Source organism: Centruroides vittatus, unplaced genomic scaffold, assembly GCF_030686945.1.
Source record: "Centruroides vittatus isolate TY-2023 unplaced genomic scaffold, ASM3068694v2 contig_874, whole genome shotgun sequence".
Taxonomy (NCBI): domain Eukaryota; kingdom Metazoa; phylum Arthropoda; class Arachnida; order Scorpiones; family Buthidae; genus Centruroides; species Centruroides vittatus.
The window spans coordinates 257606-791062 of NW_027122566.1; the positions used below are offsets into that span (position 1 = coordinate 257606).

A 533457-nucleotide genomic window follows, 5' to 3' on the forward strand; every position below is an offset into this window, starting at 1 on the left:
TTTAATTTAACAAAATATTATTTAAATTTTATTTAACCGCGCAAAAGCAAAATATAATCAAATTAATGTATGTACTCACCTTTAATTTTTACTGTCTCTCTAACCACGATATCAAACAAAAACTTTTTAAGCTGTTGCGATTTACACGATTACACGTTTAAAATTAAAATAAAAGAAATTATCCCGGTGCGTGCATTTCTATGCTTTGACCACAGACGAGTATTTTCCTGTGAAATCTTCCTCGCGACCGACGTGAAAAATAGCTTAAGACGAGTTAAAACAAGAAACTGTTATACTTGCCACTTGTTGTGGCCTAAATAAGTTGTGTATATAAAATTTGAATTTGAAATATAATTAATAATATTTATAATAGTACATATATTCAAATAATATTAGAATAGTAGTATTTTAATGATAATATTTAGAATAATATTTATGTATTATATTAATTTAATGATAAATTAATTTTTCCCTTTTTTTTAAGGCGGCTCGCGCCGCCCCCTAGGCTTGCCGCCCGGGTGCCCCGCACCCTCTGCACCTCCGGGTCGGAACGGCCCTGTATATAAGGAAGATACAGAATGTACTTTTTAAGTAATATTCTGAAACTATCTTCGAAATTTTTAAATTATAATATGAAATAACCGACGGCCGGATGCCGAGCGGTCAACGTGGCAATCTACCACTCTGGGAGACCGATCGAGTCCAGACAGGTCGAAAAATCCCCAGGAATTTTTCAGAGGATGGGGGGATATTTCGGGCCACGTCCCTCACCACCCGGCCGCCCCATTATGGGCCTGGCCGAACTCATCTAAAAGAGGCCCTCTTAGTGCCTACAGGGCGGAAAGAGAGAGAGAAAAAAAACTAACAAATAATTTCCACTCGTATTTAATGTACTTAAGCTATACTTTATTCCATTGCTACTGTATATATATCCATTATAAATTTAATTTAATGATTATGTTTTAAATTGCACTATTAAGTTTGTATATTTTATTTACATGATAGAGATTATATCAAGAAGCAAAGAAAATCTTCCCCGATTTATAATAATAATAATAGAACCTACTAAAAATTAAAACTAATAAACAATAAGTATAAATGGGTATACTATAGATTACTCCCTATGGAATTTCGTGTGTTTGGGTATATATCTGAACTCAGGGGACCGAGACGAGTTCAACGATACTCTACTTTTGGACCGGAGACGAAAAATAAAAAAAGTTATCATACTTTTTTCCGGCGATCGCGCGATGATAGGGAGTCGCGTCGCTCTCTCCGCTCTCGTATCGCGTGTTTAACGCTCCGGGAGATGACCGTAGTCCGACGTCACGGTTTGCAGACTTTACCGCAAGATGGCAATACTAGCAACTACGGTGCCGTCTGCATGAGAGCATTAAAAAAGTATGGTAACTTAAAAAGTGTGATAACTTATTATTTATAGTCGTCTACGTGGACGTTATTTATTAATAGGACATTATACTGGTGTTTAAGGATTGGTACAGTAATGAGAGTTAATTCAGGAAAAATTTCTTTATTATATCACCTGTAGTAGCAATATCCGTAGCGAATATTGCTACTACAGGTGATATAATAAAGAAATTTTTCCTGAATTAACTCTCATTACTGTACCAATCCTTAAACACCAGTATAATGTCCTATTAATAAATAACGTCCACGTAGACGACTATAAATAATAATAAATGTTAAGGACAGTAAGGCTTTTCTAATTAGTGTGATAACTTTTTTATTTTTCGTCTCCGGTCCAAAAATAGGGTACCGTTGAACTCGTCTCGGTCCCCTGAGTTCAAATATATAATCAAAGTCCTGAAATTCCATAGGGAGTAATCTATAGTACACCCGTATAAATACATTAAGTTGAAATATAAATGTTTAATTTTATAAATAAACATATAAATATCACCCGAGTGTAGTTGTCACAAGTTGCATTTTCTTCACATTTATTATCCATTCCATCATAAAAGAAAATCTCTTCGTACGAGATTTCAAAAGGGTAAACTAAATATTCCCTCTATAGAAGTTTATTCTTTTGTTTGAAATATTCCAGAAACAGTTTTTAGCATTTTCATGAGCTCTTTGAGCAAGTTCAAAATTCCATTCCTATTCCAATATTTTATAAAATTTATAATTTAGTATTTAAAAAAATTTTGTTTAAAATGAAATACTAATAAGACTATTGAAAAGAATAGAGTAAACTTGCTCAGAGATAACACTTCCCCTCCTTTATGTTGTGCCGCCATGGAATCAATCGATAATCCAATATGGCAGTATAGTGAGGCTGTTTCAGATACACACTGTGAAGCAAAACGCATACTATCTGAATTAATTTCGATAGGAGTTAATCCAGTTAATGAAGGTAATTGTACTGTACATGTACGAGAATACTCTCGTTATGGCAAAGTGACGTTTGTTTATACCAGTAAATAAACTCTTTTACACAAGGTTTATTAGTCACTTATTGCAAAAAATAATAATTATGTTATTTTGAATTTTGGCTCATATCACAGAGCGAACCTCTAATGATTACGGTGATTAAGGTTCAGACATTTCGCCTTATATAATTATATTCATTACACTAAATAATTTTATGGCGTATCAATGAACACTGAACCAGCTTAATTTTTTGCTATAAAAATTTATTAATTTACCAGATGAATTATGAAATGAAGGCACTTTACAGGAATTTTTTTTTAAAAAAACAGAAATATAGTGTAATTTAGTTACCAAGTTAAAAGTAACAAGCTACTTGTATGTAGTTACTCTTTTGTGATTAATTTGTAAATTTAGTTATATTTTTTAATTATTTAATAGCTTTTAACTGTAATCGGTTACACTAAATAAGTAACTAGGAACTAAAAACAACAGCTACTTTTCACAAATTACCAATTTTTACTTTTATGTTTTAAGGCTGCTTCAATGAACAAAAAAATTCTGTTTGCATTCACACTCATAAACTATTCAAAACAGTTGACGTTGCTTTTTTAAAGACCAAGCCGACCTTAATGAGAGTTATATAATGAGAGTTATTTTGTTGCCGAATCTAAAATGCTTTGTGAGAAAGAACAATTACAGTCAAAATTCAGAAGAAAGGAAGAATGAAATGAAGGTCAATATATTTGAGGTAATATTTGTATTAATTAACACTTCAGAACTCACTTAACTAACCGCAAACATTCAAGAATAATCATATCTGTAATGTAGTTACTTATATTATATATACACGTATATTTATAATATACAACTAATCCAATAGTTATTTCAAATATCAAACCAACAGTGGATTCCTTTATCGCGCTATTAAGGCTAAATCATTTGTTAAGTTAATTGTTATTAATTCCATTAATCTGATAAAGGAATCCGGCTGTTTGTTTAATATTTGAAATAGTTATTTATAGGAAAGTATAACAAACTTGTAAGTACAGTAACTAGTGTTTTACAAAACAAATATTGTTTAATTCGAATTCCAGAAATACAATTAATATATTTTAACCTTAACTAAATCCTCTTGAAAGATAACCTTACACTATAAAAATATCTCTATGACATTTCTATAGCGATGCCCTGGGCAAAATCCGTCCCGCAGCACACGTTAATCTTTTTCGAGAACATATTTGACGCATCACTGAATGATGGAAATATGCATGTTTTTAGCATGTATAGAATATACAAAATATTTGTGACTCACCTACCTATGATTTATGCACAGTTTGGCTATTTTGTTATATAAGCTAATTTTTTTTATTGAAAAATTAACATTTACCTATAAAATTATAAAGGAATGAAAGGCAGGGTCTACTCGCACAGCCATTGTCAACCAAATAAGCTGACATGTAAATGGACAGTTTTCTTACGAAGCAAAATAACACAGACAAATACTGAATATGCAAAAACACATGTAACTCACTAGGCTAGCAGACTCACAATGAAAAAGAACTCTGAAAATACAGGAATAAATAGATTATTCAGCAATTTGCTTATAATTGCACGCAGTGTCCGAGCTCACTCGAACCTCAATGACCCGCCATCTTGGATTTTGACCTTGATCCATGGCGGACGGTCTCTAGATAATATTAACTCTACAAATATAACCATAAAGATCACTCGCCAATTTTTTAAATAAAATTATTTAATATTTTAATATACAATTAGAAAGAAGTAAATGAGTAAAGAAATTAAGAAGAGCTTATACATGATATTAACAATTGTTCCTTATATGCTAAATAAACTTTATATTTCTTATATAACTAACACTAAAATCACATAATGAGATCACTATATTTCATTAGTGGTCTCATTACGTAGAATTGTGGTGTCAGAGTTCGAGTTTCTGGACAAACATCTCCGTGTTGTCCATAGACTCGAAAACGCTTAACCGAATGGGTTAACCGCTTAACCGCTTAACACGAACGGAGAAATTCTTTCCCGAATTGTCGATTCGTTCATTCCTAAATGTTTAGTAAGTAGTAGTATTTCAAGCCTAGAATCGATCTGTTTATTATAATTTTTTTGTCACAAAAAAGAAACTCTTTACGATTGCTATATTTTTAAAATTTTATGCAGAGGTTAAAATTTTTACATAGAATCAGAACATAATCTTTTCTTTTTTTTAAATTAATTTATCAAAAATCCGTTTATTTATTGCGTCAGCAAGTCAGAGAAATCCATCAGCAATTAAATAAAACAAAAAGAAAAAAAACCAGTTACAGTATCTAGGTCACACACGCTGTCTGGAAGTTCCACCCTCCCCGCCGCAGTCACATGACACGATGTTTACTTATAGTCGTACGTGGTTCCCGCGCTTTATATAAAGTTCCTGATTAGTTTATTCGGTAGAAGAACATTAATAATTTTATTTAAATTAAAATTTTGGATAATTTATGAAAATATTATATCAAAACCTCATTCGAGTTAACCAGTTTGATTTAACGTGTAAATCCCTACGCTAGACGATGGGAGAAAGAAAATGTTCGAGTTAACCAGATTCTACTGTATTCAGAAGGAAAAATATAACTTTTATAATAAATTATAAAAATTTTGGCTCGTGTTTTTATAGGAATGTAATATAATAAGACTTTTGTCTAGTAAACTGTTTATTTAGACTTACTAATACAAAAAATAACAACTATAATTGCTTAAAAAAACAAATTAATATTACATCTCTATTACTGTATTTTGTACTTTATTTTTTGTGCGATTTTTTATACGTGCAATGTGTTTTGTGCAATTATTTTTGTGCAGTATACCAATTTGATTGAAATTCATATACCGCACACAAAAAATCACACAAAACAAATCGCACAAATACAAAAAATAACAACTATAATTGCTTAAAAAAACAAATTAATATTACTTTATTACGTCGTATTGACTTTATTTTGTAATATATTTCAAATTATTTTATGTAATTTTACATATAAAATTGTTTTATGGTGCCATTGACTTCATGATTGCATTACACATTAAATTATTGATAACAGTAATACACAGTGTACACAATTTAGAGATATTAGAAATGAATGTATTTGTGTAATAAAATTATACGTAAGAAGCCTCGTGCTGTCGATAAGAAACTATAAACATTTTAATGACTTATTTATAAATTTAGTTAATTGTTATTTTTTAAGTTTTTTTATTTATTTTCGTAATTTTTCATAATACAGGTATAGCCATTTTTTAACATTTGCAAAATTACAGACCTTTCTTCAAAGAAGAGATTCTACCTTCTTGCCTTACTGAGAAATTGCTAATGTACTGTACTTTAAATTCACTGTTTATCGAAAATTTATGAAGCAGACACTATTAACTTTTCTGTCTAGACTTATAGTATGCTGTTTACATACCTTATTGTTTCAATCAATATTAAGAATATAAATAAAATAAAAAAATCTTCCCAACTGATTGGTATTTAACTACTTTCTGTGTGAAATGGAAAGTGAAAAAGGAAATCTTGTGACGTTTCGAAGAACTAAAACAAGCCACGCTAATTAATTTTGGGGTTTTTCACAAGTAAATTATAGAATACAATACTGCATTAAACGGTGTAAGGTTACATACCTTAATCACTTTTACGGTTATAATTTGTAGAAGTTTTTGCTCGAGCCCAGGAGGGGGCAAGTATGCATTTTTCCCCATATGTGGACCCCACGGTTATAGGTGTTTTGAATAAAGCAATGATTAGATGATTGCCTTATTCAATTTATAAATTTTATCACGGTACATTTCATATTATTCCGCATTCTCCTGTAAATTCAGATTTAATGTAACTATTAATATATATATTTCGTAGTCATTTTTGAAAAATCTCGAGTTTGGATATACCACAGATTCCGAGTAAACACTTAAAATATTTAGAACAGATTCAGTGAAAATGTGATCCATTTTTTAGAGGAATGCTAGCTGTTGTGTTCCTTCTAACAAGTCAGCAGGATGTTAAATATTTCACATATCCGCCAGCACAACGGTGGGCAACCCCCCGGCCCGCGAAAACTTTAATAGATTATTAAATTGGAAACCAATTCTTTGTAATTTTTCGAAAACGATAAGAGAAATAAATGTAGTAATTAACTTTTTTTTTATTATTTATTTCATATTTGCAGACTAAAAAATTACAGGTCACAAGAAGGCGTCAATTAACTACTACGACCCGCGGAAGAAACGTAAAATTTATTATGGCTCATGTTATAAAAAAGTTGCCCTTTCTTGCACTAGCGGATAGCAAGCGCTACGCTGAATAACGGGAAACGTGGCTTATATTTTTAAGTGCTACCTACCATCTAGTGATTAAGTTATATAGGTCAATGATTCTCAAAGATTAGCTTACCAACGTGTAGTGAATTGGAGCTTCTATAAATAAATAAATAAATAATAATAATAATTTATTTTATCTGTCTAGATTAGAATCTTAAATAAATCAATTCGGGTCGACCGATTATGAAAATACTGCGGCGGTTGGCAACATGGCGTTTGACCACCGTCCCAACGTAGGCGGCTAGCTCCTCTCTTTAGGTCACGTGCTTCTGTTCGCATGTTCACTTCATCGCGCGCTCCGATCACTGTTTTCTCGGTCGATGTAATTGTAACTTATCTATAGTTCTGTAAAATAAACTCGTGGCAACGCCTTCGTCTGCCCTGGAATCATTCATTCGACACGACGATCGACACTACTCGTAGATGTAATTTACTCCAAACCAGTGTTACCCTTTTTATTTACCCTTACACCAGTATTCCAGAGAACACTGGTCTAAGAACTGAACACACACTATTTTATTCATAGACAATTCCATGTTTATATTTTATTCATTACAATAAAGTTTATTGGTTTATTGATTTCTTGTTTTGTGAGAATATTACACACGGAATTTCTTACCAATCTTTGAATATATTGATGCTAATCATCCATGAAATAAAAAGTATGTGAATGGTGTTCATGGCCTCAGAAAGGTTGATGAACAATGATTTAGACTAAATAAAACAAATTTCTGTGAAAATGTAAGAAATGGAATCAAACTAACCCCAGTTAATGATATCAAATTTCTATATTATCTCTTATTATATTTGTCAGACGTAAATTATTAATAGGACTGTTAAACTGGTGTTAAGTATTAACACAAAATTGAGCAAAAGTTCTTAAAGAAAACAGACTTTCTTTAATTGAGCCTCCTGTACACATACTTTTGTTTACAACTGTGTTTCGGGCTATCACACCCCTCCTCAGCAGGGTTACAATGGCTATCATTTTTAACTACAAATAACAAATAAAATATCAGTAAATTTTAAAACACTAAAATTACTAAAATTAATTTATACAATGTAAAAGGCTTACGAAATACAAGAATCAGACAGTAATGGGCTTTTTGATGGATTTTTAAATCGATACATTATCCTATTATAAGAATTAAAATTATATTGAGAACTAAAATCATTCAAAATTGTATTTCTTGGATGAGTTGTATTTTGTAAGCCTTTTACATTGTATAAATTAATTTTAGTAATATTTGTTATTTGTAGTTAAAAATGATAGCCATTGTAACCCTGCTGAGGGGGGCGTGATAGCCCGAAACAGGAGGCTCAATAAAGAAAGTCTGTTTTCTTTAAGAACTTTTACTCAATTTTGTGTTAATACTTAACACTAGTTTAACAGTCCTATTAATAATTTATGTCCAAGTTGACAAATATAATAAGAATTGAAATAAGGACAAGGCAGCAATAATAATTATTCTAATGTGAATTTTGAAATAATTATTCTATATTCTATATTCTATATTCTATATTATCTCTTTTGGAACTAAACTAAAAATTATTTTTCATGATTGTTTATCCAAATATTTTAACTTATGTGTTTTCAATTATTGAAAATAATATTGTTAAGAAAGATAATCAAAATTATGACCAATACATTCAGGTAGCAAACTATTATCTAATATTTATTCTATTTTATGCCTTTTTTTTATTTGGTTGTAAAGATATCATAAGATAAATACAGTGATATCAATAAAATAATTAGTGAAAAATGATATGTTATTTAATTGCTAATTACATAAATTCTATCTTATGAAGAATGCTTTACTTTATCCATTCCATGTAATCTTTGAAGATGAGCAGTCAGCACATCAAGTTGGCGAGAGTCTAAAAAAAAGTACAAGTCAAAACTTTTAGAACTTTTACTATTAATATATTATTTATCTTTTCAAATTTATTATAATATGTACATTACTTATAATGAGAAAATTTACCATATTCTCGAACACTATCTTGATTATGCCATAATGAATTAGTTGAATTCCATATTTGATTTTCTGATTGACTGTTAAACAAAATGGAATTAAGAATTAGAATATTTATTATTAAAAACATCATTAAAAGTATTAGTAAATGTTTAATAATTATAATAATTGTAATAATGTCACAAACTTATTTTGATATATTACATAACAAAACTGGCAACTGATAAACAAGAATGCAAAAGTTCAACGTTACTATTGAACCTTTAGATTAATTAAGAATGATTATCTGGTTAGATCATTGTATCGGTGATATTGTATTTGCATATAAGAAAGTGAACTTAATATGTTTTAATGCTGAATTTGTAATGTGTGCAGGACAATAGTTAAAAAACAGAGCAACTTCATTCTATTATCATATTTTATTAACCAAATTAAAAAACAAAGTATTAAGGCCGATTCATCAAATCCAAGCATTAAGACTGATTCTCGCTACAATCAAATCTACAATGGTAAGCAACTGTGGCTGTACGCCATATTTTTGTACATATGAATTTTAGATTTAATTAGTTCAATTCATGAATTGTCTTTGCCTAGTCTTGTCTCTTAATAAAAAAGGATCAATTCAATTCAGTTCAACTCAGAACATTCAGTTTACAAGCTTTACAATGATGGCAAGTGGCAAGAAGGGAATTTAACTAATAGGAATATAGTACAGATAATTCATATTTGCAGGAAACCATCAGGAAAAACAGTTTAGTATTGATAACTATATGGTAACTTTTTTAACAATTGATATACCATACAAGGACAACGCCAGCCAATGGGTAAGGGGGGGCAAGATGATGTAAATTGATAGAGGATATGAATTGTATGTAGGTAAAATAGAAACGATTCATAAAGTTTTAATCATTTACTATGTACCGGAAAAGAAATATCTCAAATAAAACATTTTCTTTAACTTACAAGAAGCCTAAGAAGATTATTTTAATTAAAACTTAGCATTTAAATAACTTTTTCGAATTTCTAGGGGAGGGCAACTGCCCCTCTGCCCTTGATACCATATGCAACACATAGGCGACACCCTTGATACCATATGCAACTCAACACAAAATTAAATTGTGGAGTGATTTGAAAAAAATTCATTATTATTTATTTATTTAAAATTTTATTATTTTATGGTAACTAATGTTAGGCTAGAAAGCAAATAGCCTGGTTTATATATATTTTACTCAAGTAGTATAATCAACATCAGTGCTACTCAAACTGGTTTACAGACTAGAGCTGGTCTGCAAATAGTTTATTACTGGGTTACAATGAAATTTTACTTAAACTTTCATAATATAATGTACAGTACAAGAGCTCCCTACTTATGAACATTCAACTTACAAAGTTTCAGACTTACGAACAATTTGACCATACATCTAAACTTTAAATTTCACACTGATTGTGAAGTTCTCTTGATACTCATGAGGTGGTGTCAAAGTCAATCTTTGGCCAGTAATAAATAATAAATTTTTATTGAATAATTAATGTGGATTTATTTCTGTTTGTATCATTATTTTTCATATATGCATGAGTTCTGACATTCCATCTTTGCTCTTGAGGTGGCATTGAAGTTGATAACATTGGAGTAATGGTGTTCATTGCTATTATTTGCAATTTTTATAAACTTTTACAATTAGTGCTTCAAAAATGCATCTAAGACATAATAGTAAATCTAACAGTGGAGATAAATGCAAGAAGTGTGGGTCTATTACCGTGGAAACTAAACCTGACATTATAAAACTAAGTGTATTTGGTTAAAAAAAAAACTACTTTTGAAATACCTACTACTAAGCTGAAGTGAGTGGGTAAATGAACATAATGTATTCTATCAAGTACCCAAAGAATCAAATACTAACAATAAATGGTTATTCTGTGTACAAATGTACTTTCTAGGTTAGTTTTTGGCTTATGATAAAACCTCAGTAGTAGGGAAGTACCCTTACTATAACACTGTAAGTAAGGAAGCATCCTTATTATGTTAATATTACCATTTAAAATGTTTTACAAACATATTATTTTATAGTTTCTTGCTGGATATTGGTTTTATGTATAGTGCTTATTTATTTTATTACTTTTGTTTCTTTTATTATTTAAACAGTTAGTGCCAGGATTGGATAGTTGATCAAAATCATCCCAGGAAGTTACTCAAAAATGGCCACAAAACAATTAGAATCAGATTTTATTGTTGTATGTTTCTTACTAATTAAGACTAAAAATTAAAATAGAAAGAAAATGCATTTGAACTTCAGCCTTTGTTATACAGGGTGCATAGGAAAGTCCCTTTAACCGGAAAATTCTTGCGAACGGAGAGAGCTACAGCTATGCAAATGAGGTAACGGTATAGTAAAGTGACTACGCCCGACCTAATGCAAACAACAGCAGCGCCCCTAGTGGCAAAATTTGGATGATAGGCAGTGCAAATCGAAAATAAAAACAGATAGAACAAACTTTCCAATTAGAAAGTTTTAGAGCATCAATTAATTAGTATGAAACGACATGTGGTTCACATGGATAAAATAAATTGTCACCTGTATACCCAAAAGTCTGAAAGCGATGCATGCCATTTTGTGTGACGTTTGAAAGGAATAGCCATAGGTATGAAGAAATACACACAATTTATTGCATAAAATATGTGCTTATGTCACTACAGTTTGATAACATCACACAAAAAACAATGGAAAGGCAAACTGTCACACAGTGATAACAAGTTAATATCGAGTATGTTCGAAAACTTGTAATTATTAAAGGGACTTTCCTTTGCACCTATTTAATTTCATAAAATACTGACCACAAGAGATTGAAATGAAAGATATGATAAAATAGCATATTACAATCAAAGATAGTATTATCATATCGCACGCTGGCAAGAAAGGTGACACAACTCAAAAATGCAGTATTTGAGAAAAATCTACTTAAAGAATACTATAAAACTTATAGTATAAGCTACTTTTAAATTTCAGGTAAGTATTTATGGCAGTAAATTCTATTATATTCTGTAGTATAGTAATTATGGACCCTTAGCTCTGCTCTCATCATATGTGAGGTGTTATCAGTTAAATATACAGGGTGTTTTAAAACTATATGTCAGAAATGTAAAGGCAGGTAGAGGGGACCTAAATAAGCAGATTTCGTAAACGATTGTGAGTGCAGAAATGCAGTGAGGGCACTGTTGAGTTCGGTGGATAAAAGCGCTTTGCTGGCTTGAATCGTCATTCCCCAAACGGATTTTGAGCAACATGCATTGTTACACCAATATGGAGCTTGCTGACATGCATTTCATGTATAGGGCTGTGCAAGGAAATGGAGCAGCTGCTCATTTCAGCAGGATAGTCAGGAATCACCTGGAACACTGTCTACGGCCAGCATTGGATAGGACGGGTGGACCTGTTCCTTAGCCACCACACTCCCCAGATTTGATGTGCTTGGATTTCTTCTTTTGGGATCACATTAAGAGCTTGGTGTACAGTAGTCCCATAACATCTGAAGATCTGGTTGCCCGATTGTCTGTTGCTGCTGGAAATGTACGTGACATGCTTGACGTTTTTACTAATGTACGCCAATTCATGCGCTGCCACTGTGAATCTTGTACTGCTGTTGGTGGTCGCTCTTTTGAGCAGCTATTGTAAAATTCTTGATAAATAAATTGTTGCTTTCCTTTATCTTTACTTGTCTTTTCACTTACCTGTTGTTAATACTGCCTTACGTGCTAGCACTTCAATGCTACATTTCCGACCCACATTCATTTACGAAATCTGCTTATTTAGGTCCATTCTCCCTGCCTTTACATTTCTGATATATAGTTTTGAAACACCCTGTATATGAGACCTTTGAGTTATGTCACTTTTCTTGCTTTTCTAATAACTTTGTTAGTTTGCAAGATAGAGATGTGATACTTGTTGTGTATGTTGGGGCACTTCATATGTATTTTTTAATGACATAACCTCAAAACGGCCATTTTTTGAGTTGTGTCACCTTTCTTGCCGGCTTGTGATATAAGTAGTGTACAATATGTAATTACATGTACCATAATAAAACATTTTAGGTATATAATCAAAGTAGTCTAAATTTATATCTCAATTTAGCAAAAGCATTAGATATTTAAAAATAAATAAATAACTTTTCAACCTACAAATCACTATGAGAAATACTGGAAGCCAAAACAGAAAACTTGTTTTGTTGTCCAACTTTAATTGATCGTTTCTTGAAATCCCCAAATGTTGCATCTACTAAAAGCAAATTGTGAGGAATATTAACTACAGTACTTTATAATTATTATTAATTTTCATTCAAAATATTTTACCTGAATTCTGATTTTTCAAATGAGCTACAGTTTTCTGAATTTCAGAATTATTAGAATCAACCTAAAAAGAAATTTGCTTTTTTAAATCACAGTTCAAGAATTTAAAATACAGTATACATAAAGTTAATGATTACTACTAATTACTGAAAATCACTATCTTCAATACATATTAATACACAGAATAATCCAGAAAAACTACTCTAATTTTTTTCTTGCTTTAAAGGTATAATACTATAACTTATGGACACCTTGCATCCAGCTTCATTATATAGTCTCAATCTAATATTTAGATAAAATTCAGATTAAAAAGAGTTATAATTTTATGATTTTTAAAAAAAATTAAATATGTATATCTGTAATAACAACTTTTTTCATTTAGTTTATAAAATGAGTAGTGGTAAATATCAGAACTTGATAAGTTAATTCAATATATTTAATTATATGTAACAAAATGAACTACAATGTATTTACATTTATTTCTGACTAATTATAATAAATATTTAATTACTTAAATTGTTTACTGATTGTATATAGCAGTGTACTAATATAAACACTGGTTAAAGTTTACCTAGGGAACCCCAATGGCCGCGCTTCCGGTCGCCATTTTGTTTACTGTACTACGCACGCGTACTATGTTCAAAAACTTATGCAAATTAGTTAGTATTTAGAATTTATTGAAAAAATAATTATCACATTAGTAAATAATAAATGTTTCAAGATTATTTTACAAGTTTCACTAACTATAAAATAAAACAAATCTTTACTCACGTGTTTGACGCTCTGTCATACATTTCCTTTTCGTTTTTTCTCACTTTTGTTTGATTTATGATCCTTATCGCTGTTTTTTCTCTTTTTACTTGATATTTTTACACATTTTTTAGTTTCACCACACGAATGTGCCTTAGTTTTTTTAACCTTCTTACACTCGTCGTTTTGTGGAGCAGCTGGAACAGACTCTGGTTCTTTCCATTTCGGCTCAATTCCAGACCCGGGATAAATAAAGCTCAAATGTTTTATAAAAATTTGAAAACGTTCCCCTGCAGATTTCAATTGCCATTTGTGATATTTTTTATACATAAAAGAATACAGATAGGATTCTGACAATTCCTCCGTATAATGTACCGGAAGATGTTTCCTGTTTTTTAAAAATCCCCACAATCTTTCGATTTTCTGAGTGTTGGCTCCTGTTTTTGGATCCACGAAATTTTTCGAATGGTTTACAGTTAAATGATCTATATCCAAACCTTCTAAATCATTTATATTGTTGTAACCTTTCCACTCATCTGTTATCACTGTGCTACCTGAATTAACAAACTTTGAAATCACCCAATTCAGAGTATATTCATTTCTGTTGTTTACTTGGCATATAAAACAGGTATCATCTTCTCTACATATACCTCCTACAACCCACCTCGTCCCCTTCAATTTTCTACCTTTCTCATATTTTCTCTTTGCAATTACTGTTTCGTCTATTTCCACAACTTTATTTATCCCGCCAATCTTAAAAGTACATAGGTTATTAATAGAAACCATCATAACAAAACGTAAAAAGTTTGCCCAATCAACTGCTGTTTTTTTGGAGATTCCTGAAGCTCCAGCAGCAACAGTTAGCGAACACTCTAAACACAATAGGTGCCAGATAAATGACAAAATACTCTCCCATGACAAACGACCACATTTTCCTTTAAAGGTTCCTTGGAATGCTGAATAATTTGTCTTGCAAACATTACATCGCATCGATACAGAGTTTTTATCTGCTCTATACATTAATCTACGACGTTTTCCACATTTATTGCATACTTCTTCTACATGTTGCAAATTCAAGAATATTGCAAATTTCACATCACTCGGTATCTTCTTATCTATCGCCAAATCATCGAAACCAGAGTACATTAGTCGAAAGAATTGTCCAGTGGTACAATTCTTCCAAAAATTTTCCGAATTTATGTCTGCGGTAGCCATTATCTCACCAAAAAAGAAAAACTTCCGACAACAAATATGAATATGATAAAATTATTAAATTTGCAACACATTGCACAATTAAAACTAGAGGGAATAGAAACTTACCTATTTACTGTAAAAAATAACAAAAATTAACACTTTTTCTACAAAAATGTTTAACTGGTCAAAAAACCACTCGCAGCAGTCAAGCCGTCACAAAAAACAAAAAATTTGCATACGATAGCGTTATTTAAAAATTGCGCCATCTACACCGAATTTCTAACATCGCCTGCCGTCGAGATTACCGGAAGCGCGGCCATTGGGGTTCCCTAGGTATACTTTAACCTAAACACTTTATATAAGAAATGTTAGCTTAATTTTTTTCATAAATGTAGGAACAAAATATATTAACTCAAAACTTTATCAAAAACCTTTACCCAAAAATATTTCAACTGAAACATTTTCTAGATAAATATAGCAAATGGTATTTACTGAAGAAAAGTATTCCACTATGTTCACAAAGAATGAAATTCATAAGGTGGAACAGGCACACATCATATGTATAAAAACAGATTTTTACATTGGTTAATGTGAATGAAATTAGTTGGAGGATAGCTTTAGAATGAAATACTTATCTTTAAAAATGTTAATGTGTGCCAAAGTTTTTGACTTCAAATAATATTTAAATAAATAAAGTGAATATGTTGTAAATACAGTAAATGTAAAGAAGCTGATTGAAAAAAAGAATGACTAGATGATAAGCCAAAAGCATGAGTGAAAAAGACAAGGTCAACTGGAATGATATGATACATTAGGTGCCACGTGATATCTCCCAATGTGTAACTTTGGGCCCTATGTCACCCGTAAAAAAATAAAATTTATGCAAATAATATAAATTTATTAAATTTTACTGTTAAGTAAGTTACAATTATCCCTCCTCTAGTTTATTAACTAAAATTGAAATATTTTGTTTAAGCACATTCTATTATGTTAATTAGTTTATTGTATTATTTTTACTGGTTTTTAAACTAGTAAAATCACATGTTTGAATAACTCATAAAAGCAGTCAAATCTTAAACTTTACTTGAGCATGGGATAGCAGCCTTAAATGCAAATAAAAAAATGGGAATTTTCAAAAAAGGAAATTTTATTGAAATATATTAGATCAAAACAAACCATGTAAAAAGAAAATTGAATTTTTATAGATATGTAGTGCTACGCAACTATGTATTATTGTTATTATTATTATTATTAATTATTTTCTCGGTTTCCTTTTTGTATGTATCGGGTTTTCTTGGTTTGTACCGTGTCGCGTGGAATTTTCTTATGATGTCACCTTAGGATACGTGAGAAGCTTTCTGATTGGTCCAGAGTGGGACAATAAGTGAAGCGGACTTCCGGAGAGCGGGAAATATAAATTGAGGGACTCTCACGATTGAGGACACTTTTTGGCTGCTTTTGGATTCGTCGAGGAAGGTTGCCGAGGAAGGGTCAGCAAGGACGTCGGAGTTAGACCGGGAGAACAGGAGTCTAGAAAGGGCGACCACTTTCAGTCGGGAAGCACAATCCGTTTCCATCGTAGTGTAATTGAGAAGTATCAACGAGGGACGTACTTCTGGTGACGTAAATTACGTTCAGGTATCGGAAAGAACTATTAGTTTTGTGAATTAACGTAAAGAAAAGGAACGCTTGGAACTCGAGATCGTGTTGCATTTACTTAACATAATACCGTGATTCGTCGAAGGCTAATATATGCAATTATTGTATAGAAGGAAAATGTGTATGTATATATGTATATAGAGTATTGTAAATTTCGTTAGTTTTAAGTCGTGTATCGTGTAAACTTGAGGGTTAGGAAGCATCTCGCGGTTATTGTACTGTTAGAATAAATTACTGTTGTTTCGCCAAATTCGTGCACGTGTAATTGGTCATTACTTGAGTCCTTAACATACATCCTTATTACATCCGTGGACTTAGATCCATCGGATAATCAACATTGGCGTCCGCGACAGGATATTGATCGGGTTGTTTGTTGTAAAAGGACCGACCAAACGTGCATCTTGTATTAACCCCTCATCCTACTGCCGCTTATATCTGTAATTATAGCCATTGGAATTGTAAATTATATTATTGTAAAACCAAAAGGTTTCGGTAAACTATGGATGAACAAATTACCAGCGGATCTTCAGGGGCAGGGGAATTGGGCAATGTGCCTATTGTAACGGGATTTATGGGCATGATCCCATGTTTTTCGAACCTGCCCGGAGATATTTTAGATGTGAGTAGGTTTTTCCAAACCGTCGAGAACGTCGCGTCGTTGGCAAGCTGGGATGAGACTGTGAAGGTCACCGTAGTTCAAGCCCGCCTAAAAGGTGAGCCCTTGTCTTTATTTTTCGATTTAAGGGACCAGGGCGTCATGAGCTATGATGAAATAAGGAGGGCTCTTATAAAGTGCTTTGGTCGTAAAGAAAAAGAACAGGACCCGTTTGATCAGGTATTAAAGATCTCCCAGAGAAGAGGGGAGAGGGTTTGCGAATACGGGATTAGGATTAAGTCGTTGTTTTCACGAGCGGTGACGCGCAATTCTAATTTAGCGACGCTTCGCGACAATGCTGTTAAGGAATGCTTTATAAAAGGACTACTAGCGGAGATTAGGAGGCAGGTGATGCAGAGGCGGCCGGACACCTTGGATGAGGCGATAGTAAAGGCCGAAGAAGAAGAGGAAATCGAATCGGCCTGCAACAAACGAGGTGGGATAAGTGAGGTATGCGCAAATGTTGAGCATGAAAGGGGGTTGGAGAGAAGGGAAGTACAATTGGGTAAGCGTGTAGAGGAGTTGGAGACTCAAATAAGGAGTTTGACCGAGTCCATGGCATCTTTACTCGAGCACATGAAGGGGAACAATAACCGCGAGAGGTGGGGAAAAGAGCGCCGTTGTTACACGTGTGGTGAAATAGGCCATATTTCGAGAAAATGCAACAAGAGAAGAGGTTTAAACTAGTCAGAGGTCATTTGAAAGGTCAGGCGAATGACCGGTTAGTTAAATTAGAACTGACCAGAAAGATCCACTTGTCAGACCGGGGGTTACCGATTGTAAGAGGTGTAATCCTAGGACGTGAAATTGCTGGTCTAGTAGATACAGGTGCAGAAAGGACCGTAATTAAGAATGAATTGACTGAATATATCAGGCGTGAAAATAGGAATTGGGTGGTCCCAAACAATTCATGTATTAGTGGGATGTCGGGAGCACTCATAAACAGTGATGAGGCCGTAGCAATCGAGTGCTGTTTCCACGATGGGAAAAAGGTATGCACGACAACACCAAGTGTTGGGTTTCCTGAAAGGGCAGGTTACGAGATGATCATCGGGATGGACATTATTTGCCAGCACCCTGGGCTGTTGGTGGGGATCGAATCAGTGGTTAAGGCAGATAAGCAAGGTCGTGAAGGGAGATTTTGTATTAATATAAATAGTGAGGTAGGGGTGGCAGAGGTAGAAAGAGAGGTGTGGAGATTGGATCACCTAGATGAACCGGTTAAGAGGAAAATAATAAATATTTTGAGAAAGTATCCGGACGCTATTGCTAGCGAAATTGCCGAGTTATCTGGCACTAGCAGACATATGCACTCTGTTAGCCTGACGTCGGAACGTCCGGTCAACGTTAGACAGTACCGAATTCCGTACAGTTACTTACCTGGCCTTAAGAAGCAAGTTAGTGAGCTGATAAAAGCAGGTATATGTGAGGAGAGCTCATCGGAGTGGAACTCTCCTATACATGTTGTTCCTAAAAGCTCTGGTGAGATTCGTATCACTTTGGACCTGCGAAAAATTAATGATATAACAGAACCCCAAATATTCCCGATGGCTCGAATAGACGACATCTTATCCCAACTTAATGGGAACAGATATTTCTCGGTATTGGACTTAAAAGCAGGGTATTTCCAGATTCCTCTAGATCCCAAGGTAAGACACATATTTGCGTTCTCCACACCATGGGGAAAATACCAACTTTGTAGGATGCCTCAGGGTGGGAAGAATAGTGGGAGGTTTTTTCCAATACATTATGACGAAGATCTTAGCAAAATTTGTCGGAAATAGCTGCTTTGTGTTTCAAGATGATATTGTATTATTTTCACAAAGTTTGGAGGATCATCTTGAGCTTGTCGATCGAGTAATTAGTACATTAAGGGATGAGGGCCTAAAATTAAATCCGAGTAAATGCCAAATATTAGCAAAGGAGGTGAGATATTTAGGACATATTATTAATAGCGAGGGTGTGCGACCTGATCCCAACAATGTTGAGTCGATCAAGAAAGTGGAAACACCTCGTAGTGTAAAAGAGGTCCGCAGTTTTCTCGGTGTGGTTGGATTTTTTCGGAATTTTATCCCGTCGTTTTCCGATATCGCTGCTCCATTAACAGAACTCACCAAGAAAGGGAAGAGATTTTTATGGAGCCCAGAATGTCAGAGAGGTTTTGAAAAGTTAAAAGAGGCAATAGCAAGCCCACCAATTCTAGCTCACCCGGATTTTGATAGACCATTCTATTTGCACACTGACGCATCTGACAACGCGGCAGCTGCGGTGCTCGAACAACGGCACGAAAAGGGACTGGCTCCGATAGGCTATTTTAGTAGGAGATTTCAAGGGGCAGAAATCAATTATTCCACAATTGAGAAAGAATGTCTAGCAATTGTTTTAGCCTTAAGACACTTCAAATTTTTAATTCTAGGCCAAAAAACGATAATACTCTCTGACCATAAACCCCTTGTGTTCCTTAGCAACATTCAAAATGGGAGCAAGCGTCTGACTCGTTGGATAATGGAGATTATGGACTACCATATAGAAGTCCAACATGTGAAAGGCGTTGACAATAAAGTAGCGGACTTCCTTTCGAGGAACGTTAACGGGGTTCATCACTTCGATGTTGAATCTACAAGGGCTGTAATCCCTAATAGATACGAGATTGGTTTATCACAGGATCGCGATGAAACTTTTGGCCCCATAAAAAGGGATTTACTGAGAAGCCCCGGGAATAGAAATATTGGGAGCTATATGCACCAGTATGTAGTAATAAGCGAATGCCTGTATAGAAGAAGCCTCTTGAAGTCCCGTGACAAGTATGTTAGCCAATTATGCGTAGGGGAGGATCTTGCTAGGGAAGTGATTAAGGCTGTTCACGAAAACAATCTGTCGGGGCATTGGGGCGTGCGAAAAACTATAATTAACATTGAGAAACACTATTATATTCGGAATTTGAGGGAGAAGGTCGAAGGTGTCATTAAGACGTGTGAAAGGTGCCAGAGGCATAATGTACACAAAGGAAAGGCTCCTTTCCAAGAAAACGAGACGGCTGAGGCACCTTTCCAAAAGATTGCTGTGGATATAGTAGGACCTATCCGCACATCGAGCAGCGGTAACCGATTCATCCTTGTAATAGTAGATATTTTCACTCGTTTCGTCGAAGCACACCCTTTGAAGGACCAAACTGCATGGTCTGTGAGTAATACAATATTTAATGAAATCGTTTGTAGGTACGGTGCCCCTGAAGTAATTATTTCCGATAGAGGTACCAACTTTCTATCATCTTTATTCTCGGACTGTTGCAAGTGGTTAGGAATTAGGAGGAACATTACTACCGCTTATCGACCTTGTGCGAATGGCACGTGCGAACGGGTGAACAGATCGTTAGTCGAAATGATAACTAAATCCTCTGACGATGGGAGAGTCGAATGGGATGAAATGATACCTTCTGCATGTTTTGCCTATAACAATTCGCACCACACTGCCATAAATGAGTCACCTGCCTTCCTCTTGTATGGTGTTGATCCCCGTACCCCTAATATCGAATACCTGCCTGATGATATGTCTACCGATGAGCGTAGGGCATTCCTGGTCACGAAACTCCGTGCATTACGGGAAAATGCGAGTATCCATGCGCGAAATTACAACAAGAAAGGAAGGGATTATCGAAGCAAAGGGAGAACATTAGTAAGTTTTTCGGAAGGGCAGAGGGTTTGGGTGAGAAAGAAAGGTGTTAAAGGGAATAAGTTTTCTTATAATTATAAAGGACCCTTTCGGATCACCAAGGTGATAAACCCAACTACGTATCGTGTGGAGGGTTGCAATATGAAGGATCAGGAGACTGTCCATGTCGATCGCCTAAAACCTTGCTATGGCTATCCGATTTGTAATAAGAAAAAAAAGAGGGAGGATAGAGGAATTGTACTGGAGGATGATGATGAAGTCCTGGATGATCGGTTGGTGAGGAGACGTGGGGTGGTCACTAACACGCAAGGTGTTGACACAAGTGGTGTGCAGAAGTGCACTGACCTTGAGGTGCGTAAGAAACCTTATAACCTACGTGAACGCAAAATTGATTTCCGTAGTTTGCACTACGGGAAGTGAGTCGCTTGGGGGGGAGATATGTAGTGCTACGCAACTATGTATTATTGTTATTATTATTATTATTAATTATTTTCTCGGTTTCCTTTTTGTATGTATCGGGTTTTCTTGGTTTGTACCGTGTCGCGTGGAATTTTCTTATGATGTCACCTTAGGATACGTGAGAAGCTTTCTGATTGGTCCAGAGTGGGACAATAAGTGAAGCGGACTTCCGGAGAGCGGGAAATATAAATTGAGGGACTCTCACGATTGAGGACACTTTTTGGCTGCTTTTGGATTCGTCGAGGAAGGTTGCCGAGGAAGGGTCAGCAAGGACGTCGGAGTTAGACCGGGAGAACAGGAGTCTAGAAAGGGCGACCACTTTCAGTCGGGAAGCACAATCCGTTTCCATCGTAGTGTAATTGAGAAGTATCAACGAGGGACGTACTTCTGGTGACGTAAATTACGTTCAGGTATCGGAAAGAACTATTAGTTTTGTGAATTAACGTAAAGAAAAGGAACGCTTGGAACTCGAGATCGTGTTGCATTTACTTAACATAATACCGTGATTCGTCGAAGGCTAATATATGCAATTATTGTATAGAAGGAAAATGTGTATGTATATATGTATATAGAGTATTGTAAATTTCGTTAGTTTTAAGTCGTGTATCGTGTAAACTTGAGGGTTAGGAAGCATCTCGCGGTTATTGTACTGTTAGAATAAATTACTGTTGTTTCGCCAAATTCGTGCACGTGTAATTGGTCATTACTTGAGTCCTTAACATACATCCTTATTACATCCGTGGACTTAATCCATCGATAATCAAATAGATAGTATTGAATCAAAATCATGTAAAATAAATCCATGTAAAAACAGAATTGAGTGTATTAATTTAGTGTTCAGTTCAATTTAACTACAAATACAGTAGAGCATTGTTTATCCGAAAACTGGTCAACCAAAATGTCGGTTAACCGAAAGCTTTCCAGTCGGACTGTGTCGTGCTGAATTTGAACATTTTTGATACTTAGATTAACTTCTAAAGTATAATTTTTTGTTTTTATATTTTTCGATTATATTTATTTTGTTTGTACAAAATAAAGAAATAATTTTTAACGATACGATAGCCTCGATTATTATTATAAAAATTTTCGTTAGGCTTAAAATCAACTAAAATTCAACACGAAGCAACGTGCAACAGAGAAAAATTTCAACATCGGATAGATTAATATATTTTTTCGTACATAATCGGTTATCCAAAAAAATCAGTTATCCGAACAACCCCAGTCCCCAATTGATTCGGATAAATGATGCCCTACTGTATTTAATAAAATAAACAAAAGTAAATGAAAACTTATACTCACAGAATTTGGCATTATATTTGAGTTTTGTAAAGAGATTCTGGAAATATTCTCTATAAGTTCACTTGTATTAGAAGAATCCAATGGAGCTGGTAAACATACTAAATTTTTATAATTGATCATATTTTTAAAAATATCACTCTCTTTTTCTTCTTCTGATACAGTATGATTTTTAAAACTGCAGCCCTAGTAAACAAATATTTTATTTACTTTATTCATTTACTTGAATAAATTCAAAATTTAAACAGTACAAAATAAAATTCATCTTACAGTTAAACATGAAATGGGATCAAATAAATTAAATTTCCATGATCTTTGACCACAACATTTAAAAACTCCAACATTTTTATCATCTTCAGAATAGCAGCAAGACTGAACATGATATCTGCACAGTTCAAAATCACAACAAGCAAATAATTTTCCACACACACAACAATGTAGAACATTAGTCATACCCCAGATCTTCCAAAATACCTGTCTCCATGATTTATATTCTTCATACAAAGTCTCTACATATTTTGTTTTAACCCATGCTTGATCCCTTCAAAAAAAAAAAAAATAATAATAATATTTATGAAAACTTTTTATTTTGTGATAAAAATAATAGATTAACTTCAAAAATTCTATTAAAAATTAGCTTGGTATGTTTTCATTATTGACTAAACTGTACTCTGCTATAAAATTTTAGACGATCACCATTTTTAGTGTTCCAGAACCAAGAATCAGACAGCCAGACCTTTCCTTATAGGCTACATAGCTGTCCTTTCTAAAAGAAGTTCCTTAAAAGATACACAGGAAACCAATTAAAATCAAATAAATTTAAAATCGGAATGGTAGATCTTACGACATCTTGTGATAATTCATCTGTATCTATTCGGGATTTCGACTCCTTTTATCTGCGAAGAATTAGCGCTGACAAATGCAGATTACGTTCGGAATGTGTATCTTTTAAGGAACTTCTTTTAGAAAGGACAGCTATGCTAGCCTATAAGAAGGTCTGGCTGTCTGATTCTTGGTTCTGGAACCACTAAACAATGGTTGATCGTCTAAAAAAAAAAAAAATAATAATAATATTTATGAAAACTTTTTATTTTGTGATAAAAATAATAGATTAACTTCAAAAATTCTATTAAAAATTAGCTTGGTATGTTTTCATTATTGACTAAACTGTACTCTGCTATAAAATTTTAATGATGAAATTTTGAATACATATAATAAACTAGATGAGCCCCACATTGCTCAGGCAAAAAATAATAACAAACATTAAGAATATTAGATTCTTTCATGCTTCTAACCCTTCTATTATCTTATATTATAGTATTTGATTTAAATAACTAAGAATGTTATCTTACATAAGGGTTTAAAACCAATTGCCACACATTTTAAAAATTCTTAAAATTTTGTACAGTAGAGGAATAAAGAATTTTGAAAATGTGTTAGGTAAGGGTTTATCATACCAAGTGAACAATCTAAGATAACCTTAGTGGTTACATAAATCAAATACAGTCATACCCGAACTTACGCGATAGGTGGGATCGAGCGATAACCGCGTAAGTCGAATTCGTGTAAGTCGGGGTATAACTTCGCATATAAATACATACAAATTATTTTTAATTGGGGCTGGAGACTAAAGAAAACAAATTTAGAAAAAAAATGTTTAATAAAATCTTAGATAACATTGTTTCCATCTCAGCGATAATACTGTGACGTTTACGAATGATGCTTGAATTTAAAGATTGAGCATATTTCACAGCTTCGAGAATTTTTTCTTTACCTTTTATAATTTTCTGACCATCGATTCCGGTAGATCAAACTTCTTTGCCAATTCACAAATTTTCATTTTTGTATCGAAGTCTTTACTAATGTTAACTTTACATTCCAAAGATAAAGTTTTTCTTTTCTTGTTTGATGCAGAAGAATCAGTTCTACTTCGTTTGGATGACATAGTAGAGTCTCTCAAGTCTTCGTAGATATAACAAACACAGAAATAAATAACATAGAATAAATTGTAGCTATGCTTCAATTCCGCGTGACATATCTGAACATGTAAGCTGAACAATAGTGTGGGGGAAGTGAGTAATCAATAGTTGCGTGGCGCTCAAACAAAAGACGAATCATCGAGATTTGAAAATTGCGTAACTCCGGGTTCGCATAAGTTGAGGTATTACTGTGCTATAGTATAATAAATATTAAAATGAAAACCATATAAAAAGTTTGGTTATTTTAGCCTACTATTCTCACGTTTATCACGATACTCGAACAGCACGAAATGATACAATTTCATTGGTCAATTAGACACCAATTGAAAATGTGTTATCTTAAATTTTTTCAGATATTATAATTTTCTCTCTACCTCTAAGAATGTTACCTCTAAGAAACGGTTCCATTCACAACCGAATATCAAATGGTCATCTGACAACGATTCAAATTTCGTGAAAAATGGTTAGAATATTTAAATTTGGCACCCTCAAAAACCACTTAAATCATATTTTGTGCAGGCCGGTAACCTCATATTTTGGATTTTCCAATTCCAATGCCATCATACCGCTGGTCCGATAGAAAGAAGGGGTTGCAAAAAAGAGTTAGAGTTAATTCGACCAAAAGTAGTCGTTGACCTCCTCCCAGAGAGGATGGTCAACTGCTACTAACTATTAACATTTGAAAAGCAATCTGTGTTAGACAGGTTGTGATGGCTCCGCATGCAGGCCTAGGAGCGCTATTTCCCCTTTGAAAAAGTGAGAAAAGTGAGTTGAAATACAGAAAAAAGTGAATAAAAAGTGAGGCAATAGTGACAAAACAAAGTGAAAACACAGAAGGAAAACTCAGCAAAATAGCGGTAAAAATTGTTATTTTCTTTTTATTCTGTTATGGTTAAACACATTTTAAAAATTTCTGTATATACTGTAATATAGTAGCCACTCGTTATATCGCGTTTTTTTGGTCCCCCAAATTTTAAAAGCATTTGAGTCAATTAATTTTAATTACCAATTGCCACTGAATTTCTATTTGCAACGAAATACGAGAAAGAGCTAAATATGCAGAACAGGTGGTTAGATCGATTGTCATTTGTTTCCTTTTGATATAAAACTTGTTTATTTATTAGTTTTAAGTACAGTCTCCTCATTTACAAGTTTCTGTGAATTCGAAATTTCATACCTTTATGTGAATTAACGGTATTGCGTCAATTCACATAAAGGTGTGAAATTTCGAATTCACCACATAATGTGTAAGGAAAAGATCTCTCTAATTCTGAACGAAAACTTTAAAATTTTTATACAGTAGTAACTTTATTTTGCTTTTTAGAGAATTTTTACTCTAATTTTATAAGTTTTGATGTTCTATTATATATTCAATATTTATTTTTTTAAATTTTCAATTACAGCATTTATAATTTTTATTGAAAAATATAAACTACACGAATTTCTAATAAGCGATTTATATAGTACTGTATAATAAAATCGCAATTGATGTTTTGTTTTTATATCGACAGTATTTGTCTTTCAATGTCATTGTTAAAGAAACAATAATGCTAAATGGGCGTTCATGGTTTCGATGTTTACGTAAACGTCAATTAATTCGATATAACCTACGAATAAAATTCAGGATTGAAAAACTAAGCTTATTTTATATCAGAAACACTTGCTGATGAAAGAATAGCGATTCCATAGCATGTATAATCTGTTCAGTAAAAGCCCAGAATTTTTATTACTCGGTTATATCGCGTTTTTTTTCTGTCTCCCGATAACCAGTGGCTTCTGTATTTCAAGTAAACCATGAATACTTGAAAAGTCTTTGGCTTCTGTAAATAATCAGTCATGAAAGATGATGTTCTTTTATTAAGATTATTCTGCATGTTATCAGCTTCCTTCTTTTTCGCTTCCTCTTGCTTTTGAACACTTAACACTAATAAGCATCACACGTGCTGCTTGTACTTCATTCATGTTCTTGCTGTTAATAGCCTTCTCCAGTTTTTTTTTTTGTTTGCTGCTTCTAACTTGGACTGTCGCATGTATTTCATTTTCTTCTACATTTTTCTGGTTTAAACTCAGTTGCAGTTCCATAATCTTCATGTTACGAACAACTTTCTTTTGTTGTTCTTCAAAACATTTCTGTGCTCTTTTTTCCGTTTCTCTTATTCTTTTAACTTCTTTTCATTTTCCAATCGTTCTTGATAATTTCTATGCACCGAGGAAGCTAACTTCAGTCGTCCTTTGTAATAGGTACAAGATATGGGCTTTGGTCATACATACATGTTCAGTCCCTCTTTAACAATCAAAAGCGAATTAAGCATTCTTTCCAACACTGATGCTCTATCAGGAGAAAGTGCCCGGCATAAAATTGATCCTCTCTTTCATGGGAACGGGATTTTCGATGCTGATTTCACTAATTTGGCTATTCTCGGATATTTATCATTATCAGAAACTGTTTATTTTTTAATGCTTCGAGATATGTAAATATTGATTTCAAAATAAAATAATAAATCTGAAATAAATATACAGTACTCCAAATAATATAAGTAAAATAATATTTTATTAATGATTTCATAAATAAAAAGGAACTTTTTCCTGCAGATGAATAAAAACCAACATCGTTGCAAAGTTGTTAACCTTTGGGAAGCGTGTGAAAATCTTTCTCACAAGCAATTACGTGTTGTACTTTTTACAACACTTCGAATATTTTAATTTATTTGGTAAATTTTATATGTAAATATGAGTTTACATTTTCGTTTACTTTTTTAATCTCTCAATTAATGCACAATTATAATCTGCATAAGAGAAGATTAAAAAATGGATATTTCACAAGCAAAGTAATCACACATTTTATGAAAATAACACTTACTATATGGAATAATTATACTTGTAGTCAATTTAAACATACATTTATGGGAAGATGTAGATGTGATTTAACGTTAACAATATGCTATGAAATCATTAAAGTAATTTTATTAAACTCAAGTTTATGAAATTATTTAAAGATAAATCAAGTAAAAAAATATTTTTGTAAACGACAACTCCATAACCCGATTGTTAATTAAAACCAAATAATCTGCCAAATTATTGGGCTATAACCAGGATAACTAAATGGTCAGAAACGAAATCTTTTTTAGTGGTAGAAGGTTACGCTACTATCTCGTGTTAATTTTAATAATTATATATTTTGAATTTAAAAGCGGCAGCAGTGTTGTCAGCTTGAGAGATTAATCCCTCTGCGTAATGTGTTTTCCCCTGCAAAAGGACTTTAGTGATTTTCTTAGAAAACAGCCAAAACCGCAGGGATGCTTAGAATACTTATTTTTAAACTCTGTAGAAGGAAATGCAATTCGGATAAGGTAGATTTTGGCGAATAATGAAAATATGGCATGAGTACATAACTTTACTCAACACTGGCTTCTGAATTTGTAATGAGAGGGATTTTTTAAGTGCATAAAAGATTTTTTTAAATACGTTAAATAAATTTTTGTTTCCTATAACCTAACGACACTGAGCGGGCAGTTGCAATTTTGAGTCTGCTCAGGGCCGCGTATTTTCTTCTAAAAAATTCTATTCCGATAGTCCGATAATTCGGCAATTCGTTTGGCTTTAAAATTATTTTTGGTTTGTCCCACATCTTAATTAAGCACGTGAAAAGGGGTTGCAAAAAAGAGTTAGAGTTAATTCGACCAAAAGTAGTCGTTGACCTCCTCCCAGAAGAGAGGATGGTCAACTGCTACTAACTATTAACATTTGAAAAGCAATCTGTGTTAGACAGGTTGTGATGGCTCCGCATGTAATTGAGTTGCTAACCTTAATGTCCAAAAGACTTTGTATGACTTGCTTAAATAAAAAAAATCTTGTAAAACTGTGAGAATAATTTCTTTTATGTTATACTTATGCAAAAGCACCTTATCTCACTGAGAATTATTTATTAACCATAATGAATGTTTTCAACTTTTAACCAACATTTTTTAAATCTATTTTATTATTTTAAATTGTAGATATATTACTGTAATTTATTCTTTGAATTCAAATAGCTCAATATTCCAAAGAATTTTGTATTTTAAATGTGTTCTAAACTGTTCTATACAAAAAAAAAAGAACAATTATCAATATTCCATAATTTTTAAAAACCCAAAGATGGCTTTTTTTTTACTCTTTCTGTGGGCACTAAGAGAGTCTCTTTTAGCAAGCCCATTATGGGTTTGGCCAGGTCCACAATGGGATGGCTGGGTGGTGAGGGACAGGGCCAGACTTATCCAGTCAGACCACCCCCCGAAAAATTCCTGGGAATTTATCGACCCATCTGGATTTTAACCCTGGTCCCCTAGAGCGGTAGGCTGCCACTTTTGACCACTCAGTCATTCGGCTGTTCCGAAGATGGCCTGTAGAATAGGTTAAAAATGCTCATTATGGTTAATAAATAATTCTCAGTGAGATAAGGTGTTTTTGCATAGGTTAAGAAGCATCTATCTGGGTATTAATTATTTTATGTTATAATAAAGTGTTTATATTTTTGCAACAGATTGTATAAATCAGGTGTGGCCAACCCATGGCTCGCTGGCCGCATGCGGCTTGTCACATTAAATTGTGTGGCCCGCTAAGCGATATTATATATTTATTAAAACTTTTGTTTCCCATTATGTGTATACCAAAACAATTAAATAAATGAAAATTTGCATGTGTCATTGTTATAATGTGCAAGTGCGAGTACAAACTCTTAGTATAACAATAAAATCTTATTCATTTTGTATTTGTTTTACTTTTTTAAAAGCATGTTTGCCTAAATTGTGGCCCACCGTAATGTTATGCATGATCAAAGTGGCCCACAAAACAATTTTGGTTGGCCAGGCCTGGTATAAATTATGTGGGAAGTATGTTCTCGTAAATATCAAGTTTATAGAAAAATTGTTGGACTGCAATTTGAAAAAATTGTTAACCTATAAATTTTGACTGTTATCCATCTGTATGTCTGTTGTCTGTCCTTCCTCAATCTCGAGAAAGAAATTAGATACATGAAAGATGGACCAGGTGTAGAAAGCTCAGGAGTAGAAGGCCGAGATTAACTACATAGGAACTTCAGGTTTGTTACATTGAATTGAAGTAATAAGACAAGGATGTCACATTACTTCGATTCAAAACTTTCCCTTGAACAAAGTTAAATCGATGGACCGGCATGACTCTATTGCAAACAGGAAAAGTATGATGAATAGGGGCAAGATTACCACTAAAAAATTGAGAACATTATGACAAAAAGTCGCAGCCCATTGTGATGATGTCACAATAAATAATTGCTCATTAGAATTAGTTTGGTTTATTTCGTTACTGCAACACAACATGAGTGATCTGCTGGGGATGCATCCTATGAAATCTTTTATGGGAAGCTGGACCCTATTTAGGGGAAGAAAACCCAGAAAACTCCACATGGCCAGCCTGTTGGCCATGCCTGAACCCACGACTAACTACCAGAGTTCAGTGGTTTTATGCACTAGGCTACTGAGGGCACTTATTAGAATTAAGAAAGTACCGTTCAGAAATGGAAAAATTAAATACTTAAATTTTTCACAGGTTAACACTTTCAATTGCATGCAGGCAAGTGCTGTGTGCTACCTGTCATATAATTATATAGCGCGTCTATTTTGCACTATATCATTGTCGCAGTAATTAAATGAATATAATATATATATTTTCAAGTTATATTGTTTATTTTATAAGAATTATATTTGTTAGAAGTATTTGAGTGGAACTACCAAGTTTCGTAGCAATTAGTTGAATGGCCTAGATGGGTATTGCGAACAAACAAACAAAACATCCTCATTTATTTATATATATAGATATAAAATGTACAGTACGTATGTAAATAAAATTATCTTAAACTCTCTCTATCCTGTGAGCACTAGAAAATCTTTTTTAGCAAGCTCATTATGGGTTCAGCCAAGCCCACAATGAGGTGGCCAGGTGGTGTGAGATGGGGTCTGACATATCTGGACAGACCACCCCTCTGAAAAATTTCTGGGGTTTTTTGATCTGTCCAGATTCTATTCTGGGTCCTCCAGTACTGTAGGCTGCCAGCTTAACCACTTGGCCATCCAGTCATCATGTGAATATGGTTTCAAAATATATTTCAAAAGGAATTTCGGAATATAAAAGGAATATATTTCAAAGAAAAAAATTTTGTATAGTTCAGAAATATTTTAAAATTAAATCATTCTTAAGAATCCAATTCATAAAATTAATTAACATTTTCAAATGATTATTATCCTTCAATTACCATATTTTACAGGCACACCCCATACCCAATTTCAGCACTGAATATTTAGGAAAAATATTTAGTATATTCAAGCCATTCTGCACCATTCGTATTCACATTTATATAATAATAAATCATGTTCAACATTTAAAAACTTGACTGAATGGCTGTTGTCATGTTGAATGTCAAGTATTCATTTTTCCTACAAAAATTATGCTGTACTGTAATGAAGATGCTTCAACATGTTAATGGTATTGAGAGCATGTAAAGTAAATTTCATGACTGTGGAACGTCTGTAGGCTACACCCAAAAATAAAAGAGTGATAGATATACTGATTCATAAAAAAAGAGGAATTGAATACAATGAAGTAATTGTAAGAACTAAGAAAACATATTTTTGCTTAAAGAATTTTGAGAATTTTTATATTGTTTCATCCTGTATATTAAATACAGATACAAGTAAATAAATGTATATTTTGTGTTATATTTGTGCATAAGCACACAAATATAACACAAATCACAAATCTAATATCAAGAGCTTCTTAAATGATTTATTTTCAAATGTAAAGAAATAAACCATTACAAAGCAATAATCTTCACTATCTTATGCTGTTTTTAATTTAGAAATTTTTAATATTTTTCATATCAAAAATTTTATATGTAAATTTGTTATAATTGGATTATATTATCATACATACAAAAATCTAACAATACAAATAAAAATTTTAAACTTACTTTGTATGGAAAAATAACAATTGTCCTCTTTGTCCAACTATTAATCTAAACAAAACATTTTAAATACTCAATTTTAATATATTTATAACAAAATAATGATGTAAAATCATACAGGATGATTCATTATCAAATAATAAAATCTCATTTGAATTTTTTCTAATGAGAAATAAATAGGGAAAGTTTTGCATCAATTTTACATTTACAAATATTAGAATTATTGTGTCTAATGATAGAAACTACACCTTAACTAGATATTTATATATTACTTCTCATAACTTTTAACATTTGGATATTCTGTATAATGTGTTTATTAGAATTTTTTAAGTCTCAGCTATTTTTATATCTCCAAGACTCAAAACTTTATTTTTCAAGTCTCATGAATTCCCAGGACTATACAATTTCAATCATAAAAATTAGTTTTTAGTTATATTTATTATTTTACAACACATTTTTATAGCTATTTTAATATTTATGCAATTAATTAAATATAGGTTTTCAATTAAAATAAAGTTTTATTATAACAAATTTTAGGCTTAATTAATACCTACAAAATTCTAATTTAAACCTAAATTAAACAAAAAATATAATTATTATTAATTAAATATAACCAAAAATTATATGAAAATTAATATATATCAAATGCAAACAAAATGTTTAGTAATGTACTGTCTGAAGATAATAATTATTGAATGAACTCACTTGAACGATAAAGTATAATAAACATGTCCATTGCTTGTCACTCTTTAGTGTACTTAGTTTATAGTCATATTAATCATATAATGGTATTATTGTACAATCATCATCTGCTTAATTTCAATAACGCATTCCTAAAAACTCAGGCATTTTGCACCAAAGCATTAATCAAAAATCAATTTTTCAATTTTAAATAAGGAAAATTATAATGCTCAAGTGCAATTAAAACCCCAACTAATATCCTAAAATGTAAATAAAACACAATAAAACATCCATATTCAAAAAACAAACTTGTAAATAAACTATAAATAAGTAACAATCAAACATTACAATATTAAAATTCTTAAAAATCACTTCTGATTAAATGGTTAATATGATATGAACGTGAAGTAACATACACAGTTTGTATGCCATACCCATAAAACTTTAGGCTTACAATACAACATAATTAATAACAGACAACAATAAAGAGATGTTTTAAAAAAAAACGTAAACAAAAATTTACAACAAAAACTAGAAAATAAATTGCTAACTATTTAAAAAATTTTCTTTGATACTTCTGCAAACTGTACAGTTAATTAACTACTGTCAATGAGGTCATAAAAAATATGTTCAGGCTTTTTGGTATAGGATATATTGGTAAGATGCTGTAATGTCTCCCCAATACAAAGAATTTAATACAATTTTTTTATAATAAAAATCTTGAGTCTTAAACTGTTTTTCTGAGATTCAAAACAGGAAAAATTATGAAATTTCCTGGAAATTTCTAGGTCAGAAAATTTATACATAAAGTAAAATTTACTATCAAGTAAATTATATATATATGTATTTTCAAAATAACACAGTATAGGACCAAATATCTGGTTTCCAGAAAAATGACTAGTTTTGAATTTGGCAGGCTGAATTTTAATTATTTTATATTTTAAGCGCATATTTGGCCTGTGTCCAGAAATTTTAAATTTTGGAATTAAAATTTTTAACGAATACAGTCAAACCCCAGGTTTCAAATTTAATTTGTTCCCAAAAGTTGTTTGAAAACTGATTTGTTCTCAAACTGAAATAAATTTTCTCATAAGAAATAATGTAAAATGGATTAATTTGTTTCTGATTTACAAAACAAAGCCTTTGTTTTACCTTTTTTAGCTGTATTTTATGCACAAAAATGCCTACAAATGCAATATAATATTATCTATATCTAGTTTATATATATATAAAGCAAAATGTTCTGTCATTGCCAACAGAAACCATCACTTTACAAAAAAAGTGCTTCAACTCTGCCAGGATGAAATATAACCAAATCAATCAAGACTTTATCCATACTTCTCAAAATAATATGTTTCAATTGCTTTGATTTAAATTTAAATTTTAATTTAATTAATTTTTAATTTTATTTCTTAGTTTTAATTTTGGTGTAAAAATCAGTTTTAATTATAATTTTATTATTTTTAGTTTTAATTAACTGGCTACCTACTATTAATAAATATTAATATTATATTAATAAATTTTTGGTTTTTGTGTTAAGCACCTTTAAACATGGATTTGTGGATGTCATTTATATTATGTGAGTGCCAGTTGTTATTAATTAATTTGATTTAAATTCAACTGTGATGTGTACTGAAAAACGAAAGTAGTATTTTACCCGCATGTGCATTGAAATCTAATGTAAATAACAATGTCATTGATTGTTCATGTCATGATGCCTAATGACACAAGGCAATCTTAATGCATTAACTTCTGAATTGGTAGTCCTGTCGTTGACTGGTCAGGCTGTTAACATCCTTTAACACAGAATATATAAAGTTGACTGTCTGTCTCTCTGATCTGGGGCTGGCTCTTGCTAAGTAGCTTATTCGACAACTGAGTTATCATATGGCAACTGAGACAAAATGGCATTCAAAATTTTGTTTGTAAACCATACTGTTTGAAAAGAGAGGCAATCGAAACCCAAGGTTTGACTGTACTCAATTTTATATTTCTATTAGAATATACAATAATGAATCATACTCTGAATACAAATTATTATGTATTCTAAGTAATGTAACAAAAGATTAAAATATATAATACAATAAAAATATTTTTGCTTACTATTTGCTTACTATTCATTGTACAGCAAAAATATTTTTGCTGTACAATGAATAATACTTAAAAACAGCTTATTAGAAATATCAATAAATGTTTTAAATAAACAAAACAGGTATTGGCTTGAAATCTTGAAACGTTTACAGCAAAAATAAATTTAAAAACTAAAACATTGGAGTGAATATTGGATAAAAATACTCATAAATACTTTACCTTGCTGGTTTACAAGGAATAGTAGATTGCAATTTAAAAAGAAATACTTTTTCACAAATAGAACATTTCATCAGAGAATCATCACTTTTAGAATAATCTTGTTTTATTAAATTATTACATAGCACTTTGAACATTCTCCTAAAAATTATTTTTTAACATAAATATATGAATATTAAAATATTAATGTATTCAATTATTATATGAAAACTGAATAATCTTACGATTTTATTTTATCTTTTGGGTCTTCTAGTGCTTCAACATCAGTAAATGTAAATAAAGATGTAATCCTGTAGAAGACATAATTAAATCTTAATGTAATCATTCTAAAATTTATTTTTTTGTGTTAACAACATTTAAAAATATTTCTGCATTCTATTAAATCATATCATAATAGAGAAAAAGCTTTCGTTTTCAAAAAATATAAACAAATATAATATTATAAATTCAACGTAATTTTTTGAATATAGTACAGTACATACTTAAAACATTAATATTTTAAAAAATTTTAAAATATAAATTTTATAATAAAATCATATTTAAAGGTGATGAATATAACAAATAAATCAGTAATGAGTTGCTCAACTTTCCCAGCAATATTTAAAATTTTGGTTGCACCATCTGTTATCATATTTTATTTAAAAAAACTTTTTATATTTTTAACTATTATAAAATGGCAAAAAGTTTAATTTTGAGGATAGCGATGCATTTTATAGAAAATGGTAAATGCTAATAACAAGTAAAATTGTAATTAAGTCCAACCCTATTGAAGACACACATGACCACGATTATCTTCCCACTCACTCGACCTTTAACCACCAAAATTTAATAGTATCAATCCCCCTAAAAAAGAAACTTCCCTGCAAAATTTCAGAAATTTTCAACAAATCCACAGGAGTTATTAAGCTTCAAACATGGTGAACAAAATCGTGCCCCACACATTAACATCTGTGGCTAAATGCCATTTGTGTAATATATAGTTATATTTTATTTTAACTTAGAATATATTTTTCCTTCTCTTTCCTATTCATATTATCTTTACTTCCTGGAACCCTTCCCTGACCGGTGCTTAACGGCTTAACAATAGGTGACCCCATTATGGACAATAGGACTGTACGCAGCCCTCAGGGGTAGAACTAAGACAAAGGAGTCACTTTTGAGTCAGAGCTGAAGGAGGAAAGACGAGAAAGAGAGAGCTCCCGAATACGTCTTCGAGACCACGTGGGTGAAGACAAAGAGAACTTTATGTGTAGTGAAAGTGTTGACTGTTTTTTTTTCGTCATTAAGAAGAGATTCGTCATATACACCGTTATATGTACTGTTATGTGCACCTCATCGCATTAGCGCCAAAATAGTTGGGTACCCATTCCTTTTTTTTCTTCTCCTATCCGTTATTTTATTGTCCTAAATTCTTCTATCATTCTTCATTAGTTGTAATTAATTATAAGTTTAGAATTAAGGTCTATATATGTTTGTAATCGCCCTTTGTAAAATAATTATCTATGTATCGGAATAGTCGTCACGAGACCTGAAGCTTATGTCATTATATTTTTGTCGGGTTCCATACTAAAATTACCTGTGTTGGGGATAGAGATATTATAGCTGGCATCCCACAACCTCCTGTATCTATATACGCGAATAAAAGATCCTGTTGTAAATATTTATTCCAGTTTCTTTGTGTATCACATTTGCGATCTTCACAATGGCATCCGCGACAGGATGCCAGTATTAATGGTCCAATTCGACTGTGAACTTATCTCTATCCTGACAGTGGTTTATTCGGTCAGTACCCGATCCGTGACTTTGTATTATTTTTGCTATTGTAAAAAGGTCTGTGGTATTATGGCGACCAACTATCCTGTCGAGACAACTACGTCAAACGATATGATCACATCCAATCCTCCTCTTGTGGTTACTGGGTTTCTGGGGATGATCCCCACGTTCTCGAACTCCCAGAATGACTCCGTTAACATCCAACAATTCTTTCAGACAGTGGAAAACATATCACGTCTGGCCGAGTGGAACGACGACATTAAGATAGCTGTCCTCCAGGCAAACCTGAAAGGGGAACCCCTAAATACATTTTTTTGCCTCCTCGAACAATACCCAGGTTCATTTAACAATATTAAACGCGATCTTGTAAAATGTTTCGAAAGGAAGGCCCCTAAAGAAAGGAATGTAATCGATCAAATTATGAGCATTAGACAAGATGTTAACGAGTCAGTTACGGACTATGTAATTTGCGTTAAAACGTTGTTCTCCAGGACAATTAAAGTAAATAACAATATGGCGACTTTGAGGGACAATGTTATCTTGGAAAGATTCGTGAAAGGACTGAGTAATCAAATCAAACCCAATGTTTTGAGGCGCAATCCTAAAACATTAGAGGAAGCGTTTGACTTCGCAGAAAACGAGGAGCAGATCGAGGCTGAGTGTAGTAATTCAGCTGACAAGAGGAACATCAACATCGCTTCCCAACATCCTCCTAACAATCAAGGTAGTGAAGAAGATATACCGGGAGAGGAAAAAGGGCACAAAATAGATCGTATAAGGAACCTGGAAGAGGAAGTTAAGTTGTTAGCTGATTCTGTAAACCGATTAATTCAAACGCAAAAAGGGAATACTAATCGTAGCGAGCGCCGTGCTTGCTTCATATGTGGCGAACATGACCATATCGCCCAGAATTGTCCTACCCGAAATAAGCGTAATTTAAACTGAACAAGGAGTATGGTGAAGGTCAGTACCATACTCTCTATTCCAAAATTAATCTGACCCCTGATGTCATAATTTCCAAAAAGGGTCTACCCATAATTGAGGGCTCCAGTCTCGGAAGGAAGATAAGGTTCCTAGTCGATACTGGTGCCGAAAATTCTTTATGCGATCTGACTATAGTTGAGGCCATTCCTAGAAGAATATTAGAGGGCCTGAGCATTGAGAGCGCTAATTTCGGGGTTAGGGGTATTAGCGGTGCGGTGAATAGTTGCGAATACCTCCTTCATACTAAAATAAAATTCTTGTGTAATACTTGCCCTATAGATATCGCTTATATAAGGTTCCCTGAGAACTTGGAGTATGAAGGCATATTGGGGGTTGACATTATATCTAAACTCCCTGAATTACTGGAAAGGGTTAACGATGCTTTTAGGAAGGAGTCCTCCCAACGATTAAACACCTCTAGTAACTCACTGAACTGTTCCAACTCTGTATCTGTTAAATTACCAAATTTAGAAGGGCTTACCGAAGATGTTAGAACCAAAATTATTGACATATTTAAGAAATATCCCCACTGCTTCGCTTCCGATATATCTGAGTTAAAAGGCACGAAAGATTTTGAACATCTACCCATTATCGAGACCCCAGTCCCCATAAACGTCCGTCAATATAGGATCCCAGAATGCTATTTAAAGGAGCTCAAAAGGTTAATATCCTCTTATGTCGAAGCAGGGATCATTGAGGAAAGCACTTCAGAATGGAACTCCCCAATCCATGTCGTGGAGAAAGATAACGGGGAATTGTGTATGACTCTAGATTTGAGACGTATCAATGAAGTAACTCGCCCCCAGAAATTTCCCCTGTCCAGAGTGGATGAAATTCTTAGCAAGCTTCATGGCAACCAATACTTCTCTGTCCTCGACCTAAAATCTGGTTACTTTCAGATCCCCCTTCACCCCTCTGCGAGGCCTATATTTGCTTTTTCCACTCCCTGGGGAAAGTATCAAATGTGCCATTTACCCCAGGGAGCAAAAAACAGCGGCCGGTATTTTCAGTATGTTATGTCTAAGCTCCTCGGCCAATTTATTGGAATAAATTGCTTCGTCTTTCAAGATGACGTCGTCCTTTTTTCAAAAACTATTGAAGAACACCTTACCCTTATTGATAAGATATTAAGCATCTTGGACTGCGCTAATTTGAAATTACACCCCAGTAAAAGCAAATTCATATTAGAAGAGGTCTCTTACTTAGGTCACATAATTAGACGTGACGGCATCCTCCCTGACAAAAAAAATGTAAGTGCCATTCTTAATGTCAACCCACCTGTAAATGTAAAGGGAGTTAGGAGTTTCCTGGGGATGGTTGGGTTTTTCCGCGCCTTCATTCCAAATTTCGCAGAGATCGCAACACCCCTTACCAATTTAACTAAGAAGGGTATAAAGTTCAAATGGGATGATCATTGTGACAATAGCTTTCAAAAATTCAAACTTTTATTAACTCAACCCCCTGTTCTTGTTCACCCTGATTTCTCTGAACCCTTCCATATATATACCGACGCCTCAGAGCTATGTGCTGGCGCTGTTCTGGGACAGATGAGAGAAAAAAAATTTGCCCCGATCGGTTACTTCGGTAAAAAGTTTCATGGGGCAGAGCTCAGATATTCGACAATTGAAAAGGAGTGTCTGTCCATTATACTAGCCCTACGGCATTTTAAACCAATCATCCTAGGCCATGAAGTAAATATTTATTCCGACCACAAGCCGTTAACTTATATCAAAACGATGCAAAATCACAACAAGAGATTGATGCGTTGGTCAATCGAACTATCTGATTATAGTTATAATATATGTCATATCAAGGGAAATTTAAACCCGGTTGCTGACTGGCTTTCGCGCCCTGAGATTCCCATTGGAGAGTTTGGATATACACAAGATTGTAATGTGAGCGCTAAGGATCGTAGTTTCTGGGAGAGGGTCGTCGAGTCTCAGGATCAGGATAAGTTTTTCTCTAAAATGAAGGAGAACCTAAAAAAAATTTGTACACTTGAACCCGTGGATTCTTTCGATGGCATCCAACCTGAATTTCAGTTAGAAGGCAACGTATTGGTTCACGTTAAGCCTGATCAATACAGGTTACGTCATTGGAGGCGACCTTGTGTCGGCCCTAATATGGTTAGCGAAGTTATTAAGGCCTTTCATAACTCGGATGTCGCAGGTCATTTTGGTGTAGAGCGAACTGCCAACCTAATTGATCGCCATTATTATATCCGTAATGTTCGCACTTTAGTCCGCCATTATATTCAAAAGTGTATAACATGTCAAAAATTTAATTTGCATCGGCATCGTGCCCCTTTTCAACAGACTGAAACGGCAGAGTTTCCCTTCCAAAAAGTAGCCATTGATATCGTTGGCCCTCTTCGTGTGACTCCACAGGGGAATAGGTACCTCTTCACTATCATCGACATATTTACTAGGTACGCAGAGGTGGTCCCTATAAAGGATCAATCGGCCCAATCTGTTAGTGACGCTATATTCAATCACATTGTGTGCCGTTATGGTTGCCCAGAGGTCATCATATCCGATAGGGGCAGTAATTTCACTTCTAGGATTTTCCGTGAGACTTGTGAGCTTTTGCACACCAAGCATAACATGACGACTGCTTATCGTCCATGCTCAAATTCGGTGTGTGAGAGGTTCAACAAGTCCATTTGTAGCGTCATCTCCCGCATATCGGGCGGCAACAATAAGGATTGGGACTTATTCGTTAACCCTGCGACCTTTGCCTATAATAATACAACTCACGCTTCCACTAGAGAGGCTCCGTCCTTCTTCTTATATGGCTATGACCCCCAGTTACCTTGAACCTTCCCTAGTAATGATACTATGATCAATGGGGATGAAAACCAGAAAAACAAATGGATTGACTGTTTGAATATTATACGTGACAACGCTTTCGCGTATGGCAAGCAAAAGAATTCCCTTAATAGAGAACGCATAAATTATGGCCGTAGTTATAGCACCTGGGCAGAAGGACAGAGGGTATGGTTGTTAAGAAAAAGCACTACAAAGAAACATGGAAAGTTCTCTCCCAAATACTTGGGACCTTTTAGAATTTCTCGTATTTTAGGACCTGTCACAGTTGAACTAGAGGGTAACGTGCGCCGTGAAAAGTTTGCTGTCCATTCGGACAGGTTGAAACCATGCTTTTTTCCTGTAAAGTCACATAATTTGAAAAGAAATGACAAGACAACCCCTCTTGTTAGTGACGTAGAGGATAGTGAGACAGAGGACTACGATGTTCCTTTGGCCTACCTCCGGTATACTCCAACCGCTCCAGTTCAAGATCACCAGCAAAAACAACAATCTGAAGATACAACTTTGGACGATTATCAACACCTTTGTAAGGGAGGTAGTGACAAGCCTGGCCCCACCCACAGTTACCATCTTCGTAACAAAAAAGTCGATTACCGGAAGTTACACTACGGTAACTGACTGTTTCGTGGGGGGCATATGTGGCTAAATGCCATTTGTGTAATATATAGTTATATTTTATTTTAACTTAGAATATATTTTTCCTTCTCTTTCCTATTCATATTATCTTTACTTCCTGGAACCCTTCCCTGACCGGTGCTTAACGGCTTAACAATAGGTGACCTCATTATGGACAATAAGACTGTACGCAGCCCTCAGGGGTAGAACTCAACAAAGGAGTCACTTTTGAGTCAGAGCTGAAGGAGGAAAGACGAGAAAGAGAGAGCTCCCGAATACGTCTTCGAGACCACGTGGGTGAAGACAAAGGAACTTTATGTGTAGTGAAAGTGTTGACTGTTTTTTTTCGTCATTAAGAAGAGATTCGTCATATACACCGTTATATGTACCGTTATGTGCACCTCATCACATTAGCGCCAAAATAGTTGGGTACCCATTCCTTTTTTTTCTTCTCCTATCCGTTATTTTATTGTCCTAAATTCTTCTATCATTCTTCATTAGTTGTAATTAATTATAAGTTTAGAATTAAGGTCTATATATGTTTGTAATCGCCCTTTGTAAAATAATTATCTATGTATCGGAATAGTCGTCACGAGACCTGAAGCTTATGTCATTATATTTTTGTCGGGTTCCGTACTAATATTACCTGTGTTGGAGATAGAGATATTATAGCTGGCATCCCACAACCCTTCCTGTATCTATATACGCAAATAAAAGATCCTGTTGTAAATATTTATTCCAGTTTCTTTGTGTACCACATTCGTGATCTTCACACATCCATACATACAGAAACCTTCAATTTTTTTTTTTTGAATTTCTTGACATTTCAAAGTATCCTAAATCCAAGTAAAAATGTTGGGGAGAATCATTTTTTTGATTGATTGCCATACTTTCCCTCTGTTATATATAACAGCCGGAAAAGTAAAAAGTGAATATATCAATATTATAATTAATTAATTAATTATTGAAGTTATTACAAAATTACTATTGATATAAACTATTATCAAAACAATTTATATATAATTTTGCACATACAAACATTATATATATACATAGGGTGTTCATTTAAACATTTATGCAAGGGCAAAAGAGATCTTGCCAGCATTGGTTAAGCTAGGTTGTAGACAGTATCATACACAAATACCCTGGATATTTGAGACAGAGTGTTAGCAAAGCCTCTTTTATGTGGCTTACAGAATTGTGTTTGTTTCAAAATCAGATCGATTAATTGATTAAACTTTGCCATTTTCCATTAATTGCAATGAAGAATCCAAAAATTTAATAAAAAATGAGGGTTCATGACTTTGATATATAGAGGGTTTCAAAAAGGAACCACCATTTATTCAATTTCAGTGTTCTGGAATACAAGCTTTTGATCACTGACCTTTCATTTTAGGCTACTTGGCCGTCAAAATTAAAAATTCCCTTAAAAACACAAAAAACAACAATTGGTCACCTAAACATCTGCATATACTAGCACCTATTTCCAGTAGATATAAAGCTCTACCATCCCCAAGTGGTAAGGATGGAAGGAAAGATGATGTCTGTGGTATCAACAGTTCCTAGTGTTTTTTTTAAATTTGTGTTTTTAATTGGATATTTTTTTGTGTTTTTTAAGGAAAATTTTAATTTTGACGACCAAGTAGCCTAAAAAAAAAAGTCAGTCATCAAAAGCTTGTATTCCAGAGCACTGAAATTGAATGAATGGTGATTCCTTTTTTAAAAACAGACTTTGTTTTCAAATTTATTTTTATAAAATAATTGCCATCCAACAGAATTCTACAATTGAAATATTCAAGTACTTCAAATATTTGAAGACTGGAATTTGATCAAAGATCATTCCAATATACTTTGTCAAATTTGGGTATCTCAAATACTAGGTTCAAGTTTGAAGCCCCCCTTCATAGGGGTTGAGTAAAGGGTGTTAAGTGGGATTTTTAATTAAAAAAAACCCACTGAAATTTAAAGGGCATATATGCTAGGCAACTTATAAATATGTATATAGATAAGATACATAGATATGATAATGGCTCAATGTATTTATCAAAAACATTGATCTAACTAAATAAAAATTTAGTAACAACAAAATAATGTATCATTAATATTTTAAGTAATTTCAGTTAAAAATACTTTATCTTTAATATTACCGTATTTTACGAACTATAAGACGCATTTTAATTTTTAAGCAATTTTTTTAAAAAAATACCTATAAGACGCTACGGAGTATAAGACGCACCTGAATTTTGGAGGCAATTTTTCGAAGAAAAAAGTGCGTCTTTTAGTCCGTAAAATACGGTAATTCATATCTAATAACAACTTTAATTAAAAATAATTATATAAAGCGATAACAGAATTAAATTTTGAAGTAGTAAGTTAATTAACATGTATATTTTTTATTATTAATAATTAAGTTTTCTTAAAAACAAGTGTATGTGTATTACCTTTCAACCAAAATATCATTCAGCGAACCAACAGGACACGAAGTTTCTAAAATAGCATTCATATTACTGTGACAATATTGAAGACAAATGTCAACTAAACTCTCCATTTGTAAAAAATGAGCAGATACTAATATATGAATTGCATATTTTGGATCTACAATATAATAACATAATTATTTAAACAAAAAGTTACAATAATGTGCAATGAAATCATTTCTTAAAGTTCTTAACATTTTGGAAAATAATATTTCATATAAATTTTTATATTATATAATTTCAATAATATAGATTAAAAATAATACTTATAAAATTATAAAATACTTATAGAATAAATTTAAAATTATATTTTAAATTTATAAAATTTAAGTCATAAATTTCTTTCAACTTGAAATTAGTCCTAAATTATACAAATCAGGACAACAGAAAATTAATCATCTATTTAGAGCAAATAATTTTATTAAGAATGCATTAAGTAAAAATCAACAATCAAGAATTATAACATATTACTTCTCTTTGTGTGTGTGTGTGTTATTTATCATACTTATCATGAAAATCTTATACAAAATAATCAAATAAGAAAACAGATGATTAACATAAATATAAAAAAAATTTATTGAATATTCATTGTATAAAAACAATATTCATCCAATTCAGATAAATTTGGATGATTATTATTTATACTAAAATACTGAATAACTACCAATTAAAATTTTGATAAATCTAATTTATATTTCTTTCTAAAGTATGTCAAAATTATGTTAAAACTTAAATGGAAAAAACATTTACAGGTACTCCTCACTTTACGATCGAGTTTTGTTCCGACGACTACGTCATTAAGCAAATTGGTCGTGTGTGGCTGCAGCCGTCTGTCGTATATATATATATATATATATATATTTTTTTGGCTATTTTCTGCAGTGGGGTAAAATGGTTGGCAACCTGTGGTGTACACCGAAAGGGGTACTTAAGGCGACGCCAACCGACTACAGGGAGTTTTTTCCTTTCTTTGTGAAACTGGTGAATCATACAGACTAGCGCAGCAAGCTTTACATGAGGACAGTTTTACATGTATGTAAGGTACAAATCAAAATCGTGATCCATTGACAATTTCTATGTCTCGGACAAATACGTGTGTTCCGTATATGTTTTAGTGCCCTCCAAGTGTTGTGTGTTGCTGAATATTTATAGAAAAATGTTATTATATATTGTGAAATATTCGTCTCTACCGTGGTTTCTTTGTTCTCAGGACGAATTGGATTACGGCATGTTGAACCATCTGTGATTACAATATTGTAACGACGAGAACTTCAGGTGTGTGTGAAATTGTATTTTGTGAACTTAACCATATATATCTATATTTGTATCATTACCTCTATGCTGTATATATAAACTTATTGTTAACTTGCGTCTTTGTGTCTCTTCCCCACGTGGTAATTCACCTACACCCACAATTATCGAGAATATTAGTTCCTGCAATTTTCCACAGTCGATAAGCGAGGAGCTTGTGCCGGGAATATAGGATCGTTGTAAAATTATACAAATTATGCAACAAACTTCAAATTTATTCATAAAAAGACTATTATAGCACACTATTAGCCTATTATAGTACGCTTAGTATGCATGTCACCATTCGCCACTGACCGACACTCAAGCTGAGAAAGGGGATTCCCCGAATTGCAGGTTGAAACTCCATTGGTTGTAAGTGCAAGTGGTCATTAAGCAGATAGGTTGTAAAGTGAGGAGTACCTGTATTCAACATTAATAAACATTTAACTCAAGAACATTTATCATACAGTGACATGCCATCCATGGAAGCTGTGGAAGCACTGCTTTCCTTGTGTTTTCTAAAATATAAATATATATTGTGCAATTGTTTTCATATTTTAACATGCTTTGAAATAATTAAAATTAATATTATATTATAACTGCATTATGTATCTTATTTCTATACTGCATGTAAAAGATTTCTATTGTATATTTGAATATAAATTTGTACAGTGGACCTTCGTTATAGCGCTGCTCACTATACCACGCACTCAGTTATAGCACGGGCAATGTTCACGACGCAATAAGCTCAAACATATTTATACAGGTCCATGTGGTGTTAGCGCATTTTATTGTTACTGCGTATTGAGTAATTGTGTATGTATTGAGTTTCTGCACGTATTTTGAATAGTGTTTAATTATTGTATGCATGATGAGTAAAAGAAAAGCTTACAGTATGAGAGAAAAGCTTGACATTATTGCTAACAGTGGCGTGCCATCATTGGAAGCGATGGAAGCGCCGATTCCACCTTCCAATGACCTTCCCTTGTATTTTATAAAATATAAATTTTCATATTTTAACGTACTTTGAATTAATTAAAATTAATATTTTATTATAACTGCATTATGTATCTTTTACAAATTTCTATACTACATGTGAAAAAAAATGATAAGATTGCTATTGTATATTCGAATAATTCGGTGGTGGAAGGAATGTCGAAACCGGGTCAGTTTCTAATCAGCCAGATTATATAGGCATTAGCACACACGGTTTACAGAGCACCAACCTCACCTGGTTTAGCTGGTAGAAGCGACACACGCGTACGGAGTCCAACTTTATAACCCGGACCGGTTCTAAGCTGTTAGCCGCCTGCCTGTCAACTTCCAAGCAGCCAGATTATAGGCATTGGCGCATGCGCTTTACAGAGCACCAACGTCACGATTTAGCTGGTAGAAGCGACACACGCGTAAAGAGTACGCGACTTTATATCCCGGAGCGGTTGTGGGCTGTTAGCCACCTGCTAGATATTCGGCCACCCTTGCCCAATTATGTGAATAACGAGGAGACTAGATCAACGGCGGGCAACCCGCGGGCCAGCTACGGCTGGCGAAAAGTTTCTATCCGGCCCGCGAGATCTTTAATAGATTATTAAATTGGAAAAATAACTAATTAATAGTTATTTTTCCAATTCTTTGTAATTTTCGAAAACAATAAGAGAAATAAATGTAGTAATTAACTTTTTATTTATTTATTTCATATTTGCAGACTAAAAAAATTACGAGTCACAAGAAGGCGTCAATTAACTACTACGGCGCGGAAAAAAACGTAAAATTTATTCTGGCCCATGTTATAAAAAGGGTTGCCCACCCTAGACTAGATTTATAACAGCCCAACCAATAGGAGTTTACTGGCACGTTTTTATGATAGTTCTGTATAGTTGACAGGAGTTTAAAAAAACTCCATTAAAATATTTGATATATTTATTCTGCGTTTATTCCGCTCTCCCATCTTATATTACTTACGGATTTCGATGTTAAACCGGTGATATTACGATTTAGTATGTCCCATCTGTAAGGGGATGCAGAAAAAACGTGTACAATTCTAGTACAGTGTTAAAAATTAACTGTTACTTTGGCAGCATCATTTACAACCAAATTTAATGAATGAGATGTACAGTACATACAATAGTACAAAAAAAAAAGCTCTAGAATTTATTTTCCTTAAATTTACGATTTATATATCCGTTGTCATAAAAATTTGTCTTTCCACTGTTTTCCCAAGACTACAGATATTCAGGTACAAAGTAACTGGTTTCGACTTATTTCTACTTAAGAAGTGACTAAATAATTAAGAGATTAGGGAATGGGGACATAAATAAAACCCTGTTGAAAGAGCCAGAATTTTACTTCAACAAAAGCTTAACAGAACCAATCACTCGCTCAGTACAGTGGGAAACTGATTTCCGTGTACACCTGGTATTAAAACGAATTAGTTAGAAAACGAATGACTATTAAGTTTAACATAGTTAGATGTTTACAGCTACGGTGAGAAACGTTTAAAATTTACAACAGCCCTGTGGCGTCCTTTGAGATATACTAGTGATGCGACAAAAGAGGCATTTGACATTGACCGGTATCGGCACCCTCGGGATTTGGCACGCACACACTCACTACACACCTACCTGGACCGTCACTAGTTCCATCCATTAGCTACTCGTATCAAGATATTTGACTAAGTGGATTGTTTTAAGATTTAAAAAGTAAAGAATATTTTATGTTATTTTTATGTACGTTTCTTTACAAAGCTATATTTTAATTATAATTTTCTTTAAAAGTATATTAATACAATCGAACAATACATTGTACCAGGTATGTATATCCATCGCACATTTTATTTCACCGAGTAAGTTTTTATAATTTATTTTTAATTTTAGCCCTTATATCGTGGCTAGCGATTCAGAATGTAATTGTGATATTAAAAATACATTTAGAGAAATCTACAGTTTTTACTGGCTTATCGAACAAATGAATACGAATGGACCCTAGACCAGTGATTCTTAACAGGGGAGCCGCGGCCCCTGGGGGTCCATAAGAAGTTTGCCGGGAGCCGCCAAATTATGCAAAATTTCCTTCGGAATATAATAAAAAGAAAATTGATGTATAATCCGAATATCGTATTGAAAAGTGAAATAAGAAAGATAAAGTTTTCCTATTTAGTTTTTATTTATTTATTTTGTATTTCTTCCTACATACAACTTTGTTAGTACAGAAGAAATAAATGTAAATATGCTACTTACACCGCAGTATTTACTTCTTTTATTCCAAAGCAATTTTAAGAAACTATTAATGCTTGGAATTTTAAAAATAATTAGGAAAAATAGTAGGCTTTGAAAATTTAAATATTTTTGCAAAAGTTATGCAAAATCCTTACCACAAGTGGGCGTTTTAGTTTTAGTTTAGTTTTAGCATCGACATTGGATTGATTTATCGACATGTTTCTTATTTTATTTTCTGTTAAAAATTAATGAGTTTTCATGTTTAATTGTGAAGTTTGAATGTTATTTAAATAGATAATGAAATAATAAAATTATGATTTACATTTATTATATAAAAAATAAAGCAATAATAAAAAAATCAATTTATTATAGATAAATTATCAAATTATCAAATACACCCATACCTCGCTATACGGCCGCTCTTTATACGGCATTTCGCTATAACGGCCCTCTTCAATTAAGGCACGTTTTCGATTTACGGCCTAAAATGTTTCGCTATAATGGCAAAAAAAACTTTTTTTTGATGTCGATATATCTACATGTTGCCAATCTTGCGCGAGCGCAATCTCGATGCACACTATTTTCTATTTCCTCTTGTTTACGAGCGTTATTCAGTGTGGGCTCATAAAGAGGCTGGTTTAGACTTGTCTGTGAGTGTTTTATGTACATATTTATTACTGATTGTTACACATTAACTGGAAAAATTGGAAACAATTAGGGACATTTTTGGTACGTAAGTACAGTACATATGTATGTATGTAAAAATTAAAAATTTTTAATATGTATTTTTTTATTAAACTTATTTTATAATTTCATTATTTTTTAGACAAAATGCCACTGAAACAATTATCGACTTCGGAGACTGATAAAAAGAGATGCCGAAAATCAGTTACGCTAGGAACTAAACTAGAAGTATTACGTCGTATAAAAGCTGGAGAGAAAATTGTTGAAATTTGCAAGGCAATGGGACTTGCGAAATCTACCATTCAAACTATTCGCGATAAAAAAAGAAGACATTAAAACATATTTGCAATCTGCTGCACCTTTAAATGTCTCGAGATTAACACTTCGAAGAAACTGGATTATGGAAAAAATGGAAAAACTATTGATTATATGGATTGAGGACAATAACAAACGGAGAATGCCAATGAGTCAAATTACTATCCAGGAAAAAGCTTTAAGTATTTTCGAAAATTTGAAGAATGGAGATACCGATGAATCTGCTGAAGATGTCACATTCTAAGCAAGCCGAGGATGGTTTGAAAAATTTAAAAATGGGTTTAATTTGCATAATTTGAAAATAAAAGGTGAAGCAGCTAGCGCCGATGAGGCCGCATCTAAGGAATATCTCTACATTTTAAAGGGAATTATTGAAAGAGGTGGTTATAAACCTGAACAAGTGTTTAACGTAGACGAAACAGGGCTTTATTGGAAGCGAATGCCTGATCGCACGTACATTTCAAAAACCGAAAAATCTGCGCCTGGATATAAGGTGTCTAAAGAACGATTAACTTTGCTACTTGGTGCAAATGCCGCGGGTGATTTTAAGCTAAAACCACTTTTAATATATTTGTCCGAAAATCCAAGGCCTCTTAAAGGACTAAATAAAAATCAATTACCCGTGATATGGAGATCCAACAAGAAAGCTTGGATGACTAAAGCTATTTTTGAGGATTGGTTCAAAAATCACTTTTGTCAGAAGTGAAAAAATATTTGCCAGACAAAAACTTAAGCAACAAGGCTTTGCTAATTTTGGATAATGCACCAGGGCATCCTACTAATTTATCCGAACTATCTGAAGATGTCATGATTGAGTACCTTCCGAAAAATACAACAGCTCTGATCCAACCAATGGATCAGGGTGCAAAAGCCACTTTTAAGGCATATTACCTACGCCGAACTTTCCGACAACTTATAAGGGAAACCGATGGTAAATCTTCAATTAAAACATTTTGGAAAAACTATAACATCAAAGATGCTGTTGACAGCATCAGTGAATCATGGAAGGAATTAAAATTAACAACAATGAACCATGTTTGGAAAAAAATATGGCCAGAATGTGTAAAAAGTACTGATGCAGAAGTTAATTTCCTTCCTGAAATTAGGCAAAATATTTTGGATCTAGCACATGATCTCGGTTTTGAAGGTTTGAACGAACGTGATGTGCTTGATCTACTTGAAGCTGATAGGGAACCCCTTTCATATGAGGAACTCATTCAGTTGCAAGCAGAACCGGCATTTGATGAAGAGACAGAGCCTGTTGTATCCAAACAGCTAACATCAAAAAATTTGTCGAAAGCTTTTCCTATTTCGAACAAGGAATAAACATCTTCCTTGAAAACGATCCTGACGTCGAACGTAGCGCTAAAGTTTCTCGAGGAATTAACTCAGCCATTAGCTGTTATAAATCACTGAAGAACGAAATAGACAAGAAGGCAAGACAAACAACGTTAAACAATTATTTTAATCCTGGCCCATCCTTACCAGCGAAAAATGATGACGACAGTGATCTGCAGGTTACCATTTCTTCATCGTCTTCAGATTAAAGCCATTTAAAAAAAAATTATGTATTTATACATACACATATTTTATGTAACATAAAGTTTGTTTCATTTTTGTTTATAGATTATTGTTGGTTTTTGGAGTCTGTTATTATTTTATATACAAAAGTATGTACTTGTTATGCATGTATTTTTTATTTAAATGAAATAAAAAGATAAAATGCATTTTGAATGATAAACCATGTTACATATTTAACAAATTTGGAACCGATCCCATTGAATTTGTATGAATTTGTATTAGAATAATTGATTCCTTATACGGCTTTTCGCTTTGCGGCCAAGTTTCGTGGAACGTATCTAGGCCGTAGAGCGAGGTATGGGTGTATAAATTATTATTAAAAAATGGGGGTCACAAAAAAATTATGAAATATTTGGTGGGCAGCGAGTATAAAAAGGTTAAGAACCACTGCCCTAGACCATCACTGACGCGCAATTAACTGATTGCCCCTGGAAGTCGGCTTCTTACAGAAACACAGCTTCCCTGTCATCAAATGTCACGGCACGCCACTGATTGCTAAAGTAAAAAGGTGAACCGCGTTACACCGCACCGCTTGGTATAACGTGGTTCACCTTATAATGCAGGTGTTGTTTCCTGCCCAACATGCACATTATATCGGGGGTCCACTGTATATGCATATTCCCATTGGAAGTGCTATACTGTTGAATATGACAGATTCCATGGTGAAAATATTTGAATCATGTAAAGCAGCCAGATTACAGGTGTGGTGTTACAACACCATTTTGATTATTTTTTTGTTTATTTTTTTGTAACGGTTTGTTTCCACATAGGTGGAGCCATTGGAGGGAACTTAAGGGGTACTCCCTCATTTCTTACCACTTTTGTGTCGTGCAATTCATCAGAAGAGAGAAAAGTGGACAAGCAAGCCAGAACTATGAAAGGGGAAGTGTATAGAACTTTATTTTTTCATCCGTTTGCATTTGCATTTTTGGAAACGACTCTTCCGTACAAACTACCTCAGGACTTTTCTATTAGTTGGATTGTACAAGGTGAAATAGTTAGTTTTGTGCCAAAACCGGAAAATCAGGAAAATTTTGTAATATTAACTTCACACGCTTAATATTGTAGTCTTGCCATTTTCATTGTAAAAATTAAATCAGATTCCTCTTGGTCTGGTACTATTGGAAATTACACAGGCATTCATGCATGCACTTTACAGAGCACCAACCTCACGCAGTTTAGCTCATTGATGCTACACACTAAAATGTCATACAATACTTCCAATGATTCTATCCAGGGATGGCACAGCTTCCCTATCATCAAATGTCACCAAACTCCACTGTTATCGTATGTGGAATATTTTTATGTAAAGTCTCAACTTGTTCATTGTCACCAACACCCAATAGGAAATGATCAGAAATAATATTTTTAATGCCTGACACAATTCTCTGGTAATAGACAATACCACATTTATAATTCTTTCATTGAGTTCACTGATATTCTAAATTTTTATACTGTACACACTCTATCTCACCATTCACCACAAACAGAAGATAAGATATAAGTGTTTTTCCATTTAACTGTTAACATAATTTTGACATACCCAAATTATTGAGCAATAATTTTTGAATTATATATCAATTGAATGAAAATTTTAAATGCATTTAATTATTAATATTAATACATTAATTAAAAATGAATATTTTCTGTTACGTAATAATTTGAAAAACTAATAGAGATATCATTTCTTTTCATTTGAAAACATATTTCTTTTGGAGATTAAAAAAAAATAAAAAAACATCTTTAATCATATTTTTCAATGGATAAACAAATTGTATTTCTGAATGTTAAATAAATCATATGCTTTAACTGACATATTTCATACCAAAAAGTATATTTCAAATAATATAGCTCAAATATCTTTTGGTGTTAATTAATATTAAAAGAGATTGCAAATTGAACTTTCTCTTTTTATCTGTAGTACAAATTTATGAAATTATTTTTGTTTGAAAAGTATTAAAAAATTTTGTAATTTTAGAAATAGAATTTTAATTAGAAATACACTTTTTATCACATATTAATATTATAATTTTGAACGATTCTTAATAAAATTATTAATTCTATATTAATCAACTATCATATTAATTAAAGACACAACAGAAAAATTAACATAAAATTCAAAAAATTTAATGCATTACTTCTAATGTATAATTTAAAAATAAAATAAATAAATAAATAAATATATATATATATATATATCTTAATATGTAATGTACTGGTACTGTACATATGTAAATATTTACCTAAAGAAAATTCATCACTTCCTTCACCAATGAAACACATTAACTTTTTAAAAACTTCTAAATCACAATGAACAGATATCTGTACATCTTCAACACTTCTTCCAAAAGTAAAAAATCGTTCAAAGTATGGCATTTCTTTTATCAATACATCACAAGGACACACAAATATCTCTTGAATTTTTCTTACATCATCTAATACATTGATGTTAACATCATTCCTAAGAATTAATTTTAAATAGAAAAAAAAATGAGTATATTCTAAATGAAACAATTACATTATTATTACATTTATAAATAATAAAACTATTAATGTAAAAGATTATATTTACATTAAAATACTTACATTAATATAATTGATTATAAATTATAATTTTGCTATGTGTCTATTTTACAAATATTTCTTTATAGAGGAAGTTCGGGTATTATGTAATACCATTTTTGTTTGGTACCATAATTCTGCTAATACTTGTTTAATCAAACTAAAATATAAACAAGTATTTACCTTAATTAGTTGGTATTATTTATCCAAACTTTAATTATAAATATAATTGTATTTTATTATATAATTATCAATGTATTGAAAAGTGCAGTTTGGAGGATAATAGAAGATGCTGAGGTAATTTGAAAAAAAAAAAAAATTTTATTTACATTAGAAACATTAAGGAAATGAACAAAATTTATTAATTCTAAAATATAAAAATTCCATCAAATATTGCGCATCATTACATGCAAATATATAGTCACAAAAATTGATTATATAGTCACAAATATAATCAATTTTTCAGCACTGGCACAGTCATTTTGAGTCCACATTACTGTTACAAAAAATGCACTTAGAGTCATTGTTGTTTTGGCATCGTGTCAGGTAAAAAGTCAAGTTCTGATGATTGTCTTAATGAAAAAACTTATTCTCACTGCTTGACTCTTCTTGGAACAATTGTTTTGGCTGTCTGGCAGCATTTTTTACCAGCTCAATTTTCTTTATATATAATATTTATTATATAGCTAGACTATAAATTATTTTACAATTTTCAAGATGTGATTGTTACAATTCTCAGATGTGATTTTTGTTACTCCTTTACCTGCTTGAGTCTTCTTGATTATACTGTATCTTTCTTAGATAATATTGAATTGTGGCCTACTGTAGACCTGTTCAAGCCATACTGCTTAGTAACATCAGACATCTGCCCACCCTCTACCTATGCTATTATACTCTCACCTTTCGAAAATAAAAACCGATGCAAAACTTAACGAGTGCCCACTCGACAGTCTTGCAAATACTATAAAAGAATTGTTTCAACAACTGCCGAATTATCGGGCTAGCAAATGGCTATAGTAATATTAATAATTAAAGTTAATTTGCTACTAGAGTTAGGCATTAGGCGCCATCTCTTGCTAAATTTAATAATTAGAATTTTAATTTAATAATTTAAATAAATAATTTTAATATTACTATAATAATTTTATAGTATAATATAATAATTTTAATTTTGTAGTATAATATAATAATAATTTTATAGTATAATATAATAATTTTAATATTACTATAGCCATTTGCTAGCCCAATAATTCGGCAGTTGTTGATCTTTATATGTAACGGGTTAGTTGTTGTTTATTTATATAAAAGAATTGTTTCTGTCAAAAAAATAAAAGGCTAAAATTACAAGGGAGAATTTCAAAGTTTGGAGGAATACTATCCAATCAGTATATACCAGGTCGAGTATCAATGTTTCCCGCGAGTTCTGAAAAGTTTTGAATTGTTGCCTGAAGACAAGGGAGGACCAATCAGTATTCATTATTTTACGTCGCTTCTTTTTGTGTTTGTTCTGTGAGATGTTCGTTATCCGATTTGTTCATTAACCACAACTATTTTTTAACTGATCACCTACTGTATAATTTTCATATTTGTACTAGTGATTATGAAAGTGGTGTAAATCGAAATTTTGTATTCATTTCATACAATAGATTGCAATAAAATATAAATAGTCATTAATATAGTGATAGTCACAAATCATTATGTACTGTACATATTAATTATCAGTTTCTGGAATTCATTATTCATATTGCCATCATCATGATTGATGTATGTATCATACTATCCTTATTCATATATTTTATTTAAAAAGTAATTCAATTTATATTATTACATAACACACAACTTTTTAATTAATAAGATAGTTAGTTGATCAATTTGTAATTTAAAGGAAATAGAAACAAATCATAAACTTGAAATGCATTTTGCCTGTATATGGATAACTCAAGTATGGCCGTCGGCCATATTGTCATATGTATTTTAGTTATATTTTTTATTTATCTTTATATTCAATTCTCCCCTTTGTCATAACTTCCTTCTAGAAATTTCTGTCTTAAATCTCATTACCTTAAGGAGGGATTACCTCTTCTCAGAACTCTTGGTAGAACAAAAGGGTTGGGGAATTATCGTTTCTCCGAATTTTCGGGGGAAACAAATGTGGTCGTTCGTTATGTAACATAATGTTGTCCGCGAAGGAAACATACAAACAAAAGAAAAGACACACAAAAACTTTCTATATTACACAATCCTTTCTTTATTCACGACAAACGGGTTTGGTTTTAAGGAATTCCAACTGTTCTTGTAAACTTTACAAGATTCGAAGTGCATCACATAGGATTTCTTGTTGGGTTTTCATACAAGTCAGGAATATAATTTACACACAGAATGGTCACATAACAATCTTCTTAGTCCAACCGTGTATGTGAACCTTACTTAACTAATTCTTAAAACTACCTTAAAACTAACTTAACCTAAGGAAGTGAAAATAGAGGTAGGAAAGTGAGGAATGAAGAAGAATGGAAGAATCTACAGTCACCTGGGATTTGTTCTCTTGTCTGTGTCACTATGCTCTTTGGGTAGGAGTTCTTTTGGAGGTTATTATTCCTGCCGTCTCGATGATTCCTTTGCTGATTTCAAAATTCTTGAGTATCAAATTCTCTTTCCAATACAGTGCCTAGGTACAATTCTTTTCCCATACCAAACTATACAGTTCTCTGAGGTTCTTAAAGGCATCTTCAGGCCTTTCGCTGATATGAAGTTCTTTCCGTACCGTCTTTCTTAACAATCTTTGTCCTCTCGATTTTCTTGTCATGATCTCCCTTTGATCTTCTTAACAATGTGTCTGACTCCTTCGGTCTCCAGTCAAAAACTGATCAACTCACCAGTCATTTTTCACCCGGTCACCTTATCTCCTATTGTTCTCTTCCTGTTCGTGTAATGACTAATCCTACCCAAAGGCAATAATGGTCATCCTAGAAAGTTCCAGAAAAGGATAAAAGAAAGAAATAGAAGAAATAACAGAAATAGCATAGAATTATGACTATATACAAATATACATGTTTTAATATATACAGATATATATATATATATATATATATGTCTGATGGCCACACAAAAGGAAGGCAAGGACCAGAGGCAAAGCTGCCAACAGAAGAGTCATTCTTGGTCAAGATCTCAGAGTGGATGGCAGGACAAGGCAGTGCTCCAAACCAGAAAAAGGGAAAAAGGGGACTGCAATGCTGAGGAAAACCGTAGAGGTCGAAAAGAACAGAAAGAGAAGGGTTGTAAAGACAGTGAGTACGAGTGCACCGAGTGAGATCTATGAGGCACCGTTTTTTTTTGTTTTGAAGGAGGGAGGTATCTGAAAGCACGATATTGAAAAGACACCTTCCACATTGGTACCTACCACTTAAGAAGACCCAGGTATTTTTCTACCTTCCTCTGTCTATTTGACATACTTCCCTAAGTCTCTGTTTCTTCCTTTTCTTTTTTCTTAGATTTTTTGATAGGTATAAGCTTAGTTGTAAGTCAGTCAGGTTGATACTGTATGTATACACACGCATTACCTATATACTTATGAGAAGACAATAGACCACCCTTTTGTTAATTAGTAATATTAATATCTGTAAAGTTGGGATCTGTACTAAAAGAACCGGTTCGGAGAAAAATAAAGGATATTTTGTTTGTACATCTGTTTTATGTATCCCTCTTAGTAACGTTTGTTCATGGGCATTACTCTCTCAGTATGAACAACCACACAAATTTGTTTATTGGTCAATAAAAGATGATTTTAAAAAAACACCATGCATTGCTTAATCTTCAACTTGATGACTTGGAATAACTGCAATGTGATTCCACAATAGCAAAATATAATAAGACTAAAAATTTTTCTGTCAAGCATGATGGAATACTTTTAATAAGAAAGTAAAGATTGAAGAATTGAGAAGAGTAGAGAATCCAGCTGCATGTTGTGATGCAGTTTCTGCAGCCCTTGACAAAGCCATTCTTAATGTTGTTCAAGTCAGACTTCATGGCCTGCAGGGGTCTCAGTTGTTCTTATTCTTTTAGATCTAGAATTTACCTGACTAAGTTTACTCTTACACTTTCTGCTAGGCATTTTTTTTTAATCAAAATGATGAGTCTTTTTAATTCCATGTTGATAAAACAAAGATAAATTGTATGTATGTTAATTATATGAGTAATAGTTTCTAAATAACGAGCTTGTTAGATCATTACTTCCGATTGGATAATAGAATGTCATGTGGTCATATGAAAAGATTTTTTTTAAAATTTGCTATAGAAGCAACACAATGCTACTATATTTTTTTAAAGTTTACATTTAATGAATTAAGTTTAAAATGTGCCATTTGCCAAAATATTTAAAAATGCAACGTAAGGGAAATTCCCTCATCAAGCATGAACTAAATGAGGTCACTGATGTCACTGCAATGTAAGTGTGATCACCGATTCAAAATCAATAAAGCATTTATTCTATAGCTAATATTTTCACAAAATAAGTAGCTTATACTTTCCATCAGAACAGAAAATGAATATAACCAAAATTTCAGCTGGATTGATCAAAAATTGCAGGAATTATAAGGAATTCTCACACACAGACAACAGCTTTTATATTATTAATATTTTAAAATCTTTTTTGCAATTTTTTTTAACAAAAATTAATTATTCAAATGCTTCAAAAATAAAGATTTTCTAGTAAAATCTTTAATTGTAACACTTCAAAAAAATTAAATAATAAAAATAATTTTAACAATTTTTCATTTTAACAAATTGTTTTGCGGGCTACTTTGATCACATCGTAACATTACGGTGGGCCACAATTTAGGCAAACATGCTTTTTAAAAAAGTAAAACAAATACAAAATGAATAAGATTTTATTGTTATACCAAGAGTTCGTACTTGCACTTGCACATTATAACAATGACACATGCAAATTTTCATTTATTTAATTGTTTTTGTACACACATAACGGGAAACAAAAGTTTTAATAGATATATAATATAGCTTAGCAGGCCACACAATTTAACGTGATGGGCCACATGCAGCCCATGGGCTGAGGGTTGGCCAGGTCTGATTTAGTAGATAATGAGGTTTTTCAATTTGTTTTTTATTTGCAGTAATATTTATAAATTATAAATATTAAAATTTGATACTGAAAATAGTTAAGTTAGGAATACAGTATTCAAGCATGCATACTTAAATATTAAATTAATATTTGATTAATTACCTTTTTGCATCTCTATCATTATTGTCTACAGATTCTCTTATGAAACATTCTTTATCCTTTGAAAAATCTATACATGAAATAGCAAAGAAATCAAATAAATTTTAAAACAAATATTTTAGACATCCATTAAGTTAGTACCAATAAAAAAAAATGACTTTCAAAATATTACAATTATATAAAATTTATTGATAAATGAATAAAAATTTTGATAAATACAAAAAGTATTGTTGAAAGTTTATTTATCTATCATTTTAATGATAAGTTCTTTAATTTTGTAAAAAACAAAGATTAATAAATAAATTATAAATGTAATCAGTATTATCAACAATAAAATCACATTTTAAGATAATTAAATGCATTAAAAACAATTAAAACCAATAATTTGATTCCATAATAATACAATGTATGATAATTTATGGAGCATTTCATTATAATCATACAGTAAAATCTTCATTATTCAATGTATTTCCCTTTATAAAGTATTTTTGAAAATTAAAAACAAAATATTAACTGATAAATCCTTAATTTGTTTCATAAAGACAAAGTAAAATTTTAATATGAATAGCTTTATTTTCAATAATTGTCTAATATATATGCAGAAAATGTTTTGAATAAAAACATTTTTAGTATAAATCTTTGCATTATTTTCTAAAATGCTAAAACATTAGAAATATATAATAAATACAAAATTATATTTTTAACTTTTTTATAATTTTTTAATTGAATTATTAATATATTGCTATTTTCTGAAACTTTCATATGATTTATTTTTAAAAAAATTAAATATTTGAAATATCAAATATGAAATAAATTTAACTAAAGATAACAACTGCCAAATTATTGGGCTAGCAAATGGCTATAGTAATACTCTAGTACCAAATTAACTTAAATTATTAATATTACTATAGCCATTTGCTAGCCCGATAATTCGGCAGTTGTTGGTCTTTATATATAACGGGTTAGTTGTTGTTTATTTATATATATACGCCTTGCTGGGGTTTGCGATGGCCGGTTGAGTGCCTTTGGGAGGACGTGGGCAATTAATGTGTCCCCAGTCGGCATTGTAATGATCGTCAATGGACGTACGGTAATCTTATATCAACTGGAAGGGGAGATCAAACCGAAGGTCCGGGTAGCGTAACTGGTAACGTGTCTGCACGGATAGCAGAAGTTGCGGGTTCGAGTCCCGCTTCGGGCCGATTCTTTTCTTCCAGTTAGGCCTAAATTTATTTATTTAAATTATTTAATTAAAATTCTAATTATTAAATTTAGCAAGAGATGGCGCCTAACACCTAACTCTAGTACCAAATTAACTTAAATTATTAATATTACTATAGCCATTTGCTAGCCCGATAATTCGGCAGTTGTTGGTCTTTATATATAACGGGTTAGTTGTTGTTTATTTATAAATTTAACTAAATCATTGTCTCCATAGTAATTACTCAAGCAGCCTACAGAAACTCAAAACGTTAAAAAAAATGTTATGAACTTACACAATGTATATCCATTTGTATGTAGAAAAGTAACAAATTTTTTAGCACATTTATTATTTTTATTCTTTTTGTTATGCTTAATCCAACTACTTAAAAATTGTATAATGCATACAATATAACAAAGTAAAATAACCAAATCAATAACTTATAAATTTATTTATATAATGATTTTTATGATATATAAATATATTAAAATGTTATGTAACTTCAGCAGCCATAGATTGGAGAATCGATAGTTTATTTAAACAATAAATTATAACACAAAACTTATATAGGCTATTAAACATGCATTATTTAGAACATAAAATATTTCTTATTGTAGTATTTCTAAAAACTTTCTCTGTGCTGATATTTTGATAACACAATATACAGGGTGTTCAGAAATTCCTGTTACAAACTTCTAGGACTTGTAGAGGGGAGTGAGTACATAACATTTTGATTCGGAACCCATGTCCGAAAATGTACTGTTTCTGTTCTACGACGGTTTCAATTCAGATGTTTAACTCTTCCACTTCTGATGAGGGAAAGAGAAAAAGTAAAAACAAATGTGCTTAAGTGATACATGGATGTTTCGTTATGTATCCTTTCAAATAGTTACCTAATAATTGCACTGTGTCATGGCTAATTCAAATTCCTCAAGCAGAAGTGGAAGAGTTAAACATCTGAATTGAAACCGTCGTAGAATGGAAACGGTACGTTTTCGGACATGGTGTGGCCGTCAGCCATATTGTTTTCTTGTATATTTTTGTTTAATTCATAAGTTGTAAATACATATATATATATTTTTCTATCTTCCTTCTTCCTTCATTCTATTCTCTTATTTCTGTTCCTTTCTCCTTTGTCTGAACAACCTGACCGTTATTGCTGGAGGGCAGGATTACCCCTCCTAAGTAAGAACAAAAGAAGGCGAGGACGCCCTGAAGGCTAAGTGGTGAACAAGGGACACTTTTCTACTGGACCTCGAGAAGGACGGAAGTGTGAGCCAGCGATCGACCAGGAACGGGAAAAGTCGAAAGGAGGCTACAGGACCGTCGAGGCCAAGGGAAAATAGACACAAAACCGAGGGAATCGAAAGACGTCGAGGGCAGACAGCCGAACAAGGAAAAAGAGAGAAAAACGACTGCCATTGCGGAAATACACTCCAGCGAAAACACCGATCATCGTAGACCCGGGTACCTTCCATCTAATTCTATCTACTTTCGTTCTTTCCTAAATCTATCTGTTTCCCCTTTCCTTTTTAGTTTTTAAGGTAGATATAAGTTTAGTTTTAAGTCGGGTGTAAAAAGTTTGTGTTACGAGCGCGGGTGTGATTCTTTGTACGTGGCGACCCCTTCCTCAGTGAAGTTATTCCAGTTGGGATCATTTGTAAATTAGAAAAGGAAAGAACCGTGTTCCGGAAGGGAAATAAAAAGACTTTTAATTGTGTATCAGTCTCTGTGTTCATACTTGTAACGTGCATTCACGGGTTTACAAGCCCTTCTCAACGAACAACCACAATGGGTTCCTAATCAAAATATTATGTACTCACTTCCCTCTACAAGTCCTAGAAGTTTGTAATGGGAATTTCCAAACACCCTGTACAATATAATCTACTCATATTCATATATTTGACAAACTATAAATTTAATCTTCAGTTATGTGATTATACCATTATTATTAAAATTCTATTATTGTTTATTTCATAGAGATATATTTAACAAATATTTTCCAGTAAATTTGCAGAGAAAATATGCTTAGAAAATTTGTTTCATATTTCAAAGCAAACAATAAACTGAACAATAACAAATAGTTTAATTGTATATTCAAAGATATACAATAAATAAGAAATATAATTCATTAGCAAATATTTATCAAGTTTTAAATTATATAAAAATTATATTTATTTCATATTTAAAAACAAAAATATTGCTTACCATTTTTAATTACATTTTCCTTAGAAATTAAATTTTCCGAGTTGTTTGAGCACATATTTGTATCATTATTCGATTTATTAAACTTCGATGAAAAATTTGCAACTGTAGTAAATTTTGTATAATTATTAATGTTAATTTCATCAGCATATTTTTCTATTGGCGTTATAGTTATATCAATCCATTCATATTCATTTTTGCACTGAAAATGTTAAATATTCACTTAAATATTTGTTTTATTGATACCTAAACAATAATTTAATAAATATTTATTATATCTTGAAATTGAATGATATAATTATTTTTCATTTTTAAAAGTAATTGAATATGTTCTGCAACCTCCAAAATCATAATACTAATAATGCTGTGTAAAATATATATTAAAATTACCTTTGAATTACATAGAAATTTTCACAAATAGAAAAAATTTATTAAAGTTTGTTGGAAACTGCTTACAAAAAAAAATGCCTTTGAATTGAGTTGAAAATTTAAAGAAAAAATGAACTTAGATCAAACTTCTAACTTAGAAGGTAATTTTTGTTTTTTAAATAAAACATAATACAAAATATTATTGTAAATTTTTATAAGATTTTGAAAACCAAAGATGGTCAATACTGTGATCACTCAATCTAGTTATTATTTTAATAATGAAAAGTCCCGCTACTGAAAATGCCCTTTCAAATTCAATGGATATGGGTGGAATCATCTTTAATGCATTTAAGAGAAGACAAATGTTATGTGTTTTTTCACCCAAAGCGTCGAAGATTTCTAGTTAGTTTTCGAAATGCATTGCAGTGCTTCTTTTGCTCTCAACTATTCCTTGATTTGTCTACCTTGGCTGCTTTAATAGAAACATCAAGCTTATAGCCCGATAATTTGGCAGTTCGTTTGGCTTTAATAATCAGCATTATTGTTGAGACACGCACGTGGTGATTTATGATCTAACAAAGAGATACCAGAAAATAAAATAAAAACGTTTTTTTATTTACACCCGTGGTCTGTACAATAATCAGGATTCTTATAAATTCCGATGCTCCTCGTAGTCCGTTCGTACTCTTGTACGATCAATTAACACTAAACCCAGACAGAACTCGTTGACGCGATTCCCGCGACAAAAAAATAAAGATAAACGATCAATATAAATCTACCGCGGTACAAAGAAGTCTTATATCTAAAAACTAAACTACTTATGCTAACAAATAAAAAGGGAGAAGGATAGAGAAGGATAGAGAATAGAATGAGACAAGAAGGGTACCCAAAATTGGTGAACACTCTGGTGGTGGTGGTGGCCGAAATATTTCTTTCTTGAGGGTTGAGGAAAAATGTCGTAAATATCTTCAATCAAAAAACTTTCCTATAACTTTCCAGAAGTCCTGAGATCAAACTATTCAGTCTTAGCTTGACTAATGTCTCTCCAACTGATGCTAAAACAGTCTGGAGAACACTCCACTGCGTCTTCTTCCTCCGACGCCCCAGCCAAAAGTAGCTTATCCTTCCTTACTTTTACCCTCAGGGTTACCACCTTTCTTTTGTTTTCGAAGTAGGTGACTCACCACCCATATTAAGAAGCTTCTAGAAGTTGAAAGACAAAAGAATCGAGAACAAAGAAGGAAGAAAGTATAGAAATATATACATATATATTAGAAATATACAGATAAATACTGGTGTACTACCACATATGCCCCCCCTTAAGAATTATTTACCGTGGTGTAGCTTACGGTAATCCACTCTACGACCCCGTAAGTCGTACCGTTGAAGTGATGAGGGAGTTGGTTCAATTTCTCTATTATCCGTAGTCCTATGCTCGCTGTATTCGTTCCGTTGGTCATTTACTTGATCTTCGTGGGGGGCCGTTCTCAGTGTGGGCCTGATATATTCGTATATATCTTCACCCAGGTCACTAGTTGTCACTTCTTCCTCTACTACAGCAGGAACTTTGTCCATTCTTCTCTTACTAATTTCGTACATGGGGAAATGACACGGTTTCAACCGATCAACGTGTACGATCCAGGTGTTCTTTTTACAATTGTCGCTGATTTCCATGGTAACGGGACCTAGCTTACGCGTTATTCTATATGGGCCTAAGTACTTGGCCGAAAATTTTCCGTGACTCTTATTTCTCCCCTTCCGCAACAACCATACACGTTGTCCTACATTCCAATCAATAAGATTCCTTCTCTGGTTAATACATCCCCGGGTATAGGAATTCCGTTTCCTACCTAGCTCGTATGCAGCCTTACGTATAGCATTTAATCTGTCTTTAAAGTCCGTGTTGAAACGCTCCCCCCCGTCATCATCCGGCGATTCAACAGGAAAGGCTACAGGAAAATGAGGGTCAAACCCATAGAGTAAGAAGGCTGGGGATTCGTTGGTAGAGGTATGGGTTGCATTATTATAAGCAAATAACGCAGGTGACAAAAAATCGTCCCAGTTACGGTTGTCACCTTGTGAAATGCGGGCTATGGTACTGGTGATTGTTTTGTTGAAGCGCTCACAAATGGAGTTGGCGCACGGTCGATAAGCTGTTGTCACGTTGTGTTTTATTTTCAATAGACTACAAACATCCTGGAATGTTTTGGAAGTGAAATTACTCCCACGGTCGGAGATTAATATGCTAGGACAACCGTATCTACAAACAATATGATTAAATATGACATCAGCAACGCTTTGGGCGGATTGGTCTTTGATCGGTACTGCTTCCGCAAAGCGAGTATAAACGTCTATCATTGAGAAAATATAACGATTTTCGTTCTGTGATCTTTGTAGGGGGCCGATGATATCTATCGCAAGCTTCTGAAAGGGAAAACTAGCAACCTCGGTCTCCTGAAACGGAGCACGACCGCGATGGAGGTTGTGTTTTTGGCAAATCTTACAATTACGGATGATGTGTTTCGTGTGAGCACGGAGATTCTTTATGTAATAGTAGCGATCAATCAGATGACAAGTTTTATCTAAACCGATGTGACCCGACAAAGGGGAACAATGAAACGCCCATATTAATTCATTAACTGCATCTTTCCCTACACAAACTTGTTTCCAGTGGCGGATTCCAAAACGTCCTAGTTTATTGTGAACTAATACACCACCCTCTAAAGCAAATTCCGGTGGGATATCACTATCCGCGCATATCGGGTTGGGGTCACGGTTGGAAAAATTGTGTATTAATTTCTTAAAGAAATCGTCCTCCTTTTGGGACTTGATGACCTTTTTCCATAACTCGGAATTAACAGAGGCGACATTACAAGTGCGCAAGTCACAATTAGGCCTAACCTTCTCGGGCCTTGACAATAAATCAGCGATCAAATTCCTATTACCTTTTATATGGTTGATGTTAAGATCGTAATCCGTTAGCTCTATCGACCATCGCATCAACCTTTTATTATGGTTCTTCATGCTCTTTATGAATAAAAGGGGCTTATGGTCGGAGTGAATCTCAACTGGGTGTCCCAATACGATGGGTCTAAAATGACGAAGGGACAATATAATTGCGAAACATTCCTTCTCCACGGTGGAGTAATTCAGTTCTGCTCCACTAAATTTTCTACTAAAATAACCCACTGGGGCGAAATCATTATCAATTACTTGACCTAGCACTGATCCAGCACAAATATCAGATGCATCGGTGAACAGATGAAAACGGGATGAAAAGTCAGGATGTCTCAGCAAAGGGGGGTTAGTGAGTAACATTTTAAAACGGTCAAAGCTAATTTGACAGTCGTCGCCCCAATGGAACTTGGCTTTCTTCTTTGTTAATGCTGTCAATGGTAGGGCAATATCAGAGAAGTTTGGTATGAAATTACGGAAGAAGCCTATCATCCCTAAGAAACTCCTTACGCCTTTAACGTTATGTGGTGGTTGTAGTTCACGAATGGCACGCACATTGTCGGGGTCCGGGCGGATACCTTCACGGCTAACAATATGGCCCAAGTACTTTAACTCCCTAACGACAAATCTACTCTTCCTAGGGTGTAATTTTAAGTTGGCATTATATAGAACACTTACGACTCTGTCAAGCAGTATCATGTGCTCTTCGAAAGACTTACTAAAAAGGACAATGTCGTCTTGGAATACGTAACACCCAATGCCGATAAAGGGCGCTAGGATTTTGGACATCACGTTCTGAAAAAAACGGCCACTGTTCTTCGCTCCCTGGGGTAGACGGCACATCTGATATTTTCCCCAGGGAGTCGAAAAGGCGTATACGTGACGAACAGAAGGGTCTAGACTAACTTGAAAATAACCTGATTTTAGATCTATTATTGAGAAAAATTTGCTACCATGAAATTTGCTCATGATTTCGTCGACTCTAGCTAATGGAAATTCCTGTGGTTGAGTTATTTCATTAATAAGTCTGAGATCTAATGTCATACGTAGTTCACCATCGGCTTTTTCGACAATGTGAATAGGAGAGTTCCACTCAGAAGAACTCTCCTCAATGATACCCGCCCTTAGATACGAATCAGTTAATGATTTTAATTTTTTTAGATAACATTCCGGGATACGGTATTGACGCTTATTAATAGGGTACGAGGATTTAAATATTGGCTTGTGGGAAGGCCCTATCATCCCTTTCAGTTCTTCGATGGAGTCAGCAAAACACCCTGGATACTTACTAAGGATATCGTAAACCCTTTCCTTTTCATGAATGCCTAAACCGTCAAGTCCTTGAACTAAAATGGGGGAATTAACAAGACAGTTAACGGGTGAGATGTATCCCTTATATCTGTTACGATTATTGTCGCTTGTTATACCCCTTCTCATGCTGTCAATAACTTCTGGGGTACTATTAATTATGTCCATCCCTAATATGGCTTCATATTCCACATGATCGGGAAACGGCATGCACGCGATGATATTAGTATGTTTACAACCATTATATATCACCCCGACTCTGATAATTCTATTACACTCGGTAACTACTCCAGTTATCCCCCGAATACCCAATTTTTCTTCATCTATGGTTACTTTACGTACGGAAGTTTTAGATATTTGCTTTAATATACCTGAATTTATCAAAGACCTTTCTGCTCCAGTGTCTATAAGGAGTGTAATATCTACATTGTCTATTCTACCTTTTATAAGTGGGAGGCCTTTTCCGGATTGGAAAACTTGGGTGGCCAAATATAAACTCAACTCAGGGGCGCTGTGTTGGCCATCATGACACCCCTCTATTAGTTTAAATTCCCCCTTCCGCGGGATGAACACTCACGAGCAAAATGTCCCCGGTGCCCGCAAACATAGCATTTTCTATTAGTATTTCTGTGATCCCTATCCTTATACCCGGCGAGCTTTTCAACAGCCTCCGTTAGGGCTTCAATTTTTTTTTCTAGCTTGTCGATTCTATTTTCGCGCTCAATGTTAGATACAGAGATACTATCCGGTCCGCCACTGATCGGTTTTACGTCCTCCTCCGTTACAGTATAAACCCCTTTACGTTCGCTCAGGTTGCTACAATCTAATTCTATTCTCTCTTCAATTTCTGAAAATTCGAATGCCTCCTCCAAAGTTTTTGGAGACCGCCTTAACACATTCCCTCTTATTCTTCCGTTTAATCCTAAAACGAATCTTTCCCTAATTATATCGTCGCGTAATGCGTCTATCTTAGAATGATCCTTTACGGCACGGGACAATAGAGTTTTGGTCCGTATAGTGAAGTCTGTTACAGATTCGCTCGTGCCCTGTCTTAAGTTTAATAGTTGATCCAATACATTCTTTTCCCCAGCTCTTTTTTCAAAACACTTTGTTAAGTCCCGTCTAATATCTTCGTACGAATACGGATATTGTTCTAGTAAACAAAAGAAGGTATTAAGAGGTTCCCCCTTTAGCCTGGCCTGTAATACCGCTATTTTTACTCTATTGTCCCATCCTGCTAGGGTAGCGATGTTTTCGATGGTTTTAAAAAACTGCTTAATATTAATGGAGTCACTTTGGGTGCCAGAAAACATGGGGATCATCCCTAAAAATCCCGTTACGACTAACGGGGGATTGCTAGTGACCCCGTTACCATGGATCGTGCTTTCTACATGATCGTTAGTAGCCATAATAAAAGAAAAACTCGCGGCCAACTTACGAATTTAAACAAATTAAAATACTCGAACAAAACGAGCGTTCTGCTGGTATAGTACCGATGAGGAGACTTATAGACGGAATCCTGTCGCGGACGCCATTTTGTTGAGACACGCACGTGGTGAGTTATGATCTAACAAAGAGATACCAGAAAATAAAATAAAAACGTTTTTTTATTTACACCCGTGGTCTGTACAATAATCAGGATTCTTATAGATTCCGATGCTCCTCGTAGTCCGTTCGTACTCTTGTACGATCAATTAACACTAAACCCAGACAGAACTCGTTGACGCGATTCCCGCGACAAAAAAATAAAGATAAACGATCAATATAAATCTACCGCGGTACAAAGAAGTCTTATATCTAAAAACTAAACTACTTATGCTAACAAATAAAAAGAGGAAGAAGGATAGAGAAGGATAGAGAGATAGAATGAGACAAGAAGGGTACCCAAAATTGGTGAACACTCTGGTGGTGGTGGTGGCCGAAATATTTCTTTCTTGAGGGTTGAGGAAAAATGTCGTGAATATCTTCAATCAAAAAACTTTCCTATAACTTTCGAGAAGTCCTGAGATCAAACTATTCAGTCTTAGCTTGACTAATGTCTCTCCAACTGATGCTAAAACAGTCTGGAGAACACTACACTGCGTCTTCTTCCTCCGACGCCCCAGCCAAAAGTAGCTTATCCTTCCTTACTTTTACCCTCAGGGTTACCACCTTTCTTTTGTTTTCGAAGTAGGTGACTCACCACCCATATTAAGAAGCTTCTAGAAGTTGAAAGACAAAAGAATCGAGAACAAAGAAGGAAGAAAGTATAGAAATATATACATATATATTAGAAATATACAGATAAATACTGGTGTACTACCACATTATGAAGAAAAACTTCATACTTGCAGACTTCATACTCATTTCTATCCTTGCCAAATTTGCACAACCCGGCATAATGCAGTTATTAAGCTACTGGGGATGGTTAAAATTAAGGCAGCATAAGCACAATTATTCCAGATATTACAGGTTCTGACAAGTAAAGAATTTTCAGAGTCCTGCCACAAATAAGCCTCGTATTGATTATTGACCATTTGTGACATGCCATAACGAGCAAAAATTTTAAAAACTGATAAGTAGGTTTAAAATTAATAAATACAAATGAATTCTGACAGTTTATGAGTTAATTATACTTTCTATTTGCAAAATTTCCTCAACCTTAACACAAAAAAAGAAAAAAGTGAATTTTTAAGAAATTTGTGGGATTTCCCGGGATGAGAAGAATTTCCTGGGTTAAATAAACAGCTGGGATCCCATTTGAGAAATCCTACTTGTAACATATGTTTTTTCAATTAACATATACAAAATTCTAATCTCATATATCAGATTATATTATACATCATAAGTACAACTAAACCTTGCTTTGCATTAGAATTAAACTCTTAAAAATAAAACAAACTGAAATAATGCAAACTAAACTATAATTTTTCATAACAAGCTATTGAAATATTAAAGATGAATACTGGTCCTATAATTTAGAGATAACAGTATTATATAAAATTATAACTGACCCTTATTTGTTTTTCAATTATGATAGAAATAAATGAATTTAAATAGACTAGATAGACAAACTGTGTATTTCAATACGTAAAATAAAACTTACATATAGCTGAACTAATAAAATTACAAGAAATTAATTAGTTTAATGTCTTAATTAGTATGATTTCAGGATAAAATATCTTTCCGTTACCTTAGTTTTAAATACAGTCAAACCGTGATTTTCGAACACTTCGCTTTTCAAACAATTCGGCTCATGAACAAAATTTTGAACTCATTTCCCCAGTTGCTGTACAATAACTTGGTTGCTGAACAAGCTACTCAGCAAGAGCTAACCACAGATTAGAGAGAGACACAGACAGCCAACTCCCTTTACTTCCTATGTTAATTAAAGAAAGTTGACGGTACAACCAATCAACAACAGAACTTCGATTCCATGCAAGGTTACACAACACAACACAAATCTTCAATGACAGTGTTATTTAAATTACATTTCAATATGCATGTGGGAAAAATACTATTTCCATTTTTCGATACATGCCACAGTTGTACTAAATCAAATTAATTAATAAAAATTGCATTAACTAACATTCATGTAATATAAATGGTATCCAAGAATTTGTGTTTAAATATACTTAAGTTAAATAACAAAAATTAATTAATTAATTATATATAATATTACATTGCATTTGTAGGCATTTTTATGCATGAAATACAACTAAAAAGGTAAAAAAAAAGCAGCTTTGTTTTAGGGGTCAGGAATGGATTAATTCATTTCATATTGTTTCTTATGGGAAAGTTTGTTTTAGCTTTAGAACAAATTGGTTTTTGAACAACGCTTTAGGAATGAGTTCAAAAGCCGAGGTTTGACTGTACTTAATTGAAATGTAAACAAGTTTATTTTTTATTAGTAGTAGATATTAATGGTGCAGTTACTTTATATTGTTTAAATATCAATTTCTTTAAAAACAGCTTTTCTTTTCTTAAAATTAATTGATTTAACTTCACAGTTAGTTCAACCATTGTTATTTTGTCTGTACCGCATTTTATCAGAGACAAAGACTATTGGGTTTTATCCTCATCATTCTTTATTCCACTATGCATTTCGGGTGCAATCTTTTTTGTGTATTTTGCACCCCTCATCAGGTGTTACATTTCTACAATTGGTAGGGAACTTATTTATTATATTGATTATTGTAGTTGAATTTTTTATACAAGTTATATAAGATTATTACAATTTTTTGTACATGTCACAAGAAATTATTACAAAATTCTTTAAATCAGCAAATAAACAACACTTTAATTACATTCCAGTTAACGTTTTCAATCCTTTCATGTGTTTGATATCCCATTTATATTTGAAAGATTGTTCCTAATGTAACAGCCTGATGATAACCTTTCAAGAAAGTCAAAAATGTTTCCTGGAATGTAATTAAAGTGTTATTTATTTGCTGATTTACGAAAAAGTTATTCTACGAATTCATATCAGTATTTAATCAGTTTCTTTTGTAAGTTTGGAAATTTATTTTAAAGTTAAAGTTGGCTGCATATGGACCAGTGTGTGTGATTTATCAATTCACATACTGTGTAGGTCAGAAGAGAGCTCATGACTCTGGAGCTCTAAAAAACTGAGTACTGAGAAAAACTTTTTCTTTATCACTTTATGAAAAACATTTTCCAATTCAAAAATTAAAAAAAATTAAGTGATTCATTTATCTTAATTTTATTTTATTCTATACTAAGAAATAAAGTAGGAGAGTAAGATAATTTTAGTAAAAAAAATTAATTTCATTTTTATAATTAGGGTTCTTGGATTAAAATGTAAAAATGTATTAGGGTTCTTAGATGTTTACTGTTTTTTATTAGAGAATACCATTGTTGGCAGTGAGAAGAGCCCTTTAAGTCTTAAATTTGTCACCAATATGAACTACAGTGAAACCTTGCTTAACGAGCACCTCGCACAACGAGTATTTTGCATAACGAGCAAAACAAATTGTAAAAGTTTGCCTCGCTTAACAAGCAATGTTTCGCATAACGAGTGATGAGGAGAGGGGAAGTCCCGAATTGTGCGCATGCAGCATGCTCCATTAGTCTGTGTTTAGCACTCGTTCCGCTAGCATCTTACTGTCGCTTATAATCACATATTTTTCCAAACTTGTGTTCACACATATTACTTATAAACATCAACATCCATAGCTCGTTATATAATAAACACGCGAAACGATACGCCAAATTCTTGGCATATCGTTTTGCAAATTCATTAAATTTAACGACCGATTCCAAATTAAATTTTAGAAATGTCTGAATTAAAAATGAACTATTTATAATTATTAAATTTAATACGAGATGGAAACATAACTGCCTACCTCTAGCCAAATTAATTAATCTCTAATATTTAATTATAGCCTTTACATAATCCAAGAATTTGGCATATCGTTTGGAGTGTTTATCAAACACATTAGCTGTGATTTTTTTTTTGTTTCTGCAAATTGAATTCTCATTCCAGGATGGTTCATTCCACACTAGAGGAAATGATGATGATGATTCATGCTTCTTAACAGTGTATATTGTACAATTTTTTTTTTAATAAACGTTATACATAAAACATTTGAACATTTTTTCGGCATGGAATGCATTATCGTATTTTACATTAATTTCTACGGAAAAATTGTTTCACTTAATGAGCATTTCACATTACAAGTAAGACTCTGGAACGAATTATGCTCATTAAGCAAGGTTCCACTGTATATTACTTGTTAACAGTACAAGACAAAAAATTACTAAATAGACTGTCAAAACATATTACAAAATTTTGACTCAGAGCAAACTTTCAGTTTTAACTGTTTAATAACTAAACTTTTAATATAATTAAATACAAATTACTCAAAGCAACGTCTAAACTTGCAATTTATAACAAATACAGTCAAACCTGTTTTATGCGCTCTTTTTATGTGCGATGTTTATTTGTGCGATTTTTTTAATGCGAATTTTTAATTTGTGCGGTATAGTTGGCGACTAGTCTCGTGCGATTCGTCATGTCTCACGTTGACTTATTATAGCTAAATAAACTTATTATAGCATAAATGCACTTATTATAGTAATATTATTGCACGAATATGCGAAAAATGAAATAATTTACTTTTTAAGTCAACAAAACACCACCTGGACAAAAATATGTAAAACAGACGATAGACCAGACGATGCAGTCAAGTGCTGACATCTGTTGTCAATAAATTCTATTTCGTACGGTTTTGAGTTATTTTCTATGTGAGACTTTTTTTATGCGGTCCCTGTTGACCGCATAAAAAAAATATTTTTTAATTGTGTGCGAAAACTATTATTTACAGCCATTCGTGAAGTTTCGTGAGATTTTTTTTAATGCGTTTTTTTTAATGCGGTCCCTATCCCCCGCATAAAAACAGGTTTGACAATATTTGCTTACTACATGAATTTTCAAAAGAAAACAAAATTAGAGATGCGTGTGTTGAAAACAGAATTTTGATTTCAAATATCAAATTTAATTGTAAAAAAAAATTAGTAACAAATAGCTTTGATTTTTTTTAATTCTTATCATATATAATTATTTAAACTTTTATTAGACTTATAAGTTAGTGAAAACAATATGAAAAATAAAACTCATAGCAGCCAACAACAGGATAATGTAGTTAAAATAAAATGTAGCAATTTATCACCAAAATATCAAATATCAACATGTAATTGTAGTTCATTATTTTAATATATTTAGCCACATTGTTATTCAAGATTGTTCTTTGTATCATGATTCATTTGCCAATTATTTATTAATTTCATAAAAGTTTATATTCTAATAAATGTGCCATTAAAGTGTTTTTCTTTTGATGATTAAATATAACTACCAAGTAACAAATATAATGATTTTCAATCATTATTTTACTAAAAACTTTAAATGTTATATAGTAACTTTTTCTGTATAATTTTCTTGAAAAATTTAATATCATCATTGTAGAATAATAATTTATATATTTTATAAATAAAAATATAAAATATGACTTCTTACAGTTTATATAACATTAATATAATGTGTTTCATGTCTTATAAAACATGATTTTTTTCAAAAAGTCATCTAACATGATTATGTTGGAATAAACCAAAAAGTTGCAGTTACCAACATGTGAAAAAATTTTCATGCCATAAAAATGAAAACATTATTACAAATTATTACATAAAGAGAATAAATAAAAATAACTATTTTCACATAAAACCAAGTACTGCCAGTCTAAAGTGAACATCATATCATTAACATGTTAATGGATTTGTGAGGACCGAATTGAGCCGGTCCAAATTTTAATTTTTCATTATTTCAAATCCCCTCGGGAGATAACGATCAAGATCCGCGATAACAATCAAGCTTCGAAGGATGTACAGTCTTCCGCCGTCAAACCCACTTCCCTCCTTCTCCGGATCCCACCTGAGTCATGGAACTCAAGTCACTACCCTCCATCACGATTGGTGATCGTTACGGAAGGGACCGGGGGTATATAAAGGGGGAAGATATCTAAGAAGAGGGCTGAGGTCCGAGGAAGGGGAACAACCCGTTGACCCGAGTCCTGTACGAAGGCCATTCCAAGACGCTGGAGCCTCCGCCTACAAGCCGATCCTGCCGCCCACCTGCCGCCCACCGCCAGGAAAGACGCCCGAAGAACCTTCAGCCCGAGCCGAAGAACATTCTCGATCATAAGCAATAACCGAGAGGTATGAATCCCCTAACAAGTGTGAGCTCTCTCTCTCCCGCGATTAGGGACGGAATGAGTCGCTTCGATGTAATCGATTCTCTATTCTAATAAATCTTATCTGTGTTGTCCTGCTACTACGGATATTACCTTTTTCTTATCGACGACCCCACACTTCCTCCACTCGACCTGACAATTAACTAACCGATCCCGACAAGTCGGGATAGTACGATAAATTTAGCCATCCTAGACAGTGGGTTGGGTCTTACCGACCTGAACGCTGAGAAAAAAGAGGAGGTACGACTCCGTCCTACCTCCGGCATTCCCACAGATTCATTAATGACAGACAACTGCTGATTCAATATTTAATCTTCAAAGATCATGGAAAGTTTAGAGAAAGACAGCAAGAATCACATTTCATTTTCATCAACTTAAGTCACAATACAGTGCCAAGACAAGGAGTGTGGAGAAGTCTTAGAGAAAAGCAAGTTTACCAAAGAAATATGTTAGATTGTTAGAAGAAAATGTACAGAGACAGAAAGGCAAATGTCATGAGCTCTCCTGAGATACTCAGAGTTAAAATTCTGAGGATTGTGATAAAGCATAATTCAGCTTTAAGTTTATTTCTATTCAACATAGTGATGGATTTGCTGATGGAACAAAAAAGAGAGGATGAGAGATTATTATGTACAGAAAACATTGTACAATGTGTAGAGTCAAGGAATAGAGTTGAGTTGAAGTTTCCTAAATGGAATAATGTATCAAAAGAGAAAGGTTTAAAAGTCAGTAAAATCATGTGCAATGTATGTGAAAATGATGTAATGGATTTGAATTTGAATGGATAGGTTATCAAGAAGGTTAATCATTTTAGATACCTTGGCTTAAGTGTAAAGAAAAAGAAAAATGGAAAGTTACTGGTCAAATCCAAGGTTCATGGAAGACAACTGGAAAGAAGTGTAGCTGTTCGTGTGATAAGAAGATATTATAAAAAATGGTGGTGAGACTATTATGCACAACACAGAAACCATACCCCTGAAAAGAATCAAGATCAACAAAATGAAAAGGATAGATCTGATTAAAAATAAACACATAATAGGAGCAGTAAAGATGACAGACTTAACTGGGAAAGTGTAAGAGACAAACCTGTGATGGCTTGGCATACGAAAAAATAAAAATAAAAATTACATAGGCAAGAAGATCCCAGTAATAGAAACTGACAGGAAATGGAGAAGACCCAGGAAGGAAGGATGTGATGGAAAAACCAAAGAAAAGAGGACCAAATAAAAAATAGATAAGATCAAACATCCTGAAGGATAATCATTAAAAGTGGTAATCCCATATAAAAATAGGATAACCTACATAAAAAAATGATGACTTTATTTATTCATTTATTTCAAAAAAGACAAGATCAATAGATACAACTACCACATTTGAACTATAATTTCAAAATAAAATAGTAATAAAAAACAATAACGATATGAAAACAAATAAAGATCTTACACATTAGTAAGACAATATATTTACAGTGTGTGATCAGTTAACGAACATAATCCGTTCCAAGACTTTGTTCGCTATCCGAGTTGTTCATTAATTGATTATCGATTTACCATAGGTTTTTATGGGAATTTGATTAATTTGTTCTGGAGACCCCAAAAAATAAAAATATATACCTTCTTACTATGTTTATTTATATATAATAATAAAAATACATACATACATACATACACAGTCTTGCATTTTTATTAGTCATGTTTTTTCTGTTTGTGAAGGTTAAAGAATCTGCCTAATGTCGATTGCTGTCTTCAGGATTTTTCAGAAGTAATTAATAGCATTGTAATTGTAGAGATCCCTATGCCTATTAACTTCAAGCTGGTTTGAATGCCATTCTAAGACTGTTGTTCTGACATCCTCCCACTTCTTCAAAACATCTTTAATAGCAGATATCGGCATTAATCCTTTTTTCAGAAGAAAACATATCTTGCTGAGTTTCTTGGTGTTCTTCATTCAAGAGTTCTTGGCATTCTTCTGTCATCAGATCAGTTTCAGGTTCCATTATGAGCTCTTCAATGTTCTTTATTTCTCAGATGTGATTTTTGTTACTCCTTTAGCTGCTTGAGTCTTCTTGATTATACTGTATCTTTCATAGATAAGATTGAACTGCGACCTACTGTAAACCTGTTTGAGCCATACTGCCCAGCAACATTAGACATCTTCTACCCACTCTCTACCTATGCTATTATACTCTCGCCTTTTGAAAATAAAAACCAATGCAAAATTTAACGAGTGCCTGCCCAACAGTCTTGCAAATACTATAAAAAAATTGTTTCTGCCAGAAGAATAAAAGGCTGGAATTACAAGAGAGAGTTTCAAAGTTCGACTGAGTTGAGAGTCGACATTGATGTCTCCCGCATTCCGAAAAGTTTCAAATTGTTGCCTGAAGACAAGGTATTCATTATTTTATGTCGCTTCTTCTTGTGTTTGTTCTGTAAGATGTTCGTTATCCAAACATAAAAAATCTTTCATGAAAGTGTTTGTTATCTGATTTATTCATTAACCAAACTGTTCATTAACTGATCACCCACTATATATGATAAAATTTTTTTAATCCTTTGAAATTAGAATATAAAAAATTTAACTCTTTAAACATAAGATTAGCCAAAATTTACCTCAATTTGTTCAAGATGTAATCAGCCGAAGGGAAAATTGTTGACTGGTGTTGCTATATAAATTCCCCTTGTAGCCTGAGGGACAAAAATAATTTCATCTCCAGGTATTTAGAATATTGAAATTTTCAATTTCTTTTGTGCCTTTTTTCAGATTTGCTTTAATGAAAACTGATAGTGCAATTTGTTTCTTCCTTGTCCTAGCTTTCCTATGAACCAGGTGTCATTGTTGTTGCTTTCAGACTTTAGCCCTTAAGACTATCAGTGTTTTGTTTTTATAGATTAATCTTTGTACTTTAGTAAAATTGATTTAAACATTTTAGGTAAGTGTTATTAACCTTTTTTTAACCGTAGGTAAGTAATCATTTGAAAAAATGATAAACAAAATACAGCAGTATCTCGGTACTCAAACTGTTCTCAACTCGAACAATTTGGTATTCAAACACAAATTCTGGAAATTCACCATTGATTGAACAAACACAACCTGCTAAAACAAATTTTTGATTAATAACATTTTTACTTTGTCATCTATAAAAACTTATGATAAAAATAAAAAAATGAAGATGTTGCTAATATTTCTGATCAAGATCAACAAAAAAGCTCAGAAGATAATGATACTTTGTAAAAAGAAAGCACCCTTGTTTAACCAAAATTTATATTAATGTGTAATACAGTATTTTTAATTGTGATTGTTAGTTAATTATTTATTGGAAATAAATTATTGATTGTTTTAATAAATGTATTTCTCTTAGTAATGAAAAAAGAATAGTATACTTTTGCTAACTTTTGGAACATAACCCTATGTGTTGCATTAGTCTTATGTTTTGTATAGCAGAGATTCATGTAACATGGCACTTTTTTGGAATGCAAGTACTGTGTTATATGAGAGAAATCTGTATTTATCTATTCTGAAATATCCAATTTATTAAAATATCAGCATCTGTCTGTAAATCAATGAATCAGAGTTGTAAAGTTTCATATCTGTGGCTAAAGCTGTATATAGAGCTGAATAATTTTCAAAAATTATGAAAATGTAAAATTAAAAAATAAAATTGAAATGATATCCTAAAACAATGTTTAAAATCAGAATTTTCTTCTTTACAAGAGTTAAAAAATATTTACTTATAAGTGAAGTATTTACCAAGTAAGATTATTTACTGGTGTATAGTATTTAGTACTTACGATTGATGTAACATGACACATACATACCTAGTCATCACACGATCATAACAAAATTAAATTAGTTAGTAATTATACAATATAAAGATTAAAAACTTCCTCATAGCAAACAGTTGAGAACTTAAAAAAAAAAAAAAAAATCAATTTTCAAGTGTCTAGCCAAATCAGAAGACTATATGTTGTGAAGATTTGCTCCTGGGCCAAATAGTACTAAGACTCTTGCCACCATGGTTGTCATATTTCCACACAAATAAGAGCATGCTCTTATATGTAAAAATCACTTTCTTTTTTTTCATTTTTGAAACACACATCCTGCTTCACTTGTAAGAGATTGCTGTTTTGTATGCCATGTTTTGGGTTGTAAGAAACATTGCAAAGCCCAATACGTATATAGAAGAATTTAGAGGAGTTATAGCCCTGATTATTTAGGCGATCGTTTGGTGATGTTTCTATGTTTTGGGTTATAAGACTATTGCACTGTTGCATAATGTAAATTAAATGTGAATGCACTGATACAGTATCTATTCAGTCATTTCTCCATGGTAATCATTATTAAATAAAAAAGAAAAGAGCTTCTGATACTATAAAAGTTTAAAAAAAATATTGAGTTTTTTTGGTACTTTGGAGAATATACTGTCAATTTTATCCTATAAGAGCATGCTGTTATGTATGACAAATACAGTATATATTTTCAAAATACTTCAAAATTGCATTGCAATTAAGTTAAAAATACCATAGTGTTAAAAAATGCATAAATCATTAGAAAAATAATGTATTTAAATAAACACTTCTCAAAAATATTTTTTTAGAATGTTAAAAGAAAAATGATTTAATTAATACAATCTTTTATCTCAATGCATCAGATGAAAATAAAATAAATTAAGAGAAATTTTATTAATACAAAAATTAAAATACAGTAAAACTTCTCAAACTCAAACCTCTCTTGCATTGTATAAAGAATCTTTGATAGTTATTTTGTTTTAAACAGCCTTTCAGCAAAATGTTCAATATAACTAGTAGAATCAAGCAGTTTCGCAGGTACATTTTGTTGAGATAAAGCAAGAGTACCTCTCACTTTAAACTGGAACATTGTCTGAAAACCGGTGTTGGAAACTTAGGATTAAGATAACTTTGGATAGAATAAATATTAAAATTCCAGTCAGGAAAGTTGAAAGTAACATAAATCAGTATCAGGGGACCAAGAAAAACTTTGACTTGGTGATGATTCGAGTTAAGAAATTCAAGTTGGAAACATTAAATCCCTATGCTATTCCACTGAGACCTACCAAGTGCTTCGTTTTCTTCGTGTTAAAGATGTTTGAGTTAGAGAAGTTTTACTGTAGTGTTTATTATTTTAATGAATATTTATATTCCAATAGTTAAACAAACCTCAGCTTCATTCAAATCAGAGAGTTCTGTTATTGCATTCCAGTTTTTTGAATAAGAATTCCTAAATTCTGATTGCCTTGCAAGAGTTTTGAGAAGAAACATGCAATAAGGTGAAGCCGACACTGACTGATGATTAACATGTTCTTGCTGATGATTCATGAAATCTATTGAATATTTTCAAAATAAAACATAAAAATACAATTTTTTTGAAGATATAAGAATTACGTTTTTTAAACAAAAATTAAATTTACTTGGAAATGAATCTTAAAAACAATCGCCGAATTAAAATTTGTTAGAAAACAGTAATGCCACTTCTTTGCAATGTTTCTGCAACTAGCGTGCACAATTGTCATGACAACCACAATAAAACAGTGCTGCCAACTCGCTACAAGTAATTGTTACGGATATTTTATGACACCAAAAAACATTATATCCAGCGAAAATCGATTTAAATTAGGAAATAGTTTGTAGAAAATAAAATTACAAAATACAAAATATATATGGCTTATATATTTTTTTCCCTTCACAAAAATCAAAATAATATATAATATTCACATATGGGCAAAGGATCTGGAAGTATCCCAAGGGGCTAACTCAAATATTAAAAGTTTTTCAATAATTAATAAATACCTTTTATTAATACGTAAACAACGTTTGTATCGTGGATGGCCCGATAAACCACATTTACCAAAGGAGGCAATCTGTGTCAATGGGGCTTTTTTTTAACTCTTTCAACCCTGTCGGCACTAAGAGGGCCTCTTTTAGAAAGTCCATTATTGGTTCGGCCAGGCCCACAATGGGGGGGGCGTGAAGGACGGGACTCGACATCTCCGGATGGGCCATCCCCAAAAAATTCTTGGGGATTTATCGTCCGGATTTATCCGAATTCGAACCCGGGTCCTCCAAAGCGGTAGACTACCACCTTGACCGCTCGGCCGTCCGGCCGTCAAAGTCAATGGGGCTTAATGGAGGGTAGTTCTCCACTTGGATTCGCCACTGATGAATAGCATTTATTGCATATATTGATATAATCAGTATTATTCGATATATTCTATATTTTCTCTTAAAAACATAAAAATTTCATCTTTCTTAAGTTATACTATACATTTGGAGAATATATTATTTTATATAGTTAGACCCTTTATTCTTAAAATCAATCAAATCATTCAAGATAATATCAAGTAAACAAATTCCTTTCTCCTGTTTGTCAATTTTTTAAAAATTAAAATCTATAATAATTTATTATGTTCGTAATAATAAATCACACTTGCAGACACCTTATAGGTTTTGTGCATGCGTTAATTTTTCCCACCATCTTCTACTTTGTGTATTGTATGTTAGATGTATAATCATTATTTTAGATTTATTTTATAATTAAAACAAGAAGAAATAAAACTAGAATATTTTATTTTTAAAATTCACACACTATATAACATTTTATTAACATATGATAGTCGGATAAACTTAATAAAAACTTCTTACGTTTGTAAACAAACACGTGCGTACTCAGTGACACATGGTCGGCGATTCTATAGTAGCATTCAACTCGAGTTAAGCATCCTTTTCATGAAAGATAATGGCGTTGTAAGACTTTGATTTGATAAACAAATAAATAACCATTTTTACAAAAATTGTTATTTATTAATTTATTTAATGTTTTTACTGAACGGCAGCGCTGGAGTCGTCTGCTGAAAGAACACGAACTATTTCTTTTTTTTAATATTTTCTTTTTTACTCTTTTGGACTCCGCCATTTGAATATTGTTAATGAACAAAGTGTACAGGCGTTTTATAATAAGTTATTGTATTTAGGTATATTGTGTGTTAATTTGATTCAAATCTTCCCGCTAGCGGATAAATATCTGTTTTGGTTAACAGTACAATGGCAAAATGCCTTAGGCGCAAATTTAGCGAGACATATATAATACAGTATTATTATTATTATTTTTTTTTTTTCTGTAGACACACGTTTAAATTACTCTATTTCAATAACAGAAATATTAGAATATTCTTTCTCCTAAGAGAAGCTATTTAATGTATCTTCGGACCTTCTACCTCTGCCGGACCCTCTTCTCCTCAGGTTTCTCCTGATTTTAATGCATATAGAGCTAGTGGAACTGCGTTGAGCGCCACCTGTACGCAGGCAAAGGAAACTTTTTCGGGAAAACACGAGCGTCTTTGAGTTAGATACGTACTGAGACGCGGTGCTTTGTTTTCCAGGTTTGGAACATTTTATTCCATGCCTACAATATCATATTTCTGAAAAGAATAAGTTTTACTCTAATGGAATTTATTCATATTTTATATTAATTGATAAATTTGTGATTAGTTTTCATATTTACTGTGTTAACTTCTGTGTAAATATTTATAATTATATTTAATTTTGTGTTGTTTAGTATTATTTTGAAATTGCTATCCATTTTGCAATCATATATTCATAAATTCAAGAACTCAATTTTATTATAACATTTATTTCCTATTTCTATGTAACTGAAATAAATCATACTGTATAAAACTTGTAATCTAAAATTATAAAATATGTTTGCTAATTAGGAATAATATAAGTGTAAATATTGTTACGCACAGTTATATTTTCAAAAAATTCAAATATAAGTAAAAATCTAAAAAAATAAAATTAATTTAAGTAAAAGTATAGAGTTCAAGTAGTCATTAATTTTGATAAGCTTGTGTTGTAGAGTTACTTTGGTTGGGACCAATAAAACCAGATCATCAGCATATAAAATATAATGAAATATTCTACCATGTATATTTATATATACCTTCTGAATCATCTAAAAACAACTTGTCAATATCATTAATGTAAAAGTTGAACAAATATGGTGAAAGTGGCTCACCTTGTAAAATTCCTCTGTTTATAATTAATTCAGGAATAGGGACAAAGGATATTTATTATAATTATTATTTGTTTTTGTACAAATTATTTGCTGTTCATCACTGTCTGTAATGTTCCAAATTTTTATTCAATTTTGTTGATTTATCAACAAAATATGAAAGAAAATAATAATGTTAACAAATCTTGTTCAAACAAACATAAGTATTTTTAAAGGAAATGAAATACATATATCTAAGTAATACATATAGCAAAGTAATTAATGTTTTATAATACTATTATTTTTTGGTCTAAAATATAACATTTGATAATTTTTTTAAACTTTGATATTATTATAAATTAAATATTTGTAAATTAAAAAACAAATCAAAAGTAGCATGATTTTTAAGTGAGACATTGTGGTTTAAAAGACCTAAAATTAACATAACACAAACAAAATATTCTGGCAGATATACAGATCTTGTAATCAATCTGGTAGGCTAAAAGAGGCCCCATTTAGAGCTTTGTTATCCTATTTTGACCGGCAACAGAATGACTTTTCTAGAAGAAGGAAGGAAGCATGTAGGAGGAAACAGATTTGGAGATTTCTACCTGTCTGTCACAAGGGAGGTCAGTCCATTGACAAATGGACTGTTTCTTACAGCCTAAGGCTGATAGGAAGCAAACATCTTTTGATTTGATCTGTTTTGCATTATTTTTTTGGTCCTCAAGTATGCACTCTCACAAAAGAATTACATTATGCTTCCTTTCATCTATCAAGGAAGAGATTAAAACAAAATATGCTGAAAATAAGCTGGATATTCAAACACAAAATACACTGATATAAAAGTTATGCTCAAAATAAAATGAAATGAACATTTCTATAAATCAGATTTAGGAAAATTCAAATGATTCAAAAATTACCTTAAAACTGATCGAACAAATTTGTTGAGATAGCATAAATGTAAATCAATAATTCTCAAACAATTTGTATAAAATATTTTAGAGATTTTAATTTAATTTTTACATTTAATTGTATTATTTGTTCATTAAGGGCGGAAAGAATGAAAAATTGAAAAGTATTATTAATATTTAGCTCAATTAAGTTATGAAAGTGCCTTCCCTATAAAAATATTTATGTCTGTTATTTCATCGACATTGCCTAATTGCAGTGTTTGTATACCGAACGATTGGACTAATAATAAGATTTTTAACGCGAGGATTTCACAAACAAATTTTAGCGGCAGATTAGTAAATCCAAGATATTAGGAACATGATTAGTGGATCGACACCAGCAATACCAGAAATTTTACTCGATTGGAAATTCTGGAAAGACGTAATGCGCGCTTAGATGCAAACATGGCAGAGAGAAAGCGAGAAGTAAAGTCGTTAATTGGATTTTTCTTTGAGAGAAACAGAATATATTTATGGAATTGATACAAAAGTACTAAGAAATAACAGAATCGAAAGAAAAGAATGCGGTATCTTTATAAAAAAAACAATAAAACATGGCAAATTTTAATGGGAGAATTTATCAGTGTACACAAGACACAAAAAGTTTGAAAACTTTATGGAAAAAGTTGAAGCGAAAAGCCAGGAAAGATGTTGCGTGAAGTAAATGAACACGAACGAGCACTGGTGGAAGAATATAGTACAGTACATGCCAACATTGAATGACCTATGTCACAAAGTACTGAAAAAATTCTCATTTCAATCCCCGAGAAGTTAACATCCCTCTCAAATCCTGTTGACAGTGATACTGATTTTATTGCATCAGTTGAAGATAAATTTGTTTATATCAAATTCCACTCGATTAAAACTAGAGTGATAAAAAAATTAAAAATTTAAAAATAAAAAGTTATAAACATCTATATTTATTTTTATATAATACGGCCGAATTTCCAGCATTACATCAAAGCCTAGCGATTACAAGACGATCGGGCTACATGCCGCCACTAATAATTATTAAATCCCGAGCAATTTGGCACTAGAGGCGAGCGGGCGCCATTTTGGCGCCCGCTCGCCTCTAGTGCAAAATTGCTCGGGATATTTTCTATTAAACATAATAATTATAATTAAATTATTTAATACGCATTACTACAGCAGCAGTCAGGAGAATGCAATAAAGAAATTTGAATATATCGAATGCAATTGTTAAATAGCTATATTTTCTTTACCACAAGTTATGCAACTCTATTTTTAGAGTCATATTTTAGGAACACTTCGTATGTAGCGTACCGGTACATATTTCATTGTAGCATTGTATTATAAAATTATCTTAAAACAAGCTGAAAGTAATAAAACCTCCATCAATTAAAAACAAGTTTTATGTAATTTATATTTTGATATTAAATTATTTTATATCAAATTATTATATTATATAATTATTATATTTTATATTTGATATTAAAAATGAATTAGCTGAACAGAAATTAATTTATAAAGCCATATTATTTTTAAACTGAGCTTTTAAAATTCATCATCAAATTTCAAAAATGTTCATTCATTTAAAAATTTAGACTCGAGCGTGTTTTGCTTAGAAATACATTACATTATAATGTATTTGAATTACTCTTAATATTATTGAAAACTATCGATCAAATGAATAGAAACTATTGTTTTCTTTAACATAAATAAGATGTTTTCAAACTTTTAGTTAATACATTGTATTATTCTAAAACGAATAATAAGAAAGCTGTTTTCCCCATCCTCATCATGGGTTCAGTCATATTCACTATGAGGACAGTCGGTGGTATTGGACTGAGGAAAATATATGCGGGACAGACTGTCTATGAAAATTCCGGATTCGATTTCGGATCTCCTGAAGCAGTAAGCTGATACCGGCTCGGCAATAGCTTCTAATTCTTATCGGTTAGCGATCATCCTCCTATCAAAATTACTGAAGGATCCTCTTGGATCCTTCAGTAATTTTGATGGGCGGATGATTGTTAACCGATAGGCGGGTAGTCGGGCCCCGTCCCTCACCACCCGGCCGCCCCATTGTGGGCCTGACCGAACCATAATGAGCATACTTAAAGAGTCCCTCTAAGTGCCCACAGGGTGGAAAGAGTTATTAAAAAAACCGATAGGCGAAATTGTATCTCTCAATGTATTTGCCTCCGTGATAATCCGGCTAGTTTACAAAGCATAGAAAGTTTTTGTTGGGTTTCTTTTCTACCAATTACGAATTTAAAATAAAAATAATTAATTAATGACTATAATCAAATAGGCATTAATTAATACTATTGTTAAGCGATTCTTGATTATTAGTTCTATTTGTAGTATTGTTGAATAAATTTAGTTCTTATAGTATCAAAAAAATTTAAAGATGAAACTTTTTGCTTTTTATATATTTATAGTTATTCAAAGAGTAAAACTTGAGAAAATATTAAAGTTTTCATACGATGAGCCATCAAATTTTATTCGGATAAATTCTGAATACATCAATAGCGAAATGAGCAAAGAAGAAAAGAAAGATGTTGTACATATGCACAATCTTTTTAGAAGTTTGATTGAACCACCAGCGTCTGATATGAAATTCTTAGTAAGTTTTATAAGTGTAATTTAGCAAACAGCATAATTTAGCTTCATAAAACCTCAATTTAATGTACAGTACAATTGATCTTTGATTTAGCGCCCTCATTTTTTCGTCTTCGAGATTGGCACTAAATCAAGTGTGGCGTTAAATTGTACTACTTCAAAACAATAAGAATTATGTATATACATACACAATTCTTAGTAGAGTATAGTATAGTAATAGCGTTTATGCACAAGCTTCAGTTTTGAGAATTTGAAAGTCACATGATGTGGTAATGCAAGGCAATTTGCAATGCAAAATCATACATTTAATAATTCACATATTCTAAAATGTTCTCTTTCTAATATTTAAGGAGATCTGATCACAAGTATGTACTGGCGCTTTACGAGGATTGCTTTGTTTAAGAAGACACTATATCGATGTTTGTCTTTTCCTCGTTCTCTCCTTTCTCTTTTGATCTCTTTGGATCTCTCTTTGTCTTTTTATGTGCATCTCTCTCTCTCTCTCTCTCTCTTCAATAATATCCTCTACTCTTCACTTACATTTTTCTCTATATCTTTCCATTGCTGTATAAAAAGTATTAAAACTGTAAATAATTGGGCTGCAATTTTAAAAACTGTAGACTTATAAATGCCCACTGCCGTCCGTCTGTTTTTCCTAAATCTCGAGAAGGAAATTAGATAGTGAAAGATGAGAGCGGATATGGAAATCATAGAGCCTGCAGGCCCCGATTAGCTCTATACGAACTTCCAATGCAAACTGGAAGTTACGTTATTTTAATTCAAAGCTTTCTCCCTGAAGGATGTTAGATAGATGATCAGCATGACTGTATTGTTAAAGGAAAAGTATAATGTACAGGAGCAAGCCACTACTAATTTGAGATAGAAAGCATGTATTTTAAATTTAAAATATGATTAAAAATTGCATTGTGACATTTCATGTTTACGTCTTTGTCATTACTTTCATTATTAAAGTCAATGAATTTGTTTTCAGGAATGGGATGAGGACTTGGAAAGACTGGCTAAGTCATGGGTATCAGACTGTTCTCATGATTACGGAATACCGAAGCATATACCAAAAGGTATAAGAGATAGAATTGGGCAAAATATTTATAAAGGAAAACGTTATAATGTTTCTAAAATCTTGTCCATATGGTTTGCGGAAAAAGAATATTTTCGTACTAAACTAAATAGATGCATAAAAATTAATGGTTGCTCAAGATATCAAGTGGTGAGTTATTTTAATGTACTGAATGAATTTTAATTCTCGGCCTGTAGCTTCTAATTTGTATTTTCGTCAATTTAATATGTTAAAGCAAGCCACACAGTCATCAGTAAGTCATGAGCAGTCATGAGCAAGCCACGGCCCGCGAGGTTCTAAATTCGTAATGCATAATTTTCTTTTCCCGTTTTCTGTCTCGTATTATTATGCAACCCTTATTTACTGTACGACCACGGATGAGACAGCCCTAGACGCCATTGCGCATAGGCAAAAAAAAAAAAAAAAAAAAAAAGTCTATTATGAAAATAGAGTAGTTACTTCAGAAAATAAGTTAGTTTACATCAGTAAACAAATTCACAAATGAAATTAAAGCTTAATTAATAGCTCTTATATTAATAATTTACATTTTAGAATCTATATTTATTAATTAATTTGTATACATTTCTTGCAAATAATATTAAGTACTGTACGGTACAGTACATTGTAAATACAGTAGAGCATCGATTATCCGATTTCCGATTAACCGACTTATCGGTTAACCGACCGCGTTCTAGTCGGATAATTCAAATGTCCGCTAGTGATGTGGCGCTACAATATTTGGTTATGTCTTGGCTACTTTAATATTATTTTTGTTAAATTTTTGCATGTTTTAGCTGGCAGCATGGCTCTACCATGAAAGGGAGGCTAGTATTTAAACCAGGCCTAATACACTATACTAATAATGTATTTTTTTCATACTTTTCGGTTATCCGACCAACCCCAGTCCCCAATTAAGTCGGATAATCGATGCTCTACTGTAATGCATTTGCTTTGACTTCGAATTATCCCAACTCGTAGGCGTCAAATCCATAATCAAATTAATTCAATACAAATGTGTGCTACTGTAAAGAAAACAATATCCAGCAACGAGTTGCTCAACTTTCCCGGCGACATTTAAAATTTTGGTGGCGCCATCTGTTATCATATTTTATTTAAATTTTTTAAAAATATTTTTAACTATTATAAAATGACAAAAAGCTTAATTTTGAGGGTAGGGACGAGTTTTATTAAAAATTTGTAAGTGCTAATAACGAGTAAAATCGTCATTAAATTCGATCCTACTGGAGACACACAATTCCATTATCTCCCCACCCCTCAACCTTTAATCGCCAAAATTTAATAGCATCAATCCACCTAACAAACAATCCTCTCTGAAAAATTTCAGAAATTTTCGACAAAAAGCACAAGAGTTATTAAATTTCAGAGGGTGAAAAAATCGTGCCCCACACACACTCTAACATCCATACATATAGAAAAAAACCCGAATTTTTTTTGTATTTCTCGACGTTTCGCGGTGTCCAAATATGTAAAAATCTTGCAATTTAGTAAGAAAACATGCATGTGGCCTGAAACTTACGAAGTTCGCTTGCGGCTTGCATCCAGAAAAGGTTACTCATATATTAATAAACATAATATATGTATGCGCCGCTTAACAAAGGTGATACATTAGAGAAGTACGTTGACATGATACGAACTTCAGAGAGTGTACAAAAGTATAAATTAATGTATATTACCGTTAAATGCTTTATGTACTAGTACCACAATGTTAAATATTTACATATCTAAACATAGAAAATGTATCGGTAGCTGCGAATTTTTCATCTCTATTATAATCTTATGAGATCTTCGTAGTTAAGCGGCGCACACCTGTTTGTAAATAATCAGAAAAACAGTAACTTAAACTAAATTTCTTTTGGTTGTAGATTTAAAAAAAAAATGTTATATAATTATAATTTTCGATTTTAATATGTGTTTATTTTATAGTTAGCTTACTCTCGAACGAAAGAAATCGGTTGTGCAAGAAATGCCTGCAGAAAAACTCATTTTTTCGTTTGTTTTTACTATCCAAAGTAAATATAAATTTCTTAATTTTATTTAATTTAGTTTCACACGTTAATTCTATAATTTTTCTCCCAGAAGGGATTTATTAGAACGAACTTATCAAATCGGTAAACCTTGTTCTGGTTGCGATAGGAACGATGGCGGATTTTGCCACAAGAATCTTTGCAGTTAGTTTTTCTTTTAATTTTTTAAAATAATTTTATTGCATTGTTGTTAGTTTGAGTTAATATAAGATGTAAATATTAATTCCCAATTATATTTATTTGCAGTAAGTAAACCTCATTGCACAGTATTAAATATTACATGCGGTGAGTGTACATTTTTGAACCTTAACTGATGGCTTTGCATATTTAATTCGTAATAATTTAGCAATAATTTATAAATATGAGAAGATATGAAAGATTGGTTTAGGGTTTCCTGTTGTTGGGGGGCCCTAGGCAATTTCCCTTTTAGCCCATGGGATAACGCGCCACTGTTCTTTTCATGGATAAACGTTTGATTATATTTAAAGAAGCGCGATTATTTTAAATAAATAAAATTAGTTTTTATATAAAAAGTTAATAATCATTTTGAAATACAGATTGTCCATTGACATGTTTAAATTGTGGAATCTTACATAAGAATAATTGTACTTGCACTTGTAAAAATGGTTGGGATACATTGGATTGTTCAGGTAACATTGTTTTTATGTTTTCTTTTTGTTATTACAATATTAATAATTTATGAAAATTGAATTGAAGCTTAATATAAATTGAATTTTATGTCATTTTAATTGATTATTTCCATTGTTAGTTTCCTGTAACAATAAGAAATTTGCGTGTGGAAGATCCGAAGAATTTCGCGATAAAAGATATTGTTCTCGAGACGATCAAAAAGTAGGAAAAGTTTACTGTAGAAAAATGTGTGAAAAGTGTAGTGAGTGTGCCTTATATTTTGTATATATTTTAATTTAAATGTCGAAATACATGTATCGATAATATTTTTAGAGATCGTCGATTATAATGATCTATCAAATTCATGCTGCGAAGGTAAAATCTGTGAAAATGGATATGTTCTAAACACAACAGGAAATGCCTGTAACTGTTATTTACTTTGTCCTGGACCGTACTGTGGTAAATTTTATTACTATCATTATGCTAACAGCTATGATATTTATGTATGAATAAAACGAATTTTCAATTTATACATAAATAGAAAACAGAAATTTGGCCTACTTAATTATGATCCTCTTACTTTTAATTCTAAGAAACATGCTTAAAGGTTTTCATTTTATTTTATAGGCCTTCTATTATTAATTTAATTAAGTTGATGACAATTATATAACATATTATTACTTTTTTAATTAAAATGAATAAAAATAAATGAGGAATTATGCAATAAATAAAGAACATACAGGATTAATTTATATAACAGAAAAATGTATTAAAATATATTAAGATTTTATTTAAAATTTATTAACAATTTATTTTGCTTGAAATAAATTCATTTGCATACAAATAATATTAATTATTTTGTTTCATTTCATATTTGATTCATAAAATTTTAATTTGTTTGCAAATTTATTTCTTTTTCATTTATCAATATACTCATTTTGTATATAATTCAGTGCTTATGACAATTCAAATGATAATTTTTGTTTTTTGTAGAAAAATTGTTTTTCACTTATGTAGACTCTTCTTTAAAGAATATAAATATAATTAATGAATTATACAATTTATATATGAAGAAAATATTTTAACTCGTTAAGTTCTGAAAATAATTTATTTACTTTTATATTGCATTATAATTTTTATTTTCATTTTTTAATTTAATTTAATTTAATTTTAAATGTTAGTTTTACAGAGCTTTAAAATTTAAATTATTGATTTTTTTTTTTTTTTTTTTTAACACATTTTTATAAATTTAAAGTTAAGATAAGCCTTAAATTCGGGTTATTCACTTTTCTAAAGTTTGTATAGGCTATAATGAAAATTTTAAATGGTATTTTGATTTTATTTTATACTTTATTTTAAATAATTCTTAACATTTTTACTCTTTAACAAAATTTTAAAACTGTATTTATCTTTATCTATCATTCAAATTATAGTCAAATCGCGATATAGCGGCCTTCTATAGTGCCACTCCGTTTACTCGCGAAATGGATTTCTGCTTCTATGAAGTACTAAAAGCACGATTTTGGCATTGCAAAAGGCACCAAATCATGTGACTTTTCAAACTTCTGTGTAGAAACTCATTGTTTTATGTAATTCTTATTGTTTGAGGCCTTTCAACTTAGCGCCAATTTCAGAGAAGTGCAAATGATGGCGCTATATCGACGTTTATAATTCCGTTTAAAGGTCGAAGCTTGTCTTAAATTCGTAGTAGCACGTTATTAAATTGTTTTACCTTAGCAAAAGTTCTAGCGCTAATTCTTCAGCACAAAAAAAAGTATGCATTAAAATTTATTTTTATACTTCACGAATATCTTGCAATTGAAAAATTGCCTGATTGGATTATGGATAGTCGAGTTTGCTATTGTTTTAGTCCATTCGGACGGCATTTAAAAATAATTTTAAAGTCGCTAAGACTTTATATTATATTAATATACATATTTATGTAATAATTATTACTTCATAACTGTTTAAATACGCATTTATAATGATTTAAACTGGTAATTAAACGATATAATAATTAAAATAGATAATATTTTGAAAAATACAGTATAACCTAATTTAAAATTTAATTATCTTCTCAAAGATTTAAACATTTTTTAAAGATTAAGTCATATGTTTATTTACTGAAATAAAATCTTTGCTTGGTCTATATAAAAATAATATATATATATATTAAAAAATTTTTTATGCGGGGGATAGGGACCGCATTAAAAAAGACGCATTAAAAAAAATCGCACGAAACTTCACGAATGGCTGTAAAAAACAGTTTTCGCAACACAATTAAAAAATAATTTTTTTTATGCGGTCAACAGGGACCGCATAAAAAAAGTCTCACATAGAAAATAACTCAAAACCGTACGAAATAGAATTTATTTACAACAGATGTCAGCACTTGACTGCATCGTCTGGTCTATCGTCTGTTTTACATATTTTTGTCCAGGTGGTGTTTTGTTGACTTAAAAAGTAAATTATTTCATTTTTCGCATATTCATGCAATAATATTACTATAATAAGTGCATTTATGCTATAATAAGTTTATTTAGCTATAATAAGTCAACGTGAGACATGACGAATCGCACGAAACTAGTCGCCAACTATACCGCACAAATAAAAATTCGCACAAAAAAAACCGCATAAATTAAAAATTCGCATTAAAAAAATCGCACAAATAAAAATCGCACATAAAAAGAGCGCATAAAAACAGGTTTGACTGTATATATATATATTAAAAAATTAAATAAAGCAAATTTGCCTACACTTTTTGTTCTGAAAATAGAAGAAAATTATATAAGAACGTTGGTAATTGGTTATTTTTAAATTTAATTATTTTTATGTTTTTTAATACAAAAAAAAAGAGAGGAAATTTTTATAAGTAATGCATTCTGGAATCAATTACTGTACTTTGTTTTATTGCCTAAAATACAACAGAATGAAACTAAATATGCTATGTTCATACTTTATAAAAAGACATAAATATGAATTTTTAATCAAAACATTATAATGTATTTATAAAAATAATTATAATCTTTTATAAAATAATTCCAATTTAATTAATTTTATTTTTTCTATAGATAAATCTAAAGGAAATACTAATAAAAGATATATTTGGAGTTTTCTTTCATTTTATTGGTTACTTTCAACTATTTTTAATTTATGTAAAACCCATTTACTAAAATAAATATCATTAATCCTATTTATGGTTTTGTAATAATGAGATTTAATTTGATAGTATATTTATAATTATATCAATTAATTTTGATAACTAACTGGATTTTTAACGTAATAATTAATTTTTCTCAAATTTTTATTCATAATTTTAATAATTTTATTTTAAAAAAATAATGAAGTGATGCAACTTTTAAAATATAATAAATTACAAAATTCTAAAAAATATTATTGAGAAAAATTACAGAGAAAATACAATAAAATACACTTCCCATTAAATAATTTTATAACTTAATTTATAAGAAAAATTAATTAAAATATTCAAATCAACTCTAAATTTAAACTTATAAACTAAATTTAAAATTTTATTTGTATGATAATTCGCTGTAATTTTTTAATGGATTTCAATATCAAATTAATTGTGATAACAGAATTTTTTAAAGATACACAGTTTTACATATAAATCTTCAGTTTAAATCTACCCAATACTTCAAATATAGAATCTAACATAATTGCTTTATCTCATAGGCAACTTAAAGTATACTTAATATAATTAAAATATTATATATATAACCAGTGCCGAGCTATTCTATGGGCAAAAAAGCCAATTACCAAATTGGGAAATATTTTTTTTATAAAAGATTGGTTTCGGGTCCTCTATTGATGGGGGCTCTCATCAATATTTCCCCCAAATATTTCCCCGAAGAATAATGTATAAAGTCGACACTGTACATGGGACCCCTAATTGAAATTTACCTGGGCCTCATGAAGCTATATAACGCGCAACTACCTGTAACACAAGACAGGCTATATCTAAAAATAATATATTCAAAAAAGAAAATATAATTTTTTTAAGTTATATTTTATTAATTTTTAGTTGTTGGTTAATGAAGAACATACGCCTCTTGCCCATCCTTGAATACGCCCATGCATTACTGTAAAACAATTTAAAACAGTTAAAATGAATAAAAATTTTAACGTAAAAAATAGTAAAGATCGAATAAATACTTTGAAAAATTAAAAAAAAACAAATTATTTTTATTATTTAAATTAATTTAATTATCAATTGGACGGATCGTTCTGGGGTCGAGAAAAGTCACGCGTTGTATTCACTGGAAATACGATACATACGTCATCGATTTAAACTGACTTTTTCCTCAATACACCCACCTACAATACAAAATAATAGTGTCAAAGAAAAGAATTGAGGATGTTAAATACAACACTATTTATTTATTTCTTTTTCCATGCAGAAATTCTATCGCGAAACACAATATCAAACTTCAAACGGGGGATCGAAAAATCTGAAACCTCTTACAATTTACAAAAATGTACTTTATTATTTAAATTATTCTAAATTAGTTCAAACGTGTGAATTAATAGAATTCATTCCATCAGTTAAAAGAGCGACGTACTTCCTTGAAATCGTCAACTCCCTACTTCCTTCTGAGTTATGTCCGGTTGAATATCCTGTCTGTCGTGTTAAAAATTCGGAAAATTTCCAAGCAGATTTAAAAATAAAAAATAAAAAAAAGGTTTAAATTAACAGAAATCGATCGAATTTAATATTCATTTATTTTAAATACTTCAGATTTTGCATGTAATACAAAGATATAACTGTTTTATTTTGTTTTTAATCGCTATTAAAAATTTATTTTAATGAAGTTTAAAAAAATTAATGAAATTTAAGTTCTTAACAGTACTTAAAGCCATTTTTGTGTGTGTGTGTGTGTGTGTGTGTGTGTGTGTGTGTGTGTATGTGTATAAAACGATCGTAATTAAGATAATAACTATGAAACTACAAGAATCGGAAGGAAATTAAACGTGTAACATTACAAAAAATTTGTATATGAACTGCGATGTTTTAAAACGTAATAAATGAATTTAATTATGTTTTCTACAAGCTTTATTTTTTGAAGAAATAATAGTAAAACTCGTAAAGATTATCAATTAGATAACGTCTTTATCAACAGATGGCGCTAAGCGTAAGATTTATTTAAAGCCAACCAAACACTAGAAAAAACCCACAAAAAATATATTTTATTTATTTATTTTTCTTGATTCTTTTAAGTTTGTGTTGCGTTTATATATTTTAATAAAAATAATAAATAAATAAAAAAAATTACTCAAATTATTAGGGTTACTTAAAAATAATTTATACGTATAATTAAAACGATTAACAATAAGAATAATGAAAGCGTTGTTTTATTATATACAGAATCCAGACAATTAATGTAAAAGAAACCCTTAAAAAGTATCGAAAAACAAAGATTGATTTTGTAAATTTTTTTTCTTCTTTTTTAGATAATTTTAAAAATATTTTTAAACGAATTTTTATTTATTTAAAATTAAAAATGGCGGAAGATAAAGGCCGATATATATATATGTATATACGTTTATATTTGTAGGGAAAAAAGCACTTAAAACGATCAAAGAAAAATCATCTCAGAGAAGCATTTGGTTGATTACGCGCCTGCGCTGATGTCAATTTGACATTACTGTGTTGGGGAAAAGCACAGTTAGCTGGGAACTGTTTGACAGACAACATCATGACCGGTCCCAGCTGTCTAATACCCGTTTCCATTCAAACTACGGATTACAGTGCTAACTTCAAGCGCTAGTGTAGAAGAGGTGTGTAGTCGGGTGACTGTCTAACATCTACAAACCAACTGTATCTTGTTAGCGGATAGTGCGGAATATGGCGGAAAATGACGTCAATCGCCAATTGTCGAGTCTCCATGATGCTGGACCATGGTAAATTTGCAGTGTAGTTCCGCTAAGCATTTATTTAAAATCGGCACCCGTAAAAATCGACCTTTCTAACATATTACGAAATATATATACAGGACTAAAAAGATCATTTGTGAATTTATTATTATTATTATTTTTATTTTTTTATTAAAAATCTGTGGATACCTGTAGAGTTTTTATGGGATTGATTGCTCTGTGGATATTGTGCTTGCGGCCGCGTTTCGCCGTTAAGTAGCATTCAAGGCGAAGGTAACCCTTGAAAATTAGCCATGGGATGTGCTATGAGTGCAGAAGAGCGTCAGGCTTTGGCAAGAAGCAAGCAGATTGAAAAAAGTTTAAAAGAAGATGGTATCCAAGCAGCAAAGGATATCAAGTTATTATTATTAGGTGAATGTTTGGATAATATACATGCCAACTTTTCTTTTATTATTATTTTTTTCTTTTTAAATTTTTTTTTCTTCCGTTGGTAGAAAGCGAGATTTATTCCAAGTAAAATTTATTTCAGGTGCGGGTGAATCCGGTAAAAGCACAATTGTCAAACAGATGAAGTAAGTAAAAATCTCACTTTTGCCATTCTCTTAAATAGCAGATGTTGTAGATGCGGGAGAGTATACCGCCATTTTGCGGTACTCGATGGGTGTGGTTGGGAGACTAGCTCGATGAGAGTAATGTTTTTGCAGAGCAAATAATTATTTTTATAATAAAAACAATACGAATAATATTTTATTCTATATCTTTTATAAAGAATCCGATTCTTCCCTTCCAACTTCAATAATAGAAAAACCTACCGACTTAAGATTATTTAAATGTCAGAAAAAAAATTATATATATAAATATATATAAAATCTATGCTTTAATTATTTTATGTACAATACGAAATATTTTGACGAATGTAATAATTTTTTTTTCTTAAGTAAATTTTAATTATTATTTTTTTATTTAATTTAGTCGCTTCTAACCGAAAAATGATTTATGTAAGCGATGACAGTAGATCGTTTTTTTAATAGTATCAGTGAATAAAAATTTTATTTCAAGGGCGAATTATCAGTAGTACTTGTGTAATTTTGTCAGTTTTCCTGGCCAGTCAGCAACCATTGGAAATCAATAGGACAGCCATGATGTTGAGGCTGAGAGAGAACTGTCGCTAACAGGTGTCTTCTCTTACAAATATTTCGATCTAATCTTGAGATTTATGCCCAAAGAATTGTTTTTCTTTCTATTTTTAATAGACACTAAAGTCATTCCTATTAATATCCACCAGAGAAAATCTTAAAAATTCGCCATCCGACTGATCCCAGCAATACCACGAATAGATAACTACAGGAATCTCGTATCCGTGCTATATTTTTCCAATTTTTTTTTCTTGTCTAATTTCCTTGAGCCTAGCAATTATTCATCAATTAGAAAATATTTATAAAGCATTATCTGTAACGAGAATTATCCAAAAATTACACCTGCTTTCGCTGAACAGCTGCTTTCACTAACCGAACTCTAACGGTCAAATAACAGGGCATTAACGTATAAAATTTATATATTAATAAACGAAAAAATGTAATATAATTCCATTATTTTTATATATGAAATATTGCAGAAAGTAAATAGAATTATAACAAGTTATAATCAAAATTCGAGATCGCTTAATAGGACTTATAAAAGATGGAGTGAGTTATAAAAACAGGACTTAAATCATGTACAAGTAATATTGAAAGCGATATCCTTATCTACGAATATAAAAACATGACTAGACTGGGGCCCATTTGTCGGGTTTAAAGGCCCAGGTGTAACCTTTTATTGCCATTTTTAAATAAATCTTATGTAGGAAAAAATCGTTTGATGTAAAAAATTGTAAGGATTTAATGATATTATTTATGTAGGCATAAAGATTTTTTAATGCTACTTATGATTAAACATTATCCATTAATAGAACAATTACAGTGTCCTCGGGGCAAGGAAGAATTCTTGATAGTACTAGTTCGACCTAAAGGCAAAAATTCATCGTACACTTAAATGCTGAGAACTTTGATAGGACAAAGTCAATGTTACTAAGTTAGTCTCCAGGTGGTATATAAGACACTGGATTCATTTACACGGCTTTCTTTTTGTTTAAAAATTTCTCTAAAAGGAATATATCAATAAAAGTTTCCACATTTGAAAAATAAATTGTCATTTGTCAGGGATTATTTAAATGTATAAATTATTTTAACAAATTACTTATAAAATTTCTATGTGAATTTATTAGATATATTAGAAAAAGGAGCCAAACATTAAGAGTGAGAATATTTGATAATTGTTATGTTAATAAGAAAAGTGGTACCGCCTGGGGCTCTTGTTTTTATAGAATGTTATTAAGTAGAGAGTAAAATGCTAGTCAGTTTTTTATCATCCGCATTTTTTGCTTTTAATTATTTATCATATCATTTTTTTATATCAAAAGAAATGCCTATAAATATGGATCTATGATATGGCATTACTATGTAACATTAACTTATTTCCAAGAAATATTTTGGAATTATTTTAAAATTATTACCTTATTTTAATCATTTATATATTATACTTGATACCTAAAATAATTTTTTTAATGCTTTTATTTTATAGAATATGTAAATCCGTGTTTTAATTATAATTAACTAAGAAGAAATTGTTGTAAAGTCTAAAATATAATGGTTTGTAACCAACCAAGTTTAGTACATTAAACACACTAACTAAAGAGAAGAATGGCTAAAAATATCATTTTGTTTATAAAGAATTAAATATCATAAATATGATATTTATTCTTTCATTATTAAATATATAAGTAAGGAGGTGAGGAGGATTGTTCAATTTTTCTAATTATTGTATAAATATTTAAAATTATAAGTAGAATTTTATCATCTTTGATATTTTATCAGTTTAATATTTGATACAGATACAAATCACCGTACAGAATTATACAGTTATCTATACAGATGGACGGAGTTGTATCAGATTTTATCCATATTAATTAATTACAGAGCAAAATCATTTATAATACAGTATATTATATGAGTTACAGTTGATTCTAAATCCATTAGAAACGATTTTTATCTGGAATTTTATCTGGAAAACAGTGAAAATATCAATAGGAAATAGACATAACGATTTAAAATCGAACGGATCTATAATTTTTTCTATACATAGAGAGATGCAAGATATGCCACTTCCCGACATGCGTGACGGAAACGGTCATAAATCGCAAAATAAATCTAAATCTAAGTAGAAAAATATACAAGTTATATCATTAAAAAAAAAATGAAACATCCAGCAGAAACGATCGAAGATAAGACATCAAACATTGTAAATTAATCAGAGTAGAGGGAATTATTACGGAGATAAAGCTACTAATCAGCACCTTAAAAAAATAATAATAATAACGATGATACAAAGCTAATAATAGAAACAAGCCATCTGTTGTCGGATGTTATAATTTAAAAACCAAAAGAAAAAAAATATATATATGTATATATTTCGTTAGTTAATTTTAAAAATAGAAAATTAAGAGCACGAACGAAATGCAATCGGAGTTTGTAAGTATATACAATGCAATGATCCATACGAGGAATGTTCCGGTCAATACTATAGTATATACGCATGCTCGTCTGCGGCAATGGTGCCAGTAGGTCTGTTAAAGAATATTCGAAAATTTTATTTCATAATCTAGCATAATATCTATTGATCAGTATGAGTTGCAGTTTCTCGTAAATTTATTAAAAAACACGCATCTGGTCGAGATTTATTTATCCTTTATCACTCAATTTTTTTTTCTTTCGTGTGTAAGAAAAGCTTTGTCATTTTAAATTTCAATCATTTCCCTCCCCTACTGTAAAAAATACAAAGAAATTTTATTGTTTAATGCTTCGTATCTATGTCAGATTTTATAATAAAAATAATTTTTACGACTTTTTATTATTTTTTTCTTCTTTTATTTTCCTTTTAATGTAAGCTATCCTTGATTGTATTGATTACATTTAGTTATATTGTTAAGTCATTCTGTCGTATTATTTGAAGATTTCTAAGCGTGACAGATGAATTTTGAATTATATTAATTAATATTTACGGTTATTTAACAAATTTTTTACTTGTAATATTTATATTTCTGCACTATTTTTTTTTAACTATAAATGCTCGTACTTTTTATTATTTTACTTAAAAATTGAGGAATTAAATAATTAAATACACGAATTTTGCAATTTTATTAATTAACAACTATACATTTAAAAAATAATAATAATAATTTTAGTTATTAAATGGTTTTATCCGTAAGGTAGCATAATAAAATCGATAGTTAGAACACGAGATTTTTAGTTTGATTAACTTTTATAGAAAAAAAATAATTTATTTTAATATTTTATAATATCATTCTGAATATGTTTGGGCACATATTTTTACCTTTTTGACTATCTTAAGTATTTTAAAGTATTATAAATCATATACAAAAGAGACTATTAAATAAACATGTCAACGTATCCTCCTGTTACAAAATTTTTCTTTTTATAGATGTTATTATTTCTCGGATCATTAATAACACTTGTCATTTTCTTCAAAAATTAAAAATGTACAAACGAATAATTTGATATTTTTTTAAAAAATTCATTTTATAAATGTCAATTTTTAATCAATCACATGCCAATTGTTTACACTGGAGGCAAGTATTTTACATTGTGTTGTAACCCATAAAATAAAGGGTGCTTAAGTACTGAAAGGTTAGTGAACTCTGTTCGTGCTTTTTTATTATATCCAACATCTCTACTGTTACTTTATATCACTTTAAATAAACAGAAACTGATAACTTATCAACTGATGCTACTATAGTAGCATTAAAGCTCATCTCTCACAATACTTGTATTTGCAACTTCATAGATAATTCCGGTTTTTCAAGTTGTTGTTACACACACCCAGAATGCTGTCATTTTCTCTATTATTTTCTTTTCTTTTTTTATTTTTACTTTTCGAAAAATAAACCGTGTGTATTCTTATATTTTTGGTGTCTGCTGTTGTCAGGCACGCCCTGTTGTCCACCCTCAATAGCTACAAACGTGGGAATCAACGTGGAAGTCGCACTTCCCACTTATCTCACGTGATTATTACATTTAATACTCACTAACAGGGTGTCACTCATTAAATCATTTCTAGGCTGTGACCGAAGAATAGTAAATAATATATATATATATATATATATGTGTTAAAGGAAATTATATTTTTATCTCTTGTGAAAATCTTTAATCTGTTTTCTTTTGTTTACAACTAGAAAAGGTCATACATAATGTTTTCATGCGTAAAAAATGCATGTGTATGAGAAGTTAATGATTAAAATAAGTGTAGGTTCTGCTCGAAAAGTTCAAGAATTAAAGTAATAATAATAATAATAATAATAATCTACTTTAATTATGTTTAATTTTAGAAATTTGGGGGGTTAAGCCCAAAATTTAAATAATTTAGTAATAAAAAAATATTGAGGAAAATTGCATTTTTTACTTCAAAATTTTGTGAATTTATCAATCAAAATAAAGTGAATAAAATTTATTTTTAATCACATAAATTTTTAAAAAATTTGTTGGAAATATTAAAGTTCAATTTTCAAAATTTTATAAATATTAAAACATCCTACGCAAATAGAAAAAAAATTAAAATAAATTTTTTAAAAGTTTTTATGTAAAAAATCGACTTTTGATTCATTAAATCAGAATTATTTTTAAAATCCTCTTCGAGCCTTTATTTTAATAAATATTTTTTAAATAAAATTCTCGAGAAGAATAACGTTTAATAACAAATATCACAATTACAATTTTATAATAATTAAAATATTTTATAGAATTATTCACGACAGTGGATTCACATCAGAAGACTTCAGGCAGTATAAGCCAGTCGTCTATAGCAACACGGTACAATCAATGGTGGCTATATTGAGAGCCATGCCAACATTGGGAATAAATTTCAGTAACAACGAGAGAGAGGTAAATTAATTTATTAAAATTCGTTAATTTTTTTTTATTTCTGTTATATTTCTAAAAATGTTTAAGAGTTAACATTCTGAAAAGGAAGGATAAGCGCAGTAACTTACATAACATTAATTTACCGTTTTGTCCTAAATTCTGTTACTATTTTAAGAAAAGTACATTTATCCCACTTTTAGTACATTTTAAACTATTTTTAGATTTTAGCAAAAATTTAACTTATGGTTTTTTTTTTTTTCCAATTCTTAAACATATTTACAGCCGTTTTAAAATGGCGAAATTTGATATTTTTACGTGTATTTTATGCAAACGTTTCTTTGTTATTTATACTTCCGTTAAATAAACTGGAGAGAATTTCTTGGATTTATTAAACTAGTTTACATTATTATTTAACTGAAGAAAGCATTAAAACAATTTTTTAATCGAATGAAAATTATGTTCTAAAGCCATTTTCAGTTGGCGATTTTTAAAAATTCTACATAAGAATATAAAGAAAATTATCAAAATATCTTTATGATGAACGAAATTATTACTAGAAAATTAAGTATTATATAATTTTGGAAATATATTATTATGATATAAGCTAAATATTATATTTAAAACAATTTAGTTCATAATATATATATGAAATAACGCTAGAGAATTTGTAATTATAAGCGGCTTAGATGAAGTATAAGCTGGATATTTTTAGATAATTTTTAGGAAGTATTGACAATAAATAATGTTACAGAAGTTCGCTGTCTTTATAATAATTGAAAAAATCTAAAAATTAAATTAATATGTGAATACTTTTTAGTCAAATTTCATGGGCGTCGAGTGATGAGGTAGAAAAGAAGCAAGAAATGTTAAATAATTAACTTTATACAGCATGTAATCTTAATAAAGTTTATCCTAACAAGAGAGAAATTATTAGAGATACAATAATGCCAAAATTTTCACTAAAATTACACAATTTTATAATATAAAAAGCGATATTTGTAACGATTAAAAAGTGTAATGTTGGCTTTCTTGCACTGTGAAGTGGTTATACAATGAAGCAATCTTTACAGGCGGTGTAGATTAAAGTGAAAATATTTAACTTAAAAAATCGATTTATTAAACGTTTTATTTGATAATTTTAGGCTGACGCAAAGATGGTATTTGATGTTGTATCAAGAATGGAGGATACAGAACCAATCTCTGAAGAATTATTGAGTGCCATGAAAAGGCTATGGAATGATACGGGTGTACAAGATTGTTTCGGACGGTCGAATGAGTATCAGTTAAACGATAGCGCCAAATAGTAAGAAAATTCGACTTTTATTTTAGATATTTAAATAAATTTTAATTTAAAATTTTACATAATTAATGTATTGCTTAATTAAATTCTGTGTGTGTGTGTGTAAAAAAAGCGAGATATTTTAATTTTCCAGGATATTTCTCTAACTAAAACTTAGTTAATATACTATTATCTTTAAATTTTAATATCTTTTGAAGTTTCTAAATATTTCCGAAAAAGAATTTCGATTATTAAAAACTTCAAAGAATATTAATATCAATAAATATTCATTTAGGCATTATTTTTCTCTGACGATATTTAAAACTTCGTCTTAATAAGAATTACATCGTTTTAATTATAAATTTTAATAGAAATTATATTTGAAAAAATCTTTTGAATTTGAATAATTTATTTGTGTAATTTACTATATTTATCAGTCGAGAAAACTTTTTTATTCTTTTAATACTTTTCTGAAGAAGAAATTGTATTTATTTGTAATTTTAAATCGGTCATATTCGTGTAAAAATACAATATTTATAACATAAACCTTCATTTATATTCATATATTTAATGAAAAAATAATAATTACAATACAGTAATAACAGATTCCTGTAATGTTTCTACTTACAGCATCTCATATTCAATAATATTTATAATTTTAAAATAAATTTAAATTGATATATCTATAAATTGAAAAATAAAATTGATTTTTGTAACAACTGTAACAATAATTAATCAAAATACAGCTGAGAATTACTCTTAAAATCATAATTAAATTAATAGATTTTGATTTATCCTGTTAGCATTAAGTGACATTTAACTTGTTTGACATGAAAATAATTAGAAAAAAAAAGCTTGTAAAATGTAAAAATATTCCTAAATTTTATTTATAATTTCAAATTTTATAACAATTTAGGTTTAAAATAAATGAATAAAGTTTTAATTGTAATATTTAATTCTTCAGATATTAAGGTGTGGAGTAAAATATGATAAAGAAATTAACCTTTAAATTATACGTTAATATTAAATATATAAAAATTAAAAACTATTTTTTATTATTTATTTAATTACAAAAAAATGTCAAGAATATAAACACTAATAAATACAGTATTTAAATGTTTATTATATAATACGAACTATAATTTAAATCGTTAATTATTTTTTTATTTTAAAAATTACATCAGTTACATTTGAATTTAAAATAAAATAAAAACTCTATTCATTTTTTATTATATTAATTAGTAAGAATTTTATATAAAAGTATAAATAAATGTAATATTTTACATTAAAAGTTGATTAGTTAATCAATATTTAAGGGTCTAATTAATATTCTTTAAAAAATTGTTGAAATTTTTTCAGTTGAATGATTTTATCCAAATTTTTTAATGATTTATAACTGATAATTTCATTATCAAATTTATAAATATATATTCCTTGTTGAATATTTAAAAAAAAACAAAATTAAATAACTAAATAAATTAGTAAAAGGGAAATGCTCTTAATTTTTACACAGAATTTAAATTCTGTGCAAAAATAAAAAGCATTTTATTGCATAATTATCTTCTATCAACAGTTAAAGAGGAAGTTTACTCAGTTTAACTGTACATATTTTAAACTAATAACAAAAGTATTTATCATATAAGATTCTACCTAAAATATTTCTCATAAGTTCACATTACATTATCATACATCCTATCATATTTATTCCTATGTTATAAATGTTATTTTAATATTTTTCACTTTAAAATTTAAACAAAACTCTTGGGATTTTCTATATAACGGTTCTTTATGGTAAACTGAAACTGAAACTGGAATCTTTTTGATTATAATGTTTGAAATTCTAATTAAAAAAATATAAATAATGGAAGATAATAAACATAGTAAAAATCTCTTTAGTAATTTGATAGGTTAATTTTTTAAATTTATTTACCATTTATTTACCTATTATCCCCCGCACTTCATTGAAAAGTGGTACAGTCTACTTTTTTAATTTTCCGCTTATTTTAGAGTTGACGTACTAAAAGTAAAGCGAATGGTAATTGGTTAACTTCTAACTCTAACTCTTGATCCTTGGTTGTGAATACGCCGTTACAGTAAAAATGTTTTGTTTTATATGTGCATGAATCTAAGAAATAATAAAAAATATATTGTATTTAAGTTTAACTGTATTGTTTATATCACAATTTTTGCATTAATAATAATTTTGGAAGCTCGAAATGTAAAAGAATCGACAAAATTCGAGAAATATACCCATTGATTTCAACAATTCAATGACAAATTGACTTATTATGATTAGGAGATCTTTTACTAAGACGAATTGTCTATTAAGAAACACCAACTGTTAATCCTTTTTAAATTAATTTTAGTTCAAAATCTTTATTCAAATAAAATCGTAAAAATAAGGAGGAGAGTAACAGTCCTTAGTAGATTACAAAGATATGTTTGTCTAGTAGAATCATATACAGTAATACCCTGAGTTATGTAAGTAATGCGGACGTAGACTTTTATGTAACTCGAATTTTACATAAATCTAATTTGTAAATTGCTTAAGTGTAACTAAGTAATTAACTCAATGCTGTATTTATTATTATGTGTACAGTACATATACTATTTATTATTATTGATTTTTGTATAAAAGAATTGTGTACCAGAAAGAGTGCCCTGTACGCTTGCGTACGTGTTTACAATTAGACCGAAAAGTAAAGGATTAGCAGAGCAAAAAATGTAAACTGATCATTTTTGATACCTCACTTTAGGGCCTCGTTATGTCCTGGGTCCTGTGCCCGTGCACCCATTGCACCTGTCTTATTTTGTCAGTAGAGAGACGATGCAAAATGTTTTAATTTTGTGATTCTCATCTAACAATCTTATTCTAGTAACTTAACCATCAGTGATTCTTTCAGAAAACATCTTACGGAGAGTATTTTTCTGATCAGAAGGGGTAATAAATGCAATTTATTGATCAATTGAAATAATAATCATTAGAATTATAACAATAATCAAGAGTAGAAGCAATGATCATTTGTATTTTTACAAAACTTTATATTCCCGGATTCCCGCTGAAAGAAATCCTGCTTACCATTACAACTTTTTGTGATAGTTGAGGCTTCAAGTTGTGAAAAAATACTTTGCTTCACAGTTTAGTTAATGTAAATATGCGTAATAAGCAGCAAACTTGCCGGCATTGTGTATACATATGTTTTATTATAGTTTTGTAAATGTCTTCGTTAGTATGAAATATTGTAGGAATCTTGCGGAGTCATCAGCAAAGTTCATCATAATATTTCTTTAGCGCGATTTTTGCAGTTAATTAATCGAACAAAATTCTCAAACGAAAATTAACATTTCCAGAATTTGGTACATTGCAATCAGAATTGTGATTTAAAATGAATTTTCGAATGGGGAAATAAAGTAAAATTATTTTGTAAGTTTGCCCAAGATATTCTTCACGTATTTCTCAATAATTGAAATTTTCAGACGTAAAATAAAATTGTTACGTAGCCTATAATAAAATTATAGTGTATATTTTTCTAGATTTTCATTTCAAGAAACAATTATAACAAATGCAAATACTGTAGAGTAGGTCTAAAATATGGAAATTGTACAGATTCTATGGTATTATGTCGGTTATAAAGCTGAAAATTTGAAAATGAAAAGCCTTGTTCGAGATTTAAGTTTTTTCAAAGAATAAGAAACATCGGACAAAAATTAATCAAATGAATTTAATTTTAATGAATTTTCAGTTTACAGTCTGCATTATTAAGGTTGAATTTGAAAATTTAAGACAATTTTTATGCAAGAATTCAACTGAGATGCCTAACGTAATTTAACCTTTCACTAAATGTTGGTAGAATTAAATTCAAATTAATTTATTAAAAACCATTTAATATATAATAAAATAAATATTTATCAACAATCTACGAAACTTTTGATTCTTGATTGTGAACAGGAACATTAGGGATTGTTCGTAAATTATGTAACTCAGATGTGGATTGGAGGGTATGCAGGTAACTTTTGTTACGATGTATTACAAGGGGGTGAGGTATTTACAAAAATGTTACGTAATGCTAGGATCTAAACCCTTAGGTAACAGAACGATTCATTTTTGTTTCTGAAGTGTTAAATAGAGAACCGTACTGTTCATGCCACTGCTTTATACGTTATACACAAATAATGACGTTAAATACCCCGTGCTGTGTGTTATTCCCAAACAATTAAGGCGGTTGATCGAGGATACGCGGTACGTAATTACGGGGTGGGTATGTGCGATCAGAGTTACGGAACGTTATGGGGATAAGATGGTAGAAAGGTATAAAAATAGTATTATGCAATTAATGGACAAGTTAAAGAAGTTTTTTTATGTGAGTTTGACTTTGATAATTCATTCTGCTCGACAATATCAAATATTTTCAATCGCCTAGAAAGCATTTTTGTTTACGTTTGACGTAGTTTGAGGTAAAACAAAAATGAAAATGCCCCTTTTAAAATTTGATTGGCTAATTTGTGTTTAAGGATAAATTCGTTACTTCATGCGTGAAATTCCCTTAAATTTTTCGTATTGGATTTATATGACAAGTAACTTTCTATTTTTTCCAAGTGTACAAAATTAGATATTTGATTTGAATTCCTCTTAATGTGATTTTAATGTAGCTCTTGAAGATGAAAGAAAAAATAATATTAGGCATGAAATGAATTCGAAATATGCTCTCAAAATCTATTGTCACATAAAATGCATTGAGTATACGAGAGCGAAAATAAAATTCGACTTGCCGAAAGATTCGTATTAAAGAAAGTTAGTCTTCCCTTATGTATATAGGATAGATTGAATATGGTTAGTGATGTACAATCTGATAACATTAAACGAAATATTTCAAATCTGCCTTGCTTTCAAGTAATACGTAATTGAAAAAATAGATGAAATGAATTCAAATATGCCAATTTGAAATATTATTTCTTCACGAAATTATTATAAACTAGCAGGTAGGCCCGGCGTTGCTCGGGCAAAAGTAACGATAGCGAAGATTAAGATTATTACGTTATAGTCAACCTTACTCGTTTTCACAGAATGCAAGAATTGGGTCCCCTGTTTCCAGACTAATTACAGAATTTTAGATGGGTCTAAAAATATGTTCGATTTCCCGCAAAAACGAAAAAAACTGCATCTGCGTCTTGCACGTCGCTTTCTCTTAACACTTCCATTGTTGACACTTCCATTGTTACTTAACACTTCCATTGTTACCTAACACTTCCATTGTTACCTAACACTTCCATTGTTACCTAACACTTCCATTGTTGATGAAAGTGTTAAGTCTTAATCCTGTCCCTCGCTACCGTGGGGAGGAATTTCGAAAAAGCCCTTCTTAGTGTGCGTTCTCGTGACGTACCCTAACTGTGTACCAAATTTCAACTTTCAACTCCTAACCGTTTGGGCTCTGCGCTGATTATTATTATTATTATTATGTTGGGTTAAGTGAGATATACTCGGTTAACACCGGTGGCTGTGTACTATGCCGAACCAAAGTCAAGGCATAGTAACCAAAACAGAAATTAAAGAAGTGTATCAGTGTGTGTGTCTGTATTCAGGAATTTTCTCACAATATGACATGTATTCAATATAGTGGCCTTCTGTAGTGTGATGTATGTGTTTCTATTCAATTGTAATGTGCCCAGGCTTTTGTGTAGTGTGTGTGGTATCACACCTGTAGAGGAGAGAACAACAGGTACAATAAGCACTCTATTCATCCTCCACAGATGCCTTATTTCCTGGGCGAGTTCTGTGTACTTGCTAATTTTTTCAGTGCATGCGTTTTGTATATTGTGAGTGTTTGGAATGGATATGTCTATAATGTATGTGATTTTATTGTGTTTGTCAATGAGTGTAATGTCTGGTCTGTTGTGGTAAATTGTTTTATCTGTGATTATGGCTCTGTCGTAGTACATTTTGTGCGTGTTGTTTTCCAATACTGTCTGTGGAATGTATTTGTAGTATGGTTCGTGGATGTCTACTAATTTGTGTTTCTTTGCAAGCTCTTGGTGTATTATATTTGCTACTTGATTATGTCTGTGTAAATAATCTGTCTGTGCCAAGAGCTTGCAACCAGAAGTGATGTGTTGTATAGTTTCTGGCATGATGTGACATTTTCTGCATGTGTCATTTGTGAGTGTTGCATCTTTGAGTATGTGTTTTCTGTAGTTTTTAGTATTTATGACCTGTTGTTATCATCATCATCATCATCATCATCAACTCGTCTCGATTATATATATATAGATTTCGAACCTTTCATTAATTGAAAAATTCTAGAATCTATCAGGCATAGCTTACGCCACGTTGGAATACTCAAACAAGGCATGGCATGAGAGAAAAGACAATAATTATATGAAATCTATATACAGCTAAATCAATTTTTTGAAATCTTTCATTTCCTGTTAAAACTAATGACAAAAATGTTTACAATTCAATACAAAATACTTTAAATATATTAACCTTTTAAAAGATTTATGCTATACTTTTATGCAAATTTCAAGTACTGTACAGTACTATCGAAGAAAAGTACTTAAATTCATACCGTTTACATTGATTTAAATATTTTACTTTATATAAATTAATGACATAAAATAGGAAGACTAAATAATTATTAATAATTGCCGTATATATGTATGGTTTCATTCATTCATTTTATCCATTAAACTTAATAAGGATCCACAGGTTGATGACCTCTCTTTGCAACATTTAATGAATTTGAATGAAATTGATATAGATTATATCATTTGCTTGCAATGAATAGTAATATCTACAAAATGAATGTTTTATTTTGATATAAAATAATATGAAATAAAATCGTTTTAATTAAACACTTGGCTTTATTTCCATCTTTATTTAGTTGATATCAACTAAATAAAGATGGAAATAAAGCCAAGTGTTTAATTAAAACTCAACTTCGGGTTCATAGTCCTAACAATCACACAAAACACGGTTTCAAAGAAGAAATGAAATAAAATCATTGAATTTTAGAAAATTAATACAATAATATATATATATATATATATATATAATAAATTTTCATTTTATGAAATACAGCGAAAAAAATCATATCTTTCGCTAAAATGCAAATTGAAATACAATCCAACCTCCAATTAAAAATACCTCTCAATAGCGGACACCTGTAAGCAGAGGCCATTTTATTCAGGAACATATTTTCAAACAAATATGCATACAAAACGAAAACCCTTCAAACGGCGATCATTTTTAAATGTTTCTCTTCAGTGGCCGTTGTTCAGAGGTTTGACAATAATGTAAAATACATTGTTAAATATTTTACTATGTATCAATGTATCTAATATGTTTAAAATAGAGGCAATTACGTAAGTTAATGAGATTAATGTATGCATGCGAATTAACTCGAAAAGCAATCGATATAATTTAATAATTTAGATTTTAATCAGTCGTATAATAAACGTGGATGAATGATGTGTGAAATGGATGATGATATATAATAATTTAATAATAATATATGAAATTTCTCAAAATCTTTTAAGATTGTTTTATTTTCAATTATTGGATTTGTTCGTCTGTCCGTCTGTCCGTCCTTAATCTCGAGAACTGAGTTAGATAGATAGAAAATCAAGACTAGATATGGAAAGCTTAGCGGTAGGAAGCCCCGATGAACTATATAAGAACTTCCGATCTAGTCCGGAAGTCACGTGAATTTTTAAAAATATGATTTAAAAAAATTGCAGCACGTGTAACGCGTGAGCTCCATTCCAATGCTTATTTATTTGATTTTTTCCCCTTTAATTTTCTGAAATTTAAAATTGTACTTCGTTGCTTTAGTTAAGTGTTGATAATTTCAAAATATAAAGTAGAAAGATGATGATAAATTTACGAAAATATTCATAAAGACGGTAAATTTTTCGAAAAATTCACGAAAAATCTGTAAAATTTTCAACTACACATTTTATATTAGCGATTTCCAAAATTATTGACTCTTTCGGCTTCTTTATTTTCTATTTCTTTTTTAAATTTTAAATCAGAATAAATCATGTTTTAAACTCTCGTGACATATGCTTATAATTCAACATACGTATTTACTGTTTGAATAATTAATTCATATGGTTGTGGCATTTCAAAATATTCAATAAAATATTGAATGTAATAAAAAAAATATATATTCTAAATTCATATTTTTTTAAATTAAATTTTTTATTCGATAACGTATATTGTGATAAATCTACTACTTGTTAATATAATTGTTAGTTGGGTTACGTTAATTATTTTTTAAATTTAAATTAGCGGTTATGAGGAAAATATCGATCAAGTTACATACTTTGCTCTGAATTTAGCATATTAAAATACATTTTTAGAAAGATTTAGAGAGAATTCTTTAAGAATTATTGCTTAATATCGTAATAATTTGATACGATAGGCATGAAGCATAGAACAATTTTTTTTTATTTTATTTTATATTAGGCTCTGAAATTTACTTTATTTATTCTATAAATATAATTTTTTTTACAATTGTTTATATTTTTTATCCTATAACTAGTTCTATGAAGCATGACTGCATTTAAAATGATTTTATAATCGTATACGTGAATGGGATTTATCATCATCCAATCAATCTCATCCTTCATCCTGATGATGGATTAGTAAAATTCGAACTCTCATAAATCGAAATAAAATTTGAATCCTCATAAATCTACAAGATATTTTTTATATAAATATCCTCCTCAGAAATGTGAAAATTTTATTTCTTAACGATGGGTCCATTTTCAAAACTAGTTTTTAAATTATTTGAAATTAAATTTGGAAATAAAGAAATTTAGAATAATTTAAAATAAAAATTATTTTAAAATTATTTCATAAATATTTTTTTAACTAAAACAGCTTTTTAAAGTAAATGAACCGTAATTATTATTCGAGAATATCAAGTTTTTATAATTTTCTAATGGAATTAATTTTGCATGATGATGATGATGATGATGATGATAACATCGAAGAAATTTTTATGTAGTTTCTACTCATTTTCAGTATCAGAAAATAATGAATTATTGTAGTATCGTAGTTGAAATATCATTAGTAACAATACTGTAACAATTAAAACGTGTTATATTATTAAATTTAATAAGTACTGTACTATATCATTTTATAAGTACAAACGTAAGTTAATTTTTAATTTAAAAAATATCCAGATAATTTCATCCTTAATTTTAAATTTATTCCGCATTTTTAATCTCATAAATTACTCAAAATTATAAATATTAATTTGTTTTGGCAATTATTCTGAACTTGACAGATTGAAAAAAAGGTTTTATTTGTCTTAAATTATCTTCCTTGTGTGAATATATATATCATATGAAGAGTTATCTTAATAATTAAGCAGTCAAGTAGCCGATTTAGTTGATAATCAACAATAAGATACAAATCGAAATCTTTGTTTTCTCATAGAAAGAAACAAAGATTTAAAAATCAAACTTCAGTTGGGATCTAAAGAATTTGGATTCAGATTTGGAATGCGGATCAGAACATGAAAGAAAATCATATCTGAAGTTCACATTTCATTGCTATATATTCAGATTTGAATTCATATATGACTGTATTCACCAACGAAGAGTTGAGTGTGGAATTTAAAATTAACCAATTAGAACTCACGTACTTAAAGTAAAATGAATTCTGATTGTTGATTTCCACTTTGACTCTCAACTCTTTATTGTATTGGTGAATACAACTGATACAGATTTTTTAATCTGGATCCTGCTTTTTTTACGTAAACTTAGGATTTATGTGTTAATTAACAGTTTTGGTTTTACTATTTGTTATTGATATGAAATTTTTTTTTAAATAAAGCAACTAATATTTTGATAATAACGCCATTTAAATAATCCGTAATTGCTTGAATGTTTATTAGACAGGAGCAATGTTTTTATCATTAATTTCCAGTTTCGGGATATCTATCCATATTAAACTACACTCAGATATTCTATAACACTGTAATAATTTCTTTTTACTTTACTATTAGTAAGTAATCAGTTAATAGAGTGACTTATTCTATGAAGTTTAGAAACGTAATTATGAAAAGTTGTTTAATTAATTCCATTATTACAGCTTCTAAATTCCTATTTATATTTTTTCCACACGTTTTTAATGTTAAGTTAACGTTGAGGCTTGACTTTAATCAAGTATTTTGTCGATTTTTCTGGTAAGCATTTTATAAATTGAGTTTTTAAAAATTGAATACAGTGAAATGTATAAATATGTGAAATGATCGCAGCAGTTAAATTTGTTATTTAAAAAATAAATAAACCTGTATTGAGAATATTAATTTAATTTTAAACTCGTTTAATAATTTATTTAATATTTTAAAGTATATATATATTATTAATATTAAAGAAGAGTTTATTAAAATATGAACACGATAAGATTGATGCAATAGCGATTCGCTTGATGCTAACGAGTAAAATCAATGTTCAATATTCCATCAAATAATTATTATTGAAATGAAAAAGTTTGCGTGATTCTTTACCAATCCATTATAAAATCAACTACTGAAATCTTTCTTAGTCAATGAAAACACTGATTATTCTTAGTTAGGTTCGATTATGACGTGAAATTTGATGTGGATGCTCAGAAGATTGAATCCGTTTGACCACGAAATTGATCTTATTTATCGAATTTTTGTATTGTTTTTTAAACATTTTTAATGGCCGAAAAAGATAAAAATGCCGCAAAACTTATTACACTTACAGTATAATGAATAAACAATTGGTTAAAATAAAAATTTATTGAACAATATATCGGAATATAAAGATATAGCATTAGCAATCATATTAGGAAATGTTTGTTTACGTACATTTTTCAATAATTTATATTCGTATATTTTATTTTATTAGGCTTAGAAAATCTTCAAATTTTATGCAATTTTTTTATTTTATTGTTTTATTGTTTAAGTTTGAAGTTTTGACATCGAATCGTTTATGGAATATTAGCTATGGGAGATCCAGGATCGAATCCAGGCTATCAAAACAATCCAGAAATTTTTCGGTAGTGATCTATGTTTCTCATCACCTTGCTGCCCCAATGGAGGCCCAACTAAATCCGCAATAAGTTCTGAATAAAAGTCCTCTTAGTGCCCACAGGGCGAAAAGAGTAGTATATATATTAATTTATTATAACTAGACAGTTTAAACTTTTCGAGATGAGCATTATTAAGTAACATAAATAGTGAGAGAATAATAATAATAATAAAGAGGAGAATTTTTATACTATACATTCGATATAATATAATAGTCGAATGATTTGATTTTAGTAATGAACAAATATTTATTTCTTTTTGTTAATTTTCGTCCGATGGCGATAATTATGTTTAATTAATTTTCTGAAGACAAAGTCCTTCCCGGAACATGGGACCACCATTTTTAAGTTCCAAACATTACACTTTTGGCGACTGACCTTTCCTTTTAGGCTACTGGCCGCCAAACAGTCCTTTAAAAACACAAACATATATCTAATTAAAAATATTAACATTTGTAAAGAAGCAGGAACTGGTAAAGTACGGACGTCTTCTATTCTCCATCATGCCTTCTTGGGGTTGGTTCGGCTTTTATCTACAACGAAATAGGCGCTGGTAAAATGTAGATGAGGAAAGCTACCCCCTGGCGACGATATTTTAAAATTTGTTTTCAGAAAATTAATTAAACATTTATTTCTTTTATCAAATGGGACTAAATACTTTAGGCACATTTGTCTAGATCTTAATTTCTTCAGATATCTATATGGTTTACAAATTATGATTTACATTTTGAGTGTTATGAAGAGCCCAGTGGCGCGTTATAGTTTCATGGAACCCGGGCAAATTTGAATTAGTTGGCCAGGTGTACAGTGTTGACAGTGTTGACTTCGGGCGTTTTTCTTCGGAAAAAGTTTTTGAGCGGAAATTCCCCGGTATTTGCGTTGGTTTTTTTTAACGTGATCTCTGGAAGGTTTAAGTTTTGCGTTGCGCCCGTGCCACACCATTAATCTAAGGTTCCCCGAGATGGCGAAAAATTTAAATTTTGATATTCTTACTGAGTTTATGAGTAATGAGTTTATAAAAGATTGGTTTGAGGACTCCTGTTGGCGAGGGTTCCAGACAATTGCCCTTTTTGCCCATAGGAGCACTACTACGAGCCGCTGGTAGAGCCTGAGAAAAATGGCATGAAATCCAGGCCATCAGAACGTGAGATTTCACTCATCTCCCGAAAACTATAAAAAATATGTGAATAAAATGAATGAAAATAGATTTCTCATCACTTATCAGACCAGTTTTATTTCTTTATTTTTAATAAAAGGCTAAAATTTGGAGAATTCTTGGTGTTCCAAACCTGATCCAAATGGCCTGCTTGCTCTTTCAATCTGATGTTATGTGTTTAATTGTAATTTTGAAAGTTATTTAAGTATAGTTAAATAAAATAGATTTAATTTTAACTTTAATTTAAAATTGCTGTTAATTTTTTTTAAATTAAAACAGCCAATACCCTGTTTAGGAAATATAACTTTTTTTTTTTTTTTAATTTGTCTTCTCTAAAATTTTTAAGAATTTACGTAATATACTGAAAAAATTTTTAAAATCTTATAAACATTATAAATTATAAATTAATTAAATAATATTTTTTAAATCGACTTCGATTGAAATTTATCAAAATTACTTAAATGCTACATCAGTCAATGAAAAACATTTTCTAATAAATATGCAGTTTTTATGTATATTGAATCTAACGATTGATAACTGAATTTATACAATTCTATTAAATAGAATATTTTTAAATTGATATTTTCGATCTTTATTTTGGGAAAATATTTATCGAATAAATTCTCATTTTTTGCTTTATTTGTTGACTCATAGAGGATAGACACTATTCATCCTCTCATTACTTGGTATCAAGCTATTTATTTATTTTTTTTTAAAGAAAATACATTATATAATAAAGCCTACTGACTTTTTAATCATAATAACATCAATTTTTTTAAAAATTTTTAATAATTTCATAAACGAAACCTAAAAAAATTGTTTACCACTTGAATGAATATTCGTGAATTCAGCATAAAAAAATTAAATTAATTAATTAAGAAAATCGGATTTTATAAATAAATTTTGTTGTAATTTTATTTTAAAAATTCGAAAATAATATTAATTTCTATATTTCTACTCTTCCGTTCTCTATTTTATATTTTGAGTAAAAAATTTCAAAAAGTTAATTTTTCCCCCTGTTTTATTTTTTTCAGAATATTAAAAGTTAAATTTATTTATATTATCAAATTTTCTTCATCAATATTATTTTATAGGTTGCTTTTAGTGAATTTTAGATATATTTATGTATCGTAAAGGCGTGAAAAATAGCGAGGTTGAGGCCGAAGTTTTAAACGCGAAAACGTGTACGTCGGACGTTCAGCGCCGCTTTCCTGTAAGCCTAGAAGTTTGACAATGGCGTTTGGAATGTCGAGCATGATTCCACTGACTTACCAAACGCCATTGTCAAACTTCTAGGCTTACAGGAAAGCGGCGCTGAACGTCCGACGTACACGTTTTCGCGTTTAAAACTTCGGTCTCAACCTCGCTAATATTGGTTATCGTGACAACGGGAGCTTCTAAAAATGTTTAATGTTACTGTGCGTGCGCATTAACATTATATTCGATTGATTATAATCGTAAAATTTTCATGTATAATCCAAGTAATATCCATCGAAAAGATTTTGTTTTTAATTTATGAAAATAATTTCTATATAAATAAATAAGAGATTACAATAATATATATATATTTAAGTTTTCCTGGAATATCTTTATCGCAATTGAATATTGCAGGAAGAATTGCGTATAATATTAATAAATGCATTAAATATTCATTTATAAGATAATTTATAAAACTTTTGCTTTATTATATATAATACAATACTATGTAGATTTAAAAAATGCAATTAATTATTTACTATTTTAATTATTCTTAAATTGGATGTTTTAGAATTCAGAATTATAAATTTACTGATAAAATAATTAATTCTGAGATAAGTGAACTAATTCATTTTTTTAATACTTTATTAAAATAAATATTGTAAATTGTTTTATTTTTATAATCAATATTTCCATAAAAATGATTGTAAATAAATTAATAAAGTAAAAAAAATTGGCGTATTTAAATATTTTCTAAATATTCTATATATTTTTTGAAGATATGTTTAATAATATATTAAAATAATCTTAACTTCTGTATAAAAGTAATTATACTCTGTATTTTCTTAATTATAATATTATTTTGTACAAAACACAGATATTATAATGATTGAATTTGCTAAAAATAATTTTGATAATTTGATTTTAATATTTTATTATCTGATGTTATTCACGCTCAGTATGTTATGAATAATCTTGTTACTTTCTCGGCTGTTACATACAGAGAGGAAGTACGGCGATCAGTCAAAAGTGACCCTCCCAAAATTTTTACATTTTTGGACTCAAAGAACTTTGAATCATTAATAAATGCAAAGAGAAAAAAGTTGGGGATTTCTGTATGTATGGATGTGTTTAGGGAATACATTTTTTTTCACTCACTTTGAAGTTTAATAACTCCTGTGCCTTTTGTCAAAAATTTCTGAAATTTTTCAGGAAAGTTTGTATATTAGGGGGAAATGTTTCAAAAAATTTTCAGGAAAATCGGACCATTGGTTCGGGAGATATGGCTCCCCCTTAATATCTCCCAAACCAGTGTGAAGATTTAGAGGTAATGGTAGGAATGATTACAGATGAAAACAAATAAAGAATGCCGGAAAGTTCAGCAATAATGTAGCCAGCTTTTTCCCCGTGTCAAGTTTTCTGTTGTTTAAACTATTACAAGATACCACAAGTTCTATTAGAGTTAATGTGTCATGAGAGAGTATGCTACAAAATTTAAATAAATTTTTACAATACATTTAATAAAAATGTCTTTATTACTTACCCAACAGTTTTAAATATACAAAATTTAAAAAAAAATCAATTTCTATGTATATTGAACTGGCATTGCAGTATCTTCTTATTGATGTTGATTGAAGTTATAGTCCTTATTATAAATTAACATTAGATCTCTATATGAATGTATATTTTATTAATAACTTTAAAATTCTGTAGGAAGTTTTCAATGTGATATTTTCAAAGAAAAATATGATAATTGTTCAATTTTATACTTTAATACGTTGTATTAAAGTATAAAATTGAATAATTATCATATTTTTCTTTATCTTCAAAGCATTCAATCTATTGAATTTTAATATTGTAATGTGTTGTTACATAATTATTAGAAATATTTTTAAATATTAAGTAGTCACGCATTACTATAATCTGACTTTCAAAATTGAAATGAATAGAAAATTAATTATGACTGAAATTTCAAGTTAAATCAAATTAAAGTAAGATTTTTGTTTTTAATTTTTATATATTTAATTTTATAATAAATAGGATAATTTCTATAAGCAATAAATACAATTCAGTAACAATTTTATAAATTTTAAATAATTTCTATAATTGGTATCAAAGGTTCAATCATTATTCAGCAAATATGTAGCATATTCAATATGATAATGTATAGTAAAATATTAGTAACTGAACTTTGATTTTTATATTTAAAATGTAATAACTGTAAGAATAGATCTTACATAATGAAGAGAAATACATTGAGCTATTTATTAAACTTTTCATCAAAACAATCAACATATCAAATTAACAGTATGTCAATATATATAAATATTAATTTGATATGTTGTGATAAAATGTCGAATTTAATACAATTCATATTTAAATAGGTTAAATTATTGATTATTACAAATCTAAATTATATCTTTAGCAATATTTTTTCTTATATTTTAATATATTACAAGAAAAAATAATACAATGTAAAATATACGTTCCTGTCCTAATTGTAATAATCACACACATATTCCTGTTGATAAAGGTTACATAAATGTAAGATGTATTCAAGAACATTATTGTAACTTTAGAAATCTTCATTCTTTATATCATACATTTTATAGAGTAATAATTGTAACTACTGTATATTAAGTGGATTAATATGGTTAATTATAATTAGTTTATTTTCAAAGTTTTTTCCCTTCACTTTTTTCTTTATTATTTTTTGATTTTCTGTATAAAGTGTCTGATTATACACGTACATTTTAAGCATTATCTTTCACATTGAAACTGTCATCAAATAAAGAATCACTTATATAAAAAATGATTTAATAATTTTTAAAAAAAATGCTTGATATTTAATTACATGTTCGATAATTTATTTTGCCATTTTACTGAAATATACTAGATCTAAATGTAAAAATAAAAAAATAAAAAAAAATATGGCCACGGAAATAATAAAAATTTAACACTGAAAATGGATTCAATTCAAGCTCTTCATTCAATTATGATTTTATACTAGAGTGGAAAATATAGAATTAAAGAATTGCTATAACATTCCTTACATTACTTAAATTTAAATCCTGTTTCCTTTATTGAAATGTAGCAAAATATAAGTTTTTTGGTGGTTTTTGATATTTTTGATAAATTCTATATACACTGCCGGATTATGTATACAATCTTTAATTATTATATTCTTTAAAGCTGAAGTTTGTAGTCGAAAATACAGTGTGGTCACTCTAATCCGAACTAATTGAGACCAATGGCAGTTCAGATTGACAGGGATACGATGGTTAGAATATGATGCTTACGCCTTGAGGCTGTTTTTTATACTGTTGTAAGATAGTTTACAGCAGGAAATAGAAGTTAGAATTGTTAAGTCAAACAGGGTGAAAGAAAGAATAAGCAGCAGTGCTCACAACACGTGACTTATGTTTACGCCTGAGCTGCAAGTGTACAGTTGATAAATCCATTATTTTAGTTAGGGAAATGATAAAAGCGGATTACAAGAGATTGGAATTAACGCGACCAAACTATATTAACTAAAAAAACTCATAATATTTTCCATTGGTTTTATATAAATATCGATATATTGTTTTTTATAGAATTTACATTGACTTATATAACTTAAATATAAATTCTTCCCCAAAAAAGTTAGATCATCTGATCCAAACTGTTAAAACTTGAAACAAAGTCTATCTTTAACTGAAATAGAACAAATATAGAAATTATGGCGATTGGTTGAAAATTTAGAACCTTCTTATTTAATGTTTTTACTCTTTTAAAAATTGTATAAAATGATTTTTCCAAATGAAATAGTCAAAATATTTAGAAAAAAATCTTATTTTTAAAAGATTGAATAATTATAGATTAGCTTAATTTGTCAAAATGTATAACAATTCATAATTAAAATTTTAGTTTTTACATTATAAAAAATCTTTCAGAAAATTTAAGAAATAGCCGAAAAAATATTACAAAAGAGATTATCACGTCTTATTAAATTTATTTAATTCTCAATTAAAGTTATTTACAGTTTCAATAAGGGATCATCCATAAATTACATAACTACCATCCCATCGCCTGTAACGCTTCAAAACATACCCAACTCCAAAATTACATAACACATATCCTCTATCTACGCCTTATTTTTATTGATGAATAACATACAACACGGGATACTTAACGTTACATTATTGTATTAATTACATGTATAGCGTTCAAAACAATGATATAAACAATACAGTTCTCTGCGCAATATTTCAGAAAAAAAGGATCATTCTGTTACCCGAGAGTTGGAATTCTAGCTTTACGTAACGTTTTTGTAAACACCTACTCTCTTGTAACGCATCGTAGCAATTGCCTGCATACTCACTCACCTGTATCTGCGTTATGTAATTTCTGGATAGCTTCGAAGACTAATTATTATTTGAAAATGTTTGTCTTGGAAATTCCTCAAAAATTGAGATTATAAAAACTTTATCGTGTAAAACAATTGTAAAACTTTATTATACAATGCAAATAACTCATACTACTGATTTTAAAATTTTATAGTATTTTACTCTTTAATATTTTTATTTATGTATTATAATAATAGAATGTCTATCTGTCTGTTCTCTATAAAATTCTAGACCTTTCACCGATCTGAACCAAATTTTTCATAGTTATTCTCTAGGACCCTGCGTAAAATATAAACTACTATAAAAAACCTGGATACTCCACCCTCTCTCCTGATTTATTTCCTATGATACTGCAATAATTTAAATTTAACGCTTTATTATATAAATAAGTTCAATAGTAGATCCAGAAATCTTTACAGGAGGGTGTAGAAATAAAACAATATGCCTTACACAACTTTTAGTACCTGAAGTACCTGCCTTTGAGTATGCACTGCTGAAATTATAAACACTTTGACAGGTATTATAATTTCAAGATTTCTTGGTTAAAAATACTAAATTGTTGCTTAATTAATTCATTTATTGATTGATATTTAATTCCATTTTTAAATAAAGTTAAATATGCTATTTAATGTTACTGCTATATTAGTAATACTGTATATAATAAGCATTATTATTATTCCTGAAATTGTTATTTATATTAAATATACATTTATTAATCAATAAAATGCATAAAATGTAAAATTAGTTATGACAAAATCATTTTTATTCAGCTGATTTTAGATTAGAAAAAAGAAAAAAAAATGTCTAACTTTTTTCGATAGTTTATTGCATTACTTTATTCTCATGAATGGGCCCATTATCCTAATATATTTTGCTTGCCAGTAACGTAAAAATATAGACCAAGTAGACAGTTTATTCTTGATAGAATCTTGTATGTTATTTTAAAACTATTTTTAGATTTAGTCGTTTTAGGTGTTTATAAATCAACCTTATTCCAAATATGTTTCATTTTAGGAATATGTATTTTTCAATATTGCGTGTTTTTATAAAACAAGTAACGATTGGATTTATTCTTTTGTGACTTACGAAGGGAATAAAGTCGATTATTTTCAATTGTTTTGATCTTCAAGCGAAACTCTTGTAAGTGAAATAATAAAATTCATCATCAGTTGCAATGCTGTTACGTAAAATCTTATCAGAAAATGCTATGATTACATTTGTTTATAGAAAAAAGACTGCATTTTTTTAGAATTAAGGATATTAAATCAAATTCTTAAGTAAAGGTAATTTAAATATATATTATATAATATAGTGTTATATTATTTTTAAATTTTCTTTTCTAAACTAATGTAATCTGTTAAAATTCTCTTTTTGTATTATTGCTAAAACATATCAAAAATAGTTAAAGCGGGTCAAAACGAAGATTGTAAACAGAATTATAATAATGGAGAGCAGTTTTCTACTCTGATTTCCGGGAAGTAATTTAATTTGTGATAATATAAATTTCATGGAATATAAATTATCTAAACTCGTGTTTTTACATTGTGAACATCAATTCTTGATTTTTTTTTTTTTTTTATAACTTTATCTGTGATTGCTTTGTCTGCTTTGTAATTTTGTTGTTATATTTTAAAATAATGTGTTGCATTTACTGGATATATTAAATATAATTCTTATAACGTGCCTTGATTGAACAATAATTAATTAATAATTTTTTATAAATAAATTTTAATTAAAGTAATTTTAATTAAAATTATTGGGTTGGTTATCAGCGACGATGTGGTATCAGTTCGATAGGAGGATCAGGAATTTGATCCACATTTCGAATTTTTTATCTTTCCTTCTCCTGTATATATGAAATAGACGGATTATGTGTTTATATAATATCGCATTAAAATATTTTTACTCGTGATTGCTATTTGCAAAATACGATTAAAATAGACTAAAGTTTATGGGTTGTTTAGTTGGTTTGATGGGTTAGGGCAATCGACATACCAAGGGGAGATGTTTATCTGGAGGATTTTCTATGGAAAACTGGTCCTATTTAGGTGACACTTGAACAAAACCCGGAAAATCCATCGTTAGCTGGCCACGTAGATTTTCCGGGATTTTTAAGCGTGAATCCATAATTATATATCAGTGTACTAACTGTTCAGTGGTTTCATCCACTCGGCCACTGGTGACTAACTGTATTTATTTTTTGAGGTAAAAACACACACACAAAAATCATTATAAAATTAAGAAATAAAGCTAGTTCAAGAATAGGATATTCTGCCGATCAGTTTCGACAATTTTTATTTTTACTTTTGTTATTTATAAATATATTTTGGTATACTAAAAATACATGTAAGATAAAAATGAGAAGAATTAATTAGCAATAACTAATAAGTGAAAAAATTTTTAAATCAAGTCTTGGAGTAAGTTTAACTTTAGATAAAAGCTACCTCAAAATTACACGGAAAAAAGGGGGAAAGGGGGAAATCTACGAAGTATTTTAATTTGAGCAGAAATTACGTATTTTCCAAAAGCTGAAAAATTAATCAAAATACAATGATTTCTTGAAGAATATTGCAATTAAACTTTTAACTATTAACGATAAAGCTAAAATAATAATTATACCTTCATGCAAACTGAACACAAAGCATAAAATGTAATTACAGCAATTTAAATTTTGCGGTATTTTAAGTGCATTAGAAATACACAAAATTTCATAAATTTATATGAAATTATACTGTTTATATTTGATAGTGCTCGTATTTCAATAAATGTTATAAATGTTTTAAAATTATGGATTGTATTATAGAACTTGGTGTATTTTTATATTTTCTTATTTTGAATAAAGTCATTAAAAATTCTACATCTTGATTCAAGTTTAGAAGAATATTTCTCTGAATGGTGAGGAATCTATTTTATGACTTGCTACATTTTCCATCTGTAGTATTTATATCCATATTCGGAATGTCGAGAGCCCTCTCTCGACATTCCGAATGTAGATATAAGTACTACAGATAGGTATTTTTTCCGAACCCGGATAAAAATTAAGTACCCATAGTATTATTAACCTTATAAAATTAACATTATTTTTATTAACAGAAAATAAATTCTTTAAGATTTCGTCTGTTTATTAATAAATAAACATTCTACATATTTCATTTGTTCAAAAAACAAAGGGCTAAAGCAGTGGCGCATTATCCTATGGGGGGAAGCGATTGCCTGGGACCTCCACTAACAGGGGCTCCAAGCCAATCTTTTATAAAAAAAAAAAATATTTTCCAAAAAAATTCCCCCGAAGGAAAATGTCAGAAGTCAATACTGTACTGTACATGGGGCCCCCTTATTCAAATTTGACTGGGAACCATGAAGCTATAACGCGCCATTGGGCTAAAGGGATCTGCTGAGAGGCAAAAGGGGCCCGCTCTACTCTGATCTGATACAAGCTCTCAGCGGCCTTGTTTACATTATATCTATTGCATGCAGCTAATTTCTCGAAAATCAAAAACATTATTTTCCTTTACTGTTTATTTTTCATCCCTTAGTAAAAATATAAAATTATTGATTAATTTTTTAATTATTAAATTAAATATATGAACATTTTTAAAAGCGTTTTAACGCCCAAACAGCTTTACGAATGTTTACAAGTTGTATTTGTTTGACCCAGATAAGTTTAAATTTTAATTCGTTATACCTTTACATCAACTATATAACTCGATGTTTCTTATTTTTTTCGAATTTAATATCATATTTGATTAGATTCTTTGGATTATTATTCTTTAATTGCAGTACTTGCAAAGTTTTGAATGATATTTATTATCTTATCATGAAATTTTAAATCCAAAATTTTGTATATTTCAGAATCTGAACTAAAATATTTCATTTTTATTCTGGTTTATTTATAATACAACGTGTTTTTTAAATAATAATTTTATAATAGTAAAAATTCATTCATTATAATTCGGTATAATTAAACAAAATTCCATTCTGTTTGATTATATTCTAATGTAATTGCTTCCTTAAACACATTATATATAATGAAACAAAAACAAAAAAAAAGTCGTATATTAAATAAAAAAAGAAAGGAAATTCCTTATCTCAGGACATAAAATACTGGATTTAGGTAATTGAAAAAATCTACTAGATCTGTATTTCTCTACAGCAAAATTCGAGTGATGTACTGTACAAATATATTTTAATATTCAGCCACTACTACTTTTAGCATTTAATTTCTTTAATCTTTTGATATGAAATTAAAATTCTTAGAAATTTTATTAAACTCAAAGAATAAGCCCAAAGATTTTCTTAACTGACATTTCTTCAAAGTACAAATTTCAAATACAGAAGAACCAAATTATGAATATATACTGTATTTCATATAAACATTCAGTAACTTTTTTATTCCATTTAAATTTCATCTTTAAAATCAGTAATAATTGAAGTTCTTTATATTATTTCTAATATGTGTAAGATATAATTGTAAGAGATGGTAAAGAAATTAATGCATAATAAATGTATTTACAAAACATAAAGGAAATGCTAGATAAAAAGTAATTGCAAATATTTTCTGGTATCTATATCAGTTTTTGGATGTAGATATAAAAACATATTTTGGCATTTATTTTTATTTTAATACCAAAACATTACTGGGAGAATAAAAAGTATTTTAAAATAAATCAAAATTAATTTAGACTAGAAACATATAGCATATATTGATCGTTATTTTTATTTTTTCTCCTATTTATATAATAATTCTAATGAAAGAGTTAACGAATGATGAAGGCAAGAAACCATGAAGATGTTGAACAAAAGTAAATAGATAGTGCAAATATAGTCTAAAAAGATTAGAATAAGAGTTATTTTGAATGAGATAAAATATTTTTATCTCTTATTTTAAAATATATATTTTTTAAAGTTCTTAGAACAGAGTAAAGAAAATACAAGATGTAAAATCAAAACTCATGTTTAAATTTTACTAAATTAATTATCTTAATTTAAAAATAAAACATTAATTTTAATTCTGTTTAAATCAAAATTAAAAGATAAAATATTGGCATTACTTCAGAAGATGGAAAAATATAAACTGTATGACAAAAAGTATTTAAAAATTTTCAGTTTAATGCATCGGAAGAATATAAAGAAAAACAAAATAAATACAGGAATTGGAACTTAAATTCTGATTGTATTTTAAAAATATATTTATAAATATTACAAAGCTAAATTTTAAAAAATGCCATAAAATTATATTTGGATATAAAGCAGTGTAAAATTGAATAGAAAAGAAATTAGACTACAGTACTGTCAAAAAATATTTGCTTGATAATTGTTTCTCGTATAACAACAAAAATATGAAAAATTATATTACCGAAAACGTTTTTGGTATTTCGTCAATATACAACTTTCTTTTTATCATACATAATGTCAAATATAATATTAGATATGCAATTAAATAAATATTGTAATATGATAGCATTTGTTGCATTGTATAAGTGGATATAAGAAATTCAAAGTTCCTTTGTTAATTTGAAATGAATTCTGATTTTCATATAATTTGGCTCGTAAAAACCTTTTCTTGTATAATTATTAAATTTAAAATAGTTTATGTTAATCTAATTAAAATATGCTGAACTGGAATAATGCAAAAAATTGAATTTAATTTGTTGTTTAACTATACAATTAAACATATATCAAAATTAAAATGTTGTATTTAATTCATTATATATTAAGTATTTGTTTATTAATTTCGTAAATGAATTAAAAAGGAAACGGATTTCATTATAAACATCCTGTAAATATTTTTTCCTGCACGAACGAAGTGCATTACATAAACAAAATTGTTATTAAAACTGCATTATTTTATATCAAATTAATTTAAACAACATAAATATAAATAAGATAAACTTTAATATAAATAAGAACTTGCTATTTCTTAGCTTACAAAGATTGCATTTATTGGGAGATCTCAATTGGACATGTCCTGAAATATAATAAATATTAATATTATCTAAATAGAATTTCGGGTTTTAAATATAAAATTTTTTAGCAAATTATAAAATATTAAATATACATGCGTAATGTAATTATTACTTTTTTAATCGTTGTATAATTATTGTATTTTTTAAACTCTTCTCTCTGTGGGCACTAAGAAGGCCCTCGTGGATTGGCCAGGCCCATAATCAGGCGACCGGGTAGAAACTAGGCCTGATATATTCGGGACAGATGAACCCCAAAAATTTCTAGGGGTATTTTTATTTATTTATTTATTTTGAACGCCTGGATATGTATGATTGCTGGTCCCCCAGAGCGGTAGGCTAACGTCAAAGCATAACATTAGAATTATCATTGTTCATAATTATTCAGCATACTAATTGTTTTTAAATTGTTTTCGCTGAAAACAAAAGCATTCTTTTATAAGAATTCTGTAATATTTACTATTGACATATTTTTAAGTCACGCTATTGATTCTCAGTTTGAATGATTGTAAAGAGTGTTCTCTACAATAAATCGCATTTTTATTTTATAAAAATTTCAAAATTTATGTAAATAATAAAATGTCAAAAATTGATCTTTTGGGATAAAAAAAAGGTAAAAAATATAAATATAAACGTAAGGAAATAAAACAGATTTAATTTGAATACAGTCGGATATTTATTTATTTACGGATTATAAACTTAGAACGTTAAATTTCAATAAGAGGAGAGTTTCCTAAAACTTTACTCTTGCATTTCTTTAAATATCATTTTTATTTGATAAGGCATTTCAAATAAAATGCACAGATTTTGTTTATATTCAGTTAATTCATTTAATTGTTTTTTTAAATTAATTTTCCTGTAAGTATTTTTATTCTACGGTGAAAAAACATACTAATGTAATTTTCAGTTTTTTTTTTAAATTTCAATGCCATAATTCAAAATCCTGTATTATTCCTGATTGTTTTATTTATAATAGATTATAATTATCTTCATAATTTTTTAATAATAATTATCTTGAAACATTGTAAAGAATGCTTCTATTTACGATTTTTAAAGATTATTTTATCGATCATTTTTGAGAAGACAAGCCTACTAAATAGTACGAAAATATAAGATTAAGTACAGAATTCAATTGTATCTTGCTGTATCTTCTTGTATCTTGCTAGTTTGCGAAAAGCAAATGTTTACTAACTTGATTGCAAGCAACGAACCTGTTGACAAAACAAGATGACCATTAACTACTAAGATGTTTTTTGCATGCAATTGGACGATTCAAACTGAAAATATAGGAATATAAAACATCATTTAGGTTCTAAAAATAATGATAGTATAAATTTCAAATACCCTAGACTGATTAAATATTTCAATATACATGATAATTTATTATAACCTACCAAAACTTTTGGTGTCAATTCGTCCAGAATCTGATGTTTAATAAATAATCCGTTTAGTAAAATCTGACTAAATCATTTTTAATTGTTAATAATTATTTAATTATTTTTAATATGTTTTTTTTTATTTAAATAGTATATTGGAACCATCTTTTTTCTGGATTGTATTATTAGAGTGACATTAGTTAATGGCATTTTTGATTCATTACGCAAGAATTTTATTTAAGTAGATAATCTAATACATTATCCAGTTAAATAAAACGTATAATAGTGCAAATTGTAAAATTATTTTAATTTTATTTCAATTTAATATGCTAAAAGAATCGCAACGCTTGCGATTTCAAATAGGCTACACTCGAGTCAAAAATATAAGCTTAACCTATAATTTGGCCTATATCTAAGGAACCACTATCAGAACGACGTGAAACTTATGGATAAATTCGTCCTGGACCATGATGTTATCATTTGCAAACTAGTCTTTTTACACGATGATTATCAGACCAGGGACAAATTTAACTTTCTGAGGATCGTGGGCTTGAAATATTTTTGAACCCGCTATGTGCTAACCAGTGGCCATATTAATTATTTTTTTTAATTTTTCCATTTGATATGGTTCTACATTTCTATGCTCTATAGCGTATTTAACAACTACATACTTTATGTTGTGTCTTAGAATCCCTAGAAGTTGGGGGATCTATATAGATCCGCCATTGCATGAGACTATATCGGATTCTCCCCTCCAAGATATATCCTAGGTATTTTTATAGTCTGGAAATGTTCACGTAAACTTTATTTTTTTTATTTATTTATTCTTTCTCTATAAATTGGTCGATTATTATTACAGTAGAGAGTCGTTAATCCGAATCAATTGCGGACTGGGGTTATTCGGATTAGTGATTTGTTCGGATAACCGATTGTGTACGAAAAAATATATTAACCTGTCCGATGTTCAAATTTTTCTCCGTTGCGTGTCGCTTCGTGTTGAATTTTCGTCGATTTTAAGCTTAATGAAAATTTTATAATAATAATCGAGGCTATCGTATCGTTAAAAATTATTTCTTTATTTTGTACAAACAAAATAAATATATTGAAGAATATAAAAACATGAAAATTATACTTTAGAAGTAACTCTAGTATCAAAAACGTTCGATTCAGCACGACACAGTCCGACTGAAAATCGTTCGGATAACCGGGGTTCGAATTAACGACTCTCTACTGTATTATTGTTATTATTACTTCTTGCAGTTGATAGAAACGATTTTCATCAACTGTAAGAATAGTTTTCAAATTTTTCTATAGTGTGATTTTGAATTCTAGAAAGAGAAAAAATTACAAAAAGTAAAAATTAATTTAAAGGGTAGATAATCGAGTTTAAATAACTTTCCCTGTTTATTGCAAATAATTAGTATTAGATATCAAAAGGACACTGGGTTATAGCTACTTCTGAATGATACATCATAATTATATTCTGATATGGTTATGAACTGTATTTTCAGAAATAATTTTATCTTTATTCTCAAATGTAATATTAGTTTCTATGCCATCCAAAAATATGCCAATATGATAATTGGTTTTTCACATACAAGGGATAAACTAATGCTAAAAACAGAGTTGATTCAAAGTTCTAATGTACTGCATCGCACCAATATTTCATTTTATGAATTTATTAAAATAAGAATGCATCGAAATATTAGCAATATGATTTTATATTTGTTTAGAATTTTAAATTTATTTTTTTTTCAACATTTCTTCAAAAATCTCCTTCTAAATGACTTTTCTTTAGTCAATGTCTTCTCCGAAGATTGGAGAGGGATTTCCTGTAATAAGTATAAAGTATGTTGCTATTTTAAAGTTTGTTAGGGGTCTTCCGTAATAAACTTTAAAATAGCAACTTCAAAATTCAAGGGACGAAAAAATTGCGACTTCCAATTATCCGAGATTCACAAATTTCTGTATAATATGCCAAATTAACTGATGAAATTTATTAAGCAAACGGAATACGGCTACATATATAGAACGCTATTTTCGTTAATTAATAATTAATAATAATATACATAAATTGCAAGTAAACAACACGTGTCCGGTGAGAACATTACAGTTTGACAGATAGGTTTTATAAAAAAGTAAAGCAGATTTCCTCGAAAAATGTAGCCCAAATTATTTTTAAAGTGGCCCAAAAAAATAGTGTTACCCAAATGTAGTAGCGTAGAGCCATGGCCGGCGCTACCGTATGAGTAAACTGGGCATTTGCTCAGGGTAACAAATGACAAGGGTGGCAAATTTTCAGGTAGTGCTACCACCTGTCCGGTTTTCACCCGGACAGTCCGGGAATTGACTCACTGTCCGGGTGAACTATTAATTTTGTCCGGAAATTTCGTAGAAATTGTGAAATTAGATGAGACTAAAGTTCTTGCAAATATTGTTATAAATTTACACCATTTGGACAATGAAAAACCTTACAGTCACTGAAACTCATCTGCCATTTCGCCATGTTACTCTGTTTATGCTGACGTGTGATGCGCGACCTGCCTGTCGACATTTTTTTTTTGCTTGTATGTTACTCCTACGTAAGTCCCTAGTCCTTAACTGTAACTGATTTAGAACCATCATGCACATTATTCTTCGCATTGTAAAATGACATTGCGCATGCGTCGGGAACTTCTGTTCGAACAAACCTGACCTACCGTCCGGGTCAACGATTTTGTAAAGGTGGCAACATATTTTCAGGCGTATTATTTTTTAAAGTATTTTTTAAATTTTTATTTATATTACACGGCGCGAGTTGAATATTGACTGACAGAACAAGGTATGGCATTTCAAAACAAATTTGTTTGATTTTATGTAGGGTGATAAGTGGCGTTAATTAGAGACCAGATTAGAGTTGTTCTTGGTCTATTCTTCTCTTACAGCATGGAGGCACTTCGATCTAAATGAACTAGTTAACGCACGCAACTTGTAGTACGGACAGAATTTTCACTTCAAATTTCGAAATAGCCGTATTTCAAACTAACAGAATTCCTTAACATGTAAATCACTATATCTCCAGCCGGGACAAAAGTACAGTTACGAACTAACGAGGTTTCGGACTATCCGAGTTCGAATTAAGGAGGATTTCCTGTTTCATTATATTTAAAATTAAAGATTTACTTACGTATTGTATGTCCACTTTCTTTCGCATGATGCTATATGAATGTTGTGATTTCCAGGACATTTTGTGGAACCCTTGTGATAATTTCGCGGCACACTAATTGAGAACCACTGTCCTAAAAATTTAAATAATCTAAATATGTATGAAAATTGACACGAGGATCAAAGCTATTGGAGACATTTTAATAGAAGAAATTTGAGACTGATTAATTTTAAGATCGATTAATTTTTATTCCTTAAATTAGGTATTATGTTAGATGTTTTTTAAAATAATGGACATGGAGTCGTTTTTTATTAGTTTTCTCGAGACTTTTCATTATATAGAAAAAGAATCAAAGTAATCAAAATTAGATAGACTATATTATTGCTATTGTTTGCATCTTTATCACCGAAATCCCAATTTCTCACGCTTCGTTTAGTATATTTATAATGGGTGTGAACTTTATTTAACAAGCTCAAAATGTTCAATTGTTAAATATTAAAAACGATTTATATATACATTGTATTCACTTGTCCATTATAGAATTTACGCTACCAATATAATTTCAGAATTGTACTGTACATTTAATTTATAATTACAAGAAAGAAATTTCTTTTCAATAATTTAAAGTTAATATATTATTTTTATTTCTCACTGAATAAATCCATTCTTTAAAAAATTATCAGCAAAGAATATGCAAATGATATCTGATAAAAATTTGAAAACATTTTTAAATTCACATAACTTTTATATCGAGATAAATCGAATAGTTTCACAAGAAGAGGCTAAAGCTAGTAGCCAGCTGTTTTTAAGGCTACCATCAGCGCTATCAACACATGGTAGTTAAAGCTTTCCATCTGAATAAACTAGGGTTGAATCCCAAGATCTTCATTTCATGATTTCTCAGAAGAAAATGACATGGTCTATCGATCTCCATTTCTCACTTCGTCGATCAATTTCATCGCGATCTGTCCAGTCGCTGAAGGCCGTTCCACTGGAAACATGTAAGAATATAAGTGTTATTTGTTGTTAGCAATTTTCAATTTGTAATGAAATTAATAAAGGAAGTCATATCAACTAGTTTGTCCGATGGAGTAGAATTATCTAGAACATGAAGATTCATTATTTTTATTGTGGCTGTCGGCCATATTAATATATACATTTTTGTTAATTATTATATGTTAGGTTTAGTATTTCCTTTGTTCTTTGCCTTCACTGTTCTAGAACTTTCTTTCCCTAATCCCTTTTCCTTCGAGTGGGATCACCGGTTCTTAGAAATAACGTCGAGAAATAAAAGGAGCAACGAGACCCAAGAGATTTGAAAGCGCGGGAAGGGCAGTTATGGTCTGGAGTTCGAGTGAGGAAGGAGAGGGGTCGTACTCCTGATCTCGCAGAGACAGATCAGAGGTGACGAGGCCTTATAAAAGCGGAGTTGGAGAGGAAAGATTGATGATGAGAACAAAGAGATTGAAGGCTGAGGACTATGTGACTAAAATCGAAGCTCTCCCGTGAAAGGTTCTTAGTAAGAGACTATGAGGATACCCCAGCAAAGGTATACTGAGGAGAAAAAGAGAAATTAAGAATAGCAGAAATCAGACGAATGCCACAGGATGGTGACCCATCCGAGACCACGTGGCTGAAAGTTTCCGGGTATTTCTTTTTTCCTCAACTCCTATCCTTACCCATATATCTTTCTTCCCTTCCTTAGTTTGTAAGCAACGTCGTAACTAGCCTTTTATGCGTCCGGTGCGAGCATCTGTAACTACGCCGCAAAACTATGACCCAAAACTTGGTCCAAGTCATTTCTGCGCTCCCCAGGGTCTACGCCCTGTGCCTGGGCACGGCTGGCATCGCCCTAGTTACGGCACTGTCTGTAAGTAGATGAAGTTATAGTTGTAAGTCTCCCCGCGTGGATTTTGTCGCGACTCGATCACTGCAATTGTTGAAGAGGAAACTTCCGATTATTGTATGTATATATGTATGGATCAAGTGCCTGTAAGTTGGGATCACTAAAATGAGAACCGGTTCAAAGCGAATAAAACTAGTTTGTGATATATATATATATATATATATATATATATATATATTTCTGATTTGTGCTTCTTTTTATGTTTTCCTGTTCGCGGAACTACATAACATTCTCTACGAACATTCACATTATATTGTATTAAATAAGTTACAGTACTTTTTTGACACTATGAATATTAAGATGAACTTTTTTCCATATCCATCGTGAGTTCGGCCAGGCCTACAATGGGGAAGGCTGAGTGGTGAAGGATTGAATCCTACATATCCGGTACAGAGCATGCATGAAAAATTTCTGGGGAGTTCGACCAAATTCGATCCCGGGTCCTCTAGAGCGGAAGGCACTAATAATATTTACGCCTATGTGGAGTTTCCTATGATTTGCTAATTTAAATTTCTGTATTAAATTGTTAATTAATTAAAATTAGTTTTACATAGAAATAAATTTTGTAATTTACAGAAATTTTAATATTTGTGATATTTTAAAATTATTTAATTTAAAATACATGTATAAAATTTACGAATTGAAAATATTAGCATGTATTTCACAGAATGATTTAATTAAAACCAAATGAAAAATGTAATTGAATTCATGCAAGGAAGAAAGGTTGATCTACATTGTTAAAAACCCGATTCACGTCATTTATTACAGACTGCATTTACTCTGTTTCTTTGATTGCTCTTTTATATTATACAATGAGAAAAATTAGGATAAGCTGCCAGTAATAAAAACTTTAATTGGTAATTTTGTAAGGTATTTTAAATATTATTTAAATGATTTTTAACCAATAAAATCTTTTTTGAAGAAATAATTGAAGCAATTTTCTAGCTGAAGCAGTATTTACGATGCCAGCACGTATATGATTTTTAAAAGTAAATTATTTTTATTACAGTCACTCAATTTGTATGAATAAAAATGTAGTTTGTATTGCCTTTTTGCAAGCTGATTGTCATTTATTTCTTTCCTACTACGGATCGAAAATCAATAGATAAATCTATGGATTCGTGTCAATGACTCAACTTTGTTTTGTGAAGTGACTAATTACATATAACAGAACTTTGATGCTTTTTTTAAAAATTCTTTAACATGAATATATCCTTTTTAATAGAAGCTTGGCTGTTTTTAATTTTTTCCTTTTATTTTGTTTATAAGTACACTTATTAAATTAATGGATATTCGTAGCGAGGTTGCGGCCGAAGTTTTCACGTTTTACAGTTGAAAACTTCGGCCACAACCTCGCTATTATTGAATTAGGTGCTCGCAGGTACAGTACTTCGTATAAGAATATAACAAAAAATTACATTTAAAAATGCTTTGATGCTTTAAAAATGTTCACGATACATGCTTTTGATTGCACAATATGATTGTAATACATGCAATTGCTTCTCACATCACAGTTATCGTTTAGGATTATTTGGCGACAAATGGGCGATCTGCCGACGGGTATATTTCTAGAGACGACTTTTATGGGAAACTGGCTCCTATTTAATGTTACAACCGTGAAGAAAACCCGAAAACCCTCACGTGGCCAGCCCGTGAATCTTCGACATCACTTTTAAACTAATACAATTCGATGGCCTACTTACAATTTATTAAAAGTATTCATAACTTTATTATCCGTCAGCCTTTGTTAACCATTACGCCATTGGAGTGGCTTATTGCTTGAAAAATGGTACAATATGGAAGGCAGTATCTGCTGATTCCTCAATAGTTCGCACTTTTTTCATTTTTAACTCATTCTGCTCTTTGGGCATTAAGAGGACGTTTCTCTATATCCATCGTGGATTTAACTAGACCCACTATAGGGGTGGCCGGATGAGAGGAGGGACACGACAGACCGCCCATAAAAATGCTTGGGGTTTTCGAACGCTTGGATCGATTTCGTATCTCCAGAGCAATAAGGCTTGTTTGTTTCGTTCAGAAAGTATACACTTTTACGTCAATTTTTAAACTTGTTTATTGTAAAACTGAAGAGATCACGTCAAGTTGACATAAAAGTATATGCTTTCTGGACGAAACAAACATGGCTGTAGGCTGGTGTCTCACGACGGATTTCCACTACACAATTTCGCCCAGAAAAAAACGGATCTATGCTTAGCAACGATCCATTTACGGACGTCGAAATCACGGAACAGAACGAATAGACTTCGTTCCTACTTTTCGACAATTGATGCTATGGATAGACATCATCTTTTAACACCCAAAAGAAAACGTTTTCTGTTAACTTCAAAGTTATGGCGGCTTTCGACGAAAACCTTATTGAACTGATAAAAATAAAATCCATGTTAATCCATCTTCGGGATTAGTTACAATGTCTTTGTTAAAAGCAAAATTAGAGGTAATTCTTCATTATTTCAGCATTTTATTCTTATTACTAAAATAATTAGATGCAGCATAGGAATTCAGTTGTTTTAATTAGCAATTTTAAGTTTGAATTTTTGCACTGGTTAATTAAGAAACTGTACACAATACTTGGAGCAGTGTCAAATGGTCCACATTGTTATTTACTCTGCACCTAAGGTAATATTTACATTTTAGTTCCTCGTGAATAAATTAATTGAGCTTAGCAGCTGTAATCATTTCAATGATCCTTGCTCAATGATTCAATATATCATTTACAAAAAAGTAAATGATATATCAATATAATTATTGAATTTTCATAAATGTTTTTAAACATTAGTATAACCACAATAATAAATCTGTATTCAAGGGATCTGTACGTGGACTCGATGTATGATATACATCTGTTGACTCATTTGTCCTGCAATGGAATACGGTACACCCCTGGTGCTTTCGAGTCATACAACTTGTCTTTTGCATTAGTTAAAAGCCAGAAAATGTTCTGTTTCTCTTATATGTTAAGCACAAGTTTAAATCCTTATCGATCCTATTGTAAATTTGGTGTGGGGCGGTTTGTAAATTAGTGTAAGTAAATGAAAATCAGAAAGTATTGTCAGAGTAAATGCAAATTTTGTGAAACAAAAATGGAATAACATATGAACATTGATATGTGAAAATGTGGAAATATAGTAAACGATATGATATAATAAAATACAGCATCAAAAAAGCAGATTTTCATATTATGATAGGTTCATAAAATGTTAACAAATTTACAAGAAATAAATTTTTTTATAAACATTTCAACAAAAATAAAATGAAAGTTTAATTATATATCCTTAATCCAATTTACTGGTTTGATTAATCTCTTTAGATTTATAATGTTTTCTTTAAATGTAAAATTTATTCAGACATTATTTTAAATTTGATTCATCTAACTTATCTGGGATTAGAAACAATTTTCAAATTTTTTATAGTTCTAGAATGATGATTCTTTTAATGATAGTTATAAAGCCATCATGTTCAGTTATAGGTCTATATGACAAAAATTACACTTGGATATACAACTGTAATACTGAAGTCTTTATATTGCTTATATAGAATATTTTATGAGAAAAATCCTGTTGATAAAATATTGTCATCTCTCTTTTATAGTGGAATTATCGACAATTTTAAAATTATTTAATTTAAAAAATTATATAAAATAATTTAGTTTAAATAATGATTATGATAAAATTAAAATTTCAGTATTAAAAGCATTAAGATGTAATGTTTACTGTTATTGATTTAAAATATTTCCTTTTCAGTTTTTGTAATTTAGTTGCTTGTTTAAATTAGTGATAACGATAAATTTTGAAAAATATTTTGTTGTTTTTCTAAAAAATACCTTAGTTTATTTAAATATATTTTGATATAAAGTATTTATTATAGTTTGTTCTACAGTATTATCTTTTAGTTTTCATTCTATTTTGTAGAGTAGCAATTGAAATTTAGTTTACAGTATAGTAGTAGATATCATCCTTAATTCAGTTAATTAGCTAGTAATTTTATCTTATTTAATCTTTGAATTTGAAATGCACCATATTCATTAAGAACTTAAAACATTTATACAACAATTTATACTCAAAAGCAATTTTAAGATATGAATCATTATTATTGTTATTGCCATCATCATCACAATCACTACCATTTTACTCACAGGTGTAATTGCAAGCAATGCAGCAGAATGTAAAAAGTAGTAAATAAATTATATGTATTGGGTTGTTTGGAAAGTTCGTAGCGATTTTTAAGAGAAATAAAATAAATTGTTTTAAAACTAAAAATATACTTTTATTCCATTATGTATGCGCCATTGTTTTTAATGATGTGTTGCCATCTATGGGGGAGCTTCATGATACCCTCTTCGTAGAACTTTCTAGTTTTTCCCACGAAAAACTGATCCACGTGGTTTTTGCAAGCTTCCAAACTATCAAAGTTTTTATCATGAAGGGAATTTTGCAGAGAATGAAACAAATGGTAGTCTGACGGGGCAAGGTCGGGTGAGTAAGGAGTGGAGTAAAACATCCCAGCCTAGTTCCAATAATTTTTGGCGTGTTTGTAAAGACGTGTGAGGTCTGGCATTATCTTGGTGAAACACAATGCCTTTTCTATTGGCCAGTTCTGGACATTTTTCTTTAATTGCCACGTTCATCTTATCCAATTGGGAACAATACTTATCAGAATCAATTGTTTGATTCTGTGGAAGCAGCTCGTAGAACAGGATTCCTTTCCAGTCCCACCAGACAGTGAGCATGACCTTCTTTGGATGAAGACCGGCCTTTGGAGTTTTTAATGGTGATTCATTTTTCTTACCCCATGATCGTTTTCGGCTGATGTTGTTATAAATGATCCACTTTTCATTACCTGTCACTAAACGCTTCAGAAAAGGGTCATTTTCATTTCATCTTTCAAGAGAATCACAAATTGAGATACGATCCAGTAAGTTTTTTTCCGTTAAGTTGTGAGGTATCCAAATGTCGTAACGATTCACGTATCCGAGCTTCTTTAGATGTTGAAATACAGTACTGTTTGATGACTTCACTATGTCTGCAATCTCTCGAGTTGTGCAATGAGGGTTTTCATCCAATAATGCTTTGATCTGGTCCTCTTTAATAACAGGAGGTCTTCCTGAGCGAGGAGCATCTTCAAGGCTGAAATTACCCGTTTTAAATTTTGCAAACCACTTTCGAACAGTTGATTCTGAAACAGCACTCCCACCATAAACATCACATATTTTTTTTGCTGTTTGTACAGCATTTTTGCCTTTACGAAAAAAGAAAAGAAACAAGTGTCGATAATGCACGTTGTTCGCATCCATTTTTGCAATGAGACAAATTAAACGCTATTTGAACAATCTTAACGGTTTTTTTGTAACGGATGAGTCTCAAGGTCATTTATCGTAATATTCATTGGTTTGTACAATTCTAATCATTTTTGCGTCAATCGGTGTCTTAACTGTCGGCTATCAAAAATTGCTACGAACTTTCCGAACAACCCAATATTTTGATTTGGGGATACTATAGATTGCACCCTATGGAATTTCGGGACTTTGAATATATATTTGAACTCGGGACTGAGATGAGTTCAACAATACCCTACTTTTGGACTGGAGGCGAAAAATAAGAAAGTTATTATACTTTTTCCCAGCACGATGATTGGGAGTTGCGTCACTCTTGCCACTAAGCCTATCGCATGTTTAACAGGCAGTCCAGCAAGTCGGTCATATATACCTTCAACAGAGGCAGATGTTGATCTGCAAGCATGCTGATCATCTGCAGTTGGAGTTAAGTCCTTTTCACACACCCTCACGCTCCTCCACCTCGGAATTTATGGTCCCTCAGCCGCCGACACACTCGCTATTGCTCACGGTTGGCTAGTACTATGCACTGCTATCGCAGCTTGTCCAATAAACCTAACCTATCCCTCTGGGAGATGACCGTAGTCCGACATCATAGTTTGCAGACTTTACTGCGAGATGGCGGTACTAGCAACTGTGGTGCTGTCTGCATGATAGCATTAAAAAAGTATGATGACTTTCTTTTTTATCTCTGATCCAAAAGTAGGGTACCGTTGAACTCGTCTCGGTCTCTCCTGAGTTCAAATATATATTCAAAGTCCCAAAATTCCATAGGGTTCAATCTATAGTACACCATTTGATTTTTGCATTACAGTTTTGCTTAGTTTAAGAAATAAGATTTTATCTTTACCAAATATATTTGCACCTGTCTAGAGTTGTAGACCATCTCTATATGAGCAAAAACCCAAAAGGAGCTATGAATCTAGAAGCAACTTTGTGACATATTCTCCTCCATAATTTTCCTTATTACCTTCTAGTTAGGACAAACTAAATTAAAAACTCCTGCTTGGTAGGATCTTATAATCTATATATTTTATATATTTAAAGCTACCAACAACCAAAGCCAAAATTATCGGGCTGGAAATGGCTATATTAATTTTAAAATTTTTTTAATATATTTATTATGATAAATAATTTATTTTTTGCTAGGGCAAGTTATATGATGCAATTTTAAATGTGTACAGTATACTACCTTAAGTATTTGCAAGCAAACAACTCCATATTGGTAATACACCTTATGTCATATACTTCTTATAAAGAAAAAATTTTAGCATCATTTTTAAATATTCCATTTTTTTATTTTAAATTTTCACATATTTCCAGAAGTCATTCACTGTTGCCAGAGAGAACTTTTAGAAGGTCATATCTCATTCAGAATATGTTTTGGACTAATGGTGATGGTTCTTTTAGAATTTTGTCCATTAGAGAGGCCTAGAGTCCTAGCAGAGTGTTTCATTGCCAGTTGAAATAAATTCTTGCTAATTAAATTATGGAATATAAAAATATCAATATTCAATATGCTAACTATAAATCTTTAACCCAAAAATTTACAGGCTTACTCATCTGCTTTCATTACAAGGAAAACAATAACAAAAGTTCCTATATTTTGGTATATACATATGACTTCATATAATATACAGGTTAACAAGTTTGAATCATGTACTAAAGCATTTGCATTTATATTCATTACTTTTTTTTTTATAATTTTTGATATTTAAAACATTTTAATGTTGGAATTTTAAAAAAAGTCCAAGGATCATATTTGTTATAGGCTATATAACTAATATTAACTGTATCTGAAATGGTGGTGGGTTATGCATTTGAGGGGGTCTAAAGCATAAACATAATTTGGAGTCTACTTAACATTGTATACACATTGCATGCAACTCATCAGTTGCTAGCAAACAACATACAGTATAAGTGCAAAAATACTAATATAGTAGCGAGGTTGAGGCCGAAGTTTTAAATGCGAAAACGTGTACAGTACGTCGGATGTTTGGCACCACTTTCTTGTAAGCCTAGAAGTTTGACAATGGTGTTTGGATAGTCAATGAAATCATGCTCGACATTCCAAATGCCATTGTCAAACTTCTAGGCTAACAGAAAAGTGGTGCTGAACATTCGACGTATACGTTTTCGCGTTTAAAACTTCGGCCTCAACCTTGCTAGTAATCATGTCATTTTTGATTTTCATAAACAATAAAACTTTCATGCGAATTAAAGCTTTAATGTAAAATAATCTTTTTGTTTTTAATTTGGAAACCCTGGAGCATGTGGTGCTTGAAGCATGCACTTTCCCTCAGGATTACTAATGACTAGACTGGAAATCCTTGGTATTTAGATTTGTGTATACTACAGTGGTAGGACACAATTATCAATATTTTTTTAAACGTGGTACAGTATTATTTCATACCACTCTTTCTGTAAATTTTCTTCATACCAGCAACTTATGATTTATGGATCATCAGTGGTCTACAAACCACCACTTTGGATAGCACTGCTCTATATTAGGTGGACCATATCATTTACAATTCAACTGAGGATTCATTTCAGAATCAATAATAATGGGGTCTAAAACAGATCGAACTTCAGTTATTTTTTTAAAGTTTATTTTTTATTAATTTATAAATTGGTGATGTTATATTCATGTGTTAATAAAATTGATCTATTCAAAGATGATTTCACAATCAAATATTAAAAACAGGCAAAAGCAGGGACAGTTCCAGAAATTGGGGAAGCCTGATCACCCTATCTATATAAGAGAATAATTTGTAAAATTTCTTAACAGTGTATTTTTAATTTTATTTTTTAACTATAATTATATATTTTTGTTCTGTTTTATTATTTTAAGCATTCATATATATTTTTTATATGTTTTAAAATTATTCATTTAATTTATTTATGTATAATTATAATAATTATTAAATGAATAAATTTATTCACTTATTTATATTTCCTTGTTTATTTCTGTTGAAGATTGCTTAATATGGAGCCAAAAACATCCTTTTGATTACAACAATGAAACAACTTAATGTGTATTTATTTACTGTAATGATGTGCAAGTTTATAACACAAAATAAACGTCTTCTACTATTAACACTAGTGAGTAATACAGGAGGCCGAAAACATTAGTTGGTTTTCTGTCGAATACAACACTGTTAAAGTTAAAGGCTTTTGTTGTGACGTAGTGAAAGTTTATATATTTTTATGACATATATTGCTCAGTTAATCCTCTTTTTGAAATAATATATTCCATAACTATTTATGAATTTCTATTATTAAATATGATTTACAATTATCTATATAATTTATTATTAATCTTCACATATTTTTCTTGTACGTTGTAAAAATGTAAAATTTACCAAAATGTTGCTAAAAGAAGGAATATATGGAAAGAAACACATGTTATGATTCTAAGAATGATTTTCTTCTTACTTTGTAGCATGCTGGTAGAGTTTGTCATTAGATACATCTATACAATATTTATTGTTCAGATAACTTTTTCATCATTTTTATATATGTTGAAGCATCAAAACTCTGGATTTAGCCATTGAGAAATGTATGTTAATTTATGTGTACATTTGAAAATCCAGATGGAGTCTGGGATTTTTGACACTTTATTGTATTTAGTTCTTTTCATCAAGACAATTTTTTTTTGGATTATCTGTACTAACAATTGTAAAGAATTATATTTCTTGCATTGAATATAGCAAAGATAATTTTAGATTTTAGTACATTCTAATAGTATGCTTTTTTAAATATTTCTAAGCTATTACCATCTATGTAAGTAGTATTTTATTACATTAAGTAGTTTAATCACTTTATTCAATTTCTGCATATGTATAATACAAGATACTGTCTATATTCAGGATTGCTCTATCTGCACATATTGGGCCACATTGTTTTCTTCACAATGAGAGAAATTAGTCCAGCAAAATATTTGGATATTAATGATGATATTATTGTCATTAAATTATCATTGTGTATCTGTATCTTTTATATAAACATTTTTATTGGAAACACAGAACTATAGTATGCACACTTAAAATGATATAGCATAAGCATATCAAGACACACCATATCACCTGACTTTACGTATTAATTACTATTGAAGACTAGGACTATTTTTCAGCCAGGACATGCCAGTACAGCTAGTGTTACCACCCATCCGGTTTACACCCAGACAGTCTGGAAATTTTGTAGAAATTGTGAAATCACAATGAAACAAAGTTCTTTCAAATACTTTTATAAATTTACACCATTTGAACAGCGAAAGACCTCACACTCACTGAAACTCATATGCCATTCTGCCATGTTACTCTGTTTATGCCGACATATGACACGTAGCCTGCCTCTCGACCTTTTTTTTCTTCTTCTTTTTAGCTCATACGTCTAGACATATCTTCTGTGGAGCTAAATTATCATGCGTTACTCCTATGCAAGTCCCTAGTTCCTAACTAACTGATTTAGAACTGGCATGCATGTTATTCTTTGCATTGTAAAATGACATTGCACATGCATCAGGAACTTCTGTTCGAACAAACCTGACCTGCCATCTGGGTAAGCAATTTTGTAAAGGTGGCAACACTAACTTGTAAGTAGCATACTGGCAGCTAGCATAAAAGTATCAGTAGCCAATATGTAGTACTGGCAGTTGCTCAGTAAAAACAATTCTGTATGTTTAGTCACCATTATGTATATCCACAGTAAATTTTTAAAAATAGAGCATTGATTATAGATATATTCTTAATCATAAATTAAGTAATAGCAATAATTGATATTCCATTATTATAACTTTTTATTAAATAATGATGTATTTTAAATGTAATAAAAAAGTATTCCACTTAGCTACATGATATACAAAAATTATATAGTATGAATTATATTAATTCAAATTAGATAATTTATGATGATATATTAATTTCAGTTTTGGATTCAGTATTTTAAATTTAGTTTTATGTTCAGTTATGTTATAATTTATATTTAGATTAGTTAGTATATTTTAATTTTATTATTTTGCATATACTCAAGAAAGTGAATTATTTTATAGTTTGAATAAGCATTAATTTTTTTAAAATTAGATATATTTGTTCTGACACACATTCCCAGAAAATTTTGCCAAGCTTGCTTTATATTTTAATTCAGAGATAATATCTATTACTATATAAGCTATAATAGAAAATTAAATTCACTAACATTAATATATGATTAATTTATTTGAAAAGGTAAACTTTTCTTTTCTAATTAATTCCCTGAAAATATTTTAAAAAATTTTTTTTCACAAATATATCTTTTCAAGTTTACTAATGACATCTGAAAATAATAATTCAAAACTATAATTAGGATGATATAATCAGTGATATTAATTTTCTTTTTCTTTTTTAAGTATTTATAATGTTTTTGCAATCAATAGGTTGTATCAATATGCACTTTCGTCTTCTGTAGGCAGATTTAAACTTTTTAATTTTAGGAAACCATCTTGATACTTTTCTAGCCAAATTTAATCAACTTAAACAGATTAATAACAATTTTTGTATAATATTTGGGTAAGTTCTCCTTTTACTATCCTTAACAATTTAATAATTTTGAATTACATCTATCAGTTAAATTTGCTTTCCTTTTTGTTCATTTCAAATAATTGTTTCATCCAAAATTGTCATCATGCAAGTATTAAATCTCAATACAATTAACAAATGTTTGTTGATTATTAAACTTTTAAGAGATAAAGTCCTTTCCAAACTTTTTTCTTTTGTTTTTTTAAAAGAAAGATGGATGACTGAATCTGTCAATGTAAATAGTATTTATGGCAGTTGAAGGTGTGTTATTGTAAATAGTATCTTAAGTTTACACAAAAATTTAAAATAAAACTAGAATTAGATATTGGAATTTTATAATTTGAATAATTTTTTATTTTAGGTAATATATACAGTTTTTAGCATTCGATATATAAAATAATTTAAATCCCAAAATCAGGAATTTTACACAGTAAAACTAACTAAGAGTAATCAAAACTTACTGTGTAGGTTCTACTACAATTGCTAGGTATCAGAATAAAAGAACATTTTTGCTCTATAAGCTCCATGCAAAATGCATTTAGTATCTCACTTGCTCATTGTGCATGGGACCATGTCACAGTTCTTTGGGGTTAATCAGCTCTTATAGCTGATTATAGAGTATGATCTCCAATAAAAATTTTAGATCAGTTTTAAAGCATTGGTTTGATTCTGTTTTCTTTATTTCATTGGAAATTATAAATTTCATTTTAAAGGATTTGTGGCTGAAGTTGATTTGAGAAGAATTGAAAGCATTTTCAAAAGTTACTTAATGAACTCTGGTCTCCTGAATAAGCAGATTTGAAGTACATATGAATATCAAAATACTTGGTGTTCAAAAATTATGCCACCCAAAATGACTAAACATCCCACACTCAATAAAATTGGGTTCTGTTCTGATCGCCATTGTTGCTGGACTTTTCAGGCATTCTTTATTTGTTTTTATCTCTAATAATTGTTGGCATTCTCTTTAAGTCTTTAGATTTATATAAAATTACTGATTACTCATAAAATGGAGCTGATTTAATTATTTTAAAAATATTACTTTCCTCCACCTCTTCAACATATAAAAATTTTTCAGTCTAATTTTAATGAAAACTATGATTAATTAATAATGCAAAAAACATTTATTTCAAATAATTCATTAAAAAAATAGTTTTTTATGTTTTTACTCCAGATCTAGAATTGGAGGTTGGGGCAATATCAATTTTTTAAAATTATTTTTATTAATATACTAGCAGATGAGCCTGGCATTGCTCAGGCAAAAAGTGTGATAGCAAAGATTATTAGATTATAGCCAATCTTGCCCGTTTTCACCTGGTGCAGAATTAGGTTCCCCCCTCTTCCAAGACTAATTAGAATTTTTAGATTGGTCTAAAAATACATTTTATTTTCTGTAAAAACACAAAAAACTGCATCTAAAATAGTATAATAGAAGCTGAGTTCTTCAGGGTAATATTTATCCCTCTCCCCTGCGGGGAGGAATTTTGAAAAATCCCTTCTTAGTGTACATTCTCATGATGTACCTTAACTATGTACTAAATTTCAACTTTCAACTCCTAACCGTTTGGGCTCTGCACTTATTATCATCAACCCATCTTGATTATACTGTATATGTAGGCCTAGATACATACCAAAGAAAGTTAACTCAATTCTTTCAAAAGTTATTTTTAAAAAATATCCAAAAAATGTTAATACTGGGAGTGGGGTAATTTTTGAAAACAATTTTTTGCAAAAGTTTTTGAAACAAGTACATTTATTTTGGTAAACTAAAAATATGTATGAGTAAAAGCAAATTTCATAACATAGCATGGCAACATTTCAAAAGCTTCCATCTCAATATCTCCCAAACCCATGGACCCATTTTCCTGAAAGTTTCTCCTTAATACATAAATCTCCCTGCAAAATTTCATAAATTTTTGACTAAAGGAACAGGAATTAAAGTTTCAAAATGGGTGAATATCCATACATAAAGAAAACATCTTTAAGTTTTTTTGCATTTTTTGATGTTTCAAAGTCCAAAAATATAAAAATCTTGAGGGGTCATTTTTTGACTGACCATCATACTTTCTCTCTGTAATGTAACAGCTGGGAAAATTTAGAGAAAGAAAAATTAAATGCAATATAATTATTATATTGCAAATAATAAAACATGAAACTTACACAAAAAAAAAATTGCAAATAAAAGACTATGAACTGGAAGTCTGTTGAAGCAAAATTTGCACATTACAGTAAAATTTTAATAAGAGAAATTCAAGAAAATAACAAAGAGAAAACACCTTTCTTTCAAAAATTCCAGCAAACTTTAATCATATAAAAACGTTTTCAACTGATTTCATCAGTCTTCTTCAGTTACTCAAGAAAATAAGCCACCCAAATTTACATTTAAACTTGATTGCTTTTGAATAAAACAATTATGATCAAATTTGGCATAAAAATGATTTCTATCAAGTAGTTCAAATTTAGTGAAAATTTAAATTATTTATTCTATAATAAAGTTTCTTTCTTTCAATAAAATTTAAAAATATATTTTTACCTTAACATAAATTTATTTTTTCTCAAATGGTATATTATAGTACATAAAATATTATATTACTAGCCTACCTGCTAGTAATATAATATTTTACGTTGCTCGGGCAAAATTAACAATAGTGAAGATTAAGATTATTACATTATAGCCAACCTTACCCGTTTTTACAGAATGCAAGAATTGGGTCCCCCTTTTTCCAGACTGATTAGAGAATTTTTAGATGGGTCTAAAAATATGTTCGATTTCCCGCAAAAACAAAGAAAATTGCATCTGTGTCTTGCACATCGCTTTCTCTTAACACTTCCATTGTTACTTAACACTTCTATTGTTGATGGAAGTGTTAAGCCTTAATCCTGTCCCTCTCCCCCGTGGGGAAGAATTTCAAAAAATCCTTTCTTAGTGTGCATTCTCATGACGTACCCTAACTGAGTATCAAATTTCAACTTTCAACTCCTAACTGTTTGGGCTCTGTGCTGATTATTATTATTATTATCAACTCATCTCAATTATATATATAGATTGCATTTTGAAGTTATTACTTTAATAAATTTCTAAATAATATTTAAATATAATTGAAGATAAAAATATGTAATTACTATTAAAAATAGATATGCAGTTATTTTTAATAAACTCTTCTAATCTGAAATGAAATAGGTTTTAGTGTTTTACGCTTGAATCAGTATTGATCACTACAAAATAGAAACGGTGTATACATCAGAGAAACAGAAATGTTTGTAATAAGGGGACACCATGACAAGTGAGCTCTACAGCTACAGGCACACAGTGGCAAATTTTCTTTCTAGAGCTTGTCTTTCTGTCAAGTATTATTTAATGACTGTTTTAATTGAATTTATAATTCCTTTTAATTGCCATAGTATTCATGCTGTTTCATAATTTAAGGCATAGTAATGCTTGCTTGTCTCTCAAGAAGAATTTTCAGTTTTCAGGTAGAGACAAATGTTCATCCAAGTCATGTCTTAAAGTTAAGAGTTTAGAATCTTTTTGTTTAGAAAATTCAAAGATCATAAGATAAACAATGCAGGCAGAAAATTAATTTAATTTGTTTGTGACTATTATTTTATTACTGTATTTTATAGCATGTGAGATTTAACTTTTGTTCAAAAAAAAGGCTAAAAACTCACCCTGAATTTTATATGTAAAGTCGCTCTCTCCATTGGGCTAATGAATCCCCCAAATCACTCTTAAATAAAAATGTTATTGGTTTGATAAAATTGTCAGGATGGTATTTGTAAATTCACAAATACTCTGCTATAAGACAGTTATTTTCTGAGATGTGATAAAGGTGAAAGGAAAACTTTATCATGTAGTCTTTTATTTTTTTTGAAAAATATTATGTGTAATAATAATTATTATTATAATATGTTTAATTAAACAATAATTATTATTATTATTGATTTATTTCTATTAGATGAATCACAGCAAACAGATCAAATGTTGATATTGATTAACATTCACATCAGGTTCTTTCCAAGAATCTAGGATGTCTTAATTTAACAGTGTAGAATGTTTGCAGATGCAAGCAGTGCTGCTTTTTGAAGTTGACAGATGTTAATTTTGTCAATGTTGATTTGCTTCAAGTGCTGCCTCAGGTTTTTGGGAATGGCACCCAGTGTACCAATAATCACTGTACTACTGCTGCTGGTTTGTGCCACAATTTTTGGAGTTCAATCTTCAAGTCTATGTATCTTGTAATGTTTTCTTGTTTTTTATCATTAACTCTGGTGTCACCAGGAATCGCAACATCAATAATCCATATCTTTTTCTTCTTGACAATGGTTATGTCTAGTGTGGTGTTCTCTAGGACTTTATTGGTTTGCAATCTGAAGTTCCATAAAATTTTTGCCTGCTCATTTTCAGTGACTTTGATATTATGATTCTACCAGCTGTTTGAAGTGAATAAACCATAGTTTTTGCAAATGTTTCAGTGAATCATCTTGGCAATGTTGTTGTGCCTTAATTTGTAGTCATTCTGTGCAATCTTTTTGCATGAGTTGAGAATATGGTCCATGGTTTCATCTGATTTATTGCACAGTCTGCATTTAGCATCAGCTGATGAATTTTCAACTTTAGGCTTTGATTGCATTTGTTCTAATTGTTTGTTCTTGTGCAGTAAGAATGAGGCTTTCAGTTTCTTTCTTTAATGCTCCTGTTGTCAACCACTGCCAAATTTTCATTTTGTCCACTTTTCTGTCAATCTTTTTCAGAAATTGGCCATGCAATGCCTTATTTTGCCAACCTTCTGCTCTTTTCTTTAATGTTTTTTGGTAATATTCTTTTTTTGTGCCTTGAACCTTCAGCAGATTTTGATTCTTCACTACCATTAGTGCTTATTCTTGGCTATTGTTAATGTAATCAGCTAGGGCATGTTTTTCTTCTACTGTTTGACACAGCTGCAATAGACCTCTGTTCCAGATTTGTGGAGCAGGTACAACCTGTCAGTGTCACTGCATGGATATAAGGTGTAGTGAATTGTCATCAGTTTTCTTGTTTTCCAATCTAGGGCATCAATCAGCCTGCATCCAGTTCACAATGCCAGTAGTGTTTCTGACAACTGGAATAGCCCAGGAATTGATGGCCTTTATTGTATTGCTTCCAGTTAGCTTTGTCTTCAGGATTTTTCTGACTCTTTGGGTGTATTCTGTGCTAACAGTTGTTATTACTTCACTGTTTGATGTTATTGTAATATATGTTGATAATTTAAATAAACATTAAGTGTAATTGTGTAGGTGTATAAAAATGTAATTAAATCTTCTAATCTCTATTTACACAGGACACTTTGTAATTTGTTGATTGATACCTTTGCACTTTATAAAAATTTAAATTAATAATTTATCAAAATTTTATGCTTTTTATTACGAAAAAACTATTTAGTTTATACCAAGTTTTCTCTTATTAAGCAAGTAAATTGGAACTAAGTATTCAAGACATAGGAATTAATGTTTTAAAACAGATGTTTCATTTTATTTACAGGACCCCAAATGGATTTTCTTTTCATTGGAATATGTAGCATATAAAAATTAAAGAAATCTGTTCGAAGAAAAATAGTAGTAACTGGTATTCTCAACCTGATAAAATTTTAAACAGTTTTTCTTTAACTTTGTTGGAATCTGATTCAGAAAATCTATTTGTGCATTCCTAGAGTTATTATTTACAACTTTTAAGATTATCTATATAGAATGATGTTGCAAAAATTATTGCAGCGTTGTATCATCCTTGGGTATTCTGTTATCTTAATTTCTCATGATCTTCTTTAAAACAGTTTATAATTGAAATGTCTTAAAATCAGTTTTAATCATAAAAAGTGTTTCATTCAATTTAGTTTAGACAAGTTCTTTCTTGTTTGGAAAAATATACACGTACTTGTGATTGGCTCAGATATATGTCAGTTTCATGGAAGGAACAGTTATTTGTTACAACAATGCATTTTTGTTGTACTAAATTTACTCACATTAGGACTGATTTTAATTATATTCTCAATAATGTTAATTAGAAAATTAATATAGTATGAAACTATTTTGAAAAAATATTTCTACAGATTATAAAATGAAAGTAACATATGTTAAACAAAATCAAATCCATCCAATGAACAAAGCGATAATAAATACAAATACATCGCACTAACCTTGTATAGCTTTGCAGATAATATTTAGAATGTAACACTAACATTTTCAACCCATTTCTAGGGTCTTCAGGTGTTCTATATATAGCTTCTATCTTAGAAGCATTGGAGACTGGAACATTTAAAATCAGAATCAAATTCATATCGCACCAGAAAAATTTATAGAACACCTGAAGAAGACCGTAGAAATGGGTTGAAAATGTTAGTTTACATTCTAAATATTATATGCCAAGCTATACAAGGTTAGTGTGATGTATTTGTAGTTAAACAAAATTTTATCAAGTATATCTTCCCCATTCCAGGAGATTCTAACCCATAAAGGAATTAATAAATTCAATTCAATTCAACACAAATGTTTGTATAAATTATTCTTCTTTCAATAATAGTGTATATATTGTATATAGTATTTTTAATGTAACACTTCATTTAAAATAGAATTATTTCAACAAAATAATAATCCATTTGTTAATTTATAAAAACTAATTTTAAAAAATCTGAAATTGTTTTGTTTTGAAAAAATTTCAAAGATTATGTTGTAATTACTTGAATAAATAAATTCTTATTAACAGATATTAAATTTATTTTTGAAGTAGTATTATATTATTTAAATAACTGGCACAGTATTAAAATCAGTTTTCATTGTTTTTTAATATAATAACTACAATTATTCAGTCAGTTATATTTAAAGATTTTAATATTAGTGACGTTGAGGCTGAAGTTTTAAATGTCAAAACGTGTACGTTGGACGTTCAGAGCCACTTTCCTGTAAGTCTAGAAGTTTGACAATGGTGTTTGGAAAGTCAGTGGAATCATGCTCGACATTCCAAACGCCATTGTCAAACTTCTAGGCTTACAGAAAAGTGGCGCCGAACGTCCGACATACACGTTTTCGCGTTTAAAACTTCGGCCTCAACCTCGCTATTAATAAGCATTTGTAAACAATATTTTAATCAAATTTTATAATAACTGAATTATTAATATAAGAAGAGAATTAATATAAAGCAACAAAAACAAAATTTCTAGAATTTCTTATTTATAAAATGACTTCCATGATTCGAAAAAACATCCATTAGAGTTTAATGAGATTAATTGATAATCACATCAGGAAACTAAAAATAAAATTCTTGATGCATCACTGTTGTCTAATTCAGTTATTATCAAAAGATGTATTTTCAATGAAATAAAATGAAATCATCATTGACATATTTAGAATATTAAAAATCATGAATTTAAGCAAAACAAAGTACATAACAATTTATTTTTATCCACAAGATATTTTTTTATTTTGACATTTGTTGTTATGAAATATAATTCTATAAATATAGAAAAATAAACATTATTAATAGGCTTATAATATAATTTTTAAAGATAATGTAAACAAAATAATTAATTAGTAATAAACAGTTTATTTGTGGTGAATAATTTTATAACAGGATTGTGTGAAAATTTTTCTAATTATTTAATTATTATTATTTTATTTACAAGAATAGTTTATCATAACAATATAATATTACAGTATTTATTTACTGAATCAAAAGCTTAAGTCATACATTAAAGTTTCTTTCTGTATTTGATTGATGTGTACATGTTTAAGAGCCAATCATTTTGGAATGTTTGATCTTAATTTTGATTTTTTCTGTAACATTTGAATGATTCCATTCTAAGAAGTTGAATTTATATATATATATATATTAATTCAACTTTTGTAGCTTCTGTAAATTTTATTTATATATAATTTTAATGAACTTCATTATTGTGAATTATAGTATTGGCATAATTGCCAGAGGATGTTTTTATTCATTTTGCATTTTATTGTGTTGGCACATCCTCAAATAAAAGATTGTCTCCATAACTGAAAATTGTTTTTAGATGTCACTGGTGTTTGTAATAATGGAACATGAAGACAATTTTGTAGCTTCTGTAAACTTTATTTATATTTATTTTAATGTAAATACCATCAGCCAAGATTTAATTTTTATATTTCATTCATTGGTTAAAGCAGTAGTACAGTTACTGTAATAAAACTGATAACATAATTCTTATTTTAACTATTTGAAATTGTTGCTATGGCAACAAACAGAATTGTAAATAATAAACAAAAAAAGTTTACATTATTTGAATTGTACAGATTTCTATCATTACAATCCTTAAATACCATTTACCTACTACAAATTTTTAAAATAATTGTTTATTGTAATTTAGTTTATTCATTAATAAATAAATTTAATTAATGCTTTACGTAAATGGTTAATTAGATTATGATTAATTTTTTAAATAAGTATTAAAAGTTTATTTAAGGAATCAATAATCAAAATAACAGTGTTCCAGTTTTATAAGCTTAGGTACTTAAAGTTGGAATTTATAGTATTTTGATCTATTTCTTCTGGTTGTTTTGCTAAAGTTTATGTGTTTGGTCTGTAAATAATCAAGCATTTGTATACAGTTTAAAATAACTTGAAATTAATAAAATGCAGAAAATTTCAAGAATTTGAATTTATTTTTGTTATATATTTGTATAACTTGTTTTCAAGGCAAAACAGTATAACATTGATTCTTATAATAAACTGTCTAAACAGTCCTTACTTAAGTTTATTATATGTAATTATATGTAACAAGAATTATAATTTTGAATTATTAATGAAAAGAAATCTTTAACATTTGTGTTTAATTAGCTTTTAAATTAGAAAACAGTTTACTAGTTATAATAACTTTTATTATAAATTATTTTTAGCAAAACTGTTATTGATATGCTACATATATTTTTTACAAGTTAATTTGTTTATTATTAATATTTCTTAATGTAATTATGTATCTCTTATAGTTTCGAAATATGAGGTCTAAATATGAAATATGATCAAAAAAGCCAATGAATAAATTTACTATTGTGAACAGGTGATAATACATATGCTACTAGGTGGAATTTATTACAACAATCCTTCCTACGTTCCTGCCAAGCTAATACACTCCAAAGCATTGTAATAATTATTTGTGCTAGCATGAGTCACTTGTGTTCATTGACAATAATTTGATCAAGTGTGCAAGCATGAAATTTTGTTTTGAATTCAGGAAAACAGCTATGGAAACATATAATAGTCAATAGAGATTATGTTGTAAGTAAGAAGTTTGCAAGTGATTTGAAAGGTTTAGAAGTGAATTGAATTGCTAAAAAATGAAAAAGAAAGTGACCATGTGGCCATTCATCAACATTATAAAAGAATGAAAACATTGCCTGAGTCCACACTATTGTAAGAGCAAATCAATTTTAAATATTTGAGAAATTGCTGAAGGGCCCAATCTTTCATTTAGTTTGATTTAGCTTGTCTTGACTGACAATTTGCAAACAAATGAGATTAGTACAAAATTCAGTCCATTCATTTTTACAGAAAACTAAAAAAACAATCAAAATTCTCATTTCTTCTAAGTTTAACTGCACTGTTTCTGGTCTAACATTTTTATTGAAAGTGATAACGAATGATTAATATTGGATTTATGGTTACAATTTGAAAATGAAAATGCAAAGTTTCAAATGGAAGACAACTATATCCTCAGTATAGAAAAAGGCATGTCAATAGAAGTTGCAAGTAAAAATCATTGCTGATTACATTTTTTGATATTAAAGGAATTGTTTGTTGAGAATTTGTTCCCTTATATATAAGGTGACCAACTTTATTACAATGAAAAGGAGGACAAAATAAATTGAAGGAAAAAATATTGTAAATAAAAGAAGCATTTTATTCATTGCAACAATAATACACTATAATAATCTCTACTGCATGCGTATGTGCTGTGTTGTGTTTTGGTAAGAAGTAAACAAAGCTACTTGCATGCAGCGCACTCTCTCAAGGTTTCCTGTACAGAGCACATGCGTTTCATAATTGCGTCTTGCTGCACTGTACCAACCCTCGATGAACCATCATGTCAAATACAAACACATCACATCACATTACATGCAACGGATCAGCTTGGCATCAATTGAATATAGAGATTTACAGATTAGTCTTCAAATATCAAAAAGGAGGACATGTAGAAGGACACTTTTCAAGGGAGGACAGAACTTACAAAAGAAGGACTGTCCTCCCTAAAGGAGGATGGTTGGTCACCTTATTATATACCACTGTTAATTCAGCTTTTTACTAAGAAGTTTTAATATGTTTGAGATAGACAGTCTGACAGAAAAGATGTTAGAAATACATTCTGATGTCTCTTGGAATGCATTTCTGACAATTCAGAAATACACATAAAGGAAAGGTATTTCATCATAAAATACTTTCTGTCACATATTATTCTGTATTAATTCTCCATAATTTTGTTTTTAATTACTGTCATTTGTTCAGTTTTAAAGAATCCCTGATTTTTTAAAAACTTATACCATTTATATATAAAAATAAACAAAAATTTATTTACAATTTAAATGAAGTCTTATTGGAACAACAATTAATAGTATTTCACCCAGAACTGAAAAAACAATTATTCTTGTAAAAAGTTATAAAATGAAAAGATCTTACATTCAAAAGACAAAATTTTCCTAAATCTTCTAGAACATTTTTGACAAAAACAACAGATACAATTTAATTGTAACTTTTTCATATTACAGTCACAATTTCTTAAGTGTAGATCAAATGATTGGTCATTCATGTAATTTTTCTGAACTCAAATAATTTACACATCAGTTAATCTGACTTTCTAAAGTGAGCATATGCTATATGAAAACTCCCTATTCTAGAGATTGCCTAGCTCTACAATTATGAGCTAAAAATATTCACAAGTAATGAATTCATCATTATTCTTTAAAACAGCTTAGGACTTCTCTGCAAAATTCTAAAAAAAGAACTTGCTGTTTAAACTCTCCTTTATCAGAATTGTTTGCACAGCCGTATCCAAAGCCCAAGCCATGCATCAAGCAGTTTAAAGTGTTCTGCATTTCAAAAGTTTCATTCTGCACTTTCTGATAATACAGTCTTAACACCGTCCAACAATTTTTTAGCATATAAGAACATTTTGTTATGTTCAACCAGCATATTTACTCAGCTTGTTGCTACGTAACAGCAATGAAAAGGAAGTTACAGTATTTTTTATAATTGATGAAATAAAATTAACACAACAGACCATTGAAGGCTACTCAAAAAGTGGACTTCAAGAAAAACTGCCATTAATGAAACACTGTGTATGCCCAAATAGAGACCATTTTGAAGGACATTATGTAATCATTTACTATTTCAAAATAAAATTTTATTAAATAATTCACAGAATTTTTGATCAGAACTTATAATTTACATTAAGAAGTAATGTAATTTATTCATTTTTGATCAGAACTTATAATTTACATTAAGAAGTAATGTAATTTATTCATTTTTGATCAGAACTTATAATTTACATTAAGAAGTAATGTAATTTATTCATTTTTACCTAATGAGTAACATTAAAGGAGTTTTTTACAAATGACTTTGTATCAATTTACTTTTATTAGTATTATTCTTCTACAACCTCAAAAAACGAACCTGTTACCGGTGTTCCTTAAGAAAACCGGTAACAGGTAACCTTTATAAATCCCGGTGTTAGTAGAGAGTTGAACAGTATTATACTTCTACTGTTCTTTGACTTTGAAGCCTTAAATATAAGTTTTTGATAATCACGGAACTCCTTTTTTTCCTTAGATTGATTTCTATACATGAATTTCTCTGCAAATTTAATGTTCTATGTGCTTTTTTCTGTTTTAAATAATTTTAAAAGTATCTACTATATCTCTAAATGCTTTCTGCTTTACAAGTTAGTAAAAGGAATAAATTTTTTTTCCTACATGATTCAGCTTTTCTCTGTAATGTTTACAAGTGTTTATCATTTTCTTATTCTTTGTTTTTTTTAGACTTTTCACTAAACAGTTAATTGTGCTGCCTTTCTAGATATTTAATTTTATTTCTTCTCATTTGTGAAAATTAGTATTTTATATACCTAAAATATTTTGCATTTCAAATTTTATCACATATTTCATAATAGTATATGTTGTTATGGCAACTTTCCAAATATATCTTTTATTCTAAGTTTTTATATTTTCATATATTGCTGTACTTTACTATAACTGAAGCAAACAATAAATGAAAATAGCTTAGTTGAAACATTTGTTTTTCTGCTTTTTCTTTCATAAATATACAAATCAAAATTACATTATCTGCTCTTATTCTATGATTCATTTTCTTTTGTAATATTTTAATAAATTTAATTTTGTTTTTATATATATTGTTCTAAGTAACTCAATATTTTTTACCAAAGATAATTTGGTTGCTACTGAGTCATTGTAATTGGTGTAATTTGGAAAGAATTGCCTTCCTGACAATTTGGAATGTAATCTTTTTGTTAAAAATGAAAGCAGTTAATTTGCCATTTGCTAACTTGATTATTCTGCAGAATAAGTATTATTTTATTGATTATATCAAATGTTTTAGTAAAATTTATTCCTTTCTGAAGTAAATGCTTTTAATATGTCTAAATTTTTATCTTATCTTCCTTCTTTTTGAAGACCTTATTTACAAACATTTATACCACACAATTGGAAGCAAAATCCAGATAATGTTCAGAAAAGATTTTAAAAATAAAGAAATGTTTTTAGCTACATTTAATAGATATCTTCAGGTTACATGTTCAGATTCTAGAACAGTCATCTTTGTCTTTCATTACTCCCATCTTTTATTCTCATTCAGATAGTCCAGAAACCATAGACTTCTAACAGTTTTGAAAAACTGAGACTCTGAATTATTGTTTGAATGACAAGTTGAAAATATTAAAATATATATAGCTTATATATAAATAAAAAATGAGAAAAAATACAAAAATTTAAAATAGTTGTTTTCTAAATTAGTACACAGGTTGGTGCTGCATATTGGTTGCAACTTTGGAAATACTTAATTGAATACTAGACAAGTTATTTCTGAATTCTTATTCACAGTCTTCAAATAATTTCTGTACTAGTACTTAATTTTAATGTAAGTTAGACTGAGAAACCTTTTTCATATACAGTAAATTACATGATGAGAATAGCATTAAAATTTTCATTGCTTTATCCAATAATTTTTGATGCTTACATTCCACAAATATTCACAAGAGAATTTAGATTGAATTGATATTTCAAGATACCATATGTGCATATGTAGTGATTTCTATTATGTTGTTTTGTTTTACTTATATCTAAAACAAAAAAATAATTACAGAAACTGCTTTTCTGATCTTGTAAATATTGAATGAAGCTTTCAAAAATCTTGTAAGATAATTCTTTATTTGAATTAAGGAACATTTGGAGGCTCATAGAGGCATATGAATGATTTGAATGTGAGCTTGCATTCAATCATAACTGTGTCTATTTATTTGTTATTTCATTAACTTTTATAAATTGACAAAAGCATTGTAACATACTTGCAGATTTAAGGGTCTGAAGATCACAAGATAAGAATCGATGTTCTGGTGGTGGCTATACTGTATTTTAATGTGGTCATCATACAGTAAAGAATACAATGGTTTACAAAAACATTAAATTTGTTATAGGAATGTGAATATACCAAAAAGTAGGATATATAATTAAAAAATATATACTGTATATTATTTATAATGAACACAGAACCAATTACTGATGTGAAGAAAACAAAAAACTATCTCTGGACAAATGTTCTCTAACTTCTGAGTTCTTCTTCAGGTGCTATAACAGTTACCCAATAGAACATAGTTCAGAACATAAAAGCTTTTTTGAAAAAAATGTAAATTTGAACCACATATGCATTGTCCTGCACAAAACGAAGATTCAAGCAACGACTATACTGTTGTGTCAAGTAGAGTCTACCAGGCCATTGACATCATTTCCTCCTCAAAATTTTATACAAGGTGATGCAAAGTTAGCTTTAAAGATTACTATGGCCTCCAACCATTTGAGGTGCTCTATATGGGATGTTGTGAGGAGGAGTTTGGCCTGTGTGAAAATCTGCCAAAATTTCCAGATCTGCTGTATAGGTAGAGAGGGCTGTGGAAGTTCTAGCATGTTGCATGTCCAAGATATGTTCTTGCATTCCAGTTTTCATAGAATGTTTAGTGAACCCGATGTACAGAAAGTCCCTGCTGCATCTGGTGTGTCTGATATATATGCCAGGTAGTCTGGTATGGGTTGGGAGGATCCTTTCCAATATGAAGGATGGTTAAAAAAGACAAGCACCAGACAAGCTATACAAACAGCATGCTTTTTAGCAATTTTTGCATATAATGAACTTAAGTAGGGGTTAAAGGTGACAGAGACTTGTTCCACCTCCCCAGCTTGGTCAGTTACAGACATGTTGACCCATAGCATGGATCCTAGGTGGGTCCAGTGGTATAGATCAGATCAGTTGATGTAAAACTTTTCAGTAACCATGGGCAATGGCTAATTCTTCTATTAGCGCTAACTCAGCATCACGAGCTTGGGGGATAGAAGAGTGGGTGTAAGCCCTCCTAACTACTACTTTGTAGACCATGATCATGTAATGATGAGGATCACATGACCCCACCAGGATATAAGAAGACATTCAATCTGGCTTGAAAAATACCAAGGTGCGGCTATCTGACCCATTAACAGTAATATTGATGTCTAGGAAGTGCACCTATGAGGGACTAGATTGTTCCAGGATCAACCTGTAAGAATTGTTATTGATTGTATGGCAAAGGCCATTAAAACCAGAACTGTTTTTCAAAACATAATAATGTCATCAATGTACTGTACCTCCTGTAAAGAATAATGTGGGGAGTAGGAATTTTAAGGAGGAAATGCTATTATTGATGGCCTAGCAGGTTCTACTTGACATGACAGTATAGTCATTGGTTGAATCTTTGTTATGTGTAGGACAACACATGTGTGGCTTTACATTTTTTATACTTATAGTTCAAATGTTGGTTTGAATTTACATTTCTTTCAAAAAGCTTTTATGTTCCGAACTGTGTTCCATTGGGTAATTGTTATAGCACTTGGAAAACTTAGAAAGAGTTAGAAAATGTTTGTCCAGAGATAGTTTTTTGTTTTCTTCACACCAGTTATTGGTTCTGTGTTCGTTATTACGTATTTCCCAGTATGGTGTGTTGTAATTTATATTATTTATCTTATCAGCTATAAAAATCTCATTTTAATTCAATTCTAAATGGCAAACAAATTGGAGAAGATACTTTAAATAGAATGCAAAAATTTTAACAAATCATAAATGTTGATTAATTATTAATTCATGAAAAATGACATAGGTGGAAGTAACAAAAAAGAAAAATAAAAGTATTGTTATGAACAAAAGGGTGGACGAAGGTCAATTTAGGTGGTAAGAGTTCAAATGTCAGAAGTTACAAAGGCAATTTGCTAGCTACTTGAAGGGATGGGAAATGTATTTGGTACACTTGCATTTATAACATTATTTATGATCTAAGCAACTAATAAAAATCAATATAGTGATTTGTCTGTTCATACTTACCAATTAGATGTAATTTTTCAAACATTTTTCTTTTTTCAATAAATGGTTTATTAAAAATTACATCTAAATCATCACAAAGTTGTTAAGATCATAAATGATGTCATAAATGCAAGAATACCAAAATCTTCCCACACTTTAAAGTGGCCCAGCAAATCACCTTCATAATATGACCTTTGAAATTTCACCACATAAACACTCTTGTAACTGTTTTAAGTTTCTTTTCATTACTACTGTACTATGGTTCTTGTTGAATGAATGAATAACTAAGGAAAAGTTTATGGTTTCTTGGTACCTTAAACTTAATTCCAACAATAACACAGAAGTTTAATGACATTAATACATATGATGATAAATGGTGATTGACAACCTAACCAGATTAGTCTTCTCTAATAGATAAAGTATTGTTCAGCTTTTTACAACATGCCCTTCTTTCATATTCCTATTTTCAGTTAGTTTTTATTCAATGCCTATGGTCAAAATTCATTGTCTGAAAGAGTATTTGAATCAATTTTTGTTTTTGTTTTAAAATAGTTTGTAAGCAATTAATTGTTTCAGAAAATCGAAGGTGGTAATGGATGACAGCATCTGCTATTTAGAGGTAAATATAACAGATATCGTCTAGAATTGTAAAAATGTCCATTAAGTAGAAGTGTCCGCTATTCAGGAGTGTCTGTTAATGGAAGTTTCACTGCAATAATAAGTAGAATGAACAATTGATCTTCTCTAATATTTACAGAATCTAATCTAATACATACACGCTAATTGTGTTTTAATTATTACCATACAAAAATGGGTTCCTAATTAGGGTCACATAAAAGCATGGACATACCTGGCCGAAGCCAGAGCTTACCTTCATCTTTCTACTCATTACTAACAGTTTGTTTTATATATATTTCTGCAATTACTTTTAAAGAAATTGTGCTAGGGGCTTCAAAAATGCTTTAAAATTGCTAAATTCATAATGATAAACAGTAATAAATAGAACAAAATGAATAATCTTTTCTAATACCATATTTAAGTATATACATGCTAATTTTATTTTAAATAAAGCTTTAAAATTTCTGGATAATTTTTGCTGTAAGAAATGTGTGACTGATAAAGCTATCAGTAACTGACTTCAGTTTCAAAAAAAGGGACATAGGTTATTATATTCTAAATTATAAGGAGGCATTTTCTCTAAGTTATCCATTTTAATGACTTGTTAGTTTATAGCTGGATGGCCAAGTGGTTAGGGTGGCAGCATTCCACTCTGAGGACCTGACATCAAATCCAAATGGGTTGAAAAACCCCATTTTTGGCAAACCCCAGGAAATTTTTGGTATAGTCTGTTCAGATATGTCAGACTTCATCCCTCATCACCCAGCCACTCCATTGTGGGCCTGGCTGAACCCATAATATGCTTGCTAAAAAGTGGCACTCTTAGTGCCCACAGAGTTGGAAAAAAAGACTTGTTAGTAATCAAACTGTTTATGGTAAAATTAATGATAATTATTTAGAAAATATAGACAAAAATAAACACTGCAAACGTAGTGTTGCCTGATGATACCCATTTAACGTGGGCAGAAGCATTTGCACTTTGTGTATAATTTTATATTTAGAAAATATATTAATAACTTTAATTTTCTTCATAAAAATTTTATATTAAATATATTAGAGAGAATATAATTACAGAATAAAAGAGAATGATCTCAGTTGAAGGTATTTCTATCATTAGATATTTAAATTAAAACTAAAATTTGTGACAATCTTTGACTTTTGGAATGCGGAGTTTTTAATTATATAATAAATACCGAACCTGTTACCGGTGTAATTTGCGTGAAAAAATCTTCTTTCCACAAACGTTTTCGAGCTTTCCAAACAGCTCTTCTTCAGGTAGAGAAAAAAGTTCCGACGAAACACTTCGAAAAAAGGAACGTAGACATTTAAATAAAAAACCGAATCTAAAAATAGAACGCAGATGTTTAAACAAAAATATGGAACTCGCATATCAAACGAACATTAAGGTGGTCATGCGCATTCGTGCGCTGATGTTGCTATTTATAGATCGTTGTTTATGAGGGCCTGCCACGCTATAGAAAGATTAATCTCATCTTTCCGATTTATACATGTGGTCCGGTGGTTAGCCTTACAGATGGATATAGCTTCCCGCCATTTTAGTTGCTCCAGGTGGGGCGTAGTGTCGATGATGTCAGCTTTGTCGAACTCCGGTTCTATATCGGGATCAGATGCAAAGGTGGTTAGGGCTGTGGTGTACCGCCCGTGCCGAAGGTCCGCTTGATGTTCTTGCACTCTGGTATTTAAAGATCGCTTGGTTGAGCCGATATATACAAGGCTCTCGTTACATCTGTTATCTTTCAGCGGGATAGAGTACACGCCAGGAAGCCTGCCACGAACTGGACTGCCTTTTCCATTTCTGAGGATGTCGTAGATTGTCGGGCCTCTTCTATAGGCTATTTGTAATTGTTGTTTTCCAGCGATCTCAGCGTATATCGCTTTAACATATGGGTTAAAGGTGACTGGGAGGCGTGTACGTTCATCCTGGTCAGTGTTGGTCCTCGTACGCGTAGTGGGTGCGTATTGTGAGCGTTGAAGTCGCTCAATTAGACGGTGTGCCAGACCATGGTAACCGTGCTTGGCTGCTATCCTCTTGATATAATTCAATTCGGTGTTGAGGGCTTGCGTGGTGGACGAGTGGGAAAAGGCCCTTTTAATCAAAGTATTAAATGCTGCAGCCTTGTAGGTGAATGGGTCAGATGAACCTACCGGTATGTATATAGGGTCGGCATAAGGTTTACGGTATACCGACGTGACGATGGCGGATCCTTCTACTTTAATGTTTATATCCAAAAAATGGACCTCAGTATTGCTAGATTGTTCCATTTCCAGCGTTAGGCCGTAGGGATTATCGTTAACGGTTTGTACGAAGTTTGAGATGTCAGGTATTGTCTTCCACATGATGAGGATGTCGTCCACATACCTCCTATAGAGTAAGATGTTCGGGAGGAACAGCGGAAGTATTTTTCGTTCCAGTTGCCTAACGACCATTTCGCATAGGTCCCCAGATACTGGGCTACCCATGGGGACTCCTCTTTGTTGTTTGTAGACCTCTCCGTCGAACGCAAAGACAGAATTATAACAGATCAGATGGGCTAAGTCAATGACTTGGTGGTGTAACGCTTGATTCTTGAGTCAAATTAAGCAAAAGGTCCCTAAGGGAGCAAAAAGCTGGAGGGAGCTCCACCGACGGGTACATAGATTTAAAGTCTAGCACGGTAATATACTGCGGCGTCGAAGGCACAACCGGAAGGAGGTGGATGAGCTCAACTGGGTTATCGATGGTGTATGGGTAGTCCTTGAGGTGGGGAGAAAGTAGGTTGTGAATGGCTTTCTCCAATTTTCTTGTGGGAGCTCTGATTTTATCGACTATTGGACGTAATTGTTGGCCCATTTTGTGCGTTTTGGCAAACGCAAAAAGTCTTGGTGTGTCCGGGGAATCGACCACTACGTTGCCCAATGCAAGGCGTTTTGCCAATTTGGAGTTTGCAAATCTCTTAACTTTATTTTGTATCTTGTCCACCACGTTCTCATTCTCCTTTTCGCATTGGGTGATATTGATGTATTCCCTTAAGCCTTGACGGTAGGTGCTGCGTCTCATGAGGACTAGCGTTTTAGATTTATCTGCCCTGGTGAGAATGATCCCGTTACGTTGCATCCACTCGCTCGTGCGTCTAAGTTTATTTCTCAGCTCGGTGACCTCAGGTTGTTCTTTAGTTTTCTTCATTCTTAGTGTGGCTAACCATCTGTAGTACTCTTTTTGCGTATCCAGTAGGCTTTTTACTAGGAGTTCCAAATCTGGAATGAGGTCCTTATATCTGCTTATAGGAGGCGGAGGTGCAAAGGTCGGACCATGCTTCAATACATCTATGACGAACTTAGGAGGTTTAACATTGTCCCATACGAAGAACGGGAAGGTAGGGTGTTGTCGTCTTTCTGGTACTTGGAATCTTAGTATCCAGTTCAGTTTCTTATAGTAGCGTCTTTTTAGGTTGGCACTTAGACGCTCTTGGATGGGAATCAGCCTAGTATTCTCTCTTGCCAATACGTCAGGGCCCATAATGAATAGCGAGTTTTCGGTCTCGATTAGCTCTTTGAGTCTTGAGAAAATCTGCTTTCTGGTAGTTCGAATAGCTCTGTTGAGGCATAGTAGCCTTACCTTCTTAAGTAGAGGTTCACTACCAGGTGGGAGATGTATGCGAAAGAATGACATCGGATATAGTCCGTTCCTTTTGCATTCCGTTAGGAACTGTAGTTTAGCTCTAGCCCTAACGAGGCTTAAGAGCTTTTTACGATAAGTATTAGCCGGCATAGCTAAATGTTAAGTAAAATTACACTTCACTCTGACACCGGGGATGAAATACTAAATACCGAACCTGTTACCGGTGTAATTTGCGTGAAAAAATCTTCTTTCCACAAACGTTTTCGAGCTTTCCAAACAGCTCTTCTTCAGGTAGAGAAAAAAGTTCCGACGAAACACTTTGAAAAAAGGAACGTAGACATTTAAATAAAAAACCGAATCTAAAAATAGAACGCAGATGATCGCAGGCGATTTGCAAACTCCAAGTTGGCAAAACGCCTTGCATTGGGCAACATAATAGTCGATTCCCCGGACACACCAAGACTTTTTGCGTTTGCCAAAACGCACAAAATGGGCCAACAATTACGTCCAATAGTCGATAAAATCAGAGCTCCCACAAGAAAATTGGAGAAAGCCATTCACAACCTACTTTCTCCCCACCTCAAGGACTACCCATACACCATCGATAACCCAGTTGAGCTCATCCACCTCCTTCCGGTTGTGCCTTCGACGCCGCAGTATATTACCGTGCTAGACTTTAAATCCATGTACCCGTCGGTGGAGCTCCCTCCAGCTTTTTGCTCCCTTAGGGACCTTTTGCTTAATTTGACTCAAGAATAAGCGTTACACCACCAAGTCATTGACTTAGCCCATCTGATTTGTTATAATTCTGTCTCTGCGTTCGACGGAGAAGTCTACAAACAACAAAGAGGAGTCCCCATGGGTAGCCCAGTATCTGGGGACCTATGCGAAATGGTCGTTAGGCAACTGGAACGAAAAATACTTCCACTGTTCCTCCCGAACATCTTACTCTATAGGAGGTATGTGGACGACATCCTCATCATGTGGAAGACAATACCTGACATCTCAAACTTCGTACAAACCGTTAACGATAATCCCTACGGCCTAACGCTGGAAATGGAACAATCTAGCAATACTGAGGTCCATTTTTTGGATATAAACATTAGAATAGAAGGATCCGCCATCGTCACGTCGGTATACCGTAAACCTTATGCCGACCCTATATACATACCGGTAGGTTCATCTGACCCATTCACCTACAAGGCTGCAGCATTTAATACTTTGATTAAAAGGGCCTTTTCCCACTCGTCCACCACGCAAGCCCTCAACACCGAATTGAATTATATCAAGAGGATAGCAGCCAAGCACGGTTACCATGGTCTGGCACACCGTCTAATTGAGCGACTTCAACGCTCACAATACGCACCCACTACGCGTACGAGGACCAACACTGACCAGGATGAACGTACACGCCTCCCAGTCACCTTTAACCCATATGTTAAAGCGATATACGCTGAGATCGCTGGAAAACAACAATTACAAATAGCCTATAGAAGAGGCCCGACAATCTACGACATCCTCAGAAATGGAAAAGGCAGTCCAGTTCGTGGCAGGCTTCCTGGCGTGTACTCTATCCCGCTGAAAGATAACAGATGTAACGAGAGCCTTGTATATATCGGCTCAACCAAGCGATCTTTAAATACCAGAGTGCAAGAACATCAAGCGAACCTTCGGCACGGGCGGTACACCACAGCCCTAACCACCTTTGCATCTGATCCCGATATAGAACCGGAGTTCGACAAAGCTGACATCATCGACACTACGCCCCACCTGGAGCAACTAAAATGGCGGGAAGCTATATCCATCTGTAAGGCTAACCACCGGACCACATGTATAAATCGGAAGGATGAGATTAATCTTTCTATAGCGTGGCAGGCCCTCATAAACAACGATCTATAAATAGCAACATCAGCGCACGAATGCGCATGACCACCTTAATGTTCGTTTGATATGCAAGTTCCATATTTTTGTTTAAACATCTGCGTTCTATTTTTAGATTCGGTTTTTTATTTAAATGTCTACGTTCCTTTTTTCGAAGTGTTTCGTCGGAACTTTTTTCTCTACCTGAAGAAGAGCTGTTTGGAAAGCTTGAAAACGTTTGTGGAAAGAAGATTTTTTCACGCAAATTACACCGGTAACAGGTTCGGTATTTAGTATTTCATCCCCGGTGTCAGAGTGAAGTGTAATTTTAATTATAGAAATTAAAGAGGTGTCCTTACCTCTTATTCCTTGTGCCATTCAGACTTTAATTTGAAAATGAGCTAAAATTAATTCTCATGTTATGAAATAGAAATACTAAATAATTGCAAAAAAAAATTTGGTAGCCATTTAGACAAAAAAAAAATCTAATAGCTTTGAAGAGTTATTTAGGAATAATAATAAATTAACTTGTTTTTATCTTCACGACTAGGTGAATAGATGTAGAAATGCCCTGTGTCTATCTATGCACCTAGTCGTGAAGATAAAAACAGATAAAAGAAGATATGGTCTCAGAATACACGGAATTAACTTGTATCATCTTGTACTGTATTTATACTATATAACATGCAACTTTTGTCCAAAGAAAAGGCTCAAAAAATCATTCTGTGTTTTATTTGTGAAATTGTGATCTCTCATAGGACAATCAATTCCTCCAATTGCATATAATCTTTCTATGAAATGCCATAAAAATCTGTGGTGAGCCCATGAATTATAAGGTCTTTTTCTGGTTTTTCTTGTTTTCATCATTTCTACCTATGTGTGTTATCTCCCTAACATTGAACATCAGTATATTATTTTATAAAGTTTTAATAATTTTTTTAATAATCATTATTTGTAATGCAAAAAAATCCCTGACCAATCTTATTTTGTTTTATAACATTTAAATATTTATATATTTAATATTTTAATATGGTCTAAAATGTATGTTTAGTCAATTAAATTTCCATTTTTGCTAGAATTTTAAGATGTTTGATGTTTGTTTTCATTTCTTCTAGTTTTTTTTTCAGTTATATGCAGACATTTGCTGACTAAACGTGCATTTATTCAGAAAAACTGTTCTTTGAAAAAAGAAAAATTTGTTTGTTTGTTTCAATAAACTGAAGAATTGGTCTAAGAATACTTTACAGTAAATATGGTTTATACTCTTGAATGACTGTTGAAATTTGAATATGGTTATTCAGTTTATGAATAGTGTTACATTATTCCATTTTGTGATATCCTAAGAATGGCAGCAACGATGCCAGAAATGTTACCTTTAATAGTTTGCTGGCTAACTATTTTTGTGTCATAACCAGATTAAAGCACCAGCTTATAAAATACTTTGTATTTAATGTATTTAATTTCATTTTTTGATCTTTGTATACTTTATTTTTTCACTTAACCTTACATTTCTCTCAGCAGAATAGTGAAAAAATTAATGCAAATACTTTTGATTCTTGTATTTAGAAAGTGTTTGTTTATGTTAATTTTTTCACCATTCTGCCGGGAGAAATATGAGATTAGTATGTTTGTTATTTTATTTACTTGCAGGTTTGTGGAAGAGAAAAACATTTAAGTTTCTTTTATATTTATTATTATTTAAATGTTTTCTTTTTATGTTGAATTTGTGTAATTCTAAGATTAACTATTAAGATTCAGCATATGTAGTTAGTTGAGATTATAATGTGTTTGTGTATATATATATATATATATATATATATATATATATATATATATTCTCATCTGATATATTATTTAAATTTAATTTAAAAAATTTAGTCATTACAAATGGTAGAAGTAATCATTTTTTAATCATCTTTGACAATTTACTTAATACCTTGTTAATGAATCATTCCAATTAAATTGTTTGGAATTTAAAAACAAAAATTAAAATTTTGAAATACTGTAATGATTTTTTTTAATATTTTGAGATTAGTCACTTACCAGTACTATATTTTAATTATTTAAACATTTTACTTGTATATTCAGTTTTGATTTTTAATTTTGCTTTTGTTATCATATAGTTTTTTTGTGTGTCGATAATACTTTACTGTATAATAAAGTTGTTTCTCTAATAAAACATGTCTAAAACAAACTATAATCTTAATATAAAAAAAACAAAAGTGAATGTTTTTCACAATTCAACCACTGACAGTTTTCCTATTCTGTTAAGATAATAGCAGTGTATTTAAAATGAAAAATTAATTTTATAACTTAGAATTTGAAATATTAATTAATATTTAATGTGGTTTTGAGTTTTTTTTTATATCAACTGGTTAATTTTTATATTTATATTATGAATTGAGATAAAGAAATAAAAATAGAAAAGTTTCTTCATTTTAATTCTTAGTCTTTAAATTTGGATTTTTTATGTATCAGATAAACTGAAAACACCAGTTTAGAAAAACTGGTGTTTTCAGTTAAATATGAATTATTACTAAATTGTAAATGATTTTAAGTATATATATATATAATGAAACTATTCCTATGTTGTTTCATTAATTTCATGCCCATTTAAAAAACATTCAGTTTTATTTTTGTATATTTAATAAATCATTTATGTTTAAATTTTCAATCTAACTTTTTTCTTTATTCTTAATTCAAAACTGTTTTTACCATTAAAAATAATTTCTTTGTTGTTGATTTATTTAAAACAGAGGGATTTAGTTATAACATTTTATTTTGTATACATAGAATTTTTTTTTTTACGATGATGTATAAGAATTCAGTAGTAATAGATTCTGTTATTTTTGGATAAAAACAAAACTCATAAAAATTGCATATTGTTGCTCTTATTATTTTAATGCAGATATATTAATTGATTTGTTAAGGGTAACAAATATCACTAATTATGATTATATGGACATTTAACAGAATCTTTTAAAGCAGAAATTATTTCTTGTTTTTAATTTTTTCAAAACAAATTGTCCAAATATATAATAATTGAATATTTTTCTACAACTTTTTAATCTAGTTTGAAAATGAAAATGATGCCTAAATGAGTATATTTTGAATCATATATTATATACATAAAAGGAATTAGTTTTTATATATTTTTTTTCAGATTTTGTGAGGAAATAAGTCACATGTATGAAGTGATATATTCTAATAAGAAATTTTTTTTATTTTTAGTTTCCTGGATGATTTGGATAGATTGGGCAAAAAGGATTATATGCCAACAGAACAAGATATTTTGAGAACAAGAGTTAAAACCACAGGAATTGTAGAGGTTCATTTTTCATTTAAAAATTTAAATTTCAAGTAAGTGTGATCGGAAAATAATTATTAATTTTTATTGTTTTTTATATAAATATATTAGATATTTGAATTATTATGTATTTTGAATTTGTATTTTTGACTACATTTATAACTGAAACAAATCAAAATGTATACAATATTTAATCATTATTAATTCGTATCAATAATGATGAAATACAATATTTCATCATTATGATATGAATTATTTTTGAATTATTGTATGAATGGTATTATGTTTAATTGATGCAAATTATAAGCCAAGTTTTTTTTTTAATTCAAATAACACTTTATTGTATAGGCAATAGCCTGTTACTGGGGGAGTTACATACTTTATATAGCTTTCTATAGTATTATTGGTTTTTTCTAATTATTTATAAAGTTTACAGCATAATTATAAATATTAACTATAAATTGCGTTGTTGCATTGTGAAATTGGTTATACATCGCGTCTTCTGATTCGCACTTCTTTAAACTCGATAAATCCCATTTCTTTCTTAGCTCTTGGCTCTTCTCGCATTCACAAAACAGAATACTTTGAAAAGATCTTATTGCACCTAGGACATAGATTATCGGAGTAAACGAATAACTTATTATTTATCATTAATATTTCTTTGTTCAGGCGTAATTGAATAAAAAATTGCTTCATTCCAAAGGGTAGGTTCGAAAGTATATAGTTATTGATGTTTGGAAAATCTAATAGCACGCTATACCAGCTTGGTGTTGAACGTGAACGAATATTTTCTACGTCATGTGACAATAGAATGTCAAGGATGTTCCGAGTTAGCTGACCACATAGTTCCTCACTTAAGTCTGGAGAGTAAATAAACAGAACTATTGAGAACCCAAAGCTGTTGATCACCTTTGAAAGTTGGGCTACCCAATTCCTCTTAGAATATTTCTGTACGGATTTCTTATATAGCTGTTGAAGCAGGTTGTATGAGATTTCACCCCTATCTCTTAACTTCATTAATAATTTTATACTTCACTTGATATATAAAGCCGTAGGACTATATCTGTTTACTTCCAACCTTAATGCACTCCCTGGAATATTGTACTCTAGACATTATAAGCCAAGTTAAATTATTACAAAAGTTCAATCTAAAATTTAATTTAAATGTTTTGAAAACACTTATTACATTTAATTTAATGTAAAAGATATTATTAAATCATTCAATTTAAAATTATATTAAATAGCTGTTTATATCATTAAAATTTTAAAGAGAAGTATAAAAATGTTTAATTTCGTAGTTGCCATTACTAAGTTTAGAATAAAATATTTACTTAAAACCCATGTAGGCCAGTAAATTTTTGAATGTGGTTAAAAATTGTGTTTTTTGTAATTAAAAAATTTTTTCCCCCATACTTTTTCTAATTTTCCACTTGACTTGCTTCTAATAGTTAAATAAAAATTTTAATATTTAAATTCTGTAAATTAATCTATGACAGTTATGACAGCTGCTAAGGTGGCTAATGTTATGCAATAAAAGCTTGACAGTTCCAAACTTCGAGCAATTTGCAAAATGGTAAAATTTGCTGGAAATGACATCATGTCTGATGTGTTAGTTGCAGAGCGAATAACATGTCAGAAATTTGCAAGTATTTTGCAAATATTAGGTTTATTCCAACACAAGTCCCTAACTGGTTTAAAACTAGCATGTGCATAATTCAGTTCTTGGCTGTAAAATGACATTGTGCATGCCTCATATGGTTTCCTACAATGTGCATGCCTCTTAGACAGCTGACCTGATATATAAAAGAAAAAAATATGGGTTGTCTTATTTTTTCCTCTATATCAGTGATTCCCAAACTGTTTCAAGCCATTGCCCTTTAGTTCTGTAAAGTTATACCCAGTGCCCCCAACCATACCCCAACATCCCTTAACTCATTTTCTCTTGTATGAGAAAGGCTTGGAAATATTTCTAGGAAAAGTTTTCTATGAACTTTACTCTTTGTCTCCTTATAAAACATCGTTCAAAACATCTGGAAACCATTAAACACAATGCTTCGTCTTACCCATTTTAACAGAGGAAAGAGAATGATTGTCAGTGAACCCAACCTATGCCTATAGTCACTGTTTAATACCCTGCCTCCAGCACCCCCTAGATTTACTCACCACCTACAGGAGATGGCAGTGCCCACTTTGGGAACCCCTGCTCTATAAAACGATATATCTTTTATTAAAACATAAGACTGACATGAAAAAAACCTTCCCTTGTAAATACAGTAGAGCATCGATTATCCGACTTAATTGGGGACTGGGGTTGGTCGGATAACTGAACCCCAGTCCCCAATTAAGTCAGATAACCGAAAAGTATGAAAAAATACATTATTAGTATAGTGTATTAGGCCTGGTTTAAATACTAGCCTCCCTTTCATGGTCAAGCCAGTGCTGCCAGCTAAAACATGCAAAAATTTAACAAACATAATATTAAAGTAGCCAAGACATAACCAAATATTATAGCGCCACATTACTAATGGACATTTGGATTTGCCGACTAGAACGTGGTTGGTTAATCGGGGATTGGATAATCGATGCTCTACTGTAATTTGAATTAGAGTTTAGACAGTTAAGCTGTCTTCTCGTGGTAAATTTAATAAATAAAAATAATTTTAATTCAAAATGAAAGTTGATCAGGTCAAAAATTTTTAAAAATACTGGATTTTTAACATAGAATATCTTTAAATATGTGTAAAATTGTTTTTAACAGAAAATCAAACATGATTTTCTGTTTAAAAACAATTTTGTGTATATATATATATATATATATACACTAGCAGATGAGTCCAGCGTTGCTCAGACAAAAAGTAACAAAAGCAAAGATTAAGGTTATTATGTTATAGCCGATCTTACCCGTTTTCACCGAGTGCAAGAATTAGGTCCTCCCTCTTCCGAGACTAATTAGAAAATTTTTAGATATCTGCTTACCATACCGGGATAAGGATAATTAAGACTCACTGCAACCACTAACTGGTGCATAGTACCACTAAATGATGAATAATAAATGTTTTCAAACTCTTTGTGAATTCTTCAGGTTTATTAAATTCAAAAACTATGCTGGATCTTCCAGAATCATTTATAAATATAAATTTGAGCATAAAATCAAACATTAAGATGAAGAATTCGAATATGCGCATGCACTCCCCATGTCAACTTTATATACGATGGAACACTAAATATCGTTGAGAATTTTTAGAAGGATCTAAAAATATGTTTGATTTCCTGCATAAATGCAAAAAAAAGCATCTAAAATAGTACAGTAGAAGCCAAGTTCTTTACGGTAAGCTTTAATCCTGTCCCTCTCCCCGTGGGGGAATTTCGAAAAATTCCTAAGACCTTTAGGTAAGTACCTTTAGGTAACAATACACACATTAACATAATGTCTTATTTTTTTAAAGTTGAATTTATTTTTGCAAAAACAAATACATAACAAAAAAATACTCACAAACACACTCAACTAGAAAAGTTACAGCTTTAAAAAATACATAATAGTCAAATTTTATATTTTAGATTTATCAGAATATTTATCAGATTTATTGACCTGCTCAAGAAATATTTTCTATTTTGATATTTGGACATAAAACTCAGCACAAGAAATCCTTAAATGAGTCTTTAAATGGTTAAAAGCATTCATTGTCTCAATTTTAGTCTGTTTTTTTTGTCTGTCTACAGTGCACTTATTAATGAAAAAACACATTCAACTACTGCATTGGATCCTGGCAGTGCCAAATAAAAACTAACTAGGCATTTTAGATTCTCGACATTTATATCTTGCTTTGTAAAATGAGCAAATATATCACATCATTTTTCACTGATACTTTGATCTTTCAGTTCACTCCACACTCCAAATTTCCTTTCACAATATTTTTTCACACATGCAAATTCATCAAATAAGTCCTCTTCATTCACAGTAAAATTTGGTGACTCTTCATGTAGCTTTCTTGTGTATTCTTTCAAGTCATAGGCCTCTTTCTCTTCAAATTGGCTGGAAAGGCATGAGAAATGGTGTGCACCACTCCTGAATGTACTCAATGCAAGTGTCATAGAAATCTACTGCATAACTTTCAAATTTTTCAACTGTTATGTGATCTTTTTCTAATTCTTGCAACTGATTTCTCACAGTAGTAATAAAAAACTTTTCTGACTTCCTGCAATTTAACTTTTTCACAAGTTTGTTTACTTCATCCTTCACTTCAATTACTGTTATTTCTTGCTTTTCAACGTATTTGATTGTATCAGAAAAGGTTTTAACTGGCTAGCAAGGAAATGTAGAAGTATAAATGAAAGTGGATTATCAAAGAAATTTTTTAGACTGATAAGACATTTGTCAATTGAAAGAAAATATGACTTCAGTGCTGGAAGGTCAATAACTCTCTGGATCATCCATCAACCATAAAGACAGCAGTTCCCTGGCCCAGGTTTGGAGTACCTTCTTTGACATTCAAAAAATTATACTGCAAGACCACACATGTCACTGGCAAACCAACCAATCAGAACTTGAAACTGCTGAGTTTTAAAGATTCCAACACAGGTGTTCTACTTCACAAAAATAAAAATATTTTTTTACAAGTGCTCTACAATTAAAAAACTACAGAATCTGAAGCTGGTGGCTTAAGACCACTGGAAGTATTTGTTCAAACTAAACATTTTACTTTGGTGCTGGAGTTTTGATGTTTATTTTCTCCTGTTCTAGTAGTAGTATTTAAAGTTTTTGTCAAATTGATGTTTGTCCTAGTTTTTGCATCCATCCTCATTTTCAAAGAGCATATGGATGTTCTCATCCTTGGTAGCTTAATATTTCAGAGGCTTCAAAGAGACATTCACCAATAAAGGTAAAGAAATTGAATGGTGGTTGGATGGCTGTCTCCTCTATTAGAACATTTCAAATTTAGAATCTTGACCTACATTCAATAAGCAATATTGAATGTTGGCCGAGATTGCTTATAACCTGAAGCAGGCCTCTGAAAGTGGCTTGGAAAATGTGGTGACAAATTTTCATTGGTGGAAATGTGAGAAAAGTATGTTGTTCTTAGATGTCTCCTCCTCTGCTTTAGCAGATCACACTAAAGAATCACTAGAGAGAAAACAACAATAATAAATAAATAAATATGGTATTACTGGGTAAAATGAAAAATTAAACTTACTCAGTTCCAGTAAGCCTTGGTTGAATACCAGTACACAGTTAGATTTGTGGCAGTTCCTACTATTTACAAAGAGCAACTTTGTTGCATTCAAAATGCTGTGGAATGTCACTGCACTTTGATGCAGTTTGCTTACTTAAGGTCATTACACACTAGACAATTTCTCATTTGGGAGACACGTCTCTGAGCAACAATAACCAGTTGAAATTCGATGATGTTTGGGCACACAAGGAGACACGTTGCCTGATTTGTACTAGAGAGAAAGCATAGATGCTAGTGACATGCTTATAATAGCATACAGAGAAGTTTTATATACTGTATTATAAAATATGCATACCAGAAAGAACAGATCATTGTGGCATGAGATTGGGTACAAAATCAGCATATTCATGGAAGCTGTAGACTTCTATGGAAATTGAGAGCCACTATTTTCACTAATGGCAGAAAAACGTTTCTTTGAGTACCTTTTCTTGATATTCTTTAATAGTGTGGTTATAAATTGGTTCATGGGATAATTAATGAAATTAAACATTGTCTTTTATCATCTACAAGCAAGTATTCCCCGTTTTCATTTTTCTATTGTAAACAAGAGCTATACTCACATACATACATGAGTTTATTGGTTATAACAAATGACAGGGAAACTTTGTTTCCTAAAAGTTAAAGCAGTTTCACTTCCCAGTGACTACTTGCCCATTGTCCAGGAGACATGTTGTCCAGCAACATGTCACAAAAATCACCTAGTGTGTCACAGCCTTCAGAAAGCATTTCTTTTGTCATCAGTTGCCAATAAATTGTTGACATAGTCCTCCCAAGAATCCAACCACTTAGCATTTTTTACTGGGACGGTAATTAGTCCAACTATGTTTGTGGTTCAGAATATTGGAAAGTAAAGAACTGATTAGGACTATGCAGATATCAAAGATAAGAATACTTAGGTGGATGAATGGGATAACATTAATCAAACATGTCTGATTATATCTTTTACAGATAGTCTAGATATTGTCTAGGTATTAATAGTCTAGGTATTGCATGCATGAAACTTAACAGAACAGTTGAGTTTCTCTGGTGTCATTACTTGCAGGCATCAGTAATGAAGCAGTTATTCTCTATGCATAAAAGTAGAAAGGTAAACTAGAAAGTTTGACATCATTAACAATAAGGTGACCAACTTTTTTACAATGAAAGGGAGGACACAAATAAATTGAAGGAAAAAATATTATAAATAAAAGAAACATTTTATTCATTGCAACAATAATACACTATAATAGTCTCTACGCATGTGTATGTGCCATGTTGTGTTTCTGTAAGGAGTAAATGAAGCCACTTGCGTGCAGCACACTCTCTCGAGGTCTTCCATGCGAGTGCGTGCATCTCATAATTGCATCTAATCACACTGTACCGAGCCTTGATGAAACATCATGTCAAATACAAACATGTCACGTCACGTCACACACATGGATCGGCTCGGCATCTACCAAATATGGAGATTTACAGATTAGTTTTCAAATATTGAAAAGGAGGACATGTAGGAGGACAGTTTTCGAGGGAGGACAGACCTTACAAAAGAAGGACTGTCCTCCCTAAAAGGAGGACGATTGGTTACCTTATTAACAAATGCTGTTCCATTAAATCAACAGTACTCTCATTGTACTGATATTTAAACCAATAAGATGGCAGCTTTCAAGAAAGAAATCTTTTTTGTAATTGGATAGTGTAAAGTTTTATTTATGAAGATTTCAACATGCTATAGAGGAAAGTCACACAACAAAAATTTATAAATCTGGAAGTAGAAATATGAATGAACACACTATATACTGGATGTAAACTATAAATATCACTTACAAAACTAAAAATCCAGTTTGTAGAATGAAACATTAAAGGAAAATAAGTGTTTTCAATTGCCTTAAGCAATCTCTTTAGGTTAAAAGAATGGATTCAGAATGGAACAAGAGATGGAATGTTATAATTTAAAATATAAAAAGAAAAACTGATTGGCAGTCGGCAGTTATGTAATATGTAAATCAGGCTATTTCTCTGTGATTGTTTTTAATTAATTTCTAAATAATTCGTCAATATATTATGTATATGTATACCAAGCAGTTGTGGTTACATCAAGATATAAAAATAATTATAAATTTCAAATAACACTTTCCAGTGTTTTGTTTTGTGAGCTGGAGTTTTGGTTTTGTAAGTGATATTTAGAAATATTAATGGATTGCAGAAGTAAAGCTTAATATTAGAATTGAGAATAAATATTCTAACTCAAAATCACTTTGATTTACTTTGTAACAGTTAAAATCATTATCTTTTACTATATACATATATATCATTTTTAAACAAAATTAGTTGTAATTATAAAAATTCTTTATAAGAGTCTTTTCTCTCTGATTTTTTTCTTAATTATAAAAGTAATTAAGTTAAGCCTACATTTTAGTTAATTACACTTTCTCTAGTTTAGCAAGTACTTAACCTTGAACATTGCTTAGTGATTGATTATTAGATTTTGTAATTATTAATGTTTAAGTAATTATATTACTGCTAGATTAATTTTATTACAGTCTCTAAACATTTTTGTTCAAAGAAACTTTGTCTCACTAAAATATCTACTAGAATATGCAGAGAAATTTTTAAATTTTAACATGCATAGAGGACAAACTAAAAAGTTTTACTCTGTCATCACCTTGAAGTACCTTAAAAATTTATCAATGCCTTTCCTAACCATATGATGTCATGTGATCAGTAAAAATGTTTATGCTTTCCAAATTAATGGTAAATGATGCCATACACTAACTTTGCAATTGTTCTGATCAGTAAATGTTTTATGCATGTGGTCCATAAGTGATAAATTAAAAGAAAGAAAAGGTATTGTTGGTTAGGTCTTATTATAAGAAGAGATGAAACACAATTAGTAAAGATAAATTCAATATCAGTCTTCCTAATTAAGAGAGGTAGAAGTGTTGTAAAGAAAGTGAGTTAGGAGTAGACATGATACTAGCTAGAAGTAGGAAAGATTAGAAAAATAGATTAACAAAATTTGACCCTGCTTAAGCAAAACAAGATGATGATGATGGACCAATACAGTTAGTACACAGTTTGTATTATATTTATGAGGAAGAAACATAGTCATTGTTCAAATAATTTTATTTATTTATCAACAGGACTTACACAATAGGATAAGTCTTATTAAGAGTTTAGATCTCCTTCCCATATAACAATAAAACCTGTAAAAAATACACAAAAAGAGCTTAAAAGATACGATAAAAACAATATTCCCATCAAATTAATTAAATATGGATATACTATGTTTTGACGATATAAAATAATACACAAATATTTGATAATATTAATTAACTTCTTCTTTTCACTTGGTATGAAAAGAAGTTAATCTTCTACTTGTATGGTGAAGTTGATAATGCATGACTGGTTTTTACTTAATCCACTTGAATGAACAAACATTTTGTCAAATATTTGGGAAAATTCAGAAATATGGTGGAAGTAGATAGAATCAGGATTAAATCCTTCATTCCTGTATCAGTTTCTTTGGTCCCATTTTTCACTAAAAAGTGTATACGTTACATGTGATCAACAACTATTTTTGAAATGGAGATCATAGATGTTGTCTTTTATAGATAAAATTTTGCATTCTCTTGGAATTCAATCATACCCATGTTTCCAAGAACCTTGTCTAAACTTTAAAAAGTGCTTTTTTTTAATTTATAGTCTAGTTTTACTACATTTGTAGTGTTTACTTTGACATCCTGGGACAACATACAAAGTCATGACCCATCCATCAATTTATGAAACTTTAAACAATATTTACATATAAAATAAAAAATAACAAGAATTGAAAAGAATATACAAATTAAAAATATGAAAAAAACAAAAAATTTAAATTCAAAAAGAAACTAGAAAAATATGAATATAAGATGTAATGAACTTCTAGAATCACTGAAGGAGTCCAAGTTTTCTTTCAGATTAAATGTTTGTTGGAAGTGCACATCCCAAACAGTACTTTTTTTAATCAATGCTAAATTAATAACATTGTCCCTATGAACATTTTCTGTCTGTCTTCCCAAAGACTCCATCTTCTGTCAAGAGGTTTATTGGACGTTTTAGTCTTTTACATCTTCAAACTTTTAAGCAAGTTGTTTAAACTTGCTAAGCATTCAGAAGGCTTTAGAATACATTTAAAATTTTGAAGGGGATTCTTTTTGTAACTGGATACATATCACCAGAGCCGGCTCTAGGCGGGTACAATGCGTGACCATCACGCAGGCGCTAAGATGCAAAATTTGCCCAATTTTTCCTCCATTCTAGTCTGATAAATACATATTTTTTATATTGTTTTTTAGAAATTAAAAATTAAAAAATTCAAATTCAAATAAATCTAAAAGGAAATCTAGATAGAAGTTTATCGATCTTTTATATCTTAAAATTGGATGAAAGTTTAGGGTGTAGGTGTCATTAAGTATAGACCCCACATCTGTAATCTGCCTATCCAATACACTCAGGTCATTTGATAACACCCGACAACTATCATCCAAGCTAAAAGGAAATAATTGAAATTTTTTATTGTTTAGGAATCCCACAAGAACACTACACATGAAGCATTAATTATGGAACATTTTAATCATTAATTCATTCTATAAGTACTGACTTAATATTATTAAAAAAAGAAATTCAAAGAATCAAAAGTAACACAGAATTTTATATATTTTCTTAGCTAAAAATGGAAAAAAGAAAACTTTCTGGATGGGAATACAAACAAAAGGGACAGAGAAAAGAGGAGCAATTAAAGAAAAATCAAATGTTCATTAAAAATTATTTATTCAAAGCTAATCGTCAAGAAACGACAAGCGAAAATCAAGTAGATTTTAAAAATAATGAATTGAGATCTGAATTTTCAATTGAAACGATTGATTTTTTTGAACCTGCATCTGAAAGTGCTGCCAAATTGAATGATTCAATCTCTCTTGTTGAAATTAGTCCAACAATTGTATCAGCAGCTGAATTAATTGCACCAGAAAATTGTTTTGATGATATTGTTGGTTGGCCAGAAACTTATGACTAAAGTTTTATTTAACAAACTGTCATAAAGAGACTTGTCGCTTTCAATAATAATTTGAATCAATATCCTAAAAATTCTGAAAATTTATGTTTCTCTAATCAATATTTTCACTGAATCATAGAAAATGGTGAACACATTCAAAGATCGTGGTTGGTTTATTTGAAAAAGGCTGATAAAGTCTTTTGTTATTGCTGTAAATTATTTGGTTCAATCGCTATCATGTTGGATCGAAATGGTATCAACTATTGGTGACATATTTCTCAAATTTTAAAAAGACATGAGCAAAGTGTTGAACATTTTGATAGCTTTAGCAGGGATGCACAACCTTTTCTGAAGAAGGGCCAGGTTAGGATTAAGTTTACTGACCAGAGGACCAGATCATTTTACAACTCTCTTTGTTGACACAAGGATTCTAATTACTTTAGCCGCGAGCAGTGTTGATAATCATGACTTGACGTGGTTTGAAATAATTATTAAATCCAAAACTTTTTAGTGAAGTCGGCTTCCTTTTAGTCATATGACTCTATTTCAACTATTAACTTTCTTGATCCAACATAACAATTAAAATTTTTTTCTATTGTTAGTCTATGGAGAGACTTTGTTGTAAATAATTGGTTGTTATAGGTTTTGTACATTCCTTTTTGAACTCTGATTGGCTTTTTCTAATTTGAATGACATTAGGTTGACGAATAAGCGTCTTTTCTGAAGAAAATGATTCAAATTTGACTATACCAATCAGGATCTAGAATGTAAACAAATGCTAAAAAATCATTATTTGCATGGTTTTTTCAGTGCTATTTTCAGTTATTTTTATGTTATTTGATGCTATTTAGACGAATAAGCAAATTTTCTGAGGCATAAAATTGAAAATTTCCTTCCAAAATAGAAACTTCCTGATAACATTGGAATGATGTTCTAACATCATTTTATTCTATTTGATTCTTCTAAAAATCGTTATAATACTATGCATGGGCGAGGGGGCAGGAGAGGTAGCTGCCCTCCCCTAGAAATTCGAAAAAATTATTTAAATGCTAAGTTTTAATTAAAATAATCTTCTTAGGCTTCTTGTAAGTTAAGAATTATCTTAATTAAAACATTTTTTTTTTTTTTTCTGGTACATAGTAAATGATTAAAACTTTGTGAATCATTTTTATTTTACCTACATACAATTCATATCCTCTATCAATTTATATCGTCTTGCCCCCCTGGCGTCGTCCTTGATATTATGTATTAGTTTTTATTGTCATGACACGGTTTCAGAATACACAACTATATATTAGACTTAAAATATTTGATATCTAACCAGAAAGTTAACCAGAAAGTGTGTTAGCTAGAAATAGAAGAACTTCAACCCCCCCCCCCGTTTTTCACCTCAGAAAGTCATAAAACAGTTGGGTGCTAATGACTTTGTGAAAGGGAAAAAGTTCTATACTTAGAAACTTCGAAAGAAAGGATTTGGCCTGTACCATCTGCGGGCCGCATAAACATTGAAAGGGGACCAGATGTGGCCCCTGGGCCACAGGTTGTGCATCCCTGGCTTTAGCAAGTGGATGGAACTGAAAAATCGATTGCATAAAGGAATATCAGTGGACACTTTGATGTATAAGAGTTTGCAAAAAGAAGTGGAACATTGGGATAAGGTTTTAAAAAGATTAATTGCATTGATGATGAATTGCACAACAAAATATCCCATTTAGAGGTTCATCAGACAAAGTTGTGAAGAAAATAACGGAAATTTTTTGAAAATTTTGGAATTCTTAGCTGAATTTGATCCAGTTATGGAAAAACATTTAATGAGGGCTAAGGGAAAACCAAATTCTGTTCACTATTTAGGAAAAACCATTCAAAATGAAATTTTGGAACTGATCAGACAGAGCATCAAACACAAAATTCTGAAAAAAGTGGAAGATTCTAATTATTATGCATTGATCGTTGACTGTACAACAGTCACAAGCCATCAGGAACGAATGTCAGTTATAGTTTGATATGTTGATGTGGATCCCAATAATTTTATTCAAATCAATGAAAGTTTTCTTGGATTTCATTTAATTGAAGGTACATCTGGAATTGAATTGACACACACCATCATTGAGTCACTGGAAAAATATAATTTATCAGTAGAGAATATCAGGGACCAAAGTTAAGACAATGGTGCAACATGAAAGGTATTCGAAATAACGTTCAGGCCTACATTTTGAAAAAAAAATCCACAAGCAATGTACATTTCATGCCTCAATCACACTTTAAATTTACAGGTGGTTGATTCAGAGCAAGTTCACCCCAAATCATACTATTTTTCAACATTATTGAACAGGTTTTTAAATTTTTCTCAGCTTATATGAAAAGATGGGGCATCTTACAATCTAAATGTCCATTATTTACAATCAAATCATTAAGTGATACACAATGGGAAATTAATATTAATGCTGTTAAGACATTAAGATTTGAATTACCTAATATTTATGAAGCATTTCAAGACGTTGCAAAAGAATCTAGTGATGCATTCACAAAAATTACAGGTGAATCTATTGCATCAAAAATCATAAATTTTGACTTTTTTATGTTCAATTATAATTTGGTATGGCATCTTGTTTACCTCATATATTGACTTCAAACAACTTCAATCCCTTTTAACAAATATTTCAGAAAGCTTAGAATTACTAAAATGAACAATACAGTTTTTTAAAGGAAAACTGTAACCAAAAGAAATTTGATTCAGTTGTTAAAAAAGCAAAAAAACTTGCTGGTATTTTAAATGCAAAAAATGAGTTTGATTTTCCCAGAGAAACTTTGGGACGACAACGGAAAAGAAAAAAGTTTTCTGATTATGAGGAAAATGTCGAAGAAAATTTAAGCCAGATCCAGAAATATGAAAAAGAAGTTTCTGATATAATGTTTAGTTGTGCTCTTACTTCTTTGAAAGAATGATTTGAAACATCTCAAACTGGTATTGAACATTTCAAATTTTTGTTCAACATAAAAAATATTTATTTTATGTCAGACGAAGATTTAGAGACATGTTGTGAGAATTTAGAAAAAAAAATTGACACATGAAAATAAACAAGACATTTCTGGAGAAGAATTAGAGTTAAAACAACAGTTTTAACTCTAATTCTTACCCTTACATCCCAGCTCAATGAATATATGGATCCAGAGAAATGTTTGAATTTTATTTAAAAAAAACAATTTGAATAAAATTTATGTAAGTACATCTATCACATTAAGAATTGTGCTAACATTGCCCATTACAGTTGCTGCTGTGAAACGTAGCATTTCCAAGATTAAAATAATTAAAAACTAAGATCTATAGTGAGTCAACAAATACTTAAAAACTTGGCGATGATTTCAATTGAAAGTGCCATTGCTAATAATTTAAACATTGCAGATTTGCAATTGAAATTTGGAACAGTGAAAGCTCGAAAAGTTACATTTTCAATATAATTATTTCCTGGTTTTTTGTACTAAATTTGAATTAAAAATTAACTTTAATTTAAAAAATATATTCTTATAAATTATTTTTATCACTGAATTTTCAAAAAAGGTGACAACGCAAAAGTTTCACGCACTCTCAAAATTTGTAGAGCCAGCACTGCATACCACCAATCATGAAACTCGAGGACACTTTCCCAAATCTTTTTGTTAAATTTAAAATTTTGAAGAGAGTGCCTTTTTGACATTCTTTGTTCCAATTCCTGTAAGATCTGATGATGGGATGTGTAGTCTTGAAAACCATTTAATCTAAAAGAAAACTTTGACTCTTTCAGTGATTCCATTGTTCCATTATACTTTATACTTATTAAGGAATCAGGCAACCTGCCTAATCGTTAATAAGAAAATATGGTTATCTAATGCATTAAGAAGTGAAGATTTAGCCATTTTGTGGCAAGGTGTGACTGAAATTCATTACACCTTGATACAAGAAAACTATGAAACAGTATGCAGAGCAAAGAAGTGTTTAGGCTATGACCACAAGTTCAAGCTGATATTTTAAACTGTCTTTTTTCACTGGCTGTTTACCTGGAGATAATAATAACTGAATTCTGATAAATTACACTGTTAACAACAAGCAATTTTTGTGTGTTTATAACTTGCTAATTCTGATAACACTATCTGTTATTACAATAAGCAGGTTCTACTAGGTTGGATGTGCAGGATTCTTAAAATGGTTGGTAGTGGTTTAAAAAACTCATTTTTCATAATACAGTTTATATACCTATATTATAAAAATTAATACAGTAGACTAAGAAGTGAATGCACATAGTTATATACAATATACTGTTTTGCTAATATAGTAACTTTTTTTTTTTTTGAATTTGTCCACAATCTTTTTTAATTCCTTCTAAATGGGGATTGAATTGCCAAAAATCCCATGTGCATGGGCTTGGTTCTACTCCATTATATATTTGCAAGACAAAAATTGAATGAATGCTGAGTTTTGACTTTTTTCCGTATAAAGACCATAATATTCAGTAACCGCTGTCAAGTATTCATTATTGGTTAAATAATCATCTGCAAGAGATCAATTGTTAAAAATAACAGATTTAGCTTGAGCTTTCTATAAAAGTAACAGGAATGTGAGGATTGAATAAGATCGCCTACTACAGCATTTGTGCTGTAGTAGTGCAGAATAAGTGCAGAAATAGAAATGTGACAATGATTATTTAGCAGTCACTAATCCACATAGAAAAACAGATGTATGTGTGTAATCTCAATTTGTTGTGTAACAATCAAGTTTAAACATAAACTTATCTTCAAACAGTGGCATGTTGTCATTGGAAGTGGTGGAAGTGCCGCTTCCCTTGTATTTTCTAAAATATAAATTCATATTGGGCGATTTTTTTCATATTTTAGCATACTTTGAATTAATTAAAATTAATATTTTATTATAACTGCATTATGTATCTTATTACAAATCTCTATACTATATGTGAAAAAAACGATAAGATTGCTATTGTATATTTGAATATCAGTGGCAGAATGGAAGCACTGTATTGTCGAAACTGGGTCAGCTTCCACGAAGAAAATAACTGAATGGTGTAAGCAGCCAGATTATAGGCATTGGTTCATGCACTTTACAGAGCACCAACCTCACCTGGTTTAGCCAGTAGAAGCTACACACCAAAATATTGTATAATGCTTCCAATGATTCTATCCCTTAGCCACTGGCAGGGAGCTATCTGACTAAGTGAATTGTTTTAAGATTTAAAAAGTAAAGAGTGTTCAATGTTATTTTTATGTACGTTTCTTTGCAAAGTTATATTTAATTATAATTTTCTTTTAATTATACTGTAATTATATTGACAGATTTTCAGACATACAATCTGTAGAATTTTTATCACTTTTACATGTTAATAATTTTAATATTATGAAAAACAATTTTTCCAGGCGTGTTTTAATTCTTTAAATTAAGTAAATTTTATGGGAAATTTTTTGATTTATCTAATTACGTAGGGAATCACAATATTTATATTTGTGTCTGGACTATATTGACAAGTAACTCTTAGACATAAAAAGTATTATAATTAATGACGATCCGAACAAAGATGTACTAAAAGAATTATATGATTTAATATTAATTTTTATGGTACCATCTACCAGTGGGTCTGTTGAACGCAGTTTTTCAACCACTAAGCAAATTCATACATTGGCCAGGAACACTCAGTCGGAGGAAAGATTGTCATCGCTAGCATTGCTTTCAATAGAAAAAGAGCTTTCAAATATGTTGATGGAATCAACGACCAGCGACTTTTATGATAAAGTAATTAACAACTTTGTAGAAAAAATTGCCAAATAGAGTTAGTTTATAAAAAATTTTAAAAAAAAACAAATTTTTCTATCATTGTTTGTATCACATCAATTTGTATTATGTATGTATTATTTGTATTTTAGAATTAAAATACATAAATTGTTTATTTTTGTCATTTCCAATATTTGTTTAAAATTTTTATGGAAATGTGAGGTTCCAGACAGGTCTGAACCATCATGAAAGACATGAAAAAACGGTTAATTTAGAGAAAAATTTATTAGTTTAAAAAACATAGGAAAAAGTTGTTTGTAGTCGACACCCATTGTTTATATCAAACTGTGAGGCAGAAACCATAAATTGCGGAAGGAAGTCGTCCTATGATCAGTGGAAGATCGAATTCGTCTTCGATTTTGACTTTTCTCGTGCTCCAGGTAAGAGTGTCGTTACGTTTAGTAACGAGGGCTCAACCACTTGGAAAGCGTAATTGAGGGGGAATGACCAATCAAATTGGACGAAAGAAAGAACGGAGATTGTTATAATCTCTGACAGTCGAAGATACCTTGCACTCAGTTAACATTCCGAATAACCAAAACGCTGTGTGTCAATGTGCATAAAAAAACAATTTCTCATCTATCGTGCCAACCTGTAACCCGTGCCACTTCGGACTTAGATTGTGTCCCCATGCCAATGGATGAAGTCTCCCCGTGCCTTACAGGCTTGTCAATGCCACTGTTCCGGGACCACCTTTGATCGACATTTAAAGAACCACATCAACGCCCAAGATGTTCGAACAGCTGATTGTCCTAAAGCAAATTATTTTGTACATAGTGTATGTTTATTTTATGTTAAAATAAACGGTTTTTGTCAGATACTTGTCATCTTTGTCTTTTCTGCCACCAGGCACGTACGAATGGACCCTAGCCCATCACTGACAAACAATTAACTGATTGTCCCTGGAAGTCAGCTTGTTACAGAAACACAGCTTCCCTATCATCAAATGTCATGGCATGCCACTGTCTTTAAATCACTGCTACTTCATATGGAATGAACTTTTAGCATTGAAAATTTTCATATCAGTTGAAGTTCAAGCCTTATAAGCACTCGATATATTTGCAGAGTAAGACCAGAAATTTCTTTCACCATGATCATGAAAGATAGTAACAAAGAAATGATGTAGTCGGGGTCTGGCATTGTCAGACTTCTGGTAACTTTCAAAATTACAGATGATATTGAAAAATCAATGTATTTTATTAAATGCTGAAGTTCAAGATGTTCTATGAAACAGATTCATAGAATTCCCAGGAATTCTGTATATGGAAAGGAAATAAAATTAAGACACATATCCAGACAAAAACTTGTCTTCATCATACTGTTCCATTCAAGTAAAATAATCATGTGAGCCAATTGCAAATGTACAAAAGCAGTGGCTAACCAGATGACCCATTAATTCACAAACAGATTTAGTCGTCCATTAGACACTAATGGTACATGGCATTCAAAAATAACTTAATATATAACAATTCCCTACCCTTCTAGAAGAAGGCATAATCCTTCCAGAATCTGGTAAGAGTATGCCTTCTCCTCTGGAGCTGAGTTTCTTGCATTTCATTGTCGATTCCTCATTAGTTTAATCATAACTATCACACAGTTTTTTATTCAGATCATTGGATGTCTCTATTTATTTAAAAAAATTAATATAATTATTAATTTAGATAAGAGATGGCACCTAATGTCTATCTCTAATTCCAAATTACTTAATATCCAATTATTAATAATAGCAAAATAATAGCTTGATTAATTATGTTGATTGTTTAGTTTAGTATATGTTACATTAGATTTAGTTCCAGGCTGTTGAACAGTGCATTACAGTATAACATGCAAAAAAGACAAGAAAAAGTGCCATAAGGTGTGGTGTTTCAGCTCTGCCAAATTGCACTGTATTTGTTTAGACCAAAGTATGCCTTTGTCTGAAAATTACAAAAATCAATCATCCATGACTTCATCATTGATTAGATTGAGAATTGCATTTAGCATGTCAGCTCTACATTGTTCCTTACCTGGGGAATTGCTTGAAACATATGGATCGTGTATGGATATGCACCTACAGTTTTCCTGTGCAAAATCTGATGTTAGCTACACTGTATTAGTTCAGTTTTCAGGTTAGTTCAGTCCTTGGAGGACTTCAAGATGGCCTCTTTGACCTTTCAGATGTTGGTACGACTTGATGTTACTGGCCTTTTTCCCTACTTCACTGGAGTTTGACATTGAGAGTTATTGACAGTGCCATACTCGTGAAATCAGACATAAAGTCATTGAACAAGTTGTGGATTCAACTTCTTATGCATCTCTTGACCAAATTCAATTATAGTGCTTTTCTGATAGATGGTCACCATGGTACTGACACCACAGTGTATATGACATTAAACAAATTATTTTTGTTTAATGCCATGTACCCAAAAAACTTTTTTGGGTTTCGGGGGACACTGGAACAAATATATTTCTATTAACTCATGTGGAGATTAATATAAATTCTTGAAATTTCAGTTATTTTGTAAAGACCTTATATATTATTTAAAATTAAAATAATCTATTTTCATATAACTTTGTATTTCAGATTATTTGATGTGGGTGGACAAAGATCTGAAAGGAAAAAATGGATTCATTGTTTTGAAGATGTAACAGCAATTATATTCTGTGTAGCTATGAGTGAATATGATCAAGTTTTGCATGAAGATGAGACTACTGTGAGTTAATTTAAATTTAAATTTGTTAGAAATATAAAAATTTACATGTTACTTTTTACAATATTTATTTTTTCATAAATTAATTCTCAAAATGACATTTAATTTTCAGAATCGCATGCAGGAAAGTTTAAAGTTGTTTGACTCAATCTGTAATAACAAGTGGTTCACTGATACTTCTATCATTTTATTTCTCAATAAGAAAGATCTTTTTGAAGAGAAAATCAAAAAATCACCTCTCACTATTTGTTTTCCTGAATATACTGGTAAATATTTAATATATTCCATTTTTAATTTAAATTATGTCAAAAAAGAATTACTTCAAACAAAATTATTTGTTTTTAGTTAATTTTATAATAATTGAAATATTTAAAAAAAGTTATTTTGAATTTTAATATATGAAACTAGATCTCAATACTTAAATTGATATGATACTATTCTTTTATAAAAATTTAAAAATTAATAAGCAATCCATTAATTTTTTTAATAAATAAAAATGAAATATGAACTATGAAGTTTTGTTCAATATATATAAAATAGAAATTATATTATGAATAAAATGGTGATTTGTATCTTTTCTGTGACAATTGATATGAATATTTACAAGATATTTTTTATTACTTTATAATATTTATAATATATAAATAGATTTATTACAGATACAATAAGGATTATGATATTGATTTAAAATTTTGTAGTTTACACAGTAAATTACGTATTATATTACTAACACATTAAACTGATTTTATTTTGTAGATATTTAAGACAATATATTTAATGCTTACAAATTTAACTAAATCTTTCTTGCTAGGCAAGATTTACATTATAATATACTGATACATTTTATCTTTGATAAGATTTTATTATACTTTAATTAACTTTTTAAAATTAGGGAATGAAGTTCGATCTTGATGATGATAAAAGTATTGTTTTTTAATAAAAATTCATTATAAGTCATTTATTATTACAATTTATGTAAAGAAATAATAAAATTATAATAAACCGTCACAAACAAAATCTTTTTTACCAGAACTTAAACTAAACTTCCGAACGTTTTCGACCTTCACCAAGGCCTGCTTCAGGTGCTGAACTAACTGGGTCTTTATTCATCACACCAACAGCACGACACCCTGCTCGAGCTTCAACGTATAGAAAATATAGCTGTTGAACACAGCTACAAAAGAGGCATGGTTCATAGTTTGGCCCGTGCCTACGCCAACCAACTTTCCCCATGCAAGCACAATTTACAAGCTGCTACGCAATGCAAAAGATAAAGTAGATCTTAGCAGAGCCCCAGGGGTTTACTCCATTCCCCTCAGGGATGATAGATGTCAAAGGGACTTAATTTATATTGGCTCAACGATACATTCAACTCGAAAAAGGATATGTGAACATTGTTCCGACCTTACAAACAACAGACACACCATTGCCTTGTCTATGTATGCCACCGACCCAGAAGTTCAGGTGGACTTCCAGAATACCAGATTAATTAGACAGGTTTTTCAAATAGATCATATTCACCATCTGGAGGCCTTGGAGATTTTTAAAACCAACTTAAGAGGCAACTGTATTAACTTTAAAGACGGTGAGACTATCGCGCATTTGTGGAGATACCTGTTTGAGGAATTTGAATGGAGTCGGGCAGAAGGGCGAAATGTAATATATACAATATTTAAAATCGAACAGCATCATTATAACGGTCCAAGTAGGAAGCCGGTTTAGTTCAGCACCTGAAGCAGGCCTTGGTGAAGACTGAAAATGTTCGGAAGTTTAGCTTAAGTTCAATACTGGTAAAAAAGATTTTGTTTGTGATGGTTCATTTCTCACTCCAGTATTTCTGATCAGAAGACTGTTATTTTAAAATTATAATATTTTAATAATAACTTAAATCTAAGTATTTGTTTATTTTAATATTTAATTATAATAATAATAATAATAACAACAACAACAACTCTATCTAAAAAACTTAATACATATGTTAAATTTAAAATAAACTTTATAACAAGTTTCAAATACTTCTATTTAAAAATCATTGACATTTCAGGATTAATTTATATATTAAAATAATTTTATCCACTAACTCTCTAGGCCTACATATTGAGAATTTAATTATAATCAATATATTTATTAAGAATTTTAAAGTCTTGAAAAACTTATATGATGTAATCTAGTTGCTAACAATAAGAGATTTGTGGTCCTTTGATTTATATACCTAAAGTTAAAATGCTACATTTGAACAAGACATTTTGTATATAATTTTATTTAAATAATGATTATAATTTTGTATATTAGAGCTGTTGAATGATGAATTTTAAGACAAAAGATATTAAAAAATTTAAATGTTAATGTCAACAATAATCTCAATGTACAATTAACCATTAAAAACTGCTAACAAACTGTAATATTTTATGTATGATTATTAAAAAGAAATCTTATATAAAATAATAAAAGAAAACTAGAAATTAAATGCTTATTATAATCTCTTCACACACTGGTAAAATAAGTAAATAAATAAATTCTTCGAACCTGTTAACCAGAGTTGATCTATTTTTAGACTTGCAAACGTTTTCACAGCTCCTCCTGGGCTCTTCTTCAGGCTTCATCGTATAGGCTGTTAATGTTTGAATAAACATTTGATTTGAATTTCTTTTCCGAATATTATTGCGTGCAACGGCTGGATAGTTGTATTGCGCGTGATCCATGCTCCTCCCTTTAAACGCAGTTTTCTATCAAAACCTGCCATGCACTGGATAGAATCATTTCTTCCTTATGATTAATGCACATGCTACGTAATCCCGCCTTAAATATCTCCATGGCTTCTAGCCATTTCAATTGCTGTGGGTTATAGCTGGGTATAATGATTTTTGCTACATGCAGGTCCGCCGTTATCTCCTCTTCCGATGCGTATGTCACTAGGGCCGTAGTGTATCTACCGTGCTGTATGTCTGATTCAACATACAGCACGGTAGATACACTAAAACGGTAGATAACTAGTACCTGAAAACCTGGCTAGGGCCGCCACTGACCATGCTAACAGAAAAGTATGATGTACAGGGGCAAGACACTACAGTACTAATTTGAAGTGGAGAGCATATATTTTAAATTAAATAAATTTAAAATATGATTAAAAATTGCAGCCAGGCATTGTAACACTGTCACAATACATAATTGCTCATTATATTTATATTAATAACAGCCTTATATTTTTTGTGTTGAAATCCAAAAAACAAAGTTGGTAATTTAAAAAATAAAGAATTTTGTTAAAAGTTCTAAAAGCAAACACATTTTTACATATTTTAAACAATGTATTTAAAATATACAAGCCTAATCTGAATGTATTTAAAATAAAACTATATATCACTTATTAAAGTATAGGATTTTTTAAAGCTGAATAAATAAATGTTTGGAATAATTTAATTTTTGTTTATATTATTTGAGCAATCATCATTTTTATCAAAAATAATGTATGTTGCCTGGCAAAGTGCCAAATATAAATGAATATGGAACAAGCAATTATTTATTGTGAGATTATCAGAATGCCAAGCTGCAATTTGAATCATATTTTTAATTTATTTCATTTCAAATATATGTCCTCACCTCAAATTAGTAGTATCTTTCCCCTGTACATCAAACTTTTCCTTTAACTATAGAGTCATGCTGATCATCTATCTAACATCTTTCAGGGGAAATGTTTTGAATTGAAATAATGTGACTTCTGGGAGAAACTGGAAGTTCATATATAGTCAATCGCGGCCTCTGTCCGAAGGTTTCCATATCTGGTCTCATATTTCATTTATCTAATTCCATTCTTGAGATTAAGGAAAGACAGATGGATGGATGGACAACAGTGGAAAATTATAGGTCTTCAATTTTTTTTCAAATTGCAGTCTAATGATACAAATAGAATTGACATGTAGATCTATTGAAAAACAGGTATCCCTTGTATAACTTGGTAGTTATGTTTTGACACTTATTCTTAGCTATTCATGGGGGCACTCATTTATTGGTGTTTGCTTCACTCAGATTTTCTTTTAGACCCTTTGGGGGACTACAGCCTTGCAGCATAAAAACTGCATGCCAACATCAAACATAGAGGGTACTGTAGCCATATGTACACCGTTCAGAGGAATACTATCTTTCTCTACTGTCTATCTCCTCTCCCTCCCCTTTCCTTTACCTCTTTTCTGCTGGCTAAACACTTTGTGTAGGGCCAATGTCTTTCTTGTATGTATGTATGGTATATAAATAAATAAAATATATATAAATATATATATATATATTATATATATATACTTGCAAAGTGTGTATATGAGATGGCACAGAACTTCATTGGAAAGTAGATATCAGACAGAAACTGCCTATTTATACTGTTTTAAAACCACTATTAATCAACTAACTATTTTTTCTAACTAATCACAGCAACAAATTTAATATGTTGAGAAGGAATAGTTTTTGAATTCAGTTGATAATGGTTGCCAAGACAAATAAGTATACAAAATTTTGAATTGAAATTCAAAATTGTTTACCGCTGAAATTCATCAGCCAATCAAAAGCATAATTTCAATTTCTGAACATTAAACAGGTGAGAAAATCAGTTAGAAATCATTTTAACTGTTGAACTGCAATAAAACTTAATGAATTTCATTTGTAATCTAACTTTTCAAACTTTTAATTTTAAAATTTATTAGCATTGGGCCATTAAACTAATCAACTTTGTAAATTTTGGTATTAATTCCCTATTTCAATAATCAAACATTATGTCACTCTTCATTGCCATCCCTATTCATGCAACTTCTGAGAAACACTATTAGTCACTGACATGATCATTTTAAGGGGTAAAAAATTTTTCATGGGACCATTATTTTGTAACATCTTATGCAGGAATTTTTAACATGTCTTATGGGCAGAATGGCAGGACTTCAGAATTTGAACAACTTAGGCAAGAGAACATCTTAACTGGTCTTTACTGTATAATGTCATTTTGAGGCCCCCAGCAAATGCCAGGTTCACCCATATGTTAAACTTAAAACATCCCTGCACACTTTTAGTTTTATGTTCCTTATCCATAGGCTGCTCACCCAGCATGGAAATTAACTGTTCCTGGAACTCTTCCCTTCCAACAGAAGCTCATTCCCTCATGGTGCAGCAACATACTTCAGCACACACTTCCACTATGATGCATAGCCTGCTGTAAATGTAAACACATTATGGATGGACTGTAATATGGCAATGAGGTCTACTTGTTGAGCCTGTTGCCTTGTATTTTCATTCTCCGAATGGAAAGTGGGACATGTAGGTATCCTAGCAGGATAAATGGGACAATGTGGGATGTCTGGTCACCTTATCTTTGCTAACTCTGACTACTTTGAATCCATCTTGCCATCTTTCAGGGCATTTCATAGTCCAACTTTCTAGTACTTCTTGCCTAAGTTGAATGTAGAAATCCTGTGAACTCCATTACAATTTGAGATAGATATATTCCTTGTCTAATGTAGCCATATATTTGCTGTTAGAACCAGTCAAGTGATGCTTATATGATTTCCTAGCACTCATCTTTCTGTTCATGTTGTGGGTTGTAATGAGGTGATGAACAGCTGTCTTTTTTTTCATTTTGGCTTGCATATGTGATAATGTGCAAAGTGCCCCCTATGCTTCTACACCACGGGACCAAAGGGTCGACATTGCAATGGCAATGACAAAGTCATCAGGACTGACACCATTGTGTCTTTAAGGACAGACATAGAACCTCTATTGGCCATTGAGTTCATTTATTGTGCAAGCGGTCGCTTCTGTAGGTGCTCAGATTCGGGATGGAGATGGATTGAGCAAAAGAAGTGCACTCTACAACTCAATTACAAAACACAATACATGTTTATTTATCATAAGCTATTTACAATAGGCTGAATATAGACTATTTACAATTGAAAGGTTGAACATTAGTTATTGGCAATCATGTAGTATATTATATTAAAGGCTATTGTAACTATTCTCGTGAGTCCTAGTCTTGATAGAGAATTTACACAGATTCGTGGACGGATAAATACCATGTAGATAATCTGAGGATGTTCCTCATTGCTGATCAGTTCATGACTTGACAGATTGATGGCAGGTCAACTTGATGGAAGGCTCTTGATAATAGGTAAATGGATTGTTCAGGAAACAGGAGTGTTTTTGGGGAGGTATCCTAGTATGGTAAGGTCGATGGGTGTAAGGTATCCAAGTTCTAGTACAGTTCCAGAGAGGACAAACTTTCAGTGATGATGGACAAACTCCCATCTCGTCATCAGACATTGTCTTTTATTTGGAGGTCCTCCCTTCTTTCTTCTATTGCCCTTTTTTGGTAAAGTATATCTCCATGTCCAATAGCAATTTATTCGTTATATTTCTGGTAACACATTAGATGTATCACCTTGGAAAAGGAAGTGACTCTAGGGTGAAGGATACAATCACATCCTTTGCATTTAATAATCGTTGGAAAAGTTTTAACAATTTTTTTATTTAATCAATGAAAAATTTTATTCAAAAATTCCATCAGGTCCAGGCTTTCACACATATCTTGATAAATTATTTTGTTCACAGTGGATGCAGATGTTATATCTTACATGTTAAAAACTCTCTCAGAAAGCATCTTAAAATCGTAAAATATAAAAATAAATAAAAATTTGAAGATTTGCTAAATTCATCATTTTAATCAATAATTTAAATGATCATTTGACAGTTAAAAACTAACATTTACCAATAAATTTCTTATGAATGAGTCTTTCCATTCAAATTTTATGATTTTATTGTTTAATTAATGAAGTACAAATTGTAATTTCATAAAATTTCTGTGTTTTTAATTGCATTTAGCAAGAACCAAAGACATGCTTAAAATATATTGGAAAAATAATTACACTTACCTAAGTAAAAATATTTTAAATAATATATTTCCTAAAAAAATTATATAAATTTTCAAAACTTTATTAATGTATCTATATATATAATCGAGATGAGTTGATGATAATAATAATAATAATAATAGTAATAATAATAAGCGCAGAGCCCAAACGGTTAGGAGTTGAAAGTTGAAATTTGGTACGCAGTTAGGGTATGTCACGAGAACACACACTAAGAAGGGATTTTTCGAAATTCCTCCCCACAGGGGAGAGGAACAGGATTAAGTCTTAACACTTCCATCAACAATGGAAGTGTGAAGTAACAATGGAAGTGTCAACAATGAAGTGTTAACAATGGAAGTGTTACATAACAATGGAAATGTTAAGAGCCCAAACGGTTAAGAGTTGAAAGTTGAAATTTGGTACATAGTTACGGTACATCATGAAAACGCACACTAAGAAGGGATTTTTCGAAATTCCTCCCCACGGGGAGAGGGACAGGATTAAGGCTTAACACTTCCATCAACAATGGAAGTGTTAAGTAACAATGGAGAACAAGAGAAAGCGACATGCAAGATTTACGGGCGCTGGAGGAAAAAAAAGGAAAAGAGTAATATGTTAGAACATATTCGATTTTCAAATTTAAACAGATTACTTTGGTTTTTCTCGACTTTTCTTTTTTAGGACATTCGATGAAAATCGAACGATATAATCAGAACACGTCATGAAAATTGAACAATATTAGAATATTCGATTCTCAAATTCGACCTTTCTTTAGAAATATTTAGTTTGTTGATGAAATTACTCTTTTTCTTCTGTGACTATAACGTAATAATCTTAATCTTCGCTATCATTACTTTTGCCCGAGCAACGCCGGGCCTATCTGCTAGTTCTTAGATACTATAGTATCAGTATTGTTTGGGGCTGTCCATTAATTATATGTATAGTTTGAGGGTGGAGGTTGGAAATGTACTGTACATCATTGTACACAATAGAAAGGGAAGGGGTTGAGGTATTGTCTAAATGTTCTTTTTGTAGTGGTATTAGTGATATAAAAATTTGTTTTTATAAGCCTACTTACAAGATATTTGAATAAATTATCAGTTAAAAAAGCTCTGCAAATATTTTCTGAGTTACCTCTTCCATATCAAGAGGATCTGTTAACTATCATACGTGTAATTAAAAAGGAGGGAATTTGAGGGAATCAATCATTGTACACAAGATGGGAGAGGGTCAAAAATGACTAAAAATTGTAAACTTAATTAATGGATGGTCCCTTTCTATAAGTTTCTTTTATTATATGTATATAAAATTTATTAAATTGTAACTTATTTATATATTTAAATATAAATGAATAAATTTTTAATAATTTAGGTGCACAAGAATATGGTGAAGCTGCAGCATACATTCAAGCTCAGTTTGAGGCAAAAAATAAGTCCACAACTAAGGAAATCTACTGCCACATGACTTGTGCCACAGATACCACAAATATTCAGTTTGTATTTGATGCCGTTACTGATGTAATCATTGCCAATAATTTGAGAGGATGTGGATTATATTGATCTCAAACCATCATTTCTAAGATCAATCACATGCCACAAAAGAAGTTAACATTTCCTGATCTTTCATCTATGGTATTTTGCTTGTCACCTCAAAGTAACAGTATTGCACTCTCCTTTCTCCCTAAGTCCCATTATTATTTTGTATAATCATTTATTTCTACATAAAGTGGCAAATTACATTGTTGTGATTTAAACAATCTGTTTGTAAGAAAAAAAATTCCTAGAATTACTAGTCATGTGAAAATAGTTTAAATATTTAATGGATGTCATATAAAATCAAAAAGGTTCTGCTTCAGGTTTAGAGCCCCAAGCCTGAAGTGTGCCTTTTTGTAATCAGTGTTATTTGTCTGTTCTATGTTGTATTAATCATGCTGTTCATTGGGTGAGTGCATCTACTGTGAGTAGGGGTATTTATTGATACCCTCAGTTATTGTATTTCTCTTATTCTTTACAAAGCATGTGATTATACATGCAGTGATATGACAATACATGCATTTGTGTGTTTGACAAGATTTAAATCCTGGAAAAACTATCAACATCGGAACAATGATAGCGAAGACAATTCCAAGTATGATGCCTGTGAATTCCATGAATTATCTAGGGTAATGAATTATGCGATCTTAACTCTTTTGAAGATGTCGCATAAGACAAATTTTAGCTGTTACAATATCTATGTGGAATTTAACTCTAGGATGAACAGCATTATATCAGGCAAGCAGTGTTCAAGATTAAACAAATCAAGACAGCTCACAAGTAGTACCAACTAGTTAACTACTATTTCTTCTTCCTTCTTAACCCCTCCTGGTTGTATTGCTGCAAAATCATTCCTGCAACTTCCAAGAGTGATTGTGTCTGGGCATCAAACACAGGGAGCCCATGTCAATTAGTGTGCCACAAGTTCATGTTTTGGCACAATTTATTATTGCCAAATATTGTTCTGTGTATTATTCTTGTATCAGGTATGCAGTATCTGCACACTTACCTTGTAGCCTATTGATGTCTTACAAAGAAAACATGGTATTCTTCAATGACAGTGAGGTCTTACGAACTGCACAATTGCACAACATGGTGCAGCTGCTTTTATCGTATTAGCAAACCATTAGTCATTGAATTATTCATATGATTACCACAAAGAATGCATCAGATGTTTCGATATTTACACAAGAATAGGATCTACACAATGACCAAAATACCTCTCTGTCTATGAAGTTGCCATGTCTGTTGTCATTAGTCTTTGCTTGGTTATGGTGCTTCTGTATTTAATGGATGAATATAGTGCAGTCCTTATTGTGTGGTATTTTACAAAACTGAAATTGGCTGGTTTAATTGTAAAAGTACTTATTTCAATATACAAGCAAAAATTTCTAGTTTCGTGTTAAATGATGTAATGACAGTCATCGTAAATAGAAATTCTTGTGTATGAAGTAAGGCAACTGCTCCCTGTGCTGTCCATTACTATTTTATCTGGTCTGGCAATTAAAATATTTCTAATCACAAAATTACATCAATATTTGGTGTTTTATTACAAAATAATTCATTTTAAAATAACATTTATTTTTCTAAATTAAAATTAATATATTCACAAGATATTAACTCACTGTACAAAGATAAAAATCATGTGATATATTTCATTTTTAATTTCAGTTTATTAATCAAAACAGTTATAGTTAGCAGTTTAATACAAAAAAGAACTTCAAATAGAAAATATAAAGTACATTTTTAAACTAAATCAAAATTTTTACAATTAAACACATTTTTTCTTTAAGATTTCCATCATAAAATCAGTTAATGAAGAAACTTTCAGACTGATATGTAATGAAAGTTTCTTCATTATAAATACTGAAAGTTATATTTAGCTTATATTTTTCATTGATTAACAAATTCATTACAATTTTGTTGTGTGGTGAAATTGATTCAGTTCTATCGAAAAGCACAATTTATCATTTTAATAATATAATTTTTGATATACACTATTAAACTAATCATTTAATTTTAATAGTAATAAAATAAAGAAATATATCATAAAAAAAGCAAATTATAATTATAATTATTTATAAAAACTGATTTTTCAATTATTATAGAGCGTAGATTTTCCGACAAATAATATCTTAAAGATGAAAAGTGTTTATTGGTGAGAAATTCTTGTACAGAACAGAAAAATTAAAATTTAACTATTCTATTTAAAATCATTAATTACTTTAACCAAATAAGAAAATGAAAATGTATTAAGTAATTAAAATTTTTTTAAAAATATTTCTTCATACATTAATTTTCTAAACACTGTAAAAAATTACTTTTTAAACATTAACATACAAATAATATAATTTATTTTTAAAAAATTTTTAATAATAAAATCTATCTAATAATTTACTATAAGAACAATCTGACTATACTTTTCTAAACTGTCAATAATTGTCACCATTGCTGTGACCATCTGATTAAAAATTCCTGTTAACCTCTCATGTATGGTACAATAATTTTAAATCGTTTATGCTTTTTCTTTTTATGATGTTTTGTATAATTTGAATATTTAATAATTTAAGAAATTTATTTAAGAAAATAAATGCAAGAAGTGCATACTTTTCAAAAATATCCTCCAATTATCCAAACAAGTTGATATAAAACAAAAAACTATTATTATTTTAAATGTTATAGAGAATGTGTAATATGTTAGACAAATACTGTTATTTTACAGAATTATTATAGATTAATAAGAAAATATCCCACCTCTCAGAAATTTGCAAAGACAAAAAGACTGAAAATTAACATTAACAATTTAAGATTTTTTAAAATTTATTTTATTATTCAAGTTCTAATTATGCTCTTTAACTTTTGTTTCAGATGTTACTTCAGATAATGTCAGAAGATCACTTAATATTTGTAACAAACATTATGTTAGTAATTTGGTAGTTTTCATGAATAATTCTAACTAATCACAAACTGAATACAAATCTATATTTGATTTATTTTAAAACTAGTTAAATTGAGAAGTACACTCAAGAAAGTAAATAAAATAAATATTCAAAAAAGAAGGAAAAGAACAACAGAAATATTCAAACACTCATTTGAATTAATTCTAGAAATTGCATCCTTCAGAACATAAGTTCATACATGCATATAATTCAAAACACATTGTTTAAAATTTTCAATTACAGTATTTTGATAATTTAATTATTATAATTCTGTTAGTTTATCTGAGCAAAATATAATTTATTACCAATTCATTAGAAAATACCATTGAAATTCAAAGGGAATTTTGAAGAACAAATAAAAGTGGATGTTTGTATTATCATCTTTGTTCTCTGCTTATCTTTTCTCTTTTCCTTCATTTCTCCTCATTCCTGTCTAGTGAATGTAATTACCTAATATTAGTATTAATTGTACAACACATTTCTAAATAAATAAATAAATGACTGCTAATTTCAGGAAGCTAACTTTTATTAAAAGAAATGTTTTCAGTAAAGATCTGACCACTACAGCTTACAATCTTAATATTTAAAAGCTTAGAATATTATGGCATAGAATATACAAAATATCTGTTAAATATTAAGACTAAGCTGAGGATGGGTAGATCTTGACAGAAAACATTTTTTTTAATTAATAAAAGTTGGCTTCCTGAAATTAGCAGTCATTTATTTGCACAGTTGAGGCCAAGTTTTGTAAATTTTTATGCTAAACGTATTCCCAGAATTAGTCCAAATATTCTTTGTCTGGAAATTATCAATATTTCAAAATAATCTTGTACAATATAATGCACGCTTTTACATATTTCAACTGATATTTTATAACAGTTTTCAGAATCTAGATGTGCGAAAAATATTTTGGAATGCTCTACATTAATACAGTAGAGCGTCGTTTATCCGAAAGCCGATCAACCGAAAGCTTTCCAGTCGGACTGAGTCGTGCTGAATTGAACGTTTTTTATACTAGATTATCTTCTAAAGTATAATTTTTTTTTTTTTTTTTGTTTTTATATTTTTCAATATATTTATTTTGTTTGTACAAAATAAAGAAATAATTTTTAACGATACAATAGCCACGATTATTATAAAAATTTTCGTCGATTTTACCGCAACGGAGAAAAATTTCAACATGGGATAGGTTAATATATTTTTTCGTACATAATCGGTTATCCGAAAAATAAGTTATCCAAACAACCCCAATCCCCAATTGATTCGGATAAATGATGCTCTACTGTATTTACATTAAACTAAGAAACTGCAAAAGAGAACTATTTACATGGTTCTTGAAATTGACTATATATCACATGACTTCAAGAAATAGGTGTATTCACAACTTAATTTAAATTTCCCAAATTTTTCTAAAATTATCTTGCTAAATACATGTTTGAAAGTTATTTAGAAATCAAATTCAAAATCAATAAATCATTAGATGAAGATAAGATGTTTTAAAAAACTTCAAACCTGTAAATGACAGTTCATATTGTTTTCCAGAATATATATAGTGAAATGGATGTATTGTGTAATCTAAGATAAAATGACATGATAGTTATAATTATTTAATAAATTATTCATTTATATATTCACAGAAAGTAATACAGAATTGGAATCATCTTGAAACTTACAATTATTTTCAATCAGTATTTTGTAATTATATCTGTTCAATTGCTTTCAGTTCTTTCTTCTGCTGTCAGATTAATGTGAAAATATTAATATTGATACAAATAGGATAATTTGGGTGAGGTTTTGTTTCCATAAGAATTTTAACAAAATACAATAACAAAATTTCCCAAAACAATTGTTCATAGCATTATTTTTCTGACTTATCTTTGAATGTGAAATTTAATAAAATAAAACAATTTTTCTATTTAAGAAAAGAGATTCAACATAACAGTTTTCTTTATTAAAATGTTTTATATAAGAAAGATATAGTAAAAATTATATCATTCAAGGCAAAGTAATGTGTAAAAATTCCAAAAACATACCAGAATTTGTTCAAGGACATAGCAGAAGATAGCATAAAAAGTATCGATAATCAATATGTAGTATCAGCAGCCACTCGGTAAAAGAAATTCTGTGTTCAATCACCATATGTGCATACCGGCAGTAATTTTTAAAATGAAAAAGATCACTGTATATGATTTCATGATAAATCAAATTTAGTAACAGACCACTAAAAATTAGTGTAGGGGCTTTTGGACTGGACATACTGGCATATATTTTATGGACTATACTTTCAAAACTAATTAATATAAAATTCTACAAATTTTAAAATTTATTTACATTATAGAAATTCAAACCTTTTAGTCAAAAAATTGGAAAAATTTTGGTGCAAAATGGCATGGAAGGAATTAATATATTCACTAAAGACAACTTCATAATTTATGCAAAGTTGATTACAACATAATTCATAATTTTATAATTATATGAACCATTACATATTTTTCTGATTGAATATCAATTTTTTTATCAAGTATTCTTGATGATATTACTTTGAAAAAAAATCTTGAAAAGTTATGTTTAGTTATATATAATTTGAATTAACATATTAAAGAAATAAAAGCTATTTCTTTCTTCTAAGTAAAAAACTGTATAAAGTTCCAAAAAACAATAGCGAGGTTAAGGCCGAAGTTTTCAACGCGAAAATGTATACTTTGGACGTTCAGTGCCGCTTTCCTGTAAGTCTAGAAGTTTGACAATGGTGTTTGGAAAGTCAGTGGAATCATGCTCAACATTCCAAACGCCATTGTCAAACTTCTAGACTTACAGGAAAGCAGCGCCAAACGTCCGACGTACACGTTTTTGCGTTGAAAACTTCGGCCTTAACCTCACTAATGTTCACACAATACAAACTTTAAACTTCAAATTTTTATTGCATCATTTTACATGCTTTTTAAATAGATCAACTAGAAATACTTTAAAGAATAGTAATAAAAAGCTGACTATGTTGTTGCTGGACTTTTCTGGCATTCTTTATTTTTTCATCCCTAATAATTGCTACCATTATCTTAATTTTTTCAGATTTACATAAAATTATTAATATAAATGATTACTTATAAAACAAAATAAACTATTTTAAAAATATTATCCTCCACGCCTTCTTCAACATATAAAAGACCTTTCAGTCTAATTTTGATGAAAATTATGATAAATCTTTTTTATGTTGTTAATCTCAAAGACATTTATTTTTTTGGTATATTAAAAAATTTTACAACTAAAAGAAAATTATATAACTTGAAAGCTTTCTGAGATATAGCCTCACCTCCTTAATATCTCTTGAATCAATGGTCTGATTTTCCTGAAAATTTCTAGAAATATTTCTTCCTAATACACAAACCTCTCTGCAAAATTTCAGAAATTTTTGGCAAAAAGCACAGGAATTATTAAGCTTCAAAGTGAGTGAATGAAATTGTGCCCCCCACACATACAGAACAAACCTGAAACTTTTTTTTTTTTTTTTTTTTTTGCATTTTTCAACATTTTAAGGCCCAAGTCCAAAAATAAAAAAATCTCGGGAAGTCATTTTTTTGATAGATTGCCATACTTTCCCTCTGTTTTATAACAACTGGGAAAATAAAATTAACAATTCAAAAGGCTAAAATCTTTTAAAGAACTTTCTAAGATAAAACTGCAATATGTCCTCGCCAATATAAAGACTAACATTTTCAATCCCTCTGGATCTTCATCAGATCAATTAATTAAAGAATTTTAGTATTATCACCCCAATCTGAAGGAATTGTGAGTAGAACAATTCAAAAGGATAACAACATAAGAATTTTTTTCATAGAATAACCCTAATAAAAATATAATCTCATCACTTCTAAATGATGTGGGATGATGTAATTTATCAATTGATGAAATGATTTTTGGTTCATATTACTAATTGATGTCAATTATTGACACTGACAAAAACATTTTTAAGTGATCAGTTGATATAAAATGGTACAATAACTACTTTGTATTGATAAATTGATATTAATATACTTTTGAAATGTAAAGTAATATAAAATCAAATAATACTTTAATAATTATTAATAAACTGAACATTTGCCAAATGATATCATCTGATGTCACACTCTCAATATTGTTAATTGGCATCAATTGATATCATATAATATTTTCATATATTTTAATTTTGAATACAAGATCATTTTATAACATTTCATATCATTTAACTCGCTTCTACATGATTGAATCATTCAATCATGATTCAATATCATTTCTGACAGATTGGCATCAACTCTATCATTTGAAATCATTCACCATTAACAAATGATTCAAATAATATTTTTTTACTAGAGGAACCAAAATTATAATTTGTTAAATAGAATAGAAAGTCTTGTAATTTTATGTAATATAATGAATAAACTATAATTTTCATAGTAAAAAATCTGAATTCTGCTTTATTGAAGTGAACATATTTAAAGCAATCTTTCATTCTATCTAAGCTTTCCATTATATTCAAATAATAGTAGATTATACCTTTTTAATATTTTAACATATATTAAAAAAGTATAATCTGGTATTATTTAAATTCATAGTAACTACATGAATATGATCATCCCCTCTTTAATATTGTTACATCTATATCTTTATTTCAAAATATTCAGATTACCATCTATACATTGGATACACATCTACACAAGGGATAAAGATATTCTTATATTAAAACATAAACTTTGAATTTTTAATATACATATAAACCGTCATAACTCTTGATTATTATTATACTTGTTTAGTATTATTTTTTTTCCCTAAAATATTATAAACACAAATAAAAATAGAAAAAATTTTTAATTATATAAAAAAGCAATATTAGAAAAGACATTATTTTATTTTTACGATGTTATAGATAAATACAAATAGCAAATAATCTAATTTGGAAAATTACATTATTTTATTTAATGTGGTGATGTAGAAACAGAAGTGTGGGGACACAAAAAACACTAGGACACAGAACTTTTTCCCTTTTTCAATAAAAGTAAATATGTAAACAAATGTTTAAAATACATACATGCATTTATTTTTCAGATTTTGCAATCTATTTGTAGAAAACTTTATTGTTCCTGTTATTTTCCTGCTAACGTTGAAATATTTTTGTATATGAGTCATGAGAAGGGATAAAGACTATAAAATGGCACAACTAAAAAAGTGTGCACACCAATAATCTAATTCATATATGCAAGCTTTTATTTGCAAAATTTACTTAATATGCGATTCATCTTTCATAAATTTAACTATAATATATAATGTGTAAACAACAAAAACATAGGTGTTTTATTAAAAATTTTTATTTAAATATTGCATTAAATTGTTTAATATGATTCATCTGAATCAGCTTCTTCAACAGCATAAGTGTATTACTTGCTATTTGCTTTTTTTTGGAATCAGTTGTTAAAATTTAAACAGTACCATTGTGCTTTCCAGCCTATCCTCAGGTGTCAAGACATCAATGTCAGAAAATGTATCAGGTTTGGCACTACATATTGTAAACCATGCTACTTCACACTAGCTCCTAATTCTTGTCCTCTGCAGGACAAATAATGCAATCATTCCCACTCCCTTTCACTCTACAAATATAACCATCCACTCTATTTGCACCTCAAGCAATCCCCCTTTGGTCCACATTTACTATTATCACCCTTCAAGTCTTTACAAAGAGGAAAGAAAATCTATTCTCTAATCCTATTCCCTCGTTTTTCACTAATTCAACAAGTTCTTTACTATTTATTTCCTTATGGATGTCAAGGAATGTCCATACTTTAACCACTCCCAATTCTGCCCTTTTTTATAAATCCATATTATCTCCATGCAACTTATCTTTTTCCCTTTTCTCATTTCAATATTAAAGTTTACTCCTGTTTCATTTATATATAACATATGTATTACTGCTACTGAAGTTAAATGCATAAATGCTAAATTATTTAAGTACTTGTTTCTAAATGATTGAACAGCAACGAAAATTATTAGAACACATTTTTTCCTATTTTCGTCCATTGAAAAACTAATCAGACACAAATTATAGTTTTCGTTGAAGCTTTTCGAAACGGCTTTTTTACAGTGTGATTTCCCAAAAAACACTTATATGTCATTATGTATTAAACACTTATCATATGTTTCAATAGCATTTATTATCCTATAATTTTTAATAACACCCAAGATAATATACGGCATTGTTGAACCGATACGTTTTTGTAGGCATTCTGTGATTATTCGCATTTGTTTAACAGTGTTCTGACACATTTCACTAAAAACTTGATCGTATTTAAATACACAATAATCATGTGCAGTAATTTTATACGCAATAATTCACTCGTTCTATGTAACAGAAATAATATGTATTTTAACAAGCTTATTTCAATGCTGTCGCGCATTCCAAACAATAGTTATATTACAATTCGTAGTATTTGTTAGAACTCTTTAATAATACTTTTTTTTTTTTAACTCTTTCCGCCCTGTGGGCACTAAGAGGGCCTTTTTTAGTAGGCCCATTATGGGTTCGGCCAGGCCCACAATGGGGCGACCGGGTGGTGAGGGACGGGGCCCGACATATCCGAACGGACCACTCCCTCGAAAAATTCCTGGGGATTATTCGACCCGTTCGGATTCGATCCCGGGTCCCCTCTTTAATAATACTGTGAATGATAATTGTTTATAATTTAAATTGTATATGTGTGAATTTCATATAAATTAGGATTCCTTCTGTAAAATACTTTAAAGCAGCGATTCTCAATCTTTTTAGCTCCGCGATCCCCAAATAGTAAATATAAATAAAATTAATATTTCGCGACCCCATCCAAAGGAATAATAACAGTAAGCCTTACTATTATTAATTTACTGTAATTATATATGTAAATTTTTTTTAATATATAATCGCATTGCACTAATTTTATATATTAATAAAACACCGACAGTATAAAAAATGTAATACAACTATTCCTATTATTTTATGTCGCTGCGTTTATAGCGATGAGTATAAACATGCATGTATGACGTACAGTACAGTACATACATGAGCAATTTACAAGTTCCAACTTGATGTGTACGTGCTATTTGTAATTTGATCCACGTACGGAGAAAATTTTAAATGAAAAACAAATGCAACTATCACATTAATTTCTTTTCTTGGGTGTACTATAGATTACTCCCTATGGAATTTCAGAACTTTGATTATATATTGAAACTCAGGGAACCGAGACGAGTTCAACGGTACCCTATTTTTGGACCGGAGACGAAAAATAAAAAAGTTGTCATACTTTTTCACTTACCATACTTTTTTAATGCACTCATGAAGACGGCACCATAGTTGCTAGTACTGCCATCTTGCGGTAAAATCTGCAAACCATGACGTCGGACTACGGTCATCTCCCGGAGGGTTAAACACGCGATACGAGAGCGGAGAGAGCGACGCGACTTCCGATCATCGCGCGATCGCCATTTCGGTTAATGTTACTTATGGCAGCGAACATGGCGGCCCGACTGACCTCTCGTATGGGCACCACCCAGGGCCGGATTATCGAATAGGCAAAGTAGACAAATGTCTAGGGCCCGTAACTCGGAGGGGTCCGGCTTCAGTGTAGAAGATTGCTCTGTTTCAAAACGAGTTAAAAATTATTTAAGAAATTCGATAGGACAGAAAAGGCTGTATTTAACAATTCCTACTAAGCTCCGCTCGACTAGCCACTATCTAAAAAATAATAATAATAATAATAATAATAAAGGTCAACAGCTAACCGTACGCCACGAGATCTCTCGCACCATCTAGAAATATTCCTAGGGCCGCATCTCGTGGTAGTACTGACGTATGGTTATGATTTATTTTCTAAATCTAAACTTCTACGTCGCGACATCGCATATTCGATATAGCATTCAAGTTGCTCGAGTGCGAAGATATTACAATTCAATAGTGTTTTATAAAAGAGTTAAAAAAAAGGGTGACACTACGGGGTGACACTACGATATCCGCACCGGGTGTCACCCATGCTAGCTACGCTAATGTCACATTATATAAGATTTGTTTAGAAGCAATTTATTTAAATGAGGCCCCAATTTAAATTTTGTCTAGGGCCCGCTAGAGGCTTAATCCGGCGCTGGCGCCACCACACGCCGCCATGTGCTAAACTAGTGATCGATTCACGGTAGTTCTTGAACAAAGTAAAAAAAGGGGGGAAACGTCTACTAAAGGCAATTTTAACGGCAAGCACGCGACTCCCGATCGCGATAGCGAGGCCGACTTAGCGGAGAGCGACGCGACTCCCTATCATCGCGCGATCGCCGAAAAAAGTATGATAACTTTTTTATTTTTCGTCTCCGGTCCAAAAGTAGGGTATCGTTGAACTCGTCTCGGTCCCCTGAGTTTCAATATATAATCAAAGTCCTGAAATTCCATAGGGAGTAATCTATAGTACACCCCTTTTCTTTACATGTGTACTTATTGTAAGTAAAACGTTTATAAGTTTATAATAAATGATTTTTTATTACAAAATGATTTCATTATTGTCTCGCGACCCCCAGATCGAGAAACGCAGCTTTAAAGAAATGATGAAAAGTTTTTTTCAATTACAGCGTAAATTTTCGGTGGAAGTGGTCGCCTTATTTCCGATTTTTTTATATATATATATATATATATATACTCTTTCCGCCCTGTGGGCACTAAGAGGGCCCATTATGGTTTCGGCCAGGCCCACAATGGGGTGACCGGGTGGTGAAAGACGAGGCCCAACATATCCGAACGGACCATCCCCCGAAAAATTCCTGGGGATTCCTTGATCCGTCCGGATCGATCCCGGGTCCCCCTGACGGTAGGCTCCCACCTTGACCGCTCGGCCATCCGGCCGTCATTTCCGGCGATTTATAACACATTCCATCTTATCAGAATTATAAAAAAAAAGTATGAATAACATTTATATAAGAAATAAGGTAAGTATTTTAAAATTTCTATTGGTTCAATATATAGCCTAATATTGATATTAGAACGGAAAAATATAAGATTATTCAAATTTATTTCGCTCTTGCGCCGCTATTATTCATGTGTGTACAAGAAAAACAGTGAGTTTCATCGTGGCATGCAATAAACCAAGACATGATTTTTTTTTAAACTCTTTCCGCCCTGTGGGCACTAAGAGGGCCTTTTTAGAAGGTCCATTATGGGTTCGGCCAGGCCCACAATGGGGCGACCGGGTGGTGAGGGACGGAGCCCGACATATCCGAACGCACCACCCCCCGAAAAATTCCTGGGGATTATTCGACCCGTTCGGATTCGATCCCGGGTAACTAAGACATGTTAATGATGGCATTAACATGAATAACGCTACTTAAAACTTTTTGACCTATGAAAATATCTTGAAAAATTTTAAACGTGATTGACGTCATCCGGTTTGGGCCAGGAGCCAACAGGCAGCCGACCCAAAACTTCTTTCCTAAATTCGTAAATTTCGTGTTTAAATTTGATCGTGTATTTGTACACTAGCGTTTTTCGGTATATTTGCCGTATCGCGATAACACGGTTTCGTTATTTATTAATACGGTACTTATAATTTAGAATAAAAATTTATATAATATTAATTTTACTTATTATTTTCTTGATATAAAAAAAAAAAAAAATACGAAATGTATAAACTTCATTGTGTCTTACTCGTAAGTATAAGTAGGGTTGCCATAATTGCCAAGCATTGATACGGGACGTTTATTTAAGTGTTAAGTTGTCAACCTATCACTCTGAGGAACCCTTGAACTTATACGGACGGGTCGAACCTCAGAAATTTTTCGGGAATAGTCCGTTCCGGATGTTCAGATCCCTTGCCTCATCGCTTCTGGCTGAACTCACGATAGGCTCACTAAACGGTCTTAGTGCCGACAGAGCACAGAGCTGAAAAAACTTAAAACATATCAACTTTAAGGAATCAAAATTTTTAGCATAATATTCATTAAATGTAACAAAAGCGTAAAATCGCCATTTTTATTTTCGAATCTCCGACGTTTGAATTGTAATACTTAGTTTGTGGATAAAGTACATAATTTTATTAATTGGAAATTAAAACGCAGAATTTCGAATTTTCAAATTATTTTAATTCTTATTGCTTCTCAGTAAAAGCACTGCAACGCATCTCGAAAACGAACTAGAAATCTTCGACGCTACGGGTGAAAAAACACATAACATCAGCCTTCTCTTAAATGTATTAAACACGATTCCACTCACATCAATTGAATCGGAAAGGGCATTCTCGGTAGCAAGACTTTTCAGTACTAAAATAAGAATCAGATTGAGTGATCGGAGGATCGACCATCTTCGCTTTTTAAAATCTTATTATAAAAATTTACAATAATAATTTGTAATATGTTTTATTTAAAAAACGAAAATTACCTTCTAAGTTAGAAGTTTGATCTAAGTTTATTTTTTTAAATATTCACTCAATTCAAAGCTTTTTTTTTTCTTTTTTGTTGTTGTATGCAGTTTCCAGCAAACTTTAATAAACTTTTTCTATTTGTGAAAATTTCTAAGTAATTCAAATGTAATTTTTAATATAATATTATATCTCACACAGCATTATTAATGTGATTTTGGAGGTTGCAAAGCATATTAAATTACTTTAAAAAATGAAAAATAATTATATCATTTGATTTCGATATTTTGTACATCTTAAAAATTATTCTATCCCAGGATTCTGGGAAACAGTTCCCTTTTTCCCAGAAATCCCGGGACATGAGAAACCCTAGTAACTAGCCATTCCTGTGCCCTGTGCAAGAATTTGTATTTAGGCCCCTTAATTAATTAGGTTTAGGAAAATAATAAAACAAATACATGCATTTTGGGTCTCCCTTCCAAGTGTGTCCTGTGCGAGTGCACCTGTCTAGTTACAGCACTGCATATATTCTCCTCAATAATTCATTTTAAAATATTGTATTATCTTTAAGATGGCAATCCTATATTGTTTCTGTTGGTAAACACACCAAACTCCCAATTATCCATGCATTGTTAAAATATTACAATTACTGTAAAGTATCATATGCTACGTTCAGCTCTTTTCTCCTTCAACTGTCGATTCTAAAGATGGAAGTGAGGTGAGTCATTAGTTATAGAATATTATTTTGCAATAGGCAAAGTTGGTGCTATAAACAAGAGATTTGAAAAAAAAAAAAAACAATCTTACTAATCCTAATATTAAAATACAGTAATTTGGAAAAAATGTAAGAATTATATACAGAAATGGAAATTTAAATTTCTACATGATATTTTTGAAAACAAAAGAAATCTACATTTTATATTTATTGACTAAATATACGTTTCAGCATATAAAACTTGGGACTCACACTTGCATCACATTGTAACAGAGTTGAGCTGTATATATACTGTAGTTCATTTAAAACCTCTAAATATTTTTTTTTTTTTATATAGTCTAGAGGACTATTTTGGATTATCTATGCTTTCTGTGCACACCTGTACACTAATTAGCAAGGATAATTGAGAATTTTAATGTATATCAGATTCAATAACTTTGTTTTTTTTATAGTACTTTAGAAAAATAAATTGATTTGAAACACAGCATACATTCTTTGATTAATATGTTACAGTATTACATGTAATTTCAAGTCATTTATTGATTGAAAATAAGTTAGAAACAGTATGTAATAGATTACAAAATATTTGGTTCAAGTATTAGTTGTCATCTGGTTCCAAATTAATATTACTTCCAAATTTTGCATACAACTGAACTTTCAGTTCTGACATAGTTTGCTTGATTGCTTCACAATTTGCTTGAATATTTGCCATTTCGGCATTTATTGATTCCTCGGTCTTATTTAGCATTTCTTCAGTTTGACTCTGTTCAAGATTAACAAATACCTCACCTAACATATATGTAATTATATGTTAAGGAAACATTTTACGTAAATAAATAATAAAAGATACAATATTTATATGAAATGTGCTCCAATACAACATAATTTTTTTTTAAAAAATTGTTTTGAACTGCCATAACCAATAACAAGGTAATTCTTCAGAATTTATACCAGAAGAGGTTGTTGGATTTTCTAAAGATGATATACATGAATGATAAAATTACAACAAAATCAGTTGGCATCCAATACATTGTTTTGATTAATTGGTCAATGTAATGCACCAGAATAACAAAGCTATATAGCTGATTTTAATTTGGCTGATTACATGAAAATCCAATGAACTTGAATATAATGAGCAAAATTGATGAGAAACAAGAAATGACAGTTACAAGAAATATATCTTAAGACTTAAGTTATGAAAAAATGAATTATATTTGAATTTGATACTTTAGTATCTATAAAATGCATTTATAATCAATATGGATACTTAAAAAAAACCTTTTTAAAATTAAACTTCAATAGAGAAAAAAGCTTCATGAATTTCATTATACATGATATTTTTGAAAATCATAAATTCTATCTTATAGATATGTTATAAAAATTCTACACATAAGACCATAGAAATATTTAACAACAAATAAAAGGATATGGAACTGTATCATTTTCGTCGAGCATTAAAAGTTCATCTTTTGCATCTTCTAAATTTTGTAATTCTTTCTAAACAAAAATATAAAAAAATACATAGGGTTTATTAGAAATTTAACTTGTATTTAATTACTACTACATAATCTTTCCATTAAAAACATTCAGATAGTATACAGTCACATCCATTAACAAATTATTCTATTAATTAATATTACTATGTATATCTATGTAAAAAAAAATACAAAAACATAAAACAAAAAGCAAAAACTTGATAACAAAAACCAATATGTCTCTTACAATTTAGTAAAGGAGTAAGCAATATTTATTATTGTATATTTTTCATTAGTATAAATAAATTCAAAAAAATATATTAATATACTGATAAAGAAAATTGCATTTTTAGATCAATCAAGATTGGCTGCATTCACCAAACAGCTATAATAGGGAAGAGGTATGGCAGTGATGACTGTTATGTAATGGTAACAAATCCTGCTAAACAATGAATTACAACTTACTATAAAAAGCTTTATCCTTTAATTATTATATATTTTTTCTTCTATCAATATAGCTACTATTAATGAGGACTTATCACACCATAATCAAAAAAGTAACCAGATTAGAACGTTTTATTCTTTTAATTAACTCCAAAATATACATTTTGTTGGAGTAAACAATTTTCATAATAATTGTAGTTTAAAATTTTCCATATATAGTTTTCTTCTTTCAAGTACAATTTTACAAATTAAATAATAGTTTAAAAAAAAGTTGAAGTTGTTTATCTTTTGTTCACATTTAAAATATTAAAAAGCAATAGATACTGATCATTTAAACTACATTATTAGTTGTCTATTAGTTGATTAATGTTCATCAATCTCTGAGTGAGTTATCAATAGTGTGTGATAAGTCCTAACAAGAGCTAATTATAGTACTCTAATAATTAATTAATAATAGTGGGATAAGAAGCATAGTAATTAAGTTATATTGATTTAATAATGTTACAATGAAACTCTATAAATTGGTATTGTAATCACTTCAAAAACAACTAGATACTCTCTATACCAACAAAAGTTTTAATAAACAAACATCTTGAACCTTTTAAAGACCATCATCGGGTTATTTCAAACGAAAATGACTGAGAAAACTTGAATTGTTTGTTTGAATTTTCTTGACCATTTTTATTCAGTGTAATAATGCGATGAAGGTCTTTAAAAGGTTCAAGATGTTTGTTTATTAAAACTTGCTGGTATAGAAAGTGTCAATTTGTTTCTGATTTAATAATTTTGATTTTTCATGGTAATTAATACAAAAACTTTTAGATTTATAGCTGAAATTATTATAATAATTAACTGCAATAATTTTATATTTTTTAAATCATATTTTTCTAAAGAAAACAAAAATATTTCAAATCTGTGTTATCCATCAATATTATACACTTTATAATATTCTATATTTTAAATTAAACTGTACTTGTTTTAATTTTAATTCATCACTAAGATCTTCAAGTCTGGCATTTTGACGAGCAAATTTGTTAATTTTTTGCTGATCTTCATAAGTAACTTGAATATCTGAATCCTAAAAAAATTACATAAATTTCAAGATTATATTTTACAATTATAATCAGTTTATTTTCAAAAACATAATATTCAATACAAATATCTTAAGATTAAAATATTAATTGTTTGTTTTCAAAATTGTTTTTAAATAAAAACACTAACACACAAACAAACAAGCAATTATTAATTGTGACATCGTCGCAATGCTGGGCTGCAATTTTTAATCGTAGTTCTTATTTATTTAATTTAAAATATATGCTCTCCACCTCAAATTAGTAATGTCTTACTCCATACATCATACTTTTCCTGTTAGAAATACAGTCATGCCGGTCATCTATCTAACTCCTTTCAGGGGAAGTTTCAAATTGAAATAATATGACTTCTAGTTAGCACAAGAAGTTCATTGGGGCCACCTGCCCCTAATCTTTCCGTATCTGGTCTTGACTTTCATTTATCTAACACCATTCTTGAGATTAAGGATGGACAGACAGATGTATAACAGTGGGAGTTTGTTTCTATAATTTTTTTCAAATTGCAGCCCAATAAAGGAAAGATGAATAAATTATTTTGGGAAGCTACTGAATGAGGAAAATCCAACAGTACTATACAAAGATAGAGAGACAATGAAGGAGTGGCAGCAGATACAGTCAAACCTGTTTTTATGCAATGGATAGGGACCGCATAAAAAAAAACGCATAAAAAAAATCGCACGAAACTTCATGAGTGGCTATAAAAAAATAGTTTTCGCAACACAATTAAAAAAATATTTTTTTTATGCGGTCAATAGGGACTGCATAAAAAAAGTCTCACATAGAAAATAACTCAAAACCGTACGAAATAGAATTTATTGACAACAGATGTCAGCACTTGACTGCATCGTCTCGTCTATCGTCTGTTTTACATATTTTTGTCCAGGTGGTGTTTTTTTGACTTAAAAAATAAATTATTTCATTTTTCGCATATTCATGCAATAATATTACTATAATAAGTTCATTTATGCTATAATAAGTTTATTTAGCTATAATAAGTCGACGTGAGACATGACAAATCGCACGAGACTAGTCGCCAACTATACCGCACAAATAAAAAATTGCACAAATAAAAAGACCGCATAAAAACAGGTTTGACTGTATAAGCAAGGAGGAGGTGGAAAGAGCACTTAGAAAAATAAAGAATGCAAGAAAAATAGGAGCTAATCAGATCTCAGCTAAGGTATGGAGATGTTTGGACAAAGAGAATGTTGATATTGTATGGGATCTTATTAAAAAGCTGTAGCAGCACGAGAAAATACCAAGAGAGTGGAGGAAAAATGTTTTTGTGCCATTTTATGAAGGAAAAGATGTGCAGGAATGTGGGAATTACAGAGAAATTAAATTAATGCTCCAATCAATGCAGATCTGAAAGAGAATTGTGGAAGGTAGGTTAAGGCAAGAGACAGCTATAGGTGAGGAAGTTTGGATTCATGCTAGGAAGAGGAACAGCAGATGCAATCTTTGCTCTAAAGCAGCTGATGGGAAGGTTCAGAGATGCAGGCATAACTGCACATGGTATTCATAGACCAGGAGAAAGCATATAACAAGGTACCTAGACAGGAGGTATGGAGATGTATGAAAGTAAAGGGAAGGGTGTACAGTACTATAAATTGCTCCCTATGGAATTTCGGGACTGAGTACATATTTGAACTCAGGGGGACCAAGACGAGTTCAACGATACCCTACTCTTAGACCAGAGACAAAAAATAAGAAAGTTATCATATTTACGATTTCTTGCCTTTCACAATGCATTCTACGCAATTTTAAAGTTTTCCACTAGGTGGCGTTTGACCGTTCAAGCTCCTGACAGACTCCTCCCAGAGGGGAGCCGTTGGTAGGCTGCCAAGTGTTTAGCATAACTAGTTATTGATTCAACGTAGTTATTGAACAAAAGAAAAAAAAAAGATGAATGTATACTGAACTACAAGCAGTGCGACCTAGTGGAAAACTCTAAAATGGCATAGGATGCATTGTGAAAGGCAAGAAATTGTAAATATCATAACTTTCTTATTTTTTATCCCTGGTCCAAAAGTAGGGTATCGTTGAACTCGTCTCAGTCCTGAGTTCAAATATATACTCAAAGTCCCGAAATTCCGTAGGGAGCAATCTATAGTATCCCCAAAGGGAATACCAGGAAAGTATGCCAGACTTATAAAGGAAATGTATGCAAGCAATGACTTAAGTAGAGTAGTGTAGGTGTGACAGACGGAGCCACTGTGAGAGGCAGACTGAACCTGGGTTCAGGCCTTAGCCCATTTCTGTTCGATTTGGTAATGGATGTATTGGCAGAAGACGTGAAGAGCAAGGCACTGTGGAACATGCTGTTTGTGGACAACATTGTGCTGTACAAAACATCACAAGATAAGGTAGAGAAGAATCTGGAGGAATGGAAAAAAGTACTGGGGAGAGAGACATGGAGATCTGCAGAATAAAGACAATATATGACATATGGTGGAGGGGATGAGAGTTATATACAACTCCAGAATGAAAAGTTAATAACAGCTTCCAAATTTAAGTATCTTGAATCATACATAGCAAGTAATGGAAGAATATAGTGCAGAAATACAATGAAGAGTTCTGAGTGGATGGCTGAACTGGAGAAAGATGAATGGGGTACTGTGTGATAAGAAAATAAGCTACAAAATGAAGGAAGATTATAAAACTATGGCAAGACCTGTACAGTGTGAGACGTGGACAATTACAAGAGCCCTAGAAAAGATGGAGACAGCAGATGAGAATACTGAGATGGATGTTTGGTGTGACAGAGGGCAGAATTAAGAATGATTACATAAAGTGGGTCCTATAATATAATGATGTAGGAAAGTAGATTAAGATGGTTTGGACCAGGGCTGTGGAGTTGGAGTCGGAAGGAATTTCTGGCCAGAGGAGTCAATCAGGAAAAATATGTTGGACTCTAACTCTGACTCCGGTATTTTAAATTTAATTTAGTTTTTTTATTTAAATGAAAGAAAATTTATTTTATATTTATTAATTTTTTAAAACGTTTTTGTGTTTTGTTATAATTCATTTATTTTAAATATAAAATGCAACAATTTAATTTATTAAATATGTATCAATAGTTTTTTTGTAGTATTTGTGTTTAGTAGTTAAATTATTTTGACCCAATTAAATTTGAATATTTTTAATTCATTCCTTTATTATCACTGCTGTAAATAAGTACTCTATTCTTCTGAATGAGCCAGACTAATTGATCAGAGTATATTTTTTCTTTTTTGAACAACGGGCTCTTTAGTTGGACTTTTCTGGAAAGGTGAAATTGAAGTGCGAATACGGTATAATAAAGATATGTAGATATAGAATTTTATCGCTCTCCCTTTTTTCTCTTATTAAATATTTGTAAAAAATATTTTTTTACACAAATAAATGTTAATGAAGTTATATTTAGTATTATATTAATGTAAGTCAAATATTAAAAATACTAACTATAAAAGTATTTGGGTAAATGACTGAAGCTCCTTTCAGAGTATAGAGTAAGGTGTGTCTTTGTGAATGCCTCTGCCCCTATAAAATGACTCAGTTTTTAATTTTGCCGGAGTTGGCCTACTAAAATTATCAAGAGTTGGTCGAGTGTTTTTTACCAACTCCGCAGCCCCGGTTCGCACACATGGAGAGAACATTGGAAAGAGGATTGGAAAGTTGGATATGATATGGAGGGGGAAGCAAGAATGACTAAAGCTAGAGAGAGGAAGCCCTGATAGATAAGGTGACCAACTTTTTACAATGAAAAGGAGAACACATAAATTAAGGAAAAAATATTGTAAATAAAAGAAACATTTTATTCATTGCAACAATAATAATCTCTACTGCATGTGTATGCGCCGTGTTGTGTTTCGGTACGAAGTAAACAAAGCTACTTGCATGCAGTGCACTCTTTCAAGATCGCCTGTGCAGAGCACATGCTTTTCATAATCACATTTTGCTGCACTGTACTGAGCCTTAATGAACAGTCATGTCAAATACAAACACATCACATTACATTACATGCAACGGATCGGCTCGGCATCAATCAAATATGGAGATTTACAGATTAGTCTTCAAATATCAAAAAGGAGGGCATTTTCGTGAGAGGACAGGACTTACAAAAGGAGGACGGTTGGTCACTTTATGATAGAAAGAAATGGAGAAGACAGATTAAAGATGTAAATGCCGATCCCATTTTAAAGGTAGGAAAAGCTAGTACAAAGAATAAAATAATAATTAAATTTGTAAATGGATAGAATTCATAACGTGTTTTCTCGAATAAGATAGATGTTCATTTATACTATACATCGACAGAGGGCAAAACACCCACATCCAGGGTGGCACATTAATATTTTTACAAATAGTTAAAATTATATATTCACGATTAACTAAGTACACATAATCGCCGGAGTGATTTCTTCCGACATTTTTACAATATAAATATTCTCTTAATAATTAAACTTATTCGTAACCATATAAAATGGCAAAAAAAAAAAAAAACTCACAGCATGGAAGGAACCCGAAGGAACAGTGGTGGCCGCCATATTTACATAAAAATCTCGGCCAACAGATGGCGCGGTGAAAATGGCATTTACGTGATCCGACGGTGGTAAAATTGCTCGGCTTTTACGATTAAAAAACAAAATGAGTACAGTAGCCTTACAAACAAAATTGTTTATTTTGGGTAAATAAATTGCATTTCGAAATGTTTATTACCGAAATGTTTGATTTTTTTCTAAATATAATTATTTACATTTCAGGTTTATATTGCGTTGTTCTCATTCAAGGAAATAGAGTGTCCGAATTAAGCGATAGGTAATTTTACTATTTTTAATTTTATTAATATTCTTAGACATTCAATAAAATAATCATCAGAAATATAAATTGTAGTCTCCTGAGTTCAGTTTATATATATATTATCTTAAGAAGACATTTTTCATTGTAAACTTTGATAATTTAACTACAATTCATCAAAACATATTTTAATTATTAAATATAGATTTAAAACTGTGTGAGACGATGCATATTTAAATAATCCTGATTTAAAATTGGTAGTATTATAGAAGGTGTTTAGCAGTGGTTCCTAAAGTGGGTGCGAGCAAAGTAAATCTAGGGGATGAAAAGATGCAAGGAGGTAGCAGCTGGAGGCAGAATCCTACCAAACTGTGACTGTAGGCGAAAGTTTGGATCACTGACAAACCTTTACCTTTTGTCTGTTAAAACGGCTAAGAAGAAACATTTTGGGGGAACGAATGGGCTTCCAGATGTGAAGAATAATGGCTATGTTTAGCAGAGTCGACAGTTGTAACTGAGCAAAAGTGTTTTAATCGATAGCTGTTATGTAGTTACTTCTGCTGGTTGATGAGTGATGTATGCGTTGGAACAAAAAGCAGCCATCATTGGTCAGTTTCAGGTAGTGATAGCTAGCATAAATGAAAGACGCTACTAAATGGGACATCAAAATACCAAACATGTTCCGAAACAGCGTTACTGTAGAGGATATTCAGCAGAAAAATACTTGACAGATCTGGAACTGTTGATTCTGCTGAATGCAGCCAATGTTTGGTAAGGATACAAAATGTGAGGTTTGTAAAAAGCTTTTCTAAGAACACTTACAAGTCTCTTGCATGAGAAAAAACGAGTTGGGACATTGGGTATAAGTTTATGGAACAAAGGGGCTTCGTCTTGAAAAAGTTTGGGAATTATTGATGTATAGTATTTGGGTTGGTGACAAAAAATTCCATGTGTTTTGTAAATGTCTATCATATATGTTGCTTTTTAAAAAAAAATTGAGTGAGAAAGTCATGCTATATACCTGCTGTAGTACTACCTTAAAATTTAATACCATTTACAAGAATACTTAGTATCAGTAATAAATTTTAATTTATATTTAATGAGGATATTATATTAAGCATGTCCTCTATAAATAGGTATAAATTAATATCAAAGTATTAAAATATTTTTTATAGTAATAATGTGTCACAAAATATTTAATTCTATTAAATGAAATCATTTATCTTTTGCAATATGGTAATTAGATAGTATTTTTCTGTAATTTAACATAATTTCTCTCTATATTTTTAAGAAAATTTCTGTATTGTTCCTTTAAATAATTTACATAAACACATCAAATAACCTTACATACATCAGCACACAGCTTAATACTTCGACAAACACTTTAATTAAACTCTAGCTAATGTTTTTGGCTCTTTTTGAAGGCCATCATTAGGTTATTACTTATAGAAATTACTTTCTTTCAAATATAATATAATTAGAACATTGATTACCATACATGAAATCAATTTCAAACTATGTTTCATATTGCCATTGGTTGAAAATAAATTACATAAAACAATTTAAATAACTGTTATATTATTATCAACAAAATCAATAAGATAAAATAAATAAAATAGGATAAAATCATCCTATAATATTAAAGTCCTTCAGGTTCACTCTAGTTATTTAAAAATATTGTAAAGTATTTACTGTACAGGTACAGTGTCACTCCAGGCCCTGGAATTGTTGCTCTCTTTCATATGAATTAATATCAAGTTATGAAAATCAATCACAGATACAAAAACAGCTTTCATTTGGGAAATGCTATTAATCTTAAAACATAAACTGATTAATCCACCAATACTTAAAATTTCAGATTATTGGTTCTATACAAAAATTACTCAATGAATACTCTATTTGCCCACCTTATTACATTTCCAAAACTTTTTTGAGTAACTCATATTTGGCATTATTGCAACACTTTATTTATAAACTGTTGGTGTAAAAATTGGGTTCTTTTTTGTTAACGGGATGCTGGTTATAAATAACAGTAATCTGATGCACGATACCATTGTCCAAGCTGCTCTGCTAAGACTGTCATGTTTAACTATTTAGCCCACGTGACTGTGCTGGCTTCAAGTAGCCCATTTGACTGTTCATGGAGTACTTGATGTTATAGTTTTAGGGGATGTGGGGGCTTTTCCCCACTTGGGTGCTGAAAATGTGTGATAGCAACCACCAAACCACATGATTACATGCAAAGTGTGTAGAATAGGCAGTATACTGATACATATTGAAAACTGATCTTTGGAGGTGAATATCTTCCAAAGGGTCAACAATTCTGTGGGTGGTGCGAAATCCCTCATTCGGGGCTTGAATCTTATCATATCAGCTGGTGTCCCATTAACAGAAAAGTACCAAAAATTGTTGTACTTATTTGTTTTTATAGTCTTTAATTTTAATTTTTATTTTGTATTTTTCAAACTAGAAAAAAAATTATATGTGTAATTTTAAATGTATATTCAAATTTTTGTGTTCTTGCACACGCTTTTGTTCTATTTGAAAAGCCATTTGTCCTAAAAAGACATTTTGTAATATCAAAAACATTAGAATTATGCTTCTTTGAATAGGCTTTTATAGTTTGTGTTTTTTTTTCTGATCATTTTCATACCCAAAAATGAAATTTCTTTTACTGATAATCCTTAAAATAAATTGCTGTAAATGGTATAAGCACCAAAAAAATATTTATTTGTTAATTCATTAAAAAAATCTGATGGATTAACAAGTTAAATCTGTATTGAGTTATTGTCAAGTACTTAATACATATGCAGGTGATAAATTTAAAATATAATGTTGATTATCAGAATGTTAATCATCTGAACCAGCTCCAATAAAAAAAATGTCACCATGTAAACTTGAAAAAGTTTACATGGTGACATTTTTTTTATACTTGTTTCCATCATGTAATAACATGTTTATTTTTTATTCTTTATATAAATGTGAAAATTATTGCTGAAGCTATATGAAACAATTAGGTAAGTTCAAAATAAATTTAATATACTGATATACTATACATCATTATTTCAATATTTATTGGAATCAGATACACATTATTTTCTGAATCAGTTATCTGATGATGATGATTTTTATGTTAAAATAGTAACTGCTTAAAAATATAACTATATGTACACTAATTTAATTATGATTTTACTTTGTTTTATATAATTTGGATAATTTTATGCATGTTTGATTATCCAACTAATTTTATTAACAAAACTTTTGTGGGTTCAATTAGTTCAGATAGGCAATGCTTTATTGTTCATCTGCTGGTAGCATAAGAAAGTTCCTGAAAATATTTTTATTTTCTAAAATTGGTTATGTATAAGGAAATTAAATTTCTCTTACATGTCCTTCAAAGTAATGTCCTTGAGCAGCAACACATTTTTCCAGTGTTCATACATATCAGAGCATCTCGGGAAGACATCTTTCTTACTTGGTACAGGACCAATGCAGATCCAAGGGATGGCTGCATGGGCATAAGCTGTCTTTGCTGACACAAAAAAAGAATTTTAATTTATTTGTTTGAACCTCAAGACATTCCTTTTAAAAACATTAATGATGATAAACACACTCCAACAACCTCAGAACACAGCAAAAATTTAATAACTATAGTGTTTTTGATGGTTTTCAATGAATTTCTTCAAGTAGAATATACAATGGAATGCCAACATTCTAGAAAATAAATATTTAAACATAGTGATAGGATCGTTAACCAATCATAAAAAGAATGCACGACTACAAACTAATTTAAAAATAAGACAAATAATAACATAACAAATAAAGTAAAATTAATACTAAAGAAATATACAATTAATACAAAAATGAAGAAAATAATAAATAAAGTAACAAACCAAAGGGTCCATTTACTTTACCAAACAAGTAAAAATCATATGGTGCAAGATCCAGGCAGTTCCAATGCAGTGATGTTATGTTTCATTAGATACCATTTGACCAAAACTGACCAATAGGCATTAGCATGAAGGAATAACTAGAACTTATGTTCCTGTTTGTTGCATATTTTATGTCTCATTGATCCATTAAGTAGTGAAGAATTTCCACACATGCTTTTTTAATTTATTGTTCATCTCTCAGGAATAAATTCAAAGTGGACAATGCCATGCATATTAAAAAAGATTACTAACATCACTTTTCCCCTTGATCTATTTTGCAGGTGCTTTGTACTTCATTATGATGATGATGATTTCCACTCAGTAGATTGCATGTTTGACTAGGGATCATACAGAAAACACCATCTCTTGTCCCATGATGATGATCCCCAAAATTTTCTCTGTCAACCATATCAATAAGGTCACCTGCCAAACTCATCCATGTTTCTTGTTGTTCATCTGTCCAAATCTTTGGTATCATATGCAGGGAAACACAACATACATTCAGTTGTTAATATAAGATATCATGATAAAGGCCATGAAAAATTCCAACTACAGAAGCAATTTTGTCAATAATTGTGTGTCTGTGATATCTCACATCGGCCTGTACATGTGTTCTCATCAATCATCAATATTTTGGGGAAACTAGTGTACAGATTATTGGTGACACTTTCCTGCCCTTCATGGAAGCACACTACTCAGATTCACTGTACACTTTATTTCACTCACTGTATGTTTAATGTTTCTACTGGTGTTTTGTTCAATAAAACATAAAATTTGATGTTAGTGCATTGTTCCTGAAATGACATTCTACTGCTAGAATCTATTTGTGAAGAGTAGCAATGAATCCCTCTGTGGATTGTTAATTACTCTCTGTGGATTGTTTTTTCACTTGTCAATGGCACATGCACAGTAACAAGATAGTGTGATAATACCTCCCAAAGAATGTTACTATATGCTATGATTTTTTTTTACTTACTCAGTTTTATGCTGCATTATTCTGAGCATTTTCAGAATTATTTTTTATGACTGTTACAATTATTTTGCTTTTGGATCTCGATTTATATTTTTCAAAATTTTTTTTACTAATTTGACTAATCAACAACTTAATTCTTATGATACAATCAATGTTGTTAGGAAAGTCTTGTTCTGTTGTTAGATTTGAGAAAGAATGTGACGAAGAGTTATCAAGTATAAAATTCCTAAAATATGTTAAATTTTTATAGGTGTAGCTCAAAATTTATAGTAGACTATGGAATATGATTTGTTGTATCATTTCTTAAGATATAAAAAGCACAATAAAATTTAAACAGATTTCAGACAATTAAATTTTGAAGTCTAGATATGTGAAATATACAAGTATAATCCAATCAGATGTACTGTACATGAAAAAATTTGGGAAAGGACTATCAATCACAATAATAGCCTATGAGAAAAAAAAATCTGATACTCCTTATGAAAAAGAAAAATAGTACAGTACAGTCCCAAGTCCCCTAGGCAGGAATGAATCAAGGGGCTAGAGGAGCAAATTGAAAAATTTGTGGCTGGTTCTGTTTCCAGCCATCACTGCCTATTAGCTACAGTTTAAGTGTAAAAGTAAGTGACAGTAGCCTAAGTTTACATGATAAAAGTGAAAACACATATTATATGTACTGCATATACACTGAATATAGACACTACTGACTAAGCTAAGGGGCTAAGCCAACTCATAGCCCCTGTAGCTATGGGTCTGGTATAGTATGATCTTACGATAGATATATTTAATTTGTATATCATTTCAGTTGTAGAATATATGTGTGACTGAAGTAGTGATACTGTTTTAGTTATTCATATTTTAAAATTAGAACAATATAAGTAATATTTTATACTAAATTTTCCTAAAAAGTTTTATGAGGAAAAGAGATTACTCAAAAAACAACAATAGAAACATAAAAAAAACCATCATGAATAATTCATCAACTTTAACTTTAACTAGGTCAAAATTATTGTTTGTAATTAACTTTTTAAATACTTATATTTGTTACAATAATGATATAAAAATAAATTTGTTTATTTTAGAAGAACATGTATAAATTTATGTGCATTTTTTTAAAATGAATTATTCATTTTACGTCATTTAGACCAATGGTTCCCAAACTTATTATGCCCACGGATCCTTTCTCATAGCAAAAAGTTGACCTCGAACTTCCAAGTGAAATAATTCTACACAACTACGTAATAACAAAATTACAGAATTAACTTTGATGTCTTGAATGGTGAATGGTGATGCAAAAATAAAATATAAATAAAATATTTTGATATTTAAAGTAGTATTTATTGATGAAATTACTAGCTTAAGCTTGCCCATTTTTGAAAAATGGGTATAATAAAGTGTAAACAAAAAAAAATGTATAATTTCTTTCTAATTGGGTTATATATTACATTACAAAAATATAAAATTTATTATTTATGTATCTATTCTTTATGATATGGTATAGTTTAATAATGACTACCAATTTATATATCACTATTTATTTTTAACTTTCATAATGATGAAAATGGGTCACAATTATTTTACTTTTTATTAAATCTTTCATGGACCTCCTGATGTCCATACACCCCCAAATAAATTTTAATTTTCCACAGACCCCATCAGCAGTTCTAAGGACCCCAGGGGTCCATAGGAACCACTTTGGGAAACAGTGATCAAGACAGAAGAATCTATGTTTCTGATGTGTAAATTTTAATTTCTTTAAAGTTAGTCAATATTATTCTAAATTAAAATATATTAAATAAAATAATCAAATATGTTATATAGATAGTCATAATAAATGAAATAATAATTCAGAAATAAATAACAATTAGAAGACAAGCAAATAACCTTCATAAATTATGGAAAACCAATTTAATTAGACAAATATTTTTGACCTCCTTCTTGCTTCATGTTATGTTATAAACCAAAATATGATTTTCTGCTAAAAGAATGCATAGGTATTTGATTATTTTATATTATACACTCCGAAATTTAAAAATTTTGTAAGAATTGTTTACGAAGGTTTGCTGGAATTTGTAAAGGTATCTGCTTGTCTTCTAGTATTTTTATTCCAGTTTATGAAAAGTTTTAAATAACTATTTTAATTTATTTGCTTCATTTTTTAAACTTTACAGTGTAGAAATCCATTTTATATAAATTACAATAACATTTACATATTTAATATTTTTAATTATGTACTAATTTTCAAATTAGAATACAGTAGTGAAATAAATCAATGTTACAATGAATGAAACAATTCCATTATTCTTTTGTATGGCTTAATGATTATTATCCATGCAATCCTTATAAGGAAGCTCATTGTCTGTTGAATGCATAAAATAATTATAATTATTTATAATTTCAATACTTGGTACAGTTCAGACAGTTCTATCTCAAGTATGTTGTTTTTACCATGTTACTTATTTTATAATTACTGTACATCTATACGAATTGCTAATAAAAATAAAATAAAAGAAATGTTGAAGAAATGTAATGTCTGAGATGATCCCTTCTAAATTACATATGGAGCAATTGATATGTCTTTTATTGTGACTTTGGTCATCCAGGCTGTGCAACATTTTTACTTTTGTTTTAGCAATTTCTTATGAGTTTTATATATAGGAAATTACAATAATTAATATAAAGCAATATAAAAAAACCCTGAGAATTGTTGATTGACAATAACTTAATTGGGTTTTTAAATTACCTTATATTGAAAATTTTAAAATTAAAATAATAATAAATAAAATATTTCAAATTCAATAACAACAAATACTTTGATGTTAATTAATTAAACTAAATGTTTAAACATATAGCTAAAATTTATTAAATGAATATATAAAAGATAATTAAAACAAATTAATAATCATTAATACTTCAAAAACTGTTTAATGAACTTATAAACATTGCATTTTAAAAATGCAAATTATCAAAAATAGAAGTAATTTATTCAGTTATGTCAAAATAATAAAATAAATCTATGCATTTGTAAGCTTAAATGGTAAATGTTAAATAATAATTTTTAAAGAGAAATTTATTGAAATATAACATATTTCTTATTAAATTGAGTAAGTGCATAATTTTCCTTGATATTTTTTGTTATTAAAGAACCAAAGCATAAGATTCAAATTATTAAAATGTCTGATTTTCTTAATTACTGGTAATAAAATTAATCAAGCATCTGTACTATTAATACATAAATCAGACAAGAAAGAAATCTCTTTAAATTGTAGAAATCCAATTTATTCCAACAATAATGTTTTTAAAACTTTTAGTAAAAAAAAATTTTTTTTTGTAAAGAACAAAGGATAAAAAAATTATTCCAAAGTATATCACATACCCAAATCACAAACAGAATATAAAAGAATATATATTTTGGAGATGATGCTTTTAGCTTCATCTCCAAAATAAATATTCTTTCAAGTCTATGTGTAGTCTTAAAATTATCTTTTAAGATGTATATTCTATAAATTATATATTCTTTTAAAGTGTATAACTTGTATATCTCATTTTTATTTTAGAGATGAAGCTAAAAGCTTCATTTCCAAAATTAGATTTACAAGTTTAAGCTTTACAACGTGAAAAAGCCTTTGGAACATTACATTATAGATAATTATTCCATAGAAAATTTGATAGAAATAGCTAAGGAGTTCTTGATTAGCAATGTCAAACAAATAATAACACTTAATAGAAAGTTGGAAGTTTAGTGAATCTCTGGATATAAATTCTGCATAATGTTAAAGTTATATTAGTATTTATTAATGATCTGATTTTCTTTTAACTTTTACTTTAATGTAAATTCAACTTTTATACTAATATATGAGTGTATGTTTGCATGTCTTAGATATTAATTAGTTAGAATGGAATTATATTACTAAGGTAATATTATTAAAAATATTTTATGAAATAATGTTTCAACAAACTTCTGCTGTTTTATTTCTAAGCTTGAAATTGTATGACGTATAACTGAAAGAGAAATTTTAAAAAATGTCGGTATTAGAAGAAATTCTGTAATTTAAATGAGGTGTGTTTATTGTCTCATTTTTATAATTTAAAGAATTTTAATCAGAATATTATCAGTGTCAGAATATTGTGGTCTTACGCCATATTTTTTTTGTATATTTTTTATATATATGTATATATTCCTCTGTCCCTTTATTTCTCTACCCTTTGTTCCCTGCTCTCTTTCTTCTGGAAACTTCTCTCAGTGGGTGGCAACGAACTGGTTATAAGACAAAGAAAAAGGGATAGCCTGCAGGGGCTAAAAGAGTGATAGACTGGCCACACAGTTTGGGCCGAGACGACGAGCTGTGAGGACGTGTTTAGTGAGGTCTCCAGGAATTTCGCGCCGACGGGAGCACGAAGGAGGCAGCAGACCGAACGTTACGGAATCTAGAGAAGAACTCTAGAAATCTGATTAAAAGGCTCTTCTGGAAGTCTATCGGAAGAACACGAAGTGGAAAACTCGAACATTACGATCGTCGAATCTCGTATCGTCCAAGAAGGCCTGAGTTGTAGCCACCATCACGAGTTCACTAGCTAAGTTTGGGTACCCGTTCTTGTCTTGTTCTGTCCTATTTTCTACATCTTCTCTTTCCCTCTCTAGCATAAGTAGTTTTAAGTAATTAGTTATAAGTTTCTTTTTCGTGCCCCTTCTGTAACGCATCGCGTACATCAATTCTTTTGTCGCGAGTTTTTCGACTACGATTCTGCCGAGTTTTAAGTGATTTTGTAAAAGGAGTGTCGGAATACAAACGTGTATCGAGAATCCTGTATAATTTAACAAACGCGGGTGAAAATTAAAATAAAGTTGTTAAAATTTCCTTTATCCTCTCGTCGGACTTATTTTTCACCACGTGCGTTTTACACAATATCCTGTAATGTTAATAAATTTTTAAAATTTATATTTAATAAAATATATTATCATCATAATTATTTTATTCATATATTTGTTATTTTTAATGTATATTATTAATTGATCCAAATACATATCTTAAAATGCAAATGAAATTTGAAATGTTAAACATCAATAATTTAAATTTGAAATGCACATCAAACTATTATTCATGATGTGCATTTCAAATGTGTGCTTGTTTTAAGGCATTTTACAGATTAATCTTATAGTATAATCGAGATGGATTGATAATAATGATGATAATAAGTGCAGAGCCCAATGGTTAGGAGTTGAAAGTTGAAATTTGATACACAGGATACGTCATGAGAATGTACACTAAGAAGGGATTTTTCGAAATTCCCTCCATGAGGGAAAGGGTTAAAGAAATTTGATAGAAAAAGTGAGAAAGGTGTTTTGCAATAGTGCTTTTTAAAATCTATATTTAATAAAATATATTACATTTCAAGTATGAAATATAATGTGCATTGTATTATATAAAAAGTGTTTATTCTGATTTTTAAATTTGTAACAAATTAATGAACGACTTATCCGAAAGGTGCCATATTTAAATTTACCTCTGGTGCCAAATGTTTAGCCAATGGCCCTTTTCTAAATTATTTTAATTTTACTTAATCTGATAATTTAATAAGTAACTTAAAAGTTTATTAATTATAATAATTATTTAATTAGTTCATCTAGTATTATTTGCCATAGTATTCAACAATAGAAAACAGCCAGTCTAGAAATGAAGTAATAAGTGCAAGAAATCGGTTTAAACTACAGTACTGTATATAGTGTTGAGGGCAAGATTAAAACAAACATTTAACATGTTAAGAGTAAATGTCTTAGAATAAATTTAAATTAAATTATCATATAACTGTTGCGCTGATGTTTTTATTGGAATGACATGGCTTTTAACCATTATCTGTTACATCAGTTCATGGTTACTAACAATCTAAATAAAATTCAAACATATCATTAGTAACATAATTATCTAACATATTGATAATTATTTAACTAATGATAAGTTTGAATTTACTTACATAGATGGTTAGTAACATTCAACTGATGAAACAGATAATAGTAAGCAAAAGTTTTGAATGTTATTTATCAATAGTTTATATGTTTTGGAACATGCTGATTCTGATAATAGATGAGTGATAACATATTCATGATTACAATAAGCGGCACATACTGTATTTCATGTCTTATATATCCAGATCAAATAATGTGAAATATGAGAAACATTGCTATTAATATTATTTACTTATATTTTAGATTCTTGGAATTAAGGAATGAAGGTGTTTGGCTAGTAATGGTAAGTATGGTTATTTTAAAATATTTATATTTTTTAAGTATTATTTCAAATGTAATATGAATATTATAAATTTTCTAGTTTTATGCACCATGGTGTGGGCATTGCAAAAATCTTGAACCAATTTGGAATCAGGTTGCTCAATCACTAGTTGATCTAGAAATTCGAGTTGGAAGAGTTGATTGTACACGTTTTACTAATGTTGCAACAGAGTTTGGAGTTCATGGTTTTCCTACAATATTATTGTAAATATACAGTTTCAATTTCATTCATATTATATAACAAAAATTCGGGGACTTGGCATATACTTTATACTCAGATACGTGGCATTTGGGTGAATTCATTCATCATAAATTATCTGAGATCATTTTGAAATTATTTTGAGTCATCAAATGATGTAAAATCAACATTGCAGGAGGCATTACAGGTGGTTGCAAAAATGGTTTACAGCAATACAGAAAAAGTGTATCATTGCTCAAGGAGATTAGTTTGAATGTGGTTTATGTTGGTGTTTTAAACTATTCAAAGCAAGGAAGCCAAGTCCCAGAACTTTTGGTATGTACTATGTAATAGTCATAACATGATACTAAATAACTTTCGTATTATATACCATATTTACTTGCATATAGGACGAGGTGTGACTTTAAAGATCAAAATAAAGAAAATTAGATTTATTAATACAATTCTAATTTTATTTTGTTTAATTAAAAGTAAAATATCAAATGAACATAAATGCACACATTGACCTACAAAAATTACTAGCATTTTAAACTTTATTGAAAAATCTTGTAAAATTGACAACATAATTTGTTCACATAAAGCTGGACAATCGGGAACCTTTTCTTGCCAATTCTTAACAGTCAAATCCACTCTCCGTTGATTACACTTATCAGTTTCTCTGAATTCTGATTTCCAAATAGTCATCTGTTTTCACGTGGGAATGCATTAAAACTTATATTGTGCTCCCATGTGATTTTGGAATTTCAATCTAGAATTCAGTTTAAAAGCATTGCTTTTCCTATTGCTATTCCTCTTTACTCCTGACAATATACAAGAATGATTCAAATGACCCAGATAGAATACTTATGTTTTTAAATACAAGAGGGTAAGCATCTGAAAAAAAATGTGAATACACGGTTCACAAAAATTATTTGCAAAAACGCAAAGAATCTTTCACTCGTGCATATGGGACAACCTAGGAATTTGAAACTGTGATAAATGAATATAAACCTCATCTTATGTGTGAGTAAATATGGTAATTATATTTTTTATATAAATTATATTGCATTAGTAAACATATTTCTTGTTTTGTGAGAATTGCATATTTGAGTTGTTGAAGAAGATGAATAGGAGATTAGATTTATTTCTTGGTTTTTAGAAATCCAAAGTACTGATATTAATTTTCGTATAGTTTAATATGAATCCATCCCATTCTCAACTTCATTCATATTAACATATAAATAAAATGGATAATATTTGAAGTTCTAAAAATTTTTCATTAATTATGATATGATGTGGGAACCAAAAATTAGAGTGAAAATCTATAATCTTTTTCAATAAGAATAGTGGAACTTATAAGATTAAGAAGCCATTTTGTCTTTCAGTTTAACATGGTTAACCTGATTAACTTCAAACTAGTCAATATAGCAACAAATAATGTTTCATAATTACTCTGTAATTGTTAATGATTTTTCTCCCTCTTTATTTTAAATGTTTTTATGCATGGGATATTTTCATACATAAAATCCAGAAACTTTGATTAACTGAACATCATTTAATAACATAAATCAAACTGGCATCATCCATTGGCATCACATTGATTTACTAATACTGTGTAAACAAAATAAAATTGCTTGTGCGTCCAATAAAGAAATGTACTTTAAATTAATTAATTCATTGGTTCTACTTAGATCAGATAATTAAGACAATATAATATTCTTTGACTACAACTAAAAAATTAAAATTATTTGAAATATTTATATGTAAGTTGAAATTAATTGCAACTAAACAGCTTTAATAATATGATAACATTAATTGATAAAGAAAAAAATTGAAATTACAAAAGAAATATTATACAATGAGTATACTGTATCAGTATCCCTTGATTAACATGGTTAATTAATCCCTTGATTCTACTGCATATATCAAAATCATGTTAATCAAAATACAGTATTTATGTTAAATAAAGATAGCTGATAAAACCACATAAATTAAAACTTCTGCAGCATAAATAAAAAGATTGTCACAATTAATTTCATGCATTAATCAGATCCCGCATTAAGCAAGGGATACCTGTATAACATAAACAACAACTCAATGTATCATCAAAGAATCTGCTGGATTATCCTTCAGGCTATTTTAAGGCTAGTAAATAATAAAATACAAATTAATTTGGCTAGAAGTTGGCTGTCCATGTCACCATCTCATGATAAATTTAATAATTAGAAATAAGTTGTCTTTTGTCAAGATGAAAATATAGAAAAACCTACATTTTGGTTAATCTTCACAATGATTAATTATTAGATATAAATTAAGTTTTAATTTTAATTTACTTTTAATTATTAAATTGACCATGAGATAACAAAATAACCATTTATGTTCAGACAAATTGAGTTGTATATAATTATTTACTAGCCTTAAAATAGCCTGATGAATGATCCAGCAGATTATTTGGCAATACACATTGAGAATAATATTAAATATGCTTCTTACGATGTGAAAAGATAATGAAATTAAATATTTTATAATTATTATTATTACAGGAAAAAAAAATTTTAAATTCTGTATTTTTCTTGCATATTAAGAAATAAAAAAAAATTAATACAAAATCAATATGTAGTTAATTATAGTATAATTAGTTGCATGCTGAATTTACAAGATTTTTTTCAGAGAAATACTATATAAAACCAAATGAAATTCATTGTTGTTCCTTGAAAGAGAGGAAGAAACTTCACTTAAAATTTATTATAAGATAAATGATATATTATCATCTCATTTAGTTGGAAGCTACATAACATCTGTTGTATATATATTAGAGTCAGTTTATTTTCAATAACATAAATATCAGCATATATTACTGAAAACTTCAAACTTTCCAGCTCTTCAATATCTACATATATAATATAGCCCATACAGTAAGGGATGTGAGCATCAGGATCTATGTAGAATATCAAACAACCACTAAAAATCTTCAGTAAATGCATTTCAGCCAAAATCAAACTCTTCATTAAACTTTTTATAGTTTACACATCATAACTTGATAGGACCTCCACATACAGTGTATGATTTTAGGACATATGATAGTATAGCTTTGCTTACATTCCATCATTTGCACCGGTGATATATTGTTAGTGCAGCTGTTGGGAATTGTGTGGTGTAATGTTCATTTACACAGAATTTTTTAATATTAATTTCTATTAAATAAATTAAACAGATTCACCAAACATACGTTCTAGTTGAAGATATTTATGGTGATTGTTGAGTTACAATAAGTGATGCACAGTGATTAAGAAATGTAAATTTAAAAAAAAAATTGTAAATGCCAATAATGAGTAAAGCTTTCAGTAAGTCTGTCTCCACTTGAGATATGACACATGATCTCCTCTATTTCCCCACCAATTGACCTTTAAACACCAAAATTTGAAAGTGTTATTGCTTCATTTATATAGAAATAACTGCAAGTTCCAAATGATTTTGTTCATTCAGTCCTGAGATGTAATGCAAAATAGACATATAAACAGAATTGAAAGGGGCTATTTTACATTTTTGGGGTCATACAGTGACAAAACATCACTAAAATCAAAAAACCAGGGAGGATCAAAATTTGACCTATTACCATACTTTCCCTATGTTATATTTTATAACAGCTGAGAAATAAAAAGTTAATTAGCCTAATTAACTTTTTTTTTCAGGTTTTTAAGTGATTAATTGTATTTGGCAACAAGTCAAAAGGCCCAATTCAAGCATCAGGGCATACTAAATTACAAATAATAATAATAATAATATACTGAGTATTATACTGTAAAAATATAAAACAATTTATATTGTTTTATATTTTTATATAACAATTTATATTGTTTTATATTTTTATATAACAATTTATATTGTTAATTTAAATTAATTTAAATAATAGCTAGAGGTGCCTCTAGTGGCCATTTTTGTCATACCGTCACAGAGAGACAGAGACTGTCCATTTTTTCAGCTTCATACAGTAGATTTTTATAAAATTTTAATTTTACAATAAAGAGGAAATCTTTTATAAATAAAGAATTACAATGCACCAAAAGTGTTTAAGAAGTTGCTAAAAACCAGTTCTGAAAAAATTTTAATTTGTATATACAGGGTGTCCACCATGAACCTGACACATTTGAAACTGTTGTAAAAAATCTACTGCTCAGGAAGGATGTAAAGTAATGCACATTTTATGATGAAAAACTTGAAAAGTTTTATTAAAAAAAAAATCAGTGAACCTCTACATGAGCTCCTTTTGTTGCATGTAGAACATCGAGTCTACTCCATTTCCTGCCAGGTTCTTTCAAGCATCTCGGGCAAGACGGCAGCAACAGAATCTTGAATGCGCACACGAAGATGTTGAAGGTCACGAATTTTGACACTGCTGTACCTTGTCCTTGATGAATCCCCGAAAGAAAAAGTCTAAGGGTGTAATATCTGGCGATCGAGGAGGCCAAGAAGTGGCTTCCTTGATTGCCACTTCTGGACAATCCCTTCGTCAAGAAGTGTTGTTTCCATAACTCGAGAGTATTCCTCAAGGGTGGCTCCTTGCCAAACATGCGGCGAAAGTTCCGTTGCACTTGAATCACTGAATTTATTTCAGTGTACCACCACTCAGCTTTTGAGAAGCCATTTTGCATTTGACTACTGCCATGCCACCTACTGTCACTTTGGCGGGTTTTCAAAATTACCTATACAACTTCCACAGTTTCTCCACAGATATGGCAGTCAAAACAAATGTGTCAGGTTTATGGTGGACACCCTGTATTTTTATTTATTTATTAAGGAGTCAAATAATTAAGAAAATAAATATATTATATTATATTTGATTTTTAAATAATTTATATAGTATTATTTGGTTATGCAAAATGACAAATACAGGCAAACCCAAGGTTAAAACCATCTCACAATAAAACAAACTGCAGATATATGACAAACATATATTTCTACCCCTACCATTATCCAACTTAGCTATCTCCATTGACATGACTCTTCATCTGTTCCAAGAGTTGCCATCTCTCTGAATTTTTCATCATGTGTTCAAACAAAGATCAAAAATGTCTGAGTTATAACAAAATTTAACAAATCATCAATAATTATTATTATTTTTTTGATGATATGGCTGATTTTATAACCAATGAACAGAAACAGTCTGGTAATTTAGTTAGAATGAATGTCATAGTAACATTCCAGAATAGGGATCCAGGTACTGTGCCTTGAGGACAGCCTTTATTTACAGAGCAGATTTTTTTTGCAAAGTGCAATTTAAACTAAGTTGTTCTGTCTGTCTTTTAAGAAATCCTGAGCAAGTAGGAAACTGTTTTGTGGTACTTTGGTAAGGTTTAAAATTGAGAGCCATCGTACATTGTCAAATGTGCCTTTGATATCTAGAAATATTAACAGACAAAAATCTCTTCTTTTTTCTTTGCTGTAGAGTATCATACAATTTAACCAAGGCATCCTCTGCAGAATGCTGGGGCACATTGCTTAAAAACTTTCTTTAAATAAAAAAAGAATATATGGGAAATGGCAATTTACAATACAACTACTATTTGATGGAATGCATTATGTACAGTCTGTAACCTGGAATACACCTGTACTCTCAGAATCATAACAGTTACAGTTGACTTGTGATAAGTCAAACTTTATTAACTCAAATTTCTTACAAGTTGAATTTTATTGTTATCTTGATTTAACTCCCATAGACTCAATGCATTTTGGGTTTCTGTAAGTCAAAATAGTTTTGAGAGCATGTTTTAATAATTCAAAATCTAGGAATTGATGAATATATTTTGTTTGATATTAAGTACAGTACTTTCTGCTGAATTTTCAAGGAGCCACATTAAAATAAACTTGACTTAAAATCAATTATTTATGTACACTTGTTGAAGTGATGTTAGTGTCTCTCAAGTCATGGTACTAACATATAAAAAGTTTAAGGGCATTCTGTACTTAAGTACAAGTTATCCAATTCAACTTTGTGAATTTCATTGTTGTTGAGAAAACTTAATTATATTTTTCAATTCTTTTGAATATTATTCTTTGAATTAAAACTATTTCAATTTAACTTTATTTCGTCATTTTTAATTAATTTTATTGTCTTAAATATTTAGTAGTTTTTAGTTAATTTTAAATAATTTTATTGCATTTTTATTTTATTTAATAATTTACCAAATGTTTTATATATAAGTAATATAAGAAATCATTTTCTTTTAGTATAAAAGGTCATAAAACAGTTGAATATAAAGGAGATAGAGTCAGAGAAGAAATTGTTGAGTTTGCTTGGAGAATGGATGGGTAAATATTAACATTTAAAATTTAATATGACAATTTTAATTTTGTTAACAATGTTTTGAAAATGTACTTTAAAAGTGCCTTGTTATGTAAGAAGTGAATGTTACAGTACATGCAACACCATAATGATAGAATTTATAAAAATAACTTTCACTCAAACCTACTAACCGGAGTAAAAAAACTTACATTTTTAACTATTTAATTGAAATTTTGTCAGATTTGATGATAGTAATTTCTGATCAAAAAGATTTTAATACAGAAATTTTTATTTTCAAAATCTAAATTGGAAGGTTATAACAATTGGATAATTGTGTGTCTCAGTGTATTGCATTTCACTTTTCATCTGTACAATATAAGTTCTTTGTTTTATGTTCTTGTTACTGTCTTCTTAAGTGTATGATGGGAACACATGTCAAACATTGATAACTTTTTTATTGTATTTAAATGCTTATAAATGTATTAATTATTTCAAAAAATTATTTTAAATATTCATTTCCATATATTGATACGTACAAATGACACTGTCTATAATATAACATAATTATTAAATTATGGCATGTATTTAATAATTATTAAATATATGTTGTTATAGTCGATAGGCACTTCTTAAATCACATGCATCATATTCAATACTGACAACAGAAAAGGGATAAATCGAGCAATTATTTTTTAGATTCTAATTTATAACACTTAGATAATCTCTTATTCCTTTAGAATCATGTAACACAATATAATCCAGAAATTTTATTTTTTATACATGTATAGAATAAAGTAGAAGAATCTAACAATTTTTAAAATAAAATAATTTTCATCAATTTTAATGTATTATTTAAATATATTATAAGTGAAAAGAATTAAGAGTGATTCTAAATATGTGCAAAAAATTTCATTGTCTGATTCTTTGAATAATTTCAGACATAAAAATGCATATGAACATATATTCAATTTGGCATAGTTTTAAAATAAGATATTTATTATGCGGTGCTATTGAAAATGTTTTGAATTATGGAATCGCATTGTGTCATTCTGTGAAATAATTTTAACACACTCCTGGTATTTGTGAATACATGCATTAATCAATGCAGCAGAGGATAGAATCTTGTATTACAGTTGGTGGCAGTCATTTTCAACAGTTATTACAACTATGCCATTTTGAACATATGTTCATGTATACTTTTATGATTGAAATTATTCAAAAGCATCAGCCCCTGGAATTTTACAAATATATTTAGATTATATATATTATAGAGAGGTTTCATGTCAACATCACGAGTGACATCATGAGTATGCGCAATTGTCCAGCGCCCTCTTTGTGACTTGTTTACATTTTGTGTGTTCACGTGCGCTTTAACTGGAGTTTTTGTGTTGTTTTTTTCATCGCAAATATCACTATGGTGATTTGTTGTGTAATTGGGTGTAATGCTAGTTTACTCGAGAACAAAGGAACATCATTTTTAAAATTGTCATCAAGGATCCCAAACTGAGGAGCTTTCACGACGAAGGCAAACTGCAAGGCTCTCGAGAATTAACAGGAAAAATTTCGATACAAAGAAAGTGAATATCGATACAAGAGTTTGTCAGAAATATTTCATTTCAATATTTACATTAATAAACACTAAGTTATATTTTAAAACCTAAAAGAGTTTACTGATTTGCTTATATTAATTTATTTAGGTATAGTGCATTTATAAATGAATAACTAATGTAATTTCAGACTTTAGCCACTGCAAATTTATAAACATTACACGTTAAAACTAAAAGCAAGTAGGCTTATTATATGCTAATTTCAACTAGAAAATAAAGGTACTGAACAATTTGAATTAAAAAAATTGCCACAGCTGTTTTTAATTAGACTTTTTTACTTTCAGACAAAAATTCTTAGTTAAGAAATACGTAAAAACACGAGTTTAAACAAACAAAGAAAACATATCTTTTCAAGCAATATTACTTCGCTGTTATTCATTACTTTTACTTTTATATCAGGAGAAACCCATTCACTTGTTAAATAGTTATGGGCCTCTAAAGATTTATAAGCTTTCATTTGTGACAGGGTGTAGAAATTTGTTGTCAAAACTAAATAGTTTATAATGTCACCAAATTCTACTTTTGGTTACAACTCTTGATCTACGACGAAGTCTGATAAACTGGCTTCATATGGATCACCTTGACATAACGAAATTTTCTCTTCATGTAGAGCTGCATCTCGTCCTGTTAGACTGCTAGAATAGCCTGCAAGAAAAGAATTTTTTTAAACTTAATCCATGATAATAGAACTGCAGTATTTTTGTACATTTAAACTAAAAAAAGACGCTGAACAACAGACCACAAAAATGGCAAATGGGCAGAGCAAACATGTATTTTATCACGTGACATGCGACTTTGAAACCTCTCTATTCACTTGCTAAAAAATAACGTTATTGAGATTTCTAATCAATTTCTTCAAACTTGTACAAAAGTTTTCCATTACTAATTACAATAAAACCTCAATTTAACAGATAAAATTTCCAGTCTGTACATCATATGAGAAAATTAATATCCTGTTAATTTTAAAATGCTTTTTATATCTAATTAAATTAACAGATTTTTTTTCTAAATATAAGAGTCACTGCTGTTAACATCACACCACAATGGGAGTATCTAAATATATCATCATTCAAAGACAAATAAGTAGGAAATTTTTTTTTTTTTTTTTTGGTCAAATTTAAATTTTGTTTTCTTGTTAAGAACATTATTTATTTGTTTAGTTAAATACAATTAAAGTGTATTTACCAAAAAATGTTTGTTTATTTATTTCGATTTAGATCATATACTTGTTTATTACAGTCTCAGAACTACGGTGAGTACGTAAGCAATAATGCATATAGAAAACTTTTCTATGAGATTAAATTTCTCATAGATTTTTGTAATTAAAATTAGGTATGTATCTACATAAGTAAAACCAGATAAACTAACTAATTTGTCAATTTTTTAACACATGCATTTGAAAAACCCACTTTATTATATAATGGTCTTTCAACTTTAATGGACAGTTCCTCACTCAGATTAATCCATTAAATCAAGGTTTTATTGTATTACAATAATATATTACCACTAAAAATATAATATTGTTTAATTTTATATTATTAATAATAGAATAGAATTAAAAATAATGATAAACAGAGAATTAAAGCATTTAATCTATTTTTAGTCCACCAGTTCGTCACTTCCCAAGCTGTGATGAATTTCATAATGCCAGAAATAATAAAAAAGTTTTCTTTCTGTATGTTGATGGAAATAATTTAGATCAAAATGTGGCATTAAAGGTATTTTAATTGGTTTTTCTTAAATTTATAATAGCAAATTTTTCAATATTTTAGAAATCTTTATAGTTAATTTAATTATAGATAAGTAAGACAAAAACCTTTCGCACTTTGTTTCTAGCAGTTTAATCACTAAGTACACACGTTTTTGGCCATTTTGAATGGCCTTCTTCACATACAGTAAGGTCGGTTGGAACATCGGTTAGCAGATATTTAAATGACGTCACTGTTTATAAAGGTTTCTTCTTACTAGTGATGTCATTGCTAAGAAAGTTTAAAGGATATCGACATTGTTAATTATCTTTTGAGTTTAATCAAGATGTGCGAATGACTATTGACGATAAGTTATTAAAATTGGAAAATAAAAAATTAGATAAATTTAGAAAATGCTCAAAAGATTGCAACGGGCTTGATGAGGGTGGATTGGCCTATTTAATTTAAAGGGTTATCAAGGAGTGGTTGCCATGCGGTGGAGAGTTAGTCTGCGTCTCTGCTGTTAATACAGTTCTCTTTGAGGGATTTCGTAAAGATTTCTATTGTTTCAATTGTTCTAAGCTTCTTACAATCAAGCATAGGTATAATAATCTTAGCCTCTTTCCATTTGGCCGTTATAGTCGGTTCACTTGCAAACTGGGCTAGGGTGGAATTAAACTTTTTGTTGTATGTGTTGTATTTATGCTCAACTATTTTTTTTGTAAGTGATCTATTGGTTGAGCCAATGTATGTTGATTTTTTGTTTGGCTTAAATCTATTGTCCTCAAACGGAACTAAGTAAATCCCCGGTCTTCTGGCTTTGCTGCATTTATCCTTCATATTAGCCAGAAGTTTATATATTGTAGGGTTGCATTTGTATATAAGATCAGCTTTGACCTTCCTGGTTATTATTTTAAATGCTTGGCTCATTCTAGGGTCAAAATCAACTACAATTCATTTACATTGCTGTTTAAGGGGTCTGGAATTAATCACTTTGTTTTTTAAGTAACTATGTATTTTTTGAGCTAGCCTATTTATAAATTTACTGTTGTAACCATAGGCTATGGTGATGTGTTGGATTTCATGAAGCATGTCATTAATGCTAGAGCAATGGGTTAAAGCTCTATGGATTAGAGCCCTGTAAGTGGATATTTTATAAGTAAATGGGTCGTTTGAGGTTGAGGGGATGAAGAAAGATTAAAGATTAGGCTTATGGTATACCTTAGTGGCTATACAACCCTGATTCAGGTAAATATTGAGGTCAAGGAAATGGGCCATCTTATCATCCTGTTGGTCTAACTTTAACTTAAGCCCAAACAGATTGTTATTGGCAGTCTGCAGAACTATATCAATATCTGGCTTGGATCTCCAAATAATAAGAATACCATTGACATAACACATGTAAAGTATGATTTCTGTGTTGAAGGATTCTAGGACTTGACTATCTAATTTTCTAACAACTAATTCACAGAGGTCTCCAGATAGGGGGCTACCCATTGGACCCTCTCTTTTTTGAAGATAGATTTGCTGGTTGAAAGTGAAAAAGGAGGTGTAGCACATAAGGGGGGGCTAGTTCTAAAATCTGCTTGTGGTGTTTAGGCCTGGTGGAACGGCTTGGGAGAGGAAATCTCTAAGGGCACAGAAGCACGGTTCCAATTTAATGGAAGAATACATAGCTTTAAAATCTAGGACTCTGATAAATTCTTGATCTGTTAAAGAAATATTTTGTAATAATATATAAATAGGTTCATGTCAGTGGAAAAATTACATCATCATTTATAAATATTCTGTTAAGGAAGAACAGAGGAATATTATGATTGCTTTATTAACATTAAAATAGTTATATACATTTTTTTTTTTTTTTTTTTAAAAAGATTGTTACTTTTTATAATTTTTAAGTATTGTATGACTAATATTCACATTTTACAAATAAAAGAATTTATTTATTTTTTTACAACTTAATTTATCATTTATTGCAAATTACTGAAAACATAAAATTCTTTTAATGATCAATAAGAAATATGTTTACTCAACTACTTCATCAATTTACCAGTACTACTTCATCTTTATTTCACTGTATTGGGATACCATGAAGCTAGGGCTGTATAATGAGAAACTGAGACAATCCAGTAAAGTGAGAGAGATGAAGTGGTTGAAAGAAATATCTCATGATTGGAATAAGCATATTCAAAAAATGTTTATTTTCATATATAAAAAAAATTGTATTAAATTTATCTTGTAAAATATTACTTGCTTTCTTTTGTTTTTAATAATTTTTTACTTTTTTAAATAAATAAATAAATATATATATATATATATATATAATATATATATATATATATTATATTATATTATATTATATTAGCTTGAAAAGTTAATGAATATTATCTGCAAATAAAAAATTTAAATATCTTTTCTTAAAAATTAATCATTTAAATATTCAAAAGATTGAAAATATTGATTTAAATTAAAAACATTTTTGTTATATATTTGCTCATAATAATAATCTTTTCATCATAATGTGTTTTTCATCTTTTTATTATCTTGTGACTAATAAATATTTTTGTAATTTCAATAACTTTCTCATTTTTATAACAGGATGAATATACTAGAATAGCAGAAGAATTTCAACCTTTGATATATTTCTATACTGCTCCAACATTTTGCCTCTCTCGAATCAATGGATTTAAAATACCAACTAAAGCATCTGTTTATGTTTTTAAAGATAAAACAAGTTTTAAATTTGATGGTAAAATTTTTACTTTTTATGTATTTATCAAGTATTGAATATCTATACTTATAAATTTTATCTTGTTTCATATCATTAAATAGAAGAAGAAGGAAGTCTTAAAAATATTACACTTCGTGAGTGGATAAATTGGGAACGTTTCCCAGCATTTTTAAAAATAACCCATGGTAATTTTTATCAATTACTAAAATCTGGAAAAAATATTGCTATTGCTGTTCTTGAAGAAAATCTGATTGGCGGACTCTCAATGAAAATGAGAGAGTATGTTTTCAAATTTTTTTATTTTTGAATAATTTATATACTGTATTTCCTTGAATTGGTGCTGGGCTTCAAACAGCTGCCTTCCTGAATAAGCACAAGTTAAGATAAAATGATGAGGTTTTAGAGATTTACATCATTAATATTGAATTCATTTTATTTCAGACCATGGTTAAATACAATATTGATGAGAATATATTTCTAGAAAAAGTTTTTGTTTTAGGGTAACATATGAGAAATGTGTTGTTGCATATTTCTTTCAAATGATAAAATGGTGTTTTGGGTTTCTGAATTCAAGCATGGCCTCACACACACACACAAATGATGAACTATGTTTGGGACATCCAAAAACTGCTACCACTCCAGAAATTGTGGATAAAATCCATGACATGGTGTTAGAAGATCACCAAATCAAAGTGCATGAAATTGAGGAAGCTGTGGGCATCTCCTATAAATGAGTAGTTCATATTTTGCATAACAAATTGGGTTTAAGGAAGTTGTCTGCAAGATGGGTGTTGCATTTGCTCAGTCAGGAGCAAAAGTTCATTTGAGTTCAAATTTTTGCCAAGAGTTTGGAGTTATTTAAGAGAAATCCAATGGATTTCAAGCAATAATTTGTAACAATGGATGAAACCTAGATTCACAAGAAACAAAAACTCAATCAAAACAGTGGATTTGAGACGATGAGCAGATTCCAAAGAAGGCGAAGACCATTCATTTAGCTGGTAAGGTTAAGGCTTCAGTTTTTTGGGATGCCAAAGGAATTTTGTTAATTGACTATCTTGAGAAAGGAAAAACTGTCACTGGCCAATCCTATTCAACACTTTTGGACAAGTTCAAACCAACAATCCAGGAAAAACATCTGGGTATGATTTTAAAAAAAAGTACTGTTTTACCATGATAATGTGCCCATTCATCAAGTGTAGTTGTGTAGCAAAAACTGGCAGAAATTAAATTCAAAACTCTTCTGTATTCTCCATATTCACTGGATGTGGTTCCCTCAGACTTCTAGCTGTTTACAAAACTCAAAACATTCCTAGCTGGAAAGAGATTTTGGTCTAATGAAGAGATGATTAATGCTGTAAACAGCTGAAGGCAGTGGAGAAAATCACTTCTGGGAGGGAATTGAAAAGCTGGAGAAACATTGGATCAATTGTGTTAAGATTTGAGGAGATTAAATTGAAAAATAAAGCATAAATTGGAAATTTTTTATTTTGTTTTCATTGTCATTCCATTGTTTTCATTGTCACCCTTGTAGCCTGCCTATGCTTGAAGCTTCTGAGTCAGTTTGTAAGTCCAAAAATGGAGAACCAAGAATATCAGGAAGATGAGGAGGACAGCAGAACAATAAACTATACATAAGTGATTTATATAGTGATTAATTCAACTATTGAGAAAAACAATTATTTTTATTGCTAATTTACAGTAATAATTAAAATACAAGTTGTTTTTATAATTTAGCAATAATGAGCCTGAAGTTTTTTCTTTTTTACTAAAAGCTATCCACCAACTAGACTAACAAACTGAAACAAAATGAGATATACCATAGGTAAAATAATCAACATAACAGTTTAAGTGCTAGGCTTCAAATTGTCACTGGCTGAATAAGCATCAAGGATTTTGACCCATACAAATAAATAAGTGCTCAAGTGCTAATTCAAGGAAATACAGAAATCAGTTGCAAAAATTTTTTATTTCATTAATATTTTAGTAAATAAATTGATTTTAAATTTTAATTAAATTACATCATTATGCTATTAGATTTCTAAATCTTTCCACAGCTGGTTATAAACTATTAAATAACACCAACAAAACCTTCAAAATATACTAGCAAATATAATTTAATATAAATACATTATGACTAACATTTTTGACCAATAGGATCTGCGTCAGGTTCAAAAATGTTTGATAGAATTGAATGCTAAACGATCAAATTTAAATATTTTAAATCATTGGAACTGTAAATATTAGAGCATGTGTAGAAAAAATTGATCGTTTAGCATTCTAATACTTTTGAACATTTTTGGACCTGACAGATCCTATTGGAATCGAAAACATTTGTCGTAACATATTTATATTAAATTATATTTGCTGGTATATTTTGAAGATTTTGTTGGTGTTATTTAATAGCTATTAGATTTCATCTAATAGTAAAATTATATGTAACAAATTCAATAGCTTGATTTTAATTAATGCTAAACAATCTGCTAGATTATCTGTCAGGCTATAATAAGATTAATTTAATAATTAGATACAAAGTAATTTGACTAGAGGTAGGTGGTTAGGCTGCCATTTCACAATAAATTTAATAATTAGAAATAAATTAATTTTTAATCTAAATTTAAAATATTCTGGAAGAAAAGATTGGCCTGGAGCAGGACTCAAACCTGAAATTCCTGTTTACCATGTACAGTATATGCATTGCCAGTTATACTACCAGACCTCCCCATGTTGTATTCAATCTTTGCTTCCAGAACTATTAAATAATTAACTAATTTTGATATAGCCATACAGGTTACTCATACTATTATAGTCATTCAATATTAATTTATTTCTAATTATTAAATTTATCATGAGATGGAGCTTAACCACCTACCTCTAGTCAAATTACTTTATATCTAATTATTAAATTAACCTTAATGTATAGCCCAACAGATAATCCTGAAGATTTGTGTACCAATAGTAAAATCTACTAAATTATATGCTATTAATTTTATTTCATAAGTTAATAATTAAAAAATTTAAAGATTATCAATTATCAATTAAAAATTATCAAAATTAATCTTTAATTAATTAGAAAGAATCATAAAAGTCAGTTCAACAAAATTACTGATGAGTATATTAACTGATCTTGAACTCATTACCATAATCAATTTATGATAAATAATACATTTAATTACATTAGGTAGATAGTTGTAGTTACTGATTATTCAAATGCTTAGTTAACCTATCCTATGTTTAAATATTTCTCTGTTGCATGTCACACCATGTTGTATTTATGTTGACATTAAGCCTAAGAAAATTACACATTTTTGAAAAAAAAACCATATCGTCCAAAATTTTTTTTTTTTGGCACAAACAAAATAGATATATTAATAAATGTAAAAACAAAAAAAAATTATATTTCAGAAGTTAGTTTTAATATAAAAATTATAACAACTAGTGACATCCAGTTTCAAAAACGTTTCGATGCTGAAACGATATACCTCAGGTCCATAGGTCAAGATCATTAGGTCACGACCCAAGATATGTCGGGAATACTGGCGAGTAGGTTAAGTTCACTGGCAGAACATTGTCCCAAATTAGCATGATTAACTACCAATAAAAAAAAGTTTAACTACCAATAGCATCTACATAAAATTGTTACATGGGCCATCTAACTATAAAGCAAAGGAAACTCGATGATTTGATGAAATTTCAATAATATTTACATACACATTTTCCTTTATCAAAATTAAATTAGGTTGGGTCTGACTCCATAGATAAAGATTACTTTGATTATGGAGAGTAATGACCAGGATGACACAAAAAGATGCAAATTTGATTAACAACACATCACAGGTGGGTCTACAAATCACTGTGATTAACAATGATATAGAATAACTAAAGAACATTATTTTAAAAACAATTCATCTATAAAATATGGGTATTCAGACATGGGACATTGGGAGAATTCAGTTTATTTTATGAATTTAGAGTTGCGAATAAAATTAAACGGGTTTGGAGAAACTGCCACAATTTGATCAAATTTAACTGATGGTTAGCATGAGTTCTTATTGATTTTCTACAACAATAAGTATGAAACAATTTTAAATTAAAAATTAATTTTATAAGATTACTGTCTCCATCTTTAGCACTTTTTTCAGTATGCAATAATTAAAATAGTGGACTTTTTTATTCTACATGAAATAAATTTAATCATAGAATCAAGAGCTATCATTCCTTATTTATATCAGCCAGAAGGATATAAGATGATAATTATGAATAGCAAATGAAAAAATTTAGTTTTTCATTCTGAATTAAATCAAGTATCTTAAATTAAGTATATATGAAATAAAATAAAGATTAAGGTCTAATTTTTCACAAGCAAAACTCTATAAATATGTTGAAATTGAGAATAATTTTTAAAATTTTATGTCAATCATAACATCATTAATCGATACACAAAAATATTTGTCTTTTGAAAATAACTTTAATGGTTTTTTAAAAAAATAAACTGAATATTAATTTTGTTTTTAATTCTAAATTAATTATAATTAAATAACCAAAATTTATAAAAGTTTATAATTTGGAATACAGGTCAATCCACTGGAATAAATCAAAAAATAAAAATGTTAGACTTCAAAGAAGCCAAAAGGTGAGGCTATCAGTTTCATCATATAGATGATATAATTAGTGAGAACAAGGTCCACTTCATTTTCTTAAATGGTAACCCCCATTTTTTTCCATACTATGATTCTACATCAAAAACAAACAAACTTTTATTTAAAAAGTTTTTAGAATTGTTATTTGTTATTTGTCACTTGTCAAAAGTTATGAGCATTCAAATTTTTACATAACTTTATATACTGCATATGTGTGCATCTATGGATATCTGTGAAGAATCCACAGATGCAGGCATATTGTGTATTCTTCACAGATTGGAAAAAAGAAAGAAAAGTGCTTAAAAAAAGTCATAACTTATGAAACTATTATAATTTGATGGGAATAATTTTTTTTTCTTCAAATAATGAGCTGATACAAAAACTTATGCAAAAGCTTGAGGTAACATTAAATTTTCTCAATACATTTTTCATTTTAATTAAACTTTTAGAGTTCTTGTGTGGACAACTGATATTAGGCAGCACTGTTGTACACTATCTTTTAACTGGACAAAGATGCAGAGAATTTATGCATTGAGTTTATGTAGCTACCATGCCACAGACATGTATATGCATGGTATGGTAACTTTGTAAAAGTTCAAACACTCATAACTTTTGATAAGTGTATCTTTCAGGAAAAATGTTTTAGATGAAGTTCGTTTTTGATGTAGAATCATGGTGCACAATAAAAAAAGATGGGCATTTCCATTTAGGAAAATGAAGTTGACCCAGTTTCCACTGATTGTAGTATTATCTATAATGAAACCAGTAATGTCATCATGTGGCCCCCTCAAAGTCCAACATTTGGTTCAATGAGTTTTTGTAGGATGCATATTTTTCAAGTTATTCCAGTGAATTGATCAAAATGGACCCCTATACAGTATTAATAAACATAAAATTTTTAAATGGATTAAATATTAATGACAGACTAGAACTGCAATACTGTCTTTCAGGCATTTATCGTATAAGTTAAAGAACTCTATGTTGAGATTCTTTATCTTGAATATTATAACTCCTCTGAAATTATGTATCATTGCCCTTCCAAAGTCTTTGGTTAAGCAAAGTTTTATGTTTGAAACAGATTAGAAATTTTGGATGAATTGTATGACAAGTTTAAAAAGTAGGAACAGCAATAAATGAAATAACAAAGAACACATTATCCAGCAAAAGTGAAAAATATTTAAGATATAAAGATAAATGTTTTCGATAACTTTAGCTATCATCATCAGGTTTGAACATGTTTAACCTGATGATGATAGCTAAAGTTATCGAAAACATTTGTTTATTATTAAATATTTTTCATTTATGCTGGAGTTTTTAGTGTTTTTTGCCTCTTTAATATTATTATTATCCAGTTTCTGCATTGTTTATCCATTATCAACAATTAAATAATTGAGAAAAATTGATGCAGCTTACACAAGTAGCAAATTTGAATGTATCTAAATGGATATGAATGAAAAAAAATGAAGAAATGCAAATAGTAGCTAAATATTTAGGCAGTCTTTTGTGTAATAATATCAATAAATTCTAATGAAACCAAATTATGTATATATTTACTAATTTCTATTATTATTATTATTATTATTTCACACAAATGATGACATGATGTATAATGTAAATTACTTTTAGAGAAACAGTTTTGTCACCATGACTATTTGTGTTAACAAGATTTAATTGCATTATTATTTAAATAAAAATACTTTATCATAATATTGTGCAATCACGAATGTCATAAGATGCCAGCTGTGATAAAAATTGTCAAATGTGCATGACATATTTATACATTCAAAATGATCTTCAAGAAAAATTGCTGGAAACTGTCTATTTTTAGTTGGAAAAGTTTAGGAAAAAATGATGCAAGTATGAGATGAAATTTCATCTTTACTAATTGCATTATTCTGAGTCCAGCTATGATTATCAAATAAATTTTTCAAGTAAAGACAGAAATGAATTTTAGTAGGATTCTAAATTGTTCAGCAACTCTAGACATAATTTTTCAAAACAACAATAGATTGATTTAAATTATTGTAATTTATTAAATGTTTACAAAACTTTTTTAAGCAATTTTTAACATATATACTTGATGGGTTTTTTAATGAGATTAAAATCTTTTGCATAAATTAAAGAAGTAATAGATTGGTAAATATTAATAAACAAATAATAAAATAGAATATTTGAAAATAGATGTGTACCTCTAGCAATAATCAATCTGATAAGTGAGAAATGAAATAGAAGAATTGTTCTGTACTCTGCCAGGTAATCAGAAAAGTAAATAGATGCTTCTATATTAATAAAATTTTAATAGGGATTTCATTGATATATTTATTTTATTCTAAAAATGAAACATTAAATTTTTATTAAATTATTATTTCTGTTAATAATTATATATATATATATATAATAATGCTAGATTTTAACACTATATCTGGAACCTGTTACTGGTGTGTTTCATGAAAAAAGCAGTCTATCACAAACGTTTTTGAACTTTTGAATATTTCTTCCTCGGGTAAAATCAAATTGAATGCCTGTTTGACGAAATTCGTTGCTGTGAACATGAGCATTCATGCATGGATGGTGGTAATTTACCTGAGGAAGAACTATTCAAAAGTTTGAAAACGTTTCTGATAGACTGCTTTTTTCACGAAACACACCAATAACAGGTTCCAGATATAGTGTTGATTTCACCCCCGGTGTTAAAGTGATGTTGAACTTCTTATGCTAGATTTTAATCATTATATAATACTGTATGACTATTGTGGCTTAATTGAAATCTAATAGTGTCATTGAATAATACATTTTTTATTGAAATACTGTTAATAAAAAAAATTTAAATATTTTGATCACTTTTTATATTATATTATTATATTTGAATAAATGACAAATAAATCTTAATATTTACTTTCTTTTAGATAGATGAATTTATGTATATATTACTCAATTTTAATGTGTTTTGAAAAATATTCCAAATTCTAAGAATTCTAATATATACTTGTATCTCATTTAGAATTGCTTTTAAACATACTAAAAAATTAATTACAGATTTAAAGATGTAGTAGAAGCAATAGCAACCAATAATCGAGACAGATATCATGAGTAAGTATTATATTATTTTTATAATCATGAGTTAAGATCACTTATTGTGTTTATTTTGATATATTAGCTTTGCTAGACTTTCTTGATTAATCTGCTTGCATGTTCATATGGATTAGATATTGCTGCTTTGCTTTGATATTGGCATAATTAAAAGAATGTTGATTTTACAAGGGAAACATTTAAAAATTCTAATTCTAATACATTTGAATACAAGTTGATGCCACACATTTGATCTCCGTGGGAATCCAATGGAGGTAGAAATATGCCATTTTTCATGATAAAAATACTCTAAAATATCTAAGAAATTTATTTATGCAAAAAGAAACCAAAATCAGCTTTTTTAGTTGTGCTACTATTAAAGCAAAACAGCACATATGTAAATAGATATATTGTTATACATCTGTTTTTCTATTTTAATTATTTCTCTTTATTCAATTAAATCACTTGCATAAAAAAAGAGATACCTTTTATATAAATACAATAATTAAAATAGAGGTACAATATCTTAATCTTTTTTTGTCATGTATTATTGCATATAAAAATAAGTTTATGTTATGATATTATTTAAAATGCTATCCATATATTAATTTTTTATTTATGGTTTTATCCATCAGACAAATACAAAATACAGTTATCTGTTTAGCACTTACAATATTTTTAATTACTCCATTATTGATCACTTTCTGTAAAACTTCCCTCTTCTATTGTTGTTCATTTTTGTTTCATATATACTGATTATGTAGATTTATTGACTCTGTCAGAAAGGTTGAGGACATATTACTTCTTGATTGTTGTAAATTTTTTTTTAATTTAAATAAAAATTACTTTTATTTGAATTAATGAATGAATGAAGAGAATGTTAAATTTTAAAATTTTCAAAGAATCTTGCTTTGAAGCTTTTAAAATTTTGAATAAGATTATGTAATTAATTATAGTTTTCATTAAATTATTATAATATACTTCTTACCTTGAAAGTATTTTCAAATGTAATTATATAAAATTTAAAAAGAATATCTTAAAAGACTTGTTGACATATAAAAAATATGAAATTATTTAAAATCCTATACTATAGATTAAATCAAGTATATATCATACATATCACTTCAAAAACATCACTATAAAAATAAAAAATATAATAATATTGCTAACTCATTATATATTATTACATATTTATGACATTGGCTTTTCTTTGTTGTTAACTTTAATAAATGTTTTAAGTTTGTTGATAGAAGTGTCTATTCTCCACAGCAATCATATCTGATATGTTTGCTTATCCAAATTATTTTATGACTGTTTTTCAGTGAAAGCAATATGTCATAAGCATATATACTTGTAGTAACTATTTTTATTAAATCCATAATTTATATTTTATAGCTTGTATTATTCTAACTAAACATTATGAAGGCAAATTCCAACAGAAAATTCATCTGTTCACGCAGATATTTATATCAATCAATTTTCTTTATTGCATGAATTTTAATTTGTTACAAGGGTATTAACCTATAATTTAAAAGTAAAGTAAGTAATTTTTAACGAATTAATATAACTTAGTACAAGATAATACAAAATAAAATACACAATAATACAGTGGAACACTGCTTAACAAGCATCTCGCACAACGAGTATTTCACATAACGAGCAAACAAATTGTAAAAATTTGCCTTGCTTAACGAGCAATGTTTTGCATAACGAGTGATGAGGAGAGGGAAGTCCCAAATTGTGCACATGTGGCATGCTCCATCAGTCTATGTTTAGCACTCGTTCTGCTAGCATCTTAGTGTCACTTGTGATTACACATTTTTCCAAACTTGTGTTTACACATATTTATAAACATCAACAACCATAGCCCGTTATATAATAAACATGCCAAACGATATGCCAAATTCTTGGGTCATTAAATTTAATGACCGATTCCAAATTAAATTTTAGAAATGTCTGAATTAAAAATTAACTATTTATAATCATTAAATTTAATAGGAGATGGAAACATAACTGCCTACCTCTAGTCAAATTAATTAATTTCTAATATTTAATTGTAGCCTTTACATAACTCAAGAATTCAGCATATCACTTGGAGTGTTTCTCAAACATATTAGCTGTGATTTTTTTTTTTTTTTTTTTGTTTCTGCAAATTGAATTCTCATTTCAGGATGGTTCATTCTGCGCTAGAAGAAAAGATGATGATGATTCACGCTCCTTAACAGTGTATACTGTACAATTTTTTTTGAATAAATGTTATACACAAAACATTTAGGCATTTTTTCGCATGGATGCATTATCGTATTATTGTTAATTTCTATGGAAAAAATTGTTTCGCTTAAGGAGTGTTTCTCATTATGAGTAAAACTCTGGAACGAATTATGCTCATTAAGCGAGGTTCCACTGTAAATAATTTTTGGAAAACATGATAAATTAATTATATCTTTCCAGTACTTAAATCTTGTCAAATACTTTTTCCTGCTTGCTTTAAATTTTACACATTGAAAAAGTTACAAATAAAATCACCTTCTTAATCAGCAATGTTTTGAAGTTTAATAAATATGTTACTAGGATTAAGAATATATTTATAATACAATAGGAAGATGTATTTATAATTAATTTATAAAATTATAAAATTAATAAATTAAATCTTAAATATGTTTTCTCAACATTTATACAATCATTTTATTTGCTGTTCTTAACTGAAAAATAGTGATGTATTATTAAAATGTATAATTTTATTTGTAGGTACATTATTTTTGGATGGCTAGGTCAACCTGATCTAGCAAACTCAGTAGCTATGATGTCTCTTTCTGTTCCCAATTTTATAATAATAAATTCAGTTACTTACCAATATTACATGCCTCCTGTAATAGAAGATGAAAAAGTTCCTTCACCTCAAACTATGATTGCACTTTTGGATCAAGTAATTAATAAATCAGCACCAGTAAGTACTTTATTTCTTCATATTTATCATTTCTATTTGAGAATTGAATGTTAAACATAGAAATATTCATAAAGTTTGGTTTATCATTTCAGATTTTTGTTTTTACTTTTTTAGTAAAATTTCCTTTGCATGTTTTCATTAAAAATTTTTAAATTAAAAAATTAGTTTATGTTTAAATTTGACTTTATAAATTATTTCTGTTTATAATTAACTAGTTATTAAAATAACTAAATTTAGCCTATGTGAATAGCAATCATAATTAATTTCTGCTAACTTTATTATGTTTATTGGACATTTTATAAAATAAAAAAATAAAAATGCATGTTGTTATAAATTCAGTCAACAAAATGTTAAATATTTTCCTACAGTAATGTAATTACTTAGATTGGATAAGGATAAAATCAATATTAGATAAGGTTGATGTTTATGTCATAAAATTATGTAGAGATAGAATTATTATATCAGTTCAATTGTTAGCTCTTTAGGTATTTGTGTTAAAGAGCATTATGTATCACTTTGGATGCATAGTAGTGATGGCATTACATTAATACAATGGGGGCACAATACTAATTTCAAAATTTGTTGGAACAAATCAGTTCTAATTTATGAATTAAGGAAACATTGTCCAATTCAAATGACTGGCCAGATTCTTTTATTGGGTTATTTAAGACTAATTAATTGTTAAAGAATATAGGAAATGAAAAGTTTGTTAAGATATTTGTTATTTAAAGTTGTTATTAGGTTATTGTATATTGTCCAATTTGTTTGCTGGAACAAATGTATATTCATATATTAGCTAAATCTACCCCACTATAATGTCTGTGATGCTTCTCAGTTAGGAAGTGTGTGGAAAGACATACTAGATTCCAAAAACTTTTATAATTTCTGTAGTAAAATAGTATATTTATTTTATAAATATTTCTATTAGTCTTAAGATATGACCATTTTATTCTTAAAAATATATTATTTAAATATATTGTAAGTTTGAATTTATGATATGTTAATTTTAAAACTGTTCTTCATTATTCACTTTCATAATTTGAAGATATTCCATTTTTCTGTAGTTGATGATGGCCTAATAAAGCTTGAAAATATTTCTTTATTATGGTATTTGTTGGCTTCCTTATTGAGCAGATAGTATGATTTATAGAGGGTGTAATGAAATTCCATGCCAATATTTTAGGGATAGATTCTAGGGTCAAAAATAAGCTTGAAATTTTCTATAGACTTTTTCAAGTTCTGACTTGTCAAAAATTCAGTTATGTATCTGTGTCAGTGGAGGATATTTTGAGTTCTTGTAAATTATTCTACAGGAGGACCTATTTGGGAAACACTTACTTCTAATCTGTTGACAGAAACATAAAAAACATACAAAATTACTTTTAAAAGTTGACAGCTTCAGTGTTACTACTTTGGCAGGGAATTTGTAAAGTACCCCTTTTTGGAGGCTAGATTTCAAAAACAAAGTAGCCTTTGTAAAACATTCATAGAAGATTTTAAGCTTATTTCAACCTTAGAATTTATTCATAAAATATTGGCATGGAGTTTCTCCTCCTGTATATATAATTATATTTACATGTAATGGTTTTAATACTTTAAATTGTCTTAATAAAAAGTCGTACAACAAAAATTATTTAACTTCAAAAAACTAAATATTTATTTATTATTTTTCAAGAATAAGTAAAGAACATATATAATAATAAAAATTATATGGGTAATTAAAAAATATATTTAATGAAGAAATATGATTGAATTTGAAATTGAGATTTTAAACTAGATATTTTTATAACTTCTAATTTGATTTTTAACTTAGAAAGGAATTGCAGATTAAGATTACTTCTTTAAACTTTGTTACATAATAATTAAAATACTTACTTATATTTTCATATAATTTAAATTTCTTAGATAAAAATTATTATTATTTTTTAATCTGTAGGCTTATGGTGGTGACACAATGTTTTATCGTCTGTATAGAGCATATTTTGAAGCAAAAACTTCATTAATGGTAAGATTTCTTCTATTTATCAAATTTTTTAAATTTAATATTTAATTAACTAGTTTATTATTATTTCATATAAAAGAGGATTTGAATAAATAACACAAGTTCAATAAGGAATTAAAATAATGGTATACAAAAACTCAATTAATAAAACAGAAACACTAAGCAACAAATTAACTAAAATTATGTAAGAATGTATTATATCAAGTCACATCATTTATATTAATTATATTAATACTGTGATTTACTAGGAAGTTTATGAGAATTAAAAATTATTGAAATAAAAATAATTGCCAGTTGCATTCTGTATGAAGAAAATTTTTAGAAAAATATCTTTTAATATAAAATAAATTTTTTATAAATCTACATAACATGAAATCACATAATGTGCATAATAAACTTACAGTAAATGTAGCAGAAATCTCTTTCTTATGCATTACCCTATCAAATGCTTTGTCTTATGTGTATTTTGTTTGTCTTTATGTATCTGCTGTGAAATCTGAGGTGTACTGTTGTTCTTCAGTGTGGCATTAGGTTTTTCAAGAAATGTAATGAGTGTTGGGTGCATTTTATAAAGATGTAGTAAGTACAATAACCGTGAATGTGGAATGTTATTGAATGCCTTCCTATAATCCGTGTGTGCCATGTGGAGGTTTTTGTGCTGTTTGTGTACTTGTTGTGAAATGACTGAATATATGAGTAACTGTTTTTTGATCCCAGGTAGTTTTTATGATAGCTTTTTGTGCCTTTGTAAGAATGTGTTATTAATTTTGTTTGTGGTGCATAAACCAAGAATTTTGTGTAGGAATAGTGTAGGAAAGCATATAACTTGGTCTGTATTGTGTAGGATTTTTAGATTTTTTTTTTAATGCATTTAAGAGGTAGAGGCAGGGTCATTCCTAGCAGATGCACTGCTCTTAGGGTTAGTTTCTTATGCTACGTAATATAATAATTGGTACTGCTTCATGTCATCAGGATATTTCCTGTCAAAAGATTAGCCTAATCTCTGATTTTAAAATCAACATACATTTATAACTAAAAGTAACTAGTAAAAAAAATCATAAAATTGATTCATATCTTTTTTTTTTTTAATGTTAACATTTTGCCACCTTTTTCAATTGCTGTCCTCAACCTGAGTTTCCTGAGCACTAGAGATGGCCCTGGTATTTGGTATCACTTACATGAAACATGATAAAGTGTAAGAAATTTTTTCATGTCTTTTGGATTGTTGATTGTGTTTAAAACGTTTGGCTAGTTCTTGGTGCAAAAAATCTAAATGTTTTGTATCAAAAATTGTAAATATTGTTTCAACCAGATGCTTTTCAACTGTGTTCTTTGTATTTTGGATGTTGTTTATGTTTATTTCAACACGGAGCATGATTGATGCATTATTTTTTTCTCTCTCTCTTTTTTTGATCAAGCTTGCTGCTTTTTTTTTTTTTTTTTTTGTGTGTAATTGAATTATGGACTAAAGATTTTATGGAAAATAACATGTTTTAAAAGTAAAATTAAATAATATGGATAATTAAAATAATTAGAAATTATTTTTCATTATTTTTATACAGATAGAAACTTACTTATTGAATTTTTATTACAGCATGAAAATACATGTAAATAAACTTTCAATACTTTTTAAAATGTAAAATGTTTTTGTATTGAAACTACATTATGTTATGAATGCCACTTTTGATTTATTGTGGTTTTTTTTTTAAATCAAATTATTTAATTCTGGATTATTTCAGGCTATAATATGACCAAATAATAGTTATTTATCTAAAATAACCACCTATTTTTAGTTACAAGTTATGCCATCATCTTATATTAATGTTAATAATTACATTAAACTTGGAATCAAATTAAATAATTTAAAATATTATAGAAGAAAAGATCAATCCAGAGTGGTACTCAAACCCACAACTTCTGCTTATTGTGCAGATGCACTACTAGTTATGCTGTAAGACCTCCGATTGATCTTTGCTTCCAGACCAATTAACTTTTTTTTTTTTTTTTTTTTTGACATAACTAAATAAACAAATATTACAATCAAAATTATAATAATAAACCCTTCTATTGTAGAGCATGTGGAAAGGCAATCCATTACTAACAACTTTATTATTGGGTCTACCACTTGGCCTACTTAGCATTATTTGCTACACTTCTTGCTGCAGTGATATCTTGGAAGCAGAAGATGAAGAACCACCATATGTATTGTAGAAATTATTTGTTATAATAATTTTGTTATATTTAAACTCTTAATGTTTATTAATTTTGTTAAAACTTTTAAAGTATATATTCATAAAGCATATATTTTTTTAAATAAATACAATCTAATTGAATAAGGGACTTAGTTATCCCAAGATACTTTTAAGTCATACATCATAAATATTAAACACCTATGAATTTAGCAATCTATGCTATTTAAACTGTTATTTAATTATATATGTTACTGTATTTCATGATTTTGTTGAGATCAAAATTCAATATTTCATTCATTTTTTGTTTTATTTTGTATTATTTATGTATATTGCCAAGATTCTTTTTGCCTAATACATTTTTGGAATTTCTCTTGTGTATGATCTCAATGTATATATTATTTAAAATTGATATTATATTTATATATAATGTCAGAAATAATTCAATAATTTTTATTATTTAATTAACTTTCAAATTTTTTTCTAGCTCAAAGTCATGAAAAGAAAGAATAAATTTTTACTTTCCAAAAGAACACTGTTTTTACCTGGGATCCATCCAAGATTTCAAACTTGTTGAAGAAGCCCACTGAGTATATTTTAAAGTGCAGTTAGGTTTATTTATATTTAAAACATACTTATTATAGTAGAAAGTATGTCATTCATTTCTTGTTAATACAGTATTATTGGTTGAAGCACTGATCTGTATATTTTGTATTATTTTATGTATATTTAAAATGCTGAACATTTTTATTTATAATTTCATACCTATGTTTATTATTAAAATTTTACATTAATGTAAAAAAGATAAAAAAAATTTATTTATATTAATGTTATTTTGTTTTTAATATAATATAAACATATACTCACTCATACAATAATTATAATGTTGGTATCGTACATAAGATTCCAATAATTTTTCTATAATACTGATATGATCAGAATTTTCAATATATTTTTCTCTTTAGTTAATGTAAAATCTTGTATTCTTTTCCAGAAAAACTAAACAAAGTGATTAATATAACTTGAAAAAGTAAGTCCAATTAAATTAGATTTTTTTGATACAGAACTTATATGATTCTGAATTTATTCAGTGGAAATTAACTAAAATAAATTAATAATTTCAAATTTAAGAACAATTTTATATCAAGAAGTGTTTTGCTGATCGAAATAGATTGATATTATTAAATATGAACAATGTTGCATGGGAATTTTGAAATCTTGAACACTAAAAGATATAACATTTAAGAGTTTAAGATTTTTAAATCGAATATTATTATTATTATTTTTTTATTAAGTTTGTATAAAATGGAAATTTAAAATTAGTTTTAATGAATTTATAAATATTATTGTCTCTTTTTATACTTATTGGAATGCTTAAAATGTAATAAATATGTTAGCAATTATTAACAAAAGTTATACAACATTAAATAATATCTATATAATTGCTGCTTCGAACACAATAATATCTATATAATTATTTATTTATTATAATAAATATTATGTCATTATAAAATGAATATTAATTGAATTAAAAAATATAAAAATACAATATTACAGAAGTTTTTAAAACAAATGTTTTTCACTGTTAAATCATTAATTTAAACATCTTATACTAAATGAATAATCATTTCACTTTTATCATCGTCATTGTTTAGTATCAATTAATAAATATAATTTTAGTATTATTAAAGTATTAGATTTCAATAGTCTTGAATTATATCTATGCAAAATAATTTATTTAGGAAAAGCAATATTAGTTAGTCTACAAAAAATATATTTTTACTTAATACTTACTAGTGTGTAATACTTTTTTAGTGTTACATTAAATTTGAAATTATTTTGAAGTCATTTCTTCCATAAATGGTATATAATAACCAGATTATGTAAGAAAAGCATTAAAAAGTAACAAATACAAATAAATAATTTAATATTAATATACTAGGATGATAAAGGCTTAATAGCCTGTCTCGATATCAGCAGTTAAGCTTGGGAAAAACTGGAATCAAATCCAAGAAGTTCTAAAACCACAGAAATTTTTAAGGGTGGTCTGTTTTGATTATGTTCAGCCCTCCCATACCACTCAACCACTCCCTTTGTGGGCTTGGCTAAATCCACAATGCTCTTGTGAAATAAAGACTGTCTTAGTGTCCAGAGGGCAAAGAGAGTCTAATAAATGATTTATGATAATTTATTTCATTGTGTTTAAAGCATTTAAAAACAAAAATTATGAATATATGTGTTTAAAAATGTATAAAATTTAATACTTTCCTATTCTTTAACTTGATGTTTTAAGTAATTATATCATATAAATGTGTTAAGATGTATTAAACTTTAATAACCAATTGTAAGATTCTATGATTTTTATTATGTCTGTAGAGATAATAAGCATAGAATTTTATAGTTATCTTAAAATTGAGAACAAAAATATTGTATAAAATGTTTTCAGATCATATTAGAAACAAAACTTGTTCACATTTTCTTGAAACAGAATGTGAAAAATTATTGTTTCTAGTATAATCTGCATACACTTTAAAGTAATCAAAACAAAAGTACATGTCAATATTTTATATCTTTATTTAGTTTTTTTTTAACAAAAATATAATCAAAACAAAAGTATGAATCTCATTATTGAATTATTTAGGTGTAAAATACTTTTTTTATTATCAAAAATTAAAATAACATTATGAACATTAATTTTTATAACATAGAAACAATGCAAACTATGTTAATAATATGTAGTTTAAAGGGAGAATATGCTTATCAAAATTCTATTGTATTTTTACTATTATAAACTTTTTGTTAACGAATTTATTTAACATTCAAAAAGCTTTTTTTTTATAAGCATTCCAATAAGTAATAAAAAATTGTTAAAAATATCTAAGTTTAATTAAACTGATTGTAAATTTAACCATTTATTTCCAATTTAATTAGATTAAGTTGAACAGAAATAATAATATATAAATTTTAATTGTAAAAAACTTTGTAACTAATGTAAAAATTATTTTGTTTAATTATTTCATTCACTTAGTTATTAAAATTTGTACAAAATACAACAAATTTTTAAATTAAAATTGAAGTTTTATTGCTATGAATTGCAACTTTGAATTTACATTTTTTTTTATGTTGAGATTATCTCATTGTTTATATTATTTATCTTTGAATCACAAGCTGTGATAAAAAAGGGGGGAAAATAAAGATGAAATTTTTTTTTTAATTTCAAAAGGGGAAGGTGGGGTTTAGAAACAGAATTTTTTTTCATATATGTCTATCATTCTGTCAAAAATTTTATTACAGAAATTCAAATATGCTGTAAAACATGTCATTTTTATATATATTCTATTACAAATAGATGCAAAAGTGCTCAAGGTTATATGTGCCTTGTGTAAAAGAATAAACATAATACTTTTACTGAAAATACATCATAAACACATTGCATTAGTTTACTGTGAACAGTTAACAATAAGATAGCAGTCACTTAATTTGTACCCACAGTAGATTTATTAATAAATTATTGTTGATTTAAAATTAGTTTAAAAAAGTATTTCACCTTCAATGTAATTAACACGAGAAAGCCATAGTAACTTTTTAAATTGAGTTGAAAATGTTATTCTAGCAATTTTCTAACTTAGGCTGACCAAATATACTACATTTGGTTTTTTTAAGAGTTTTACTTAAAATAAAATGTTTCAATGTTTGAATGTACATTTAAAAATTATGCTTTTAATCTTCACATTTGATAAAGCTTGGCACCATCTCTACAAATTCAATTACTTCAACAGCCACTTTTTTAAGGAAGCCAAATCTTAAATTATTACTGGGGAAAAAATTGTTTTCAACTACAGTGTGGGGCCATTAAGCCACGGTGATTGGGGTCCAAACTGCTTAACTGCGGCTTAGGTGGTCCACTGATTAATTTTGTAGCATTGTAAGGTGTGGATTGACAATGGCTTCCTCCATAATGTTGACACTCAGTGTGGATAAAACAGATTAGTACTGTATTTGAATTTCATTGTAAGTTATTTTATTGTTTATTGATAAATAAAAGACTAATCTTCTATAAATACCTCTTTGAAGTTATAAGCCAGCATTTAAATATTTAATCTGCGATAGTGCATAGCACGTCAATCACGGACATTCAAAATGCCAAAATGACCACTGTCAACATCTGTCTCGAGTGTTTGAGAGGTCTGTACGATCCATAGTGTCAAAAAATTGGGATCCAAGCTTGTTGCATGGCTTAAGCGAATTTGTGGATTACTGGCCTGCAGCTTAATGGCCCTACACTGTATCATTTAGCCGTCATCAGTTTCCATTAACCATATTTTACAAACTTCATCCTATTTTATGAACTTTATGGAATAAGTTGTACTGATTGTACTGATGATAGCTAAATGAAAACTGAAAACATTTTTTCAGTGATAATTTAAGATTTGGCTTTCTTTAAAAAGTGATTGAATTTACATGTTTTAATGTTAGAACATTTTAATATACTGATTTATTTTTAAAAATTATTTTATTTTATTTCAAATATTTAACATAAACTTTTAATAAATTACTTATGCATTTTATAACTAAAAATAACTGCACCATATCTCATTATTTTTAGCTAGAAATTATAATTCTATTTATAAAGAAAAAACTACTAGTATCATTTTTTTACCAATCGTAGATAATTAGTAAAATCCGTTTTCAATCTGCCTTTAATTTTTATAAAGGATTCCTAAGTGAATAATGATATCATTGCAGGATTGAGTATTATATTATTTTATTATATTCAATTGTAGTAAATAAAACAACTTAGTTCAGAGAGCCAAATATTTTTTATTAATAAATATTTTCAATCTACTTTCAAATCATCATCTGCTTGTATAACTATATCCATTCAAACAAAGAAGTATGTACGTATGTAGGCTGATGATCTGAAAGTAGATAAAAAATGTTTCTACTATTTGGTCTTTCAAACTAAGCAATTCAGTTGTATACACTATATATAATGGTACAAGTGTAGTGAGTTAGTGGATTGAGAATTGTTTTTAACTTGTAATCTGTTATAGGTCTATTTTATTGTTTTACTTTCTTATGCTGCTTTTTCATTCCATTGATCTTGGTCAGCCTATCTAACTATAAGTAAATCAGATTACTTTTAATTACAGAATTAAAACTAATTCCGTACTTAAAAATATTAAATAATATTTTTTTATATTTAATACTGCAATTGATTGAATGAATCTTAAGCAAGTTACCTTCTTTGCTTGACTCATTAAAATTGATTTTAAAAAATAATGAAGAAAAATCTAGAAATAATCAATGTTAAAGAACTTTTTTTTAGTTCTGTAGAACATCATTTCATATATTTTATCATGAAATTCTTGTAACGTCCTTTTACAAGAGAGCATCCATGATAGATATAAAGAATATTTAACTATAATCTTTTTTCATATGTTGTACAATGTACAGTACATCAATCATGTGTTTTAAAAGAATAAACTGAAGGATATAATTGTTACAAATAAATTACTAATAATAAAAAAATAATAAAGGTATAAATAATAATTTTAATGTATGTTTAAACTATTGTTTGTTTAAAATATGTTTGTCTAAAAATGTTCTTTCATAAACAAAATATTAAAAATTTGTAAAAAAATTTTATTGTTAAATAATGTATATTTTGGTTTTCAATTAGAGACATTCTCATACAATTAAACTGTATAGATGATGATAAGTAACTTTTATCTTTAAAAAAATGAATGTAAGTCTTTCCCCACCTTCCCTATATTAACATATTGGAAAATAATTCAGATTTGTTTTCTAGAATTCATAAAGAAAAAACTCAAAAGTTTGTGCCAAATGCACTTTATTAAATGTTATTGTTTTATTTGTATTATTGTATCTGAAAAAATGGATAAAAAAATATTAAAATAAACAATTTTATGATACTCTTTCTTTTATTTATAGTCCAGTAATTTTAAATGAAGGATATAATTATTAAATTAATAAACTTGTTTGAGTAATTCAAATGTAAAATTCTTAATGTTCATAAACTATTGCATTTTTAGAAAAAGGACTAATAAAATACTTTTAATATGAAGAATATAAAATTGCTTTAAATTTTTTTTTAACTCCAACTGTTTAAAATATATAAAATTTATTATTCAATAGTACTTATCAATAGAAATGAATCTAATCATTTTTAATTAAGCAACTATTTTTTTAAAACTTTGTCCTTTGGGAACCAAGAGGGCCTTTTTAGCAAGTCCATTATGGTTCAGCCAGGCGCACAGTGGGGTGGCCAGTTGATGAGCGATGTGGCCCAATATATCCAGACTGACCACCTCTGAAAAATTCCTAGGATTTTTTATCGGGGGTCCCCAGAGCAACCATTAAAAAACACCTCTAATTCTAAATTACTTAATTATTTTTAATACTAAATTAGTTTACTAATATTTTTATTATTGTAAGTTATATTTAAAATGGTAAAAACATATTTATATGAATATTTTGATGAAACAGTATAAACAATGACACACTATCACTGCTGTTATCTTATTTTCTTCAGAACTTTGATGTCCTCATCAGATAAAATATTTTTATCTTATGCTTTTCATAATCAAAATATTAATAGCTTGCTTTTGAATAATTGGGTATTTAAATACTTATTAAATTATACATATGAGAGAATTTTGTTCTGTATTACAGTGAAACCTGTTTAAATGACCACCTCTTCAAAACGACCATTCATTATAAAGGCCACTTTTGCATGAAACTATTGGTGGTCGCCAGGGGCACCCATATTGGGGCATGTGTCCCCCTTTTCGTCTGTGTTGCTCTTTTCCTAATCTCAAGGAAGTCCCAAATTTCATTATAATCAAAAAACAGAAAATTCATGACTAGCCTATTCTGCAAATATAAAAGAAACTAATAAACGATATTTATCCATTGTCCCATGCAACTTCCCAACATGTTGACCAAAATTGGGCCTTGAAAACATAGAAGGTTCCTTGTTTTCAAGGCCCAAGTTGCGACCAGTGCCACTTTGTGGGTGCGCTGATCTGACATTGAATCATAGTTTGAAACTTCTTGCATAATGTATGCTGCCCTTTTTTATAGCTTGTCTCCTCCTTTTTGTTTAATCTAAGGGTGCCACCGATGGTCAAAGTTAGGGATTTTACTGTACCTACAGTTTATATTATTCTGCATTTCGTTATGATTAAAATAAATTTAACTATATTTTAATATAAAAATTAATAATGATTATTTGATGACATTACAGATTATACAAACAATTTTTATTGTATTCAATTTGAAAACTTTACAAAGAGAAATCTGCGGGTCTTATTTTCATTTCTGCATCGGGTGAATATGATTCTTCTGATGCTTCCGAATTTTCATAAGGTCCATTTAGATAAAATATGTTTGTATCTGGCTTTATACAATCAGCATACCACCAACCACCTTTGAATTTTTCTGCACACAAACCTTCATTGTTTTCGTTGTCTTTAGTGCTGAATTTTTTATTGTTAGAATAACTCAAAGAATAACCTGAAAATATATTATTTAATAATAATAAGTTTAAGAAATTATAATTTCTTGAGTATGAAAATCAAAAATTTTGTTTATTATACAGTGAAAAAAGTCCCATATTATGTATTCAGGGTGATTTAAAAGGCTGGTCTCAATCTTCGGAGGGTTTAAAATGGAGCAGCTTTCAAATAGGAAGCTATGCTCGATGACGTAATCTTGTGTCAGTACAAGCTTTCTAACGTAACTGTTTGCGTTTACGAGAACAGGTGGCAACCCGGAAACACCGTTTGCCAGAATTCTTGCAGCAGCGCATGTGGTCCGGGACTCGTACCTGGAATGCTTGAAAAGATGCAGCAGAATTTCTTTTGAAGATGCAATAATGTCTGCATTTAATGGGGCCGCCAATTCGAACAATTTTGTAACAGCACCATTTCATATATATTACGTTTACGTTCATGTATTGTACGTCTTTGTTTCGTTCTTATACGTTCGTTTATTGGTATGTTTTGTGTAGTCATGCTATCCTTACATTAGATGGATTACGTCAACGAATGTAGGTTCCTATTCGAAACCCCTCTACACGCTTCTGAAATTTGAGACCGATCTTTTGAATCACCCTGTACAGTACATCACGTTCAACTTCGCAGTGAACGTGAAAATATTAAACTTTGCGTATGTAGACTAATGAATATCGGTTTTATTCTTCGTTTTGAAAAAGACTGTAGCAACCAATTAATTTTTTTAATCAAATTTAACGAAATTTTGATTTTATTCATAACTTTGAAAATTAAATGTTATGGATCAACATACCTAGTCGTAATTTAAATTATACAGCTGGATGGCCAAGCAATTATGTTGGCAACCTAATGCTTGGGGGATCCGGAATCGAATCCGGATGGGTCTGGAAAATAATCCAGAAATTTTCGCGAGGGGTGGTCTTCCAGATATGTCTGGCCCATTCCTCACCACCCGGCCGCCCCATTGTGGGCCTGCTCGAACCTATAACGGGCTTGCTAGAATGGCCCTCTTAGTGCCCACGGAAGAAAGAATAAAGAAAAACATCGTCAAATCCTGTTTATCCGGATAATCCGAAATTAGTGGGGTATTGAAATTAAATATTGCATGCTTTACTTACTTTTTTTTGGTTTAAACTTTTCGCCCTGTGGGCCTAAGAGGGCCTTTTTTTTAGCAAGTCCATTATGGTTCAGCCAAGCCCACAATGGGGTGAGGGACGGGATCCGACATCCGACATATCCGAACGGACCACACCCCGAAAAATTACTGGGGATTTTTCGACCCGTCCGGATTCGATTCCGGGTCCCCCAGAGCGGTAGTCTGCCACCTTGACAGCTTGGCCATCTTGGCGTCAGTGCTTTACTGACTTGAAAACAATAGAAAAATTAAAGTTACAGTACATAAATAGGAACATACACTCCCTTTGTACTGGGTAATTTTATTTTTACTTTTCCAGCTATTAAATATAACAGATTCTTGGGGGGTCAGAAAATAACCCTCTAGATTCTTACATTTTTTGGAATAGGGACCTTGAAACGTCGATAAATGCAAACATTCGAGTTTTCCCTTGAAAACATGAGATTGTTATTTAGATACATAAGGCTGTAAATAGTTCTATGATCTTAAACGTTGCAAAAACTAATAATTTCCCAAAATGTATAAAAATTTTAAAACAACTATTCAAACAAATCCGGAAAAACGGGATTTAACTGAACAACAGGAACATAAAAATTACTGGGTAAAGGGAGATAGTCCTCTCGGGATGCACCCCTTGGCAGATGGCCAATATGTTGCGCTGTTGTATCCCATTGAAACCAAAATTCTTCGCCATCCGGCCGTCTCATTGTGGGCTTGGCCGAATTCACGATGGGCCTGAGAAAGCTCTTTTAGTGCCCATAGGGCAGAAGGAGAGAAAAACCCATTTGCAAAGGTATAAATCCTTCATCATGTAAGCAAAACGCTTATATGATGATGGATTTTAGGAATTAATTGACACGCTAATACACGAACTACAATTAATTCGTTTGTCTATAGCCTTATATATTTTCTAGAAATGTTAGTATATCAGGTATCGTTTCACGAATCTTGAGAGGGCTGAAAATTTTCAATTAACTTACCCCCGTGACCTTCGAATCCAGATAAATGTATTCTATAATATTGATCTTCGTTTTCGATCCAGAATTCCCTGTAGATAGCATATCGTCTTTTTCCATCGATATCTTTAATGTCAATCCTCAAGGAATAATTTCCTTGATTGGTCAAAGAGAAAATTCTGTCGTTTCCTATGAAATAATAAATTGATTTCATTTAAGCCTGAAATATCAAAACTTAATTTTTTTTTTTTTTTTTTGAATTGATATCATTACTCTTACCAAGCCAAAAATCTTTGTCTAATGATCCGAAACCTATCTTATATTCTTTCCAAGTTCTATAAAAAAATTGTGAAGGACTACTAAAGTTTCCTCTACGCTGGAATATCTAATAAATAATAAAATAAACGAATTAAAATATATTAGAAAATGCAAAAAAAAAAAAAAAATATCACTATTTATATATAGATTTATTTTACCGTCCATCCTCCACCATCAGTTTCCATATCACAATAAACTAACATACTCCCTATATGACCCCAATTCAAGGGCCAAATTCTGTATAAACCGCTCTCGTTATGGCCAGATTTTAACAATTGAGCACAATCAATGGAACCAGGATGTAAGAAATGAGCATCTGTATCAAAACAATTGAATTATTCAAAATTTTATATTAAAAATTATTAAATATTTAATCGATACTCACGAATTGCAACTGTGAAAGTAGTGAAAAATAAAATCGTCAGCACGTTCATCTTCCTTTTCCAGTGATGCTGCGGACCAACGATCTTGGACGATAATGATGACCTTCTGGAGAAAGCCTCTATTTATTTAATATGAACTGGTTTGGCTGGATCTTCTTCATACTAGATATTTTTTAAATTGAATTTTAAGTCACTCATCCCAACATTTAAATAATCTTTTCGCAACTTTTAATTTATTACTCTCCAATTATTTTTTAAGAAATATATTTTACTTATCAGCATATTCTGAATATGAATAAAAGCAATTTTTTATGAATTTATTAGTTGTCAAGGAGCCATTATTCTAGGAAGATTGTGTTGTTAATTTTAAGTATAAGAACAGAAATTTATAATTAATACTAAAGTTGTTATTAAATGTCAAAACAAATGCAGAAAAAATATTTAAATTTATATAAACTGAAGGACTTAATGCAGTAAAAACAATTTTTTTTTTTTTTAAAAGTTTAATTGATATTAAACTTATTTTATTAGATTTATATATTTATATACATTAAAAATTATATATCTACTGATCAATTTTATAAAATTAATTTATTGAATATCTGTATAAATATATTTAATTTATAAATAATAAAATGTTTTAATGCAATTTTATTTTTTTAAATATTAAAAACGATTTTTATCTGTCTGAAAACTTGAATGGATGCAAATAATTTCACGTGTTGATGCTAACGACCATAGGACGTTGACGTTTCTAAGAACGAGTCTTATAAATCTGATATGCAGATTGTAAAATATTTTATATTTTACCCTTATTTTAAATACTGAATAATAATATAAAACTGATTGCTGAGAACAATTAATTGCAGTGCATAATTAAGCCTATATGATCGTATTTAAGTGCAATTTTTAAGGATTTAAAACAAATCATATAACTACAGTGATACCTCGGTTTTCGTCGATAATCCGTCCGAAAACAATCTGCGAAATCCGAAACCAACGAAAACCGAGGCAATTACTCCCATACGAATGAATGTAAATCCAATTAATTCGTTCTAGACACTCCAAAATATATACCGAAAACACATTTTATAGAGAATTAATATAGCGTTAAACACTAAAAGCAATAATAAGTTAGCATAAAAGACTAATTAGCATAAAGATAAAAACATTAAGATTAAAGATAAGATAATTAGCATTAAGATGAAAGCAATGGAATTGTTCGGCTAGACACGCGGGGTAATGTCTTGTCTTGTAGAAGCTAGTTGGACACGAGCTTCTAGCCTACATCGCCCCGTGGTAAAGTGTGACGTAATTGTCATGTAATAATAGTAGTATGCGTTTATCGATGGGAATAATGTCTTCCGGGAAATCCGTTTTAGGGTAACTTGCCTCTATTCAGGCGTTACAGACGTGGAGAGAACCCAAAAAACTTTACATGGCTAGCACGCCCTGGCAAAGCGCGAACCCACGACCGAATTCCCAGTATTCAAAAAAATAAAGAAAACTCGGCAAATATAAATCAGGTGTGTTTATTAATATAATAATAATGCTGAGAAAAAGATAGATTAGATCGGTTGGCCCACCGTTGGCCAATGGTGGGCCAACCGATTCCGGGTCTCCCAGAGCGGTTGGCTGCCACCTTGACCGCTCTGCCATCCGGCTTTCATAGAAAAGTTGTTTGGCTAGACGCACAGTCTAGTGCCCACACAACGAGAAACAACGCCACACTGAGCAAGAAAACGCGTGGGTCGCCCTTTGTTTTCGCAAAATTAGCAGCGAGGTTATATGGGCACGCCAACGAAATCCGAGGCAACCGACGAAAACCGAGACAAATTTTTCGCGAAAAAAATGACGAAAACCGAAACCGACGATAACCGAAGTCAACGAAAACCGAGGTATTACTGTGTAATAAAACTTACATACACCGAACATTATAATGGATCCAAATACAGTTTATTTAGTTTATCATTTATCAAGCATTTGTATTATCCGAGATATCCTTGGTCCACATTACCTCGGATAATAGGGATTTTACTGTGTATAACTTGTATTAATATCATTCGCTAAGTTGAAATTAAAAAGACAAAGATCTTTCGTTGCTAACTATGGGAAATGCATAACCAAGGAAATTAATGCCTCATCCTAAGACCAGAGATCGATCTTAACCAGCAATCTTATGAACTTTTTACGGGTGGTATGTCCCTGATATATCAGCCATCGTCTCTCACTTGTCGGTAATCGCCATTTTGGGTCTGGGTGAACCCAGTAGATTCGTCTAGTCCCACAATAAATATGAGTTAAAGGACCCTTTTATAACTTAAGGCAGAAAGACACAAATATTTTTTAAATCTCTTATTAACGTAAATACTTTGTACGGTGAATATACTACAACGGATAAAACATTATTTGAAATGTTGAAATCATAAATGAAACGGATGATATAAATTAATTTTCACAAAGGCCTTTTGTGGCCGAATGGATAAAACCATTGAACACCAGTGGTAGATCACGGGTTCGTGCTTGACCAACGGGCTAGCCATGTGGAGTTTTTCGAATTTTCTTCACTAAATAGGGGCTAGTTTCCACGTAGAAAGTTCTCCCAGGAGACACTTCCCATTGGCAAATCTTCCATGTGTTGCGTTTCCTATCATCAATCCAATATACAATTTCCACAAAGGATTTTCCTGTTACAAAGTAAAAACTGACAGAGACCACCTTACTATAGCTCGAAATTTTTTCTGTCAGTGGAAAATATAAGAAAGTGCAAATTTCGTCTATGAAAAGAGATATAGAGGTATAAAAATATCATATATATGAAAGACCTAGTTGCCGGAAATCCTGTAATTCTTTATTTTTTGTATTTTGTGTATACAATTTAGTATTTTGTATTTAAGTGTTTTCATGCAATATTAAAAACAGTATTGAAAATATACAATTTCCCTATTATACTATTGGGGACCCGAAAAAGTTTATTGTAGATTGCCTCAAACTTAATTAATAAAATTGGATCGTGTTTCCAAATAGTAACAGATGAAACAAATTGCATATTGCTTTACTTGAATTACATAAGTTTATACCAGGGGTGGCGAGCCTATGGCACGCGTGCCCAAAGTGGCACGTAAGGAGAAATCATGTGGCAACGCTCTTGTATAGAGCCAGTTCTGGTAGCCAGTGGGTGAGTGCAAGCAGGCGGTCAAATTCCTAGGGCGGCGATAGTGCACTTTAAAAAATAAAATTCAATCATAATTTAATATTATTTTAAATTAATTTAATTTTAATTTGCAAAGTCTATTTTATGACGGCGCTAAAATATAATTGAACAAAAGTGCCTGTTATCAAGGGATTGCCAGGGATCCCCAGGAATTTTTCGGGGGGTGGTCCGTTCGGATATGTCGGGCCCCGTCCCTCACCACCCGGTCGCCCCATTGTGGGCCTGGCCGAACCCAAAATGGGCCTTCTAAAAGAGACCCTCTTAGTGCCCACAGGGCGGAAAGAGTTAAAAAAAAAAAAAGGACGGCTTGATTTGAATAAAATTAAAATAAATGTACTGTATTTCAAATATTATTACGGACTTTTTTTCTGTCAACTATATGAAACTGTCATAAAACATACCAGTAGGCTCTCGTGAATTGGATTATGTTATGAAGTTACTTGTCGATCAGCATTGATAGGGTCTGTCCTTTTTGTACTCTCTGAAAGGTAAAGGGCCTAAAACCACAAGTAAAAAAAAAAAACAGTAATAGGGGCGGCCAAATATCTGTAACACGCAGGAGGTTAACAGTCCAAAACTGATCCTGCCCTGGTACCATTGTAGATATAGCCACTAGCGCTATAAATGTGTCGGGCGGATGGCCGAGCGGTCAAGGTGGCAGCCTACCGCTCTGGGAAACCCGACAGGGATCGAATCCAGACAGGTCGAAAAATCCCCAGAAATATTTCGTGTGATATGTCGGGTCCCGTCCCTCACCTCTCGGTCACCCCATTGTGGGTCTGGCCGAATCTATAATGGACCTGCTAAAAAAAGACTCTCTTAGAGCCCAAGGGGGCAGAAAGAGTTAAAAAAAAAGCACTGTAAACATTGTATGTACTGTACACATGTACAGTTTGTAAGTGTATTTATCATATCCAAATCTTTCTCATGTATTTATTTTACGTTTTCTTAATTTTTAAAAAATGAATAAAGAGAACTCGTCTCCTAGTCATCTCCCAGTTTACGCTACCGTTTATAAATATTTTTTCAGCTATAAAGTTTAAATAATTAAAATTAAACTATTTTATTAAATTTCTCAAATTAAAATAAATATACGAAAATTATTCAATTATAATCTCCAAAGTACAGACGAAAGGGAAGAAATAAAACATGAAACAACAAGATAAATTAAGTTCTGGCAACACTGATACTCGAATCGGCCGATTCGTTTTCTTCTGGTAAATAGCGGGAGATTCGAGTTTGGAACTGTAAATATGATGTTGTTTTGTATAAATCTTTTATTGATAAGATGCGCAAGTCAAAACCTGCAAGAAGAAAAGTAAGTGTTAATTAATCTTCTAGATAATTAACGAGTATTATCTAGAAGAGTAAAAGTATTTTGAATAAGTAAGTTAATAACCGATGTTTACGTCACGTTTGGACAGGAAACGTGACGTAAACATTTGTTTTTACACGTTTACTGTGTGACGTAAAAATTGCTTTGCACATTTACTCTATGGAAAAGTAAGTTATGCCATTAAATAAATAATCTAAGATGCAAATAAATATTCTAAAATATTAATTTAACTGTTTTCAAATAAAGTACAGTATGTGCTCAATTGAAGGAATATTATGTATGTGTATTGTATTATTTATTTTGTATAATATAATCTGTATGATATATCAGAATTTACTGCTTTGTGGTTACATCTTGCAGTCTGTTTTTAAATTGCAAAAAAAAAAAAATAAATGGTATTTATTGAAAACACCAATGTTTTCTCTCTTAATTTTTATTTACAATAGAGACATACATGCTAGACATGTCCAAAACATGGAATATTTGAGAGGCCACTTATTTAAAAAAATCAATATGAAGTGAATTGATTGTGTTTATTTTAAATGTAAAATATTATAAATGATGAATGTTACTGTCTGGCACACCAGAAAAACAAATGAAATATTGCCTTTAATTAAAGCTAAATGTTTTCTTTGTAACAAATATCATGAGCAAAGTAATATTTATATTTCTTAATTAATTTTTAGTACTTGGTGAATTTATTATAATTAATAGATATTGTAAAAACTGAATGTTTTATAACAAATATTCTTAGTTTTTTAATAGTCATTAATTATTAATAATTACTTAAGAATTAACACAAGTAAAGTTAAAAAGTAATTTTTTTTTTTTTTTTTTTTTCAGTTGACTTACAAGAATCTGTTTAACCATAAACAGACGTGCGATTTAGATCAAAATATATCGGATTCGGATGATGAAAATAATCAGAAAAAATCAAAATTAAAAAGGAAAAGTTTTTCTTCATTAAACATCACAACAGCTTCTAATGATTGGGTAGCTTTAAGTTTTACTCAGCCCAATGAAATCATTTCAGTCAAAAATGAATGTAATGATAAAGATCTTAATATAGGTAATTTTATTTATAAGTTAATTGTTACCTAAATTTTTTGCTTTATTTATTTTTTTCATATTTTATTCAGTTTTTAGTCCAATTAATATTGGATCATACTGGAACAATTGTACAAAATATTTTAAGATTTATGAAATGAAATATTGATTTATTTTTAATGTCTTTGACATTTTCCAAAATTTAAAATTTTAATAAAGAAAACGTACCTCAGAAACCTTTAACCGTGCAAATCAAAATTTAACATTACAAATGTTTTCAGACCCCTCCTGGGTCCTTCCTCAGGTAAAAACCGTTAGAAACGATTTTTTAGACAAAAAATAGTTCTTTGGAATGATTTTTAAAATATGAGAGAAAGAACTGAATCACATATTCAACAGTTCCGAACGTAAAAGTTTCTACATAATATTGAATGTCATTTAAAAGTTTTTTATCCATATATCAGTCGTACTTGAACTTTGATATCCAGCAAAAAAATCACAACACTTAAATATCGACTAACCACCTGCCCTCCTTCCTTTAGATTTATGATGTATTTAATCCCTGTTTTTTTATTAAAATTTCAAGTTTTGTTTTAAAATATATAACAGACATTTTCAAAATTTTGATCTGAATTGGATTGATGAGTCATGGCAACATAAAACATGGGCAATTTGCCAAGAGATATCTTCAAGAAGGATTTTCAATGGGAAAAGAGCTCACCAGTGGCCAAGCGGTTTTGTTTCCTGAACACTGGAGTTACCTCTCTAGGACGAGCTGGCCACATGAAGTTTTCTGGGTTTTCTTCACGTCTGTAATGCCTGAATAGGGGTCTGTTACCCTATTTAGGAAGGCATTTCCCCTAGGAAAATCACTCAGGAGTTGCATTACCATAACTTAATAAACAAACAAGCAATGGGAAAACAGCTCCAATTTAGGTGTTAGAAAGTAGGAAACTCAGCAAAAATTCACTTGGTCAGGCATAAACCAGTGACCAACTTCCAGTGTTCAGTGGCTTTATCCATTCAGCACTGGTGGTCCCAATTCAAAATTGTGTGTTTTCTCAGAATGAATTTGTAAATATTTAATAAATTTTAATATATATATATTAAAATTTATTATATATATTTTTAAAAATGTAATCTTAGTTCAAATGTAAATCTTTTCAAATATCTCTAAATCAGAGGTTCTCAATTTTTTTGAGACTGCAGAACACCGTTCATATACTTTTTATTGCACAAAGCATCGATATATTTAAAAATCAATAATTAGTTCCCTGTTTACTATTCTCATGAAACAATAAAGCAATAAACTTTATTGTATTGAATAAAATAATAAATATGGAATTGTCTTTAAATAAAATAATATATGTAATACTTTGACATAAGCAATTTTAAAAGAGTTTTCCCTTAAAATTTACAATAAAAACTTTAAAAGTTTTTTCCAAGACCATTATTTACTGTATATTTAGTTTTCCTGACTTTAAGATAACTCTCCATAATAAAACATTGGAGTGTGATTTTGTTTCCTTTTTTTATGAAAAAGTTGCTGAAAATTTGGTTGCTACTGTTGCTGTGGCCATAAACATCTGTGCAATAAATTTAAGCTAGTTCAAAAATTTACAGAAAGCAATTTAGAGAAAAGGCAGTTGCTAGTCTATATATATAAAAACGAATGTATGTTGTCTGTGTGTGTGTCTGTGCGTCTGTCCTTCATGCATTACCACACTATTTATCCGATTGCCATGAAACTTTGGGAAGTTGTTTAATACACTCCCGCGAAGGTTTGTGGCATATGTGAAGACCACTATTTCCCCCCTTTCAAAAATATATTTATATATGGATTAAGGGTTTCATGTCCAACAGATGGCGCTAACTTCTGACAACCTAAGTTGGCTTTTCTGTGAGGCATTATGCTTTTCTGTTAGAATGGACTAAAGCAGATCATTTTCTATCTATCTATATAAATAAAATATAACGTTTGTTTGTTCCTACCGATTCCTTTTGAATTTTGACACAACGTTGCATTCGAATACGCAAGTGTTTGTATATAATATACACGTCTAAATTCCCCCTACTGGGGAGAGATGGACGGGATTAAGGCTTACCGTGAAGAACTCTGCTTCTATTATACTATTTTACATGCGGTTTTTTGCGTTTTTGATTGCATTTTAATAGGTTACGTCAACAGAATATACACTAAAAAGGGATTTTTCGATATTCCCCAGCGGGGAAAGGGACAGGATTAAGGCTTACCGTGAAAAACTTGGCTTCTATTATACTATTTTAGATGCGGTCTTTTTGCGTTTTTAATTGCGTTTTAATAGGTTACGTCAACAGAATATACACTAAAAAGGGATTTTTCGATAATCCCTTGCGGGGGAGAGGGACAGGATTAAGGCTTACCGTGAAAAACTTGGCTTCTATTATACTATTTTAGATGCGGTTTTTTGCGTTTTTAATTGCGTTTTAATAGGTTACGTCAACAGAATATACACTAAAAATGGATTTTTCGATAATCCCTTGCGGGGGAGAGGGACAGGATTAAGGCTTACCGTGAAAAACTTGGCTTCTATTATACTATTTTAGATGCGGTTTTTTGCGTTTTTAATTGCGTTTTAATAGGTTACGTCAACAGAATATACACTAAAAATGGATTTTTCGATATTTCCCTGCGGGGGAGAGGGACAGGATTAAGGCTCACTGTGAAGAACTCGACTTTTATTATACTATTTTAGATGCGTGTTTGATTGCGTTTTAATAGGGTACGTCAAGAGAATGTACACTAAGAAGGGATTTTTTGAAATTCCCCCACGGGGGAGGCGTTATACATTTATAATAGATACATTTTGAGCCACAGCAACGCGTGGCCGGGTCTGCTAGTATTTAATAAATTTCATTAATGTTTTGGCCTTTGTCTTTTGGGAGACTCAACAATTAAAATGTCATCTTAGTAGCATCTTTATTATTTATTATTGAAATTTTAATCTAAAAATTATGTAAATCAAAATTATGTAACTACGGTACATTGTTATCTAATTAAATATATATATATATATAATAAACATCTTATAGCCCAATGTGTGTAGTATAATGAAATAACCAATGATCGCCTGAAAGATTCTAGCCTTATCTTTCAGGCAATCATTGGTTATTTTACTAATTATATAGTTATAAACTTTATTTACAAAATTTTAAATTGAAAAAATATTTTTATTATTTAAAAATATTTTATTAATTTATTGCAAGAATAAACACTTACAATAAATAATTTTTTTTTTTCTTTAGACGATGATGAAAATAAAATTGAAGCATTTAGTAGTGATACGGAATATCAAGTTAATAGTCCGAGCAATACATTTAAGATTGGTCATGATAATTGTAAACCAAATAAATTAAATAAGAAAACATTTAATTCTACGCTATGTAATGATATGACTTATCATTTTGATCAAATCTTCAATTTATCACAAAGTGGAAAATTGGAAGTACATAGTCAAAATCAGGTAATTTTAATCTCGTCTAAATTTATAAATCATACTGGAAACAAATGACTCACTAAAACCTTCGACTATCCAGTAAAATATTTAATTGAACTAACAAACATTTTCGACCATACTGGAAACTTACAGTTAATTCAATATTTTGCTGGCTGTTGACATAATTATTTACTGTATTAAATTTAATATAATTATTTGTTATCATATAGGAAATTAATGATAATCCAAAAATTAAATTGCTTCAATTATTAAAATTTTTTTTTTTTTAATTTAGAATTTAAAAAAAATAGAAAAAGAAATCAAAATGAAACAATCTCACTCATTCACTGTTACATCTAAAAGAAACAAATATATTAAGGAAATAAAAAATTTTAAGTGTGAAAAATTTTACTAAATGGACATAAAAGGGATTGAAAAATATTCTTATAATTAAAAATTATTGATGAAGAATTTTTTATAGTTTTTATTTAAATTTATTTATATTTGTAAATTAAAACAATGTCAAACGTATGTAATGGCACCTTTTCAATTAAGGCCAAATCATTTAATGTTTTAGATAGTTTATAATGCTATATATATCCTTTGTTTTTAAAATGTATGTATATCTCTGGTTATATTTGGGGATATAGTGGATGGAATATATTCACATAAATGAATTTTCTATGAACAATTTTCTTAAACAATGACTTTTTTAAAATTATTGTTTAAGTTTAAATAATATATAGTACAATAGTGTGCTGAATAGAGTTATCATCTCATCTAGATTAGACAAATATTATGACAATAGTTTTAAAAATGATTTATAGATTAAACATTTTTAATACTTTTTATTACATGTTTTTGAATGAAGTTATATTTATGATGAAAACATTTATTACCATTTCAATTTCATTAGTTCTCAATGCAATTAATCTGGTTCGTTGGGAGTTAAGTAGTGGTACTTGATAGATTCAGATTTTAGAAGTGATACTTGCTGAAAAAGTTTGAAATCTACTTTAAATGAATGTGAATCAAATAATTTACTGAAATAAAAAAAAATTGTTTTTTAAAGTTCAAATTTGAATGCAACAAACTTGAAATATATGATGGATTTGTCTTAACAACTTCACTGTTTAGCTAAAAATGCATGATTATGTCTATGTTTCTCTTTCTATGTTTCTATCAGTATGTTCTTTTCCAGAACTTACTGATAGAATTGGCATTGATGTATAGGTAATCCTATTATTGAAAGTATGCTGGAGACTGGCATCCTTGTCATACTAATAGTATCCATGATTAATAGATAAGAATAATTTGTTCTCAAATCCAAAATATTGTTTAACTAGCAGGTAGGCCTGGCATTGCTCGGGCAAAAGTAACGATAGCGAAGATTAAGATTATTACGTTATAGTCACAAAAGAAAAAGAGTAATTTCATCAACGAACTAAGTATTTCTAAAGAAAGGTTGAATTTGAAAATCGAATATGTTCTAACATATTACTTTTTTCTTTTTTCTTTTTTTTTTCCAGTGCCCGTAAATCTTGCACGTTGTTTTCCATTGTTACTTAACACTTCCATTGTTGACACTTCCATTGTTACTTAACACTTCCATTGTTGACACTTCCATTGTTACTTAACACTTTGGTACTTAAATTTGGTACCCTAACTGTGTACCAAATTTCAACTTTCAACTCCTAACCGTTTTAGCGAAAATTAAGATTATTACGTTATAGTCAACCTTAACCGTTTTCACAGAATGCAAGAATTGGGTTCCCCTGTTTCCAGACTAATTACAAAATTTTTAGATGGGTCTAAAAATATGTTCGATTTCCCGCAAAAACGAAAAAACTGCATCTGCATCTTGCACGTCGCTTACTCTTAACAATTCCATTCTTACGTAACCCTTCCATTGTTGACACTTCCATTGTTACTTAACACTTTCATTGTTGATGGAAGCCTTAATCCTGTCTCTCTCCCCCGTGGGAAGGAATTTCGAAAAATCCCTTCTTAGTGTACATTCTCGTGACGTACCCTAACTGTGTACCAAATTTCAACTTTCAACTCCTAATCGTTTGGGCTCTGCACTGATTATTATTATTATTATTATTATCAACTCATCTCAATTATATATATAGATAGAAATTTTACCATATTTAATGTTGTTGAGGAAAAACATCATAAGTACAGTACATCTGTAATAATTTACAATAATCAATGTAGAATTTTTTTTATAAACAGTAAAATTGATTATATGAGGTGAGAAATAAGTGCTGGTAGTTGCAAACACAATCCAAGTAAAATAATAATAATAATTGAATTAAATCTTGTTTATGTTCAGTTAGCCTGTGGTAAAATTAATTTTATTATACATGTTTTTATACTATGGCATTAAGCAAAAACATATATTGTTTTTGCTTATCCTCACAGTTTCCAAGAACCTGTTGTTGATATGAATTTTCCCTTTCATATTCATATAGGTATATTTAATAAAGAGGACAATTTTTTCTAAGCAAAGAATCTAAACTGCTTTTGAAACTCTGTTTCTAAATTATTCATTTATTCATTTTATGTAGCAATAAGTTCATTAGCAGATCACTGACAGATAACAATATTAACAATAATGTTATATAAAAGAAGAAACTAATACGAAGAAAGTACAGTATTTATTAATACGTTATAAACTGAATTTTATTACTAATAAAAATTATAATTTTATAAATAAATTTTTTAGCACGTTTTATTTATGCTTAGTTCATTTAATATGAAGTTTCAAAAAATCTTCCTCAATGTTCAAATAAATAAAATTTATATATTCTTATTAATTAACAAAATAGTTCATGAAAAATGCATTTTTCTTCTGTAAATTTTTTAATAAATAAGCACTATAGATAATATATATTATTACACTGTATTTTATTTTTGTTAAAGAACATCCTGATGTTCAAAATTTTAATATCATTCAAGATATCAATAAGATTATCAAATTGTGTAAAAATCATAACTTTAATTTTAAAATTAATATAAATTTATTTAAGCTCAGTAACAATGATATTTTTATTAGTTAATATATTCCATAATTGATTGAAAATAACTAAATTTATGAGGTAATCATAAAAAACAAAACATTATGCTAGATCATATCAATATTTATCAATATTTTAGAGTATGTTCAAATTTAATCCAAAATATTAAAAATAATATAATGTGGACTAAGCTGCTTTCAAAATAAATTACTTATATTATTTTTCTTTGATTAATTTCTCTGATATTATAGTTTAAATTGCTTTAAATATTAATTTGGTTTCAGCTTAAAATTTTATAAATTTGAATTGAAATGGTATAAAATATTTCCTGAAAACTCTTAATTAGCCCTGCATGTTAAACTCTAAATTTGTTTTGTAGTTTATTTTTTATTGTGGACTTTCTCATTTTTATCTGATTCATATTCATACTGTAAATATTTATATTAAATTTTTTCTAATTGAAAGATTGATATAATTATTTTTGATATTTTAAATATAATTTGTAATTCTTTTTTAATAGTTAAGAGATGTTTTATGTGAAATATCACCAGCTTCATCACCTGAGCATAATTCATCATTAAAAAAGGGAAGTAATTGGTTATCAAATATTCAATGGCATCCAAAATCACCAAAAAAAAATGTTCTATCTACAGTTGAGCATGATTCTGGCAAAAAGAAAAATAAATATCTTAGGTAATTGATTTATAATTAACTTGTGCAATTACAAAATGATAATTAATAATTAATAAATAATCATTTTTTTTTAATTAGTGGTGGTTTTGCTGAACAGTTACAGAAACTACAGAGAAAACAACATTCTGAAAACATATTTTGGCAACATAAGGATAATGTGAAACAATTTCTTAAAGGTTTAGATTTATTAATTTGGTTTTTAATGTTATAAAATTAAATAAATACAGTATATATTTTATTTTTATAATTTTATATTTCAGAGAAAACATATATGCTTTTAAAAGTTTTAGAATTTCAATGCAGTAGTGGAATTATGGTATCTAATTGTAAGATTTTTATGTCAGCAAATAACAAAGACTTCAAGTTAGCAAATAAGACTAATGAAGTGTCTAATCCTTTCAATAATGATGTAAAGGAATGCATTGTTTTGTTTGATGGCGATCAATGTACCAAATGGGATATTTCACTAGGCTGCTTTATAAAATTATTTACTCCATGGTAATATTTAATTTTTTATATAATGTCTACTATTCTAAGTAATTCATAATAACTTTCTTGAAAATAAGTTGATTATGTATGTTTCAAAAATATTGCACTTATATTAAAAATATGTAAAAACTATCCTGTTTTAGTTATGCTCTTCCATTTTATTTAACTCTAAAACAAATTTTAGAATCATGTAATCAATGAGTTATTTGATATCGCTATTTGAATATGTATATGTTACAGTCAAAACCCGTTTTTAGTTAGAACACGTTTTAACTAGTTGAAACTAGTTTATACTGAACGTCTTTGTTAAAACCCGTTTTGTCTAGTTAAAACTAGTTTTAACTCAAATTCATTTTTGACTAGCAGTAAATTCTAGTTTTAACTAGACAAAACTTGTTTTGTCTAGTTAATTTATTGCTGTACATGTTTTGATTTTAGATAAAACTAGTTTTAACTTTTAACATTAGTTAAAACTAATTTTAGCTACATAAATATGTTTAGAGGAAATAAATAAAGTTATGTATAGTGATTCAGGGGAAGATGCCTAACATTTTGCTTATGAAGGAAATTATAGCGATAATTTGGGTTTTGGAGGCCTCTAACGAAAATATCATATTCTTGAGTATGTTTTTCAAACAAAACTTTGGAGTATATGAAAAATAATTGTATATTGTGTTTGCAATGACAACTTTTTCACTGTCTGGCATTTTAGGTATCTCACCCCAAGTATCCGAGTGAGATGCCAAATGCCATTAGGGTAAGATACCAAATATCATTGCATGAAATTAATTTTTGAATATCTTAATCAAATTTAATTTATTGCATATGTAGTACAAAGTACTTCATAGTAAGTATAACAGCACAGTATAAGTATTGTTAAGTTTCCACCTGTTCTAACAGGCTCTATAGCTAGCTGAAAGTTTTTTCAGTGCAAAAACCTTTTTGAGAAGTCCTTATATAATTTCTATGCATATCCTGCAATAAAACGAGAAAACAAAAATTTATTAAAAATAGGCATATTGGAATTCAATTAACAAAAAATGGGCATGTTACCCCAAGAAAAATGTGACATCTTTCCCATTAGATGGAGTAAGATGCCTAGAGGAGTCACGTGTTCCAGCATGTCTGATTGGGATCGGCAGTAGCTCACAATGGAAACTTTAAAACCTTAACTGATCACGCATTAATTGTTTTTCACAATTTTTAATAAATTCTATTTTAACTTTTAGTTTTAAAATGATTCTAGAAACATTTTGCAACAAAAACTTCGTTGTTATCTTGCTTTTATTCTTCTCGGATGTAGAAAATGAGGTAACGGCAGCCAACTACAGCTTTTCGCACTTAATATTGGCCCAACGATTCATCATACAAACACATGACAATATCTGATGTCACCATTTGAAAATATTAAAAAGTAGGCATCTTCCCTGCTTACCATCTTACCCCGAATCACTCTATATGTTGCAGTCAAAAGCAGTTTTTAGTTAGGATGTGTTTTAACTAGTTGAAACTAGTTTATACTGGATGTCTTTGTTAAAACCCATTTTGTCTAGTTAAAACTAGAATTTACTGCTAGTCAAAAATGAATTTGAGTTAAAACTAGTTTTAACAAAGACATCCAGTATAAACTAGTTTCAACTAGTTAAAACGTGTTCTAACTAAAAATGGGTTTTGACTGTAACATATATATATATATATATTTGATTTTTTTCATATGTTAACAAAACTTATTCAAAACAAATCATTTTTCATTTTCTGTAGCAAAATGAATTTACACATAATTCTTTAAAATTCTTAATAAGATTTAATTACATTTTATAGTTGTTTCCTAATAACTATAAAGTTGTTATATAACTATATAGTTGTTTACTAATAACATTTTATAGTTGTTACTATAAAATGTTATTAGTAAACAACTATTTTTAGCATTGCAATTATTAAAATTATAGTAGATATAAGTCAGCTGTAATCAAATCTTCAATGGTACTTATCAGAAGTACGTGATTGCTTAGAATGAATAAGTGAATTTTATAATTCATTTAGTAATGCATTTGAAACATTTTATTTAAATACAAAAAATATTTTTATTCTTTGGATTATTTTACTTTTTTAATTTGCTTCTTTAAACAATCATTTCTTTTCTATTGATGATTACAATTTTATTAATTAAAATTTATTTTATTTTCAATAAATATAAAAATATTACGTATATACAAAGAAAAACTTTCTTCTGTTTCTTATCATCATTTTAACACATCAACAACAGTCCACAAAAATTTACAAACATGAAGACGACCTTTCTTTTGATGCACCACTTTGGCAATAAAATGCAAAAATGGAAAACAGCATCCTTTGGTGTTCTTGCCAAAATTCACAAAATAATACATTTAAGTAAAAAGTTAAAAACTGGCCAACTGTATTTATATTTATTAAATGTAAATACCGTCAGCCATCTTTTGACTTTTTAATTTTGTTTTATTCTGTTTTTCTTTTTTTTGATTGCTTATTTTCTTGAATTGTATAACTACTGTTTTCTTATTTAAATAAAGAAATATCTGATGACATATATTTGCCTTCAGATTTGATATGGAATGCACAAGCTCCTGATAAACATAATCTTTCAAATAACCCCAACCAGAAATATAGATTTTTGACTAAATACTGCCACATTTTTCCTTGGTGGGCAAATTTTCAACTAATTTTTTTCATCGTAACTCTCTTTCTCGGGATCTGCACTGCATGTGTACCAAGTTTCATTCAATTCAGTTCAATAGAGTTAGCTCCAAACATGTCTGAGTACTGTCAGCTTAGAGAAAGCTAGAGGTGAAAGCTGCTACCGTGTTTCCCTGAAAACAAGACATCCTCTGAAAATAAAACCTAGTAGAGGTTTTGCTGAATTGCTAAATATAAGGCCTCCCCAGAAAGTAAGACCTAGCAAAGTTTTCATTTGGAAGCATGCCTGCTAAACAGAACACCAGAGCATGCAGCTGTGATTCTTTTTAGCCTGTCATCATTATCCCCTACCTTCACTGTCTGTTGCAGAGCAGCTGCATGCAGGACATGAAGACTGTCACACTTGTAAATGTGCAGGCAAGGCATCAAGAGGCCAGTCACCTGCTGCCATACCATACACTGTCCCTGCTGTGGTGAGCTCCCACTGGTGGCCGGAAGCCGTCATACCATACGAAAAATATGACATCCCCTGAAAATAAGACCTAGCGCATCTTTGGGAGCAAAAATTAATATAAGACACTGTCTTATTTTCGGGGAAACAGGGTAGCTTTTAACCACCCTGTATTCTATGGTATAGTAAATTCAATTTGTATAAGTGATTATTTTTATTTGAATATTATTACACTCCAAAACAGTTTAATTCTCTATTATTATTATATAACATACTCTGTATTATGATAATATATTGTTTTATTTTATTCTGTAAGTATCCAGATTGTTTATTATACAGTATTCAATTCATTTTCATTAAGTATGTTCAAATGTTAATGTTTAATGTTAAGCTTTAAACATTTTTTATATTATTATATTTTATGTTATACATTTATTTTTTATTATAGGATAATGCTAATAAGTTATAATTTAAATAAGCCAGTTATACTTTGTACATATTTTATAGAAGTTATGGGAAAAAATTATTCTTTGCCATCAGAATATAGTTCCCCAAAAAGTAAGATTACTTTATTCATTATAAATTAAAATTAAATAAAAAATTTCATACTGATTCTAATAATTTCAATTAATATAAAATTATTTTAAATTTCTCCTAAAAGAGCAAATAAGATATCTTAAAGAGACAAGTAAAAATGAAATTAATTCTAAGAAGATAAATTTCTCCTCACGTAATAATTTGCTTTCTGTGGAAGATCATAATGGATGCATTCTTTCAGCTGTACAAATGGCTATTAATTGGAAGGAAATATGCTTATGTGTTCGGGTTCATAGAATATTAACAAAATGTATAAATGAAAATACATTCATGTAAGCTTATTTTTTGCTAATTTTTTAATTTTTTTATATGCTTAGTTTATCCATTGATTTCCAAGTTAAACATAGAATTTAATGAACAACATATAAAAATGTCAGACACAGATTAATGAATAATGAGCTGTTTATTAATTTTTTTGAAAATTAAAACTATTTTAAACAAATTTATTAATTTATTAAATTTTTTCATACTTTTTATATAAATTATCAAATATTAAAATTATTGTTATTTATATATACCAGGGTATCCCATAAATAACCTGCCATTTATTTTTGTGTAATTTATTTTACTGTTATGGGTTCAGAAGATCTTAAAATGTGTAGCTTTGCAAAAAACTTAGAGAGTCAAATTTGACATAATTCCAATACTTTATTTTGCTATGTATACATAAATAACAGCCAGGAAAATAAAACTTGCCAATTAAATATTATTCCAAATCTTCTCCACCTTTTTTTTGGCTTATTACTGAACTTCCAGACACAGCAGATGATGGTTTTTTGTTGTAATATGTAATGCTAAATCAAAAACTCTCATACATCTGAAGTAATTTGCAAAGGGTAGTGCCACAGTGGCAGCTTCCAGAAAGTTCAACCTCTTTCTGGCTTGTGATGTCATATTCACTCTTTTATACTATAACCTCCTTTGTTCAAATCCTCACCAAAAACCTTCCTCAAAACAAAGAATTTTAATCATAAAAATAATTCCTTTTAATAATTTGTTTTCCATCAGAATTTTGAACACTTTAGAATAATGACTGTTGAACACCAGTACACAATTCTTGATTTAAACAATGTAAGTACCAAGATTAATAAACATCCTTAGTTGGGATTGGAAATTAAATGACAGCATTGACCTTTCCCACAGCCCAAGTCAATCTCAAATTACCCTTATAAGCAGGTAAGAGACCAATTGGGTAGTGAGGATGAAAGACCAAGACCGATTGGGATGTTCAATAGAGTGGTAAATCTTGTAAAAATCCATGTCCCGAGAACATGATGTGTTCTTGATCATTTTTTATCCAACCCATCTGCCATCTTGGATTAATCCCATGCTGCTGCAATACTTCTTATAATCACTGCCTTCTCTCGCCTTCATTGAACTGTGTGTGCTTGTGCCTCTTTTCAACAAGAATGACCACAGTTCTCTATTTTGTAGATCCAGAACTTTCCATCTCTTTCTGACAAACTCTCTCACTGTGAATGCCTAACCTGGAGAATTAAATTTTGTGGACTTACACTATTGGTTTATTTCAATGTTTGATGAATGTGATGAGAGTCATTTGCTCTCTCAATAAATAGTTTTATCAAACAATGATTGTCTTTGTACCATACACACAAACCCACATGCATGACTCCATTCTGTTTGCATCATTCCAGCCTATTTTTCTCCAGTGTAATTTCGACCTTTTCATTGAATATTTCAATATAAGGCTATGATGAGAGTTTTGCGAGCCTCATAAATTTCATAAGATGATCATTTTTAGGAACACATATAACACATTATTAGGAGAAACCTCTGTACTGCATTTAGATTGATTTTATAGCCAAAAAATAATTAATTATTTACAAGTAAGTCTATAAGTTTAAGTTTATAAGTCCAAACATCATATTATAAAAGTTTACATTGTTTTATGTATTTAGTGTATTAATTTTCATCTGCATTAATTTTGATTAATTTAATAAGTAGTTTATGTATAACTTATACCTTAAAACCTTTTTTGTAATTTATAAACTGAAAGTTATAAATAATGAAAAAATTTTTTAATTTGATTAGTCAAACCATTTTTTTTTTTCCTTTAAAAAGTTACTGAATATTATCTGTTAAATGGAAAAAGTAGAAATCATTTTATACTTGTGAGCTCTATGTTGGCCTCTTTATTCCTAGACTTATTACACTGTCTTAGACACAAGTTCAGCCTTAGAACATTAGTTTATTTTCCAAAAAAGTATGCATTTCAGACATACAATCCCTCATCAGTTTCTTTACAAATATTTATGAAATTGGCACAACCACATCTTCGAAATTTACAATGAAATCTCAACAATTGGCAAATTATTGTATACAGATTTAATTTGCCAATTGTTGAGATTTCATTGTACATTTTGAAGATGTAAACATTGTATTGCTCTAAACATGGTGTTTAGAACAATACACATTTAATTAAATGTGCTGATATGATGTTTAGAGCAATATAATTAAAACAAACAGTAAACAATGTTAGAAGCCAGCTAACTGTTATAACTAATACAAAATAAAAGATACTGTTAAAATAATAAAATGATACACTGTACTTTTAGCAATTTATCAATAACCTCATAAGTTCAGTCTTCTGAGTAATTCTTGAACTTGGGTGAACATTGAATTTGAAGGACATAACATTTTGGTTTATTTGTCCAAAAGACTCCTTTTAAGTGGTTATAAAAGTGGAATTAAAGTAAAGGTAAACAATTTTGTTACTATCTTGTGTAAAGATTAATGATTTGAAGGAAAAATCAATTCTGAGCAAGACTTGAATGCATCATTGACACAATGGATGAAAATCAGAACACAAAATTGCCTCAGTTGGCAGTGAAAGTGTTAAACATTTTAAACTGTGGTTTGAATGTACACTCTCTTGCAGAATTCTATGTTAATGTCAGAGATTTATTGGACAGAATCAATTCCATTTCATTTCATTTTCATATCTCATCAGAAACTATCAACTTTGAAAGAGAGACTGAAATTTCACATATGGAGTAATTGCTTACATGTTAATCATTGTACTTGTCTGCACTGGAATTTCATTAACTTTCTTAATTAAGCTGTCTTACAATGCCAGTCATAGTTCTATTTCATCAGAAACCTATGAGTCTATTTATAGTAAAATTTGTGATGTGCTCCTTGCATAGGGATCTTACTGTAACTATAAAAAGGTGTTTGGATATTAATAGTAGCATAGTGTATTTAGTATAAACTGAATAATTTAATTATCTCAAATTGCACATTTCAAAGACAAAAATTTTAATGATAATTATGTTACAAATAAATATTTCAATTAGAAACAGCAATTATTCTTTGTAGGCTTGATAATTACATATTTAATCATGTTCAAAGCATATATGAAACAGTTAACTGATGAGCATATCACTTGCCAATTAAATTTATTATGTGATTACAACTCATGGTATTAAAGAGAGAACCTTTTGTATTCTATTTAATTTTCTCTTATAAATTAATTTATTTGAAAACAATATTTTAATTTTAGAATAGTAAACGGCAAATCTGTTTATTGAATTACATAGAACAGAAAGTTAAATCGAAAATTTACAAAACCAAAAGTAAAAGCAAGAATGATTATTGCAATATAAATTATATCCATTCAGTCTCAAAAATAGTTAATAAACAATTATAACATAATATTTAATGATTGTATTTCATTTTATTGCTACTTAATTTTATATAATAGTTTTTTTTTTTTTTTTAGTTTTGATCTTCTGTGTCAAGATGCTGATAATTCATTTTGCTTGATACATCTCCGTCAAGAGAATAAGTGGAAACCAGAATTTTTCTATGGAAAAATATTTTGGTTTCTTAATGTTCATATTAGTCAAAGATTGAATTTTTCCAGGTTACTATAGTAATAATTATTACTATTATATTTTATATTAATATTATTCAAAAATATTTATATTAATAAGCATATTTACTTTTAGAAATCCTTCTCTGCTTACACTTTTTGAATTGATAAGTAACAATGAAAGAAAGGTATTTATTGAAGTTATAAAGTAATTTTTAATAAAATTTTTATTTTACATATGAATTAAAATTATTTTTTTGGTTAAGTAATATTATTTTAAAAATTAAATTAATCATTATGATAAAGTAAAAAAAATATATCATTAAAATATTTAAATTACTTCTCTCTTTACTTTTATGATATTTTTGTGAATAAAAATGTTTCTAAAATTAGATAAATAAAATTTTCTAATGCATTTCTTTTTATCATTTTATATGGCAGTAAAGAAAATCTCTAGAATAATAATACTTTTTCAGTATTAAAACCAATACATTTTTTAGTTTTGCATAAAATTTTTATAATTGATCTGATTTGATGTCTTTAAAAAAAAAAAAATAAAATAAAATTTGTATCTAATTATCATAATAAAAATATCTATATTTTAATGAAATTAAAAATAATTTAATATTAACAAAAATTGCATTAAAATTGATTTGATCTTCTATTTAGGTTTCTTATAATTATTGATTCTTGGATAAACAAAAACATGCACACACTCTGTATGAAAGACTTGCTTGAACTTCCATTTTGTGTTTCTGGTTAGTTGTAATTAAATGACACACAAGTGAATGATGCCTGGAAATTATTTTAATTCATAGGATACTGAAACAAATTTAAATATCAAGAAAAACAAATATAAAGATTTGGAATTTCCAGACCTATTAGACAAATATGTCAGAAATAATGTTTTTATCAGTCAAAAGTTGGACCACACATTGATTTTGAGATATTTTGATTTATCTCACGCAAACTACATATACCTGCCTACACAAAAGAAGTTTTTAAAGCATATAAAAGTTTGGAAGAGTCTAATTAGTCAATAATGCATTCAAACATTAGGTCTTCGAAAATATCTGGCAAGTTATTTTTTAACTGTATTCCTCTGTGGCCATTAATTGTATTCTTTAGCATAATACATACAACTATAAATGGTACAATAGTAGAATTAAATTAAGCCAGTTCTGAAATATCGTTACAACTGTAGGTTTACGGATTCCAAATTGGAAACTTAGACCTTTATTAACAGATCTCTTTCAGTTTTGTGAAGATCATCATAAAGTGACCTTTCCTCAGTTGAAGCTTACCTGTAATTATTCCAGTTGTATTAATAAACGCTAACAGTTTGGTAAACATGTCCTTATTTGGTAATCCACTATTAAATGATAAAAGAAATTTGATCTTGATAAATATTAGTTGTAATATTCATTAGCCTATAACATTTTTTTCCTAGATTCAGTATTGTTTGGATGTAACTAGCATTTTTTTAAATTTTATATTTTCTTCTAATATGATATTAATATAGGGTGAAGTTTCAGCTGCATTATTTTGTGATATGCTGGTTCCTCAGTGCTTCTTTCTTCTGTGGAATGATTAGAGGATGGTTCAACTATTATTTTTTTTAAAACACTTTTGAAAGAGTTATCTGCATTTTGTCTTTTACAGTGACTGCAGCATTTTATTTTATCTTATATATTTTCTTGAGATTTGTGAGAGAGCAATGATGATACCTACTCCTGACTGTTGGGATCATTGGATGATTGATTTATGAAATTTAACACAACATACTACACAACATGCTGTTCCATGTTTATGTTCAGGATGTAAATTTGCACTCATTATCTCAAAACATCATAAACAATATTTATAGAAATACTCACACTTCGCAATAACATTGATTAGCAACAACAGGAAGTTAGAAATTGGAAGTGTTAGTAAGTTCCTTAGCTGCACCGTTTGTTCAGAAGTTTTTCACTGAATACAGTTTATATAAACATCTCAGTAACTAGATAAATTTGTTTCCTCTATATTTACAAAATTTTATAACTTTAATTTCATTTTAATTATAACTCTTTGCCAGAGTTATGTCATGTTATTTGTTTTTGTTTTTTTGTTTTTTTAGGAAAAACATAAAGACCCTATTTCATTTTGTTATACTTTTAATTATTCTAATGATGATAGCTGTGTAATAGAAGAAAAATCTAAATGTTTGCCAGTATTGGTTCCACCTCATCTAAAAACATTAAAGACTATTATTAAGGTAATAAATCATTTATTAATTATTTATTTTGACTTTTATAAGCCTTTATTAAAAAGTTCATAGATTATATTTATTCTTTAGATTTATTTTATGTTATGTCTGAAAATTTTTTACATATGAGTGCTTTAATCTGAGAAAAAAGAGTTAGTAGAAATAATAAAATTTTAGTAAAACTTTACAAACAATTTAAAAAACAGTGTCTATTTCACAAATATTATAATACGCATACATAATTGGTTGTCATAAACTTGACAAATTTTTAAAATTACATTCAAATCAGATATAATGATGATGCATAAAATTTAAATACAGAATATACTTTTACCTTTATTTACTATTTAAAGTAATTCTATTTACTCTTGCCATCAAATTATTAAAATAGTCAAAGATTAAATGTATTTGATTTATAAATATTAAATATATAAATTAATTTATAAATAAATATTTATCTTAAAAATTATACAGTAGTACATTGCAAAAGTGAAAATATATTTTTAAAACATACATTTTCAGATTTGGCAATTATGTGCATTACAAATGTTAGAAAGTTTATTGCATAGATTTTGTATTTTAATTAAAATGATTCCATTAAAAATACATTTTTAAGATTCTTTGTGTTATGAATAACTTTAGCTTCATTCATTTGGGATTAAAAGTTTCATCTAATACTAACTTGGCTAATGTGGTACCATTTACACTTTTAATTGTAAATTGACTTTTTGAGTAATATATTTGAACACTTATCTTCAAATTTTTTCAACAAAAATTTATATCAATTTAAGTGTAAAGGTTGTATTAGAAATTATAAAACAAGAAGTCCTAGATAATTGGTTTTATGAATGTAAATTTCAATATTTAAATAATTATAATAAACAACATTTATTTCCCCCAACTAATTTAATTCTTATGAAACAAAATGTGAAATTCTTGCCATCTTCAATGTTCTTTTTTAGAGAATAATGACTTATAAATTTAGCATATAGCTTACTGCCTAAATTGAAGATTGAGCAACCTGTACTATGTAACCTATGTTAATGATAGGAGTTTCAAAAAAGTAGGAGTAAGTAAGATATAAGACACCTTGAAAAAACCACATTCGATGTCTTATATTATCTAAGAGCATAAGAAAGATCTTTAAGAAGAGAATATCAGACAAAAATGAGATAAAAATATAATGAAACAAGTAGAACACTAATCAAATTTATTTTTTATTTAATCATAATATATGTATGTTAAAAGTGTCAAAGGAATTTTTGCTGTCACATCTATTTTTTCTGGAAAACTAGTGCATGATGCTTGGTTTGTACTAATAAAAATTTAATATATGGATTGCTAATACAAAACCAATGAATGAAATATATTCTTTGAAATTTACAATAAATGATAAAAATAAACTTTCTTATAGATAAAGGATTAAATTTTTCAGAGCAATAATATAATCAAACTGAGGACGCATGTGAGCATTCTCAACACATTGGGCAAAACAGTATAAGATACTTGAAGGCATCTTTAGCAATGAACTTGTTAAATGACTTCTTTTAAATGCCTCTGTTTTCTTGATAAATAAAAGTGTGCATTTTAATTTTACTATTTTAACCAGAATAGTTTACAGTAAAAAAAAATTTGGAGTCACATGCCAAAGGATGTGGAATGCCTTAAATATACTAAATACTTTTATTGTAAATATTCTGTACTGAAATGGTGGTGCATCCTATATGCCATAACACTGTAATTTCTATGATAAATATTTATATGATTTAATATTACATTTAAATCTTTCTATGAAATTCAAAATGTTTGATTTTTAGTTTGTTTTTTCAACACAATGAAGTGTAATTTACATATGACACAAGGTGTTCTTTACATTCTTTATTTTTTTTATTGCTGATACACTTTAAATTACACTTCATTATGTCAAATAAACAAACAAGAAGGAAGACAGTTTCAAAAGTGAAGATGAAAAAGTTTGATTTTTAATTTTCAAAAGTTCTAATGGTTTGACACAGTCATCTTAAATAGTGATTAAAGACAAAAACAAAGTGTAATTGATATATGCAGTTTCAATATAATTATCAACATAATCACAATAAAAAAAATTTTGATAGAACATTAAACTGCTCTTCTAAGGAATATAGCAATAATTTATTCATTTATTAACACAATAATCTTACATATAATTCTTGCTGAATTTTCAAATAAGCTTTTCTTTAATATAAAGTATTTTTTAATTGAAATAAAGGTTTAATCTGTAGTTATTTTACAGGATGATTAATACCTTCTGTAATTTCAATTATACATTCTCTGAAAATATATTTTTTTAGCAATTTAAATATTATAAAAAGACAAAACTATTAATTATTATAATCTGAATCTGGAATGAATTCATAATAAATATGCTTTAAAAGTAGCTGTGTTTAGGCTAATTAATTTAGTTTAAGTTACAATTTATGGAAATACTAATTATTATAAATTGATAAATATTAGTAAATTATCAAAATCTCTACCATTAATGTAAAAATTTGTTTTTAAAAAGATCAAACAACTAATTTTGAAACAATAATTATAAGAGCATATTCAAAAGATAATGACAGAAGTATAAATTGCAAAAATTACAAAAATTTTATTGCAATAATTATGAGCTTTATACAAGCTTTAACATATATATTCATGTATTTTTCATAGTCACTATTGGTGTTAACATCATGATGTTCTATGCTATCAGCTTTTCTAATGCCGAATCTTGTTCTGTAATAAAAACTATTGTTAAGTGCATGAACATGTCAAAAATTGTTTGTCTTCTTAAACTATAAAGTGAGTTTACAAGAATATTTTTCAGAAATATTTTCATAAAATGCCAGTAGTTTATCTTTGAACTCAAATAATAAAATAAATTATTCTATTTTATTTTATTTTATTAAACTATATTATTCTGTTCAATACTTCTAAATTTATAACTCCACTATAATGCAGATTTTAATGAAGTTGTTTTTGTTTTTACACTAATTGAATGACAAGGAAATTCTCTGTAAAAGAAACAATTTAATTAAGCAAATTGAAAACTTAAATAGTATGTGTTGTAATTATGTTATAGTTCTAATTTTATCGTCTTAATGCTTAGTTTAGTTTTGTCATCATATGCTAAAAGCTTTCAAATAATAAATAGCATTTTTAATTAATTATTATTGCCTTACTGGTAGCTTAATAAAGAAAGTCTGTTTTCTTTAAGAACTGTTTTCCTCAATTCTTGCATAAAAGCTTAAAACCAGTATAATTGTTCTATTAATAATTAATGTCCATGTTGACAAAATATATAATAAACATTTTTAATTATTTAAAATGTGATGATAAATTCAAATCTTTCATAAGTCTGAAATTATGAAAATCATTAGTCAGTAATGCTTTAAATTTTCATCCAAACAGAATTATTTTTTTGTTAAATTGGTACAAATCTAATTTTAGAAGTTTAAAAATTTTTCCATATATCAGATCTGAAGATATATTTGACACATGTTAAATCTTAGATTTTTTTTCCTCTTGTCCCTCCTTTTTTCCTTGCCCACAGGATGAAATTTTCCAGGCCACAATAGGATTGCTGGATGGTGAGGTGTAGATCAGTGGTTTCCAAAGTAGGTGCTACTGCCCCCTAGGGGTAGCGAGTAAATCTAGGTGGTAAAAAGAAGCAAGAGGGTGGCAGGGAACACTGGAGGCAGGAACGAATGGTACCCGTAGGCAAGGGTTTGGGTCACTTTTCCCTTTCCTCTGTTAAAATGAGTAAGAAAAAATATTGGTTTCTAGATGTTGACAACAATGTCATAAGGACAGTGTGAGGTTTGTAGAAAAGCTTTTCTAAGAATATTTCCAAGTTTTTCTCACCCAAGGAAAAATGGTTGGGGACATTGGGTATAAGTTTATACAACACAGGGTGATGGCTTAGAAAAGTTTGAGAATCACTGGTATAGATGGTCAGTTCCAGATAGGTCAAGCCTTCAGATATTCTGAAGGACTGACCACCCATATAAAATTCTTGAGGATTGTTTGTCCATATTTGATTTTGGGTCTCCTAGAGAGGTAGGCTGATGCCTTAACCACCTTAGCTTACTAAATGTTAACCAACCTTAATGTATCAAAAGACATTTGCTCTAAGAGTAGAATAAGTATAAAATAATTGTATCATCAGACTTTCTGATTAAAATACTTTAAATTTATGATTTATTATTTATTATATATTAATATAGGATATGTTTTCAAGTAAGCGAAGTACATTTGTTGCAAAGGCAGTATGGAGGTGGAAAAAAATTATATATATCACAGATATGTCATTAATTTCATACTCTCATTTATGTGAAGAAAACAAAGAAAATAATTATTCAGATGAAAATCGAAAGTGTTATATTGAATTGCTTGTGAATTCAGATTATCTTCCACCAGTTCTTCAATCTGAAAATGTTGATTGTATAATTTCAGTAGTTGATTGTTTAATATCTAAAGGTAATAAAAATATTTTATTGAATAGTTTATATTAGATTATATTTTTTATCATGTTTAAATTGATTTGTTACAGGAACCTTTACAATTGACAGTTATACTTCTGTGTTTATTGAATATCCTTCTTTTATATATAGAAATTATTATTTTGCTATAAATAACAATACCATACAATCCTTGGGAGATATTAAAATAATTGATGTATGTCAAAAGTCTTTGAAGAATGCAAGTATTGGTAATCTAGTCAATATAAATGGTAAATAATGTTATTATATAAAAATGATATTTACTATATAAAGTTGTATATTTAATATATATCTGTTTAAAATTGTAATTGTCCTTAGGTTACATTATTGGAATTGATGGGAAAATGCTGTCTTGGATGGAGTGTAATTTATGCCAAAATTCTCAATTGACAACAAAAAAGTGAGTGAAATTCATTTAAATTAGATTTGAAAATAATAAAATATCCCAGTCATTAAAGATATAAATGTATACTCTGTGGCAAAATATTGGGTTGATGCAAAAGTTTTTAGAATTTTCTAGACCTCTCTAGAATATTTGAAATTGTTTTCCAACAGATAGCATCTAGAAGTTTCTTGTGGCTATGTAAATGAAAGGTGTTTGACTGTACAATCATAAGTGAAAAGATATTCTGTGTGTCAAAACCAGATTTCGTAGGCACAAGATTCTTCTGTATATTTGGTGAGATATTCACAACCAGTCTATTTGGAGATGCTTCCTTGGAATAACACTATAACTTCCAAATTTTAATATGCTCAGCTGCAGCATTTGGTTGATGCTATCCACACTAAACAGTCACAGATGAACATTGTGCACTTTTTTCATGACAACGTAAGACCACACTGTCAATGTTGAACCAGCAGAAGCTGCTTGATTTTGGCTGGAAGGTTCTTCCTCATTCCATATAGTTCAGACTGCACTATCCAATACATCTTGGATGGAAAGCAGTTTGCTGATTATGATGAGATAAAAATTGAAAATAACACTTGAGTTCTTCAGAACAGCCTGGATTTTATTCAGCAGGAATATGTGACCTGCTCAATCAGTGGAAGAAGATACTTGAATGTAATGACAATTATTTTCTTGAGTAAGCTATTTTTTGTTTTTGAAATAAATGTCATACTATAAAACTAGAAAATTCCAGAAACTTTTGTATCAATCCAATAGTATTCTCACCTTGAATCTTTTTAAGTATTTTATTCAGAAGTATTTATATAACACATGAAGTTTAAAATTGTATATGTTGTTTAAATATGAGTAAAAAATGTTTGTATTCTGTCCTAATTTAAAATCTAGTGTGGTCACTTCAAGCTTTTTTAAGCTCCTTGATCTTACTGCAAATCAATTTTCAACAGGTATCTCATGATTCCAAACTTTAATTATGATGTTAAACAAGATTTCTTATAGCAGTTCTTGATTCCCTGTTCAATATCCTCCTCCTCCTCCTCACTGTATTTTCTTAAACTGAAAAATGAAGTGGGGACTCTATTTTGCCACATATTGTAGTATCAGAAAAGTTACAAGAACTGATACTACTTAAGAAATCTGAGAATATTAGTGAGGTTGAGGCTGAGTTTTAAATGCGAAAACATATATGTCGGACGTTCAGTGCCGCTTTCCTGTAAGCCAGCGGTTCCCAACCTTTTTTTGACCAGGGACCACTTTGATTTCATTGTTGTTAGCAGGGACCACAAGGTTTAAGAAAAATAAACTATGTCAATCTAAAAATAAACTTTAATCAAAACTTTTAACATAAGTAATTGTTAAACTCAAGAGTAACATGCTTTAACAATACTACTATAAGAGAAAACATAACATTTTTAGTAAAAATTAAATTCAGTTTGTATCAATGTAGGAATAATAATTTAAAATGAATAAATGTTTTAAATCTTTCACGGACCATATTTTAGCTCTCACCACTGGTTGGGAACCGCTGCTGTAAGCCTAGAAGAGTGACAATGGTGTTTGGAAAGTCAGTGGAATCATGCACGTTTTGCGTTGAAAACTTCAGCCTCACCCTCGCTATTATTTAATTTATTTTGACCATATCATCAAAATTCAATAAATATTTTACAGGTTTTTTTGGATGTTTATTTTTATTTTTCTCAGAATACTGTTATTATTGATTAATATTTAGCTTAATTACATAGTTATCATGCTCTTTAGTTTTATTCAAGCACGATATTTTCTCAAAATAATATAAATTTTACATGCACTTAATTAATTTATATTTGCAATTAGTAAAGATTATCATCAGAAAATTGTAAAAATTACATTAATTAGAAATATATATATTTAAAAAAATATATATACAATAACAGTTTTTTAGTTTTACAATTTCAAATACAAAACTAGAACAGTTATTATTGTTTTTAATCATCCATATAATGTTGCCAATGCTAATTTCTATTTCAGTGAAATGATTATCTGTGATATTTGCCGAACTACACTAGAAAATCCTGTAACTAAATATAGTATGGAAGTATTTATCATTGATTCCAATAATCAAGAAGCTAAAGTCAAAGTAAGTGATATTTTTTAACCTTAATGAAAAATATTGTGATTAAAATCAGATTTAAAGTGATTTATTACAATTTTGTTTTTAATAGTTACACGATTCAACTATCAAAAATATGTTTTCTCATCAGGTAAGTTTATTAATACATAAAATTTTAAAAAATCAACAACACTTTTCATTAATTATAATTCTATTTTAAACTAGATAGCAAGCTTCTCTGATAATATCCAAGATGACATCATTGGTGCTCCATTATCTTCCTTGATTTGTTGTGTTATAAGTAAAGAACATTATTCGTCTAATATGAAAACTATTTTTATGTTGAAAGAGCTGGAAACAACAGAAAATACTGTGAAAAATAAATATATTTCTGTTTAATTTTTGATTTAGCCAATAGATGGCGACATAATCAGTGAGTAACGTATTTGTGTTATCATGTCGTGTAAGGTATAACCGACCGCCGTTTAATTCTAAATTATTTAATTTATTAAAAAATATATTTAATGTATAATCTATATCAAATGCTGAATAATGAATAGTGTTATAGCCTTAAGTCAAAATTTAAAAAATAATGTAATTTAGTCTTACTGGGTGCCAAAAGATGGCACCGTTTTGTTTCTAAAATTTGAATAACAACATCCTGTTATATTTTGACCCTTTGATATTTAATCAGTGAAATTAATGAGGTAAACGTCCCCATATCGCTTTGTTTCTCAAGACTTATTTTCGTTTATTACTTAAATATTCGACTAAAAATATACTAATTTTATATTTCAAAATTACTAACAATTTTCACTAATTTATGTATAGTAAAGTAATTACTGGGCTTTTTCAGACTGCTATTTTTGATTATTATTATTTATTTTTTTTCTAAGAAGGTGGAACAGTAGATACGCACTATTTTTTTTCTAGATGAGTCATAAAGTTTAATCTAGTTGACAATGACCAAGCAAACTATACTCATTTGACAAATGACATTGCAATTTGTCAATTCGAGTCCTTTCACCCTGTCTTTAAGAGGCCCCAATAACGCGATTTAGCGCAATTCTTCTTTACAAAAATTTAGCAAGTAATGTACAGTACGTGTAGGTGCATTCTAGCTACCGTTCGATGTTCTTAACAGCGCAGTTTTTTTTTCTTTAAAAAAGTTACAAGTAATATACATTGTAGACGCATTTGCGTAAATTTTGGTGTCTTGGTAGTCTTCCTTACAAAAATGTGCAAGTTCTAGAAACCTTAGCCTTTCTACTGCAGTTTTTCTTACAAAAATGGACAAGTAGGCTCATTTTAAGTACCTTTCGATAGCCTTTTTATTGTAGTTCTTTTTTACAAAATGGATACGTTTTAGGTATCTTTCTGCTGCAATTCTTTACTCATTGCTCATTTTAATTAGCTTTCGGTAGCCTTTTTAGTGCAATTCTTCTTTACAAAAAAAGGAACAAGTAGGCTTATTTTAAGTAGCTTTATGTAGCCTTACTACTGCAATTTTTCTTTTAAAAAAATGAACGCTAGGCGCATTTTAACTACCTTTCTAAAGCATTTCTAACGCAGTCCTTTCTTACAAAAATATATACAAATAAGTAGGCGCATTTGAGGTAGCTTAGTAGTCAAAAAGTCTTAACCTATAGAAATTTTAACAAAAAAACTGTGGCCGAAAAAAACCCATTTAAGAGAATTATAAGATGTCTTGTTATTAAACAGGCCAGTGGGTCATAATGTCGAATACGAGATGTAAAATGAAGAAAAGTAGTAACATTTTTAAACGTGTTTGATTGGCGACCGTAATGGCGATTAGATAAAATACTTTGACGGTCAATAATCTATTGATCAACTGCCGAAAGATTAGGTCTGGCGAAAGAGTTCATTATCCGCCCCTTTACTTCCCTTTCGTTTATTGAAAACAAGATTCGATATGCCGAAAAACTTTACGCTAATTCGATAAAAGTACGATTCTGTTTGGGTTGTTTAAATACCACGCGATAAAATATTATCCCTTTATCTTAACTAACACTTGCCAATTGACGTAGTGCCATGGATACGATCTTTATTCGATGCCATAATACATAGTAAATCTGTCACGTGACTTAACAATCGATCTGGGTCACTAGTCCGTCACGTGACTTTCCCTCTCCCAACTTTCTAGTTTATCTGAGAAACGACTTAGATCTGAATCATAGCTCCCTTTAACGGTAATCAGTGGTAGTCGGTACCTTGTTTACCCAAAAAAGTAAGGAGGTTTTTTTAGGAAATTTGGGTGAAAGTCTTCGTTTTTAAATTATTAATTTATTAGCGGAATATTATTAAAGAAAATAAGAGCTGATTTATTATTAATTGCGCCTTACAGTAATGGAAATAATCACGCCCTACATCTATGTATCATATTATTAATTATCATCATAATCCGAATAATTCATTTAAATGTGTTAAAGTTATTTTTAAGGTAATGAATGGGTTTAAAGAAAAGTCCATTCGAACCTAACAAATTTCTACCACTCCTGATGAAAGGTCTTAAACTAAGATGAATCTTCAAGACAAATTTTAAGTTTATACGATTTTAATCCATGTAAATAATATATAAAAGATCTTTGTACTTAGAGATAACCCACGATACAGTTCTGTAGTCATTATGGAGCTATTACTTAAAAGTCAAAAATAAGATACAGTAATTATAAATGTAATTAATAAAACATAAAAGACGTCAAGTCAAATAACGTTTCGCCATCCAAAACAGATCGTTATAGTTACATCCCCCTTATTTATTTTCCACCAGGAAAATTTCTCGTAAATTAATGTACAGATCGTTAATTTTATGCATTATCCTCCGTGGAAACTTATAAATTCCAATTTCTTTACATATCGCGACAGGATACCAAGATTATATTGCTTTATACTCTATAAGAAAAGTACAGACTTGGCTGTATAACATAGTTTAAGCTCTTAATCTTAACATTAGAAATTCATTTAATGGTTATAAAATTGTTATATATAGCTACGTTGATACCCATTTAACAAACTTAACACCTTTTCTAAATATATATTTACTCATCTGATTTATACTTTAAATGATCTGTATGCTTATTTAAAGATTAATTAATTAATCAGACAGTATTTAACAGAAATTCTTCTCTTTAATTGTTTTATTCATGTTAAAATAATGTGAGGTCTTCAATGGAAAAGTAGGAGTGGCGAATAATAGGCCTATAACTAGTGATAAAATTTAATAATGGTTAAAAAATCATATTTTATTAAATTAAATAAGTAAATAGATGTATTTACTTGTATATCATTGAGGTGTATTATGTCTTTATTTTTACATTAATACTTTTTTTGTATTTTTAATAAAGAAAACTGTTTGTCACTTATCACTTTTCCATACTGGAGGGGTGCAAAAGTTGATATATAATTGTTAATCTGCGAAATGCAGATGTTTAGTATTTATTATTCATATATTTTTTATCTTTATTTTTGATTCAATTTATGCATAAAAATGGTTTCCTTTCTGTGTTTTCCCTAGTAACGTATGTACACCACTGTATAAGAACTTTTCATTATAATGCTGTACATATATCACAAAAATTTTAAGTTTCGTGACAAGACATGCATTATTAGAATCTTAATACATCATTTGCATTATGTAGATTTTTGATTTTATTATCATTGTGCGATTCTTATAGGATCAATAAATGAAAAATAATTTTTAAGTAAGTTAGAAGTGTATAGAAGTGTGCCATTGAAGTAGTTCATTGAATCGCTCATTAATTAATCGTCTTAAAAAATATACGAAAAAGTCATTATTTAGAAGGATAAATTACTTATTTACCTTAAATTATAAATTATTTTTTCTGTATTTTTTGGTGGTTAACTTTAAATTACAATGATTGATTTCGACTTTCTTCATTGAACAGCGTAAATTGTCCTTTCGCAATTTCCTTTGCCGACACTTATTTGGATTACCATATTGTTTTAACAGTTATTAACCATAAAAATGAGATAAACTAAGTTAAAATTTATCGGGGAGAGAGAAAATCTAGCGGAAGGCAATTTAAGAAAACGATAAGATATTAAAAACAATGGTCAGCCTGCTATCGACAGGCTTTTTTTTTTTTAAGCTAATGCCGTTTAAACTTAAGAAATTTTTTTTTTAAATAAGCATTTTTCTGGTGTTTATCTGTTTAAAACTGTGTAAATTATCGAGCAGTTTTAATATATTTATCATTTCTGTTGATTTTAACATGAATTATTATTAAAAACAATGAAGTTTTATCCTTGGAGGCAACTCTGTCCACAAACTTTAATTGCGATTTGCTATTGTTTGGATGCATATATAGCCTAATGTAAATAACATATAATTTGAGCTTCTTTTGAAATTACCATTTAATAAAATAACATTATAACAGTGTTTTTGCTTTCACAAAGTTCTAAAGTACAGTAGGAATGTATATTAATGTTAATTATAAACAGGACGGTATAACCCATATTTTCAAATTTCAGTTTGTTCTTGTAATGCTTCGAAGAATAAATATGTGTGTGTGTGTGTGTGTGTGTATATATATATATATATATAAATGTTTGTTTTGTTTCCTATCCTCATTCTTTAACTAGAAACGGCTAGTCTCATTTAAACTACTAGTTTTCACTTTCTAAAGAAAAACGTGTAAGATAACCTGCTAAGAACCGGATACTGTTGTATAACGGGAATTTTGTCGGAATTTATCTTACAGAATACGACAAAAGAAGTGTTTTTTCTCTTGTTTTTTATTCAAAAAATGTAAAATTCACACATATAAGACGAATAAAACCCCCCCACACAACTGGATTTTCCCCGTAGAATCGAATTACAAGACAGTTTCAACTCCTCAAATTGAACTGATTCTATGCACTAGTGACGTAATTTTCATAATTTCTTGGGGTTAATTCGTAAAATTACAGGTTTTTAATTCTTCCTAAGCTTCTAGAAATGGAATTTATTAACCAAAAAAAATTTTTCTTTGTAGGGCAAACGTATTAATTTCACTCGCGGTTAAGGTAAATGCTCATGAATGAACCATTTTTAGTAGGAATCATTCGTGATTAACCACGTGTTTTGGAAGGAAAATGTGAAATTTAATTAATTTTCTATCATTTTTTAAAAAATCATATATATATAACAGTGTATAAATTTACATAAGTTAGAGTTGCTATCCGTTATTAAAAATTTTTAGATATGAGGGTCAAGGATTTGTTCCAATTTTATTCGTCGATTTACAAATCATTTTAAGATGTAGCTGATATCTTAATTTTTAAAAAAAATCAAGATCAAAGTTATACTTCGTTATCGAGTTACGCTTCATGCAACGCACTACTTCTGTCACCTTATTTTTATTTATTTATTTTTTAAATTTTTTTTACTTGTTAAATAATCAAAATAAAGGTATACAGTTTATATAGGTCTCGAGCTAGCTTCCTAAATACAGTAAAACCTGCTTAAACGGGAAAAATTCTTCGGAACGTAGCGATTTTCGATGTTAAAAATTTTCCAAACCGGACAAAATATTCGGTACCGCGCGAGTCTGGTTTACACAGGTTTTACTGTAATTCTACAGGATCAAATCTACTACAGTAAAACCTGTGTAAACCGGAATCGCACGATACCGAATTTTTCCCTCTGGTTTCCTTTTTGAACAGCTTTCTTCTAAAATCGTTTCGTTCCGAAGAATTCTTTCCGTTTTAGACAGGTTTGGCCGTATATTACGTGCAATTTTTCTACTGTTAAAGCACGTTCAAGGTTAAATTTAAAAAACAAAAAAGAAACGGCACTTTTCGTCCTTCTGCCGCGTATAGGTGATAAATAACGGTTAACAAAATGGCCGATCTCAACACCTGTAGACGTGTTAATTAATGATTATCATTGATACCGTGAATTTAATTAAATAGACGAGTTGTAATTTCACTTAATTAATGGTGTTGGAGAAAATTTGATAGTGGAAACGACATCTTTTGACTAAGACGTATATCCACTAAGAAAAGGGTTCCAACGACCTATCTGTCACTGACACGACACCGGTAGTTATTGAGAGGAAATTTTTACACCTATTAGGGTGTTCCATAGTTGTTAATATCATTTTTCGACATTTTTCTTTTCCTTCACGGACGTTCGTCATTAATTGACGAAAAGTCTTCCTCCTTTTGACAGCTGGGTCGGTCCTGGAGAGGTCAGTTAACTCTATATTAGACCATAGCGGTTACATACAGGATATATACTTTAAATGCTATCTTACGAAAGATTGTTTACTCTTAAATAGAAATAATCGCGAGAACATTATAAGCAGGAAAGTTAGAAAGGTGGGAAATGTATTCAGTATCGAGGAATAAATACCTAAATAACGCGATGTAAAAGAAAAAATTAAGCCGAAATATTAAGTGATTTTATTCGTTATAGATTTAAACTGAATATTTTGTGGCTTCACAAACAGGTTTTCGTATTCGAAATCGGCAAGTTTTTTTTTTCCATTCGTTTGAAGTCTAATCACATTGGAAGATATAACTAAATATGCAGTAAAACCTGTCTAAAACGAAAACCTGCCTAAACATATAGAAATAATCGATAAAACAGTAAATTCTCTTCCAAATTAAATACAATAAAACGTGTGTAAACCAGAATGGATTTGCCATTCATGTTTACACAGGTTTTACTGTATTCAATTTGGAAATGTTTTCGAGTTAATAATAGTTAATGTATATTAAGAATTAAGATCGTTTGTTTATAATTAGTTTTTAAATTTTGGAGGGCAGATTTGGAGGAGGTGCGCACCCTCCTCATAAGGGTTTTCCCGTATAAAGCCGGGTATCTCCTGTAGTAAAAGATTTTGTAAGGCATATTATTTTCTTTCTGCTCCTCTAAAGATTTCTTGATCCTCTATTGGCTTTAATAATGTGTTAAGTGGTAAAAAGTATTTCGAAATAACCTCATTAAAATGAATCCCGGTCGAAAATATCTTCAGAACATAACCAAATTTACAAATAAAGCTCTGGAAGAGTAAAAGAAAGTGACTCTTAAACACATTTCCAGTTATGCAAGTTGCATTTTCATCATTCCAAAATTACTTTAATCGATTTTTTAAAAGAAAATATTTCAAATTGTTTATGCAAATTACGAAATCGAAATGTCTTCTATGAGTAAAATAAACTCGTCTTTCATAAAAATTTATGCGCTTTGGAAACAAAGAGAAACGATTTCCGACTGCTCTTAATTGTGCCTGTGTTAAGCACGAATTTCTATCATATTCTGTACTTTCGAGATGAAAAGATTGTATTGTTGCTTGATAATTAATAAAGGATAAGATTAGGAAAATGTGAAGAGAGTAACAATAGATTATTGGGGGAATTGCACCAATACATTTTGGATATGAGCCAAACTTTATAACCTTGACATCGCATCGTTCAGTATGCTTTAAATATGTTACTATGTATGGCACATTAGACATAACTCAGACAAAGAAAAACTTGTTCTCCGATCACTTGTCACATATACAATATATGTGATATTATAGAAACCAGCGAAAGAAAATATATCCTCTTTTTTAACCAAATTTATCTTCATAATTACGATTTGTGGGTGTGTATTTCGTGTTACAATTGTATATTTGAATATTTAACAAACGCAAGATGATTCTTTTTTAATTATGGGAACAGGAAAGAGAGAAATTATGAAAATGAATATTTGCTAATTTCTTCCACGTATCGAGGATGATGATGATGATCTAGATTTTGCTTCCGGATCGAAATTTTGAAATTACCCTTTTTGCTTCGGATCGATTGCATCAGTTAATCAAGTATATTTCGAAGAACTAAGAAGGTCGCGTTTATCCTATTTTCATATTTATGTGAAGGATCTTGCTGTCAATGAACAAGACAATCGGACGAACTGTTGAAGGATTTTAATATAGGCCTATACTTTTTTTTTCTTGAAATTTTCAAGAAATTTCCGTTTAAAAAGGGAAAAAAAAACACGCGAATTTTCTGAGTGACTTTGCAATTATTGGAGTTGTTTTTTCGGCGATGATCGGCGAATTTCGTTGGAAAACAATTATTTCCGCGCTTGTAAAGAAATTGCGATATTTGGGATCATTGACATTTTTAATCGTATGATTTCGGAAAACGGATATTATCCGGAAACGTAGAAGTGTTATAAACGGAATAGCGGAGGATATCTTTTATCCGTTCCCACGTGTAAATTTTTTTTTTTTTTAGAATATTATCGCAGATTTTTATCTAAGCGACAAATATAATCCACAATGTAATACTTTCAATTTGGATCAGGGGTTCCCAAAATGGTCGATAAGTCATTTTAGGGAATCGATTGAAAAGTTTCAATTAAAAATTAGGGCTGTACGTGAGTTCAGTGTGCTGTAAATTTGCACACTTAGTAGATCTTTCTTACGAAAATGATGTGTGGATTAATTCTGGCTCAAAAGAAGAGAATGTCGAAGAAAAAAATTCGGGTGTCCCCTAATTTAGATCTAACGCAGAGTTTCTCAAACTTTTCGGATTACCGCCCCCCTTTTAGCGCATATATTAGCTCATTTTGTTTGTTTCAAAGTGTTGCTCCCTCGAGTCTTATCGCCCTCAAGGGGGTGGTATCACCCAGTTTGGGAATAACTGATCTAACATATCAAAAGCAAACTAACAGATCTCGGAAAATTTTCATCAATAACAATTTTAATTACTATTTACTTATATAATCTCGAGAAATGATTTAATTACATATTTTTAACTTAAAATCACGTGAAGAACCTCTATAGTTATACAATTAATCTCAATTTAACGCCATGCAATAAAGCTAAATTTATTTCCATGTCTCATAATAAATTGAAATTGACTATAAAAAACATCATTCTTATAGTTATTTTAGTGTCTTGTTTTAAAAATATAAAAATTACTTGGCTTCATTATCAGAAAATTAACAATTGCTTATACTTGAACATAATTTAACGTGTACCACGACCCGTAAAATATATATAGGCCTATATATAATATTCTATAGTTTAGTTTAAGCGATAACCTATTTTTGAAAATTAATCATTTGTTTTAGTCATCCAATTAAGCTCCGATTTCGGAATATGCCTATTTTAATATGATTCAAATATCAGAAATTAGAAATTTATATCTTTAATTGGGTATTTTTAAATGTTTCACCGAGAAATAAAGGAAAAAAATAATGTAAAAAATTAGTTTAAAGTACACTTGACATATTTTCAGTGAAGTTTTTAAGGGATCAAACCAAAAAAGCATGCGTTTAATTGTCTTAAAATTTTGTTTAAATATAATCTTAAAACAATTTTTAATATGATTTTTATATAAATTTTAAGAAGAATATTATGTAAAAGTAATAAAGATATACATATTTTATTTATTTTTTATTAATTTTATTAAATATAAAAATTTTACACTTTCACACACACTATATAAAGGCTTGAACGTGGTCTTTATAGGTCCACTATATAGAGACAGATAACAAGATATATATATATATATATATATATATATTTAATTACTACCTTAAAAAAACTTAAAAAAATTAATTAAAATAATATTTAATGCCATATTTTTATAATTTATTATTCAGTTGAATGTATAAATTATTCATTTTTTTAAAACGTTTTAAAGAAAGATTACATTCATACGTTCAAAAACGAAATTTTTCATTTATTTTTTAGCAGAGTCATCTTTAATATTATTGTAACAAGTATCAAAGAGTAAATTAAAAATAACTTTTTTATCTTTTCACTTATCTTGCTTTATAATATAGATATATTATTTAGCTTATATATAGGCTTAGTGTGTATGTGTATATATGTTATACAGCTTATTACATTTAAAAATAAGGGGAAATTATAAATTAGCAAATAACATTTTCCTTTCTTGTTGAAACAGTATTTATTTTTTTTTCCATTTAAAAAAAATATTAGCTTTAAACTATTAAAAATGTCTACGCTATTGTCTTCTTGTATTTAAATTAATGACGATTTTTAAATATTGCTTACGTAGTCATTTCGTTAACTGCCATCTAGCGGTAAGTATTCGAATTAATAATTCACGCGTGTAAATAAAACGTTAATCTTTATTAAAGTGTCTGTATTAAGTTTTAAAAGTGAAACAAATTTTAAATTTAAAAAGTAGTTTATTTAAAGACTTGAAGGGTGTTTTCTCGTATTATGCTGTAATAAAGCGGTAAAGTTTAGAAAGTGAAAGGGGAAAAATAAAAAAATTATATAAAAGATGAAAATATGTGAGTCATTTAAATTAAAAATAACCGAAACATTTTGAAGGAAAGTGATCCGATCGGTCGAAAATTCACATTGATTGATTATAGTAGCATTATAAACACTCCATTGTTTAATTTGAACTTGTAAATATCATTAGTTTAATCGTAAGGTTATTTTTATATATAAAAATACTTTATATATATATAATGTAATTTTAGCCGGAGGGGAAAAACTCGCGGCTTTTTTCTTTTTGGGTTTTTTATTTTTAAGGGGGCACGTGTGTTCGTTTGTCGAGAGAGAGTGTTTGTCCCTCCCCTCGATGTGCTGCGGTGCGGAAACTGTGTCCTAACCCACTTCGATGTAATTGGGTTATAACTCTCTCTCTCTTTGACCTACCTGCGATACGAATCACGTGTACGAGCACGTGATCGGTGACCTTGAATAGCGATCTTCAAGGTCATTCGATACTAAAGTCCGCTCCATCGAAAATCGTCCGAAACCGAAAACGTAATTGCCGGTATCAAAAACCGGGATCGCATTTTACTGTTTTCCATTTTTATTCCCAAGGACGGAGTACTTAAATCGCTTGGTTTATTGATTCTATTGAGTCTGCGTTGTTTTAACAATGGTGCCAATGATCCCGAAATTGCGCGTGCTGTGTGCTTTACAGGTGGGAATATAAAAGATTTTTGAACTCACTCTCTCTCTCTCTAGTGCCCGGCTCTGGCAAATAGTAAAATCTGCACCTATTGACAGATGTGAATTCGCAGTATTTAATAAATAATTTTTTTCTTTTATCGTTCTTCATTTTTCTCGCGTAAATTACATATTTTGTTTCTTGTATAAAAGCGTATTAATTTCAATTGATACAATATCTATGACCTTATCCCGTTATTCAACGCATTGTTACTAGTAAAGAACTCCAGTGATGTAACAAGCAGCGCATTAAAACAGGTTTTTCTTACTTCTAACAATAGTCACCTAGTCTAAACACAACTCAAGGGCAAAAATGAACTTTTACTTCTCACAAACACGTTTGTCCTCATTTTACTTCATTCTTAAACTTAACTCTAGACTGGGCTGGGTTAGTGGGCCGAATGTCCAACTATTGCCTGGCCTGGCCTGGCCTGGCCTCGATCTTCAGTCGCCTGTGGTAGTCACGTGAACGCGCCGGATATCCGTCGTTGACGTCACGCCGTTTCGAGGTCGGGAAGGTATGAGAGCCTGTCGTCTCAAACCCTTGGGCCATGTAATGACTAGAAATATTTTCACTTTTACCCAGTAACCTACATCTTATTTCTCCTCCCGTGTGCTGAACATTCGAAAGTTGTTTAGATAAAAAATTAGCGGGGTTATATGGGCTGAATTTTTTAATTTTTTCTTTTTTGTTTGTTTGCCAATGGAGGGATAAACCGTAGAGTCTGACCTCGTTTCCTTACTTTCATAGGTACTCGGGTTTTTTTTTATTCACCTACACTCGTAATTTTTATTAAATGAAAAAACAAAATACATATTACATTATTAATCGTGATAGATGTCAAACACGAGAATTTATTTAAATATTCTTTAAAAAATCCCTAACATCATTTTGTTTTTTTTTTCTTCGGATTGGAAGGTATCATTGATATTTACTTTCACTCCATTATTTTTCCTTAATTAAATAAGAACTTTGTTTGTCATATCCCTAACAAACTTTAATAATTTTGACCCTTTTTCTGGAGAAATTCGTTTATTTTTCCTTGTTTGTTTAGTCATTTTTCTCCTCGTTCATTTTTTAAGTATATCTTTCTTATTTATATTAAGAATAGAGGATGTATTTTTCTACGTATTAATTTTTTTATTAATTGCACATATGTAGATATTAATGATAATGACTCATTTTCATAATAAAATATCATTATTTTGGATTTTCCCATCCATCTGTGACTGGAATAAATAGAGAGAATAGACGATACCTCATTGCATTTTGCCTGTATATCTTGTCAATTTTCCATACGCCCATAGTAATTATCATTGAGTTTTGTATTTTCGAATTATTTAAAACATATTCAAGAATTTAATTTGTTTGTACTGATTTATGTTGTTGTTGTTGATTCGAAAGCTTTCGTATTACCATTGTAATATATATATATTTTAATTCGTGAAGGTGTATAGGTAACTTAAGTCTTAATCTGAGGAGAAAAAGCTGTTTGAAAAACTTTAAAATTTATTGTAGAAATATGCAATTAAGAGCAGGGCTCTAGAGAGTTTGTGTAGGGCTTGGGGTAGAGTGGGGCCCTTAGTATTGATTTATGGAGTCCAGGAAAATTTGAATTAGGGGTCTTATGTACAGTATTGATTTCAGACAATATTCTCCGGGAAAATTTTTTCGGAAAATATCTTTTTATAAAAGATTAGTTGGCGGGTGACCAGGCAATTGCCCTTTTTGCCCATGGGATAACGCCAGACTGGAGACCCTTTTACTAATTTTTTTTTGGATAAATGGAATACATGAAACGTTAATTTATTAACTTAATAAAAAGCAGTTTTAAAGATTTTTTTTATTGCTAAAAATGACATTAATTTGTAAGATAGGAACAACTAAGTGACAGGGAAAAATCCTTAACTCTCCCTTCTCGATGGTCCCGATTAAGAGTAAGAATAAAATATATCTTAGCATTAAAATTGGAAGTAAAAATCACTCTTATTTATAAATTTCGTATTAATATTATAAAATATTTCTTATATTATATTATATTCTTATTTATTGCTTTACAATAAAACAATTGAAGCAAATATTTGAAAATCCTGTAAAAAGAGAAGTGCGTCGAATAAAAATTTATCGCAGACACCAGCTCAAGTTATTAGTTATAAATTTGTATAAATAAATGACTACTTGTTTATTGAAATAAATTTTCTATATTTTAAATAGTTGATATATCATGTCAAAAATAATTTATGTATAAATATTAAACACGATCAATATCATATATATAAGCCTGTATGGGTGGTATATACTGTTTACACGAATAAATATTCGATTATTTATAACTTAATTATTATACACAAGTTAAAAATCTCTCAATTTATCTTCAACAAGTGCACAAGAATGAATGCATTAACGAATAAAAACAATACATAATACATAACAAGTCAAGAGCTAAGACCTGTTGTTATAGATGCAACATACGAAGGACACTTCTATTGTCCATATAACAATATAACAATATAAAAATGGCCGACGACTGACCATCTGACCATTGAAAATAAGCTTGTTCTTTACTTTTCTGAATACAGCATCCAAGGCTGCTGTAGAAATTCATTCTATGCTTTACAATGAAGCGTTACTTGTAATTAACTTCAATGATCGTTTTATTTAAATAACATTAATAACAATGGCCGCGTACAAGTTTATATTAATTAATTAATACGCGAGTTATAAATACGTATTTAAAATAATAATAATTTTCATTTATAGCGATGGTATCGAGTAAAATTAAAAGATAAAGTCTCGATGTTTTGGCGAATAAACTGTTCCATAAAATAGAATAATGTAATTTAGATCACAGCAGATAAAAATGCCCGTTGGTTTATTATACGCGAGTAAAAGGGAATTCATAAAATAAAAATCTAGTGTATAAAGCTCAAGTTCAGCCATTACTCACGAATACAGCAAAGTGTGACGAGAAAATGAGGTTGTTTAATGTGTCTGACCCACAATTCCCTCAATTAGGACCTGTGTGTACGAGATAAGTGAAAGCAACTAACGGTAGACCTACGATCTACTCAGTATCAGAAGCTGATGGTCACCGAAAAACACTTTTTTTTTGGGTCAACATAAATTTATATTTTTAACACGGATTTATACTTTTTCTATAATTTCAATATGCTGTATATATATAATATAAGTAATCAATAGAGGTTAATGTAATGTTAATGATCAAAACAAAATGAGATATTTTTATATAATTTAGGTCAACATTACTCTAATGAATTAGCTGCTAACTAAACATATAGCCTACGCAGCAACAAAATTTTACACTTCTATATACATTGGAATGTTTACAAAGTATATTATTTTATTTAGAAATATCAAAAATTGTTTTTTCATGATTTAATAGGCATTTTTATTTTCTTCGCATTTTTTTACATTTAAGAAAAAATAAATAAATGTCATGCGAATGCGGTAAAATAGCCATGAGACACTGAGTGAATTGTATCGTGGAGAAAGATTCCGTTCATTAAGATACGGTAAAAACCTGCCTAAACGGACAAAAAACCTCTTCTGCAGCCATTTTTCGGTGTTAAAAAAGACCTGTTTATAACGGAAACCTGCCAAACCAGAAAAAATATTCGATACTGTGCCAGTCCGGTTTACACAGGTTTTACCGTATTAGCAAATATTTGTGCAATTCGGCAAAGAACGCATTTTTTCCATTTGCATAAGATTATAAAAGGGTGTTTCTCGTTTAAACTTGGCCTCTTAGTAACTCGGAGTATTTCGGGGAATTGTGATTATCTAAGTACGAACGTAATAAGTAGAAACGCTTTCACTTTACATAAAAAATCACGGCCAGAAGTGATAGTAGGAGGGAATGGATTATTGTTTATGTATGTAGGTCAGTTTTCTCTATACAGCACTAGAAGCCTGGGGCAGATGGCCCAAAATACAATTCTTTGTAAAACACCTGTTACAAGTTTATGAGAAGAGTCAAGGAAAATTTTCCATACCTAAATCTGTTATTTATCGAATAAAAAGGTTTTTTTACAAAGTACTAAAACAAAATAAACGAAAATATGATTTGTTATTATTAAAAAAATAGTTATTTTTATTTCATGAAGGGACATGATACCATTTTTGTTTGCTTTCTTTGTTTTATATTTTGCCTTCGGTAAATGACTTTTTACTTATTTTATTTATTTAAAAAAGGGTTAATTTGTTTTTTGAATATTTAAAAATTTATTTTGTTGTTTTTTTTTATTTAAAAAATAAAAGGTTAATTATTTATTTAAAAGGTTAATTTGCCTGTGTTTTTTTTTCCTTTACTTGTTGCAATTAAACGCCTTTAAACCCATTTTAAATTGATCGAATTTATAATTTTATTATATTAATATATTAAATATAACGTTAGAAAGGCTGTAAATATATTTTTATATTATTAAAGAGACTAAAATATTTTTATAAACTAATTTTAGACTTAATATCGCAAAAATGGCGCAGCAGAAAAAGCAGGTCAACCTCTCACCTGACAACAGCGATGAAAAGTAAAAGTAATATGACCGCTCTCTCTGCAGTGTTTCAGACAATTTAACATATAAAATATATTATTTTAAATATATTATTTTCAAGTTATCATCTAATGTGACTTAAAAATAAAAAGAGAGGGTTAATTTTTTCGCTGTACGACTCATTGAAAATATTTTCTCGTAGCCAGTTAAAAAAGTATTTAAACAAATTATTTGTAAAATTATTTTGTGTAATTATCTATAATAAAACTTCTGAACTTAGATTTCAAATTTTAAAAAGCATAGATAATTTTCTAACGAGGTTATTTAGAACAGGCAGTTGACAAAGCGACAACTGCCCTAGATACTTCATTGTATAGTTGTACTGTACTAAACAGTGCTAAATAATTTTGCTGTATCATCCTTTTTCTTTTACCTAAACACATAACACTATATAAAGAGCTTTATCTTTTATTTATTTTATTTATTTTTTATATTTATAAAATTTTTAGGATGATTTAAGCCACATAAAAAGTTTTTACCAGTTTCATACTTTGCTACATTCCTGACTTTTTGGCCATTAAAGTTTTTAAGAAGTTTGCAAGATAAATTCTCATTAAATTATAATAAGTTTTATTTAAATTTATATGTATTTACTGTTGTAAATTTCCATAAATTTATTGGATTAACTCACCCAGAACCTCCCTAGTAGGTCAAAGAAAAATTATTCTCTTTTTATTTAACATTCGCGTGCATGGCCAATTATGTAAGAACCGTAAATTTGAGTTATTTTTAAATTAGGACTCAAATAAAAGTCATATAATTTTATTAACATGTCAACTTATTTTAGGAGATTTTTATTTATTTTATTAAAAATCAATTTTTATTGTTATTTATTATTTATTTTTTTAATCTGAATAAATATCATTTTTGATATATCTGTACATAATAAACAAATTTTTAAAAGAAATTTATTATTATTATTATATTTAATATAAATAATGAAAATATTTAAATAACTTTTTAGCTATAAATTGTTAAGAATTTCTTGAAAAAATATTAAGATATGTATTTGAATTTAATGCTTGAAAGAAGGTAAGGAACGAATCAGTCATAAAATTAATAAAAATAGATATTTCTTCATGGTTTATCAAAAAGAAAATTTAATTTATATCCTTTTCATATGGTGCAGGATTGAGGAAATTTCGGGTTTTAGGAAAAACTTGAGATTTAGACTCCAGAACGGTTCGTTTTATTTGCCATATTTACTACTTGACCTTCTTCGAAAAGCTGCGAATTTTAGCATGTTTGCATTGTCCACTATGTAGGCCTACTTAAAATTTCATATTATTAATATGTAACTTTACAAATTAGCTTAAGGCCTTTGTCATTCGGGCAATACGCCCGAATAGACAAGGATCTAGCAAGAGCCGAGCAGGGGTGCACTGGGTACAGTTAGAATGTATTCACCCCCCCGTACTACTGTACATGAAGATTAAGCTCTTAGATATTGTGTATACGTGCGTATAAGCGCCTTTTTAATTAATTTATTTACAAAGGTAAGGGGACCCTCCCTAGTTATGCTAGTGAGAAATACCCTTCCGACTAACTACACCTCTAATTAATTGATAGATCGGAAAGACCCTCTATCAATTAGATTAGATGATTAGATTAGACATAATTAGACGGGTCTTTCAATTTGCTTATTTAGTTAAGTTTAATTTGTAAAGTTAACATAATAACTATGTTTGATAATGAATGAAATAATTATTTAATGTATAATTTGTTACAAAATCTATTCAATGTTGAGCTATGAATAACAATGAAAACAAGTTCTAGAAAAAAAATAATGAATAAATATTTAACAACTAGTTTTAGAGAAAGTTAAAATACTATAATAGAATTGTAGAGACGAAAATAACTATAAATTCTGTACATATATTTATGTAAAAAATTAATTAATTTGGGTATTTAGTTAACATTGAACAGACACTTTCCTATTATTTAGCATCACCATAGAAATTATTATATTTAAATCATAAATAATTATATAGTTAATTTTTATTGTTTTTAATTTCTAAATTAATAACATTTAGTAAATTTATTGTATTTTTACACAAATAACTAATTTGTAAAGTAATATATATATATATATATATATATAACCTAAGCTCTACTTCTATAAGATTCTCACATACAGTAGGTTTATATAATAACTTTTACTGGCTGAAATTTTTATAATATCTATATAATTATCTTTTTATATTAATATTTTTAAAGTATTTATATATGTATTTTTAATTTTAATAATTAAATATTGACTTAAAAACTACTATTAAAACAATTTACAGATAAGTACAGTACAATAAGAGATAATTTACACGATTGTTTTTAATATAATTAATAGTAAAAAAACATTGAATAATTTAATAAAAAAAGAAAAGAGATAAATATCTTTTTTATTCTGTTATCATTTATTTAATTTTAATAAATTCCGAACAAGACTATTTCTGAGAAAAAAATATTTCATATCCTTTATCATAAAAAAAGTTATAAAAAAAGAAGAGGAAAAATTGTATAATGTTTTATAAGTAAATATGATCAAGTTAAACTTCTAAATGAATAAAATTTAGTAAACTTATTTGTATTTTTACACAAATAACTAATTTATAAAGCAATACACAGCCTAAGCTCTACTCGTATGATATAATTCTTACATAAAAATAGACTTATATCAGAACTTTTACTAGCTGAAATTTTAAAATATTTATAGAATTATCCGTTTATATTAATATTTTAGAAGTACAGTATTTATATTTTTAAATATCACCGTGTAGACATTACTGCCTTAGGACGGAAATGACGTTAACGGAAAGGTAGAAACGTCACGTGTGTCAGGTAACGCATGTACTCGAGTTTTAATAAGTTCACGTACGTTCGACATATATTAGCGTAATAACCCTGTATTTAAAGAATCATTATATCTGCTGACAAAATGTCGCTAAACTAGCAAGGTCAAGATGGTTTCCGGCCTCTCCGAATAACACAATAGACATTCTAAAGGACAACTGAATATGTTATCGAACAATAAATCGATCGATAGTTTAAAACCAACGCTTAAAATTATAAAAGTATTTATTTATTTTTTAAATAAATAAATAAACTCTAAAGTAATTATTAAATTCTGGTGTATGCGTGTAATTATTTGAACGTTGTCTCGAATTTTCTCTTAATTAACGACTCTTTAGCGCACTTAATAACGCAACGCAAAGGAATTTTAAAGCGAAAAATTCATGATTAAAATACATAAATTGCCGAATTTCAGTCGAATTAAATTTAATAATTATTAATTGTAAGATTTTATAGAGTTGTAGCTTATACTAAACACATTTATAGCCGTAATTTTTCCATTGTTCTCGAGCATCGCTGCTAATTTTAATAGCGAGAAACTCATGTCGCTGTTTTAATAATTTTAATTAAATTAATCTATCGGAAAGCCATTAAAATTACCGAATAATCAGTTTAAATCATTGTTTAGTTCCGAATTACGTAGGCCATTGGCTAAACACACCGTTGAAAGCGATAACAACAATCGATACTTTAAAAACATTCCAATAGTTTTTTTTAAATGCAAAATGTATTTTTAAATAATAAAAGCATTTTATTTATATACATATTTAAAATTAGTACAAATACGATCATTTATAGACCTTATTATATAGTAAAACACCGAGATACACAACGATTATTTAACAAAAGGAGATATATCAATTCGTCACACAACAGCGCTCCTTCTCCAAATTCAGAAATGGAAAATAGGTTGTAGAAAGTAGGACAGCCCGTGCCTGGTGTGGGTGTGACCTTTCTCTTAAGTCCATCTGTATACAGGTACACACATCTGATATATTGTCCCTAGTGGAAAATCCCTTAAAGCTAGTGATTTTGCAAATTTTTATACGTGTCTCCTCTGATGTATGATTTTTATTTTTTATTTTTTTACTTGGTTTTCAATGTAAAAATTCTGCTCATATTAATGGTTAAATGAAACTAAATAAATAACAAGTATTCATTAAACATTACTCATCAACTCGATAAATAATATGATGTCAGATTAAATGTTATTTGAAGCCGTAGTGTTTTTTTATTTATTTACTGTTTATGATTAAGTTTATAAGTTAAATTGTTATGTTTACGAAGTGCAAACGCATCCATTATGCAAGATCCATCTTGACTTCGCGTTTATCTTATGGCGAGAGAGATAAAGTGAAAACGATTCTCTTCCGTTCGGCCATTAATGTATATTTGTGTGTAGAGGAGACACACGCCATTTCTTGAAAGCGTAAGAACAGTTGCATGGTGCCAACCGGGTGACCAACGCGTGCCATCCACCTGAATGACTCAGATATCCTGCTGACAATTTAATAAGTTGTATCTGATATACAAATGCAGGGCACCGACATTGAATGTTGAAATTGCTTCGTTGTGCTTTGACTTACATCACATATGGTCATTTCAAAAAACGAAAAAAATAATAATAATAAATCTACGAAAACAATTTAAACTAATTTAATTATTTTTCTTTGCCACCTTGCTGCAAAATGCTGCGGGTCGTCCAGACTTTCAGGCTGCAAAACCATTAGTGCATGAAACACGCGCTAACAACGTTATCAAATCATCTTTTACATAAACACCCACGAAATTATCTTTTATTTTATTCATTCAAAGCGAAAATATAGTCTTGTTTACGAGCGCTTAAAGCGAGAAATCGCGCTCCGAATTTGCCATTCTTGATATTGTTTCGAGAAGTTTTTCTTTAAGATAATTTTTTTAAATGCTTCGAATTCAATTATTAGGATCTAAAATTTGAATATCATTATAATTTTTTCCAAGTGAATCATTTTTTTTACAATTAAACAAATTTTTAATTACGAAATCTGAGCAACACGCGAGGTTTCCTATGACATCACCTATGACGAATAGAGTAAATTACGCGATACCTTGCATAAATCTGTTAATTGGAGTTTAACGAATGTCATACGATTGGAAAGATGCTGTAATAATATATACCCCAGGAAAAACATTTCTTGCATAGTTTGATACTAACAAACATTGATACTAATGAAGAACGTTCCTCTCCAATGCAGTTACTGTTTCGCATCCATATCGCTGCTTGAAACTCAAAATAATTACTTTTCATCTCGTTTAAACTGTAAAAAATAATTTATTTAACAAAATTTAAATGAAAACGTTCTTAAAAAACACTCACAAAACTTTCTTTTCGAGTTTTTTTTTACTTATAAAAATAAATTAATACAAACTGAAAACACTTATTTTTACCTTTAAAATAAGCTGGTAAGCTGGATCTTCCCGGCATTGTTTATTTGTTTTCATTCCTAATAATTACTACCATTACCTTTGAGTCTTCAAATTGGTCGGGAGATGTTAAGGGAGTGGGGCCATATCTCTCAAACCAATGGTTCGATTTTCCTGAAAATTTCTAGAAACATTTCCCTATAATATACAGACTTTCCTGCAAAATTGCAGAAATTTTCGATAAAAGGCACGGGAGTTATTAAGCTTCGAAGTCAAGGCAAAAAATTGTTACCCTCCACACACACTAACATCAATACATACAGAAAAAACCCCTAATTTTTTTTTTTACATTTTTCGATGGTTCGAGATCCTCCGAGTCTAAAACTGTAAACATTTTTTGACCGATCGCCATACTTTTCCTCTGTTATATAATAGACAGGAAAGTAAAATGTATTACAAGAAATTTAAGAGTTTAAAAATCGTTTTAACATCATTAAAATCGGCTTCGATATTGTATAATCATCGCATGTTCTTTCTAGCAATCTAATACAGTATTTTTATAATAATCAAGGAGAAAGTTTGCAATCGATTGACATTGGACTCTATTTAAGATGTCTTGCATAAATGTTATTCAAAATTTCATTAACAAATTGTGTATTGTTTAGTATGAGGTTCACTGTAAACAGTTTATTGTACTAATATTTAAGATGTACAAATATTAACCTGTTGATTCGATTTAATTCGGATCGATATCTGACGTTGGCGGTAACAAAATGAGGCCATTTAATTGCATTAATTATATGATTAGCAATATAAAAATTATGTATTTTAATTAAGTATTGCGGTTTGCTTATTCTATACATTAATTTTTATTTAATTTTAGATTGATTTTTAACAGTTTTGATGTTTAGCCTTTATCTCTGAAACCTCTATAGGACGGCCACTGACGGGAACATAAAAAATGGCCGTGGTTCGGAGGTGTGGCCGTTATTGGAGGTTCTACTGTAATATAGAAGAAATAATTAAAGCATTAACATTAATTAAAATCTACTAATTAATATTTAATTATATTAAATATTTAAAAAGTAATAATAATTTTAAAACACTTTCACTCTTAATTAAATTATATTTTTAAAATACATTTAAAATTCATTTTAATTTGTTTTTTTTAATCTTAAAATTTTTTAATTTTAATTCAAAATAAAATTTTGCATTTTATAATTCACATATAAATAAATTTTTAGCTTTATAAGTGCGTAGAATTATAACTTTTATAACTCCAAATCTACCATTTGAATGAATTCTTTCAATCTTTAGACTTTTATAATGCATTTTAAACCTTATAAATTTAGCTATAATCAATATTAAAAAAAATCATTTATTAAATAAAAAACAGACCTAAATAAATCGTTTAATGTAGGAGCTTTAATTAATTGTGATTACACGAAAGTTAGCGCAGTTATAATTAGGTCATATGATAATTGAATTTGTGCCACTATCACATTAACTTTCAATATTCATTAATTAAATTAATATTTAAAAATTCGGATATTATTCTGTAGTTTTTAATCTTAAAAAGTCAAAAAGACAATTGTTGTGTAATTTAATTTTAAAAATTGTCCTGTTCAGGGACATAATATGCAAAGCGCACGAATATACAGTTCTACGAATAGATATTTTTTTATAGAAATAGATTTTAACTTATTTATTGATGTATTGGCCCTGAAAATGTTTTATCAGATTTTAATTAATTTTTTAAATTATACTTCTCATTTAAATTCAATTCATTTTTAATATATACATATACACAATTTGATGTATAATTTATAGAATGGATGAAGCTTTGTTTGCAGCTAAATAATACATACATACATACATACATACATGGTGTTACAAATGCTAATTTTAAAAATGATTTATAAATAAATTTATTCGAGTATTTCCCTCATAAATCCTGTTTTATAACAAGATTTATAAAGGGAATCATGTAAACGAGGGGAAAAATAGTAAAATTAATAATAAAGACAATGCTATTTAATGCATAAATTATTATTTTCATCCTTTCTACTGATGAATAAATGAATAATATGAAAAAAATAGAAATTTTAATCATTTTATTCATTTTTAGCTATTATCTGAAAGGAATAATATCAAAAATAAATATAAAACTTTTATGTTTACTAATATTTACTATTCATTAAGTAGATAATACTTTAAATTTCAGAAAAATAAATTAATTAAGTCAATTCTTTCACAGCACGTTGTGTAAAAAGTAATGCACTCTTCAAAGGTAAAATATAAGGTGATATATACTATTTTATGACACTTATCAGCTATAAAAATACGTAAAAATCACAAAAAAAAATAATGTAAATGAAGACAGCTGACGGTAATAAGTTAAAAGAATCAATTGTTCTGCAATAACAGGATAATCTCACAAAGAAAATGATCAAAAATAAGTATTAAAACTTTACATTCAATAATTTCAGCTATTAATTGGAAAGAAAAAAAATAACTCAGATGTTCAGAAAAATAAAATAAATTATGTCATCTGGTGATAATAAATTGAAAATATCGAATTACTTGATCCTTTCAATGCATTCTTCTACAAAAATATGCACAAGTGATTCTCTGTTAAGCAGAAAGTATTGATAAGTCCATACCTTAGTTTCTTGCTTTTATTATTATTATTATTATCATTATTATTATTTAAATAATAAGTTAAATCTGAGAAATAATAAAGTGTTTGTTTGAATAAAAAATTGAATATTTTGTACAGTACATAATAATAACTGTTCTTCGTACTTTCTATTGTATTAAAGTTTCAGCAGGAAACTTGTTATTCCTATAATAATATTAATCTCCGCAGGTAGCAAAAATATATTTTATGGGCATGTTTAAAAGGTTATTTTTGCCTCACGGTATTTTCACTTTTGAAACGAATCAAAGCAAACATCATGTTCACTTTGACCTTGAAATATCTTGCGTCATTGTTGACATTGTACGATTAATAATCATAATTTTTTTTTTCAATTTGGTTTAAAAATTAAAGTGTATTTTTAACATTTAAATATATATATATATATATATATATATATATAAAGAAGCCAATTTCGATTACTAATATACGTCATAATAACGGTTTTCAAATTAAAAAAATAAAACAAAATAAAATAAATTTGAATTTAATATTACTTCGTAGAAGTAATAAATTAATTTAAATTTCGGTAATAAATTTTGATTAGAAGAGACGTAAAATTTTAATAAAATGTCCTGTTAGATAAGTTGAATGATTGACGTCATTTTGATTGACAGATAAGTGGACTGACGGTTTTCATCCGTTGCTAAGCGACGGCAAACGATTACGTCGATGCAGATTCTAAGATAGGCGAATCACGTGTTTACAATGCATCGATTGTGACGAAAACTTTCTGCTGAATCACAATCGATGACGAAGGGCGGTCAACGTCCTAATCACTCAACGTCTTCGTGTTATTGGATAGACAAACACGTGCGTCACACAACTTTTACATCTATGTTGTTTACTTAAAACCGAAAGATACCATACCGATACCGATTAAAAATTATTAAAAAAAAAAGAAATAAATTAGACAAAAAAAATTTATTGACAACAAATAATAGTTTTATTTTTTTTCACGCAACAATTTAGAATAAATGCTAAATATTCCAGGTTAAGTATTGACATAAAAAAAAAGACATTCTTTCGTCCGATATCAGACGGACTCCGATAACATCTTGAATAAAAAAACAAAACACAACAAATTTTCTGTCGATAAACTAGATAAGACGAGAAATGTAACACATCTTATTATTGGATCATTCGAATTACGCGTTTCGTACAAAATAGTCAATATATATATAATTTTTTTCCCTTCCATGAAAATCACAGGAAAATATTCCAAAACAAAAAATATATGTATTTTTCGGTTTGGATGGATTAGTAATTTTGGTCCCTCATTTTTCTTGTAATAAAAAATAGCATCGTCGGCGTGAGATTCGGCGTAGTTCTCCTGAAGACCGAAAGAGTTCGCACACGTCGAGACGACGACACATTGAGCAAATTTGTTTACAGTCCGTTATAGAGATTGTGATTCTTCGCTAACTCCGACTCGATATTTTCGGGCGAAACACCGAGATTTGACAAAATACCTTTCATGGTGTGAAGCTCTTTGTTTAAATATTCCACCCTCTTCCTCAAACCGTCGTTTTCTCTGGTTAGCTGCGATACTTTTCTCTCCGTGTCGAGCGATCGCATTTTTGCTTTTTCCCTAGATTTTCTGACGGCAATGTTGTTTCTTTCTCTTCTGCGCCGATATTCGTCGGAATTTTTGTCGACCGACTTCTTACACTTGTTCATTTTATGGAGGTTATTAGTTTTCATGGAATTCGGTTGAAGTCCGGCACCCATTGGTCTTCCAGCTTCGTTGATGTAATTTCCCAAAACTTGGACATTATTCGTGGGCGGATTCTGATAACCGTAGATGTTGTTCGGGTATCCCTTCTGACAGCTATTGAGATGGACGTGATCTACCGGCTCCTGTTTGATGGAGTAACCCGCCTCGGCACCGTACCTGTCGCTACCAAGGCTTCCTTGCTGTGGCATAGGAAAGTTATCGTAATCCGTATTGGGACTCAGGTGATGGTTCTGGTCGATCGGACGTTTCCCGTCGACCAGTACATCCGAAAAAAAACCCGCTTCTTGCAACCGAGCTACTTGACTAGCGTCGGCGATAAAGTTTTGTAAGTCCAGCGAAATCTCCGACGAATTCAGATCAGCTACGTCTGCACCACTTCCGTCGTTTAAATAATCAAATTTCTTATATTTGGCTTTGAGTTCTTGAACACCTGAATAAATTCCTTCATACATTGGTGGAGAATCCATGGTACTGTACGAATGACATGGTGATAAATTCTTGTTTTCGCAGTCAAACCAGTGCTGTAATGTAGCCGTCATGTAGAACGGGCCGCACGCCCACCACTGGATTCGATCTTGAACACGCACTCACACAGTATCCGAGCGACCGAATATTAACACTTTCAACTTGCACTCTGCTGTGACCAACTAGGCGTCTTGTCACACTTGATATGTTTACATCAGAGCCGGTTTACACGCCGTAACTATCCGCTCCTAAATATAATCCCGGCTTCTGTAAAAGGTAGACAACGTCCAATGACTAAACGTCCAACCGGCCAATTGAGGGGGTTCTCTCCCGAATACGAAAATCTTTCTAATTTATCTTTTCTTATTGGTCGAAATTCCAGATAAACTTCTCTCTTATCAATCCGCGTGACATCACTTCCACGGAAATGAGGTCTTGTTTGCGTCATAGATCGTCTGCATCTAGTTAGCTTGCAGACGGAAAGTTGTAAACACTTTTCCTCTCGAAAACAACTCGTTTGTTGGAGAAAAAGAGACAGAAGCGAGTGTTTGGAAAACAAGTCTTAGAAGTGGTGACAAAATGTATAGGCTCATAACCTTAGAAGGTCAACTAGACCTCAAAACTAAAGATTTCTATTGGCACAGCTATTTTGCTTATTCGCAGGTGCGTGGGTTAAAGAAAAATTATTAACTGTATAAAAATTTCCCGCCCAAAACGGCAAAACTAAATAAAAAACAAACGAATCGTAAGACTTTTTACAAACTCAAAAAAAAAAAAAGTATAAGTAGGCCTTCGTATCTCGTAGGTTAATATCAGTGGAAAGCCATTAATGTAATGAAAATAATAATGTATATATAATTCAAATTAAAATATTAACACACATTTATAAGTAATAACAATAAATAAAAAATCAATGTTTACATCAGGGTAGAACCGCTATATATCCCCTTATGATCCTAACTTAGGGCCTCTATACATGTACATTAATATTTTGCCTTGTAAGCTATATGAAAAATACCATTTAAAGAATATTGCCATTTAATAGTAATAATAAAAATATTTTAAAATATATTTATAAATTTAATAAGCCTTTCTACAATTCTTTTGCGCTTTTTTTATGTAGTTTCAATGAGATATTACTTGTAAGCATATAAGGGATCTTCATAGTGCAATGTGTAAGGTATTTCATGTTTAATGCTATAAAAAGCGATATTTTTTTTAATGAGAAGTCATTATAAATGCTCGCTTACACGTTTTATAATATGCAAATTATACATTGATAGTAATTTTCTATATTTTTAGTGGTAAAATACTAGAAGATCGTCCAAGGACGGATTAGTACAAATACTCATCCAAACGTGTCCTTGCTATCGACCTCAATGATATAAAAAACAAAAAAAAATGGCTCGTGCACATCCTACAGATTATGTCATAGATTTACTACATAATTTCACTCGAGATATTTTTAAAATGAAATAAAATTAATTATATACGCGTAATAATTATTATTTTATTTCATTTTACAATTTAAAATAAAAATCTTATATAAAAATTTGATCTTGAAAAAAAAAGAGGAATTTAGCAGGCCTCACTATCCACCTACACACAACAGGTGATGTACTGCTAGATTCATCCACCCACTTTTCGTTGGGTCAGTTTACCAATAGGGTGGAAGGTAGCGGCCCACGTAACGTTGCTCAAAATTGGGCCAGGATCAAAGTTCATAAGGGGTACCCTAAAACAAAAAAAATATATCGCCTGAATATATATATATATATATAATAGCTAATAACTAGAGTTAAGTTTTGCAAATCTCATTGAACTGTTTACAGGTGCCGATTCCTAGAAAATGCGTTCCGTGAATTTGTCTTAATATAATCGCGCCATCTCTCGACAAACGATGTCATTATAAAAATATTTATTTAAAATTATTTATAACTTAAGTACCGTCGTTTAATTAATACGGGAGCGTTTGAGAAATATATATATTAACTTTTTATAGAAATTCAGTAAATAAATCTTTAATTTTAAATATAAAAAGTATTAAAAAAAAATTTCATTTAATAAAGTTGCATCGCAATATATTTTCCCGAGTACAGTATAGGAATGACTACAGTAAAGTTAATATTCTATAGAACATAAAAGATAAATCAGTATACAAAGCAATTAGTAATTAAAATTGAAGATATTATATAAGCTTGTATATACAGTCAAACCTGTGTAAACCGGACTCGCGCTGTAACGAAGAATTCTTCCCGTTTAAGCAGGTTTTACTGTAAAAATAATGAAAACTTTTAGTTATTTTTATGGAAAATATTTATTATATATGAAAATAATAGAGATTTTCTTTGATACTTATTTGATACAGATCTCAATTATATGTGCCACGTGAGATAAGTCAAAACAATGATTTATGATGAAAATAATGCTTAAAATTTTCTGTAAATGTATTTAAAAATTGTTTGTTTTTCAGTAGATGTATATGTAATTACTGTTACAAACTCTAAACAGCAGACAGATAAATCATTCAGTAGCTAAAAATGTTGAAGTAACTTCACAGTTACTTCGTTAGTCAACCATTTTATCAGTTATTTTAACCAATTAATTAGCTGTATGGATTTATCTTGAATCTGATACGTTAGTAGAAGACGTTTGAGACATTTAAAGCTACATTTCTTCGACTAAAACAAGTTTTATGCCGATTTTTCTTACGAATTCCTTGGATGATTTATATGATTCTCGAAGTTGTTTGTCTCGGCGCATATTATTTATCGAATTTAATAATTATTTGTTTGTATTCTCTACACAAAAACAATCGTTCTATTTATAACGTTATAAAAATACAATTAGTGTGACTTGTTTGTTTATTTTTCTTCGGGCAGCTCGAAAAATCGTGTTTAAAATCAAACGAGTAAATTCATTTCTAAATATTTTAATTAAGGGTAAAATTAAAAATTAATTTATTATTATTTTTATTTTTTATTTTTTTAAGTTAATTTTCAGGAGATAACTTATCAATATTTGGATTTAATGACTGCTGCAGACAATCATTCGCGTGTAAAGTTAGCTAAAGAGAGGAAGTCGAAGAGCAGAAGTAAAAAGCACCTGCTGACCTTTAGTGTTACACCTGGCTCAGCTCGAGGTCATACGAGGTCAATCAGATTAAATAACGAAAACTCTGTCAAAATGGAAAAATTATCGTTCTTATATGATTATTACCTTGCCTATTTTTGTCGCTGTTTATGATCTTATATTCAATTAAGATATATATTTTTCTTTTTTTTTTTAAATTCAAAAAATGCATCTGTCATCATCGGGTTGGTGACATTTAGCTTTTGGTATTGCATACAATACTTAAATATATTATTTAATAATATTATGATGTCATTTTTTCTTATCGTTGCCTTAAGCATATTTATTCCCTTTAAGAATTAAAATGATGATTTATTCTATTAAATCGTGTATTTAAATTTGAATTAAGTAATGATTATCTTATCATTATATCAAGAAAATAGCCTATAATATTTTTTATATTATTTAAATTAATAATTCATACTTTGTTTTATGTATAAATTGTACCTTTAATTTTTGTTTAAAGGAAAGATATTTTTATTATTTTAAGGAAAAAAATTTCAAAAAATTTAAAGAATTAATTTCATTATCTTTAATGTTATTGCACAAATTAATACTTTTTTATATTATCTATATGCAATCAAAAACTATTAGAAATATTTTTACATAATAAAAAAATAAATTTAGAAATTTTCAGCTTCGAACATTTTTTAAGTTAATTTATTTTTATTATGTAAAAATGTAATTATGTGGCCTAAAAACCTGTCTAAAACGGAAAAACATTTGGTACCCGTACGAGTCCGGTTTACACAGGTCTCACTGTATATTGAGATAAATCAGTAGCAATTTTAGGCATAGACAACCTACACTTTTGCTAATTTAGGCACTTGTACTGCCATTTTGTACTCGGAATTCGATAGTAGCTAGGATCCTAAACTTCCGTACATCATAAAATATCGTGTGATACAGACTTTAAATTATATAAAATTATAATTTAAAAATATTCCGAAAAGATTACGTCTATTTAGAATTAAGAAAAACCGAAAAATCGTCACTGTAATAAACTATGTAATAAAAAGGAATAAACCTCGAATTTTATGCAATTAACATAAATCCTACAGTAAAACCCGTGTAAACCGGACTCGGACGGTACTGAATATTTTTTCCGGTTTTTTTAAACAAGAAAATCTCTAGGTTTCGATAAGTTCTTCCCGCTTAGGCAGGTTTTGCTGTATACACGGTATTAACAATTTTATATTACAACAATCTGTATTATTGAAAATAAATTTTGTTTTCTCAAAATATGATATTTGGACTTCGTAAGTTTAATGTTTTTCACCTCATTGATTTAATTATAGTGTAATTTGCCTTGAAAGTAAACATTTTATTATTTTAAATAAAAATCTCCTTCACATAATATAATAATATTTGCTTTAATTATTATTATTATTATATATATATTTTACATAAACTGTATTGAATCAGCATTATTTTTAATTCTATAATATTATATAAATCTTGTGTTTTTGTATAGTAAAACTAGATTTTAATTTGTTGTAATCATTATGAAATACAGTAAAACCTGTTTAAAACGGAAACCTGTCGAAAACGGAAAAAATATTCGATACTACGCGATTCCGGTTTATGCAGGTTTTACATTAATTTTGCTTTTATATTAATGAATATTTACAGAAAATTATAAAACATTTATTTAAGCTAGAATATGACAATTCAAAACTCAAGGGCATTCATTTAGTTTTCATTAATTTTAATTAATAGATCTTTAAACTGACGAAAAAATATAAATATTACATAATGGAAGGAGCTTTAATTATTTAATATTATTCAGAAATTTATAGAATAAAAATGGGTCCCGATCTATTTATTTTATTTTGTTTATTTTTTTCTCATCTAGAAACTGATTCAATAGGTCTGGCTAAACTTCATTAAATTGAGTCAATGTTTTTAAACATTATAAAAGGGTCATACAATTTAAAAGTATAATTATAAAATAATATTGTGCTAAATTAAGTTATTCTTTTTATATTGTTTACGCAAATATACTTTATATTTGTTAAAAAATGATAATTAAAAATGAATTGTAACTTTAAACAAAGGTATAGAAGAAAATTGTATTATAAAACTTCACGCGTTTAATTTAAAAACAGAATTATTTTGTAAAATTTTCTAAAAATCTTATATAAATAAGATAAATCTGTTTATAATGGCTATTGAAAACTATTTTCCTATTAAAATAGTGTTAATTACGCAAATTTAATTTTTTGTTTATCCATAAATTCTGTTTTAAGATCCATTCAATTAAACGCGATTGTTTATCATTAATGTATACAGTAAAACCTGTCTAAAACGGAACTTAAATAAAATGGAAACTTGTCTAAACGGGAAAAATTATTCGGAATGGAGCGATTTTTTTTATGTTAAAAGAGAAAAACCCATCTAAAACGGAAACCTGCCAAACCGGAAAAAATATTAGTACCGTCGATTTCCAGTTTACGCAGGTTTTTATTTTGGATAGTTTTTTTTTTAATATAGAAAAAAGCCCCGTTTTGAAGAATTTTTCCCGTTTAGGCAGGTTTCCGTTTTATTAAAATTTCCGTCTCTGATAGGTTTTACTGTGTAGATAGACTGTATATTTAAACAAAACTAATTAACTTGTGTTTAATTAATATTATATAACTGATTATTCAATTGTAAGGCGAAATCTTTTGTAAAAGTAAAATTGACCCCATAAAATTATATGCCATTTAAATATAAGAGACTAGAATAGAATTAACAGGATATTGCCATATCTATACAAATATTATTTGTGTAGATAGTGATATATAATCTATTAGAAGACCATCACATAGTAGTAACATATAGTAATCTTATCTGTTAAAAACCCATTAAACTTCGTTAAGCTTTGTTTTTAACCTGTAACTGTTTCTTCCATCACTCTGGCGACTCCTTTCCTGCTTCAGGTAATCAGATTATTATTGTTTTCACTTGTCAGTCAATTTTCAATCTTTATGACCTTGTTTACTTATTCGAACCTTAAGGATACAACATAATTTTCAGTGAAATTAAACCCATTTCTTCTGTTTTCAACGTATAAAGAATTTTACAGTGATTAGCATAGAAATTTTAAGGATATGGGATGATGATACTAACCATTTTGAAAATATTCAAGAACTTTTTTCTATATTATAGGCTTAAATGTTAAATTTAATGAAGATTTCTACTTCGAATTTTTCTGTTAAATCTTTGTTTTCTATTGTTCTTCTGCTTTACAATGGGAATCAAATTATACTCTTTCAAATACCACTGCCTGGAGGACCACATGCTCCAGATTTAACCAAGCTATTTTTCTTTTCTAAGCTGTTTGTGTAGCCCACTGCATAGATAATTGCAGACTGATAACAGTGAAGTTCACAGGTAAGACATCGATAGGAAGTGCCTGAGGTACATACAGGCGTCACCCAAACTCCCTTTTTATGTAAATAAAAAGAAACATGACTACATGTCAACAAAAGGTGATGATAATTTTGTGGGTGAATTTGTTTACTATAAGTGAAGTATGGGTTATCTCTAATAACGTAGAATTTCCGGCATTACGTTTAGTTCCAAACAAAGTGCTCTGCTCTAAATATGGCAGCCATCGTGGCACCCCATCGTCATGGCGCCTGTTTGAATTCCTACGTCGTCCCATGTGTATAAATGCAAAATGTCTTTCAGTATATATAATTTAAATTCTCATTGTAATCAAGAATTATGAGTAGTTTCTATTCACTAAATTCCAAGTCATCCAGTAATGAAGTTTGTTGAGTTTGTTTATATTTAATTGTCCAACAAGAAAACTTTATTAATGAAAGTTATGTTATATTCTAGTACACAAATTTTATGTCTTCTTCAACAATTCCAAAAGCCAGATACAGAAAAGGCTTTGTCAGTATATGTGATATGATAATTAAATTTTCTCAGGTGATATTAAGAGCCTCATTACTGTATGAAATTATCAATATATACAGTAAAACCCGTGTAAGCCGGACTCTCACGATACCGAATACTTTTTGCGATTTGGTAGATTTTCGTTTTGAACAAGATTTTTTCAACACAGAAAATCTCTGTATTCCCGTCCCGCTTAGACAGGTTTCCGTTTTATTAAGGTTCCGTTTTGAAAGGTTTTACTGTACCCACTTTTGCATCCCTGTGTATATACAAATTTTAAATAAATCATCAATTTTTTCTAGTGATTAAAGACAATTTTTCAGAAAAGATTTTCTTTCTGTTTTTTCCGGAAATCATATAGATTAAAGTGTATAAAATTATACATGAAAATAAAGAATTAGATAAAGAATTATTTATGTGTAGAATTTTTGTGTAGAAAAAAAATTAATTGATTAATTAATTAATTTTTTTCGAAGGTTAATTTTTATTGATTTATTCTACAGTATATTGCAGGTGTTTACCTTCGTAGGCTTTTTTTAGCGTTTAGTTTTTCTTGACATTTAAATTTGTTAAGTTAATCCGAGTTTAGATAATTTTTCTTTCTCGAATAATGTAAATACTCTTTACAAAATAGACAGAATAGACTCCACTTATTGTAATCACGGATAATGTTATTAAAATTAGCAGGCCTTCAAAATATGCAAGTTATAGTAATATATTATAAAAACTCCGCTTATTGTAATCAATATCTTCAGGTAAATAAGCCTTTTTATGCTTTCTAGCAGCCTCAAAGTGTGACCGATAAAGTTATATTATCATTGGCTCTATCTTAATTGTTTTAATCGTTATTTACTCGCAATGTTATAGTTTAAATTGTTGGTATTACACTATCTGTTGTTAAAGCTGTTGGTGTTGGTAGCAAACAAACAATACCGAGTTACTTTAACATATCCTTTTAAAGTCAGTAAAATCAAAATTTTCTCTAATTGTAGTCTTATTTGCTTCGCCTTATGTTATCAGTTTAGGCAAATCCCGAAGTGATTATAATAAGCGGCATTTATTGTATAATTCAATTACTTATTTTAAGAATTTCATCTTAGTATATATTTCTCATATTATATAACGTTTTAAATGATTACGTGATTTAAAATTGATTTTGTTTCTCGTAGTAAATTGTAAATCGAATTTAAACATCGCTCTACAACACTAAATTCTTTTTAATGGCTACTAAGATGCACTGTAATTATAAAATAGTAACTTATTTGTATTTAAGGCTCCCATCCTTAAATATAGAAACTTTACTATTGTTTCATTCAGTCAATTTTCGATTCAAATATTTTCTATCCGTTAAAAAATTTATTTAATGGTAAATAACGTGAATGAAATTGGTTTATGCTGGTGTAGAATTGACTAATAAATGCGCACTTTATATTATAAAATATAAAGCGTGCGTATAAGAAGAGGAAAATTACACTAAATTAAAATATATGAAAATGTATTTATCGTGAGTGTTGTTGATAACAACGATAGCACTATTATCGCCACATTCACAGCTATCAGTTTGTAAAATAGTGAAAATAGTTTGATTATGAAACAAATGGTGATAGAAGTAAAAGCACTAAATAATAAATATTTAGTCTAATAATTTAAAAATACTGAAAGTATAGGAAAACATATTTTAACATATTAATAAATAACATAAAAGAAGTTTTGATATGTATCATTTAAATTATGATAGAACGAAAATAAGTATAAGTTTTAATAATATATTAATATAATAATTATTTTCCCTTGTATCAGCCAATTAAATGATCTTTTAATAGTATATTATTATTTTTAATATAAATCTATCTTCTATTTTTTGTTTAATAGTTCATATATTACTTTATTATTTAAATTTTAAAATTTTAAGTAAAAATATTTTTTGATATAAACTAATTCTCTTGATGCATTCTGAAATCCTACACAATACCCACACATAACATTGTAATGAAGCTTTAAATCATGATTTTTTCCCTTCAAATTTCTTATCTATAATAGCTACAAATTGATATTAGCTCTTAATATTTTTACATAATCTATTCTGTCAATTGTTAAAGAAAAATACAGCCAATTTTCTTAGAAAGAAGCCTCATAAAAGTAGTCAATAGTTTAGAACAAGTAAACAACCAAGCTAAATACTGGCTTTTCTCTTATCTATATTCACTCTACTTTCAAAACTATTATCCTAATTGTTCTCGGAACAGTGTGTGATATGAACTGAAAAAATTGGAAAATTTTTAACAAATAATTTTTGAAACATTCAAAAATTTTCATTTTTTTTTTTTTACACAAATTATTTTAATTTCCAAAGATTAAATTATTTTTAAATAATTAAATAAAGTGTTAAAAATTTTATAAAATATTGAATGGTATTTTAAAGAAAATAAATATTCTAAAATTATTTAATTTTTAGAACAAATATACACATTATAGTCTGAAAAATATGGTAGAAAATTGAGTCGAGCGCCATCTTGTGGTTAAATTTCGAAACATTTAATAATTAAAATATTGTTTAAAATAATGGTTATAAGAAATGTCTACAGAAATACAATAATAAAAAATATATATATATATTCTCACTTTATAGAAAAAATTTTTAATAATTTAGAAAATAATATTTTAAAATCGATTTTTTAAAATGGATGCATTTAATCATACGCCTCCGTGTTAAACATCGAATATTCTGAATGTTACAATGAATGTACGATGATTTCGAAAGTTAATTGCAAAATCAAATGTAATAAAGCAATAGGAAAATAAAATTACATAATTTTTTTCTTAAATCTACAAAAAAGTTCATATTATCCATACGTTGAAGAACAAAGAAATGAATAAAAGGAAGAAAAACTCGGGAATAATTTCAAAAAATCATAAAATTGTCCATAATCATTAATGCAAATAATGCAATCAACGTGTGTTAAGTATTGCATAAATATACGCTAACTGCGTACTGATTAATTCGTAAGGATGCTTGGTAATATCTAATATTTTTCAATACATCTGTTGAAAAATATTATACACGCACACATATGGATTCAGAAATCCATATATATATGGATTTCTGAAATTCAATAAGAAGTTTCCTTTCAAATTTTAGATGTTCTATAAATGATACACGAACATAAATTGAAGATTGTCGGGTAAGCGTGTTCAATGCTGTAATTTGAAACTAATTTAGAAGTTTTATAATATTTTTTAATACAATATATACTGTATTATGGTGTAAAGCACAAATTGATATTGTTTAAGAATGAATGGAATAAGATTTGGTGTATTAAAATTGACAGAAATTGAAATTGTCCTTCACCGCTTGGCCGTCTCCATTGTGGGCCTGGAATGTACAGTACAATGGGATCTACTTGGAATCTATATGCGGGCTTCGAACTTACAATGGGTAAGATTGGAGGCCCACATGTAGATTGCAAGTAGACGTGTATCATTTGGGATGTGGAGATTGATTTTATCGACTGATATCCATGGCTGATACCGATACAAAGTGCCATTCATCTGAATGGCGCTTTAGCTGCCTCTCTCTCCTCCTCCTCCTCCTCCTCCATTCTCCCATCCCTTACGCCTCTTCTTTATTCTTCTCTTAATTTCGAAATATTTATATATTTGGTAGTGTGACTTTGACAACTATTCGGCGGAATTTGCCGATATTGAGGAAGACGACTGCAATCTTCCAGTAACTTTGCCCTTCTGTAGATAAAAAGGTCTTCTAATTCAAAAATACAGATGTATAGAAATTTTAAATGCAGAAAATTGTTGTTTTCATCGTATAATTATTTTTATTATTGAATAATTGAGGTAAACACTTTATCTTAGTTTCCATAATTGTTTATCATTTATTCTTTTTGTTCATTTGTTTGGAATTGAAACATTCGTAAGTGGCTGTTCATAAATGATATCCACACCGAAATAGAGGGAGGAGTGCCGGATTAAGCTTCTACCGGGTCCTAGACAAAATTTAAATTGAGGGCCCCATTTAAATAAGTTGCTTTTAAAGAAATCTTAAATCATATTACTTAACATTTTTATTAATAATAGAGAATACAAACATCAATAGTAGTAATAATAAAATAGTCGTTTAAGTAACTACACCTCGACTTATAGTATTTCTAGTTATATCATCATTGTAATAATAAATTTCATAGATTACTGTTTAAATACATTCGAATCATCAAAATACGACTTCCATTGTTTCTGTATTCAGAAATTGCAAATGAGGTTGATAATGGAATCAATATATTGCTGATTTAAACAAACAGACGGCCGGATCATCGAGAGATTAAGGTCGTAATCTATCAGCTCTGGGGATCCTGGATCGAATTCACACTAATCGAAATGAATCCCATGAATTTTTCGTCCGTGCGGAGATGTCGGGCCCCTCACCATTCGCCCCATTGTGGTAGCTGGCTTGGTAGAAAGAGGCCTTTTGTGCCCATGGGCGAAAAGAGTTTAAAAAACATAATAAGGGTGGTGTAAACAAACACTTTGAGTGGCTAATTTTCTGAATCCTTCGTGTAATTTACGACATATTCTGTGATTATAACTATTTCAAATTGATTCAGTAACATCAGTTTGCAATTGTGTTTTCTTATTATTCTAAATTCTTGTATAATCGTTACTACAATTCATTCACAAAGAAATGGCGTGAATGAAATAAACTAAATTTCTACTTTAATCGTGAATATTTTAAACGAGAGAAAGAATTGATAAATTCGTCTTGGCTAATTCTTTTAAAGTCAATATGTAGATTACATTATCAAAATACAAATTACTATAATTGATTCCATATTGTATATTTCGCTAATCGATAGAAGCCATGTGTCATTCTATCATTCAGAAACAACAAAGAAGAATGTATTATTCGATTTTATACTATAATTTTCTGGTATATTTTATATTTATAATTGAATCTACCGTATACTTTTACGTTAAATTTAGAAAATACAATAAAACCTGCTCGAAACGGAACCTTAATAAAACGGAAACCCGCTGAATTCTTCCCAACGCAGCGATTTTCTGTGTTAAAAATACCTGTTCAAAAAACGGAAAAAGTATTCGGTACCGTGAGACGTCCGCTTTAGACAGGTTTTACTGTACACACATGATTATTTGAATCTAGTATTAATATATATTCGAATTTAAATCTTTTGCATAAATTTAAGTTACTAAAAGTTCTTTTAATATTCATACAAAATATTCATAAAGAATTCAAAGTTCCGTAGGACTTGATAGAGAATTCGTTGGTACATTTCTTTTTAATTATTAGTATTATATTAAAGATTTTTATATCATTGTACACAATACAGTTTCTGGATGTTGATTCTTCTAAGTCTGTGTGAACGATAAGGGATTTTACCAGATATGTGACGAAACTAAAGACTAGAAATCTGATGATTTTCTCAAATTCTCGGGTAAAAAATCTAGCCTCAACCAGCTAGAATGGTGTATTCAGATCCTTCTATTTTATTATTGAAAAACCGAGGCCTATATTAAAAATTAATTTTATTTTAATAAGTTGACTCATTGCTTATCAGGCGAGTTTTACTTCCTGATAAGTAACAACTAAGAATATTTTAGAAATGTTCAATTAAGTCACACTAAAAAAGTTTGCAATCAGAAACGGTTGCTAAATACATTTCACTAACTGTTCATTTGTCATAATCCAGAATTTTTTGAATTTTTCTCGATTTAATCACATTTTTCCAGGAAAAGAAATCGAATCTTCATGACTCATCCGAACAACCTCAAAAATCATTATTGAAAAATGAATTTATAAAATAATTTTTTAATAAGTATTTTCTTGGTAAAAATATTCGAGAATATAAACCGAATAATCAATTAGTTTTCAGTAAACCAGTGTTATAAACAAGCTTGATGATAATGTATATTAATGAATATATTCTGAATATAAAATATTCCACACTAGCAAATATTCAGTTAAAACTGTAAACGGAGGGAAATGTGTACAATACTTTAATATGAAATATTTAACTCTATAATATTTTATTTGTTACATTCTAAACAGATTATTATATTATAAATATTTGTTATTTTTATCCTAATTAATTATACAAATATTAGTGTAGATATATAACTGAAAACTGTCAAGAGATTTACACAAAGGTTACATTTCATATTACACTATCAAATGACCATCAGTGGGCGAGTGGATACAACCGTCAAATACTGTAGTTGGTTGTAGGTTCGAGCTTAGAAAATGTATGCTAATTATTGTTTATTATTTTAATTAATTTAATTAAAACATTTAATTAAATTATAGAATTATAATTTGATACGTGAGGGTGCCGGAATAAATTTCCCCGTCCAAAAAAGAAGTCGAATTTGTTTCTTTGGTAATTCAAGTATTGTAAATGATTGATGATCGCTATATATTTATATTATATGTTAATTAATATATTTTCTTATTGTTTTTAGTGTCGCTTCGAAGCCTTGAAGGTCGTTTGTGTTTCTGTTTCTTTGTAAAATGAATGAGTTCCAGGGATATCAAAATATCATCTTGATTCTGATGAACACCGCAATTTCTTCGGTGAGTTTTATTTGCCTGAGATGAATCAGAAGTATATATAAATTAATTAAAATTTAATCCAAAGGATGGAAAACTTTCTTGTACAAGAGACAATGCGATATTTTTTCTTTTGTACGAAACAGTTTTCCATCCTTTGGATTAAATTTTAATTTCTAAATAAACATTTTACAAATCACATATTAAATGCAGTGGCGCGTTATCCTACTGGTAAACAGGGCCATTGCCTGGGGTCCTCACCGATAGGGAACGAACCGCAAACCGATCTTTTATCAGAAAACATTTTCCCCAAAATTTTCCTCGAAGAAAATGTTTGAAGTGAACACTGTACTACATGGCACCCCTAATTCAAATTATCCTGGGCCCCATGAAGCTATAACGCGCCACTGGTTAAATGACAACAATAAAAAAATTTTTTTTTTAGAATTTAAATTATATTTTTATTCGATAGAAAACAGTTTAAAACTTGATACTATTTTTTAGCCATTATAGAATCAATATAAGGGCTTATTCGTGAGATAGAAACACGGAAATAACTTCCAACTTAAACACAGTTTTTGAACTTATTCTTTACAATGTTCATCTTTAAAAATACTTCTAGTATTCTTAAATATAATTTTTATATGTAGGACTACTACCGAAAACTTTTGCCATGCATATCTAGAATACTAGAAATATATTTTGAAATTTGAAGTCCTCATTACATTGTAAGTCTACGTTGTGTTCCATGTATAATCAGTTACATTCACTGGAAGCGATACAAATAAATTTGGAAAAAGGGTACTTGTTAGAAATTTTATTTTAACATTATTTAAACGTAGAAAAACTTACAGATTACGCTGAAAATGATGTTCTTTTACGTCTATATACCATTTTATATGCGTAATACGTTCATACTGACCTTATGTAAAATATTGATGTCCATATCTCAATGCTTCTGCGAACGCTTTTCTTCAGTTTGCGTATAGTTCCGGGATTGATCTTACATACTTTTTTAAAATACCTATCACCTTATAAAATTTACAACACTAATATTTCATCAAAATTCCCTGTAAAATTTATTTCACTAATGATTCATTATCTCAGTTGAGCCGACTTTAAGTGGGATACCTTGTAAAATCGCGGACCTCAAATTGCACATCTCTGATATAAATTATGTAATATTTTGTGTAAACATTTTTAATATTTCATTTAAATTGTTGATAGTTTAGCATCATCGGCCCTAATTCTGTCCACTTGCTGGAAGATGGCCTCTCTCACGAACCTCCTCAGCAATTCTTCTCCATCAATTCCAACAGTTGTCTACTCTTAGCCATATACCTAGCCCATTGCCACTCAAATATTGGACAATGACTATATTTGAGAGTGGGATATTGCTCACATTTTATATATATCCATTCAAGGTTCGAATTTTTGAATCCTCCTTCGATTTTAGTTTCATCGGCTTGGCTTCGACGCTTGACAGGGAAGACCATTCTACTGGCGCTTTTCATCCTACTTATCTTAGTTAACGGGACATGTAAAATAAGGGTGGAGATATTTTCTTTTTAAATATTTGATCCAAACATCGTGTAAATAATTACGTAAAAATTAATTAACAGTAATTAGTTAATCTGTTCTAACTTTCGATTAAAATGTTCATACCCTATGGTGTTCAATCCTCCTATATCGGGACGTGGTATTCGTTTTCACATTGATGTCACCAAGTCTGTTCATTTATCTGGTATCAGAAACGAAGATTAATTCCCAATTGTTATCACGATGTCCCCATTCATTCATCCGGTATCGTAAAGTACGGAGGTCATTTACCCATTGACGTCACGGGGTAGTTTTCCATCCGTTAGATATCGGAATGCGAGGAGATTACTTCCCTATTGACGTTACGCAGTCTCTGTACGGTATTAGGAACAAAGGCCACTTTCTCCTTGACGGATTAGGAGTATCACATTAGGTGAAGTTATGTCACGATAGGTCACGTTAGATATTAGGTGTTATCACAATCCGTTATCACTCGACGTTTTCATCGCAATGTCTCCATCTGTGATATATCGGAGCACAAGATCTGTTATTGTTAAGGGACTTCATCCACCCGTTCGATATCAAGAGGTTACTTACCAATTGACGTCACTAAGTCCATCCAGTGTCATGGCGAACGGAGGTCACTTTCCCATTTACGTCATTGGATCTATGACTCTATATCCATCCATTCGGTATTAGAAACGTCACGAGGTCACCATTTCATCTAACGTAAATCAGGACATACAGATCGCTTTCCTGCTGACGTCATAAAATCTTCTTCCATCCATTTGTAGATGCAGGAAGTTATTTTTCTACTGAAAATGTCCTCATTGTCCTTTCCTCAAGCGGTATGAATATCATTTTATTATTGGGACGTTCGGAATTGAATATGAAATTATTTATATTCAGTTAACGGACGTACCTAAAAGACCCAACAATTATATTCAATTAAATTACATACCTGAAATATGGATTTGTGTAAACGATATTCATGTAGCCTAAATGCCTTGAATCACTAATATTGTTGACTATTGTTTTGCTGATGACGCTTCAGTTTCTAACATTTATATTGCTGTGTAATTCCAAGCCAAAAAAAGTTATCATTCTAAGATAAAATGCTAGAAACACTTGAATCGACTCCATTGAATCTTCTATTGTATAGAATTTTTACGATCAAATTACAGTGTAGGGGTTGTCCTTTAATTAATTACCAATGTACAGTTTAAGTGAGGGAGGGGTGGCGTAAGTATATCATTGCATACGATGAAGAGGGAGGGAGTCCAGGCATTGTCTACGTGTACTATTTTGAGTGGAGTGGTAATAGAAGCATACAAACTTGTTCTTACAAATGCATTTACTGTCACGTGAATAAACTATCAGTTAGAAAATATATTCAGAACTTTTTAAAGTCATTTCTTCAATGTCAAGGGGGCCTCTGTGAACAATTGCACACATAATTGAAAGGGAAGGAAACTGTATATGATAGGGCGGGAGGCGGTCGGAAATAAAATTTATATATATATATATATATATAAATTCGTTTTAAATGTAAAATAAGTAATGTTACGTCCACGAGATGGCGCTAGATTCAGCTCAGTGACCATAAACTGGGAAGCTGCTATTGTTCTCATCCTTCGTTTTCGTTCTAGGGACAATTGCTTCCGATAGGGCGGCGTTCCGATCGTTCGGTATGCTAAGTTGGTGAGAGTCGCGCTAGAACGTGTGTCTTTTAAATAGGTTTTTGTATATCATTTATAATTATTTCAGTTGTATTTTTTAGAGATTTTGTAACACTCGATTGTCGATTCGACTTCAGATCGTCGGTTTTCACGAAAAAGCACGTACACTTAGAATCGGTGGATTTCTAGCAAGTGGGATGTGAAAATGTCGTTGCACAGAGGAGTTATAACAGCAAAAGTTGTACGTTTTTACATCACTTGCAAACTGCAAATGATGTAAAAATGTACAAAAGCAAAATGTAGAAACAAAATATTTGGCAAGAAAGTTGTTCCGCATACATTAAATTCGTAACCGTAATAAAATTTTGGATAATTTTGTGTAAATATTGTTAATAAACTGGATATTGAAGTATATGCTATATTTATTTAACTTTTATTGTTCTAACACAAACAGTTTTATTGAAAAAAAAAAAAAAAATCATTTCTGACCTTTTCTTTCTTATCTATTTCTATTAGTTAAAGATATCATTTTTCTCTTTAAAGATTATTTTCTTTCTTTCGATTTCTATACCATCAATATAGATTCCAACAAAGGAAACTGTGACTCATTTATGGAATTTCGGTGTTACAGAGTAAGCCAGTGGGGTGATAAACTTTTTATAATGGTTTTTAATGCATTTCTTCAATAACATATACGAGGGTATTTGTAGTTGTGTAGGATGTTTTTATTATTGTACATATTCAACGTATTAAATATTAAAATGTCTTAAAATTGAAATTAAAAAATACGTACATTTTAAAAATATTCTATAATCAGTTTACAATATAACTCAAACCTTTCATAGACTATTTTAAATGAAAATTGTATTAATTATTAATGAATCGACATTATTTTGTATGTATTTTTAAAGTAATGGTGAGCCTTTGATCCAAAGCAGTAAGAAACTCTTTAGACTGAATTTTATCTATGGTATAGATCAATGGTACTTAAACTCCTGGCATTCGGCTAACATCTTCCAGCTAATTCGGTTGCTGGGCCAAATTAGGCTCAAGACACACGTTTATCCGGACCACGAATTTATTTGGTACGTCCTAGGAATTGAGAGGCCCTAGATAAAATTTTTTTGAAGTCCGTTAAAAGAGCGATGGGAGTAGAGTACTGGTAGATTTTGTTAGGTTTACAATAATATGAAAATTTTTTATATAGAAACAGGAATTAAAACATATAATAAAGTAATAAAAATGTATACAATACAATAGATTTACAGTAAATCGTAGTTCTCGATCAATTTGAACTTTTGCAGATGTCGCAGATACCGGTACAATTATATTTTTAACAATTATAGATCTGATGATTTAAATTCTAAATATAATACCAAATTAGAAAGCCTCCGAAAACTCGAGGCTCTAGGCATCGTCTTTTTTCGCCTGTACATAGGGACGGCTCTGCTTATAAATGGTAGAAAGAAGCCTACTCTTTGTATACATGGAATATACAAAATACGAGTATTTACGATTTATGTGCAATTTATCTGCCTATCGAAAAGTTTGGACACCACTGATATAAGTGGGGCCCAAACAATAATGGCTTAGGGAGTATAGGAAAAATGGTTACAAAGATATGTGTATATTCGGTTAATGTTACCTATGGTGCCAAAATGGCGGCTCGTCTCTGATTCGAGGTAACAGAAGAAAGAAAACAGTTGGGACGCACGTTCTAACCTAACCTAACCTATTCTAATAATTTGGTTGGCGGGTCGAATAATCCCCAGGAATTTTTCGGAGGGTGGTCCGTTCGGATATGTCAGGCCCCGTCCCTCACCACCCGGTCGCCCCATTGTGGGCCTGGCCGAACCCATAATGGGCCTACTAAAAGAAGGCCCTCTTAGTGCCCACAGGGCGGAAAGAGTTAAAAAAATAATAATAATAATTTGGTTGGTAATAATTATGGCTGCCACCTTTACCGCTCGGCCATCCGGCCGTCGGTTAGGTTAGGTTAGAACGTGCGTCCCCACTGTTTTCTTTCTTCTGTTCCCTCGAATCAGAGACGAGCCGCCATTTTGGAACCATAGGTAACATTAACCTTATATTTTTTACTCGCTGTCTTAAGGTTATTTTGACACGTACAGTACATAATTGATTCTGATAGGCTCGCGATACGGACCTGCTGGTGAGAAACGGGACTCGATATTTACAAATCAGAAATTCATGAAAATTTCTAAGGATTCCACCGAAACTTGATCTCGGAATCCTCGGAGCGACACGCGTGCATTCTACTCCTCTGTAACCATTGGCCGCCTTAGATATTTGGCCGAAACTTACAAAGATTTGTCAGCGATAAGAAACTAAAATCGAATATGAAATTAATATTCATGTCTCAAATAGATTAGAAATTAATTTTTATCGAACAATTTCCACTTGTAGTAAAGTTACCCGCACGAAAACGTGACGTAATTTCCATACATAAACCGAATCTCATTGAAAGTTAACTTCTAGCGACATTACTCAAATTTTTAGTAGCAACAGATTAATAAATAAAATATACATTTCAAAAATAATATCATTTTTATAATAATAATAATAATAATAATAATAAACAATAATAAGAGATCGATTAATAAAAAATATGTAATAAACACAAATTGAAATATAGCTTAAAAGTAATTGGTAATAATTATTATAATTAAAAAAATATATATTTAAATTTCAACCAAAATTTAAAAATTCCTTATAATTAATTATCAATAACATATTTTTGTACACATAATTCCGATTTGTTTATGTTTGCTAAGGAAAATGGCCACTATCTTGGAAAGTCGAAACCACGGGAACGAAAATGGATTGCTGTTATATTATATTGGAGCATCGTATTTTTCACAGAAAGTAAGTTTACTTGGTTTTTCAACACGCTTATATGTCTTTAAATAATAAATATACTTATATAATTAGTTTATATTCTAAACATTTGTATGATCATCAAAGCTTTTACAGTTGCAGTAGAAGTTACTTTTAGGTACTTTCTACATACAGACATGCAGACGTACACAAATGAATGACCTAAAGGTAGCCGTAACTTCTATCTGCACGTAATTGTATTGGATTTCATTCATAGAAATCTTAAATGGTTACATGTAATTATTTATCTGGAAATAACTTTTTTACATTATGTACAATTAAACTTGATTCCTGTATGATCCAGTGCTTTATTTCAGCTTAATCACTTCAGATTCAGTAAAATATGTTTCATTTACATCAGCTGTTAGGGAAACAATTTGTTATAAAATCTTTTCTAAACATATGCACATACATAAGAGAAAATACAAAATTTCTACATAAAAAAGAAACATATTTGGGTTAAAATCCACTTTTCATAATCATTTTTTGGTTAATTTCACCTTTGGTGCCAAGATGGTGGCTCGTCTCTGATTCCAGCAAGGAAACAGTGGGACACATGTTCTAACCTAACTTAATTCTAATAATTTGGTTGCTAATAATTATGGTAATTTATTAGAATAGGTTAGGTTAGGTTAGAATGTGCATCCCACTGTTTCCTTGCTGGAATCAGAGACGAGCCACCCTCTTGGCACGAAGGGTTACATTAACCCATTTTTCTTATCAACTACATGAAAAATTCACTCGAATCAAATGTGCAATAGATAGAATTTTCACGGCCGATTTAAATAGAAATATTATATACTATTTAAAAGATATATTGATGTAATAAAACAAAATGATAAAAAGTTTGTGTATGTGTAAAAAAAAAGCTGTATCGTTTAAAATGTAATAAAATTAAATAAATAAATTTTTTATTTTGCACTTTAAGCTATTATCGACGTATATTTTATTTCTACACGTAATTCTGTCGGTTCTAGTTTGACGTGTTTTGAATTGTTGGATACACAAACTTGGTCAAGTGTGATAAAACAAAAATAACAGGTTTTGAATAATAGTAAATAATAAGTTTATAGTAATTGCCAAGAAAAAGTTAAAGATATCTTTTTATTTGGAATAAAAATGTAATGGGATATTGATAGATACATTGAAATACTGTATATACAAAGCTTTAGAATGCATTTTAATATAATAAACTATTTATTTTTCGGCATGGAACTTCTGAAAATTACGGTGTAATATTAACGTTGTATGTTACATAATAGTAAGTTATATTTAAAATATAATCGGTATGTATCCGTAAAGCAAAAATTTATCTAGGTATAAAAAAATATGCAATGTTAAATTCTGGTTTTAAAATTCTTCAGTACCCAGTTTATCTAAAACAAAATAATCTTCATTCAGCTTTGATATATTTAAAGGATGCATTTGGATTATTAAACCCTTTTATAATCTGCTTTAAGGATTTGCTATTTATTATTTTATATTAATCTTAAGTTTTATTCTAGTTTGTTTCTTCTGTTTGATCATACTTTAGTCCAAAAATATAATCTGTTTTATAAATAACATTTGAAATTTAATGTTTTATAGAGACAGATAAATTATAAATGTTTTTCATTTTGGATTTAACACATCACAAATCATGGCAATTACAATGTACTCTTCCAAATTAAATCCCTATTAAATTGCAATGAAAAGAAACATCTATATTAAGAGTAGATTTTCAATCTAAGATTTCATAAACAAGGAGCAGTACAAATCTAACAAATTTTGTCACTAGAGTGATGGCAGAATTTGCTAAAGCATTTTTGATATTATGAATGTGATGGTTAATGTTACCCTAGGTATACAAAATGGCGGCTCGTCTCTGACTCCAGCATACAGAAGCGAGGAAACAGTGGGGACGCACGTTTTCTAAACCTAACCTATTCTAACAATTTAGTTGCTAATAATTATGATAATTTATTAGAATAGGTTAGGTGTAGAAAACGTGCGTCCCCACTGTTTCCTCGCTTCTGTATGCTGGAGTCAGAGACAAGCCGCCATTTTGTATACCTAGGATAACATTAACCAAATAATTTTTGATAGTTCTCTGTGATACTGGTTGAAAAGATAGTTAACTTGGTTTAAGGTTGTGATGTTTTCAACCAACTTAGTTATTGGCAGTCCAACAGTTTGGCATGTTTTCCAATGGTAATTTAGCTTATGCATACAATTTGTCTGGTTCTTATGTAAGTTCCATATTTTCTATGAAAATTTGAAATATTTTGATGTCATTTGCAGCTTATTTGCTTAATTAACCTTATTGAAGAAAAAATTGTCTTAACAATCCTTGTTGATCACTTTAATATTTTGCAACAGTTATGTTTTCTGTTTGGGTTTGTCTCAAAGATTCTTGTTTCTTATATACATGAATCATGTAATATCATAAACTGGATAATTTTATACTTACTAGCACTTGTGGAATTTCCAATTTATAGATAACATAATACATAAAATAATATAGACTTTAGTTAATGTTGATATAGCTTATAGAAGGCATTTATTTGAAGAACTTCATTCAATTTGTTGTTTGTTAACTATTATACATTTATTTATTTATACTTATATGTACTTATTTATTTATCTTATATTTACTTGGTTCTGTGGGGAAGTACTCGATCTTTAGAGTATTCCCCGTGCAGGAACAAAACAAAAAGAAACTTCAAAGAAATAAATCACACACTCTATGATTCCAATGCAAGGAACTTAAAGTTTATTTTAGTCCTTCCAATCACTATTCTGTCCCTTCGCTATAACAGACACTAAAACAAAAGAAACAACACACACAAAAAAAAAACAATCTCACGACTCTATCGTCTACATGTCCTCTCCTACACCCATACACAAACTTTTTATCGTTTTGTTTTATTCTTTTTATTCTTTCTTCTGAAAAAAGTCCCTCTTCTTCCATTGAGCATGCGCGATCTCCCTCTCTCTCTCTTTTTTTCTTCCGAAAACGCGGCCCATTCTTTCTTTACCCTGCGGCCCACCCAAGGATCACGCAATAGAACATGTGATCTTTGGACCATATATCTCCCCTCCTCCCATTAACTTTTACAACAGGAAGCTTTTATGCTATGAGGGCCTGTCCCTCCTTTACACCGTGAACCACTCAAGGGGTTGGTTACGAGCCAGTTAGGCAACAGAACACGTGGTCTTCAGACCACAGTTCATTAGTTATTTTTTAAATGACATACTTGATTCAAATTTTTTGTAATATGTTCTACTAAAAGCCATTAAGCAGTTTTATAATATAATTCTTTGTAGCCTGGTGGTGATATTTAAATAAGGTCAAAAATGTTTGCAATTAAAATTTGCTACTGGAACTTTATGGTTTATTTGGCTGATGAATCTTAAATATACCTTCTTTTGTCATATTTCAGATTATTTGTTAAAGAACTTGAGAAAATTTAGATAAAAAATGAATGGGATATGAAAGAGAAAATTTTCATATCATATCAAAAGCATTATTCAGTAAGAAGAATGGAGAAATTTTAAGAAGTGATGATGAGAGTCTTGAATTGTTTGTTAATCCAGTTAGTTGAAAAGGAGTTAATCATATAATTACAATGGAAAAAATTCATGCTGATTTGACACAAAAATATTGACATTGATAAATAAAAAAACTATGCCACTATGAGAACATCAATGACAAACTGGCTAAAGAATGTCATTATTTTAAGAAGTATTTAAGATTCATCATTGCATAATGTGAAACTCGAAGTCAATAAACCACTCGGAAAAACCACCATCAAGTGAAACTTGATAGAGGTTTTTCCAAATTTGACAACAATTCTAAAAATTTACACAACACTACCAATAATAATTTATGAAAATGAAAACAATTTATTTAATCTTCTAAATACAACAAATACTTCTAGAAAGGCCATCTCCCCATGACCAACAAATAAATAACATCCATAAAAAAAGATAAAAATGTGATAAAATATAAACAACAAAATAAAAAAAACCAAAAAATCTACTCATTAATTAAGATACATACAATTTTTACAGAAGTTTTTAAAAGTAATAAAATTTGTATATAAAAATTCTTTAATTTCAATAACTAAACAAATTATTCTAAAGTTAAAAAATCTTTGTACTATTTAATATAAGAGCAATGCAATAAACTGAAGGAGCATGAAGAAAATTTGGCAAATGGAGGTAAAGATTGCCATTGAAAGCAAACCATTAAAAAGTCAGTAATATAGTAATCTGTCAAAGTATATTCATTTATTTAACGAAAGTGGAATTATATTCATAATGTATCAGGAAATAATTATTACCAGTAATAATAAATAAATTTTGATCAATCATTCTAGAGCAGGCCTGGCCAACCTGCGGCCCATCACATTAAATTGTGTGGCCCTAAGCGATATTATATATCTACTAAAATTTTTGTTTTCCATTATGTGTATACCAAAACAATTAAATAAATGAAAATTTTCATGTGTCATTGTTATAATGCACAATTTCGAGTACGAACTCTTGGTATAGCAATAAAATCTTATTCATTTTGTATTTGTTTTACTTTTTTAAAAGCATGATTGCCTAAATTGTGGCCCACCGTAATGTTACGCGTGATCAAAGTGGCCCGCGAAACAATTTGGGTTGGCCAGGCCTGTTCTAGAGGAAAGACTGAATTATCTTTTTGTTCTTTTTATAGAAAATAGTATAAAATTATTGAAATCTGAAGAGGCAACTAAAATTTTTGAGAAAAGTTTTATAGAGGTGTGTTAGGCAGTTAATTAATAAAAAAGTTATTTTTCTGAATTTTCTGACGTTTGTGGTATTTCTCAGCCATTTTAAATTTAACTTTGTTGTAATTTATTTTCTCATTTTAAATAAATATTCACTTTCATATGTAATTTTGTATTCTTTTCCTGAAAGAGGGTCCAAAAAATTATACAAGCTTAAGACCTCAATATCTGGATCTACCCTGTTCAAAATATATTTTCTCATTTCTTTTATTGTTTGATATTATTTTCTATCAAAATTGAAATTTTCTAGGAAATTATTTTTAAAGCTGTATTATAAACTATGAAAAATAGACCATTCAATAATTTAGTTTTTAGTTGTTAAACATCATAGTTGTTAAAAATTATAATTTGTTTAATTATAAAGCATGATTTTTCTGTAGCCATTTATTATGATGGTGATTATCATCATATTATTAATTCCTGATATTGTTGATTATCATGATTATTTAGTATTAGAAATGAATTGTAATTTTCTCCTTCATTCTTTGGCACTTAAAAAAATCATATTGAATTATAATAATAATTTTTCAGAAAATTTTAATTTAAAGTTAGAGGCCGTCCATAAATTACATAAGGGTGATTTTGGCCATTTTAGACCCCCACCCATCCCTGTATAAGAAACCGTAATATTTTCTTTGATCTCCCCTTCCCTTCCATATCTTACATAATATTTAGGCATGATTTTATAGAAAGATTTTAACAAAAAAAATTTGTTTATGAAACCCTAAAAACCTTAGGTCCAAAATATATTAATTAGTTAATTAATATGTACTATTATTTATAAAGACTTTATGTGAACAAATTTAAAAATATAAAAATTTAATGAATTCGAATGAACAATTTATTTTAAGAACTTTATTTTTTAATTATTAACAATCTTTTTATTATCATCATCATTAATCAACGTTGTCATAATCATTTTTATATTAATTTTAATTTTCACAAAAGGACACAAAATACTTTGTCAGATCGACTAGCTAGTGCACGTGTAAACAGAAACGTCATACAAAATAAAACAAGAGAGAATAGAGAGAAACCACATTCCATTACCATATTGATTATATCTGGATGATATTTGGTTTTTAGATTCCTCATCTTCATCATCACTATCTAACATATTGTAGTTGTTGTGATATTTACTTCTGTTTCTAAAGCTGTAAGTAATTTCTGTTTTATATGTTTGATAAGAAAGTCACTGAAGAATTTACCTTTGTAACGTGGGTCTAAAAATGTTGCTATTTGGAACAATATATTTTTGTCGATTTCAGAAAAATGATATTCTAATTCATTCTTCAAAGAAGACAAAAAATCAAGAACGACAGGTGTGCTGATGTTGAGAGTTTCCCCACTATTAGCAGAAATTTGAATCTCGTCATACAATTTATTTAATGCTCGTACTAGAGAAATAACATCGGATATACATATGTTTTGTGCGCTCAATTTTTTTGTGGTATCCTCCAGAGGCTTCAGTACTCTCACTAATTCTTGAATTAAAATTCACTCTTCGGCATCAAGCTGTTCTATTTTATTATTAGTAGAATAAAGCGACAATGAATCCTTAATGCAATCAAGTCTTTCCAACATATAACAGCTGGAATTCCAGCTTGTCGGCGAGTCTTGCAAAACTTTTAAAACTCTTTGATTGAGTCAAACTTGTATTTTTTCTAATTCTTGCTTTGCCATTGTAGAATGGTTGAAATGTCCTGCAATTTTTCTGCATATTGTAAGTAACATGGATATTGCATCAACATTTTTAATGGCTTCTTTGACCACCAGATGCAGCTGATGTGCTGTACAGTTGATATTATTTATGTCAGATAAAGTACAGGCACGCTTCATGTTGGATCCCCCATTTCTTACCATGCAGTGCACATTCTGTTTCGGGATTCCCCACTCTTTGAGCATACGTTGAAATATTACCGAAATGTAATCTTCCAATAACAAAAGTGATATTTAGTGGATTCTAGATTTAACAGACCATTAACCTATGTTGGCTTAACCTTCATATCCCTGGATAAGAGAATTAAAGAACATAAGTATGATACATCCAAACATACTTATGTCACTGCATTGGAGTCCATGGCATTCCCTTGCTGGAATGATGCCTGGCTAGTGTGATTGATTTTTGAAAGAGAAAAATTATGAATAATTGAGGTCATAGAAATATATTAAGCTAAACTAAATAGAAATTGCATCAACATTTACATCTCCTTTACCCAGGCTTGAAAATACTAACTATATATTTGCAATTCTTAAGCTAATTTGCCTTTTCCTACAATATTGTCAATAATTTTGTCTTATAGTTTGAAATATAATATGAAAAGTAGTTATTTGTAATCTGTAAAATAAAGAATGTTTTGTAACATTTAGGTTATGTACAATACTTTTTGAAGCACTTGAAAGTATATCATATTTTATCATATTACTTTTTATATTCATTCTTATTTAATATTAATTTTCTATTCTATTTTAAAATTTTGAATGAATCCATATTGGCTAATTTAGGATATAAATTTTTTAAATCAAATCCATAATACCTGTGGAACATTTCTCCATTTTTTGAATGTCTAATAATATTGATAAATGGAATGGTTTTTTTACTTGAAGAAGGCCTTTAAATGTGGCTGAAAATGTTTATAATTCAGAATAAATGTTGCTGGATTAAGTAAAAAAGGCGTTATTTTGTGTATATCAGTGTCACACCAGCATCTTTATTCTCATACATATTACAGAGAATTGGTACAGTTTCTAGTTGCTATGGATCTGCAACCTTTCTAGTAATAAGTTTATGATCATAATGTTGGGCACAGTTGTCATTGTCATATCATATAATAATTTTAATTAATCTTTTCATAATTAATTTTTTATACAATTAACTAAACTACTGAACTTTACTAAGTTCATTTTTATCATTTGTTGTTTCAGTAATTCTACAGAATTTACTAGTCAGTTAAATGTCATTAAGCTATAGCTGAAAAAGTGAGAGGAAATAGAACCAGACAATTATGAAATTGTATTTTACAAAATATCAATGAAAATATACTGGTATTACTAGCTTAATGCAGGATTTGATTAAAGTGAGATAATCAAATCCTGTATAATTAATTGTGACAATCCCTTTATATGTGCGGCAGAAGTTTTAATTTATGCAGCTTTACCATCTGTTATTACTTAACATAGATACTGTATTTTGATAAAAATGATTTTGGTATACATGGTAGGATTGGGGGATTAATTAACCGCATTAATCAAGGGTTACATGGTAATTGTCATGTACTAAGCGTTTAATACTTGCAGACTATTCTTTTATAAATATATTTATTTTATTTGTTTTCTGTTTTTTTAATTAGAAATATTATGAGTTTATAATAATCTCTCATTAGTTTATTAAAAATTACATAACAGATTGTTATATTACATAATAATTTTTAAAAAATCTTGAAATAATGGTAACTATAGATTTATTTTTTGATCTAAAGAGCCTTTTTATTCCATTATTTTTAAAAAACACTCTAATTGGATGTACAAATTAACAATATCATTTATATTATTATACAATATTTTTCTAGTTACAGATAATGTATTATTGAAAATATAGTATAACTGCCTAGTTTCTATTTGAAGAGAATTTTGTGCAGCAAATATAATTTTAAAGAAATTAAGAATGATACATAGTTTGTTACATTATCCTTATATGATTATAATAATAATTCTTTATACTGTATTTTTGCGGAATCCAGCATGCTGCATAAAAATGGGAGACCAGCATGCCGGAAACCTCAGGGTTACCGGCATGCCTATTAAAATGCAACTAAAATATAAAATTAATCAGATCTAACAAAATCAGTTATTAATTAAAACATTAAAGAAAACATTCTTTCCAGTACAATAAAATAATAACATTGTAATTTGACTGACTTGAAGAGGGTTTGAAGAGAGTTTTTGTTTACAAGACAATTAAACAATTAATGACTTATTGGCATTAATAGTAGTAGGCCTAGTAGTAGTTAGTCAGTGTGGGCTACACTGACCATCTTCCTCTCAAATTTCATACAAAGCTGATGCTAATAGTTGTACATTGAGATAATTTATAGCCAGCTTCTTGTGTTTTTATTTTTGCATTTTTGAATCAGATAACAATAACAGCATTTTTGAAATTCCAAGAGTATTTTATGTCATTAGAAAGAAGAAAAAATTAAGAAATTGAACATAATCATAGTTTTTGATGTAGTGCTGGCAGTTTCATAGTTTTAGAATAAAAACTTGTTTATTTTATTAATGCGCTCTCTAGAGAAGGATGTATAACCTCACTTAAACCAGCTTGCTGGCTTTTACCATATGGAAATATCTGATTTCCTGGTCTCCCCTGGATAGACCGACATGACATGCCAGTCATTCCACAAAAATACAGTAATAATCTTATAAATCTATTGGATCAAGAAATTCATTTGAAATTCAAATGTTATTACATCATAAATTGAATAATATAAATCCAGGATGCATTTCTAAGTCAGATTTCAAGACAGACTATTTATTGTGATTTTCCTAAATATGATTATAGATGTAGATAAAAATCATAAGAAAAAATTATAACAATTTTCAAAATTAGTTTTTAACAAAATCAAGTTTCATTATTAACCAATCTCAAAAAATTGATATGATTTCATGTAAATTGCACTATTTACCGACAATAGGTTTATAGTGTGATTTATATGAAATCCAGTGTTGAGTGTTCTTTTTCGTCTTTTAATTTCATATTTAAGTCACTGAATGCAATGAAGAATCGCCAAAGGTTTTGTAACTCTGCTAAATTTCAATAGTCTCTCTAAAATTATGTCACAATGAATTTTTTTGAAGATTCAAATCCTTGGAAAAACTGCCTATAGCTTACTGGGTTTAGTTTAGAAGGAATGGTTCTCAATGAGGACTGTGAAACATTCCAGGGAGGCCACAGGAATTTCCAGGGGAGCTAAAAAGAAATCTTGCTAATTTACAAAATAAAATAAAAAATTTCCATTTTGTACAAATTAATTCTAAGTTTCACATTATAGAAGACTTAATTGAAAATCCAATAATGAGGATGTAGTTGGGGAAAAATTTATATGATGAAATAAAACTAAGGTTTATAGATCTACTAGAAATGGAAGCCTGAGAATCAGTGGTGTATCCATTTGGTGTAAATGTGACTAACGTAGATCTGAAACTACAAATATATCTTGTGGATCTGCAGAACAATTCTGGATTAGTGCAGAATTTGAAAATAAATTCCCTCAACTTTGGGACAAAACAAAAAAATAATTGTATAGGTTTTTTCCAAGTTTCTGTTTGGCTGAATTGGGTTTTATTAGTCACTCAACTGATATCAAAAGCCCAAAACAGGGCATATATTGAGAATGGGAGATCTTCAGTTGTGTTTAATGAATTTTCAGCAAAATATATAAAAACTAAGACTTTTATATTTTTAAAATTAAATTTATTTTAATAGTGTGGTGTTACAACACCATTTTGTTTATTATTATTTTTTTTTTGTTATGGTTTGGTTCCACGGTAGGGGGAGCCACTGTGGAGGGTACTCCCTCATTTTTTTACCACTTTTATGTTGTGCGATTCGTCAGGAGAGAGAGAAGTGGACAAGCAAGCCAGAACTACGAAAGGGGAAGTGTATAGAACTTTATTTTTTTTTTCATCCATTTGCATCGGCATTTTTGGAAACGACTCTTTTGTACGAACTACCTCAGGGCTTTTTTATTAGTTGGATTGTACAAGGTGAAATAGTTAGTTTTGTGCCAAAATCGGGAAAATTTTGTAATATTAACTTCACGCACTTAATATTGTAGTCTTGCCATTTTCGTCGTAAAAATTAAATCAGATTCTCCTTAGTCTGGTACTATTGGGAATTACAATAGCACACAATACATCTTTTACAAACTTAGGAACATATTTCCTAAGTTTGTAATTACAGTAAGACCCTGCTTAATGCGGGGGATGCGTTCCTAGATGACACAGTGCTAAACGGGGTCATCTTAACATGTAAATAAGGGGGATACGTGAAACAGAACAGAGAATAAGAAAATTTATCAGTTTTTTTTTTTATTTTATTTTGTAACATTTATTGTTAAATACTTTTTTATTACATTAATTATAGACTTATTTATTGCTAATATCGAAATTTATTCATAAAACATTCATGAAAATAAAAAAACAGTTCGAGTAAAGAAGTTATGTTTGTGATGAGGAAGAACCTTCCTCATTTGACATCTTTTGTTTCTTTGTGAAGAAGTCATCTAACATCATTTGCCTTTTCCTGTTTCGTTCAGCAAGCAGTTGTCGATAGCGAGACATGACACTTCATCTTGCCTTTGAACTTCTATCAAAATTGAAATCATTTTGTATAAACTGATCCATAATTTCCATTATAGTGGCTAAACTTTTTTTAGAAAATCCGTTGAAAGTTCCTTTTGTTCCTCATCTTCAGAAATACTAATTTCGTCATCTTCATGCACCTGTTGTTCTACTAATTCTTTTAGATTGTCATTGGAAAAACTTTCTCCAGTTGTAACTTGCAATAACTCTTCAATATCCTGCATATTTATATTATCCAACCCTGTTTCATTAGCTAGCTTGACAATTTCGTCGACATCAACAATGGATTCTCTTGTGTCAACATCCTTGCTTAGCTCCGGCCATACATTCTTCCATATCCCTTTAAACATTTCTCGGTCACCTCATTCCAGGAAAGATTGATGTTGTCTACAGCATCTATGATATTTTAGTTTTTCCAAAAATTTCTAATGGATTGTTTATCTGCTCCATCTGTCGGAATGTCTGCCGCAGATAATAAGCTTTAAAATTTGATATTACACCTTGATCCCAACACTGCCACATAATACTGAAACAGCGTTAATTAAGCGGGGTCTTACTGTATTTGTTTTTCCTAGTTTATAATTGTTAATTTTTTGGTCTTTTAGTTTTCGTTTTTTCTATAAAATTGTCTTTTTATTTTAAATGAAGGAATTTTCCTGAAGGAAGAAAATGATTCAAAATAAACATTTCCAGTTTCATTATCTTCTAGTTTGCAATCCAATCTTTGCTTACCATTTAATAAAAATGTGTAACTTTCCAAATGACAGGCTCTGAGTGGGATGATGAAAAAATAAAGATTGAAAACCACTGATTTAGATGAACAGTGATAGGAATTAGCCTTGTGGAAATAAAATGATCAAATTTTCTAAGTAGATAACATGAATAAAGATATAAATCAATTACCATTAAAATTAAATTTTTTATTTATGTTTATGATATATTTGATAATTTATAGTCAATATAAAAAATAGTATAAATTAGAAAAATTTTTAATTTTTTATTTTTATTTGTAGGTTTTGTTGGCATTATATGAGAAAAACTGAAATTTAAATCACAAATTGTAAATTTAAAAATATTTGAGAACTATTTACCCTGGTATATGAAATTAAATCCAAAAGCAGAAGTTCCAGTCTTAAAAGATGGTGTGAAAATAATTCCAGACTCAACTAGAATTATAGATTATTTAGAAGATAATTTCAGTAATGGTAAATATGAAATTTTTTCCATGATTTTGTCTTTCTGTATATACAACATGTCAAAAAAAAAAAAATGAATAAAAAATATTTTTCTTTTTCTACATATTTAAGATTTGTATTTCAAAAACTAATTTAAATTGATTAAGTAAAAAACTCAGACTTAAATTCAGAAGTAAAAAATATTGCTATCTATTATTTATTGCACAGTGAACAAATGAAAAAGATAAAATCCAGAAAATTTGATAAGGATTTATAATGTCCTTGCTTACAATAAAAGAACAACAGAGGACTACATAGATAACAAAAATAAAGTTTAAAAAAAAAAGTGTATGACTATACATGTTCTAGCCATATGCTACTAAAAGATATTGAAATTGTCAAGTGATAGAGAAAAAATTAAGCCTAAAATAGTCTGTATGAGTAACAAAATAATTAGATTGTTTCAATATAAGCTTTAATACTAACATAATATCAAAAAAGGAAAGAGAAAAGAACCATGGTTCTGGGTTTGATATGATAAACATAATAACCTCTTCAAATCTAATCCTGACTTTGAATGGCTGACAGACCTAACTCAGGTGTTTTTACTCATAACATTTATTACATAAAATTGTCTCATATATTAAGACTTTTGAAGTTTTTCTAATATAAATATTTATATATCATTTTTATTCTGAAGATGGGAGTTCCCTGAAACTGCTGAAATAATAGTATGTTTGATTTAAGCCTGATTTGTTTTTTTAATTTTATCTTAAGAGAAATTGTTTTAATTAAATAACGTGAATAAATTTGAAAAGGAAATGTGTGTGTTATATCTCTTAAATATATGATTTTTTTTTTCTTTACTGTTGGAATCTCTGACTACACTTATATTAAATAATATGATTTTTTGTTCTTTCATTAAGCCATACAATACATATAATCACTTAGACAGGTTCAAATGTATATTCATTTTATCTCAAAATTTATTTTTCCCTCTGCATTTTCAGCATAAATTCAATTTATTTTCCATGTTTTTTTTTCAAATTATGGACTGAAGTGAAGTGTCAGTTACAAATTCAAACTCAGTGACTACATTTTGATTGTATAAATTGTACTTGAGAAACATTTCTTACAATACAGTATATAGTTGCAATTAATGCTGCTTTTTTTCTGACTGGCTAAGAGTTTACATCTTATTGGTTGAAGGAAGTCAGGAATAGAAACTATTTGTTAATTAAGGTACAGTATGACAAAAATGTTATAGTACATACCTGTATTAGGTATTAATAAATTTGCTATTGTATTAATAAAATACCATATGTCCAATCAAACCTATTACTGTTTACTGTGTAGAAATCTCTATATCTCAAACTTTTTCTCATTCCTGTGAGATTTGAGATAGACAGGTTCAACTATTTTATTTCTTCTTAGTAAAATAAAGAAAAGAAATTGGTTTGTGTTATTTAAAATTAAGTTGTCTTCTTTTAAGATTCCAAATGTTTATATGTTCTTCATAATCTTCAGAACAGATTCAACATGCATTATTCAAAAAAGAATATCTTTTATTTTATTTTATAAAAAAAAAGAACATTTTGGAAATATGAAAAAGTTTATAATACTGACAATGATTATGTATCTGAATATAATTATAATTAAAATCAGTACTCTGTACAACAGTAAATATTTTAGTTATATAACATTTAAAATGTTTTAAACTAATTACTTAAGTTTATTAAGAACAATTTAAAATAGAATAAAAGTACACATGGAAATTAGACTTTAATTATGTTTTTATCTTAAAATATAAAAGGATTTTTTACAATAATTTTTAATATTGCTTGTTTGAATATTTGGTTTATCAAAGTTATCCATGTAGTACATAATGTGTTAGGTACCGTGCATCATCATATAAAATAATCATTAAATACATTTTTTTATATTATTTTCCTTGTTACTTGTAACAACATGTCAATTTAGTATCCTTCATGATCTAATTCAGCTGTCAAATGAAACTTTGACTCTTTTATCACAATAAATCTACAGGGAATTCTAATAATTTATATCAAATAAATACTCAATAGATATATTGCATAATAAAATATTTTAATTTGTTACTACAAGTTTAATGAATTATATTGAATGTACAACATTAAAATCAATTATATTTTTTCTGAAATAATTTAATATAGGAAATACGCCACGATTAACGCCTGAAAGAGGCACTGAAAGTGCTCAAAAAGTGAAAGAAATGAGAGAACTTTTAGATTCTATTCCAATTGAATTAATCTCAAATGGGTGTATAATAAATCAAGACTTTACTTCAGACATGAAGCTGTCATTTGGTGATAGAAAAGCATGGATCTGTAAGTTTAAGAATGATTTTATTTAAATACAGTAGAGCATCGATTATCCGACCCCCGATCAACCGTCACATCGGTTAACCGACCGCATTCTAGTTGGAAAATTCAGATGTTCGCTAGTGATGTGGCCCTACAATATTTGGCTATGTTTTGGCTACTATAATATTATTTTTGTTCAATTTTTGGATGTTTTAGCTGGCAACATTGACTCGACCATGAAAGGGAGGCCAGTATTTAAACCAGGCTTAATTTTTTATTTTTCTTTATTTTTGTATTTATTTTGTGCAAAATAAAGAAATAATAATCGTTGCTATTGTATCATTAAAAATTTATTTAAAAAAAATTTTGTTAGGTTTAACATCAATGAAAATTCAACGTGAAGTAGGTTAATAGTGATATACTAATATACTAATTACATGGGATATAATAATATACTATACTAATAATGTATTTTTTCATACTTTTTGGTTATCCGTTTTTTTCAGTTATCCGACCAACCTCAGTCCCCAATTGAGTCGGATAATCGATGCTCTACTGTAATTAAAATTTTTTATCTTTTTGAATAAATATAATAAAGAGGTCAAACTATATAGTTCTTACTAGAGATGGGTGAATACTACTAGAAGGTATTTGAGATTCAAAATCTCAAATATTACATCAATATTCAAATTTATTTTTTACTACTAATCCCAGGAGTAACTTAAAAATTTTAAATATTTGAATACTTAGTAAATAGCCTTTATTAACATATGGTCTGTAATACAGTTGTCATGCACATTTACCATTATAAATGTTTTTTAAAAAATTTATTTGTTTGAATTTCAAAATGTTAATTTTTTTGTGTCAGTGGTATCTCTGCACCTCTGAATTTCAAAGAAAAAGCAACTTACTAACATATTGAAATAAGTAATTTATGTAATATTTATTATTTAGTTATATAAGGTAATTAAGTTAAATAAGTTAACCAGATCTCACATCCCAAAAACCTAGTGAATATTTGAATTTGAGTAAAGTGATATTTGCCTATCTCTAGTTTTTATCAAGCATTATAACTGCAAATAAAAATTATTATAAACATATATAATGTCTTGTATTTAAAACTTAAATTTTTTAAAAGCAAGAAGTCTAAAGCAAGAAAATCCATCATTTGCATAGATGACAAGTTAGACAAAATATCTTATTCTGCTTTACAATCAATGGATTGTAAAGCAGAGTAATTTCAGAGAAAATTCTTCCTTCATTGTTTTCAATTAGTATTTCTTTTAATACTTTTTCTAATAAGAGCTGGTTTAGAGTCGAATAAAGTTTACAAAGCACTTCACTTGGTCAGTAAAGCAGCACTTAAATTGTGGATAATTCCCTTAAGCCTTAGCATTCACAAGAGAAAAACTATTGCATCAGTAATGAAACAGAGAAAAAGCTATCTTAGTGTTAGTATTTTGGCTGCAGTTTTTAAATTGCAAACCTGTGATTTACCATTTCCACAGTTGTACATCTGTCCATTACTAAAATCAAGACCAGATATGGAAAGCTTAGGGACCAAGTCATGTAATTTCAATTTAAAATCATCTTGGCAATGGAGTTAGTTAGATGACTTGCATAATTCAATTGTTATCAGGGGAAGTATGATGTACAGGGGCAAGACACCATTAAAATTGACAGTAGGTACAAAACGCTTAGGACCAGAGATCCCAAAAGATATATGAACTTCCAATCTGGACCAGTAGTCAGGTGAATTTTTTTAAATTAAAAGATGAGTAAAAATTGCAGTCCAGCATTGTTACAATGTCAAAAGAAATAATTGCTCATTTTTAAAAATAGAACTTGATATTTCTTTATTGTTTTGTTATGCTACATGCATGAACATTATCAATCCAACTGAGATATACAATTGAACATGATTTTAAAGATGATGATCATAAACGCTGATTGAAAGTAATCCATTTTCCTAGTTTTACCTCATCAAGAACTATAAATAATACACCTTTAATTTTTTTAGCAATCTTTCTATATTTTAGAGGATCATCTCTGTGCTCATCAAACAGTGTAAATTGAACAAACTAAAAAGTTTACCAGAATGCATTCTTTGAAACAAATCAATTAATATTATATATATTTACATATAGGTGTTGTTTGCAAACTATATATACAGTATATATAAAATACTTAGCTTAAAACATCATAACATTTTTTCTATCACAAAAATTAACAAAATAGAAATCATGGTACTAGGAATTGATGAATAGACTGTATTGAAAACAAGTGGGTGAAGCCCTTGGGGCAAGCAAATGGAAGTTGGACCGACTGTGGCAGCACTAGGAATTGATAAATCATCATAAAATTTTTGAATTAGTGAAGTGAGTGGGGTGCCATTTACTTACAAATTGTATTATTATTCACAATCTATTAATTTTTGGATAAGTGAGCAAATCCTGTGGGCAAGCAGTACCTACTACAGGAAATCCTTGTTAGTTCAAAATTCAAGGGATGAAATAATTGTGACTTTGGATTATTCTAGATTTACGTATTTCTGTACAATATGCCAAATGCCATGTAATTATCAAGGAAGTGGAATATGGCTACATATTAAACATTAATAGCATTCAGTATAATTAATAATAATAATAATTTTTTGTAAATCAATTGAAGACACAGTCTGTCCAAAAAAATCTTTGGTGACCATCATTTATTAACTTCATGTGTTCCAGAATACGAAGTTAATTGGAACACGTGAAGTTAATAAATGGTGGTTACCAAAGATTTTTTTGGACAGACTGTGTCTTCAATTGACTTACAAAAAATTACCATCTGATGAAATTATATAATAATAATAATAATAATATAAATAATCATCTCAGAACAGAGTTAAATGCAAAACACACAGTTAAAGCAATAAACACATATGTCATCCCAGTACTCACATATTGTTTCAGAGTTATACATTGGACTCACAGAGATCTTGAACAACTCCAAAGGAAAACAAAAACAACACTTACTAAGCATAATCATCATCCTAAATCCACCATAGAAAGATTAACCCTTTCATGTAAAGATGGAGGATGTGACCTGATTGACATAGTTAACCTTCACTACAAACAAATACAGTCACTGTGAGAGTTTTTCTACAAAAAACAAGAAACATCACAATTACATAAAGCAGTAACTCTAGCAGACTCAAATAACACACCATTAAATTTACACTCACAACATACAGACATGACACAACATATAAAAAGCATAGACACCATTAAGCAATCAAAAGGCACTCTCCATGGCAGGCATCCTTACGACCTGGTCCAGGATTTTGTTGACAAAACTGCATTAAACAGCTGGTTAGCTCAGGGATACCTCTTTGGGGAGACGGAAGGATTCATGATTGCCATACAGGATCAGGTCATAAATACTAAAAACTACAGAAAACACATACTCAAAGATACAACACTCACAAATGACACATGCAGAAAATGTCACATTATGCCAGAAACTATACAACACATCACTTCTGGTTGCAAGCTCTTGTCACAGACAGATTATTTACACAGACAATCAAGTAGCAAATATAATACACCAAGAGCTTGCAAAGAAACACAAATTATTAGACATCCACAAACCATACTACAAATACATTCCACAGACAGTATTGGAAAACAACATGCACAAAATATACGACGACAGAGCCATAATTACAGATAAAACAATTTACCGCAACAGACCAGACATCACACTCATTGACAAACACAATAAAATCACATACATTATAGACATAGCCATTCCAAACACTCACAATATACAAAACGCATGCACTGAAAAAGTCAGCAAGTACACAGAACTTAGTGCTCAGGAAATAAGGCATCTGTGGAGGATGAATAGGGTGCTTATTGTACCTGTAATTCTCTCCTCTACAGGTGTCATACCACACACACTACACAAAAGCCTGGAAACATTACAATTGAATAGAAACACATACATCACACTACAGAAGGCCACTATATTGAATACATGTCATATTGTTAGGAAATTCCTGAATCTTACACACACACTGGCAGTTTTTTAATTTTCGTCTTGTTTTGGTTGCTATGCCTTGACTCTGGTCCGGCATAGTACACAGCAACTGGTGTCAGCTGAATGTATCTCACATAATTATTTATATTATTATTATTTTGGGTTAACTGCAAGTGAACCTCACCTTGCCAGATAGATTTTATAAAATAATTTGGGCTACATTTTGAGGAATCTGCTTTAAATTATTTTTAAAGTAGTCCAAAAATTAGTAAGTTGCCCAAATATAGTAACCTAAACTTTACAAATATCTCAATCTGCTACTTGTATCCCAATCTTGCAATCTCTAAAACTAGCCACATTTTACAAGGTAAGAGAAAAAAGGATAGTCCTTGGGTAAGATCACACCCAAAAATGTGTTACTGTGAAAGAAAAGTCATATTGATCAGATTAGAGTTGTTCTTGATCTGTTGTTCTCTTATAACATGGAGGCACTTTGATCTAAACAAATGAGTTAACATATGCATTACACTGTTTGAACAGAATTATCACTTTGAAATCAGCTACTTTAAAATTCAAACTAACCAAATTCCTTAACATGTAAATCTATCTGTGGCCTAATGTGAACTAATGAGATTTTGAATTAACAAGAATTTCCTGTATATATATTATATATATCTGGTGTGTACCATATACTGAATGGCCTACCTGTGGGTTATTTAGAAATCATTGGATGATGAGGCTAGGCTTTGTGTTTTTAGCAGAAGAGTTCTGCACAATCAAAATTCAGCCTCTATTAATCAATCAGTACTATTCAACCACTAGCTTTATATATATATATATAAATAATATATATAGAAAGCTAGTGAATAGTACTGATTGATTAATAAAGGCATAGAGGCTGAATTTTGATTAGAGGATATATATATATATAAAGTGCAGCAAGACATTTGTGGATATGATAATATATGCAAAAAAATAAACATGGGGAATAAGAAGGCAAATGAGACAGAATCTCCTAGTAAAACTATAAAGTATTATTGGGCTGAAATTTTCAGATTGCATACCTATACATTCCCATTGCCATATGTCAATCTGTCCTTTGTTAATCTTGAGAATGGAGTTAGATAGATGAAAATCGAGACCAAACATGGAAAGCTTAAGAGCTGGAGTCCCTAATAACTATATATGAACTTCTGGTCTGGACTAGAAGTTATGTGATTTTTTTAAATTAAAAGATTATTGTCACAATGTTGGGCTGAAATTTTAATGTCACAATAATCTAAATTTGATTTTTTATTTATATAGTATCTTATATGTATTTGATACATCTGGTTCTTGGTCATGTCTGTTAGGATAAATTCTTTTAATACAGTGGTTCCCAACTGGTGTTCCGCGGAACACTGGTGTTCCGTAAGCATCTCCCAAGTGTTCCGCAGATTTAGTCGCAAATCGGAAAGTGTACAATCGTATTCGAGCTGCCGAATATCAAAAAATTAAAATCATAAAATTTTCACAAACTTAAATATATATGTACGACTCGTACTTATGGAGTGTACGACTGTTTCGAATAAGATAAAGGCAATGATAAAAACTGAATGAAATATATAAAAAACATCAGGCACAAGTTTCCCATTAAAGTTATTTAGGTATATTTTTTCCTGTCTTAGAATTGGTGTTAATAATATGAGTAGAGATTTTGAATTATAACTGCTTAATTCTAATAAAATAACTGATGACAAGCTTATGTATTTCATATTAACTTAAGTAAGTGTTCCGCTAAAGAAAATTGCTCACAAAGGTGTTCCGCATCCTAGAAAAGGTTGGGAACCACTGTTTTAACATATTGTTAATACTTACATGTGTTAATTTAGGGCTTCTGAACTCTACAAATTCTTGCTTAGCCTTGGTATATCTTCATTCTCTTGCATTGTTGCATCTAAATAATGCTTTATTTGTTGTTTATTGTGCAACATTAGCTTTCATTAAGTGTATTCCCAATGTATTGTTTTTAGCTGGAAAATAATTTGGTCTTGTGGTTATTTATCATTTCTTATTGTTACATATTGTAGGATTGCATTTGTATACAAACTGAAATTTCCTATCTTAGCTTTCTATGTGTTTGTGTAAGCTACTTTTTTTTTTTGTTTTATTATACATAACCATTTTCTGTTGTTGGGCTGCAATTTGAAAAAGTTGTAGATTATAAATTTTCACTGTCATCTGGCCGTCTGTCCTTCCTTAATCTCGAGAACAAAGTTAGATAGATGAAGGCCAAGGCCAGAATTTGAAAGATTAGGTGCAGGAAGCCCCAATTAACTATATATGAATTACCAATGAAAACCAAAAGTCACATTATTTCCCCGACAGAGTTAGCTACACGAAGCAGCATGACTCTGTTGCTAACAGGAAAAGTATGATGTACAGGGGCAAGACACTACTTATTTGAGGTGGAGAGCATATAATTAAATTAAAAATTGCAGTCTGGCATTGTGACAATGTCAAATATTTGCTCATTTTGTCATTAGTTTCAAATGTGATTGAATAATGTTGTTTATAACTATACTTTTACTGTGTCTTGTATATTTGTTAATATATATTAGATGCTATAATGTGTATATTGATTGATTTGTTTCGAAGAATGTGTATTTGTTTAAACTTGTTAGTTTGTTCTAAAGATGTGTACTTGGCCTATTGGCCCCCATATATGCAATGATGAAAATTAAAGCAATCTTGTACATTGCTTCAATTTATACTGTTTGCTAAACCTTATACCACTCAGAAGGATCCTTCCTTTCTCTTCTATCTCCTCATCCTCCTCCTCCTCCCCTTCTTCCGCTGACTGTACACTGTTAATTGTTTGCTAAACCTGACAATGATTGTAGAGAGGTTAATTTTGAGTTGAAAACTAATTCCATTTTTTGATTTGAAGTGTTCTTTTTGAGTTTTAAGTGATTAAAAATGATGATTGACGTATGAAAATATCTATTGTTGATTGCAGATAATAAATGAAGAGTAGGAAATTAACAATGCATGTTGACTTTTTTTTTGTAACAATATCGGCTATCAATGCTTTTACAGACATTACTGAACAGGGTCTAAAATGGCCATTTCGATTATTTATTAATATATTTTCATTGTGAGTGTGCTGCCATCTGGGAATTTTTTTAACATTAATATTATTGGATGCAACAGCATTTGTAACAGATGACATATAAGTATTAGTTCAAATAAAATAGTGAACAAGCTGTGAAAGGGGATGGAGAAATTTACATAAAAGGACTTCCAAGTGGGAAGATGGTCATTGAAGCAAATAAATGAAACTTTGTACAAGTGGCATTACTTAATGTTATATGCTTTTACCCAAAATAATTGATTACCACAATTCTTGCAATTTTCATGAATATTCCATCTTTTCCACAAACCTGGATTAACCAATATTTTGCACTACTGGGGTTTAGATTAGTGAGATTCAACTGTATTAGTTATTTAATCAATAAATCAAAAAAATATTCAAAAGTAAACAGCATTTATCAATTATTCTGTTCTATAGATGTATCCTTTTCATGTGTTATGTTAGTGAATGAGTGATTTGGTGTAGCTTTATATGAAACCATTTTCTTACTATTGTCAATATCTTTTGCAAGCCATTCAAAAATGGAACAAATTTTCTTAATAAATGTTTTTAATATCTAGCACACTGACTACATTTAACATGTAAATTTTATTTTTATCATTTTTCTATTTAGCAAGGTTACCGGAGTCAAAAGAATTATTAGATAAATATGCTAATGAATATCCTGAACTTAGAGACCAATATTTGGCAAAGAAGAGAGAGAATCAAACTAAATTGGAACAAGCACAAAATGTTTATCAAGTTAAAAAAGCTTTAGATGATTTAGAAAGTTTATTAAATAAAATTGAAGATGAACTTGCTTCACATAAAAATGGTAATCCAAAATCTTTTTTAATATTAACAATTTATTATTGTTATTAAAATAATTTTCTCACCATGGGAAATGTATATTTATTAGCACTTTATATAATTAGCAACCATGTTATATGTTATTGCTGACACTTTCTCTGTATAACAAGTATTCAGTTAAGCTTAAGTCTTGACAGGTTGGTTCACATTATGATATCATTTTATGGCTGTAAGTTCAGTTTTCATCCATTGTTAGAAGATTATTCAAATTATTTCAATATTTCCAATTCAGATTTATATTTGATCACGTTGTGTAATATTAATGCTGAAACATGGTATTCAAATTCTGTTTTTACATTTATTTTCAAAAAGTTATATCACCATGATTCATGTTATAGTAGCATTTTTTTTATTTAAGCAACAATCTTATCCAGCACAATAGCAGTGTGAATGGGAGTATGCCTTTCATGATGATCATTTTTTGTCATAGTGTGAACCTGAAGTCTGAAATATCAATAGTTTTGCCACCTTGTGAAAAGCTGATGATGATTGTAACAATTAATATTGAAAAACAATATTAATTTATTCTATAAATACTTATCATGTCATATACATTGTTGAAATATTATGATTTCAGTAACTTATTAAATTGTTTTTTATATTATGTAATGCTTTGATACTATCGGTTTAGCAGATGATCTTGGGGTCAGACAGGTATCTATTAAATATTATCTTAGTACAACATGATGTCAATTTTTATTTAATCCGGCAACAAGCACACACAACAACAACTAATGATACTTCCTCATCCATCACTGATAATATAGTGAGAGCATATTAACTAAATGTATGTCTTATATTTCAGGAAACATTCACTAAATATAGGGGTACAGATCCCACACAAAGACCACGAATACCAAAAATCAACATGTCAAAGGTAGTAGGAAAAACACTAAATTACGTAAACACTCACTTACTACCACACTACATTCATTCAATTTCTACACTCTCAGACATTCATACATTAGTTTATGCTGGAGCAGTCACAGTAACGATACACCAGCATAAACTGTGTTTGTGTGGATAGCGATAGCGATAGCGATAGCATACAGGGGATGAAGATCCAGGGCTACTCAGAGGTATTGCCTGGGTGTGAAAAGAGGGGGATAGAAAAGGGCTTAAGATAAGAGGCGAAGGGGAAAGGTAAAGTGAGTTAGGAAAGGGGATGAAAGGGAAGTATCATGGCGTCTGCAACGGCATTTATTAACAAAAATATAAAATAAATTCAAAGTTGTACATATATACAGAATCTTCCTGACACTTTCAGGAATTTACAATAATATAATACAGCCATTTGGTTGTAAGCATTAGGTTTATACCTAATGTAACAGAAAACAGATCAAAATGAGGAAAACAGCAAAGATTACAATTGACAAATTTTGGAATGAATGTAAAGTTTACAGAATATTGCGCGATCAGTTTCTTGGAAATGATTTGCCGAGGGCACACACACACTACAAACACAAACATTTGCGTATTTACAATGAAATGAAAGCCCGACAACGTGTGAAGCAATATAAACAGAGTGCCCATGCCTTGGGCTTGTTTTGTGTGTAGATACACACAAAACATGATTCTATCACAAGCCTGCCTGGCAAAGAAGAATAGAAACACAAATAAATGACATTAGACAGCAATTAGGCAGGCTGACACAATACAACACCCAAATTAAAGAAACAACTCAAAGACATTTTCAAGAAAATCAAAACACACATTACAGAATACATTGATACACTAAAACAAAAACTTTCAGCCAAAGCACGTATACTCAAACAATACAAAACATGTTTGCTACAGAAACAACAAAATAAATTATTTAATACAATGAAAAACTCTTTTACAGACAAATTAGTACTAAAAACACTGATAAACAGCACAGTGGCACACCAACAGAAGAACTCACAACTTACTGGTCTTCTCTTTAGTTCAGTGCTGTTACACACAATGCTGATGCAAGCTGGGTTGAGGAGGAGAAGGAAAACTTGCACAACATACCAACTATGCCTTGTGCTGAAATAAATATACACGATGTCCAATACACTGTTAACAGAACACACAACAGGAAAACACCTGGTGTAGACAACATTCACAATTTCTGGTACAAAAAGTTTACATCACTGCACCAGGAACTAGCTAAACACCTAACACACATCATCATCAAGCCACAAGACATGCCAAAATTTCTTACTCGGGGCATCACCTACATGAAACCTAAAAACAACAATACCACAGACCCCACACAATACAGACCAATTACATGTCTTCCAACACTACAAATCATTGACATCCTGTATCACAAACAAAATATACAAACATGTTAAAGAACATAATGTTCCATAGGAATGTTCCGTAACAAAAAAGTTGCCGTAGAAATCACAGGGGATGCAAAGAACAGTTACTCCTAGATTCAGTCATTCTATGGCAAGCACACAAACAACACATGGCATATATAGACTACAGAAAAGCATTCGACAGCATTCCACACAGTTGGCTGCTACATATTCTACACATGTACAAAATACATCCATCACTCATTGCATTCTTCCAAAACACTATGCAGCACTGGAGAACAACACTACATCTGAGGGTTAGTAACACTTCCATACAAACAAACCAAATATTTATTAGGCGAGGAACTTTTCAAGGAGATTTCTCGAATCACTCTGGTTCTGCTTAACCCTGAATCCATTATCCAACATGTTAAATAATACGCAATACAGTTTACACTGTAAACTTTACACTGTCACATGTATATGGATGACACAAAACTTTATGCATCCACACAAAAACAACTTCATCAACTCCTACAAATCACACATTCACACACCAATGACATACAAATGGAATTTGGCCTAGACATATGCAAAACACTTTACATAGAAAAAGGAGTCTTGAAGAAAGAAGGTTTTGCACTTGGAAATGGAGACGTCATTGAATCCGTGGAAGAGGGAGAGTTCTACAAGTATTTAGGATTCCAACAGGCCAAACTAACAGAACATGCACAAAGCAAAGATTAATTAAAGAATACCAAGGTAGGTTAAATGCTATTCTCAGAACAGAGTTAAATGCAAAACACACAGTTAAAGCAATAAACACATATGTCATCCCAGTACTCACATATTGTTTCAGAGTTATACATTGGACTCACACAGATCTTGAACAGCTCCAAAGGAAAACAAGAACAACACTTACTAAGCATAAACATCATCATCCTAAATCCGCCATAGAAAGATTAACCCTTCCACGTAAAGATGACAATAAACCTTCACTACAAACGAATATAGTCACTGCGAGAGTTTTTCTACAAAAAACAAGGAACAACACAGTTACATAAAGCAGTAACTCTAGCAGACTCAAATAACACACCATTAAATTTACACTCACAACATACAGACATGACACAACATATAAAAAGCATAGACACCATTAAGCAATCAAAAGGCACTCTCCATGGCAGGCATCCTTACGACCTGGTCCAGGATTTTGTTGACAAAACTGCATTAAACAGCTGGTTAGCTCAGGGATACCTCTTTGGGGAGACGGAAGGATTCATGATTGCCATACAGGATCAGGTCGTAAATACTAAAAACTACAAAAAACACATACTCAAAGATACAGCACTCACAAATGTCACATTATGTGAGAAACTATACAACACAGCACTTCTGGTTGCAAGCTTTTGGCAGACAGATTATTTACATAGACATAATCATGTAGCAAATATACCAAATACACCATGAGCTTGCAAAGAAATACAAATTAATAGACATCCACAAACCATACTACAAATACATTTCACAGACAGTATTGGAAAACAACAGAGCCATAATCACAAATAAAACAATCTACCACAACAGACCAGACATCACACTCATTGACAAACACAATAAAATCACATACATTATAGACATAGCCATTCCAAACACTCACAATGTACAAAACACGTGCACTGAAAAAATCAGCAAGTACACGGAACTCTCCTAGGAAATAAGGCATCTATGGAGGATGGATAGGGTGCTTATTATACCTACAGGTGTGATACCACACACACTACACAAAAGCCTGGGAACATTACAATTGAATAGAAATACATACATCACACTACAGAAGGCCACTATATTGAATACATGTCATATTGTGAGGAAATTTCTGAATACAGACATACACACTGGCAGTTTTTTAATTTTCGTCTTGTTTTGGTTGCTGTGCCTTGACTGTGGTCTGGCATAGTACATAGTAATTGGTGTCAACCAAGTGTAACTCATTAGCAAAAAAAAGTTACCTATCAAGGAGGTGGCATTATTCATACTTTATTAGTGTACATGTACATGTAATGGTAATGTCATAGCAGAATTACAATTTAAAGCAGGGATGGGCCGCATGCGGCCCGCAGTAATATTTTTTGCGGCCCGCGTGGAATAAAATATGAATAAATATATTAATTTCCCAGCTTAATGATATATTCAACAAAAATTCAAATGTTATTTTCTACAACTTATATTTGTGAAAAGTTTTTTCGCAATGAATTTAGTAAAAATTAAAACAAGAAACCGGCTAACAGACACATCGAAACTAATTTAAAACTAGCGGTGACTAATATTTAACCAAATATTTCCGATATATTACGTTTAAATCAGTGCCAGAAGCTATATTAAGTATACATATGCTAATTTATAATTATATATGAATAAAGAATTGTGATTTACCGACAGTTTCTCCCTTCTTTTCTCTTGTGTGCAGCCTGCATCAGTTCAAAAGTTTTAAAATGTGGCTTTAAATTGATTTAAAGGGACTTTTAGTACCTTATAGGACTGCCACTTGCTGGAATATAACTGGTGATATGGTCAACATGGAGCAGGTCTATCATGATAATTTTTTGTTATAGTCTGAACCTGAAGTTTGAAATATCAAGAGCTTTGCCCCTTTTGTAAAGGTAGTGCCTACATGCTATTCTCGATCCAACTTTTGTCACGTGTAACTGTGAGGGGTGTCCCACAAATTCTTGATGGACAATATGATAGAGGCATTCCTGGAAAACCCTAGCTGGTGTGTGGCTGAGCATTATTTTCCTGTAAAATGGCTGTTTGCTACAGCCATGCCACAAAAGGTAACATGTAAGCGTGCAGGATTTCCTGAATAATGCTGTGTCATCAATGTCCCTTTTACCACTACTAGGGTTGTCATAGGAAATACATTCCAGGGTAGTGGTCCTCCAAACAGAACTGGGATTTATCACTAAAAACATGCTGCCATCTGTAACAGTTCATGTTTCTTTGTCTGCACGACCGTAAATGAAACTGATGGATGTTGGGTGCTAATGCAGGACAAAGTTTAATAGGTGCTGTACATGAAAATTTACCATCTTACCGAATTACTGGAATGAAACACACACAATCAAGAACCTGTAAATATCCGTCTAGAGAGTGCACACCAGTAACAGGTAGAGCATTTTAGTTAACCTTTAAATATTATTGTTAATTGTCTACTTGGACTTTACACTGGTGTTTAAAGATTGGCACAGTAATGAGAGTTAGTTCAGGAAAGAACAAAATTTCTTTATTATATCACCTGTAATAATAATTTCAGAAATTATTATTACAGGTGATATAATAAAGAAATTTTGTTCTTTCCTGAACTAACTCTCATTACTGTGCCAATCTTTACTTATTAATAGGACTTTATACTGGTGTTTAAAGTCCAAGTAGACAATTAACAATAATATTTGAATTAAAGACAGTAAGGCTTTTACAAGAACCTTCAGTAGTAATTTGATGCAGACCATGGGTATGGTCGAAAATGTTCATTTTCATTAAAATTTGTTACTGGACTTAAAGGTTCTTGATTGGGTACAGCACCTATTAATTTTTTTGTACTACTGGCAGGCAATTAGCAGAGACAGGGTTCTCTGGGGTTGTATATGTGCACCTTCATATACAGAACATACATGAAAATAATAGAGTTCCTAGGTAATCACTGTGACTTTGCTGTAAAATGTAATAATAATTGATATTTTGATAAAATTTGGATTCAAGATATTGATATTTAGCTTACACTGAAAGCTAAATATCAATGTTTTTTTATGAATACTTATATTCGGCAGTATTGTTTGTCTAGTACAGGGATGTCCAACATGTGGCCCACTGCATCTTAAATTTTTTACATACATTTTCATTTATTTTGATAAAGGATGTCGTAAAAATTATTCTCATTTCACTGGATACACTTTGACGTCATAATGACGTAATTGGTGCTAGAAAATTGTTATGCATTAAAAATATGAAAACTGCTGAAAGAAATAGTTAAATGGGAATCACTGAATCTAACATTCTTAGAATTAAGACTAGTACCATAAAAGCAGATATTAACAATACAGTCAAACCTGTTTTTATGTGGTCTTTTTTTGTGCGGTATAGTTGGCGACTAGTCTCATGCGATTTGTCATGTCTCGCGTTGACTTATTATAGCATAAATGAACTTATTATAGTAATATTATTGCATGAATATGTGAAAAATGAAATAATTTATTTTTTAAGTCAACAAAACACCACCTGGACAAAAATATGTAAAACAGACGATAGATGAGACGATGCAGTCAAGTGCTGACATCTGTTGTCAATAAATTGTATTTCGTACGGTTTTGAGTTATTTTCTGTGAGACTTTTTTTATGCGGTCCCTATTGTCTGCATAAACAAAATATATTTTTAATTGTGTTGCGAAAACTATTTTTTATAGCCAGTCGTGAAGTTTCGTGCAATTTTTTTTATGCGTTTTTTTATGCGGTCCCTATCCCCCGCATAAAAACAGGTTTGACTGTATTATAAAAGGAAGGCAATGTCAAATATTACATTGTTATTATATATATTACTGACAATAAAAAAACATTACTCTCACACAAAATAAAAATAAATTCATACAGTATTTTTTGTAATATACAGTCGACTCCACATAAGTTGACACCCCAAGGGGAAGTGGAAATGTGTCGAGTTATCCGACGTGACGACTAAAGCAAAGTTGGAAAAAAACCACAAAACTACAATTAATAAAATACAGTAGTATAGGTTTACAATACATTGTGTCCTCCATTTACAATTACTCTGTAGATGAAAAACTGAAAAATTCGTTAAGTGCTCAAAACAAACAACACTAAACTGTCTCGACTTTCTTTTTCAATGATCACAAACGCCTTGAAAACATCATCTTTGCAATTGTCAACTGTTGGCAAGTAATGTCTAAGGATTCTTAATGCCTCTGGCATGAGAAAATGCAAAATTGGATTCTGGTGTGAAGTTGATGTAGATTGTATATTTTCTTTTTGTTTATCTGTTATTATTTTATACAGAAAAATACATAAAATGTTAAGGCATTTTTATTAATATATTATTAAATATATTAATTATATATTAATAAAATAAATCGACTCCCCCTCCTGAAAAAAAAAAAAAATGAGTTCGCACCACACGTGCGGAGTGAATTCATTTTTTCGAGAGGGGGTGACGACTTATCAGAGTGCGGGACAGCGAAAGTATGTTGACTTATCCAGTGGTGAAGAGTTAAACGGTGTCAAGTAAACTGGAGTTTTTTAACATTAATGCCTATGTAAGTCGGCCGGGACCACAGAAAACTGACTACTTAACCGATGGTGTCGACTTATGTGGAGTTGACTGTATGTATGTGTGTATGTATATATATATATATACATACATACACACATAATGTTTTTAAAATTTGACATTCATATTTTTAACTTTTTAAAAGCATGTATTTATATAAGGCAGTGTTTCTCAAACTTTTTGGTCCATGACCCCCCTTTTGCATTTAAAAATTTCAGTTTGTACCCTGAAGAATGAGTATGTGTAGAAAAACATCCCAGAGGTAGTGGGTCAATTTAAATTCAGGTGGTGTTAATTTCTTCTGTATAGTTAATCTATCCTATGTTGAAATTTCTCTCTGCCGCGTGTCACTTTACGTTGAATTTTTGTCAAGGTTAAGATTAACAAAATTTTTTTATTTTTCACAAACAAAATAAAAAAACAAAAAAAATTATATTTTGGAAAATAATCTAGTCTCAAAACGTTCCAATTCAGCACAACACAGTCCTCAGAAAAACAAGAAAAACTTACCACTCACAATGGGAAAAAAGTCTTGTTCAAATACTGGCACGTCCTTAAGGACCCTTTTATGGTACCCTCCCAGTGCTGCCAGCTAAAAACACATATCAACTAAAATAATATCGGAGTATCCCTAGACATAGCTAAATATTGCAGTGCCACAGCACTAGCAGAAATTCGAATTTGCCAACAAACGCTTTTGGTTGATCAGTTTTCGGATAATTGACGCTCTACTGTATTTCTAACTGGACTTGCCTGCAGACGCAATGCTGCTAGCAAACATTGTTCTATCATAGTTTAGGTGGAGAGTGGCACTTGGGGATTCCCCAATAGCACACAAATTTATGAATATTATATTTAGGCTCATATTTAAATATTTATACTGTTTTTATTATTTATATGGCAATTTATTTAAGTAAAAATTATTTTATATATTTTTGATTTCTATTATTTCTAAACATGAATCCATAGTCAATTTATAAAATATTTGGAAAAAAATTAATCTGGCATCATTTTTTTCAGCGACCCCCACTTTGAGAACACTGATATAAGGTACCCTTTGTGGCCAGTGGCGTAGCATAGTGGGGGCGGCAAAATTTCACAATAAATAATAATATCATGCAAAAATAACTAAATAAGGGGGTGGCGAATTTTCCTCCGACCCGGGCAGCTGACACCCACGCTATGCCACTGCTTGTGGCCCACTGAATATACATAACTTTCTAATTTGGACCATAAGGAAAAAAGGTTGGACAACCCTGGTCTAATATATGACAACTGACCTTTACTAAAATGTTTTATTAATCTAGCAAATGCATTTTGGGTGATTATCCCTCTTAAATGCCACAAAGTGTTAAAATTATAACAATTAAATATATACAACTTTCATGTATTAACAAATTTCATTTTTTAATACATGAGTTTGGAGAATAATAAAATAAACAAAAGAGCCAGTTAATGTTATTAAGAATAAAGTGTCCAACATTAATATAATTAGTAACTGATTTTGCTACAGTTTTTGGAGAATGGTCACTTCAATCATTTTTAAGCCTAAGTATTAGAATGTCCCATCATTCTTTTGAAATATTTTCTCATTCTTCCATGAGAACAGCCTTCAGTTTACTGACAGTACTGTGTTACTTGTAGTGCCATAAATTTGACAAACCAAGTCACCCAAAGATTTTTATCAGGGTTTAAATTTATACTGAGGGGTGACCAGTCCAAAAGTTGGATATTCTTGCTCTGCAAAAAAGATGATGATAATTTCAAAACACAAAAGCTTGCATTGTCTTGTCCATAAGTTTTGAGCTACCTCCAGACAAACTCCTTATAAGTTTGAGTTGTTTTGGCCTTCAATAAACACTAGGTTTGTCTTTCCATTCCATTCAAACCTCACGTGTATTGCCACCACCTACCCTCTGCAAGTATATCTTTTGATCTAATCTCTCATCTGTCCAATAACACTTAAAACCATCAAGTACCGGTACATCAAGAAGATAACTTTGAAACAGAAGGATGGCATAAAGTAGTTTGGCAACCAGCTCAAGGAGAAACACTTCATTTTGATGTGTAAATATCTGTGTGCTGTTGATTTGCTACAGTTCATTTTTAATTCATTTTTGAGTTTTTGAATAAACATTTCTCCTTGCAGTGCATGTTGAACAATTGCATGTTATTTTCTGGGTTGTTCCACTGTTTGTCTTCCTGTTTATTGATCCTTATTGAGATAACTGAATGAGATCTTCCAAAATTTCTAGCAATAAAAGTCACTTCTCACCCTTTCTTGTGAAATATGTCAATTTTGATCTTCTCCTCTTCAGTTACGTCCTTATTATATCCCATTTTTAATGGTAATGTACTGTATGAGCTATTAAGCCTTTCTTTTAATTTGTTGAATCTATATTTCTATGCAAATTTCATGATTCTAATCACTACATGTTCTGTTACTGTTGGACACCCTATTTTTGATAATAGTATTGAGTTCTTGTGCTTAATCATCATCATCTAAACTCATGTAATAATAAGCAACCACTCACCACGCCAGGATATAGTTAATCACATACTCCAAACCGATTACTGTATGTAGATAAAGAAAACAAACAAAAATGAACGTTTTCAAACTCATGAGTTCTTCATCAGGTTTCATAATGTAATAATAGTTGGTATGTTACTATAAAATGTGTTAGCAAACTTCATCAAAGTTATAGTGATTGCCTATACAAGTATTATTATTGTCAGATGGATGACATCCACTGTCCTCATTGTCAGGTCAGAATACCCATCTTGCTTCCATCAGCTGTGTGCCATACAAGCATGCCTGGATTCAAAGACCTTAAAACAAGAGGTTCACTGAAAATTATGAATACAGTAAGCCTCTGCATGCTATTTTAAAGTATTCAGGTAGCATTACTTGGCCTGTAATCAGACCACATGTGTGCTGAATTTTGCACTAATTAGACAAATCTATTTGGACACATCACTTAAGAATAGAGATGTGAAATTTATTAACTTTTTTGTCAAACATTGATTAGAATTCAGACAACAAAGAAATACAAATGAACTCAAAAATGAAATCATTTATGATTTTCTATTAATATAGTTTCATTTTACATTAATGGCAATTCTTTTATAATTTATTAAATATTATTTTTGAGATATTTTAATTTTTAACACTTGTTTTATTTTCCTCTGGCAGTGTTTTGCTTTCTACATAATTATATAATAATAATTTTTGTTTACAAGCTAAGTATTAATTTTCAAAACAGGAAAAATTTTAGTCTTATACATAAATCTGACCCAGGAAAAATTATGAAATAATGACAGTGTTGTTATTTCATAATTTTCCCGTTTATATTCATTATTTTCCATCATCTAAGTTCTACAGGTTGATTTTGTTACAACTCAATTAATCTTTCCACTTTAATAGCTAATTTATATCCTATCAATTAACAAAAATATTTGTGAATCATTCTTACATAATAGCCTGTTTGGTCAACTCCTTTCTATCATTGCGTGAACATATTTTGTGAAGTATCTATCCATAGTGACATCTTTTAAAAATATTAGAATGTTCTCAAATGGTGAGATAGTTATGATTTTTACATATTACTTGCCAAATACAGTAATTTCAAAAACTCTTTATTTATTTCACAAGCGATTTTATTCAGTATGGATGTGATTCAAAATTCTAATGACTGTGATGTTGAACTAGTTGACATGTCATGTTCTGATCAAACCAAATATTTAATATGTTCTGGATAGTTCAGTAATAGTATAAAAATGATAGGAATCACTTTTCTAAAGCCTAAGAGTTGTCCAAGAAGTTTCACAACACAATATTCTTTAATGTTAAATAATTCGCACTTGTAATAAATTACTAACTTTAGTCTTGGGAACATATATAGCCAAAAATTTTACTTTAAAAAAATTTGAATAACTAGAACAAAACATACTAATTAATATGTTATTAAGACAGTAAAATTGTTAGCTACCAGGTAATGTTACTTTGAAATTATATTCTATGAATACTCAAGATATATTTGCTAAATAATTTCTGCTACTTTACATTTCTAGTAATTTGTTCAATTACTTTCCTTTCATTTAAAATAAAGAACAACAGGAAAAACTAATTATAATTTATTTATTTATTGTTACGCAATTAGGTCAACAATCTCTCGAATAATTTTCTAAACAACAGATTATAAAACGGGTTGCTGACCTAATTACATAATAATAAATTTATAATATTTATTCATTAATTTTCACTTACAACCAGCATTTTTGTTCGTTCATTAAAGTGAAGAGTAAAAATAAAATTCAGCGTAATGTATACTGTTTAAAACAAGATTATTATTAAACTCTTGTTAAATATTGAGTTGACTAATGAATAATCTCAATAAAAAAGATATAAACTATAATTTTAAAATTCCATTTAATTATCGGTCTACATTTTTTCGTAGAAAAACTCACCGCTAGAGAATGTTCAAGCTTTTTACTTTCAAACTCAATGTTTTATCAATTGCCTCTACAAGTCTTTCATTGTTTGGATAAATATTATATATAAATGTAATATTTAATTATTTCTTACCATAACTACAGTTAATTTCTTTGCTTTTGTTTACTTTCTAATACACATTTTGAAAGACAGCAGTTTGGTTTAAGATCACTTTTGCTAGTCTGATCTAATAATTAAACAAAGAGCTGAACAGATCTTTTCCTAACTCAATCTTAGGAGCAATTCTCTAAGTTGTTTTTGTTTGATACTCTGCAGAAAAAATTTACCATAGTTATTTATAAATTAAAAATTATAACTGTGATAATTGTTAATATTCTAATTAAATGATGATGATGCTATAAAAGTTACATATTATTGTTTTTATTATTATTAAAATTCACACCAAAAGAAATTCAAAATTCTCAGTACAGTATACAAATCTGAAAGTATTTAAATTAAATGAATGCTAAGTCTTTAAAAAAAAAAGATCAAAAATACTTGTTAGTCTTTAATTTTTTATATTACAATAGAAGCTTTGTATATTTGCAATCATTTTTCAAATTCACGAAGCTAAAAATTTACTTATTTACAGAAGGGTTAATAAAAATAAAGCTTGAAACATTATTTGTTTCATTATCTTTAAATCTGTTGTCACATATTGCAATACAATGTACTGTACATACAGTAGTTTCTTAATATTAGCACCTTGTACTTTTACAGAAAGATATGTACTGTGTTTTAGAGCAGCATACCTATTACAAAAAGAATTGTGTAATAAAATAGCATAGATCATTTTTGATGAAAGCATTAACACCTACTGTTGCATTTTCATCAAGAAAAAAAAGAAATTAAAAGTGCAATAGCAAAATTTCTTTCAATGTATTTTTCCTTTCATTATTTGCAGAATATAACTCTTCAAGTAGGAAGTTTCTACTGTATTATTTTTGTTTCGTTTTGGCAGTATTAATGGAATGAATTTTGTAGTTTTTATAGCTAAATATTATTTAACAATAATTTGCTCATATATTCAGTCAATACCAAATTTTTTCTGCATTGAGCTACAAGAAAGTTCCTTTTTCCTTATTACTGCTATATTATATTATTTCATAAGACAGACTAACAAGGAAAAATGGAGTTTGTAATTTAATATAAAAAACAATAATAATAATAATAATAGCATAAACCAATTGTATATTATTATAAAAAATTGTACAATATTTATTATTTTTTTCAGTTTTAAATAGTCTTATTTTTAATTTACTTATGTAAATGTTTAAATTATAATTTGAAATTTTAGCATGATACAGATTTTATGAAAATATCCTGTTATTACACTGAATTTGTAATATTAATATTCAAAGTTTGTTGTAGTGTAGCATTAAAATTAAATTATACTCAAGATAAATATTTTATTTTATTGTAACTAAATTAAACCTAAGATTATTTTATTGCCTAAGAATAGGTTAAAGAAAGTGTTAGTTTTTGAGCAGTTTCCAAGTAATTTTGTTTGTTAAGATTATACTCTCTTGCCTTTGTTTTCACCAAAGTATTATATTCCTGTAAAAATTAATAAAAACTGATTGAAAATAGAAGTTAAAACAATTAAAAAATTATATTTTAATTATATTCCTCGATCAATAAATATAATTTTTCACCAGTTTGATATTATTATTACAATTTGAATTTTTAATTTTTGATGAGCAGTTATTCATTTAACAAATTTTATATTCACTTTATTATAAACTTTAATTATTTAAATGTTATTTTAATATAACATTACCCTGATTACTTGTTTAAACCACGATGTAAGCATATATGATTAACCGGTTTAACATTATATGTATTTTTTATTACATTGAGGTGTACAATTGTGATGCAAGAGAAAACTCCTTTAATTAAGATGGATGAGAGAGAGAGAACCCGTTTCCCTCTTGTTGTCTCTCTTTTATATCTTTTTCTCTTGTCAGAAGCATTGGCATCTGACCAAATTTGGTCATCTCGACGTGGTTCCTAACAATTGCCCAATCTAATAATATTTTAAACTATACTTCCTTACATAAGTAACGATGTCAGATGTATCATAGTTGGAGGGAAGTTAGAAGTTGATAACTTGTTGAATTATAAATTTTATCTTTTAATAGTCTATAAATTGTGGTGATAAATTACAATTTTGCTAACAATGAATTTTATCATTAGTTCAGACTGATATAAATTAATTTTCTTCTTTCCCAGAAATCAGTATTATATCTTTGTAAAGTTTGTAAATCTTACATTAAACATACTGTTTTAAGAGTAAAAATAATAATCATTATTATAATCTAAACTATAGTAAATTGTGTTTATTCATAAATCAATATTATTGTTTGGCAGCTTTTTATATAAAGCCATTAACCTGCTCAACATTGGTAATACCTTCCTGAAAATCAGAAGTTTTGCATGAAATTGGAAAATAACTCAGTTAACATTATTTTAATGGAAAAAAGTATTGATGTAACATATATAATATATTATGATATAAAATGCTCAATATGCTGCACTACAACTTTACAATATGGCACATAGCAAAGACAGCAATAGAGATGTTTCAAAAAATGTACACAAAAATTTACAATAAAAAATATGTTGAGATTTATTCTTTTCAACAATTACAATGGAGAATTGATTGGCTGCTGTTAGTGACATCACAAAACTGTCTTTAGGCCCTTTGTCGTAGGAAGTATTGATACGATTCCTCTTCCGAAACCTGCTATATTTGAATGACAATTGGGGCTCTTCAAAATGTCTATGTGCAATTCTAACAATTGGACCAATAGTATTTAGAATGTAACTCAAAACTTTTCTGCATATTGTTTATTAAAAATGATGTAAATATAAACATTGGCTGAAAAATGTGTGAAGAAATACACACACACATCCCCCAATTAACATTTTCCTGGTGGAATATCTGTATTTACAAGGGCAAGAATGAAACTTAAATCAGTGTTTCTCAAATGCCAGCCCACAGAAAAATAATTGACCATACTGATGATATCACAGTTTGTTATGTATAATTACCACCATATGGACCAGAAATTACTGGTCTGCACAAGAAAAAGATATCATCATCTAAACCAGAGTTTTCCAATGGAAACATAGATTGAACACTAGTTGCTTGCAATAAGTTGCTAGTTATGATAATACACATTAGTTCTAAATAAGTTTATCTTTATATTTTCCATTCTTACTTTTTTAAATCTTGCTTTGTGCCCACTTGTGATGCAATGTATTTTTCCCATTGAAGTACTTTAATATCTATCTTCCACTAAACAAATAATTTATAACCACAAAAAAGTTAGTTTATTCCATATTGAATTTTTACACTTTTACATTAACAGAGAATATCTTAAAAATTAAGTTTTCTCTCTTAATATCACACAAATAATGCCTATTTAATAAGCATTTTTGATTTTATAAAATAAGCCTTAAAGAACTGTAAAAAAAAAATCACATTATAATAATCCATATTTCGCCGACAATATGAAAATTGAAATGTTTATGTAAATAATACATAAGAGATTAAGTACAGGGTGGGAAAGAAAGTCACTTAATCCCCCTGTTACAGAATATAGAATGTACAGTACATTGAGCAGATGTAACATGTATAACTCTGCTAAAGATTTTACTGACCTACCTTGAACAATTACAATCAATTCCGACCCTAAATGACGCGTCACACGATCTCCTTCTCGTTTACAGTTTCGGAGTTGCTTTCGAGACGGCAACGTGTGCGTAACACACACCGGTCCGTTTCCCCTTGGTCTAATGTGTTCCCGACACGAGCGAATTAACTTTGGGTACATTCTATATTCTGTAGCAGGGGTGTTGAGTGACTTTCTTTCCCATCCTGTATATAAAATATCAACTATTTGAAGTGATCTCTAAACAATAAAATAAAATCCAACAGTTACTCTAAATTTTATGAGTAACTGTTGCTATTGAGATAAATTAATTTTTTAAGAAAATATTTTGCCTACAAAAATAATGCTTGTTTAAGAGAATGAGATTTAAAATGGGAATCTTCTATTCTTTTCTGTATATGCTTCACAATTAGCATTTTCTTTTTAGAAAAATATTTCCAGATTACATAAGATAATTTTTCATCTCATTGATAAGCGGAACTGTCTTCAAATTTGTCCAAAAAAATTTCACAATTATTGTACAACATCTGCAAATTCTTTGAGATTTTTGGCATACTGTATGACTGGTGTTGTTGCTGCTCTTTTATCTAAATTGATATACCATATTTCTTTGATTAAATCCTTGGGGAGGTTTATTTTTAAAACATTCATCTCCTGTTGCAAGGAAATATATGAGTGGGTAAAAATTGAAATATCTTAATTATTCATACATTTTCCAAACTACCAAAGCCATTTATTCACTGTATTCAAGTTACAGCTACAATTTTTGAAATAATTGCAGTTTTCATAGTTAACCAAATTTGGGTTGTTACTTTGTCATTCAAGACTGCTTCGATGTTGTCGTAGGAATCGGGATACGACCGTCGTCCGGTTCGGACTCGCCGTTCCAAAAGAGACTGCGAGTTTAAACCAGAGTTTTCCTTCGGAGTACAAGAGCATACGGCCGATAAGTTCTTGGCTTAAGAACTCGATCACGACTTTCCCACTCTCAATATTTGATAACATTTAGAATTTTATTTCAAAAAATGTTTGTATTCCTTAGAGTAGAAAGTCCTGTCTGACTATAAACAATTTGAAGAGGTAGAATTTTAAACTTATTACCTGTCACTCAAAACTACCTTAATCCTATATGGTGCAGTATTCCAACATGCTTCCCAAAATTTTCATCCTGGGATTCTTTTTAACAGCACTTTTATTCCCTGAGGCTTAATCAAAGGAAATACATTGTCAAAAAACTTATTTCATTTGTATCTAGATGATGATTCTGTCCTATTAGAAATTACTTATATATTACATTTTCTTATTCATGCCTCTGAAAAAACTCTTTTGTTGATACACAATTCAGTTATTCGCAAATCATACACATATGGCTCCAGCCTAGTGTTTTATTGTATGATATCCAATTTTGATTTTTTTTCAAGTTCAAGCTTGATAACATTAAAAATTTGCTTCTATGAAAATTTCATCTTCAGTTCAGTTCTCCAGAAAAATCCTTTTATAAATCTCTAAGGTAATACCAAAAAATTAACTTCATGTTAAATTATTGTTAGTTCGATAACTTAAATAAACCCCAAGCCCTTTGGAAATTTTTAAAATTTCCTTTTATTACAAGTGATATTAAACTAATTTCTTCATACATATTTGGAATCATCAAAAAAATGATTCCAAATATGTTAAAATTTCTTAAAGATTAAAAAAAAATTCCTAACTATTGAATTAAATTTTAAAAAACGATTAAGATTTAGTAAATATTATCTTACATAAATAGTCAAATAAATGCTTAACATTTTGTGCACAAATTTTAAGATTATAATTTTTAATAAATATGAGTTTGTAAAATTGCAGCCTTAAAAGTATTTTAAGATAAACATTTTTTTTTTTTACAAAAATTCCTGATTCAAAAAAGCAGTTTTGTATTATACTACATATTGAATTAAAACTCAATATTTTATAATTTAATATAAATATTTGAATTATTTTATAGTGTCGATTATTAACTCTATATATCGTTACCTTTCAGAAAACTCCGATTATTGGTTATGTACAGAAAAATTTACCATAGCGGATATATCGCTCGCAGTTTTATTAAATCGACTGTTGTTGCTCGGTCTATGGAAACGTTACTTCGGCGAAGACAAACGTCCAAACGTAGCTACTTACTTTAAGAAAGTACAACAAAAAGACTGCTATAAGAAAACGTTTAATCACCACGGCTGCATCTTCGGTTCGATTTCCTGCGTCGGGATCCACGGAAAGTGTTTTGCCACGGTCGTCAGTATAGCCGGCGTGCTTAGCATAGCGGCCATAGCTGTTATTCTTTATCGACGCAATAAATTTTAGCATTCTTATCGTAGATTATCTACAAGTGTTGACAGCATTTACAATTTAACTGGTTGGAATATTAAAAATATAGCATATAGATTCAAAACAGTGGTAGAACTGAATCATTATTATATTTTATAGTTCTGCCTAATTGAATTATGAAATATTTTAATAAAACTTTTTAGTTTTACTAAAATTATCAAATTAAATTGATTTTTTTCATTAATTCAAATGGTAAATTTTAGAATCGCAACGAAATCGACTACCCGTAAGTAGAATCTGTTTCTCGTAAGCTTCGAACATACTGATCGTCGTATTGGCTGTACAGAAAATTTACTATAATTTTTATAAAATTGATTTGTTTTGCTTGTTGAAAAAAAAATACAAAAGATTTTTAGCAATTCAGTTTTACCAGCAGTATAACATTCCAAACTTAGATCTGTAGATGCATTGTTATTTCATTTAAAATAATGAATAAAAATCTATTTCCCAATAAATGTTGCTAATTATTTTCAACAATTCACTTTTAGTTGTGACAAAATGAGTATAAATTCCACACACCAAAACAAAGAAAAACCAAGTATAAAAACATCAACAGTTTTCAAAAGTAATAAATTTACTGAATATCGGCAGGATTGAAGATTCTGGGAATCCTCTGTAGTTCGGAATACTTGAACGGACCCTGTCCCGGCAAACCGGGAGAAGATTCCGCATGGTACCACACCCGGTACGTAAAAAACCAGGTGAGCACCGCAATTATTCCTCCGGCCACTTTTTGCACCATCGTGTGAAAGTACAGGATCGTGCCTATCAACATAACGTCCCACAAAATATACAATCCGGTCATGAAGATAAACAGTGCTTTGATGAATACAGTGTATTTTTCGTACGAATTCTTTAAATTACTCAATTCCCGCTCCTCCAGCTTACGCAACGGGCTGTCTTCGTCGAACTCTTCGTTTCGAATGAGCTCTCCGATTCTCTCCCAACCGCGGATGCACTTCGCTTCCTCCATCAGAAATAAATTGCTGTAGACCAGAAGAAACGCATGCCCGGAAATATCAAATCCGGTCCAACGGTGCCCGTGTCTCAGGCAGGACAACCTGGTGGAGTATCTATCCGAAGTACAGGATCCGGTCCAAGTTTCGACGAAGACGAAGAGCGTCGTCCAGCAGTACCAAGCGACCGTGCCGATCAGCACGCGACTCAAATGTTTGCGAACTCTGACTGCGTTTCCGCAGCAATAAGTCCAACTGGTTAGAAAAACGAAAGTTCCCACGACGCACAGAGTCCATCCCCATCCCAACTTGACAAAATATTTATTGAATACGTTGTCCTTCCGAGCCATGTAAGATCTAGGCATTGGAATGAAATCACAAACCAAAGAGCCGAACATTAAAGCACCAAAATAAATGCTCACTTTCAAATCTGGTTTGATTAGAACTATTTTTCTACAAATGTGCATAAATAATAGAAGAGTAACTTGTTTAACCGTTGCTTGCTCCGATACGGGTTTCCTTCCCGCGCCTTGACCCTTTTTTCCTTGATAATTTTGCCATTTTAGTTTGCTAGAAACATTCGACTGTTTCTTTCCGCCCGCCATGTTGATAACACAAGCGCCACCTACCGGATAAAATCGAACGATGCGTAGTTAATCGGCCGTCGCATTTTATTTATTTTGCTATCAAACGTGAGCTGCGCGACTTTATTCGCAATTATCGGTCGTAGTTGTTATTTTTCTAGCGTTATTTTAAATGTATGACATCACAACAACAATAATGTGGATAGCAATGACGCATCGGTAATGTAACTGCGTCGTTTCAAAAATGCAGCAATAAAATCTACTTTACGTAAACAAAGTTGCAACCGCTTTTGTTAGAATGGTCACTTTTTAAAATGTATACTGGAATGATAAATTTTCTTAGACATAAAACTGCTTAGAAGCGGGTGACGCGCGCGACTGTCGCAACTTTATTTGAACAATTTCAATAATAAAAAATAAATAAAAACAGTTTATATTAATTAATTACAGGTTTAAAATCTTATTATTTTGTTATTACAAAATTTTCTGGCAGTCTAAGATTTTTTGCGGACCTGCAGGAAATTTTGGGTCCGCGGACCAAGGTTGAAGAACAGTGATTTAGACTAGTCAAAAAAATTCCCACGACGCACGCACAGAGTCGTTTTTAGAAGTTTTTCTCTGGTAAAGATAAGCTTGAGTCAGAGGCGTACCGAGGGGGGCGTTGGGGGCGGTCCGCCCCGGGCACAGTTGGGTGTCGCCCCTACACGCACCGGGGCGGTCCGCCCCGGTGCGTGTAGGGGTGACACCCAACTGTGAAAAAGTAAGTCGCGAAATAAACCATGATAACGCGCTTTAACATTTAAGTCGCGGAAAGTTCGATCGACCCAACAACCTATAGCTAAAAAAAAAAAGGTCAACGGATTCACGCTACTCAATATAAACCTATGCGTTTACATCGCTTATTCGATATAACGTTCAAGTTTGCTCGAGTGCGGACATATTACAATTCAATAATCCGATAGTGTTTTATAAAAGAGTTAAGAAGGGTGACACCCACGGTGTGACTTGGGGTGACACCACGATATCCGCCCTGGTGTCACCCATGCTAGCTACGCCACTGGCTTGAGTACCGCTTGTATATTCTATTTTTCGTGACATGTTTTTGTTTGGATATCGATTGTTTTTTGACGTAATAATGCAATTATTAAACAAGACATAAGACTTAACACAATGTACTATTACGTCTTATGACGTAACAATGATGATGACGACGACGTAAATTCGGTCGGCGACCGCCGATCGACGCTTTCGATACGCTGTTTAAAAAAATCCTTACAAAAAGTTTTAATTGGCATATCAGGCATCATGGTAGTGACTCCCTGCCAAGTAAAAATGTCACCCACTGATTATATATATACAGCAATCAGAATTATCGATTTTTGGGGTTTGACTTATTCGCCCCCAAACACTTGAAGTAATTCCGAATATTTCATTCGAAAGAAAATTGTTTTCTTATGTAATGTGCAGAATTTCAAGATTTTCTATAAAGCTGTTGCCGAAATATAAGCAATTGAAAAGTGCAAAAATCGCCCCAAAAAGTCAGTATTTTCTTCTTTATCTGGCACTGCAGATGCTCATAGAGAAAAACTATTGGGTCTAGAAAGCTTTTTTTTTTTTTTTGACACACGACTTTTGTTCAGATTCTTCTTTCCATGCTATAAACAAGTCTGAAGCAAATGTCAGAATTTCTTCTTGTAATGTTAATTCATGAATATTTAAAATGTTCCAGCGGAACCCGTTTTTTAGTATAACCTAGTTTTTTAGTATAATTAGTACTACACAGGTCACAGTTCAAAATATTTGAATTATCAGGCATTTAAATTATTTCACAATGTTCATTCTGGAGATGAAACATAACCAGCAATTCTGGTTTAATTTCCTGAACAGAAATGACAAGGAAAATTAAACACTTTCTGCAACTTCTTTGGACTCACTAACTCATATACATGTTCTGGATGAAAACTGTTTGTATGCACTTTTAAACAACAGAATGCTTTAAAGGTCTTTCTGCACAGTGTGTGTGTGTGTGTGTAACTATTTATAATGTCAGTTTCTACAGAAACCAAAATAGGTATTTGATTCGTGGATGTTGGTCATCTCACGAATGACTGCAAGTGCCACACCAAGAAATATGAAAAAAGTTTAAAAAAAATAAATATATAAACTAAAAGTTTAATAAATGAAATTTGCAAAAATAAATGTTAATAATAAATAAAATCAACAATAAAACAGATTTTAACAAAATGAATTTGTACTTACTAAGCTACTATCGACAGTTCCTCTTTGGAGATCAAGCAAACTACTTCAGTAGACTGACTAGTTACAAAAGTTTATTGCCTTCCAAATTGGATGACAGAGGGAGCTTTTGTCACAGAAGATTGGAATGCCTCCAGTGATTATACTAGAGTTGGGATTCAAAATGGCCACTCAATTGGCGCAGTATTGAAAATTAAGAAGCCATTTTAGTTCAGTGACATCCAGAAAAATATAGTCTCCCACAAAGAAAATCTGACGATTTTCATTGGTGAAAAGTTGAACTGGCATCTATTGTGACCTTTTTCTTTGAAGAAGAGTGTTTTGCCCTACTTTATACATTATTTCGAATTGCGTGCTACAGGCCCATACACCAGATACACAGGAATTAGCGAGGTTGAAACCGAAGTTTTAAATGGGAAAACATGTATGTCGGACATTTGGCACCACTTTCCTGTATGCCTAGAAGTTTGACAATGGCATTTGGAATGTTGAGCATGATTCCACTGACTTTCCAAAGGCCATTGTCAAACTTCTAGGCTTACAGGAAAGCGGCACCAAATGTCCGACGTACACGTTTTTGCGTTTAAAACTTCGGCCTCAACCTCGCTATTCTCACATACTAACACCTCTGACAACACGGAAGAAAACCTCCGTGGTCTGGGGCGGTTACGACCCCACTGGAAACTCTACCAACTGCGACAACTATTAATTCACAAACACAAAACCAAAACAACGGTAAGTCAATCAACTACATTCAACTAAAGTGGATGACACAACGTCCTTCGATCAAATATGCACATCACCTCTACTTACTGGATCTATCACGTTCGTCCTACCCTTGACGATATTACCCACCATGAACATCTCCCTAAATAACTCTAAATGGCCTCTACCGACAGAACACTAGATATACAACAGGCCTCTACCGACCGAACACTAGATGGTAAACTACTGTACAAACATTTAAAATGTCATCATCCCAACATTGATGCAAAACAGTTCGAAATTCAAAATCTCCACACTGACTTGATTGCAGTTTTTACTTTTCGGCTTCCTGACTATTCCACACCCACTTTCACCACCACTCTGCTTCTCTTCCCTATTTTCCTCCTCTCTCTACTTCTGTCCTTAACTTCTCCCCAAGACATGCCCTCCAATAAATCTCCCCATTCCCAGTTGCACACCCTATTTTACACACGTCACCCCTACCCCGACACACTCGGGTTTTAACCTAGCAGCATGCCACTGAGTCGGACCCACCACGTGGTGAAGGAGAGGTGGCTGCAGGAAACGTTGTAAAACACACACCTAAGTACTCAATGAAGACGTAGTTAAAAACAAAAAATTCACATTTAAAATAGTACAGTAGAAGCTATTCTTCAGGTTAAGCCTTAAACCTCTCCCTCTCCTCCTGTGGGGGAATTTCAAAAAATCCCTTTTTAGTATGCATTTTTATGATGTACCCTAACTGTGTACCAAATTTCACCACTTTTGGTTCAGTGGTTTGCCCTGGGTGATGATGAATCAATCACTCAGTCAGTCAGGACAAGTAATTTCATGTGTTTAGATATAACAACTTTATTAAGTATTCCGTATGTTTTGCGACATACTAACTTCGAATGTATCAATAACAACAATCCCTGTGATTACAAAAAGGAGATTTTACTGTATGTATCTTAAAAAACTTTATACTGTATTTAGTACACCTATCCCTCGTTTTACACGGTACTTTTTTTACACGTTTTCGCTTTTACATGGTTTAAAAAATAAATGTAGAAGATAAACTGGCTATGATCAAAAGGAACAATTTTTAACTCTAATCTACATCTATATTCCAATCCACCTTAATTATATGTTATAGTTGACATTTAGGATACTATGTGACAGTTTTATTTGAATCCGTCAAATAGTAACCGATAAACCGATATAGGGTACTCCCCCATACGCATGAAGTTGCATTCATTGCACATAGTTTTAAACCAGAAAATTTTAATTTTTCATATTCATAAGTAACAAACGATTACATTATTTTTAATTACATTTTTTACATTACATTACATTTTTATGAATCTTTCAGATTTTATTTTTTGTTCCTTTGTATTTTGTATTTAATTAATAAAAGAATATTTTTTTTTTTTGCCTTTCAATATTTTTGTTTGATTTATGTACAGTACCTTTAAAAAATTGAAAAAGTTCATAATTAATAAACAACGAAATTATACGTTTTTTGCATACTTTTCGATTTACACGGTTTTACATTCAAAAAGATACAAATTCGATTTACACGTTTTTCTCAGGAACCTATCTTCCGTGTAAATCGAGGGATAGGTGTATATATATTTATGTTAAAAAATGTAGTAATGTACAGTTTGGTCTAATGATGTGTTCACTTGTTTATAATCGATCAGCGCAAATCGCAACCGTCAATCTCGTAACGGTCAAATCGTAACGGTCAACTCTTTGATAACAGGTGCGTGTCTGGGAATTGTAACGGAATTGTAACGGCTGCGCTGATCGATTATAAACAAGTGAACACATCATTAGACCAAACTGTACATATTAACTTAAAAAATTTATCATGTTTTTTAAAAAATCTATGATTTAAGTTTTTTTGGTTGAAACATTTAGTGAAAACAAAAAAAAAAAAAAATTGGTTTGGAGTAAGTGAAGTTTCAATTAATGAGACTACACCGTATATTTAAATATTATCATTTACAAAATAAAAAGAAAATAAAAAAACTAAAAATAGAAAATGAAACTAAATATAAATGGTTTACAATATCAATTACAAATCTAAAGATATTTACCATTTATATATAAATATTTGTTTAACTTTTTAAAAACTTGAATAATTTTAAATTATTTTCTGAATTTATTTTAAAATTATCTACAAAAAATAAATAGTGCTAATCCGGATATTTGGTCCATTTAACAATGGATTCTGGTGAACGATACAGGAATAATAATTCCGCAAACAAATCTTCTTCCAGAGAAAATTCTCCACTCTCACGGACAAGATAAATATCTAAGCATAGTTTTAATATTCGATCAACGTAAGGCATATCCTGAAACATGATAAAGTATGAAGATCCTGCTACAAAATTGCTGCGTATCATGTGTGACACTAGCATTACAAAAGTAGTATATAATCCAATTATTCTGGAAAAAGAAATAATTAAAAAACAGTCAAACAACAAATAAAAGAAAATCTATATAATTATATACAGCATAGCAACAAAACAAAGTTTTATAAATATGTGCGTTAGGGAGTTAGAGGCTATCTCTACATTCCCTTCAATTATCTACACAAATTTAAATTTTTCTATAGTTTTGATTTCTTCCATGTTTAGGTTAAAAACATTAAGACAATTCTCTAAGTCTTTGACTATTGTCAGATAAAGTCAAGAAATTATTTATTTCCAAATGCCCCAAAAAAACTAGACAAATTAAGATTTGTTTTGAACTTCATAAATCCATTGTTTATTTAATTTGTTGTCCAGATATTCTCTAAATTAGAGATCTGGGACATCTCATATCCAAAACTTTGTACATTTTTATTTATTCTCTTTAATAAAAATATATACTGAAAGATATTACTTATCATATGTTGAAGTAGCATAAAAACATAATGCAGGATGTAATCTTGCTTTTCATTTTAATGTTATATTATGCATTATGCTTTTATGTTCATATTTTTTAAACATTTGATTGGAATTTCATAAATTCGAATAGAAATAACAATGTTATTCACAATTACAATGAATGCATGCTTATGAGTCTCTCTTCATAAAATAAATAATTACAATATTTATTATGTTTACATTATTATTATAGTGTTGCTGAAATGTAGCCTACTCTAGTACTAGGCACTGATGTATTCACCTTATACCAGTGCCTAGTACTATTCTAGTCCAAGGTCGACAGGAAAAATTGTTGTTTTGTTTACATGCTGTTCATGTACATATCTATATTGAAGAATTTCCTAACTATATGGCTTGTGTTTAATATAGAAGTAAGGTCCTAATGTTTCTAGCTTTTGTGTTGTGTGTGTGGTATGACACCTGTGCAAGAAAGGATCATAGGCACAAGTACAGTACCTTATTATCCATTCTTCACATGGACAAGTTCTGTGTATTTACTAATTTTTCAGTGTAAATATTTTTTTGTACATTGTGTTTGGAACTTTTCACAACAACAACATTAATAAAGTATGATTTCTAGTATGACTTCTTCAAAAGTGTTTATTTGTATTACACTATTGATGTTATGCTCAAACAGGAAAGCGGTGCCGAACATCCGACGTACATGTTTTTGCGTTTAAAACTTCGGCCTCAACCTTGCTGTTGGTGATCTAAAATGTGCTTCAGACAGATCATGTTGTATAACCCTTCTCATACTAACAGAAATTTATTGTTATTGTGCTTTACAGCAACTGGTCGAGATTTGTGAAACAATGTACTATAAATTAGCTCTAGTTTTCTGGTTTTAGTATTTAAAAAGATCATTCTTAGTTACAGTCTGTAAATAAATCTAAAAACACAATCCAGAAATTTCCTACTTTAATTTTAACGATTCCAATTAATTACATGAAAATTATAATTATAAAGAAAAAAATTCAGAAAAAAAATTGACTTTCATATATAAAAGTATACTTACCCATATCTAGATAGTAAGTAGAATTTTGAAGGAAATACTCTGTCATTAAATATTAATATCCTCAAATATTTGCAATCATCAACTCTTAGAAAAGAAAATGGAAAGTTGGATTTATTGCAATACTCTTGTACTTCCCACCATTGTGTTCTAGATGTTAAATTATTGAAATTTCCTGATTTTAAGGAAATAAGCAAACTTCTTGAATATAATTTTTCATTTAATGAAATATTTTCTGTTGGATCTAAACAAAAAATAAAAATGCAAATTACTTTTTTTTTTCTGTATTTTGAAACTATTCATAAGTTCTTTTGTTCAGGAAGCCACACAGCCAACAAATAGGTTTAAAAAAAACAAGATAAAAAAGAGAAGCTAGTCAAAAGACAACTACACTTTTATTTTAATTACATATATAGGGTATCTCTATACATTTGCAATCATATATTATGTTGATCTTTATTTATTCTTTTACAGTTAAAGATAAGTAAGGAGGAATAGACTGTTAGACTTGGAGCTTATCGGAAAGATTAGTAAAAAGGCAGTTGGACTAGCGTAACTGGTTATGTAACAAAGGAACAAAGAGTGCACAAAGATTACACACAGTCTTGACTCACGAAAGGTCAGTGCTGAAAAGGGGAGAGTGAAATGTGGTCACCTTCTTCAAGGGGTCAACAATGCCACCAACCTTTTATTACGTCAGAAGAAAATCTACAAAACATCGCAATCGTTGATTCCAACATAGACATAAGTTATTTTGATGATTGCCAAAGAGTTTAACAGACTCCATCCAGACTTTCCACTGATTATATCTAGTGATGTGGATACAGTGCGACTTTTCAGACACTTCTCACTGACAGCATGTTCCACCATTGAATTTGTGGGAAAGGTCAAAATCTAAGTTTAATTTGATCCCCAATCGGAGATGGTCGATGGACTTACATTCTTCTATTGTTTAAAAGTTTGTGTTGCATTTTCATACAAAAGAATTATTTCTAGCTTTTTTATTTTTTCTTTTAAAAAAATTATTTTAACACAAATTTCAGTGAGGGTTCAGAGCTGTCCAGAGCATCACAATTCTATAATTATATCGGTCTGAGAATCCCAGTGTTAAAAAAATTACAGCAAAGCATCTCTACCAGTCATTTAGCATGCAAATAAAAAGATCATGAATTACAATAACATTATTTCAAGGCTAGTGTTGCCACCTTTACAAAATCACTGACCCAGATGGCAGGTCAGGTTTGTTCGAACAGAAGTTCCTGACGCATGCGCAGTGTCATTTTACAATGCAAAGAATAACGTGCATGCCAGTTCTAAATCAGTTACAGTTAGGGACTAGGGACTTGCGTAAGAGTAATGTACGTAACTTAAATTAAGGAAGAAAGAACAGATAATTTAGCTCCATAGAAAACGTGTACGAACGTACAAGCAAAAAAGAAAAAAAAGGATCAAGAGGCAGGTTGCGCGTCACACATCGGCATAAACAGAGTAACATGGAGGAATGGTAGACAAGTTTCAGTGAGTGTGAGGTCTTTCGCTGTTGAAATAGTGTAAATTTATAAAAATATTTGCAAGAACTTTGTTTCATCATAATTTCATAATTTCTATGAAATTCCCGGACAAAATTAATAGTTCACCCGGACAGTGAGTCAATTCCCGGACTGGTGGTAACACTGGACAGGTGGTAACACTATTCAAGGCTAATTATACTTTTGCCCAGTATTTGAGAGATTTAACAGACAAAATAATTTATCTTTTATAGCACTACCACCATTGGATAATGCTCCAGGACACACTGATTTTATAGTGGTCTTGAATAAAAATATAAAAATTTGCTATTTACCACTGAACAATAACCACTTGTTTAGGGGTCCTATTGATTGTCAGACCATTAGATAAGTATAAATTTTATTAGAAGGCATGTGTTATTTTTATCAGAGTTCATCTATCTAACTCCTTCATGGCTCATTATGACATTACATCTTTAATTAATCTAGCTAATAGACCAAGGAATCATTTCAACTTTTAAAACCTAGTATTTTAGACAAATTTTAAGACAGGCTATTCACCCTACAATAATAGATTGTGCAACTGAAAACATTCAAGCATCATGGCAGGAACTAACAGTGAGAAATATATGTGCAGTATGGTAGAAACTTACTACACTGCACAAATAACTATACAGGATTTGAAGAAAATCCAAATAGTCATTGAATAAATAACTAACCCTGGAAATAATGTCACACTGTTGCCAGACATTGCAAGCCTTTTGAGAGACTCTAGATATGTAGCTGGAGAAATTTAGTGAAGATGAACTTATCAATATAAATGAAGAAAGTAGTTATCATGCAAAAGGAAATGTCCAAGAAGAGATGCTGGCAAAAAACTTCACATTAAACAAACTCTTAGATATTTTACAACGTAGAATAAACGATAAAATGCAAAAGTGCAAAGGATAAAATGTTGAAAGCTTATCCAAACTTCAAAAGAATTATGACAATTTGCTAATGCACAGAAAAGATATTCACTCCATATTATAAGTTTATATGACAAAAAGGAGGAGGCAAATACTGTTCAAGCTATTCTTGATAAGTTTTTACAAAGAAATAAGATTTAAAAGTCCTAAAGTTTTAAATTAGTGTATTAAATACATAAGAGAGTTCCAACTGAAACTGATAATTGTCCTAACAAAAACAAAAATCTAACAAATATAATTTTTTTTTTTCATTTTCATGTAGATTTAAGAAATTTGTTAGTTCTACAGTTAAAATTTCTTACATATTTATTATAAATTATTAGAAAAAAAATCATGGAAATAATTTCTTACCAAATTTTGCAAATTCTTTTACTGGAATAACATTTCCTTTAACAAGAATTCTCAAATATTTTGGAAATATTTTATCAATAACAATTGATGTTTTATTTTCTTGTCCTTTCAGAACAGATGCTATTAAATTTCTTGCAGTTTTATTTACCAAAGGAATTTCATATTCATTTGTAACAATTTTTTCCGAGTCGCTATATTTATTTACTGTACGAAAAAATGCTAAACTCAACTTCATTTTTAAAATATTATCACTCTCTAATTCTTTAATTAATGCATCTTGACTAGGAGAACTGATTGTCCAAAATGAAGCAGAATTCCCACTTAAACTAATTAAAGCTGTATCTCTTGCATGATAATTTGTCAGAAATGTCATTACAGAAGGTTCCTTCTGAAAAGTATATAATGTATTATCCCATTCTGTTTCAGTAAGGACTTTGAGAGCTTCACGCCGAGCACTAACTTTAAAAATTGGTTCATATTCACTAATAGCCAACTCGAGTGTGCATTCATATGGAATGTTAGGATCACCCACAGTATTTCTTAAGGCAAATAGCAGTAACGGAAACCATATAATAAAAATTATTAGCATAACAAGACTACCACCAATTCCATATTTCTTTGTTGAAGCATATTTTATTCCTCTTGGAACAGGATAATCATCTTCTGCCCGCCTCCAACACTTTAAAATAAAGATATTTGAATATATATCTTCTAATTTCAGCCAATTTGTGAGGTTCAAACTAGTATCAGTCCACATCCAATCCATCATTGTGCGTATATCATATAAAAATGGAATGAGTAAATACCTATAATATACATAAAATATTTAATAATGACTGTAATTAAATGTTAAATAAACGGATTACTTACCCTTTAAATAAAATTACATTAATATAATTATAATGTTTACAAAAGCAATTTGTTAAAATACGTGTTGGATAGCCTGATCGTAACTGAAAAGCAGACAGAAGTAAGTAAATGCATTTAACAAAATACCATAACATTGGTGGATTAAATTCTTTGGTTGTGAATTGTCTGCAAATAAAACACACATATTTTAATTTAAAATTAAAACTGAAAATTTATTATTGTAAATTACATTTCACAATTTCAATTTTAGTTATTTTATTTATAATTGAATCTGACATAGATACAGTGTTGTGCTGATAGGTGAAGCAAAGAGGCAATCATTTCAGGCAGTAGAACTTAGAGGGCATTGAAAGGAGTGACCAAACTTTCAATTTGTGCAACTAATTGTTGTATGGCCGAAACTAAAAGCAGGTTATTCATTTCATAATCTTAATGAGAGTGAAGACCAAATTTATGGTTAGTTTTTCAGTAAAGAAAGTATTAGAAAAGCAATTCAGTATTTTCTATAGCAGATAATATTGGTTAGCATTACCAGCAAAAATATAATAAATTGCAAATGTCCAGACACAAGAATTTAATTGTAAAATGTATGCTAAGGGACAAATGAATAACCAATAAAAACACAGCAATAATACATCATTATTTTTTATATGAACAATTTAAACAAGTGTAATCCTTAACCCACTCCCTCTCCCCTGCAGGAAGATTTCCAAAAATCCTTTCTTAGTGTTCATTCTCATGACATACCCTATGTCCAAATTTCAACTTTCAACTTCTAACCATTTGGGCTCTGCGCTTATTATCATCATCATCATCATCCCATCTCGATTATATAATAAGATAACCAGTTTTTTCACAACTCTGACAAGCATATCAAGTCTAACATAGTATAGATTGGATCATCATCTCCTATTTGAATTTACTCGGAGAATTGCCTCACCTGTAATAGCAAAACTCGCAATTGGCCAAATAGCTTTCATCAAATCAATTGTTATGACTATTATTATTAGTAATCAAAGTTACTTTAGAGCACATATTATCAAATGTGAAATTGTTGATTATGGGTTTACTTGCATGTGTTAAAATTTTAATGATTTTGTTTTCGGCAATAAAGAATATTTTGCTTATTCATAAAAAGTTTAAGTTGAGTATTTTTTTTTAACACTTGAAAAAATATAAATGTATGTTTCTTTATTATGTAAATGAACATGGTATAGAAATTTTTGCAGGAATTATTTTAACATATAATAATGTAAAAAAGAATTCTGCTATCAAAATTTATTAATTTAATTTTGTAGTGGATAAGAATGTAGTTCAGAATTCACAATAGAATTTAGTATGTTTTTGTATAATATAGTATGATCTACAATACGTATAAATTGTCTAATTTAGATTAGAGATAAACTTACTAATGAGAATCATTTTACACATTAAAGATTAATCAATGAAATGATTTCTCAATTGTTATCTACTGTTAAGTTAACAAATCTATTTAGTTTTTCTATTAATAACTTTATTATTAAAATATGCATCAATTATTTCTATTCTAATGTATGAATTTTCAATCGTTTAGCTAGTAATGTATTCCAAAATATTCTTAACTGAAATTTGTCTACGCCAGCGATTATGAAAGTGGTCTAAGTCAGAAATACGAAAATGCTGAATTCATTTCATAAACTATTCGTAAAATTTTACAATTACATAAAAAAAATATATTAAAATAAAAATTAAATAGTAATAAAAATAATATTTAAAATAAAAATGGTTTTTATAATCACAAAAATCTCTCTCTTTTTTTTAATTTTTATAAACTCAAAAGTCAATCTCCAAACAAAAAATATTTTATTTAGACCACTTTCATACTCACTGGCACATCTATGACAATATAAAAATTTATATGATAAAATAATTTTAATCTGAACATGAGAATGCTAGATAGTCTGAGATACAAAAAATTTTTAATATAGATTAAATTAAGATATTATATATTAAACTTTTAATCTATAGATAAGAAATATGATATATAAAAATGAACATCAATATACTAATTAATTAATTAATTAATTTAGTAATTACCTAAATGTAACAGCAGGTAATATAAAAAACATCCACAAATGAACAATAAACACAGTAAAAATCTGAAAGATCAGTTTTCCTAGAATACATTTCCTTAAATATAATGCTCTATCAATGATAATTAAACCAAACTGTGTTAAAAGCATTATTAAAAATGATGTAGGAACCTAAAGAAAAAATATATATATTTATAAGTATGACAGTAAATAATAAAAACAAAAAAAATAAATTATTATTTATTTTAGAAAAAATACTGTTGTAGATATAAATTACATGAAATATTATTTGTTACTTCAGAGTATTAATTAATAAAAATAAATCTACAGTTTTCTTAAAATTAAAAATTTATTTATTTGTTTGTTGTAAAATTTTTTAGAAAGGATCTGATATATTATACAATAAAATGTTAGATGACATTCAATTTAGTAAAAATCAAAACATAAGTTTTATTAATAAGATAATAATTAGAGGAAGACAGAAAAGACAGCCTTTAAGACAGAAAAGAAGGAAATTTTATTAGACCTGCAGAATAATCCTGTTATAATGCCAGGAAAATATTCCTGGTAATCAGTGGCGAATTCTCTGTGCTTGCTTAGCATGAGAATCCAGAGAATTTGCCCCTGCTGATAATACAACTATCTTTTTCTTTTTCTACACTATCTTCACCACATGAACACTAGAAAGCCCTTTTTCAAACATGTCTTGGGCTTGACCAGGCCCAAAATAGAGGCAGCTGAATGATGAGCAGAACCTGACAAATCCAGGACAGACTGTTCCTGAAAATTTTCTGAAGTTCTTGACCTTGTGATATTCAACATAAAATGCAATTAGACAAAGATAAAATACACAAAGAAAATACCTTTATTTTGTGTCTGAACACAGTTCAGCTCTTTTACAGTACTCAGATTTTGGAGAGTATTTACAAATTCTTTCCTTCACAATATAAAATTTTAGATCCACAATTGATTGAATCACCATGAAAATACATAAGCATGACAATTACAATATATCCAAATAATACTGATCATGACTCAAAGACACTTAATTCTAGGGCCTTAACCTACTTAAAACTAAAATAAAGTAATTAGAAAGATGGGGTATATTAAATGAAAGAAGTTTACAGGAAAGATGGTAGCCGATTCTAGTTGTATCTCGGGTGCGGTGACAAAATTTCAGTTCCAATGCCCTCACAAAACAGGGTGTTGGATCTTCCTTATTCTGTTGGGATATTCCTAAGAATTTTTCCACTTTTGATTTTCCTTCAATCTCTAGTTGAGACTTCTACTCTATGATTTCTTTTTGTGGCTCCAGCCATGCCTCTAACGACTTGGATAGTGTTGCCACCAGGCCGGTTTTCACCCGGACAATCCAGTTTTTAAATTCATGGTCCAGATTGTTACGGAGCTGGCATGCTAGGGGGCGTGCAAAAAGAAGAGACGTCCATGACTGATGTAAGAGCAGAGGTCGCTCGGGCCAACAAAGTCCAAAATAAAATATTTAAAGTAAGTGTGCCTATTCTTCCGACTCTCGCAAGGTTTTAAAGGTCTTTATAAACAGTTTCTAAACATAACAAACCACTTAAAACATGGTGGCAGCGGATAATTAAGCCAGTGAAGGAAACGAGGCTTAACAAACGCGCGCTAACTTAAGGACGAAATTAGACACTTCGTTCAAAGGTTGACGCTGCGGCAGACAAAACGTCTCCTTATTATATTAATACAACGCTTATTCTAAACTGGAAGAACTATATCTATAATTTATTTAAAAAGCAAGATGAATAATTTAACTCCTCCGGAACCTTTTTCAATGGACACGTCAAATCCAGAAAATTGGAGTTTATGGAAGCAGTGATTTGATATTTATGCAACGGCTATAGATTTACCTACAAAAAGTATTCCTCAGCAGAGAGCTATCCTGCTCCATATTATCGGAGAGAAAGGCTTAGAAATATACAATAATTTCCATTTAGAGGAAAATGCCACAAATCCGACAGTGGATGAAATCTTAGCCAAATTCACGGACCATTTCCAGCCGTATAAGAACACTATCTATAGTAGATATGTATTTTTCTCACTTATACAGAAGCCAGGACAAACTGTAGACGAATTTGTAACAGAGCTACATACAAAGGCTCAAGAATGTGATTTTGGCACCCTAACAGAATCTCTCATAAGAGATAGAATTGTCTTAGGCACACAAGATGATAGCATCAGACAAAAAATGCTGCAAGATCTGACATTAACATTGGCCAAAGCAATAGACATGGCAAGAGCATCCGAATTATCTAAGCACCAATTATCTAAAATTAGGGCAACAGAAATAATAGTGAGTAAGATGAAAACTCAGTTTCCAAGACAAAAAGATAAACCGAAAAAATCGAATACGTACATGACGAATAAAAATAGCGCCAAGAATAAAAAATGCCACAAATGCCTAACTATACACAAGTATGGAAACTGTCCAGCTTTTGGAAAATTTTGTTTTAAATGCAAAAAGAAAAACCATTTTTCTTCAGCATGTAAGGCAAAGAAAATAAATGAAATTGATAATCCGAATTCCACCGACATCTCAGATCAGGAAGATTGTCTATTGGATAGAATTGTTGTGCTGAACAAAGTCACGCATGAACACTGGGAAGAAGTCATTGAAATAAATGGGAATCCCACTAAAATTAAATTAGATACTGGAGCGGACACTAACGTTATCTCTTGGACGTATTTGAAGCAGTGGACCAATTCTCCAAAGATAATACCGACTAAGGTCAAAGCCTATACCTTCACACGCAAAAGAATACCTATCGTCGGTGAATGTCACCTCCGACTTAAGTCTGGAAGCCATGAAACCACGAGCAAATTCCTTGTTGTCAGGACACATGGACTACCTCTGTTGAGTGGAGATGCATGCAAAAAACTGAAAGGAAACGTGTTACAGAGCTGGCACGCTAGGGGGCGTGCAAAAAGAAGAGACGTCCACGACTAATGTAAGAGCGGAGGTCGCTCGGGCCAAGAAAGTCCAAAATAAAATCTTTAAAGTAAGTGTGCCTATTCTTCTGAGTCTCGCAAGGTTTTAAGGTCTTTATAAACGGTTTCTAAACATAACAAACCACTTAAAACACAGATTGATTATTAATTTGTCCGGTTTTTGTAGAAATTGTGAAATTATGATAAAACAAAATAAATTTATAAAAATATTTGTGAGTATTTTATTTTAATGGTTAAACACTTTAACTTCACACCCCCACCCAAACTTATCCTCATCTTATCCTAGGCTGAGTGACAGAAAATGTACTTTTAAAATTCTAACTTGTAAATATCTCTGGCAAATATTAGGTCTGTTCCAACACTGGTTTAAAACTGGCATGCGCATTATTCAGTTCTTGGCTGTAAAATGACATTGTGCATGCCTCGTACAGTTTCAAATTCAAATCAGTCAGGGTCTTGTGTTGGAACAAACGTATTGTCAAGGTCAGCAATTTTGAAAAGGTGGCAACACAAGATTGGAGCTCTCCCAGTTCACATCCTTCCCTCTGGACATCTGGTCAAAAAGTGCCACTCATATCTCCGGTTTGTCCTCAGGGCTTTTTACTTTCCATTGTCTCATTGGTTAGTCACCCACACCTGATGGGAAGGGTTGGGTAGAAACATTCCAGAACTAAGAACAAAAACACAAAGACAGGAAAGAAATCAAGAAAAAATAAAAAATATACACAAAAAATGAAATATATACAATCTATGGCATACTGCCACAATCTGGACTCAAATCCCAAGAATGACACAAAAATACCTTTATTAATTAATTAAATCATCTGGCATCATATAACAAAAATTAAAATGAAATAAGTTTTTGAAATTAAAAGTACTGTATTTTTTATTATTAGAGATTTTCAACAATATACATAGATATACATTATTTTTTAATAAATGTTTTATATTTGAAAAGTTTTGAAAATATTTTCAACAATTTTTAAATGATTGTTTAATTATTTATTAAATTCAATATTAAAATATTATATATGCATGTACAATATATATCTAATTTGCCCTCTTAGAAAGCCATTATGTAAAGCATGTTTTTATTTAATCATCATATTCCAGTTCAAAAATTTGTATTTTTTTAAGTGAATAAAACAAATCGTATTAACACAGAAATGATTCCAACTTGAGCACTGGGGTGAAATCTACACTTTCTGGAACCTGTAACTGGTGCCTAACGCATATATATCGTATATTGTGGGTGACACAACCACGCATGTCAGGTAGGACCCGCTTCGGCAGAATAACACCTGATCCCACCGAACAACATACATTCCATCCAGGAAATTCCTTAACCAGTTGACCTGAAAAAGAGCAATGTGCTTGTTCGAAAACGTTTGTCACCCGCAATATACAAAATATACACGTTACGTGCCGGTTACAGGTTCCAGGGAGTGTACAAATCATGTTATTATCAATTGACTTATTAATTACATTCATACAATATTGTTCTTTTGAAAAAATATTCGATTTAAAATAGCATTTTATGTTTCTAATTTAATTGACAAAAAATAAATAAAAAAAATAGTACATAGAATAAAATTTCATATAAAAATTTCAATATCATCTCATAATACGTAAACAAGTAAATTAAATCATTTAATTAATTTTTAAAACAACAGATAATAATTAAATTTCATATTTACATTATTTTCTTGAAAGTAAGATGTCAGTCCTTCATCAGTACCTACCTGCAATCATTATTTGTCTTATTAAAAACAGAATGAATTGGAAAATGAATGAATATATTTCAAATGAATGAATGAATTTTACAAGACTTACCCCAAAAGCCCAATAACCAAAGGCAATAATGAAGAAGTTAATAAAATCACAAAAAAACATATATACATATACATCTACAGTTAGTTGTTGAGTAGAAAACAAATTAGTAAAGAATTCTTTAAATGGTTCTAAGTAATGGCACATCCTTAAAATAATAATAATAATAAAAAAATATATACATATAAATTAAACCATTACTTTCTGTACTTGAGAATATTAAGAGTAATTAATAATTTTATCTTACCCATCAAAATAAGATTTTTGTTTTGAAAGCTTATGACCTGGAAAATAAATTTTGAATGTATTTGCAAATTTAATTCTCAATATTATTTTTTGAAAAATATTTTATTGATTTAAATAGACCAAGTTATCAATTTTAAGGATCAAAAACACCAGAAAAATATATCAAACTGTGATGTGTGAAGCGCGATAGGAATACACAGACACGTGAATTCAATTAAAACAAATTTAATTTCGCGATAAACAATATATACAGATGAGTTCTTTTGGATTCCCTCGGTCCAATTTCTCTTACTGTCCGTTAGTAACAATAACCCAAGTAGCTTACCTTCTTGGAAACTACTTGCCCGACAATACTAATGAAACCCGCGCGATCCTTAACTAACTTAAACCTAGGGATAGAAAAGTATAGAGATAAGGAAATGAGAAGAATTGATAGGATAGTGGGGTACCCTTGTTCTCGCTGAACTCGATGCTGGCTGGTGCTCTATTCTGCGTGTCTCTGGGTTCGTCAATGTTTTAAATATCTTCTACTATAATTTCTTTTCGGTGTCTCTGATTCGAAAATCCAGATCTTCACCTCACGGCTCTCCATTCGGCCCTCGTAGAATTCCGTCTCACGAGCTCGCCGTTTTCGTCCGTGCTTCTTCGTGTCCAGCCGGGGAAAAAGTGACCCTTCGTGACCCAGATTTGACTCGTCCTCCACTCGAACTCTTTGTTCCACACGGCCCCCTGGTGGGTGGGGAGTGGGAAGCCCCCGTTCCCAAAAGCCAGAACAATGAACAAAGGAAGTTAGAAAGAAGGGTTAAGAAAGAGAGAAAATTATTAAAACTAATTAAATCTAAAATACATATGTACAAAAATATGGCATACAGCCACATACGCCCCATCGGAAAGGCTCAAAGTCCATGATGGAGTTTGTAGTAATCTACTCTCCTTTTTCGAAGGTGGTATCGACCCTCGCTTGCGGGAACAGCTTGATGCCCGTCATCCGATTCAAGGGGATTCTCTGGTGATGCATCGTCTTCTTGTCGCCTGATAGATGTCATCGGCTGTCTCCTGTACTGTAATGCAATCTCATCACCTCCATCATCATCGGTTATATTCGGGGAATCATTGTTGTTGGGTCGGTAATGGTTTTGACCCTTATATACAGCATATGAATAATATGGTTTCAGACGATTGAAATGCACAATACAATTTTTTCTCCCATCACTACCACCCAACTCTGCGGTTACTGGACCAAAAATTCTCGTAATACGGTAAGGGCCCGAATACTTAGGGGAAAATTTCCCGAACTTCCTACCCTGGTGCTTGCGTAACAGCCACACTCTCTCACCAGCACTAAAGTTACGCCCTTTCCTTTTTGTATTGCACCGCTGACATGTCCTACACACCCTCACTACCGATCGGACTATCGATTGTAGACCCCGTATGTAGTAATGCCTGCCAACGGTATTACAAGTCTTCTCTATGCCCAAGTGCCCCCCAAGGCCAGACTCATGGAACGCTCTAACAACCTCCTCACCCATTTTCTGACCTACACATATCCGCTTCCAGTTATATAGTCCATATCTTCCTGGTTTAACGTGGACTAACACATCTCCTTCCAACTGGAATTCTGGCTGGACACCCTTTCCGGCAAGACCCTGATGCATGTTCCTTTGAGCCTTCGCAAGACCTAGTTTCATTTTTTTAAAAAAATCGTCTTCCATTTGTGATTCCACTACTCTATGGTGGAAACTGGGACTATGCATAAAAAGATCGGTGCTTTTCAAATCTTCGACCCCCTCCGAAAACAAACCGGGATACTTATCGAGGACGCGAGTCACCTGATTTTCGTCATTAGCTTTTGTAGTTCCTGGGGTTATGGCGGTGTCAATCGGAGTACTACTTAAGCAATCGAAATACATGATCGATGGGCGAGGACTATGGTTCAACACTCTAGCTTCACGATTTATGAATGTACATCCATCAATTATCAATGACGGGATTGAATTGATAACATCCATCCCCAAGATCCCTTGGTATTCTAGCCTATCCGGGAATTCCATACAACAAAGGGAAGCGGGTATTATCTCATCCTTGTAGCTTATGGATTTCTTTAGGACTTCCTTACATGTGGAGATCGTGCCGTTGATACCTCTGATATGGGTGATCTCACCCCTTCTTGAAATTTGGAAAGACTTAGCCATTTTCGCGTTTCGAGTCAGCGCTATATCAACTAAAGACCTTTCTGCACCAGAGTCAATTAAGAACTTAATCTCTATCCCTGCTACCCTGCCACTTATTAACGGGAGTCCCCTCTCCGAAGGTGAAAATTCGGTCAGTTTAAATGTGAGGATGGGAACGCGACACTGACCCTGATCGGGTTCCCGGGCTGGTTTCAATTCCGAACTATTTCTTTTGGGGCATTTCCGAGCCAAGTGATTTGGGCTATTGCAAATGAAACAAAGTCTGCCGTTAATATTAGGCGACTTAGTAGTCTGGGTCGGGTTTTCGGCCATCTTGGAAACTATTTCGAACAGGGTCTTCAACCCTTTTTCTAAATTAGCCAATCGATCCTCATCCTTTAGAGTATTATTAGGGCTTACTTCAGGACTTGTACATTCAGCACCCACTTCGCTCTGGAAGTTATGACAGACCGTTTTGAGGTCTCTAGAATTACTACATTCCCTTTCTAGCTCTTCCTCCCTTTCAGCGCATTCAAAGGCTTTCTCTAAGGTAGCAGGTTCCCTGCGACACACGTGACTTCTGATACTTATGTCTAATCCCCTGATGAACCTCTCCTTGATAATCTCGTCTCTGAATGTCGCGATATTTGGGTTACTCCGGATAGCCCTAGACATTATGGTTCTAGTCCTAATGATATATTCACTGACTAATTCCTTTCCTCCTTGCCTCAAATTTAATAATTGATCGAGTAAGCCCCTTCCTCTCCCTTCGTGCTTCTGGAAACATTTAATTAGGTCTTGCTCAATTTCCTTAAACGTTGGTGCAGGCGTTTGCTCCAATAAACAAAAGAAAGTGTTTAATGGTTCACCCTTTAGTTTAGCTTGCAACGCAGCCACCTTAACCTCGTCCCCCCATTGGGCTAACTTAGCCACATTATCAATGGTTCTAAATAGTTGATTTATATTTACCGTATCGTTAGGCGAATTCGAGAAAGTGGGGATCATCCCTAAGAATCCAGTAACCACGAGTGGGGGGTTCTCACTGTGGCTTTCTGCCACTAAACTCATACTGGGGGTACCTTTGTCCTCCATATAACTTTCAACGATGGCTGATAATCAGTACAGCAATACAGAGAATTGGATCAACGAGGAGGGAATCCTGTCGCGGACGCCAATGTGATGTGTGAAGCGCGATAGGAATACACAGACACGTGAATTCAATTAAAACAAATTTAATTTCGCGATAAACAATATATACAGATGAGTTCTTTTGGATTCCCTCGGTCCAATTTCTCTTACTGTCCGTTAGTAACAATAACCCAAGTAGCTTACCTTCTTGGAAACTACTTGCCCGACAATACTAATGAAACCCGCGCGATCCTTAACTAACTTAAACCTAGGGATAGAAAAGTATAGAGATAAGGAAATGAGAAGAATTGATAGGATAGTGGGGTACCCTTGTTCTCGCTGAACTCGATGCTGGCTGGTGCTCTATTCTGCGTGTCTCTGGGTTCGTCAATGTTTTAAATATCTTCTACTATAATTTCTTTTCGGTGTCTCTGATTCGAAAATCCAGATCCTCACCTCACGGCTCTCCATTCGGCCCTCGTAGAATTCCGTCTCACGAGCTCGCCGTTTTCGTCCGTGCTTCTTCGTGTCCAGCCGGGGAAAAAAGTGACCCTTCGTGACCCAGATTTGACTCGTCCTCCACTCGAACTCTTTGTTCCACACGGCCCCCTGGTGGGTGGGGAGTGGGACGCCCCCGTTCCCAAAAGCCAGAACAATGAACAAAGGAAGTTAGAAAGAAGGGTTAAGAAAGAGAGAAAATTATTAAAACTAATTAAATCTAAAATACATATGTACAAAAATATGGCGTACAGCCACAAAACAAAGGTAGATTTTAAAGCAGTGTAAAAATATTAATTTCTATTTTAAATCAGCTTTTCAAACGTTATATATTGATTTAGTTTGATTGTTTGTAAAGTTATAATTCATGAAGTAATAGCATAATAACAACTTCATAAATGCAAAATTTTTAATAATTTAAAAATCAAAATGACTAAATAAAACCTTAATTAAATTGATGCAAAAATCTGATTCTCAACTCTTGAATTATTGTTATTTTCAATATACCCAGCTAAAATAAATTTTAAAACTTTTATATATAAATACGTACGTACAAAATAATTTTATATTTGAAAATAAAAAGTAAGATTTTGATAATTTTATGTATAATAATATGAAATTAAAGCTTCATTTATTGTAATAAATATGTCAAATTCTTTATTTCTTACATTATTAACATAATTTTGTATGGATATTTTGTGAGTTGTGTGTTTGAAAGTCAATTCGAAAGTGGGTGCACATCATCTTCCAACAAGAATAAACTTTTTGAAGTGAACTAAATCATAATTTTCAAAATATAGAGATCCTCATGCCCATAAATTAATATAAATAATTTTGAAATTTAAAAACATTTCAAAAATTAAAAAGAAAATACTAACCTGAAGTTTTTCTTATTTCATAATCATCAGTACTTTGTACAGATACATTCATATTATTTCTATTTGAGCCTGAAACCTTTAGATCATGTTTTTTTTTAAATTTTCATATAAAAATAATTAGCCTTTTTAAATCATATTTATTGACAATGCTATTCATTAATATAAAATTATTCATTAGTCTTTAAATAAAAAAATAGTGATGAAAATGCATACTGATATATATGCTTTTGAAAGACTATTTGATTAATTTTGACAGATTATAATAATAAATTATATATATAATATATAAATCACTATATATTTTCAGTTTCTATATTACCATCAAATAATTATGTAAAAATTTAAAACATTCATTTATTAAAATGATAGAGTTTTTACTTACTTCTTTCTCCTCTTCTTTAGATATATACATTTTACTATCGTCTTTAGGTAAAGAGCCATTTCCCCTTGAAATTCTGTCTTTCCATAATCCTAAACTCTTCATATCACATTATACTGCTATGAATTCTTTGTATTTTATAACATTACATTATTTTAAATATAAACAATCTTACCTTTAATATAATTCTATGAAAGAACACAACAAATAATACTGCTAAATCATATTTAGCATAATAATCTGTTTTTTCTATTCCAATAATATTTGGAGGAGAAATAGGAGATAAAAGATTTTGATTATTCCAAGAAATAAAATTAAATTGAAATATATACTTCACTATTATAATAACCTATAAAAGATAATACTTCTTATATATATCATTTTTACATATCAAATATTAAAAAAATATTAAAATTCACTTCTGTATATGTTATAATTGTTATCCAAAATGTTTCAGTAGGTCTTGGTACAGATAATGTTCCCCAAAGAAATGACATTAATGGTAATGGAAGAGAAAGGATGCTAGCAGATGCCATTTGATTTGCAACCATAACAACATAACATATCATTTCTGAACTTGGAAAAATTGCATAATAGCAAGCTTTAAAAAACTTTTTATATATAGATTGAATTTCCTCAAATTCTCTTTCTAATGAGCTACTGTTATGAGTATCTGATAATTTTAATCTGAAAAATAAAAATTTTTTAATATATTTGAAATTATAACAACTTATTTGATAATATAAATGGGTAATTAAGTAGAATAATTTTTTATATATGGGAAAAAAACTCAATAATGGGAATACATACCTATGTCAATAATATTGAATCTAATAATTATCCCGTTGATCTTAATCTGATTTTGTATAAAACATTAATCTAATTTCTGATTATTAAGAAAGAAAAGTCAAATTACTATATAATCTATTCATATAATAACTATGACATTAGGATATGCTTCATTGAATGATACAAGTACAAGGTTTCAGAGCTTATGCTTAAAAATATAAAATTGAAATATCCATAAACTAAATAGAACAAATTCTTGATACAATTACAAAAACTGCTGAGAATAATGATGCGACTGAGAGCAATTAAATGAGCAATTATTTATTGTGACATCACCACAATGCTGAGCTGCAATTATTAATAATATTTTCATTTTTTAAAAAATTATATGACTTCTGGAGTCTGGACTGAAAGTTCATGTATAGTTAATTGGGGTCTCTGCCCCCTAAGCTAATCATATTTGGTCTGAACTTTAATGATGTCTTGCCCCTGTAAATCATACTTCTCCTGATAACAATCAAGCCATGCTTGTTGTCTATCTAACTCCATTATGGAGAGTATTTTGAACTAAAACCATGTAATTTTCATTCCAAATCAGAAGTTCATAGTTAATTGAGGCCTCCAGCCTCTAAGCTTTCCATAACTGGTTTTGATTTTCATCTAACTAACTCTGTTCTTGAGATTCTCAACAGTGGGAATATGCAGGTCTGCACTTTGAAAATTGCAGCTCAACAATTATCAATTCATCCATATCTTTCTTCATGCAAATTATCAGACTTGCAATACAATATTTAATTTATATAATTTATTATTATTATTAGCTAAATAAAACAGAAATTTTGTCTCTAGGCAGCCAATTCTTTCAAACAAAGGATATGCTTCCTTACATGGTAAAGACTTAATGGATTATAAATTATCCAACAGAATACTAAAATTCTGTTTTGAACATCCAATTACTGTTCAGTAAATGTTATGAAAAAATTTATTACTACTGTCTTCTAACTCGAAAAATACTATAAAACACTTTTGTATCATCGCACATGCAAATGCTATGAATTTGAATACCGGCATAGCTGTCAATGCATGCTGAGATAGATTTGCTTGACATAAAAGGAATGCAACGATTGATAATTTAATTGTTCCACTGAAGAGGCTCAACTGTTGAGTGAAATGCATCTGGACTTTCTAAATTGTAAAAAGGATAACAAAATAAAACTGATAATACTAAAATACTGAGGTCATTTTTCATCATTGATTCGTCCATTTAAACTCCGTATCGTTCCTCGAAGTCGGAATAAGTTAAAGTAGTTTTTACTTGTTTTAAAACTAAAGATAATTTTTATTTTAAGTATACTGATCCCATTGTTTTAATTATTGAATTTATATATTTTATAACTATAAAACATATTTCTACAGTATAGAGTTTAACAAGTGAAGCAAATGAACCAAAATCATAATGAGGTCATCTTTAGTTTGAATTTTGTAGTAAAATGGCAGAAAATAATGCTGTTATGTGTAAGTAAAACAGAAATATTGTAGTCAAGCTAGTTTTATCATTTGAAATGTATATAATTAATAGTAATGTAATAACAATAATAGTATGTAATAGTAAAGTAATAATTGCTATAAATAAATTTTGACATTTTAGTCATAAATATTCACTTCACAGTGATAAAAAGATCAATAAGTTTATAGCTTATTTGAATGACAATTATCATAACATGTGTCTTAAACATCAAAGTTCTCTAAAATGACGTTAGTATGTAGATAGGGAGTAATTACCTTAAGTTTTGAAGACAAATTCATATAGGAGTGTCTAATAATATCAATTAAAACATGGAGTGAATATAAAGAAAATAAATGGAAGAGAATTAAAGGTGAAGTATTCTTATGTGTGTCTTTGGTAATTTTAGAAAAAACTGTGATAGCGGAATAGTGTGTGTAGAGCACAAATGATTTTTCACATTTTTAAAAAGACTTTCTTAGTGATTTTATAAAATGAGAAAATTTTTTAATAAACTTGTAATTAGATATAACCTATCCCATTGCATAATCTAAACCTTTTTCAAATTACTTTTTAACACAGATAGTTCATGGGTAATAGATATCATAATTTTGCAAAAATTATGGTATCTGTTCCTTATATCAGTGGTTCTAAAGTATGATCCATGGACCACAGGTGATCTGCAGATATATGCCAGGTAATCCACAGACAAATCTAGTCATTTTTTAAATATGCAATTACAGTAGATGCCATTGTGGCTTTATTAAGCCTTGTTATTTATTTTTCTTTTCTTTATTTCCTTATACCATCTTCCTGTGGTAAAACTGTACTTCTGGCTTCTGTTTACCTAACCACACTGTAGTTAGTTGACCCATGTGGTCTGAACTGTAATAAAACAAAAGGGGGTGACACCCGATCGGTCGAGGGGTTACATGCAGAGGAGAGAGGGAGATTGGAATGAAAGAAAGGAAGATTTTTTGGGGAGAGAGGAAAGCAGGACTAGCATGTAACAAAGACAATTAATAAGGAACGGATCCAAGGTTTTTTTTTATTATTATTGCCAGTCACCCCTTTGAACTTTTTCATTCTGACAATTCCTGTATAATTCTTATCAACCTTATCTTGCTCTAGGACCCTTTACTTTGTAAATTTAGTTAAACTATAGTTAAGCTAGACATAAGTTAGAATAAGACCTTTGTTTTGTCGGTACATGGGAACAAATTGGTGATATTGTTATGGGTGATCCCAAGTGTCTTTGTATTTTCTTAGTAAGTGTGTACAATTGTTTCTTTGGAAACTATCAGTGTTAACTGTAATTAATAAACTTTTTTTTAATTTTTATCAAAGCCGAGCAATTCTCAGGATTCTGTTATTTATTACTTGGCTAAACCATTTAACCAAAGGAAAGAATATTTCTATGCACCACTTATCTATTAGGTTAAATTACTGGGTAGACAAAATATTTTAGCATGCATCTAAAGTAAATCTTACAGGATAAAAATCACTTTAGATTCTTAGGATTACAGGATTCCCACTTAGGATCACTTTAGATTCGCAGGATTATTCAGTCAGGTGGCATTGTTGGTCCATCTACAACTTGGTGTAAGTAGTCTGTAGACTATATGACTGAGAACCACTGCTCTGTATTAATACAGTAGACATTTAATTTAAGGAACTTTGTATTCAACAGAAAAAATTTTTGTCCTAAAAGTTTCAGAACCTTTTTTTATTTGTAGATAGAGCACACTAAAAGACAGTTTGAATCAATGAATCAATAAGTATAAATTACTCAATGTACATAATAATAATAATAATAATAATAATAATAATATTTCATTTGTACTTGTACATTATAACATTTTAATAAATCTTGTACATTGTTTGTTATCAATATATGCTTTTAAAACACTTCAGATTTAACAGACTTTGCACAATAGTAGAATTCCTTCCTCCAACAGTCTGTTAAATCAAGGGACCTACTGTAAATTAATAGATATAATTTAAGAAATAATAAATATATCATACTGTTGAGTTGTTCTTTCATTTCCTTCTTGTAATCTCTCTTTCATTCTAAGTTTCCATCTTTCAGATCTAAAATATTATTTTAAAAAATGATTAAATTATAAATTAAATTAATTAATTTTTTAACATAAATAAATTACAACTATTTATTGACAAAATATGTTTATACAATTAAATGTCAACACACTCTTTAAAAAAAAAATTACATTTAAATTATTGTTATTAATTTATTTTAATGTCTAAAATAAATTCCCTCACACTGAATTATAAGCAGCTTGTTAGTTATCACCAAGTTTCTTACAAGTCTACTTACAAGAAATATTATTCGATATGGATGCTTTACATAAATAAATGTGAAAACACTTCAACAATCATTTTACATTTTATTGATGTCGATTGATTTATAATCGAAATTTTGTCTTGTGTGTCATTATTATATGACTTAAAATTATATTTTTGTATTAAACCTCTTGCTTTTTTAAAATAAGTTCATTTATTACATTGTTAAAATTTTTAATTAAATATATCTAATATATAAATGAGGATATTTGTTTGTTTGCTATACCTTCCTAGGATGTTTGAACAATTGATACAAAACTCAGCAGTTACCTTTACATACTTCTAACTTAGATAGTGCCCTCCAGTACCGAGTGAATAAAACCATCGAACTTTGGTAATTAGTTTGTCCTGAGTTTTGGCATGGCCAATGGGCTGGCCACATGCAGTTTTCCAGGTTTTCTTCATGTTATTAACACCTAAATAGGGGCCAGCTTTACATAAAAGTCTTCTGGGATGTATTCCCCTTGGCAGATTGCTCACATGTCACACTGCCATAACCAAATAAACCAAACTAATTTTAATGAGCAATTATTTATTGTGACATTGTCAAAATGCCAGGCTGCAACTTTTCATCACAATGTTCTCAATTCTTTTAGTGGTGGTCTTGCTCCAGTACATCATACTTTTCCTGTTAGCAATAGAGTCATGTCGGTTAACTAAAAAATTTTGAATCTAACTAACAACTTCCAATCAAAACTGGAAGCTCATATATAGTTAATCTGGACTTCCTGCCTTAGCTTTTCATAGTTGGTCTCGATTTTCATCTATCTAACTTGGGTCTCAAATTTTTTTGATTGTTGGCTCCCTACAACTTCTCGAAACCTCACATTGACCCCCACCAAAAAGTTTGTGTTACAAGCAAAAAAAAAAAAAACCTCTTATTATTTTAATACATTTCTTTTAATTTTACATTTTTTACATTTATTGTATATATGTGAAATACTAAAATTAAATAAACAGCGGCTTAAAAACGGCTGTAGAGATGCTAATAATGTCAGCGTACTGCAAATCAGACAAGCTTACAAATGCTGCGGATGATTCACATATAGTATGTATGTAAGAACCAGAACACGGACTCAGCAATTTCTGTTTGTCCTGTGCGACTTGATCCATAGCCATTTTACATGTTGATGGGTAGCTGTACTATTAAATTCATTGAAACAATATTCAAAAACAATAATATCTGTAGTTATATTTGTGATTTTCAGTTTCAATTTTTCAATCGACCCCCTCAATAATAATCAACCACTTTGGCGACCCTGATCTAACTTCTTTCTCAAAATTAAGGAAGGACAGACAGTCAGAGGAAGGACAGTAGAAATTTATAGGTCTGTAGTTTTTTCAAACTGCAGCCCCAATAATTTTTCTATAAATGTGATATTTACAAGAACACTTCCTACATAGTTTATAAAATCTGTTGCAAAAATATAAACACTTTATTATCACATAAAAGCAATTATTCTTGTTAAATTTCTCTTCTGTCATTACCTATATGTATGGCAATGATTTGTTATATGTACTTTGTATCCTTTGTATGTTTATTTTTTCTAACAAATAAACAGCCTTGGGGTGGTGTCTCTATCAAGCCTGCCACTTTTTGGTTCAGTGTGACTTTGAAATGGACCAAAGTAGTCGTTATGATTTATACTTACTTGTAAGGTATCCTAGTTTCCATTTATAAATACATAAATGATATATTTTAACAATTCTTGTATTTTTACAAACCTTTTTTATTTAAACAAGTTTTATATGAAGACTTTTGGATGTTAAGATTAGCAACTTTGATCACATGTGAGGTCATCACAACCTATTCAACATACATCACTTTTTAAATAGTAATAGCAGACCAGTATTAATTAGTAGTCGTTGAGCATCCTCTCTTCCAGGAGGACTTGAATGACTATTTTTGGTCAAATTACTTCAAACCCCTTTTGCAACAATCCCTTCTTCCTATTAGGCCAGCAGATGGTGGCATTTGAATAGGAAAATTACATAATACAAGGTTACCGGCTTGCACAAAATATGTTTTAAGCAGTTTTTGAGGGTGCCAAGTTTAAATGTTTGAGGGAGCCGAGTTTAAATGTTTGGTCCATTTTTTTTCCAAATTTGATTGGTTGGCAGATTGTTATTTGGCTGTGAATGGCACAATTTCTTGGAGTTAACATTAAGAAATATATATATTATATATATATATATATATATATATATATATTAAAAAATTTAAAATATGTTTTCAATTGGTGTCTACTTGACCAATGAAACTGTCATTTTGTACCATCCAAGTATTGCAATAAATATGATGATGGTAGGCTGAAATAACCAAACTCTTTATATGGTTTTTGTTTTAATGTTTGTTATATTATAGTATTTAATTTATATAACAAAAAAGGTTATCTTATGTAAGGGTTTATCACACCAAGCAACCTATCTAACACATTTAAAAAACTTTTTTCCTCTACTGTACACAATTTAAGAATTTTTAAGATGTTAGATTGGTCACTTGGTGTGATAAACTCTTACATAAGATAGCCTTTGTAATTATAAATCAAATACTATATTATAGGGTTAGAAGTACAAAATAATCTAATAATTTTAATCTTTGCTGTTATTTTTTGCCCAAGCAATGTCTGGCTCATCAGTTCATTATTTTATATGAAGGCTAAGGAGTGAGGGTAGATGTCCTAGATCAGTGGTTCTCAAAGCGGGTGCCGCGAAATTTTTAAATAATTAAATTAAAATTACTTAAAATAATGGAATTAAAGTATTAAATAAATAATTAAAACAATTATAAAAAATGAATATTGGTTTTTTCTACTAATCTTGTTACATTGCCACTTGTCTCAATGACTCGGTAATTGGCGATACGTAAATACTATTAAAAAAAACGAACTAGTTACTAGTTGTCTGTTCTGTTCCTGCAGCGAGTAGAAGTGCAATATAAATGCGTTGAATGCAGTAAGTAGTTGTTTTTATTATTGTTATATGTTCAGACAATAACGAGAAAGCATCATATACAAATATTTTTCTTCTTTACAACAAGAACAAATAAATTATTAACTTGTAATTAAATTTTATAATAAAATATTGAAGTGAATTATGTCGTTCAATATCATGAATAATTTTTTTCATTAAACAAAGAAAACATGAAGAATCTAATGATCAAGAAGTGGTTACTGGTAGCAAAGCTAAGGAATCAATTAGCACTAGTAAATCATCAAAAATTCAGAGCTCATTTTATCACCAGATACCTTTATAATAATAACTTTTGTTTTGAATATTTTTGTGTTGTTTGGAAATAAACTTACTTTAAAAAACTTTTATTTTTTTTCAAAGACTTTTCATCCTTCATATCTTTACTAACTGTAAAAAAGCAAATAATAATAATAATAGGAGTGCCATGAATTTTATTTAATAATTTCAGTGTGCCACCAGACAAAAAAGTTTGAGAAACACTGTCCTAGATATATGTATCCAGGACAGCCAGCCTTGCACCATTCCTCACTACTTAGCCTTTGTGGGACTAGATGAACTCATAATGAGTATCCAGTGTCCCCAGGGCAGAAAAGAAATAAAAAAATATTAGTACAGTAGAGCGTCGATAAGTGGAACGTCGGTAAGTGGAATGGCCGGAAAGTGGAACGATTTTCAGTCGGACTGTGTCGTGCTGAATCGAATGTTTTTGATACTAAATTTACTTCTAAAGTATAATTTTCATGTTTTTATATTCTTTAATATATTTATTTTGTTTGTACAAAATGCAGAAATAATTTTTAACAATACAATAGCCTCGATGATTATTATAAAAATTTTCGTTAGGCTTTTTTTTTTTTTTTTTTTTTTTTTGTAACTCTTTCCGCCCAGTGGGCACTAAGAGGGCCTCTTATAGCAAGCCCATTATAGGTTCGGCCAGGCCACAATGAAGCGGCCGGGTGGTGAGGGACGGGGACCGACATATCCGGACGGACCACCCCCGAAAAATTCCTGGGGATTTCTCGACCCGTCCGGATTCGATCCCGGGTCCCTCAGGGCGGCAGGCTGCTAACTTTGACTGCTCGGCCATCCAGCCGCTTTCGTTAGGCTTAAAATCGACGAAAATTCAACACAAAGCGACACGCAACGGAGAAAAATTTGAACATCGGACAGGTTAACGTATTTTTTCGTACAAAGTCGGAAACTGGAACAAATCATTAACTGGAAGGACCCCAGTCCCCAATTGGTTCCACTTATCGACGCTCTACTGTATTAGTGTAAACTTGTTAAGTGTCACCAAAGTTAAAACATAAAAATATAAAATGATAAATTCCAGTAATAGAAGAATCAAGCAAATAATAATGAAAATAAAGTTTGAGGCATTTTCTTACAGATGTAAATTATTATTAAAAAGCTTATGTATATGCACATGCACATACATACATTACACTACGATTTTGAAAAAAAAAAAAAAAATATATATATATAATATAATCATCTAAAAAATAGAAATCATTTAATTTATTTTATCATTCTATAATGAATTAACATGGAAATTTAAAAATATAATATTATAGAAAGCTTACATTAATTTTGCATCAGTCCTATTATAAATAGTTATGTTTTCAGTATGAAAATCAGGATTTTGTTTCAGCTGTAAATAATTAAATAATGACATTAATTAAAAACATTTAAATTTATTAATATAAAATAGATTTTTTAAAATCCTAACATATAAACAATCAAAAACCCACAATCTATTAAGATACAACCACACTGAAAAATTTATGCTTATTCCTAAGGCAAAATATATTTTTATAAAATAAGAAATAGAAAACTTTAAAAAATATTAGTACCTTCAGTAGTAATAGTTTATTAATGGGTGATATTTTTAATTATTTAAAGTTTATGCCTAAACAATTTTAATAAGAAGCTATCATCTTAAAATGTACTCTCTTCATTAATTTATTTTTCAAGTAAAAAATAAATTGAATTGGATAACTTATTAAATTTTCATTACAATTGTTTTTGTAAAATAATAAAGAATAAAATTATTACAATTGATAATTTTACATAAATAAAATTTGAAAACTGTAAATTTGAAAAGTTTACAGATGAAATTAATTTTATCTGAAATTAATTGCAAAGTTTAAAAAATGATACAGTAGAAGTTTGTTAATCTGGAACCTTCTGAAAGGTATCCTGTAACTTAAAAGCAGGTTCCTCATACTCAGAGCATGTGTAGCTTTTGTAAATTATATGTATTTAAAATGTCTGGAAAATAAACAGTCAAACCTACCTATCTTAAATCTTACAGGATTAAGAAAAAAAATTCAAAATAGGATTTGATATATAGAGATTCCTACATAGTAAATGGTTTTAAGGTTTAATTAGAGATATGGTTTTTTATTAATACAATATCAAGTACAGTACACTCCTGTATTAGATATAAATAAAACATTCTTGACATATCTTAAATAGTTTATCAATAGTTTCCGATGCCTAACTTTCTTTGACCAACAAGATGCAAACCAAACTAGTGGCCAATCAGAGAAAGGCAGCATTAATTGCAACTATATACTGTATTACAAGAGATGTTTCTCAACTACAATTCATGCTATCAATATGTAGTCACTGAGCAAAAATTATAAAAATTTGTAATTGATACTTCAATACGTAATTTGAAATATAGAAGTTTTGGAAGAAAATTATTTGAGATAAACATGGAAAATATATTGAATTTAGGCTGAAAATGCAGGGAAGAAAATAAATTTTAAGATAAAAACATTTTTGAGATAAACATGTTTGAGATAGACAGGTTCAATTGTATTACAATATATAAATTATTGCAAATGACATTTTGTACAACAATATGCTCATTAACATTTTTGCAGATTTTTCAATTGATCTTAGCAAAATATAGTCATGAACTGCATCACCTTCAGACTGATTAAATAGCATGTGTAAACAAATAAAAGCATACAGTGGCATGTGTTGGTACCATATGTACAGCAATGTCTGTAACATTCAAATTGTATATAACATCAAATTTTTACAAAAATACAAAAATGTTTGGTAATCTGGCATCATGTAGATACTATGTTAATGAACTTATACTGTATTAATAACACATTAAGTTTAAAAAATCTGATTTCATATAAAGACAAATTAAGCATATTTTGATAAGAATAATGATTAACATAACTGGAAAATTTCAATATTTCAAAACTAGAATCAAGTACTCTTTATTAGATATTTTTCTTCCTCCAGAAAAATGGGAAGTATTTTATATAATATTTTATAGTTCACACATTGCTTTCTTAAAACTGAATGGACAGCCATTTTTAAACAAAAAAACTCCAAATTTATTTAACAAAAATTCTACTTAAAACAAAATCCTAACTCATTTAAATGAAAATTATACAATAAATTTAAAATAATTAAATCATTAGTAGTTTAAAAATTTTTTTGATGCTTTCTGACTCATGGGAATTAGAGGATCTTTCTTAGACCCACTGTGTGTTCAATCAGATGCACAATTTGATGATTGGGTTAAGTGATAAGGCCTGACATATCTAGGACAGACCACCACTAAAAAATTCCTGGAATTTTTTGACTACCCAAATTCATTCCTGGGTGTCCAGAGTAGTAAGGCTAACAATGTAACCAACTAATTTTTAATATATATATTCTTAAAAATCGGAAGAATTTAATCATTATCTATATTATAAATATATTATTATTACTATATAATAAATACTTTATCTTAAAAATTACTTTTTTCCTTTATATGTGAGTAACATGAGTTTTGAACTCCGCCAACAACATTTTTTAAGAAAAAGATATAAAGAATCTAGCAACAAGTTGCTTAACTTTCCCTGCAACATTTAAAACTGCATGTGTAGTGCTATCTGTTATGATATTTTATTTATTATTAAAAACTTTTTATATTTTTAATTATTATAAAATGGCATAAAGTTTAATATTGGGGATTTTATAAAACCCATCCCTATAATGGGTTTTATAAAAACTCGTAAATGCTAATAACAAGTAAAATTGTCATTACGTCCAACCTTACTGGAGATATGATACATGACCCCTTAACCTTTAACCACCAAAATTTAATAGTATCAATGGCCCTAATACACAAACATCCCTGCAAAATTTCGGAAATTTTTGACAAAAAGCACAGTAGTTATTAAACTTCAAATATAGTGAACAAAATCATGTCACACGCACACCTACTAACATCTACACATACAGAATCCCCAAATTTTTTTGCATTTCTCAACATTTCAAGGTCCCAAGTCTAAAATGTAAAAATCTTGGGGAAGGGTCATTTTTTTGACCAATTGTTATATTTAACAGAAAAAGTATGGCAGAACTGGAAAAGTAAAAATAAGATTTAAATAGAATTATAATAATCAATATTAATCAAAGTTTATTTTTTAACTATTTCAATTATATATTTTTATTCATTACCTTCTCCTTTATTTTCATTTTTTCAAAATATAATTGCTTCGCTACAAAACGATGATGTCTTGAAAAATAATCCAACTTAGCTATCATATATGAAATCATTTCATGCTGAAAATGCATTGAATTAAATAATTTATTTCTAAAAATATATTTAAAAAATATTTATTATTCAAATAATTATAAATCTTTATTAACAAAAAGGGATTATCCTGTTGCAGGGGGTTGTACAAAACTGACTTATAAATTTACGTATTATTAGAACAATAAATAGGATATTGGTATTTAACCGTTTTTATACAGTAATTTTATATTGTTTCATTAATAACATAGATAAAAATTAGTTTAATAGTCACAGTAATATAATTATACAATAATAGTTACGTTATACAATGTTGCTATGGTTAGACATATTGACATGGATTTACAACATTTTTGTGACCTTAATGAAATAGTTATATAGGGTATATAGGTCGTTTTTATCTGGATTATTTAGAGATTTTCTATAATCTTGGGATGAGTCACTTTGGAGTATTTGAGAGATGTTGAAAGAGTCATGTACATTTGAGAGTTTTTGACATTCCTGAAGTAAGTATTCAATTGAGAAATTGCTGGATTTGCACCATGGGCAATGATTGTTTGACAGATCAATATAATTATTATTGATATAAAGGGTCATTCAAATAATTATTAATAATATCAAATCACTAAGAAAAGAATGCTCAATTTTTTTTTTTGAAAATAAACTAACATTTAAAATTTAATTTAATAATAAACATTTGAAGAAATTCTCTTGCAAAAGATAATTTTTTGTATCTGCTTTATATTGTAGTGATTAATCACTATTGTAGTTGTATGTACATATATGTATATAAGAGTTCCATTGTCCGTATCGGAATTCAAGATGTTGTCACGCGTGTTAATTGTTTTCACGTTGTCATATCACCCTTTTGCCGGGTGCCTGTAAGTGCAATTAGGATTGGTCGGCTCTTACCACGTGACGTAGCTGTAACCTGAATGGCGGGGAATATAAATGGAGACGCTCCATGCTCCATCTTTTCTTTTTCACTGACCAAATCGCAGACGGGACAGAAGAACGGTTGGACTTCGAGGAATTCATCAAGCAGTGCTTATGACCTCGTGGTGTCCACAGATGAGTACTCTGTAATTTAGTGTCGTCGTACCTATTGTATATATATAGATATATTTTCGTGCAGATCAATTTTGTATGAACTTGTCAGGTATACACGTGTAGTAAGACTTAATTTATCTAATTCATGTCGCGATTCGGGGCAATTGTAATCGTACAACTGTAGACTTGTGTATCAATGATCCTAAGTTCATAAAAAATATATAGATATCATAATTTGTCATGAGTTTAAGTTTGTAAGATCCTCAACACACTTGCCATTTTATACGTCGGGGACATTTCGTTGATCCTTGATACAGCAATATTATTGATCAGATATTCTAAAATTTAAATAAATGAGATTTTCTAATTATTCAAATAGGAAAATTTTATTTATTTTAATAATAATCAACAAAATAAAGTTGTGTTCTTTCTTGGTATAGAATAATTCAACTTTGTAAAAATACCATTTGGAATTATGTCAACTAACAGTTATAAATTAGTATATATCAACAAGATATGATATTAAATTATAAATGTCAAGTCATCAGCAGTTGTTTATTTTGCATAAAATAAATAATATGATTAGTTGTTAAACAATAAAATATTTTCTGTGATATAAAATTTTTATATATAATTTTTAATTTATGAATTAAATAATTTTACTGAAAATATTATTAGTGAAAGTAATATATAATATTACATATCATTATATATAACAGCTTTTAATAAATATATATTAGAAACTATTTTATTAAAAATATTAAAATATATTTTTTTTTTTAAATTCACAAAATTAAAGAAACACTAAATAAATAAGTGTCTTCATACTTTATTCTTGCTAAACACTTCAGGAACTTAACACTCATAAAAAATATATATTAATAAATGGCTAGGGTATAACTGTTATGAGGTGTTTAACAAGGACAAAATATGCAGACACTTTTATTTATTTAGTATTTTTTTAATTATTACTAGCTGACCCGGCCACGCGTTGCTGTGGCTCAAAATGTATCTATTATAAATGTATAACACTTCCCCCGTGGGGGGAATTTCAAAAAATCCCTTCTTAGTGTACATTCTCTTGACGTACCCTATTAAAACGCAATCAAAAACGCATCTAAAATAGTATAATAAAAGCCGAGTTCTTCACAGTAAGCCTTAATCCCGTCACTTTTCCCGCTGGGGAATATCGAAAAATCCCTTTTTAGTGTATATTCTGTTGATGTAACCTATTAAAACGCAATTAAAAACGCAAAAAACCGCATGTAAAATAGTATAATAGAAGCCGAGTTCTTCACGGTAAGCCTTAATCCCGTCCATCTCCCCCCACTGGGGGAATTTCGACATGTATATTATATAAAAACACGTGCGTATTCGAATGCAACGTTGTGTCAAAATTTCAAAGGAATCGGTAGGAACAAACGAACGTTATATTTTATTTATATAGATAGAAGATAGAAAATGATCTGCTTCAGTCCATTCTCACAGAAAAGCAGAATGCCTGACAGAAAAGCAAACTTAGGTCGTCGGAAGTTAGCGCCATCTGTTGGACATAAAAGCCTTAATCCATATATAAATATATTTTTGAAAGGGGGAAATGGTGTAGGGGTATGAAAAATAGATAGTAGCCGATTCTCAGACCTACTGAATATGCATATGAAATTTGGTAGAAATCGGTAAAGCCGTTTCGGAGGAGTACGGTAACAAAAATTGTGACACGACAATTTTATATATAAGATTGTCTTAGCAATTTTATTAATAAATGAAATATAATTGTTGCAATATTATAAAAATTTTAAAAAATTTTCTTTTTAGCATTCTAAACAAAATTTTGATAATCTTAGGTTGCAACTATCTAATTTTAATAGCTGTGATTAACATGTGACAATCACTTGTCATATTTTGTACATAGGTGAAATTTGTGAGTTATAAATCCTTTGTACAATTCCAGAATGTTCAACTGTTGTTACCTGGAGAGGCATAAACCTGGCAGGGGAGCAGTGAGGTCATATATGTTGACACATGGTTGGGAAAAAAAACTTTTCCTTTTTGGTGCTATCACAAGAGAAGTACAAAGACAATCAGTGATGAAAATGTTGTGCAAGGGAAAAACTACAAAAGTGCATGGACTCAATTCCAATAGATGAGTTGACAGGACAAGGCAGTGATTACGTGACATGGAGTTTAGAACGTCTTCTGTTATAGTGTCACCACTCCCACTTTTGTTTGGCTGTGTAATGATGGTAGGATTTTTCATAAGAAAGGAAATTTGTGGGATTAGGCTAATATGGCATTTGTTGCAACTAGATGAATTGAATGATTGTATTGGAAACCTGAAGATTTGTATTTTATGAATACCTTCTGATTATTGTTTGTATCAAATTGAATGTTAATTCAATTTAGAGTTGAAAAAATAAAATCTTACAAATAATCCAAAATATATGATTACTGTTTTACATCATTTAGTTATTTGAAACTGATTAATAATAAACTATTTCAAAATTGCTAGTTTAACTAGGAAATCTTTTGTAATTTTATTTTTGTCTTAAAAAATTTATTTCGACAGATTTTTCCAATATCAAACAAATATATGAAATAAAATAAATGTAAGTTTTTTTGTTTAAATTATTTGAAAGAATAAATTAACAGTAAAAATCATATTTTGTTTGAAAAAATTTTGTACAGACAGAGCATGTACTATTTCAGTCTAGACTGGAACTTTTTGTTAACATGGTAAAAACATCTAAACATCTCCAAATCCCAGGGAGCTATATCGTACTCTGTTCCATAAATTCAGCTGCATATCCCCTTTAATCCCTGCTACATCATACCAGCTGCAGCATTACATCAATGCAACTTTTTGTTAATTATTTTAATAATAAAATGACAATTAAATAACATAAATAAGCCTTTTAGTAGTATATATGTAAGTACCATAATTTTTGGCATTGAGTATAAATGAAAATAAAGTTATTAAAATTAAAATTAGATATATTTTTTTCTGTGTCTATCTTATAAAGTTTGTCATTGCAATAAGTGTATGACATATTGTAAATTAACTTTCCAATTATTAAAGAATTCATTTATTAATCTTCATAATAATTTATTTGATTTATACTTAAATGGTTTCAAAATTCTTTGAATATAATAGAAGTCTGATGGTTATTTGATTAATACATATTAAACAAATACTTGCAATCAAACTTTGATGTAGAGCCATCATGTGTTTACTTCTGAAAATGGTACTAAATTGAAACACTTGAAACAATAAAAATTACATATAGTATTGAAGTCTATACATAAGTTTGAGTCTAAAAGCTGTGTGAGTTGATGAAACAACACTGTTTACAATGCAAAATTCAGATACTGAAGGCCTGTGTATAATATTTATAGGGAAGATTCATTCACAAGTGAATATTGGTGCTTTATGAAGGTGGTGTGGGGAACGTCACCCTCCACATCTTAACAGTCGTAACAAATCCCAGGTGGTAAGAGTTATTACTTCTTGGAACGGGACCAGACTCATCCTGTGGGACTTTTTGGACAGTCAGTTGCCTTTTGTTAGCCACATCGTCGAGTCATGTAACTGTTATATGAACTGAAAATAAACTTAGTTTTTGTCACTGTTCGTCTCATTCGTTTTTAATCGTGCACAGTGACGAGAAGCAAAAGTAGTAGCAGTAAAAACACTACAGTGGCACCAAATCAAGAAGGAAGTGGCTATATCAAGATATGACTATATTTTTTTTATCACTGTTTTCTTTAATTTAATATACTTTTATTTCAGAATTTCCTTTTATATTACCAGTACTGTAAATTGTACACTGTGATTAATCTACAGTGAAACTTCTATTATTATAATTTTCATTACTGAATTACACTTTTGTGTAAACTACTTAATATCAGTTGAAATCTTTTAGGAATAGTGTGAACAGTCATTTCAGTTCAATGTTAATCATAAATATTGAGGTTGAATTATAATATATAATATGTACATATAAATTCACATTAATTATGTATTAAAATTAAAATTTTTTGTTTTATGTAGATCAGAATAATATTGCATTTGTTTATTATCTAGGAATGTTTAAACTTAAATAATTCAGGAAATTTTTAAATTAACAATGCAACAGTATTTTAAGGATTGTTTATTTTACTTATAAAAATGGTAGCATAGTGTATAATATCATGGTATACTGCCATGACATTATATTTCATTACAAATATAAATTTTATAAATATATGCAAATCAATAAAAAACAAAAGCATTATGAATACAGTACAGCATTGATTATCTGAATACTGATCAACCAAAATATTGATTAACCAAAAGCATTCCAGTCAGCAAATTCAAATTTCCACTAGTGCTGTGGTGCTGCAGCACTTTTCCCCTCCTTGCTGATCTAAACTGTAGGCCTACTTTAATGTATTACTTTATGTAAGGTATGTATTTATAAGACGTATGATATAAAATATATACACTACAGTTTTGTGTTTAATATATTTTTTTTGTAAGTGATCAGTTATCTGAACAACCTCAGTCCCGAATTGTTTCAGATAATTGATGCTCTACTGTAAATAGTTATAATAATAAACTTTATCTTATACTTTTAGGAAAATTTATAAGCTAGTACAATTTTTGTAATGATGTGAAAAATTCACACAAAATCACTAGACACTTAATATTATTGGTGATATAAATTCATTAAGATAGTCATTTTTCAGATATGCTAAAGTATTATTTTAAAATTAGCTATTTAGCATGAGATTAGTATTCCCCAACAATGTGTGACATAAAAAACAGAAACTACATGTAACATACATAAATAAACACAACATGACATATAAATGTATACTTACAATAAATCCATGTTTTTGATCTTCAACAGTTTTTTTTATTTCTTCTCTATCCACTGATTCATCTTTATTTTTATTTTCAAATTCAATAGTATCTTCAAAATATTCTTCAATTGTATCAAAATCTCCAGAACGTATTACTAAATTAATATATTAATTGAAAAGTAATAATTTTAGCAAATATATATTAATCCAACTTTAAAAAAAATTAACATCTAAAACAATAACATGTCTTAATCAGGTATTTTAATATTTATTAAATGTTATTTCATTTCATTAAACATTAATGAAATGAAATAATCAGAAACTGTCCACTGATCAGAAAGTGGACAATTTTTGATTGTTTTGTAGTTTTGTATAAATTTTTCTTCTAGAATACTTTATAAAATTTTCAATGTATTATTTCTGACTAACAAAAAACAGTTTATGAAAAATTTATATAAAACATTAACTATACATAAGAATTATTTGCTGTTAATAATATATTAAACAAACGTTGTTGTTATTATTATTATACTAAAATACTGTAATTTATAATGAAACATAACAGGCATGCAATACAAAAGATGAGAGAATAAATGTAAGATATTTACATTCTTTGAAGCTTTGAAAAGATTAAATATAAATAAGGTATCAATATAAATTTTATATAAATAAATTCATTCATTTAATTAATTTGAAAGTTTATTTATCTAGTAAATAATAATTCTGAAATTTCTGTTAGTCTTATCTTTTATTGATTTTTGTTTTGATAATGTAAGTAACTAGTTTAATCAAGTAAACGTAAAAGAGTCTTAGATTAATGTAAGAATACTAATAAATTCTAAAAATACCCCTTTTTTTACCTCTATAGTGAGTCTCTGAAACTTTGTTATATTTTCTTTTTTTCTGATGAGTTCGAATCCGATCCAATTTAAGTTTTATTTTCTTCATTGTTTCTTTTTCAGCTCTCTTTTGTTCCTGAACTTCTTTCATATGAATTTCATATAAAAGTTCAGCACCTCTAAAGTTATAAATTTTCAGCATTTTAATAAAGTATTGGTAAGTATTTATACATAATTTAAATTTTTAATTTTAATTCTTAAAATTACAATTACTTATTATATATATATATATATATGTTGGGCTCAAAGAACAAAAACACTCATTGAGCAAAAAAACGTCCACATGTTCTGGTTTCTTATGTGGCCGTCAGCCGTATTGTTTTTTTTTGTTGTTTTTTTAGTTTGTAAGTTATAAACACATATACATATATATATTCTTTCTTTCTTCTTCCTTCATTTCTACTTTAATTCTGTTCCTTTGTCTCAACAAATTGCATATCAACCGTTATTGCTGGAGGGGGAGGATTACCTCCTTCTAAGAACCGAGAGTATTAGGACTTCCTCGAATTTGGAGAGTGAGAACAAAAGAAAAGAAGAAGCCCTAAAGGCTAAGCTGTACAACAACAGACACTTTTTGGGTTGGACCTCGAGGAAGACAGACGTCGGACGCAGTGCCCCAGACTCGAAAGAGGGTGAAAGAGGAGACTGCAGTCAACGAGACAGAGCACCTGAGAAGACCAGGGAGAGAAAGAGATACGAGGATCCATAGGACACTAAGAGAGAGAGAGAGAGAGAATCCAGACATAGAACCGCTCGTTTATTAGAGAAAGAAAAAGAATCACGATTGTGAGGACAAGAATCATTAAGGACATTGATCAGACAACTTGGACCCGGGTACTTACTACTTTCTTTTCTATCGTTCCCTTGCTTTCCTAAGTCTATCCTTTTCTTTTCCTTATTATTTTAAGTTAGATGTAAGTTTAGTTTTAAATTAGTCATTAAGGTTATTTGTTTGTTCTTTGTTACGCATGCATGTGGAATCCACCTGTAAAAATAATAGGAGGCAACTCACTCCCCTGTAAAGATATAGAAGTGAAATTCTGTCGAGTTGAGATCCATGTATTAAAAGAACTGCGTTTGCAGGAAATAAAAAGGAAAATTCATTATGTGAATTTTTATCTCTGCATTGTTATTTGTAACCATTACTCGCGGACCCATAAATATCTCCTTCCGAACAATTAAATCATCTACAACACTTAAATCATCTACATTGTGATATTTGTGTCATGGCACTTGTAAAAACAGCCACAATGCATTGTGACTAACTCAAAAAGACCACAAAGCAAAATTTGTGGCTTTCATGATATTTGACCACTGTGTTGCAATGATTAAGAAATGTCATAAAGCCATTCTGAACATCATGAGTACATAAACACAAAATGTCATGAATATGTTCACATTATCTGCAGAGAAAGCAACGAGAATGAGGGATTTGATGCAAATGTTACTTGCAAGCTCTGTTTAAGAAAGAACAGCATCAATACTGAGAGAAAATGTGGCAAATCTGACCTAGAGAAACAAGCACATAAAATGATTTCACTTGATTTCACTATCCAACTCAAAATTTCCTGCAGTTGAAATTGGTTCAAATGTTTTTGTTAGGGTGCCTGATGTTGATAGAGAACATGTAGCTCCCAGAAATGTTTTAGCTGTTGTTATGAGTATTAATCCATCAGGTCTCTATCAGTTAAAGAACAAAGGTCTTCTTGATCGACTTTATGCTCGTAATGAATTTACAATTTCTGAGAGTAACATTCCATAATTTTGTTACCTATTTATTATACTACTTGCTATATAAGATAATTGAAAATAAATAAATCATAATGAAAAAGAAAGTTTTAATTTCTTATCATCACCTCGTTATTAGTTAACATCCAGAACTTGTGGCTTTTAACCATAATAAATCCGTCACACAGTGGTTTTTAACTTTAGCAGCTGATTTTTATGTCATCGTGTAGAATACATCAAGCATCTACTAGTACATGTAGTTTGACCTTTAGCACTTTTAAGCAAAACAAAAAACCCAAAAGTGTATTTTTCTCAATATATTTTATTTCTTTGAAATATTTTTAAGTATGAAAATTAAATTTCTAGGAAAACTAGTAGAACTAATGTTGTTCAGCAATAAAAATTGTAAATAAAAACGTTTTGAGGCTAGAACTCATATTTTAAAGTTATAAACCACTGTGTCGTATGATCCTCTATTGTGCTTGCATCAGCTAAGGTTCAGAACACGTTATGGCTTTTCTTAATCACTGCAATGTTTAGTGGTCAAATATCAAGAAAACCATGACATGAATTTCACTTTGTGGTCTTTTGAGTTAGTCACAACACATTGTGGCTGTTTTTACAAGTGCCACGACATGAATATTGCATTGTGGATGATTTAAAGAAACCACAACGCGTTGTGGACTTTTTTCCGCTCAAGGAGAGTTTTCGTTCTTTGAACCTAACATACATAATATGTAATTTGAAATTTTAAAACTTTTTGGCTTTTCTTCAGTAATTTTCATCACACAATTATAAAGTCTATATCAATAAGAGTATTTTTTATACATATATTAGCTGATAATTGAATGCTAATATCTGTATAAAAAATAAGGACCGAAGAGGGGTCATTAAGACCGAAATGCATATCCACATCCAATAATAAATTCTATATCAATAAGAGTTTCTTATGTGATGTAAATTAATAAAAAAAAAAAAAAAAACCGAAAAATTTTAGGCTTTAAAAAGTGACTTTTTTACTTGGTGGGAGTCGTTGCTGTCACTCTTAATTTGGTGTAATATATCCCCAATGGATATGGATTGTCCTCTTTTTCGATGACCTGACAACAGTCTCAAAAACAGCCCAATGACCCTTCCAGATAAACCAAACCAATCTCATTACCTCTCCCTGGAAATGCTAAGGCAAACCAAGTAAAGAGCTAGAAAAATAAAGCCTGAAATTTTAGAAGAAAAGGTTTAAGAAGCAACAAAAATAAATAAAAGTTACACCAATGCCATCTTTTAGTGACATTGATCTGAACAGTGGCGTGCCGTCATTGGAAGCGATGGAAGCGCCGATTTTACCTTCCAATGACCTTCCCTTGTATTTTATAAAATATAAATTTTCATATTTTAACGTACTTTGCATTAATTAAAATTAATATTTTATTATAACTGCATTATGTATCTTTTACAAATTTCTATACTACATGTGAAAAAAACAATAAGATTGCTATTGTATATTCGAATAATTCGGTGGCGGAAGGAGTGTCGAAACCGGGTCAGTTTCCAATCAGCCAGATTATATAGGCATTGTCACATGCAGTTTACAGAGCACCAACCGCACCCGGTTTAGCTGGTAGAAGCAACACACGCGTAAAGCTTCTAATTTTATATCCTGGACTGGTTGTGGGCTGTTAGTTGCCTGCCTGCTAGATGTTCGGCCGCTCTCGCCCGATTATGTGAATCATGAGTAGACTAGATCAACGGCGGGCAACCCCCGGCCCGCGGGCCAGCTATGGCTTGCGAAAAGTTTCTATCCGGCCCGCGAGATCTTTAATAGATTATTAAATTGGAAAAATAACTATTAATTAGTTATTTTTCCAATTCTTTGTAATTTTCGAAAACGATAAGAGAAATAAATGTAGTAATTAACTTTTTATTTATTTATTTCATATTTGCAGACTAAAAAAATTACGAGTCACAAGAAGGCGTCAATTAACTACTACGGCCCGCGGAAAAAACGTAAAATTTATTCTGGCCCATGTTATAAAAAAACCTTTTTTATAACATATACAGTGGGCAACCTGCCCACTGTAGACTAGATTTATAACTTAACCCAACTGATAGGAATTTACTGGCATGTTTTTATGATAGTTCTGTATAGTTGACAGGAGTTTAAAAAAAAAATCCATTAAAATATTTGATATATTTATTCTGCGTTTATTCTGCTCTCCCATCTTATATTACTTACGGATTTCAATCTTAAACTGGTGATTCTTAGTATGTCCCATCTGTAAGGGGATGCAGAAAAAAACGTGTGCAATTCTAGTACAGTGTTAAAAAATTAACTGTTACTTTGGCAGCATCATTTACAACCAAATTTAATGAATGAGACGTACAATGGTACAAAAAAAAGCTCTAGAATTTATTTTCCTTAAATTTATGATTTATGTATCCGTTGTCATAAAAATTTCTTTCCACTTCTTTCCCAAGACTACTGATATCCAAGTACAAAGTAACAGGCGGCCGGATGGCCAAGCGGTCAAGGTTAGCAGCCTGCCGCCCTGGGGGACCCGGGATCGAATCCGGACGGGTCGAAAAATCCCCAGGAATTTTTTGAGGGGTGGTGCATCCGGATATGTCGAGCCCCGTCCCTCACCACCCGGCCGCCCCATTGTGGGCCTGGCCGAACCCATAATGGGCATGCTATAAGAGGCCCTCTTAGTGTCCACAGGGCGGAAAGAGTTACAAAAAAAAAAAGTACAAAGTAACTAGTTTCGACTTATTTCTACTTAAGTAGTAGTTAAATAATTAAGCAATTAGGGAATTAGAAACATAAATAAAAAACTCTGATGAAAGAGCCGAAATTTTACTTAAACAAAAGCTTAACCGAACCAATCTCTTGCCGAGTACAGTGGGGTCTGTTCTCTTCATAATATTAGATGTAATAAAGACAGAAATTTTTCCAGTTCAATGAGAATGACCGAAAAGTTGTAAATTTTGGAAATTTCCGTGAACACTTGGTCCTAAAACGAATCAGTTAGAAAATGAACGACGGACAATCTGTTAAGTTTAACATATTTAGATTTTTACAGCTATGGTGAGAAACGTTTAAAATCTACAACAGCCCTGTCGCGTCCTTTGAGATATACTAGTGATGCGACAAAAGAGTCAGTTGACATTGACCGGTATCGGCACCCTCGAGATTTGGCACGCACACGCCTACCTGGACCGTCTCTGATTCCATTCATTAGCCACTCGTAGGGAGCTATTTCACTAAGTGGATTGTTTTAAGATTTAAAAAGTAAACAATATTTTGTTATTTTTATGTACGTTTCTTCACAAAGTTATATTTAATTATAAGTTTCATTAAAAGTATATTCATACAATTGAATAATTTTTTGTACTAGGCATGTATATTCATCACACATTTTGTTTTACCAAGTAAGTTTTTCTGATAATTTTAATTTTAGCCCTTATATCGTGGCTAGTGATTCAAAAATTTATTTTAAAAAAGTTTTGGCTCAAGACCATATAATGAAAAAGAAAACATTATTAAAAGAGAAAGACCAATGCCTAAATTAAATATAAATATGTCGACAAAAAATTTCGACATTTTGATGATAACATTTTTGACGATATGACGATTCTTTCATAAAATTGAAGCAATTTGGAAATCAAAAAGGAATAGAATTTAACATTGGTAGACAATATAAAATAAATATTGAAAATTATAACAAGATAATTATGATTAATGGGTATATCTAAATTAATAGATGTTATATGTTTTTTCTCAAAGCAAGAATTGGCATTTAGAGGGCATAGGAAATTTATTGAATCTAATAACAGAGGTAATTATATTGAACTTTCTTATTTATTAAGTACATCAGATAATCTATTAAAAATACATTTAAAGAAGTATACGGTTTTTACTGGCTTATCGAACAAACGAATACAAACGGGCCCTGACGTGCAATTAATTGATTGCCCCTGAAAGTCGGCTTCTTACAGAAACACAGCTTCCCTATCATCAAATGTCACGGCACGCCACTGGATCTGAACTACTCTATTGACATATGGAAGATAAATTTTGTAAGCTGTCTATCATAATAATAGAATTCCATGAACCTTGTATAGTTAATTGATAAAATATAATAAATAAAAATTATATTCAAAGCAACTTGAATAGTGTTTAATTTCCACTGTGATCCATGCAATGCCAATCATACCATGGCATGTTCCAAATAAAAGATAATGTTCATGTAAGTTGCCATTTGGGCTTAACTATAAAGTATGCAACAACACAAAAAAAACACTGTAATTGCTACATTAAGTAAATAAGATTAAATTTAATTATTAATAAATTTGGATTTCACAATAACCTATATCTATTAAAACAACTTTAATATGAAACTTCAATCTATATAAATTAAATATAATAACCATATTCAAGAAAAACTAGAATGTAATTTAAAAAAATACTTTTTATTCTTTTTTTTGTCTTAAAAAAATTTCTGAATTTTTCTGACATGTTATGATAAAATTTTAGCAAATTGCTTTACTATTCTGGCTTGGTTGAGCCTTGTTTTTCTTTTTGTTTCTTTTTCTTCCACCATTTTTCTTTCAAAAACTTCACTTCCAGCCTTTGTTCTCTTGACCTCACTGTAATTGGTTGACCCAATGGTCTGATGGGTCTCTGGGGAAAAAGGAGTGACACCGGATTAGTCAAAGGGGACTGGCACACAGGGGACTGGCAGAGTAGAAAGACGAAAGTGGGAAAAATTGTAGTGCTCCGCCACTTTTTGGTTGTTCGGTTTTGTATGTGTATATATTATATATATCATTGGACATAACTTCGCGTTACTTTTATTGTATCGGATTATTATTATCGCGTTATTATTGTATTGGATTATTATTATCACGTCATTATTGTATCAGGCTTTCCTTTCTTTGTTCATAGACGACACGTGACCCTTTTTCAAACCACCTTTGAGAGATGCGTGCAAAAGGGACCCTTGGATTGGTTGCCGAAGGATCACATGGGAGACGGCAGCAGAGAACTGTATAAATAGAAGGTCCAGGCGTGGAAAGGCACATTTTTTCCCTGATTTTCGGAGGCCTAACTTCGTCCGGCTCAGCTGGACCGGTGTCATCGAGAGACATAAAGCGAGCACGTGAGTGAGAATCGGAGAGTTCCTGAGAACGAAGGAGAAGAGGATGAGAATTGAACTCCATTGGAGCCGTATGAGAAACTAACGAAGTAAAGTGAATCAATACAGACGTAGGAAGGTCTAGGAATCGTCTCAAACAATTATTTTTTCCTCCACGCGGGATAATTGTCGGTTAGATGTCATTGTAGTTACGGAGTCACCGTGAGTTCAATGTTCTAAGGAACACTTGTTAGTGTAGGGATTGTGTGAAGACCGTTACGTGTTAAATAAGGACAAGGAGAGTGAAGGTGCTGTACGCATGCTAATCATACTCTAGACACGTGAGGTTGCAAGGGAATTCGTGTATGAGTTTTTATGTTTCCATGTTGGTGTTAGATACAAATAAATACGTTTTCTGTAAGCCGACTCCTTTTCCTTTTTTTTTTGTAGACCAGTAGACCTCGGCCTAACCTTAGGGTCTTAACAAAATCATCACTTTTTGGAGAGAAGAGCTGTGAAGGAGAAGACCTAGATGTCAGTGAGTATGGAAAGAAGACCCCTCAGCAATAACGGAATCGAAATTTATTTTTGCCAGTCATCCTTTTGACCCTTCTTTTTTCTATCGAAAATCAAATCTTCTAATTCTTATCAACCTCATCTTGATCTAGGGCCCTTTATTTTGTAAATTTAGTTAAGTTATAGTTAAGCTAGACATAAGTTAGAATAAGTCTTTTGTTTTGTCGGCACATGGGGATCAATTGGCGATATTGTTACGGGTAGTCCCAAGTATCTTTGTATTTTCCTAGTTAATAAGTGTGTACAATTGTTTCTTTGGAAACTATCGGTATTAACTGTAAATAATAAACTTTTAATTTTATCAATGCCGAGCAATTCTTAGGACTCTGTTATTTGCTCTAGCTACACTATATACTAAAAACCTTCCGATATATTTACAAATTAATCTTGCCACAGATTCAGGATTTATAAATTAACAAACAAAAACAAACAATTATTTCTATATAAAAATTTGCAGTTGTGAAAATTTTTATATAGAAATAATTGCACAAATAAGACAACTGCACAAAAAGTTTAATGATATATTAATTAGATATTTTCTATAGTGTAGTTTTTTCATAGTCATCATAGTTTTCACTTTATTTATTTTAATTAAAAGATAATTAAAATAAATGAAGTGAAAAATATGAAACATCTATTTACCTAATTTATTACATTAACACTAAATCTAACAGAGAACAAAGATTTTTACCTTGAAGCAAGGATGTGTTGTGCTCTTATTTCACTTACAACATGCTCAAAGTAGTAACTTTTAAAAAATAATTTTTGAAGCAACAGTGCACCAAAACAAATGCCATCCCATAAAAAGCCAATTTCATTAACAGGTACTTCACATTCAGGATTCCTTGCATCTTTATTGTAATTAAGAGAAAAATATAAAGATTTATATTAAAATTAACAATAGATTGCAATAAAAGCTTTAATTATAAAATCAATAAGAAAATAAATTTAATAGAGACTAAATTATAGATATTGTAAAATCATGTAACTGGTATGTTGTTTTTATTTTTAAAATTTTCATTACATTTGATATCTTGGTATCATAATTCATTGTATAATAGACAAAGCTGTTAGGACTGTATGGGGCCCAAGGGCAAAACAGGCCTGTGTAGCCATTGTTTTTTTTTTTTTTTTTTGAACAAATGAAATATGTAAAATGTTTCTTTATTAATTAATTCTTTATTTTAAACATGAGATAATGAAAAGTTGGTAGTCATTTCATTTCCACTTCTTGTAATGTAAATAAAATAAAATCTTTCTGAATGTATTTTATGGTAATTTACATACAAGAATACTGATAATTATATACAGTAAATACTGAAAATAATAAAATATTAATATAAATATTTATGAGTTTCATGGTTATCCATAGTTAAATGCAACCAATCAGTGTGATGAGCCATTACGTTCTCTAGACACTTGTAAATTATTTCTCTTACATTTAATTAAACATTATATTTACAGTTTTTTTTTGAAATATTTAAATTTAACATTATTAAAATTATTGTAAATGCTATTGTGGTGAGCCCCACAATGTATATATGTATGTTTTATTAAGTAAATAATTGATTTATATGTTTTCCCTTCATCTATTAAACTAACTCTATCATTTTCCCCTGCTCAACCCTTTCTACTGTTAATTGTTTGTTTCTGGCAAGTTTTGGGCAAGAAGGGGCATTTTGGCCGACGTCACAATGTAGGAAGACAATTTTTGGTAATTCTTCTCAAGAGAGTGAGGGGAGAAGCACATGGCAATGAAGGGGAAGGAGCAATGAAAAGAAGATATACACAGTAGAGACATATGAGAGTGGTGCTTGGATTTTGTGATATCAAAAAATAGAGGAAAGGTTGTGAGTGGAATTTTCATCTTGTCAAAGAGTATCCACATGGTGAGATTAAATTTTCCCTATTAACTGTGATAGTCACCTTAAGTGCCCAACTTTCAGAACAAAGCAAAGAGATCCCATAATAACAATTTCTTTCTTTACCTTCTCTAATTTTAGTAGTAATAGTATTAGTCTAATGTAAGTTAGTTTTAATTAATAATTTAAGATAATGGAAACGGATTATACACGTGATGGTTTTGGGATTCATGATTGTCGGGAGATTGGTGAGCATTGTTAAGAAAGGGTGATAGATGGCTCGATATTGTAAATTAAAATAAAAGTGAATAAATAGTTTTTGTGATCATACATCAAAAATGAAAGGTAATTCAATGTATTTTATTTATAACATGTAGTCTTCAATGACTTGCATCACCACACTATACTTATTAATTTAATACAGTTAATTAAAAATATTTTGAGAACTTGAAAAATGAGAATTTCCATATTGCTCATTTGTGTTTGTTTGTGAGACTAAAAGAATACCAATTAAAAGGTTTAAATTTAAAACATTTGAATTTTGTGTACTTATCTGTGATTGGTTGGCAAAGTGATATTTCTCATATGAATTGTGTATGCACAAAATGATTCACTATACACCCAGATTTTTTGAAAAAATTATAGGAATAACCTGTCTGATGAGTTTATAATCAAATTTTAAAATCAGCATATAACACATCATTGTATAACTTACATCTGCTTTCACATTGACTTTTAAAGACAGATAACTCATGGGTTATCAGCATGAAATTATGGCAATTGCTTTATATTCTAAGAAAATTAACTGTTATTTCATTATTAATAATAATAACAAATTATTATTAAAACATTATTAATAATAAATACAAAAATTACAATTTAAAGAATCCTTACCTGAATATTTAATTCTTTTTAAACACCCAATTCCTAATAAACTGATAATCCAACAGTGATTTTCATACAGTTTTAAAAAATAAGTGGAACAACTGATTCCCTGTTATAAAAATTTAGATAAATATTTATATTGAACATTTGGATTGTAAAAGGAAATTAACAGATATTTTATTACAATAGGATTAGTAACGAAAAATTAGTTTTAGTTTATTTTAAAAATAAAAATTTATATATTTTTACTTTCTTGTCTATTGTGCATAATGTAAGAAAAGTATGGTAATTGGTCAAATTTTGACTCCACGGTTATTTTGCATTTTTTTTTTTGGCACTCAAGGAGACCAAAAGAAAATAAACCCTTCCAAATTCTGTGTGTGTCATAGAATTATTTTTATATAGGTGGCATTGATGCTTTAAATTTTGATGGCTAACATCAAGGGGATAAAGAGGTAGAGGGGAATCATGTGTTCCAGATGGGATTGGATTTAATGAAAATTTATTCATTTGTGGCTACACGCCATGCTTCAAATGTATATTTTTATATATAATTATATCGTTTTTATATTTTATATTTTCTATTTCCTTTATTCCTTTCTTTCTAACCTATTTGTCCATTCTTCCTGGAATGTACTTATTGCTCTTACCCTTTCCTTGTTAGTTCGATGACTCACCCCTGAAAACAAAAGAGTGAGTGCAGCCCTGAGGGGAGAAAGAGGAACACGTGGGTCATTCTGGAGCGGGAACTCGAGTTGGAAGGAGTGATAGCGGAGTCTCCCGAGTACACCTAGTACCAAATGATAGAGACAAGAACGATTTGAACTGTATTTTGGAGAGTGAAAAAAAGTGAAAGTGTTCGCCGATCCCTGTTTCACCATGATATCCTGGCCGGTAGGTTTGTCATCTAGTCGTGGGTGCCCTCTTTTCTGTCCATTCTTGATATTCTCTCTTTCTTTTATTTCTTTGTTTTGTATACTAGTTTTAATTTTATAATTTAAGTGATATTGTCGGGAAAATTTCTTGTACAAGATTCGGTATTTGGTCTCGTGTATTGTCGGTGGGAAAGGTGTTTGTTGGTATCCTCTGTATCCTGTTTATTAATGAGCGAAGAAAATAAAAGTCATCGTGTTTTGTTTCTCTTATTTTCGACTCTTTGTCTTCTTACTGCTCGTTAGCATCACACATTATTCACAATATTTTTAAAAACTTGTGTTCCAGATGGGATTGGATTTAATGAAAATTTATTCATTTGTGGCTACACGCCATGCTTCAAATGTATATTTTTATATATAATTATATCGTTTTTATATTTTATATTTTCTATTTCCTTTATTCCTTTCTTTCTAACCTATTTGTCCATCCAGTGATATTGTCGGGAAAATTTCTTGTACAAGATTCGGTATTTGGTCTCGTGTATTGTCGGTGGTCTCGTGTATCGTCGGTGTATTGTTTTGGTCTTGTGTAAATACTCTCAAAATTAAGCCTTTTGCCTTTTTATAGTAATTAATAATATGAAAATAATTTTTTAATAAAACTTGTAATAAATGGCACAACACACAATTTTAACTTTGAGCCAGTGTCATGTTTTTTAAACCAAAATATTTTTTTAAAATAGAGATATCATCATAATTCAACAAAATTACTCCTTTTAAGCTTTTGTTATTATTTTAATTTTATATTGTAGTATCATTGAAAATTATCAAACTTCCTAATGGGCTCCTTAACTTCCTGTTTGAGTGTTGAGAAAGTTGAGCAAGAGCCTTTGCCTGCTTTTTTCAATAATAATAATTTTCTCTTCTAAATATTCTCCAGCTTACATCTTTATTATCATCATATAGATTAATTATGTATTATATAACTTTGAGGAAGTTGGAAAGAAAAAAAATGGTTATAGTATCAAAGATGCAACAGTTATAATAATATATTAGAAATTAAAAATAAATTAAACAATCGTTCTATATTATCTAGATTTAAAAATTTCATGTAATAAATAAAATATTAACATGCATCTAGTATACAAACAGAATAAAATTAAAATTATTGTAAATAATATTAAAAATTGAAAATCTTACTTCAGTATTATTAATTTTATAATTATTTTTATTGTAAGAAAATTATTAACCTGTAGTATTGTCTCGAATAATATCACAAATACATTGTATGATAAAAGATAATTCCACCTAAAAAAATATTTTAAAAATATTTAATATAAAAATAATTTTCAAAAATAAATTATATTAAAATACTTTTGTGATAATTATGTATAATAGAATAATGGACTAATCATATTGCATATTTTGATTTTTTGAAATTCATTTGCATATAATATATATTATATGCAAACCTTAATGAATCCCAAATTTTATTATATATATATATACACGCACACATGGGTTTTATACATTTTCGACTGCCTGAGGATGACCCATTAATGTGTTCTAAAATCCCCCCGGTAAAGGTATAGTAATTAGCCCAGTAAGTTATCTCAGTGGCTAGTGTATCATCTTCACTTTCAATGCTATATTTTTTATAATTAAATTTGGATTGGTAAAGTTTTTAATTCTCATTTTTCTCAACAAAATAACATTAAGTTATTATGCACAAATTGTAACATTACTTACATTTGTAATAACTGCTTCAAAGGCTGCAAATACAATTCCTGTCCATTCCACAAAAAGAAAAAACATCCAAAAACATAACCCATAGCAAATAAATTAATTCTTACAGTACCAGCAAAAAATAAAAGTGCTAATGTTATCCAATATGATGAGAAAATACAGCAATTTTTATCATGTCTAAATAAGACCTAAAATAACAATAAATTAATATAAATAAAACAACGTATAAAGTAATTAAGATATCATCATTATCTGCTAAATGTTATACATATTTGTAACAGAAATATCTATATTAGGAGTGTGGAGAATTTAATCTATTGCATTATATAGAATTTTGGATTACATCTTCCGTAAAGTCAAATCCTGAATCATTCTTCATTTTACATTTTTCTGTTTTTTTATTATTTTGAAAATACATTAACTAATATAAATTGAAGACTGTTCAAATATTGTTGTAAAAATTGAAATTCATTTTTTCCCCCCCTCTCTTCATCTCAGAGATATTTTATGTTAAATACAGAATTACATCTTTAATCTGAGAGTATTTCCATTGTTATCCTGTAAATTATTTACTGATTATTAATATAAATTTGATATTTTCTGGAAATTTAATGAAACTTGATATAATATTTAAATATAAGAAAACACAAACCATTCTTTATTTGATTCATTCCTTATATCTGTATTCTCTTATATTTAACACTGAAATTTCAAGAATGATGCAAAGTAAAGACTAAATGTGTAAATTATACAGTCGAGTCCGCATAAGTCGACACCCGAATAACTCGACACCATTGGTTAAGTAGTCAGCTTTCTGTAGTCCCGGCCGACTTACATAGGCATTAATGTTAAAAAATTCCAGTTTACTCAACACCGTTTAACTCGTCATCACTGGATAAGTCGACATACTTTTGCTGTCCCACACTCCGATAAGTCGTCACCCCCTCCTGAAAAAAATGAATTCACTCCGCATGTGTGGTGTGAACTCATTTTTTTTCAGGAGGGGGAGTCGATTTATTTATTAATATATAATTAATATATTTAATAATATAATAATACATTAATATTATTAATATATATACATATTAATAAAAATGCCTTAACATTTTACGTATTTTTATGTATAAAATAATAACAGATAAACAAAAAGAAAATATACAATCTATATCAACTTCACACCGGAATCCAATTTTGCATTTTCTCATGCCAGAGGCATTAAGAACCCTTAGACGTTACTTGCCAACAATTGACAATTGCAAAGATGATGTTTTAAAGGTGTTCGTGATCATTGAAAAAAAAAGTCAAGACAGTTTAGTGTTGTTTGTTTTGAGCACGTAACGAATTTTTCAGTTTTTCATCTACAGAGTAATTGTAAATGGAGGAAACAATGTATTGTAAGCCTATACTACTGTATTTTATTAATTGTAGTTTTTTGGTTTTTTTTTCAACTTTGCTTTAGTCGTCACGTCGGATTACTCGACACATTTCCACTTCCCCTTGGGGTGTCAACTTATGCAGAGTCGACTGTATTTGTTCTATTTATTTCTTTAACTTCATTCAGTTTTAAGTGGATATTCAGAAGTATTCAATATGACTTTATATGAATGTAATGTTCATTTTTTTAAACATATTAAAAGATAAAATTTGAAAATTTCAGAAACTGAATAACTTACCTATTATTTTCAATGCTTTAAAAATAATTTTTTTATTACATTAATTATCATATATTTAAGTTATAATTTGCAAAACTGGATGATAAAACTGTAGATTCTATCTTATCAATAAAAAAAATCATAAGTGTAAAAAGAAAAAATGAATTTTGATAATGTTATTTAAAAATTTATTAAATTTAATTATAGTTAGAATAACAAACTTCTAGAAAATTTTTAATAAATTTTATAAAGAATAATAGTTAGCTGCAATATTCCAATAGCCACTCTTTGTGCTAATTTCCTTGTAGAACCAGCTTTTGTACTAAGTTCCCTCCTAAGGATGATCCTTTTTCATTTATCACACAGTAACAAAGTTGCCCAAGTGAATGCTTAAAGCCACATTTCTCACAAGCTCAGGAAGTTGTATACAACATTCAAAGGCTATTAAGTTTTTGGCAACTCTTATTACAGACATACTCAAATTCATGTATCTGATAATAATTCTCTTTTCACACTCATTTAATTCTTTTTTGTTTCAACCTGTTTTTTCTAAAATCAATTCTAATTTTTTCTAAGAGTCCAAAAACAAGAAACAACATAATGGACAATTTTTAAAAATTTTCTGTGTTTCTAAAGCAGCCATTTTAGTTGATCATCACCAAGACACAAGATTAAGACCTTGCATTTCTAAATTTCTGACAAAAACTATAATATTCTCAATGTTCATAACTGCATCTTAACCATTGTTTAAATACGAGGATTCAATTGTATAATAAATTGTAAAGTGTAAATTGAATTTCTGTATTTAATTGCAATTTGCATTTCTTTCTGCATATTCATTCTGTGAAACAATGTAATTTTGCATAAAATATATTCATAATACTGCATCCTTTAAAAAGGAATAAATTTAATTATTAACAATTAATTATTATTAATATCTAGTATTATTTTCATTCTTTAATTTAAATACATATAAAAAAAACATTATTTCACTCTATGAAAATTATTTTTCATATGTACTGATAAAATAAAATCGTATTTTCACACACAAGCAATTTCCAAAAAAAGAAATCTTTAAAAAATTTTTAAAATGGAAAATAATATAGCTAACTTAAGATTAAAAAATAAAATTAAAATAACTCAAGTTAATATAAAAAAAATTAACAATAATTACTAACTTTGTAAACGTAACAAAATCTGCTACCAGATTTTCTTGTTTTTCTTCAAATAACAAATTTGAAATTTCTTTATTACTACCGCCTTTGTAACTCTCTGCATTAGGACTCATCTCAATTGAAAATACGTAGAATTGACAACAAGCAAACAAGAGCTGAAAAAATTCCGCTAAAAAATAAAAATAATTTTAGATGAAAATTTATAAATATCTAGTATTAATTAATTATTTTTACCTAGTATTTTAGATACTTCTGGTGGTTCTTTTTTGTCAGGAAGATAAAGCCATTCCCTAGTACCCGAATCTATTAAATCAGTCCACGGATATTCTAGAAGAAATCAAACATAAAAGTAAATTTAGAATAAATAATGCTAGCAATTTAAAAAAATATATTTTTTATATATTTCTAATAATAAATATATGGAATAATTTGAAACAACACTCCTTCCATGATCCACATTTCATGAATCAATAATTCAAATGAAATCTTATTCTCATTACTTATAGGTATAATATTGGAATTTTTTATACTTGTACAATAGATACTCATGTTATTTTCTATGATGCATTATATTCACATGATAAACTAACTAATAATTAAAGAAAATGTCATCAAAATAAGTTAACTATTCTATGCAACACTGGCAAAAAAATTGATTTTCATATCACTAAATTCATTCAAATCTTTAGCAGTGAAATAAATTTTACTTAACAGTATTAGTAAATAGTAAGAAATATAAAATATTTCAATTCAAAATAAAGTATATTTTTTAGTAAATTTGAAGAATCTTTTAATGACTGCATTAAAAAGTACAATGTTCTAAATTAACATGCAAGAAAAGTATACAAACAAAAAGAGAAGGACCAGGATATAATAAAAGAGAAAAGGGGTATGTGATCAGAAGCCAAGAAAAGGAACAAAATCTGTCAAGGAAATGGAGTGCATTCATAAATTACTAGCAAAGGTTGCAAGCAGTACAAAAATATAAAGCATTTCCTGAAACAAACAGTAGTAGTTTGTTTCTTTTTCTCATAGGAAGGACACTATTGATAATGGCATGCAACTCAAAAAACTGATAAAAGAAGAAATCAAGTAAGGACTTAATTATCTTCATCCAAAAGCAATGCAGGTGATCAATTTTTTTTTGTTTTGTTTTGTTATTTGTATTTAACCTTATACAATCAGTTTTTCTATCCTCTCTCTATTATTTCTTCATTTTCTAATTTTAGAAAGAATTGCATGTATGAATATATTATTGTGAACACAGTTTTCCGGTTTCAACACTTGCATCTGTATATATCTCATATATGAAATCTGATAGTACGTCTAAGTAAATTATAATGTATTAAAATAAATTATTTAAATGTTTGAATTTTTAACTAACATTGGCCTATTAAAAGGATCTACATTTTATTATTTTGATTGTCATCTTCTGTCCACTATTTACATTACATTGCAATATCTTAAAAACTATTAATACTTTATTTACAACACTGTAGCCATTAGCCTTTTTCAAATGTCCAAAGCAAAATACAAATGTACCATAACAAACATACAGAAAGAACAATTAATGTACAAAACATAATTCAAGCCCTTGATGGGATCTTTAATTTGTAGGTTTTCAAGTCTTTATATTTTTCTTTTAGAGTGTTCTGATTATATATGATTTGATAGATGACTTGGTAATGATAGGATAAAAATTTCCTATCTTCATAATTTGTGGTAAGCAGTCTAGTTGTTGTGAGAACATAATTTTCAGACAAAATTTTATATTTTTTTTCTAAATTTTTTGCTTTATTTTTTTCTCAGTTTAAGAAATAAACAGACATTCTTTATATTAATATTAAATAAATTTGTGTTCATTATATTCCTACAGTTTTATGTTTTACAATACTTCTTTTTTTAAAATGAAATTCTTATTAAAAAAAAAGTTAAAAATGAGCAATTTTATGCTGATTTAAAATAAATATTTATTGATAGTAATGTAAAAAATGGACTTTTATTCACTTTAAAAACATCAGCAATACACATACATATACTTATCAGAAGTTCAGATTATTTTTGACTTTACTATCACCTAGCAATGGTTGTAATAATGAAATATACATACATTTGAATATTTTCTTGATCATGCCAATACTTATTTAAAATGCAGTATGAAAATGTATTCAGATGAACTGGAACAAAATGTCAAAATATTGGCATATAAAGGTGTATACCATTAGAATTTTGAGTGATGCAGTGGTAGCAGTGAATCAACATTAAATTTTTCATTAAACATGATGATAAAAACATCACAAAAGCATTTAATCTGCTTAAAAAAACTACATGTAATGACACATTTTCATGTATACAAGTGTACAAATAGTGTAAGTGTTTTAAAATAAGGCTACAAAGCAACAGAGGATAATCTCTATCCAGGTAAATGAAAAAAATCAATTGCTGAATTTGCAAAAAGATCAAAAAAAGACTGTACACAATCAATGAACAACCTGGTTGGCATTTTAGGATTGTCACATAGCTCCCTGCATGCTACTCTTTATGACAACTTTAAAATTCATTGTCCTTGTTCTCTCATTGTTCCAAAAATGTTAAAAGATGAGCAATATAATGACTGTGCATTCATTGACAGAGAACTGATTAATATATTTGATAAAGATCCAGATATCCTAAACAGAATAATTACTGGCAATGAAACCTGATCATTTTATAAAGCCCACAGAACAAATACTGTATCTCTCATTGACATGGAAATTAACCTCTTCACTAAAGGCCAGTTTTTAGTCATCAATGTTCTGTTCTTCTCACATCTATTGATGATGTTCCATTACATTACAGCATCTGTAGTGTCAACATTTAGGTTCCACTGAGTACCATTGGCTTGATGCCAGCCAGACCTCATAATGGTCTAATGGAAAGTTCAGTTCTTGATCAAATTTGGTCAAGAACCAATAGAATTGTGAATGGTCTCACGTGTTCTGTATTTGATGCACATGGTTAATTTGCTCATCTCATATAAATGTAAAATAGAAGTTATTGAGCCATAAATGATAAAATGTACAACAAATGCTGTAAAAAAAATCATTTCATATATAAAATTTGGAATAAGTGAGTGTAAAAAATAAAAACCTTACAAGATATGAAGAAAAATTGGAAGTGGTTTGTTTCCTGAAGTAACAGATAAAAATTAAGTATATAAAAATGTATAATAAATAATTTTATTATATTCAATTTATTTGTGATAGATGTTGTAGATATTTCTCTAAATTTAGCAAAAAAGCAAATAGCATCTAACTTTAAATATATGTCTACATCATGGAGTAAAGATATTTATATCATATGTAAGCAACTATCAAATTGGACTACAATAGATTCACAATTTTCAAATACACTATGAGCTGCTGAACTGTAATGAAACATTGTTCAATGACATTCAATGCATCTCAGCAGAACTGCAACATTTAATGGAAATGGATTATAAACTTGCCTCAAGGCTAAAAATTCTGTCTGAACAGGTCCAATAGGAGGGAGTCTCTTTTCAATGTGAAAGGCTTGGTACATAACAAATTTGCTTCCTCTAGTAGACTCATTAACAATAAGTCCTACATTGACATTTAGAGTTGCCTCCATGATGTAGTAAGATAAAAATGGCATAACCTCTGCCAAGCAAACAGCTGGATCCATGACAACAATGCACAAAGCATTTTTATTATAGTAAATTATGCTCTCTAATTAGTGAATATCTATCATCATCATCATCAAAACATCAGAAATCTGCACTTCATTGCTTTACTCACTGGATTTTCTCCCACAAACTTTCATATCTTTGACAAAATGAAAGCTGTTCTGAAGAGTTGTAGATTCAAATCAGAAGAAGAGGTAAAAACTGATGAAATTGTGAGGTTCTGAATGAGGTCTGAACACTGCATTAAATTATGTTTAAAAGCTTTCCACTCAAGAAAGCAATTTTGTAAAATAAACATGACATGAAGATAAAAAACATATCAATGTAAGTCTCGAACGACCTGAGTTCATGTGTCAGATCAGAAAGATGTTACTTTGGCTTCAGTGCTCATAAATATGACAAAATAATGGCAAGCTCAAAATGCCATAAAATATTTCATTTACTACAAATATTGTGAAACATTTAATAGAAATTCTTAACAGACAAGAAAGAAAACAAGACCTATCAAAATATGAGCAAAAGTTTCAAGATTTGTTTAAATATCCAGTGGTTGGTGGTCGGTGGTCAGAGATTGAGATGCAGTGTTGGGTTAACATCACAGCTCAACCTTTCTCATGCCCTGATCGAGTCTAGTTCTACCTTGATACAAAAAAAGGAACTAATTGGTTAAGACAGAGGAAGATTCAGAACCAATGAACTGTTTGGTTTGTGAGTAAATTGTATAAAAACCTGCATCCCAAGGCATGGTGCACTTCTCTGCCCATTTCTTCCAAATTGCATTTTGTCAATCTATTTAACTCTGTTAATTCGCTGCATCAATCAGTTAACTTCTGCATGACTTCATCACCTAAAATCTCAAAAGTCACCATGGTAAGTTTTTGCAAGACTGACATATCTGACAATCACTGGATTAAGTGACCTTCTTGTCCACATTATCAACAACTTCATTCTAGACCTGACATCATCTGAACTTATACAGGACTTATGAACTATAGATCTAAAAACCAGGAACAACTTCAGGGGACAAACAACCAAGGTAGCTGGAAGAAGATCTGGTTATGTAAGTGACTAATTTTAGTATCAATAAATGGGAAATTTGTAAAGGTGTCTTTGATTCTGAGTCCTTTGGCATACACAAATGTGGTTTATACCCACAAACCCTTCTTCTGTTCAGCATCCTGACAAACTCAGTATCAGGCAATGACAACAAATGCTGTACATCCTTACAAAATGACTGCACTCAAGAAAGTAACACAGAATGAGCTGCAAGATTGTTATTAAGTAGTATAAACATTAGTAGAAGGTTCCTATTTAAAAGAGGTAAATGAAAGTATTTACAGAAATAAAAACTTTTAATATAACTTTTATTATGTTAATGATACAAGTTTAGATGATTTTTGAATACTATTTATGATGAAATTTTAGGAGATATAACAGACATATTTAGCTATAATTTTTAATTACACATTTAAATATTGTCCTTTTCAATTAATCAAAGCAGAAAAACAATATAAAATTTAATAACTTACCAAAGCAAAAACTTGGAGGAATACCAAGACAAAGCATATATTGAAGTGGAAGTAAAAAGCATAGATATGCTATGTAAAAAGGCCATATTTTAGCAAGAGTTTCTCGACGAAGCAAAAATAGTAAATATAACCAAAGAGCCGATATTATAGAAAATATATCTGGTCTAATCCCAATACAGCATACCATGATGATAAAACAAAACTAAAGATTTTATAGTTTTAAATAAATTTCACACATTTAAATATAATACTTATTGAATTAATTTTTTACCTCAACACCAGTTTTATAAAAGAAATAATTAAAAAGATATTTAATACATTGAATAATGCCTTCATCTGCTTCTTTTCGAGAAATTTCAGGAAACAGAATACCTGTTTTTGGTTCTAGTAGTTTATTTTGATGTCTTATTACTTTCTGACGATTTGTTATGATTGCTTGAAATGTAAGAACAAAAAGAAGTCCAATGTAACCCTAAAAATATAAATATATATACAATATCTCACTAAATGTGTAGTTTTGAAATATAGTCAAACTTGTTTTTATGCGGGGGATAGGGACCGCATAAAAGAAAATGCATAAGAAAAAATCGCGCAAAACTTCACGAGTGACTATGAAAAATAGTTTTCGCAACACAATTAAAAAAATATTTTTTTTATGCGGTGAATAGGGACTGCATAAAAAAAAGTCTCACATAGAAAATAACTCGAAACCGTACGAAATAACTAGAAATTGCTTTTTTAACTCCTTGGGCCTTTTTCTGCAACACCTAATGGGGAAAAAAATCCTCTAAGAATTTTAATTTTTATATTAATTAATTATTTCCACTTAAATACCAATCTAACATTAAAAAGTTAAAAATAATCGTTAAATAATGATTTTATTTGATAAATATAGCTGCAGGAAGTGTTATTTCATTTAACAAGGCGTGAAATTTCACACCTGCAGTCTAAAGCTGGAGGGGAGCTAACTTACCGCATCTGTTCAAATATAACATAGTATTTATGGTTTTTATGCTATTAAAATAAGAGGGGACCGAAATAAACATATGAGAAAAAAATTTTACTGAATAAAAAATGAAAAAACCTGCTGATGTCGTAGAAAACAACCAATAGAGATTTTAAAAATTCTACAGGAGTCAATTATGTTCCAATTTGATTGAAATTTTCATATACCGCACAAAAAAAAATTGCACAAAACAAATCGCACAAATAAAAATCGCACAGAAAAAGACCGCACAAAAACAGGTTTGACTGTATATAATAATAATAATATATAACGTTTCAAAATTATTATATAGTAAGTTCTCTTTTTATTGTCTTATGGGAAACTCTTTGACTTTCTTTTGCTCTCTCTTATACAATAGATAATGTCTCAGGTTGTATAAGGGAAAGCAAGAGAGAGTCACATTTATTAACATACAAGACATGTGTTAACTAACTAACATATAATATATCTCTCTCATAATGAACACTACAAGCAGACTTAGTGTCATGTATGTAAACCTCCAAGGGATAACCCAAACCAAATTGCCCCTTGACCTAGTTAGGCAACCCCGCACCTCTGATCTTTGTCGTGTTCCTTTGTCTTCGGTCAGTCGTGTGTTAGCTGTAGTAGCACTTAGACCTGGAGGCACAACGTTACGTTGTATTATCACACAGTTACATTTCTATTATAATAAAGTTGATTACTTGTTAACGTATATAATTATTTATGTTATGGACACAACACTTAGAGTTTTTATTTTCTGTTAGTAGAAATAACAAAGGCCCACTAGTGGCTAAGTGGTTCTGTCCCTGAACACTGGGAGTTCAATTGTGGGTTCGCGCCTTGTCTGGATGGGCTGGCCACATGGAGTTTTCTGAGTTTTCTCCACCTCTGTAATGCCTGAATAGGGCCAGTTACCCTTAAAAGATCTCCCAGAACGCATTTCTCCCCCACATAAATCGCGTATTCAGAGAAGGAAATGGAACCACTCTGGTACTAACTTCCCCAGGACATCACTTGGCATGCCAACTAATTCGTACTAACCTGTGCCGAGTGTTCACTGACATCAGGGTGACCTGATATGGCACATGGAGAAGAAGAAGAAAAATAACAATAATTTATAAAGATAAGAATCACTAAGGAGTCCTAAGTTTTCCCTGGGTCCAAGAAAAATTCCAGCTTTCCTCCTCTGATGGCTAGGTGTTACATAAGCTGCCTAGTCTTAGAATTTAAGATAAGTGATATATTTTAACACTCATACTTATGTGTTTATAAAGGGAGACTAGGCTACCTTACAAGTAAGTATAAATCATACATGACTACTTTGGTCCATTTCAAAGTCACACTGAACCATAAAATGATGGGCTTCATAGAGACATCACTCCAAGGCTGTTTATTCATTAGAAAAAATAAACATACAAAGAATACAAAGTACATATAACAAATCATTGCTACACACATAGGTAATGATAGGAAAAAATTTAACAGTGAGAATCCAAACTGTAATGAAAATCAGTTGTCAATTTCGTTATACCTACTCAATAATTGGTGTCATCTACTACCCGAGAACATCTCTATTTACATTTTCTTGACAGCGAAAGCGACGCTTTCCCGTGATCCCTTGACCTCCTGGCCGTGCATTACCGATTTGAATATTGTAATTGACAACTGAAAGAAGCAGTCATCACCCAATTCTGCCCGAGACAAGAAGTCGCCACCTAGTCCCTAATGATAGTCGTCACCAGTTCCTCAATCGATAATCTGTGCTCTGAAACAAATTACCCTATTGATTTGGACCCGAAACATTTGAGCCTCCGAATCAAAATAACTTCATTATCAAACCCTAAATAATTCTAGATTTCATTGACTTTAAATCTACTCCTGGAATACATCTTATCCAGAAGTGTTCTAACATGCCAACCTTTGCATTTATTCAACCTTCCCAAGGAACAGACCGAATCCTCTCTGGCATCAAGTCTACAACCAGATCCTTCAACTACAGGTATTTATCACCACGTGAGTAAACCTCATGTAAACCCTCTCTTTTTTTCTTGAGAAACATGGAGGTATCTAGACCTATTTTAACTTGATTTATTATAACTCATTTAACAATACAAAATATATAAAATGCATTTTCTTTACAAATAAATGGTTATTTGTTTTGTTAACCTAGTCTCTGCATGAGTCACTTCCTACTTGCTGCCTCACTCATGCAGCTGCTCACGTGACCTACTTTCTAATCCAAACTGATTTGCCATCATGGCTTCCATGTCAATCAGGACACACTGGTGTCATTCCTGCATTCCTGACAGGGCATCAAAGAGGTGCCGACCCTCCGGTCGCATAAATTAGCATGTGTGGATGTGATGTATTATTATTAATATAAATTTCTCTATTAAATTAATAACAACCTTAAGTATTCAGCAAGTTGGAGTGTTTCTGAAATTAGAAGAAAATGTACTAGAAAGTTTGGGATATAAAATTAGAAACTAGATATAATGAAGCATTATGATATTCATCAAGTAACTGCTATGATAATACAGAATGTATTGAATTTAAAGAAAAACTAATGACATTAAACACTATTAGAGACATGAAAAAAAGATCAAGCATAACATAGTAAAACAAACATAGGAAGGTCAGTCGCCGAAAAGTGTTTGTCTTGGAACACAAAATAAATGGTGATCCCTCTTTGGGCAGATTTGGTCTTTATTTTAATTATAGAAAAATTCTCCATCGGACGAAAATTTACTGATGAAACTCTACAAATGTCGTCGCCAGGGGTCAGCTGTCTAATCTACATTTTCCAGCGCCTGTTCCCAGTGGATAAAAGCAGCCAAGATACCCCAAAAAAGGCAAGATGGATGTAAGAAAGATGTCTGATTTATGTCACCAGTTCCTTTTTTAAAATTTTGTAATTTTAATTGGAAGTGTTTGTGTGTTTTAAAAGGACTTTTTAATAACCTTCCGGCGACAAGTAACCTAAAAAGGAAGGTCAGTCGCCGAAAAGTGTTTGTCTTGGAACACAAAATAAATGGTGATCCCTCTTTGGGCAGATTTGGTCTTTATTTTAATTATAGAAAAATTCTCCATCGGACGAAAATTTACTGATGAAACTCTACAAATGTCGTCGCCAGGGGTCAGCTGTCTAATCTACATTTTCCAGCGCCTGTTCCCAGTGGATAAAAGCAGCCAAGATACCCCAAAAAAGGCAAGATGGATGTAAGAAAGATGCCTGATTTATGTCACCAGTTCCTTTTTTAAAATTTTGTAATTTTAATTGGAAGTGTTTGTGTGTTTTAAAAGGACTTTTTAATAACCTTCCGGCGACAAGTAACCTAAAAAGGAAGGTCAGTCGCCGAAAAGTGTTTGTCTTGGAACACAAAATAAATGGTGATCCCTCTTTGGGCAGATTTGGTCTTTATTTTAATTATAGAAAAATTCTCCATCGGACGAAAATTTACTGATGAAACTCTACAAATGTCGTCGCCAGGGGTCAGCTGTCTAATCTACATTTTCCAGCGCCTGTTCCCAGTGGATAAAAGCAGCCAAGATACCCCAAAAAAGGCAAGATGGATGTAAGAAAGATGCCTGATTTATGTCACCAGTTCCTTTTTTAAAATTTTGTAATTTTAATTGGAAGTGTTTGTGTGTTTTAAAAGGACTTTTTAATAACCTTCCGGCGACAAGTAACCTAAAAAGGAAGGTCAGTCGCCGAAAAGTGTTTGTCTTGGAACACAAAATAAATGGTGATCCCTCTTTGGGCAGATTTGGTCTTTATTTTAATTATAGAAAAATTCTCCATCGGACGAAAAGTTACTGATAGTAAAACAACTTACTATACTTCATCTTTTACATCTCTTAAATTATTAGAATTAAACAAAAAAAAAAAACATTTACTTTGCAATATACAATAATATTGCTTGTCTTCTGAAATCCAATCCATTTCATATCATTCATTATAATATTTTCAGTTCCAGTTGCATTCTTTGAATATAAAAATAAAAAGAATTAAATGTAACTAACTATATAAGATACCTATATTTTAGATAATAAAATATTCTTGAAATTAATATACTTTCTAATCCTTCTGATACACAGGGATGATAAATCAACACTATCTCCAACCTATTGACCAATGTAAAATGTGGCCGTCGGCCATGTTTTTTTTTGTATAATTTTGTACATATGTTCGTATTTTTATTGGATTAGTTTTAAGTCTTTCCTGTTTCTTTGTTCTAAAATTCTTCCTAGAACGTTTTCTTAATCCTTCTCCCATGGGGGTAAGACGACCAGTTCCGAGAACGTGGGAAAACAAAAGAAGAGTGTGGAGCCTGAGGGTAAAACGGCTGAAGAGAGACATTTCTTGTGTGGGATCCGAAAGAAGAAGCACGAGGAAGTCAGTGCTCGAGAGTGAAAAAAGGAAAGAAACAAAAGAATACGAGAGACTGCAAGGTGCTAAAGGATCCGAGAAAGAAGTGGAGAACAGCGAACATATAAGTAGAACATCGAGACAAGTTAAAAGATAAGGTCTACGGCAACAGAGGAGTCAAAAGAGTATAAAGGAGAAAAGAATCGGAGAAGGTGTCTTACTCCAAGATTCATCGATTCAAAAAAAAATCCCGGGTATTTTCTAATCTTTCTCTCTGTCCTTTATTCTTAATTTCCATTTTTTTCATTTTTTATTTTAGTTATAAGATAGATGTAAGTTTAGTTTTTAAGTTAGAGTAAAAATATATCGACCCGCGTATATTTGTCACGTACCACGAAGTCTTGTTTGTTGGTTAGATAAAAAGAATTGGTCAACGACTGTGTATCTTGACTAAGTAAGTGAGATAAAGTTGGGATCGTGTAAAAAAAAAGAACCGTTTCGTTGTGAATAAATAATACTTTGTGCTATTTTTGTAATCAAAGCCTTTTTTTTGTACCTTCCTGCTCGCGGGATCCAGTACGTATCATAACGAACATCACATTGGCGTCCGCGATAGGATCCCAACGATAAAATAAAAAGGCGTTTGATCATATGTAAGTTTTATTTTTGACGGGTAAAATATTGTTATATTTCCGTGTAACTGTTTTGTATATATATATTATAATGACCACGAATAGCCCAGTCGGAGGCTCGGGTTCAGGGGAAGGAGTAGGCCCCAACCCACCGGTAGTGGTAACAGGATTCCTTGGGATGATTCCTATGTTTTCCGGATCGCAAAATGATGTGGTAAATGTAAAACAATTCTTTCAGACAATTGAAAATATCGCGCGTCTCGCAGGTTGGGACGACAAGGTTAAGGTAGCTGTTCTGCAATCAAGGCTTAAAGGAGAGCCACTAACCACCTTCATGTGTTTATTAGAACAGTATCCTGGGTCATACTGTGAGATAAAAAGGGATCTAATAAAGTGCTTTGGTAAAAGAGGAGCTGGCGATAGGGATGTCGTAGATCAATTACTAACCCTAAAGCAAGGGGGCAATGAGTCGGTAGCAGATTTTTCGGTCCGCACTAGAACTTTGCTTGCCCGTGCTATGAAAGACAACAACAAAATCGTATCTAAGAGCAGGTATTATAGAGGAGAGCTCCTCGGCGTGGAACTCGCCCATTCATATCGTTGAGAAGCAAAGTGGGGAAATCCGCATGACCCTGGATTTAAGACGCGTAAATGACCTTACTGCCCCCCAGGAATTTCCAATCTCCCGTGTGGACGAGATTTTGAGTAAGTTCCACGGAAGCAAATATTTCTCAGTCCTGGACCTAAAGTCCGGATATTTTCAAATAGCTGTAGACCCTTTCTTTCAGGCAGTAATGTCTAGAGTATTAGCTCGTTTCGTGGGATCAACTGTTATATATTCCAGGATGATGATGTTTTATTTTCAAAGTCATTGAACGACCATTTAACTTTATTAAACGAAGTCGTAGGAACCCTTCACAGCAAAAACCTTAAACTACACCCTACAAAAAGTCGTTTTATTGTGGGGGAGGTCAAATATCTCGGTCATATTATTAATCAAAAGGGGATACTCCCGGATAATGATAACGTGAAGGCAATTCGCGAAGTAAAGCCGCCGATTAATACAAAGGGTGTACGGAGCTTCTTGGGTATGATTGGTTATTTTAGGAGTTTCATACCCAGATTTTCCGACCTCGCACTGCCCCTTACAAACCTTACAAGGAAGAACAAAAAATTTGCCTGGGATGCGGCATGCCAAGATAGCTTTGAAAAGTTTAAGAACATACTTTCTAAACCCCCTCTTTTATGTCATCCCGATTTTAGTTCCCCATTTCACCTATATACGGACGCGTCAGAGAAATGCGTCGGTGCGGTGTTGGGGCAAATGAAAGAAAAAGGTTTCTGCCCAGTGGGATACTTCAGTCGACGGTTCAGTAGTACGGAAGAAAATTATTCAACCGTCGAAAAGGAGTGCTTGGCGATGGTGCTGTCATTGCGACATTTTAAACCGCTGGTTTTAGGTCACCCCATAGAACTGCATACCGATCATAAACCGTTAATTTTCATGACAAATATGAATAATCACAACAAAAGGCTCATGAGGTGGTCGACGGAGTTAGCTGATTATAACATAAAGATAACTCACGTGAAGGGCCGACATAATGAAGTTGCAGATGCGTTATCACGCATGAATTGTAATCAGGAGGAACGTAGTAGAGCGGTGTGCAGTGCTATAGTAGAAAATCGGAAACTTTGGGAAGAGGTAGTCGAATCCCAATCTAAGGACGAGTTCCTTAGACGTATGCGTAGTAATCAGGAGTCGCAAAGGCGGGAGCAATGCGAGGTGATTGGGGGCATTCAGCCGGAATTCAGGCTGGAAGATGATGTGTTGATGCACGTGAAGCCGGGAAGGATGGGCCTCGGAAATAGAGCACGTGTGTGTGTGGGGAAGGAAGTGGCTGATCGTGTAATTTGGTCGATCCACAGCTCTCCACTGTCAGGGCATCTTGGTGCCGAGAAGACGCATGACTTGGTTGATAAGTATTATTACATCAGGGACATAAAGAGTCGCATTAAGCGTATAATCAGAGGATGTGAAACGTGCCAAAGGCATAATCTGCATAGGGGGCGGGCCCCATTTCAGGAAACGGAAACTGCGGAAGTTCCCCTTCAGAAAGTTGCAATCGATATCATCGGCCCACTCCCGATATCCCGTAAAGGCAATAGGTATATCCTCACGATTATTGACATTTTTACACGCTATGCCGAAGCTATACCTATCCCCAGTCAATCGGCCCAAATCATAGCTGAGGCCATATTCGAAAACCTGATATGCCGTTATGGTTGTCCTGATGTAATCGTGTCTGATAGGGGGGCAAATTTTACATCGAGCCTTTTCAAAGAGGTGTGTGACGCGCTCTTGATTAAGCGCAACATAACAACTGCCTACCGTCCGTGCTCCAACTCCGTTTGCGAGCGCTTCAATAAAACTATATGTGGAATCATCGCACGCATATCGGAGGGGGATGAGCATAGTTGGGATGAGTTTGTAAATCAGGCTCTGTTCGCATATAATAATTCCACTCACTCGGCAACGAATGAGTCTCCTGCTTTCTTGTTGTACGGCATTGACCCTCGTTTTCCTGGCGCGTTTCCAAGCGAGAGCCCAGTTGATGATTATGATAGGAATCAGGGGTGGAGGTTTATAAATAAATTAAATGCGATAAGAGAAGCTGCATATAACCTAGGTAGGCAGCGTAATCAAAGAAATAGGTGGAGAATAAATAGAGGTAGAAAGTGCGAGACATGGAAAGAGGGCCAAAGGGTGTGGCTTCTGCGTAAGGGAAAGAGGAAAGGTGTGGGGAAGTTCTCACCTAAGTATCTGGGGCCTTACAGAATCACCCGTGTGTTGGGGCCTGTTACGGTGGAGTTGGCAGGCAACAGGAAGAAAGACAAATTGATAGTTCATACAGATCGCATCAAGAATTGCTACTCCCCAATCTATAGAGAACAGAGGAGTGTTTGGCGTTCACGCCGGAAGGAAGATACACAGGGCGAATTAAATAGCATGGAGGATGAAGAGGCGGATGACCATCTAAGGATATGGGCTCACCTGAGGAATGCAGCACCTGATACATCTGTACCCCAAGTGAGAAGAAATGAGGATAATGAGATAGGGAATAGGAATATGACCGAGGGGGACGTAGAGCCACAATCCCGCTATAATTTGCGGGGAAAGCGGATAAACTACCATAAGTTACACCATGGTGTTTAACTCATGAGGGGGGACATATGTGGCCGTCGGCCATGTTTTTTTTTGTATAATTTTGTACATATGTTCGTATTTTTATTGGATTAGTTTTAAGTCTTTCCTGTTTCTTTGTTCTAAAATTCTTCCTAGAACGTTTTCTTAATCCTTCTCCCATGGGGGTAAGACGACCAGTTCCGAGAACGTGGGAAAACAAAAGAAGAGTGTGGAGCCTGAGGGTAAAACGGCTGAAGAGAGACCATTTCTTGTGTGGGATCCGAAAGAAGAAGCACGAGGAAGGCAGTGCTCGAGAGTGAAAAAAGGAAAGAAACAAAAGAATACGAGAGACTGCAAGGTGCTAAAGGATCCGAGAAAGAAGTGGAGAACAGCGAACATATAAGTAGAACATCGAGACAAGTTAAAAGATAAGGTCTACGGCAACAGAGGAGTCAAAAGAGTATAAAGGAGAAAAGAATCGGAGAAGGTGTCTTACTCCAAGATTCATCGATTCAAAAAAAAATCCCGGGTATTTTCTAATCTTTCTCTCTGTCCTTTATTCTTAATTTCCATTTTTTTCATTTTTTATTTTAGTTATAAGATAGATGTAAGTTTAGTTTTTAAGTTAGAGTAAAAATATATCGACCCGCGTATATTTGTCACGTACCACGAAGTCTTGTTTGTTGGTTAGATAAAAAGAATTGGTCAACGCCTGTGTATCTTGACTAAGTAAGTGAGATAAAGTTGGGATCGTGTAAAAAAAAAGAACCGTTTCGTTGTGAATAAATAATACTTTGTGCTATTTTTGTAATCAAAGCCTTTTTTTTGTACCTTCCTGCTCGCGGGATCCAGTACGTATCATAACGAACATCACAAAATTGTGTGTCAACGTAAAATTAGGTCTTTTAACGAATGCCTGAGGAAGTGCCAGAAGGGGTGACGAAAGCATTAGCAAATTTTAGAACAAATTTTACTCTGGTCAATAGGTTGGAGATAGCATTGATTCTTGAAATTTCTTATATTAAAGGAAACTATACATTAAAATTTATTTTTTAATATGAAAAAAGATCAGAAAAATCTACAATTGAGAGTTAATTAATATTAAATAATATTAGATAAAAGGCAAGTAGTGTTAGTTTTAGTTTGCTTGGAATTCTTTAGATTAATTCATTTCCTGACTTATCAAGTAATAAATAAAATTTTAAGTCCATTTTTTATTTAAATTGTTCAAACTATCAACTAATTTCAATAAACTATTTGATTCTCAACGTTTTATTCAAAAATTTTGAAATAAAAATATTGAAAATTTGGAGTAAAACATTGAAGATAACTTAATTATACAGATCATTTGTTAAATTATTTATCATGAAATCAAATGAAGTAAATGGTATAAAACAACTAACAAATTACAATTACTGGCACCAAACTTAAGACTAAACTTGATGCCAGTAATTAAAATCATAAAATAATTAAAGTAATCAAACTAAAGACTAAATGACTAAATTAAATTAAAGACTAAATTTGATGTAGCCAAATGTATTGTCCCTATATCTATGCATATATTACATCAATATTGTTCTTCAATCATTAAAAGCAATTTTATTACTTTTGCTGTATTTAAAAAGCTTCCATATCAGTTTTTAATTTCAATTAATTTTCTACTAGCAAATTATTTTATAATTCTCTTCTAATAAGACAAAATAGTTTAGAACTATTTTAAATATTATTTTTAACAACATTCAAAGTAAATAAACAAACAAATTGTAGCCTAACTTCTCTACAAAGCATCCATAGCTTCATTTACATTTTCATGCTAAACTAAAAAATGTTTCTCCTAAATGGGCTTAGTTGTCCAAAAGTGTCAGAGAATTAATAATACTTAAATTAAGTTATAAGAAATTGAAGTTTATTCATTATACATTAGAAAAATTGATTTGGAATTGCAAAAAAGTAACCATGAAATTTGCATTCATTTTCTTACATTTTACATGTAAATTCTGCATACATACAAGCATATATATTCATTATTGCATATATGAAATAATAATAATTTTTATCTGCCTGACAAGGATATAATTAATAACATCAGTATATCAAAAAAAAAAAAATCATAGAATTACATTCTGAAAAATATCAAAATAATATAATCTTGATTAAGATAAGAACCAAATAATAATGAAATATACTAAATTGTTTATTATATCTTTAATAAATTAAAGCATTCATGAGCTCCATCTGTAGCCTATAAGATCCTGATATGCAGCCCTCCAGTACTTTAGCAATATAAATTTATTTACTGTTTTCTGTCTATGCCATATGCCATTAGGCAACTCTAAGCTAATATTCGTGATAAAAAAAAATTCAATCTAAATTTGACTAGTGAAAAAACGAGATTGAACTATTTATTACTAGTTTGCATAACATTAGCAGATATCATTTTAGTAGTTAGCATACTGTACTAAAATAATATAGCAGCATAGGAGCACGTTGGTATTTAGCAGGCTAAAGCCTGCATTAAGTTCATTTACAGCCTGCAGCCAGAAAAGATTGCTCATCACTGAAGTCAATTGTTTTGATTTATTTTATTTTAAAGAATATCTTGGTAACATAATCTTAGTTCTTAATTAGAAATATAAGATCATCAAACTCAACCATACTTAAAAAAGCATTCTCAGTATTACAGGTTACAAAATGTTATAGAAGAAAACCTGATGAATGCTATAAATTTTATTTAGTTTTTACAGAGAAGTCTTAAGTACATAATTAGCAACATTTTCTCTCTAATATAAATAATTCTATTTAGTTTCTTCTGGTTTATTATTTACAATGTACAATGGTGTATAAAAAGGGGGCCAAAAAGTCCTTGTATTCTCCAAAGAAAAAAGAAAACAAACACTGAGATTTTCCTAAAACCTTTTCCTAATTAAAATTAATTTTTTTTTGTATTGTGTTGTGTCTTCTATTCCTATCCTATTTATGAATTAGTAATCACATAATGCAATTTCAATAAAATTTCCACCTTAAAAGGTTTTTTTAATCTATTCAGCTCAGCTCCCAAAGATTAATCCTAAGTGCATCACTGGTTATTTACATTTAGACAAATAATTTCTTTTCTAAATAATGATAGCATTTATGTTAAAAAATTCATATGTACTGTACATACATATATAATATTCATATCTAATAATATAAAACTAGGATATCAATATTCAGAATATTGTAACCTTGGAAATATTAATCCTGTCACATATGTCAAAACTATTAGAAAACAGTAAGGGAATCTCAAAAATATATTAAAAATTCTCTATTTACAAAAATAAATAAAAATGTCAATAAATTTAAAATATTTACTACTTTATCAGAAAATATATTTTAATTTGATGATATTATTATAATGTTATGTAAATTAATAGTTCAAAGATATATAAGAAATCTCTCTCAAAGTGAAAACAAAACTAAAAACAAATATTTTTTTAAACATAATTAACAGCCTATTTTTATTTTCTCTATATTATTCATAAAATACAGTGATGATAATTAAATATAATTCTGTAAATGAAAAAAATAAAAATATTTAACTTAAAAGAATATTTGCATATTTATGAATAAATCAAAGTACTTTAAAGATGAGACAATTTAAAATATACAAAAAAATCATTTGATAATATCTCAACTTTTAAGGGTTTAAATAAAAATAAAAGCATTACATAAGCTGGTTTAATAAATAATTTTGTTTGTAATAATACAAAAAACAATTATTATTTAGAGATATATTTAAAACAAGAAATTAGATACTTACAGAACAATTTACATTTGTTTCATTTTCATCTATAAATTTTAATTGGTAAATCATTTTAGAAAGTAATAAAATAGATGTCCAAATTGCACAAAAATGAGAAATAAGTAACTGAATAGGTCTTATAGGTAAAGCTATGACAACTAAAATTACAAAGATAAAATGACTAGCACATACCTGTAAATAAAAATTAATTTTTATTACAGTTTAAAATTTAATAATAAACTTCTTAACTGGAGTAAATGTAAATTTAAGAGAATTCCAGCCTGTTCTAGCAAAATTTTTTTTATTTTTTTAACGTTTTCGGCTATCTAAGCAACCATGATCAGAATCGAACATGCAATAGAATAGTTTTTTCTATTGCATATAAGAAAACTATTCTATTGCATGTTCAATCCTGATGATAACTGCTTAGATAGCCAAAAAAGTTTAAAATTATTAAAATTAGTTTTATTGAATCTATTTAATGTATTCTTTCCAATAAAAAAAATATATAACAAAATCATTTTTTATTCTTTACATAATAATAATAATTTGCTCATTTTTGTTTTATTGATATATTGTGCATGAATGTTGTATATTATTTTTCCAATTATTAAGCTTTTTACTTCGCTGTCAAATTTAACTAATTACGTCACATGTGGAGAACAACAAATTATAAAATCATATACTCTGGAATATCAGATATTTTTCACAAAACTTATTATAAATTATTTTGCATTTAAATTTGAAAATTAAAGTATCTGTTCTGTATAAAATAGACTTTTATATAAAAAATACTTAAAAGATTTTTTGATAAAATAAATGAAAACAGTATGTATCAATAAAAATACAGTAAAGCATAAAAAAATTAGATTTGGCCATCAAAAACTAGATATTAATTCTTTCAATAGTAATTTCATTGTTTATTCATTCAGAAATTATGATTAGTGTTGCGGCAGTTGGCAACACAGTGCTTGACCACCGTTTCCCAACCTATGTGACATCAGACAGAGGCTAACCTCACTCTTCTGGTCGACATGCTTTTGCTTGGTTGTATCTTCACCTCGCCGCCTCAAACATTGTCTCAAAGTCAACATATAGTTGTAAATTTTTTACATAGACGTGGAAATAAATACTCGGCAACTGCCCGGAATATATATCATCCTGTCTGAATTGTTTAACCAGCACGACGACAACACAACACGCGGATGTGATCGGGTTGATTGGCATACTAGATCAATCCCAAAAAGAGTGTAGTGCTACGCAACTATGTATTATTGTTATTATTATTATTATTAATTATTTTCTCGGTTTCCTTTTTGTATGTATCGGGTTTTCTTGGTTTGTACCGTGTCGCGTGGAATTTTCTTATGATGTCACCTTAGGATACGTGAGAAGCTTTCTGATTGGTCCAGAGTGGGACAATAAGTGAAGCGGACTTCCGGAGAGCGGGAAATATAAATTGAGGGACTCTCACGATTGAGGACTCTTTTTGGCTGCTTTTGGATTCGTCGAGGAAGGTTGCCGAGGAAGGGTCAGCAAGGACGTCGGAGTTAGACCGGGAGAACAGGAGTCTAGAAAGGGCGACCACTTTCAGTCGGGAAGCACAATCCGTTTCCATCGTAGTGTAATTGAGAAGTATCAACGAGGGACGTACTTCTGGTGACGTAAATTACGTTCAGGTATCGGAAAGAACTATTAGTTTTGTGAATTAACGTAAAGAAAAGGAACGCTTGGAACTCGAGATCGTGTTGCATTTACTTAACATAATACCGTGATTCGTCGAAGGCTAATATATGCAATTATTGTATAGAAGGAAAATGTGTATGTATATATGTATATAGAGTATTGTAAATTTCGTTAGTTTTAAGTCGTGTATCGTGTAAACTTGAGGGTTAGGAAGCATCTCGCGGTTATTGTACTGTTAGAATAAATTACTGTTGTTTCGCCAAATTCGTGCACGTGTAATTGGTCATTACTTGAGTCCTTAACATACATCCTTATTACATCCGTGGACTTAGATCCATCGGATAATCAACATTGGCGTCCGCGACAGGATATTGATCGGGTTGTTTGTTGTAAAAGGACCGACCAAACGTGCATCTTGTATTAACCCCTCATCCTACTGCCGCTTATATCTGTAATTATAGCCATTGGAATTGTAAATTATATTATTGTAAAACCAAAAGGTTTCGGTAAACTATGGATGAACAAATTACCAGCGGATCTTCAGGGGCAGGGGAATTGGGCAATGTGCCTATTGTAACGGGATTTATGGGCATGATCCCATGTTTTTCGAACCTGCCCGGAGATATTTTAGATGTGAGTAGGTTTTTCCAAACCGTCGAGAACGTCGCGTCGTTGGCAAGCTGGGATGAGACTGTGAAGGTCACCGTAGTTCAAGCCCGCCTAAAAGGTGAGCCCTTGTCTTTATTTTTCGATTTAAGGGACCAGGGCGTCATGAGCTATGATGAAATAAGGAGGGCTCTTATAAAGTGCTTTGGTCGTAAAGAAAAAGAACAGGACCCGTTTGATCAGGTATTAAAGATCTCCCAGAGAAGAGGGGAGAGGGTTTGCGAATACGGGATTAGGATTAAGTCGTTGTTTTCACGAGCGGTGACGCGCAATTCTAATTTAGCGACGCTTCGCGACAATGCTGTTAAGGAATGCTTTATAAAAGGACTACTAGCGGAGATTAGGAGGCAGGTGATGCAGAGGCGGCCGGACACCTTGGATGAGGCGATAGTAAAGGCCGAAGAAGAAGAGGAAATCGAATCGGCCTGCAACAAACGAGGTGGGATAAGTGAGGTATGCGCAAATGTTGAGCATGAAAGGGGGTTGGAGAGAAGGGAAGTACAATTGGGTAAGCGTGTAGAGGAGTTGGAGACTCAAATAAGGAGTTTGACCGAGTCCATGGCATCTTTACTCGAGCACATGAAGGGGAACAATAACCGCGAGAGGTGGGGAAAAGAGCGCCGTTGTTACACGTGTGGTGAAATAGGCCATATTTCGAGAAAATGCAACAAGAGAAGAGGTTTAAACTAGTCAGAGGTCATTTGAAAGGTCAGGCGAATGACCGGTTAGTTAAATTAGAACTGACCAGAAAGATCCACTTGTCAGACCGGGGGTTACCGATTGTAAGAGGTGTAATCCTAGGACGTGAAATTGCTGGTCTAGTAGATACAGGTGCAGAAAGGACCGTAATTAAGAATGAATTGACTGAATATATCAGGCGTGAAAATAGGAATTGGGTGGTCCCAAACAATTCATGTATTAGTGGGATGTCGGGAGCACTCATAAACAGTGATGAGGCCGTAGCAATCGAGTGCTGTTTCCACGATGGGAAAAAGGTATGCACGACAACACCAAGTGTTGGGTTTCCTGAAAGGGCAGGTTACGAGATGATCATCGGGATGGACATTATTTGCCAGCACCCTGGGCTGTTGGTGGGGATCGAATCAGTGGTTAAGGCAGATAAGCAAGGTCGTGAAGGGAGATTTTGTATTAATATAAATAGTGAGGTAGGGGTGGCAGAGGTAGAAAGAGAGGTGTGGAGATTGGATCACCTAGATGAACCGGTTAAGAGGAAAATAATAAATATTTTGAGAAAGTATCCGGACGCTATTGCTAGCGAAATTGCCGAGTTATCTGGCACTAGCAGACATATGCACTCTGTTAGCCTGACGTCGGAACGTCCGGTCAACGTTAGACAGTACCGAATTCCGTACAGTTACTTACCTGGCCTTAAGAAGCAAGTTAGTGAGCTGATAAAAGCAGGTATATGTGAGGAGAGCTCATCGGAGTGGAACTCTCCTATACATGTTGTTCCTAAAAGCTCTGGTGAGATTCGTATCACTTTGGACCTGCGAAAAATTAATGATATAACAGAACCCCAAATATTCCCGATGGCTCGAATAGACGACATCTTATCCCAACTTAATGGGAACAGATATTTCTCGGTATTGGACTTAAAAGCAGGGTATTTCCAGATTCCTCTAGATCCCAAGGTAAGACACATATTTGCGTTCTCCACACCATGGGGAAAATACCAACTTTGTAGGATGCCTCAGGGTGGGAAGAATAGTGGGAGGTTTTTTCCAATACATTATGACGAAGATCTTAGCAAAATTTGTCGGAAATAGCTGCTTTGTGTTTCAAGATGATATTGTATTATTTTCACAAAGTTTGGAGGATCATCTTGAGCTTGTCGATCGAGTAATTAGTACATTAAGGGATGAGGGCCTAAAATTAAATCCGAGTAAATGCCAAATATTAGCAAAGGAGGTGAGATATTTAGGACATATTATTAATAGCGAGGGTGTGCGACCTGATCCCAACAATGTTGAGTCGATCAAGAAAGTGGAAACACCTCGTAGTGTAAAAGAGGTCCGCAGTTTTCTCGGTGTGGTTGGATTTTTTCGGAATTTTATCCCGTCGTTTTCCGATATCGCTGCTCCATTAACAGAACTCACCAAGAAAGGGAAGAGATTTTTATGGAGCCCAGAATGTCAGAGAGGTTTTGAAAAGTTAAAAGAGGCAATAGCAAGCCCACCAATTCTAGCTCACCCGGATTTTGATAGACCATTCTATTTGCACACTGACGCATCTGACAACGCGGCAGCTGCGGTGCTCGAACAACGGCACGAAAAGGGACTGGCTCCGATAGGCTATTTTAGTAGGAGATTTCAAGGGGCAGAAATCAATTATTCCACAATTGAGAAAGAATGTCTAGCAATTGTTTTAGCCTTAAGACACTTCAAATTTTTAATTCTAGGCCAAAAAACGATAATACTCTCTGACCATAAACCCCTTGTGTTCCTTAGCAACATTCAAAATGGGAGCAAGCGTCTGACTCGTTGGATAATGGAGATTATGGACTACCATATAGAAGTCCAACATGTGAAAGGCGTTGACAATAAAGTAGCGGACTTCCTTTCGAGGAACGTTAACGGGGTTCATCACTTCGATGTTGAATCTACAAGGGCTGTAATCCCTAATAGATACGAGATTGGTTTATCACAGGATCGCGATGAAACTTTTGGCCCCATAAAAAGGGATTTACTGAGAAGCCCCGGGAATAGAAATATTGGGAGCTATATGCACCAGTATGTAGTAATAAGCGAATGCCTGTATAGAAGAAGCCTCTTGAAGTCCCGTGACAAGTATGTTAGCCAATTATGCGTAGGGGAGGATCTTGCTAGGGAAGTGATTAAGGCTGTTCACGAAAACAATCTGTCGGGGCATTGGGGCGTGCGAAAAACTATAATTAACATTGAGAAACACTATTATATTCGGAATTTGAGGGAGAAGGTCGAAGGTGTCATTAAGACGTGTGAAAGGTGCCAGAGGCATAATGTACACAAAGGAAAGGCTCCTTTCCAAGAAAACGAGACGGCTGAGGCACCTTTCCAAAAGATTGCTGTGGATATAGTAGGACCTATCCGCACATCGAGCAGCGGTAACCGATTCATCCTTGTAATAGTAGATATTTTCACTCGTTTCGTCGAAGCACACCCTTTGAAGGACCAAACTGCATGGTCTGTGAGTAATACAATATTTAATGAAATCGTTTGTAGGTACGGTGCCCCAGAAGTAATTATTTCCGATAGAGGTACCAACTTTCTATCATCTTTATTCTCGGACTGTTGCAAGTGGTTAGGAATTAGGAGGAACATTACTACCGCTTATCGACCTTGTGCGAATGGCACGTGCGAACGGGTGAACAGATCGTTAGTCGAAATGATAACTAAATCCTCTGACGATGGGAGAGTCGAATGGGATGAAATGATACCTTCTGCATGTTTTGCCTATAACAATTCGCACCACACTGCCATAAATGAGTCACCTGCCTTCCTCTTGTATGGTGTTGATCCCCGTACCCCTAATATCGAATACCTGCCTGATGATATGTCTACCGATGAGCGTAGGGCATTCCTGGTCACGAAACTCCGTGCATTACGGGAAAATGCGAGTATCCATGCGCGAAATTACAACAAGAAAGGAAGGGATTATCGAAGCAAAGGGAGAACATTAGTAAGTTTTTCGGAAGGGCAGAGGGTTTGGGTGAGAAAGAAAGGTGTTAAAGGGAATAAGTTTTCTTATAATTATAAAGGACCCTTTCGGATCACCAAGGTGATAAACCCAACTACGTATCGTGTGGAGGGTTGCAATATGAAGGATCAGGAGACTGTCCATGTCGATCGCCTAAAACCTTGCTATGGCTATCCGATTTGTAATAAGAAAAAAAAGAGGGAGGATAGAGGAATTGTACTGGAGGATGATGATGAAGTCCTGGATGATCGGTTGGTGAGGAGACGTGGGGTGGTCACTAACACGCAAGGTGTTGACACAAGTGGTGTGCAGAAGTGCACTGACCTTGAGGTGCGTAAGAAACCTTATAACCTACGTGAACGCAAAATTGATTTCCGTAGTTTGCACTACGGGAAGTGAGTCGCTTGGGGGGGGAGATATGTAGTGCTACGCAACTATGTATTATTGTTATTATTATTATTATTAATTATTTTCTCGGTTTCCTTTTTGTATGTATCGGGTTTTCTTGGTTTGTACCGTGTCGCGTGGAATTTTCTTATGATGTCACCTTAGGATACGTGAGAAGCTTTCTGATTGGTCCAGAGTGGGACAATAAGTGAAGCGGACTTCCGGAGAGCGGGAAATATAAATTGAGGGACTCTCACGATTGAGGACTCTTTTTGGCTGCTTTTGGATTCGTCGAGGAAGGTTGCCGAGGAAGGGTCAGCAAGGACGTCGGAGTTAGACCGGGAGAACAGGAGTCTAGAAAGGGCGACCACTTTCAGTCGGGAAGCACAATCCGTTTCCATCGTAGTGTAATTGAGAAGTATCAACGAGGGACGTACTTCTGGTGACGTAAATTACGTTCAGGTATCGGAAAGAACTATTAGTTTTGTGAATTAACGTAAAGAAAAGGAACGCTTGGAACTCGAGATCGTGTTGCATTTACTTAACATAATACCGTGATTCGTCGAAGGCTAATATATGCAATTATTGTATAGAAGGAAAATGTGTATGTATATATGTATATAGAGTATTGTAAATTTCGTTAGTTTTAAGTCGTGTATCGTGTAAACTTGAGGGTTAGGAAGCATCTCGCGGTTATTGTACTGTTAGAATAAATTACTGTTGTTTCGCCAAATTCGTGCACGTGTAATTGGTCATTACTTGAGTCCTTAACATACATCCTTATTACATCCGTGGACTTAGATCCATCGGATAATCAACAAGAGGCACGCTATAGTAGGCACTTCAGTGTATTTTTGATTAAATATAGTAATTCTGTAAATTATATTTTGAATTTTTGTAAGTATTCTTATATTATTTCTGGAATACTGGCTTGAACTTAGAAAACTTAAACTTGAATTACAGTGTATTTGGAGTTTACAGTAGTTTAAAATGATAATCTACATGCACATACACACGCACGCACGCACGAGCGCGCGCACACACACACACACACACACACACACACACACAGAGATAAATAAAGATGTTTGTTTGTTACACACTCCTAGGCCGTTCAACCAATTGCTACAAAACTCGGCAGTTATGTTCACATACTTTAACTTAGATAATGTCATACATTCCACCCCAAAATATCTATTGGATTTCTATAAATCAATTAGTTTCTGTGTAAATTTGATTTGCTGATTTACATGTAGTGCTATCTTTCAGCAGAAAATTTAACAAAATAATAAATTAAATATAATTCTTACAAAAAAAGATATAATTTTAATATGTATGTATGTATATTATATTCACTAAATTACTGCTACAATGATACAGTGCAAAATAGATGTGCTCTATCATTACTTGTGACAGGTAGCATATAGTACTTGCCTGCATGGAATTAAAAGTGTTACCTTCTGAAAAGTCTACAAGTATTTAATTTTCCACATCTAACAACTTGGGTGTTTTCATTTCTGAATGGGTACTTTCTTAATTCTAATAAGTGTCCTCCAGTAACTGAGTGGATAAAACCAACCACCGATCACTGGTAATTAGTTAGTTGTGGAGTTTACTAGGTTTTCTTCATGTTAGTAACACCTGAATAGGGTCCAGCTTCCCATAAAAGTCTTCCTGGGATGCATCCCTCTCAGTTGATTGCTCATGTGTTGTATTGCCATAACCAAATAAACCAAACCAATTCTAATAAGCAATTATTTATTGTGACATTGTCACATTGCTAAACTGCGACTTTTTGTCACAATGTTCTCAATTCTTTTAGTGGTGGTCTTGTCCCTGTACATCATACTTTTCCTGTTAGCAATAGAGTTATATTGGTCATCTATCTAACTCCGTTCAGGGAAAAATTTTCAGTCGAAGTAACATGACTTCTGGTCCAAATCAAGATTTGTATACAGTTAATCTGGGTCTCCTGACACTACACTTTCCACATCTGATCTCAACTTTCATCTACCTAATTCCTTTCTCAAGTTTAAGGAAGGGGACACACACAGGTGAATGACAGTCTGAATTTATGTCTACAATTTTTTCAAATTGCAGCCCAATAATTTTCTATAAATGCAGTATTTACAAGAACATACTTCTCATGTAGTTTATACAATCTATTGCCAAAATGTAAACACTATCATCACGTTAAAGTAATTATTCTCGTGTTTTTACAAACCTTTTTTTATCTAAACAAGTCATATGAAGACTTTCAGACGTTAAAGACTTCATATGACTTTGATCATATGCAGGGCAATCGCAACCTATCCAACACGAATCACTTTTCAAATATTAATAGTAGTCCTCTCTCTCACTGACCTTCTCTTCCGGGAGGAGGTCAACGACTACTTTTGGTTGAATTACTTCGACCCCCTTCCGCAACAGTCCCTTCTTCCTATCAGACCTATAGGTATGGTGGTATTCAAATAGGAAAATTACATAATACAAAGTTATTGACAAGGACAAAATATGATTTAAGTGATTTTTGAGGGTGCTGAGTTTAAATATTTAGTCCTTTTTTTTTGTGAAATTTGATTCATTGACAAATTACCATTTGATATTCAGCTGTGAATGGTAGTTTCTTACAGTTAAACATTAAGAAAAAATCAGGATATCTTAAATTTTTTAAGATATCCACATTTTCAATTGGTGTCCACTTGACTAATGAAATTGAGCCATTTTGGATCATCTGAGTATCATGATAAATATGGCAATAGTAGGCTGAAATATTAAAATTAAATTAATTAATTTAGGCTGAAATAACCAAACTCTTTATAAGGTTTTTGTTTTATTGTTTGTTATATTATAGTATTTGATTTATATAACTAAAAGGTTACCTTATGTAAGATTTATCATACCAAGTGACCAATATAACAAATTTTAAAAATTCCTTATTCTTCTATTGTACCCAATTTAAAGTATTTTTAAAATGTGTTAGATTGGGCACTCAGTGTGATAAACCTTATGTAAGATAACCTTTGCAAATATAAATCAATTATTATAATATAAGGGTTAAAAGTATGAAATAATTTAACAATCTTAATCTTTGCTGTTTTGCCCAAACAATGCCAAGCTCATCTGCTTAGTTTACCACACAAATCTAGACAAATTGAAAATGTGGATGGTCTGGTCCAAATTAACAGTTTTTTTGATGCTTTGCTGTATTTAGAAAAGTAATTAAATGTACTTTAAGAGAATATAAAAAAATCATCTGCAGATATGCAATTGATTCATTTTTATTTTCATTTATCTATTAACTATCATCATTTTTATTATTTTTTAATAATAAACTTAATCAATTTATTTTCTATATAACATATTATAAGGGTTCATAAAGAATAGAACCAAAATTAAAATAATAATAATATTACAAAATTATATTTAAGTTTTATATACACATAAAATAATGAGAAATTAGTAATTAAACAATTTTTAAAATTCATAAATGTGAAATATACACGTATATATTACTTACATCAAAAACTGAAAGACACATGACAGAGAATAAAACAATTTTAATTATATGAATCTCCAATATTCTCCATAGAAGTTCCCAAAAATCACACATGAATTTCATATTACAAACATTTTTAAATATATTTGTAATTTCTGTTATAAATTTTAAAGTAAACATAAAAATTAGAATAATGATAAATGTACTAATATATAAAAATTTTAATATAAATCTGTATCTTACTTTCCTTTGTAAATCCAGTAAATCTATTTGTTTGTGTATCTTCTTGAACAAAATGTGGTTGTTCTGAGATCTCAGAGAACGATTTTTCAATATTTATTTCTCTGTTGTTTTGTGATTCTTTGACATTTTCCAATAATTTTTTGTGTCTTGAATTTGGATTTTCATCCTCCAGAAACAAATTTTCTACATCCAGAGAACATTCTCCATTGTTAGAATGTGTTTGTTTTGAATCAATTCCAAATACTAAACTGCTTCGATTAGTTCCATTATTTTCAATTGATCTAGAAAGTTTTATAATAAAAAGTTATTTAACTGATCAAGATTTATAACAATAATATCAAAAGTTAAAATAAATAAATTAATAAATAAATAAAACAAAATTCCATAAAAAAATATAAGTTGAAATGTGAAATAGATCAAATTATATCATCACTCAAATAATTATTAGATAAACTACCAGCATGTGCCCAACATTGCTCGGGCTCTTTAGAGAATGTGGGATTAGTGAGAATGAATTGGGAGAGGATAATAAAAACAATGGTCTAGTAACTAAAATGTACATTTATTGACTGAGTATTTACAATAACGAAACTGCAGAACACAAAAAATTGCTCGGGTTTAAGTTAAGAGGAGGTGGGTTTTAGGAATAGTTGAGGTTGGAGAACACAACACACAACTTATACCAATATAGTTATGGCTAAATATAATCATAAACACAATAAGAAATATTTCAAAAAATCTGCCATTTATATATATAGTGTCACCTAGCAGTGATGTCACTTTTTTCAACTTCTCACATTTTTTGCTAATTTCTCACTTGCATATGAATCAGCAGCTGCCATTGCTTGACAGACAATTGCTAATTCATGTGTGTCGCCATATAGCATATGAAGAGAAACAGACAGAAATCTGTTACAATTTAAATCACAATGTAGATTTTGAGATCATATGTATGTATAAACTTTTCTCCTGAATCAACAGATTCAAAATACAAAGTTTGGTTAAAATATGTTTATTTTCCCATGATGCAGCAACAAACATCCAAATAGACCAATCATTACAATTTTATTTGTATTAATTATTTTATATAAGATAAATGCAGAATTATTCCAATACAAATTATTTAATGAAAATAATAATTCTAATCTTTTATAAAATAATAGTTAACTAGAATCAATGTGTTGTGTCCGTAAAATAAACGATTACTGTTAACGTATATAAACAACTTTATTAAAATACAACGTAACGTTTGTGCCTCCAGGTCTAAGTGTTACAACAGCTAACGCACGACTGCCCGAAGACAAAGAAGCACGACAAAGACAAAGGTCAGAGGTGCGGGGTCGCCTAACTAGGTCAAGGGGCAATTCGGTGTGGGTTATCCTCTGGAGGTTTACATACATAACAAATACATAACAATTCTCCCACGCTTAATAAAATGTTTAAAATTTGTTCGTTTACAGATTTAGGCGTTGTACTGGCCTTCGTATTCGCGTTGATCGTCGAGGCTCCGATTCATTTGAGTTTGTCATCGTTCGGCTAGACTCTCCCTCCTCCTTCTCTAGGGGCTGTTCGGAAGTTGTTTTCGTCATTGTCTCCTTTTTGTTGGGTAAAGTCGTTACAGTTCCTTCGTCGTAGCTAATTGTGCTTGGGTGTGGACTAGCACTAGCTGGGGATGAGTCTCTACTGTTAGCTATGTCGTTACACTTGTCAATTTCCTTTTTGTTGAAGTCGAATCTTATTTGAATAGGATTTGTCTGTTTGTTGATTTCACATGGGCGTAGTTGATCGTAATGCCTTTTAATTACGTATCCATCGTCGAGTTCAATTAAGTAATGTACACGACCTAGTCGTTCAACAACAATACCATATTTCCAAGGGCCGGACGTTGTGTAATTTCGGGATTGTACACGATTTCCCACACGATAAAATTTGTAGAATTTCGGTTGTTCGGTTACGTTCCTTTGGGAAGCTTGTGCCTGAGGTTTGAGCAGATCTAATTTTGTTCTTATTTTGTGTCCTAACAAGTTTTCTGCTGGACTTTTCCCGTTAGATAAGGGAGTCGCTCTATACCGGAATAGTAGTTCGTGGAGCTTCTGATGTAGAGTACCACTTTCATACTTCATACATTTGAGGTGTGTTTTTAAGGTGTGACAGTATCTTTCAGCCTGGCCATTTGTGGCTGGGTGTCCTGGTGCAATTAAGTTTTGACGGATTCCGTTTCTCGAACAAAACTCTTGAAATTCTTGTGACTTAAAAATACTTGCATTATCACTTACTAAAATCTCAGGTAGACCAAATCGACCAAAGACTTCACGTAGAAAATGAATTGTGATGGATGTGTCTGGTGCTTTCTTTGTATAGAATATTTCTGGCCACTTTGATTTGGCATCAACAACAATAAAGAAATAATGATTCATAAATGGTCCTGCATAATCGATGTGTATACGTTGCCAGTTTTTTGTAGGCGTTTCCCATTTGTGTATTGGGGCCTTTGTTGGGTTTTTCTTAATGTCACAGCACTCTTTGCAACTTTTAACCATATTCTCGATATCAGAGTCAATATTACGCCAGTAACAGTAATTTCGGGCTAGAGCCTTCATTCGAACGATTCCTACGTGTGTAGAGTGTAGCTCTTGCAGGACTGCTGGCTGTAAACTTCTTGGGACAATTACACGGTGTCCTCTAAACAGAATTCCGTTGTGTGTGGATATTTCTGGGTCGTACATATGGCCATTGACAATGTCATTTTTGATCTGTGATAGTTCCTTATCAATTGATGATTCTCTTCGAATGTCCTTGGCGGTGATAGTTGCAGTTGAGATATGTTTAACAACGGTGTCGTGATAAGTATCATCGTGGTCTTCTGCCTGGGCTTCTTTTCTTGTTATGGGTATAGGATTCCGTGACAGGTAATCAGCATTTGTATGTTCAATCGACTTCCTATGTTTGATGGTATAATCGAAGTTGGAAAGGAAGTGCGCGTATCGTAGCATTCTTGTAGCTGTCAAAACAGGTAGCTTCTTGTCGGGATGTAGTATCGTCATCATGGGTTTATTGTCGACTATAAGAGTAAATTTCCTTCCATAGATATAATCGAAAAATTTCTTACAAGCCCAGTACACAGCAGTGGCCTCTTTATCCAGTTGGCTATAGTTTTGTTCGGCAAATGTGAGAGATCTGGAAGCAAATGCTATAGGCCGTTCTGTTCCATTTGGCATCTGGTGTGACAATATTCCAGAGAGTCCAAATGGGCTGGCATCTGTTGCTAATGTTATTGGTAGTTTAGAGTTAAATGGAATTAGTACCCTATCACTGATAATCTCAGCTTTTGCACGAATGAAAGCTGTTTCCTCCTCTGCTGTCCAACGGAATTGAGCGTTTTTCTTTAAACGTTGATTCAATGGATATAAAATGTCTGATGCATTCTTTATGAATCTGGAATAGTAATTAACAAGTCCTAGAAATTGGCGTAATTCTTCCACATTTCTCGGGCGAGGTGCATCCTGGATGGCTTTTATTTTGTCTGGAGACTTTTGTAGTCCTTCTGCACTAATTATATGTCCTAAATATTGTACTTTTCTTTCAAAGAATTTGCACTTACTGATGTTTACGTGTAAGTCATTAGCTCTCAACTTGTCTAAGACATTCAGTAAACGGTTCATGCATTCTTTATAAGTTTTTCCTTGAATTATGATGTCGTCAAAATAAGCCACCACTCCTTCAAGATTTTGGGTGAATTGGTCGATAAACTTGTGGAACTCGTTTGGTGCAGATTTAATTCCAAAAAATAATCGTTTTGCTAGATAGGTTCCACGGTGTGTTGAGATTGTTTGTATTTTCGCACTGTCATCATCAACTGATAGATGAAGATAAGCTTTGTGGATATCTAACGTGCAAAAATAAGATCCATTCTGTAATTTATTGAAAATATCTTCAATGCGTGGAATTGGGTGGCGTGAGTCGTGCAACTGTTTGTTGACTGTGACCTTATAGTCGGCACAAATTCGTACTGTCCCATTGGGTTTTGGAATAACGACTATGGGTGTTCCCCACTCTGAATAATCCACTTTTTCGATGATACCCTCACTTTCTAATTTATCTAGTTCCTTATCCACTTCTTCCTTTAATGCATATGGAACTGGGCGTGGTTTTAAGAACATTGGTTTGGCACCATCTCTCAGTTTTAACGAGCAAATATAATTAGGTATTTGGCCAACTGTGGGAGTGAATACATCTGAGTAGCGTTCTATGATTTTTGAAATGGATGTTTCTGCTTCTGTTGACGAAATGTTGTTGACTGTAGTTGTGTGACTGAGTTCATTGATGTCAATCCTTAAGCTCCGAATCCAATCTCTTCCTACTATTGCATTTTTTTGGAAGGGAACGACATACAAGTCCTCTATACTGTAGTTATCATCATATTTTGTTTTCACTTTTGCTACTCCTAGAGGTTTGAAAATATCTCCTGTGTAACTTCGAAAAGTCACTTCCGTTTTTGCTATAGGTGCGTTCAATTGTAAGCGATTGAATTCGTCGATACTGATGAGAGTGACGCGACTGCCAGTGTCACATTCAAAACGGACTTTTTTACCGTTAACGTAGATTTCTGTGAGGAGTCTGTCATCGGTTCCTGTTGTATTAACAAATATATCTAGAACGCTGTTTATATCAAAGTCAATTACACGTTCGTGATTAATATTGTGGACGTTATGATTCCTGTTGATTGTTGACGTTTGTTTCCTTAAGAATGATATGCAAACTTTCCCCGTGTGGCCCTTTTTATGACATCGTTCACATTTCAACTGGTCTTTGACTCTACAATTTACTGATTTATGGTTGTTTTTCCCGCAATGTAAGCATAGTCCTTCTAAATGGAGTTCGTGGAGTATAAGTGGGTTTCCACTGCGACCTTCTATTCTGCTTTTGTTCCGATTTGACGGTTGTATTTGGGGGTGTGAGCGTCGTTTTATTTGAGTATTTTTGGTAATTTTGTGAACAAGGTGGTTACTTTTATATACTTCGTCGTTTTCGATTTTGGAAGCTTCTATGGCTAATGCAATTTCTAGCGTCTGTTCGAAGGTTAGATCAGTTTGTTGTAGAATTTTCTCACGGATGTCGGCGTCTCGTAAACCACGTATGAATTGTACTCTTAACATTAAATCTATGACGGATTTTATACAGTCCGCATTGTTACAACTAGACTTGAAATCTGCGCTTTTCGAGAGTTGTTTTAAAGAAGTCACGTAATTTGAAATGGACTCACCATTATGTTGTACTCTGGACAAAAATTTATGCTGTTCTGTTAGGATATTTCGTTTGGGTGTTAGGTGATTTTGTAGTAACTTCATTAATTCAGCAAAGGTTCGCCTAGAGGGTATTTCTGGTGCCGTTAGGTTGGTCAGTAGCTGATAATGTTTCGGTCCAAGACAATTGATTAATATCATTACCTTAGCTTCTTCAGTAATGGCGTCAGTTCCGGTTAGTCCTTTGATTTTGAGAAAGTTATCCAGTCGTTGGGAATAGTTTTCAAAGGTCTCGGACGTTTCGTCGTAAGTTTCGAAGGTTAAGGCTTGCGTTTGGAGAACTCGTTGAACTGATAGTTCTGGTTTTGTCTCCGCTGACTGACTCTGTAGTTTCTTGATAAACACATCTAGAGTTGAAATTAATTCCGTAAGTTCACTCATTTTTATATCCTTTCTGTCTTCGTTGCTAATTTTATCCTTGTCGTCAATTTTATTCTTCTCGCCAATTTTATCCTTGTCGTCAGTTTTATCCTCGTCGCCAATTGTTGTGTCCGTAAAATAAACGATTACTGTTAACGTATATAAACAACTTTATTAAAATAGAACGTAACGGCGGGTAATACAACGTAACGTTTGTGCCTCCAGGTCTAAGTGTTACAACAGCTAACGCACGACTGCCCGAAGACAAAGAAGCACGACAAAGACAAAGGTCAGAGGTGCGGGGTCGCCTAACTAGGTCAAGGGGCAATTCGGTGTGGGTTATCCTCTGGAGGTTTACATACATAACAAATACATAACACAATGGATCAGGCTTATTACAGTCTCAGTGAATTTAACTCTATTTGCCCCATATGCATTTTGGCCTGTCTGGCTCTTCTCAATTGGATTTTATAAACAATACAAGCGATTCTAAAAATACAGTCTCTGATAACAATCATAAACACTACAATTAAATCTCAAATATATCTATCCATACATTATGTTTTGTAATTTAAATTAAGTTACTCAAATCAGCTTGTTATAATTCACAAGATATAAAAAACAATTATAGCATACAGACAAACCATTCATATAACCAAATTACGATTAAAACAAGGGAGCAAAAACTTTGGAATATAGATCTTGGTCTGTTCTTTTTGGGTAAAGTTGTTCTCTTTTCTTCTACCTTGACCACCACATCTTTTTTTTAGTGCTGACTCCAGTTCTCTTCAGATTTCCTATTTTTGGTTCTCTTTTAAATCTATATTTTACGTATTTTGTTCCCTTGTTTGAATTATAATTTGGTTTTGTGAGCAGCTTGTCTATATGGTACAATTGTTCTTTAACTTTCTTTATATTATAACAAAGTAATTTGAGTAACTTAGTTTATTTATATATTATATTTTGTAATTTAAAGTTGTACACCTAAGATTTAACTATATTATCAGAGGCTCTACTTTTGGGATGACTATTATTGTTTACAAAATCCAATTGAAGCTGATCAGACAGACTGAAATGAATATTTGGCAAATAAAGAATTGAATAAATTTGCTGAGTGTAATAATAATTCTTCACTTTTTGATACAGGGTATATATACCATTGTTATAATATAATTAAGATAAATACATGTAATTACATTTTAAGAAAAATTTCATGGGAAACAGCTTTTACAAAATAAAAAATCTGTATACACTTAAAATCTTTAAAAAATTCTTTAATAATGTTTTTATAATGGTTTAATTTAATAGTGAGCTTACTTTTTGGATTAATTTAATTAATGTGTTGGCATAAACATATAATCTTTAAAATTTTCCAATAAAATCTATTTAAGAAGTTAAGAAGTTATCAATTTTATAAAACTCCAACTATTAATTTCTAAATTTTTTTAGTTCAAATTTCGGAATACTACTATTTGTGTTTCATCATTAAATTTAAGGCATTAATTAATAAAATTTACCTATTATTCAAGCTGCTCATTAATAAAAACTCTTTATGAAAGTGGTGTAGTTGTATAATTGTAATAATTAAGAATAAAGTTGATGGGAGTAATTTAAGAAATAAGGACCAAGGATCTTCTTCATATTTTTCTAATCCAATATCATTTTGTCTGAAATTAAATATTCATTAAAGTATTTTTATTAATAAAATCAAGTAAATTTTAAAATTTTGATAAAATGATATAGCTTACAATTCCAATGAAATATTTAAATAGTCTCTCCAATAATACTGGAAATTTTGAAACTGATAAGTGTAAATTGAGAACAAAACTAACATGGAATAAATAATTACAACAAGCCAAAATCCATACATGACAAATCTCCATAAACGATATGAAAGCTAAAAATAAAATAAAGATACTTCATTAGAATAGTAAAATAACTTAACATTAAAATTTTTAATAACCATGAATGCAGAGTCATAGTGAAAAAGAGGCATATATTAAACTCTACTACATGAAAAAAGGTTATATGAGCTCTCTTAATACATAATCAAAAAACTGAACAAAAAGTTAATTATTATGCTATTATTTTAATATTGAATATGTTAAAAAACTCTTGTTATATCAATTATATTCATAATCAATGTATGTTATATACCAGGGGTGCTCAGACTTTTTGCTGTAAGAACTCTAGTTACCTACCTGAAAATATTGGGAGCCGCACCTAATGTTCTTGGTATAAAAAATAAAAATTTCAAAATAATGTATTTATTTTGAGAATTTTGACATATTTATTACATTTTTTTTTATTTACTCTTTGCTAGTCGAAGGTTTATGAACTTGTAATGTTTGTAATGAAATTTTTAAAAATAACAAATATTTTTTATTTATTAGTTGAGCCACAATTAAGCTCTTGAAGAGCCGCATGTGGCTCACGACCCACAATTTGGGCATCGTTGTTATATACAACTGCTAACATTTTAACATTATATAGTGCTTCAAGTATGTAGCACTTGAACTAACTAACAAAATCAAGATTCAGTTAATAAAAAATCTAGGATGATTTGGAATTTCATAAATTTGAAAGAAACACTCAAACATAGAATTAAAGTGTCTTCATATCTCATCATCATCATCTACACTTTGCAGAAACACAAATTCATACAATAAAGTTTATCTTTAACTTGATGCTCTCCTCTGCTTCAATATACAAAGCTTGTTAAAAGCCACATCATCATGGATTTTTAAGATTCAATTATTCATTTTTTAACTGCTTTATGTGTGTTAGGCTCAAAGACTGAAATTGCTCATTGAGTGATTTCGATTTTTGAGCCTACTTTGAGCTGGTCTTTGAAATGACAAAAATTGCTCATTGAGCAATTTTGATCGTTTCAAAATAGCCATTAAACGAAATTCACGTCGTGGCATTTGTAAAAACAGCCACAACACATTATAGCTAATTCAAAACGACCACAAAGCAAATTTCATGTCGTGGCTTTCGTGATATTTGACCACAACATATTCTGGTTAGGTGAGGTTAGTTAGGTAACTTGGTTACTTTCAACAACTGGTAATCATTTGTGAAAATCTGTTGCAGTACTCGAGATGTCAACATTTTCAAACAACTAATTTACTAAAAATAATTGCTTTGTCAGAAACTTTTATTAATAAATCAATCTTTTTTATGAGAATCAAGAATGTTGCAGAGTTATTTATTTTTACAAGAACTATTACTGTGACATTCTGAGTTGCATTTTATGTTCTTTGAGTGACATTTGCATTTTTTATCAATGCAGTATCTTTTACAGTGACTCATTATAAACCCTTGCTTACTTCCAGATGTTAACATAGATGCTAAGTGAAGTGTTAATGAAGTTGAGGGTACGTCCTGGTCCTGAATGTTAATAAGAATGTTACTCTCAGAAATTGTAAATTTATTATGAGCATAAAGTCGATCAAGAAGACCTTTGTTCCTTAACTGATAGAGACCTGATGGATTAATGCTCATAACAACAGCTAAAACATTTCTGGGAGCTTCATGTCCCCGATCAACATCAGGCACCCTAACTAAAACATTCGAACCAATTTCAACCTCTCCGAGTAATCTAGCCTAACCTAACATAACCAGAATGCATTGTGGTCAAATATCATGAAAGCCACAACATGAATTTCGCTTTGTGGTCGTTTTGAATTAACAACAACACGTTGTAGTTGTTTTTTTTGCTCAATGAGCAATTTTGGTCTTTGAACTTAACATATGCAAATGATTAAAGATTAGACATATAATTTCTTAAGAACAGAACATTAAACAGTAGAGAAAAGTAAAAATACAAAAATTTTTACTAAATAAGAACAGTTTTGAAGAATATGTCTCCTTTATCATTTACAGCATACATTTTTCCTGTTAGGAAATCTTCATCTTTACACAAACGAAAGAACAGGTAGCAAATTTTCTCAGATTCTATTATATAATCAGGTGAATCTGTGGCTATACACCATATAATTTTGTTTATATGTATTCTAGATTTAATAGTTTTAATAATTCTCTCCCCTTCTTAATCCTTCCTTCTAACTTTCTTTGTCTATTGTTCTGACTTCTGGGAACAGGGGCTCTCCCCTTTTCACCCACTAGGAGGTCAGGTGAGACAATGCACTTTGAGGAAGATAACGAGTAGAAATCTGAGTCTCTAACGGTAATTCTTGGGCCAGACACGAGAAAGCACAGAGGTAGATCAGTAAGCTCATGAGACGAAATTTGACAAGAGTTAAATAGAGAGCCGTGAAGTGAAGATCCAGACGATCAAATCAGAGAGACTGACAAAACTATCGTAGAAGATATTCAACACATGAAAGAAGAACCCAGAGCTACTCAGAAAAAGGCACAAGCTGGCATCAAAGTTCCATCAAGAAATTGGGTACCCCACTATCCTATTCATTCTTCTCATTTCCCTATCTCTATGTTTTTGTATCTTTAGGATTAATTTAGTTAAGGATCATGCGTATTTTGATTATTATTGTCAGGCAAGTAGTTACCACAGAAGCAAGCTACTTGATTTATTGTTGTTATCAGGCAGTGAGAGAAATCAGCATTGTGAGAGACTGAGGGAATCCAAAAGAACTTTCTGTTGTGGCTTTATTAAACCTTATTTATTTTCTTTTCTTTACTTTCCTTATACTATCTTCCTGTAGTAACAATTTTACTTCCGTTTTCTATTTACTTAACCACGCGGTAGTTAGTCGACACATGTGGCCTGGACGGTAATAAAAACAAAAAGGGTGTGACACCGAGGGGTCGAGGGGTTACGTCAGAGGAGATAGGAGGACAGGAGCGAGAGGAAGGAAGATTTTTCGGAGAGAGAGAAAAACGGGACGAACAGAAACAAAGAAAGTTATTAAGGAACGGATCCGAGGTTTTTTTTTTCTTATTTATTACCGCCAGTCACCCCTTCGAACCAATTTTCAGTCTTATCATCTCTGTTTAATTCTCTTCCACCTTATCTTTCTCTAGGGCCCTGTACTTAGTTAAGCTAGATATAAGTTAGAATAAGTTCTTTGTCTTGTCGGCACGCGGGGACTAATTGATGACATTGTTACGCGCAGTCCCAAATGTATTTGTATTAGTAATTAGTAAGTGTGTGTAATCGTTTCTTTGTAAATTATTTATGTTCGCTGAAATTAATAAACCTCTTTTTTTTAATTCTATCAAAGCCGAGCGACTCTCAGGGTCTTGTTATTTCATATACTCGGCCAACAATGGCGTCCGCGACAGGATTCTGTTAGTAACGGGATACGGTTTTTATTGTATAGAACGTAGCATTGTATTATCGTGCCTGTAGATTTAAGGCCCTACAATTTGTAATCAATTGTATTATTTTTATATCATTAATTATGGATGATTGTAACCAGAACAATCTTGCTACATCCTCAGGAGGCGAGGGTGAGGGGATCCCTCCGGTAGTCACAGGGTTTCTAGGAATGGTTCCCATTTTTTCTAATAGTGGCAGTGATTTGGTTAATGTCCGCCAATTCTTCAAGACCATAGATAATATATCTCGCCTGGCTGGGTGGAACAGTGAAGTGAAATTGGCTGTCTTACAAGCTCGGTTAAAAGGGGGGCCATTATCGACGTTCTTCAGCTTGGCTGACCAAGATCCTTGTACTTTTGAGGGAATTAGGCAAAAATTAATTCAATGTTACGAAAAGCGAGAACTTAAGGAAAAGAATGCACTCGACCAACTCTTAAGTATTAAGCAGAACCATGATGAGACGGTATGTGACTATGTCATCCGCATGAATACACTGTTGTCGAAGGCCGCTTCCAATAACGAAAAAATTGGTGCCTTGAGGGATGACATTATTAGAGAGAGATTTATAAAGGGCCTAAGGCCCCAGCTAAAGGGATACGTATTAAGGAGAGAACCCCAGACCTTAGATCAGGCAATTAAGGAAGCGGAGAGGGAAGAACGGGTCGAACTCGAGTGTAACGTTAGTAGAGAAAATAAATTTGTACACACCATTGAAATAAAGAACCCAACCGCTAATGAGGATCCGAATGGTGTGATGAATATTGTGAAAACAAAGGAAGACGATAGACTTGAAAGGTTGGAAAAAATGGTGGGGTCGTTATGTAGTACTGTTAATGGTTTGGTCGAAAGACTGGGTGGAAATCTAGATAAAAATAAGGATAGCCCGAACCGATCTGTCCTAAAAAGGTGTTACATTTGTGGGAATCCTCGCCACCTGGCCCGCCAGTGCCCTCAACGGAATATAAATGATTTAAACTAATTACGGGGCGTGATGATAGCCAGTATCACGTCCCATGCATCGAGCTAACCCTGGCCCCTAATGTGTTCTTCTCTAAAAAGGGCCTTCCCCTCATTCTTGGTGATGCTTATGGTACCAGTATCAAGTTTCTGGTCGATACGGGTGCGGAAAGGTCCGTGCTAAGCCTGAAGATCGCTCAGAGCGAGATATGGAGTAGGGGACCGAACGGTGCACTTCACAGGAGTTGGAAACGACTACGAGGAATCGGTGGGGAGGTTATCGAATGCGAATGGGAGTCTAATATCAAGATCGAAAGAGGAGGGAGAACTCAAAATGTTCAAATGACTTGCATGCACTTGCCATCCGAAGTCGAATACGAAGGAGTATTGGGTATGGATGTGTTAAACAGGTTCCCGGAAGTATTAATTGAAACAGGTGAGAATGTAACATCTTGGAATAGAACCGAAATTGATGACTTTTATCAGTGTTGTGGATTCAGAAGGGAGGAATCCGATAATACGATGGAGGTTAATTTATCCCATTTGAAAGACTACGAAAAAAAGGAAGTGGAGCGTATCTTTAATGAACACCCCGGATGTTTCGCACGGAAAATAGAAGATTTGACCGGTACTAAGGAATTTCTTCATACACCTATCATTAAAAGTAACCAAATAATTAATACAAAACAATATAGAATACCGCAATGTTATTTGAGTGAACTAAAGAAAATGATAGTTTCATATCTGAAGGCGGGGATTTGCGAGGAGAGTACTTCTGAATGGAATTCCCCCCTTCACATTGTCCCGAAGGAGTCCGGCGAGTTAAGGGTTACTCTCGATCTACGAAGAATTAACGAAGTAACCCAGTCCCAGGAGTTCCCTCTAGCCCGTGTGGATGAGATCTTAACGAAGTTTCAGGGAAGCAAATTCTTCTCGGTAATCGACCTAAAGTCTGGATATTTCCAGATACCCATACATGAATCAACACGTCATTTCTTTGCTTTCTCTACTCCTTGGGGAAAATTCCAGATGTGCCGCCTCCCGCAAGGTGGAAAGAATAGCGGGAGGTATTTTCAATACGCCATGTCTAGGCTGTTGGGGAGATTCATAGATATCAATTGTTTCGTCTTTCAAGACGATATTGTGTTGTTCTCCCAATCCTTTGAAGATCACGTGAAACTCCTAAGGGAGGTAATCTCTATATTAGACAAAGCCAACTTGAAATTGCACCCAAAAAAATCGAAATTCATGGTGAAAGAAGTGCGGTATCTGGGACACATCATCGATAGTAAGGGGATACGACCTGATCCCTGCAACGTGGATGCGATTAAAGAAGTCCAACCCCCGCGTAATGTGAAAGACGTCAGGAGTTTCCTCGGAATGGTGGGATTCTTCCGCAACTTTATCCCAAACTTTGCCGAGATTGCTCTTCCTCTTACATATCTGACTAAAAAATATGTAAAGTTCTTATGGGACGACCAGTGCCAATCAAGCTTCGAAAAATTTAAAGAACTATTATCTAAACCCCCTGTGCTATCTCATCCCGACTTTAAAATACCTTTTTTCATGCACTCGGACGCTTCAGATACCTGGGCTGGTGCGGTCTTAGAACAGGAAAGCGAAGGGAAACTCATTCCCATTGGCTACTTTAGTAGGAAGTTCCGTGGGCCCGAACTAAAATATTCCACTATCGAGAAGGAATGCTACTCAATAATCTTAGCCCTCCGCCACTTTAAACATCTTATTCTTGGTCAGAAGGTCACTGTGCTTTCCGACCACAAACCTTTAACCTTTGTGAAAAATATGAAAAATCACAATAACCGCCTCATGAGATGGGCCGTAGAATTATCTAATTTTGATTTGGTCATTACGCATGTTCAAGGGAAGAGTAACCCAGTGGCTGATTTATTGTCTCGACCACATGGTAGTAGAGAAGAAGCCCCCTCAAACAGCGATGTCATTAATTGCATCAGTGAAGAGTTGTGGAAAAAGGTAAAGAAGTCCCAGATTGGGGACAGAATTTTTGGTCCAATGAGAAATCATTTAATTAAATTCCCACCCTCTTACAATGATTACCCGAGTAGTGGCATACTTCCTGAGTATCAAGTAGATGGTGATGTATTAGTCCACGTACGACCGGGACGGTTTGGAATACGTCAATGGAGGCGTGTTTGTGTAGGGGAAACAGCAATTAATGACGTAATTAAAGCATTCCATGAATCACCATTAGCCGGACACTACGGCAAAGAAAAAACGTGTGACCTGATCAACCGTTACTACTACTTCAAGAAGATGAAAAAACTCGTCGATAGATTCGTGAAGTTCTGCAAAGTTTGCCAACAACATAACTTACATCAAGGAAGAGCCCCCTTTCAAGAAACGGAAGTCGCTAATTATCCGTTTCAAAAGGTGTCAATCGACATAATTGGCCCTTTAAATCAAACACATAAGGGTAATCGTTATATTCTCACCATAATTGACATGTTTACTCGATACACAGAAGCCGTCCCTTTAAGGGACCAATCTGCGGCCTCTGTAGCCAATGTGTTTTTCGAAAGGATAGTCTGCAGATATGGCAGTCCCGAGATCATCATCTCTGACCGGGGCACGAATTTTACGTCCTCCATCTTTAATGAAATGTGCAACATCCTTACCGTCAAGCACAATGTTACGACATCATATCGCCCTTGTTCGAACTCAGTTTGTGAACGTGTGAACAAATCCATCAGTAACCTTTTGGCCAGAATATCAGGCGGCAGCAACAACAATTGGGATACCTTCTTACAGACTGCTGTGTTCGCTTATAATAATGCTACACACTCCTCTACTAGTGAGTCACCTTCATTTCTTCTTTACGGATTTGATCCTAAATTCCCTCATGCGTTCCCTGTTGAACAGACAAATGACTACCCGGGTATTCGGGAGTATCGTGATTTCCTTATGGATAAGCTACGATGCATCCGTGAATCGGCATACGAATTAAGTCGCAACCGTAACAAACTTAACCGTAACCGCATCAACACAGGGAGGAAGGTGAGGAGCTTTGAGGTAGGGCAGAAAGTTTGGATGTTAAGGAAAGGGAAGAAGCAAGGCAAGTTTTCTCCAAAATATTTAGGTCCTTTCCGTGTCTCTCGCCTCCTGGGGCCTGTTAACGCGGAAATCGAAAATTGTAATAAAAAGGAAAAACTTGTTGTACACATAGACAGACTAAAACCGTGCTTCTCAAACTTCCGTGAGCCTAGACGGAAGCGTAACATCCCAATTGGACACGAAGGATCACAATCCGGAGAGATCGAGGAGATTGAAGAGGAAGAAGACATCCCTCACCTACCCACTGCGCAACGGGCGAGCTACAATAGGTATAATCAACATAACCAGCAGCATCAAGGAGACCGCAAGGATTCGGGTAATGAGACCATGCTGGAACAGAGGGGTAATATCTCCCACCCGTATAACTTACGGGGGCAGAAAGTGGACTATCGCCGGCTTCACTTTGGAAGATGAACTGTAGTTCATCATCCATTAATGGTTGTGTATCTCCATATTAATGTTTCTGTTAATTGTTAATATGTCTTTTGGTGGGGACGTATGTGGCTTTATTAAACCTTATTTATTTTCTTTTCTTTACTTTCCTTATACTATCTTCCTGTAGTAACAATTTTACTTCCGTTTTCTATTTACTTAACCACGCGGTAGTTAGTCGACACATGTGGCCTGGACGGTAATAAAAACAAAAAGGGTGTGACACCGAGGGGTCGAGGGGTTACGTCAGTGGAGATAGGAGGACAGGAGCGAGAGGAAGGAAGATTTTTCGGAGAGAGAGAAAAACGGGACGAACAGAAACAAAGAAAGTTATTAAGGAACGGATCCGAGGTTTTTTTTTTCTTATTTATTACCGCCAGTCACCCCTTCGAACCAATTTTCAGTCTTATCATCTCTGTTTAATTCTCTTCCACCTTATCTTTCTCTAGGGCCCTGTACTTAGTTAAGCTAGATATAAGTTAGAATAAGTTCTTTGTCTTGTCGGCACGCGGGGACTAATTGATGACATTGTTACGCGCAGTCCCAAATGTATTTGTATTAGTAATTAGTAAGTGGGTGTAATCGTTTCTTTGTAAATTATTTATGTTCGCTGTAATTAATAAACCTCTTTTTTTAATTCTATCAAAGCCGAGCGACTCTCAGGGTCTTGTTATTTCATATACTCGGCCAACACTGTATATAATTGTTTATTGCAAGATTAAACTTGTTTTAATCAAATTCACGTGTTTGTGTATTCTTATCGTGTTTCACACTTTACAAATCAAATCTTATCTATTGCCAAATTGTAGTACTTATATTTCTTTTATATTTGTTTAAAATATAACAATATATTAGCATTAATAGATTTGATAAAGTCAAAAAATATATTCTTATATAAGAGTATGAATGATTATAGTAAAATACATTGCCATTAAAATTGAAGACTAAATCATAATATAATTATTTATTTAAATAGTTTAATTATAATATAAAGATATAAAACATTTTTAGTAATGACTATTTGAAATAAATTTTGACTAATATTAGCAAATTTTATAGAAAAAAAATAAATAGATACCTGAAAAACTAATATGAAAAATAGAAACAGTGCCATGTAAATGATCCGATATAATACAACACGAGAACCACTGAGAGACAAAAACATTAACATGAATAAAACAACCCAAATCCAGTATTTAATCATAAGCTGTTTCATTATTTGCATACAAAAAAATTGTGATGGAATTTTTCCTGCAGAAATTATTTTACTTAACTGCTTTTGTGTATCTGTAAATATAAAAAAGATTTACACTTAAATTATTGTCAGAAAATTTTTGTTTTTTTATATTGAGTAATAGGAAATTTCTATTTCATTTTCCTGTATTCTATTTGAAAACATATAATGTATATAATACACAGACACATACAAAAACACATTCTATGACTTACCTTCAGATAATTGATTTTGAGATGTTCTATACTTTTTTCTAACATATTGATGGAGAGTTATCCAAAACATCATAGTATATAAAGTCTGAAAAGAGAATATTTGCTATTAATATTTTACAAATAATTTTAAGCAATTTAATTATTTGTTTAAATTTATATAAATTCTATCAATTTCTCTTAGTCAATAATATTATATTTTAATTTATACATTTACAATATCCAGGAACACTTGCAAAAATGTTGTCAAGATTATAACAGCTTTTCTTCATGAACAAAGAAAATAATATTAAAAATCTATTTAGTAAATTCTAAAATTACTAATTATGTAAATTATATAAATTAAATATTTCAACAGAAATGATTAATTGAATAAAGAAATGAATATGTAGAATAATTAAATCTATAATACAATAATACAATTATTTAGAAATTTACAATGTACTACTTTTAACTTATTTTATTATAAACTCCATATTTTAAATAAAAAAAGTATTAGTTGATTTCTGAGAAGATATCCAGGATAATCTGAAAGCATTTGAGTTATTGAATTTTTCTTATTCCAGAAAATGCAATTATAATTGAATTTTAAATTGAAGAATCTTTAATAACTGTACTGTACATATTGTGACAATCATTTATCATTTCTGTAAATAAAATTAAAAATTATTGGTTATGAAGTCTTTGTTTATAAACTTCTAGAATATTCCATTGCCTGTTACCCGTTATTGCCTGCAGGAGCAATAAACCCAGAGGGGGAGCAGGAAAGTGTATATATTGGGAGAGCAACACCTTTTTTTTTTTTTTGTTCTATTACAGGAAGAACATGAAGGCAACTGCGACAATGGGACTGTGCAAAGGAAGAGTTACAAAAGTCAATGGACTCTGCTCCAATTGACGAGACAACCAGAAGAAGGCAGCGATTATGTGACATGAAAATTTGAGGAATCTCTCCCTCATAGTGTCTACTCTCCTCTGTATTTTTCAATTGTCTACTGACAGTAGGATTATCTTATAAGAAAATTTGAGAATTAGACTAATACTTAATTGTCACAAAAAGACAAAACGACTGATTGTAACAGAAACCTAAAACATTGTAATACTTGAATACCCTTTGATTATTGAGTGTATTAAATTTGATGTTAACTCAATTTTAAGTTGAGAAAATAAAAACTTACAATGTAACTTTCATTCATTACTTTAACATTCACCTTTTTTCAATTATCAGACATGTCCCAAAATAAGTGCAATCTTTTATAACAACTTAATAATAATATAATATATATTATAAATTATCTTGAATATTATCATTATTATAACTGATAATATCCAATAAGTTTAAGAAGAAATATAAATATATTTATATATTTTTCTTAAATTTATTCTAATATTTTAATTATCTCTAAGTTTATGTATGAATGTGTGGCTAGATGCCATTTGTGTAATGTATAGTTATATTTTATTTTATCTTAGAATATATTTTTCCTTCTCTTTCCTATTCCTATTATCTTTACTTCCTGGAACCCTTCCCCAACCGGTGCTTAACAGCTTAACAATAGGCGACCCCATTATGGACAATAGGACTGTACGCAGCCCTCAGGGGTAGAACTAAGACAAAGGAGTCACTTTTGAGCAAGAGCTGAAGGAGGAAAGACGAGAAAAGGAGAGCTCCCGTATGCGTCTTTGAGATTACGTGGGTGAAGACAAAGAGGACTTTATGTTTAGTGAATATATTGACTGTTTTTTCGTCATTAAGAAGAGATCGCCATATACACCGTTATATGTACCGTTATATGCACCTCATCATATTAGCGCCAAAATAGTTGGGTACCCATTTCTTTTTTTTTCTTCTCTTATCCGTTATTTTATTGTCCTAAATTCTTCTATCGTTCTGCATTAGTTATAATTAATTATAAGTTTAGAAGTAAGGTCTATATATATTTGTAATCACCCTTTGTAAGATAGTTATTTATGTATCGGAATAGTCGTCACGAGACCTGAAGCTTATGTTATTAATTTTTTTGTCGGGTTCCGTACTAATATATACCTGTGTCGGGGATAGAGATATTATAGCTGGCATCCCACAATCCTTCCTGTATCTATATACGCGAATAAAATATCCTGTTGTAAAAAATTATTCCAGTTTCTTTGTGTACTACATTCGAGAAATTCACAAATGAACATTGAAATTCTGAATAAGAGGACCTATATTTTAGCAAAGCAGTGTACCTTCAGTATTTTGCACTTGGAGTGGTAATTTTGCTTGCAACCCTTTCTTCCATAGTTGAGTTTAAAAAAACTCATTCTACTACCTCCCCACTAAATCTAAATCTTTGTTATAAAGTTATGTTATAAAATAGGCTAATAACAGTTTATTTACAGAAAAAAAAATTTTCACAAAAGTTATAAGAAACCACGGGATAAGTAAATCGTAATCCTATTGTATAATTTTTCCTGTTAAAACAAAATAAAGTTAAAATTAAATAATTCATATTGACAGTGTACAATTAGGGTAGAATTATAGTTACAATTTAAAGTTGTACAATTATAGTAGAAAAAAGTACATTCTATGAATATTATGAAATTCCAAGAAACAGTACATCTATTTATACAAAACAGAAAATCAGATATATACGAGGGTAGGCTGAAAAGTAATGCACACATGCTTGTAGAACACGAACAAAAACAAATAGCAAGATCAGGCAAAAAGTACATTAAAGTACAATTCTTAAGCTTCAAAATCATATATTTATTTTTCAACATAGTCATCGTTAAGGCTAACTCATTTCTCCCAACGTGTAACAAGTTTTTTCATTCTGTCACTGAAAAATTCTTCTGACTTTTCTCGAATCCAGGACTTGACAGCTGCCTTCACCTCATCGTCTGAGGTGTAATGATTACCCTTGAGGTCTCTCTTGAGTAGAGGAAAAAAATAAAAATTGCAAGGCACAAGATCAGGAGAATAAGAAGGGTGTGGAATTGGTTCAAACTTCAGGTTTTGCAGAGCCTCTCCAGTTGTGCACGAGATGTGTGGACAAGTGTTGTCATATTGCAAGATTATTGGTGCCAGGCTGCCTCTAACATGACAAACTTGACGTTGGAATGGTTTTAGAGTCTGTATGTACTGAGAAGAATTTACTGTTGCCCCTCATTGCAATGTTTATTGTCTGTGGCAGTGATTGGACGTCTGCTGTGTGTTTCATCAACAATTATGGTTTTTCCAGGCTTGCAACCACGAAATTTTATTATCCATCAATTTACAGTAGACCTATCAACAGCATCGTCACCATAAACAGCCTTTAAACAATGAGGATTCTCACTTTTTCAGCAGTTAAAAATTTGATAACAGCATGCTGTTTAACTCGCGTTGACATAGCACTAAAACATGTCTCCATATTTCTGCTTCTCGAAATATACTGAATGAACACAACGACCTCAAACCTGTGCATGTGCATAGAGGGGGAATGTTACTTCCACATGCCACCTGGCGCACTTCTGAAGATCATTTCGTTCGCACTCTACAAGCATGTGTGCATTACTTTTCAGCCTATCCATGTACATCAAATAATCCAATTCCTGATTAATAGCAAACGATCTCTTGGATTGTATTGGGCTATATTATGGCTACATTTAACAATTAGGTACAGAGTCATTTTTTTCTAGACATTCCATGGTCCAGTATACTTTACAGTTTGTGACTTCCAGTCTCTTTATCCTTCTATCCACATTGAACCATGCTTTTGTTCTCTGTATAACTTTCTTCTTAGTAGCATTCAGGACTCAGCTAAGCATCACCTTAACATCCTAGATTTGTTGATCTCTTGTTACACTTCTATTTTGCTTTCTAAGGCATGACTTTTCTGCAAGGTAAGGGTGTACCTATGGACAGCCCCCTCTCAGGCACCCTTTGAAAAATAGCCATTTGGCAACTCAAGATCTCCATTCTGCCTGCCTTCAACCACCACATTCTCTTATGTGGTGGTTGAAGGCAGGCAAAATGGTCTCACATTATGTCAACAATATTCTTATCTTGTGGTAACAAAAATTCTGTATTCAAGATTTCTTGCATATAATCAACACCAGTCCCTACAGCCTTTGTCTCCCCCCTGGAACAGGATAACAAGCAAGAAGTTCATATCCTTGATCTGTAGCTTACCTTATCCAATAGACACATCTCAACTAAAGTCAGCCATCTTAAAGAAAAAAAGGAATGTGAGAAGGAGCAGGAATGAAAATCTGATTGGATTGTGTATAAGCTTCCTGCCTCCACACCATCCAATGGCTGACTTCAGTGGCTTAATTTGTCAAACCTTCACTCGTTTGTCTGACATTCAAGACAGCAACAAGGAATTCCAAACTATTGCTTAATATGCCAGACTACATGGCTGCTCTCCAAACACCATCAAAGGTCTAAATTGTCATCTTTTCTGTATCATTTCTGTTATGCCTAACAACTGCCCCCAGAACACCATATACAATGCTGTCATGTACTGTACAGTACAACAGAAGACTAGCCATCCTATACAAAGAAATTGTCAGAATAATTTTTGACTAGCTTTCAGAAGTCCCTTGGTTTTCACCCTCCTCTGAAAAGCTAAAGACCATCCAGACATGTGCCTCCAACCTGGTATATATTCTATCCCAGTTATGAATCATAGAGCCAACTGCAACTTAGAATACATGGGTGCTACAAGGCAACACTTAAACGCCTGCCTCAAAAAACATTGTACTTCCATTTTGAAAGAGGTGGCCAACACATTAGCAACCTTTGTTGCCAACCCCAACACAGATGTATATTTCAATCATACATGCCTCCTATATAACACCACCCACAAAAAAAAAAACTTATTATTTAGAACAGTTAGGGATATATTGATACAAAGCTGCTAGAAAAAATGCCACTATAAACTTTCAAGATGTAGATTCTTTCCCCCTGCATGGAAATCTTTAATCAGAAAGTTAATAATTTTGATAAATTTAATTTTATATTGTAGAAGATGATATATGCTGTTGGGACAGGCAACTTCATATGATTCATGCTAATGATCATGTGATAAATAATTATCTGCCTATTAAATTTACTTTTATATAATTTAATGTATGTAAAATTTTATTTTAATCATCATTGCAATAAAATTTGAGTTGAGGGTTACTGTCTTTTACACCTGAACCCATCATATATTTATATTAATAATTATTACAAATAATTTAAATTCATCATTTTGACTTTCTAAAATTTTTTTTTATATCTATATTTTTATGATACTGATATATCAAAAATTCTATTTAAATTTAGATTATTTTAATAAATTATTCATAATTATCATTTTTACTCACCTTAACAAATAATGGTTTATAAGACATATCATAATATTTTATTATTCCAATTTGGGCAAGATTAACAACTTTCAGTTTTGATGGTAATTCATCTTCATTCAAATTAAGACTAAAAATATATTGAATCAGTAACAAGATTGTAGCATATATTATTAAAGCAGGTGATGAAGAAAGACAAGCTTGACGTGTATTTGGCATTAACCATAATATATAAGACCAAATAAGAAGGATAAAAGTGAGCCAACTATGATAAGTGATGCTCCAGATCTAAAAATAAATATTAATTTTAAATTAATTCAATTATCTTTAAGCATAGTGATGCAAACAAAATAATCACTAATAACTACAGTAAAATAAAACTTTATTCAGTCAATATAACATTGGATTTATAATATAAATGACTTTTCAAAAAATTTTCAATTTTATACTGAATCATTAAGAGTGATTTCATTATTGTAAAAGGTATTAATTAACATGTATTATTTTATGCATCTTTATCATAGCATTTTTTTCCATTTTTTAAATACTTTCTGCCCTGTGCCCTAAGATGACCTTTCTTTCCATATCCATCAGGGGTTTGGTCAAGTCAACAATATGAACAGACGAGTGATGAGATATGGAACCCAACATATCCAAGACTGACTGTCCATAAAAAATTCTTGCGCAGTTGTTTACTTAAAATTGATCCTGAGACCCACAGCAATAGACTGACACCTTAACTAACTCAGCCATCTAGATCAGGGGTGGCCAACAAGTCGATCACGATCGACCAGTCGATCGCCAAACCAATTTTGGTCGATCGCTAGCGATGTCTTGACTTAATGTATTATATTTGTAACCGAACGCAACTATATGCATGCAGTTATGATTCGACTCATAAGCAGTGAGTGCACTTCGTACTGAAACACAGTGTATAAACATAGTATGTATTTCACACTTCTCCTTCCCCACTTAGACTATGCCTATGACAACAAGTCGATCGCAACACATTTTTACGATAAAAAGTAGATCTTTTGTGCACAAAAGTTGGCCACCCCTGATCTAGATCAACCATTTTATACTAATATTTAGTACCAAAATTGATTCAGCAAAAAATTGGAAACATTCATTCTTCATTAAATTTATGATTATAAATCAATCATTTCATTTAATTTTCTTTTTATTAATATAATAAATAGCAAAATGCAATTAAAAAATGCAGCATATATGCATTAATTTTATTTCAAATTAAGCCAGTTATTTTAATTTGGATTTATTTTGAAAAGCTTAATTCATCAAAAACTGATATTAACAATCAAATTCATTTTTCTGAGGAGTTAAGAAAACTACTAGTGTTACTACTTGTCCGGTTTTCACCCGGACAGTCCGGGAATTGACTCACTGTCCGGGAATTTTGTAGAAATTGTGAAATTACGATGAATCAAAGTTCTTGCAAATATTTTTATAAATTTACACCATTTGAACAGCGAAAGACCTCAAACTCACTGAAACTCATCTGCCATTCTGCCACGTTATTTTGTTTATGCCGACGTGTAACATGTAACCTGCCTCTCGACCTTTTTTTTTTTTGCTTGTACATCTGCATGTCTTCTATAGAGCTAAATTATCTGTTCTTTATTACTTAATTTAGGTTACATACGTTACTCCTACGCAAGTCCCAAGTCCCTAACTGTAACTGATTTAGAACCGGCATGCATGTTATTCTTCACATTGTAAAATGACATTGTGCATGATCATGCGCAAAATCGCTGACCTGCCATCTGGGTCAGCGATTTTGTAAAGGTGGCAACACTAACTATATTAGAGAATAAAAATTCAAAAGACAATAGAATGTTCCAATGACTACAGAAATATATATGGTTAATTCTATGGCTCTTCATTAATAAAATTATAAAAAAAAACTTTTGTAATATTTATTTTTATAACAATAAATTTTGTTTTAAGATTTATTAACTGAAATCAAAAACAATCTAGCAGTAGTGGAGAGAAAACAGAAAATTTTTTTCAGGAACAGAGAAAATTTACAGACTATATCATTAGATATTAAATTTTAGAAAGAGAGAGATGCATTTTCAAAAGTACAGTAATTTAAGACTAAAGTGCACCAAATAATGTACAGTCTCTACAACCGAGAGAAGTGTAATTTGAAGCAGCATTCTACAATTAAAGAGAGAGAAAGGAAGAAACTGCTAGACTGAAAAAAATTTATTATAGAAATTTAAACTATATTTTATTTAGAATCAAATAAAACTTGCATACTATCTTTATAGAGATAATTGCACTAAACAATAATCATATTTATTTTATTTAAATTTTTTCATGAAATAAAAAATATTCTTGTATTGTAATTTGCATATAAATTTTAACCAAACTAGATAATCTGAAAGTTCAATTAATGTTACCTCACTTATAATTTAAAATTTTTTAAAAGCAGGCAAATTTATAAAACAAAAATTAATGAAATTACTAAAATAATTAAAATAAATTTAAATTTGATTATCTTTCGTGCAAAACAATTTCTATAGTTATCTCACAAAAGAAAAAAAAAACTTGTAATTAATTAAAGAAAATTATAATTAAGGATTCAGAATGCAGGCAAAATTAAATTAATAATAATAAATAAATAAAAATTATTAAAAATAATTAAATTAAAAAATATAATAATTAAAACTCTGGCTTTAACACCAAAACTAAACATAAAATCAAATCAATTGAAAATTAAAATGTTTTAAAAAACTGTTTAAAAGATATTTTGAAATTTTCAAATTGTAAATGAAATTAAAATTTTAAATTTACATTGTGTGTGGCAGTGACAGAACATTTTGCTTTTAATATATATATAAAGCAAAATGTTCTGTATATATATAAAAACTAAAACTAAATCTGTATTCTGAAAGGAAACAAAAAGAGTGGAATCTTGATAGTAATGGAGAAGCATCTCAATAGTCACTTTTCCATACTTATTGTAAAGAAAAGTGACTATTGAGTTGCTTCTCCATTTTGTTTAATGGTATTTTTATTTGTCCTGATACAAATATACTGAATTTTTTTCATTTAACTTTAAATTATTAATTTCTTCGTTCTTCAGCTAAACTTCAGGAGATATTGTCAACCAAAAAACATTCAAGCAAATTTTTTAAATATATTATTCACCCAAAACGGCATCTTTGGAGTTTACAACTTTATTATCCTAGTGCTTTCAGGTTCCTGCAACCCCATCTTCAGGAACATTAAGAACCCAAAAAGCACTAGGATAATAAAGGTGTAAACTCCAGAAAAGCAGTTTTGAGTAAACAATTTGAATTAGGAGTTGTTCTATATGTTTAATGATGAATAGTGATGCTGTTTTTTATGTTTTATTTTATGCTCTGAGTAAAATATTTTAGTTTATGCAAATTTGTGCTTGAATTTGATTTTTTCTTAAAATATATTTAATCCAGTTTCATACATACACAAAATACATATAAATTGAAGAAAATCTATTATAAATTAGAGTAAATGCTCTCTACTTCATTAAGGAATCTTTTTCTTAACTCAATATTCTGATTAATTATTAATAAACTTACAGACAAGTTTCTATTTCAAAATAATATAAAAATATTCTCTTCTTCTTATTATTTGGTAGTGATGTGGGAATACCACATCACTATTTACCAAAACAATTTAAATTTGTTAATTTGACATATTAAAACCTTTTCTTTAAATGTAACTTATTAATTATATGTTACTTCTACCAGATTAAAATATTTAATACAGTAATCAACTTACCATCATAATAATTATGGTTGCCACATAACTTCTTTTAAATATAAATTTACAAAAAAAATTAGCAAACAAAATTGTTTTTTCATGTACTCGTTTTTCAGTTTTTATAATTTGAGTATTTTCATTAGTTTCATTATTATTATGCACTTCAAGGTTTACTATAGAAATGTCCTCTCTCGTGTTATCAAATGGCTTATGCTGATCTGTAACTTGTATTGAATTACATGAATTTTCAATGCATTCATTTCCTGAAAACTTTAAAAAAAAAAAAAATAAATAATGACTTATTATAAAATTATAATTATTATAATGTATATTAAGTAATGTAACCTATTAGATATATTAATAAAAATTAAAAAGTTTTATTAAGTGTTAATTACTCTTTAATTTGTTTTATTAATTAATTAATTAAGTGTAAATCCTGCTAGTAACTGATAACATAAATAAATGTCTTTTTGCTTTTTCAGTTTTTATAGTACTAAAAATTTGTAAAATTAAGTGTCTCAAAAAATATTTTTAGTTATTTTTTAAAATTTTATTGTTTTTGAAATATTTGTCAATAACTTTAAAAAAATAATAAAATATTTTTCTTCACAAAAAAATTCAATGCAATAATATAACAGAAGCTGGTCAGTCTTTTGCTTTTAAAATTATTACAGCAGTGCCTCATACTTCAAATTTAATTCATTCCAGGAGGCTGTTTGAACTCTGAATTGTTTGAAGTCCAAAGAAGTTTTTTCCCCATTAGAAATAATGGAAAGCAAATTAATGCATTCCCAGACCCTAAACAACACCCATTTCAATAAACTTAAAACAGCAAATATACATAATTTAAGATAAAAATATCACAATTGAACACCCTAATAATAAATTAAAACACAAAAACAATAAATAAAATACATAAATAATGTATAATAAAATGAAAATTGTATTTACTGATTGTGCACCATCGACTTTGGCATCTTAAACATGGCCACCATATTTGCCACACATACATTGCTTTCATGCTTCACAAGTTCCTTTTTCATCTTAGTCTTTTTCAAGCCTTCCTCTTACTAGTTAGACTTTGTTTCTTCCATACACTTCTCAGATACCATGATTAATAAGTAAAGGTTATATTGGTTGAACAAAGTTTTTGTGTATTTTTTACAGTTGTGGTTACTTAACATAGATGTGTAATTTAATTATAACACTTGTAGATTTTAAACATTATTGCTAATTTGAGATTATATTCTTTGTTCAGAAGCTTATTTTTAAATTAAATTTGTGCATCAAATGAAAACTGTGAAGTATTCTTTCAACTCTGAAGCAAATTTTTGTTGAATTTGGCAATTGAACTCTAAGCATTTAAAGTTGGAGTTGTTCAAAGTATAAGGTACCACTGTATTTTGTTTCATAAATGTTCTGAAAGCTACATTAATAGACTTTTCTCCCCTAAATTTTAATGAATCATTCATAAGATTTATTTGTTATGAAAATCAATAAAACAAAAAGTTGATTCTGACCAAAAAATTCAAAAATGTTCAATTCTATTTGTATTTTATAACTTTATAACTACAGTAGAGAGTCGTTAATCAGAACGCCGGTAATCGGAACGATTTTCAGTCAGACTGTGTTGTGCTGAATCGAACGTTTTTGATACTAGATTTACTTCTAAAGTATAATTTTCATGTTTTTATATTCTTCAATATATTTATTTTGTTTGTACAAAATGCAGAAATAATTTTTAACGATATGATAGCCTCGATTATTATTATAAAAATTTTCATTAGGCTTAAAATCGATGAAAATTCAACGTGAAGCGACATGCAACAAAGAAAAATTCAACACGAAGCGACACGCAATGGAAAAAAATTTGAACATCGGACAGGTTAATGTATTTTTTCGTACATAATGGGTAATCAGAACAAATGAGTAATCGGAACAACCCCAGTCCCCAATTGATTCCGATTTTCGATTCTCTACTGTAATTAAATCTATATAATTATATGGTATAATATAATTCTGAAAATAATTACCATTGGATTAAGTATCCTTATGCGAAACATTGTTACAAGTGTAAAATATAAACATATTAGTGCCAAAGGATGTATAAGAGTACTCCAATTTAGATTTAAATATTGTAAAATTCGAACATTATTACAATTTAAATCAATGTACCTAATAAGGCCAAATAATCTAAAAGTGAAATGAAATAGAATTATTAATTTATAAAACAATTTATAAATACATATATTAAGATAAAAATTGATATTCAGTTGAAACAATGTTTAAAATATTAAGATGAAAAAGTTCAAATATATTTTTTTATTTGTTTTATTATTTATAACATTTTCATTTTTTTTGTAATTTAAATTAATTAAAGATAAGAAAAGGATATTTAATATTTCTTACCTTGCATAAAAACTTTGATGGTGAATGAATTGTTGTAGTATATTGAATTGATATATATATAAAATGATAAAATGAATGCCACAATATATAAATAATGGGACTTTAAATAAAGTATATTTATACTGAAATGATAGATTTAAATTCCAAGCTAACAAAGTACATATTGCAAAGAATGATAAAAAATATACAAAAGAAATAACAGATGGTTGTAGACTTGCAGTAGTTATCATAAATACAAGAGTTAATATTTCATTTAAAATAAAAGATAATCCTGAAGTTTGTCTAATTTTTAAGGTGTTTTGGCATTTACCTCTTTCAAGACATTTGCAAATTATTAAGATAAAAATTGAGAGTAAAAGTACTAAAAGATCTAGTCCAATCAAACGAATGGCATGTAACAATTCAAGCTGATCAAGTCTATTTAATCCTATTAATCCAAATAAATAGCCATCCCATTTACCTGCAAAAGTGTTGTAATTTTTAAGTCATATAATTTATAAAATTATTATTTATTAATAAACTATTATTATAAATATATTTAAACAGTTTAAAAATTTAAGACTTAGATCTAAACAAATGGAACAACAAGATTAGATGATTTTTTCATTTAAATGTTAATTTTTTTTTAAAAATCTATATCTAATGAAAACTGATAGCACTTTTATTTTAATCAGTCAATCAAAATTTTATTAAAATAGTAAGTACTGTACAGTACTTGTACATATTGCAGGAAGTAAAAAGCAAAATTTATAAGCAAGTTTTGCATTAAGGCAAACACAAGCTTAACTTGTAGTGCAAAGAATTATATTGTGATGTTCGTAGCAAATGTTATGTAGTTCCGTGAACAGGAAAATGTAAAAAAAGCAGAAATCAGAAAAATATATATATATATCACAAGCTAGTTTTATTCACTTTGAACCGGTTCTTATTTTTGTGATCCCAACTTACAGGCGATTGATCTATATATATATCCATATATCTTTCTTTCCTTCCTTAGTTTGTAAGTAGATTATGTTATAGTTGTAAGTCTCTCCAAATGGATTTTTGTTGCAACTTTATAACCCTAATTGTTGGAGAGGTTGTTGTCCAATGATGGTTGTTGTCCCTAATTGTTGGAGAGGTTGTGAGGCTGTCAAATTATTGTATATAATTGGACATTTCCTCTCCAACAATTAGGGTTATCAAGTTGCGACAAAAATCCATGTGGAGAGACTTACAACTATAACATAATCTACTTACAAACTAAGGAAGGGAAGATAGATATATGGATAACGATAGGAACAGAGGAAGAAAGAAATGTTAGACTTGGCGCTTATCAGAAAGATTGGTAAAAAGGCAGTTGGACTAGCGTAACCAGTTATATAACAAAGGAACAAAGAGTGCACAAAGATTACACATAGTCTTGACTCACGGAAGGTCAGTGCTGGAAAAGGGGAGAGTGAAATGAGGTCACCTTCCCCGAGGGGTCAACAACACCACCAACCTTTTATTATGTCAGAAGAACATCTACAAAACATCACGATCGTTGATTCCAACAAGAAATACCCGGGAACTTTCAGCTACGTGGTCTCGGATGGGTCACTGTCCTGTGGTATTCGTCTGATTTCTGCTATTCTTCTTAATTTCTTTTTTTTTTCGTAGTATATCTTTTCTGGGGTAGCCTCACAGTCTCTCACTAAGAATCTTTAATGGGAAAGCTTCAATTTTTGTCACAATAGTCCTCAGCCCCCAATCTCTTTGTTCACGATATGGAGCGCCACACAATCTGACCTCACTCGTCAGTCTCGCCTCTCCAACTCCGCTTTTACAAGGACTCATCACCTCTGATCTGTCTCTGCACGATCAGGAGTACAACCCCTCTCCTTCCTCTGTTGACAAACTCCAAATCACACCTGCCTTTCCCATGCTTTCTAAACCCTTGGGTCTCATTACTCCTTTTGTTTTTCAACATTATTTCTAAGAACCGGTGATCCCACTCGAGGGAAAAGGTATTAAGAAAGAAAGTTGTAGAATAGTGAAAACAAAGAACAAAGAAAATACTAAGCCTAAAATATAATAATTAACAAAATATATACATTAATATGGCTGATGGTCACAATATTGAAATTAAAAAAAGTCAGTGATAAACTTGTTAAATTGAAAAATGTTGTTTTCCTGTTTTCAAACATAATTCATTCCTGAAAGTTTTTCTAAAACCAAAACAAATTTTTCCATAAGAAACAATATAAAATGGATTAATCTATTCCTGACCCCAAAAAAAGCCTTTTTTTTACCACCTTTTTAATTGTATTTATTACCTTTCTAAAAAGGTGTTCATTAAAAGTTCTTGCATTTAATTAATACTGTTAAATATGTTGAATGCCAATTGTGTGAAATGAGAAATAATAAAATTATATTTAATAAGAAGTTTTTGTTATTTAATTTGATTACACATCATTAAACACAAATTCTTTGATGCCATTTATATTACATGAATGTCAATTAACACAGTTTTTATAAATTAATTTGATTTAAATTCAATTATGGTATGTACTGAAAAACAAAATTAGAATCTTTCCTACATGTGCATTAAAATCTAATTTAAATAGATAGCAACATTATTGATGATTCATGTTGTGATGTCTAATGATGCAAGGCAATCTTGACACAACTAACTTCTGAATTAGTAGTCCTTTCACTGATTGGTCAGGCCATTGACTTTCTTTAACATAGGAAGTATAGGGAATTGACCATCTGTTTCTCTCTAATCTATGCCTGGCTCTTGCCAAATAGCTTGTTTGGCAACTGAGTTATCGTTTAACAATTGGTGCAATTATGAGTTTAAAATTCTGTTCATAAAAACCAGTTTGTTTGGAAACTGAGGTTTGACTGTATTTTGATATGAAATTTTTTAAATAATAAAAGTTTTACTTTTATTATTTAAAAATTACTTTTTCATTTTGTGTAAGTGATTTTGTAGTAAAAACCATGGTTTATTACAGCTAATAGATGTGTGTTTTCTTCTAGTGGATGATATGTTATTAAGTCTTGGCTGAGCAACAAGATCAACCATCTCCAGTTGGGGGATCAAATTAAACATTAATTTTGGCCTTTCCTGTGATCTAAGCTGATATCTCATTACAGTTAGTAATGAGCGATCAACCTCTTAAAAAGCAAGAACAAGGAAAAGCCACCAATCAGAATGGTTAATCAAGGATGGAAATTAATAAAAACCCAAAAATTCAAGGACATGACGGCTTCTTCTCCCGAAAGTTTCAAGTGTCAGACCAACTGTTGTGTGTGTCTCATGCCCACTGTCGTCTCTAGTCCTCAGATCGGCATCTTTCCATCACCAGAAGTCGACCACATCATCCCAGAGTTGTTGAGACATCAAGGAAATTGTCATTCATGAACCAAGGACACTGCTCCATTTGGGACTATCTTGGAAAGGAGAGAAAGACCTAGAGGCCACTGCTGACTTAGAACTTCCAAGATCACAGAAATCTTGTAAACTAATTTTGTGTCAAATAAACAGTTTCTTGTAATTGAAGTCTGTCTCAGCAGTGCTGTTTGCCACATATAACCCTTTGCAACCCCTCAACCCTCTTGACTTTTCCACCCCCATCAGCAACTTTCCAGAATAATGGATTTATACCAGGAATGGTATACATCCATTAAGGTGGGAGATGTGGGTAAGTTTTTTAATATCAGAGAACTTGAAAAGATTTTGTAGTAGTTGTCTGAAACTAGAACAAATGTCAGCAAAGTGAACAGAAATCATTTGTATTTTTTCTTGTAAACTCACTACAGCCAAACACAGGTAGAGTGCCTACACAGAGCTCTTGGGTTCGTACCCCGTGATTAGGTATTTCAGGCCCACGCTGAAAGACTGCATCTGTTCGATTTTCATAGGTAATAAATTGCTTATATATGAATTTGCTGATAAACAGGACAAGTGTTCTGCCTGGTAGCTAAGTTAGTTAGACTTTATCTCCTAGTTCCGCACAGCTATTCATCATATTAAAGGGAAAGAAAACACCACTATTCACTAGTGCATTAATAAGTGCATAATTTCATAAAACATAAGCTAGTGCACTTAAAAGTGCATTAATTTCATAAAACATAAGCTAAATTAAAAAAAAAAATTTAAATACATACAATAATTGATAAATGATCCATAAGAGCCTAAGCTGATTAAAACAACTTGAAAAATAACTTGAAAAATGCAAAACAAAGCACTTATTCCTATAACACATTTTAGATAACATCCAGTATAACCTAAAAAAATTCAACATATTTCATTATTTCTTAATCATATATAAAAATTAATATATACAAATATTTTATTATATTATGGTATATCTATATTATTCTATTGTGTATATATAATAAACATACAGTATGATCTAATCATATACAGAAAAGTTCTGCTTTTATATATCAGCAGCAAAAGTCATTTATTGGTACGTTTTCAAATTTGACATATTTATAAAGGAGATAATGAAAAAATGATTTATATAGAAGAAGAAAAAAATTCTAAACTCATCACATGATTAGAAATGATGCTTTAACTTGTATATTGTTTATCTTTTGATTGCAAAGAAATGTAAAAAATGCAAAATTAGAACCTTTCTATATAATATAAATGACAAAAATTAATGAATTTCATTAACAAATACAAATTAATTATGGGAGCAAATCTTATATGTGTTATAGTTATATAGTTATAGATAAAATGTAGATCACATGAAAACTTCGCAAAAATTTTAATCAGATTTCAAAGCCAGAATATTAATTTTTTAGCAAGACACAGATAGTAACCACAATGCTTTAAAATTATACTAATATTAAGAATTAAAAGGAAGAAACTACATTAGAATAATATATAATAAAGCAGTATTTCTCAAATTTTTTTATTCAGTGAAAAATTGTGATAGTGGATAATACTGTGAAAAACTTTTCTGGTGCAAATATATTAATGTATTGATATTTTAAATTATAAAAAGCTGCTATGCTATAGTATAATACTATAACAACTGCTAACCAATTTAGCTATTAGTCTATCATGAATGCTGTAAATCTTTGTCCAAATAGTATATATTAAAAATGAGAAGAAACCTATCATAATATTTTATTTGTGGTCATTTAGCCATCTTTTGTAGTACTGTTTGAGAACCACTATAATAGAGAATAAAATTTTGAAATTTTCCTCTAAAAACTATTCATTTATTCACATAAAAGTATCTATCCCAGTTTAACAAATAACATTTCACTTTCCTGGCTCTGTTATATATATAACAAAGGAAAAGTTGGCAATCAGTCAAAACATGACCCCCCCAAGATTTTCACACTTTTGGACTTGGGACCTTGAAACATTGAGAAATGGAAAAGACTTTGGAGTATTTTTCTATACATATGGATGTGTGTAGGGGAGACACAATTTTGCACACCCACTTTGAAGCTAAACTCCTATGCTTAATGTCAAAAAATTTCTAAAAATTTGCAGATAAAATAAATATTAGGGGAATTGATGCTATTAAATTTTGGTGGTTAAAGATCGAGAGATTGGGTAGATGTAGAAGGGTAGTGTGTTGTATTTTGAGTAGAATTAGACTTGATGAAAATTTTACTCATTAATGGCATTTACAATTTTTTATAAAACTCATCCCTATCCTCAAAATTAAGCTTTTTGCCATTTGAAAGTACAGTCAAACCTGTTTTTATGCGGGGGATAGGGACCGCATTAAAAAAAACGCATAAAAAAAATCTCACGAAACTTCACGAATGGCTGTAAATAATAGTTTTCGCGACACAATTAAAAAATATTTTTTTTTTATGCGGTCAACAGGGACCGCATAAAAAAAGTCTCACATAGAAAATAACTCAAAACCGTATGAAATAGAATTTATTGACAACAGATGTCAGCACTTGACTGCATCGTCTGGTCTATCGTCTGTTTTACATATTTTTGTCCAGGTGGTGTTTTGTTGACTTAAAAAGTAAATTATTTCATTTTTCGCATATTCATGCAATAATATTACTATAATAAGTGCATTTATGCTATAATAAGTTTATTTAGCTATAATAAGTCAACATAAGACATGACGAATCGCACGAGACTAGTCGCCAACTATACCGCACAGATTAAAAATTCGCATTAAAAAAATCGCACGAATAAAAATCGCACATAAAAAGAGCGCATAAAAACAGGTTTGACTGTAATTAATTACCGTATTTTATGGACTATAAGATGAACTTTTTTCTTCGAAAAATTGCCTCCAAAATTCAGGTGCATCTTATACGTATTTTTTTAAAAAAATTGCTTAAAAATTAAGGTGTGTCTTATAGTCCGTAAAATACGGTATATAAGTGTTTTTTAATAAAATATAATAATGGCACCACAAACAAAGTTTCTGGGAAAGTTAAGCAACTTGTTGCTAGATTTTTATTTTGTTGTGATTCTTTAACTAATTACATTAAATTTATTCCTAAGTCTCTTCTGTGGGTACCGAGGAGGAACGACGAGGTCAGACCTCTGTCTAATTTCGGCTAACAAGTTGGAAGGACTTGCCCACGTGTCAGAGAAGGCTTATTTGATGGTAGGAATCCCGTAGGGATGGGACTACATTTCATCCGGTCGAGTGTAGGAGGGAAAGTGGAGTCGTGGTAAGGCGATAAGCGAATATTCGAGCAAACAAGACACCATGTAACAGGATAACAACGATTTAATGAAAAAAATACATTACAAAATCTGACATTAAAGGGGTGACATATATAAAAAGCTATATATCCCTACCATGCGAGAGAGAGAGAGAGAGAGAGAGCTCACATAAATGGGTTCCATATCTCTTAGAACATCAGTATTTCAAATATTCTGTTGGTCACAAGGATCGGTAATTCTTTTAAAGGGAAGGATCGGTAACTCTTGAGGCACAACGTAAAATATTCCCTTAGGCACAAAGGACAAAATGGACTAGATCATGACTCAATCTAGGTTGATGATGGACTCCCCTCGAGGGGGGGAAAGGAAGCATCTTATAACTTTTTGCTGGGAAAGTGGGTCACATGAATGTGCTTAGGCCATAGGTGTTCCCGGGATTGGAAACAATACGGCGAATTCGGGCGCTAACTATCAACTTAAGTTGCAAGATGATCTGTACTCAGCGTAAGAACAATGGATAGTTGACAGTTATACAGCCGGGGATGCATATTTTCTCGGCCAGGACAGTTTTAGGCAGGATGTTTATAATAGGAAGAATTTCAATTCAAAATAGGGAACAATTATTATAATTTTACATTCAGGGGGATTTCCAGATCTCACACTTCCATTACCTTTATAAATATATCAAATCTTAAACTTTGTAATAAATACATATATTGAAGAAATGTCAGAGTAAGTGAACTTTAATATAACAACATTATTTCTACACAAATTTAATATTAAACTGATAACATTTATTAACATTAATTAACAATATAAAATTTGAAATCTTACAAACCTTTAGTAAAAAACGATGAACTAGGTATTAGAGGTGCCAACAATAATAAAATTATATAGATAATTGAGAATGCATTGTAACGCAATATTCCAGCTAATAAAAAATAAATAATTGTCACTAAAGTATTTTAATATCATGTTTTACTTATATTATTTTACTTATTTTGTATCAGACTTACACATTGGTATCAGTTTATTTAGTGATGAATTGTTTATTTTTATAATACACTAATTTATACATAAATATGTAGCCTGTGTTACTTTTCAGTCTAGTTTGTTTATACTTAAACATAATTCATTTTTAATATATATTTAATTAAAGTTTATTGTATATTTATATTTAAAGTTTATTTAATAATACTATTTACTGTATCTTTCTATATTTCTATCTGTATTTAATGCTATAATAATTCTGATAAGAATTTTACTATTACAATTTTCTAAGTTGATGTTTTTATAATCACTTTTATTTTATTATTATTTTAATTTTTCTGTTATTGTGAATTTTTGTGACTTAAACAGATTTAAAAAAAATATCTGCATTCTAAATGTATACTTATTAATATACAAGTCTATATCTGGTATATCCAGGATTTCGAGAATATGGATGCTGCTCAAGACAGATTCAGGGGAACCAAGGTATTATGTGTCCCCTGTTGGTTTTTGGAAAATGTTATTCAAATACCTTAAAATTACATTAGTTATCTAATCTTATCTATTTTTAGTCATTATACAGTGGGTGATCGGTTAACGAACATAATCCATTCCAAGACTTTGTTTGCTATCCAAATTGTTTGTTAACCAATTATCAATTTACCATAGATTTTTATGGGAATTTGATTAATTCATCCTAGAAACTCCAAAAAATAAATAAAAAGTTTTATACTTTCTTAGTATGTTTAAGAAACTAAAAGCAATCTCTCCATTTTTTCATAGATGGCATATCTTTGTTTCTCAGATGTGATTTTCGTTACTCCTTTAGCTGCTAGAGTCTTCTTGATTATATCTTTCTTAGTTAAGACTGTGCCTACTGTAGACTTGTTCAAGCCATACTGCCTAGCACCATCAGACATCTGCCCACTCTCTACCTTTTATCTTTTGCTTGGTTTCTAAGGTGAGGTTCTTGACACTCCACTCTTTTTAGGCTTCATAATAATATCAATGTCTTTTTGAAATAAAAAGTCCAGAAAAGCACTCATAAAAATTCAGTGAACAGAAATCAACTAGCGCAAGAAAGAATTATGTAAATGTAAGGCCCAGATAAAATTCAAAATTTTGTATTAGGCATAAACCGTTTTTGAATATCTGGTAGGACAGTTAAACTCTCACCTTTAGAAAATAGAAACTGACACAAAACTTAACAAGTGCCCAACAGTCTCGCAAAGACTAAGAAATTATTTGTCAGAAAGGTAAACAAAAAGCTGGAATTACAATGGAAAGTTTCAAAGTTCAGAGGAATAATATCTGATTGATATCAGGATGAGCATCTCCTGTATTAGGAAGGGTTTCAAATCGTTACCTGTAGACAAGGAAAAACCAATCTATATTCATTATTTTATGTCGCTTCTTTTGTGTTTGTTCTGTGAAGTGTTCAGGGTCTGAACATAAAAATCTTTCGTGAAAGTGTTCCTTATCCAATTTTTTCTCTGTCTAAACTGTTCATTAACCGATCATCCACTGTACATGCAATATGCATTATTATATCTATTTTTATTTTAATGTAACAAAACTGATAGCTTTGGTATCAAGGAAGTGCCACAGCATCATAAACACCTGGATAGATCTGGTTAATAAAATATAAAACATAAAATTCATAAACAAACTGATGCAGATGTGAGTTTCCATCAATATCTTGAACAAAGATTAAAAGAAAAAATATATACATATAAAAAATACAAATTTTAAAAAATTGAATAATTATAAACAAACCTGAATTTGTTACTGTTAATCATGCTATTCTTGCATTTACACTTTTTTCTTAAAAGTAAAATTCTCTTAGGATTTCTTTTAGTTAGCTAAAACAGGTACTAATGCCTTTCATAAAAGCAAACTTTGGTAAAGCAAAAGGTACCTGTATTAGGGTGCATCCACATATTCAGTGTTTGCCAAATGCCAAACAAACATTTGGTGAATACTTAGTAGTGTGCATGATTTACTCATGGCGAATATTCAGTATTTTCTATTTCCTGATTCCTGTCGGTAAATTGTGCTGAATCAAAAAAGATGATTATTTGCCTCTAGATGTTTATGTTGTCCATCCATACATTTTGTGTATTTTCTTGGTTTCCTCATCATGTTGCCATTTTAGTCTTATTTTTTCAATCTGTGTGTAGTTTAAATATTTAGTTTATGTAATTTTATCTGTTTTTTTTTTGCAATACAGTTCTATTGTGATGTTTTTTTTAAATTCTTTTCTTTTTCACATTCACATTTATCTGCTTTGGTGAAGTGATATTATCCCCATCTTCTTTTAGGCTTCTTTTTTTTCATTAACAGATATGATATAAAAGCAGCAGTGCAAATTATTGTTTGAGATTTCTCCATTTTCTACATTGGTTCCTTACGAGAACAATAAATATTCATCTGAGAGATGAATATTCATTATTCTCGTAAAGAACCAATGCTCAGTAAGTGATGTGTATGTACTGTACTGTACATGTGTGCTCATCAAGTGATAAACACTAGCAAATACTTTGGTAAAATGCAAATATTTTGGCAAATACTGAATGTGTGAACATTGCCCTTAGATTTGTCATTGGTTAGCTCTTTCTTTAATATTCACAATCCTTTGTATTATGTCAAAAATGAAATAACTCAAGCTAAAATTATTTCTTAGGAAGAAATTCTGTTCAGGTTATAGATTCCAATTGTTTTCAAAGAATCCCTTTTCAGCTTAAGCATTCCAATTATTCTCTTATATTTGCTTTTCTAAAATTATCAGTAAATTTCAATAATTTTAAGTTTTTGTATATATCAATATATACAAGCACAAGGGATATTGGGAGAACTCACTCTATAAATGTTGAACAAGTCAAGGAGCATTTAAAATCTTAACCTCCCTATAATACCAACCCTAAGCCTACCACTTTGCAGAACCTGGGATCAAATCCATGTGGTAAAAAAAAACCCATTATTTAGGGATAGTCTGTCCCTCAACACCTAGCCACCCCTTTAAGGGTTTTCTAAGTGCCCACAGGGTAGAAAGACCAAAAAATAAATTAGTAATTCATTAAGAAAAAAATTTATGATTATTATTATCACCTATATTATTTTATATCATTACATTTTAAAGACATTTCTTTTTTTCGCAGTTTTATTTAACATATCGATTGTAGTAATTTCATGTATTTCAATGTACAGTACATTGCAATTAAGACGACCAATCATCTTAACTTATCTGAGATAATTGTGGTATATGCATCTGCTATCCTATCTTGGACATCTTCGTGGAAACCTATATTACCACATAGCTTTTTTTCTCATAATAGTTAAAATCTTATCTGGAAACATGAGTGTCCATAGGGGAGGAGCAAATGGAGCACTTGTCCTTCCCTGGGAACAAGTAAAAATTCCACAAAACTTAATTGTAAAAGTGATTGATATGTAACCTTGCACTCTTAACCATGGGATGCTTTGTCTTTTTTGTATTGATGCAATCTAATTTACTTGTGAAAAACTCAAAAAAATTAAAAATTTTTTGATATAATTATTGATCTCCCTGGAAATATTTAATTTGACTAGAACTTACAGTAAAAATCTGAATGTGTCTGGTTTAAGCCATTTTTTTCAATTTGAAATAATATTTTTGTTTTCAAAAATACACAAATTACTATTATTAACTAGTGTGCAATAATAAAATAACTCATAACTTCCTCTTCAGAATAACAAGCAGTCTTGGATAGCATTTTTTTCCAGTCTTTCTATCTCTAGCAACAAATTCAATGGATAAACTGTTTTCACAGTTACTATTATTAACATTAAAAAAATCTGTTTCACTTTATCAATTTTGAGAACTGGCCAGTCTAGCTAAAACTAGTATCCAATAACTTTCAAAATTTGCTATTAAAAATATCTTTATTTTGGATAATTTAAGTTTTCATTCTGCAAGATTTTATCTAATTTCTATAGACTTTCCCAGTTTGGAATATGAAGCATTTTACTTTATTTCATGTTTAAAAATATCTTATAAATTATAAATACATCATTTCACAGAATTATGTAATAAAAAATTCCATTAAAACTTGAATAGAATTCAAACAACAGGATGCATATATTTTACAGTAAAAACTTACCTACTAAGAGAATTATTGGTAATACAACATGGAATAAGCAAACACACAGTGCTTCTCTCACTAACATATTTGAGATTATCACATTCAAAATTCCTGTAATAATAATTAAAATTCATTTATTTATAACTGAATGTTAAAACATTTACTAAACTTATGATACAAACTATAATAAATATTTTTAAATTTAATTATCATTTAAATTACAATTAAATATTTTTGAATAACAAAATATTTAGGAGGGGATAATCAATCAAATATAGTATATGTAGCAATAAATTTAATGTTACAAGTGAAAAAGTATGTATATTGTATCTCAAAAATTAGATTTATTATAAACACTATTTGTTTTAAAATAAAATTATTGTAAAATTTTCTTAAAGTATTAATATGATATCATGCACATGTTAACTACAGTGAGATATCCAGGATTTTGAGAATACAGGTGCTATTCAAGGCAGATTTCGGAGGACCAAGCCACAAAATTTTTTACTCAATTACCTTAAAATTATTTTAGTTGCCTAATCTTACCTAATTGAATTCATGCAATATGCATTATTGTATTCATTTTTAAGTAATAAGACTGAATGCTTTGGTATCAAGGCGTACTGCAGCACTATAAGCATTCTCATTGGATATGTCTTTGGTTAAATGATATATTTACATTTTCTTTCTTTTAAACCAATACAATACTGACCAAAGCCTTAAAAAATTCTTAACAATAAACATTAAATCATATTCTCATGTAAAAAAGGACAGCAATCAAAAATATTGAAAATTAGAAATTAGAATACAAACAAACAACAAGGCTTAGCCACATTTTTGGAACAACAAAGATATAAGAGCACAAACCAATACATATCTCCAGCTGATCCAAATAGAGTATACTGATAGAAAACTCTTCAGATATCTGTTCAATGAAGAGTGCATTGCCCAGAAATGCCATGGCTATGCTGTTCTCCAGATGGAATTATCAGAGACAGTGACAGACATTATTGTTTATTAGAAGCACCAACTAAAGTTCAGGTATCACAGAAATGACCCAAAAATTTTGAGTTGAGAGTTTTGAATCATTTAAAAACTTTTACCTAAAATCAACCATAAACTTTCTCTCAATCAGATTTTTCATTATTGGGATGCAATTTGAAAAAGTTATAGACCTATAAATTCCCACTGTCTTAATCTCCAGAACAGAGTTAGATAGATGAAAGACAAGACTAGATATGGAAACCTTAGGGACAGGAGGCCCCAATTAACTATATATGAGCTTCCAATGAAAACCAGAAGTCATGTTATTTCAATTCAAAAATTTCCCCTGAAAGGTGTTAGATGACTGGCACAACTCTATTGCTAATGGAAAAGTATGATGTACAGGGGCAAGCCACTACTAATTTGAGGTGGAGCATATATTTTAAATGGGATAAATTAAAAATTGCCTGGCAATGTGATGTCACAATAAATAATTGCATCATCATTTTAATCTATTCAAACATGACGTAAGACCAGTGGTAGTTTTGGTTTCATGCTGATAAGTACTGGTATGGCTATTTTATGCAAGTTTATACAGCTAAAAGTTCATATTAGATAATATTTGATATAGTACAAGGTTTTTGACCCAAGCTAAGATTATAACATCTTTATTGTCTATTTTATAGAGTTTTTATGTCCTCTTGTCAATTTTGTCGTCAACAAAAGTAACAAGTCAAGTTGTTCAGCATTTTGGTCAAGGAAACTACAGTAGAGCATTGATTATCTGAAATAATTCGAGACTGGGATTGTTCGGATAACTGATCATTTACGATAAAACATATTACATACAAAACTGTACTGTATATATTTTGTATCATAGGTCTTACAAATATATATCTTATATAAAGTAGTACAATAAAGTAGGCCTACAGTTTAGGTCGGCAGGGAGGGAAAGAGTGCTGTAGCGCCACAGCACTAGTGAAAATTTGAATTTGCTGACTGGAATGCTTCCGGTTAACTGATGTTTCAGTTGATCGGTATTCGGATAATCGATGCTTTGCTGTAATATAATAAAAAGTGGATAATGCCTTTTGCTAACAGGTAAACAATGCATTCTTCAAGAAACAGGAAGTGTTGATGTAAAATATAGCTGAACAACCAGTTTTAGTTAGCTATATTAAAACAGACCTTACATAGTTAATTAGAACTGCATTTTTAGGAACACATTCTCAATTGATGATATCGAAAATTAAAAGGTCATTTTGATTTTCAGTATCATCAATTGTCTATCATAGATGATCTGTCGTTGATGCTGATTAGGCACCTTGCATAGTAAAATGACATTCTATGGTTGTCATTTTACTATGAATTACTACCACGTATAATAATAGCTTAATAGTCAAACCAATGACATAGCCAGTTTCAAACGACACAGGCTGTCGTTTGCTTATTCAGCCAAATTAAAGCAACTTTACTAGTCAACGCTCGAAAACTTACAAATGAGAAAAGCTCCATGATTCCGGAGCCCCAAAACATTTTTTTCTTATAATTTTAAGAAAAGAAGTCTTAGGACTCAATAATGAGTGCTAAGACCACCTTAGAGTGCCCCATTGGCCTCTGGTCTCATGTCGCAAGGGCACCCCAGTGCTGATGATGCAGAGCTCAAAGGTATCTACAGTTAAATCGAATGCATCATCCAGACCAAATTGTGGTGGTTGGTTTTTGGGTTGGAGTGGCAGGATTTGGAGGGTTGTTAGTTAATATTAGTTTTCGAAACTCTTCATCCTTACTTTGCTGATGGGCCATTGCAGTAAAGTCCAGACGGAGGTAGTTAGATGTTGTTGATCCAAGAGTGTGTGTCAGCTACAGTGTTCTCAGATCCATGTGTGTCTGATATCTCTGTTAAATTGAACAATAAAGTTGAGTTGACAGAGCTGGTGGGGAGAACAGAATGTAGACTTTTTGTCAAAGGCAAAAATCAGTGGTCAGTGGTTGAAGTGTCTTCCTTCCAGTTGGTGTCAAAAATATTTGATTGATGCATATATACTAAGAAGTTCTCTGTTGTAAGTGCTATACTTCTGTTCTACATCTGTCAGTTTACGAGAGAAAAAGATAAGAAAACATGGACCTTGGTATGACATTGGAGAACAGATCCAATTGCAAGATATGAAGCATTGACCATTAAGGATAACTTGCTGTTACTTGGCTGGAATGCCATTTTGGCAGCCTTTCCTAGGTCAGCTTTGCATTGAAGGAAGATATTGTTTCTGTAGTCCATGGAATATTGTTTATCATTCTTTTCAATACCTTTCAAAAAATGTGTAGAGGTGCTTGAATGGCTGCAGCATTTGGAATGAAACAACGGTAGAAGTTTAACATTGCCACAAAATGTAGTTCAGAGATTGTTTGTGGCTGTGGAAAATTCTGAATAATCTGCGTCTTCTTGGTGTTGCGCATAGCCAGGTGGAGAGTTTGTTCACTTATATTGTTAGATCCTCTGTTTGGTTGAAGTCATGCTCAAGAACTACTCCCAGTGGTCAATTAAAGCATGCAGCATGTATTTTATCAGCCATTGTGACAAATTGTGGCAGGGCCAAAATAGCTTGAGCATTCTCTGGAAGTTGCTGGAGCAACAACGACTTTAGCAAATCTTTACTAAAGTGTATGTCGGCAAGTTCACACATTTTTATACAGCTGTGGATCCAGACATCTGTCACAGGGGGAGCGATAAAAACAAGGTCATTTTTTTAATCTGCTTCCAGTGCTTCTGATTTATTTATTTGTATTGAAAAATGAAAAAATCAAGAAGCAGCATGCTAGGTACAATCTAATCATCCAATACAAGTGAGCCATAGCTGAGTTTGACAGTTTTAAGTTTTAATGTCTAAACACTGAGTTTTTGGGTTATTGGAATATTGGAAGCCTGAGGGGGAGATCGTCTCCATGCCCCCCTGAATCTGCACCTGTTTTTGTGAGCAGTTGTGATGGCCATTGGTCGCCTATCTCTGGCCCTTGTAATAGAGTTCAGAGTTTAAATGTTTGATTTTCCACATAAATATCCTTTTGATTGTGTGGTATTTTTGTACTAGGGTGGTTTTGTCATGTATGGATTCTAAATGTCCGATTCAGTCGTCAAGATGACATAGCAATACTTGTTGTATCAGCAGAGATGTTGGCAAGTTTCACAAACCACAGATTTAGGTTTTTTCGAAAACTGAGGTGGTTTAATTAATGGCCACATGAGCGACTTGGAAAACTTCAATAGACTCCATGTCAAACAACGGCGACTTTTAATGGAAATAAAGTTATAGGACTGTCACTGACCTGTTTACGTAGCGAAAATGTTGAATTTCACTTCTTTCCACATTTTCGGTTTGACGATGGAAACGGATTTCGTTATCCCTACAAAGCGCGTCTTGGTTTCGGTTCCCCAGTTTGGTTGTTTCATTACCAGGGGTAAGAAATAAGTGTCTGTGAGGAGATCGTCATCTCGTCTTTTATCAGCTAATGGGCATGAGCTTCTAGGCTATATCGCCCCCTGGTAAAGGGAGCGTTTTACAGCTAATCCTCTGAAACCCGTTTCTAAATGGCCAACGCTGCTTGTGACGTCATTTCGCTGCATAAAAAAACGCGCCAAAAGTGTGACATAACTGCCATTAATAGTAGTTGTATGCGTTTCTGACGGGCGAGCGTCGTCTCATTTTATACCGCCTTGCGCGCCCCCTGCCGGTCTCTGGTTTCATGTCGCGAGGGCGCCACATCTTAAATCCGTCACTGAGTAGACGTGTCAATGGGTACGTGGTGGCCAAGCAGTTCCCTAAACACTGGTAGTTCCGTCGTAGATTCGCGCTCGCCGAGGACGGGCTGGCCACGTGGAGTTTTCCGGGTTTTCTCCACGACTCTTAACACCTAAATAAGAGACGGCCGGATGGCCGAGCGGTAAAGGTGGCAGCCTACCGCTCTGGGGGACCCGGGATCGAATCCGAATGGGTCGAATAATCCCCAGGAATTTTTCGGGGGGTGGTCCATTCGGATATGTCGGGCCCCGTCCCTCACCACCCGGTCGCCCCATTGTGGGCCTGGCCGAACCCATAATGGGCCTACTAAAAGAGGCCCTCTTAGTGCCCACAGGGCAGAAAGAGTTAAAAAAAAAAAACACCTAAATAGGAGCCATATTACCCTTATAAGACCTTCTGAAAGGCATTTCCCCCGGCTCTTTGCGAGTAATTTCATATGGTCAAGCAAAAAAGCTTCGCCCGGTTCTTTCCAGATCAGCCACTACTAACCCGATACTAGAGAGAGATAGCTGCTTGACAAGGAAACGCGCTCTAAGTAAGCAGGCCAATGACATAGATCGTTTCATATGAAACGAACTATATCATTGGCTTGTTCACTTAGCTGCTTGACAAAGAAACGCGCCCATACGTGTCAATGGTTGATTAATCATTTTGACAACCAGTACAATGTGATTATACTGGCTGTCAACAAGATTAGCGCGATGTGGTTCGTACGACTAGACATCCGTTATGCCAAATGGATTAGGCTAGTCGCACGACTAGTGGGTCGTGCGACTAGCCTAATCCATAATAGAATTGCCCAGCATAGATATGACGCTCCAAGCCATAGCAACTCATTAAAAATTCTGAGAATCCGATCAGTTCTGAAAATGGATTCTTCGCGTAGGTAAAGTGTTACAAGGGAGTGAAGATTGATTTTGCGGACTCGTACCTATGGAATATGGCTGACACCGATAGTCAATCAGAATTGTCAAGTTGAAGGAAACAAAAATCACTCATACACTTTAGTGGCACATTGAGAATAAGGCGCCTCTAGACCTATAACATGCAAGCATCCCCAAAGCAATAGTGTCTTTTTTCCACTGAATGATCCTATATTATAATTTTAATTCTACAAGAATTATATTTTTACAGATTTTTAAATATCGAAAAGGCAAAGGGCACTCTGTTGAAAACCCATCATTAGTAACTTACTACAAGTCGTCACGCAAAATACGTAGTATATTCGTATATGTATTGGGTGTAGAGGCTATATTAACTCTACTCAATTGATGTATTATTTTGTCTCTATGTATCATAAGTTTTCAATTTGCACTAATTCATTTGTGAATTATTTTTTTGCTATTTTATTATTATTTGTTATTATTATTTTGAATTTTTGTACCCCCAACTCTTGCGTCCCTAGGCAGGGGCTAATAGGAAATCCGCCACTGATACACTTAAAAAATCCCTCCCAATACAAATTCAGAAGCCAAGTAGGAAAATTAATGCTTTGAATGTTGTAATGAAAATTTGCAAAATATCAAGTCCTTATCTGGAAAATCGTGTAACTTGAAATTTATTAACAAAGTAATGAAAGTTCTGAAGTGTGTTATCACAACTGTTAACAAAAGCAGACACTTTACAAGTGATGTTTATTAAAAATGATTCAACAAATCACTCTTTTAACATTCGAACTAACAGCATCATTGCCGATTGTTGTGTTCCACGTTGGAAGATGCAGGTCCACAATAATTGTTTAAAATTTTAATAACATGTAGCATTCGTTGCAATGTTGAGTAAAATTATGTACTCATACCATTAGCATTATTAATTTAGCCCAAATCAAGTTCTGCAGAATTGCATTTTCTTCTTTGGGGATTAAAAAAGAGCATTCTAAAAATCCTTAAGTTTTCCTTTTCTTCTTTCTTTCCTAAGAAATCCCTAAATCCCTTTTCGGGTGGAAACGCCCTTATATGGGCCCGGTGGTAGAGCGAGTTCCTTTTGCTATTTTTTCTTTGGACAATTAAAATACAGTATGTAGAATGTTTCTTTATTAATAAACGTAGTCTTAAAGGCTTTATTTGTTTTTACTAAAAATAACATTAATTTATAGAAGCAGGTACCACTATGGACCGTTTATAAGAAATAATTTTCTAATTGAATGTACTGTACAGTACATTTAGTGTTTTCTAAATATTAATTAATTATATCATTAAATAAGTAATAATTTTATGTTTTCGTAGACTAGATGCCATCCATTATTTATGTATAGGGAACAGTTTAAGGGGGAAAGGGTCGCAAAAAATACATCATTGTATACAAGATGGGGAAGGGGGTAAAAAGTGACTTAATTAACACGTAATTATTGGATGGTCTCTGAATTTTTATCATCACTACTGTTTTTATTCTAGTTTTATATCAAATTATTCTGATATTGCTTACCTTACAATTTCTATATTTTACCATTAAAAGTTGTAAAATATTAAAACATTGAAATTTAGTTCTAACTCTATTCTAAAGTTTAAATACTAACGTGATACTATTCCAGAAAAAAGAAAAAAAATTCGAATTAGTTTGTATTTTAAACGAATCAGATTTTGACACGTTTTACTGAAATTTAAATTGTCTGAAAAGAACAATGTCATTGGTTCGTTTATTTAACGTTTACTGCCAATTAGACGAATTTTAAACTTCATATTAAATTTTCTAAAATTTAAATTTAAAAAAAAAAAAAAAAAATTGAATGTTCAAATATATATATAAATTAATTTTAAAAATTAAAAAGTGCTCTTAAAAATTATTGCAAATATAATATATTTATCTTTTTATTTTAATGTTTATTATTATTCATTTGAATATTTAAAAAATTTAATATTTATTAGAGTTCTACTTTAAATGCTACTGATTAATACGTATTTTAGTTTATATATTTGTAAAAGATCAGCAAGATTATATACAGTGTACTCTTCCTAATCCGGCCCATAATAATTCTGTCTCCCAACTATCCGACATATATCCCAGTGTGATCTGTTCGCTTCCATTTCCATGAAAATGTTAGTCATGCCACGCGGCCATACCCCATTCCTGTTTATTTCTGTCATTTCTGTGTCATTTCTGTGTATAGTATTACTTACCCGCCTGCTTCCGAAAAAAATGAATAGCCTAAGGGCGACATATCACGTCATTTATTGACTTTAGTCCTACACAGCCTTAGTAATCCGACATTCTTGCTAATCTAGCATCACACTAAACAAGGAATGGCCGGATTAGCAGGGATATAGTGTATTTACAAAATAAATTAAAATGTTAACACATATTGTAATCCAAATTACATTTATTTGAAATGAATAAATAAGTCTATATATATATATAGCCTATACACACATCGATATCCATTTAAATTAAATAATGGCTCTATAAATAAATAGGAATTTCGTTTTAAATAAAACATGTCTTTCCGTATTTGAACACAGAAATTTACATCACATTTGGATTTCTAATGCAAGATTTCTGGCATTAATTAAGATTGAGCATCAAACACAAGACCGTGTTATTTATTAAACACTTGGCACTCTTCCACTTCTATTAGTTGAGACGAGATTTTATTTCACTCGTTTCGGGCATTTCGCCCCTCTTCAGTCAACTAATAAAACAATATACAACATTTCAAGTAATATAACACACACCAACAGATACCACAAAAATTAATTTAAAACGTTTTAAATTAATTTTTGTGGTATCTGTTGGTGTGTGTTATATTACTTGAAATGTTGTATATTGTTTTATTAGTTGACTGAAGAGGGGCGAAATGCCCGAAACGAGTGAAATAAAATCTCGTCTCAACTAATAGAAGTGGAAGAGTGCCAAGTGTTTAATAAATAACACGGTCTTGTGTTTGATGCTCAACATATAAGAAAACACGGTTTCAAGAATACCTAAATTATTAATTAAGATGTAAATTTCTGGTTTTACAAAAAAATTGTATTTTGGAAACTGTTTATTTCCTTTTAAAATAATTAAATATATACAAAATAGCCTAAATATTTTCATAGTTTAAAATACTACACAATAAGCAATTCGTATAATGTTCAATGTGTTAAACACGTTGACATTGACTACGTCTTTTTATTCGAAATAAACTTCTCAAACGATCTAAAATAGATCTTTTATTGCCAGTTGAAAGTTGTCTCCACGCTGGACCATTGTTTTCTGAAGATCTCCTCGTTATTAATGTAGCACAGGATCTTAAACTACTCCCACAATAAACACAAGTAACGATGAAATAAATGATAAATATTACTATTATTATACCAACAATAATTCCGATAATAGTAAAAATCTTTGATCCAATATTTTGAAAAGTTTCTGAAATTATCAAATTTTATATAATAAATATCCTATTAAAATACTTTTAAATATAAAATAATATTCTATACTTGCCTGCAACTTGTTCTTTGGCCGAATTAAATAGGTCGGGAACTGTACGTTTATTGATATTTATAAAGTCTTTGATACTTTTAGTGTAAACTACAAAGAAAAAATTATATATTAAATAATTTAATTTAATTTTACAAAGTTGTTTATGATGATATTGTATTGTAAAGAAGCTTACCTTTGTCAATAAAAGCGAAAATAACAATTAGGAAAATGTACATTTTACACATAGCTGTAAAATAAATGTAATAATTAATATTAGATCTGTTGAATATGTATTACTGAGATAGATACATATTATAAATATTTTAATTATAACTTGCACCGGCACGGTTTCATAAATACTACCATTTTAATTATAAATTAAATTCTTACATAACTGTGCTCATAAGAAGGGGAAGGAGAGACAATTGCCCTTCCTGAGAGTTGTTTCTTTCGTTCCCATTTGATGTTTATTCTAATTAAAATGTTATAAATTAAATGTTTTTCTTAAGAGTAAATTTATTTTAATAGCTGCTACACTCAGCGGTGCCTAGAGAAATATTTAGATCTGATATTAATAGTTTGGATCATACTGTTAACTTTAGGCCTATAATGCTATTATTATTCCATTATTTAATAAGTTTAAAAGATAAAAACCAAGACAGGTAAGTTCATAAGCTTTTTAAAAATCTTATACGCCTGTTTGTATTAAGTGGACATGTGAATTACTAAATACATAAGTTGTATTTACAGTAATATATATAATTATTATATTGTTTTTTAATATGTTGTATTTTCATACAGCAATATTTTGTCTTTCCTTTTTGGTGGCCTCGTTTACATTGACATAAACAGTGCGCAAGCCACAAGATGACCATTTTAGTTCTGTAATAACAGATAAAAATGATTACTCAAAAATGGGGCTGTTCATAATTTAAGTAACTCATATATGAATGGGTTTGTATGCAGGTAATTGTTACAGTGCGTTACAAGGGGTGGGAGTGTTTATAAAAACATTACGTAATATAGACCCTCGATTTTCCGGTGACAGAAGGATTCACTTTCGTTTTTGAGTGTTGCATAGCGAATCTTACTGTTTATGTTACCGCTTTTTACGTTATATCGATACATATAATAAATAAAATAACGTAACGGTCGGTACTTCGTGCTGTATATTATTCCTTAGGACAGAGGTGAGGAAGCTTTTTTAATTGAAAGGCCACATTGAGTTTCAAAGGTAACTCCTAAGGCCATATGATCTATTGTATATTTCACAAGTATATACAGTACATTAAGTATATATTCATAAATAATATACATGTATATAAATTGGATTTAGATACTTGCAGATCTTTATTGAAAAAGAGGACAGAAACGTATTTTCATAACTAATACGTTTAATTTTGCTATCCTTTACATTTTATTATGCTGCAATAAAAGCCACAAAAGGCCGCATATGGCCTGAAGGCTACAGGTTCCTCATTCCTGCCTTAGTATGATTAAGGGATCGAGGATATGCCTTACGTAATTTAGGAGCATGTGCAAGTGTTATCGCGCATTACTGTATTATCAGCATTTATAAGACTACTCGACTTTGGTTCATGTTCCATCAACAATAAAGATTTTAAAAAATGTTTTTATTAAGTTATAGATTAAAAAGAGAGAAAGATATTAATTAATGTTGCTTAAAAATCTGTACAGTGTTTTATGTATAGTTTTATTTAATTTTCCGAATGAAAAACTTTATTGATATCTATTTATCTGCGGAAAATAATATATTTTATGAAAAGAATACACAATAAAAAATATAATTTTATTATTCTTTAATTCGAATATGCACCAGTAATTCAATCTACATACAAGCGCTTTGCCTTTGACCTTTGCCTTTGCCTTTGGCTGATAGAGGAGTCTATTGCTGTTCGCTTATAGAGAGGTTTCATGTCGACATCACGAGTGACGTCATGAGCATGCGCAATTGTCCAGCGCCATCTTTGTGACTTGTTTACGTTTTGTGTGTGCTCACGTGTGCTTTAACTGGAGTTCTTGTGTTGTTTTTTTCGTCGCGAATATCATTATGGTGATTTTTTGTGTAATTGGGTGTAATGCTAGTTCACTCAAGAACAAAGGAACATCATTTTTTAAAATTCTCGGCATTATTTGTCATCAAGGATCCCAAACTGAGGAGCTTTCACGACGAAGGCAAACTGCATGGCTCTCGAGAATTAACCGGAAAAATTTCGTTACGAATAAAGTGAATATCAATACAAGAGTTTGTCAGAAACATTTCATTTCAATATTTACGTTAATAAACATTAAGTTATATTTTAAAACCTAAAAGAGTTTACTGATTTGCTTATATTAATTTAGTTAGGTATAGTGCATTTATAAACGAATAACTAATGTAATTTCAGGCTTTAGCTAGTGCAAGCTTATAAACATTATACGCTAAAACTAAAAGCAAGTAGGCTTATTATATGCTAGTTTCAACTAGAAAATAAAGGTACTGAACAATTTGAATTAAAAAATTTCCACAGCTGTTTTTAATTAGACTTTTACTTTCAGACAAAAATTCTTAGTTAAGAAATACGTAAAAACACGAGTTTAAACAAACAAAAGAAAACATATCTTTCCAAGCAATATTACTTCGCTGTTATTCATTACTTTTACTTTTATATCAGGAGAAACCCAGCCACTTGTTAAATAGTTATGGGCCTCTAAAGATTTATAAGTTTTCATTTGTGACAGGGTGTAGAAATTTGTTGTCAAAACCAAATAGTTTATAATGTCACCAAATTCTACTTTCGGCCACAACTCTTGATCTACGACGAAGTCTGATAAACTGGCTTCGTATGGATCGCCTTGACATAACGAAATTTTCTCTTCGTACAGAGCTGCATCTCGTCCTGTTTGACTGCTAGAATAGCCCGCAAGAAAAGAATCTTTTTTAACTTAATCCATGATAATAGAACTGCAGTATTTTTGTACGTTTATACTAAAAAAGGTCGAATAACAGACCACGTGCAAGCTAAGCGAGCGAAAACTACCACAAAAATGGCGAATGGGCGGAGCAAACGTGTGTTTTATCACGTGACATGCGACCTTGAAACCTCTCTATACTCCGGAAGAACAGGATGATGATCGCACAGCGACCGAAGAGACGGCCTTATAGAAGACAGCCAATCCGAGAAGACAGCTGAGAGGTCACGGATGCGACCAAACTCGGCCTTATCGGAGACGGCCACCGCGAGAAGGGGACATAGGAACGCCTTCCGGGAGGACTTGGGGGAAAGCTGGTCCCTATTCAGGCGTCATTAGCAAGGAGGAAAACCCGGAAAAAACTCCCGCTGCCAGCTCGTCCGGGTAAGGCGCGAACCCCCGATCGAACTCCGGTGTTTAGGGTCTGGTCACCGCCAGTATGAGCGGAGACGGAGTCCACTCGGCCCATACAAGCGCTTGTATAAACTTAGGTTATATAAATCTCTTTGTTTACAATACCACAATATACTGCATATTGTAATGCCTATCAGTAGCTTAGTGTAACTAGGGAGGGACCAGGAATCCCGGGCTCCTCTTACCTTTGTAATAAATAAATGAAAAAAGAAATCAAATAAGTAGAGAAAAGATTTGAATGTGACAAACACACATACAATATATAATAGTATTCTTCACCATAGCTCTAGTAGCTAGTTTCACAGTGGTTCAAAGGTGAATGCAGGTTTGCACATTCTAACACGACCTCCCTAACATCGGTTCTATTACACTCCTGATGCGCACATTATAACAATAATCGGTGCAGACAAATATATTAAATAATAGCTTGTGTCCAGAAAACATAAAATAAGCTTTTCCTTGTTTATTTTTCAAAATTTGATAAACCAAAATAATATTCTATAACCATTATTTTGGTAATTAAGATCGTTAATTATAGTTCTTTTTAATTAGATAATACAGTAGAGCGTCGTTAATCGGAACGTCGGTAATCGAAATGGCCGGAAATCGGAACGATTTTCAGTCGGACTGTGTCGTGCTGAATCGAACGTTTTTGATACTAAATTTACTTCTAAAGTATAATTTTCATGTTTTTTATATTCTTCGATATATTTATTTTGTTTGTACAAAATGCAGAAATAATTTTTAACGATACGATAGTGGGCCGGATGGCCGAGCGGTAAAGGTGGCAGCCTACCGCTCTGGGGGACCCGGGATCGAATCCGAACGGCTCGAATAATCCCCAGGAATTTTTCGGGGGGTGGTCCGTTCGGATATGTCGGGCCCCGTACCTCACCACCCGGTCGCCCCATTGTGGGCCTGGCCGAACCCATAATGGGCCTACTAAAAGAGGCCCTCTTAGTGCCCACAGGGCGGAAAGAGTAAAAAAAAAAAAACGATACGATAGTTTCGATTATTATTATAAAAATTTTCGTTAGGCTTAAAATAGACGAAAATTCAAAACGAAGCGACACGCAACGGAGAAAAATTCAACACGAAGCGACACGCAACGGAGAAAAATTCAACACGAAGCGACACGCAACGGAGAAAAATTCAACACGAAGCGACACGCAACGGAGAAAAATTTGAACATCGGACAGGTTAATATATTTTTTCGTACAAAGTCGGTAATCGGAACAAATGACTAATTGGAACAACTCCAGTCCCCAATTGACTCCAATTTTCGACGCTCTACTGTAATTGATTGTTAACTTCAAAAACTATTTAAATAAAATAAATAAACCAGAACATGATCTTTAAAACAGTTGTTATAGTTCTTCTATAGATAAGAATATTTTGTTGTAAATGAGATATTAATTAAATGATCTATCATTGAAAGTAAACAACTGCTATTATATTGATATAGACTAATATAATAAACGAGCAATTATTTATTGTGATATCGTCACGATGCCGGTCTGCAGTTTTTAATATATTTAATTTAAAATATATTCTCTCCACATCAAATTAGTAGAGGCTTGCTCCTGTACATATGCTTTTCCTGTTAACAATGGAGTCGTGCTGCCATCTATTAACTACTTTCAGAGGAAAATTTTTGAATTGAGATAACATGACTTTCGACTTACATTGGCAGTTCATATATAGTTAATTGGGGCCTCCTACCCCTAAGGTTTCTATATCTTGTCTCGCCTTTAATTTATCTAACTCCGTTCTCGAAATTAAGGAAAGACAGACGGATGACAGTGGATTAAAAAATAGATCCTAGAATTATTCTGAACTACTATAGAATCACTGTAGTCCGTTACTCGTCAGTCCGACACGTCCGATAATCCGACATTACGCCTCAGGGTGGCTCAAATTAAATTTTCGTATTACCACTTGGTGTATGCAACAAGACTGGTGTACTTATACCTTACTGTCGGTCACTAGATGTTTGTTGCATGTGCGGTCGGAAAAAAGTCACAATTGTGAACCAAGTAAGCTACGTTTCTTACTGTTCAGTTCGTACCGGTACATATACACAAAATGCAGTAATCCGACATGTATTACAGAGACTCTACCGTGTTTAAATTCAACTGATCTATAATATCTGCTATTTCAATATTTTCACTAAGCAGGTACACTGTACTGGTACATATTTAGTGAAAATAATGTTAAATAAACCAACCAACGCCTAATCATGTTAAAGTATTCTTAATAATAATCATAAATAAAATACATCATAATATCAATATATTGTAAAATTAAAATCTAAATAATAAAAATAATTATTTTTGAAACAATAATACTAAGTACTCGATTTATTTTTATAAGTTATTCTAATAACGCAAGTGTAAGTTAAATAAACTTACTTTGAACTGGAAAAATTAACATCTTGGGTATCCTATAGGCCTACTGATCTTAAGTGGTAGTCTATATATTGTAAAGAAATAAAACGTATACAATCATTATTCAAGAAAGTGATCATAGAAAAAATAATTAGAATTTTACGTGTGAGATAAATATTTTCATTCTTTAACGCACCTTTTATTAATTGTATCTGTTCTGAATTACAAGTAGGAAATAATGGAAACTTCTCTTATATTTGTACAGTAATCCGTTTGTCCTTTAAAAAGCTTGCAGTTTACTTTTCAAAACTTGTGATCATTACAGTGACTTTTTTGGGATGTCTCATAATTCAGTCATAGTTCTAAATATCTTATGACTGTGAATACACAGATAATATACGAACGTGAAATTTCTCTATTCACGTGTAAATAAGATTATTATTTTGTTTTAGTTGAAGCAAAGAGTAATATCTGCTATAAAAAAATTTAATTTTAAATATTATTATTATTATTATTATATATATATATAACTTGCTTAAACTAAAAAAATATATAGTATTTATTATGTATTAAAAACTTATAAAATGAATAGAATAAAATTTAAAAGTGTAAAGTGAATAAGAAATAAACTGAAAGAAAATGAGTCACACAAATTTCTGGTGGGCACTCACTAAGTTAATTGTTTCACGAATAAATTTATGCTATCGTATTTTCAATGAAACTGAATTTAAAAAAAAATAAAGCGAATTTTAATTAAATTTACGCGAAATAAATTAAACATTTCTATAAATTGAGTAAAAGACATATGCGATATAGAAAGAAAGTAATTATGCAGTCTTAACAGAGAAACTCTTATCTATATTGACTCATATTAATCCTTGTTAGGCAATAATTACTGTATTTACTTGTGGTGACTATTTGCCGGCACACAGGACAGTGACGTGCCGGCACAGTGACCGTTTGGTGCATAAACATCGATAAATATCACACATAGCTAATCAGAGTTTTGTCTACGACACGTGATCTGTATTCTGTTAATCATACAAGTGCCGTGTCATACATGAAATTCTGATTGGCTATGTGTGATATTTATCGATGCTTACTGCACTGTGTTAACACGTCACTGTTGTGTGTAAATCGACCCTAATCAGTTCCAAGACTTTGTTCGCTATCCGAATTGTTCGTTAACCGATTATCGATTTACCTTAGGTTTTTATGGGAATTTGATTAATTCGTTCTGGAGACCCAAAAAGATAATAAAAAATATACTTTCTTACTACGTTTATTTATATGTAATAATAAAAATGCATATATACACAGTCTTGCATTTTTATTAGTCATGTCTTTTCTGTTTCTGGGGCATTAAAGAATCTGTCCAATATCGATTGCTTTTCTCTCTTCTTCAGATTTTTTCAGAAGTAATTAATAGCATTGTAATTGTAGAGATCCCTAAGCCTATTAACCTCAACCTTGTTTGGATGCCATTCTAAGACCGTTGTTCTGACATCCTCCCACTTCATAAGATCTTTAATACCAGATATCGGCATTAATACTCTTTTTCAGAAGAAAAAAAAATATCTCGCCGAGTTTCTTGGTGTTTTTCATTCAAAAGGTCTTGGCATCCTTCTGTCGTCAGATTAGTTTCAGGTTCCATTATGAGCTCTTCAATGTTCTTTATTTTCAGATGTGATTTTTGTTACTCCTTTAGCTGCTTGAGTCTTCTTGATTATACTGTATCTTTCTTAGATAAGATTGAACTGCAACCTACTGTAGATTTGTTTAAGCCATACTGCCCAGCAACATCAGACAACTTCAGCCCACTCTCTACCTTTGCTATTATACATTTCGAAAATAAAAACCGACGCAAAACTTAACGCGTGATCGCCCGACAGTCTCGCGAATACTATAAAAGAACTGTTTCTGTCACAAAAATAAAAAACTAGAATTACAAGGGAAAGTTTCAAAGTTCGGAGGAATACTATCCGATCAGTATATACCGGGTTGAGCGTCGATGTCGACGTATCCCGCGCTCCGAAAAGTTTCGAATTGTTGCGTGAAAACAAGAGAAGACCAATCGGTATCATTATTTTACGTCGATTCTTCTTGTGTTTGTTTCGTGAAGTGTGCGTTGTCGGAACATAAAAATCTTTCGCGAATGTGTTTGTTAACCGATCACCCACTGTACTTCATTAAACTTTCATATATAGGCCTACTAGACCAGCGGTCGGCAACCGGTGGTCCGCGAGAAAATTTGGGTGGTCCGTGGAGAAATTTGGACATTGATCAACTGAAGGTTACGTGAAGTATTACAAATGAAATGCAATATGCTTAGTTGCTTTTTTTATTCATTGGGTTTTTTTCGAATCTAAAACCAAATATGAAGTGACTGTTATCAATAAATAATGAACAATAAACAATATTGTGAGTGCGATTGTCGTCCTTCGTGGAAAGCGTTAAGAATCCATAAACTTATTTCAACAAGCAGCAATGAACTGTAGGCTTACATTAATTTGTTATAATTAAACACGCGAGTTTCATATTAATATAGTAAAATTGAACTTTTATGATCATTATTCTACAGATTTTGTATCGTTTAAAAAATGCATGATAGTGGTCCGCGGGATTCAAAATTGTGAGTTTAGTGGTCTGTGAGATCAGAAAGGTTGCCGAACGCTGTACTAGAAACACACATATCCATACATATAGAAAAAAAACCAAATTTTTTTGCATTTTTCGACGTTTCAAAGTCCCGGGTCCAAAAATGTGAAAAATCTTGGAGGTCATTTTTGACCGATTGCTATACTTTTCCTGTTACATATAACAGAGCCGGGAAAGTAAAAATAAGTAGACCTTATAATGTATATCTATATATATATAATCGAGACGAATTGATAATAATACAGTAGAGAGTCGAAAATCGGCACCCTGGTAATCGGAATCGCCCGATAATCGGCACGATTTTCAGTCGGACTGTGTCGTGCTGAATCGAACGTTTTTGATACTAAATTTACTTCTAAAGTATAATTTTCATGTTTTTATATTCTTCAATATATTTATTTTGTTTGTACAAAATAAAGAAATAATTTTTAACGATACGATAGCCTCGATTATTATTATAAAAATTTTCGTTAGGCTTAAAATCGACGAAAATTCAACGCGAAGCGACACGCAACGGAGAAAAATTCAACAGGAAGCGACACGCAACGAAGAAAAATTTGAACATCGGACAGGTTAATATATTTTTTCGTACATAGACCGTAATCGGAACAAATCCCTAATCTGAACAACCCCAGTCCCCAATTGATGCCGATTTTCGACTCTCTACTGTAATAATAATAATAATAATAATCAGCGCAGAGCCCAAACGGTTAGTTGAAAGCTGAAATTTGGTAGACAGTTAGGGTACGTCACGAGAACGCACACTAAGAAGGGATTTTTCGAAATTCCTCCCCACGGGGGAGAGGGACAGGATTAAGGCTTAACACTTCCATCAACTGTTACGTAACAATGGAGGTGTTAAGAGAAAGCGACGTGCTAGACGCAGATACAGTGTTTTTTCGTTTTTGCGGAAATCGAACATATTTTTAGACCCATCTAAAAATTCTCTAATTAGTCTGGAAACAGGGGGACCCAATTCTTGCATTCTGTGAAAACGGGTAAGGTTGACTATAACGTGATAATTTTAATCTTCGCTACCGTTACTTTTGCTCGAGTAACGCCGAGCCTACCTGCCAGTCATCATATATATGCAAAATAAGCAAAAAGTTTTCTGCAATATATATGCAGAAAACTTTCAAGGGGGCAAAGCTTGGAGACAAATAATTACATCAGTAAATTTGTATTTAATTTTTGGGTTTTTTTTAACTCCTTCAGCCTTATTCCGAAATCTCTAATGGCAAAAAAATACCCTCTAAGAGTTTTATTTTTTATATCTATTAATTATTTCCACTTAAATACGAATTTAACATTAAAAACATTGCCGGGAAATAATTTTCGCGAAAAAAATGCCCCCCCCGAAAAGTTTTTTTGCTGGAAAAGTATATAAAAAGTTAAAAATAATCTTTCAATAATGCTTTTATTTGATGAATATAGCTGCAGGGAGTGTTATTCATTCATTTAACAAGGCGTGAAATTTCACACGTGTAGTCTACATTGTAAACAAACCGGTTGACCTTGGAAACAGCTGGAGGCAGCTTTCCCGGGTAGTTCTCATGTACGATTCAGGGGATTATCGGTTTAAAGCTGGAGGGGAGCTAACTTACTCCATCTGTTCAAATATAACACAATATTTCCGATTTTTATGCTATTAAAATATGAGGGGACCAAAAAAAGGTATGGGAAAAAATTTTACTGACTAATAGTAAAAAATAACCTGCTGATGTCATAAAAAACATCCAATAGCGTTCAAAAAAGTTTACAGAAGTCAAAACGGTCAAATACAAGTTTAGAACGATTTAATTAATTTTATAAAATAAAAACTCCCATAAAAAATAACAGCGCGATTAATTATGTAATTAATAAATCGTCATAAAATATTTTTCGCGGTCAAAAACATTCATAAAATTTGCATAGGTGATAGATAACGAAGTACTGTACATATGCTGATCCATACATTTTTGGAAAAGTTATAAGTCGGGCCCTTTTTTAGAGGGCTCTTAAGGCCTATGCCCGAGATATCTCGGGTTAAGGGCTTAAGGAGTAACCCCATAGGCTTCGAACCAACCGCGAAAAACGTTAATCAAACGATTCTAACCAACGCCCAGTGGCGTAGCGTGGGTGTCAGCCGCCCGGGGCGGAGGAAAATTTTGCCGCCCCCTTAAAGTGCCGCCCGGAGCGGGCCGCCCCTGCTGCCCCCACTACGGTACGCCACTGCCAACGCCACCTAGTCGTTCTAACCTATAACAAAGCTTCTGCCATTTGCTCTTCGATTTTTGCTAAATGTTGCCAACCTTCAAACCGGCAGAAGTTTCCTCAAAAATATCAATTACGACGAAATCAAAACTTATTTAAAAAAGTAAATATTAAAAAATTAAAAATAGCAATAAACAAATAATAAAATTATTTTAAAAACGTTTATAAATTAAAAGTTTGGTGATTGGTGATATGTACTGTACACTGTACTGTATTAAAACTGCATTTGGCGTCATTTGTTATGATATTTTATTTTAAAAACTTTTTACATAGTTAATTATTTCAAATGGCAATAAAACTTAATGTTGAGGTAGAGACGAGTTTTATAAAAAAAAAATTGTAATCACGAATAAACTCTTCATTAGTCCGACCCTACTTGAGATAAGACACACGACCACCTCTATCTTCCCACTCCCTCGACCTTTAACCACCAAAATTTAATGGCATCAACCCTCTTAATACACAAATCTCCCTGAAAAATTTCAGAAATTTTTAACAAACAACAAGGGAGTTATTAAGCTTTAAAATGGGCGAACAAAATCGTTCCACCCTACATATAATCTAAGACGGGATGGCCGTCTTAGATTATATGTGGAGACCATCCGATCAAGGTAGCAACCTACCGTTCTGGGGGGACACGGGATCGAATCTCGAACGGGTCAAATAATCCCCAGGAATTTTTCCGGGGATGGTCCGTTCGGATATGCGGGCCCCGTCCCTCACCACCCGGCCGCCCCATCGTGGGTCTGGCCGAACCCATAATGGGCTTGATAAGAGGCCCTCTTAGTACCCACAGGGCGGGAAGAGCTCTAGACGACTTCTTTTTACATCTCCTAAATCAGATATTAAGAATTTTTGAGATGAATCGTGATTATAACATCTTTAGATGATATTAACAAAGTTTTCTTGTGTATAGTACGTGACGTTAGAGTCTAATGCAGTGGTTCTCAACCGGTGTTCCGCGGAACACTGGTTTTCCGTAAGCATCTCCCAAGTGTTCCGCAGATTTAGTCGCAAATCGGAAAGTGTACAATCGTATTCGAGCCGCCGAATATCAAAAAATTAAAATCATAAAATTTTCACAAACTTAAATATATATGCACGACTCGTACTTATGGAGTGTACGACTGTTTCGAATAAGATAAAGGCAATGATAAAAACTAAATGAAATATATAAAAAACATCAGGCACAAGTTTCCCATTAAAGCTATTTAGGTATATTTTTTTCTGTCTTAGAATTGGCGTTAATAATACGAGTAGAGATTTTGAATTATAACTGCTTAATTCTAATAAAATAACTGATGACAAGCTTATGTATTTCATATTAACTTAAGTAAGTGTTCCACTAAAGAAAATTGCTCACAAAGGTGTTCCGCATCCTAGAAAAGGTTGGGAACCACTGGTCTAATGTCACGTACAGTACAGTACATATGTGTGAGGCCGGGTCTTCACATCCCCCCGTCGGGAAACTAGCTGTCGAGTTAAGTTACCGATTTAATAGCCCTATGTCGTAAACAGGACCGGTGTGGCCGAGGAACGGGGTGCGAGACAATTTAATTGTCGTATTCCCGATCTAATTGACAGATCCCCAATCGTACATCGTGAGAACGACTGAGGGATCGTCCGCCGGGATAACTTTGGACGGTCACCTTACAAAGAGTTCAAAGCGGGACCTGCTGACACTCCTGTGGAGGAGGCGGCGACCTGGACAGCTGCATCCGGGACAGAAAAATACATATTAGAGTAAAATTTACGGGACCGTCATCCGGGGAAGGGCTTGACCCGACTCCAGAGGGGAACTGCCCGGACGGGGAGTTCGGGGATGTCTGGCGACCCCGCGGCCCGAATCGCATCCCTGGCAATAGACCAGGGATCAATAGGATTACAAGGGACCATCGTTCGGATCAACCAAAACCTCGGGTTTTCGGGTAAAAATGATAAAAAATGATCCCAAAGACACGGAGCGGTTGGGAATAGAATACTCGGTTCTGTGGATTCATACCCGGAACTTCCTCTGGAATACCGAAGACGCAAAGGAAAGACCCCAAACTCCACACGAGTGCGAAGAAGGGACGTGGGACTTAACTTTCCGGCGAGGATTTCTAACCATCCAACCTCCAGCCGCACCTTACCGTGGAGTCGAACCTTCTCCGGATACTGGAAAACTCATCATCGGAGACGAACTTTTCTTCGGTAGGACAACTTCCAACGAGACAGCGATAATACCTCCGTTGTAAGCATGTTTTTCTATATGAATAAACGCGGTAATTTGTAAATACGGTCTCTGTGTGAGTCATCTTTGCGTCCAGCGAATCACTACCCCCATACGTTAAAAGGCTTTCTCGCGTCATCCTGACAGATCGCGGGCAAGGCGAGGGTTGTAACCTTTTCACCTAAGGTCGACCCCCCTAAGCGAGTAGTGTCGAACGCAAAACCCACATTGGTGTCGAGAAGTTGGGATTTAAGTCTCCAGTCTCCACCGGGTAAGGATACACATACACGGGTTCACGTAAATCCTCACACAGGAAAGCTTAGACAGTGATTATTTGTGATATCATCGTGCAAATATCGTACTTTTTGGCATTACATGTGTGATATCGTGCAAAATAACGAATAAGACCCATTCACAAGACATAATGAACGTACGTCTTTTGTTAGAATTTATTGTTATCATTGCTAAAATGTCATCTTGGTATCACGATTTGCTACTTAAAAAATTATAAATATATAAAATATGCAAAGTAAAATACCAAACCTGAATATACAAAATGATATATAAACCTCTGAACAACGACCAGTGAGGGGAACATTAAAGATCCAGCAACGAGTTGCTTAACTTTCCCCGACAACATTTAAAACAGCATGTGTGGTGCCATCTGTTATAATATTGTATTATTAAAACTTTTTATATTTTTTTATTATAAAATGGTAAAAACCTTAATTTTGAGGGTAGGAATGGATTTTATAAAAAATTGTAAATGCTAATAACTAGTAAAATCGTCATTACTTCGACCATACTTGAAATATGTAACACGAACACCTTTATCTCCCCACCCCGTCCATTTTTAACCACCATAATTTAATAGCATCAATCCCTTTAATAAACAAACCTCCCTGCTAAATTTCAGAAATTTTCGACAAAAAGCACAAGAGTTATTAATCCTCAAAAATGGCGAACAAAATCGTGTCCCATACACACTAACATTCACATGCAAAAAAATATTCGGGATTTTGTATGGATTAGTGTGTGTGGGGACACGATTTTGTTCGCCATTTTTGAGGATTAATAACTCTTGTGCTTTTTGTCGAAAATTTCTGAAATTTAGCAGGGAGGTTTGTTTATTAGAGGGATTGATGCTATTAAATTTTGTTGGTTAAAGGTGGACGCGGTGGGGAGAGAATTTTTT

At 30.6% G+C, this 533457-nt stretch overlaps 12 protein-coding genes across 13 annotated transcripts; 6 read left to right on the forward strand and 6 right to left on the reverse strand.

Annotated features, from left to right (window-relative positions):
- Positions 1–8440: 8440 nt before the first annotated feature.
- LOC136982876 (SANT and BTB domain regulator of class switch recombination) lies at positions 8441–79568 on the reverse strand. The gene is made up of 15 exons (XM_067279426.1): positions 79477–79568; positions 79226–79389; positions 61678–61876; positions 58272–58338; positions 52714–52931; positions 43350–43503; positions 34933–34998; positions 34712–34849; positions 31727–31771; positions 23039–23309; positions 22772–22954; positions 13087–13147; positions 12916–13012; positions 8751–8821; positions 8441–8643 (listed from the first exon to the last, which is right to left on the reverse strand). Exons 2-15 carry the CDS (start codon positions 79382–79384, stop codon positions 8567–8569), a joined length of 1806 nt encoding a protein of 601 aa, XP_067135527.1. The 5' UTR covers positions 79385–79389; positions 79477–79568; the 3' UTR covers positions 8441–8566.
- Positions 79569–85342: 5774 nt separating this feature from the next.
- Positions 85343–95053, forward strand: LOC136982890 (cysteine-rich venom protein Mr30-like). Its single transcript, XM_067279447.1, has 9 exons — positions 85343–85598; positions 86586–86822; positions 88617–88702; positions 88770–88861; positions 88964–89002; positions 89275–89367; positions 89487–89609; positions 89681–89806; positions 94921–95053. The coding sequence occupies exons 1-9, from the start codon at positions 85383–85385 to the stop codon at positions 94992–94994; spliced, it is 1086 nt and encodes a 361-aa protein (XP_067135548.1). The 5' UTR covers positions 85343–85382; the 3' UTR covers positions 94995–95053.
- LOC136982891 (guanine nucleotide-binding protein G(o) subunit alpha-like) lies at positions 95014–197288 on the forward strand. The gene is made up of 8 exons (XM_067279448.1): positions 95014–95650; positions 95769–95811; positions 101091–101232; positions 102354–102514; positions 168527–168655; positions 187223–187352; positions 187462–187615; positions 195599–197288. Exons 1-8 carry the CDS (start codon positions 95533–95535, stop codon positions 195784–195786), a joined length of 1065 nt encoding a protein of 354 aa, XP_067135549.1. The 5' UTR covers positions 95014–95532; the 3' UTR covers positions 195787–197288.
- Positions 197289–210319: 13031 nt separating this feature from the next.
- Pfdn4 (prefoldin subunit 4) lies at positions 210320–217392 on the reverse strand. Its single transcript, XM_067279428.1, has 4 exons — positions 217302–217392; positions 212697–212801; positions 211230–211301; positions 210320–210600 (listed from the first exon to the last, which is right to left on the reverse strand). Exons 1-4 carry the CDS (start codon positions 217338–217340, stop codon positions 210403–210405), a joined length of 414 nt encoding a protein of 137 aa, XP_067135529.1. The 5' UTR covers positions 217341–217392; the 3' UTR covers positions 210320–210402.
- Tmx3 (Thioredoxin-related transmembrane protein 3) lies at positions 217342–256717 on the forward strand. Its single transcript, XM_067279427.1, has 13 exons — positions 217342–217480; positions 217557–217611; positions 228704–228743; positions 228822–228985; positions 235188–235268; positions 238453–238567; positions 241136–241286; positions 241370–241547; positions 248945–248998; positions 251726–251924; positions 253861–253929; positions 256000–256128; positions 256602–256717. The coding sequence occupies exons 1-13, from the start codon at positions 217441–217443 to the stop codon at positions 256626–256628; spliced, it is 1302 nt and encodes a 433-aa protein (XP_067135528.1). The 5' UTR covers positions 217342–217440; the 3' UTR covers positions 256629–256717.
- Positions 256718–263384: 6667 nt separating this feature from the next.
- On the reverse strand, positions 263385–266496 carry LOC136982935 (techylectin-5A-like). The gene is made up of 5 exons (XM_067279512.1): positions 266448–266496; positions 266221–266378; positions 266024–266129; positions 265769–265933; positions 263385–263654 (listed from the first exon to the last, which is right to left on the reverse strand). Exons 1-5 carry the CDS (start codon positions 266494–266496, stop codon positions 263425–263427), a joined length of 708 nt encoding a protein of 235 aa, XP_067135613.1. The 3' UTR covers positions 263385–263424.
- A 4358-nt stretch (positions 266497–270854) lies between these two features.
- On the forward strand, positions 270855–297217 carry LOC136982885 (uncharacterized). Of its 2 annotated transcripts, XM_067279437.1 has the most exons (17): positions 270855–270977; positions 271839–272064; positions 275328–275545; positions 279062–279234; positions 279313–279410; positions 279495–279732; positions 283296–283405; positions 283509–283716; positions 287187–287330; positions 287416–287467; positions 289399–289536; positions 293772–294024; positions 294098–294277; positions 294366–294447; positions 296461–296569; positions 296655–296693; positions 296768–297217. In XM_067279437.1, the coding sequence occupies exons 1-17, from the start codon at positions 270948–270950 to the stop codon at positions 296939–296941; spliced, it is 2472 nt and encodes an 823-aa protein (XP_067135538.1). In that variant the 5' UTR covers positions 270855–270947; the 3' UTR covers positions 296942–297217. The 2 variants fall into 2 exon arrangements, with proteins under 2 accessions (XP_067135538.1, XP_067135539.1); XM_067279438.1 differs by lacking the exon at positions 271839–272064 and having other exon boundaries at positions 270884–270977.
- Positions 297218–320946: 23729 nt separating this feature from the next.
- LOC136982879 (CCAAT/enhancer-binding protein epsilon-like) lies at positions 320947–322537 on the reverse strand. The gene has a single exon (XM_067279429.1). The coding sequence runs from the start codon at positions 322298–322300 to the stop codon at positions 321413–321415; it is 888 nt and encodes a 295-aa protein (XP_067135530.1). The 5' UTR covers positions 322301–322537; the 3' UTR covers positions 320947–321412.
- A 19237-nt stretch (positions 322538–341774) lies between these two features.
- On the forward strand, positions 341775–383216 carry LOC136982896 (ganglioside-induced differentiation-associated protein 1-like). The gene is made up of 5 exons (XM_067279452.1): positions 341775–341921; positions 354109–354300; positions 356463–356636; positions 364382–364582; positions 382418–383216. Exons 2-5 carry the CDS (start codon positions 354195–354197, stop codon positions 382735–382737), a joined length of 801 nt encoding a protein of 266 aa, XP_067135553.1. The 5' UTR covers positions 341775–341921; positions 354109–354194; the 3' UTR covers positions 382738–383216.
- Positions 383217–383312: 96 nt separating this feature from the next.
- Fitm (acyl-coenzyme A diphosphatase Fitm) lies at positions 383313–384564 on the reverse strand. The gene has a single exon (XM_067279449.1). The coding sequence runs from the start codon at positions 384320–384322 to the stop codon at positions 383336–383338; it is 987 nt and encodes a 328-aa protein (XP_067135550.1). The 5' UTR covers positions 384323–384564; the 3' UTR covers positions 383313–383335.
- A 4842-nt stretch (positions 384565–389406) lies between these two features.
- On the reverse strand, positions 389407–517549 carry LOC136982882 (piezo-type mechanosensitive ion channel component 2-like). Its single transcript, XM_067279433.1, is given in 42 exon segments — positions 389407–389716; positions 391214–391454; positions 394038–394843; positions 394908–395072; positions 396984–397150; positions 401662–401706; positions 401798–401942; positions 402042–402078; positions 406716–406784; positions 407094–407193; positions 407270–407443; positions 407514–407781; positions 411413–411478; positions 416305–416372; positions 419201–419305; positions 425187–425323; positions 426029–426186; positions 434195–434354; positions 436260–436359; positions 438376–438433; positions 438875–439025; positions 439028–439059; positions 441702–441867; positions 441933–442025; positions 446913–447114; positions 447184–447384; positions 451798–451884; positions 459885–460058; positions 469822–469955; positions 470044–470324; positions 477224–477373; positions 477455–477603; positions 486569–486777; positions 486940–487024; positions 492274–492540; positions 496042–496293; positions 498057–498216; positions 498433–498892; positions 502570–502689; positions 505911–506003; positions 510202–510294; positions 517389–517549. Coding segments are annotated over 41 exon segments (6855 nt in total). The 5' UTR covers positions 510269–510294; positions 517389–517549; the 3' UTR covers positions 389407–389463.
- LOC136982875 (uncharacterized) lies at positions 398835–399962 on the forward strand (the record flags this gene model as incomplete). Its single annotated transcript, XM_067279425.1, has 1 exon — positions 398835–399962. A coding segment is annotated over one exon (1128 nt), but the record flags the coding sequence as incomplete, so codon positions are not given.
- Positions 517550–533457: the final 15908 nt, after the last annotated feature.

Bases quoted from the DNA above. Each gene is read 5' to 3' on its own strand.
- LOC136982891 (XM_067279448.1), top strand. From the start codon at position 95,533: ATGGGATGTGCTATGAGTGCAGAAGAGCGTCAGGCTTTGGCAAGAAGC. The intron at 95,812-101,090 runs GTAAGTAAAAAT...AATATTTTATAG, and splicing joins ACAATTGTCAAACAGATGAA to AATTATTCACGACAGTGGAT. The intron at 168,656-187,222 runs GTAAGTGTGATC...TTTGTATTTCAG, and splicing joins TTTAAAAATTTAAATTTCAA to ATTATTTGATGTGGGTGGAC.
- Fitm (XM_067279449.1), bottom strand. From the start codon at position 384,322: ATGGCGGGCGGAAAGAAACAGTCGAATGTTTCTAGCAAACTAAAATGG.
- LOC136982890 (XM_067279447.1), top strand. From the start codon at position 85,383: ATGAAACTTTTTGCTTTTTATATATTTATAGTTATTCAAAGAGTAAAA. The intron at 88,703-88,769 runs GTAAATATAAAT...TTTTTCTCCCAG, and splicing joins GTTTGTTTTTACTATCCAAA to AAGGGATTTATTAGAACGAA. The intron at 88,862-88,963 runs GTTAGTTTTTCT...ATTTATTTGCAG, and splicing joins TTGCCACAAGAATCTTTGCA to TAAGTAAACCTCATTGCACA.
- LOC136982935 (XM_067279512.1), bottom strand. From the start codon at position 266,496: ATGAACGTGCTGACGATTTTATTTTTCACTACTTTCACAGTTGCAATT. The intron at 266,379-266,447 runs GTGAGTATCGAT...GTTTTGATACAG, and splicing joins TACTTTCACAGTTGCAATTC to ATGCTCATTTCTTACATCCT. The intron at 263,655-265,768 runs GTAAGTTAATTG...ATATATTTTCAG, and splicing joins TGGATTCGAAGGTCACGGGG to GTTATTCTTTGAGTTATTCT.
- Tmx3 (XM_067279427.1), top strand. From the start codon at position 217,441: ATGAGTACAGTAGCCTTACAAACAAAATTGTTTATTTTGG. The intron at 228,986-235,187 runs GTAAATATACAG...ATTTTCTTTTAG, and splicing joins GGTTTTCCTACAATATTATT to TATAAAAGGTCATAAAACAG. The intron at 248,999-251,725 runs GTAAGTATTATA...TTTTATTTGTAG, and splicing joins AATCGAGACAGATATCATGA to GTACATTATTTTTGGATGGC.
- Pfdn4 (XM_067279428.1), bottom strand. From the start codon at position 217,340: ATGGCGGCCACCACTGTTCCTTCGGGTTCCTTCCATGCT. The intron at 212,802-217,301 runs GTGAGTTTTTTT...TAATTTTTTTAG, and splicing joins CTTCGGGTTCCTTCCATGCT to GATTCAGATATTCAAGTTAC. The intron at 211,302-212,696 runs GTACAGTTTAAT...ATTTTTGTTTAG, and splicing joins ATGAATTAAAATTAAAACAA to AAAGAATTACAAAATTTAGA.
- LOC136982896 (XM_067279452.1), top strand. From the start codon at position 354,195: ATGAAATTAAATCCAAAAGCAGAAGTTCCAGTCTTAAAAGATGGTGTG. The intron at 354,301-356,462 runs GTAAATATGAAA...AATTTAATATAG, and splicing joins AGAAGATAATTTCAGTAATG to GAAATACGCCACGATTAACG. The intron at 356,637-364,381 runs GTAAGTTTAAGA...TTTTCTATTTAG, and splicing joins TGATAGAAAAGCATGGATCT to CAAGGTTACCGGAGTCAAAA.
- LOC136982876 (XM_067279426.1), bottom strand. From the start codon at position 79,384: ATGAATCATCAGCAAGAACATGTTAATCATCAGTCAGTGTCGGCTTCA. The intron at 61,877-79,225 runs GTTTGTTTAACT...TAACATTTTCAG, and splicing joins CTGATTTGAATGAAGCTGAG to TGCAAAAATGAATATGAATG. The intron at 8,644-8,750 runs GTAAATTTTCTC...ACTTTTTTTTAG, and splicing joins AGATAGTGTTCGAGAATATG to ACTCTCGCCAACTTGATGTG.
- LOC136982879 (XM_067279429.1), bottom strand. From the start codon at position 322,300: ATGACGGCTACATTACAGCACTGGTTTGACTGCGAAAACAAGAATTTA.
- LOC136982885 (XM_067279437.1), top strand. From the start codon at position 270,948: ATGCGCAAGTCAAAACCTGCAAGAAGAAAA. The intron at 275,546-279,061 runs GTAATTTTAATC...CTTTTTTAATAG, and splicing joins AAGTACATAGTCAAAATCAG to TTAAGAGATGTTTTATGTGA. The intron at 287,331-287,415 runs GTTACTATAGTA...ATTTACTTTTAG, and splicing joins CAAAGATTGAATTTTTCCAG to AAATCCTTCTCTGCTTACAC.